Raw genomic sequence first — 471,190 nt, 5'->3', positions numbered from 1 at the left:
TTTGCATGCCCCACCACACGCCTCCTTCTGTTTTCCTACAGATGTGAAGATGCAGTAATTAGAGAAGCACAAATAAATACAAACTGCTCCTAATAACCCAGACTCATCCCAGGGGCGGGGGCGGGAGGGGGGCACTCTCTAGTTTGCTTTCTCTCCCTCCCTCCCCTTGTGGGATTTCAGGTTACACTGGCCACCAGTACCTCCCTTCCCCCACCCCGATCTTGTCACCAAACCCCCCGGCAGGAGCTTCAATGGCAGAGTCAGGGAGAAGGCTGGGCGGCTGCCCCCTGAGAATGGACCCCGGACCCTTTCCCACCGTGTGTCATTTACCCATCCTGAGCAAGACCAGCCCCGTGCACAGTGCGAGCCCTAAGGAGAAATGAAATTGCCAAATGTGGATCGCAATGGTCAGAGCCTGACCGTGGATCAAGAAGCAAGAGCTCTGCCTGGGTCCTTGCTCCGGAAGATAAGGTTGGTGAGGAGGGGGACAGTCCAGGAGAAGAAAGAAACACCCAGAATCATGCAGCCCTGAATTCACTCCTTTTGTGTGACCCCAGCAAGCCACTTAATCTCAGAGCAGCCTCTGTTTTCTCATCTGTGAAACGGGAAAAATGAGTGCTACCTCAGGAAGCTGCTGAGTATCAAATAAAATAACATATCTAAAGAGTTCTGGAAATGACAGCTATTTTAATTTGCAAAGCACTCTACATGCGTTATCTTATTTAATCCTCACAAGAGCTCTCTGAAGTAGTTTCTGGTATCCCCACTTTACAGATAAGAAAACTGAGGCTCAACTTAAGGGACTCATCAGGTTATACAATTAATTAGTGCCTGAGACACTTAGGCCCTGACTGAGGCTTGAGGTCATTCTGACTTTAAGCCCAACATTTTGCCTATTGTACCTTTTAGGGGCCTTCTATCAAAAGCTTGTGGGGTTTATAGCCAGAGAAGAATAAGATCAGTGATACCCCCAGCCAGCAAAGTGAAACATGGCACTCCCCTGGTGTTCCCACCCCCAGGACTCTCTTTGACTCACTGCTATATTGCAGAAAGTTAGTTTGTCTTAAGTCATATCGTTATTGATCATTAGTTTTCATCAGGTATTGGTGAATTCCAGAAAGGGCAGGTCTTAAAGCCAGCTCCTTCTCGTCAGAATTTCAGTTCTTGCATGTCCCTATCTGAGTTTCTTAATGAAACCAAATTAAGATTCAGAGAAGGAAAAAAAGCTGATATTAATCTAGAGGTAACACTCCATTTTTTGATTCACTCATGTATTAAACACCTACTATGTGCTGGATGCTGGGGATAGAAATGCAAATAAAGAAATAATCTCTCTCCTACAGGAATTAACATTTACTGGGTACAAAATAAGAGAAAAAAACAAGAAGGGAAGGGGAGGGGGGAGAGAGAATAAATAGAATGGATAGATGATAGATAGATAGATAGATAGATAGATAGATGGATGGATAATAAATAAATAGATGATGGGGGAGAGAAAGGGGAGAAAGATAAATAGAATGGATAGATAGATAGATGGATAGACAGAAGATGACAGAGAAAGGAAAAGAAGGAGGGGGGAGGGGAAAGAGGGAAAAGGGAGATAGAAAGAATGAATAGATAGATGGCAGAGAGAAAGGGAAAGAGGGAGGGGAAAAGAGGGAAAGGAGAGAGAATAATAGGATAGATAAATAGATAATGACAGAAGGAGGGATGGGAAAGAGAATAAATAGAATGGATAGATAAAAGATGACATAGAGAAAAAGGGAAAGGAAGAGGGGAGAGAGAATAATTAGAATGGATAGACAATATATAGATAGAAAGAAGATGATGGGGAGAGGAAGGAGAGAGAAAATAAATAGAATGGATAGATGGAAAATGACAGAGAAAGAGGAGGGGGGAGGAGAGAAAGAATAAATAGAATGAAAGATGACAGAAAAAAGAGGGGGGAGGGGAGAATAAATAAAATGGATAGATGATAGACATAAATGGAAGATAACAGAGAAAGGGAAAGAGGGAGAGAGGAGAGAAAATAAATAGAATGGATAGACAATATATAGATAGAAAGAAGATGACAGGAGGAAAGGAAGGAGAGAGAATAGAATGCATGGATAGATCATTATCTATGAAAGATGACAGAAAAAGAAAGAGGGGGGAGGGGGAGAAAGAATAAATAGAATGAAAAATAGATGGTAGATGGATAAAATAGATGAATAGATAAGACAGATAAAATATTGTATATACTGTATATTCTGTATGAATAGTATTTGGCACTGGGGGTGGGGGAACAATGTCAACTGAAGTAAACAGGAAAACTTTTAGGAGGTCCATCCCATTTGAGCTGAGTTTTGAGGGAAGCTATGGACTCAGGTAGAGGAGAGAAGGGCATGTATTCCAGGCAGGGAAAATTCTGTGCAAAGGCATGGAGATGAGAGATGGGTTGTTGTGTTCAGGGGACAGTGAATGCCTAAGGCTGGTTTGCGTGACTGGTCATCAGCAAGATTTGCAGCAAATTCCCATTGATCGGAGAGTCTGATGTTATTTCCCCCTGCCCCACTCCTCGCCCCAGGCCCCGTATCAGTCACCCTGGCCTTCTCTTCATGCCTTCAGGGAAAGGCTGGCAGCTGTTTCCGTGCCCCCTTCAGCCCTGCACAAACATTGCTTTCTTCAGACACTACAGCCAGCCAGACCCCACTGAAATGCTAAGACTCTGCTCTCAAATTAAAACCAGAAATCAGCTATCAGGGGAAGACTATTGCTGACAGCTTGATTAAAAACCCATTTGCCAATCTCTCCCCCTTCACTCACTCAGTCCTTTTGATCTCAGCTTTTGGAGGACTGGGAAGAGAAATGTTCCTGGAGCATCTCCACCGGGTTCTGATCCACTGAAAAGGAGATGGGAACAGTTTGAGTTAAATTGATGAATGAGACACGCATTTCGGGAGCTTCATGACCTCTCCCTATCTAAGAGTATGGCGAAGAACTAGCTATGTTCCTTAAAGGGCATTTTTGGTCTTGCATAAATGAAGATTCTGTTATTACAATGATTAACAAAATTCTAGGTTGCCAGAGTAAACAAGATGCAGGATGGGAGTGAAGCTTGTAAACAGGTTAAAAAAAAAAAAAAAAAAACTAAAGAAGTCAGAAGAAAAGGGGGAAGGAGGGAGGGAGGAGATGACGTGATTTTTAAGTAATCCAAACTTCTAAACAAGCACTAAACATTTACCAGCTCCTAGGGAGCATGGGAAATGAAGGCAGCTCTCTTTATCGGTCACCAACAACATACCTGTTCTTGGACAAGTAAGCTGTAATCTTCCAAAATGAAGAGACCTGAATTCTAGATATGTAGCCAGCTGGCTGTGGGGGACACCTCTAAGATATACTGATCAGGGAGCCTCAGTTTGCAAGATCCTGTGATGTGGCAACTACAAGGCTTTATCTTGCATCACTCGAATGCAACTACAAGGATTTATCCAAGATAGGGTTCAACAGAGAGCTCAAGGCTCTGAATAGTCGATAAATATTTAGTGACCACCTACTATGTTCCAGTCACTGCTGAGCACTGTAATAGAAATACAAAAATACGATCTCCTGACCTCAAAGAACTTACAACCTAATAAGACTTTTAAAATGTCCCCAAAAAAATGATAATAGAAGGATAAGTAAAGCCTTAAACTCCCAAGCCACCTTGACCTACCAGCCTGACAAGCCGATCGCAAATCACAAATTACTTCCACCATCTGCTTTCTCTACATTTGGTCTCAGGCCATGAAGAGGGGCTGGAAAAAGACCCAGAACCCTGCAGATCTGGCCCATGCATATTCAGGTGTCCAAATTTAATTCTATCTTTGCCATTGCTTGGAAGTTTTTTATTCATCCCTTATCAATTCCAGAAATGAATTTTCCACAGTGACTGGATTCTTGCTCCTCAAATTCTCCATCCCACCTTCATTCTTTTCAAATGTTTTATCGATGCTCGTCATTCTCTTGGTATCTGGCTCTGTCTTTCTCTCTGTCTCTCCCTCTCTGCCTTTCTCTATCTCTGTCTCTATTTGTCTCCATCTCATTCTGTGTGTGCATCTCTCTTTCTGCGTGTGTCTCACTCTATGTGTATCTTTGTCTCTTTCTGCAGTGTCTCTGTCTCTCGTTCTGTGTGTCTCTCTGTCTCTGTCTTTCTGCCTATGTCTCTGTCTTTGTCTCACTTTACGGATCTTTCCATCTTTCTGTGGTGTCTCTGTGTCTCTCTTTCTCTGTCTTTCTGTCTCTCTTTTCTCTCTGTCTCTCTCCCATTTCTCTGTCTCCATCCCCCCCTTTCTTTTTCCTTCCCTCTCTCCTTTCCTCCCTCCTCTCCTTACTCCCACATTTTTATCTCTAAGCTAACACTTCTGTATTCCATCTCCCTCCACTCCAGTATCTTCAGTTTATCTCTCTCTACCATCTTTTTTTACTTCACTGCCTTCAAACATACACAGATTTCTACATAAAACAAAGCCCAGCCCTTCACTGGCCCCTTTCTATCTCCCTGTCTATAAGCTCCTTGAGGACAGAACCTGCTTCAGTTTTACCTTTATTCATCCCCAGCACCTAGCACAGAACATGACACAATTAGCCTTTGATAAATGCTTCTTAATTGATTCATTGATCATTGTTTTCTTTTGGGGATTCCACTTTCTTTTGCCCCCTAGCTTTGAGGGCTCCCCCACATTTCAGCTCTTGGTCTTCTGCACATGGCTTATCCTCTGAGTGCTCATCAAATTTTTATGACTTCGACTGTGCCTGATGCTGATGATTCCTAAATTTGTATCTCCAGGTCTCTTCTTTCCTTTAAGCTCCAGGCCTGTTTCTAGCTCCCATTTGGAAGTTATAATTTCAGCCAACTCAACATTTCTAAAATCAAATGGATAGAACTTTGCAACTGGTAAAACTCTCCAAAATCACATTGTTCAACACTTCCCTCCATCCTATTATAAGTGAAGAGCCTGCCACACTGACGGATTAATGATTTCTCCCAAGATCACTATGAGCGGGATGTCTCCCAGTTCCTAATCCAGAGCCAATTCAGAGACCATTTTTTTCCCATGAGACCAGCTTCTCCTCTTGACTCCCCTGAGACTTCAGCATCTTCTGTATATTGTTCCCTTTTACCACCCCCCCCACCTCCAGGCAGTCACAAAACCCCACTGGTTTTCTTCTTTCTTTTGCTTCTTTTAACATATTTCTCCTCTCCATTGCTTCCCCTCAATTTTCACGGTCACCTTTCTCATTTAAGTCATTATCTCATTCCCAAATTACTGGTCTTCCTGGATTCCATTTTCTACTCTCTTCAATCTATATATTCCCTGTTGCTACCAGACTAATTGTTCTCAAATTTTGCCTTTCATTCCATCATTGTTCTCACTTTTTAAAAAAATCACCATATATGCCTTCCTAACTTTCTGTACCAAGGCTAAACTTCCATGTCTGGGTCTCCACATCCCCTAACTCCCAGAACATCCTCATCTCCACTGCCTGCCAACAGCCTGGTCATGCTGGCCTGGAAGTTAGAAATAGAGACATGGCAAAAGGAGCACAGGACTTGGTTTAAATCCTGGATTATTCTCTGTAATTTTGGTAAGACATTCTCTGTCTCATTTTTCTCCTGTGTATAATAAGGAGTTAAATCCAATGACCTGGGTTTAAATCTAACTTCTGTTTCTTATTACTTGCATGACACCGTAGACAAATCATTTAACCACCCTGGACTTCAGTTTATCCATCTGTCAAATGGTTCAGTGGACTTGAATTAGGTCATCTCCAAGGTTCTTTCTCATTCTAAATCCTGCAATCTTTGAAATTCACTTTGTTCCTTCTTGCCTCCTTTAGTTTGGCTCTTACTTCCTAGAATGCCTTCTCCACTCCCATTCCTTTCTTCGGATCTAAATTCTGTCCCTCATTCAAAGCCTCCTCAAAGCCCTCTTGCTTGAAGAACTTTTCCAGTCTTCCAATTAGATTATACATGGCTATAATATAGATGGTTATAAATTAGAGAATATTCGCATTAGGAAGAATCAGGTGATAGTAATATGTTCAGTTGCCTCAGTCATGATCCCAGTTGGAGTTTGTTTGTTTTTTTTGGCAAAGACCCTGAAATAGTTTGCCACTTTCTTCTACAGTCATTTAACAGATAAGGAAACTAAGACAAAAAGGGTTAAGTGATTTGCGGAGGGTCATAAAGTTGTTTAAGTGTCTGAGGCTGGATTTGAACTCAGGTTTTCCCGACTCCAGGCCTGGGTGCGCTATGCACTGTGCCACCTAGCTGTCCAGGTGCTAATAATAGCTAGCAAGATATAACATGTCAAGGTTTGCAATGTTTCATTTTATCCTTACATAATCCTGGGAGGGCGATGCTATTATTACCCCATTTTACATATGGGAAAACTGAGGTGGACACCGATGACGTCAGGATGCCACAACTATTCGGTGTCTGGGATATAATTTGTGCTCCATTTTTCCTGAGGGGAAGGGCTCCATCCACCGAGATGCCCAGATGTGGCAGAGACTGAGAGGCCAGCCAGGCCGACCTTGCCCCTTTGACAAATGAATCCAAGACCCAGAAAAGTGAATGTTTACTCAATATCCCACAGCTAGTAAACAACAAGAGGACTCGAACCCAGATCCTATGACTTTTGTGTCTTAAAAGGACAGAAATTGTTGGTCCGGTGAAAAGAGTTCTGGATAAATCTACCTAGCATTTATAAGCCAGTCAGGCAATAAGACTCTCATTAACCACCTAGCGCTACCGTAGCTGCTGCGCTAGCATTTCTATAATGCCTACTATGTGCCTGGCACCTACTAAGTGCTTTATAAATAGCTCATTTGCCCCTCACCACCAGGCTGGGGTTCGGTGCTGACCGGATCCCGATTGGGCCGATGAGGAAACCGAGTTCAACCGAAGGGAGGTACCTTGCGCAGGTATCTGAGAGCTGACTCAAGTTCTTCCGGGGGGTATAAGCGAGGGAAGGCGCCCCGTTCTAGCACGAGATTGGGGAGCAGCAGGGAATGAAGCGATCTGTCCTCCAAGCACAGCCGCTAAGTGTCCGAGACCAGGATTTACACCCTGTTCCTCGAGCCCCTAGCTTCATGGCCCGCGCGGGGGAAGGGGCGGGGGTGAGGGGGTGGGAGAAGGCGGCGGGGAGGAAGGGAGGGGGAGACAGGGGCTCGGAGATCCCCCGGGAGCGGGCCCAGCACCCCCCGCGGCAGCGCCAGCCCGGGCTAGGCCCGAGCCCCCGCTCGCACTCGCCGTTTGGGGGCCGCAGGAAGGAGAGCTCTTTCTGCAGGCGCCTGATAAGAACTCGCCTTTGTGCAGCTCTGACATTGAATAACTCTTCCCCGGGCTTCGACGTGCGCCCCGAGCCCCGCGGGCCCGTTGGCTGAGCCGCCTCCGGCGACTGGCAAACCATTGTTTTCGGCCTCGGCCCGGCTCCTTTCCTCCGGCCCCCCACCGAGGCCGAGGGGAAAGGGAGGGGACGGGCCCGGGGCATCGGCTGGGAGACCGCCCCTTCCCGGGACGCGGATAGGAAAGCAACTAAGGCTGCTGTCGGTGCCAAGGGACTTGGAGAGCGAGGGAGAACTGGGCGGGGACCCCGGGTGAGCTAGGGAGCCAAAGAGCGCCAGGAGAGAGCGGGACGAGAAAGCGGGGTATGGAGCAGCAACCGCCCGCAGGGCGAGGCGGGGAGGGACCGGGCACGAAGGCCACCTCAGCAGGCTCCACATCTCAGCTTCCCCTGGAGACAGCCTACACCGCGACCACGGAGTTTCCCAGACAGGAGAGACTGGGAGTCTACACCGGCTTGGGAAGCGAGGTTTCCGAGGGTCGTCTCCCCAAACACGAATGTTTGCATGTGTTGGTAAGGGCGCCCCTAGTTGGAAATGGGATTTCATCCACCTAGGGAACTAACTCCGGCCGGAGAAAGCCCGCGCAGGGGCCGATCCGCGACTCGGTGAGATGCCGGGGACCTCCTCGATGTTAAGGGACCCCCGGAGCTCCTATGCGCCAGGCTGGACCGGAAGCCCGGCCTCCGACTCCAAGAGCAGCCCTCTCTGCACAGCTTCCTGCCTCCCCGCAGCTGGGGCAGCTAGCCAGGGCCGTGGAGTGAGGTGGCCGTGGGACCCTGTCACTTAGTCTGCCCGTCTCTCCAGCTGGGGAGCTGTGTGGGAATCGAGTCAGATGATACTTGGAAAGTCCTTGGCACACAGTAGGCACTTAATAAATGCCTTTTCCCCCTTCTGTTTCTCCTACTTCTCACCCTTTATTCCCTCTCACAATAGTGCGTTCAAAGGTTCAAGGATTCTTTGAACTCCATCCCTCACCTAGCCCACAGTCCTTAAGATCGAGTCTGATGATGAATCAGGCGGGTCCCCCTGCCCCCATCACGCTACTTGTAAGTGACAGAGATCGGGATTTAAATCCAGGCTCTTTTCATTCCCAGTTCCGACGAGGGATCTCTATCCCCTCTAGGGTTCCACTATTTGGAGGCCAGGTTACAGGGAGAGCACAGAGGTTTAGACCACAAATGATGTTTTCTTCATTCTGATTGTGTCCTGAACACTCATTTCCCTGCTCACCTTCAGGTCTGTCCCCCAATACTTCATTCTGAATTTTAAAAAAAACTGATCAGAAATAGCAAATGATCCATTGATTGTCTCAAGATAAATGCTCCCTTTTTACAGAAGCCATTGGGTCATAGAATAATAATACAATTATGGACTATAATAGCCGCTGCCCCCCATCCCTCAGCTCTGCTGTTTGAAGGTCATGTACTTCCTGGGGAATGGATTGCCTTGGATTGATGGAGCCTTGCCTTCCAAACATGCATTTGTCCCCTTTTGACTTCAATGGTGTGTTGCAAACTGTTTGGAAACCTGGAGACCCAGGTACAGAAAAAGATGGATCACTGAGAGCCCCTCTGGGTGGCAGAGAGAATAATCTAAGGTCTCAGAGGGAAGAGGACTGCCAAGGATGGGGAGAGAGGAAGTATGGGGGCCACAACAGAAACATCTTCAGGGCCTGGTTTTTCAGGCCCCACAGGAGCTGATCGGGAGCTTGGACCATCCATCTTGCCCACAGCCCGTGAGAAAATTGAAAGGATGGATGGCAGGGGTAGAAAACAATGGCAGTTCCAGGTGCCAGCTTGGAGGCAGGGAGGGGGATGAGGGAGCGAGCTGGGCACCTGGCAGTGAGAATGATGGAGCACCCCCGCTACTCCTATGGAAGGAAGGGAGTCAGCCGGAGTGAGTGCAGAAATTACTCAAGGAGGGAGGAGGAGAGAAGGAGGGACCAAGAGGGACTGGGGAGAAGGAAGACGGGGAATGGAAGGCAAGTCTGAAGGATAAAAGGGAATGTGACCCAGAGCCTCCAGCGGCACAACTGCTGCTAACAAGCCCGGGGCCCCGGATCTGGAGTCAGAATCCATGTGACCTTGGCCAAGCTTAACCTCTCTGACCTTTCTCCATTTCCTTATCCTCAGAATGAAGTGGGTAGAATAGCCTGATCTTTATGCCTTGAGTTTCCCCTCAAGTCCCATCTATTCTCCATTCAACCAAAATGGTTGAATTATCCCAAAATACAAGTCTGCTTTCCCCCTACTCATTCTACTTCAGAGGCTCCTATTGCAACTCCAGGATCAAATGCAAAATATTCTATTTAGCTTTCAAAGCCCTTCCTAATATACCCCCCTCCCTTTTTCCAATTTTCTTGCATCTTACTCCCCTTCATGTATTTTTTAAGGCAATCAAGGTTAAATGATTTACCCAGGGTCACACAGTTATTATTTGAATTCCTGGCTCCAGGACCGGGCTCTGTCCACTGCACCACCTAGCTGTGTCCCCTCCATTTACTTTTTAATTCAGTGACACTGCTTCATGGCTGTTCCACCAACAAGACACCCCATCTCCTCTCTTGGGGTATCTCTCTGGCTATTCCCTATGCCTGGAATATTCTCTCTCCTGCACCCTGACTATTAATTTTCCTTCAAGTCCCAACTAAAATCCCACCTCCCAGAGAAAGCTTTTCCAGCCCCTCTTAATCCCAGCTCCTTCCTTCTGTGGTTCCTTATTTATCCTGGTTTTGGTTGCTTTGAATATATGTGTTTGTATTTTGTCTCCTCCATTAGATTGTAAGCTCCATGAGGGCAGAAAGTGTCTTCTGCCCCTTTTGTTTCCCCAGCAGTTGGCCCAGAACTTCAAACCATGGTTGTTGTTCGGTCTTTTTATGCTCTCTGATTCTTCGTGATCCCAGATTTTCTTGGCAGAGAGATTACAGTGATATGCCATTTCCTTCTCCATCTCATTTTACAGATGAGGAAACTGAGGCAAACTGGATTCAGTGGCTTGTCTGGTGACTGAGGCTAGATTTGAATTCAGGTCTTCCCAATTCCAAGTTTGCCCACCTCAGCACCACCTAGCTGTCCCTCCTGGCACAGAGTAGGTACTTAATACAGGTTTACTGAACTGAATTGTTTCTTCCTATGACCTTTTGTCTCCAACTTCAACAATGAGTTGGAAACATTTGACTTAGCAGGCATTTCTCTCAGGGGGAGCAGTTTGATCTCTAGGTTGGAGGGAACCCCAGGAGGCTCCTGTAGTACGTCCTAACCCTTTTCGAGCTGATTCTTCTGTGAACTTATCTAGAAACAAGCAGAACTTGTGAGGGAGAGAGAGACAGAGACAGAGACAAAGAGAGAGACAAACACAAAGAGAGATGGGAGAGGAAAGAGGGAGAGATAGAGACAGAGAGAGGAAAAAGAAAGACAGAAACAACAGAGAGATCTCTCTCTTTCCTTCTCTCTCCTTCCCTTTCCCTCCTCTCTCCCTCTCTCTTCTCTGTTTCTCTTTCTTTCTGTCTCTATCTCTCTTTCTGTCTCTCCTTTTCTCTGTCTCTCCCTCTTTGTCTCTCTCTTTCTGTGTCTCTCGCTTTCTGTCTATATCTCCTCTCTTTGTCTCTCTCTGTCTCTCTGCTTTTCTCTCCTTCCTTTTCCCCTTCTGTCCCTCTCTCTTCTCTAAATCTGTGTGTCTCTCTTTCTCGGTCTCTGTCTCTCTCCCCTTGTACCCCTCTCCTCTGTCTCTCTTTCCCTCTCCCTCTCTTTGTCTCTCTCTGTCTGTTTCTCTCTGTGTATCTCTGTGTCTCTCCCTTTCTTCTCTCTCTGTCTCTCTGCTTCTTTCTCCTCCTCTTTCCCTTCTTCCTCTCTCTTCTGTCTCTCTCTTTCTTTCTGTCTCTCTCTTTCTCTGCCTCTCTCTCCCTCCTCTCTCTTCCTCTTTCCTTCTCTCTGTCTCTATCTCTCTCCTCTCCTTCTCTTTGTCTCTGTCTTTCTCTGTTTCTCTTTCTGTCTCTATATCTCCTCTCTTTGTCTCTCTCTCTCTGCTCTTCTCTCCTTCCCTTACCCCTTCTCTCCCTCTCTTCCCTGTCTCTCTTTATGTCTCTTTGTCTCTGTCTCTTTCCCCCATCTCTCTCGTTCTTTCCCCCTCTCTGTCTCTCTGGTCTGTCTGTCTGTCTCTGTCTCTCTCCTAACCCTTCCTTTTCCTTCCTCAGCCCCAATCAGACTACCCACCAGTCTCGCTGTCTCTCTATCCATCCCCAGCTCCTTCAGCATTAACCATCCACAAATCGTCCACCATTAACCACCAGTGGCCGTCCATCTTCTTCGCTATGGTCCCCACCAGCAGCAGCCTTCATGCCCTCCTGCTTTCACATGGATTTGTGGGTCCAGAGAAGTTTAGGTCAGGAAGATGAGGACCAATCCCTTTCCTAACAAAGAAGAGGGCTCTGAACAGGAGCTCAAAAAAATCTTAGAGTTCCCTTTCCTACAGAGAAAGAAATCAAACCACAGTTGATCTTGTGCTGGGCCTGGGTCAAAAAGGCCGAGCTTCCAATTGTGCCTCTGACAGTGGCCCACAGCGTCCCAACAGCAAGGGCAGTTTTAAGAATATTGTAAAAGCACGCTAGGAAAGCTAGCTGCACTGGAACTTTTGGGACACTCTCTATAACCCTGCGTCATTGTGATCTCAGCTTTTACGGAGCACTCCAGGGTCCCAACAAGCCTTGCCTATTTTGTCAAGTGTTCAGGGAATACAAAGACTTCTGGTGGGAGGGCTCCCGAGCTCTCTCAGGGATGCTTTCCACCTCGGACATCCTCCTGATCCACCCGCCCTCACCTGCGGCTCCAAGAAGCTGGAGCTCGGTAAAGTATTTTGGCCGATGGCTCGATCACATGGAGAATGACCAACAGGCCCCAGACCCTGAGTGGGGGAGCCGGTGTCTGCCCCCGAGGAAGGGACGGATGACAACAATTTGTCCCACGGCCATGCAGCAGGTGCCGGCCATGGAGCACCTGGAGCCTGGTTAGCCATCGAAGGAAGATGTCAGGGTCAGCCACAAGCCGTCTCGGTCATCCTTACTCACCACCGGACTCCCGCGACCCTGGAAGAGAGAGATCCACTATTTCACCTGTCTCCACCTCATTTTGTGCTCAAGTCAGAGGACATCAGCCATTCTACCATTCTGACCTTCCTTGGGGTCCTGGGTGGCCGGAGAGTGACAAAGCAGCAGCTTCAGCTGCACTGGGCCATGCAGACACAATCCTCCCCGCAACTGGTCCAGACCATGGGGCCGTCTTCTCGCTGGACTGAGGGACTCAGCAGCCCCCAGGGATCTGAGCAGCCTTTTAAGGACCACGTTGCTGCTCCAGTCGGAATTGTCTCAGCTCTCCTACTTCTGGGCTGCTCACCACGACCAGCGACGGTCCCACCCTGTACACAGAAATGCGCCCCACTTTCTACACAGATGAGTCCACTCAGCATCAGACATGAAAGAAGAACGGTTCTTGTTGTCGGAGAACTCGGCAGGTCGCACACCCAAAGGGCAGCCCTTGCCAACAAGGATGGCAAACAGAGGCCAGATTGTCAGAGCTGGAGCTGGATACGTTTCTGGGATGGCCGCGGGGAAGAGGAGCAACCTGAAGCTACTGTAGATTTTGCAGTCAAAGTTAATCTAGTCAACCACCCAAGGGAATGTGTGACAGGTTCAGGATGATGCGATGGCCACTTTCAGGGCCTCAGTTTCTTCAACTATAAAATTAGGGGATGAACTCAGTGACTCCTAAGGTCCCATCTAACCAAAATCTATGATCCTTTGGGCCATTTTTCTTGGTCAAGAACAGGAATAAATCAGTTATGAAGCTAAAGCCAATATCTTTTGTTATTGTTGTTATTTTTTAATTTTAGCAATAGTATTTATCTTTCCAATTACAGATAAATATAGTTTTCAACATTCATTTTTGTAAGTTTGAGTTCTAATTTTTCCCCTGTCTCCCTTTCCTCACCTGATACAGGCAACAAGCAGTCTGATATAGTTCATAGATATCCAATCATTTTAAACATATTTCCATATTAGTCATGTTATTTAAAAAATCAAAACAAAAGGGAAAAAAACACCAAAAAAAGGTGGAAATAGTATGTTTCTATCTGCATTCAGTTTCCATAGTTCTCTCTCTGGATGCTGATAATATCTCCCATCCCAAGTCTATTGGAGTTGTCGTGGATCACTGTACTGCTGAGAAGAGCCAAGTCCATCATAGTTGATTATCACATACTCTTGTTATTATTGTGTACAATGTTCTCCTGATTCTGCTCATTTCATTTAGTTTCAATTCATGTAAGTCTTTCCAGACCTGTTCATCATTTCTTATAGAACAATAATATTCCATTACATTCATATACTACAACTTATTCAATCACTCCCCAGTCAATGGCATCCACTCATTTTCCTGAGCTTCCACAAACATTTTTGCACATGTGGGTCCCTTTCCCTCCTTTAAGATCTCTTTGGGATATAAGCCCAGTAGAAACACTGCTGGGTCAAAGGGTATGCACAATTTTATAGTTCCATACTGGTCTCCAGAATGGTTGGATCAGTTCCCAATTCCACTAACAATGCATCAGTTCCCAGTTTTCCCCCATCACCTCCAACATTCATCATTATCCTTTCTTGTCATCATAGCCAGTCTGAGAGGTGTGAAGAGGCACCTCTGAGTTGTCTTAAATTTCTCTAATCAATAATGATTTAGAGCATTTTTAATATGACTAGAAATGGCTTTAATTTCTTCATTTGAAAATTGTCTATTCATATTCTTTGACCAATTATCAATTGGAGAATGGCTTGAATTCTAAAAATTTGAATCAATGCTCTATATAGTTTAGAAATGAGGCTTTTATCAAAAACTTTGGATGTAAAAATTTCCCCTCAATTTTCTACTTCCCTTCTAATCTTGTCTGCATTGGTTTTGTTTTTACAAAACCTTTTAAATTATTATGATCAAAATTCTCCATTTTGCATTTCACAGTGTTCTCTAGTTTGTCTTTGGCCATAAATTCCTTCCTTCTCAGATCTGAGAGGTAGACTATCCCTAATTCTCCTAACTTATTTATAAGATCATCCTTTTTGTCTAAATCATGAACCCATTTCAACCTTATCTTGGTATAGGGTAGATCAATGCCTAGTTTCTGTCATAGTATTTTCCATTTTTCCTAGCATTTTGGGTCAAATAATGAGTTCATATCCCAGAAGCTGGGTTCTTTAGGTTTATCAAACACTAGATTAATATAGCCATTGACTATTGTGTCTTATGAACCCCAACCTATTCCATTGATTGACTATTCTATTTCTTAGCCAATACCAAATGGTTTTGATGACTGCTGCTTTATAATATAGTTTTAGATCTGGTACAGCTAGGCCACCTTCCTTTGCATTTTTGTCATTAATTCCTTTGAAATTCTTGATCTTTTGTTCTTCCAAATGAATTTTGTTATTATTTTTTCTAACTCTATAAAGTAATTTCTTGACAGTTTGATTGGTATGACACTGAATAAGTAGATTAATTAAGGTAGAATTGTCATTTTTATTGTCAGCCCACACACGAGCACTTGATATTCTTCCAATTGTTTAGATCTAACTTTATTTATGTGAAAAGTGTTTTATAATTGTGCTCATATAGTCCCAGGCTTTGTCTTGACAATGAAGGAGAATTTAGAGCGGAGTTTAATGGGGATGCCATCTTAGGTTCATCTGGAAGAATGGGAATGTTCAATGTGGAGAAAAAGAGACTCAGCGGGAACATGAAAGTGGTGTTCAAGTCTTAAAGGGCCATCAAATAGAAAAGAAATCAAACTTCCTGTTTACCTCCAAAGGACAGAGCCAATTAGTCTTGTCTAGCAACAGGGTCAGGAGGTAGTGAGTTTCCCCTCTAATATTAGAGATTTCCTAGGGAAAACCAGAGGACCACATGTCTATTATGTTGCGAGTAGGATCCTTTCTCAGACATAGACGGGACTAGATGGTCATTGAGATCTGTTGCAACTCTAGAATCTGCGTCTCTATTAGCAAAACAGTAGTGTTAGAGTCTCCATGACCAAATACAAAAACTTTCTCTTTAAATAGCATAGCTCCTCTCCATCCTTATGGATGTTAAAGTTGGATTGGCTCTGACCGACCAATAGGCTCAGATGGGGGTCCCCACCTTAGCAGGCCTTTGGAGGTGGAGTGGTTCCTGGGCTAGCTCCCTGAACTAAGCAGTGTTGTTTTTGAGAGCAAATATTTCTTGTTCATTTACATTGCCCTCATCTGAATATAGCATTTGGGACCTGACTCCAAGGGTGTCATATGCAACATAATTTATTAATTATCACCTTTGTGTTCATGCCCTCTTATGCAAGGCACAATACCCATGAAATATAGGAGAGGTGTCTAAACCAGTTCACAAGATATGTCATATTGGGAAAGACATGATACACAGAGGAAGAAAAACAAAAGGCTAAGAGAAAGGGGCAAGTTTAGACCTAGAGCTACAGAAAAGTGAGAAAAGAAAGAAGAAAGAGTTTTATGTGCAACCTCACTTTTCCTCCCCATTCTCCTCTCTCCAACTGATAGTGGGTTTTCCTAGCTCATCAAAGATGGCGGTCAATCTTTATGAAGACCTAGATTGCTTCTTGCTCTTGATAAAATGTGCTTTCGTCCAGTGGACAGGAAGTGCCCTCGCCATTGCTGGCTTCCCCTTCTGTCATTTTCTAGCTGGGTCACCTTGGTTGTCATTCCACCTGCCTCAGTTTCCCCTTCTGAAAAACGAAATGCTTTGTTAGATCGATATCCCTCTTTGAGTCCAGAGAAGAAAGAAGTTATATTTCTTTGCTAATCAAATTGCACCTACATCCATAGTGCCTAATTTCAATTGTTTTTACCTGTGAAATTACCACCAATTTATTCTGCATATATATCTTGTTTGGACCTTGTTGGTTAATATTGTCTCCTTTGTTAGGCTGTGAGCTCTTTGAAGGCAACAGCTGTTTTTGCTTTTCTTTTTGTCTTTAGCTCTTAACACAGTGACTGGACATAGTAAGTACCTAATAAATGCCTCGTGACCAACTGAATTGTGGGTTCTGGGGCAGATACATGAGTAACTGTCCTTGGAATCCATCTCCATCCTCTGGGATCCATTTTGTGCCTTCTCTCCATCTTTCTCCAATCCCACCTATTCCTGTATCTCTCACTGAGCAATAGGGAGAAAAGGCTCTAGAAATCAGTGGCAATTCATGTGAGGGACCCTTCGGCGTCACTATCTCTGCCACCCAGGCAACAACATGGCCATAAGAGCTATTTTCCTCAGATCTAGGGCTGATGCTCTGCCATTGTGTCCCTTGTAAGAGTCATCATCATCTTCTGAGTGTGATTCTGGAGGTTCTCAAGGCTGAAATCCAGCCCGAGTCTTTCCTGAGCCTTCTCTGATCCCAAAGCCAGCCTCACTGCCCTTTCCCACTCTTTGGGGTCTATTTCTTCTCTTCCAACTTTAGACAGTGGTTAGGGCTATCCAGAGCCACCCTTTATCCTGGCTACAGGAGGAATAAACAGTATCCTTTGTTAAAACATCAACGATGCAGTAAATTTTTTAACTTACCAAATAGATCAATATCAAATTATCATGTCTCACATTCATAACTCTTAAGCAAGCAACAATGGGGGGAGACAAGGTCACTGGAGAATAAATAACAGCAAAACCTCTTAATGATCTATCATTCCAGACAACCCCAGGCATCCAGCGCCAGGCCACTGACAAGATCATTAATAAAACTCGGTAGGAGCTCTATTGATTGTTTTGATGGATGATCACAGGTAGCAAATACTGTAAAACACCTGGTTGTCACACACAGAAATGAGTAGCATGGGCTCCATGCTGGGGGAGGGAAGTGGGAAAGAGGGGGCTGTGGAGGGTGAGAGCCTAGATTTCAGTTGGGAGGTTTACTCTTGGGGATTTTCAAAGCACTTTCCTCTCAGAAGGTGAATGTGAATCCCAAGCTCTCACCCACCTGGCTAAGAGTCAACGGTCTCTGGCCAAGAAGTGACCCAGAACTGAAAAGGAGAGGGGGCTGGAGAGCAAGTGGGGGAGAAGGGGTTGCGGTTAGAAGATTGTCATGACATCCTGAAATGTTAGAGAAGAGCTCTTCAAGAGGTTTCTGGAAGAAGGGATTGAGAGCCCCAGAGATCACATTTCCAGAGGGAACTAAGAAAAATTAGCTTAGGGTGGGAGTGCTTGTAAAGAGATCATTTTTTAAAATCATGATTCTGTACTCTTTGCACAATACCCAAGCAGCTGGTAGTGCAGTGGGTAGGCAGGAAGACCTGAATTCAAATCCATCCTCAGACACTTATTAACTGTGTGATACTAGACAAGTCACTTAATCATGCCTGCCTCAGTTTCCTCAGCTGTAAAAGAAGGGCAGCAATAGTACCTACCTTCCAGGGTTTATTGTTGTAAGGAGCAAATGAGGTATTATTTGTCAAGTGCTTAGCACAGGGCCGGGCACATAGCAGGTAAATAATAAACAATTGTTGTCTTCTACCCTCCCTCATCCCTCCCCCAACACATGTAGCACATTCGGACCACCCCCTTCTTTACTTTCTGTTGTATTTACTTGTGGGGTTGCTTGATCAGCATCTTCCCTCGCTGAGAGAAGTCTTGTTCTTTATCTGGAGCTCACACCAACCCTTGAGACCTAAAACCTGAGGGTCTCCCAAAATCCACAAATCTCCATCCCACGCTGGTGGAGAGTCACGGCTGGAGTTTCTCTTCTCTTCCCTTCCCCACAAAATAATGCATAGAATGTAGGCTCCTTGGGCTCCCTTTTTGTCTTGGAATCCTGAGCATCCTGTATTCTTGTGCCAGGCAGACAGTAGGAACCTAATAACCTAACCAATGAATGGCAATATGGTCATGATACGTGATGGGCCCCACTCACTCTTGCACACCGCCTGAGGACCTGACGTGATTCAGAAATGTAATCCTTGAGCACCCGGCCACTGATGTCCATATACTGCAAGAGCAAAGATAAGGAGGGTCTTGGATAGCTCCTTAGGGCACCCAAATCACACAGTCAGTATGTTTTATGAGATGAGGTAAGACTTGAACTCAGATCTTTCTGACATCAAAGTCAGCCCTCTGCCCACTACAAGATTATAGATCATACATTGAGAGTTGGAAAGGACCTTATGATCCAGCCCAGCCTGGTCACTTTACAAAGGAGGAAATTGGGGGCATGAAGTGACTTCGGTGAGAGTTGGAAGGGACCTGAGACTCCTCCAGACCAACCTCGTCACTTTACAAAGGAGGAAATTGGGGCTCAGGGCAACGGAGTGACTTGCCCAGTCACACGGTGGCTCTGAGCACTTGTCCATACTGACACGGCTGCATTGCCGGGGTGTGGGTCCGTGTGTTCTTGTGTGGGCTGGGCACCCCCGTGTATGTTCTCATGGTCCCCACCCCACCAGATCCTCTCCCAGACGTGAGCAAATGTGCCTGTCTCTGCCACCCCAGTGGGTGCCGCTCCCTTTGATTAACTTGCGATTCACGTTCACCATTGACAGTCTGATCATATATACACAACCATTCAATTACTCTGTAATGGCTACAGGCTATTAAGTCATCAATCTACTTCATTACAGCCTGCCAGCCCTTTCCCGACCACCACGCAATAAAAACCATTAAAACAACAGCAACAACAACAAGCCACATCTTTAATGCATCAGTGACATTCCCTTTAGTACCTGCCTTAATAGGGAAAAGCCATTTCTTGGTTAAAAAAAACAACAACCACCCTGGAGCCGCCCAATTAGCTGCCTTGCTTCAAAAACACCCTCCCCCCTCCCTCCCACCTCAGCCCGTTTGTGCATCGAAGTGACAGTCGATAGCACAGCGCTGGAGCTGGGAGCCACCCATGGAGTGCCAGCCGTCACCTAGGGGCTGCTGATACAGTGACAGTGAGGGTGAAGCAGGAAAGACTTTGGGAAGAGAGCCTTTTCCCTTTTTTGACCCTTTCCCCAAAGCTAAAGGTAAAGAGGAATAGATTCATCAGCTTCGTGGTCTCGGGCACTGAATGGGTGTTGCCTCAGACACACTGAGACCTGTTAAAGACCTGAGCTTAAAAGGGCAAGTTCTCCCCCTGCCTCCAGGGCATCTGCAGTCCCAAGCTAAGTCTGGCCACTGGGCCCAGAGGGTTCTGGAGGAGAAAGTGAGGCAGTGACCTTGTCCCACCCTCAGCACTCACTCACATCCGATTCACTTACCAGTCATCGGGGCTCCTCAAAGACAGAGGACAAACAACACTCTGAGTAACTGACAATATTTGGCCGGGTCCAGCTGTCGGACCCTGAGCCAAGGTCATCCAAAGGCTCCAGAGATTGGAGCTGGTGGGTGTGAATGAGAACGCAGGATCTGCAGGGTGTATGAGTGAATGGGAATGATATTCTTACTTCAATGTAGACCATGTTAATCTGGGACAGAAGAAGCTTTGGAGGTTCCTAGTCTGGAAAGACTGATCAAAAACCCAGGACGGGGAAGAGTGGGGAATTAAACATCCCAAAAAGCAACCAAATCAGACCAGCCCACTCAGCAGAGTCCAATATAATAGTTACTTTCTCTAACAAATCTCACCAATTAAGCCTAGTTCTTTCCTCTGAAGCAGAACAGAATAAATGTGTGTGCCTTTGGCCCATTGATATTATAATTAAGTCTACAACCCAAAGAAGTCAAAGAGAAAAAGTCCTATATAGACAAAAATATTTGTAGCAGCTCCTTTTTTGGTAACAAAGAATAAGAAACTAAAGGAGTGCCCAATAATTGGGAAATGGTTGAACAAATTATGATATATAAATGTACTGAAATACTATTGAGCCACAAGAAATAAAGAAAGAAATCATTTCAGAGAGATCTAGGAAGACTTGTATGAACTGATGCCAAATGAAGTGAGAAGAACCAGGAGAATGATTTATTCCATAATTTTATCGTTGTAAAAATAAACCATTCTGAAAGACTTAGAGTTCTGATCAACTAAATAATCTACCTTTATCTCAGAGGTATGATGAAGAAAACATTGCTCACATCATGACAGAAAGATGATAGACTAAAACATAGAAAAAGAAATATATTTTTGGATGTGGCCAATCTTGAGAATGTATTTTTTTTTTTATTATGCTTGTGACACAAGAGTTTGAGCTTTTTTTTCCTTCTTTTCCTTCTTCCGTTCTCTCTTTTTCTCTCCTTCCTTTTCTTCTTCTCTTCCTCTCTTCTTTCCTTCCCCTCTTCCTCCCTCCCTCCTTTTCTTCTTCCTTTCTTCTTTGCCTTCCTTCCTTCCTTTCTCTTTATTTTTCTCTTTTCAGTGAATAGGAAGAGGTGGGAGGGAAAATTACAAGCCTGATAGAGAAAAAATATAGTTTTTGAAAATGAGGAGAAGATTGCCAGAGTAGAAATGACAAGAAACTTCAGGAAAAGTTATTCCATTTCTGACAGAGGAAAAGTTGGACTTTCTCCAGTACTTTACAAATATTATCACATTAGATACTCAACAACCTTATGCTTTTGACCCAAAAGTGCCATTACTGGGTCTGTATCCCTAGGAAATCATAAAGGAGGGAAAAGGACTCATATGTGCAAAAATACTTGTAGTAGTTCTTTTTGTGGTAGCAAAGAATTGGAAAATAGTATATGCCCATTAATTGGAAAATAGTTGAATACACTGTGGTATATGAAAAAAAATGGAATATTTTTGTTCCATAAAAAATGATGAACAAGCTGATTTTAGAAAAGCCTGGAAAGATTTACATGAACTGATGCTGAGCGAAACAACCAGAACCAGGTTGTACACAGTACCACATTGTACACAGTAACAGCAAGAATGTGTGATGATCAATTATGATAGACTTGGTTCTTCTTATTGGTTTAGTGATCCAAGGTAATCCAATAAACTTTGGACAGAAAATGCCATCTGCACCCAGAAAAAGAACTAAGGAAAATGAATATAAATCAACATGCTAAGTTCACTTCTTTTTTCTGTTTTTGTTCTGATTTTTCTCTTCTGATGTGATTCATAAAACAATGTGTATTTTTTAATTAAATTTTAAAAAGATAAACATAGCTGACAAATAAAAAAACCTTATGAAATGTTGTTATCCCCATTTTACAGATGAAGAAAACTTAAGTCTGAGAAAGGTTAAGTGACTCACCTCACTGAAAAAAAAAGCTGAAGCAGGATTTGAACTCAGATATCCCATGGAGAACTCTGCCCACTACCCCATCAAGCCCCTCAGACAGATATGGAATTTGCAGACAACACAAAGCTAAGGGTAACAGGAACTGTTGGATGGAGAATAAGGATCCAAGAAGATTCCAGTGGACTAAAATGTGGGATCAAATCAAACAAGATGAAATACTAGCATTCCATAGGATGAATTTAGAGAAACATGGGGAGATTAGTATTAACAGAAGCAAAACAAAAGAAGCAGAGTCAAGGAAAAAAAATTACACAATGACTGTTCTGATGTAAATGAAATTATGCTAACGGGCAGCTAAGTTCAGGTTAAATGTAAAAATCACTCTTTGTTCTCAGGGAAAGATGATGGCACACATTTCCACTCTCTCAGCAGAGAGGTGGAGGAATATGGGGGAGGAATGTTACATGTGTCGTAAGCCGAATCAGATGTCCTGTGGGTTGTTTTTTGCTTAACAGTTTTTCTTTGTTACAAGGAAGAATTCAAGAATGGTAATATTGGTAAAACATTATGGCATGAAAAGAGCATCAATAACAATTTTTAAGAAAGAGAATTAACTATAAAACCCAAACAATAACCAAGCCTGTCTCCTGAGGACCCATATTGAAGCATTTTCCTATCTCCTAAAAGAGGAGCAATGGATACAAGGCTATGAGATGTACACTTTTTGGACTCATCACTTTGTGGATTCATTTTGCTTGTTTATAGTTATTTGTTACAAGGGTATTTTCCCTTTCTTCTGGGGATGAGTGAAGATGTCTGGAGCCATTGTAACATTTTTTAATGCTTAAAAGAAAATAGACAAATGGGAAAGTTAGGAAAATAACAAAATTTATTACATACTTTTTAAAAAACAAACTGTAAAAAGAAAATTCAAGATTTCCTCTAGACTCCTCTTTTCTCTGTGTTTGGAAAGGCTTAAAAAATTTAAGTTAAAAAAATTTAAATGTAAACGAAAAGACAGTCCTCCCCAAAACCCTCCATCTAATAGCCTGGCTTCTTTTTCTGCCTTATTGGAATAATCAAAGAACCTGACCAGAACTGCCCAGTGGCAGCACCAAGGACCAAGGGAAGCCCCTCGAATTAAGTGTCTACACTCCTCTCAGTGCTCTTCCCATGAGCAGCCAGTCGGTCTTGCTTTCCATCTTACCGACTATTAGAGAAATCATCACAGAGATCAGTGCATCTTGAGGGTAAATTGACCAGGGGTCTCTCTCTTCCTCCTGACTTGAGGCTGGAGGGTGAGATTAAACACAGGAAGAAGAGGGCACTATGAGACTAAATTGATTCTATTATAGCAATTGATCTAATCGGAATGGTCATTAATTTGATTTATACTGTTTGGGAAGCTTTGCTCCTAAATTTGTCACCAGTTCACTTTATATTGATTGAAACACATTAGCCTTGTTGAAGAAAGAAGCCACAAACAGCTCCCGTAGCTAGCGGAGCCTTTCCTTTGGGGTGGGATGTCTCCTAAGTTGGCGGTTTTTCTTCTTTCTGATCTCATGTTGCTTAAGTGAGTCCTTCTAAATCCAGAAAGGCTTAAGGGGGGGGGGGGAGTGTTTGAGGACAGAGTTGGGTCACATTCAGGAAATAGGGCAACAGTGAAAGTTTCCAGCCAAGCCCAGTTTCTTCTGTGGCGACCTCAGGAAAAAAAAAAAAATAACAGAGAAGCAAAAGATCAATAGACAGGATACGTGAGCTAAGAGAAAACCTGGTGAAGTAATCCATTCCCCCCTGCCAATATACAACAAAATAGACCCAAGATATCAGCTCATAATTAGAACAATTACTAAGGAGACCTCCATCCTCCCATCCACAGCCTCATCTAGAGCTGGGGGTGGGGGGAGGCAAGAATGAAATAACAGAATCCTGCCTCAAGGTTCCCCTCTAGGAGACCTCAATGACATGCTAACCCTACTGGACTATGGGATGGAGGAGGACACAGACTAAAACAGGGATCAACAGCTGCATGCAAGAACATGGACCAGACTTAAGGTATCTAACCAGGACTGTGATGTGGACAGCGCCTGGAGACAACCACAATTCCCCCAGGACAGGAAAGGGCAAAGGAACATCAGAACTGATGCTCAGTCATCTTATCCAGGGCCACTCACATTTTTTGCTTGGCCACATGGACTCCAAGAATAGATGGAAAGCCTCCTAAAAATAATAAAGAATTTTTTTATCTCCTGTTGTGTGCCAGGCACTGGAGATACAAAGACAAACCTGAAACAATCCCTGACCTCAAGAAATTTTCTGTATCGTTTGGAGAAAAACAACATGTATGTATATAGAAATATATAAAATGTACTCAATGTGATTTGGGGAGAAAGGCACCAGTATCTGGGAAGAAGGGAGTAATCAGAAAGGTTTCATGTTGAAGGTGATGTTTGAGCTGAGCCTTAAAGGAAACTTAGTGATTCTAAAAGGTAGAAGTGAAAAGGGGGTACCTCCCATGCTGAAAAAGCAGCCATTATGAAGGCGTGGTGATAGGAGACGGCATACCATGTATGAGGTACATGAAGAAGTTCAATTTTGCTAGCTCACATTAAGGATAAGGGGAGTGATGTGTAATAAGGCTAGAAAAGTTGGGGTCAGGTTGTAATGGGTTTAAAATGCTAAACACTATTTGTATTTCATCCTAGGGCTAATTGGGAACAATTGTAGTTTATTGGTTAGGTTAATGACAAACAAGACATAAAGGATGAAATTCAAGTTTTAGAGGGAAAATTTGGAAGAAAAATAAACAGCCTAAAACAGAAACTAGAAAACCTCACTCAAGGCATGGATATTCTGAAGAACACTGGAACAAACAGAATTAAAAATTTAATGGTACAACATGAAGTATTAAAACAGACCAAAAAAATAGAAGAATGGATGGTGTGTGAAGGGACGTAGTTTAAGAATCATTGAGTTCTCTGAAAATCATTTTGAAACAAAAAACCAGGATGTTGAATTTCAAGAAACCATTTTTAAAACAAAACCTCCTTAAAACTTCTGAAACCAGAGGGCAAAGTGAAAATAGGCAGAATCCACCTGAAATTAACCCACCCAGAAATTATTGTCAACCTCAGAGCTTCTAAGTCAAAGAAAATAATTTAAACAGACTAGAAAAAAGAGATACCAAGGCACAACAGTCACACAAGATTATGCAAAAAATGCTACTTAGAAAAGGAAAGCTTGGTATTTCTTGACATCCCAAAAGGCAAAAGAAAAAAGACCTCCAACCAAGATTACAATGCTGATGAGTACAATCTTATTGACAAAGGAGGGATTTTTTATAGATTTTTATACATTTTTCATAGATTTTTATAGATTCAATGACTTTTTTAAGCATTCTTCTTAAGAAACCCAGGGCTGAGAAATTTTGAAATAAGACACAAGAAACCTAGAACAATAAAAACTTTGAAATAATTTGAAAGAGCTAAAGGATGATTAAATGTTCACATTCCAGAAAGGGAAGAGGAAATTGTTATTCCTTCAGAATCTCATCATCTTCAACAGTCAGTGAGAGGACAAAGAAAGAGAGGACAAAAAAAATCCTCAAAATGGTTTTTGTTTACCTTTTGAGAGAGAGAAGAGAAAGAAGAAGGAGGAGGAGGAGAAAGAACAGGAACAGCAACAAGGAAGAAGAAGAAAGAAGAAGAAAAGAAAAGACCTTGGGCAAAGAATTTACTATTTCTCATGATTGGATATGACAAGGGAATATTATATAAATTTCAAAATAGGACTTAGAATAACAAGCATGTTATAATTTGGGTAGGGAGCAGGGAGGAAAAGAGTATAAGTTTGAAAAAATACAATAAAGTGGACAGAAAACTCAGTGTGAATGGGGGAAAGAAGAGCAATTTAAAGATGGTAGGGAAAGGAATCGAATGGGGGAAGGCACAGGCTGTATGGAGTAATCTGGAAAGAGAGAATTAGGATGAGATCATTCCAATTATCCATTACTAGAGTTGATTTCATTCCCTATCTTTTCTCAGCTTACTATTCCTTGTAAAAGGGTGCAAATACAAGGACCATTATCATAAGATATGATGGGAAGAAAACAAAGCTAATAATCATAATCATGAATGTAAATGAGAGAAACCCACCCATAAAAGAATAGAGAATTGCAAACTGGAACAGAAATCAAAACTGTACAATATGCTATTTAAAGAAAAATATTTAAAGCGAAAACAGTTAGGTGATACAGTGGATAAAGTGCTAAGCCTGGAGTCAGGAGGACTGAGTTCAAATCTTTCCTCAGACACTTATTAGCTATGTGACCCCAGGCAAGTCACATAATCCTGTTTGCCTCAATTTCCTCAAATGAGCTGGAATAGGAAACAGCAAACTACTGTAGTATCTTTGCCAACAGGATCATGAAAAGTTAGATATGACTAATCAACCAAACAACAACAAAAGCAAAATAAAGTTCAAAAAATAAAAATAACAAGCTCCATTAAGTTCAACAATAGCAAAAAAAAAAAAAAAAGAAAAGAAAAGAAAGAAAGAAATCATAAGGATTAACATTGAATTCAAATAAGGGGCTAGACCAGAATATATGATGTCTCCATTGAATTTTTTTAAAGAGCAAGCATGGCAATTATGATCTCAGTTAAGGAAAAGTCAAAACAAGCATAATTAAAAGAAATAATCAGGGAAACTATATTATACTTCAATTATGTTTCATGTGAACATCAACTGCCTCCCTCTCCACCCTTCATTACTGCAATTGGTTCTATCATTTACCCCTACTCTATTTTATCCAAGCTGTTGAGTTAGTTCTTAACGGATCCTGACTCAATTATCTGGTGCCTAAGCTATACTTCCTGGTTTTAAGACAGCTGGAAGACCTGCAGTCAGGAAAACCTGAGTTCAAATCCAGCTTCAAACACTTATTAGATGTGTGACCATGGTCAAGTCATTTAACTTCTGTCTGTAAGATAGGGATAATAATAGCACCTCCCTCCAGGTGTGTTGAGAGAATCAGTTGAGATATTTGTGAAGTATTTGTAAAGTGCCTGATATACAGTAGGTACTACATAAATGTTAGCTATTATTATTGTTATTAAAGATCATAGGACTTACAAGCTAACAAAACCTTAGAATTCATCTAATTCAATCTGACTCTATCTCAGACTCCTCTGGTGGACAAGATCAAAGAAATGATTGAAAATCATGTGATTAAATTTTTAGCATGAGCATTTACAAACCTCAGAAATCGATAAAGATTACAAATCAGGGCTTGATTTATTGTTTTATTGAAGATCTAGACTTAAGAAAGTGATGGAGAAAATTTTTAATAATGCAGATTAAACTTAAAAGTGTATTATATTTATATTTCCCCAAAAAAATCCAGTTGTTAAATACCTGCATATTACTTGCATATGCAGGTTACCTGCATAACTCTACCAATTCCACAATTTTTTGAGACCCATCAGGGCTTTCAAATTGAACTTGAGGGGCAGCTAAGTGGCGCAGTGGAGAGAGCACCAGCCCTGAAGTCAGGAGGACCTGAGTTCAAATGTGACTTAACACTTCTTAGCTGTGTGACCCTGGGCAAGTCACTTAACCCCAAATGCAAAAAATAAAATAAAATTGAACTTGAGCCCCTGAAAGAAAATCTCTCTTAGGCCAGTACGATGCTAAGTGCTAGAGATACAGGAGAATACAAGTGCTAGAGATACAAAAAGAAAGCAAAAAACCTAGTTTTTGTTCTCAGGGAGTTTACATTCTATTGAGAAAGACAAGAAGTACATAAATCAGGTCCAACATAAATACAAATTAGTCCAGGGATTCTTAACCCCTTATGGTGCCATAAACCTGTCTGGCAGTCATTTTGGTTTATGAATCTCTTCTTAGAATAATTTTTTATTTCATAAAATTATATAACTGCAGTTATCAAAATATTTTTGACCCCTGGGTAAGAGTCCCTCCCACGAACTGATGGAAAGCATATGGATTCAGAGGTCCATAACCCACATCAGACAGGGGAGTTGTGTGACTGGGCAAGTTGCTTACACTGTGCCTCAGTTTTCTCATCTGTAAAATAGGAGGGGAGAAGACTTGAGGGTCTAGGCTGCTGGAAGGCCCTGACCTGAGAGCATCAACAGTGCCCTGGCATGAGAGTGGCTGGAGAGAAGCTGCTCCTTCTGATCTTGCATAAGACCCTAGGTCCAAGTGTATTTGTAATTCCAGTGATGTTTTTTAGAGTCCCTCCCCACCAAGTTCTCCCAGTTACGGGGACAATGGGTCCTGGTACCCCATGAATCTTATCCCGGTGCCTCCATGGCAGCCCTTCATCTTCTGCCTCCACAACCGTCTGTTCTTTTTCTCCCCCTGCCCCCTCCTTCCTCCTTCCTCCCTGCTGCATCATTTGCTTCCTCTTCTAGCCATTCTCCCTCCCTCCCTCCCTCTCTCCTCCTCCCCCCTACCAAGGCTCGCAGCTGCATTGGAGTCTTTTCAGAGGCAGGCAATGCTGGAAGAATAGGGAGGCAAATGAGGGTGAGATTCAAGTGGCCTGTTGGGGGGCCCTCGAGTCTCTATAGCCCAATCACCCTGCCAGGAAAGGAAATCCATCACCTGGGCTCCTTTTCTTCCCTCTCCTCCCTCACTTCCCTCTCCTGCCTTCCCCCATCCCAGCAGGCACCTTCACAGAGAAGGAAACAGCTTAGTCGACTTGTCCCAGATACTCCAGAGACATGATGGCTCCTCCTGGTCTAGACCAGAGGCTCCTTTTCGATGTGTCCTACATCCCTCCCAGAGTCAGGTTTTTAAATGCATAAAAATATTACAGAGAACTAAATATATTGAAATTCAGTTCTCAAAAAAACATTTTAAATAAAGACCCGAGGTTAAGAAACCCCAACAGTGATTGGTTTGAAGACGCCGATTCCCAAGAATCATGGTGTCATGGGTTTTATAAACAGCAGCAAATGCTGGAAAAATTGCCTTGTTTCATTTTACAATTCAAGACACTGAGGCCCAAAGTGACTTGCTGAGATTAAGTAAGTCTCGATGGTTCTCTCTGGGTGCAGCTCTTTCCCTCTGTATTTGGGGGCAGGATGGGGTGAAGAGGGAGTAAGCTTCCCCAAATATAGGTAGCAGAGGGGGACAGATAGAGGAGACCTGGAGAGCTCAGAAAGCAGAGGTGGCTCCTAGGGGACAGGGGGGCTTTTCCAAAGGGTGCTTGCAAAGCTGAGCTAGGCGTCCTGGACCCACAGGGATCCCGAGACCATCCTCACCCGATTTATGGCTTACATAAGGCTTGAGGGGCATATAAGATACCAGGCTCTGGTGGCTTTATTGCTACTGTCCTGACCATCAGCTGCTGCCTTCTCTCTCTCCTGTGCCCACCTGCTTTTTTTCCAGCAGCCCAAACTTCCCTGCCTGAAATTACTTCATTTTATGGGACTGTAATTGAGTGGGGGGGAAAGGGATGGAAATAGGGGGGGTTTTCTCCATGATGTGCTCATCTGTTTTAGAAAGGGATAGGGAAGGAGCTCCCCTTTACGCAAAAGAACACCTGTCTGGGGGAACCAATAACGGGTTGAGGAAGAGACCTTAGGGGCCATTAGCCCTCACTCCCTCGTTTTATAAATAAGGAAGCATTGATTAATATGTCCAAGGTCACACAGCCATCAGTTATCTGATGTGACTTTTGAATACAGGTCTTGCCAACTCCAAGTTCAGGACATTTGGCAATGATGAGTGCCTCTTGCCATCTGAAATCTAGTATTGGGGGCTCCCCACAGATCACCCCAAAATTGCACTGATACCTGGTCTTCCAGGAGAGAGAGTTAAGCCTCTTCTTCCTGGCAGTGCTCATGGGTTGCACACCCTTAGCTCTATACTACCCATCCCTTCAAGGCATCCCAGTCTCCAACACTTAATATGAATTAATTGATTGCTTCAACAAGTACTTCTTAATTATCTATAATATGCCAGGCAAATGGTGCTAGACTTTGAGAGAGAGACAAAAATCATCATCTCTGCCCTCATAGAGCTTATATTCCACCGGAGGAACACACGGAAACAATCAGGATGGCCCACTGGGGCAAAGACAAGATCTGAATGCTGAAAATCTCATAGCAAGCAAGAAAATCAAACCACAATAAGGGCTTCAGAGGGTCCATCTCTTATCTCTCAAGTAGACTGATATAAGATTGGATACATCAGTGTGACATGGAGGAGAGCCTGAGTTCTTGAAGCCCAAATGCTGCCAGTCCCCTCATGATAGAAAGGCTAACCACCTGTGGATCTAGGTCACTCCACTTAGAGGAACTATAGGGGGAAATAAGTGTATTTTTACACTATTTTTACACTATTTATTTACACTATTTTTAGTGTATTAATAAGTATATGCAAGTGGTATGCAAGTGGTAATGAATCACTTCCTGGGTCCAAGGACTGATTCAGGCCATGCTGACCGATTTCTTTCCCAGGAAAATTTTCCAAATGTATTTATATGTTATTAGTTCTTTTTCCATCTCCTTGACTTACCCAGGCTTTCCTCTAGACCTAGAAATTTTTTTCTCCTTATTTCCACTTCTAGAGCTGCCTAGATCCTTAAAGACTTTAATAGTGTGACTCAAACCAGTTCCAATTGTTCAGTAATGAAGAGAGCCATCTACACTCAAAGAGAGAACTATGGGAACTGAGTGTGGACCACAACATAGCATTTCTACTCTTTCTGTTATTGTGTGCTTGCATTTTTGTTTTCCTTCTCAGGTTTTTTTTCTTTCTAGATCAATTTTTCTTGGGCAGCAAGGTAACTGTACAGATATGTATACATATATTGGATTTAACATACATTGGACTACCTGCCATCTAGGGAAGGGGGTGGAGGGAAGTAGAAAATTTGGAACTAAAGGTTTTCTAAGAGTCAATGTTGAAAAATTACCCATGCATATGTTTTCTAAATAAAAAGATATAATATAAAAAATAAATATTTATGGGGGAAAAAGACTAACAGTCAAGAGGGTATTCATATTAAAGAAATCACAGTTTATTTTGAAATATTGGCCCCCAATTACCTAGGACATTGTTTTGATATTCATGGAGACTAAGTTTAAAATATTTTTTAAAAATTTTTTCAAGTAGAAAGCATTTTTTCTCTTCTCCCACCTTGCATTAGAAAATAAAACTCTTGTGATGAATATTCAATAATCAAGCAGAACAAATTACCAAATTGTCTGGGGGAGAGGGGATTGTAACTGTATCATTAGGGTCCCTTTTCCTCCCAGAACCATCCTCCAATAGAAAAACATATAAATAAAAACAAAGTTTGTGCAAGAAATATTCATAATTAAGAAAAACAAATTCTATATTGGCTGTGTCCGAAAATGGACATCTCATTCTGCAACCCAAGTCCATCACCTTTCTGGCAAGAGATGGCAAGAGTATGCCTCATGATTACTCAGGAATAATTGATCAGAGTTCCTAAGTCTTTCAAAGTTGTCTTTACAGTGTTTTTCTCACTGCATGTATCATTCTAAGTTCATGTCACTTTGTATCAATTCACACAATTTTTCTTAGGCTTCTCTGCATCCGTTTCTAAGGGCACAAGAGTATTCCATTTTCAGCTTAAAATTTTCCCCAGAATGCATGTGGATCTTTAATTTATTGTTAATTTATTGTTATTATTAATAATAATAATTTTACTGGATCTTTAAATACAATGATAAATAAAAAATCTTTGATAACTGATAATGCAATAAATAATGAAAAGAGGAAAAAAGGGATATCACATGAGACTTGTTTGAAAGGAATCTAGTGGAAACGGATTGTGTCGGTAGAATATGTGGAATAACCCTTCTTGATTCTCCTCCTTCTTCATTGACCACTGTGTTTTCTTCACTCTTTGTTCTCCTCCAATCATGGATAATTTCCAAAGTTTACCTCCATGTCTCTCATGTCTCTTACTGATTCAGGCCTTTTTCATCACAAGCAGAGCTTCCTACCTTCTCTCCCTATCTTTAGTGCTCCTATTCCAATACGTCTTACACTTTGACACCAAATTATCTTAAGTCACCACTTTGCTCATGTCATTCCCTTATCTGAAAATCTGATTAAGCTCCCATTTCCCACAGGGAAAAGTTGACTGGCACTCAAGACAATATCAATCAATCCTAGATATTTTCCAGTTTCTCCTCTCACTATTTCTCCATGAGAGTTCTTCATTCCAAATTACTTTAAAAATCTGCACTGGCTCCCTATGGCCCCTAGGATAAAGTAAAAACTCATGAGCCTTTCCCACTTTATTTCATCTCATTCCCCTTCACACATTTTATATTCCAGTCAAGCTGTCCTGCTTGGTGCTCTTCACAAATGATGTCATATCCACAGCTTTCATGCCTTTGTATAACTGCTCAAGTCCCTCTTCACCTTGGAATCCCCAGACTCTTTCAAGTGACAGCTCAGCTATCATTTCCTATACGAGTCTTGTCTTGATCTCCACACACACACACACACACACACACACACACACACACACACATTTAACTCTCTCTCCCACTTAAAATTATTCTGTTATTTGATATCAACTTGGCTGTAGACATACTGTGTCTCCCCAACATAATGTAAGCTCCTTAGGAAACAGAGTATTATGGGTTCAGTACACGTACTCTATAGTGTAATGTGTGTGTATAGATACACATATATAATATACTGTAGTATAATACACTATCGAGACTATTATAGTCTCTATTCACACACACGATACTGTACACATAGTAGGTTCTTCATAAGTGTCTACTTTAGAGAGGGGGGCAGTGTATGTGAGGAAGGAGGGAATGTGGGAGCGTCATCCCCAGGCAGGGGTGATCTCTGAAGACTCCATGGTGTGTGACAGACAAGACAGACAGACAGAACTCTCTCGGCTCTTGGCCGTGGGGTGAGTGCCTGACATGGCCCCCCTTCCGGGGGCTGGCCCCAGTCATGCTTCCCTTCCCCCCTGGGCTTTTTCCCCAAATACCTCCTGGTGTGGTTGCCTTCTATCTCACTGTTCCCAGTGCACACACAGTGATAGTACACACACGTGCAAATATACACCCCTTTGTAAGTAGATCTACATACCCTACACATTTCCCAGTCCTGGAAACATAATCATTGTTCCAGGAAAGAACAGCTCCTCTTATTTAAAACAGCTCCTGACCGCCTAGCAGAGGGTGAGCTCCTTGAGAGCGGGAACTATCTTTGCTTTGGTATCCCGTGTCCCCAGTGATTAGCACACAGTAAGCACTTAATACATGATTTTTCATTCATTCATTCACGCACACAAGCATTATGCTCTGAGCCAGTGTCCTCAAAGCAATATTGTTCTCCTGACGAGAATGGCGGCTGGGCGCTGTCCATTGTAGCCTCTGTGCCATCAGAGCCTCAGAGTTGAGGGCATGGGCTGTAGTACTGGTCAGTCCTGAATGGTCTCCATTTCACAGACCTCAACCCAGGGAACTTGGCTTCCTACACCCTCAGGCCAATTCACTGAGCGTTGTGTTCCCCACTCCTTTGTCGGTTCTTTCAGCAAGTCCCTTCCATTGGGGACTGCGCCTATTTAATAACCACAGAAACTTACATTTCTAGAGGGTTTTGTGACATATTTTTCTCACAATAAGATGTGGGTAGTACAGGGAGAACTGCAGAACTTGGAAAGAAAGATCCCTAACTATCATCTTCTAAGTGACAGCTTTCCTGATCTCTCACCTTCTCCTCCAGGTTCTAACAGTTCCACCTCCTAAAAACAATTACTTTGCATGTATTTATTGGCATCCATGTTGTCTCCCTAAATGCCTTGAGGGCAGAGCGTTTTTGTCTGTATCTGTAGTGTCCAGCTCAGTTCCTTTGAGAGCCATCATAGAATGGCCAACATTAATAGAGCATATTAAAGCACTTCATATATGTTACAACTACCCTCAGAATGAGGTGCCATCATTGTTCCCATTTTACAGATGTGGACACTGAGGCAGGCAGAAGTTTTATTTTCCCTAGATGATCTCTAAGACTTCTTCCATTTCTAATATCTTTTAATTCTGTTTAAATCCCCAAAGGGTGCAGGCCACACAGCTACCAAGCGCCTGAGGTTGGATTTAAACTTAGGCCCAATGCTCTATTTGCTGTGCCAGGGTTGCCACCATACTAACATCACGGTCAATAAGTCAGTCAACAAGCATCCAGGCACTGTGCTAAGAGCTGAAGATACAAAGAGAGAAAAAAACCACAGCCCCTGCCCTCAGAAAGCTCCCAGTCTGAGGAAGGGAACAAAGAGAAACAACAATGAACAAGACATGTGCATAGATGATCCACAAGGAAGGCATTAGCAATGGGAAGACTGGAAGAGACTCTTGCTAAAGTGTGAGATTTGGGTTGAGTCTGGAAGAACGCCAAGGAGGCAGAGGAGGGTGGGGGGAGAAAGTATTCCAAGCAGGGAGGAAAGCCTGCTCAAGGCGGGAAGCTCAGAGACGGAGTGTCCGGTGCTGGGGCTGGATGGTATTGGGAGAGGAGAGGACCCATAAAGTGTAGGAAGCCTGGAAACTTAGGAGGAGGGCAGGGTGTAAACACAGTAAGTACTTAATAAATGCACATTGACTGAAGATTATTTGACCTAGTTCAACCTCCTTATTTTGCAAATGAAGAAACTAGAGCCGAGAGGTGAATCATCTTCAGGATCACAAATGCAGGACAGGCGAGAGACGCTATGCAAACATAAATCCTCTCATTCCAAATCCAATGTTCTTTCTCATCCCCATTTTACAGAAGAGAAAACCGAGGTGGGAAGATGTTAGTTTCCAACTCTTATACCAGCTCACCAGAGTTCTTATTGGAAACATCATGCTGCCTCTTTGCACTGGTCCACTGAGATCACCGGACCAGATGACATCACAAGCCTTCCCCAGAGAGCCCCCGTTAGCACGCACAGCCGTAGCATCCCGGGGTGCCAGGTCAGGGGCGGGGGTCCGGGGGGCATAGTGTCGTCGGGAGCCAAGCCTCCAACAGAGAGACTCTGCTTGGCCTTAGTGCAGCTGCCAGTGCATGCCATTGTCACTTGGCAGAGATGATTTGATTTGATTCCTCCCCCGAGAAGCCCCCGTTCTGCCCGGCTCTCCAATGCCAGTGGCAGGAAACATCTGTCTGGCTGCCCCCCGCTGCCACAGCACATTAGGGTCAGGGCCGGGCTGGCACGGCCAGGGGCTTGCCCAGGAAACGGCCCATGGGGAAGAAGCTCGAGCTGACTAGAGGCGGGCAGCGAGGGAGGGAGCCAGGCAGGGAAGCGGAAACAATTCCATCTCCTGCCAAGATGATCTGCCACCCGCTTGATGCTTGTCAAGGGCATAGCTGGGGGTAGGGGGGGAGCGGGGGAGAGAAGGAGAGCGGGCAGAGATGGCTAATCTGGGAAGAGGAGCGATGTTGCCCTGAGGTTGCCCCGAGGCTCTACTCGTTGGGGCTGGGCAATGGCAGAGTCTTCCTCAAGCCCTGAGCTGCTCAGGCAGGACTCACCTTGGGGGCTCCGCTCTCTGAAGCCTCTGCACCCTGTCCCTCTGCCAGGCTATCTGGGAATCCTTCTCCCCCCCAATTGGCTGCTTTAACACCATCTTCTCTCCGCAGTCTCTGTCCAGTGTCAATGGGGAGAAAGAGAATGGGGGGATGCAGAGACCACCCAACTTTTCCCCTTTCACTAAGGGAGAACAAGAAACAAAAGCTTCTTTTTGAAGGGTCCTGATGCTCAGATGTCTTTTAAGCCTTCTCTCGTTTCCTCCATGATCCCCATGAAGCCCACAGTCTCCTCTTCCCTGGCACCAGCTTGATCATCAGTAGAGCCCACATTTGGGGTCTGTGGAGTGCTTCCCTCATCACAGCCCTGGGAAGTAGGTGGGCTCAAGGATCGTATTCCCTATTTTACAAATAAAAAGATAGAGAGACTCTCTGACAGAAAGTTTAGATCCTTTTACCCCTCTGCTCATAGACAGAGACTAGAAATAGTTCTAATTCAAAATGGGGAAAATGCCACTGTAATTCAACTCAAAAACATTTGTTAAATGGCTGCTACCTACCAAGCCCTCCACCTCCCTCCCAGGGTTATCGTGAGGATCTAATGAAATAATAACCATAAAACGCAATGCCCAGCATATAGTAAGAGATATATAAATGTTACCTATTATTATTAGAGCATTTCTGTAAAATAAGACCCTTCAAGGATCTGATCTCTAGGTTTCTTCTGGCCCTGAGAGCACCAGTGAGCTCTCCTGGCTCTGATTTCCCTTCTTTCCATCTAAGGCTCCTTCTCCTTTTTATTCTAATTGTATGGAGGTTTTTATATTCCCTATTAGACGGTAAGTAAATGGCTCAAGTGCTGGGTGTTTGAAGGCTGGGGAATGGCATTTGCTGAACTGCTAAGTTATTTGCGAGGACTTAAGAGCAGCATCTTACTCAGCTCCACAAATGTTTGTTGAGTTGAATTGAATAAATGTGGTCAGGGCTGCTCAGTCCCCAGGAGAAGGATGGGGAGTCCCGGGGAGGAGACAGTGGCAAATCCGGCCCTGGCTCGGAGGGGGAGCGATGGCCCCTTAGAGAGAGTCTCCCCTGCAGATGATGGCCGAACCCACCTGTCAATGCCGGAGAGCTGAAAAAGAGTGGGGATTCCCTCAGGGTGGCTGCCGCCTTCGGTGACCCTTCTGCTACTGAACATCTGGGGCTGGGAAAGACTGGGTGACTCTGGGCGACCTAACTTTAAACCTCTCAGAACTTAGCCAGGCTGAGTCTTGCCTGATGAGCATCCCCTGTCTAGGCAGACCCACACTCAAAGACATTTTAAGCTCGATAAATCCAAAAAGAAGTTTCCAATTCGCAGGAAAAGCTTTTGAGACCCTCTCAGTGGGGTACCGTAGAAGGATCCTAAAGAATCAACCAACCCATCAGCAGCATATAGTAAGCCCCTACTGTGTTCTAGGTGCAGGGAAGATAAAGCAATCCAGGTGGGAGAGCAGGGGAGTTTGAGAAGGGGGGATGCGCTTGTGGAAAGCAGCTCCATTGGGAGCTCAGGTTAGCAGATCATCCTAACCGGGACTTGTCTGTCAGCTAAGTTAGAAGAATGCCCCCCCCGGCCAGAAAGGGGCTTCTGGGACCTCTCTGTCGGCAGTCCTGAATCCTGCACAGGGGAGATACTGAGGCAGAGCCGAAGAAAAGGGGGTGTTTGAATCCTCAGTGAGCAAAAAAAAAAGGTGAGCCCTTTCTTAGCGCCTGCTGGGGATGGGCCAAAGCCAGGGGACCAGGGGGACACATTCTTTGCTGCTGGTACGGGGAGAGAGCCCAGCTAGGGACAACTCCCAGGAAACTGGTCTCTGCGCCCTCACCTTCCCCTCCTTCCTCCCCTCTTCCAGCCAGGCTCTCATCGGCTTTCCTTGGAGTCCAGTGCCACCTGCTGGCCCAGGAGAGGACCAGCCCTGGCTGGCCAGCCCCGCCGCTCTCCTGACCTGACCTGGGGGAGCAGCCTCGCCAGCGTTGGGGGCAGCGGCTTCGGGAGCTATTTACGGCCAGAGCAGCTGTAGGGGAGCCCCGGGGGCCGCCCAGGGACAGCCATCGCGCCAGCCTGGGCTGGCTGACTGGGAAAAACTGTGTCCAGTGCCCAAGTGAGAGGAAAATGGGGCTCACCAAGGCCGGAAAGCCCAGAATTTCTGGGATTTGGGGCAGCACTTGGAGCCTGTGTCACCTTCTCATGTCCATGCCATGGCTGTGAGCCGATGGTGAGTGCCTCCAGTCTGCTCTCTAACCCCCCTAAACGACAGGAGGCCTTCCGGGGTCCACTCAGCCTCTGCAGCCTGGGAGCCCCATTCAAAGCCAGGAGCCCTGGAGAGCCCTCTTCCTCCACCTCCTGTTAAGCCGACTGTTAAGGGGAGCTCAGATCTCCCTCAGATCCCAGCACAGGAGGGTGGGAAAGTGTCCCAGACTCCTCGGGGATCTGGGTTTGAATAGATCTCCCACTGACCAGCTGAGTCACTCTGAGCACGTCATTTGTTTGTCTATAAAATAGAAATATATACGCGCCTCAGAGAGTTACTGTGAGGAGCAAGTGTCATCGGGTATTTAAAGTGTTCAAATTCCAGCTCCTGTCATTATCTGAGCTTTAAGGGATATAAGCCAGGGAGGGAGAATGGGTTTGTGGTGTAGTGGAAAGAGGGCTGGCCTTGGGAGCAAAGGACCTGCGTTCAAATCCTAGTTGGAGATTCCTTAAGTCAGTTTGGGGATGATAACGGCGTCTCTGGTTTTCTGAGTACAGAGGAAACGCCTTCATGACCCAAGGCTCCCCTAACAGCAAGTATAGTCCCACAAGTCCTTCAGGGACCACCCATGTGCCTCATAGACACCAGAGCCCACCCCATTCTCAATGCTGAGCCTTGGAAGGTCTCCTGAGAAGGACTCAAGAAGCAGCACATAACAGATAGAGTGTGGGGCTTTAGAGATGGAAAGACTAGCATTCAAATCCTGCCCCTGACACTTACTTACAGGGCAGTTAAACAGTTCCACTCAAAACTGAGCCTTGAAGGGACTCCTGGAAGGTCTGAAGAAGCATTACATAACAGATAGAGTGTGGGGCTTTAGAGATGGAAAGACTGGGGTTCAAATCCTGCCCCTGACATTTACAAACACTGCAACTGAAGACAAGATTCTTTGAGAGAACCTCAGTTTTTCCATCTATAAAATGGGTGTGCCATTAACCTCTCTAACTTCAGTTTCCCCATCTGTAAGATGAGAATGCCATTCAACCATCTAATCTGTCTCCTCACTGATGTTATTTATTTTATCTAGCCTCTGCGTCTGCAAATAAGAGGTGCCGTGTAGTCTAGCCTCAGTCTCTCCATCTACAAGGAGGGCAATTTAGCTCAGAAGGTGATTGTGGCGCTCATAAGATAAACTACAAAAGCCCTTTTTATACTATGTAAAAACCAGCTCGCTACAAAAGCCGTATGGGGCTAGACTTTATGAAGAGCTCTGTTGGCGCTCTCCATAATGGCAGCTCATCAGCTCCATCTCCGAGTCCCAGGTTCTCCATCCTCACCCTCCCCTTTTGCTGATTATTCTCCCACTAGTACATAAAAGTTGACTCCCATGACAGAGCCAGAAACAAACCTGCTGCAGCATTTGAGGGCCCGTGGGCTCCCCTGGGCAGGGAATGGATTTGTCTGGATGGCTGGAAACCGTAGGAAAGTAGAGGGGTCTCCACACTCGAGAGCCGTGTGGGAAGCACCTGTAATAATTTGCATGACTGCACAGGTATACCTACAACAAATTGTTTGCCTTCTCCATGAAGACCAGAGGGGAGGGAGGGAGGGAGAGAATTTGAAATCCAAAATCTGAAAAAATATATTAAAACTGCTTTTATATGTAACTGGGGGGAAATATTCAATCAGATGACATGAAGCTTTACAATTTGTAAAGAGCTTTTTGTATGTTAACCAGAACGTTTGATCGTCTCAATGACCCTCTCAGGTAGGTGCTATTATTGTCCTTTGGATGGAGGAACTGAGGCAAGCATTTAAGCTGGTGGTATCTGAGGCTGGTTTCGAAGTCAGATCTTCCCATCTCCAGACCCAGCCTCTGTCCTCTGGGCCACTTTACGAAAGCTTGTGGGACAGGAGGGAAAGGGAAAGTGGAGAGGGAGGTTGGGAGGGATTGCCCTGAAATTTCATGTTTATTTGGTTTTTTGTTTCAGAAATAACTCTGTGGATAGAGCAGATGCGGATGGAGTCAGGAGGACCTGAATTCAAATCCGACCTCAAATACTTGCTAGCTGTGTGATCCTGAGCAAGTCTTTTAACCATGTGTACCTCGGTTTCCTCATCTGTAAAATGAGCCAGAGAAGGAAATAGCAAACCGTTCCAGCATCTTTGCCAAGAAAACCCCAAATGGGATCACAAAGTCAGACGTGACTTCAACAACAACAACAACAACAACTCTCAGCCTTGTAAGCATCTCTGTGGGATGGGGAAGAATGGGCGGCCAGCCAAGGAGAGGCAGGCTGTCTCCTACATCCTCCCGCAGTCCCATACTGCTGCACCATCTTGTCTGTCATGGGGATGGGGATCCCCCCAGTCCTACCCTAGCAGTCACCGCAACTCTGTCCAGCAGGGCCCCGGCGGGGTCAGCCTCAGACCCCTCCCCTGCTCCCAGGACCCTTACCCCTTTAGTAAGTGAGATTAATCTCCCCAGCCAGGGCCTCTCTTTTACTTTTGGCTCCAACATTCATTGCTGGGTCAGGAAAGGGGAATTAGCAATTAGTCGGGGTGGGAGGGAGAAAAAATGAAACACAAGGTTTTGCAAAGGCAATGTTAAAAACTATTTTTGCATGTATCTGGAAAATAAAAAGTTAATAAATATAAAACAATTGTATAGCACCTTACACGTTATCCCACTTGAACCTTACCATAACCCTGGGAGGTAAGATGGTATTACTATCCCCATTGTACTGAAACTGAGGCTTACAGAATTCAAGTGATTTTCCCAGTCACACAGCTCATAAATGTCCGAGGCAACGTTTGAACTCGGGACTTCATAACTACAGGTCTTGTGCTCTAACCACTGGGAGACCTGGCTGCCTGTAGGTTCATTTATGGTTGTTTAGTCGTTCAGTCCGGCTCTCTGTGACTCCATTCAGGGAGTTCTTGGCAAAGATACCAGAGGGATTTGCCATTTCCTTCTTCTGTTTTCTTCTTTAGATTCATAGAGAGAAAGGGGACTTGAAAGTTCATTTCACTCATGTGTAAGTTAGAGAGATCAAGGTCCCATCTGAAATAAAAAGCAGAACTGGGATTTGAGTTCCCATTCTCTAACTCCAAATCCTGTTATTTTATAGTGATGGAAACCGGTCAGGTGCTGGAGAAGAGGAGAAGGAATTAGGGCAGCCCAATCCTCAGGGGCACTGGGAAGAGCAAGCTGGCGGGGTAGATGACCAAGATGCCGGGACACAGCGTGACTCCTAGGACCCACGGGCTTAGACCTCTGCCTTCTCTCTTCTTGGTCCTGTCTCCCTCCCTTCCGCCAGCCAGACCATAAAGCAGCTCCCCCCCTCCCCAACAGGACAGGAAGTCCAGGAGAGGCTTCCCTGACCCCTCCAGACAGTTCAAGGAGTCTGATTCTTAGGGCCAGTGGCTGCCCAGGGAGGGTCTGAAAGCCGGAACAAGAAGCATCTCTTCTCTCCCCGAGGCCTCTGGGAAGCCAGTGCTGATGGCATCAGAGCCCCGAGGCCTCCCTTAGGCAGGCTGGCCTCCTTCCAAGCTCCACTGAGGGGACAGATGGTCTCAGCACCTGCACAGTATCTCAGCAATCTGGAGAGGGAGTGAGCACAGGCCGCCGTACTTACTCCCATAGCCAAGGAGAGCTCGGCTCCCAAACACAGCCATACCGCGCGAAGGAGACGGGAAACAGGGGATGAGGGATGGGCAGGAGGGGGGCTAAGCGGGTCCCCAGGGTCCTGCTTTAACACAAATCAGGACGTTTTTTTCTCTTGAATGCAGCCATTCCACCGGGTCATCCAACAAGTACCTATTCTGCACCGCTGACCAGAAAAATGGTGCACTATGTTACTGACCAACTGAATCAAACCTCTCCTTCTTTGCATCCCCCGTGCTTAGCAAAGTGCCCGACACATAGTAGGTGCTTAATTAATGCTTACTGGCCTTCTGCTAGAAAGAACACTCAATTAAAAGTCAATAGAGTTGAGGTCTTATCCGGGCTCGTTGCCCAGAGAGCTGGGTAACTATGGATAATCTCTCTGGGTCTTCTTTTTTTCTTCCGCAAAATAATCCTTTCCTGCAAGTCTGATTTTTGTCAAAGCAGGCTCTCTCTCTGCTGACAAGGATCACCGGCCACTGGCCGAGCTGGTGAGGAGCCATTCATTCCCAACCCAGGTGAGGCGATCGCATCCAAGCGATACATCGTTCACACCTGGACACGAAGCCGCTCCCATTTGGGTCATACTGGAGACTTTCAACACACCAGAACTCACACCCTTCCCCACCCTATAAGCACAAAAAAATTTGTAGCGGCTCTTTTTGTGGTGGCAAAGAACTGAAAATTAAGGAGATGCCTATCAATTAGGGAATAGCTGAACAACTATGGCGCATGATTGTGATAGGATACTATTTATTGTGCTATAAGAAAGGGGAATAAGTGGTATTAAGTGAGAATGGATGTTTCTGTGGTTTACGAAGCATATTATTCCATTTATCCTCCCAATAATCCTGGGAGGTTAGTCGTGCAAGTATTACTTCCATTCTACAGATGAGGAGATGGCTTATTCTACACGCATTTGTTAAGTACTTATTACATGTCAGGGACTGTGGTAAGCATTGGGAATACAAATAAAAGCAAAAGATTGTCCCTGCCCTCAAGCAGCTTACATTCTAATGGGAGAAACAACTACAAATATCCGGATGCATACGAGATATGTGGGAGGGGTTGGGCTCCCCCAATCACTAAATTCTCTTCCACTTCTAGCAACAGAGTAGAAGCTTCTTAAAGTCAGGACTCTGAGCAGCAAGAGATACAAAGAGAAATTCCATTTAAAATAACTATAAATAATATAAAATATTTGGGAGTCTACCTGCCAAGACAAAGTAAGGAGCTATATGAACACAATGACAAAATACTTCCCACACAAATAAAGTTAGATCCAATCAATTGGAAGGATACCAAGTGCTTATGGGTAGGACAAGATAATATAATAAAATATTATTATATATGATATGTATAATTTTATATTTTAATTTTTAATATCTTAATATAATATAAATTATTATATATAAATACTATATAAAAATATTTTAAACAATTCTACCTAAATTAATCTACTTATTCGGTTCCATACCAATCAAACTCCCAAGAAATTACAGAGCTGGAGAAAATAATAACAAAGTTCATCTGGAAGAACAAAAGGTCAAAAATGTCAAGGAAATTAATGAAAAAAAAAATGCAAAAGAAGGTGACCTAATTGTACCAGACCCAAAACTATGTTATAAAGCAGCAGTCATCAAAACCATTTGGTACTAGTTAAGAAATAGAGTAGTAGATCAATGGAATAGGTTAGGTTCACAAGACACTATAGTAAATAATTATAGTAATTTAGTGTTTGATAAACCCAAAGGCCCCAGCTTTTGGGATAAGAACTCACTATTTGACAAAAAAAAAATGCTGAGAAAATTGGAAATTAGTATGGCAGAAACTAGGCAGTGACTCACACCTAACTCCCCATACCAAAATAAGGTCAAAATGGATTTATAATTTAGATATAAAAAGCAATATTATAAGCAAATTAGAAGAACAAAAGATAGTCTACCTCTCAGATCTATGGAGAAGGAAGGAATTTGTGGACAAAGAAGGATTAGAGTACATTTTGGAATGCAAGATGAATAATTTTGATTTTATTAAGTCAAAAAGGTTTTGTAAAAATAAAAACAATGCAGACAAGATTAGAAGGACAGCAATAAACTGGGGGGGGGGGGAATTTTTACATCCAAGGGTCCTAATAAAGACCTCGTTTCTTAATTAGAGAATTGACACGAATTTATAAGAATTCAAGCTATTCTCCAATTGATAAATGGTCAAAAGATCTGAATGGACAATTTTCAAATGAAGAAATTAAAGCCATTTCTAGTCATAGGAAAAAATGTTCTAAATCACTCTTGATCAAAGAAATGCAAATTAAGACAACTTTTAGGTACTACTACAAACCTCTTAGATTGGCTAAAATGACAGGAAAAGATAATGATGAATGTTGGAGGGGATGTGGGAAAACTGGGATCTAGTGTATTGTTGGTGGAGTTGTGAACTCGATTTTGGAGAGCAATTTGGAACTATGCTCAGAGTGTTATCAAACTGGGCATATCCTTTGATCCAGCAATGTTTCTATTGGAATTATAACCCAAAGAGATACTAAAGAAGGGAAAGGGATCCACATGTGCAAAAATGATTGTGGCAGCCCTTTTTGTAGTGGCCAGAAACTGGAAACTGTGTGGATGCCCATCAATTGGAGAACTGCTGAATAAATTGTGATATATGGATGTTATAAATTATTGTTCTATAAGAAACGATCAGCAGGATGATTTTCAGAAAGACCTGGAGAGACTTAATTGATGCTGAGTGAAGTGAGTAGAACCAAGAGAACATTGTACACAGCAACAAGATTTATGATGATCAATTCTGAGGGACATGGCTCTTTTCAACATTGAGGTAAATCAGGCCAGTTCCAATGGACTTATGATGGAGAGAGTCATCTGCCTCCAGATAGAGGTCTATGGGACTGAATATGAATCACAATGTAGTATTTTCACTTTTTTGTTGTTATTTGCTTGAATTTTGTTTTTTTTTTCTTTTTGATCTGATTTTTCTTGTGCAGCATGATAATTGTGGAAATATGTATAGAAGAATTGCACATGTTTAAGATATATTGGATTACTTGCCATCTGGGGGGAACGGAACAAGAAAAAAAAATTGGAACACGAGGTTTTGCAAGGTGAATGTTGAAAATTATCTGCATATATTTGGAAAATAAAAGCTTTAAAAAAAAAAAAGAAGACAGGGATTTGAGGGGAGTATCTTTAAATCCTCAATGCCGTTATTAAGTATGCACCCAATAAATGTTGGATTGGGTCAATGTTCTATGATTCTACAGTAGGATCTTGATGGACAGATGGCACCAGAAAAAATTCAGCTCCTTTTCAGCCTCTTGATTGCTCCAAGCTGCCCAATCCTGACATCTGTTTCTTCATAGTCCTAGATTTTGAACTGGCAGACAACTCAGGGACCACCTAATTTAACCCTCTCACTTTACAGAACAGGAAGAGGAGACCTAGAAAAGTTAAATGATTGACCCAAGATCACATTGGCTTTAAGTGGAAGAGGGAGGATTTGAACTTGTCCTTTGATCCCAAACCTCACTCTTTCCATTACATTACAGACTTAGCTCAGGTTCTCTCTTCTCCTCAGCAGAGGGTGCTCTCTCCCTACAAGTTTGCATTGGTTATGGAGCAGAGCCACTAGGCAACCCAGCTTCTTCTCATTCTCCATTCTGGGATATCCAAATCCTCTCAGATACTAGCAGGAGTTGGAGTGGAGAAGGAAGCTCTGGACTCCGGAGGAAATGCCTGGGTTGCTCACAGGAGATATCCCAGCAAAGGGAAAGGGTTTTAGAAGGCTGGATCCCCCTCCTGACAATTCCAAATCGATGCAACAGCAAGCCTGCTTATCATTTGCCCTCTTCTTTCCCCAATTCTTCTATGTACTATATGATTTGGGGCAATTTATCTGATCTCTGTAAGCCTTACTATGCTCATTTATAAAATAAATGGATTGGAATTGATCCCCTCTAAGACACTTGCCAATATCACTAGTAGGTCTACATCCCAAACAGAACAAAGAAAAAGAAAAAAAACCGATATGCACAACAATAGTCATAGCAGCTCTTAGATGATGGCAAAGAATGAACAATTAAGTATATGCCTATCAATTAGGGAATAGCCGAATAATTGTGGTATATGATAGTTGTGGAATACTGTTATGATATAAGAAATCACAAGCAAGGAGGTTACAGAAAAAACTGGGAAGACTTATAGGAACTCAGGCAAAATGCAATGAACAGAACCAAGAGAACATTGTACATAGTAACAGCAATATTGTAATGATCATCAGCTGTGAAAGACCTGGCTATTCTTTGGAAGATTTAAGACAATTCCAAAAGATTCATAATGGAAAATGCTATCTGCTAGGTGGCGCAATGGGTAGAGCACCAGCCCTGAAATCAGAAGAACCTGACTTCAAATCTAGTCTCAAGACACATAACACTGCCTAGTTGTATGAACCTGGGCAAGTCACTTAACCCCAATTGCCTCAGCAAAAGAAAGAAAAAAGAAGAAAAGAAAAATACTGTCTACCTCCAGAGAGAGAACTCTGGTAAAGATCAAAACATACTCTTTTTACTTTGTTTTTTCTTGGGTTTTTGTTTTTTTTTTTTTTACAACATAGCTGATATGGAAATGTCTTACAATGATAATATGTATAGTAAATATTATATTGCTTGCTTCTCAATGGGCAAGGAAGGTCTGGAGGAAGAGAATATTTAAAATCAATAAATAATAATTTATCTATGATACTAGCTCTACATCTATGATTTCTCAGAAACTCAGCGTTCTATCCAAAATGGGTACTTGCTTTCCCACATACAGGCATTCCATTTTCTGTTCCTTATATATACATAGAATTGTCCCTTATGTCTGGCAATACCCTCCCTATCTTCTAGCAGAAAGTTCCACTTAAAATTCAACTTAAAGGCTACCTCCTTGAAGAGACTTTTCCTGATTCCACCAGGTGTTCTCTCCCCACCAAGAAAAATTGTTTTGCATTTGTTTTTTATTTACTTATTCATGTGTATGTTATTTTCCCCAATGGAATGGAATTCCTTGGGATACAGATTCCTTGTTTCTGTGTCCCTGTGGCCTAGCATGGTGTCTAGTACTAATCAGATACTTAATAATGCTTATTAAATTGACTTAAATCTCATGATCCTACAATACCAAGCCTGGATCTCAAATAGGCCGGTAAAGAACACTGATTTTAGGATGCTGAGAGACATCAGAATAGAAAATAAGTCCAGTGAACATGATATATACTTAGACACATGGGAGATTTATGTGAACTGATGCAGAGTCAAATAAGCAGTCAGGAAAACAATTTACAAAATCACCACAACAATGGAGAGGAAATGAATCATGAGAAAATGGTCAAAAATGAATATTGCAAAGTTATAAAGAACAAAGCTGACCTTGGAGAAGAAAAAGGAGACAGCATCTCACTCCCAACTTCTTTGCAGAAGTTTGGAAGGGAGGGGCTTCCCAAAGACCAACTGGTTCTGATGTCTATAAACAGTCCAGAGTTTTCCCATGACATTTCCATTGCACAGCATCACAATTCTCTCAGAATTGTGGGAGGAATCCTATCAGAGGATGCACTCTGTTCAGGTTAATGAACACTGGGCTCACTGGCCAGTCCCATTCAATATATCAGCACAGGAAGATATATGAAATACACAGCAGGAATAGGAAAACTATATACAACAATGTAAAATGAAACAACAACAATAACGAAAACCTAAATTGGATGCTGTGCACAGTGTAACGACCAAGGCTGGTCCTGGCTAAGAAATGAGAAAATGTTCATCTCTCCCTACCGGGCAGACTTGAGGCACTGTGCGTGTGATGTATTGCATATGTTGTCAGACACCATCATCGGTGTTGGTTGGTTTTGCTGAACTATTTTTCTCTCTCTTTTAATTATTTTGTTCCAAGGACGGTTCACTGGGTAGGGGAGAAAAAATCTATTTGGAAGTAGAAGTAAAAAACAAAATACGTGGTCAAAGGATATGCACAGGCAGTTTTTAGACAGAAATCAAAGTTATAGTCATATGAAAAAAGGCTCTAAACCCCTACTGATTGGAGAAATGCGAATTAAAGCAGCTCTGAGGTGTCCACGTCACACCCATCAGCTTAGCTGATATGTCAGAAATGGAAAAGGTTGCAGTTGTAGTAATTGTGTATATTGTTCTGGCTCTGCTTTTTGGGGGGCTCTGTTTTATATCACCCTATTGAAACCTTCCCATAATGCTTAGAATTCTTCATATCCACTTTCCTCCTGGATCTCAATACTCCATTCCAGCTACAAACCACAAAATAACTATTCTACAATCAATGGACACACTGTTTCCAATTTTTTGGTATCACTATAGCACTGGGGGCAGCTAAATGGTGTAATGGATAGAGCACTAGCTCTGAAGTCAGGAGGTTCTGAGTTCTAATCTAGCTTCAGACACTTAATAGTTCCTGGCTGTGTGACCTTGGGCAAGTCACTTAACCTCAATTGCCCCAGAAAAAAAATTAGTGCTGATATGCTTTTTCATACAGATAGACCTTTTAGTGCATTCCTGGATTGCTAAGCCAACCATAGCATCAATCATTAAATAAAAGATATAAAGAGTTTTGTGATTTTTCTTGCATAATACCAAAATATTTTCCAAAATGCATGGACCAGTCCATAGCTTCAACAGCAGTAAATAATCGTGCTTATTTTCCTCATTTCTCCAACACTGAAGCAGAGTCACATTTGTTTTACAGAAGTATTTTTACTGTAATTTTTTTAAAGTTTATATTTCATAGGGAGTATTTGTTCTTTTAGTGTTTGAGAGACTTAACTTAGAAATTTATTGGAATCTGGAGTTTTAATAAATAACAATAAACTGATCTAGTAAATTTGTTTGATTGTTCTCTCCCCACCTCACACACACACACACACACACACACACACACACACACACACACACACATACACACACACACACACACACACACACACACCCCTCAACATGACAGTTTTTTATGAATTGTTTGATTTCTCTGGTCCAGAGCATTGAGGTTAAGTGATTTGCCCAGGATTTGGCCAGTATGTTTCATAGACAAATCCATGTCTTCATGGCTATAAGATCAGCTCTCCATGAATCATACCAAACTGCCTTTTGGCATAAAGTAAGTTCTTAATAGATGATTTTTTTTTGGTTCATTTATTCGTTAGTTAGGAGACTATTACAGCAATCTACATGGGAAAGAGATGAGTACCTGAATTAGGGCAGTAGCAGTAGGAATGGGGAGCTGAAGCCATTTGGAAGAGAAAAATGAAAGGATTTATGAACCAATCAGATATGTCAGAGGAAAGAAGGAAGAAACAAAAAAAAAAATGACAAGGGGCTAAGTCTGGGTTCCTGGAGGGTTGATGGTGCATTCATTCCCTTTCTTGCTTTCACATCACCTTCATTTTTGAATGCATCCCTCCTACTTCCCCACTATCCTTCATTATAAAGAATAGAAAAGAGAGAGAAGCAATACAGCAAAACAATCAATATGTCCACAGAATCTGATATGTGTTCTACAACCATAGGTCCCCACTTCTACCAAGTTGAGAAAGAGGCGCATCTTTTCATCTCTCCTCCAAAACTAAGTATAATCACTATAGTTGTACAGAAGTCAATCAGAATTTAATTTAAGAAGATATTTATGATGTGGTGACTAACTTCATGGACAAGTTAGCTGATAGAGCTACAAGATAGTATATTCCATGAGAGCAAGAACTGTTTTTTCTAATTTTGAAATCTCCAGAATCCAAAAGAGTGCTCTACATAGAATAGATGGCTTAATAAATGGGGAATGAATGAAATCCTGACTGATTAATAATCCTTCCAGGGAAAACAGAGCATTTTAAACCAGGGTCATGGTGCATATACACCCAACTGGTATATACAACATTCTGCCCCCCGGGATCTCTTATTTCTCTGTCATGAGGAGGGAAACTCTATCTCCATTTACTGTATCTATGGCCACCTTGGACGTTTTTCTTCCTTTAACCCTACCAGAGAAGGTTCTGGGATTGGTCATTAGGCTTAGACACAAGGATGGACCCAATTCGTCAGAGTGATGACCCTAGGAGACTTTGAACTATCCGGAGTTAGGCAAAAGTGAGTCTTGGGCCCTCAGGATATGAGATGTGGGAGTCAAGGCAGGAAATAAAAATGGGGGACAATGTGTCTGAGGAAGTCAGAAAACACAATAATGTAGACAGCGTAATACAGTGGAAAGAGACCTGGACTTGGAGGTCAGGAGAGATCTCTGTTCAAATACTAGCTCTGGTACTTACCAGCTGTGTGAACCTAGGCAAATCACCCAAACTCTCTGAGTCTCAGTTTCCACATTTGTAAATTGGATCACAGCATTGGACCCAATAATACATGGCATATCTCACAGATACATGGAGGAAACATTTTTATATTTCAGAATACTATGATGATCATCATGATGAGCATGATGAGAGCTAGCAATGCTTTAAGGTTTATAACACATTTTACATGGGCTTTTGAACCTCATGACAATCCTGGAAGGTAGGGGCTATTTTTATCCCGATTTTACAGATAAGGCAACTGAGGCAGACAGTGGTTTAGTGACTTGCTAGTAAATGTCTGAGCCAGGATTTAATTCAGGTCTTCCTGACTCCAAGTCTAAAGCTCAATCTAGTGTGACAATAAGGAATATGTTACAATTTTATAATTTCATGATTTCCGTGCCCCCTATAAGAGCTCTGTTTTCATATGGTTCTTTGTATTTACTGAATACCTCTAATGTGCCCTGCTTTATTCTAAGTCCTATGGGAGCTTCAAGATAAATCTATGACAGCTTCTGGGGAACTTACAGTTGTATTGAGAAAACAAGACAAATATATAATTCAACAATTAAGCACCTACTATGTGCTGGGTTATAAAGGCAGAAATTAAACAGCCCCCACCCTCAAGAGGCTTAGATACTACTGAAGGAAAACAACACGTATGCAGACAATTAAGATACAGATATGTAAGAGAGATGTTATATTTTTATATATATAATATTAATATAACAATATTAATATGATATAAAATTATTTAATATCTTTAATAATATTATATAAATATATATTAGTGTGTATATAAAAATTACAAAGTAATTTCAGGGTAGGGAAAGCACCAGCAACGTGGGGGGAGCAAAAATCTACACAGATCTGCAGGAGGGCTCCCTGAGCTGTTCTTGGGAGGAGCTACGAAGTACAGCTGGGGGGAGAATGTTTCAGAGATGGGGTGGGGGTGGGAGTGGGCACAGTCTGGGCACAAATAAAAAGGCAGGAGAGCAAACACTCTCTGCAGGGAACAGCAAGAGGCCGGTTTGCCTAGATCACAAGAGTGTGTGAAGGGGGACTGTATGACTCAATCTGGAAAGATGATTTGTTGGAGCCAGACTGTGAAGGGCTTTCAAAGCCAAGTGGAACTATATTTTATCCCTGAGGCAATAGGGAACCACTGAAACTTCTTGAGCAGAGGAGGAATGTGGTTAGAGGGTAACATGAAACAGTAACAGTATAAAGCAACATATTGGCACAGAGAGTAAGCAGTAGGGAAGCATTGTCGTGTAAATCCCTTACACTCAGCAGAGTGTCCGGCACACCATTGTTTGGGTGTGAACCTTCATGCTGGGAGAGGACAAATAACATCACCATGTCAGAGTCAAAGTATGGTGCGTCTGACTGTGGCTGATCAGACCTATGTGGGCTCAGGAGGCTCTACCACAGGTCGGGCACGAAAAGTGGGAGCGGAGATGTCTCTAAATCTGTGCATCTCCCATGTCTTCTGAGAGCCGTAATTTGTGCTTCGCTCATAGAGGACCTTGCCAGTCCTGTGCCAGTGCCCCCGTGTCACCCAAAGTTCTGGAGAGAGCTTGAGAGTGTCCTAGTGTCACCGCTTTTGAGCTCCACCTGAGTGCCTGCTTTGTTTGAATTCTCTGTAAAACAGTCTTTTAAGCAAATATCCATTTGGCGTTGGAGCAGTGTGGCCGGCCCCCAGGAGCTGTGCTCCCTGCCGGGGAGTTTGAATGCTTGGGAGTTTAGCTCGAGAAAGGACCTCGGGGTCTTGCCAGATGATCCTCAGAATCTTCCTAAGACATATCAGATGGAGGTAATGCCGCTTCCTGGCAGGGTCTGATGGACTGTGCTGGTTTCACGGGCATATAACAATGAGGTCAGCACAACAGTTCTGCAGGACTTTGGCATCTCTTCTCTCCCACACTTCCTTTCCCACAGTTTCTCTGAGCTTCCAAAACAATGAACCAGCTCTGGCAGTGCAGCCACCGAGCTCGTTGTCTATATGGACATCCCTGGAAAGTATTATGCCAAGGTAAAGTGAATTTATCCACAGTATTTAAAATTTCTCCAATTGCTGTAACTGATGGTTCTACATAAGGATGGCATGGTCCTGGCTGGTAGAGATTCTGTTTTATTGGTATTAATTGTCAGGTTAGAATTAGCACAAGTGGGACAGCTAAGTAGGCAGTGGATAGAGCACCAGCCCTGAAATTAGGAGCATCTGAGTTCAAATCTGGTCTCAGACACTTAACATTTCCTAGCTGTGTGACCCTGGGCAAGTCATTTAATCCCAATTGCCTCAGCAAAAAAAAAGAAAGAAAGAAAGAAAGAAAAGAAAGAATTAGCACAAGCCGCAGAGAATCCATCATATTCTGTTACATCTCAGCCTCAGGGGCTGCACTGAATGCAGGATTATTTACAAACACAAAGTCACCCATCAACTCTTCCTCCACTTTAGCCTTGGCTTGTATCCATTTCCAGTTGCTCTTGACACTATTTTTGTCCTCATTGCAAGGACTGACAACATCACTGAAAACTTCAGACTAAAAAAACCTGAAAGCTTCACTCTACCAGTGACTGAGAAAGTGCAAGAGTCTCATCCATTATCCAGAATTTGAGCAACCATCCCATCTTGAAACTGACATAAATACTGATGAACTTCTCCAGTTAACCAAACTTTGCCATATTTTCCCACAAGCCTTCATGTGTCAAAGGTATAGATCAGATTAACAAGCATTATTACAGACCTCTGCTCCTTGCACTTCTCCTTTGAGTTGTCAGGGAGCAAAGGCTATAACCATCACTTCTTGGCCCCTTCTAAAGCTACACTAGCTTGCGGGTAGATGATCATCTTCACCTGGAAATCTATTAAATTTATTAAAGAGAACGCTGGCAATAATATTACTGGCAGTGACAGCTGTGATTATCTCAGGACAACCTATTTCCCTCTTTTTTAAAGAGATGTACAATGAAGGCATCCTTGAATTCCTGGGGAATAACCTCCTCTTGTCATTTAACCTGGAAAATTTCAGTATGAAAATGAAAATTTTGTAGGAGCAGGGAACCCTCTGCCTTGTAATTCTCAGCTGAAATAGAAGCAGCACCAGACACTTTGCTTGAGAAGAACCTAATAGCATTCAAAACCTTTTCTTCAGTTGGAACTTCAGCTAGAGAGGGATTCACTTCAACCCTAAGGTAAATGGTCAATGGCTCTAGCATTGACTGATGATGATTTGTTGAGAACATTGTGGAAGGTATCTTTAGGATTATGTCCTTATCACTAATCAATGTGGCTCCATCAACACTGAGTAGCTGAAGTGCACCATGGGTCTTTAGCACATAGTTTTCAGATCATCAGAAAAGCATTTCAGATTGTCACTAACAGTGTAATACTGAATTTCATCTGCATTTTTTACTAAGATAAGAATCCTGCTTCTCTCTAAACTTCACTTGCATTTTACTTGTTTAGTGTGCATCTTATTTTTATAATAGCTTTTTAATTTTTAAAATACATGCAAGTACAGTTTTCAACATTCACCCTTGCAACTTTTTGTGTTCCATATTTTTCTCCCTCCCTCTCCACTTTCCCCCTCCCTGAGACAGCAAGTAATCCAATATAGATTAAACATGTGCAATTCTTCTAAACATATTTCCACATTTATCATGCTGCATAAGAAAAATCAGATCAAAAAGGGGAAAAAATAAGAGAAAAACAAACAAACAAGCAAACAGCAACAATGGTGAAAATGGCATTTTGTGATCCACACTCAGTCCTGCTAGTTCTCTCTCTGGATGCAGATAGCTCTCTCCATTGCTGTTGTCGTACCTCACTCCTTTTGGGAGGCACATCAGCTTGTTGACTAGATTAGTTTTGATTGAAAAACCTATACCAGTTTTCCAGCACTCCCCAGAAAAAGATGCTTATCCAGCTCTGACTTTGGTAAGCTAGCCTTCATTCACCAGCCTTGTCGCTCAGAGCTGCTATTTGGAACTGATATCTGCTCAATTATCTTGCAACAAGAGCCATTCATCTTTCAGATCTACTGGATTTTGTGTTGTCCATAAGCGTGCACACATTCCATTTACCAACAGTGAATAAAATCATGTTTCTATAAGTTTTTATGAATTTTTTGTGTGTTTTGACTACAGGTAGGTACAGTCAGCAGACCAGTTTGGGCAAAGTAGACAATTTTAGGGGGCTTTTTTTTAACCAGCTTCTCATACCAAGAAATGAGAAACGTGGTCCTTCAAAAAGACTACTCGGACACCCAGGTTGCCAAATCCCACTGTTGCTTCAATCCAGTAGGATCACCCTATGGCAACCCCACACAGGGTTGTGACTAGAGCTCACCGAGTATCCACACCTACTTGGCCGTTGCCACAGGATTTTCAGATGATAAAATGTTGAAATTATTACAGGTGATGAGTTTTGACTCACACATAAATTGGATTTAAGTGAGGCAGAGTTGTGTGAAATTGTCAACTTCTCTCTCTCTTGCAGAGTCATCAAAGTCCAGTGGCAGGACAAAATAAATGATCGTTGGCAATGTCCTGGAGGGTAGTGGATGACCTTGGCATCTTGCATATCTCACCAAGCGCTCCCCAGTGCCTGTTTCAGCCTTCATGGTCATTGAGACAAATTGTTCTCATTCACCCATTCATGCAGGGAAAGTCTTAACTTTTTTGGGGTAGAAACTCCCCCCTAACAAACTCACTGACAAGTTTGAGCCTATTAGATACCCTCAGACTGATTTAGCTTGTCTACCAAGATAGTTTTATTGGGGTGTGGCCACTGCATGTGCCAACAGCTTCTTAAAGCCACTGGTTAAGAGTGGGGTGAATGAGGAGCCCCGAAAAGGGCTCAGCAGCTCTCACACAAGAGGTACTAATCCTCTCGGAAGTCCGTATATCCCAATAAATGCCTATTGATAGATCGGAAGATTAGAGCAATTAGAGTTGGAATGGTTGAATAAGGCTCTACGAGGGAAGTAGTTCTAGAGGTAAAATATGAAGCATAATAGAATTTGGAAAAGTGGAAAGGGACAGATACCCTAAGTAGGAGGAAGTCAGAAAGGCACAAATGAGCAGAACATTTGCTGCTCTCTGCCCCGTTTTTTGCACTTTTTTGTAACCCTGGCACATAGAACAGTCCCTGGTGCATAGAAAGTGTTCAATAATTGACTGATTGGTCCTGCAATTTTCTAAGACAAAATAACAACCTTTAAGTAATCAGGAGACTGTCATAGAGAAAAAGAACTTAGGTAAACTCAGGTAAAAATGTAAAGTCTTACACTTGAGATCCATGAGTACAAAATGGCAGAAAACTGGCTAGTTAACTATTTCATCTTAAAAAGCTCTGGGGGGAGGGGAGGATAGCTGATCCCTATTTGAATCAGAATCACTCCTTAGTCTGATGCAGCAACCCAGACAGGTACGGTCACCCATGGCTACATTAAGAAATGCCCAGAACTAAGCAGGGGTGCCATTACTGTAATCTGCTCGAGGCAGACCACATCTAACACGCTGCTCAATTCTAGGTACCTCATTTTAGGAAGGATGCAGAGAAGCTTGTGAGCAGGCGGAGGAGGACCAGGGTAGTGAAAAGCCTCATGATCACGCCATTATAAAAACCGACTACAGGAAAAAAGGATGATCAGTCCCAGCTGGGGAGGAGGATGGAAAGAAAGGCACCTTAGCTGTCTTCAGTCATTTGAAGAACTTTGCCATGGAAGAGGTCCTAGATTTGATCTGCTTAGCCCCAGAGGGCAGAACTAGGAGTGATGAAGAGAATTTGCGGAAGCATATTTTATAGAAACACACATCTGGACCTTCCAAAGCAGTCTTTCCCACCTCTGGAGAACTCTCATTATTAGACAACTTTTCTCACTTAGACTAAGATTTCTTCAGCTTTCTTGCTATTACCCCATATTGTTGACTCAGAGGAAGCTTGTGGTCTGCAAAAACAGTGGGATCTTTTTCAGAAAAACTCCTGTTTCATCTTGTCTCCCCAGTTTGTATTTGTGAAGTTGATTTTTTGCACTTTTGTGATGCTTTATATTTACCCCTATTAAATTCCTTCTTATAAAGCGAGCCCAATCTTCTAGCCTAAGATGTTTCTGCATGCTCATTCCATCGCTCAGAGTGTCGGTTCTTCCTCCCAACACTGGCTCATCTAAAATGGGATAAACATGCCATCTATGCCTCCGTTCAAATGTACAACGGCCCAGGGCCAACTGCGCATTCCGAGGATATTTCACTGCTGACCTTCCTTTACATTGACATGGAACTATTAGCTGTCTGGGTGAGAATATTGAGCAGTTTCAACTATACCTACTGCAGATACTACTCTCTCTCCTAATTTATGTAATGGTCAGTTGTGTCCGGCTCTTCATGAATCTTTGGGGTTTTCTCCACAAAGATGCTGGAGTGGCTTGCCATTCCTCTCTGTATTATTTTACAGATGAGGAAACTGAGGCAAATAGTTAATTTGCAAATAAAGTTAAGAGACTTGCCCAGGATCACAGAGCTAGTAAGTATCTGAAGTTAAATTTGAATTTGTCTTCCTAACCTATCCATCATTTAAAAGGGGGGGGGGGGAGGAGCTAGGTAGCACAGCTGAGCTTCCTACCTGTGTGATCCTGGGCAAGTCACTTAACTCCAATTGTCTTAGGGAAGAAAAAAAAAAGATTAGTATCTAACAAAAGGAATCTTCCTCAGCCAAGGAGAGGGAGAGTGAAAAGGGGATGGTCTACCCCAGTGAATTCCTCCTCACTAAAGAAATTCCCACCTGTGCTGGGGTGGATTCTTGCTCAGGGATGGGTTGGGATGAGAAGCATTTTGAGGTCTCCTCCAAATCTGAGACTCTGGGATTAGACAACGGGAAGCAACAGGCAGAAGCTATAGAAAGGCAATTTGGAGTTTGGTATTAGAAAAAACTTCCAAATAATTAATGCTATCCAGAAGTACCATTGGTTGCTTCATGAAGTAGGGAAATCCCCATGAAAGAAGTCTTCAAGTAAAGCAAAGCTTCTTAAATTTAAAGTGGGAATCGTGAAAAATTAGGCAACAGTAAAAAGTATCGAATATTCCCCCAAGATTTAATTCTTATTACATTTCCTTTTTTTTCTTTTGCTGAGGCAATTGGGATTAATAAATTTCTATTATATTTCCTTTTTTTCTTTTAAGATTTAATTCTTTATATAAAAATAAATAAGCACATCCATCTCCTTAGCAAGCAAATTTGCTTTCATATTTAATAAAGGGTAAAAGTATATTATAATAAGGAATTGGTTTAAAATAAATTTCTTTGTGAACTGATCCAGCCATTCTGGAGAGCAATTTGGAACTATGCCCAAAGGGCTATCAAAATGTGCCAGCACTGTCTCTACTGGGCTTGTATCCCAAAGAGGTCATAAAAAAGGGGAAAGGACCACATGTGCAAGAATGTTTGTGGCAGCCCTTTTTGTAGCGGAAAGGAATTGGAAATTGAGTGGATGCCCATCAGTGGGAGAATGGCTGAACAAATTGTGATATATGAAGGTTATGGAATATTATTTTGGCAGGATAATTTCAGAAAAGTCTGGAAAGCCTTACCGGAACTGATGCTGAGTGAAGTGAGCAGAACCAAGAGAACATTGTACACGACAGCAACAAGATTATGTGATGATCAACTCTGATGGACTTGGCTCTTTTCAACAATGAGGTGATTCAAGGCAATTCCAATAGACTCATGATGGAGAGAGCCATCTGCATTATGTGTCTATATTTAGACTGAATGTGGATCAAGTTTTGTTTGTTCACCTTTTGATCTGATTTTTCTTGAGCAGAATGATGAATATAAAAATATGTTTAGAAAAATTGCAAAAAAAAATTGCACATGTTTTACCTGTATTGGATTGCCTGCTGATTAGGTGAGGAGAGAGGAAAGAGGGAGGGGGAAAAATTTAGAACTCAAGGTTTTGCAAAGGTGAATGCTGAAAACTATCTTTGCATGTATTTGGAAAAATAAAAGGTTATTATAAAAATAAGTCTCTTTATGATTTATTATCAGTAAATGTTTGATTCGTATACCTAGTAAACCCCAGTTTGAGTAAAAATTTCTCTGGTGAAAAGGGATGGGGAGTGGGAAAAGTGTAAGAAGCCCTGAAGTAGAGCCTAAGGTCCCTCGTGAGGAATACGGTAGAAGGCTCAGGTTGGGCTGCCTGACCTGCGAGATCACTCCTGACGTTGAAATTTGATGAGTTCTCCTCTGTAAAAAGAGGAAGCTGGGGAAGGTGACTCCCATTTCAGATGGTCTGGGATTCTGCCTCCTCTCTGGGTGACTAGGTAGCCTCCATCTGGGCAGGAAGACTGGCCTCTAAGGTTAAATCCTATATCCTATTCTTATTCCCATAAACCATAATCTAAAACTCAGACATTTCTGGATGAGATGTTTCCCATGGGCGGACACTAAATGGCAAAGTGGATAGGCACCGGCCCTGGACTCTGGAGGAGCCGAGTTCAAATACGGTCTCAGACACTTACTAGCTGTGTGCTCCTGATCAAGTCACTTAACCCCAATTGCCTCGTCAAATATATACACACACACAAAAATTGAAAAGTCTCCTCTCTTGGGTAATCCCCAAAGGGCCTTAGGACTCTTCCCAGGCCACTCCCGCCGCCGCGCTCCCCATCGGACCATCCAGCCGAACCCCTTCTTTCTCTCCCCATTTTCTTTGGATCACTCCCCTGGCTTGTATTTCCCGGTACGTTCTTGAGCTCCCTCCTTACGGTGGCGGGCGGCAGAACCCGCTGAGGTCCCGAGCCCTCGGGCATCATCAAACCCAGCTCCTACTTGCTGCTGGTAAAGGGTTAAGCTTCCCCTCCCCCGTGGGGGAGGGGGCGCCAGCTGACCTCGGGCAGCCCCGGCCCGGGCTGGGTAATGGGGACAGCTGCGCTCCCCTCTCCCCCCTCGGCGCGTTAGTAACGCACCCGCCCGTCTGCCCCGGCCCCTTCCCAGCGCCAGCCCGCCCCGGCGCTCACAGCACATGTGCTGTCACTCAGCCAGGCCACCGGCTTATTTTAGCTCGGAGCTCGGGCTCTCACCCAGAGAGAGAGCGGGCACTCCGGCCCCGAGAGAGAGCGGGCACTCCGGCCCCGAGCTCGCAGCTCCCGCTCCCGGCCCTCGGTAGCACCCCGCTTCGGCTCCGGGGAGGGGGCGATGGACACAGCCCTGCTTTTCTCCCTCTGCCTCCTGGCCCAGGTAAGCGGGGATTGCCTGCCGCAACTTTGCCAGGCTCCCGGAGCAGCCATTGGGCGAAGGGAGGGATGGGGAAGGCTTGGGAGGATAGGAGTCGGGGATGGGGGTGGGGGGTGGGGTGCTGGACAGGGCTTTAGACCTCTTTCTCCTTCCGCAGGAGAGTCGCACATAGCCCCTGGTGGGGGGAGGAAGGGAAAGCTTACTTAGGGGAATACCTGCAGGGGGAGGAGACTCCCCCAGCAAAGTGGGAAAGGAGCCACTAGAGTGAAGAGTGAGCTGGGACATGGGGGAGGGGGGGGGGGGTGTGAAAGCTGAGGGGAGAGGGGGACGCCGGACTCTGCTCACTCAGGGGAACTCCGCAGACGGAGGACCAGCGTTCTGGCTCCGGATCTCCCCTGCTTCCAGCATGCTGTGTTCTAGAGTCAATATTCCATGTTCTAAGGTTCTTTCCAACTTTGTGCTAGGGTGGAAGGCCACCTGTGTGTTTCTGATCTGTTTATTGTGCCAGCGTGTTTGTGAATAGATAGCCTGAGCCTCCTGTTTGTGTTTGGGGGGAGGGGGTAGAAGAAAATGACGGGGTGAATAAGGGAACTGACTTTCATTAAGCGTTTAATATTAAGCTGGGGACTGGACCCGACTCTCTGAGAAGGAGCAAGTGAAAAGAGGGCCAGATTTGGGGACAGGGTCTGGGTGAGAGTTGGAATTCTGATTCCTGTGTCATATAGGATGAGTTGTTCTACCTCTCTGGGTCTCATCTGTAAAGTGACATGTTTGGACTAATGGGCTTCCTTCCAGCTCCCCCTCTCCCTCAGCTCCCCTCCCCCTCCCTAACTCCCTCAGCCCCCTCCCTCCCTCCTCTCCCTCTCTCATGAGATATACATATCACAGAAAGATTTTATCTGGAAGATCCCTTTAATCCCTAAATCTTGGATCCTATGAAATTACAAAGAGGACCTTTTAAGCTGAGGGTCTTAACATTTCTGTGGGTCCAGAGGCTCCTTTTTCAATTTGAGGAATACTATGGACTCCTCAGAATCATGTTTCTAAATGCCGAAGATAACTGAGAAAAGATAGAATCTATCTATCTATCATAGAATCTATGAGTCAATGGACCCCAGGTTAAGAACTTTGACTAGGACCTTCCAACTATACCCTTTCTCCCAGGAGTCAAGGCCCAACCTTAGCCACCCTGATTTCCCCAGATTTCCCCAGTTCTACAAATTGTTGGGGATTTCAAAGTCAAATTGTCTTAGAGATACCCAAATAACTAGGATACCTCAGTGGTTAGAGTACTGTGTCTGACACATAGTAGGTGCTTTTTAGAGTTTTTCTTCCTGACACCCAGGGATTCAGGATGCCAGTTACTGATGTCTTCAGGTGGCATTTAAAGGCCCCTTCCCATTGACCCTCATCTCCTAAGAACACTGGTTCTAGAAAGCGTGGCCGTTCCATCAAGGGCTACATCTCCCTGGAAAGCACTTTAGAAATAAGAGCCAGAGGGACGTTAGAATGTGGAGCCTTAGACCTGAGAGTGGGGTGGAAGAGACATCAGAACAAAGAGGGTCAGAACTGGGATGACCTTTGGAGCCAACTGGTTCCACAGCTTCACTTTCCCAATGGATAACTTGAGTCCCGAGAAGTCCAAGGTCACACAGGACCTGTGTCTGAAGAGGTCCCCAATATTTCTTGTGCTGACATTGTGTGTCTCACACTCACACTCACACACACACTCACACTCACATATACTCACACACACTCACACACACACACACACTGGTGAAAGAATGTCTTTCTTGCCCTCGCCCAGCCCAAAGCAGCTGGCTCTGGAGCGAAGCAGGACAGCTGGCTCTTTGCAATGTGTCTGCCTTCGTGTAGCACAGCAGCTGGGGCCAGCTCAGGCTGAAATCTCAGGGAGACTGGCCTCTTGGCACCCGGGCAGCCCCTCCGGCCAGCCCCGCGCCGCTCAGCCACAGTGTGCCCCCGTCTGCTTCCTGCCCGGCCCCATCCTGGCCAATCTGCTCCCTCCCCGAGCCGGGACACAAAGGGCACACATTGTCTCCGTGGGGGCCCCGTTGCCCATCCCCGAGCCCCATCCCTTCCCTAACTTGGCCACAGTGCCGAGTCTGGACTAGAGCTCATGCCCATGGGATCCTGGCTGGAGCCAGCCTGAGTGAGTCTGTCACTCACTATTGCCTTTCTGCGTGTTCTTTTGGTCTGAGGCGACCGCTCCATCATGGGAGGTTGGGAACCGGCCCCGGCCTCTCAGAGCCCGCAAGTGGGCTCCCTCCTTCAGGCAGGGGATGGGCAAGGCCCTCTGAACCCCAGCTATTCACCAGTTTCACCCCGACACTGAGATTCTCTACAGGATCACAGATGACTGGGGTGGACCTAAGCGGGTCTTAGGGGACTGAGCTGTCCTCTGCCTAGCAGGCAAAGCAGGGAGGCACGGTCTCCCCAAGTCCGAGCCATGAGGTTCCTACCCTGCGACTCCATCCCGAGAAGGTCAAAAGCCTCCCCAAGTCCCTGTACCCTCTGCAAGGCCTTCAGTGCTCCCACACTCGTGTCCCAACTGCCTCCACCCTAATAAGGACCATCAACGCAGGGAATTCCAGAATGTAGAAACCCCCTCCGTTAGTGCAGCTGGGCCCCTCTCTGAAAACCATAGTCTTAGGGGTGCTCCTCGGGCAAAGGGGGACTAAAGGGACTAAAGGGGGACCCTAAACAAAGGGTTTAGGATTGTGCAGTCAGCGGGTAGGAGGCAGGCTTTAAACCTGGTTTCCTGGCCATCCTGCTCCACTCCGGACTCCATCAAAAACACGTAGTAAATTGTTAATATCTGCTGAATGAATTGAATTAAATGCCGGCAGAATATGGAGACACTACTCCCCAAAGCTTGGCCCCCTGGGACCTGGTGTCTTGGTCTTGCTATGGCCTGCTAGGGTATAAATCTGTGTCAGGCGACCGCTGCTGGGCCCTCCTGCTCCAGGGAGGGACGGGGTCTGAGTTCTAATCCTGCTCCTCTCTCTCTGAGCTGGTCACACAATGGAGCTTTAGTGCTGGGTGTCAGGGACAAAGGAGACTGGGAAGCCTAGAAGCCCAAGGAGCGGGGCTTGGTGACTCGTCAGCTCCTCCCCTAGGCTTGGCTCTGGCCCAGGCCCACAGGCTCCAGCCCGCCCTGTAACAGCTGGGTCCCTGGAGGGCACAGAGGCGCTTGTAGCTCCCTTCTACCCCCTTGGGAAGAGCAGGATTTCTTTGGAGACTCAGGCCTGGCTGGCCTCCAGCCTCCCCTACCCCCATCTCTCTGCTGTCCCTCTAGAAGCTCCTCAGAGAGCCGCCACCTCTGGGCTGACCACGTCCTGCTGGCTCAGCCCTCCCAGGGTTAACCTCAGGCCCCTAATCACAGAGGGCAGTGTGGTGGCTCATGGTGGGCCCTGGGGCTCATGGTGGGCCTGGGGCTCATGGTGGGCCTGGGGCTCATGGTGGGCCTGGGGCTCATGGTGGATTCAGAGGCTCATGGTGGGTCCAGAGGCTCATGGTGGGCCTGGGGCTCATGGTGGGCCTGGGGCTCATGGTGGATTCAGAGGCTCATGGTGGGTCCAGAGGCTCATGGTGGGCCCAGAGGCTCATGGTGGGCCCAGAGGCTCATGATGGGTCCAGAGGCTCATGGTGGGTCCAGGGGCTCATGGTGGGCCCAGGGGCTCATGGTGGGCCCTGGGGCTCATGGTGGGTCCAGAGGCTCATGGTGGGCCCTGGGGCTCATGGTGGGTCCAGAGGCTCATGGTGGGCCCAGAGGCTCATGGTGGGCCCAGAGGCTCATGATGGGTCCAGAGGCTCATGGTGGGCCCTGGGGCTCATGGTGGGTCCAGAGGCTCATGGTGGGCCCAGAGGCTCATGGTGGGCCCAGAGGCTCATGGTGGGCCCAGAGGCTCATGGTGGGCCCTGGGGCTCATGGTGGATCCAGAGGCTCATGGTGGGTCCAGAGGCTCATGGTGGGCCCAGAGGCTCATGGTGGGCCCAGAGGCTCATGGTGGGCCCAGAGGCTCATGGTGGGCCCAGAGGCTCATGGTGGGCCCAGAGGCTCATGATGGGTCCAGAGGCTCATGGTGGGCCCTGGGGCTCATGGTGGATCCAGAGGCTCATGGTGGGTCCAGAGGCTCATGGTGGGCCCTGGGGCTCATGGTGGGCTCAGAGGCTCATGGTGGGCCCAGAGGCTCATGGTGGGCCCAGGGGCTCATGGTGGATCCAGAGGCTCATGGTGGGCCCAGAGGCTCATGGTGGGCCTGGCTCTCTAGCCCCACTGCTGGACCCTTAAGCCAAGCCTAGTGGAGCAAAGGTTGGACTGTCTGTAACCCCCAGGACTGTTTCTGGAGCCCCATAAGGGAGCTCTCTCCTAGAAAGGCACAGATAAAATAAATAATATTCCTAATATCTCTCCTTTCCTTCCCATATTTCCCCTCTTTGGGATTTCTGTTCCCCTTTCCCGGCTGAAAGCTGCAGAGGGGGTGGGGTGGCTTCTGCCCCCGTCCTAGGCACAAGGCAGGCAATCCTTCCACACCCTCCCTCAGGAAGAGCATTAAAGCACCCCGGGGAGACAACAGGAGGTCCGGCTGTGGGAAAGCCTCAGGCCCAAGGGCTGAAAGCCCAGGACATCGGCCAATGGGAATGTGGTTCCCAGGAGCTACTAAAGCTCAAATTAGCTCCAGAGGGAGGAGGAGGAGGAGCACATCTCTTCCTAAAAGGCAGAAGGAGGCCAGTGTCACGACCTAGAGAGCCTCCCCCCCTCCAGCTCAGCTCAGCTTTCAGCCCTTTGTCCTCCTCGCCATCCCCCTCCCATCTGTGAACACAGCCAGCTGCCCTGGGGCCCCTGACCTTTCCCCTTCAGCCCTCCCTCTGCTGGGCCCCAGGAATTGGGGTTCTAGCGTATCCTGGGGCCCCTGACCTTTCCTCTTCAGCCCCATGGGGGCTCTCACTGAGAGCAGACCCAAGAGGGGCCTCCCTCTGGGCCCCCAGGAATTGGAGTTCTGATCCTCTTTCCACCAATAACTTGCTGTGTAACCTCACAAATTACTGCTCTGGGCCTTACTTTCCCCCACTTTGAAATGGGGATTATAATTCGTATCCCATCTGCCTAAATGTTGGTGGGTTCAAATCATGTACATCTATCATTCATTCATCAATCACTCCTTCATTTGTCTATATTAATGAGTCACATTTTAATATATTTTATGATGCTGTATGACATCGTTTTATAATATATTGATTCTATTTTATGACTGTAACATTATCTACGATAATATTTATATTCACTGCGCAGTGTTGTACTCGCCGCTCTAGGAAATGCAGAAGAGATGTAAGACATTCTGTCCCTGCCTCCAAGGAGCCTCCAGTCTAGATGCAGGAATAGGAGAGCAGCTAGTACAAGAGATCCGCCGAGGGAGGCCGATCATGGGACCACAGGTTTCCGGCTGAATGGAACCTCAGAGATGGTTTTAACAAGGAAATCTGGGGCTTAAATATGTTAAATGACCGACCCCTGGTCCCATGGCTCCCCAGCTTTGATTTACCTTTTGTGTCTCTATGGACGAGGGATTTTGCAAGAGAAACCAGACAACAGAGCGGGGGTCGCTCTGTGCAAACCCTTCCAGGGTTGGGGAAAATTCCTTCTCCAGGCCCCTTTTTTGTCCAAGAGTGCATGGAACGTGCTCCTTCCTACCGTCCATCACTTGGAATTCCTCGCTTCCTTCTAAGCTCATCCCAAGAGCTGGAATTCCTAGCTTCCGCCATCTGCTCTGTCCCACCACGATATTCCTTACCGGGTAGAGAACGTGCACATCAAGTGTGGGGTGCTCCCTAACTCCCCAAATTATCTCCACTTTTTATTTATATATATGTTTGTGTATTTATATATATTATATATAATAATGATATAGAATGTATATTTACATATAATATAAAATACATATATTGCTATACACACATATGTATGTGGATATATGTCATTATTTTGTGGCTCTGTATTTATTTATATGCCCACAGACTGTCATTCCCCACTCCTTCCCCCATAAATGTAAACTCCCGACAGGCACATGACAGTGCCTGCATTCCCAGCACCTGTATACCAGGTACGCAGTAAGCATTTAATAAGTGCCCATTGAATAAATGAATCTGATGGATGGTGGAATCAGGATCAAGAAGTTAGAATTGCAGAGAATCTCAGGGCCCTTTTTATAGGGGAGGAAGTACAGGTCCCGAGGAGTTATGTGATGTACAGGGAGCGTCCAAGGGAGGATCTGAGCCCAAAGCTGAGGCTTTGAGAGGGAAGGCAGGATGGCTGATGACAGAGATGACTTAGATCCCCTTAGATCGGGGAAGGGTGGGAGGGAGGCCCTGGAGTGGTTTGAGAAGCTGCCTGGAGGTGAGAAAGCTTTGGGCGTCCTGAAGAGAAAGGGGCTCCCTCCCTCCCTCTCCGGGATGTGGCCGCCACCTAAGGAATGGGGCGGCGGGGGCTGTGAGGAGGGGGCCCCCCCGGCTCCTCGGCTCTGGGGCTCCTTGCCCTGGGCCGGACCTGACAGCTGAATCCATTCCAGACATTCCTGCTGCCTGCCGCGGACCCCCGGGATGGGCAGGCGGGGGCTCAGGGCCAGAAGGGCCAGAGGTTCGGGCCCAGCTCCCCCAGCAGCTGGACCCTCTCTCTGGGGGAGAACCTCTCTGCAACCTTGGCCCCAAAGGGAGAAGGGAGAGGGATCCCCTTCCCCATCGTCCCACCTTTCAAACCCCATGACTCGGCGGCGATGTCCATCACCTCCAGGCCGGGCGAGTCGGCCTCCCTGACGTTCCTCGGGCCTCTGTGCCTCCCCCAGGACACAGCCCTTCTGTCCAGCGACGATGAAGGCTGGAAGGTAATCCTTCTCAGATGAGGGAGCTTGAAGAAATGATCCCGGCTGGGGAACGAAAGCTGCCTCGAGCTCCCGATGTAGGAAGCCCCGTCTCCGCCGCCGCGTCCCTCTCGCCTTCCAGGACGGCCGAGCTCTGCCCCCGGATTCCTTCCTCCTCCTCTGCTCCTTGTTCCCAAAAAGAGCCAAAAACGTCAGGAGAGACGCGAACGACGGGATTTCAGTGAGACAGAGTTGGGTGAATCTGGGAATCTCGCTCTTCCCGAAGTGCCAGGACAAGGGTCAGGATGGGCATCCGTGGGTGACCTCGGGGTCCACGTTCTGATCCCGCTCGAAGCGCTCCACGGCGCCTGCCTCCGCCACCTTCACGGCCCCCAGAACAAACTCTTCCCGTCCACCCGCTCCCCGAGGGAAAGGCTTCCCACCCCCTAACTCCCCATGGGCCGAGGCCGGGGACTGGATTTAGCCCATCTGCCATGGCGCTCTCCCGGAGCGTGGCCTTGTGCGGGCTCCGGCTTCTCGGAGCCCCGGGGAGAGCTGGGGGGGTGCCCCGGGGAGAGGGCTCCCCACCTTCCCTGAGCACCCCGCGTCTCTCTCTGGCTTGGAGGGACCCCTGTCTTCCCGAAGGCACCCACGGAGCCACCTCTTTCATCCTGCAAAGGGAGAAACCGAGTCTCAGAGCAAGCGGGTGACGAGCCCAATATCTAAAGTCACTTTCTGCTTTCAACTCCAATCTTTTCACCCTGCCGTGCTCCCCCTCTGACCAATTTTTGGCCACAGAAACTCAAGACTTCTCACAGAGAGGATTTCAGGCTGCACGAGGAGAGACCGTCCCCCACATAAAATCACAGAAATAACTCTGTGAAGTAGGTGGGACTGAGCAGTATTGTACCCATTTCACAGATGAGGAAACTAAGGCTCGGAGAGCTTCCATAATTTACATCTGATTTCTAATCCTCAACTATCCACTGGAAACACCACGTATTGTTTTGCAGTAATACTCGGGCTCTGTGGGATGTAGGGGAAGGAGGGGCGCCTGGGGGTCTGTCTGTCTGTCTGTGCGCCGGCCACGCGGGCTTGTGACTGTGCCTTTGTGCCGTGTTCCCGCACGCATGTGGGTGTGCCTTGTTTGGGAAGCCGAGCACCCCGCGTTTCAGGAGCCAATTCCCAGGCTTTTTTTTCCCTCAGACCGGCCACGTCTTCTTGGAAAGGGATGGTGGGAGGATAAAGAATGAGTGTAACAAATGCTCATTGAAGACTGGGCATTTCAGAATGAGCCCATCCCTTCCCTACCCACCGCAGTCTCTGATCTGGGAGCAAGGGCCCGGGGCCAGAGGATTGTGGCTTCCCTCCGACCTCCTGAACCCAAGCTATGGACAAGCGGGGGCTCGGCGATTCCCAGGCTCGGGAGAATAGGGGAACCTGGCTTCCCGCCAGCCCAGCGGACCTCCTGGAATGCCCGCCTCCTGCAGCTGCCAGGGAGGGGAATGGAAGGGAGCGAGGCAGCCGGGATGAGAACGGTGGGAGCCAGCGGATGGACCGTGATGGTCAGAGAAGGAGAGCCCCCGGACACATAGGGGAGGGGGGCTGTAGGTGGAGGGGGGCTACATGGGGAGGGAGGCTGCTCAAGGAGGGGGGCTACATGGGGAGGAGGCTGCTCGGGGAGGGGGGCTACAGGTGGAGGGGGGCTACATGGGGAGGGAGGCTGCTCAAGGAGGGGGGCTACAGGTGGAGGGGGGCTACATGGGGAGGAGGCTGCTCAAGGAGGGGGGCTACAGGTGGAGGGGGGCTACATGGGGAGGGAGGCTGCTCAAGGAGGGCTGTACACGGAGGGGGACTGCTCAGGGAAGGGGGCTACTCGGCTCCTGAGAAGGTTCCTGCTCCAAACCAGCAAAGGAAGACTCTTAGGTCCTCAGCGTGACCGGTTCCACAGTTCCTGCCCACTGTTTCTTCTACTCTGAATAGCCCAAGTTTAGGGACATTGGTTCTAACCAGTCCTGGATGGTTCTTTACCTTAAACAGGACTGGTTAGAACCAAGAGGACTATGACAGAGTGAACCCAATGTCCCTACACTTGGGTTTCCTCATGTATGCTATAACCTATAAACAAAGATGGCCTCCGGGACCATCGGTGATCAGATAAGTGCTTTGAGTTAGAGTCAAGCCAACAAACAGGGACAAGTAGGTGGGCACTGGGTAGAGCAGGGGCCCTAAGTCCAGTTTGACTTCAGACATGTATTCATTGTGTGACCTTGGCAACTATTTAAGCCCAATTTCCTTTAAGAAAACCAAAACCAAGAAATGTGTTCTGAGCACCTGCTAGCTGTCAAGAACTATACTATATATATAATTCTTGACCATATATTATTTGTAGTTCTTATATATGGTTATATATATAGTTCATGACAATATATTATATGTATATATCTATATTATACATATACATATATATGATATAAAGAAAGGCAAAAACCCCGAAGCTCATCTTGAGGAGCTGGTAAGTTGTTATTTGGAATCGAGAAGCTTTCCCGGTGGCTTTCTCCTCCCCAGTGTGACCGAGTCTATTCATTTGCAAGATGGCAGGATGCTGTTAAGGATGGCCACGTGGCTATAAGATGGAATCTCCCTTTCTCAGGCACTTCATTTGGTTTGTACTGAGGGTGACTATAAAATTAGTCCCATTTCACAGATGAGGAACCTGAGGTCAGAAATGTTGAGTATCTTGACCATGATCTTTCATCAATCTAAAAGCAGGGCTTCAACCAGAATCCAGCTTTCCGCATTTCCACCCCAGAGTTCTTTCTTTGTGAAAGGCAGGATGGTGAAGTAAAAAGAATACTGGACATGGAGGTTACCTGGGTTTAAAGCTTGACTCTGAGACTTACTAGCTTTGGGATCCCCAATGTCCCCCACCTTTAAAAGGTGATTATTATTATTCCCACCAAACCATGCTCCAATTAAAGCAGAGGTTTTTAACCTGAGTTCATCCCTTCCCCATCACATCTATAGATAGATTTCAGGGAGTCTGTGAACCTGGATTGGGAGAAATTGCATCTTCATTTTCACTTACCTTTGGTTTTCTCTATAATCTTGTGCATTTAAAAATAGGATTCCAAGAAGGGTCTATAGCCTTCCCCTTATGAACCAAAGAGTCCTTGGTGCACAAAAAGCGCAGCCACCCTGGTCTCAAGCTTGGGTCACTTGGCCACAAATGGCTTCTCTCATCCTGTGCGGACCATCCAAGCAGCACCTACAGCTTGGGCCCGGGGCCGCTGGGCCTTCTCTTTGTGCAAGGCAGAGCCAACCTATGGCAGACACCGTTCTTTAATGGGACAAAACAATTAGAGGGAAGCAGGAAGTGAAGGGACAGGAAAGTACAATTCGGCTCTGAATAGAACAGAACAGGAAGAAAAAGAAATTAGATTTCAAGGGATTTGAGTTAGATCTAAAGAAGGACTTTCTAAAAGATAGTAGAGAAGGTTGGCAAGGGAGTGGATATGAATTCCTCCTTAGAGAAGAGCTCCAAACTTGGAGTGTATCCTTGTCTGCTTGAGGTGTGGTCAGTACAAAGGCAAGAAATAGGAGAAAGATAGGGAGAAAAAAGGGAGAGAAGAAAATGGAGGAAGGAAGGAAGCAAAGAAGGAAGGAAGGAAGGAAGGAAGGAAGGAAGGAAGGAAGGAAGGAAGGAAGGAAGGAAGGAAGGAAGGAAGGAAGGAAGGAAAGAAGGAAAGAAGGAAGGGAGGAAGGGAGGGAGGGAGGGAGGGAGGAGGAAGAAAAGAAAGAAAGAAAAAATAAGACAAGAAAGAAAAAGGAAGGAAGGAAACAAGTATTGATTAAGAACTGACTACCTGCCAGACCCTCTGTTAAACATCACAGATACCTTGTTTGACTCTTACAACGAGTCTGGGAGGTGGGTTCTAATAACATCCTCATTTTACAGATGAGAGAACTAAGGAGGAGAAAGTTAGTGACCTTATGAGCAGAAGAGCCAGATTTGGAACTTCGGCCTTCTGACTTCCAGCCTGCTGATGCGTCTGCTCTGAGGCCGAGGGGAATGACCCAGAAGGTGTTTTCCAGCCTGGGAGACTGTCAGCCCGCCTGTGTTCTATTGGTTTTTAGCTTCTCAGTGCGCTGTTCTGCTTCAGAATAACGTCTGCTGGCTGCCTGAGATATTAAGAGCACAAACAGGCAATGATTTGTGAAGAGATTTAATGAACCCTGCGGAAATGGGCCGGGATCTCCTTGGCCCCCTCCCCTGCCCCACCTCCTTGGTTGGTGCTTTCTGCCCCCTTCCCCCCCATCCCACCCCCCAAGCCTTAAGAGGCTGGAAGCAGAGTCTTGCCTGAAGAGGACAGGAGGCGGGGCTGAGATGAGGAGAGTCTCCAAAGGGGCTGGAGGGTGGCCTGGGGATCTGGGAGGCCCGAACAGCCAGCAAGCGGCAGTCATCCCCCTAATGCAGGCGGGCTGACGCAGAAACTGCCCAGCCCGGAGATGGTAAATGGGAGGCACTGTGCCAGTCGCATGGTGGATGCTCCGGGGAGGGAAACTCTTCTGGCCTGCCAGCAGCCTCCTGATCGCCAGTGAGGGAAAAGCTCCAGCACCAGGGCCTAAATGATAGGAAGCCTGGCTTTGTTTCCCTGACATTGGGTGCTCTACTATTGAAACTGGCTCATTTGTTTTAGAAAATACGTAGACCCCTGGGGACCCCGTGCCAGACAGATTTCTCACTGTGGGCTTTCTCTGCATATCTCCTGGGCAACCCTGGACAGAGCTAGAGGTCCAGCTAAGCTCCCTTTCAGCTATGAATCTATAATCCTATATTTTGGAGAAAGAGACAGACAAAAAAGGAAGGAAGGAAGGAAGGAAGGAAGGAAGGAAGGAAGGAAGGAAGGAAGGAAGGAAGGAGGAAGGAAGGAAGGAAGGAAGGAAGGAAGGAAGGAAGGAAGGAAGGAAGGAAAGGGAGGGAGGGAGGGAGGGAAGGAAGGAAGGAAGGAAGGAAGGAAGGAAGGAAGGAAGGAAGGAAGGAAGGAAGGAAGGAAGGAAGGAAGGAAGGAAGGAAGGAAGGAAAGGAAAGGAAAGGAAAGGAAGGAAGGAAGGAAGGAAGGAAGGAAGGAAGGAAGGAAGGAAGGAAGGAAGGAAGGAAGGAAGGAAGGAAGGAAGGAAGGAAAGAGGAAAATTAGACTTGTGCTTTCCTTGGAGTAGGAACTAATTCATCTCTAACTTTTTCCCCTGGAAAGCCTCCTGGGGCAGTGAGAAGTTCCCTAGTTTGCTCAGGGTCACACACCCAGTATGGGCCAACAGCAGAACCTGTGGCAGGCCTTCCACCCTCCCAATTCAGGTCACTCTCCATGATTCTCTGCTGTCTCTTTTGAAACAGTGACAAGACAAGCCATGGGCTCTGAGCCAGCCCAGCCCATCTTGGCTTGGATTCTCACGGCCCGGGCTGGTGGGAAGGTGCAGGAGGCCGATTTCTCCCCAGGGCCCCCTGACTAAGGCCAGGCCTGCCCTTTTCCCCTGGGTCAGAGAAAGAATGAGACCCGCTCACCTAGATAGTGGTTTGGGGATGGGGGAGGAGGAGATGTTTTTTAAAGTGGCTATGAGGAAGGGGGGAGGGGAAAGGAGGCTCCATCACCTGTTGGAAAATGGATGAGTTGGGAGGGAGAAATATGCTTGTAATGTGGACCCCAGCTGCTGGCAGTGCAGCCGTGCAGCCCTTCGCATGCTTTCTTCTAACTTTCCAAGTCTTCCTCCATCCCCCATGTTAGAATGTGGTCAGGCAGGGGTGGGGGCTCCATTCCAGATCTCCCCCCACACTTCTTTGACCCCTTCCTCCCCTTTGGGGTGGGGGAATGGAATTGTGCTCAGCTGTGCAGAGGGGGAGGGAGGGAGGGTCTCCCTGAGCCAATGTGGCTCCCACATAGGGGGACTATTGGTCTAAAGCCGGTCTGTCACCGTGCCTGAAATTCCACCATTAGAGTGTCATTCATTCGCGTTAAGTACTGCCTCCTCCTCCCAACATCATTTTAACAGGAATCCCCATGGAAGAAGGGACGCTTTCAGGCCCTAACATGGGCGCCTCAGCCTTGGGGGAGCCCTGGGGCTGAAACAGGGGTGTTCCGAGAAGGCTGCCCTGGACGAGCTCATGGGGCCTCTCGGTTCTGTCCCCGCTGCGTGGGCCCGAGCCCCCGGCTCGCTGACAGGCCCCTCCCACAGCCAGACCGGCTCCCCCCAGGCCAGCTTGGCTGAGCCAGCCGTTGTGCCATCTGCTCCAGGCCTGGAGAATGATCCTCTGGCTCCCAAAGGGGGCTGAGATGAGAACAAAGCTGGAGCCGTCCTCTCCTCTGGCTCCCTCCTCCAGGCCGTTCGGGCCCCGGAGCCCATTTCCCCTCAGAGAGGGAGGCCTACCACGTGCAGTCCCGGGCCCACGGGGGCAGGTCCCCTCCTCAGGGCCTTCCCAGCATGGAGCAAGTTCTAGAATATCCAGCCTCCCAAAAGAGCAGGACAGAGGGGAGTCCCCTCGCAGCCTCCCAGGCAGGCCACGTTTCCCGGCCTGGGACAGCCTCCTCGTCCCTTCCCTTTCTCCATCTTTTTCCTTCCAAGCCCCCAGCCCCGGCCCGGCCTCCTCCCGCTGCCTGACTCACTCACCCGGAGGCCCAAGGACGGAGGCTTGAGGGGAGGCCTCTGCTCGGGGAATTGCACCTCGGCATGGATGCTGCTTAAAGTCGGAGCAATCCCTCCCCGACGGCGGGACCCAGGGCTTCAGAACCAGGCAAGGGGGCCCTTTATGTTCTAAAGGAACCAGCCTGGGACTGGGAGAGAACCAGAGAACTCCGGAGCAGCAAGAGAGCGTCCGTCAGGATGTCCCAGAAGCTGGGGCCAGGCGCCGAAGGCGGCCCTGACGGGTCATGTCGGAGCTAGAACTCCGGCTGTCCCCCTTCCTTGGCACAGAGATGGTCAGGATCACCGGCTTGGAAGTGGAGAGATTTGCCGAAGCTTTCTGATCCTCAGTTTTCTTTTCTACAAAATGGGAATGTTCCCCTCAAGGAGGCGGGATAGTACGGCTGAAAGACGGCTTATCACTTCTGGGACCTAACACTGCTTTTCAGCTTCCCCACCCGCATGCTGCCAATAGGAAGCATTTTGAAGACATGTTTGTGTCCCTGGCACAATACCTGGCTCATAGGGTCTCAGTAAATGTTCCCTGATCGACTCACTTAGGCAAGTCATTTATAACTCTCTGAGACTCGGTTTCCTTATCATATAATTATATTTTCCACATATGTTTAGAAATATATTCTCTTTATAAATTATGTCTATGATACGGTTCTACTTATAAATTATAAATTTATTTCCTTCTCTACAATAAGGATGCTGAGGTGTCCCTGAGATCTCAGTAGCTGTAAATCTGTGGTGGAATCAGTGCTTTTTCTTGTCTTCGGGGTCTAAAAGCCACCAGAACTCCAGCTCCGCCACCCCCTTCTGTGTTTAATGAATGGGCGTGGGTACATATGAGTTTATGTATAGATACACACACACACACACACACGTAGGCAGAGGGGATGAGGAGGTGGTTAGAGAATGGCCATTTTCCTCCAAGTGCCTACTCTGGGTGCTCCAGACTGGGCTCATTCCCAGCTAAAATAGCCACATGTTCCTGGGGTTGGAAAACAGGTCATTCCGGGAGCCAAGGGTCTGCTGGAGATTCCAGGAGGATCCAGGTCAGTCTGGGAGGTTGGCAAGGCTTCCCCTGGAACGGATCAAATTGACCCCCACGCTAGGGAGGTCTCTTTCCCAGAACCTCAGGGAGCTGGGGAATGGAAAAGGAGAACTAACTAATGTGAAAAGAACAATGGAAACATCCCCAGAGGTTGGCCATGGGGGTCCAAAAGAGGCATCCCCATCCTCAGCCCCCACCCCTCCCCTCCTCCGCACAGCCACAAACCCTTCTCGTCCCCACCCAACTTTTCCTGGCAGTCCCATATCTCCTCCCCTGCTAACCACTATCCCACCCCATCCCTTTCCACCCTAACCATACCCCTAGTTCTTGGAGTACATAGGAATTCTTACAAATACATGGTTGGGCAGGAGGACTCATGGGGGAGCCGGGCCCCCAGGGGTTAATCCCCGTGTTCTTGAGCCCAGCTGTTTTTTCCGCAGCTGTTCTGGCTCATCAGGGGACATCCCTCTTCCCCCCCCTGGAAAGACTACTCACTCCTAAGCCAAGGGGAGAGAGAAGGAGCCAAGTCCGTAGGGTTGTTTTGAAACAAAAGAAGTCGCTCTCTCACCCCTGGGACAGGAGGAGGGAAGAGAAGGGGCTGTCTGCTGGGAAATAGGGCACAGGAGCCGGGGCATCAAGGCCTGCTCCTCTGGAAGCCCCCTCCACACGTAGCTGCTTAGGGTCTGGAAGGGCCTCCCGGGCCTGTCTCATGAGACAATCAGAGACCTGCTCAAAATCACCAGCTGGAAATTGGAACTTGGGTTTGGGGTTCCAAGGCTAGCCCTCTTTCCCCTGTCCCAAGGTTATTGCTTAGGGGAATCTGAGGCTTCTCACACCAACAGAGCCCCCAAGAATGTGGGGGTTGTGATTTCTATGTGGTGAGTGTTGGGGTGCAGCAAGCAGGAGATGCACGCCATGGAGGTAGAGCTTCAGGGAGAGCGTCGCTCAGGGATGGAGCCTCCCAGGGACCAAAACAGCATGAGCCCAAAGCTTGGAAAGGGATTTGTCATCTTATTGCTGCTCCCCTAGTGGGAGTCTGGGGAGGAAAAAAATCAAAATAACAGCAACAACAATAATAATAACAACAGACATTTGTCAGGTGCACAGAGTGCTGAGCCTGGAGTCGGGAAGTCCAGCCTCAAATGCTTACTAGCTGTGTGACTCTGGGCAAGCCACTTAAGTGTTGTTTGCCTCAGTTTCCTCATCTGTAAAATGGGGATAATAATAGCACCTGCTTCCCAAGAATCATCCTGAGGATCAAATGAGATCCTTGAAAATACTTAGCACAGTTCTTGATACATAGTAGCCATTATAGAAATGTTAGTAATAATTGGTATTATTATTATTATTTATAATAGCACCTACCATCCAGCATTATCAAGTCTTGATACATAGTAGCCATTATAGAAATGCTAGTAATAATTGGTATTATTATTATTATTATTATTATTTATAATAGTACAAGGATCAATGAAATAGTAATTATGAAGCATTTAGCAAATACCTGGCACATAGTAGGCACTATATGTATGCTAAGAACTTTTATTACTACATTTGTATCACATTTTAAGGTTTACAAAGTATATTATCAACAAGCATGTATTAAGCACCTACTTGATATGGGGCTTTTGTTACATTTATATAGCTCTTTAAGTTTTACAAGATGTATTATCAACAAGTATGTATTAAGCACCTACTGAGTACTGAGATATTACTACATTTATATAACGCTTTAAGTTTCACAAAATATATTATCAACAAACATGTATTAAGTGTCTACTGGATACTGGACACTGAGCTTGAGCTTTAAGGTTTACAAAATATATCATCAGTAAGCATGTATTAAATGTCCAGTACTCAGTAGGCTCTTAATACATGCTCCTTGGTGAGCACAGATAACAAACAAGCTACCTATAGCTTTGATGGTGGCAAGATTAGACATAAGGCACTAATGGTAGAGGGAACTGGAAAAAGCCTCTTGAGGAAGGTGAAGGAAGCTTCAAAGCAAAGTAAATGGATCTGAGAGTCATCAACATGAGGATGATCGCTGAATCTGCGGGAGCTACTGATATCACCAAACATGGGAGCAGAGAGAGAGAAGACCAAGAACGAGCCCATGGGGACAGCCATAGTTAGTGGGAATATCCTGGATGAAGCTCTGGCAAAAGAGACTGAGAAGAAGCAGAGAGACAGGTTGAACCAGAGGGAATCGCTCATGAAAACCCAGAGGAAGGATTACCTGGGAAGATGTGATCAATAATGTTACAGGGTGCAGAGAAGTCAAAAACACAGATTGAGAAAATGACATTGGGTTTGGCAATTAAAAGAACTCCATTAACTCTGACTTTAGTTCAGTGATAAGGCTGGAAGCCAGATTGTAAAGAATTTAAAAGAGAGTCAAAGGAGAGGAAGTGGAAACATCAGTTTAAATGGCTTTTTCAAGCCATTTTAGTCATGCCTTGATTCATTGTTCATGGAGTTGTGAACTGATCCAAACATTCTGGAGACTAATTTGGAACTCTGCCCAAAGGGTATAAAACTGTTCATACCTTTTGTTCCAGCAAATACCACTACTCGGTGTGGATCTCAAAGAAACCTTTTAAAAAGGGAAAAGGTCCTACATGTGCAAAAATAGTTATAGCAGGTTTTTGTGGTGGCAAAGAGTTAGAAACTGGGAAATGTCCATCAACTGGAAAATGTCCATCAACTGGAGAATGTCCATCGACTAGGGAATGTCCATCAGCTGGGAGATGTCCATCAACTGGAGAATGTCCATTGACTGGGGAATGCCCATCAACTGGGGAAAGGTCTATCAACTGGGGAATGTCCATCAACTGGAGTATGTCCATCGACCGGGAAAATGTCCATCAACTGGGGAATGCCCATCAACTGGGGAATGTCCATCAACTGGGAAATGTCCATCAACTGGGGAATGTCCATCAACTGGGCAATGCCCATCAACTGGGGAATGTCCATCAACTGGGCAACGCCCATCAACTGGGGAATGTCCATCAACTGGGAAAAGGTCTATCAACTGGGGAATGGCTAAATGGGTTGTAGTATATAATTGAGATGGATCACTATTGTGCTATAAGAAATGATAAGCAGGATGATTTCAGAAAAACTCTGGAAGACTTACATGAAGTGAAGCAAAGTGAATTAAGCAGAACAGGACATTGTTCACCTTAACAGGAATACTGTGTCATGATTAGTTGTAAAGAATTAGGTTTTTCTTATTAATACAATGATTCAGGACAATGCCAAAGGATTATGTTTAAAAATACTGTCCATGGGGCAGCTAAGTGGCACAGTGGATAGAGCACCAGCCCTGAAGTTAGGAGGACCTGAGTTCAAATCTGGCCTCACTTACTACTGCCCTGCTGTGTGACCCTGAGCAAGCCACTTAACCCCAATTGCCTCAGCAAAAAAAAAAAAAAAAAAAAAATACTGTCCACAACTAGAAAGATAAGTGGTGGGTTTTGAATGCAGATTGAAGCATATTTTTTATGTTCTTTATTATTTTGAGGAACAGTTGGTCTGAGTTTTCTTTTGCATGGCTAGTATGGAAATGTTTTTATAATTGTACATGTATAATCTATATCAAATTGCTTGCTTTCTCAGGGAGAGAGGGGAAAGAGAGAAGGAGGAAAAGAATTTGGAATTCAAAACTTAAAAAAGAATCTAAAACTGTTTACATTTAATTGGGAAAATAAAAATTTAGTTAAAAAACGTTAAGCATGAAAGGGAGGAAAGCTATAGAATGACAGCAGGGATGGTCGGCGCAAATGAGGGTTTTTTTTAAGGATGGGACGCATAGACATGTTTCTAGTCAGAGAGATTAAGGATTAGAAAGTGGGGATAATAAGGGGGGTGCAATCTGCTGGAAAAAGTGGGAGGGAATTTGGTTATATCTCATTTGATCCTCAGAACAGCCCCAGCCAGACTGACTCAGTCCTAGTCCCACAGCTAAAAATGCCAGAGCTCAGCTTCAATCTCTCATGGGACTTTATCAACTCCCTAACAGCCCTTCAGGTCTGGCCACAAGAGAACATAAGATTCTTTAAGGGAGAGATTGTCTTGCTGGTATTTGTAGCCAGCTCTCAGCACAGAGCCCTGTGTAAAATTGGTCCGCTCCTCCCTGTCTGGCTCTTTGTCTCTGTTTCTCTCTGTGTGTGTCTCTCTTTCCCCCTCCTCCTCTGTTTTTTTTCTCTCTCTCCTCCCTTCTGCCCCTCAATTTCTCTTTCTGCTTTACCTCTAATACCAGACAGAATCTGTGGTTGAATAAGGTTCTTTCCATCTTGCCACAGCCAAGGTCCAAACTCCTGGGCTCACAGTTTGGGGGGGGGGGGAGGTCATACTTCCTGCTGGCTCAGGGCTTGGCATCCACTCAGTGGGTCACAGTCCCAGCTGGCTCAGGGCTTGGCCGTTCATTCAGGGGGTCACACTTCCACACTTTCAGCTGACTCGGGGCTTGGCCGTCCGTTCAGGTCTCAATCTCCCATCAAGCTCACCTGTGCTGCCGGCAAAGGCCCCCTCACTGCCCAGGTTTCTTCTCTGGGGTCTCCTCTGATACTAGGAGGTATCCCTAGTTCACTTCCTATTAAGGGAAAGCCTTTGGATAAGGTGACTCAGCCATGCTGGGGAGTCAGATCAGTCCACTGATGCTTTCCATCCATCATCTAATTCTAGGGTCTCACGCTCTCCCTGGGGATGACCGTGCCTCCCAGCCCGCTTTATCTCTGGAGACATCCAGCTGGGCTGAATCGAGTCCGGAGAGCCTGGGTCATCCCACCCATCAGCGTGTCCGAGAACCACAAGCGGATTCCCTACACCCTGGTGCAGGTTGGCAGGGGCGCTCGGGGGCCTGGGGCAGGGGCAGAGGAGGAAGCAGGCTTTGTAATTACACTGAAGCTCTGCCACTTGTAGACTAGGTTCTGAGGATACAGAGATGAAATAAGTAATATGTACCTACTCTTAAGGACCTTATGGTCTAATGGGAAGAATCAGAGGAGGGATAGAAGTGGGAGGCTAATAAATAAGTACAAAACATGGTAACGTGCAATGGGGCAAAGGAGAATCCAAAGGTTCAAGACCAGTTTGAGGAAGCGCTTTGGATGGGAGGAGAGGCGTTAGGGAAGGAGGAGCCATAAAGTATGAGAAGGATTTTAGCTGAGGCACCTCATCCAGAATCCCTTGGGGGGGTGAAAGCCCCTACTATTAGGAAATAGTCTCTAAAGGATCTGAATCCTAGGCTACAGGTCAGAAAATACACATAAAGTCATATAAATAATCTTTCACCAGAAAGGATCACAGGGAAAATGGAGCCTCTAAAGGTTCATCCCATATCCCTGAGTACCCATTTAGAGTTAGAAAGGTCTCATCCAGCGCCATCACTTTATAGATGAAGACATTGAGAACTCACCAAGTTTTAAATGACTAGTTCAAGGTCATATAGGGAATAATAGGAAGAGTAAGATTTGAACTTGGCTGCCTCCTACACTCCCTCTCCTATAGCCCAGCTTCGCCCGTCTTACCAGTCTGTTCTCTCTCCCGGAGCAGATCAAATCGGATAAACAACAGCTGGGGGGTGTCATCTACAGCATCAAGGGCCCGGGAGTAGACGAAGAGCCTTTTGGAATTTTCTCCATCGATAAGTTTACTGGCAAGGTGTTCCTCAATGCCATGCTGGACCGAGAGAAGACTGACCACTTCAGGGTAAGGGCTGCTTCCAGGAGGAGCCTGTTCTAGCCTAATCCAGACCCCACAGCCCAATGCTCCCACATCCTTCTGCCCACTACTCTTGACCTGTTCTTGGGCCCAGCAGAAAAGCCACCCGAGACACCCAGCTTCTAGCTCTAGAGACTACAATCCAAAGTCAGACTTACCCAGAACCCATCCAGAGATAAATAAGTGAACTCTCTTCTGCTAAACAGATGAGAATCCCGTGATGCAGTGTAGTGTTAAGTAACCTTCCCAAAGTCTCTGGATTTCGGTCTCTGGATTTCTGTCCCCAGCTCTTGCGCTCCCTACACGGCTGCTCCGTCAAAGTACCCAGGGAGCCAACCCCAGCTTTCTTCTCGCTTAGCTAAAAGCTTTTGCCTTGGACCTGGGAGGATCCACCCTGGAGGACCCAACTGACCTGGAAATCGTGGTAGTGGATCAGAATGACAACCGGCCTGTCTTCCAACAGGAAGTATTCACTGGCCACATCCTGGAGGGAGCCATCCCAGGTGAGGCTGGCCAGCTCTCTCCTCCCCTGAAATTCCCATGTGCCCCTGGGGGAAAGGCCCTGGGTAGGCTATGATAATCTGGTTTCCCCAAAGGGGAAGAGCTCTGTGAAAATAAACATTAAAATCAGGTCAGAGATCACCTAGGTAAACAACCATATTTCATCAGGAGTTTCCAAAACTTAAAAATGTTTCCAAAGACACAAAAATAGAAAGCTTTGGAAAATAAACTACCTGCAATGTATTTATAGCAAAAGAGCTGAAATCTTCCCAATAGAGGATAATGACCTTTCCCCTCCAAGCTTATCAGAAAGCCCTGGGCAGTGATGATATATGTAAATATAATAAGATCAGTGGTTTGACTCCCAGACTAGAGTTAATCTCATCACTAGAATTGTTTATGTTGGCTATCGGATGATTTCTTTATTGAAATTGAATTCCATCTCCCTCCCCAATCAGCTCCAGTAAAATCACAGGCTTCAACAGATTGGAAAACATTGAGCTAATGTTGTTTGTTCAAATACTGGAGAACCACCAGCCTCAGCCCTTTCACTGTAATGGCCCCGGTTGACATTGGGACCTTTCCCAATAACTGCCCCTCTCCGTGGTACTGGAATGTCCACCAGGCTCCCCAGCGTTTTCTATTGGTTCTTTTTGGTCTGATCCGGTAGATCTGTTTGTACCCCAATTTCTGGGGTGCTGAGTGAGTGACTTTTCAGCTCGGAGGGTTTGGGGGCCTTGTTCTGCTTAGCTGGAAGTCAGCACGTCTGTCCCTCCCAGGCACCTACATAACAAAGGCCGAAGCTACGGATGCTGATGACCCAGACACAGACAACGCAGCCCTGAGGTACTCCATTCTGGACCAGGGCGAGACAGAGCTCTTCAGCATTGATGAGCACACGGGGGAGATCCGAACCGTGCAAGTGGGGCTGGATAGAGAGGTGAGGGCCCTGAGGAGCATGAGCTGGGGGGTGCAAGGCGCTGTCCTTCCCACAGGAGAACCCCTGGTCTGGAGATTCTGAATCTTTTATCCCCCTCCTCATTCTGTAATCCAGCCATCCCCCAGCCCTGACAATCAGGCTGCTCTCGAAATGGCTGATGACCTTTCCCAGCTACCTAAGATGGTGCCTTTATTTCTGGTCTCTCCGTCATTGGTGATCTTCTTTCCGGTCCCCCAGGTGGTTGGAGTGTACAATCTGACTCTGCAGGTGGCCGATATGTCTGGGGATGGGCTCACCAACACTGCCACAGCCATCATCTACGTGGACGACATCAATGACAATGCCCCGGAATTCACTAGGGAGGAGGTATCGCCCCTTTTTCCTCTCCCTCCCCTGTTCCCACACCTGGCCCAACCGGTCACCGTGAGAATTTCAGATTCTTCTCCACTCCCAAAGCCAGTCCTGGTCTTAGCACCGAGATTTCTCTTTCAGAAATCTTTAAAGAACTTAGTCATGGGTGGGATTTGTCTCGTGGTTGAGAGTCACAAAGGGGCGTCAATCAATTGATAAGCATTGATTAAGTACACTATGTGCCGTGCACTTGCTAAGAGTTTGGAAGGGGGGGGGGGCTGGCTTATAAAGGGCTTTAAAGGCGTAATGGAGGCGTTTATATTTGACCTTAGAGATAAGAGGGAACCACTGAGGTTTATAGAGCAAGAGAGTGAAAATCCCACTGGCAGATTTGTGGAATATGGATTGAAAAGGGAAAAAGCAGGATGATCAAATAGGAAGCCATTAGGATAGATCACTTGGGAAGTTATGAGGGCCCGCACTAGGGTTGGAGCTACGTGAATAGAAAGGCAGGATTCTATTGGTGAGAAGTGATAGGGATAGAAATGATGAGTGTTAGCAGATGGTCTGATATGCGTGGTAAGAGTGAAGGGTCAAGGGAATACGGAAATATCTTTAGATCAGTTTGCTTGCTGCCTTGGGGAGGAGGGAGGAGAGAGAAAAAACTGGAAAAGGAGGTTTTGTGAAGGTGAATGCTGAAAACTATCTTTGCATGTATTTATTTATTTGGGGCTCTTCTTTAAATTAAAGCTTTTTATTTTCAAAACATATGCATGGATAATTTTTCAACATTAACCCTTACAAAACCTTGTGTCCCAATTTCCCCTCTTCCCCTACTCCTCCCCCCAGATGTTTGCATGTATTTAAAAAATAAAATAAAATACCGTTAAAAAAAAAAAAAGAATGGAGGGTTAAAGAGAATATTAGACTTATGATCTTGGGCAGCCTGTGAAAAGGCAGCTCCCCTGGATGGTAATGGGTGGGTTTGAGTGTAAAAATCATGAATTCTGTTTTGGAAATGTAGAGTTTGAGATACCTCGAGGATGTCCAGTTTGAAATAGCTTGTTAGGCAGCTGAGGCTCACTAGGACTAGATTCAGAAATGTGTCTTACCTGCCCAGAGATGTTCAGCCTTGTTTGGAGCCGGAATAATAAAAGCGGCTCATGTTCATATAGGGTTTTCAGGCTCGCAGAGCACTTCCCTCAAAACAACTCCATGAAATATAGAATACAGCTATTATAATCCTAATTTTTTAAGATATGGAAATTGTAATTCACTAATTATGTGGCAGTTGGGGCATTTAAAGCTAGTTGTGGGTTAATGCAGATAAACTGACATATATCCAGTTGAGAAAGCATATAGTTAATCAGTGCAATGTATAGCTTAACTTCCACAATAACTTAACTAGTTCAAATTTCTCTTTGACATCACTCTGCGGAAAAGAAAAAACAAAAACAAAAACCCTTTCCCTTTAAAGATAAAGCAAAGAAACATAGTGTCTCGTGTGTCTTAGGCTTCATTTTATAAAGCATTTTGCAGATGCCCTCTTCAGTTACTCCTAAACACCCGATTCATTGAAGAATTTTCCTTTCTAATTCATCAGTGCTGGCTGAAGCAACCTAACAAAGTTGCGTCATGTTCTGCTACTGAGAAAGTGACCTTTCAACAAAACCATTTCTAATTTTCAATAAACTATTCGATAAATAATAATATATTTGAAAATAATATATAATAATTATTAAACAATTATAAATTATATAAATAATAAGAGAAGGGAATTGAAGCCTGGAGAGGGTGACTTCGAGATCACCAAAGGCAAAATCCAGTCCCTGCAGGGCTCCCCATCCTCCCACTGCCCTGTCCTTCCCAGGCAGTAACTGGGCACTGGGGTGTCTCCTAGTTCTCCGTGAGAGCCGACGAGGCCGTGGGCGGCATAGATGTGGGGAGGCTCGAAGTTCAGGACAAGGACCTTCCCGGTTCTCCCAACTGGGTGGCCAAGTTCACCATTCTGGAGGGAGACCCCAACGGGCAGTTTGCCATTCGTACAGACCCCAAGACCAACGACGGCATCCTGTCTGTGGTGAAGGTGAGCAAGACCGGGATGCGGACTGTACCACGGGGGAGAGGGGGGAGAAGGGGAGGGGCGGGGAATCCTCTGATTCACTGACCCTCCCCAGATGAGGGATGGGCGGTGAGTCCTGACTCATTTCCCAGCCAGTTTTGGGAGCTGGGTTCTTGGCTCCTTGCCTGGAACCGTCTCATTACCACTCTCCCTAGGAAACCTGCCCTTTACTCCAGCAGACTGCCATGTACTCTCATTAATCAATGTGCACTTATTAAGCGCCTCCTATGTGCCAGGCACTGGGGATAGGAAGACTGCCCTCCAGGAAGGGAAGAAGGAATGAGAAATGGGGGAGGGGAACCTATCTCGTCCCGGAGCCTGCAGCTTCTGCCCCATTATTCCAGAATTTGGGGGTTGTTTTACTTGCATCCAGACTTGTTAGTGTTTGGGAGGAAAAATGTGACACGGCCCTAGATAAGCCCCCAGGCTCACAAATGTGTGTCCAGAGCCCCGTGTATTGGGGCAGGGAGGAAGGAGACGGAGGCTCTTGACGGCAGCAGCCGGGCCCCTGTGGTTCCCACAGCCCTTGGACCACGAGAGCAGGGAGCGGTACCAGCTTCGAGTGGCGGTGCAGAACGAGGCCCCCCTGCAGGCGGCCGCCCCCAAGGCTGCGCGGGGCTCGGCCGCAGTGACGGTGGAGGTCCGCGACGTGAACGAGCCGCCCGTCTTCCACAGCAACCCTCTGCGAGCCAGTGTGGCCGAGGGGGCTGCGCCCGGGACCACCGTGGCCACCTTCTCGGCGCGAGACCCGGACACCCGGCAACATCAGCGTGTCAGGTGGGTGCCGGAGGAGGTGGGGGGCTTGAGGCCGGGGCAGCCAGGGCGCGCCCACAAAGCTTGCCTCTGGGCGTGGAAGAGCGCCCACGTGAAGCGCAAGCCCAGGCCCCCGAACATCTGACTCTCCCCACCCTTACCCAGTTACTTTAAGGATTACGACCCCGAGGACTGGCTTCAAGTGGACCGGGCCACTGGGCGGATCCAGACCAAGCGCGCCATCAATCCAGCCTCGCCCTTCCTCAAAGACGGCTGGTACAGGGCCATTATTCTGGCCAGTGATGATGGTGAGGGAATGGGGGGGCTCCATTACCCCATGGAAAACCATAGGCTCCAAAGTCAATAGGCAGAGACGGCCTTGAACTTCATAGGTTACGTTCAGGTCTGCAAGGACCAGGTCTGCATGTGGGGGGGGGGGCATAGGAGCCCCCTGGTCTTGGGGTCCCGGTCCAAGGAAGATGGGGCCTTTCAGCTGCAAGGATTTGGGGTTTCAGTGTGAATTTGTGGGGCCCACTGGGGGGCAGCACAGCCTGTTGGGGCTAGAGAGACTCTGTAGGGTCTTTAGCTGAGCTTTTCCATGCCATGGACGGGACCTACCGAGGCATTCACTCTGGCCCTTTCTAAGCAGAAACACCCCCTCCAATGCCAGGACAGTGGTGGGTGTTTAACAGAGAAAAGATTTTCCCATCCCCAAGCAGTCCCAGAAGCTCACAGTTGTGTGACGGGACAGAGGTCTGGGGCGGGCGGAGTCCCCAGGCCCAGAAATGACGGGCAGCCCCGCTCCTGCGCCCCCAGCCTCCCCGGCTCGCACAGCCACGGGCACCCTCTCCATCGAGATTCTGGAGGTCAACGACCACGCTCCCCTGCTGACCTCACCCACCGGCACCCTGTGCAGCGACCCCAGCCAGGGGTCTGGGCTCATCCTCGGGGCTACCGACGAGGACCTGCCCCCCCACGGGGCCCCCTTCCACTTCCAGCTGAGCCCCAGCTCCCCCGAGCTGGCCAGAAACTGGAGCATCAGCCAACTCAACGGTGAGTGCCAGCCCTTCCAAAGTCACGTAACGCGCTCAGGGACCACATTCAATGGGTCTGGGGGCTTTGGAGAGAAAAGGAGGGGCCGCTGGAGGCAAAGGGGCCATGTAACAGGGCCAGGGTCAGTGAGACCTCCGACGGGGTCCCATCGAGCTGGATCAGGAACCTCCCTGAGGAGGAACCGATACTGACAGTGGACTCAGAGGGCGCCATGGGGGGTCAGGTGGGGACTCACGGGGAGAGCCCCCCTACGTGCCAGCTATTAGAACGAAGACCGCCCATGGGGGCGCAAGAACCAGCAGACCAACCGTGAGGATGATCAGCCATCCTCAGTAGGCTGAAAAAGTAAACGATTTATTCAAAGTGTCAGCGCCCAGCAGCTGGGACCGTAACGCAGGCCTCTGGGCCTGGTACATGATGACTTGGCAGAGGGTAGGATGGGGATGGACAGAAGAGGAGGAGCTGGGGGGAGAGGGGCTGCTGACAAAGGGATGGGGGGCTGTTCTCCCCCATGCCCTCCCCCAATAACTCCTCTCTTCCCAGTGACTCACGCCTGGTTACGATTGCGGACGGAGACTCAGGAGGGGCTGTACAGTCTGGCCCTCCTGCTCCAGGACTCGGGGCAGCCCCCCCAGCAGCTGGAGCAGCTGCTCAACGTGACCGTGTGTCGCTGCGGAGAGGCCGGAGTCTGCACTCCTGGGGCGGCCGCCCTGCTGGGTGGGGGGGCCGGCATCAGCCTGGTGGCCCTGGTCATCGTCCTGACCAGCGTCATCCTTCTACTCTGTGAGTGAACGTTCCCCATCTCCCCCCATCTTCCTAGAGGTCTCATCTGTCTTAGCCTGACGCCCCCAGCTCCTCCGTGGGGTCTCTCCCAGATCCTCCCCCACCTCCCCATAGGGACCCCCAGAGACCCCCTACTCCCCATTTGGGGGCCCTTGGCTCTTCCCCTCCATACCCATGGGAGCTTCCTTCCCCGGGGACAGTGCTTATATTGCTGGTGGCCATCTTTGAGCGCTTTCGCCAGCGAGTTCGGGAGAAGGGGCTGCTGGACGGGCTGCCGGATGATGTTCGGGACAACATCCTCAACTATGATGAGCAGGGAGGGGGAGAGGAGGATCAGGTGAGGAAGGGGGAGGGGGGAGAGAGAGGAGGTGGGTCTGGGAAGGAGAGAAGGGAACTGTGGGGGGGGGGGAAGAGGAGGGAGAATGACTAGGTGACCGTGGGGAAGAGGAGAAGGAGGACCACCTGGAAATGGGGAGAAATAGGGAAGGGGGTTTGGAGATGGACCAGGACCCAAGGACAAAGGCCTAGATAGTGTTGGGCCTTCTCCCAGGAACCCCAGACTGGTAACTGAATTTCTCCAAGTCCCATAATCCTAATTTAAACAGCTTGTGTCTATGTACATTGTAAGGTTTGCGAAGCACTGTAAATGTTCCCTCATGTGGGGGATATCTCTAACTTGGGTGGAAAATCCAAAGTTCCCAGCAAGGATCAGTGGGGGAGCCCCGGAGGCAGAATGCCCCACAAGCGCTGGTCAGTTACCCACTAGGGCTCAGCCTCCCCCCCGGCTCAGCCAGGGAACGCACCCAGACTTTGTATTGCTAGCGAAGGGGGCCTGCTGGCAAGGGCTGCACAAGTGGGGCGCCGGCGGGTACCCTCGGGTCCTGCTGCCACAGCAGCACCACAGCCCACCCCGTAACGGGAAACGGTCACGTCCCAGGATTCAGAACCGGAGGGACTCTCCAGCTGCCTTCCCTGCCCTGTAGGGGAGGAAACGGACACACAAGGAGACCAAGGTCCCAGAGTTACTGGCCCGTTTCTCAGGCTCTGGCGATCCCATGTGCCGTTTATCAAGGTCCGACTCCCCTGGCCCAGAAGGCTGCGAGCGGTCCGAGTGGGCACGTGAGCGGTTCTGCTGGGCAGGGAAAGGGCGCTGCTCACGTTGTTTGTCCCATGCTACAGGACGCCTATGACATAAACCAGCTTCGCCATCCCACCGAGCTGGTGCCTCAGACGGCTTTTCGGGGGAGACAGCCCCTCCGCAAGGACGCCCCCTACCACCGGATTCCGGCCCAGCCCTCCCGGGCCCTGCCCACCAGCCCCTCGGACATTGCCGACTTCATCAGCAACGTAAGTGTTCCCAGGGCGGATCCAGAGATGGAGCCTCCTGGTCCTTGGGGACTTTCACCTCCCAAACCTCCCAGTTTGTAGCCACCCCCACAGGGAGATGGACAGAAAAAACTCCTTTTACATAAGCTTTGTAAAAACCCCATCAGAGTTTCCCATTGCCTCCCTTATGGACCCCTTACAGTGTCCTCCTGACGTGTATTTCACAGACCCCATTAATGGCGTGTTTCCCGCTTCTTATGGCTAATCCTCCCAGGCCCTGGGAGGCAGGCTCCTGCCTTAGTTTCCCGAGGGCCTCCCATCTCTCCCAATCTACTGGTGAGCTTGAGGAAAGGGAACAATAAAAACAAACAGCACGTAATGCAAAAAAATCATTTCATTCTGACTCTCCGATACACCATCTCAGCAATTCCGTGTTGTCGGGGACCTCGTGGGTCCCCCAGACCCTCCGCGGGGCCTGCATAATAATGATGCTGCTGACATGTTTTAGTTCCTACTGCAGAGACCGTCAGTAGATTAACACACAAACAGAAGCTCGATGCTTTTCTAAGAGCATAAAGGGATCCCGAGACCAGAAAGCGTAAGGAGTGCCTCCCCTCCATATAATTCCTCTTACCTGCACCTCGGCCTTCCCAGTTGTTTTCAGCTAATTTTGCTCTGGCTTTTCCGTCCTTGGGGCACTGGCCCGGAACCCCCACCAACCCAACTCTCCCGTCCCGTGTCCCCAGGGCCTAGAAGCCGCTGACAACGACCCCAGCGTTCCGCCCTACGACACGGCGCTCATCTACGACTACGAGGGAGAAGGCTCTCTGGCAGGAACTCTCAGCTCCATCCTCTCAAGCTTGGGGGATGAAGACCAAGACTACGATTACCTCAGGGACTGGGGTCCCAGATTCACTCGGTTGGCGGACATGTACGGGCAGCACTGAGGGGCAGGGAGGCCTTGGGAGTGGATTGGGGGAAAGCAAGCCGAAAGGGAGAGCGAGCCTCCCGAGGGGAACGCACTGAACCTCACAGCTGCAGCCCTGGCCTTTGTGGGGCTCAGACCTTCCTGAGGCTGAGGGGCCTCTCCTTCCATCCCAGGGAGCTTCCTGAGGGCCAGGGGAGCCTTGCCCTTCACCCCGAGCTCTACCTCCCAGGATCAAGCCAGAGGGTCAACCCTGTAGAGGAAATCCCTTTGCCTCCCATAGGCTCACCCTGAGGTTCCAGAGAAGACCCTCAGGGGGACAGGGAGGGACCAGGGTCCTCAGCCCCTGACTAGTCATGGTCCATCCAAGTTCCAACTACGTCCAAGCTTTGGATTGGACTTGCCTTATTCTTAAAAGGTGGGGGGTGCTGCCTGGTACCCCATGTGCTCATGAGGAAGCAAAAGCTCCATGGTGCTACTGGTTTAAACCTTCGGGGGGCAATAGGAGAGAGGTATCCAAAAGCCAAGAAAAATAATGGAAATCCGGGGCCTGAGCCAGAGCGGCCCTCGGACGGGGATCCTGCCTGGCTGCCCAGACCCGAGGGGTTCGGTTAGCAAGCCTCCCTCTCCACCCCCTCCCTGGCTCCCAGGCATGGCGCGGACCCTTCTGTGAAATTCCCCCAACAACCTCCCATCTCATATTGGCCAGCTCTGTTGCTCTTTTTTGTATAAGAGAAATTAGCTGCGTGAGGCAGTTTGAATTAAAAAAGAAAAAAAAAAACCAACAAGCTCAGAAACCTTTCTATATCAGGCCCTGGATCGTCCGCAGGGAGCTAGCAGGGTACCAAAAGCCGGGTCCGGGCTCCCTGAGCTCCCCGAGGAAGAAAGGACGGGGGTCCTGGAAGGGCTAGGCAAAAACCAGAGCAGTGGATGCGGAGGAATCAAGGTGGTTCTCAGGGTGCTTTTCAGTGAGGGGGGAGAAGCCATCACAAAGCCGGACACTGCCCCACAAAGAAACCGCTTTCTGGAGGCGAGGGCTCCCGGCTGACAGCAGGGCGGCCAGAGCGGGGCCCGTCGGCCTCTCGGGGAGAGCTCCCTTGGTCCGGAACTCGTAGGGGAGTTGGGAATTCCTGCCCTACCCCAGGGAGGCTCCGGGGCAGGGGCAGTTCAGGCCTCCCGGCGTCCTTCCTTTCCTCCCATCCAGAACACAGGGGAGTTGGCGAGAGGGAGCCGCCGCTCCCCATTACCATAAAGGTGACAGTGACAAAGCATCCTCCTGTTTGACAAGGGCTCCCTTCCCAGGGCTACAACAAGGGCACGGGTCGGGGCAGTCACTGCGGGCGCTCCTCCGTGGCTCGCACTCGCCTCGCCCACCGCGTGCCCAGGGCCCGGGTGACCAGGGTACTCCAGATGGATTCGTGCCTTTGGTGGCCATTCTCTGTGCTGGAGACCGAAGGCCTCGAATTGGAGACCTGCCACTGCCGCTGCCCATAGTGGATCTGCTGGTGGTGGGGATGGAGCAGCGGGACGTGGCGGGTCCAGCAGTGCAGGAAGAGCAGGGACGACTGTCTGCCCTCAGCCTCCTCCAGGGACTCGGGGAGGTTCCGGCCCCGGCTCTCAGGGAGGAGCAGGATGCAGAGCATGGAGAGCACGGCGAAAGAGGCAAACACCAGGTGGTGCAGGAAGAAGCTGGGGGTTCTGGAGAAGGTCGTGATGGGGGTGGCCATTTGTCCCAGGAACCCGGCTGCCATGATGACGCCCAGCCCAGCTCCTCTGAGAGATGGGGAGCAAGAGCAGCGTTCAGGAGCTCCCCCTCGTTTCCAGCCCTCCCCCCGCCCAACATGGGGCTGGCAGGGAGGGCGTTACCAGAGCCAAACCTGGCTTTCCCACCCTTCCTCTGGAAATGCGAAGGCCTGAGGGAAAACCTCCTGAAAACTAGGGAAATGACTGAGGTTTCTCCCTTCCTCCTCTTCCCCCCAGCCCTTCCCTTTTCCCTCCAGGCTGTCTCTATGTACTCTCCTCCACTCTTTCCCTGGCAGCGCCAGGCTCAGATCAAGAATATTCAGAAGGTACCAGACTCACCCCCACCCCCGGGGGGAACCTTCACGGGTTCAGGGGCCCCCCTTTTCCCAAGACCCACAGGGAGACAGTGAAGCTGGAAGGTCGGGCGGCAGGACCCTGGGGGATGTTCTGGGGCTGGCGCGGCCACGTGGGAAGGACCACCGGCGGTGGGCAGGCTCCTGGGTCTCCCGCACCCCTGGGCTCGGGGCAGGGCTTACCTGATCGGGGTGGGGAGGATCTCACTGGAAAAAAAGATGCTGAGCACAGAGATAACCTCGGAGGCCAGGAGCCCCAGTCCGGAGAGGAACATCACTATCCACACCGGCAGGTCTGGGAGGAGAGGAGGGGGCCGGATCACCGCTCACCCCCCCCTTCCCTCAGCGCCCCCGGCCCTGGCTGACCACTGCTGCGGGATGCCGCAGCCCCAGCCCCCACCCCACAGCTCAGGAAGTCTTCCCCAATTACTCTCACTGGCCCTGAGCTCTCCCTCGTCTGAATCTGGGCCTGTCTTAGAATCACTGTCAAAGGAGCACAGATCTGGAGCTGAGAGGGGCCTTAGAGGTTATCTTGTCCCAATCACCTTATGATAAAAGTCCAGAAAAATTCAAATCACTTAATAATAACATGATATATAATATATAAATATTATAGCAATATAAAGATATGAATAATAATAGCCAGCATTTATATCGTGCTTTGAGGTCTACAGAGGACCTTACATCTGCTGTCTCATTTGATTCTCTAGACAGCTCTGGGACAGAGGTGCTACTATTATTCCCATTTTACAGATGAGGAAACTGAACTGGCCCTGACCTCTCCCTCGTCTGAATCTGGGTCTGTCTTAGAATCACTGTCAAAGGAGCACAGATCTGGAGCTGAGAGGGGCCATAGAGTTATCTTGTCCTGATCACCTTATGAAAAGAAAATCTAGAAAATATCTATATTGTGATATGTAAACAATGTAAATCTATCAATAATAATAACTAAATTATTGTAATTCTTAATAATATATAAAATAAATATATAATAATTATTAGTAATAATAATAAAAATAATAACTAGCTTTTATATTGTGCTTTAAGGTTTACAGAGGACCTTACATATGCTTTCCCATTTGATTCTCAAGCTCTGGGCTGCCAAAGACAACTATTATTATTATTCCTATTTTACAGATGAGGAAACTGAGGCGCAGAAAAGTTAAATTACTTGCCCAGGACCACAGAGTTAACAGTGTCAGAAGCTAAATTTGGCCTCGGGATGCCGAGTTCAAGGTTATACAGAGAACCCTGGCAGACCTGGAGGGCGGAGCCCGGCATTCTGGTCCCCAGTCCAGCACTCTCTGTAGGACATCACGCTCTTCTGTTATTTCATCTGTGTCCTCTGAATTCCTCAACTAGACTGAAAATCCCAGAGGGGGAGGAGCCAGTGCAAAGAAGGCTGCCCTGGAAGGGGCTGGGGAGCCTGGCTGGCTGGCTAACCTTAGACAAGCTCCCCTCTTGGGGGTCAAATTCTCCATCTACGAAACAGGGAAGTGGAGACGTTTCTTGGAGCCTGGAGATCCCGTTACTTGCCCCCTCCCCGCTCCATGTCCCTCCCAGACCCCATTTCTGCTCCCAAGGCTTTCCTCTTACCTTGGATAAGGGAGAGAAGGAACAGGGAGGCCACAGTGATGATGACCGTCCACAGGAGCAGATTAGCTCGGCGGCCATAGCAGTAGGTCATCGGGATCAGCAGGAGGCAGGCAGCCCCCTCCATCCCAGCCAGCAACAATCTGGACGAGGTCAAGGAAGGCATGAAGGGCATCAGGTTGTGTGTGAAGTTAAAGCGAATGCCGTACCCGAGGAACCTGTGAAGGGAAGGAGGCAGATGCGGTTTGGGGGGCCAGGCTGACCTCCAGCCTGAGTGGGGGCAGGGGGAGGCTGGGGGGGGTGCAGCCTGGGAGGAGACCGCCTGGGGAACAAAAAGCAAATGTTAGCACTGGAAAGGATCTCAGAAGTCATCTTAATTCAGGGGTCCCTAACATGGGGTTCACAGGGAGACTTCAGGAGGTCCACAGACTTGGATGGGAAAACCCTTGTGTGTATTTTCACTCATTTTGGGTCTCCTTTGTAATCCTATGCATTTTATTTTTGTGCCTTTAAAAGCATTCTTCTGAGAAAGGGCATCCAAGCTCCACCAGACTGGCCCAGCCCAGCGCCCTCTGGGGACCTTTCCCTAATGACTCCGGCTGTCACCGGCCCCTCCCTCGCCTGGGTTTGGGGGCTGCCGAGAGTCAGCAGGACGCCCCAAAGCTCGGGCGCCCCTGTGCTTGAACAGGTGCCATTTCCGGGGGTGGGCAGGCAACCTCTGCCGGGAGACTCCCGGGGGTCTGGAGGGGCGCTCGCTGTCTCCCAAGGAGCCTCGTTCCCCTCCAGGACCGTCCTAATTGTGGCTCGTGCTGAGCTTAGACCCGTGTCTGCGTCTTTTCCTCGGAGGGGCCCAGGGAGAAGAGCGATGACAGAACTACAGTATGTACCACTTGTTAGGTCCTACCTCCCAGCAGCCCTTTTGGAGAGAAGGCTGCAGTTTGATTTCCACTGCACAGAAGGCCTGGCTGACCCTGCGCCGCTCCTCCCACAGCCCCCCGGCCCGGCCCCCCGAGCCCTCCCGCTCCTTACGTGGTGAAGCACAGGATAAGGATGTTCCTCCAGGTGAGCTGAGTGCTGAAGATCTCAAAGATGCAGTGATACTGGGGCAAGGACTTTGTTGCAAACAGTCTGTCCAACCCTTTGGGTGTGAGGAAGGGAAAGAGTTAACTACACCCGGCCCAGGGAGAACACAATGAAGTCTGAGAGAGAAAGACCCCCGCCTTCCACCCAATCCCACCCGGGAAGGGTCCTAGTGGACCTCTGAGGAACAGATGCCTTTGTGTCTCGATGAAGCACCCGGGAATGGCCCGCCGGAGGAGCTCGGCACATTATCCCCCGTGCCCCCGCCCCCGCCATCAGGCTAAGGCTGCAAGGATGTGTCCCTAGTCTCTACCACGGTTTCTCACAACTGATGGGATTGAGTCCTCAGCCTGGCATTCAATGCCTTTCCAGAAACACGGCCTTTGTCGGCCTGACTTCTCCCTAAACACACCCCTTGCACAACTCTATTTCCGGAGACCAAGAATCATGGTCAGTGGGCCCCCAGTTCCAGCTTAGCAGATGCTCAGTAATGCTGAGCACTAAGTGCTCCTCCTCCACCTCGGCTCCCAGCCCTACCTCCGGGAGCACCGTCACTAAGTGCTCCTCCTCACCTCGGCTCCTATCCCTACGTCCGGGAGCACCGTCACTAAGTGCTCCTCCTCACCTCGGCTCCCAGCCCTACCTCCAGGAGCACCGTCACAGGGCCATCTCTACAGCCCTGCAAGCTTCCATCCCAGTGACAATCCGAACTAGAGCATCGTAGCTGGGAGGTACAAAGTCTCAAACCCCAACTCTTGTCTGCCTCAGTTTACTCCACCATGAATGGGAGCCCCAGCATCTCTGACCGCGCCGGGTGGCTCTGTGAGGAGCCTTGCAAAGCCTGAAGCTCCCTCAGACCGCGGCCGCTCCTGGAGGGAGAACCAGGGCAGCCGGGGGTACAGGAATGAGGGCGGGGACAGAGCCAGCGACTCTCACCTGCGTCCAGAGCAAGGTTGGCAGAGCTGGGATCATCAGGGCTGAAGTTGCTCTCGGCTATGTGCCACAGGACCCTCTGGGCTCTCTCCAGCTGCCGAGTGACCACCAGCCATCGGGGGGACTCCGGCAACAGCAAAGGAAACCTGCGAGGACATGCCCGAGGGGAGCGTTTTCTCCAAGTGCCCTCCAGCCCCTCTGCCCCCGCGCCCTCGGCGAAGCCCCCCAGCTTCCATCAGACAGATGTCCTGCAAGAATCTTCATTGAGAAACAAAGCCCGACCCTTGGGTGCTTTCCTGTCTCGTCCCGGAGCAGCCGGGAGTCTGTCTCCCGGGCTTTCTCACCCACGAGATGCTGGGCTTAAGGTCCGTCAGAGCCGAGTGACCCGAACCAAATCACTCCAGCTTCGGCCAATCCTTTATAAGATGAGGGGTTGGACCTGATGATTTCTGTGGTCTCTTCTAAGGCTAAATCCTGTAATCTTGTCCACTCATCAAGGCCCAGCAGGTGTGCAAGGCAAGCTCTGGATGGAGGTTTTCTGACTTAATTTACCTCCTCAGCCACTCACAGGCCCCTCGTAACTCTGAGCCCACGATTCCGTAACATGGTCTGTGTGCAGGAGTGGGGTATCCCTCGTGCAACAAGCATTTATTAAGTGCCTACTGTAAACCAGGCACTGCGCTGGACTCCAGAAATACAAATGGAATGAAACCTATCCCTGTTCACATATGTGAGGGGAGAACAAATACATGCAGAATAACAAATAAATACAAGGTAGTGAAGTCATTAGGGAATGGGGACCCCTAGCAGTTGGAGGGGGGCAAGGAAAGGCAGGTGAGAGCTGACGGGGGCCTGGAGAGCTGCGGGACTGCAGGGGAGGGGGGCTACAGAGGTAGAAAGGGCAAAATCGAGCTGAGCTCAGGGAGAGTAAGAAGAGTGCTGAAGTTACAATGGGCAGAAACGGGTTCATCTGGAAGAGGTTTGAGGGGAAGAGAAGGAATTCTTTTCAGACATTTTGCACTGGAGCTGTCTCCAGGACTTTGGTGATCTGAAAACTGAAATGTGCGACTGAAGCCCAAGGGAGAGACCGGGGCTGGATACACTGGTTTGGGAATCATCAGCACAGAGATGGTCATTAAGCCTCCGAGAACTGGCGAGAGGCAGGACCGAGAGGAGACGAGACTTGGGGAGAGGAGGAGAGGAACTCTGGTCCAGAGCCTAGGGAAAGGTCCACGTTGGGGGGAGCTGATGCGGATGAGGAGCCAATAAAGGAGAGTGGGAAGGAGCCCATGGATGATTAGCAGGAAAAGCAGGGAAAGAAACGTCCTTCAGACCCACAGAAGCAAGGACAGCTGGTAAGAGGGAGCTGGGCAGTGTCGGATGCAGCAGATTGGGCAAGAATCCATCAGGTTTGGCAACCAAGCGATCACTGATAGCTTTCGAGTGAGCATACTCGAGCAAATGATGAAATCAGGAATCGAGATTACAAAGGAGCGAGAAGGTGAGAGGAGAAGAAACAGGAGCAGGGAGGTACCTAGCTTTTGTCCCCTTTGGCCAGAGGGAGAAGAAATCTAGGGCAGTATCTTGAAGGGATGCTAGACCCTAGTGAAGGCTTTTTAAGGATGAGGAGATTTGGAAATATTTGAAGGCAGCAGGGAAGGACCCCACGGATAGGAAGAGATTAGAAATAAGCCAGAGAGTGAGGATGCTACCTGCTAGAGATAGGATGGACACATATAGAGGGCTTGCCCTTGGCAACCCAAAGGGCCACCTCACTGACAGACACTGGGCAGGTGGGGGATGATGTCAGAGGGCTTTGAGGTGAAGAGAAAGAGAAGAGAAAGCTCCTATTAAATGACCCTTAAGTTTTCTCAATAAAATAGGTGAGGGGAGAGAGAGAAGCAGGAGGCTTGAGAAGAGAAGGAAAGATGTGTAAAAATTCTTGTGAAGATAGAGATGGTCAAGTCTCAATTACAGGAGAAAGGGAGTGACTGCCTGGCAAGGAGGAGAGCCCAGTGAAGTTGGCTGCCACAAGTACATCCCGTGCCCCAAACAGGCACAGTACAGTTGTGTGGCTTCATTCATCGTGTTTCTTCAAGCAGCATCACATATAGGAGCAAGCCGAGAAGGCGGGCGGGAGCACGAGTGACCCAGGCACGGCAAGGGACTGGCAATAAGGAGCAATGGGACGGGGACCAGAGAATAGTGGAGTGGAAATGGGGGGAAGGAATGATCTCAGGAAGGACAGAAGGACTGGGGGAACAGAAGTCTTGAGAAGGGCAAAGAAGGAGCTTAAAAATGGTGAGACACAAGAAAGCGTGGGATCATGGGAGGTGATAGTCAGATAGACAGAGAAATGGACCCATCCCGAGTGACAGGGAGATCCAGCGTGGGACTCAATCCTACGTGTAATTACAAGAGCCAGCACACCCACAGCACTTGAAGGTTTGCAAGGACTTTCCAGATGTTATCTTATTTGATCCTCATGACAAATCCTGGGAGCGAGGTGCTTTTGTTATCTTCATTTTAAAGATTAGGGAACTGAGTGATAGAAGTTAAGTGATTTGATGATAATAATAATAGTCAGCTTTTGTGTAGGGCTTTTTAAAGAAAGACTTGCAAAGCGTTTTACAAATTTTAGCTCATTTGATTCTTCTCACAACCACCACCCTTGAAGGTGGATATTAGGCCGGTTTTGACACCCAAGGAACCTGAGGCAATCAGGTTGAGCCATCTGCCTGGGGTCACCCAGCTAGAGCGTCTGAGGGGGAGAAGAAGTCAAAGCTTCCTGACTCCAAGCCCGACACCCTCCACCTTCTCCAACCATTTGCCTCCCAAAAGGTCAGGGCAGGTATCACAGATGGACCACGTAGGATGGGGAGCGTGGAAAGAGCTTCGCACCAGAATGGGGAGAAGGAACCCTGCTTTAGTCCTGCTGACCCTCAGCCTCCTCCTGGGTAAAATGGGCACACCCTGACTCATACCATCTACCTCCCAGGCTATTAGGAGGAAAGTGCTTTGTGAACCTCAAAACACTGTAGAAATGTGATTACGGAGGAGGAAATAAGAGCCCAGAGGGAGAAACCGGCCAGCCTTGGATTGCAGCCAAGAGCCCCAGACCCCGTTGAGCCCTCCTCCCGGCTCCAGCCCAGAAGCCTGAGGACCTCTTGGTCTGTCCCTGTCCCTGGAGTCCACCTGCCCCAGCAGCCTCGAGGGCCACTCACCCCCAGAACAGCAGCACGAGGCCCAGGAATAAGGTCATCAGCCCCTGCAGCAACTTCCAGTCCTGAGATATGGCCGCCAGCTCCGGCATCATGACTCTCCCCAAGACGAAGAAGAGGTTGGCCACCATGGTGACTGGGAGGCGGTGGTCGGGGTCACAGATCTCCACCCCTGCCAGGATGGATGGAGGGGGGATGGGGAGACGGCACCAACAACGGCTTCCGGGGAAGACGTGGGGCGGCCTCTCTAGGAACCCACTCGAGCATTTTCTTTCCCTCCCAGCTTTCCGACATCAAGCAGCGACTTCCCCCACTTAGCCTCCCCCACTCTCACTGTCCCAGGACAGAGAGGGCCTTGACCTGACATGCTGCCGTCTCCCTTCCCGGAGGAGTCTTGCAACATCAGAGCCAGGAACACTCACTGCTTCTGTGGGCAAACATTCAAGCTCACTGGGCAAACAGGAGTGGCGCCCCTCGCCTCCGCCTCGGGCCCCAAACTCCCCCCCTCACATTCTAGAAAAGCTGCTTTTCCCCTTTGCCTTCTGGCCCCTTTCCCAAACTCCCTCCCCATTATTCTCACCGAGACATCCCCGCCAGGATGGCTCCGGAGCCAGTCCCGCTCCCTTACCTGTCACCTTCCTTCTGGGACCTGCCTCAACTCACCAGGTCCAAAAACAAGGGCCCGATGCATCCTCAAAGTGGGGGGGACTAGGATTCCATAAAGGGAACCGCCTAAGGATCAAGTACTTGGGGCCGGGGGAATGTGGGAAGGTTCTGGGGCCCCACCGAGCTTTCTAGAGCTCCCAGGTTTACAAAGTGCTTCCCTTAGAGCCTCCCCTCTCCCCCAGTAAGAACCTGGGAGGTTGTACGAGCTGTACGAGCCCCATAAGCTCATCTCTACAATGGCGGTGGTGATTGTCCAAGGAGCCCTCCTAGTTCTAAATCTGTCACCTCAGTGAATAGGGGCAAGAAGGACAGGCTTCTGTTTCTGGATGTGGGACACGGGGTCCAAAGTTGAACTGTTTGGCCAAGGTTTCAGTCTTTAAAGATCGGGGGGAGACGTGAATCCTGGTTTCTCGGCCACCAACCCCTCTGCCTTCCAAATGAGGGAGCAAGTGGAGCAGGCTCCCAGAACCCCTACTCCCTGGTACTCACGGATCACATAGAGTGAGAGGAAGGCACCAGCCACACAGGCCCCATAGAACACCCTCAGGGACAGCAGCATGGAGAAGTTGATCGACAGGGACACCCCAATTCCCAACACCGTAGCCAGGGCCACGGAGGTCACAAAGACGGCCCGACGGCCATACCTGCAGGCACAAAGGGTTGGTGAGAGAAGGCCAGGGAAAAAGGGAGAGGGCCACCAGTTGACAAGCCAGCCAAGCTGGCAGAGGGCAGAAGTACCCTGGGGGAAATCCTTATGCCTGGCAGAGCTCAGGACCAAGGGATGCTCACAAAATGAGAATCGCTTCACAGAGAAGGTGACTCCCTCAAGGGGAACTATCTCCTTCCAGGCTGAGGGGGGAAGAGAAGAGGGGCAAGGGCAGGGACCCTTACCGGTCACAGGCTGAGCCCAGGATCACACAGCCCAACAACCAGCTCAGAATGAAACTTATCTGCTCCAGGGACACCTTCCATTTATCCCCACACACGAGATTCCACTGTAGGAGAACGGAGAAGACACCTGTAAGGGTTCCACAATGGCCCCACCGAGGCAATACAAGACTGGACATCATTTCATCCTCATTTTCCTCAGTGAGAAGACAATCACAAACCTCAGAGTTGGATAGGGTTTTTAAAAACCATTCAGCTACTTCCATTCCCAGAGCTGAAGTTTCATGCTTATGATCACATTGATGGCAGAGCTGAGATTAGAACTCAAATCTCCTGACTCATAGTCCAATAGTCTCTGACTTATACATCAATACACTTCCCACACTCACCCCCCACTCCAAACATCCCATTTAGCATGCTAGCATCAAGAGAACACAACATCAGGAATTAGAAGAGCTGGGTGGGAATCCTGCTTGAGTCAGTTACTATCATACAATTAACTGTATGACCTTAGGCACTTAAAATAACTTCATCTCTCTGGCCCTCAATGTCCTCATCTATAAAACCAGGGGTTGGACTAAACCTCCTTCTGACGACTCTTCCAGGCCCTCCCTTCGTTGTTCCCCAAGTCTGGAGACCAGGATTAACCACCTCTATATAGCCCCCAGTCTTTGGGTAGAGGATCTGCTGTTTCCAGCTAAACTGTACCAAGTCAGGGTGTCTCCAGCTAGGAAGTAAAGAATAAATCTCAATACTACCTTTGGTGACTGGATCAGGATATACCCACAACCTCCTCAAGCTAGAGTCCACTAGTCCATGGGAATTATAAGACTTCCCTACCCAACAATTGGAGGTGAGGGACAGTTGATGGAAGAAAAAGAAAGAGAGAGGAAGAAAGAGGAGGGAGCTTCCCACATGGTAAACTGTAAGTGCGCAGGATGGAAGCTCCAGCATGGGCATTGTCTCTGAGATGAAACATTGTGGCACATCCCAAAAAGTAGGGGTTCCTAATCTTTTTTGTATCACAGAATCCTCAGGAAGTTTGATAAAAAGCCTGTGTAACCCTTCTCAGAATAATGTTTTAAAATAATAGAAAGAAATATTAAATTTTGGCTACAGTTTTGTGACAATAAAAGTGTGTTTTTTCCCAAGGTCACAGACCTACTCACCCATCCACAGGGATCCACAGACCCCAAGTGAAGAGCCCCTTCTGTTGAGGAGCCAACCCAACTGTCATCATTTCTAGGCAACCACAGAACCATAAGATTTCAAGATGGAAGGTTCCTTAGAGATTATTTAATTTAATTCTGTTGTTTTACAGAGAAGCAGAGTATTCAAATAAATTGCCCTAGGTCAGACAGCCAATAAATAGCAGAGGTAGAAGTATCAGGTACTTCTGTAGATTCAAATCCAACACTCTTTGCATTAAGTTGCATTTTTAGTCCCTGCTTTTATTCTTTAATAATTCTTTTTATCTGGACGCTCTCTCTTAGCATCCCAGAATGGACTGGAGTATCTGAGCACACTCCAAATGACCCTGCCCTTTTCTATTGAGGAATACAGGCTATTTCCTCTACTTGCCTCAGCTTTCCCTCACACCTTCATCCCCATGCTACTATGTATCAGGGAGTTATCAAAGAGAAAAACACTGAAGAAGAAGCAGTTTTGAGACAGTCAAGTTGGGACCAGATGGTTTTCCCAAGCCAATTCACCCCTTTCCCCTCCTGCCTCATTCTGGGATGGTACCAGAGACAGACCTCCATCAAGGGGACTTTCAGGAGTCTCTGGTGTGAGTCTCAAGCTAAAAGTAAGTGGAGGAGAGGAAGGAAAGGAAGGAAAGGAAGGAGAGGAAAGGGAGGGGCTGGGCAATTAGGGAGGGAGAAAGAAGGGAAGGAGAAAGAAGGAGGGAGAAAGAGGGGAGGGAGCAAAGAAGGAAGGAGAAAGAAGGGAGGGGAAAAGAAGAGAGGGGGAAAGGGAAACAAACAGGAGACTACAGCCCCCTCCCATCATTGAAGCAACTGAGAGAGCTGCTTGTCCAGTCTACCCTCACTACCCAATAGTTCGGCTCCACACACTCTCCATGAAGAGGAGCCCTAAATACCGCTTTAGGTCAGTTAAAACTCATGGTTAGTTTTATTTCCTGACACCAAACAGCCCCCCACAGTGCTCCGAATGCTTGAAAGCGTCTATTGCATCTCCCAGCACCCTTTGCTCCAGGTTAAACACTGCAGCCAATCCATAAAGCAGCAGGCTAGAGGCCCCCTTGTCCCCCTCCTCACACAGTAGCGGACCCTGGCATCTTAGCGCAGATGCCCCGGATTGGGGTCCGCGGGCACCCAAGTTGAGTAACCCCGGACTCTGGGGTGCCTGTCCCCCAGCTGGTGAAAGAGCAGAGAGAAGCCCAGATTTGGAGCCAAGAAACTGGAACCGAAGCCCTGCTTACTAACTACACGGCCGTGAACAAGTCACTTCCCCTGGGCTTCCTCCTCTGATAAATGGAGAGCACAGGGGACACCCCCGTTCCCCTCGGGGCTCCGCACCTGGGTGATGGGGGTGCGCAGCAGGCCGGAGGTGGGGCGCTCAAACTCCCAGCCTCGGGTGCAGGGCCTGGTGCCGTTGGGCTTGGAGTCCGGGCCCAGGTACTGGAGCAGCAGGCAGGGGCTCCAGGTGTTGGAGAGGGGCAGCCACGGGAGGCTGACGTTGAGCAGCGCCGGGCCGTCCAGGGTGCGCAGATTCGGGGGCAGCAGCGCCAGGTCGGGCCGGCAGTGGTGAAAGGGCGGATTCTGGAACAGCAGCAAGTCGGAGCTCAGCGCCAGCGCCAGGGCAAAGTTGGGCAGCCAGGAAGCGGCGACCACGAGCCGAAGCCTTGCGTTCCAGGTGCGCCACCGGAATATCCCGAGCGCGTCCAAGTCCATGGCCCCGGCTGCGCTGCGGCGACTGCACTGAGAGCTCCAGCGGCTGGGGCCCCGTGAGCCAGCGGGGCGGGGCGGGAGGGAGGGGCGCCGCCCCCCGCCCCACCCCAAGCCCGAGCTTTAAAAGGCGCGCGCCGAAGCCGGGACGGGATTCTAGCCGGCTGTTGGGGCGTCTGGGAAGCTTCTCCCCTACTCACCCAGCCCCGACCCCACCCAAGGACCAACCCCTAGCCACCCAGGAAGGCCCCAAGGCAGGACTGCGGGCCGCGGTGCTCTTCCCAGAGAGAGGGGGCCGCTAGGCCCTGCCCTCGAGGAGCTTACAGTGAATCGGGACAACTTGAGCTGGAAAGAAGCTCGAGGGTCCCCATCGGCCACCCTTTATCTCCTAGAGAAGTCGAGCGGCCACAAGAGCCAACAGTTGCCCGGGTCAGGCAGGGGCAGATGGTCCTCTGGTTCTCCCGGATCCAGGGGTGAAAGCTGGCCGTGTACCCTGGGAAGAAGGCCCACTAAGGGCCGCTGGTGGCCGAGGGGACGCGCTGCCTTGGGATACGGGAGAGGGACGCCATTCCGGGAGGCCTTGTTCTGATCCATCTTAGGTTCCCTCCAAGCCAGCTAATTTGACTTTGGGGATCGTTCCCCTCCCTTTACTGAGAGAGAAGCTGGGGCCCAAAGACAGTGAAACCCCATGTCCAAGGAAAAAACCCAGCATTAATTAAGCAGCAGGCACTGTGCTAAGCATTTATCAGTATTATCTGAGACTCACTACGACCATAAGAGGTAGGTGCTATCATTATTCCCATTTTACAGATAAGGAAACTAAAGCAAAACCCTTGCCCAACTTGCTTCACAGAGTCAGTCGGTATCTGATGGTAAATTTGATGTACACAGTCCTTCCTGACTCTGGGCCCAGAGCGCCATCCACTTGAACTACCTGACTACTACTTTCCTGGGGAGGAGGAGATTACTGGGGACTGGTGCCAAGAGAAAAGGCAGGGAGGGAGAGATGAAAGGAGGAAGGAGAAGGAAGGAGAGAGAGACACACACAGAGAGACAGAAACAGAGAGACAGAAAGAATTTTTAAGAAAAAGAAAAAAAGAAAAGAAAAGGTCTCAGGAGAGTTGAGAATTCCAGCAAAAACTGTAAACCACTTGGCTGGAAAGTCATAGAAGGCATTTTTTATTCCTATATAGATTACAACACATATCCTTTCCAGCTCCAAGCCTCTGTGATCAGTGTGATACAGAGGAAAACAACACATTTGAAATCAGAGGACTGGGATTCAAATATGGATTCTGCCACTTATCTTCGGATGATCTTGGTGAAGTTATTTAATATATCCACCACAGTTTCTTCATCTGGAAAGGGGGAGGGAGAGTAGGACAAAAGGAGCTTTATGATTCTTTATGAGTTAAGGACATCATCTCTACCCAACCCACCCTATGTACCTCCTTTATCCACAAGACATTCTTGCAGGGACAGGTAGGCTATTTAAAACTCTGTCGGGCTGGAGATCTGGATCTAGCATCAGCTTAGGGATAGAGCCAGTGGGCAGGACATCCAAGTTCTGTCTCTGCCGCTGTCTTTGTGTGACTGTGGATAAATCACTTCGGCCCTTGGGAGAAGAAAGCTAGATTCTAGACCCAGCTCTACCGGAAACTTGTGTTACCTTAGAAAGCTCACCTAGCCTCTTGGGGCAGAGTTCAGTGATCAAATGTGGATGGTACCGTGAGTAAGCCATTGGACTTAGAAGCTGAAAAGGCCCTGGTTCATTATCTTGCCTGAGATATTTACTAATTCTTTGGCACACGGTAAATATTTAATAGTAAACATTTGTTGACTGAGCCTCGGTTTCTTCTCTGTAAAGTGAAGTAGTTGAACCTGGTGACCTCTATGGTCCTTTTCCAATTCTAAATGATGCTATGATCTATGAATAACATGTAAAAATACCATTTTCGTGCCAGCGATTATTTCTGAAAAAGGAAATGGATATCAAAGACAAACTCTGCTATTTTTTCAGTTTTTCCAAGAGCTAGTTCTGGAATTAGTGCTCTTTTCATTGCAATCCATGATACTGACACAATCTGTGATATGACATACCCAGCTATGGATTTCAGTAATTCTGGGTAGGATGCCTTGCCCTGCCGACTGTGATCTGTGGTGTGTGGCTGCCACTTGGTGGTCAATCCGGGTATTAGCAAGTATCCCTCCCAGGTTAGCTTCTCTATTCAGGAAGAAATAGGCAAAAAAAAAAAAAGTGTAAATCATTGCAGCTGGACCTGGAGAAGTGATTTCAGGTGGAAAGGGGGAAATATTGGAGGATGTGGAAAAACTAAGTCACTAATTCGTTGCTGGTGGAATTGTGAAATGATCCCAATCACTCTCGTATCTTGCCAAGAAAAGCCCAAATGGAAGCACAAAGAGTTGGACAAAACTGAAAATAACTGAACCACAAATAAAAAAATCATGAAATACTTTATCACACTCGTGCAGACCCTCACCACCTTACACCTGGATGACTGCAGTAGCTTCTGGGGAGTCTTCCTGCCTCAAGTCCGATCAGTCACCAAAGTGTGATCATGTCACCTTCCCTACTCAATAAATTCTAGTGGCTTCCTATTGCTATTAGCTACAAATACTTAAAGCACTCAAAACCTTCATAAACTAACCCCTTCCTATCTTTCCAATTTTCTTATATCTTATTCCTAGAGAAGTCATCTTTGACTTAGTGACGATGGCCATCTGGTTATTTCAGAAGCAAAACCCTCCATCTCTTAGCTCTGGATATTCTTTCTGAATGTTCCCCATGCTTGGAATAGTCTTCCTCCTTTGCCCTGGCTTCCTTTAAGTCCCAACTAAATCCCGCCTTCTACAAGAAACCTCCAACCCCTCTTAATTCTAGTGCCTACCCTCTGTTTATACACACACACACACACACACACACACACACACACACTGCACACAACTTGCATCATATGTTGCTTCCCCATTCAGACTGTAAGCTTCTAGAGAGCAGAAACTGTGTTTTGCCTCTTAACATAGGGCTTGGTTCATAATACACATTTATTGAATTGAATTTTACCACCAGAAGGTAGTTATTCCAAATATTATCATTCTCCTTTACATAATATTATCTGTCATTTAAATATGCACTTTAAGGTTTGCAAAGCCCTTGACAGATATATCTCATTTATCCTCACAACATCCCTGGGAGATGGATGCAATTATTATCCTTGTTTTACAGATGAGGAAGCATGTTCACATCACAAAGCTAATAAGTGTTTGAAATCAAATTTGAACTCAGGTCCTCCTAACTTCAGGCCCAAGGCTGCAGATTGCCTAGTTGTCTGAGGTGTTAGGAGAAGGTTTTTTTTTAATTTTTTGAATAAAATAAGCATTTCCATAGCAGAGTACAATAAAAAAGATGATTATACATGAGACTGCACATCTGTTATGCACAACTTGGCTATTCCTTTCAAATACAAAACAAAATCATGTAAATTTCTATTTTTCCCTTTTTCTTCTCTCACCCCTCAGAGATAGCTATCATTAAACACAAATATATATACACACATATGTATGTATACATGTATATGTGTACATGTGCTTATATGCATTGCAAGTGTGAATGTATGTGTATACATGTGTGTATTGCATGCACATATATACACGTATGTTTTATATAGATGCACACATGTATGTGTATGTATATATATATATATATACACACATGTGCATCTGACTATGTCACCTTTCAACAAACTCTGAGCTCTTTTCCATATCTATATTGTGGCCCTATTAACTTTTTCAGATCTAAATCTATGATATTATATTATAAGCTATTTGTCCCAGACTTATGTCATCTAAAGATTGAATAAACATGAGGCGGCTTCATTCAGGTCACTGACAAAAGTATTTTACAGCACAGGACCGAAGTATATTATCAAAGACATATATGATTGCATTGATCTCATGTGAGAGCAAGAGATAACCTACAGAAAAAAGTTTTATTGCTTTCTATGCAATATTAAAAGATCTAAAAAAAGTTTTATTATGTTCCAACCTTGTTGGTTGGACCTACTCTAGTGGAAGACACACCCACAATAGGATCACAAATAGAATAATAGCATCAAGGACTGTTCAAAGATTAATCCACTAAATATTCCCAAGTGACATGAACCCATTAATAATTAACTACTTTGGGGGTCTGGTCATTCAATATTCAACCATGTCTATAGTATTTCTCAGCTACACCAGTTTTTCTTAAGTAATGCTATTTTTAAAAAGAAAGTTCAATTAGTTTGTTATGACTAGTTATTAATGAAGCTATACTAGCTTTTTTTTAAAAAAATAACTTTTTATTGACAGAACCCATGCCAGGGTAATTTTTTACAACATTATCCCTTGCACTCACTTCTGTTCTGATTTTTTCCCCTCCCCCAGATGGCAAGCAGTCCTATATATGTTAAATATGTTGCAGTATATCTTAGATACAATATATGTGTGCAGAACCGAACAGTTCTCTTGTTGCACAGGAGAATTGAATTCAGAAGATATAAATAACCCGGTAAGAAAAACAAAAATGCAAGCAGTTTACGTTCATTTCCCAGTGTTCTTTCTTTGGGTGTAGCTGCTTCTGTCCATCATTGATCAATTGAAACGGAGTTAGCTCTCTTTGTCAAAGAAATCCATTTCCATCAGAATACATCTTCATACAGTATCATTGTTGAGGTATATAATGATCTCCTGATTCTGCTCATTTCACTTAGCATCAGTTCATGTAGGTCTCTCCAAGCCTCTCTGTATTCATCCTGCTGGTCATTTCTTACAGAACAATAATATTCCATAACATTCATATACCACAATTTACCCAACCATTCTCCATTCAAGCTATACTAGCTTTTAAAAATCACCACTTTCTGAATTCTAAGTTTCTCACAAATTCTCACCACTCCTTTAACCATACATTTTGGAATTTTGTCAGGAATTAGATTTGAGCTTATCTATTAATGTGAAGATTTCATCTTATTTCCTTTTATGAAAAACAGGATATTTTCCCTTCACTGATTTCTTTAGTATCACTCCCATATAAAATGTACCATGATTTTTCAAAGATCATCAGCAATGGTTCAGCAATCATATTGGCAAATTTACTTTAATACTTCCAGGATCAAATATAAAAACCTCTGGTGTGTTCAAAGCAGGATCTCATAATCTGCTTCTCTCACTACTACTTTTCCAGTTTTCTCATGCCTTTTCCTTCTCTTCTCTGCTATCCAGTAATATCCCCTTGAGGGTATGGCTGTCTTTTACTAATTATTATCACGGAAGAGATTTTTAAGTCAATGATAGTCTGGACAAAATGACATCTAAGTTTCTACTCAGCTCTGATATTCTGATTTGAATTTCCATCACAGCACACACAAGAATGTTATTGTTATATAATTATATGTGCTTCCTGTTTTGATAAATTATTTGTTCCTGTCCTTCCTGCATTAAAAAAAAATCTTTTTAATCAACAAAAATCTGTCTTCTCTCCTTCCCACTTCAACTTCCCCACCACCAACTGAGAATGAAAGAAAAACAAAATCCTATTATAAACATGTATAATCAAGCAAGACAAATTTCCATACTGGCCATTTCCCAAAAAGTATGTCTCAAATGCAGCTTGAGTATTTTATTTCTCTATGAGGAAGTAGGTAACACGTTTAATCATTATTAATCCCCGAGAGTTGTGGTTGATTATTATACTAGAATATCTAATTATTTCAGAATAGCTTATCTTCACTACATTGTTGTCTCTGTAAATTATTCTTCTGATTCTGTTCATTTCATTCTATATCAGAGCATTTAAGTCTTCCCATCTTCTTTCTTTCTTACAGCATAAAAGTATTCTACCACATTTATATACCATAATTTGTTCAACTATTCCTCAGTTTATGTGTATTCCTTCAGATTCCCATTCTTTGTCACCTCAAAAAAGAGTTATATCAACACTCTGATTTATTTAAACCTTATTAAATTCATTTTTAATTTTTAGAACTTATAATTTAGAGTTTACTTGGCGATTTTTGGTTTGTTCTTTTTCCAATTTTTTTTTAATTGCATGCTCAATTCATTGGTCTGTTCTTTCTCTTTCTCTTTTGAGATACAAATTTTTCTGTGATTCTTGCTTTGCCTGTGTCCCATGGGTTTTAGCATGTTGTCTCATTATTGGCATTTTCTTGAATCAAATTATTGTTTCTTTGATTTTTTTTTCTTTAAACCACCCGTTCTTAAAGATTAGGTGTTTCATCACCAATTAATTTTTAATCTACGTTTCTATGCTCCCTTATTAAATGTAATTTTTGTTGTATTGTGATCTAAAGAGAATACCTTTAATATTTTTGCTTCTATTATAAAATTTTATATCCTAATATATGGTCAGTCTTTGTAAAAAAAAAAAAAAAAAACCTGCTGAGAAGAAGTGTTATGTTTCTTTTTTCAATCAATTTTTTCCAGATAGCTATCACATCTGACTTATCTAGAATTCTTTTCCTTAACTTTGTTTTTATTTACATTTGGTTAGATTTAATAAGTTTTCAGAATCGAAGATTAAAGACTCCCACTATTATAGTACTACAATCTCTCTTTACCTCTAATTCACCTAACTTTTAAATTTTTAGATTCCATTGTATTTGGTGCATATAACTTCAGTACAAATGTCTCGTCAGTAGCATCTTGTATCAAAATGTAGCTACCCTGTTTATTTCATTTAAATAAATCTACTTTGGTCTTTAAAAAGCTATAAATGTTTTTTTTTTTATATCTTTAGAATTTGTTTTATTTAGGACAAATGCCTTTCTTAAGTTACCCTTCCTCTACACTGGGAAATGAATGTGAACTATTTGCATTTTTGATTTTCTTCCCGAGTTATTTTTACCTTCTGAATCCAATTCTCCCTGTGCAGCAGGAGAACTGTTCGGCTCTGCAAATATGTATTATATCTAGGATATACTGCAACATATTGAACATATATAGGACTGCTTGCCATCTTGGGGGGGGGGTGGAGGGAGGGAGGGGAAAAAACGAAACATAAGCAAGTGCAAGGGATAATGTTATAAAAAAATTATCCTGGCATGGATTCTGTCAATACAAAGTTATTATTAAATAAAATAAAATTTAAATTAAAAAAAAAAGTTACCCTTCCTCTAATTCTCATTCTCCTTTTTTTTCCCTTCCATTTTCCTGTGGAATGAGATGTATTTTTGTACTCAATTCTATTTGTGTGTCTTCTTCCTTCTTTTGTCTAATTCAAATGAGAATGAGGTTCAAGTGTCAGCTGCTTCTCCACCTCCCTCATCTTTATTTGTATGGATATCTCCTTGTGTTCCTTGCTTGTGTGAGATAATTTTTCCTAACCTTCCTTTCCTTTCCATCCCCCAGTGCATTGCTCTTCCCCTTCCTTTCCAATCTTCTTTTCAGATTATCAAGATGTAACAATCAATCCCAGGCTTTTTGTTTACATAGATTCCTTGTACCATCCCTGATGATTATAACATTTAAAGAGTTACATGTATCATTTCCTCATATGAAAATGTAAATAGTTTATACTTTTTTAGTCCTTTGTTATAGTTTTCTTCATATTTCCTTCTTTATTTTCTCTTAACCTCAGAATTTAAACTCCAAAATTTCTACATAGCTTTGGTCTTTTCATTAGGAATGTTTGGAAGTCCTTTGTTTTATTAAAGATCCTTTTCCCCCTCTTTAGGATATTATATTCAACTTTCCTGGGTAAATTTTCTTGACTGTAAGCATATGTTCTCTGCTTTTTAAAGATAATAGTTCAGGTTCTCTACTTCTTTATGGTCGTGGTGACTAAATTTTGTGTGATACTGATTGTAACTCCTCAATATTTGAATTATTTCTTTCTGGCCTTTTATAGGTATCTTAAAGTTAGAGGTTAATGGCATGCCCATTTTACAAATGGAAAAGCTGAGATTCTCTCAAAAATCTTGTCTTCAGTTGCATTGTTAGTAAGTGTCAGGGACAGGATTTGAATCCTAATCTTTCCATCTCTAAAGCTGGCACTCTGTTATATCATGCTTCTTGAGACCCTCTCAGGAGGCTCAGCATTGAAAATGGAGTAGGCTCTCATGGCTATGAGGTACATTATAAGGGATGGAGCTGAAGAGCCAGAAGTGGCCCATGAGACAATCTTCTGGGGTTGGAAGGACCTCTTTTAGCACCTCTGATACTTTGTGCTGGCAGTGTGAGCCTGTATGCTGAGCTGGTACTTTGCTTCCATGCCTGTGTTTGCCTGGCTACCAGAAGATGATGGGGTTCTGCTCTTTTTTTTTTTCGTGGAGTTTTGCATGTTCCCATCTCTTAGCACCCATAAATGTCAATCTAATAGAATTCTTCTTTCATTGGGATTAAGGAGGCAGGATAAATGGTGACAACACTATCTCTAGAGTCAGAAGAGCTGAGTTCACGTCCTCCCACTGATACATATGACTTACTTTTTCATAAAACTAGTCTTATTATATTAATGGTTTTCTTACTTTCCATTTTATTCATCACTTCTTTGATTTTCAGAATTTCCATCTTGGTGTTTAATTGGAGATTTTTAATATTTCTAGGGTTTTTTTTTAATTTTATACCCAATTCACTGATCTTCTTTTTATTTTATTAATGTAAGCTTTTGGAAATATAATTTTTTCTCAAGTACTCTTTAAATGTATTCCATAAATTCTAGTATTTTTTCTCATTGTTGACATTCTTTTTCATGAAATTATTGTTTCTATAATTTGTTCTTTGACCCACTCATTCATTAGGATTAGGTTATTTAGGATATAACTGATTTTTAATTCATATTTCCATGGCCCTTTATTTAAAGTTATTTTGTTGTATTGTGATCTAAAAAAGATTTACCTCTGTTTTCTGCACTGGATTGTGAAATTTTTATACCATAATACATGGTAAATTTTTGTGTAGGTACTATGCATTACTGAGGAAAATGTTTATTTTTTTCTATTCCCATTGAGTTTTCTCCAGAGGTCTATCATATCTAACTTTTCTAAAATTCTATTCATCACTTTAATTTCTTTCTTATTTATTTCTTGGTTAGACTTATCTAGTTCTATGAGGCAAAAATTAAAGGTTTCACACTAATATAGTTTTATTGCCTATTTCTCTCTGTAATTCATTTACTTTTCCTCTCAGAATTTAGATGATATACCATTTGGTTCCTATGTGTTTAGTATTGACATTACTTCATTGTCTATAGTATCTTTTAGCAAAATGTCACTTCCCTGCTTATCTTTTTAAATTGCTTTTGCTTTGTTGGAGCTATCCCTACTATTTTTTACTTCAGTTGAAGCATTAATAGATTCTGTTTCAGCCCCTTATCTTTACTGTGTGTGTGTGTGTGTGTGTGTGTGTGTGTGTGTGTGTCTACTTCAAGTGTATTTCTTCTAAACAACATAGTGTCAGATTCTGATTTTTAATTTACGCTGCTATCCATTTCCATTTTGTGGTTGACTTCATCCCATTTTTATTTATAGTTATAATGATTAACCATTTCCCTACATCCTGCTTTTTTCCTCTGGTTATCCTTTTCTCCATTTACCTTGTCCCTCCTCAAAAGTGTTTTGCTTTTAATCACTGCTTCTTCCCAACTGCCTTCATATTCCCTTCTCTCTCTCGCTTCCCTCCCCTCCTACTACCCTCTAGGCTAAAATTTCTATACCAAATTGAGTGTGTGTGTGTGTGTGTGTGTGTGTGTGTGTGTGTGTGTGTGATTCTCTCTTTGAGCCAATTCCAATGAGAAAGTTCAAATGTTGCCTGACATCACCTCCCCCATCTTCCTCTGCACTTTAAAAGCTTTTTTTTTTTACTTCTTTATTTTGAGATAATTTACCCCAATTTACCCTTAATTTGATTATTTTGGAGATCATCCCATCAGAGTTAGCTCAGACATATGGCCTCTATCTGTGGACCTCCCTTTTTTTAATATATAATTTTTTTTATTGACAGTACATATGCATGGGTAATTTTTTACAACATTATCCCTTGCACTCACTTCTGTTCTGACTTTTCCCTTCCCTCCCTCCACCTCCTCCCCTAGATGGCAGGCAGCCTTATACATGTTAAATATGTTATAGTATATCTTAGATACAATATATGTGTTCAGAACCAAACAGTTCTCTTGTTGCACAGGAAGAATTGGATTCAGAAGGTAAAAATAATCCGGGAAGAAAAACAAAAATGCAAACAGTTCACATTCATTTCCCAGTGTTCCTTCTCTGAGTATAGTTGATTCTGTCCATTATTGATTGATTGGAACTGAGTTAGATCTTCTCTTTGTCAAAGATATCTACTTCCATCAGAATTGATCCTCATACAGTATTGTTGTTGAGGTATATAATGATCTCCTGGTTCTGCTCATTTCACTCAGCATCAGTTCATGTAAGTCTTTCCAAGCCTCTCTGTATTCATCCTGCTGGTCATTTCTTACAGAACAATAATATTCCATAACATTCATATACCACAATTTACCCAGCCATTCTCCAATTGATGGTCATCCATTAATTTTCCAGTTTCTAGCCACTACAAAAAGGGCTGTGTGGACCTCCCTTCTAACTGCTCTAATAATGATAAATGTCTTATGAATCATAAGAATTGTCTTCCCGTGTAGGAATGTAAACAGTTTAATCCTATTAATTCACCTTATGATTTCTTTTTTCCTCTTTATCTTTTTATGCTTCTTTTGAATCTTTTATTTGAAAGTCAAATTTTTCCATTTAGCTCTGGTTTTTTCATCAGGAATGCATGAAAGTCCTCAACTTCATTAGATTCCTTTTTTTTTTTTTCCATTGAAGGGTTATATTGTTTTGCTGGGATGTGATTCTTGATTATAATTCTAGCTCCCTTGCCTTTCAGAATATCATATTCCAAGCCCTCTGATCCTTTAAGGATGAAGCTGCTAAATCTTGTGTTATCCTGACTATGGTTCCATGATATTTGAATTGTTTCTGGTTTCCTGAAGTATTTTCTCTTTGACCTGGGAGCTCTGAGATTTGGCTATGATATTCTTAAGAGTTTTCATTTTGGGATCTCTTTCAGAAGGTGGATTCTTTCAATTTCTATTCTACTCTCTAATTATAAACTATCAGAACAGTTTTCTTTGATAATTTCTTGATATATGGTATCTTACCTCTTTTTTGTATCATGGCTTTTAGGTTGTTCAGTAATTCCTAAATTATATCTCCTCTATTTATTTTTGCAGTTCAGTTGCTTTTTATGGAATATTTTACATTTTCTTCTATTTTTTTCATCCTTTTGATTTTGCTCTCTTGCTTCTTGATGTCTCATGGAGACATTAGCTTCCACTTGCATAATTCTAAATTTTAAGGAATTTCTTCCTTGAGTTTTTGTACCTCTTTTTCCATTTAGCCAGTGCTACTTTTTAAGTGCCTTCAATGAATTTTTGTTAGGCTTTTTCCATATAGCCAATTCTGCTTTTTAAGGAATTCTCTTCCCTGAATTTTTGTTCTTTTACTATTTGGCACTCTTCTGTAACTGTGACCAGGGTTATCACTCCTGCTTGTGCTCCTACTTAACACTTAGATCCCTGTATGGGCAATGCAACAGAGTTCTGCTCTCAGTGTCAGCAAAGGATCCCCTATAACCTCCTTCTCACCAGTTATCCAACCCCTAACCATCTGTGGGATGAGAGCTCCAGAAACTGCCCCCAAGACACTAGCTATGGTCTGCACTGCATTGTTCTCCATTTCACTCTCATCCCAGTGAGACAAATTTATTCCTGCTGAATTTCTAAATGTCTTGGATTGCAGTATCATTTCATCCTATCCTTTTGTTTGTTTTGTCACTCCAGAATTCATTTTGAAGTGTTATGTCAATGTTGTTTGGGAGGTAATTTAGGAGAACTCAGGCAGATTCTATCTTTTACACTTTTCACCTCTCCTTTTCTTTCCTTCATTCCTGCATTTGTTCCTGGAAGTCCTTCTTTTACCTTCCTTTGTCTTTCCTTCCTTTCTACCCTTCTTTCTTATCCTTTTCTTTTTTCCTTCTTCCTTATGTTCTTTCTAGCAATTCTAGGACTTCTATCCTTCCCAATTCCTCCAAATGAAAAAAAAAAAAACTTTTGTAACAAATATACTTTTTTAATTTTAATTTAATTTTTATTTAATAATAACTTTGTATTGACAGAATCCATGCCAGGGTAATTTTTTACAACATTATCCCTTGCACTCGCTTATGTTTCGTTTTTTCCCCTCCCTCCCTCCACCCCCCGCAAGATGGCAAGCCGTCCTATATATGTTAAATATGTTGCAGTATATCCTAGATACAATACATATTTGCAGAACCGAACAGTTCTCCTGTTGCACAGGGAGAATTGGATTCAGAAGGTAAGAATAACTCGGGAAGAAAATAAAAAATGCAAATAGTTCACATTCGTTTCCCAGTGTTCTTTCTTTGGGTGTAGCTGCTTTTGTCCGTCATTTATCCATTGAAACTCAGTTAGGTCTCTTTGTCATAGAAATCCACTTCCATCAGAATACATCCTCATACAATATTGTTGTCGAAGTGTATAATGATCTCCTGGTTCTGCTCATCTCACTTAGCATCAGTCCATGTAGGTCTCTCCAAGCCTCTCTGTATTCCTCCTGCTGGTCATTCCTTATAGAGCAATAATATTCCATAACATTCATATACCACAATTTACCCAGCCATTCTCCAATTGATGGGCATCCATTCATTTTCCAGTTTCTGGCCACTACAAACAGGGCTGCTACAAACATTTTGGCACATACAGGTCCCTTTCCCTTCTTTAGTATTTCTTTGGGATATAAGCCCAATAGAAACACTGCTGGATCAAAGGGTATGCACAGTTTGATAACTTTTTGGGCATAATTCCAAATTGCTCTCCAGAATGGTTGGATTCGTTCACAACTCCACCAACAATGCATCAGTATTCCAGTTTTCCCGCATCCCCTCCAACATTCATCATTCAAATATACTTAAGCAAAACAAATTCTATCTAAAATTGTCTCCTTCAGCATAACATGATTTATCAACAGTCCTCTTGAATCATGATTTTTTAATTGCTTTGATCAGAGTTCTTTTTATTTATTTATCTTTTAATACTTTTGTGTTTTTCCAAATACATGCAAGATGATTTTCAATATTTACCTTTGCAAAACCTTGTGTTTCAGATTTTTCACACTCTCTTTCTCTCTTATTCCCTCCCCAAGATAGCAAGCAATCTGATAAAGGTTAAACATGTGCAATTTTTCTAAACATATTTCCATATTTGTCATGCTGTGCAAGAAAAATTATTACTCAGAGTTCTTAAGTTTGTTACCGTTATTGGCTTTGCACTGCTCTTACAGTGTTCAGTGGTTCAGCATACTTTACTGCATTGATTCATCCAAGTGTTACCATGGTTTCCCCAAAAACAGCTCTTTTGTCATTTCTTGTGTCACAGTGACATTCTGTTATATTCATATGCAATGATTTGTTCAACTCCTTTAGTTTCCAGTTCTTTGCTACCACAAAAAGAGCTGTTACAAATATTGTTTACAAGAATTCCTTCTACAGTATACTCAAAAAGTGATCATTCAACTTTTGTTTGAAAATCTCTTATGAGGAGAGCTACAACTTCTCCTGGTAACCTACTTCACTTTTGGATAGCTCTTATTGCTGTAACCGATTCTGTATGAGACGCTCTTCATTGGTAGAAATTGATGATTCAATATTCCTTGACTTTTTGAGGACCATGGTTGTTAGGTACTTGGGGAAAATGAGGTGTCTCGGTGTTCAAGCTTCTGGCTTCAAGAGATAAGATATGTGGTTCCAGACATCCTTTGAGTCTCTTAAGGGAGAAAGACTCTGGGAAGAAGCCAACATATAGAGAGCTGGCATCTTAATCATGTCCTTAACCTCAGTTTATTACACTGGGGATTTGAGGGAATTTTTCCCTAGGTGAAATCTATGACCTTCCCTCTTGTTTGAGCTAAGATTTCCTGCTCCCAATGGAAGAGTTTATTTATTATCTGCTATATTCTCATATGTATACTTTCTCTGTGTTCCTTTTTTTAAATCAACTCAGATAAATGGGTTTATTTGCTATTATGTGTGTTTTTGTAGAATTGCCATTTGGTGTGAAAAGGGGTCAAGCTTTGATATAGATGTAGATATAACTTGGGGCACACTTTCCCCATTAAGAGATAATAATTGGGTATGACCTAGCTATACCAGACTTAAAACTGTATCATAAAGCAGTGGTTATCAAAACTAGTTTGTCCTGACTAGGAAATAGAGGGGTAGATCAGTGAAATAAGTTAGGTACCAAGATACAGTAGTCAATGATTATAGTAATCTAGTGTTTGATAAACCCAAATACTCCAGAATCTGGGATATGAACTCACTATTTGGCAAAAACTGCCGAGAAAATTTGAAAAGCATATGCCAGAAACTAGATATAGACCAACATCTTATATACCAAAATAAAATCGTAATGGGTTCAGGATTTAGACATATAGGATAATGCTTTAAGAAAATTAAGAGAACAAGGGATGTTTGTCAAATATTTGGAAGAAGGGAGAAATTTATGACCAAACAAGAAAAGAACATTGTAAAATGCAAAACAGATAATTTTGTTTACATTAAATTTAAAAGTTTTGGCAAAACAAAACCAATGCAGTCAAAATTAAAAGGGAAGCAGAAAACTGGAAAATACTTTATACAGCCAGTGTTTCTGATAAAATTGCTCATTTATAAAATATGTAGAGAAGTGAGTCAAATTATAAGAATACAAGTCATTCACCAATTGATAAGTGGTCAAAGCTTACAAATAGGCAATCTTCAGATGAAGAAATTAAAATCAAATATAGTCATGTTAAAAAAGGCTCTAAATCACAACTGATTAGAGAAAGAAAAATTAAAATAGGTTAAGATGACAAGAAAAGAAAATGATAAACATTGGAAGAAATGTGGGCAAACCGGAACACTAATGCATTGTTGGTGGAGTTGTGAACTGATCCAACCATTCTAGAAAGCAATTTGGAACTGTGCCCATAGGGTTATCAAACAGTCCATACCCTTTGATCCAGTAGTATCTCTACTGGGTTTGTATCCCAAGGAGATCATAAAAAAGGGAAAAGGACCCACATGTACAAAAAATGCTTGTAGCAGCTCTTTTTGTGGTAGCAAAGAATTGGAAATTAAGGGAATGCCCATCAATTGGGAAATTTTTCCCCCTCCCCCATCTCTGTCTTTCTCTCTTTGTCTCTGTCTGTCCTGATCTCTGTTTATGCCTCGATCTCTCTGTGTCTCTCTGCTCTGTGTCTATTTCTATGTCTCTCTAACTCTCTCTGTCTCTTTCTCTCCCTCTGTCTCTGGCTTTCTCTCTGTCTCTCGCCTCTCTAATTCTCTCAGCCTCTGCCTCTGTCTTTGTCTCTGTCTCTCTAACTCTGTATCTGCCTTTGTCTTTGTCTCTGTCTCTCTCTGTATATCTCTTTGTGTATCTTGATCTCTTTTTCTCTCTGTCTTATACACCTCTCAGTTTTAAAACTATGGAAACACAATCAAATCAATCCTTCGTTTTTGCTTGGACCTCTGGTCTATCTAATTCCCATATGTTCCTATTCACCATTTCTGTATGTTTTGACCCAAAGTGCTCCTTTTTGGCTACCTCTCTTCTATGTGTGTTGCCTCCTCCATTAGAATGCAGTGTCTTGCCTTGAGGTCCATGACTTTTGTTTTTGAACCTCCATCTAGTTTTTGATCAATGCCTTTATTCATTCACTTAAAGTATTTTTCCATGTTCTCTCCTTTAGGGACAAGCAGAAAATACAGCTGATCTTCCTGTGTGATAGCCATTCAGGGATTGAAGTCATCTCTTGGTAAATATCCTCAGCCTTCAGAAGGTGATCTGAGGGCGTGGTCTTGAGGCTTTCTCTGTCTTGGTTGCTTCAGTATGGACAATGTCTAGTTTTTCAATGTCTGTTCTAATATATTTCCCCTACAACTGAAAGCGGTATTTCAGAGGAGGGCTGACCCGAGTACAAGATAGTGGACTGACCAGTTTCCTAGTCCTAGACACTCTGCCCTCACATTAGGTTTCTTGGCTACCCAGCTCTACTGCTGACTCATTTTGCAATCCAGTTTAACACTCAGATCTTTTTCATGGCATTTGTGAACCAGTCCATGCCTTGTCCTTAAGAAGTCGATTTTTTTTTTACGTCAAATGCCAAATGTTGCAAGCATTTGAATTTTGGCTTATTATTGTAGTTTAGCAGACATGTTATCTCCTTCATTTGTTTGGCATCTACCACAGGCTTCCTAAGGGTGAATTTCCCATTAGACTCTATTTTGGACTTTAGGTTTCTCTTCATTATCCCCTTGATCTAAGCAGCTCCCAAAGATCCAATTATCTCTATACTAATGACTAACAAACCTCTCTCTCTCTCTCTCTCTCTCTCTCTCTCTCTCTCTATATATATATATATATATATATATATATGTATATATATACATATATATATATACACACACATATATATGTGTGTGTGTTATCCTATATAATATATATAATAAGATATAAATGTCAGCTATTATTAACTAAATAAGCCTATAATTTTCCTTAATGTTGTCTTTGAATCGACATTCTATTTGCATGAAAATGAAATGGTAAGAACAGCACCTTTTTCTATAACTGGAAACAATTTATATGATATCAGGGTTGTAAGTTCTTTGAAAACTTGAGAAATTCTTCCTTTGAACCCACTTGGTAAACCTTTCATTATACAAATATAATTTCCTGAACTCCGTGGAGCAAATTGTACAAACCACTAGGAAAGCAGGCAAACTTCTCACGTGTGGTACAGAATCAAGTGCCGGGGGTAGAGGAACACAGGAAACATGTGATCTCATCCTTTCTCTCTCTCTCTCTCTCTCTCTCTGCCTGTTTCTCTGTCTCTCTCTGTCTCGCTCCCTTTTTCCCCCCTGAGGCAATTGGGGATAAGTGACTTGCCCAGGGTCACACAGCCAGGAAGTATCAAGTGTCTGAGACCAGATTTGATTTGGGGACTTGAGGGAATCACTTTTGGATAGCTTTTATTGCTGTAACCAGTTCTGTATGAGACTCTCTTCATTGGTAGAAATTGATGATTCAATATTCCTTGACTTTTTGAGGGCCATGGTTGTTGGGTACTTGGGAAAAATGAGAGCCCTGACTTCAGGGCTGGTTCTCTATCCACTGCACCACCTAGTTGCCCCCCTCTCCCTTTTTTAAATAAGCCTTTTAGGCTCACTAAAATAGAAATGTGTGCATACACACATATACAGATATATATAGACATGTGGATATAAATGTGTATTTTGTGTAAAGAATTAAAGGTTATATACATGGGCACACATAAATATAGATGTATATTTTATGTAAGAAATTAAAGGTTAAAGTTCAGGTTAAAATTTTCTTTGCTCTTATTTCTCCTTGTTTATCACTTTGGGTTGGTATGATATTTAAATGGTTTGAGAGACATAACTTCTGGGATTAATTTGAGAGACATAACTTCTAACTATTAATAATGCTAGCATTTTATTAATAAAAGGATCAGTGACACTCTCAAATACCAAAGACCAATCATGGCAGTGGGCTCACAGTTTGTATGCCCTAGAACAGGGGTCCTCAAATTTTTAAAATAGGGGGCCAGTTCACTGTCCCTCAGACTGTTGGAGGCCGGACTATAGTAAAAACAAAAACTATGAACAAATTCCTATGCACGCTGCATATATCTTATTTTGAAGTGAAGAAACAAAATGGGAACAAATACAATATTTAAAATGAAGTAAAGTTAAATCAACAAATTTACTAGTATTTCAATGGAAACTATGGGCCTGCTTTTGGCTAATGAGATGGTCATTGTCTGGTTCCATATTTGTCACTGCTGGTCGTAACAAGTGATGCAAATGTGCATCCATTAGTCTTGATCTGGTTGGAGATTTCAAATGTTTCATTCTAGAAAAAGTCTGTTCACAGACATAAGTGCTGCCAAAGATGGTTGCCATTTTGAGTGCATGGTTCCTGAGATAAGGATATGTCTCAGAGGGGAGAGATGCATAGAAATTATGAAAGCTGCTTGACTTAAATGCGTCTTTCAGAGAGATGCATAGAAATTATGAAAGCTGCTTGACTTAAATGCGTCTTTCAGAGAGTCACAATTCTGCAGTTCAGCCAGTTCTATTTGGTAAATTGTATCCACATTTTCAATGTCAATAGAAAATGGGTTACGGAAAAGCTGTATGTCCTGTTCGTGGAGATGAAGCTCTTTAAATCTAAATTGGAACTCCTTTTGCAATTTTTCCACTGAATCCACACATGTTTTGTTTGGGAATGCAATCAGCGGTTTTTCCCCTAACAGATTTTGGGTTGTGGGGAGATGGCAGAAGTTTTCCTCCTTCACTTGTTTGATAAGGAGGCCTAATTTTATTTCAAATGCTTTGACATGTGATTGCATATCACAGATGAGCTTGAAGTTGCATATTGAAATTGTTGAGTAGCTCTGTTACATCTGTCAGAAAGGCAAGGTGCCATTTCCATTCTGCATCATTGAGCTCTGGTACTTCTTTGTTTTTGAAAGCAGAAAAGTTGTAATCTGTGGAAGTAAGTCATAGAAAGGTTTCAAAACTCTCCCTCGACTCAGCCAATGGACTTCTGTGTGATATAGAACATCTTCATATTCAATATTTAGTTCAGACAGAAATTCTTCAAATTGTCTGTGATTTAGTACATTAGCTCTAATGAAGTTAACACAAGATACCCCAATTTTCATAACAGAGTCCCACTTCAGTGATTTACCACATAGCGCTTGTTGGTGGATGAGACAGTGTATGGCTATTGGATGAGAATGGTTACATTTGTCCATCTCTTGGTTAATGCAAGCAATTACTCCTTTCTTAGACCCCACCATGCTAGGAGCACCATCAGTTGTCACACTGGCTAGTTTAGCCCAGTCCAGTTCCAAATCAATCGTAGTTTGGCAAACCTTTTCATAGATATCCTCTCCTGTAGTTGTTCCTTTGATGCTTTGCAGTGCAGCAAGCTCTTCTATGACTTCAAAATAATCATTCGTCCCACGAATAAAAATTAGAAGTTGTGCAGAATCATGAACATCATTGCTTTTCTCTAGTGCCAAGGAAAAATATGAAATTTTTTATGGAGTTTTGCAAATGCTGATGCAGATTGTCTCCCATTTCTTCAATCCTCCATGTAATCGTAGGTCCTGAAAGACTCACTGTACTAAATAAATTGGCCATCTCTGGACACATCTCTTTGGCAACAGAAAGAAGGCATTCTTTAACAAATTCTCCCTCCACGAATGGTCTGCCAATGCATGCTATTAGCTTGACAACTTGAAAACTTGCTCACAGTGATGAAATATTTAGCTGCTTCTGCTTCACAAAAGTATTTTGCTGAGTTGTCAATGTATTTTTCAGTTTTAATATTTTATCTTTTCTCACTTCTCCAACCAATCATATTTATTTTTATGTTGTTTCATAGTGTCGATGCAAATTATATTTTTTGAACATAGACGTTATATTCTGGCATATCAGACATACAACTCTTTTCTTGTACTGCATGAAAAAGTAATCATAAGTCCACTGTTCTTTGAATATCCTACACTCCGAGTCAATTTTTCTTTTTCTTGACATCATTATTTCCTAGGGATTCCAAATTGCTATTAGTAAAATACCAATATATACATACAGCACTATAAAAACAATATACCAGCAATAACTCTGCCCATACAGAGACATACAGACTGCAATGCCCAATTTCCTCCAAGCTGCGATGCCTCCGTCTCCCACACTCTCTCTCCCGCTCTTCGTGCTCCTGCTTCCCACCTTCACTGCTGCAGTGAATTCCCCCCGCAGCAGCCGTGTCATGCGCAGCATTCACTGTACATCCCCGCGCCTGTCTGTTGTGGTGGCTGCTGTTACTGTATGAGGCCACGGGCTGTCAGTTCTCCAGCTTCTGAATCTCTCTCCCTTCCCCACACCACACGCCCCGGCCTGGGAACTCGCCTCACCTCAGTATCGCCTCACACTCTGTCTCTGCCGCTTCAGCCCAGTGCCGGAAGGGTGAACGTCACTTCCGGTCTGATTTTGCCATAACCCGGTGGGCCGCAACCGGCCCGCAGGCCAAAGTTTGAGGACCCCTGCCCTAGAAGAATGAGTGTTCCTGAGGAAGGAAACCGACTCTGATTGGTTAGAAATTAATGAGAGAGAATGAATATTACAATGAGAATTGGACCTATTCTAATGAGGGGTTGGAAGCTATATAACTTTATGTCATTCACTTCTAAATTGTCCAGCCTTGGGCAATCTGATCAGAGAATCCATCCCCTGTATAATGGGTTTCCTCACATCCTTGTAAGGTTGAGTGGACTCTGACCTAGATTGAGGAGAAAGTTAATTTATCCTTCAGAGACTTGATTTTTTTGAGGAAAAGGGCAAAGTCTTGGATTTTCCCTTGGCTATTAATAATTATTTTTCTCAGCCAGAATATTTCTATTTTATTTGAGAGCCCTTAAAAAGTTCTTGAAAATCCTTTAAAAAATGTTGGACAAGACCTTTGGGCTCCTTTCGAGCTCTGTGATTCTCTAACCCAAAGGAATGAAGCTCAATAGTGAGCCAATATGAGAGGAGGTGTTTGGTTTTGTTTCACCAAGGCTGGGGCTAGGTGTAAAGAGAATGAATATCTCTCAAATCCACCTATTAGCAAGGGCAGCCCTCTTCCATGGGGTTATAAGAGTTGAGAGACCTTAGAGAACATCCAGTCCTACCCGTTTATTTTACAAATGAGAAAACTCAGCCCTAGAAATTGGAAGTAAGTTGCCCAAAATCACAGAATTGTTAAATAGCAGACCTAGATTGGAACTTGACTCCAAATCCTGCGCTTTCCTATACCATGTTGTCTTCTCCATTTTTTTCTTACCTTTCCTGTTTTTCTTTTTTCTTCTCCCAGTCCTCTAGCACCCATGGACTGCTAGAGACTGCTTTGGTGCCCTGGGTGATTTCAGTAGTGAAAAAGTTGCTCTACTGATGTAGGTAGTCCGAAGCGTGAGAATGCATGAATTTGTGGGCCTCCCCAAGGGGCTACCAAAAGCCTTGGTGTTCTCTTACATGCCCAAACATCTCTCAAATCCTTTTTGAAAGAGTTGTCGTGTGAGCAGTATCATCAAAGAAAGGATGTAACATGAGAATTCCAAAGGTCGTCCCCTGCTTTTTGCCTTTGCAGCTTACCTCCTATTCACTCAAGTATGTTTCATTCTTCCCTAAAAACATAGTGGAAATATATTTAAAACTTCCTTTTTAGTTCAGCTGAAAATATGAAGAAATAAATATTTCTTGAGTCCAAGATTCTCTCCAAATTTACTTGCAGGAAGAAAACTTTATCCTTCTTGGAAAACAATGTCCTCCACTAAGAATTCTTTCTCTTAGACCAGCCCCTTTCTCTTAGGAAGGTATATAATGTGTGAAAGGCCTTGAAATATGAATGAGTGATGATAATCAAACTTAGACATCTATCTAGGTGACTTAACAGAATACTGAACTTGAAAATTTGAGTTTGAAATTGTGCCTTCGACAACTAATTTTGTAAACTGAGGACAATAATAGCACGCCCCAAGAAGGTTGAGAATATGATAAAATAATATTTGTAAAGAGATTTTTAAACCTTGAAAGTACTATATAGATGCTAACTGTTTTTGTTATTTCATTAGATTGTGATCCTTTCAAGGGCAGGAACTGTCTGATTTTTCTGTGTATCCCTAGTATTTACTTAGCACAATGCCTGACACATTATAAGCACTTAATAAGTGCTTTTCAAGCGACTGGCTTTGAGAGGAGTGGTCAAGAAGAAATTGAATGACTTTAAGAGAATAATTTTCCAGGGGGCATTTTCCAAAAAATCAAGGGATTATTTTTCTTAGATAAATTAAAATGTTAATACTAAACTAAAAATTTTATACAATATTCCTATAAATGTCTTATGTTAGAGACATGTCTAAGGGGATAAGAAGATTGTCATTTGGAACATCTCTCAAGTAGATCAGTTCCTTGATTTAGAATAATGAAAAATGAATTTAAAAAATTTTTAAATCAGGAGATTTGTACCTACCTACGATGTAGATTATGATCATAATCATTTCCCCTTATTATAGTTTGCATGTTCCTTTAGTTCCCTGCTTAGAAAGTGGCATCCCCTCCCTAAAGTCTACCTAGCCCAGGCCAAACCTCCCTCTTCCTCCCTGAATGTTCGAGAATAATAAGAAATAAACATGGCTGAAAAGAAGAAATAGAAGAAGATTCCATACTTTTGCAGAGGAGAGAGAGGAGGGCTCTGTTCATATATGTGGAACATTATATATGTTTTCAATTCAATAGCAACTCAATTATATCCCCCAGTTCTTTCAGTACATGGGGATATAGTTCATACAAGCCCAAGCCCTATGATTTCAGTTTCTTTGAGAGCAGCAATTTGATAGCATCTGACCAGTTTTCCTCAGGGTTTCATCTCTCTATTAGCCAATTTTGTTCAATCCTTCCTCTTTCAAAAACAGAAGAAAAATAAGAATTGAATTCATTCCAACTCCTTACAATTATGTTAACATTAGCTCATCTAACCTAAGACAGATAATCAGTCTCCTTAAATATTTTCTCCTTCCTCATTTGAATCACTAAAGTTTGAAGTCTTAAAGTTTTGTTCTTCAGTCTCCTTAAATAGCTTCTCCTTTCCTCATTTGGATCACAAAAGTTTGGAGTCTTAAAATTTGGTCTTGAGTGTTTCTATCCCTTTTTGGCTGGCTTCCCACTATAGAATTTCAGGCCACAGTCTCCTATTCATCCTAACTCTGAATTCAGAATTCAAACTGTAACTGGCTTTTGCCTCTGTTTTCTCTCACATATTCTTAGATAGCATGATCATGTTCTTAAGGCTCCTATCATATCTACTTAGGGAACTGGTTTTGGGTACTGGTTAGAATCAGGACTAGAAGAGCAGCCCACTTTGTCATTTCCTCTACCTTTAAATTTCATGAGAGTAACTCAAGATGTAATCAATGGTTCTGCTTTTAGTGGAGAAAGTAGTGGAGAGTTCCAGCCGCTATGTGGATAGTTGAAATTTCCCATCACTGTGATATCTTATCTCCATGACAAGATTGTGAAGTACTTCTAAACTCCTCATCCATGTCTCCATTCTGGCTCCATGAACTATTGTTAACTTCTTATCATGTTATTACTTACTTCTGTTACTCTTGTCTTAATACTTTCCATCATGTTTTTGCCCTGTTAGCTAATAGAGTCCCATAAGGAGTATCACCACCTTCATTTAATGTTCATTTGAATCACTTTTCTCCTTCCAAAATCCAGTCTTGAGCCACATTCAAAAAACGATGGAGAGAATAGTTTCAGAAAAACCTGGAAATTCTTGTATAAACGGATGCAAAGTGACCAAAACCAAGAGAATATACTTTATTATAGTATAAAGTAACATTATAAAGGCTAGCAGACTTAAGAACTCTGATCAGTGCAGTGAACAATCATGATTCTAGAGGACCAATGATGAATCATGCTACCCACCTCCTCATAGAGAGGTGATAGATTCAAGATTTGTATTGAAATATATATATGTATATATATTTCAATATGGCCAATTCAAGAATTTATTTTGCTTTTGTGTATTATTTGTTACAAGTTTGGGTTTTTTAAATCTATTTTGGGAGGAGGTAGAAGAGGAAGAAGAGGGATTTTCTCTTCTCCCACCCCAATCCCCCAAATGAGAAGGGATAGTTTTGAAAGTTACATGTTGAATTTATTATATACTTAAAAAAATAATGGAAATTTGCAGTTTCATGGGCAATTATCTTCTGTTCCATAATACATAGAGAAATGCTCATTTTAGTTGCCCATTTGCTAAACTATGAATAAAAAAATGAAATGAATTAAAAAAAAGACTAGACCATCTTACTTATAACCTATAATCTGTGTATTTGTTTAGGACAGAAGGCATGGTTTTTGTTACTGCTCTTCTTGAATATTGTCCCCAGTGAATTACTGGAGATTTCATTTACCATGGCTGCTACCTTCCGATAGTACATGACTCAGTAAACTCATGGACTTAGTTTTTTCTCTCCCTTCTGTCTTCAGATTAATGTCTTCATGGTCAGATCCACAGGTCTTCAGGTGAATTTATTTTTACCAGTCCCTATTAGATATACTCCATCTCTGGTTAAGACCTCCACTCAGCCATCAAAGTGATTTTTCTAAGGTTCAGGTCTGCCCATGTCACACACACCACCCTAACTGAGTAAAGTCCAGCAGCTCTCACCGCTTCAAGGGAATAGGATCAATAGAAATTGAAACTCCAAAAATTTAACCTCTGTCTACATTCTCATTCTTTTTAAACACTGTTCCCCTCCACACACTCTAAGGCCCATCCCTAATGGCCTTCTCATCCATGACAGAGCTGTCTCTTCTCTCCTTCGGCTCTGCATTCAGAATACCCATCCTTTACCTCTTAGAATCTCCATTTTTTTCTGTAGAAGACCACCAGCTGCTAGGGCTTCTTCTCCTAGGTTACCTTGTGTGTGTGTGTGTGTGTGTGTGTGTGTGTGTGTGTGTGTGTGTATAGGACCACAACTAAATGCGAAACCCAGAAAGCTTGTAAAGGGTGAAAGGATAAAACAAGGTATCCCTTGCTCTCCTAATTTGCTTATAATATTGACCATTTATGTCAAAATAATTTCAAACTTAGCTTGGCATATAGGGTATTAGATATTAGTCAATGTCTAGTTTTTGCCACACTATTTTCCACTTTGCCCAGCATTTTTTGTCAAATAGTGAGTTCTTATCCCAGAAGCTGGAGTCGTTAGGTTTATCAAACACTAGATTGCTATAGTTATTGATTATAGTCTCATGTGAACCTAACCTATTCCACTCATTGACTACTCTACTTCTTAGCCAATACCATATGGTTTTGATGACCACTGCTTTATAATATAATTTTAGGTCTGGTATAGCTAAGCCATCTTCCTTTGCTTTTTTTTTTTTTTTTTAATTCCCTTGAAATTGTTTACCTTTTGTTGTTCCAGATGAATTTTGATATTTTCCTAGCTATATAAAGTAATTTTTTTTGGCAGTTTGAGTGGGATGGCATTGAATAAATGGATTTTTTTTTTGGCTGAAATAATTGGATTAAGTAACTTGCCTAGGGTCACACAATTAGGAAGTGTTAAGTGTCTGAGAACAGATTTGAACTCAGGTCCTCCTGACTTCAGGGCTGGTGCTCTTATCTACTGCACCACCTAGCTGCCTCAATAAATAGATTAATTTGACATTTTTATTATTGTCATTTTTATTATATTAGGTCAGCCTACCCATGAGCACTTGATCTAAACACTTTTCAGTTATTTAGATGTTATAACTTTATTTGCATGAAAAGTGTCATGTAATTGAGTTCATATAGTTCCTGGCTTTGTCTTGGCAGGCCATATTTTTATATTAACTACATTTGAGATTTTTCTTTCTATCTCTTGCTGCTGGACTTTGATGGTAAAATATAGAAATGCCAATGATTTATATGGGTTTGTTTTATATCCAGATATTCTGCTAATGTAGTTAATTGTTTCTAGTATTTTTTAAGTTGATTTTCTAGGATTCTGCAAATACAACATCATACCATCTTCAAAGATTGATAATTTTGTTTTCTCGTTACCTACTCTACTTCCTTCAATTTCTTTTTTTCCCTTTTATTGCTAAAGCTATCATTTCTAATACAACACTGAACAATAGTGGTGATAATGGGCAACCTTGTTTCACCCCTGCTCTTACTGTGAATACTTCAAGTTTGTCCCCATTACATATAATAGTTTTAGATAGATATTACTTGTCATTTTAAGAAAAACTATTTATTCCTATGCTCTCTAATATTTTTAGTAGGAATGAATGTTGTATGTTGTCAAATGCTTTTTCGGCATCTATTAATATGATCATAATTTCTGTTAGCATGGTTATTGATAGGGTCAATTATGTTGATAGTTTCCCTGATATTGAACTAGCCCTGCTTTTTGGTATGAATCCTAATTACCATGGTGATAAATTGCCATAATCTCTGCTTTGCATCAATATTCTTTAGGGAAATTGGTCTATAGTTTTCTTTCTCTGTTTTGGAACTTCCTAGTTTAAATATCAGCATCATATCTGTCATAAAAGGAATTTAGTAGAACTCCTTCTTCTCCTATTTTCCCCAAATAGTTTATATAGTTTGGAATTAATTATTGTTTAAATAATTGGTAGAATTTACTTGTTTAGTTTTAGGTGGGTTTTGAGAGGCAATTGGGGTTCAGAGATTTGCTCAGGGTCACACAGCTAGTAATATACTAAGTATCTGAGACCAGATTTGAACTCAGGTTCTCCTGATTCAAAGGAATGGTGTTCTATTCATTGAACCATCTACATGCCCCCAAGGTAGAAATCTATCTATCTCTGGAGATTTTTTTTTTTTGAAGAGAATTCATTAATGGCTTGTTTAATTTTTTTCTTCTTCTTTTTTTTTGGCTGAGGCAATTGGAGTTAAGTGACTTGCCCAGGGCCATACCACTAGGAAGTATTAGTGTCTAGGAAGTGTCTAGGAAGACACTTAGTGTCTAAGACCAGATTTGAACTCAATCCTCCTGACTACAGGGCTGGTGCTCTACTGCATCCCTCAATTTTTCTTTTTAAAGTGGGAATAAGTATTTCCTCTGTTAATCTGGGCAATATATATATTTGTAAATATTCATCCATTTCACATAGATTATCAGATTTATTGGTATACAATTGGGCAAAATAGCTCTTAATCATTGCTTTAATTTCTTCTTTGTTTAGTGGTAAAGTTCACCCTTTTCATTTTTTGTTACTGGTAACTTGGTTTTCTTCTTTTTTTAATTTAATTAACCAAAGGTTTATCTATTTTGATGGGTTTTTTTTTCATAAAAGCAACTCTTAAGTTTTGATTATTAGTTCAATAGTTTTCTTTCAATTTTATTAATTTCTCTGTTGGTTTTCAGAATTTCTAATTTGGTATTTATTTGGGGTTTTAAATTTGTTCTTTGTCTAGCTATTTTAGTTGCATGCCCAACTCACTGATCTATTTTTTCTCTGTTTTACTCGTGTAAGCATTTAGAGATATAAAATTTTCCCTAAAAACTGCTTTGGCTATATCCCATAAATTTTGGTATGTTGAATTATTACTATCATTCTCTTGGATGAAATTATGAAATGTTTCTATGATTTGTTGTTTCACCCACTCATTTTTTAGGATTAGATGATTTAATTTTCAATTGGTTTTTCCTGGCCCTTTATTGAATGTAATTTTTATTGTATCATGATCTAAAAAGATTGCACTAAATATTTCTATATAAGATTGTGGGGTTTTTATGCTTGTAGTACATAAATTTTTGTACAAGTGCCATGTACCTCTAAGAAAAAGGTATTTTCCTTTCTATTTCCATTCAATTTTCTGCAAAATTCTATTCACTTCTTTCTTATTTGTTTTGTGGTTAGATTTATCTAGTTCTGATAGAGAGAGGTTGAGATTCCCCTACTTGTGTGTTTTCCTGTCTATTTTCTCTTGCATCTCACTCAATTTTTCCCATAAGAATCTGGATGCCATACCACTTGGTATACATATATGTGTAGTATTAATATTTCTTCATTATCTATGGTACCCTTTATCAAGATGTAGTTTCCTTCATTATCTCTTTTAATTAGATCTATTTTTGCTTTTACTTGATCTGAAATCAGAATTGCTACCCCATTTTTTTTTTAACTTCAGTTGAAGCATAATAGATTCTGCTCCACCCTTTTACCTTTACTCTGTATGCCTCTCTCTCTACTTCATCTGTGTTTCTTGTAAACAACATATTGTAGGATTCTTTTAATTCACTCTACTATCTGCTTCCATTTTATGGAAGAGTTCATTCCATTCTCATTCACAGTTAAAATTACTAACTCTGTATTTCCTGCTGTCCTATTTTTCCCAAGTTATAGTTTTCTCCCTCCCTTTCTGCCTTTCCCTCCTCAGCAGTGTTTTGCTTCTAACCACCACCTCCCTCAATCTACCATCACTTTTTTCAATCCCTTCCCCTTCTTATGCCTTTCCTTTTCTACTTCTGCCTTCTCTTCTATTAGCCTTCTTCTTTCCTTTCTCCTTTTCCCTTCTAGTTCGTATAGAATGACACAAATATCAAAATTAAACTAAATATGTATGCTATTCCCTCTTTAAACCAAATCTGATGAGATTTAAAATTCAAATAATACTCATTGCTCTTCCTTTTTTCCTTAACTGTAATATGTCTTTTGTGCCTCTTCATGTGTATAATTTAGCCTATTTTATCTCCCTTTTCCTTTTCTCCCAGTACAATCTGCTTTCCCACCCTTGATTTCTTTTTTATAACTTCACATTAAAGTCAACTTATACCTATAATCTCCAAGTATACCACTTCTAACTTCACTGACAAAGATAATAGTTCTCAAGTTATACAATTTATCTTCCCATGTAGGAATTTCTCTTGAGTCTTGTATTTAAAGATCAAATTTTCTGTTCAGCTCTAGTCTTTTCTTCAAAAATGATTGAAAATCGCCTTTTTCATTGAATGTCCATCTTTCCCCTGAAAGATAATACTTAGTTTGGGGGAAAGGGGAAAGGGGTAGTTGATTTTCTTGATTGTAGTACAAGCTCCTTTGTTTTCCAGAATATCATTCTAGAGGCCCTCCAGTCCTTTAAAGTGGAAGCTAGGTACTGGGTAATCCTTATTGTGGCTCCTTGATAATTGAATTGTTTCTTTTTGGCTCCTTGTAATATTATCTTCTTGTTTTGATAATTTTAGAATTTAGCTACAATATATTCCTTAGAGTTTTCATTTTGGGATCTCAGGAGGTGATTAGTAGATTTTTTCAATGACTATTTTACTCTCTGATTCAATGATATTAGAGCAGTTTTTCTTGGTTAATTTCTTGAAAGATGTGGTCCTTCCTCTTCTTTTTTTCATCATGGCTTTCAAGAGTCCAATAATTCTTATTTTGTCTCTCCTAGATCTATTTTCCAGGTCAGTTGTTTTTCCAGTGGGATATTTTACATTTTCTTCAATTTTTTTCTTTTCTTTTCTTCTTCTTTTTTTTTTTTTGGGGGGGGGGAGGGAAGGGAGTTTGTTTGACTGATTCTTGATGTCTCCTTGCTTCCATTTGTTCAATTCTAATTTTTAGTGAATTATTTCATTCAGTTAGCTTTTTGTTTTATCTCCTTTTGCATTTGGCCAATTGTACTTTTAGAGGAGTTATTTTGTTTAGTGGATTCCCCCCCCCCATTTTGCCAATTCTCTTTTTCAAGGAGTTGTTTTTCTATTTCACCAAATTTATTTTTTAAGAAGTTGGTTTTTTTAGTATATATTTTTTTCTATTTCATCAAATTTATTTTTTTAAGGAATTGTTATCTTCAGCCAATTTCTGTATTTCCTTTTCTAAGCTGATGACTCTTTCCCCTACCCCCAACCTTTCATATTTTTCCTGCATAGCACTCATTTCTCTTTCCCATTTTTCTTCTCTCTCTCTCTTTTAAGCTCTTTTTTGAACTCTTCCAAGAGAGCCTTTTGAGCTGGAGACCAGTTCATATCTCCTTTGAAATTTCACCTGAAGGCATTTTGCCTTTGCCATTCTCTTCTGAGTTTGTGTTCTGATCTTTGTCTCCATGGTAGCTTTCTATAGTCAGAACTCTTTTTGCTTTTTTGCTCATTTTTAAAAATTGAGCTCTGCTCTTAGGACACAGGGGAAATGATCCTCAGTTCTTTTGCAGGGGGACAGAGACTTCTCACTGACTTCACTGGGTGCTGACTTCAAATGCGCGCTGCTGCAAGCTTTCCCCCCACACTGAGTGGGCCTAGCTGAGTCCCACCTGTTACACTAGGGTTTGGAGGCTCACAATTTGCTTTCTGTACTTGTGTTGGAAGCTAGTCTGCTGATTCACCGGCCTTCTGAACTAGGACAAGACTGCTGTATTTTGGCTAAGGGCCTCCCGCTAGATTCCCCCTGCATTACCTCCCTCTCCAATGAGACAGACTGTTCTTGTTTCCTTACAAAGATATCTTAAGGTGCTAGAAAAATTACTGCATTCTGAATGTTTGAGGGTTCTGATACTCCAAAATCCATTCAGAGGCTTGATCATCTAGCATTGCTTCTGAGAGAAGCTGGGGAGACCTCAGGCAATGTCCTGTCTACTCTCTGAATAAAGTGGGGGTGGAGCCAACACGGCAAAGAAAAATTTTTTATTAAGAAGCTCTCATTCTCCACATTTTCCTCCCATACATGAGCAACAGTGGTTCAGGAGCACCCTTTATCTGTTTGGAACTCATTCAGGGCATCGAGATGATGTTCTCTCGAGTCCTCACTAGAGTTTTAATTTCCCAGTTAAGTATTTTTTGTTCTCATTTTAAAGATTATTCTTGTTGCGGAAAAAAAAAAAAAAAAACAACCTGAAATGAAAGCAGTTTCCTGTACCCATAATCATGGTCTTTATATGTTCTTGTTGCTGGTGATATGTGGCTTCTTAAGCCCTTTCATTTGACCACTTGGCACATCATGCATTATTTTACTTCGCATTAAGATATGAGCTTTAAGTATGAAGATGCAATTCATTATAATACTCAATGTTACAAAAACTCTTCAGGACAAAGGCAGTAGAGACAAGAAGAAACGCTTATCATCACTTACCCAGGCTCTTAAAAAACTTAGTGTTAAGTAGTCAACATGCAATTATTAAGTACCTACTGTATAGAGACCACTGAGTGCTTCAGAAGTGGATCAGATGGAAGATCTGGGTTCAAATCCAGCCTTAGACCCTCTCTAGCTGTATTATCCTGGACAAGTCACTCAACTCTTTCGTAATCTACTGGAGAAGGAAATGGCAAAGTACTCCAGTGTGTATGCTAGGAAAGCTCTCACGGACAGTAACTGGTGGGATATAGTCCAACGGGTCGTGAAGAGTTGGACATGAATAAACAATATGCGAGGCGCTGTGCTGGGCTGGATAAAACAAAGTAGGGTAATCGTTGCTAACAAAGATTTTTGGGAAGCACGGGAAGAATTGCATGACGTGTTATAGGGCCCATTAAGGAGAACCAGGACAATGACGTACATGGAGACTATTAGCCATGGAGTATGTACGTGTGAACAAGAAAGCAGAAACTGAATAGTGTTTATTGCTTTAACTTGGCCCCAAAATAGAGGAAACGTTCCTTTTCTTGAGGAGGATGGGCTACAGATATGGATAGATATGGAATATTTCCTTATGGCGCCAAACTTGGTTTGCATCATGCTTTTGCTTGTAATCTTTGATACAAGGAAAGGCTCTCTCAGTAGGGGAGGAGGAAGATATTTGGCTATAAATTCAAAAGTAAAAACAAAACCCTGAACTAAATGTCATTGCTTCTGATGCAGACCTCTTCCCTTCTACCCTTGGCCGTTTCTTACAAGATTCATCAGTTGATGTCCCTTTGAGAAGTTTCCTTCCTTCACACATTTTGTTCATCTTCATTTCCTTCGTTCATGCTTATCCACCTTTCCTAACTCCATAGCAGTCATAAACTGCTTTCCTCTACCAGTCCTGAGTTGGAAGTCCTCTCTGCTTCCATTGGAAATGAGGATTTTGTTTGAAACACTATTCAGTTTCTGCTTTGTTAGCAATGATTACCGTACTTTGTTTAATCCAGCCCAGCACAGCGCCTCGCATATTGTTTAGTCATGTCCAACTCTTCACGACTCCTTGGACTATATCCCACCCGTACTGTCCTTGAGGGTTTTCCTAGCAGACACACTGGAGTACTTTGCCATTTTCTTCTCCAGTAGATTACAGCAGAGTTAAATGACTTGTCCGGGGTAACACAGCTAGAGTGTCTGAGGCTGGATTTGAATCCAGATTTTCCTGATCCACTTCTGAAACACTCAGCTGTCTCTATACAGTAGGTACTTAATAATTGCGTGTAGACTATTAACACTATGTTTTTTAAGAGCCTGGGTAAGAGATGCCCGGAGTTTCTTCTTGTCTCTACTGCCTTTGTCCTCAAGAGTTTTTGGAACAACGGCAGTAGATGGCTGTGTGGGAAAAGACACATTTTTGGTTGGGTGTCAAAGTTCATCCTGAACTTTGTCTCCAGGCTTTCTTAGAAAAGCCCCTTCATGATGTAGGTTGACAGGATCAGTGAGAGGAGGAAGAGCTCATAGCTCAGGGAGGTCTGAGGTGTCGCGGCCACCCCGAGTCGAGCAGAGGGCCTAGCTCCCTGAATGATGTTTGACACAAATACTCAGCCCCCATCTTCCCCCATAGCTCCGGGGAGACTTAAAAAAGACAGACAGAGTGATGGTGGTTGTTTTTTTTAAAATTTATTTACGAACATTATCTCTGAGGGACAACAGCATGTCTCTGGCGCTCATCTCTGTACATGCAACTGTAGAAAATAACATTTGTATTCACTTTGTCTCTTTCTGCAGGAAGTTGTACAGCTAATGACAGTACTGTAGCGGCAGAGCTGCGCCGGGGCAGCACCAGCACTGCCAAACAATATGTACACAAACTACATTGTAAAAAAAAAATTACATTGTTACATTACAGACAATGCACTCTCGCTGCTGTTTTAACCCCACATTCTACGCAAATGGATCTAGTACAAAGAGAAGGGTGTGAATTGACCTGTGAGCTATTTACATCTATGTACACTCAGAAGCATTACAAGGAGGGAAATTTACACTGTCCAGGGGGAAAATCCACAAAGCACATGGGTCAAAGGTAATACATTACTTTTGCTATTGTTGCTTGAAATTGTTGATTAAAAGGACTCTCCATGCTTATACAGATTAATTTATGGTTATTTAACCAAAAAGGAAAAAACAAAAAAACAAAAACAAACAACAAAAAAAAACAGGGCTTGAAAGATATCTGACCATAATTTGGTATTTCCCTTCGAGAAGGGGAATGGAGGAAGAAGGGGGAGAAAAACATAACCCAGTTCATTCCTTCTGAAGATTTTGGGACGTTTCTTCTCCCTTCTCTCTTCACCCCTGGAAATAAATCTCTGCTGGCCCTTCCACAGTGAGGAAAACCAGCCTCTGAATTTAACTGAGATTAAAAGAAAAAAGGAGTGGGGGAGGGGGGGGAGGAGAGGACATGGGAGGGAGAAGAGAGTAATGTGGGTGGATGAGGATCTGAAGAGTTTAAAACATTTGTAATACATCCATAAAGCTCAAAAATACTGGCGTGAGGGGGCCTGGTCAACATTCCACCGCGAGCACCCAGAAGCGCATCCTCACTGTGCACTTGAACAAGGTCAGGGGCGTAAGGGAAGGGGGGGCTGCACGTAGCACCCATGAACAGAACATGCCTGTGGGGGCAACTAGATGTCCAGAAGAAAAATCAAAGTCAGAGAAAATTCATAGCAAACTGCTCACCGTACACAAAAGCAGTAAGTCTGTTCGTCACTGCCCTGGCTGTTAGCCGCTAGGCTGGCCGTGGACTTGCGAAGTAGCCCTCGGCCTCCTGCCGAGGGCCTGGAAATCTGAAGCCCCCCTCTGTTCTTTCTAAGGGCAGGGCATGGAGGCACAAAATCAGGCGGCCACTTGATTGCTGATAATGAACAGAGGAGCCCGGGAGGGAAGTCTCCTTTCACTTGCCATCTGTCCCATCCAAAACACCCCCCCAGCCTCAAATAGTCTACAAAAATATCCTAAAGATTCTTTTAAGAAATCCTCTCCTCCCAAATACTCCTCCTAAGTCCCACAGCGCCTGGCAGTTGATGCTGACTCTTCCTTTGGGAAGAGCTGGTCTGAACATAGGGCGCTTCTTGGGCACTCCCGCCCCAGACCCTCCATTTGGCTCCTCGCTTTTCCTTCCCAACAAGGATGTGACTCCTAGACCCCCAGGGTAGGGGTGGAAGGGAAGAAGGAGAGGCAACTGGTTAGAGGAAGGACTCCATCTGTTTCTCCCATGGACAAAGCCAGACTTCCTCCTCCTCATTTGCATTCAGGGACATCAGCACAGGAAGAGAAGACACCAGACAAATAAAACAATTGAAAACACTTTTAAAACGCTGATAAAGTTGGACTTCTTTTCAACAAGTCAAGAGCATACAGCATAACAATAATTTCAAGTCACCATTTGTACAGCACCAAATGTCTCTTTGCACACATTTCTGGGCACATTTGTGGAGGCCCAGGGTCTCAACTGTCATGCAACTAGCTCGTTTGGAAGAGGCTGGAGGGAGGGGGGAGAGGGGCAGATCTCTCACCTTAGCAATCTCCTAAATTTAGCATGGGGGACAGGGTTAGAGAAGTACTTGGAACCTGTTTCCGCCTAAAACTGTTTCTACCCTTCATCCTGGCTTTGAATTTAAGCACTTCAGACTACTGCTCTGAGGACAGGGCCTTTAAGGCAACATAAACCAAATCCTAACCTACCGATCTCTGCATAATGGCTCCTCCGGTTCGCCACTCGCTCTTGGGAGCCCTTCACATGTGCTCTCCAACCAAACTGTCTCTGAGAAACGATCTCAAGGGGCACGCTTGTGCTGCCACACAGCAGGTCTCCCCAAGGAAGCTTTCTTTCACTTTTTGCCTCTTCCCACCAAATCCTTTGCTCCCTTTTACCACCTGATGTCCGCCACCCGGCCATCCTTGGTGGTCTCCTACATCCACCATGGAAACCTACAAGGTTCCACTTACAGTGAGCTGTGGTTGGCAACAGCTCCCGTGGAGACGTGCCAAGGCGAGGAGATGCTTTCTCAGGCCACCTGGCTCTCTGTCCTTCCCCTTCGCTCCCAAACAACTTCTAGAATAGAAAGCTTCACACTGTCTAATTTCTAGGCAAATGGCACAGAACTCAACCGAGGTGACATTGAGTAACTGGCCCAACGATTTAGCGGATGGTTCTCCTCAGTCAGGGGGGATGACAAGCACCTCCTGTGAGGTCCTCCTTCCCATTCTCCATAGTGGCCCTGGCATAGAAGCAGGATAGAAAGGAAAAAATGTCAACTTCTCAGACTTCCTGTGCACTAGTCTGAATTGAGTTCATTTAAATAGACAAGCTTCTCGGTGGAAGGAAGGAGGAGAACACAATGCTGGGAATGACCGTCCTTGCCTGCCAGAGAGCTCCAGATTCCCCCCATCCTGAACTTAAAGTCATCTTTTCCACAAAATGCTTAGATTTCCTCCTGTGATAAATCACTTTCCATGCTTTCTAACAGAACAATAGCTTTTCCACTAGAAAAATAAGACCGTTTCCTACAGGTCTAAGGAAGCTTAGCAACTCCACTACACAGCAAAGTGTGAATGAATCCCCCTCCACCGAGGGCAGGAAGCTTATCTTAAAGCAAGAGTGAGAACAGCCTTCTCTTCCAGGTCCCTCTGAACTGAGCCAGAGCTCTTCCTCCCAGCCCCAGCCCCCTACAGAGAGGAGGACCCTGCACAACCCCAGGGAAACAGATTGCCAGCTGGATCATGCGGGTAGGTAGTTTTGCTACTTGTCCTAACTTAAAAGGACGGGGAAGAAAGGGGGGTTAGGGGGGGTGGGGAGGGAAGGAGGGAAAGGGAGAAGGGTTAAAAGTTTTGAGAAAGTGAAGAATGCAAATTTCTAAGTGGAGTTATCTTGTCTTTCTTTTGGTTAGAAGACAGGCTTCAGAATACTGAATGTTGCACGCCATTTTGGCCCTTCTGTTTCCTTGAAAGGGAAAGTGCTGCCTAATGTGAACTATACATATACAAAGATAATTTTAATTAATTTATTTATTTCTTTACACATAACTGAAAGTGATGTTACAGTACATAAGTTATTTACAACTGTGCAGTAATGTGTTGCAAAATAAATTATCTAGAAGGCAGCAAAAGTACATTGTTAATGTATATAAAAACTGTACAGCATTTATGGGATACATTTTTATATGAGTATTGGCTCTGTAGTGTTTCAAGTTATGTTCTCAGAAAGAGAAACAAAATGCCCAAGATTAAAGGAAAAAATATATAAACCACATGGATTTGACTCCATTAAAAACACAATTGGCAGAGTCCTAGCTCTGGGTCACCACATGCCCCGCGCCTTCTGCAGGGGTCAGATGGCGCCGCCTGGGCCCTCGCTAAACACAAGCGTCCACAGCCCAGCTGTCTGAAGAAATGGGGACCGGTGGCTGCCCTGGGATTTTAGCTGGAAAGCATCCTTAGACTTGGAAGTCCATCGGCTCCACCCCATTATACCTTTGTCCGTGAAAGGCGGGTGTGGTGCCTTTTACTTTATTTTTTTCTATTAGATCCGGATGGAACAAGAAACTTAAAAAAAAATGAATTCTCTTCTGCAACTTCTCTGAAATGAATCTGCAGCTGAATGGAAAACACAGATTGAAAATCGCCGTCTCCACAAAGATGGAAACCCCCACGGCTGCTGGCCCCTGCTCGGCAGATGGTGGCAGGGCGCCCTCGAGCCCGTGCAGGCCTCCAGCGGCGTTGCTATCTGGTCAGACCACGTAGTGTGCAAGCTTTTCACCCTCCGCTGAAGCACCTGGTTTATACAAGAGATGCGTTTCCCACTTCTGTGGCTGGGGGCCTGCCATCAGTCCAGAAGTGATGGATATATTGTGAAGAAAGTGCAACTGTTCTCTCGCTCCCTGTCCCCCACCCCCCTGAGAGATGCTTCTTCCTTCCGACCCAGGGATTCATCAACAAGCATTCGGGATGAACAGGAGCTCAGCCATTCGTTCAGAAGGGCTCCCGCCATTGCCAGTTTCCTGTAGGACTGTCTTGGGATCTGGTCTTGTCATGCTGGCAAGAGCACAAAGTCATCGTTGACATCGACCATTGGCACATAGAAGGACGGCACCTCGTTCACGCAGAGAGACTTGTGCCCTGCGGGATCCAGCTCCTGGACCTTCAGTTGCCACTCCATCCTTTGCACCGCATTGAGAGCTGCCGCTTCGTGTTGCTGCCGCATCAACAGACATGTCTGCACAGGAGACAAGACCGAGTGGTGAGGAGGGGGACCCGTGCCCAGTCACCCTAACAGAGCCCCTCCCATCAGCAAGGGGATGTTCTGTCCCTGAATGGCCACCGGGGTCAAAGGCACATTGGCCAACAGCCCGGAAGCTTTCAGACAGAACAACATTCCTTTTCTTCCCCCAATAACGTACTCAGTACAAAGCCCCGTGGCTCTCCCTTTAAAGGATCTCCACCTGACACCAGGACCCACAGGCCACTAAATGTGACACAGCAAGCTGTCTGATGAAGGAGGTTCAGCCCAGAGGACAGGTCTGACCCCGAGTTATGGTGACCTGGCCTGCACTTGACCGACCCCTCATGTGACAGGGGGATCAGGTAGTCAAGCAGCGACAGTGTTAGGATGATGAGGAAGACCTCTATGAAGTCCTCCCGGAGGGCAGAATCAAAAGGGTCTCCTCCTGTGAATTCTCCTGGGGTCAAGTCACGGCTCTGCCGCGAGGAGGATCCCAAGGAAAGGGAAGGCCCCATGTCTCCCTGCACTTGACTACATCACCACAATGGCTATACTAGCTTTCAGAGATAGAAATAGAAAATGAAAACAAACAACAAAAAAAAGAGACAGAAGTAAATTTGTAATGTTTGTAGTAAATGTTTGATGGAACAAAGAAAGACTCCACAAGTGGCTTCTTTAGGCCTAAAAATACTTCAGAGAGCAGAGAAGGAAAGGGTTCTGACCTTCATCCGGTCGTATTTGTCATCCACATCCTGTAACCAGGAAATGAATTGTCGAGCATTGAAACGATCTCTCACTGACTTATTTTCATCCCCCTGTGGAGCCAAACAAGAAAGAGAAGTTTAATAAAGGGGAACAGATATGATGGCTAGAAATGTCCTATTCCATCTTCTAGGGAAAGGAATAAAAACACATTAAAAAAAACTGATATCAGAGACACCATCCTGCTTAGGGAGAGTGGTAAGCCATCAAGTCAAACGGACCATGTTTATAAATCAGACCTTTTGAAATCTTTGGAGAAGAAGTTTCTTAGCCACAGGCGTTGGTAAGTCCATCTGTCCTATTGCTGGCCTCACAGCAGGTTAGCATGGTAACAACAGCCACAGACAGAAAGTTTAGGAAGAGACCAGGAGATTGGGCCACCTGTACGATTCTAGTGGGCTGGAGGCTCAAGTGGCCTCCCTGGGAAGGTTAGAAGGGCTGGGCCAGAGGCTTGGCTCTGCTCACCCCCACCAGCACTGTCCTCCAGTCAAACTGGACTTGACTTGTGCTCCTCACCAAGGGCCACAATGAGCTTCAGAAAAGCAGCAAGTTCCAATGCTCCTGGATGCTTTTTAAGTCAATAATCATTTAACATCTAAGTGCAGGAAAGCCCCATGTTTCCGACTTGTTCTGGCCAGAGATTCTGAGGCTGGGGACATAACTTAAAATAGAGATTGATGCATCACTGGGGTGACCTGGGAGGAAGGTGGAAGATAAAGGACAGCTCTGACTGATTTTTATTGGTTTATATCATTGGGAATAAAACTCTGGGCAAGGCATGCCCAAAAGAGACATGGAGTTGTTGTGTGTTCAGGAGGAAGTAATTATTGCTCAGAATTAAAGGTCAGGATGGAAATCGAGAAGGATGAATTAAGAAGGAAGAACTAATGGGTTTCCACTTTGGCCTTCTCTCTTGCAAAAAGGAGCTATGATATCAGAAAGATCCTCTGAGGACAGCTAGAGAGGGGCTCCCCATGCCTGGAGAAAACCGCTGACCTGACTTTCCAGGGGCATGTTGTAGACTTCAGAGTCCAGCAGCATCGTACAGGCACTGAACGGGACAGCCTGGTTAGCTATTGTCCGTGCTGCTCGGCAGTGAACCCGCAAGATCTCCTGTTCACAGGAAACAATAAGCTTTTCCTGAAAACAAAAGCAAGAAGTGATTGAAGCAGAGGACTGAGATCCAGTCAACAAGTTCTCCCATTTTGATCCTCTCAAAAACATTCTTACCCGCTCTATGCTGTGCTGGAGACGCAGTTTCCCCCTCACAGTCTCCTGCTGCTTAAATAATTCCTTCAGTGGTTCTGCCAGAGATGGCGGTGGGGCAATCTGCAGACCCAGAGAGAAGCATACACCAGTTATAATACGTGGCTGACAGAGCTTTTGGCTACTGTCAGTGACAAGGAGTGGCAGTAACAGGAAGCTTCCTTTACTTCTTTCCCCAAGTTGAACTGGTTATTTCCAAAGGCCAATTGGTTACCCACCCCATTATGCAGCATGACTTTTGCCAGGGCAGTCCTTTTGGATTCCATGGGCAGCAAGGTAGTGCCATATAGTGCACAGAGCACTGAAATGAGATCCAATTCCACTTCAGATGAATATTCACTTGTTATGTGACAATGGGCATGTCCCTTAACCTATCTGCTCATGTCTCCCAGATATAAATAATATAATGGCATATAGCAGGCACTTACTATATGCCTCTTCCCTTTCCTTCCCCTGTATTAAAAGGAATTAGCATGCTTGCATAAAGTTGCTCCAGTACCAACAAGCTCCATTCAGCTCAACGTTATGGAGGGTTCCATGGGCCTAGTACCAATCGGGCCAGCAGACTTCCCTCAGCCCCTCTTGCCCCTGGGCAGTCTTAGATGGTTCCTACCCTAGATTCTGCCTCCCCTGTCTCAGGAAATCTTTTGCTCAGTGCTACCCTAAGGCTTAGCTTGCAAATCCTTTCCAATCCTTCTCCCCTACATAACTATTCTCTCCAGCTTTACCTGGGCACTTAACTCTTATTTAGAATATGAGTAGTTCTGAGTTAGCGAGGTGGCCTAGTAGATAAAACACCAACTCTGAAGTCAGGAGGACCCGAGTTCAAATCTGTTCTCAGACACGTATGTAACATTTCCTAACTATGTGACTCTGGGCAAGTCACTTAACCCCAATTGCCTCAGGGGGAAAAATTTTTTTTTTCCTTTAATCTTGGGCATTTTGTTTCTCTTTCTGAGAACATAACTTGAAACACTACAGAGCCAATACTCATGTAAAAATGTATCCCATAAATGCTGTACAGTTTTTATATACATTAACAATGTACTTTTGCTGCCTTCTAGATAATTTATTTTGCAACATATTACTGCACAGTTGTAAATAACTTATGTACTGTAACATCACTTTCAGTTATGGGTAAAGAAATAAATTAATTAAAATTATCTTTGTATATGTATAGTTCACATTAGGCAGCACTTTCCCTTTCAAGGAAACAGAAAGGCCAAAATGGCGTGCAACATTCAGTATTCTGAAGCCTGTCTTCTAACCAAAAGAAAGACAACTCCACTTAGAAATTTGCATTCTTTACTTTCTCAAAACTTTTAACCCTGCGCCCCCCCCCTCCCCTCAGAGAAGGACTGAGGTTGTAACTTTCCCTCAGTATGGAGAACTTGGTGAATTCTATAGTGACTTAACATCTTGTATACAATCTTTATTTTTACCATGGCCAAATGGCTGCTACCCATAATAATGCATATGAGTTTCCTTCTTATGAGTAAGTAAAAAGATTGTAAGAAATCTAATATTGAGGAAAACCAAGTTTCTTTTTTTAAAAATGAGGAAGGACTTTATATGAAAACAAAGAAGAAAAAGGATTCAAAGATAGAACAATAGAGAATAGAAGAAAGAGGGCAACCAAACACTAGGGGTCAAAAGCAGATATTCCCAAAGAGGAGATATAGGCTGAAGATAAACCTGCCTCACAGGGATTAGATAAAAATCATGTACTTACCCAGAAAATTAAAAATAAAAAGCAGGTTATTGAAAATGAAAGAGAGGTAGAAGGGAGAAAGCTATTTAAGTAAATACACTAAGCTAGGTGCAGTGACAATCAGTCTAGCAAGAAAATCACTCGGAAGATCACACACAGGAAAGTAAAATCTAGACCAGGAGCCACTGAAAACACAGTGCTTTAGAAGCAAGATGATGGCCCTGGAATTAAAAGACCAGTCTTCACATCCTAACTATCACCAATGTAACTCTGTCAAGTCATTTAATATCATTTTAGGCTGTTTCATCATTGGTAAAATGATAAGGTTGGGGTAAAGCATTTGAGATTCCTCTAATACTAAAACTATAATTTTAAGTCTTTACCCAAAGGAATGAATAAAGTATGGATAACAAGCAAAATAAACAAGGCGAATCTCTCACTGTAACTCTTACTAAGATTTGGTGGAATAAGAACTATGACAAGATGGCGGCTTTGGAAGAGGATTCCAAAGTCAATGAAAACAGAATAGGTGACAGAGCAGTGAGTGACACTGTATTTAAGAAAACATAGAATCAGAGCATACTAGAAACATTTCAGTGTTGACCAACAAAAAGAAAAAAAGCAATACTATCATCAGAATATAGTGCGGTTGTTTATCCTTCATTTTCCAAGAGTATAATGTCATCACGGGGAATGGACTGGACTGCAAGGAGGACTTGCTAATAAGCACTCTTCAGGGTTGCTCATCTACTTTTGGTTTCCACCTGTCAACTCTCCTAAGGACATACTAAAGCCTTGGAGAAAAAGGCAAAAGGGAGTAAGGTTGACATTGTTAGGACACAATAATGATTTCAGATGTCCTATTTCCTGGAGTTCTCTCTCAATTTAAGATGGATAGGATAACAATTTCTTGATTTGCTTTATTGAAAATATCAGCCTTCAAAATGCTGAGTAACTTCAAAAGGGAAATCATATTTTGAATTTCATTTTTACCACCAAAGAACTGGTATCCACTGTGAAAATGTCAGCCTCATGAGGAAGCAATCACTTTAGGCCAGGAATACTATGGATAGTCAACCTAGATTCCAGAAGACTGAATTTGAAAGAGTTCAGAGGAAGGACTCATAGGATGCCATGGACTAAAATCCTCTAATGAAAGCCATCCCAGGCAGGAGGGGTGGCAACTGCTCAAAACTGAAATTTTGAATATAAAAAAGAGGAGCAATTCTCATGGGGAAAAGAAAGTGGTTTATAAAGAGACTGATAGATATACAGAAAACACATACCAACTTAAATTTTTTTTTAATGGAAGGAAGGCTGGAAAAAGACAGCAAATAGAAACAAAAGTATAACATGGTTCTGTAAGAATTGTGTCAGAAGTGTTAAAAATTCAAGATGAGCTGAACCTAGCGCAGAAAATAGGTAATAAACTTAACTATAAGCACACAATTCACAGCATTAAATGACTAGAGTAATCTAAAACTTTTGGGGGAAGAGTTCACAATTTGCCAACATTTACTAGGCAAACTGGAGAGCAGTTTGGCAGAAACTAGGCATAGATCAGTTATCTTATATCATAATAAAATACAAAATGACATAAGGAGCGATAGCATAAGTAATTGGGGGAGCATTATTGTTAGATCTGTGGATAAGGAAAAGAGTTTATGAATAAAATAAAAGATAGAAAAGACAACAGGAAGTAAAACAGATCCTTCTGATTATATGAAATAAGGTTTTTGTAAAAAGAGAACACAACTAAAATTAGAAGCAAAAGAGGAACCTGGAAGGAAAAGTTTACAGTGAGTTTTTCTGATAAAGGCTTGGTATATTAAATTTTGGGGAACTGAGTCAAATCTATAAAAATAGAAACCAGTCCCCAATTAGAAACTGGTCAAAGAATATGAACAATTTTCAGAAGAAGAAATCAAAGTTATCAATAGTCACATGGGGAAAAGACTCTAAATCACTATTGATTAGAAAAATTCAAATTAAAACAAACTCTGGAGTACTACCTCCAGACCTATCAGAGTGGCTAACATGACAGAAAAGGAAAATGACATGCTGGAGATGTGGAAAAAGATACACTAAATGAACTGTTGCTGAAGTTATGAACTGATTCAATTATCCTGGAGAATAATTTAAAACTATGTTCAAAAAGCTTTAAAACCTGTGCAAACTCTTTGACCCATCAATACCACTACTAGATCCATCTATATTCTAGTTCTTCTTGTGATGGCAAAGAATTGGAAATCAAGGGGGATGCCCATCAATTGGAGAATAGCTGAATTTGTTCAGTTTGATGAACATCCCCTTGATTTCCAAGTTGTGGCATATAAATGTAATGGAAAACTATTGTGCTACATAAGAAATGACAAGCAGATGTTTTTAGAAAACCTTGAAAGACATACAAACTGATGCAAAGTGAAGTGAGCAGAACCAGAAAAATACTGGGAACAGCAATATTGAAAGGATTATCAACACAATGATCCAAGACAATTCTAAAAGACCCATGAGGATTTTTCCTCCACCTCCAGAGAGAGAACTGATGAACTCTTTGTCCAGATGGTTTTATTTATTTTTCTTATGTTTTCCTTTTGTGACATGGCTAATAAGGAAATGTGTATTCTATTCACATGTATAAGCCAGGAGGAAAAAAAATTGGTAACTCAAAATTTTAAAGAAAGAATGTTAAATTTTTTTTAACATATAATTGGAAAACTGAGGTAGGATAGTTTGAGAAAGTAGAGAGAAATTCTTAGCTCTTATTTTACATTTATTTCCTTTGCCCAGAATGATTAAGATCAATAAGGATCTTGTTCCAAATGGGAACAGGATGCCTAATTGTTTGTGCTGAGCTCAAAACATCAGGCACGCTATCATAAGATGATGAAAAAAGGTAAGATCTAATTACTAAGCATTGTGGAAAACTGAAAACACACACACACACACACGAATGATTTTTCAAATATCCTAAGCTTCCAACTCAAACAATAATTCCTATGACTTATTTCTCCATGTACCCGAGTTATAAATATAAAAAGTTATACTATTCACATCATTATTTCTAACTGTCCTACTTTATAAACTCTGAAATTCCTTTATTGAATAATCATCTATTGTTCCATTATTCCCAAAGACCCCTAACCCTGTTCTTTGTCTTCTTCATGACTACCCCTCCTGTTCTAACTCCCCTACGCTGGCTACATACAACTCCCTTCCCTGTCTCAACCTATTGGTGAAACGACTTAATTCTACACTATTCCCTGCTTTCAGATTGCCCTGACCCACTGGTTACCAAACTTCAACCATGGATTACTCTTGACACCATCTGCCTTACAAAAATGCTGACTTGGGTGTCACCTCACCTCAACTGATCCCTTACTACAGAGCAAGGCCTATTTTATTTCTCCCTAATTGAATCACTAGCCCACTCACTCTCCACAGCAATTGTCCTAAACATTCTCCTCTTGTTTCTAAGCTCCTTTTCCCTATTCTCTCAGCTAAAGACCCCAGCCAAAAACTAGGGGGGGGGGGGGGGGGAGAAGAGGGAGAAGAGAAGAGAAGAACCATTTAATGAGATTTCTCCCTTCTCCATTTTTATTTTATATAAATTAAGATACTTCCCCTCTGTATTTCCTGTCTCACACATTCTCATTTAGGGTTTTTCATTGTCAAGGCCAGGGCTTTGACATGTACCCTTGATGCCATTTCCTTTAGCAGACTGAATTAAGAATACAGGAACGTGAAAGGGGGAATCTCTTATCTGTTGACTCAACATCCTTCAACCTAAAAACACGTCCATGTCTACCCTACTCTTAAAACCTCTCTCTGCAGTCAAATATTTTCCCTGATAGCTATGTCATCAAGGGTCACAAGAATATATTAAGCATCGAGAGTGCTAAGCACTGTGCTGAGTGTTGGGGATACAAAGAAATGAAAAAAAATCTTTGTTCTGAAGGAGCTCACAGTTTACCATCACATGCAATCACTAACAGTTGTCCCTTACACAAGGAATAGGTTAGGATGGCAGCACAATTATAATTTGAAAAATCTACACAAAATGTTTTAGCCCTCCAGAAAGAGAAATATGAAATTTTCTTTTATGAGGAGTTTATTGTACCTTATTATAAAATTTGGGTTGATAATTATGTAATAGTATTCATTATTTTTATCTATTTCTCAGTTTTAAAACTTTTTCTGTGTCATCTGCTGGCCTTCCAAGTATGGTTTCCTACTTCTGCAGAACTCTCCCCAAATTCTCATTTAATTTTTTATGCCAACCTATGATTAACTTGAAACTGTGATAAGAAAAATCACAATGTGGAGTGAATAACTATATATATACAAAAGATATATGCAAAATAAAATGAAAATAATCTCAGAGTGAATAAGATTAAGAAGGACTAGGAAATGGCTTCTTGTAGAATGTAGGACTTTATTGGAGTCTCAAAGGAAGGCTGGGAAAGCAAGAAGTTAATTAATAAAAAGGGAGAAGAAAGAGCTAAACATGGCAGAAAGCCAGTAAGCATGAATGATGACGGCAAGCTGTCTTGTGTAAGAAACACAAAAAAAGATGAATGTAAAAGAGTCGCAGAGTTATGCAAAAAGGGAGTAAGCTTTAAGAAGGAAAAAGGAGTAAAGGGTCAGATTATAAAAGACTTTAAAATCAGGACTTTATACAGTGTGTGTATGCTTGCATGCACCTTGTACAAATATGAGTAATGGTAGCAGACTAGAGTGATGGCAGTGTCAAAGGAAAGAAGGACACTTATATGTGAAATGAGGGTAAAGTAAAATAACAAGATGTGGCAGGTGATGGGCTATAGGGGTGAGAGTGTGTGGAACTGAGGGTACCACCTAGGTTGGGCACCTGGGAAGATAGTGGTACTCTGGAAAGTAAAAGGGAAGTGAAGAGAGCAGATAGGGTCATTTTGGGAGAAGGGGAGAGAAGGTATCAGTTCAGTTCTGGACATGCTGACTTCCAGATGTCGGTGGGAGGTCAGGAGAGAGGTTAAAACTGGACAGGTAGGATAATAAAATTCTACAGAGGAAGAAGAGGACAATCAGCTCTCAGGAGATGACAGCCACTAGAATTTTGATCCACGATAAGGATCACAATAGTATCTATGCCCTAGGTTGTTGTGAATCAAATGAAACATTTGTACAACACTTAACCCACTGCCTAACGCATACTAGAAACTTAATAAATACATGTTGTGTTCCTGAAAGGGGTGGGTAGCTCTAGAGGGATGCTGGGGAGACTGATGAGATCACTGAAATGGGGACTATTAACGACTGAAGAATTAATTCATGTAGGTTCTAATCATCTCTCTCTCCATCTCTTCATGGCTTACCTTCTTGGAAAGCCATGACATTCAGTGTGTCTTCCCTTCTTCTCTTACTACAATTGAAACCTTTTACCATCTAGCTTCTGACCTCATCATCCAAAGGAAACTTCCATCTCCAAAGTTACCAGTAATCTCTTATCTGACAAATCTCATGGTATTTGCTCATTCCTCATCCTTCTTAATATCTCTGCAATATCTGACAAAATTCCCTGCCTTCCCCTGGTTCTCTGCAGTCCTGCTTTTCCGGGTTTCTTTGCAGATTTTTCATCCATGGTATAGTCACTATCAGTATTCATATCACTGCCTTAGAGCCCCTACAACTTTATATTATTTCATTTAGTTATCTTAAGTCTAAGGTGTTCAATTATATTTGTACAAATGATCACTACATCTCTCTGTTTGACCCTAATCTCTCTGCTGGGCTCCAGTTTCACACCAACTGCCTGCTAGACATATTGATCTGTATAACAGACACATCTGAAGTTCACTATGTCCAAAACAGAAATCCTCTCTATTATCAAGAGGAATGCTTCCAGGCACCAAGGATCCCAATCTTGGGTGTCATCTCTGCCTATTCAGTTTCACTCCACATTTCCAAATTGGATCATTTTGAGCGTTTACTCTTTTTTTTATTTGACTTTATTCACATCCCCTTCAACTCAACCTCAAAACATCCCATTTTAATGCTACCCACCCAGCACCTATTCCATACCAAATACTATGCTTTGTTCTTCTTGTTCATTAGAAACTCTTCTGTAGCATAGTAGATAAGTCCTGGCCTTTGAGTTAAGAGACTCAAGTTCAAATCCAGCTGCACTCATCCATTATCTGTGTAACCCTTACCAAGTCATTTAGCCTTTGTGTTTCCTCATCTTTAAGAGGAATAATAATAATTACACCTACCTACCACGGTTGTTGTATCAAAGAGTTACTATCTAAAGTGCTTAGCAAAGTGCCCAGAACATACATAAGTTTGTCTAACAAACCCATCCTTTCTTCCCTCCACTCATATACACACAATTCCAGCTGAAGCCCCTTATCAATTTACACTAATGACTTGGTTTACCTGCCTAAGTCTGTCCCAACTCCAAGCCACCACCCACTTGACTGTCAGGGTGGTTTTTATCTAAAGCACAGCTCCCTAGCATTAAAGTCCACTGCTTGGCAAGGAAAGCTCATAAGGTTCCTGCCTAGATTTCCATTCATCTCATATTTTATGATCATTCTGCCCCAGATACCTACCATTCCTTATACCTGAAGCCATCTGGTTTCTGAGCCTACACTGTTCTGCCCCCTCACGGATGCTCAAATACTACCTTCTGAGAATGCCTTTCCTGGGTTGCCTACTTGCTCATGCCTTCCCCTGTTATAACTAATTGCCTTCTTCTCTAAAAATTATCTACTTTTCTAGTTTTTTCATATGTTATGGCTTCTTTAAAGATCATTGTAAAATTGGCTTGTCCCAGTTTCTGTCACATAGTGCTTAATAAATGCCTGCTGACTATGTAGTACTGACAGCCTAATGAAGAAAGACAAATAATATTGTTTGGATATTCCAAGAAGGGAAATGAAAGCCATTTTCAAAAATGTGGAAGAAAATAGTTTTATGTTTTTATAGAACTAGTTAACACCCTTAGGTGGGAATATCCTCACAATTAATTACTCTTCATGTTTAGCTTAAAAAACATGGAAAAGAATGAATCAAAATTGGTATCAAACCTCCTGCTTCCTTCTCACTGAGGCAGGGCTCAAATATTCCTAGAAGAACTTGGATCAAATCTAAGCTACTTTTTAAAGGACTTTGACCTTATTGCTGGAGTCATTAGCAATTTACTGTATTTGTTGGAACAGGTGTTTTGATATACCACCAACATGCTTTGCTGTTAAGAACACACCAACTTAAAACAGGCTCTGGTGTTTTCTTAGCATTCTAAAAGGGAAGGTGCCTTGAGGAACAGGAAGCATTTAAAATGGAGTCTGATGACATAATTCCAAGTAATCCTATTAGGGAAAATGGGGGGGGGGGGGGGGGGGAGGGAGAGAGGGAGGGAGGGAGGGAGGGAGGGAGGGAGAGAGAGAGAGAGAGAGAGAGAGAGAGAGAAGAGAGAAGACAGAAGAGAGAGAGAAGGAGCCTTAAAATTAAGAAAAACAAAAAAAATAATAAAAAGAAGGTATCACAGCTCTGTTTTGATAAGGACATATATAAAATTCTGTGATTCTGAAGAGATGAAACTAAAGGCATGAAACAGAAGACAAAGGTAAAAACATAATCCAGTCTTGTGAAGACTTGATTCAAAGGTTAAAGCCCAGAATGCAGTGACTTTCTAAGACAGCAGAAGGACAGGAACAAAAGACAAGTAAGGGATTGGGATGCTGCCTACTCCAAGTAGTCCACACTGATCATGGGTAAGAAAATATGCAAATCTACTGTACTTTGATGCCAATTCTGTTCTCTCCACTAGGAAGAATGATTTTTTTTTTTAAACAGAGAACAGAATAAATGTTGGAAAGAGAATTGAAACTCATGAGACATTTAAGTGCTTGCCTACCTACTATGTGCAGAACATTGTACTAAAAATAAAAGAGAACATTTAGTGCTTTACAAATTCCAAGTTACTGGGTCATGACAGATACTTACTGGGAAACTTAAAGATGAAGTTATAAGAATGGCAGTTCCTGGTACTTTGTAGGGGACAAGACAGGGAGAATGGAAAATTATCCTGGGGGAATGGAGACTTGCAAACCTGTCAATTTGTGCCAATTAAAAAAAAAAAAAAACTCATTCAAAATGTTAGGCCAATGAATTATGTTCACTCCTGGCATAGTTTTAGGACAAATAAGATTAAAGGAACTGTTTGTGAGAAAGAAGAAATGTTCATTATTGAGTTAATCTTATTTTCTTTCTGAAAAATGTTACTAGAGGCAGGTAAATGCTACAGACCTAAAGTACCTGGATTTAAATGTTCAAATGATGAATTTCAGCAAGGAATCTAACAGTGTCAGATAGAATTTCGTGACAGTACAGACAGACTCAGAAATGGATAAATGTCTGGCCCCAAACAGTGTGGGGTATTTAAAGTGATCATGACAGCCTGAGGGAAAATCTCTAGTGACACAGGATTTTGGTCTTGGTCTAGGATAATGACTTTTTTCATTTTAATTTTTTTTGGGGGGGTTGTTAGTGAACTAGATAAAAAAGGAGAGAAAATATTAATTGTATAGATGACCAAAAGATAAGGATAGTGTATTAGTTGTCAGAACTGAGACCAAAAACACCCAAACAAACAAAGCAGAGCAGAACTAAGGTGATATTAAGATTAAATTTATTCCTATTAAATGTCAAGTCATATGTTTCAATTTTTAAAAACCAAGTATATAAAGCACAAAATGGGGACGATATGGCCAGAGAGCAGTTCACAAAGAAAAAAAAAAGAAAAAAAAAAAACCACAAACTTGATGGTTCACTTGAAAAAAAAGTTTATACTGCGTGACCAAGTCATACCTGCAATGTGGTATCAAGTTCTGATATCTGTAGTATCTGTTTTTTTAGGAAAAATGCTGACAGGATGGTGCATGTATACTCAAAAATATGACCAAAAAACATGATGGGGAACAAAAACAGACCATCTGAGACAGGATCAGCTAATATAACTGGAAATGTAGAATCAAGAGAAAGGACATCCATTAGGACTTTACCTTCCCTAAACTTTTATGTCTCCAGGGGCTCACCCCAGAAAAACTATGGACACTGGATAATTAACATACATTTGTTGTAAGTATTGGGGGGGGGGGGGGGGGGGATGATCACCACCCTCACACATATGTGGAGTATTAACTCCGCATTAGATGAAGGTCTTAAATGGCAAACAGTACTAGGATCCAAAGTTCTTTGTGGAGGCAAAATTTGATTCAAAAAATACAAAACCCTCTAACAATTCAAGCTCTCCAGAAATAGGATAGGGTGGATGAAGAGATATCAAATTCCTTCTCCCTGCAGTTTTTAAGCAGAAATGATATAAAAAGGATCCTTGTTTTAGCTCTGTGTTATACCAAATGGGTCTAGAAGGCCCTTCTTGTTCTGAGATTCCATGATCTGATAATGAAGAATACTACTAAAACTGGCAACTAAAACTTTACCATTAAGAAGAATGTTGTATAGTCTCAAAAAGATGGCATATCCTGTCAATATCCAGGGAAATGTCCCTCTTTCCACAGAGGAGGAATCTGTGAGGATTCTCAACCTGTCTCTCAAGGTGCTTGAGAAGGTAGCTTCCAGCAAGCTGACCTTTGTCATCAAACAACAGTATGCTTTACAAGTACCAGTTGGAAGGAGAAATTTGGCAAAAATCATAAATATAAAATAGACTACTGGGGCCTGGTTACTAATGAAAAAAAAAATTTAGGGGCTACACGAATGATAAATGATTAATTTTTTTTCACTCTTTTCCAATTTCATTGTAGCTGACAGCACATTAGATTACACACTCCAAAAAACTGTATTTAAGGCTTGGAAAACCTGACACAAACATTTCACCCTTCTCATCCCCTGAAAATATATAAAAATCATACTGCAATCAAGATTTTCAAAGATAGGCAGATTTTTCAAAAAGTGATTCTATATATTTAGTAAATACTGAGTACTGTTTTCTTAAGAAGAAAACGTCATAACGGCTCTTTTTAACAATGTGGTAATTCAAGACAATTCCAATCGACTTGGGATGGAAAGTGCCATTCACATATAGAGGGAACTGTGGAGATCAAATGTGGATCAAAGTATAGTATTTCATCTTGCTGTTGTTGCTCTTTGCTTGTTTTTTCCCCCTTTTGTTCTGATTTGTCATGCATGCCAAGCAAAAAATAATAAATCAGAAATATGTTTAGAAGAATTGTACTCATTTAACCTATATATCTCACATTGTTTACTGTCTATGGGAGAGAGAAAAAATCTGGGAACAAGGTTTTGTGAAGGTGAATAGTGAAGATTCTTTTTGGAAAAACAAAATACCATTAAAAATATTTTTTTAAAGAAAGTTTTTAATGATTCTGTTCCCAACTCAAATCTTCCAGTCCCAGGTCAGTGAGCAATGCCCTCTGCTGAGCACTTTTAAGACTTGGACAGCAATATGAATCTTCCTAGCAGAGAGGGAAAGGCATGTTGCAGATGTGTTAATTATGCCAACTTTGGTAATCTGTACATAATGTCCCATAGAACCATCTTTTTTTTTTTTCTTTTAAAATAGCCTAGGGGGAGTGGTAGCACAGTAGATAAGAGCACCAGCCCTGAAGTCAGAAGGATTTGAGTTCAAATTTGGTCTCAGACACTTAATACTTTCTCGCTATATGACCTATGGCAAGTCACTTAACCTCATTTACCTCAGCAAAAAAATGAAATGAAATAAAATAAAATAGTCTTTTATTCTAAAAATATATGCAAAGATAAATTAAGTAGAACCATCTTTAGAGCCAATTCTCAACTTTCTTTGAGATTTGCCAAGGATTTTCAAGTATTAAGGAACTGAGGAGTAGTGTTGCAAAAAATGAACCATAAGCTTATGCTGGGGTGGGTTCCCCCTCCCTTCATCACTCAGTAACCTCTCCTCCTTTGAGATCCATACAATCCTTATCAATCCACTCACCCAATCAAAATCCTGGTATTTGTTGTCTACAGAGCTCCCTTTCCTTCCTCAATGAATTTAGCACATGGCTCATAATTGTTTTTCTCCTTCAAACATACATGTTGACTGTCCCTCAAACACTCCTAACTACTTACTTGGTTCCTCCATCTAAACACTCAGTTCCCACAATCTACTTCTAAAGATGCTCATATCCTTCAATCTTGCCACCACTGGCATGTACCAAACACTTCCATATTCGAGATTTTGAACTTTGAAATCTCCTTTTCTGACCTAATCTCTTATCTTCCCACCTTTCCTTCTTCCTTCCCATAGCAAACCCTACTCTTCATCTACACTATGATGTCCAATCCCTCAACCCCGCTCTGTTCTCTCCCAGGTCACCCAGCAGTAGATCATCTCTCTTCTTCCCCCCATCCTGATCCTCTAGTTTGGCTCTCCTTTCTTCTCTTGAATCCCTGGCCTCTTCATCATACTGCCAATTATGTCCTGCTAAGCCTCAGCCTTGGATCACACTCCCACTATTGCTAATTTTGCTTCCTTACATGTGCTACTGAATGAAGGCAGAAAAAGAACATGCAATCATTCTGACTGGGTCCCACTACAAATTTATGTTACAATGAGGCCCTTGATACAGCTGGGCAATTCTTCTATATGTCCCTTGCCAACAAACTATCCCACTCTCCATAGAGCCTCTTCCCAACCTTTTTCATCCATCCTCAAACCTCCTATAGTTTCCCCACTTCCTTACCTCTCAGCTGAGAATCTTGCATCATATTTGACAGAAAATATCTCCACAGCCCCTCTTCTGCCTTCTTTCTCAAATATAACCCTAATACTTTGTGTGCCACAACCTTCACCCTTATCTCACATGATGAAGTGGTCCTTTTTTTTTGTTAAGGAAGATCCCTCTACAAGTGAGCCCATTCCAACTTTTCTCTTTCCAAGAAAATGCTTCTGCCCTGCACCAAGAATCCATATTCTCTCATTTATCTCCAGTTTTTCCCTAGTGAGGGGCTCAGGGCAGCTAATATACATGATGGATAGAGTGATGGACTTATAGTCAGGAAGACCCAAGTTCAAATATGGCCTCAGACATGTCTTAGCTGTGTGACCTTGGCCTGTTTGCCTGTTTCCTCATCTGAAAAATGAGCAGAAGAAGGAAATGGCAAACCACTTCAGTATTTTTGCTAAGAAAACCCCAAAAGGGATCAAGAAGAGTTGGACCTATCAACAGTTCTTTCTACTGGCCCCTTCCCTATTACTTACAGTTACACCCATGTTGCTTCTTTTCTCAAAAAATCTTCACTGTATTCTTCTATCCCCCATGATTATCACTCTTTTTGTGGTAAAACATCTGGAAAAGGCCATTTACACTAGATGCCTCCACTTCCTCTCTGCCTAGTCCCTGGATCTCCTGTCAAATTCAAAGGCCCTTCTTGTCTCAATCCTTAACTGTCTGGAACTTTGGTACTTGTAAGCTTTAGACACTGGAGATCCCCTCTTTTTCTTGACTCACTTTTTCTCTTTCCTGGCTCTCCGTCTCATTGTCCTTTCTGAATTCTCATGCTGTGCCCTCTAGCTAGAAGTGTCCCATTAGGGGCCTGTCTTGGACTATTATCTTTTGTTCTCCATCGACACTTCACCTGATAACCTCATCAGCTTCTACTATATGTGGATGAATCTCAAATCCAGTCTTAACTTCTCATCTCCAAATACCTTCTATATATCTTTAACACAACACATTAAAAATTAAACATTATGTCTTTAACTCTAAATACCACCCCTTACTTCCCTATCTTCCTAATTCCCCAGGACTGTACTCTAGAGGTGACAGAATAAACAAAGCTTCCTGACTACTACTCACTCATTTCTCATGCAGCATTCCCAACCTGGTGCCCAGGCCTGTCAATGCCATCTCCTTTCTGCCCTCCCTTATCCCCTCATTCCTCCACAACTTGCCAGGGCTTCTCCCTGCCTCAAGTCTCTCCTCACTCTAGTCCTTCCTCCCTACTCTGCCACCAAAACGGTTTCCCTAAAGTGAAGGATCATTCCTCGCCTTTAGTAAGCTCCAGTGGCTCCCTATGACTCCAGGACCAAGTACAATGCTCCTATCCCTGCCTACCACACCTTTCCAGTGCTGTTTCTCTTTACTCCCCCATCACATCCTCTTTGATCTTGGACTCCTGGCTGTTCACAAACAAGATTCTTCATCTCTTGACATTTTCTCTAGCTGACACTATGTCTGGAAAGCTCTCCTTCCTCCTGTCTGACTACTCTCTTCTTTAGCTCCCTTCAAGTCCCAACTAAAATTATACCTTCTACAAGAAGCCTCCTCCAACCCTTCTTAATTCTCTTATTTAGCTTGTTGATATGTTAAACTATAAGCTCCTCAAGGGGAGGGACAGTCTTTTCTGCTTTTCTTTTTATCTTTAGTGCTTAGGTACTAAATAAAAGCTTATTGACTGATTGATAGAAGTAGTTAATTATGGCAACCCAGAACTTTTCCTTAAAGATTAATACACCTGAGGAAGAATATTGACAATCAAGTCAAAAAAGGTGGGTATGCATTCAGATTGTTAATGACTTAACAAATAAACAAGTTGCTTTAAACTAACAAAAGTTTGGGAATAGGTCAGGCTTCAAATTCCCTGAGCAACACTAGAAGCAGATAAATATATAATTAGGAATGCTAAACAAAAATAAATAAATAAATAAATGTATGATGTTAATATATAATATAATATAATAAATATAATATATAATAAAAAATTCAATATAGATATAGGTAATGTTAATGTGTGGTTTTCTGAGTCAGTATGCAACCCGAAAGAAACCTGTTTTTATTAAGGTCTGATGCACTTAACTCTGGTCCCTTGGAGTTTTGAAATCCCATGACAGCAAGCAGAAGGGTGTAAAGGAAGAAAGGGAGAAAATAGGTTATGATGATGCTTATAGTGTGATTTTTCTGGGATATGTAGATTACAACCCTACTTCCAAGGTAACTTAGAAATATTTATTGCTAGGGAGACAAAAACCCAGGAAATCTTTGCTGATTAGGGAGAAAGTCCCAAGTCAAGTGATCTTAAAACTAACAGACATAAGTTAACTCTTCTCAAAAACAAAACAAAACCTGTTACCTTTAATGTAAACTATAAATGCAACTAACTAGTGTTTGCTTAGAATGGGCAGGGAAGACTTTTCAGGTTTCCTGGTTTACTCAAAATTGTCACCATGGTGAATTACAAGACTAAAAATTATTTATCAAATACATACACACTCACCATACCAAATATAATGTAATCTTTCTTTGATGATCCAAAACCCCTTACAATCTGAGTATATTATAGGATCATCAATGTAAATATTAAGTCGTTATACAAGCAGTAAAATAAGAGCCTTGACTAAATCTGGACTGATTTTCTGGCTTGGAAAAATTCCCTATCCCAATCATCTTCTCTCATAAGCATAATACATCAAAAAGAGAAAAGGGGAATTCTAGGAGATCCATCCAAACAAAATAGATTTAGAAGGACTCCCCTTGATTTTAATCTCCAAATATGCAGAAGAGGAAGGAGCAGAGAAGCAGACTTAAAACAATGAGGGAACATCTGCATCTTTTAGAAGTACATTCAGGAAGCAAATATCACCTCACTCTAGAAGGATCACCATGTGACTATCCACCCCAGGACAAAGAGGTCAACTTTTACTTCTTACAGGTCAAGCAACTCTAGTGCCTGGATGGCTCTCCTACCTTCTAATTCTCAAGAGAGTCAACAGACCCAGTGTACTGACTATAGTTAGAGGATGTTAGTTAGGACTTGTATGTCAGAAGACTAAATGTGGGATCTCAGGCCAGTCATTCATCCTTTTTTTCTCAGCTGTAATTTCTTACTAGTAAAATGGGGATAACAACAGCACCTTCCCCACAGGGTTGTTAAGATCAAATGAGATAACACATCTTAAAGTGCTAAAGAAAAAAAAAAGTCAAATTATTGTTATTAATACCTCTCCTCCAGAGTGTGCAACTTACCACTGGAATGTGAAGCTTGCTGAGAGGCTTGCCATCCAACAGGTAAGAACCCGTGTAAGTGACATATTCAGCATAACACTGGGGAGCCTGAGGAGTGATATAGCAGAGAATTTTCCGCTTTTCCTCAATCTTTTTCCTGATCTGAAGATATTCAAAATATGGATTTGACCTATCACTATGATAAGGTTCAATGTCATCCAGTTTTATAGCGTCTACGATGGCTGCTAATGTCTGCTGTATCATCTCCCTCGTTTGCTGGGTGGATGTATTAATTTGCTGCTGCAGCTGTTGGTTGGAGCGTTGGAAACGACGTTTGCGGGGGTGTTGGGCTTGAGAATCTTCTTCTTCTGTGACTCGCCCCTTTGCTCTTGTAGAAGGAGTCGAAACTGGTGGAAATTCTTTTTCCGAGGGGGAGGTGTTTTGTTTATTTTGATTAGCTAGCATTTGAGCACGGTTCCTGGTGATTCGTTGAGGAATTTCTTCAACTTTGGGAGGTTTTGGAACTTCAGGTACTGGTTTAGGTACAGACTCAGCAGCTTCTGACTGTGTGTTGCCTTGGGGCAGTTCTACCAGAGAAGAACCTGTCTGACTGACGGTGCTTCCTATGACTTCCTCTTGAGTGCCCGCACCATCGACACCGGCTTGGGCCAAGTTCTTCTCAGCACAGCTCTCCAGACCACAGTTTGTTACAAAGGAGTCTTCAAGATTTGTTTCTCTTTCCTGGTCACCTGTCTGAGGAGGAAGTTCAGCCGAGGCCGCTGGTGGAAAAGAGTGGGTTTCTAACTGTTCAGACTTCTCCTCAGGCACGCTCCCTGCTTCCGCAGCAGCCTCCACACAAAGAGCTTCTGGCTTCGGTTCCTCTGGTTCTGGCCCTGGCACCCCAGGCAGGAGGGCAGCTGCCTGGCTAGTGGGTAGCTCCTCTTGCTCTTCTGCAGCCAATAAAGAAAGATTCCCACTGAAGACTCCCGGATCTCCAGGATTTGTACTTTCTGAGGCAACAACAGTACTGTCTCCCATAGGTTCTGCTTCAGTCATTTCAGCATCTGGGACATCTTTATTTTGCAGTGGAAGTTCTGGTAAAGAGAAGGGACCCAGATCTAAGTCATCTTCTGTGTTGGTAAAAGGATCAGGCCACGCCACTGGTTCTTCTTGATTTATGACAGAAATGTTATTTTCCAAAAAGTTGTTTTCCAGGGAGCCCAGAGCTTCAACCTGAGTTACGGCTGGTATGCATGTGGATTCTTGAACGATTTCAGGAGTTTCTTCTGGAAGAGGCTTACAGTTAGTAAAGAACGAGTCTAATCTAGAAGGAGGCATGTAAGAAGTCTGTTCCTCTGATGTTGTTATTTCTCCTGGAATTGCTTCTTCAGCAACTTCCTTTACATCATTAAGGCCTGATTCAGACACAGACAAGGGGTATGAAATAGGAGAAACTGGGTAAGGAGAATCAGAAGGTATAAAGGGTACAGGAGCTGGATGTATGGGATCTGTAGAACAGAAAGGTTTGGGAGACTCTGGAAATCTCTGTGGGGACTTAATCAGAAGTTCAGATCCAACAGTCCAATTAACAGGGGTTTCAGAGGAAGTTCCAATTAAACTCTGAGTAATAGGTTGCTCTGAGTTTCTGGGAGGGTTTGCCCAATCTGCATTATCCTCTTCTGATATAACAGCATTAAAGGGGCCCTCTTCAATTGGCTGCAGATAGCTAGGCTCTGGTGGAATAATAGCAGCAGTTGCTTGTTGGTCTTCTGTGGCATCCAATGGGATGCCCAAATCAGGGGGAAGAGCACTTTCTATAGATGGGGCTAAAAGCTCATCTCTATGAGAAGGAGAGGATTTTGCTTGCAAACCAGAGAAAACACTTTCAGGAGATGGGGCAACATTTCCAATAGCCCCTGGAGTACAATGTAATGTTTCAACTTTGGGTGAAGGAATCCCATAATCTGGAGAATAGTATCCAGGAGACAAACATGGAAACTTTTCTGCAGGAACAGATGGTAAAGGAACCTTTTCTTCCATTAAATGCTGCACAGGTGAATCATAATTTGATGTAGCAGGTACACTTTGCTGTCTGAAAAACTTATCCCCAACAGTGAATTCCTCTTCAGGGGTTCTCCTGATATCAACAGAGATTGAACGATAAAGGTTTGTAGGGAGAGTCCTTGTGGGAGTTTGATTTGGGTTTTCTGGAAGCCCACCAGAAGTATTCGTGTATCTGTCAAAAAAGGATGGTGAGCATGCATTCATGGACATGGTGGAGACAGGAATAGAATGCTGGGAATCAGCGCAGTCAAACATTAAATCAGTGTAATCTTCATTACTGCACGAAGGTGTTCTAGGAGTCTGCATCACTTCCTCATAACTAGGACAAGAAACCACTGAGGCCGGAGCAGGAACCCCAGTGGGGCGGCTCTGGTCTGGTCGGGGAGAAGCAGGCAGGATTTCTTTCATGTGGGGACCAGCCAGCCAGTCTTTAGAGTCAGTGCCCACTGCGGGGTGGGGTTTGCTTTCTGTTGATGGCCCAGGAGTCAGCGGCCCAAGCTCCTTCATCTTTTTCTCTTTAAGCTGAGAGTCCTGTCCAGGTGGTTTTTTAGAAGGCAGATCGAGGCTCCTCTTCCTCACCTCTTCAGAGGACTTCACTTTATCCTTCAGTTTAGGGTCCCCAGACCTGTGTCTCATCTTCTCCATCTGCTTCATTCGTTCCTTGTGCCTCTTGTGACGCTCTTCTATCTCCAGGTCCTTTTGGCACAGCATTCTCTCAAAACTTGTCATCATCAGGTCACCATCTCCTAGAAGTTTTTCTCTGGGCCTGGTGTCCTTCTTTGCTGTGTCTTTGGATGGTGGAATTTTGTCATTTCCATTACTGATCTTCAATGAGTCAGATTTTTCCTTCTCTTTTAATCTGCTTTCACTGAGCTTGATACTTTCATCCTTTGATTTATCTTTGAAAGCATTCACTTGAGAACTGTCTTTCTCTTTATTCACAGACTTCTGTTCATCCTTGTGATGCTTAAAAAATCCATCTGTGTGTTTTTCTCTGTGTTTCTCTTTTTCATCTTTCCATTTTTCTCGATGCTTATCTCTTTTCTTCTTGTCTTTAGTTGTACTGATGGAATTTGAAGTGTAAACTTTTTCCTTTTCTGACTTCTTGGAAAGTTCCCTCTCAGAATCATTTTTGTCTTTCTTTTCAGTTGAGAAAAATTCAATAGTTTTGTCTAATTCATCTTCTACATCAGCTTTCATGTTATATGACATGCCAAAAGCATCACCATCCAAGGAGAAGTCTTTTTCATACTGTGCTGATTCTTTTCTACTATCCTTAAAATCATCACCTTTTTCTTTTTTCTCAGATTTCTCTTTCTTGGCTTTTTCCCTTTCATGACTTTTCTTTGATGAAGATGAGGAATGCCTATGTCGCTCTTTTTCTTTCAATTTGTCTTGTAGGGAAGGAAAGGATATAGCATCCTTGAACTTCTCCTCAGCAGGTTCTGTGAATGATGATTCAAGAAGACTGTTCATGCCTGGATCCTGCCCTCGGTCTGTAAAGCTATCAGATGAGAGTTCACTTATCTTATCATTGGAGTCATCTCTATATTCATTGAGAGCTTCTTCCTCCAACTTCTCTAACAAGCTTTTTTCCATATCACCCCCCTTTGAAGATTTTCTCTCTTTGGAATGTTCTTTATCTGACTTTTCTTTATGTTTGTTTTTAACCTTGTCATCAGTGGAGTGTTTCCTTTCCACCTTTTCAGGAATTTTTTGTTTACTTTTCTTTTCTTGAATAGAGTCAATAGAAGTTCTATCTTTCCTATCCTTATATTTTTCAATAGAATCTTTGTCTTTCTTCTCTTTGTGTTTTTCAAAGTTTTTTTCTTTTTTATCTTTTCCTCCTTCTATTAATCCCTTTTCCTTTTTCTTCTCCTTGGATTCTTTATCTTTCTGCTTATCTCCAGAGTGCTGCTTATCAGAAGAATATTTCCGATGTTTCTCTGAGGTATAAGGTTCTTTATCCTCATCTTTTTCTTGTACATTCTCCACTCTTGGCACTTCACTGCCAATAGTATCCCCAATTTTGAATCCACTGGTATTATACTCCTCTTTTTCGTCTTCACTTTCATCTGTGAAAATATCTGCAATGTACCAGCTTTTGTCTTTAGTCTTTTTTTCATCTCTTTTTTCAGCAAAATCCTCTGAGATGGATCCTGAGAAATTTTTGTCTTTCTTTTCTTTAATTTGATCAAGGGAAGACTTCCTTTCTTTGTCTTTGTTGTGCAAATCCTTATATTTTTCCTTTGTCTCTTTTTTCTCTTTAAAACATTTATCCAATTCTTTGTCTTTCTGATTTTTTTCCAGGATGGATTTTTCATTTTTTTCTTTGTCTATTTCTTTAGATTTTTCTTTATATTTCTCTGATTTCAGCTTCTCTTTTTTGTCCTTGTCACCAGTATCTTTTTTATCCTTTTCTTTCCCTGAATGATGTCTTTCCCAAGTTTCTAAATTTTTTCCAAATTCTGAATCTAATTTGTCCTTAAAAAAATTCTCACACCCATATTCTTTAAGGTCATCTCTATACGTTTCCTCTTGTTTAACCTTGGCATCTTTCCTGTCTTTAGAACTATCAAATGAATCTTTTCTCTCTTTGCAGCTATCACCCATATCTTTTTCTTTCCGATCTTTAATGCCATCTGCGGAATCTTTCCTCCTTTTCTCCTTTTCTGACAAGTAACTGGGAATACTTTTGTGTTTCTCAGTTGGGTCTTTCTTTTTTTCAGAGGTTTTGTCCAAATAGTCTCTATCTTTCTTTTTAAAGAAAGAGTCTTTTTCATTACGTTTTTCATTATATTCTCTCTTTTCTTTATTTTTGTTATCCCTCTTCTTTTCCTTTGTTTCCTCCTTCACTGTCTCCAAGATTAGCTTTGCTACTGAGTCATTTTTTATCTCCCTATAGTCTGTCACTGGAGAATCCCAACTATCTTCCCCTTTGAAATCAAATGATGAGTCAGATAAATCAGAAAACCACCTCTCTTGTTGATCATCAGAAAGGCTGAATTTGCTATCTTCATTCTCTAAAAACTGACTTTTATTACAAAATTCATCAAAACCAGATTCTTCCCTATAAACTTTTTCTTTTTTAAATTTTTCTTTATCTTCTTTAAAAGTCTTTTCTTTCTCAGATTTGGACATTTTCTCCTCCTTTAAGTCATTCTTCTTCTCTGACTTTGATTGTTTGTCTTTTGATTTTTTCTTTCGTTCTTCCTTGTGAATTCTAAGTTTTTCCTCTTTTGGAGACTTTTCCTTTAATGATTTTTCCTTTTCAGTTTTACTCGATCGGTCTTTCTCCTCTCTGAAAGCTTTACTGAGTTCTTTGTTCCCCTCTTTGACTCTTTTTAGTGACTTTTCTTCTTTGGAAACTTTTATGATCTCATCTTTAAACAACCATTCCTTTTCCTCAGATTTAGTTTTGATTATTTTCTCTTCTTTCTTGAAATGTTCTCTATCATGCTTTAATACTTTTAATTTGTTTTCAATTGGATTTTCACTATCAACAATTAAGGTCTTATCTGACTTCTGCTTAGAGTCCTCATAATCATAAGGAAAGCTTTTCATTTTAATATCTTGATTGTTTGAACACTGTCCTTTATCTTTGTTTTTGTGTTTATGTTTTGTTTTATGCTTTTTAACAACTTTGCCCTCTTTATCTAGTTTTGGAATTGCTCCATCCACATTGGAATGGAATGAATTCTTCTTTTCAGATACGGTATTATGAGGAGTATTTTTCTTTTTGTGTTCCTGTTTCTTTCTAACTGGTTTTAATGATGCCAAGCTGGAGTCTTCAGATGTATAATCAGACTCACTTGTCAGTCTTGTCCTTGTAGAGTCTGATAAGGAACTGACATCTGACCAAGCTGGAGAAGAAATGGTTTTCCAATTATCCGTTCTCCAGTGCTTGGAGTGCTGTTCGGCAAGATTCGAGTTATGTTTCTGTGATGCTAAACTTCCATGAGAAGAAGTAGATGAGGCAGAAAGTGAGCTGAAAAGTGAGGGCTCCTTTAGCACGATAGTGGAGTCCTTGATACAATTAGAGCTTTCAACAGAGTCTCTATCATCCTCATCACTCTCCAAATTCTCACTCTCTGACTCTGAAGAGCAAAACTTGTCATTTTTTTTGCCAAATCGAACCTCCTTGCCTTTTGTCTCTTTCTTTCGTTTCTTTTTAACTTTACTTTTCTCTTTCTGTTGTTTGATGTTAGATGACTCTCGTGTCTTGTTACTGGGCAATACAGAATGAGCTGAAAGTCTTAGCTTCTCTCCAGTGCCCACAGTGACACTTGCATCCTCTTCATCTGAGGTGTCTGAAAGGATGCGATGGGCAGCTTTCTTTGGTGCAATTGTGTTATTTTTAGTATATGTTTTAACTTCCATTTTGGGAATTGATATAAAACTATTTGATTTAGTTTCTTTTCTGTAATCCTTTTTCAATAAATGCTTATCATCAACTGGAGGAACTCTGTCTTGTTCATCATCCTCATCAAATTCATATTCATCCTTCACAGGAGTAACTGTTTTTGGTGGCTCTTGATTCTTGGCCTTATGCTTCAGGCCTTTTTCAAATTCAGAGTCCGTGTTATTGCCATCAACTGAACTAGAAGGTGCAAAGGATGGGGCATCTTCTTCTTCTGAACTCTCTGTTAGAAATAAAGGAGAGAAAAGAAAAGCATTGGAATGGAGGGGTCAGAAAGAGAAACTTTCATTCCCTTAACAAAAAGAAGGGAAAATGCACCTTTTTGAAACAAGTCTATTAATGTAACAAATAAAGAAAAACAAGAAGTCTCCTTCCTCTTTTCCCTCCTTCCAGGTAACCTATACACATTCCAGGAGAGGTAATGATCCTGATTCAGTAGAGCACACAACTATTGCCACCAACTTTTAAAATTTAACAGTGCTAAACAGGAAAATGAGAAACAAATAACTATTGAAGACAGTTACAGTCCACTGTAGGTCTGAAGATACAGTAGGAATGAGTTCCCAAGATATGACAGCCCAAAAGTTTTATAAACTCCAGTTCTTAAGATTACTTTAGAAGTCCTAACAGTTTTCTAATCATGACAGTAAGTAGCTATAATCTCTGTGTTAATATGTATCATACACTTTATACCTACACTGATAAATACAAAAAAGCTATATTCTTACCTGTTGAGCTCTCTTCACTGGAGGTATAGGTACCCTTCCCCAGAAGGAGATTCACCATTGTTGGAGAATTGGCTACTTTCAAAGGCGTCTCTCCCTTCCTGTTACTCTGATGAGGATTCCCTCCATATCGCAATAGTAACTTCACCACCTAATAAAACAAACAATAATCTCATTAGAAAATCTTTTCTGCAAGTGTAATTCATTTTGTCATATTGATATAGAGCAGTAAGTAGAGGATATGCTGGAGATCTGACAAATTTTTCTCATTAAGAAAGCTTTTAAGAAACAGAAGAGTGAGGAAACACCAATGTGAGGATGGTAATAAAAATACAAGAAAGTATTTATGTTTAGAAGACCAAGAAAAAAAAGGGGGAGAGGGGGGTCACCTATAGAAGCAATTTGAAAGATAGCTGTAAAAAAAGAATCATGGTAGAGCCTGCAGAACAACCCAGGAAATGAAATTACTCACCTTGTAGTGACCATTATTGGCTGCATCGTGCAATGGGGTGTCATCATCCAACCCCTTTGTATTGACTTCAGCACCTGCAGCAAGCAACTGCTTTGCAACATCATAATAACCTCGGTTACATGCCTCGTGCAATGCTGTCCAGCCTGAAAATGGATGTGTGATATTTAATATTGGTGGAATGACAGTTGAAGAACATATTGGTATGGGCTTTTTTAGATTTCTGTGTCTCAAAGACTTCAATTCTTCTTAACTTTAGTGAAAAAATTCTAAAATCCCATCTCAGAGACAGTGTTCTATTTATTATTATTATTGGATAATAATAATAATACTTGGACAATCTCAGAACAATGTGGGAAGAAATCTGAATTGAATGAATCAATTCTCCAAACAACCTGAAAACAGGCTCAATAATCTTCATCAGTGGTGTGGAGGAAATTCTTTTTGATTCCATAGACAAAAGAGCCAGATAATTTAAATTTAGAAGCCCTAAAACACAGACCCACACCTTTAAAAATTATAAACAAATTTGACACTTTAAAAATTCCAATCTCAGATATATTTCAGGAACCACAGAAAAGGGAATACAATTTTATTTAGAAATACATTCACTTCCTTTACATTTTCCATGAAACACTGATTGTAATGATTCTCAGAAAAATGAAATTACATATATGATATATAACACACACACACACACACACACACACACACACACACACACACCTCTTCATATAAGAAAAGATACCATTACATATGAAACACCCTTTTCCAAGCCCTAAAAAGAGAAGTTAGAAGGAACAAAAAGTTTAAACAGAATCTCTTCAATGGTCACAAAATGTCAGCGATGGAAGGGACCTTGGAAGAAAGCATCATTATCCAATGTCCTCATTTTTGGTTACTTTCAATCTTCATCTTCCTCTGCTTTTCCTCTTGCTACATAAAAATATTATTAATACAAATAAAAGATGGATGAAAATGCCTTAATATGTTCTTCCTATTTAAGGGAGTCTTTCTGGCATTCAAATACTGTCATATGATACATTCCAGGTATGTACATGACAATAAGAGAAATATAAAAACCTGAAGAGTCTGAACTCAGGCATTCTGATATACCTTTATCTTTTCTAAGTACATCTGCCTGTTTGTAGAAGGGAACTTGGTTAGATTTAGTAAGACATAATCCACTTTCATGTGTGAAAATAGATTGGAAATTGGAGAGAATATAAGCTCCACGAAGACAGAAGACTCTCTGAGTCTTTGTGTCCCTAATACCGAGCACACTGCCAATACCATGGGTGATATCTGTATTTGCTGAACTGAACTAAATAAAGCAAGAGCCCAAGCCCTGAGAGATTAAATAACTTACCTGATTTCATATAATCAGAATGGGAGGTCAAGTGCCTCAGCACTAAACCTGGGACATGGCTTAGCACACCACTGGCTTCCTCCAGGCTAAGGAATTCCCATTCCTCCTATAGATGGTCCCAGGGAAAAAACAAGGCTACATTGAAGGGTTACCTGCAAAGTCTTTCACGTTGACATCGGCTCCCTCATTGATGAGCTCTTTGATGCGCCGGGCATCTCCTCTGATGGCAGCTCGATGCAGTCGAGTTTCTCCACGCTCATTTCTCTTATTTACTTTATCTTTGGTTTTGGAGGCAGAGTTAGGAGTTCCCTTCTGACAAACTGTAGACTGAGAGGGATGCTTTGGTGTTGTGTCTACTGCTCAACAAGGAGATCACAAGGGAAGAGTTTTACCAGAAAGGAAACCCACAGAGGGAGCTGTTGCAGCATTTCAAACTCACAGGGCCGTCAGCCCCCCCATCCTCTCCCCTAAGTTGCCACAATGCCTGGCATGACTGGGTAGGTAAGCACAACGTGTGCTCTCTGCTGTAGGAGGCTTAAAGCTTTAAGTGTGAGGTAAACTACTTAGCACTTCCATGGAAACAAGGTACATGAAGATCCACGGCCAAACAGGTTTTTCCTTTTTGTTTTTAATTGTACGGGGGAAAGAAAAAATTCCATCAGGAACACCACAGGCAATGTGAGGCCATCTCCTATCTTCAGTGCAGCAGGGCCCTCTGAGGTCCCTTTCTGAATGGAGCCCTGGCTCAGAAAGACTGGGCTCCACCCGGCACTGAGGCCATGGCCTATCCCTGCCCCCCAAACCATCACTTCCACGCTCACCTGGACTGTTTGCAGACTCTTCTGCTGTCATCTGCATGAGAAGGGCGACCTGCTGGCGCTCTGACAGTGGATAACCTGCTCTAATTCCAGATAGCCCCATTCCAAACAGTAAACCAGGTTTCCTGGTGGCGGGCTCCTTTTTAATCCTCTTCCGCTCAGGACCCTGCTTTTCTGTGAGGTATGTGAAAGGAGGGAAAAAAAAAAAAAAAAGGGAGGGGAAGATTTCATCTGGTGGAAACTTTCACAAGTGAAATAGTGACTAATTTTTAAGGGAAGAACTAATAGCAGCACTTTCATTCAATCTGACAGCTTAAAAGAACAAAAAGAAAGGTCATTGAGTATAAAAAACAAAAAAGTCGGAAACACTGATGCTACCCAAGAATGATTCTCCTGGCATTACTTCTGAAATGTAGAGCAATTTAAATGCCCTACAAATCAGCCAACAAATTCAATACTAAGACTTCAACTATCAAACCTTCACCCCACTGTGCCTTGGCAGTAAAACACACAAGGTACAACCTCATTTGCTCTTTTGAACTTCTTGGTAACATTTGGGGCCAGAAAAATAACAACATACATGGGAAGTCTTGTTTAAAAGCACTTTTTTTTTTCTGATAGGGGTCAGCTTGGTTGCACATAAAGCAAGTTTTTAGCCATTAAGTAAAGGTAGCTATTAACAGTTCTCTTTCCCCCCTCCCCCCAAAATAATGCAGAGGTAAAAGGGGAAAAATAGTTAAAAATAAATAAGTCAAGGCCAACTGATCAGTACTGTACCTTTCTTCTTGCTTCTAGGAACCTCCATTTCATGCCATGATGCTTCGAGGAGTGTACCAGCCTTGTAGTACCACAACATGGACTGAACTGGAGGCATCTAAAAGCATCAACACAAAGCACTAACAAGATACAATGTAACAGCTCTGAAATGTTTCCATCTCATTCTCTTCATAATAAAGCAAATCCTCGACTTATTGTCTGAACCGTTACAAAATATCCTGTCAATTGGTAGCAAAAACACATTGTGCTTTTCTTCCTTTTTTTTTTTTTAAAAAAAAAAAAAAAAGGAGTTGGAGGGGGACAGGGGAGGGGGAGAGGGCAGAGGAGAGGGAAGTGGGGGAGGAAGGGGTAATACCTTCAACTTCTTTATGGATGTTTTCTTCCCATGCAGACAATTGGGAAGTCACTAATCTTTGACTTCCTGATCAAGGCCGCAGCAAAGCCAGAATCTAAAGCTCTTCTTGATTAGCTAGAGCCTGGCTGCTGGTACCTGGGATCTTGACAGAAATTTGTGATCTCTAGGTTATTATATACATGGGGATCCTGGGAGTGATGGCTTTTCAAAAAACAAATTGTTGTATGTCTTTTTTAAACTCTTTGTAGGGAAAGTTACCATAAACTGGGAGGTTTCTCCTGAACTATTTCTCTGCCAGAAATCTTTAAATTTTTGCAATATAACTTGAAAGTCAACATGATATAGCATCCATAATTCCTAGTAATATTTGGTTCTTTCTATAAGTTCATTTGAAGTGAACACTAAAGACTAACTCTTAAAGAGTTATTAATAAGTTTCTCAGGAAAAAAAATTTTTTTTTTTAAATTTAAGAGTCTGGAGAAGTGCCTGTTCTGTTTTTAACACTTTGAAAAGAGCCACATTATCGTTTAAGTGTGAGTTACTCATCTAAATCCAAAAAACTCAAACCAATTGTAATGGTTACAACAAAAGTAGGGAGGGGAGAAGGGGAGAATACTTTAAAAAATTCCTATTTATAAAATTTTCCTATATAATGTACATACATACATTCCTCCCCCTCTCTCTCTCTCTCTCTCTCTCTCTCTCTCTCTCTCTCTCTCTCTCTCTATATATATATATATATATATATATATGCCTCTTAATTGACATGGATAAATTTCCATCCCTGGGGATATTTGTTTCTCGTTTATATTGTGACTTCCATTTTAAGACCTTTATAAATAGCCTACACCATAAATTAGATTTGCTCCCTATATGAATTTTACTGTTAGAAAATGGCTAATAACATGGCTCTCAAAGAAGTCATCCCATCAAAAAGGCTGATTTCTTGAAAAGTTTATCGAGATAGTTTTGCTTATTAACACTGAATCTCTTCTTTGCTAGGAATGTGTATAAACAGACTATGTGTTTGTGTTACTTGGACTCCTAAATACATTAAAACTTGCTTTATAAATATCTGGAAAATCTGCCTAAATACACAGACCAAAAGAACCTTGGGAACATGGGGGGTAGAATTTATGCGCAAGAATAGGGGGAGAAGACCTAAAGTTGTTAAAATCAACTACACTAGATTTCATGAGGTTAAAAGAGAAAATAAATTCTAGGAAAGAGACTCACTAGAGAAAACTCATCTAATATTGTGAAATTTAATCTCTTATTCTGGAGACATACAAGCAGACTCAAAATGCCTAGTTAGCAAGGATAGTTATTTACACTTTTTTTTAACTCGAAAACCTAGAAAGGCTATTATTATGCCTAGAGATGGAATTTGTGAACTTTTAGATAAAACAGATTTCTAAAAGTATGTTCCCTATAGTAGATAGTCATAAATATCTTTTTTAGGTTCAAAGGCTAAAGAAGTTCCATGCAAGACTTTCCATCCTTGTTCCTATCTATATTAACTCATCCAGCCATATTTAGAATGTATCAAAGACTTAGAAAAAAGTTGTATGTAAAAAAAACTACTACCATATTTCAGCAAAACTATCTAAGACAGTGGTGTCAAATTCAAGTGGAAATGGATGTCAGAAAACCACACATTAGTGTTATATCTGTGCTTTACTGAATTTTTATTTATTTTGCTAAATATTTCCCAAAGACATTTTTATCTGATTTGCCCCAGCCTGGAATCATAATAAATGACAATACTGCCAGATGTCTTCTTTTCTCTCTCCAAAGGCAATTCAAATATCAGGATGTTTGAGATAATATTAAAGGAGCTCTCATCAAAATTTTTATAAAACATGAATTTATTTCTATGCAGCTATAAAAAAATTTTAAGATGTGTGTCCATCTATTTTAATTCTGGCAATGTGAAGAATATATGTTTCTAACACATGCTTATTATCCTGTCTTCCTGTCTCTCTAATGCCCATTCTGCCAAGCAGTAAGGAAAGATAAGACTGCTGTAGAAATCTGTTGTAGATGTCACTCTACATAAAATAATGTAACTATATCCTGCCATACCTCCATGCTTAGTAACCTAATACTACTAGAACTAATTTTGATTATGAAGAATCTGGCGGAATACTTTCTGATGCCAAATAAAAATTGATCTGAATCATTAAGAATGTAATTAACAATAAGGAGCTGAAACAGGCCATGGTTATAACTACAGAATGGAGCATATTCAGTCTGAGTGATCAAGTCCAAGATGAAACAGGCTAAAATAGGCTGACAATTTTTCAAAGTTCTAGTAATGCGGTGTACATGCAGATCATTGTAAAATAAAGCAATGAATAAATACATGTTGGTAAGAGCCACTGGTTCACATAATCCTAAAAATGGACTTACATATATAGCTGAGATTTGAACCAAAGAATCCCAATACCCACCCCCCATTTAGGGCCTAAAGAAAATGTTGATGCCAGGAACAAAGTCAGTCATTAAGCACTGTTTAAGATGCTGTGCTAAAATGCTTTGGAAACAACAAAGGACAAAAAGATGATGAAACAACAAGCAAACAAACTTGAGATAATAACAGAAGGCTCCAGCATTAACAGGTATCAAGGGAGACTTCCAGAAAAAGATGAGACATAAAATCAGGGAAGACGTGAAGGAAGAAAATGTGAGGCAAGAAAGACAGTCAATGAAGCTGGTGGAGAGTAGAGAGACCCAGAGTCTTGTGAGAGCACAAGCAGACCAGTGATGCTAGGTCACATGGGCCTTAGAGAGCAACAGAAGATTTTTATATTTGATTCTGGAACCATAGAGAACAACTAGAATTGACTAAAGAATGGGAGAAGATGACAATGTGGTTCATTTGACAGATAAGTGAAGAAAGGCCTGAAGGGGAGAGATCTGCGACAGGGAAACCAAGCAGAAAGGTCCAGGGGGAGATATCAAGGGCCTGCATCCAGGGAGGGCATCAAGAAGATGGAAGGATGGGGGAGATCAGTACAAATATATAAAATGATATAATTGATAGACTGGATTTTTTTTTTTTTGGGGGGGGGGGGGAGGAGTAGAGAAAGGTTGAGAGAGATTGAATAACAACTTATTGTGAGCTTAGATGATTTAGGAGGAAGATGATACCCTTCACAGTAATGGTAAGTTGGGGAGATGCCATCAAAGCAGTAACAGATAACTGTTTATTTCCTGAAATAATAATTAACAGGATTTTAAAGAACTTCAAAGTTTGCAAAGCACTCTACAAATTTTATTTCCAAAGTCCTCCATAATCCAGCCCTTTTTCACCTTCTCCCTGGCGCCCCTAAGTATTTCCATTCCAGTAACATTGGTCTTCAGATCCAGAGAGAAAGCCAAAGGGATGGGCCAAGTATAAGCAAGAGTAGCCCCCTTGAAGTCCTGAGGGGAAGTTTTGTTATTCTTTAAAGCTCCAAAGTTGGGCAGAGGACTTTTGTTTCCAGGATGTTTCTATATATTATGAACTATAACAATTACAATCTTTGAATGAAAAGCCACTTTGACCCACTATTGAACAAAACCATCATGACTATGATTCCAGAGTAACTTGGAACTTGAAATGTCTCGCTAAAATCACTAAAAAGTCAATTCTATTTAAATATAATACAACAAAATTATAATGTCATGGAAGGTACACAATGAAAGTACTCAGCTTCTCCCTATATAGTTGGATGGCTCTTCTAAAAGTTTCTCCATTTAAAGTAGTAGTCCAGGCTAACTTGTTCTGAGATCAAATGAGATTTATCAAATGAAATATCTGCAAAGGGATTAGCAGAATGCCAAAAAGTAGGCACTTAAGTGGTTATTCTTCTCTCTCCCCTCCAAGTTAAATTTCTGTAGCTGGGAATCCTCTGTTCTTTTCAATTCTTTTTACATGATGCTTTCTCCCACTAAAATGTAAGCTCCTCGAGGATTGGGATTGTTTTTCTATTGGCACATAGTAAATGCATTAAGAATACTAGTTGACAAGGTGACTATCTCATTTGATCCTCACAAACAGCCTTTGTGAGATAAGTGACAATATCTCTATTGTACAGGACAGGCAGACTTACCCAGGCAAAGTCATTTCTACAAGCAGCTATGTGAGGATGATTCTGAACTCAGGTCATTGTAACAAGTGCTGATCTTCATTGGCAATGGACTCCCCCACCCTTACCCCCACCCCAGTTCCTATTATTGATAAAATCACAAAAATATATTACATGGGAAATATTTAATACCTTTTGAGTGATCACATGATATAGTGCAATGAAATGACAAGAATCAACCCAAGCTCTCCTCCGCAGGGTGGCTTCAAAGAATTCAGCTTCCTATATTCCATGATTCCAATTGCTTGTACTTTATTTATTTGTTTGTTTTTTGGTAGCAAGTCCTTCTGTAGCTTTTTTTTTTTGCTTTTTTTTTTAATTGAAGCTTTTTATTTACCAAACATATGCATGGGTAATTTTTCAACATTGGCCCCTGCAAAACATTGTGCTCCAAATTTTCCTCTCCTTCCCTCCATCTCCTCCCATCGATGGCAGATAATCCAATAAATGTTAAATATGTTAAATCCAATAGATGTATATATATTTATACAATTATCTTGCTGCACAAGAAAAATCAGATCAAGAAGGGGGGAAAAAAAGATAAGAAAACAAAATGCAAATCGCTTGTACTTTTAAGTGTCAACCACTATCACAAAGGGTTATTGTGGGAATCAGAAATGAGAACATGCTAAATTATTCCCAAGCTAATTCTTGGATTTTTTGCAGTTAGATTTTATACGTGTGCTAATTAGCTTCAAAGTGAGAATTATTTTTTTCTCAAAGATTATCTAGTTGTGGAAATCTATACAACTTAAGGGAAGCATCCTTTCCCCCCCCTCCTTGAAGCAATTGGGGTTAACTGACTTTTGCCTGGGGTCCTACAGCTAGGAAGATTTGTCTGAGGCTGGATTTGAACTAAGATCCTCCTGACTTCAGAGCTGATGCACTATCCATGGTGTCATGTAACTGCCTCAAGAAAGTATCTTGAAAACAAAGAAAAAAGAAAAAACACTCCAAATATTCTGGAGGTAGTAAGTCGCTGCATTGTCAGGAGCTAATTTAATCTAATCTCTCACTCTGAGGAAAATGAGATCCAGGAAATTTAATTTGTCTAAGCCAATGAAAGCTGTGAGAGGCAGAGGAGATACAAGTCAAAAGAGTTTCCCCGACTCTAAGGTTTGTGTTCTTTGCATACATGATGCCCCAATAGGACCTATAATTCTTTCAAGGCTCAAACATTTTAAAGTTCAGAATAAGAATAAATTTATTATTACTTGAAGCACAGAACAATGTATTATAGCAAATCATGTTCACCAGAGGTAGCAAAGACTGAAGAATGCAAAGGTAAAGAAAAGGCTGGTCACATGACAACTCATGGCTTTTCTCAGCACTATTCACTGTCATTGCTTTGCCTCCTAGAAGCTCAACCTTTCCTATTCCAGCAATCTCTGCAGCTCCTGGCTTAAGCCCCACCTCTCTCAGAGGTTCACAAGTCACTCGCTCTTCCCCATATTCTGTCTTACAGTCTCATTCTCCTTACTATCTATGTTCCATGAATTGCTAATGGTCTTAACAACAAAAGTTCCAAGTAATGGCATACCAGTAAAAGCACAGAATTTAGAGTCACAGCACTTGGAGACTTTGCCTAAGTTACTTCTCTGTTCTGGGCTTTTATCAATAAATTACTAGAAGAGTCTATACTCACTTAAGAGGGGAATTGAGTTATAATTAGCTCAAGCCACAGAACCAGTCAACTTTCAAGCCCCTTAAAATGATTAAACAAGCTAGGAAAAGGGAAAGGAAAAAGTCAAATTGCCTTGTTCAAAAATAATGGAAATTTTTCAAGTCACCAGTACTAAGTCATTCATGTACTTATGATGAACAGGAAAAATTAGCCTGTCTTGAGCAAAAATTGATGAATTAAGCGGGAAAAATGTTTACTAATTGTTGTGTTATATGATACAATCTAGCTCTTGGTTGGCACCACAAGCTTTTCTAAGAAGAGCAACATGGAAGCTAATTTCCTATGTCTGAAGATAGAAGGGGAATCACTGAAACAATGATATTCATTAAGAAACCTGGAATTGAATCTTATCTCTGTTACTCAAGTTCTTTGACCAAGTTAACTTCACCTGTGAAATGGAGTTGAAAGTAATAGTCTAAAAAAAAATTTTTTTAAAGTTACTGTTAAAAGTCATAGATTTGAACTAGGAATATGAATATCTAATGGATAGAGATCTGTACCTGGAGTTAAAAACAATCCAGGTTCAAATCTTGCCCCTGACCCTGACTGTGGACAAATCACTTAAGAGCTTTTCAACAGAAATTGCTAATCTTTAAAATGAGTATAATAACTAATTAAGTATCTATCCTATGGAACTATTCAATTTTAGTGTATTTTATTATTATTATTATCAAGAAAGGCTCTCCTACAAAAAAAAAAAACCTAGTTAACCTTTAATGTAATTGAACATCATCATTTCCTTTCCTTTTGTTTTACAGACTGTTAATTTTTCTATAAGACATGCTCAAATGTGCAAATTGTTGAAAAAGTGTTTCCTTGACCTAGCTTATAACTTAAGTCACTATTCTTTTCCTTCTACTTGTTGCCAAACTTGTCAAAGTACAGTCTACATTCATAGTCTCACATCCACTCACTCCTTGATAAATAAATTAGAACCTTACCTCTTCCCCTCTCCCCATTCTACTCTTAATTCTTCTAGTTCTTTTCTTCTCTAACTTATCATGACACTGAGCAACAAGGCCTTACTTGAATTCTCCATCTTACTGGCAACTGCAACATTCCTTTCTCCTCATATTTTTTCCTCAACTTGTCTCCTTGATGGCCTCATTCATTCCCATCATAATCAGTTTTATGAGGAAATTCCCCAATCTACATTATTACAGTTTTAACAACTGTCTCCCTGTCTGCCTAGTGAGGGGGAGAGTCCATGATTCAAAAAATTGTTGCTATCTTTTGATTTTTGCAAGTGAAAGGGAAAAAGTCCATCGAAAAATTTACTAAATATTTTGAAATTCCATCTAAGACTGTGCAAAATCTTAAGCTCCATGGTCTCTTCATGAATGTCATACCTCTTCTGTTCTTGCTTGTGATCTGCTAAGACAATTTCTTAAGATGATCAGTCAATGAGCCATTCCTACGTCTCTCATGTGGTTCCAGACACCTTAAGTTGAGTCTTTCTCTCTTTTTCTCTGTTGCCCTTGAACATCCTTGTATAACTTGGGTGCCTAATTAAAAGGCACTGCGTTCCAGGCACTCACTGCCTCAAATCCTAAACCTACTTTAGATATGAAATTAATATTAAGAACCTAAATGTCGGTCACAAAAGAAACAAAGAATTGTTGAAATTAACCGTCTTCATGCACATACACATTTAGTTATATAACTATCAATACTATTGTTTTAGACTTCCTTTAGATAATCATTTTCATACTTTGTCTAGTATCTACCACAGTAATAAGTGCATCAATATACTGCTAAATGCTATTTAATAAGAGATGTGCTGCCACCATAATCGATAAAAGCCTTCTTTACCTTTTAAAATTCTCACTACTTAATGGAAAAATAAAATAAAATCAAGCATTCCCAATGACACAACAATGGAAAAAACCCAAATATAAAATTTATAAGTAAAATTAAGGTTTCTGCTTTAATCTTACTAGAGATGAGAAAACCTAAAATACCAGCAATTCCAAGAAAGATTGTTTCACAGAGATCAGAGAAGTCTGGCTCTCTTTCAGAACTTTTATTGGAGGGAAAACAAACAAATAAAAAAGCTGACTTTTCAACTGGGTGAACTTTGATAAATATATTTAACATGTATAGGACTGCTTGCCATCTGGGGGAGGGGGTGGAGGGAGGGAGGGGAAAAGTGGGAACTTGCACTCACTTCTGTTCAAGGGATAATATCGTAAAAAATTACCCAGGCATGAGCTCTGTCAATAATAATTATGAAAAAAAAAAAAAAAAGAAAGCAAATATAATACTACTTCTTCTGACACTCATTTAAAATTTGAAAAATATTTCCTACTATAAAAAATTTAAAAGGATTTGGGAAAAGCACGTTATGCCTAGAAAAAGCATTTTATTCTGTACTCACTTATTTTCTGAGACAAAGAACTAGACACACACTTCAAAATAGTTTGTTTTCTAATCCCCCAGAATTCTAGTGCCATTAATACTTCAGCTTTATCTCAGAACTCTCTTGTTTCTTTATAAGAGCTAATATCTTCATTCTTTTTTTAATCATACACTATCTTCTCACCTCCTTCTCTCTCAGGGCCATTCTAGAATCTCCACCTGCTCCCAGCAGCAGCTGGCTGCTGAAGCAGCAGCAAAGGCACTGACGGTCCCCAGGGACTCAATGAGGGCATCCTTCCCACTCAGATCCCAGGAGAATACTTTAACATTCACCCTAAACTCATTTCCAAGATGTTGTGGATTAAAATAGCCCAGTTGAATGACATTTGTAAGGCAGGCCTTGTGTGAGAATCTCTGGCCCAAATTGAGTGAAGAGAGAGCCCAACATAGCACACAGCCATTAGGGAGCAGTGCTGAGCTGTTGCTTTAGTTATGCTCAGGGAAAAGTTTTTGCCTCTGCCACAATTTAGGCTTAAGCATTCCAATATAGATTCATTCAAGCTGGCAAAAAAGCATAGCCTGTCTTATATAACCTTAAGTGGAAAAAAGCATTTCTGGGTTTCAGTGGCAAAAAAAAAAAAAAAAAAAAAAAAAAAAGTTTCCTTCTCAAGTGATTTTTGGGCATCACCACCCTACCTGAGTATGTATTCCAACTTTACTTTCCATACCAAAAGGCATGGAAAATCAGTGAAAAGATTTTTTTCCAAGAAATTTTTGCAGAGCTAAAATTGTTCATTCAAAACAACTCTAACTTTAACCGCGAAGGTGCCATAAAGAATACAGGCATTATGATGAAAGTATTCCGTTTAACTGAGTAGATGTTTGAATCTCACAGAATATTAGAGTAAGGATTTGGGGAAAGGGGAAGAGGGGAGAAATGAGAGAGGTCTTCTTTTTATATGTCTCCCTCCTGCCTGCACACAGCCATGCTTCTATTAAAGGGAGGAAAAAAAAGGGGGAGAAGGAGGGAGGAGGAGGGAGAGATTCAAACTGATCTTTGTATTTAGTCAAGTCTGAAAGTATCTAGTGGTACTCTACCCACCACAGTACCCCACTTTCTGAAAAGATGGAATGAAGGTACATTTTTATCTTGATACAATGGAATTATTTCCAACTGGTTAGGATGTTACACTTCAATAGCAAAAACTGCACCCACACATGATTCATTCTATGTAACCCTTTTCCATGTCCTCTGATAAAAACCTCCACTGAGGCATTAGAGATCCAACCCACACAGAAGAGATTTCCCTCAGGTCTTTAAATGTTTCATAAGTAATATTGTGGCTACCCCAGTGTGGTAATCAGGTGATTCATATTTCATCTCATACTTTTGCTACCTGGTTTTGCTGATCATACATTTCCTCAAAGATATATTTTACGTCATTTTTCTTGAATAATTAGAAATAGAATATAGCCTACTAATGCTCACAAGACATTCATACACACATTCCAACACAGAGCTACATGTGGTATATATATATATATATATAAAATGATACACCTCATTGATTATTTTCAATTTATCTTGTCTGCAGCCTTTTTGTACATAGTGGTTTATATATTGTGCCACATTCATTAGACTGTGAGCTCCTTGAGAGAAGGCACTATGTTTTATCCTATTCTCTATCCCCACTGCCTATATCCCCACTGCCTATATCCCCTACAGTGCCTTCTACAGAGTAGTTATTTTAAAATGTTTATTGACTAAGTTAATGGGCATATCATTAAACATTTAAAATGTTAACCTTCTGATTAACTCAGAGGAAGTAGAAGCACAATACTAATGCTTACTTGAGATCAAGCCATTTTTGTACATCTAGACCAGAATCCAAGGAAGTCATTACATTACAACCTCAAAATGGGTTTTTCCAAATGTTTTTCACTTAATGTGTTATACATCAGTTTCAGCTAATGTGATTTTCTCTCAGAGGAATTTCCTGAGTGTGTGTGTGTGTGTGTGTGTGTGTGTGTGTGTGTGTGTGTGCGTATTTAAATGATCTGGATTCTATGGAAAGATATAACATTATATGGAGGTTCTGATGAGATTAAGATGGAAAATAACTTCTCAAAGAAGACTCTCTGCTATATCCTTGGTGTGATGAAGTATTTCCTTCATTCTTTATGCCTATTTTTAGAGAAAGTTGTGGTCAGTCTTATGCTTTTTGTTAGTCTGATATTTCCTGTTTCATAATGAATAAACAACTTTCCCCCCCCTTTCCTGGTTCCATTAATTATATTACAGACAAATTGGACCTGACTGCCACATTTTTAGATTTTTACACAAGTTTCTAGTTTCTTTCCAAATAGGCGCTACTGTAGTCAACTACAGCAGAACAGAACAAAGATCTATCTAATTTTCTTGGACACTGCTGCCATTTGCTTTGTTAACAGCATTTGATTCAATTATCTTACAGTAGGCATTTTGTGTTTCATATGCTAGCTTCAATTCTCATATCAACTTGTAAATAGGTAGAAAAACTTATCAACACACAAAAAAAGGGTTTTGGCAAATTTTTATTTCCATAAATCTGTGCTGATACAAATTAGCATTTCATTATTTCCTACTTGCTAGAGCTGACCCCTCACCATGCCAACTTCTGTTAAAAGAAATGAATATTGGACATCTGATTAGCTTCCTGGATTTTACAGTCCTAATTTCAAATACAGCCTGCAACTTAAACATTTATATTTTCCATACAAGGTTTAGTAAGGACTGAACTACATAACATAAGTATAGCATAGGGTTGTATCAAAATCACTACACAGAAACTTAAAAATCAGAAGGGACCTTAGAAAAGTCATATTATTTGAACAATAATAAATAGAAAACAAGAGAGAAAAGAAAAAGTAGAAAACATGCTGGCCTCTCCCAAATCCCCCTTCCAATAACTTTTAAAATGCCTCAAAACAAATTCTGGAGTGGCAAAACCCATAAAAGTATGGGACGAAACAATTTTGCAGTCAAAAAGACAACTTAGAAGGTCGGCAAGAAAGTTCTGTTGCATCTGAGTAGATTTCAGTCCATCTCAGGCCTGTGCTAATGCAGACTGAAACAACAGCAGCAGCTGTGGCTTCTGGAGAGTTCAGCTGACAGATAGCAAGGGGGTTGAACAACTGGTCAGGAGGAGATTACAGGAGACCCTTTGTTGGCAGTGGTTGGAGGGCTCTGGCCCTAGGCTCATACGCAGATCTCATTTGTAATACTGGATGGGACTCCAGGGCAAGGAGGAACAAAATTTAGAGAAGAAGCAAAATATTTTTGAGGATAGACAGGATGAAAGAAGAGAGTAGTATATAAATAAGCAAAAAAAAAAAAAAAAAAAAAAAGGATAGAGGGAAATGCATAGCTAATAATCATAACTAGGGATGGGATATGGGGAAATAGAGTAAAATTTTCAGATCAAAGTCTCATTTATCAAATATATCAATAGTGTGTATGTATGTGTGTGTATGTACACACACACACACACACACACACACACACACAGCACTAAAACAATTTTGAGGTACCACTTCCAAAACTATCAGTTTAGATAATCTGACACAAAAGGAAAACGACTAATTCTGGAGGATGTGGGAAAATTAAGACACTAAATGGATTGTTTGGTAGAGTTAACTAGGCTTATATCCCAGAGATAAGCCTTACCTATATGTACAAAAAAATAGTTATAGCAACTCTTTTAGTGGTAGGAAAGAAATGACAATTGAGGAGATGCCTATCCAACTTAGCAGAGATGATAAATAAACTAGATTAAAATGTAGACAAGGCAACACAGATGTTGATCTCTGACACGTAGCCCTCAGGGATCTGTCTGAATTACCACAAGGATTTAGATCACCTTTATCTAAACAGAAGTTCCCAGAGGGAGTGCCTTCTATGTTTGGAAAATATTACTAGGAAGTTTTGGAGTACACTGTACCTACAGCTGCCTCTGCAACATGCTTCTCCTGGCTCCTTATGCTGCCCTGGAAGAACAAATCCAGTCCTTGCTTTAGTTGATGGCTCTTCAATATTGGATGACTACTATCATGTTCTCCCCATCTTTTCCCAAGTTTCTCAGTCAATTTTCTTCCCTCAGTTAATTCTCATACAGCATGTCTGCGGCCCTTACACAATCCTGATTCCATCTCATAGACATGCCCCAGATTACCCATGAACTTCCCAAAACCAACAATAATACTCCAGAGATATTTATTCAGGTAGGGGTGTGTGTGTGAGTGTGTGAGTGTGTGTGTGTGTGTGTGTGTGTGTGTGTGTGTGTGTGTGTGCTTTATGTATAAGAGAAGGTGAGACACTACCATCTATCTCTCTAGTTTCAATTCCAATTGCCTTTATAAAGCTTAAGATTCAGGTTTTCTGTGAGCCATATAGACAAGTGGTATGCAGAACAGAAGAATCTCTAGATGTGGCCTGATTAGGTAACATGAAAGTAGATGATTACTACCCCCCCCCCCCATGTTCTGAACATCAAAACTCTTAGAATCAAACCCGTTTAAAAAAAAAAAAAAAAAAACACATCTGAAGCAAGATTTAAACCCATGACTTTTTGCCTCTATTACAAATTCTGGAATCAAAGAATTTCAGAGTTAAAGGGACCTAAACGGCCAAGAATCTAGTCCAATCTATACCTGAAAGACACAACTGACAAGTGATCGTCAGCTTTTTTTTATTGAGGCACTCGGTAAGGCAGAATGTGCCACCTTCCCAGAGGGCTTATTCACTTTCAAATAGCTCTTTGATAGAAGCCTTTTCCTTACAAAGACTCAGTCTGCCCACTGGAATCACCATCCCTGGTTCCTAGTTCTACCTCTTGGAACTAAAGAGAACAATAACAATAACAATCCTTATTCCATGTGAAAGATACATTTGGGGGGGTGGGGGGGTGGAGAAGGAGTATGGTATGGACTTGGAACCTTCACCTTACCCCTTAGAATTGTACTAAGATTTTTGAAATGCTCCATCTGGTGGTTTATATTCCAAAAAGCAATGCAGAATTTCTTTCTTTGCTCATTTTCTAAGTGTCCTCTTAAATCCTGGAGCTATGATCCTTAGACATATGGTTTTGCCTATGTTTATATCTGATACCACTCTTGAAATAAAATTAAAAACATCTCCCTCTCCCCCAACCCTCCTTAAAGAAAGCATCAGTACAGCACAATCAAAATTGTTGGTAGTTTTAAGGTACTGGGTTGACTCCACCTCTGGCAATTGTAACCTGGCTGACCCTGAGAAATTCAACTTCCCTTAAATAAGGTGAAATTTAATAATGTGAAAAATAAAAGCCTTGGATTAGATGGCCTTTAAGTTTCTATCCAGGGCTAACTGTACAGGTAGGTCAAGGAATCCTATGAAGCTGCTCTCCAAGAATCTGGAGGCAACTACATTGAGTAAACCTCTATATGTCTCACATGGAAATATGACAACTTAAAAGAACTCTACAAAGGATTTTCAACCATAAAGAAGCAGCATTTAAAAATACTATATTCCTAGAGAGTAAATAGAAGTGTGTCCTGGATATGAGGGAATACATGCACATAAGCAAGGGAATGTAAAAGGGAGTAACTAAAATGGGAGTGGAGGGGAAAAAGGAAAGAGGGGCAGAAGATTAAGTCAAAGACTAGAAACAAGAGATTCTTTCAGCTCATATCATTCCTAAAGTTAGGATGGATAGCTCTGAAAACTAATTACTGTTCTTCATGAGAACCTATTGGTAATCTACCCCAAAATATCCTAATGATTTTTTTGAAAATTCATATCATGGAAAAAGACTCCCCAGTTATTACCTATCAATAAAGACACTCTTGATTCCTCTCTACTTAAGTCTTTATATGATTCATTCCAACAATCAACTGTATATATAAATGTAAGGCGCTAGTGGATTATAAAAGGCTCTGACATGTAAGACAAAAAGGAAACAATCCTAGCATTCAAAAAACTTGAATTTTGCTGGAGCTCAAGAGGAAAGAAGAAATTACCATGTTTACAAATTAGTAAACCTTTCCTGAAACAAACTCTTAGATTCCAAATCACTGACTAACTAGACTAATAGTCTATCTAGCTCTTACCATGATATATAATATAGAAATTATAAATTTTAAGAGTAGGATGAATATGATGCCTTACTGAGATAGACATACAGCTTTCAGTCAATTTTCAATTGCATCTGCCTCTTCTTCATGACCCCATTTAGGGTTTTCTTGGCAAGGATACTGGAGCACTTTGCCATTTCCTTTTCCAGCTCATCTCACATATGAGGAACCTGAGGCATAGAGTAACTTGCCCAGTAAATATCTGAGGCCAGATTGAACTCATGAAGATGAGTCTTCTTGTCTTCAGGCCTGACGGTCTATCCACTATGGCGCCACCTAGCTGCCCTAGAAATACAGCACAAAGCCTTGAATAAGAAATAAATATAAATTTATAATTAGATATTTTAAAATATACAGTAACCATTTATAAAAGGTACATTAAGTTAACCTGCTTTAAAATGAGGCACTTTTTTTAGGAACAAAAAACTATAGCTTTACTGAAAAATCTTGAGTATATCTTGTAGAGAGAAAAACGCTAAAATGAGTTACTATACATTCAGTAAAGGTCAGATCCTTTCACAATGAAAAAGGTGCCTGAATTCTATAGCTACATCAGAATTTCAGGAACAAGAATTTCAAATAAATGGGTCAGTGGATGGGGTTGGAAATCTTTTTGGCATAGAGAATTCTTTATTATTAGAAGTTGGAAATGTTGAATACTTCAGAATTAGTTATAAAAGTATCTGACTGTAAAATTGTGCCATGGAGAATTCTTTTCCCAGTCACCTAACAGCTGCTGATAGAAAATATGAACACTTTCAAATGCTAGACATTTTCATCTTAAATACAATTCTATAGGATAAATATTGTTCAGTCATTTCAGTTGTCTGACTTTGTGATCCCATCTGGAGTTTTCTTGGCTAACATAGTGGAAGGGTTTACCATTTCCTTCAGCTCATTTTACAGGAAACCGAGGCAAACAGGACTATGATTTGTCAAGGGTCACACAACTAGTAAAATGTATGAGATCACATCAGAACTCAGCAGATGACTCATATACAGTGATTGTCTCGAACAGTAATTTATAAAGTATTGTTCAAAAAAGTAACTCTTAATTCAAATTCTCCCAAAAGCTTCTCTTCTTTCTATTACTGGAGAAGAACCAAAAGAATAATATCTAGCTGGATTTCCTTGATCCACTAATTTTCCCCCCATCTCTTTCCTTTTTTGTCTTCACTCACTAGAGGGAATCCTTCATATTTGGAATTATAATAAATGACTCTCAAGTCCCTAGATCCCAAGGATTTTTAGACTCAAATGTTCTGAGTAATCACCTGATCTATCAAATGCTACATTTTTATAAGTGATTTCATTATCAGTAATTCATTGCAAATTATGAAAATTTTCTGATTTTTCTCTAACCATATTTAAATGAACACTTTATAGTCAAAGTTAAGTTCTAAGCTAAAACATATTTTTTATCATGGTTCCATTCATTAAAATGTAAATTTCCTCCACTTTTTATAAAATGCACTTAAATCAACATTGGCTATGATGTGTAAAGGAGACTAAGAGACAAGGATATGGCCAAAGCAACACATATTTCATCCTTAAATAATTATACTTGTGAAAAGGGATGAGAAAAATGCCTAATGATATCTAAATTGGGAGAGGGACATATAAAATGATCCCGATTACAACCTCCAAGGCCATCATAAAAAGTTCATTTGTTGTGCCTATAAAGTTAGTAGACACTTTCAAAAACTCCTTCCTTCTTCCCAATAATCTCTTCCAAGAAATGTCAAGGTATGGAATAGATCTAGACATGATTCCTCTGAGACTTCCCCCCTCAGATTGGAGAATAACAGATTGAATGCTCTTCCGACTGATGAGACCCTGAAAAGGCCCTGAATATTGTTTTGGACCAAGAGAAACTAAAGAATTGATTCCTGAGGTAAGCAGGCAGAAGATTCTGATAGAGATCAGTTTAGCCCTTTGGGGATGTGGTCCAATCTGAAATCCAAGTAATGTCAAACTCCTGAGATTCACCCTTGGTAGGGGTTTCAAGCAGTCTTACCTACCATGTCCTGTCAAGAATTCCAAAGAGAATGGCCATTGTGAATTCTTCACATGACCGAACTCCACACCATAGATCACACATCACTACAACTAGAGGAATAAAGTCCTATATGAGAGAAGACTGGCAAGATTCCAAGTATATAACATGCATATTTTCAATGTAACATCATCCCCCCTTCCCCCCAGTAGTCTTTCCATGGTAACAGCTGACAACTGTGCTTTCTGCTTGAATTCCACTGAATTTTAAATGAAGACATGACTGATTTTTCTTTCTCTCCATAAACCAAGGGAATTCTATAAAACTCTCTTAAGTCTTAAAGAGTTTTTGTGTGTGTGGGGGGGGGGGGGGGTGTAGTTTGTGTATGTATGTATATGAATAGCAGGGAGGTACCCCTAAATTCCAACCCTAAATCCACTAAATTAAGCCAGTGGCTCCCATACAATTAAAACAGGATAAGATAAACATACAGGAATATTTTCAAAGGTCCAATAAGAAATCAAATTTTAGAAGGCACTGATTTTTTCCCCTATGGATAAAGACATAACATTGAAACTAAAATATCTCCCTCTCCCCCCCAATTCAACATATACAGATACCATGCATAGGAGAATTCGAAAGTATCACAATGTGGCTCTCTTCAATAATGAGATGAATCAAACCAGTTCCAATTATTCAGTAATGAAGAAAATCAGCTACAGTCAGAGAGAGAACTATAGGAAATGAGTGTGGACCACAACATAGCATTTCCACTCTTTATTATTGTTTGCTTGCATTTTTTATTTCCTTTTCAGGTTTTTTTTTCTTTCTAGATATGATTTTTCAGGTACAAGATAACTGTATAAACATGTATACATATACTGGATTTAACACATACTTTAATATATTTAACATGCATTGGACTACCTGCCATCTAGGGGAGAGGGTGGGAGAAAAGGAGGGGAACTAAGGTTTTGCACGGGTCAATGTTGAAAAACTTTCCATGCATATGTTTTGTAAATAAAAAGCTATAATAATAATTTCTTAATAAAATATTTTTTATAAAAGATGTGAATATTCAAAAAAAAATCACAAAACAAAGATCTATAGATTTCCCAATATACTCATGCAGAATTTACAACTTCTCATGTGTAGCTGCACTTTGTAATGGATAAATAACTATTCAGAGAGGCACATTCTACATACAAAATACATACAAAATATGGTAAACATACCAAATAAAATAGCATGTCATTGCATATGATTTAATGATTTTGTCTTAACATAAGGCCAAGTAAAGTCACCTGAACATCTTGCATGTTACATTGCTTTGCATTGCTTAAGACAATAGAAATCTGGTGGTTTACATCATTTGAAATTTGAAGTCACCCTTCAAAAACAGAAAGGGAATCTCAGTCATAGGAGGTGAAGTGTTGGACTAAGTGGTAGTATTAACTATTTCTAATAAATATACTTATCTATTTACCTGGAAATATGTCCTAGCTACTCAGTGGGAGGCAGATACAGTCAAGTGGCTTATCTGACCAACATATGTATTAATGAACATTAAAGGCAAGAGGCTACAAAATGTGATGTATGACAGAATGATTAACTTCTGACATTTTTGGAATGTACTATATCCTCCCAATGGAGAAAGTACAGGTAGACAACAAGAAATGAGGTTCATAAACAGGCTTCATCAGTATTCGTGTAGTTTTTGTTAAAATAAAAAAAGAACCAGAGTTGTTGTTTTTTTTTTAATCTTGGAAATTTTTTTAAAAGTTCATATTTACAAACAATATCGTGCTATTCACTACAATACTAACAAGAATTTAATACTGAAATAGCTAAAATGGAACTGCTTTGAATAATTTCACAGGTATAATCACTATCATAGTGCTCTTCTTAAAGGGAAGGGAAGCAGCAAGGAGAAAAAAATTTATAGCACAAAAATTTGTTAAATGAATGTAAAAAACAATTTAATTCAATTGATAAATATTAAATAAGAATGTTGCATTTTTTAAAAATTATTTTAAAGAAAAATCATTGGTGATTTCTTTTCCACATGATGGAATTGTATCTGAAAGGGCATAAACTGAAACCTGAAATGAAACTTTAATTTTTCCTCTCAATGAACCTCTTGGGGGTAACCATTCATATCTTTTTATAATATCTCAGGTTTACTTAGCAATCTCACTGCCTACTTTCCTATGCAGGCTGTAAGAAAAACAAAGAAAATAGAAATACAAATATGTAGAGATTCCAAAGTAATACAACCCAGAATTACATCTTTTCTTGAAATGATAGAGACCCTCCCTCAGAAAGAAGGCAAACAAGGTTTTATATAGATTACATGTGTATATATGGCTGAGCAAATACCTGTTTATGCATGTAAAAAATGAAAATGAAGAGAGAGAAGTTAAAGACAAATGAAAGAGCAATTATTAATTAACTAATAAAAAGCAATTAAACTTGATTTATAAATTTTAGTAAATTTTGTTTTATCTCAAAACAGAAAAAAACAAATTTACTCAAAATCCAAATTAAATTTGTCAAATTTTGACATGGAAAGTTAGTTCAAGGAATTAACTTTTTTTTTCAGTTCATTGTGTGGGTGGTTACAAAGAGGATAACACAAGACAGACAGAGAGAAAGCACAATGTATATGGCACTGACTCAGCATCTATCTAGGATAATTAATAATTGTTAGTAGGAAGAAAAAATATGGTTAGCTTCAGAACCAGGGCTTTTATGTTCAAGCTCTAGATTCCAGAGATTCAAATTTTTTTTGTTTTGGCAACATAAATCTAAAACTATTCAGACCACCCTGCTGCTAAAGGTAATGGACAGTAGAAGAAGCAGTTTCTGTGCAATTTAAGAATATCCTACAGCCAACTAAATGCTAGGAATGGCCATACATGACCACATTGAGTGATCTTTCTTTGGTTCACCTTTTGGTTTGCCTCTAGATTTCCTGCTCTCTAAAAGCCCCTTTATCAAACTCCCCAATTCTTTCCATGATTATCTTTTCTGATTCTGGATTGCTTTGCCACTGACTCCTGATTCACATTCCTCAGATTCCTTTAAAGGGTAGACTTTAAGTTCTTGACAAGATAGGCCCTCAGAAGACTCCACTTTCACTGAAATTATTTGTGGATTGGTGAGACCCACAAGGAATGATTAGAAAGAACAGAAGTGGTAAAGAGAAGATGAAAGCAGTTTTGAGAGACTGGGAGAGTATGGGGCACCTTCCAAAAGGAAAGAAACCTTTCAATGACCTCAGAGTCCCAACCAAATACAGTGCCACCACCTCCCTGCCTTCCCATTATTAGTGCTTTCAATGCAAAACATTCAGAATCTTTTATACCACACTTTAGTGCTTTAGAGGGATCAACAAATTGTAGGACCAATGATAGTTCTATCATTGCATTTCTATAGTTCCTTTTTTTCTGAAAAGCTCAAAGCATTTTTATATGCAGTAATTTCATTTGTCTTTGTAACATTTCTATGATGTGGAAAAGCACAATACTATTATCCTGGTTTCACCGATGGTAAAAATAAGTTAGAGACTTTTAACTTCTAAAAAACTTTGCCCAAAATTGTGGAGCCAGTATCAGATTACATGATACTTCTTATCTTATCTCTCAACATGATGCTTCTTCCACTAAATTCTGTTTTTCCCCTTCTAGTTCTAACACAACATGGAGCTCTACAAGCCAATGTTCTTGTTAGCTAGCACATATTTTCATTCATCTTCTGAATGCCTTTCACTTCTGGCCTAGCAGAACTGCTTTTGACAGCTGCCTTTTGCATTTAGAAGCATGAGAGCAATTTTTTACTAGCAATTGATTCTTTTAAAAAATATACATTTTCATTCCATGTTTTATGGATGTTGTATAAGCACATAAATATATATGTACTAATAACTCCTTTCATTTTAGCCTTAACCTAAATGAATTGTAGTACTTGAACTGAAAAGCATATATGTGGAATTTTAGGCAAATAAAATTTTATCCTGGGAAGGCTTTAGTATCTGAATAAGAGAGAACACACAACTTATAATAATGTTGAACACAAACATGCATCTCTGGCAACATCCTCAACTGAATTGTAACCTAGCATTTCCATCATCACTCTCATCTTTGTCATATGAACAAGAGATTTTCCATCCTTGACACTCTCAGCTTAGAGACCTCTGCATTATGATCAAGCATCATTCAACAATTTCTCCTTCTGGGAAGACCACATTATGTACATCATCTTCATGTTATCACATAAATTTAAACCCCCTCAACTACTGATCCGGGACAGCACAGTATCCTTTTACCTTCACTAATTCATCCCACACATTTCTCTATTAAATTATCTTCTACAAAAAAAGTCATCAATAGTTCCTACTGCCCACAGAATTGTTCAACACATTATTTGATATGATGGGCCCATTTTCATTGAATTATTTGTGGACTGGTTTAAGAGAAGATGAAAGCATTTATAAGAAAGTTCCATCTCCAATCTGACTTCAAATAAACAATTTCATCAGACATATCCCCCTGTATTCTGCATGCATTCAACTACCTTAACTGGTCTACTTAAACAATCAACAACCATGCATTAAGAGCCTGCTATGGTATGCTTTGGTGATATTCCTCCCATTCAAGAAGCTTATACTTGGTCTACATGTATACATAAAATACACAGAAGGTAAATTTCTGGACAACATGAGAAGGACCAGGAAAGATATGATTTGCTAAAGGAGTTTTAACCATATCAATTTTAAAGCAAACAAAGAATTCTACAAAGCAACAGAGGTGAGATACATTCTAAGTATAAACATGTTCTGTACTTTACTACTTGAGATAGTTTCCTTTCCATATTCACCCACTTAGCTTCTATCTATATTCATTGTTGTATGATTACAATGCCCATCCGCAAAGTCCCAGTTAAATATGAAATGTATATTCATCTTTTAAATTAAGTGGACTCAATATCTGCTTTATTTGTCCCACTAGATGAATGTCTCCAAGGAGATATCCAGATCTCTGGACATAAACACTTAAAACATTTGCTGAAAATATATTAAAATGCAGCTTTCAAACAAGACAGGTTTGAAATGACAAAGTGATTTATTTCAACAATTAGATGCATATCTACCTACTCCTATCCAATTGATTCTCTAATTCCCTCACCAAAGCAGTTGCCTTGAACTTTCTCTTCTTTCTCTCACGACATCCCATCTCCTACAATCCCTACACTTCACTGGGAGAAAAAGAAAAGAAAAAAGAAAAAAGAAAACATTGATTGTGAGTCCTCTTTCTCCTCTTATTTCCGATCCCAGAAGTCCTTCCTTCCTTTGTTTCCTTTTCCACAACCTTTGCTCAAACCAGCATATCATGCCCTCACTCTCATTCTCACTAGTTCTCTAATCTTCTAATTTTCAATCCTCTCTAACTTCTGATTCCTTCCAGTTTTCTCTTATCCTTAAAAAACCCTTCCTTAGATCCTTCTATCCCTGCAAGCTGCATCATCCCCATAGCCCTTCTCCCCTTATTAGCTATATCTCCCTGAAAAAATTTTCTACCTCACTATCTCTGCTCCTTTTCTCTCACTCTTTTCCAAACCCCTAACAACTGGTTTCTGACTTCAGTTAACTGAAGAACCCCTTCTAATGATTTGTTCATTGCCTAACTTCCTGGCCTTTTATTCATCTTCATCCTTCTTGACCCCCGTGGACCAGCTGGCACTGTGACCACCACCCTGCTCATCTTGCTCTCTAGATTTCGGGCCTGACTACAAGGCTTCACCCCAGGACTTCTTCTCTCCTGCTTTCCCTCTGTGATCGCATCAGCTCCCAAAACCTCAATGACCCTTTCTGTGCAGGGGATTCTTAGGTCTTCTTATCCAGCCCTAGCCTCCTTTGCTGAGTCCCAATTCGAAATCACCTGAAATTTTCCTCATGAGAAGGCAACTCCTTGTAGGCAGAAATTATTTCTTTTTCTTTATATACCCAGAATTGGTGACACCTGTCAAAACTTGAGTATTTAGTAAATGTTTGTTATAAAAAGTGTGAAAAGTATAATAGCTAGATCACAGAAAGGATCAGAGGAACATTTTATTAAAATATTTAAATAAAGTCATGCTTGAGGAAATGCTAATCCCAAGTTTTATAATCAGAGACTCACTATTATTAAATAACATTTTCTGCAAGCTTATGACCTCCTTATCAGAAGCTCAAGGAAATCTATCAGTAAGGGTCAATAGAGACATATAGAAAGGCTGAAGTGATAGTGTACCTGTATAAATAATACATTTATATAATGCTATTGAGAAAATCAAAACTGATTCTATTTTGTAATTATTCTATTCTGTATAACTGCCAACGTTTCATATAGCTGCCTAAACCATGTTTCTTTGTCTCTGAATTAAGTTCAGAAGTTGTTTTCATCTCTCAGTTAAGTTGAAAAGTTCATTTTCCCTATAAATCACTTTAACTAAAAGAAAGACAACTATCTCTAGCTGCCCTTGTACAATTAGAAGAAATCTGCTCTCTATGTGCCATTAGTTATTCTTGCAGGTAGAATAAATTAATCAGAATTTCCTAGATGGAAGGAGAGTTTGCTGCCACCCTACATTTCTGATTTCTAGCCAATAACATTCCCAAGTGTTCAATGCTTCAGATTCTGTAACCAATCACATTGCTATCCCCATCTAAGATGCTGCCTTCTAATTTTTGAAAGGTACTTCTTTTGTTTGCAAAAATAATCCACTTTCATTAGATGTATTTAGGCTTGCAAAGCAGCTAAAGATCCCCTTTTATAGTTCAATGCTAGTCCTTGATCAATAAATTAAATTGCTTAATTTCAATTGTAAAATTTAACTGGAAAGACAAGATAAGCCTACATTTCAAATATTTTGTAACAATAAGGCCTTGTCTGACCCACGGTAATGCAGTATGGAGAGGGGAACATTAACAAGAAATAATGTATGTTTTTATTACAGATGTAAGAAAAAAGCAAAATTCAGATGAAAGTGAAAGACATTCAAATATGCCGAGATCAAAAGATGAATTATATAAATGTGCACATTCATATTTAATGTGTTCATCATATAGTCAATAGAATGTCAAAAGTTCATTGCTTCCTCAAGAAAACAGAAGTTGGTACCATAGAAAGTAGGAAAATACAGTTGCAGCTTTTGTTTCCTCTTTCAACTAAAATAAAAATGGAATCTAATTCAATAAAAAAAAAAAACCCTTTATTAAGCGCCAACTGTATGTACAGGACTGTATCAGGGAGCTGGGAGAAACACAAAGCTAGAATTGAAACAGACATTCCATTCTAAAATTCAGTCATTAATAATGAGAACAGAAACAAGTGGTGGTGATAAAAAAAATGCATTTTATGTGCATAACAGATACAAAGGAGAGAGGAAAAAGGTTATTGCTCACTGAAGGAATTAGGGCACACTCCATATTAGAAAGAAATAAGGGTAAAGCCTTCTAGGCATATGGCACAGTCTATACAAAGCAGAAAACACATGGTATGTGTATAGGAAAAGTAAAAAGAATCTATTAGAGTATGTGTAGGACATAGTATAGGAAGACTAGAAAGGGAGATGAGTTTATGCCAAGAAGAGGTGTTTCGCTAATATTTTATTTAAGATTTTAGCATCAATATTCATTAGGGAGATTGGTCTATAACTTTCTTTCTCTGTTTTCAGCCTACCTGGTTTAGGTATCAGTACCATATCTGTGTCATAGAAGGAGTTTGGTAGGACTCCTTCAATCCCTATTTTTCCAAATATTTTTCCAATTTTATTTAGCATTGGAGTTAATTGTTCTTTAAATGTTTGGTAGAATTCACATGTAAATCCATCTGGTCTTGGAGATTTTTTCTTAGGGAATTGGTTGATAGTTTGTTCTATTTCTTTTTCTGAGATGGGACTGTTTAGGATATTTACTTCTTCCTCTGTTAGTTTGGGCAAGCTATATTTTTGAAGGTATTCTTCTATTTCATTTAAGTTGTCGAATTTATTGGAATAAAGTTGGGCAAAGTAACTCCTAATTATTGCTCTAATTTCCTCTTCCTTAGTGGCGAGTTCTTCCCTTTTCATTTTTAAGACTAACAATTTGATTTTCCTCTTTCCTTTTTTTAATCAGATTTACTAAGGGTTTGTCTATTTTGTTGGTTTTTTCATAGAATCAACTCTTAGTTTTATTAATTAATTCAATAGTTTTTTTACTTTCAATTTTATTGATCTCTCCTTTTATTTTTGGAATTTCAAGTTTAGTGTTTGACTGGGGGTTTTTAATTTGTTCCTTTTCTAGCATTTTTAGTTGCAAGCTCAATTCATTGACCTTCTCTTTCTCTATTTTATACAAATAGGCCTCTAGAGATATGAAATTTCCCTTTATTACTGCTTTGGCTGCATCCCATACATTTTGTTATGATGTCTCATTATTATCGTTTTCTTGGGTGAAGTTATTAATTATGTCTATGATTTGCTGTTTCACCCAATCGTCAAGAAGAGGTGTTTCAAGAGATAAAAAGGCTCTTCAATTTACTTAGTAGACAATAGGAAGCAACATAGGGTAGAAGTGACTGTGAATGGTTTAGATAGGAAGTGAACACCAGCATTTTCTTGAAGAATATACAATTTATTAAATTTTCTTCAAGTATAAAATGTATGAGAGTCTTAATAATACATTTTATCAATGAAGAAACCATTACTCCACCATTAATGCTGCTGCTGCCACAACCACCAACAATCATCATGATCATTATACTAGCTACTAATAAGCACTTGTTCCAGGCACTATACCAAGAGCTTTCCAACTGTTATCTCAATTGATCTTCACAGGTACTGTAGAAGGCAGATGCTATTATGTCCATTTTACAACTGAAAAAAATTGAGACAGAAGTTAAGTGACTTGTTTATGGTCAGAGTGTAAAAAGTGTCTGACGCTGGGTTTAAACTCAGGTCTTTCTGATTCCAGGCCCAAGGCTCTATCCATCAATGACTTACCTATAATAGAAATGTTGGTTACCTCGGTTTCCTCATCCATACTTTTCAGAATATAAGTTCTATAAATAACTGTTTAATAATTGTACTGTAAGTAGCCGTTTAACACAAAATCCTCTTAACTTTACAAAGTTCATTTAAGTTTCAAAGGAACAGACAGACAAGCCAGCCTAGCATGATAACTAAGGGAGAATCAAGAAGAGGCATGTTCAAGTTGAACAAACAAACTGACTACTGTGTGTCCTGTGCCCCTCCCTCCCAAAAGCTCTATGGATACAGTTAAAATCTTGAGCCAAAGAGCCTTGGCAATAGCAGGCTACCACATCCGGGAAACTACACCTAAATCCAGCCCCCGACAGAAGAAAATGTTGTGGAGAAAGGACTCACTTTGCTCAGCACCAACTGACTAAAGGCACAGGACCCTAGGAGGGACCTGGTAGTGCTCCCAAAACGGATTCGAGCCCAGTCCTCACAGCCGTCGTCATCCATGAAGAAGGCACCTACTATCCCCCACAAGGACCAACTCATAACCACAGGGAAAGTCAGTCAGGCTCGCTGAAGCATCAAGTAAGGGACCCTGAGAGAGAGCATTCAGATCACCACTTGGACCATAAGTTATCCTGGGAAACTTGCCCCGAAAGGGCTACAAGATCCAAAAACAAAGTTCCGGCCACAAAAGAAATCCTTTAGTACTGACAGTGAATCAGGAAGTAATCTGATTTTGTCAGTAGAAAATAATACAAAAGAAAAGGCATTAATATCTCTTTTCTTTGACCAAGGAACCTTTCCATCTGATACATGAGACCAATCAGAAGCATTCCCAATCACATGAGGTGAAATAGGAATGTCCATTATCACCACTGTCATTCAACACTGTATCAAGAATGCTACTTACACTCTTTTTGTATTGGCAAGTAATTGAAAACTGAGTGAATACCTATCAACTGGGGAATGGCTAAATGAGTTATGGTATATGAAGGCAATGGAATATTATTGTTCTATAAGAAATGATAAGCAGGTTGATTTCAGAAAAGCCTGAAAAGACATGAACTGATGCTGCATGAAGTGAGCAGAACCAGGAAAATTATACCAGTACAGCTAGATTATGTGAGCATAATAATTAATAATAATTCTCTCAGCAATGCAGGAATTCAAGACAATTTCAATAGACTTGGGATTGAAAAGATTATCCATGTCCAGAAAGAGAACCATAGAAAATATATGTGGACTGAAGCATAGTGTTTTCACCTTTTGTTTCTCCATTTGCTTTTTCTCATGTTTTTCCCCTTCTTGGTATGATTTTTCTTATACAACATAACAAATATGGAAATATGTTTTAAAAGACTGCATATGTTTAACCTATATCAGACTGCTTGCTGTTTTGGGAAGAGTGAAGGTAAGGGAGGGAGGGAGGGAAAACTTAGGAAGAACACATTACAAAAAATGAATGTTGGAAACCATCTTTACATGTATTTGGAAAAATAAAATATAGCTAGCATTTCTATTTTTTCCCTCTATAATAAGACAAGAAAAAAAAAATCAAAGGAACAAAAAATGGCAATGAAGAAACAAAAACATCTTTCTCTACAGATGATATGACACAGAGAACTATCTACAAATATAGCAAAGTTGCAGGAGAGAACATAAACCCATATAAATCATTAGCATTTCTATATTTTACCAATAAAATTCAGCTGGAAGAGACAGAGAAATTCCATGGAACATCACTGCAAACATTATGAAATACTTGAAAGTTTATTTGCCAAGACAGACCAAGGAACAAACACAATTATGAAACACTTTTAATACAAATAAAGACAGATCTAAATAACTGGAGAAATGTTAATTGCTCATGGATAGGCTGAGCAAATACAATAAAAAATGATGTATCTAAGTTAATTTACAAATTCAGTATCATGCTGATTCAAACTACCAAAAAAAAAAATTTTTTTTTATAAAATTCATCTCCAAGAACACAAGGTCAAGAATATCAAAAAAAAAAAAAAAAAAAAAAAAAAACAGTTCAAAAAATATGAAGGAGGGTAGCCTACCAAGTTTCAAACCATACTATAAAATAATCAACAAAATAATCTGTTGGGTCAGCTAGGTGGCACAGTGGAGAGACCATGAGTCCTCAAGTCAGCAGGACCTGAGTTTAAATTTGGTCTCACACTTAACATTTCCTATCTGTGTGACCCTAGGCAAATCACTTAACTTCAGAAATTTTACCTGTCAGATTTATGGATAAGGGAAGAGTTTATAACAGGGACAGAGAGGATCACAAGAAGTAAAATAGATAATTCTGATTTTATAAAATTTAAAAGGTTTTTATTTATAGACATATGAAAATATGCTCCAAATTATTATTAATCAGAGAAATGCAAATTAAGACAACTCTGAGATACCACTACACACCTGTCAGATTGGCTAGAATGACAGGGAAAGATAATGTGTATTGTTGGAGGGGATGTGGGAAAACAGGGACACTGATACATTGTTGGTGGAATTGTGAACACACCTAGCCATTCTGGAGAGCAATTTGGAACTATGCTCAAAAAGTTATCAAACTGTGCATACCCTTTGACCCAGCAGTGTCTCTACTGGGCTTATACCCCAAAGAGATACTAAAGAAGGGAAAGGGACCTGTATGTGCCAAAATGTTTCTGGCAGCCCTGTTTGTAGTGGCTAGAAGCTGGAAAATGAATGGATGCCCATCAGTTGGAGAATGGTTCAGTAAATTGTGGTATATATGAACGTTATGGAATATTATTGTTCTGTAAGGAATGACCAGCAGGATGAATACAAAGAGGACTGGCGAGACTTACATGAACTGATGCTAAGTGAAATGAGCAGAACCAGGAGATCATTATATACCTCAACAATGATACTGTTTGAGGATTTATTCTGATGGAAGTGGATCTCTTTGATAAAGAGAGCTAATTCAGTTTCAATTGATCAAAGATGGGCAGAAGCAGCTACACCCAAAGAAAGAACACTGGGAGATGAATATAAACTGCTTGCATTTTTGTTTTTCCTCCCGGATTATTTATACCTTCTGAATTCAATTCTCCCTGTGCAACAAGAAAACTGTTCGGTTCTGCACACATATATTGTATCCAGGATATACTGTAACCTATTCAACATGTAAAGGATTGCCTGCCATCTGGGGGAGGGGATGAAGGGAGGGAGGGAGGGGAAAAATCGGAACAGAAGCAAGTGCAAGGGATAATGTTGTAAAAAATTACCCTGGCATGGGTTCTATCAATAAAAAGTTATTTAAAAAAATAAAAAGAAATTTAAAAGGTTTTGTGCATGCACGCACACACACACAATACAAGAAAAACCATTGCAACCAAAATAAGAAAGCAGATAATTAAATTAAAATTTAACAAATTTCTCTGGTAAAGGTTTCATTTCTTAAATATACAGGTAACTGAGCCACATTACTAAATATGTACAAAAATAGTTATATATCAGCTCCTTCTGTAGTAGCAAAAAATTGGAAATCACCTGGGAAATGGCTAAAGAAAGTGTGGTATACGATTAAGATAGAATATTATTGAAATAGTAAGAAAGGATGAGCAGGACAATATCAGAAAAATCTGAGAAGAATTATATATGGAGTGATGCAAAATGAAATAAGCAGAATCCGTACAATATTCTCCTAAGTAACAGCAATATTATAAAGATAATCAACCATGAACTACTTTATCTACTCTGATCAAGACAATAAACCAAAACAATTCCCAAGGATTCATGACTAAAAATACTATCTAGTTCCAAAAAGAAAACTGTCTGAGGGCAGAGTAAAAACAAAACAAAACAAAAGTAATTTTTTTCAAATTCTTTGTATTTCTTGCTTCTAATTGTTAAACAGTTTTACATGACTTCATATGTATAATTAATAACATATTTGTCTTCTCAATGGGTAGGGAAAGGACAAGAGACAATTTGAAACTCAATTTTTAAAAACATGACATCAAAAAAACAAAAAACAGGTAGGTCATATAGTAAAAGAAAAATAAAATGGACTCCCTGAATATCAAACAATTTTACCTCATTATTGTTAATGTAGTTATGATTACACACTCCTATTTTAGCAATCTTTAAATCCGTGCTGAAGTAGTCAGTCTTCTATTTATATTACTATCCAGTCTTAGATATTCAGATTAAGTCTTACATAACTTTCAGGTTTTTAAACTCAACAAGTTTGATTACGGGCAATTCACACAATGTGCTAAAGCTATAAATAAATAGGATCATAATTTGTTACCTATAATTCACAGATTAATTTAGAAATATATTACAAAATAATACTTTCAAATAAAGTGAGATAGAAAGTCAAACTATGTTAAGTACAGTAAGGAGAAAAATGTTGCAATTTCAAACATGCAAACATTGTGTGATAAGCTTCAAAGCATAATGGATATGATTTGAAAGAGAATCACAAGCTGTTTGGGGTACCTGGCAAAGGAAAGGACCCCAAAGACTAGATGTCAATCAATACTGCAATCTTGAGGACCAGCTTCTTTTTTGAAAATTTCCAAATCTTTGCAATTTAAGACCGAAACATTTCTATTATGTGGCATTTGATGAACTGCTTGGGCTCTAAAAAGATACAAGTACTTTTGGAATAAAAAGAAAATATATTCTCATCAAAGGAAAAAGGAAGGTGAAATAAGTGAAGAGAAAAAGCATTAATGTGCTACCAGTTACAAGACTGCTTTACAAATATTCTAATTTATAAAACCTAACCCTTATAGATAATATTAATATGTAAATTTATTATTCAAAAATCTATCTTAAATCATTCCTCAACTTCCACTTCCTAATATGTACCAATACCAGTGTTTCTAAACCCAAGGTTGTCATCATCCACATTCCCTATCCCCTACTACCCAATTCCTTATTTCCATTCCTATCAATCAAGTCCCTACAATATCTCACACAAAAATTAGCTACTATTTCTACAGTGCTTGCTAGAATGTATATTGAATAGATAAAAATACTCAAGCTTTTTATCTTAAGCTTTTTCCTTTCTTGCATATTCTGAGGCCTGGATCCATTTTGATGACATCTTTCACATGATACTTTTCTGGCACTGCTTAATTGACACACTGGTCATGGGAGAGTTGGAATACTCCTTTCTCTCCATAGTTGCTTCAAAGTGTTACCACTTCAACTATCACTCAATATTTATAATCCAGTTAAGATTCTGGTGGTTATTTTCAATAATCTTCTGAAGTACTCTTTCCTTCCTTCTCTTCTTGTCAATTTTTGTCCCCACACTAGGAGACTTCAAAATATATACTGATACTCCCTAAAACATCTTAACTTCCCAGTTCAACTCATTTTCTTTGACCTATTCCTCAATTACATGTCAGCTACATCCAGAGATCATGCCTCTGGTTTTAACCATCACCTGCAAATGATGTTCCATGTTAATGAATTCTGACATTTCTTTACTTGATTAGAAAGTACTGTTATTCTACCTCTCCAGCCTGGCAACCTAAAAACCTGTTCTTCAACCTCATCAGACCATCAATCCCTTCAGCTCTCAATTCTTCCCTAGGCCATCACCAATGAACTACCTGTACTCTCTTCCTTTCCCCTCTTAATCTATAAAAGCAGCAGTCCAACACCAATTTTCTTTTTCTCTCAAGAAATCTCTCTCTCCTCTTATGCTATTGTCAGTCTTATCCTGCCAAGTCTTACCCTGCATTACTCCCACCATCTCCTACCCCAGCTCATACTGCTGAATGAAGCTGGGTAAAGTCACAAAAGCATGATTACGGGGAATGCCACAAATTCATATTATATAATCCTGTGTGGGCTTCCATTACAACGAGGTAATCCTTTTATACCTTGTTAATTATCATACTCAGTAGAGTGGATTTTTCTAAAACTTTTCAGCACTCCTCATTCTTTTGTAAAAGCTCTCATATATGTTGCCTTCTTTCCCCTAATGCTGCTCCCATCATGCCTCCATGTCTTTATCATCTCATACCTGGGCTGCTCATAACAAGGCCATCTGCTAAGAATTCCCTCTTTTATTGGCTTCTTCATCTTATATCACTCGGATGCATTCTGCCATTATTGCTTCCTTCACCCACCATACATAATGAGGTGGCAAAGCTCTTCACATACACAAGTGATCCCACTTGATCCCATCTTCTCCAGAAAACTGTTTCCTCCATCTTCACCACCGTGTTACTTCTTTATCTCTGCTGGCTGCTTTTCTACCTGCCCATGTGTCCTCAATCATGAAAAAAACCTTGATCTACTCATCCTTGCCAACTACAGTTTCATAGCTCTCCTCCTTTTTGTGGGCAAACTGCTTTCTTTACTTGGCGTTTTGACCTCATTATACTTGCCACTGACCCTGTAGCTAGCACTGTGTCCCAGTTTTCCTCTTTCTTTGTCCTAGATTTTGGTGATTCTGCTCCTATTTGTCTGACTGCTGATTGCTCATCTCTGTCAACAATGCTGGATCTTTACAGCCAGGTCACTCCCACCACTCTTTGTGGTAGGTCCCCCAGGTTCTGTCCTGGCCCTCTTATTCCCCCCTATTATCTCAACTTATGATCTCATCCAGTTCTGGGATTCCATTTTTATCTTAATACAGATGAGTCTCACACCTGTTTGTCCCCTCCTGACTTCTCATCTCCCATCTCCAAATTGGGGGTCTCAGAGAATCTTCAAACGGAGTTCATCATCATTCTCTCCAAGCCCTCCCCTCTTTTTAACTCCCCAACAACTCCTGACATTACACCAGCTTCGAGGAGACCCACATTCACAGCTTGAGTATCATCCTTGACTCTCCACTGTCATCCTCCACTGCCAATATTTTATTAAATCTTATTTCCATTTGTGCAAAAGCTCTCATATATGTTGCCTTCTCTCCCCTGATGCTGCCCCCATCATACCCCCATGCTTTCATCACCTCATACCTGGACGGCTGCCACAGGTCAGTGATTGCTCTCCCAATACTGAATCTCTCTCCACCCTAATCTTCCATTCAGTAGACAAATCGATCTGTCTAAAGCATAAATCTGATGATTTCACACTTACACTCAAACTAAACTCCAGCGGATCTCTACTAGTCTAAGAGAAAATATAAAATTCTCTGCCTTTCTTACCCTTCCAGCCACTCTGTATACTCTTAGGTGTACTTATTTATATGGATTCTCTCCACTGCCCCTCTAGAATGGAGTTCTTTGTGTCTATAATTAGCAGAGTGCCTAGAACATAAGTGCTTGGTAAATGTTGGCTGATTGATACCCTCAATGGACATCCCTCCCCTGTGCACACTCAGTTAGCCATCCTGACAAACTGTTTTTCCCTCTGTTCCTCAGACGCTCCATCTGCCTTCTCCACGTGGGCCTGTGCTGGTCATGTGACATGCCTGGAATACCTCTACCTCACAAGAGAACCTGTGAGAGACAGCCCCAACACCAACCTGCAGGAAGCCTTTCATACATCCTGGGGCCCTCCTTCCCAGACAATTTTTGAAAAGTGGGTATTTATTTCCTATTGTTGCTGTATGTGTTTATAAGTACTTTCCTGTACTTCTTTTGAGTACAAATTATTTCATTCTTTGTATTTGTATCCCCAGTATCTAGTTTAATGCAGATATATTATAGCTAATTAACAAATGCTTGTCAATTAAGGATCCCTTTATCATTGAAGAAAAAAGTCAGAAAGGTCACTTTGGTATAAGACCCAATAACAACCTAGGGGAATAGAACTAGAATCCCAGAAGCCAGTCATGAAAATGACAAGAAATACTGCTACGGACAACAAAAAGGAAAATACTGATGTCACAAGGTTGGCGGTAGGGTGGTGGAAAAGGCAGACCGTAGGCATAAAAATAGACAAGAAAAAACATGAAAAGAAGGAAAGTTTTGAATTTTTTTAACAAGGGAAAACAGTATGAAAATCAGAATGAATTTGGGATTTTTCATGATAAAGCAAAGCATGAAGGTCGCCTGAGGAAGAGTAGACTAAGTTGCCATTTTGATGGAAACTCAAAAAATGGGGAATTATCAAAAGGTAATAAATGCATGGAAATGAGGTTAGATAACTGATAAATATCCACAATACAACTATCAAATACCAAAAGCATGTGCCTTAGAAAAGATGCTAGTTATCAGAATTTAAATTTATAGGTTTTGGGGAAAATAAGCATAAACCTAAGTCATAGGCTATAGGGAAAACCTACCACTTAAATTTGAAATTGAAATACTACTAATTCATTACATTTATGGAAAAAAGAATTACAAGCACTCATCACACTATACCTTCTATCAGGCAGGTGAGAGATGATACTCACAAAGCCAGAACTATTCTGTCACAAAACAGACATTATACTGTTAGAATCTTGGTTTGTTTATATTTAATGAAAGTAACATGACTTTAGCCAAATGCAACAACTGTTTAATATCTAAATATCATTCTTATTTTCAGGCTTTCTGCAGAAACAGCTGACAAAGAGAGTTTAGTCATCTCTTCATTAGGAAGAAGTGCATTAAGAAAAGTGTTATAGACACCAAGAAAGCAAAACAACTCTTATTACAGAAGTATCTGTGAGACCTATGACGTTCACAATTTGAAAACGTAAATTAAATAAGAATTATATTATTTATAGTGTAAATTGGGTATGAATCACCATTATTTGTGACACTCTTTTGATAGACCAGCAACTCAGCATATTTTTGAAGTCACAGGATCACTAAAGTTTAGGAAATATTTTTTGGTACAAGATTATGGGAGGATCTTATTCTTCACCCACGAGATCAGATTAGCATATGGAATCCCTTGGATTTTAATGTATTTTCTTTTGACAGTCATCATATAGGGACATAAGAGACAGACATGACATAGGCTAGGTATATGTAGGATAAAATCACTTACGAAAGGGACTAGTGACAGAACTTCTCTCTCCACTCTGACAGAGCCACACATGAATGAGACTCTTATCTGCTACAGAATTTTGTGCTGTGTGAGCGCACATGCATGAGCATGTGCACATTCCTAATGTTAATTAGCCCCCTGCATAATATAAGTAAATAAGTAGCTAACAGTCAACCAAGCAAAAAGAGCACTTGTAGGGTTTAGACTAGAGGTCCATCCATTACCATTTTATAGATGAAGAAACTGAGGCGCACTGAAGAAAAATGCTTCACAGAGAGTAAGAAGCATAGCTAAGTGCTCTTGACTACAAACCCAGTTCACCCTAATTGCTTGAAATAGAGTCACTTAGCTGGATGAAAAAGAAAATTTCAAAATATAGGTCAAGTAAATTTTTAGGAGAAAAGATAGATACTAAACATCACAAGTGTTCTGTATATTCTACCACCAAAACCACAATATTAAAAAACATTAAAGGCAGATGTACAGGGAAGTTGAATTTTTAAATCAGTTGCCAAAATTAGGGGCAGAAAGAAAAAAAGAAAATATTTACATGTTCATTTGCATAGATCTGCTACTTGTACAATTAAGCTTGAACTTTTACACATTTACATTTTATAAAGTAGTCCTTCTGTCTTTGAACTTATGTTTAACAATTCCTTTCTACAATATTCCTTCTAGCTTATCATTAGGATTTTTTTTTTTTTTTGGTATTCCCAACCTGAAGAGAAAAGGGAAAGGGAAATCAAAGTTTAAAGCTTTGATTTCAAAAATCAAAGTAAAGTTAGAGATCCTTTCAGTACATTAAAAATAGTCTATGAGCCCAGAATTGAGATTTCCAAAGGACTGACATACTTCCAGAGAATAGATTTTTAAAATTTAAGATAATTTTGATGTTAAAAATACTTTCTACTGATGTAACTGATGGTCATGATGAACAAAAAAATCTCTGCAAATATGTCCAAAGCTTACTAGAAAATTCTTATCATGACTTCGTAGTGTTTAGATCAAAAGAGAAGCCACTAAAAGTCAGTACTTTTCCAGACCCTCAGAAAGTAACTATTCCCAAGGTTCAGCATTGACTGCTTGGATTGATCAGCGATCTTCAAAATTGGGACTGTGCACCCCAATGTACAAGGCAAAATAGTGAAATGTGGTAAGACAACAAAATACCCCAAGTGTCAGGAGCCATTCTATCCAGAAACTACGAATGGCAATGGGGCAACTTGCCCATAATTCTCTTTCCCTTCACACCTTTCACCAAAAGCTGGGCAACAGAGATAGAAGCAGGATGAGCGTGGGAGCAGAACAGCTGGAGACGAGCCTAAGACTGAAACTAAAGCCTTTTGAATCACGAGGAACAGAGACACGGTATGTCTTATTCATGCAACAGACAGAAGGACAGTGTCACTAGCTGGAAGAGTAGGGGATGCGGAGTAAAGTGAAAGAAGACTGGAAAAATAGGAGGACAAGAGGGTTTGAAAGGTTTTAAAACAGATGCCTTTGCATTTGATCCTGAAATCAAAAGGAAATCAGAATTTTACAGAATAGGCAAGGGGGACACGATGAGACCTTCAGTTTAGGAAAAATCACTTCGGAAGCTGAATGAAGAAATGATTAGAATGGGGAGAGACCGGAGTCAGACAGAGAACTAGTTGGCTAGGTCCAAGGGGTGGGGGTGGTATTTGAGGAGAGAAGCAGACATATCCAAGATGTTGCAAACGTAAAATTGCTTCAGCAACACCTTGGAGATGGGGGGAATGAGAGAAAGTAGAGTCCAGGATGACTCCTAGATTGTGAGCCTGGAGGACTGGGAGGATTGGAATTGCCCTCTCTAGTAAGAAGGAAGGTGCACAAAGAAAAGAATGGACTTCATTTGGACTTGAGGAATTCAGGTTTCAGGAATTGTGATAAATGCTGAAAATACAATGAAAGTCAGAAGGTAGTCCTTGACGGCAGGAGCTCAGTTCTAATGGGAGAGACAACACGCAATATATACTACAATGCTCTCTAGTCCACTTTTCTATCTCCTTACTGAGCAAAGATTAAAGACAAGTGTCAGATCTAATCTCTGTGGCTTTCCCCAAGGCCCATTTAAATTTGCATAGAAACAGGCAACATAACAAGTCCCACTCTCACAGGTTTCATTTCCACCCATCCAACAACTGAGGATATTTTGAAGAATCTAAATATTGCTCTTCTCTATCTCTACATCTAGAAAGTTCCAAAATTAACAAAAGAACAAACAAGGTTTAGGGACCTCTCTCATTTTTTATTTTTTTGTCCTTTGGAGAAAATTACATCATACCTTTCCCACCCTCCCTCTCAAAATTTGGTTCAAATAAATACTTTTCTTTACTCATGTACAATACTGAATATTTTGAATGGGTGTCTAGGGAACTGAGGGGTGGTACCATAAGTTTTGAGTAGGGAACTAGCCTCACCTTATCACCATTTCATACTGTTCAATCATTCCATTCATGAGAGTGGGTGAATGAGGTAGAACTTGGTTTGGGGGTTTATCTCTCCCCATCCCTTGTTTAATATGAGGACATTTTGTGGAGGAACTGGGATTTAAGGAGACTTGAATGAAGAGAGGAGGTAGTTTGGACAGATAGAAGGTTGTTACAGAGTGGCCTGGAATAAGTCAGAGGAGGAAACAGGAGAAAGGAATGGAGGGGAATACAAGGAAATTAGCTTTAGTTTGAAGACAATAAGACATTGGACAGCCAAAGGAAGAAATGAATCACTCTAAACTTACTATTTTCTAAATAATCTTAACATTAAAATAATTGTTTTTGTAACTGATTTGGCCTCTGGCTTTCAATTAAATATAGAGAAAGGCAGTCTTACTGAGATTTAAAACTCAGGAGATATTTGTAATTAATAAAAATTGACTTGCAGAAGCTTAAAATCTACCTTCTGTGTTAAGTGTCAATTAAAATCATGTTGATTCTTTACCTGTATCTGAGTCTTTTTGATCTCCATTTGTTCCAACTGTGAAGGGCAACTTCCGTTTTGTAGCTCTTTCTTTTACTTCTTTCCCTCCATCACTCCGGTCCAATTTTGGAGTCTTGGTTAGAGAAACTTTATCTTTATCCTATAAAGAAAAAAGGAAATTTCAGATATATGTTAAAGGGCAAAAATGCAGGAATAAAAAGTCTTAAATTGTTGCTTAATTTAAGAACAGTTAAGTCAATTCAGTCAAGCACCTACTATGTTCCTGGCACTGTGCTAAGCTTTTTATGATTATCTCACTGGATTCTCAGAAAAATCCTGGGAAGTAAGTGCACTTACTAATTCCCTTTTTACAGGTGAGGAAGCAAGATCACACATCTAAAGTACTTAAAAAGTAGGTCTTTCTGATTCCAAGCTAAGCAGTCTATCTCCTGGGTCACCTAGTTATTTATGTGATAACATCTTTAAAAGAACATTGTACACGGCAACAACAATATTATACAATGATCAATTCTGATGAACATGGCTCTTTCCAACAATAAGATGATTCAGGCCAGTTCCAACGATCTTGTGATGAAGAGAGTCATCTACATCCATATAGAGGACTGTGGGAACCGAGTATAGATCAGAACACAAGGTTCTCATTTGTTGTTCTCATTCTTCTTGTTGTTCACTTGCATTTTGTTTTCTTATTCTTTTTTTTAATCTGATTTTTCTTGAGAAAGAGCAAGAGAGAGAGAGAGAGAGTGTGTGAGAGAGAGAGAGAGAGAGAGAGAGAGAGAGAGAGAGAGTGTGTGTGTGTGTGTGTGTGTAAGCTAAGTATATAGCTTAACAATCATGCAGTTTCCTTGTATATATTTTTATAAATATCCTGACTCCTTAGTAAAGGGTGGTAGTATAGTAATAAGGAAAGATCACTGAAGAGGAGGAAGTCAAGAGGGCAGTTTCTAATCTCAATAGATTTTGAGTTCCTTCAGAATACTATTTGAGGGTTGAGAGGAGTGGGACTTTGGAGGTCTAGCACTTTGTACAAATGTCAGCCCATCAAAGGACTGAATGTCAGTTGGCTGAGAGTATACCTTAGGAAAAAACATCCAGCTTGTATGGGGTCTCAAGTTTTCTAATATAGAAAATTAGGGAATTAGAAAAAAGAACCTGTCAATACTTTATTTACATTTTGGTTAGACATGGTAGTACTCCTCATAGAGTTTGATACAAAAGATAATGTGAGTGAATTAATAAAAAATACACACACTCACAACTCACTCTCACAGCAGAGAATGTTACTTAGTAAAATGAACAAATATATGATGTGAGATATTATGCCGAAATGTACTGAAATATGGTAATATCTAGCATGGGGTAATCCAGGAGTATTTCTTTAGTTGTGTAGAATCTTTTAAACTTTGACATGTGGTAAAAAAAAACCAAACCAAAACAAAACAAAAAAAAACAAAACAAAACAAAAACAAAACAAAACAAAAAAAAAAAAAAAAAAAAAAACAGAATGGACAATAATACACACAAAGGTAAAAAGAAAAAGATGTACTAGACACAGAATTAGAAAGATGGACTACCACCACAGGGTGGACCAATAGGAAGGTACTCTAGAAGAGAGAGAGGGCGCTGGCTCATGCTTAAAAGCATGCCCACAGATGTGTTTAAAAAAAAAAGTATAGTGCACAAGGAAAGTGAAGGGAGCTCTCTGGAAGCCTAAGGATAAAAGGAAACCAAAGGTTAGTGAAAACAAAGATGTAGTTTTTTTCCTCCACCAAAGTTAATGGAATTAATGTACTAATCCCCTTTTGAGTCAATGAGGCCCAGGTTTAGAACTCTTGCTCTAAACCAAACAAAAACTCTGAATAGCAATGCAACCAAGGTTTTTGTTCTGAAGAGTCACAAGATTCTACTTGACACCCAATGATTAGGGCTCCCCTGGCTCCTGGGAAAGCTCATTCCACAACTGACCAAGGCTATTGGGAAATAACACATTAAAAATTATCTTCTTTGGAATTCCTTGTACTGTTGGGCTTCAGAGACAAGACTCCAGAGAATTAAGGCCTTTAAATATTAAAACTTGGCTATCAGGGATTGAGTTCTGTGTAGAAAGGCTGTATGCATCCTTAGTCCGATGGAAATACCATCCCTGAGCCGTAATGGTTAGGGTTTCAAAATTGTTATCTCAGAACTCTACCCTAAAGAACCCTAAAGGACCTTATTCCTGAAGGTCATATCTTTTAAATTTAAATTTATGCAAAATTAAGATAATAATTAAAACTTATTTCCAAAAGCAAAAAAATTTAATGAGAAGGGTTGCAATGTTTTACAATTTTGCTAATGGAAATGATCACTACAAATAAATTCTAGTTGGTTCTAGAATAATCCTTAAGAATTGAAAAAGACATTCTGATGTAACATGATTTTGTGGTCCCCTGATTTTAGTGGGGGGTGGGGTAGAGAGGAAAGGGTATATAGGTGGGCACTTCTGTTTTAACAATAAGTCAGTAAATTCTAAATCTTCTGGTTTGGGAGTTTACCCCAGGGGCTTCCTACACTCCCAATCTAAGAACAATAATTTGTCAGGTTCTAAATAGACCACTCCTCAATTCACTGCTGACTGATCTTGTCAGTGAAAATCTGGTCAATAAGAACCAAATGGAGACCAATTTATCTCTGGGCCATAGAATTAGCAAGTCAATAGAAAACTGGATAAATCTGTTTCTTTGCTGCTTCTGTTTTCAATTTCTTTTGGAATTTAGTTTGCTTATAATGGCATTACAATTACAATAAACTTTGCCCCTTGACAATGAAAGGGGTTCAAATTTGCGACCAGTCTGGGATTCCAAACTTTTGGGGTCCCCTTCCCAACTGAAACATTTCATGGCCCAATACAGGGAAAGTCTGGCCTCCCCTGACTTGATTCCCTCCTTGTCAAGGTAAGCCCCCCATTTTTTCTCCCAGAATCCTGTAGTGGGACACCCCAAGCCACTAGGAGAAGGCTTGTCTGAGTCATCATGAGCTTTGTGTGCAGCAAATTCTCCCAGTCTGGGAGATGCTTGCAATATTTGGCAAAGTTAATCTTGCCACCCTTTTACCTTCTTGAGATGCCACAGGATAGCTTTTAGCAAAGATGGGACGGTTCTTTAATGTCATTTTGTCTGTGTCTGTGTCTCTGTGCAGAATTTCTGTGTCATGTTTGTTCTGTAAGCTAGATTGCTGGACTTTGTTAACTGGAAAGATTTAAAATACAACTAACAAGGAGGAAAAAGCTTCGTTAGGCTTTTTAAGAAATTTTCCCAGCATTCTACGTTTTGTTTTATGGAATAACACCTTAGCAAATTCTCAAAGTTTTGAGAGTAATGATTAAGAAGTTTGGCCATCAGTCATTTTAAGATTGCAAAAAAAAATTCCTAAAATACTGGGGATATTTCCAGGAATCTACCCCATTCTGGAAGAAAAGAAAAAGAAAAAACAAACTAGGTAAATACTTTTTGCTAATCCTTCCTTGACTCCTATCTTGTCCAGAGTCCCCCTTCTGCTCTTTTGGAAAAGCATCCTAGAAGGTATTTAAGGGACCCTCTCTACTTCAACTTCCACAGAAATGGTCCTATGTATCTTAGTTATGGGGATTGCTAACAAGATCAAGATAGCCCAAGTCTCTCTGTTTTCTAACCTTTTTCATCTCAGATTAAAACTCAAATTCTGCTTCACTTGTGGAAATAGAGGAAGCGAAACCATCAGGCCCTTAAACAATCTTGCCGAAATACTTCCCCAGCCCAGCTTGGGGGGAATGAGGATAGAGTGGGGGTCAGTATTTCCTGAGCCCTGACACCTGAAACTACCATCAAAGGGATATCGTGACATCAGTCAACCCAGCTTTCAGCAGGTTCTGTCCAAGAACCCAGCATGACAGCATGAGATGAGAAATCCAGTCTCATTTGGTAACTCTACATTTGGCAAGACCACTATTCTCTGTCTCAATTGTGGATATGCATTAGTTATGTAATTTATGGCAAACTGTTTTATCTCTGTCCAGGTTTCTGACTTGTCAAGAGAAATAATAATTGTTGTAAAGACCACATGATTGCAAAAGTGCTTAATGTAAAATCTGCTATATGAATGTTAACTGCTTTACTGGATATAATTGTTTGATATTTGATAACTTTATGGAGATTTTTTAGATGTGACCAACCGATAAATGATTTCTGTGTAAATAATTTGGAAATTTGAGATATAATAATAAAAGCAATTTTAAAGGAGATATAATTAAAGCCCACTACAGAGATCTATTTACACTGACAATGTTAACAGAAGAATTTTGAAAATTTAGAAACACAGAAAAGCAGTTTTCTACTGCTTAAAAACTATTTGTCTAGACTTCTGAGGACCCTGTCAATAAAAACTGGCGCCTTAACCCTTTTTCTGGCTCACAAAAGAAATGATTTCCATGAATTTGAAAATAACCAAATTGGAATTCAGTTTGTCTAGGTTATTTAATCATTTAATCAGAATCCAGGCGATTTCATTAACTTAATTAAAATCTATCTCAATTTTAAGATTATCTTGTTTTCTCCCTAAAAGAGAAATTGTCTTTAAGGAAATAGAAATTACAGGTAAGACTACTTGGCTATTAAGAAAATTCTAAAATTGTTAACTAAGTTACTTGGAATTATTGTCATCATGTTAAGCCTTATCAGTTTATCTCCAAGTATGAGGTGTGAACTCCTTTCCCCCTTCACAGAATGAGGGGAGGTATCAAACAGCACAGAAGTTCAGCCCCTTCCCTGGGTCTTTGTTAACTCCTTAATTTGTTAACTTGCCAGTTTTCTTGAAATCATCAGGGTAAACATAGTCATCAGCATTGAGAACTGAGCCTGTTTAAGATTTATTATTTTGAAACAAGAAATATGCTTATGAAGAATCTATAAGCTTGCTTAATGACTGATCCTTTGCACCAGGATAAGCTTAAACATATAAAACTAACAAAATCTCCTATGTGTGTAAGTCCTAGTAAACTTTTAAAATAATGTATCTAGCCCTAAGCTGTGATTTGGAGAATTAGAGATAAAATCTCTTGGGACTGATATTCTTTTGAGTTTTGAATTTGATTGCTTAATCATTAAATCAGTAGCCCACCATTCGAGCGACGCTGTGTCTGGGTTAAAGCTGGGAGTAGCTGGTTAAAGCTTAAAGCTTAAAGTAGGATCGTTCTGACTCAGTTTCCCACCTGATTATTTCTGAGTCTGGCTAATTATTAATGCATGATCGGCTATCAGATTTAAGGATGCCTTATCCTATCATGTATGTGATCTGAGCCTGAGGCCTGAAAGACCTGTTTTGATGCCATTATAATCATGTCCCTACTATTTCCTCTTATATATAGCAAATTTCCATAACAGAGTAAATGATTAGTAGAAGCCAGGGCATACGATGGTTTTCCACTCTAGATCTTAAAGAGGCTTCCTTTTGCATAAAGACTCACAATTTCTCTTTGCCCTTGAAGGAGCAAATCCAGAGGAACATAGCCCCCACACTAATGCACATGGCCAATATGGGTGCCAATATGGGTTAGATGATATCTTGATCTGCAGCCCCCCTGGAGGGGCTTCTCTGGTTGCAGCCATACAAACCCTAAACTTCCGGCTCCCCTCTCCCACATAGAACCATGAAGTTCTCCCTCTGGGTGGTCTCAAACACCCTCAAGCTAGCCTCTAATCCCAGAGGCCAGCCAATGGGAACTTCTTTCTGACCAGCCCAGCTCTCTGAATAGTGGCCCAGCCTTCACTTCTCAAATAATTCACAAGGTGGCTGAGACACTTAAGATGAGCTGTCTTTCTTTTCTTATTTTCCACTTTTTCCAGGTGTCCCTCTAACAAGACTTTGAGGACAAGAGCTTTGCTCTTAGAGATACTGTTTCATCATTCTATGGCCCGTGCCAATAGGGAAATAGCTCCTTAATCTTTAGTCAGGCTAGGGAACTCCATGGGCAGTGGGGACATCTAGGGTTGTTGAGTGTCCTCAGCATCCTCAAGGCATTCCACATATGGGACCTGACATTATTTACAAAGACCCCATTCCCAAATGTCACCATCCCTATGCTGGAAGCCACCCTATTTCTACTAGCTACTTCCCCAGGTAAATAACTTTAACCTATCCCCTTGTCCTTTTGCCAGAAAGGACTTCTTACCAGCATAATACATTACATATATTGATATCCATTCCAAAATTATCCTGGTAAACTCACCCATAATGCTTCCACAGCACCTTCCTTGAAGCTTCTTCATATCCTCCTGAGAACTAACATTCCAACCGATATAATTTCATGTAATTCATCTTTGGGAATAACTAACTAGGAAGCTACTATAAAACTTGACCTCAGGTACCATCTGTGCACCTAAGGGGTATGCTTTTCTTTGTAAAAGTTGTTTTCCACTCCCCAGGTCAACAGAACACTCCTTTCACTGTCAGACACTGCCCCTTCAAGGAAACAAAAATGGGGATTTGGAGGGGAACATTCTTTGGTATTTATCCTAGGAAAAGCTGATTGGATGAGAGACATTCATGATAGCCTCATCTCCCCACCTCCCAACTTTCCTCTGGGTGGGGTTCCTAGATTTTTGTCCCTACTAATTCCACTTTTAATTATTTTTGCTCATATTTGGCCCTTGCATTTTTAACCTACTTGTGAGATTTCTTTCCTCCACCCATTCATTCATCCTGAATACCATTGGCTAGCTAACTGATCCCAAAACTCCAGCATCCCTCTGAATGCTGTTGCTGACATCTTGCCTCCTCTTCCTGGTCTGGGGACTAGACAAAGAGACAGGGCTCAGCCCTTTATTAGCATGAAGCAGCTTCAGAAGATGAGATCTCAATTTGGGGTACAAACTGCTTTAAGAGAGAAAAATGATGGAATATGATTTTGTGATCTCCTGATTTTTTTTGGGGGGGGGGCGGGGGGGGGGGGGGGGGGAGAGGATTCTGTTCTAGCAATAAGGCAGTAAATTTTAAATCTTCTGGCTTTGGAGTCCGATTAGGAATGTGGAAAGTCCCTGAGGCAATCTGTCTGATTCTGAATAGACTACTCCAGAGAAATAGTTCAAACCGGTTTTTTTTTTTTTTGTTTTGTTTTATTTTTTTAAAGCTGAGGCAATTGGGGTTAATTGACTTGCCCAGGATCAACCAGCTATGAAATGTTAAGTGTCTGAGACCAGATTTGAATTCAGGCTCTCCTGACTTCAGTGCTGATGCACTGCACCACCTAGCTGCCCCAAGCCTGCTAATTCTTTGAGTACTTGGCAACAAACATAAATATGTTGCCAAGTACTCAAAGATCTTCAATGATGAGCCAAAGTTGATACCAGAGAAACTTAAGTTATACAAGTCATCTATGTCTGCAGATTTAACCATGTGCCAGATAAAAGTACAGTTTTGCAGATGAGATGCTGTTGTCATGTTTGCAGCTAAATCTTTAATTCACAGGTCTGCAGATTTGAGGAATTATCACCACATACAAGAAGATGAAATTGAAAAAGTCAAGTAATGGTTTGGTACCATTATGAAGGACAATTAGTTGGCAAAGACCCCTTTGAAAACATCTTAGAAGAAAAGGAGTTGGGAAAGTACTTTCTGGAGCAAACCTTGAACAGTGGGTGTTTTCCATGTCCTATGTTTTCCAGTCAGCTATGCCCCTTTAGACTTCATCAAGTTCCGCATGCCAATGCCTGTCTCCTTGCCCCTTGGCAGGTTAATTTTGGCTATTTAGGTTCTGTGATAAATGCTAGGGATATAAAGATTCTAAAGGATCCTATAATAGAATTAAAGGGGAGACTATGTAAAGGATATAAAGGATGCTGGATGCCCAGCATAGGACAAGGAAACCCTTAGAGAATGAAACAGATCTGACAGCCAGAAGGCTCCTGATGAGGTTAACTATGACTTAACATAACTGACTTAATGAGTTAAGTCTAAGTTTGCCTTTCATTTGTATTCAATCCAATCAACTCCAGTGCCTCTAGGATCAAAATATAAAAACCTGTTTAGATTGTAAATCCCTCCATTATTCAATCTCTTTCTGCTTTTCTGATCTTTTACACACCTTTCCTTGTGCTACTTGACCTCCTCCCTCTTCTTCCAAAAAATTCTCCATCTTAGGATATGACTTTTCATTGACTATCCTTTACCCCTGTCTTCCTAATCTCTACATCCCTGATTCTTTCAAATCTTCACCTTTTCCAATCCCAGAAATTAGAACCTAAACCTAAAAATGGAACCTAAAAGAACCTAAAATGGAAAAGGCATCTAAAAATGCCAAATGACTGACTAGTTGACTGATTGGATGCCAGAGTAGTTTTTTTTTTTTTTTAAATAAGCAAATAAAACAATTCAAATATCCAAAATTAATATTGTTCTGCAAAACAATTTGGATAGTCCATTCATTCAAACAGGGCTATTGATATTTAAAAGTCTTTTAGAATGGTTTCTTTTGCTTCCAGAGCAAGTGAAATAACTACTTAAGTCTCAAATTTTTGTTTTGTATTGTTTTAAAATTATGATCCCCTGTGCTGGGATGAATATCATATTTATTTTGTTCAGTTATTTTTCAGTCATGTCTGACGAGTGACCTTCCTTGAGCTTACATGATGTCTGGGAGAATCTGAGAAAAGTTAGCCACAGCATATGAATGTTATGGAATATTATTGTTCTGTAAGAAATGACCAGCAGGATGAATACAGAGAGGCTTGGAGAGACTTACATGAACTGATGCTAAGTGAAATGAGCAGAACCAGGAGATCACTTTACACTTCAACAACAATATTGTATGAGGATGTATTCTGATGGAAGTGGATTTCTTTGACAAAGACTCAGTTTCAATTGATAAATGATGGACAGAAGCAGCTACACCCAAAGAAAGAACACTGGGAAACAAATGTGAACTATTTCAATTTTTATTTTTCTTTCCGAGTTGTTTTTACCTTCTGAATCCAATTCTCCCTGTGTAACAAGAGAACTGCTCGATTCTGCAAACATATATTGTATCTAGGATATACTGCAACATATCTAACATATATAGGACTGCTTGCCATCTAGGGGAGGGGGTGGAGGGAGGGAGGGGAAAAATCGGAACAGAAGCAAGTGCAAGGGATAATGTTGTAAAAAAATCACCTTGGCATGGATTCTGTCAATATAAAGTTATTATGAAATAAAATAAAATATTTTTTAAAAAAAGAAAAGAAAAGTTAGCCACAGAACAGAAAAAAATTTATGCTTGAAACAAAGAGCAATAAGGTGTTACAATTACAACATTAAATTCCTATTACTGTGTATTATGTACCATATCTGTTTTGCCACTTTTAAAATCATGTTTGTGTCCAATTATAATTTGCAAATTGCTCTCCCAATTTCATCTTCACAACAGCAACATAAAATGTCTCTCAAGTTACTATTCTTATTTATCAATCATGTCTGACCCCTTTGGGGTTTTCTTGACAAAGGTTCTAGAGTGGTTTGCCATTCCTTTCTCCAGCTCATTTTACAGTTAAGAAAATTCAGACAGAATTAAGTGATTTGCCCAGGGTCACATAACTAGGAAGTGTCTAAAGTTAGATTTGAACTCATTAAGATGAGTCTTCCAGATTCTAGGCCCAGTGTTATATCCTATGTGCCATCTACCTGCCCCATTGTAATTCATCACTATGGTTCTAAATTACTTTTGGCTATTTCAAATGATTCTGAATAAAAGAATAAAAGATTTAATGAGATAGGATACAACAAAGAATGTGCTGTAGTTATAGAAGAAAATTCCCCAAGAGAAGTGTACTTTACAACACCACTGGGAAAAATAGCTGACCTCCCAAGATTCAGAGCCTTTACTAGGACTCAAAATTATGAAGGAATACCCAGATCCCCAAAGAATTTGCTGGCTCCCTCATCCCAATGGCTGGCTACCCTCTGGATTCAAGGTGAGACTACTTCCCTTTCTCTTCTAGAAGGCACAAGGCCGAGAGAAACAATCCCTATCTGCTTCTGAGGTTGAATAGAAGGGGCAGTGCTGGTCATCAATTGAAGCTGTACTGACACAAGATTCTCCAACTTGTCACAGTTATACTAAGTCCAGGATTAACAAGGAAAGCCAAGCAGGAATTTATACCTTCTGAATCCAATTCTCCCTGTGCAACAAGAAAACTGTTCAGTTCTGCACACATATATTGTATCTAGGATATGCTGTAACCTATTTAACATGTATAGGACTGCTTGCCATCTGGGGGAGGGGGTGGAGGAAGGGAGGGGAAAAATCGGAACAGAAGTTTGTGCAAGGGATAATGCTGTAAAAAATTACCTTGGCAGAATCCATGCCAGGGTAAATAAATAATAAAAAGTTATTTAAAAAAAAAAAAAGAAAGAAAGAAAGAAAAGGATTTCAGAGCCTGATTAATACAATCTACAAAGTCTAATTAAAAAATGCTTCTAGAATGGACAGAATACACTCATTCTCTTGACATTTTTATGTTACTGCCCACTCTTGGTTCAGCTTCTCTGTCTCTTCTTGTTCTCAGCTTCCTTTCTTCTTTCATGGGCTCCTTCTCAATATTTTCTTTTTCAGTATTCTAATCAGGTCTTGTGGATTGAATTGAGAATTGAAGATTGATTAGTGTCCTACTGATTGGAGTATCAGAGTTCGAATTCCAAGGTATAACAATCCAGGGAAATCCAAATTCCAATCTTGCCTCAGACATTTAATAGCTATGTGGCTGTAAATGTAAGCTGCTATTAGTATTATCAATATTAAGATGAGTGACATATATTTAGTTCTCTTCTGCACTTCAGTTCCAAAAGCATCTCAAACTGAACTGTTTAAATAAAAAATAATAACTTTTTCATTTTTCCTCTTAAAACCATTCTTTCCCCAAACTTCACGAATTCCATTGAAGGGAACAGATGTTGCCCTTGCACCATCATTCTTAATCCAACAAGCTGTAAAATCTCTTCAGTCCATCTCCAGATCATTTCTAAATTTCATTCTCTACTCTCCCTGTTCGAATACATGGCAGCCACCTTACTTTTGGTCCATATAATTCAATCTTGTATTAATGAAATAATCAACTGACAAGACTACCTTGTCCCAAGTCCTGACCCAAGCCCAAGGGCCCATCCAGATATTCTAGTAAGACAGGTTTGAACAAGTCAGTTCGCAGCTTCAGTAACTTCTTAACAGAACTAGAATAAAACAGAAAATACTTTTGGTACTTAAAGTTCCATACAATCTGGCTTTAGGCTTTCATTATAACCATACTCAATAAATGCCTACTCGGAGTCAGAAAAAAAGTAAAATAATTGTTCCCACTCAAGAAAGTCAGTCTAAAGAAAAGAAAGAAAGAAAAAAGTCACAGTCTAATAAGGGAGACAACAAAGTATTATGTAAAATAAAAAGAAGAATAAATTGGTGATAATCAACAATGAGAAGGTACTAGCATTAAAAAGAGTAAAAAAAGAAAATGTTTTTCCTAAAAGATGGGATTTAAGATGTTATTTGAACAAAATGGGGGAGGGAGGGAGAAGAGTACACACTGGTTCCTGACATGGGAGACAGCTAGGGAAAAAAAAGTGCACAATAAGAAATGGAAGTGTCCTATGAAAGAAGCATCAAGGAGACCAGTGTCACTGAACTGGGGAGGGAGAAGGAAGAGCAGAAGAGTGGAGCAGTTTTTATGAAGAGCATTAAAAGCAAAAACAAGGTTAGTATATTGATCCTGGAGGTGACAGGAAGCACCAGAGGATGTGGCATGTGTGTGCAAGTGTGTATACAAGGAAATATCATAACATTAGCTTTGGACAAATTGAATTTAAGATGTCTATGAGATTTCTACTTCTAGATGGAAATCTAACAAAAAAGGAATTGGAGAGATAAATATGGTGGTTAGGAAATAGAAACTAAATAGAAACATAAGTATAGGGATGATAAATGAATCAATGAGAATTGATGAGATCACCAAATGAAACAATATGGAGAAGAAATGAGTGTCTAGAACAGCATCTAGAAGTTAGCAGAAGTGACCTAGATGAAGCAAATGAGAGGAAAGGATGTCATAACATGGATTGTGGGTGGCTTCTCAAGGAGTTTGCCCAAAAAAAGGAGGAGAGGTATAGGATATTAGCTGATAGGGATGGGTGGATCAAGTGAGGTCTTTTTCATGACTGAGTAGACACAGGCAAGGGGAGAAGAAGCCAACAGAGATAAAAGAAAAATGAATCCAAATGATGGAAAAATTTCTGTGAGAAAATGGGATCAAATGAAATCAATTGTGTGTGTAAAGACCTCTGCCTTGGGAAAGAAGAGAAGCACCTCTTTGTGTGTAATGGTTAAAGGAAGCAATAATGACTTTAACCTACTTAACATGTATTGGTTAACCTGCCATGGGGAAGAAGGGGGAGATTGGGGGGGGGGGGGGGGGGGGGGGGGAGGGGCGGAGGAAGGGGGGAGATGAGGGAGAGGGGAAAAATTGGAACAAAAGTTTTGGCAATTGTCAATGCTGTAAAATTACACATGCATATAACTTGTAAATAAAAAGCTATAATAAAAAATAAAAAAGGGAGCAATAATGGCAGAATGCATTCAAGTAATGTGAGGTGAAGAGGAAGTTAAAAGAGGGAATTCTTCACAAATAAGAAAAAAACAGTGAGATTTGAAGAAAATAGAAGTTGATAAACGATTTTTCAGAATTCAGCAACATGCATGTCGTGCAATGCTGACACCAAGAGTATTGCAATCTGTCTGTAGATGAGGTAGCATGGAGGAATGGTTCATTGGAAATGAGTATGTTAATATGTTTGAAAAACATTTTAATATGCATGCTTAAACCCCATATAATAGCATGAATTAGGAAAGAAAGTTATTTCCTACAATTCAGTCAAATGGTCAACAATTTTTTTTAAATTGTAGTAAAGTTTATTTTAAAAATATTGCTTTATGAATCGTGTTGGGAGAGAAAAATCAGAGCAGAAGGGAAAAATCATGAGACTTAAAAAAAAAAAAAAAAGGGAAAAAAGAAATGAACATAGCATGTGTTGATTTTCAGTCTCCTTAGTTCTTTTTCCAGATGTAAAAGACAAGAAGTCTTTTGGACTTGTCTTTGGACATTGGAATTGCTTCGAATCACTGAAGCACTTAGAAAAACCAAGCCTTTCATAGTTGATCATCACACATTCTTGCTGGTATCAGGTACAACATATTCCTGGTTCTGCTTGTTTCGCTCAGCATCAGTTCATGTAAATTGTTCCAGGCCTTGCTATAATCAGCTTGTTCATCATTTTCTATAGAAGAATAACATTCTACTACCTTCATGTACTGTTGGAATCCTTACTAACTGCTAAGTAATTAGAGTTGATCTAATCTTACAAGAAGTTGTTTTGGCCAGAACCTGAAACAAGGTACTAAGTAGAACTAATCAAGACAAGGCTTGTGTTCCCACCTTTACTCAAGGGAGTCCATACCTTAAAGCTCTTTGGGCCAGAGAGCACTATGGGAGAAAACCCATAATCCCATTCTCTCAGAAGGTTCACATATAAGGCGAGACAGCCATTCCAGAATACATTTTTTCCTCTTGGCTGGCTGATCGCGCTGGACTCGAGAGGAACGACACCTTGACGGATTTCAGTGGAGCTACGCCAGAAGCCCTCTCTCCGCGGCAAGTTGGTGGCTGGGCTCCCCAGAAGGAGATAAGAGAGACCTTCCATCTCTGTCTTGGTTGGAGGCAGAAGAAAGCAGAGGCAGAGGCTGAAGGACAGAACCTTTGGATTTGGAGACATCCGAAGGGCTCCAAGCCTCTAAACCGGCTGTGCTTTTGAGAAGAACTAACTCCAACATTTGAACTCTTAACAATGTACCACAACTTGTTTCAGTCACTCCTTAATTGATGGGTATCTACTCATGTTCCAATTCTTTGCTACCATAAAAAGAACTACTACAATAGAACCCTTTGATCTAGTAGTGTCTACTGGGTCTGTATCCTAAGGCAATCATAAAAAAGGGAAAAAGACCCACATGTGCATTCCCTCCCCCCATATGTCATTCCATTTCCCACCTCTATGTCTAGGCACAAACTCTTTCTAAATTTGGAAATGTGATTTCCCCTTTTTTCCTTCACTTTTTTGAATCCTTAAGATACTTTCAAGATTAAGAGAAAAACTATTAACTAGTAAAATATCTTTGTGGTAATTGGTTCTGAAAAAGGTCTTGTTTCCAACATGTAAAAGAAAAGGATATAAATATATAATAATAAGGACATACTATTTGGCAAATGCTTTAAAATGATAAATTCAGTTCTCCAGAAAAAAAACCCAGGCAATTGACAACAGAATAAAAAAGTGTGCCAAATAAATCATAATTATAGAAATGGAAATTAAAGCAATATTGAATTTTTACCTCAAACCAATAAAGTTTACAAAGATGACGACAAATTTTGAAGGAACTTCAGAAAAACAGGCCCATTAATGTCTTGTTTTGAAATTATGAACTGGAAAGCAATTTGGAATTTTCCTCAGTTACTAAACTAAGTAACTGAACCTGTAACCCAACAATTTCTTTTTTTTTTTTTTTGGGGGGGGGGAGGGCATTTTCTTGTTCTTTTTTTTTTTTAATAACTTTTTATTGATAGCCAACAATTTCAATAGAAGATCTACTGTAACCAAAAGAAATCAAAAATGAAAGGTCAAATGTTTACAAAAATGGTAAGGGGTAATTTCCATGTATTGAGGAATGTACACAAATTATCATATATAATAGAATACTACTGAGCTTTAATAAAAAATGAGATGAATTCAGAAAAACCTAGAAATATTTATATTAATTGATAAGGAGTAAAGTGAACAAATTTAGGAAAACCTATGTGGTGAAAAAAAAAAAAAACAATTATAGAAAAATAAGATATTTACTCCACACAATGATCAACTAGGATTTCAGAATATTGATAATGAAAGATAATGTCCAGTCTTGACAGAGATGAAAAACCATTAAAAACACATGTCTGCATATCGTTAATGTGGGAATTTCTTTTGTTGGACTTACTAACATAATATACAGTTTTGGTTTTTACATAAATCTAGTGGAGAAAACAATTTTTTTTTTCCCAGCTTTCAAACTAATTCTTTTTTTTTTTTTAATTAGCCAATATATTGCTGGTTTGATGGCAAAAGAAATTTTAGTCAGTGAAATATTTTCTCTTCTTAGAGCCCATGTTATAAACATGACAGAGCACATATAAACAGAGCACAGTTATAAAAATATAGAAGCACTATGTTCAAGATACTTCTAATTTGATAATTCATTGGAAAATTCAAAGGGTTAAAAGAATGAAGAAATAGCTCAGCTCTAAAAACTAGTGATTATAATATATTAAAGTCAACAAACACTTATTAAACATTTACCCTATGCAACAGGAACACAAATATGAAAAACACACACAGATCTCTATCCTCAATGAGTTTATAATTTAATGCAGCAAAAACAAACAGAAAAGGAACATGAAGTAGGGGCAGAGGAGAGACAGTAAGTAATGTGAGGGGCATGATAGAAATGTTAGAGAAGTCCCAAAATGGTACAGTCAGGATAGAAATGATGAGAATATAAAATATAAGACATTTTTAAGATATTCTGTAACATTTTATTTCAATGCTTAAGGAATTTGCAATTTGCTTAGTATGGGTAGTCATAACATAACCACAACTCCTATTTAAGTTGGTTTTTCAATGTTGCTATACCTATAAAATGCCCGGAGGATTCAGCCCCACAACTCCCACCTTAGAAGTATCCTTTGCCCTAGGATCCTTTCTTTCCCCAATAGAGAGGTAGAAAGCTTCCTTCCAAGACCTCCATTTAAGGAGGACATGGGCTTGATTATCTCTTCATGTCCTCCATTTCTTTCCTCTACCCCTATTAGAAGGATAGAACTATCTTTCTTTTCCCTTGTATACATTTAGCACATAACTGGTAATACTGAGTGGGACCAGGTAAAGATTTCTCAAAAAATCATGAGGATAGGCCCTAGGCCAAACTTGCAGGAAGTCACATAATCTCTACTCCTGGAGTTCTGGAGGGCAGTAAAGGTCAGATCCTAGGCCTAAGTCACATGATCCCTATTCCCAGAGAGCTGTATGGCAGGAAGTGATGTGACCCACAGGAAAATAACTGCTTGGGCCTCTCCTCGCAAGGACAGAATAAATGCTTCCTTTTTGTATCTGAAGATGTCTCTGATCAGTTAATTTGGAGAAGGGGGTCTCACACCTGGCCCACATAGTTGATGGAGGCTCATGCAGGATCTGTGACTTCCCAGAGAGATGGCAGGGGGTTGTGATGCAGGGCAAGTGCCAGGTTGGGTTTTCTCTGACCATCCTTGTGATCAGGCCCTCAGCCTCCCTCTCTGTGAAGTGTGCGCCTAGGAGAGATACTCAGAATCAACAGGAGAACAAAGGGCAAGTACTCAGTCAGGTAACATGCGCACAATCCAGGGATAAAGGGAAGGAGCAGCCCAGATCCAAGTCCAGAGGTCAATTCTGTGTCCAACACAGAGTTGACCTCTGGACTTGGATCTGCTCTCCCCAGGGAGAAACCTGAGTCCTGGGTCTGTCCTTAATCCTGACAAACAATCCAGAGCAGGGGCACTCTGGATGATCACTGGATTGGGTTTAGGGACCCTAGTGGAGAGGGTAGCTCTGTGTACTGCAGGATCCCAAGTTCTGAAATTGGAACTGCTATCCTCAGAGGGAGAGAGGAGAACAGTCCAAATCAAATATTTGGAGCAAAGTGCACTTAGTGAGAAATTTCTGTTGTGTGGGGGAAAGGAATGGTCCTCTCTTGAATATAATTTTTGTGTCTTTGTGCAGAATGTCTGTGTCATGTTGGTTCTGTGTTTTGTTAAAAAGAGAAAAAGGCCTGAGTTTTTCCTGTAGATTTCAGCTCTGGTCAAGCTGGGGACTGCAGAAAAAGTTAGCTAATTTTTGAGATCAATGACTTCTGTGTGGTTCAGAAATGGTGAGGGATCACCACTTAATTAAAAAAAAAATGCTGGAGAGATCTCTAGAAGCAAAGCAAAGTTTATTATACATTCTTGAGAGAAGGGTGTCCCACCCTTGGGGCAGAGGATTGAAGGGAGGAAGCACCGTAAGGATGGGGGGGAAGGAAGGAGGGGGTGTTTAGGGTCAACACTTTTAAACCCTAACGCAAATACCCTCTCCTACCACTGACCTCATCCTTATTGGGGCTGAGGATCTTAACATTCTAAACTCGGGAACTACCCAAGAAATTGAACTTGACCAATAAGTACATATTGCCCATATTTGACTGAAACTAGGAGACACTGATGTCATAGGAGGAAGGGGACTTAAGTATGCCTTTGACTCAATGCTTAAAAACCTTCAGGCTTACACTCAAACTCTGAAATAGATGAAGCCTTACTTGATTTTCACAATTGCTTTAAAAAGATCTCACCTCATCTCGTTCACTTCTTTATCAGATTTAATTGTTTCATATTTGGAAACTATATGGGTTTTTAGATGTGACCAACATATAATACCAACATTGAGATAAATGAATTTTGTGTGTGTATGAAGTAATTTGGAAGCAAATTCAACAAAACTAAGGCCTCTGTGAGAAGGATAGTGGATAATAAAGACAGTCTTTTTTTTTTTTCTTTCCCCTTACTCCATTCCCTAACCTAAGCAAAGATAAGTGGAATTAAGGGGTAAGAGGGGAAGAAACAAATTGCTCAATCAGTTCAGTGAAATTTATTATTTGAGATATGATAGTAATAGCAGTTTTATATAAATTGTAATCTTTTTGCATGGACTTTAGGAAAAAACTATTTATGATGAATCTCTTACTATTATGAGACAATCACTATTTAAATGGTTTATGCTAGAACTGTGAATTGGAAACCACTATAAATAATGAGATTTCTATTCATTTTTGTGAAAGGTTATGAAAATCGTGAAATTGCTAATTAAATTATTTGGGTTACTGTCATAATATTGAAATCTAAAATGTGGGTTATGTCGACACCAGATGATGATAGGTACCAAAGTTCGGGTTTACTTATTTGAGGAATTCTCATTGGCCATTGTCTTTGGTAAAAGGTAGATTTACTATGCAAAGGGTCAAGTTCCTAGTAGAAATTACCTTTTTGCCAGGAAAAAGGAGATACTCTTATAAAGTTGGGGCATGTCCTTAGCTGACAGGCTAAATTCCTAAAAAGAGTTATCTATAAGAAGTGGGGAAGTTGGGAGAGACACCACAGAGTAGGGGGAGGGGAAGGCAGAATAGGAGTCTCTTCCATCACACCCATGGGACCTCTCTTCTCTCTCCCTCCTCCATGTGTTTCTTCTCCTCCTCAGACCAGGCCAGCCCCTATTACTCCACCCCCAACAATCCTCCTTATTAACTCCCTCTACTACTCCTAGATATCTGAGGAGGAAAGTAGATCAAGTTAAAAAGTTTACTGAATTTAGTGAAAGGATCTAGTGGATTTTCTGATCCCCAACCCATCTACACCTGGGACCCATATGTACCTAAAAAGAGAGGTGCCTTTAGCCCAAGGAATGTTTAGGGTTTGTTAACCTCTTAGAACTACTGAGGGAAGGAATTTTAAGGAGGATATGAAACTAATATAAACTGTCCCCTGTACAGCAATTCTGCAGAGCAATTTGAAACTACATACCTTTTGATCCAGCAGTGTCTTTATATTTGCCTTTATCCCAAAGAGATCATAAAAAAGGGGAAAAGACAAAAATGTTTGGCTGTAACAAACATTTAACCCCCTTAGCATTACTGAGGGGAAGAATATGAAACTAATGTAAACTGTTACCCTGATTTTTTTTTTTTTGGGGGGGGGGAGGGGGGAGAGAGAGAAGGGTAACCTGGATTGGAAAGACCTTGAATGGAGACCTCTCCCAGTCTTTGAGAGCAACCCCACCCGCAATTCAATTGGAGATCTTGGCCTGGGGCATAATCACCACCTTTTACTAAAGTGAAAATTAGTCCTTCAAATTCATCTGGAAATCACTTCCTAGCCTTGGGCCACAAAACCCAAACCTTTGCTAAAAATCCTTTCAGGATTTAGCCCATTGAGGAAGTTATTTCTAAACCAACTTTTACAACAAACCTGGCTGAACAAGGACTGCATATTCTTTCGCAAAAACCCTGCAACGCCAGTTTTGGATCTCTCTACTCATTTTTTATACCTCAACAAAACCACTTATGGAAGACCTAATGAGTCTATCTAACAATTAGATTAGTTGTGGACCCTAACATATATATAACTCATATATAACTCTCCAGAGGAGAGAACTGTAGAGGGAAAGGCCTCCATGGCAGAATGAGAGAGAAAGGCATCCTCCCTCACCTGGGGTAGTAGCAGCTGGTCAGAAATACCCCAGTCAGGATCTCAATGGCACCAAAACAATGAAGTTCACTGAGATCACTTGCAAGACCTAAGGGATTTAATAATTTTAGCAATTAAAAGCGAAGTCCCCAAACCTAAAGAAGGCCTTTGACATAATAGAAAAGAAGGAGGAATCTCCTAAATTCTTAAAGAGTACTGAAAGAAAGGAGGAGAAAATACTGGATCCCTCAGACGTGAACAAAGAATCTGTTAAGAGTACATTTTGTAACAAATGCATGTTCACACATAACCACTTGCAAAAGACAGGTGAAATCACAAGCCATTAGGAGACCTACTGAAGGAGGGACAATCTGGCCAAAATATGGGTCTTCTGAGCTTTAGGAGTGTCAGAAGCTAAATTTGCATGTGAATGGGAAAGATCCTCTAAATCCAGAAGTAGTTTATACACAAATAAAGAAGGGTAGGAAGAGGAAAGAGAAAGATCTGTTGGCTTGGAAAGGTGAAGATTTAACTCAACCTCCCTCCCCCCACTGGGTGTGGTTGCTTTTTAGAAATGAGAACAAACTGCACTCACTAGAGCAACCCACCCACCCCCACTGGAAAATTACTTTAACATTAATTGCTTTTATTGTTTAAAGGAATAGCTTACATGTACATGGTGTAATAACTGAAAGTTTGTTTTTATTTTTCAAGTCTATGGCTGCTTTAAGGCAAGGTCATTTTTAATACTTTATCAAAGATTGCACTACTCAGCAATGCAAGAAACTTTTAAGAGGTTTTGTTAGAACTACAAGTGCTCTGAAAATTATCTCTACCAAGGTCTCTCCATCTTCAGCAAATTAATTAATATTTACTGAAGTGCATAATGATCTCTTTGTTTAATGAATATGATAACAAATATGATACATAGCTTTCTTGAAGTACCTAGAGCAGAATTTTAACCTAATATCCCTGCACTAGTTTTGACTGTCTTTTGCAGGCACATTTGATAGGCTATACACAATAGTTTGTAAGATGTTTTAACAGACCTGAAACCTCTGGTAAAATTTGCTATTAGATAAAATCTCTTAGGACTATAACTGGCATTCTTTTGACTTCTGAATTTGATTGTCTGAATAATGTAAAGTGTTTTTGTGGTTCTCTCCCGTTTGAGGGGTTTCTAATAGATCAATGGTCCTGAATCTTAGGGCTTTGGAATCTGCCTCAGAAAATTTGCATACCCCTTCTAATCTAATTGTGACCAGTCCTTAGCCAGATAGGTTTTGGAAAACTCCCACAGATCAAACTCCTGAGATAATAGTGAGTAAGATCACTCCTCAATTCATGGCTGATTGATAATCTTGTCAGTAATAATACGATCAATTGAGAACCACTCCTTCAGAGACCACTCCTACCTACTATGATAATTAGCATATCTATGATTGAAAGCTGGATAAATCTCTTTGCTTCAGTTTCTTTACTGGATTCCCTTAGAATCCAGTCCATTTTGACTTTTCCTTAAAATAGTCAGGAGCATATATTTAAAACCATCAGTAAGCATCATATGCAATGGGGAAAAACTGGAACCTTTCCCAGTAAGATCTGCAGTGAAGCACGGTTGCCCACTATCACCATTATTATTTAATATCGTATTAGAAACACTAGCCTCGGCAATAAGAGTCGAGAAAGATATTAAAGGAATTAGAGTAGGCAACAAGGAAACCAAACTATCACTCTTTGCAGATGATATGATGGTATACCTAGAGAACCCCAGAGATTCTACTAAAAAGCTATTAGAAATAATTCATAATTTTAGCAAAGTAGCTGGCTACAAAATAAATCCCCATAAATCCTCAGCATTTTTATACATCACCAACAAAACCCAATAGCAAGAGATACAAAGAGAAATTCCATTCAGAATAACCGTTGATATCACAAAATATTTGGGAATCTATCTACCAAAGGAAAGTCAGGAATTATATGAGCAAAATTATAAAAAAGTCTCTACACAAATAAAGTCAGACTTAAATAATTGGAAAAATATTAAGTGCTCTTGAATCGGCCGAGCGAACATAATAAAGATGACAATACTCCCTAAACTAATCTATTTATTTAGTGCTATACCAAACAGACTTCCAAGAAAATATTTTAATGATCTAGAAAAAATAACAACAAAATTCATATGGAACAATAAAAAGTCGAGAATCTCAAGGGAATTAATGAGAAAAAAAATCAAATGAAGGTGGCCTAGCTGTACCTGATCTAAAATTATATTATAAAGCAGCAGTCACCAAAACCATTTGGTATTGGCTAAGAAATAGATTAGTGGATCAGTGGAAAAGGTTAGGTTCACAAGACAGAATAGTCAACTATAGCAATCTAGTGTTTGACAAACCCAATTTTATCTTTTTCAATACAGCTTTTATCCACACCATTCAAACATGGCAGTATCCCAAGTAGAACACAACTCCTAGAGGTAGCCTGACTACTGGAAGCAGTTATTCAAAGGAATTCTCTTCCTGTTAGCTTTCTTGCTGATCTATTGCACCCAAGTTTGTGTGCCATGGCCTCCTCCAGCCACTCCCCAAATCCCTTGATCTTTTGGAGGCAAAACGCTATCTGGCAACACATGTCTACTAATCTGAGTTTGTGAAGTTGCTGGTTGTTTCTTTTTAATTCTAATCATGACACTTCACATTTATCCCATTAAATATCATATCTGGTCCAATGATCTAATTTAATCTGTGAAGGCTTCTGGATCTTGTCATATAATACATTATCTGTGCATCATTTGCAAATCTGTCGCTTTATGCAAGTACAGATAAAAATGTTAGGCAACAAAAGGTTCAAGCACAGAACACTGGGAGCATTCTACCAGAAAGCCTTTCAAATTGTCATAAAAATAAGGAACTGCTCTTTTTGTCCAGGGCATTAAAGCAGTTGTAAAGGTACCTAACAATACTAACTGCCTAATCAAAAAAAAAAAAAAAAAAAAAAATATATATATATATATATATATATATTTAATCTTTTAAACAAAAATAGCAAGAGAGACTTTTAAAAATGCTTTTGAGACTTAGAAGAGGAGAAAAACAAAAGACATGTTGAAGGGAAAACTGAATAATGCAGTTTAACTAACAGTTTACAAAGACTGAAAAAAGCATGCCAAAAAAACTAATAAAATTGAATTTATCTCCTATCAGAGGTTTGAAGAGATTTAAATCACTACCAACAAGAGAAACGAAAATCAAAACAACCTGAGGTTTCTATAAAGAGCAGATGCATTGTTGGTGGAGTGTGAATGAAGTGATATTGGAAAGAAATCTAGAATTATGCAAATAAAGTTTTTAAAAATTCATCCATTTTAATCCAAAGATCCAATTACTGGGCACAAATGCAGTTCACAAGAGGCCAGAACCAGCAGTTATACTCCATATTTTTACGCTGACTCAACATTTTCATTGGAGGAAACCCTTCCAAAATTTTTTTCCCCTCCCATAATCTCACTACATACACTCCTTAATATGTTTCCATGTTCACCCTTTCCCTTGCCACATCATCATATGGGAGATGAAGTTAAAATGCATGAGGCTCATTAAGCAGGCTCAATTAAAAAATTAGCTTGTCTGGGCATAAACACAGGTTATTCACACTCTCAACCAGCAGCATCAGTTACTTTTGTTAACTTAAAACATTCTTTAATTCTCTTCAGCTAGGATGTATTGATCCCCAAACTTGTATCATATTCTTTTTCATCACAGCAGTGAAGAAGGAGGCTGTGAGACTCTAAAACTTTCAATTTTACTTCTCACACATATCAAAATAACTATGGTGTGTCATTTTTTGTAATAAAAATTTTAAAACATAGTAGATGTATATCAACAGGGGAATATCCAAACAAAACAACTCCAAAATGAAATCATTGTGGTTTTAGAAGTGACAAACATGATGAATATAAAAACCTAAATTAACTGATACAGAGTAAAGGTAGACCCCCCCCCCAAAAGAACCTCACAAAACCAAATGACTTTAACAAAGCAAAGGGAGAAAACAACTACATGTTGTTTTTAAAAAATCAAAAGTGAATGTTGTAAAGCCATAAACATAAACATGGCTCAAAAGAAAATGTATTAAAAAACACTTATAGCCAATGTCTTTATAACTATGAAAGATTAGCTTGGACTATGGACTTTTTACACACACACACACACACACACACACACACACACACACACATCTTTTTTCATTAGTCTTTAATCTGAGCCTATACAGGTCTGGACAAAATTTTTAGCAGTTAGTAAATTCCCATAAGAGTATGTATCTATATACTGTATTATGTAAGTATATTTATATAGTATACTATTAAACAACATATTATACCTATAATGTCAAGACTAAATATGGCAAAGCAAGATGAAGCAAAAAATATAAAGTTTTTCTAGCATCTTGAGATGGGAGATGAGAAAAAGAAAGGCCAGATGGGGCTGCACTCACAAGGAAGATATTACTGGGACCAAACCTGACAGCAGAAAAATGGAGAAAGATTGACAATTCTTTAAGAAATCATGCTCAGGATTTATTAGTCACTGCATATTTTCATCATTCCTATTTGTTATAGAAATCTCCACACAAAAAGATATTGATGAGACAAGCAAAGTCCAATGATTTTTGAGAGTGAAAGGAGGTATTAGTCAAGTGTGTCTGAAAGGATTCCCATCCTTGTCATCCTAGGCTGGCAGATGTGGGTTTAGTCTGGCAAAGTAATCAAGGTTACTTACTAGAGGATGATGTGTGGTAGAGGAAAGAAAGATTATCATCACCACCATCATCCCCAAAAAAGGTAGGGAGGGAAACAATGGGGAAAAGAAACAAAGAAAAAACGGGAAACAAGAAAAACTGAGAAAACTAAGCAAGGCACAAAGAAACTAGGGAAGAGAGAGCAGGAAAGCTCTGTGGGGTTACTGGACTCTGTCAAGCCAAATCTAAGGGAATATATTCAAAACCTATGCTAATTTAGGAAATGTACTGACAGATTGGAGTATATCTGGATGAGAACTGCCAAAATGGAGAAATGAAGTAGAGAACAAATCACCAAAATGGGCAGTCACGCTGAAGATATATCTTGTTCTATGGGACCCCAAAATATAGAACAAGGAAGTAAACATAGAGTGACAGATTTCAGCTGGGTATAAGAAAAAATTTCCTCAAAATCATTGTCATTTTTAGCTGTGTCTGACTCTATGTACCCTAATTTTATATTTTCTTAGCAAAGATAATGGAGTGGTTTGCTATTTCCTCCTCCAGCTCATTTTACATATGGGAAAACCGAGGCAAAGAAGGTCAAAGTGACTTACCAAGTGTGAGAGAAAGAGAAAACTCTGATGATTCTAACTTCAGGCATAAGTTGAAATTAACGAATTAGGAAGAAAAAAAAAGTTCTGGAAACAAAGTTTCAGCGAGATGAAGATGTGTTAAAGTGGGCTTCTTGGACACTAAAAACTACCTTTATGACCTTGGGCATCACATGAATTAACATCTTTGAGAATGTATAATCTGTGGGGTTTTTTTTTTAAAGACATACTTTTTTTTCCCCACTAATAAAGCTATCATAAGGAAAGCATTTTATAATCCTATTTAAGTCTCCTTGAACAGAAAAGAAAAAAAGAGTCAGATATGAATAGTAAAGAAAATGAGAACAGAAATGTTATGGAAATGAACGACAGATTTTAGGAGGAACCTCAGAGGCTAACTGTAACCCATATCTAGAAATTTACTCAACAACAATCAGCAGGTTGATCTCTCTGCCCCAAAACCTTCAGGAACAGTTGGTCATCTGACTCTTCATAACCCACTTGGAGTTCTCTTCGTAAAGACATTGCCCTTTTCCTTCTCTAACTCATTTTACAGACATAGATATTGAGGTAAACAAGGTGAAGTGACTTTCTCCAGGTCACAAAGTGTCTGAGGTCAAATTTGAACCTGGGGCCTCCTGATGCTAGCCTGACACTTTAGCCACTCTGTCACCTTGCTGTCCATTTCTTATTTGTCAAAGCTTACCTATTAGAAAACTATTGGTGTTTTTCCCTGACTTTAAGCAGAAATCTGTCATATCAACATTTTAGTTGCCCTCTGGAACAAAGGAAAACAAGCATAATCCTTTTTCTGTCACAACAAACCTTCAAATTCATCAAAGACTGTAGAATTAGAACTGCTTGGGAATTCAGATAGTCCAACTGGTAATACACTGATATCTTTTCTTCAGACTAAAAATTCCACAAGCAGCTAACATAAGCCCCCAGATGTAACTGATCAAGTTTTAACACAACACAAGCTTCCCAGGCCAAGTCACCCCCTACATGAGCTTTGGGGCCACTATACCAGGCTGCCGACACACTGACAACATCGAGCCAGCCCTCACAGAGGTGGGACTGAATCTTACAGTCCTCCCCAGTGGCCTCACTCCCCCGCTCACACCTCTTTACATTCACACCACAATAATCTTAGCTCAAGTCCATTTCTTCCGAGTCCAATCCATCTTTTATCAGATTGACTCAAGCACAGTTCTCATCATGTCTTTTCCTGACCCAATGAGCTTCTATTAGCATTACCTCCAGGATCAAATACCTCCAGTTTGGCATTTAAAGATCATCATAACTTGGCCCTTTGACACATTTCCGTTCTCCTCACGGTGTATAATTCAATTGCACCCTAGCTTAAGAATAATTCCTGAAATTAGCATTTCCCATTTCTGTGTCTTTCTACCGGCTATACTCCATGTCTGAGCTGCTCTTAGTTCCTCACGTCCCTCAAAAAATTGTCTTTGGTGACCATCTAAATTCAGTTTAATTTATACTTTACAAGAGGTCTTCCGTGACTTCTCCAATCCTCTAACTACTAATTCTTTCCTCTTTCAGATTTTATTTACTATATGTAGCTAGTTATTTAATCCTGTTCTTGCTTCCAACAACTCCTTTGAGGGCAGCAACTACATTTTGTTTCTTTATAAGCTGAAAACTCAGCACCAGGCCTGAAATACTTAATTAACTTAAAGCTTGCTCACTAATTTATCCTAATTTTATCATAGTGACTATTATTCATTAAAGGGAAATCAATAACAATTAGTGACAACTGCATTCAAACCCAGATCTAATATTCAAACTTTTGATTTCTTTACCCTTCCTCTAAAAAAACAAAAACAAAATTGAAGATAGTTACTCTTACAGATTTCTGTACAAGAATCAAATCTCATTTTTCTAGAACTGAACACAGTGACTCACACAAAATTAGACATATGCTCAAATATTCGATTACCATGAATACTGCCTCTTGATACACAACATAACTAATGCATATCCACCCATCTTGTGATTTTTGTCCAAATGGACAAAAGTTTTCTTTCACAGGTGGTCCAGTCTAAGTCTAATGCACTGAAGGTCTTTCTTTTGACAAAAATTGAGCATACAAAGCTCAATCATAGATATAATATATGTAATATATACAAATATATGCATAAACAGGTATACAAATAGCACACAAATAATATTCACAATATACTTTATTCTAGTGATATTATCAGTCCATCTTTTTTCCATCTTTCATATTTTACATCATTGCTAATTCATTATTTGTTATGTCATATCTAAATCATATGCCTCTCCAATGCACTCCCAAAAGAATCTCAAATTGTAATGATTAAGAATCTGTGGGTGATTTTCAGACACACATACCAATGGTAAAGTAATATTTTTTTAAAATTACCTTTGTTTAAGGGGAAAGTTTAGGTCAGTATCGTGCTGAATCATTTGGTTCACCAGGATAACAATTTTAGTGAAATGAAAATATTACTCTAGCTGGCAATTTATTGGAAAGAAAGAACAAAAGATAAGGATCATTCCAGCTTCACAGGGAAAGACTTGCTATAGTCAAATGAGGTGATTAATCAAACTCAGAGCAAGTAAAAGGAAACAAAACAAGAAAGATCATTACCCAGGTTGAGACTCTCCTTTCTCTCCCCTCCTCTCTCCCCCCTCCCTCTTTCTCCTTCTCCCTCTTCTCTTTCTCTCCCTCTCCCTCACTACCCACCTCTCCTTTGCTGTTTACTAGGTATTACTCCACCAAATTGACAAAGAATACAAAAATAACCACCAACATTGAACAAAGTCAGTTTGATGCAAAAAAGAAATCACATGTTATCTAAATAAAGTGCTATCTACCTTCCTGAAAAGAGAAATGATAAATTCAGGGTGAAAATCGGGAAAATATGTTTTACACATGGTATCGATAGGAATTTTCTTTGCTTGATCAGACATGTTTATTACAAGGATTTGGTTTTTCTAGTGTACCATAAGAAAATAGTGAAAGGGATGGACTCCATGAAATTAGAATGACTTACATGAAGTGACTGATGCAGAAAATGTTTAAGCTCATAAGCAATGAGCAGAAAAAATTTAAATAGTAACAATATACACTGTAAAAGCAAACACCCCAAAGGACTTGAACAAACTCAACGATGAATAATGATTCCAGAGAACTGATGAAACATGCTACCCACTTCCTAATACAGAGATAATGAATTTAAGATGCAAAAGGCACATAGGTTTAGGACTTTGAACAATAGAGAAAGGAAATAATAAATACTTATATTTATTTATATTATATATATATATATATATATATATATATATATATATATTATTTATACTATATGTATATAGTGTGTCTACTGTCCTAGCTCAAATCTATGCATGATCTTCAAACTATCTCTGTGATTTAAGAGCTATTATTATCTCAATTTTAGAAGTGAGGATGACTTGTCCAAGGTCATACAGCTAAACTAGGTCAATGTGAAACTCTAGTCTTCCTGACTTTAGATTTAACAATCCATTCACAGAACCATAAAATAATAACTACATGCCCTATGGGAGAATGTTTTGCTTGATTACAAGATTTCTCCCCAACCTCTACCCCGACCCTATTTCCCACCAGAAAAAGAGAATATAAAACATTAATTGGCAAAAGTATTTATTCACTGAAAAATAAAATTAATTTTTAAAGACAGGGCCAGTATTTCCTGTTCCAAAAAAATGGGATCAAAAATCTAAAATTCAGGTGGGGAAATGTACTGTCCAAGATCAAAAATATAACAACATGTTACAGGGTTTAGTCACATTCAGTATTCTTTCCACATTATTGTCCTATCTCCCATTCACTTAATGTTTCAAAGACAAACCTGATTCATCATATCATCATTTTATTTTTTATTTACAAGTTATATGCATTGGTAATTTTACAGCATTGATAATTGTCAAACCTTTTGTTCCAATTTTTCCCCTCCTTCTCCCCATCCCACCCCTCCCCCCCATGGCAGGTTGACCAATACATGTTCAATATCATCATTCATTTTAAGAGGCACCCAAGTACAGAAGCAGCTACACCCAAAGAAAGAACACTGGGAAATGAATATAAACTGCTTGCATTTTTGTTTTTCTTCCCGGGTTATTTATACCTTCTGAATCCAATTCTCCCTGTGCAACAAGAAAACTGTTTGGTTCTGCACACATATATTGTATCTAGGATATACTGCAACCCATTCAACATGTAAAGGACGCTTGCCATCTCAGGGAAGGGGTGGAGGGAGGGAGGGGTAAAATCGGAACAGAAATGAATGCAAGGGATAATGCTGTAAAAATTACCCTGGCATGCGTTCTATCAATAAAAAATTATTTTAAAAAAAGTTATTTAAAAAAAAAAAAGAGGCACCCAAGTATCACAGAATAAAGAATAGCAGGTGCAAAACTGGGAAATTTCACGACAAAATACTGCAGAAGATAGATGCTATCTCTAATCTTAAAGATCAGAATTCAGAGTTTTCAAAGAATATATATGAAAAAATTACAATAAAAATAGTATCTAGTATTTACAAAACGGAGTAAATGTTTGCAAGACAATCCACAATATACACATGGGATACCAGAGTGATTATTATTTGCATTTTTAAAATGAAGAAACTGAGGATGAGTGATTTGCCAAGGATCGCACAGCTATTCAATGCTTGTGGCAGAATCTGAAGCAAGGCTTTTCTGACCACAGGCCTAGACTCTGTGCATTGGGTCACCTACATATACCTACAATTCTTATGTTCAGTTTCTAGGTTATATATGTACATGTATGTGTGTACAAGATCTTCAGACAATAGCTATAGGATTGTCCCCCCAAAATTTTACAGTCATTTGTAATTAAGTACACCAATAAATGCAGGTAACATTTCAAATATATAAAATGCTTAAAATGTCATTTTAATTTAACAATCAGGACAGCTAAGTGGCACAATGAATAGAGCACCAACCGTGGAGTCAGAAGTTCAAATCTAATTTCAGAGATTTAGTAGCTGTGTGACTCTGGCCAAATCACTTAACCCCAACTGTCTTCCCTCTTCCCCAAAATAAAGTGAATCATAATTGGCACCATACTGACTTTTGAAAATATTAGTTTTTTCCTATTTTCATTATAACAAGATTAAATTGGCTATATAAACATGTAATTAGCAAACTCAGGACCTTATTCTATATATAAAAATATATGGTTATCTTTAAAAGCGATATGATAAACAATCAGTTTTGGGATCAAAAGACATGTTGGATCCAGATTTCAGCTAGGAATTAAGACAAAGAATAATGAATTAGGATTAGACAGTGAGTAATCTCTAAAATTCTAATATTTCCTATGAATTTTGAAAATATACTCTTTCCCTTCATGATTCTAAAAAGATCACTTTGTAAAAGAAAACAAAAAAATCATTGATTGGAAGACAGAAGGCCATAAGACACCCAGAGTCCAATATCCTTATTTTACAACTGAGAAAACTAAAGCACAGAAACATCATGTGACATCACCAAGAGTCTGAGACAGGATTCAAACCAAATCTTTCTGATTACACGACCATTGCACCATCTCCTGACTAGGGGAATAAACACATTATCTGCATGAAAATATTCATAACAGTATGCAGAAAAAAATCTTAAAATAATGCATGTGTCCAACAGATGGTGAATGACGAAGTTAACAATGGTTTAAGAACCTAATGGAATATTGTGGCACCCTAAGAAATGACAACATGGCACAGTAGAGAAAGTTCAAGAACCCCATAACAACGACATGCAAGACTTCCTTGGACACATACAAGAAAAAGACTCTCAGGACCCGGGCCAAGCTCCATAGCCAAACTGTGATAGTCAGAGCAGGGAGGGTTGGATGCCTTTAGTTTGCATAGAAAATCTTCCCTCAACCGTACTCCTTCAGTCACAACAACAGCAAAATAATTGGAGGTACAATTTTTACTCCTCCCAGATCTAAGATAATTATGGGAATAGGAATAAAGAGAAGGGAGGGGAAATACAAGCAGAGGAATCCCAAGATTCAAGTAATAAATAGGCATAGGCTTTTGCCCAGAGAAAGTTCCTTCCATTTATTCCTTTTTGCTCTTTTTTGTTACTTCTTCTACAAATTCCTATTAGGCTTTTGTCCGATCTGTCTTTTCCTACCCCAGCAAAACCACTGTCTTCTCTTCTGAGTTTGCATCCTGAACTTCTTTATCACTACAGAAGCTGTTAATAATCAGGTTCTTTTATTTGCTTTCTCATTTTCCAGTCTATTTCTTGACTTTGCATTATGCTGAGAGTTGGATTCTGCTCACCTGGGGATGAGGGTGGGATGGAGGATGACTTGATTTGGGGGACCTCTATGCTCTGCATGTCATTTCAGAATTAGTTATTTTTAAAAGATAATTTGGAAGTCACATACTGAATAACTTAATACCAAGATGGTAGAACTCATACAACCTCTCCCCCAAACTGCTCCAAATTCCTTTAAGTGACTAAACAAATTTCAACAGTTCTAAGGCACAAAAAAGAGCTTGTGGTTGGGTCCCCAGAAGGAGTTCTAAAAACAGCTGCCCCAAATTTGAGAAGCCTGGGACAGTATACTCTCCATCCTGGAAACTGAGGCCCCCTTTAACAAAAAATTAAAAGCTGGGAAAATGAGCAGACAAAAGAAAAAATGTCAGATCACAAAAAAACTCCTCACCATATGGTAACAAAGAAAATCAAAACACACACTCAGAAGAAGATAACAAAGTCAAAATTCCTACATCCAAAGGCTCCAAGAAAAACAAGACTTGGTCTCGGGCTATAGATTAATTCAAAAGGGATTCTGAAAATCAAGCAAAAGAGATAAAGGGAAAATTAGGAAAAGAATTGAGAGTGGTTCAAAAGGAAATACAAAAAGTCAATGAGGAGAAGAATGTCTTAAAAAGCAAAATTGGTCAAATGGGAAAGGAGGTTAAAAAAAAAAAAGGTCACTGAGGAATATAATTCCTAAAAATTGGAATTAATAAGCAAATGAATTTATGAGAAGCCAAAATACAATAAAGCAAAACAAAAATGAAGAAAAAAGAAAAGAATGTGAATTATCTCATTCAAAAAAAAAAAAAAAAAAAAAAAAAACAGATCCAGGAGAGATCATTTAAAAACTATTGGTCTATCTGAAAGTCATGTTCAAAAGAAGAGCCTGAAACATCATCTTTCAAGAAATTATCAAAGAAAACAATCCTGATATTCTAAAACCAGAGGATAAAACAGAAATTGAAAGAACCCACTGATCACCTCCTAAAAGAGAACTCAAAATGAAAACTCTCAGAAATATTATACCCAAATCCCAAAATTCCAAGGTCAAGAAGAAAACACTGCAATCTCCAGGAAGAAATAATTTAACTACAGTGGAGCCACAAGATTTAGCAGTTTCTATATTAAAGGACCAGAGGGCTTGGAATATGAGGATTTCCAGACAGCAATGTAGCTAAGATTGCAACCAAGAATCATCTACCCAGCAAAACAATATAATCCTTCAGGGGAAAAGATGGACAATAAATGAAATGGAAGATGTTCAAGCATTTGTGATAAAAAGACCAGAGCTGAATGAAAAATTTGATTTTCACACACAGGAGAAGTATAAGGAGGTAATCAGGAAAATGCAATCATAAGGAATTTAATAAGATTTATCTGTTTACATTCCTACATGATACTTGTAACACATTATAACTTTTTCATTATTATGGCAACTATAGGGAAAAGGAGAAGTAGAATAGAATAAATTATCTGTCATAAAAAAAAGGCAAGAAAAAACTTTTACTCTAAAAGGGAGGAGGAGGACAAAGTGACTGAATGAACCTTATTTTCATCAGAATTGGCTCAAAGAGAAAATAAGATAGATATTCAATATGGATACAAAAATCTTATCATGCAGGAAAAAAGGAGGGGAATGAGACAGAAGGGGTAATGGTGATAAAAAAGAGGGCATATTAGGAGAGGGAGTGGTCAATATCAAAACACTTTTGAAGATGGTGAAAGGAGAAAGAATAGAAAGCAGAGAGAAAAAGAATTAGAAATAGTAACTGTGAAAAGAATTTTGAAGTACATTTCTCTGATAAGGCCTCATATTTCTCAAATAAGGAACTGAATCAAATTTATAAAAATGTAAAAGCCATGACCCAATTGATAAATTATCAAAAGATATGATCTATGCTCAAAGGGCTATAAATTCATGCATTCACCTAACAAGATCACTATTGAGCATGAATCCCAAAATAGATTTTTTTCATTTAATTAAATTAATTAATTATTTTTTTTTTTTTTTGGCTGAGGCAATTGGAGTTAAGTGACTTGCCCAGGGTCACACAACTTGGAAGTGTGTCTGAGGCCAGGTTTGAACTCAGGTCCTCCTGACTGAGTCACCTAGCTGCTCCTCAAAATAAGATTTTTAAAAAAGGAACAGGACCTATATGTACAAAAATATATATGTAGCATCTTTCTTCTCAGGGCAAAAATCTGGAAATTGAGGGAATGCCCATCAGGAGAATAACTGAATCAAGTGATTGTGATGGAATGTTATTGTTCTATGGGAAATGATGCTCTTAGGAAAAAAAAACCTTATCAAGTTCTCCATGAACTCAAGCAAAATGTAATGTTCTGCAATGATCAGCTATAAATAACGTTTTTATTCTCAGCAGTACAACCATCTATAACTATTTTGAAGGATTTATGATGAAAAATTCTATCCATACCCAGAGAAGGAACTGATTAGTGCCTGAATATATATTCATGTTCTCTCTCATTCTCTCTCTCTCTCATATTCTCTCCCTCTCTCTTCCTCCCACCCCCCCCCCCCCTTTCATTTTCTCATTCTCTGTTTTCTTTCACAATATGACTTTGGTGGAAATTTTTTACATAACTTAACATGTGCTTTCTTAATTGGGCCTAGGGGTGGGAATAAGGGAAAGAATTAAGAATGCAAGAGTTTTAAAAACAAATATAAAAAAATGTTTTAAATGTAACTGGGGGAAAATAACAACAAATAGTGGGAAAAAAAATAATAATAATGGGGAAGGGTTAGAGAAAGGACTGCAAGGAATGAAAAAATGACTGCAAGCTTCAATTTATCTGTAATTCTCCCATCCCTCATTCATTTCTCACTCTGGAGCTTTCAGCTAAGCCTTCTAATTTCAGATTTCTGTACCAGGCCTACACCTTAACGTTCCTATTATAATTTCTCTCAAAATGTGCCTGTAGTTTAAAAATTGTCTACTTCTATGTTTCAATCAAACTTTCTGCTTGAACCCATTCAAACTAATGAAAAATACCTTGTTATTGCGCCAAGAGATCATTTGAATTGTTAATAGCATAACTCAAAGACATTTAACTGGTAGAATTTCAAGAAAGGGAACAAAATTACAGCATAGAGAAGTATCTAAGTAGAGCCAGATATTGAGCCAGGAGCCTTTGACCTTTTCAACATTAAGAAAGCAGTTAAACTGTTGAAAAAATTTAAAATAACATTTGTTAACTTTCCCCAAACCAAAAAGCATATGTTTGTGAATAGTGCAACACTGTTCGTTTCAATTAAAATGATTTTATCTCTTTTCATTTTAAGGAATATGTTATCACTGACAAGGAATCCAATATACCAATCCCAAATAATAAACGTTTTTTAAAATAATTATGTCAAACACATTCCCCTGGACAGTCAGCTACAAGAACAAAGATCAAGTTTTCCTGTTTAAGAAAGGACCACCCCAGCTGCAGTTTAAAAGAAAGGATTCTACATTCTTTACTGGAAACAGGAAAATCTTCCTTCTCCTGAGCAGCTGTTGAATGTCACATTAGACATTCAGCTCCAGCTCACTTCACAGGGGAATTTTCTTTTAACCCAGAAAAAAAGCAGGAGTCAGCCAAGAACTATCAGAGAAGCAGCCAATAACCTAGGAGAACCAAGGCTGTCTTGTTTTGTTGTTATTTTTTAAACACAATAAAATGGAAGAGAAGAACTGACTAGTTATTAGAGAAATAATAAATTATTTGTCTGATGGTCCAGATGTTCAAAAATTTTAATAATCATTGATCAACATAAGCAGAAAAGGGGGGGAAGACATTTCCTTATTCAGGAACTTTAGTGTTTGCTTAATGAAAGCCAAGTCCAAATGGAGCATGGGGAAGAGATTGGCAGATAAAGTTAATGATGAGAGATCATGTCAAACTAGAAAGTGAAAATATACAAGATAAGTTCTAGGTTAGGCACTTATCCTAAAGTATTTAACGATAGGATAAAGACTATGTATAACAGTATTTTTTGTTGTAGCTATAAAGTAGAAGCAAAGGTCCGTAACCTATACCAATGAAATGGGTGAACAAATGAGGATATTACTGAAGTACAAGAAATATTATGGAATCAAAAAAAAAAAAAAAAAAGCAACTTGGCAAAGTCTTTTGGAATAATACAAAAACCAGGAGAAAATTCAAAAGATGATTTTAAGATTACAAAGGAAAATACTTCTGAATGATTTTGGGAACTCTGAAAAATATAGTGATCAACAGAAACTTCTAAGAAAGGTAACAGCATACTTACTGACTTTTCACGCCAAGAGGCAATTGTATAAAAACAGAGATATGTTGCATTCTAGGCAAAATACAGATTTATTTTCTTTGACTACTCTTTATTTGTTGATAGTTTCAATTTGTTTTGTTTTGTTTTTTAAGATGAGGACAAGGGAGAATCTGATTAGGAAGCTGGTAGATGGTAAAGTAAAAGAAGACTTAAAAGATCACCAGTTTGTCTTATATTTACAAAGTGAGAAAATCAAGTCCAGGATGATACATAATCTCTAGACATATAAATATCACTGTAATTCTCACGTTGCAAAAAAGAGACTTCCTGGTTTTTGTTAATAATTAAGAAGGGGCAGCTAGATGGTATAGGAAAAAGAACAGGACCTGAAATCAAGAGGATGATAATTAAGAAAAAGGAAAGTGGCAGAAAGAAGAAAGAAGATAAAACAAAGTGCTTCATAGCTTCCCCGGGAGGGAAAAAAGTAAATGTAGACTTTGAATATTTTATTCACATCCCTAGAATTCTGAATTCTATACAACTGTTCAATTCAACACACATTGGTAGACAATATGAATAAGAATAGATGAATTCCAGAATTCATGATTGTTAGTTATGCTTATACTACAAAACAATTTTAAAGGAAATCTATAAATCAAAAATTTTACTTAAAAGAATCCATCAAGTTACTGTAATTACACATGGAGAAAGATATGCTGCTTGACATTCCTTATCACCATTTTTCATTTGTTCCTCTCATGCCCAGAATCTTAATTATTACCTCCTTGCTAGGCTATTTCTATTAACCTCAGAGGAAGTAGCTCCTTCAAATACCACTCTATGTAAGGGAAGTCTTTCATACTCACCCAGATTTCCATCTAGATCAGGAGTATTCAAACTTTTAAAACTATGTTCCTGTTTTGAGCAACTAACCATTATGTAACTATACACTTAATCAAAAATTATAAACAACTAATAATGACAAAATGGACAAAAAAAATTTCATATCCCTATAAGATATGTAAAATACAACAGAAGCAAAAAAATTTTAATACTGAAAGATGAAATAATATTTCATCTCAGAGTCAGTGAGAAATCACTATAGGAGAACACTATATCAGACTTGTTCTTCAAGAAAGTACATTTGGTAGCACTGTAAGAAATAGGTTGGAGAGAAAATAGACTTGAGACAGGGAGATCTTTAACATCAATATTCTTGGAGAAAAGTGATAAGGGCCAAAAATGAGATGATGATAAGAGTCAAAACTGAGATGGTAGTGGCTATATAAGGAAAGACAAATTGACTGATGCAAAACCAACATATGTTATATGGGAGACATGACAAAATTTGGTAACTAACTGGATATAAGAGGGATTTCTCCCACAGACTAGAGCAGGAGTTCTTAACTAGGATCTAGAAATTTGTTTTGAAAAAATTTTAATAACCACTATTTTCCTTTATAATCCCTATGTATTTTAATTTATAATCTAATCATCTGGGGAGAAGTTTATTTATGTTTCAGACTAGTAAAAGGGCCCATGACACAAAAGATAAACATTAGAAGGGCAGAGATAGGGGAGGTAGGTCATAATGGCCAGAGGGATCAAAGCTGGAGTAATAAAGGGACAAACATCCCAGAATAAGAACATTATAGTTGTGAAAAGAAGTCCTGGATCAAGCTATCATAAAATGAGTATGTGGAAAGGAGGGAAAAGGGAAAGTAGGGGGGAGAGACAGAAACAGAAAGAAACAGAGGGAGGGAGAGAGGGTAGGAAGAAGAGATTTAAGGAGAGCTTTAAAAACCAAACAAAGGACTCTGGATTTGATCCAGATAATGCCAAGGTTAGTTTTTGTTTTTGTTTGTTTGTTTGGATATTAACAATATATAGTTTTCAACCCTTGCAAAATCTGATGTTTCAAATTTTTTCCCTTCCTCCCCAAGACAACCAATATAGGTTATACATGTTCAATTCTTCTATATATATTTCCACAAATATCATGTTGTACAAGAGAAATCAGGTCGGGGGGGGGGGGGGGGGGGGGGGGGGGGGGGAGGGAAGGAAAAAAAAGCAAACAACAACATGAAAATGAAATTACTATGTTTTGATCCACAGTCCTTTCTCTAGGTATAGATGGCTCTCTCCATCATAAGATCATTGGGACTGGCATCAATCACCTCATTGTTGGAAAAAGCCACGTCCATCAAAATTGATCATTGTATAAACTTCTCATTGCCGTGTACAATGATCTCCTAGTTCTGCTCGCTTCACTCAGCATCAGTTCATGTAAGTCTCTCTAGGCCTCTCTGAACCCATCCTGCTGATCATTTCTTATAGAACAATAATATTCCATACCATTTATATATCATAACTTATTCAGCCATTCCCCAACTGATGGGCATCCATTCAGTTTCCAGTTCCCTGCCACTACAAAAAGGGCTGCCACAAACATTTTTGCATATGTGGGTCTCTTTTCCTCCTTTAAGATCTCTTTGGGATATAAGCCCAGTAGAGACACTCCTGGATCAAAGAGTATGCACAGTTTGATAGTCCTTTGACCATAATTCCAAATTGTTTTCCAGAATGGTTGGATCCCTTCACAGTTCCACCAACAAATGTATTAGTTCCCAGTTTTCCCACATTCCCCCCCAACATTCATCATAATCTTTTCCTTTCATTTTACCCAATCAGAGGTGTGAGGTTAGTATCTCCGGGTTTCTCTGAATTATCTTAGAGTTATCTCAGAAATTTGCATTTCTCTGATCAATAGTAATTTAGAGCATTTTTTCTATGACTAGAAACTTTAATTTCTTCATCTGAAAATATTCTATTCATATCCTTTGACCATTTATCAACTGTAAAATGGCTTGAATTCTTATAAATTTGAATCAATTCTCTATATATTTGTTCTTTGACCTGCTCATTATTTTAGGAATTCACTGTTTGTTGGAATCCTTACTAACTGCTAAGTAGTTAGAGTTGATCTAATCTTACAAAAAGATGTTTTGGGCAGAACCTGAAACAAGGTACTAAGTAGAACTACCCATAATCCCTCTCTCTGGAAGGAGCATAAATAGGCCAATGGGCCAGTCGGAGAGCTCGAGAGAGGAAGACGCTACAAGTCGAGATTTCACCGGAATTACATGAAGACTGGAGCTGGCTGGAGGCTGAAGAAAGCAGAGGCAGAGGCTGAAGGACTAGACCTTTGGATTTAAAGACATTTGGAGAGAGCTCTTGGAACCAAGCAGAGAGATAGGCCTCTAAGCTAACCGGGCTATATTGAAGATAATAAAAGATCTGAACTTTTATCACCTGGCAGTGTTTTGAGAAGAAAAAGCTCACCACAACTGTTAAATTTTCAGCAGAGTCTCCATCTTGTTTGTGCTCCCTAGACTGATCACTATTCATTATAACACTGCTTTCAAATGACTGTGAAGACCAGCTCTCAGAATGTGATTTGACCAGTCTCTGGACAACAGACAATCTCCCTTTCAACTACACCTGAATTCAAAGCCTCTCTAGGTTCATAAGACCAGACAGGGCTTAAGTAACCTTCATGCCTTAATGAGACATAAGAGGATAACTTCATAAAAACTACCAATTACCTTTTTCCCAGTTTGTTTCTCCACCATGTCGTTGCTGAGAGAGAAATCTTCTAACTGTGGTGCTTTAGAACACCCACCCTTGGGCATCGTTCTGCTTTCCTTACTTGATCTTCATTTATGCTGCCATCGCTTCATCATCAACCGTCTGTTCAAAACAAGAAAGAAAACGTTTAAATAGCTTTCAGACTTTTAATTCCAATAGTCACAAAACCTGTTAGTCTCATGCTAGACTAAAAAAATCACTAATAATTTACACAACAGAACTTGAAAATGAACATAACCAGCTATTTGCCAAGCTAAGCTACCTGAAGAGAAAATTATAAGAATGTAAGTATGACAGAGAAACCTCTGTGGAGAATCTAATGCTGACAGCACTAAACTGAGATTTAACTTTACCTAGCTTTATCTCAAAAAAGGCTGAAAGTGGTTATGATTATTAGAAATCAGCAAGGGGCTATCAATAAGGTCAGTAGTGGATAAATTCATGGTCATTTACTTATGACTTGCCTATAGGCAGGAGTTATTTTTTATGATTTCTTTCTTTCTAGAAGTGGTCTCCAAACCAAGCTCCATTACCCAAAAGACCCTTGTGTCCATTTCAAATTCCTCCTCCCCTTTAGTATTTTTCTCTGTTCCCAACTCTCTTTAGGATCAAACAGACCCCGTTGTTCCAATACAGAGGAAGGCTAAATCCTCTGGGCTGTGATGTGTTGAAAGGATTTTAAAAAGTGAAGAATGTGGATTCCAGTTCTGGATCTGTCTAGGGTTAAATTAATTCCCTGGACCTTGAGTGGATTTCTAAAATTGCCTTGGCTCCAATGTGCTCCAGACTTAGAGAGAAGACTCTAAGATCCCATCTAAGATCCCTAAAGAAGACAAGATCCCATCATGGGCATCTTTTCCCTGACATTCATTGCTAGAGCTTCTGGTCCCCCCTCACCCCTCCTCACAGGTATTCCCAGGTGCACTGCTGAGGTCCAGTCAAACTTTTTCCTCTATTACTACGTGACAATCCAGCACAAAGAGTGACCAAGGGGCACATATTTAAGACCCTAACAAAGATATCTATAACTCACATGAAGGGACATGAGCTTGTCTGACCATTTCCAAGAGCCTAGTCAGTAATCTATGGTTCAGAAGGGTCATGTGCTGTGGCTTGTAATATGAGGAGCCAAAGGCAGGAGCATCTTCCTATCTTTATTCCAAAAGTCAAACACGAAGTGTTAATTTTTAGCCACTAAATTTCGAACCTATTAAGAACTCCTTTCTTAACAGCTGCTGTGTCACCTATTATCACTTTGAGATTCAAGACTTCAACTTTTTTTTCTTCTGAAAAGAACTAAACATAGCCAGAATCAAGGACTATGAAATGAATCCACAGAACTCTTAGCATTCTTAGTGAAAACAAAATTCTGCTCCTTCATATGAAAAGCTTAATGACATGTCAATGTTACCCGAGGTACCTGAAGAGAAGTTGTATTTAAAATCGGGGCACACAATCTGGGGATAGTCTTTATTCAAAGAAATAGTCTCTCCACAGAAAACTGACTTTTCTAGCCTCCAAGATCTATTACAATCTTCCTCTCTTCCAAATAAGAACATTTGGAAAAAAGAGATAAATGGAGATTTATTCTCCACAGAATATGTGATGTACTTTAATCTAATATACATTTGTTAACATTAAAAAAAAAAGCAAGTTTACAGTGAAGATGGCATTTTCTACTAAGTCCATTTTATTCAAAAGATGAAAAAAAAAAAAAAACTCTCTAGAACACTGGTTCTGGAGTCACAGAATCCACCACTCCCAATGCCTAGTTTAATGGGCACAATTCACTCATCCACCTATCCCAGTTTTCTCCCATTATGAAAAGTTTTGAATATTAGACTTGGAGGTTTCCTCCATTCAATCTATAATCCTATTTTTCCCCCCAGCTGGCTATGATTGGTCTCTGTTTTGGGTTTGATTATTAAGAGCAAAAGTTAGACTTCTTATCAAGTTGGATCTGAATTTGAATCCTACCTCTACCTTCTAGAATTTCTGAAGATCACTTGAGTTAATTATCCTCTCACAGTCTGTTTACTTAAAAGTAAAATGGGAGAAATAGCAGCTTTATCTCAAAGTGACTGAGGATTAAACCTGCTGGGCAAACAGTCATAACTGTCACCATCATCATTGCTCTCTGGCAAACACATGGTCTGAGTTGGGTGAGAGAATCTCACATTCCAAACAGGGTATACCAGGATTTTTTTTTTAAAGTTCTGAAAAAGATGTCTTAGTGGAAATCGAGGATGGACAAAAACAAAAGGAAATGAGGTCTTGCTGGAAGTCTACAGTTTTAGGAGTTTTCTTCATAAAAGAAAAAATGAAGCTACTTGAATAAATGAAAATACCAAAAAATAAGTATAGAAAAAGAGACAGGAATGGACATGCACAGCAGATTTGTACATATAAGGTATAATACATGAAAAAGAAAGAGAGCAAATCATTTCACATAGAAAACAGAAGGAAAAGGAATGAGGACATTGATGAAACTTCTGGATTGGTATTACAGTAAACTCAATATGATGCATGTCAGTATGTCAGTCTTATACAAAGCTATAACTCTTACTGTAGAAGAATTAGATTGGATTAACTCATTTTAAACAATATTTTCTATTTTCTTCCAATTTGATTCTATATTATTGACAAAATCATGTATTTTGAGTAAACTATTTCTAAATAGAACATAGATGCTTGTACTTATTGTATTGCATACCTGTGAGTAGCTCTGTACAATTAATTTCTTCCCATAAGGTAGTAAAAGTTTTTTTAAACACATTTAAAGACCATCATGAAATCTAAGCCATATGTTCTTATATGATTACAAATCAATTTCACTTAAGATGGAAGACAAAAAAATTTCCAAATACAGATTAATAATAATAATTAATAATAAGATTAAAATCTTAATTCTATGGGTCCCACTATGCATAATAAAATACCATCATATGATAAAGATGTAGACTTTAAGTCAAAATTAAGTTTTGATTTTGATTATGTCTGGACCTCAAGCCACATGTACTTTTATTCTTTAAAAAATTCTGCCCACAAAATGTCATTTAGTTACCTTTACTAAGATATCTATCTTTTCATGTAAGGCCCTGAAACCTGTTTTACCGAAAAAAGTGTCAAGCAAATACAAGCCAAATAGTCTTACCACAGAAAATTGACTTTTTTAGCCTCCAAGATCAACTATTACAATCTTCCTTTCCTCCAAATAAGAACATTTGGAAAAAGAGATAAATGGAGATAACCATATTCACAGAATAGGTGATGTACCTCCTTCTTCATCTAGTTGGCTCATTACCATTGGAAAACTTTTTACCTCATGTAAATAAGAGTACTGACCTATTTAACAGCTTTTAGAGAATGTTTACCTTTAATAACAAAGACCAATAACTCACAATTCTTATTTCATTATAAAAGTACAAGTGAAAAGTCTATTGAGTTTAAGTTGATATCTAAAGAAAGATCATAGGAAAAACAAGACTTTAGTAACAAAAATGATATAATCTAAGTTTCCCATATGTCACTTAGCTCCAATTACTTTTTATTAGAATATTGGCCATAAAGCTCTTTTTACATTAATTTCAGTTAACCACAAGACAATTAGATTTTTTGAAGGGGGGATTAGGGAGAGAGGGACTATCTGTAGTACTGGAAATAAAAAGTCAAATACATTATGCAACATTACATAATCCTTAATACTTCCATAGAGTAGCAAGAGAAAAATGTTTACATTTTGGCAAGTGGCTAACTACATTGCTACTGGACTTTTATAGCCAGCTAGCAAGCAAAACTCTATCATTCCTTTTCTGAATGGCAGCTATTCTCAGAGGCATTCCCCCCTACCCTTAAAATTAAAGAAAATTGTGCCAAAGAAGTCCATACAGAAAAGAAGAGTCAGTTAGGAGCCCATCACTTCAAAATTCAAAGCGTCAGTGCCTTTGCCCATTAGGATCTTCCTTCCATTCTCAAATCAGAAAACCACATCATAACTAAGTAGGGGAGCTTTATAAGTAAATTGGGGAGGTGGGGGGGGGGGGGGAGAGATCACCTGATATTTGGACTGTGACCAAATCTAAGTTCATCAGTTTGCTAAGACTTGAGAAAACTTGACCTACTAGCATCAACCCAAACTATAATGAGATGTCTAAAGATTTCAGGGAAGACTTCATTAAAACTTAACTTTTATATAATGTCTTTATTGCTGTTATGCTCTTTTAAATTCCACTGAAGAATCAGTAGTACAAACCTCATTTTATCAATGAGACTTTGAGGTCTCCAGCACCGTATAAAAATTCTAGACTTAGCTCTTAAGATCTTAGGGTTTTTCTTGCTTAGTTTTGGGCTATGAATATCAAAATAACACCAAAAGGTGGGGTTGTACAACTTTACATTGTAGGAGATATTTAACATATATATTTCACATTTTTAGATATAACACACTCCTAAATACATGCAGATGTATATTAAATATGAGAATCAACCAACATCATTTTAATATTTGTGTTTTTTCTCTAGCCAACCTATAAGACAAGGAGAAAGATATTTCCATTTTAATACATGAAAAAAACTAAGCTTCTAAAAGTACAGGGAAAAGAGGACTGAGTTGGAAATCCTAGTAACTGGGTTCAAATCCTCCATCTGCCATTTACTTATTAAATAATTAAGTGATTTAGCAAATCACTTAAGCTCTATGGGTTATAGTTTTGTTAACAATAAAATGAAATTAACTAGATCAACTCTTGAGATCGTTCCTACCTCTAATCTCTAATCTTCAAACCTAAATTAAATCCCACTCATTTAATTATCCTATTCAGATTATGGCCCAAATCTCTTTGTCCCACAGGACACTTCATTTGAATTCCAGAGCAGCCCATGCAAATAGCCCCTGGACAGCTTTATTTCCAAATTTTGTTGCTTTGCTATTTCTGGGTGACTAAGTTATGGCTCTCAATTTTGAAATCAAATGATTATCTCTGAGTCCAATGTATAACCTACGAGAATAAGAGGAACTGTAAAATGTGAATGGAATGCTTGCACTGGAGTGGGAAACGCCTAGAACCAAGTTTCCTCTCAGGAAGATCCTAGAAGGATTACCAGGAGCAGGTCACTTCTTCCTCCTTCACACTCAACCTCTAAAAAGTAGAGATAATATTTTTTTTAAATTGAATTAAGTACTTATATGACATAAAACAGGTAAATGAATTTCATGATAAAACTTGAGAATGGCTGACTTGCTCCAATAGGACTTTCTTTATACCATCGCTGAGTCCTCAAGACCTCGATTGCACTGGCCCCTCCACTCCATCTGCCCTTCTGAACAGCCCTTCATTCTGTTCTCCTCTCATCTTTTTCATCCTGGTTATTTATGTGTTGGTGACTCCAAAATTAGGATATGAACTCCTTGAGAGCAGGGAAGATTTTGCTCGTCCATTCTTTGTATCAGCAATGCACCAAGTTTATTAAATGTTTGAAGACTGACTAAATGTTAATAGTTGTTAGTATTAAAAGTTTTGTGAATTATTGTTTTTTATTAATTTTTTCATTTTAAAAAATATTTCTTCCAATAACATAAAAATAATTTAAACATTCTTTTTAAATTTTTAATTCCAAATTCTTTTCCTTCCTACTCTCTATAGAGATGGTAAACAACATAGATAATAAATGTGTAATAATGCAAAACACATTTCCACATTAGTCATGTTGTAAAAGAAGGAGCAGACACCCATTCAAAAAAAAACAAAACAAAACAAAACACTACCACCAATATCCCCCTCAAAACAACATGAAAAAGAATATGCTTCTGTCTGTATTCAGACTCATCAGTTCTTTCTGTGGAAATAAAATTTTTCCATTCTGAGAATTTGGAATTTTCTTGGATCACTGTATTTCTGAGAAGAGTTAAGTCATTTGCAGTTGATCACCATACAATGTTCCTGTTTGCTGTGTATGATATTATCCTAGTTCTGTAGAAGAATATTTCCTTTGCATCAGGTCATTTAAGTCTTTTTAGGTTTCTTCTGAAATCATCCTCATCATCATTTCTTATAGTACAATAGTATTCCACAACTTCTTTAGCCATTCCCCAGTTAAAGGACAACTCTTGAACCTTCAATTGTATGTGTATGTCCACATACATTTTTACAAATAGGTCTTTTTTCCCCTTCTTTTAGATTTCTTTGGAATACAGACCTGGTAGTAGTATTGCTAAGTCAAAGGATATACACTGTGGTGCCACAGTTTCCTTTTATTGTCCTGCCTCAGTTTCCCTAAATTGTTCTGCCTCAATCTTCCTGGTTGCTTCCTGACCATTAACACTGAGATAATTAAGGCTGGGAGCCCCGACTATTAGCATTCCATATGCAAATAAGTTATTTAGAAATATGTTTACATCTCTAAGTTCCAGAGTTTCTGTCTCTAGTGAATACCTCCCTCACTCCCAGTTTATCAGAATTTATGGTCCTACCCCCAATCTGTCAAAATCGAATTGATGGTCCGTTCCTTGAAATTCTGTCCACCCCTTGCCTTTGTCTTCCCTGATCACTTGGAGCCACATATAAATTATTGGAATCTCATATTCGATGCTGGATTCTTGGAGACAAAAGTCCAATTCAGCCCAGGAGGCAGAATGGATTCTACTCTGCCTCCAGACTTTCTCTCCCTCTCAGAAACCCAAATAAAATATAAAAAACTCTCTAATCTCTATCTTGCCTCAGTTTCTCCTGCATTACAATACAATTTGAGAACCTTTGGGGTACAGTTCCAAAATGTTGTACAGAAGGGTTGATTAGTTCACAATTCCATCAACAGTATTATCAGTGTCCCAATTTTCCCACATTCCCTCCAACATTTATCATTTTCCTTTTCTGTCATATTAGTCAATCTGATAGGTGTACCTTAAAGTTTTTTTAATTTGCATTTTTCTAATCAATATAGATTTAGAACATTTTTCATATGACAACAAATAACTCTGACCTGAAAATTGGCCGTTCTTGTTCTATGATCATTTATCAACTGGGGGGAAGGGGTGTAGGTTGAGGAGGGATGAGAAGGAACTTTTATTCTTATAAATTTGACTCAGTTCTCCAGATACTTGAGAAACGATGCCTTTATCAGAGGCAATTACTGTTAAAAAAAAAAAAAAAAAAAAACCTTTCCCCCCACATTTCTGCTGTCCTTCTATTTGGTTGCATTGGCTTTAATTGTGCAAAATCTTTTTAATGTAATATAATCAAAATTATCCATTCTACTTCTGTCTCTGTCTCTCTTATAATTTCTTCCCTTCTTCATAGATCTGTCAAGTAAACTACTCACTCTAATTTTAATGATATCTTGTTTATGTCTAAATGTCTTTAATTAGTTAAACAAGAATCTCTTAACAATATTACAAAAAGCAGCAAACCACTGCCCCAGTACAAGAAGAGTTTACAATTTAATAGGGGAGCTATCACTCAAACAAATATATAAAAGTAAGTAATATACATGATGAATGGGAAATTAACAAGAGGGAAGTTACTGGAGAGTTATTGTCCAGACCTCCTTGAAGACTTCTAAGAAGGAGGAACCTATCACTAATCCTGGAGGTAGCATATTCTACTTTTGGACATCTCTAATTTTAGTCCTTCCTGACAACAAGCCTAAATTTAGCCTCTGTGCTACCCCACCCATGGTTCCTTCTTCTGCACTTAACAGCCCAAGAGAATAAGTTTAACATGTCCTCCATAGCACCCTCTGTAAAAGGCCATCAAATTCCTCCTAAATCTTCCTTTTTCTCCAAGTTAAAAAAAAGAAATCCATTCTTTTAAGTGATACTTCTGTATCCTAGACTTAAGACCTTTTCACCAAACATGCTGCTTAACTCAGAATACTGAGATTCAACACTAGGTTCCTAAACTTAGTGCTCATCACTTTGTATGTAGACTGAGCAGAGTAGAGAATTCAGTGGGATTATCACCTCCCTAATTCCTGGAAGTGTTTTACTTTTTTTTTTTTTCTTTTTTAATAACTTTTTATTGACAGAACCCATGCCAGGGTAATTTTTTACAACATTATCCTTTCCACTCACTTCTGTTCCGATTTTTCCCCTCCCTCCCTCCAACCCCTCCACCCCAGATGGCAAGCAGTCCTATATATGTTAAATAGGTTACAGTATATCCTAGATACAATATATGTTTGCAGAACCAAACAGTTCTCTTGTTGCACAGGGAGAATTGGATTCAGAAGGTAGAAATAACCTGGGAAGAAAAACATAAATGCAAACAGTTTACATTCATTTCCCAGTATTCTTTCTTTGGGTGTAGCTGCTTCTGTCCATCATTGATAAATGGAAATTGAGTTAGATTTTCTCTTTGTCAAAGAAATCCACTTCCATCATAATACATCCTCATATAGTATGGTTGTTGAAGTATATAATGATCTCTTGGTAGTGTTTTACTTCTTAAGGAAATCCAAGGTACCATTTCCTTTTTTGGATGCCTATTTACACTGCCTCCTACTAAATCTTAGCTGCACTAAAGCACCCAGATCTTCTTTAAACTGCTATCTATCCATGATTGGATACTGTATATTTGCACACTGATTTTTTTGTATCCAACTGAAAGACTTTACATTAATTTCTAATAAATTTCATACTCCTAAATTTAATCTCAATGCCATTTTTAGCTTGTCAAGATTCTTTTGGATTATAAATTTTCCAGTGTTGACCCTTCATTTCATTATCTACATATTTGATGAATATGCCATGTTTTATCCAAGTCACCATTAACAATGTTAAGTAGCAAAGAGTGAACACAAGTTTGTAGGGTAATTATATAGGGACCTCTAGCCACCCTAAAATTTAATCACTAACAACTGGCTGCTCAGTTGTTTACCTCCTGGCAGACTCTTCACTATCCCCAATTTGGGATTTTTTTGGCAAAGATACTGAAGTGACTGTGATTTGCCATTTCCTTCTCCAGCTCATCTTACAGATGAGGAAACTTGAGGCAAACAGGATTAAGTGACTTGCCCAGGGCCACACAGCTAGGAAGTGTCTTGAGACCAGATTTGAACTCAGAAAGAACTGGAGTCTTCCTGACTTCAGTCTGGCACTCAATCCACTGTGCCACCTAGCTCATTACCTTTAGTCTCTGAATTTTTTTTTTACACTGAATACATCTATTTTTATTAGTTATATTATTTTAAAATCATAAAAACCCTGAAAGTGTTATCAGAGCTAAGTCAAAAGTCAATAAATGTTTACTATGTGCTAATCTATAGAAATATAAACATGGGAGGGAAGGGAGGCAGGAAGAGAGAAGACAATCAATCTGATGAACACAGCACAAAGGAAAGTCTAAGAGGGGAAAATATGGGAGATAATATACATAATGGGCAGGAGATATAGTAGAGAAATTACAAAATAGTGCAGAGACAAGTGAAAAATGAGAGGTTTGAGATAAGTCCCTTCCTTGAAGGGAGGTTTCAGAATCCATGGTTTCTATTCTCTAATTAGACGAACAGAAGGTAGTGATGAGGTAATGATGAGAATTCCAAAACTGATGAAATCTTGCAGGGTACTGTTTTCCTAATAAGCTTCCTGCAACATAGTAGAGAAATCCCAAAGTGGGGTAGTCAGCACCTAGATGAATAAATGTTTATTGACTGTCTAACAATCCATTCATTGTCTCTCATTCTTATCCATAGGAGTGAGAGACTCTTTATGAAAAGTCAAATTAAAATAATATCCAGAATATTCCTCTCATTCACTAGTTTAGTAACATTGTTTATGAGGAAATAAGATTAGTTTGTTATGACTTGTTTTTCTCAAACCACCACAACTCTTTTTAATCATGTTTCCCCTTTTTAGTTATCCACCAACCCTGTCTTAAATGAAGGTGTCTTTGAGGAAGTTATAGAATTCTTAAATCAGCTGAATCTCTAATTCTTTTAGTGCATATCACGCACCTTCTGGTTATGGTTCACTTGAAAAACAAGAATACTTAGGAATGGATTAGAATTCATACAGAATCTGAATAAAAGCGACTGTTAAGAGTAGCCACATTAGGGGTAGCATGAAATGAGTTGTGAATTAATTCAATATTTTAACAAAACCCTTATCTATTATATTATAGAAAGAAACGCAGAATATCCCAATTAATGTGATTACTAAATGGGCTATCTTGTGTCTTTTGAAAGATAACATTAGCCTGGGGAAGTTTGCTTAATGTATCTGACAAGGGAACCCCGAAACTCTCTAAAAATCCTTGAAGGAGAAAGTCTCCTTGAATTCTGGCCTCTAGCCTCAGAACAAACAGCTTCATTCTGTTATCTAGGTGGAGCTAGCTGAGTCCCAGAGTTGGAGATTCTAACCTCACATGTTGGAGAAAGACCCATTCAATTCTAAGATTTTCTATTCAATTGCAGCTCAAACTCCATCCTCCAGCTCTCATCAGGAGCAGGCCTAGGCTTGTAGCCAAAGGCTTCTATTATAAAAAGAGCCAATTTTAAACCCAACCCTTGCAGAAGACTTAACATGCCATGCCATGCTAAACTATGCCAAGGAAACCTCTGCCCACTGAAATAATATTCTCTTTCGGAGCTACCCTGTCTTTATCTCCCTCACCTATTTTCCTAATGAGGCTTTGATAGCTCTCTGTCCGTACCTTGCCACTAAGGAATTCAGCCTTTCTATTCATGCATAGCAAAGACTGACTTCCCAATACCATAATAAACTTCTTTTTATCAGTCTAGCTTTTTGGGTTCGGAAATTCCTTTACAAAGAACCACTGTGGGGACAGAAGGGGGTTCCCTCAACTCTCTACCTTATGCCAATCCTAAAGGGGAAACCTCATCATTTGGTTCCCTAAACCTTGAACCTGCCACTCCACTCGCCTCATCATTTAACTCCTTGATCACCAGGAACCCTAATTTCATCATTTTGATTCTCTGAATCTAATCTCATCATTTGCTTCCCCGACCAAACCTCATCATATCTAAAACATAACCTTGGTAACTCAGAACTTGTTAATACAAGACATGTGGGTTGAAGTTCAATTAGTTTCTATGAACAAGAGGAGATTTACTGACCAAACCAGACTAAAATCCCTATTCTTGGTCATAGTGAAGAGAGATGGCCTAAATATAACAGGTAAATTCACCAAACACTTTATGAGCTTTTAGGATCACTAACATAGTCTCAACTCATTAATCCTCAATAAAATCAAAAAAAGATATTCTGAACTTTATTTCCTGTTTTCTTTGGCTCCATTGAATACAATGGTATCTTTCTAGATTAGTGTTTTTCCTTTACTTCCTGGAGAAAGTAAAGCAAGATGTATCTTTTTGTGGGTAATAAATTTTGTGGATCATAATCTTTATATACATATACATCCACACCATTCCTAACCTTTCTAAAAGATAGTTTTGTTGTTAATTAAGATCCTGACACGCATAGGTCAAAAAAACCCAATAACACCCTTGAAAATATCACCCTAACTACATCTGAGAAAGTTAATGTGAAAAAATTAACTACTGATAGATACAATTTCCACACAAACTCCATCACATGTGCAAAAGCAATCCATCTCTCTCAAACTGGACAGGGCCTGTCAAAAAGAATAAAATCAATAAAATATTTTAGGCTCATAAATGCCTATTGTGGTTTTGTAATGTTGGAATTCTAGATAGTGAGCATTACAATTCACTTGGCATTCTTAGAGCATTACTGGACCTGATATACAATTAATGATAGTGAGATGTCGACATCCATCAAAACAACCCAGAGAAGCCCCTGCTTCTCATACAGTGACATGCTGCCCAGAGCAAAAAACTCAAAAGAAACTCTTAAGGATGGTTTTAATAACTTCATATGGAAGAAAGCTGAACCAGTCCATTACAATGCTCTGTGGTAGACTGAAACTTCAAATAATGATAATATATTTAATCCAAAAAAATTGGAAGCATTTCCAAAGTCTGCTACCTAATCTAATGCATATTTATCAAACAAAAGTTCTACCTACACCAATACTCATTTTCCACTGGATGCTATACAAATTGGACTAACTGAATAGCTCTACTTACATGTGCAAGATTATTATCTATGCCTTCATAAACAAACTATTTAATTACTATATTGTCCCTTCCCCCAATACTGTAGTTATCTAATATTTTAGATGAAGAACAAAAGTACAACTAGCTAGGTAAGGAAAAGCCATTCTACCATAATGGGGGTAAGGGAGAACATCAAAGATGGACTCAGTAAGGTTCTGCCCAAACAAATACTGCATATTAGGATTTTCACAAACCAAAGAACCTATTGTGCAAAAAAGATAAATCTGGTCAGGTAGTGTTCCATCCCATCCCCAAGTATTGCTGCTGCTATCAGCACTGCAACCCACCTGCTCTCATCTTTTTGATGGGATAAAAAAATGCCACAACTACTAATCCTTTACAATAAATATTCTACAAACTATATTATAGGTGAATCATATCGCAGCTTTGATAATTAAGATGTAGTATCACAACCAGTTCTCTATCCTTTGGAAACATCTTTGTATCTTAGAGATTGAGTATTTGAAATATCAACATCTATTTTTCTTGATTTTTTAATGAACCAATGATGAACCAATTTCAACCAATAAATGATAATATTCAGTCTGTGGATAATGGTCTGCGACCTAGGGACCTAGTACAATTTGCTGTTTGAGCTTTTTAGAATATACATGTCATCTGGGAAAGCCAAAGTTAATAAATAATTTTGGCCAAAAGAGTCATGGATAGCTAGGTCATGTCTAGATATTTTTTGGCAGAGGCTGCATTTTTGCAGCACATCACACTATTGTCACTTTTTCCATCCTTTCATTGCATAATCTAAATTTTCATCCAAGCACCTTAAGGATGGCCCTTCGACATTTTCATTGATTATAACTTAATGCTGAATTATCATTATAAACCTTTCAATATCCACAAAGAAATGTCTATCAGTCATTCACTGACATGTCCTTGGTTGAGTAAATGAGAGTCATTTGACTATTCTCTTAAATCTTATTATTCCAGAGTTATACCCAAATGACAGCCACTTTCAATGGTATACCACAAACCAAAGGGGCATGTATGTAATGAAGCACTTAACTATTTGGTGGAGGTATAAACTACAAATGACCTGAGAATAGGAGAGATATTCAAAGACAATCCCACAGAAAAGCTAGAAACATGAACCTAAGGACAAGTAATTTCTTAGGCTAGAATTTCTTTACTACCAGGAAATTTAGGAGGGTAATCCTATGTTATTACAGGTTAAGCCAATCAACATTTAATATCTCATATCAAGATAAAGTTGAAATAGTTCTTTAATTTAGTTTTAAAGGGTGATAGTATAAGTAAATTAGGAGAGTAGATCTGTGAAGAAGGAAAGAATTTATAGCCAAAGATATATAGAGATCATTATAGAATCCAAAATGAATAATTTTTGTTACATTAAATTAAAAAGATTTTGTACAAACAAAATTGAAACAGCTAAGATTAGAAGGGAAGCAGAAAGTTGGAGGGTGGGGGAGGTTGAATTTCTAGTCATTTGAAAAAATGCTCTAAATCACCATTGGATAGAAAATGCAAATTAACACAACTTTGGGGTACCACTTCATCTCTCTCAGATTAGCTAAAATGAGAGGAAAAGATAATGATGAATGTTGGAGGGGATATGGGAAACTGTGACACTAATACATTATTGGTGAAGTTGTGAAATGATCCAAACATTCTGGAGAATAATCTGGAAATATGCTCAAGGGGCTGTCAAACTGTGCATATCTTTTGATCCAGCAGTGTGTCACTACAGAGTCTGTATTCCAAAGAGATCATAAAAAAAGGGAAAGGACTCACACGGGGAAAAGTATCTGCAGTAGCCCTTTTTGTAGTGACAAGGAACTGAAAATTGACTGGATGCCCACAGTAGGGGAATGACCGAATAATTTATGTTATGTGATTGTAATGGAATATATTATTATTGTTCTATAAGAAATGATGAGCAGGATGATTTCAGAAAAGCCTGGAAAGACTTCCATGAACTGATGCTAAATGAAGTGAGTTCAAGAGAACATTACATATAGCAATAAAATTATGTGATGATCAACTGTGATAAATTTAGTCCTTTTCAACAAAGTGGTGATTCAAGGAAATTGTGATGAAGAGAACCACCTGAGTTCAGAGAAAGAACTATGGAGATTGACTGAATGTTGTTTGTCTTTTTTCTCTCATTTTTCACCCTTCTGATCTGATGTTTCTTGTGCAGCTTGACAGATATATGTTTAGAAAAATTGTACACATTTAACCTTGCTGTCTAGGGGAGAGGGGGCAGGGGGTGACGACTGAGGAACAAAATTTGCAGTGGTGAATATTGAAAACTACTTTTGCACATATTTGGAAAAATAAAACTTTTTTAAATTAAAGGTCTTCTAGGACCTAAAGAATGGAGGTGGGGGGGAAAGAGGAAGAAGAAAAGGAGGGAGGAAGAAGGGTTACATTTTAATATATTTTATGATATTAACCCACTTTGCAACACAATATTATACAAGAAAGACAATGTGTTATAAAGGCCTTAGCGTCCAAGGCATACTGGCCTTCTGATCAGAATAATTTATACCTCTGGTTGCCTCAGGCAAACCTCTTCCCAAGTTTTAGATGAAATACAGTTCTATTTTGGAAGGATGGGAGAACATATCTACATTGGGAATTCTCCATGCCAATGAAATCATTTCTTATTATCCAAAGTTCACAACAAATAAACTGCCACTCAGGATTTTTACCCACTAGACCTCTCTGTTCCAGGAAATCTCTTCTTTCTTATTTATTTCCTATTTCCCTGGCTTTTTTCAACACCTTCTGCAAAAAATCTTTTCCTACTTAGCCTTAATGTCTCCCATATAAAATGATCTCCAATTAATCTCTGTGTCTCTGTCTCTGACACACACACACACACACCACACCACCACCACCACCACCACCACCACACCTAGACCCAGAACTCCCTCAATTTTATTTTTACCACTATACCTTTTTTTTTGTGATTATTACTCTCAATAATAATGCCTTCTCCATTTGAGAAAAAATAATCAAAAGCCTTCCAGAATTAGTATATATCCCTTATTTTTCCAAACAGGCAGATTTAATAACCCCAACCAGATTCCTAACAGCACAAAATGCTAACTTTGCTTCCTCAAACTCAAACATGGCAGAATTCCCCTTACTTAAATGCAAGACTTGCCAAAATGGATACAAAACAAGTCTAAATACCAACAACTAAACTATCCCAATATAAATATAAACCACCTTATCTCCTCCCAAAATCTCAGGCAGCCATGTGCAGGCCACTGTGTACTAACATTAAATTGTGAAAAAGGAAATCAACTAACAAGGACTAAGGACAATTTTTAACCATATGTAAAAAAAATAATTCTATATGCATTAATTCTATATAATTATATATGCAATCAAAATTTCCACTCTTTTCAGTTTTACCTTTGGCCTGAAATAAGCAGATATTCTTTTGTTTTTTATTTTAATAGATTTTTATTTTTCCAAATACATACAAAGATAGTTTTCAACATTTACCCTTACAAAACGTTTTGTTCCAAATTTTTCTCCCTTTTTCCCCAACCCCTTCCCATAGACAGCAAGCAATCCAATATGGTTATGTATGTGCAATTCTTCTAAACATATTTTCATATTTGTCATGCTTCACAAGAAAAATCAGATGAAAAGGTTTAAAAAAAAAAACATGAGAAAGGGAGTAAACAAACAAACAACAACAAAAAAGTGAAAATATTATGCTTTGATCCACATTCAGTCTCCATAGCTTTCTCTCTACATGCAAATGGTTCTTTCCATCACAAGTCTATTGGAATTGCACAAGGAGATATTCTTTAAAAAAAAAAAAAGTAATCTGTTTGATTTCAAAATTCTTTTTTATCTGGAAGCTTCTTCTGAAACAGAGACTTTTTAACTAAAAAACTTCTGTGATTCTGTTTTGCATCATGTAAACATATTTTAGGAGCTAATATATAATGCCCAAATTCATAGCATCAGAGATCATCTAATCCAAATTTCATCCATTTTACTGTGTTTATTTTTTTTTTTAATCACCTTTTCAAATCCACTAGAAACATAAAGAAATTATATTTCTCTGTCCTAAAACTTCTTTCCAGACTTGGCCACTCCCATTTCCATAAAAAGTACTTCTTTCAAAAATGAACTGAAGATAGAAATTAAACTCTGAACAAGTAATTGTCACCATTTAAATCACTGGCTTTCAGGTTCCTCTTTTCCCATCCCTTTAAAGGGAATGGCCACACTTTTCCATTCAGAAAGGAAATTAATATTGACTGCAGAAAGAAATAGAGAAATTCATTTTTATTTGTTCAACAATTCAACAAAATATACTCACTAAACAAATACTTTCAAATGCAGAAAATATCAATAAGACTAAGAATTGAAAGTGTCAAGACAAAAACAAAACCAAAAAAGCCTGTGCCTTATAAGAAATTTGTATACTTATGTTACTATTTAAGCATTTATATTATTTATATTAAATGTCTATTATGTGATAGGCTTTTGCTAAGCATTTAGAAATACAATCTCATCTCTAAAAGCAAGAAGAAAATTAGAAAAGGAAGCAGTAACATCACTATAGTATCCAGGGACTAACTCCAATAGTAGACAACTTACTGTAGCAGATATTTACTGCAAGTAGTCACTGAAGCACTTCAAAATACCAGCAGAGCAAACCAGATTTTGGAATGGATGAGAGAAAAATTTGCATAATAGATTTTATTCACTATTAAATCATCTTCGTGTAAAGTCAGACACAATCAAACAACAATAATCTTGGTGGTCAATGTAATATGCCTATATTTAAGTCTATCTAAAAAGTACCAAGCTTAGTATACTTCAACTTTATTTTTAATTTTATTGATGCTTTCTTGAGATATAATTACATTCTGGCATTTAATGATTGCTTAGTGACTAGCAAAGGTCAGGAGAAAAGGTCTTCTATGGAATGACACATGGTACAAATGATCAACATAATAAACTGAATTTTAAAAATCTAAGCAGATCTTTCACTTTAGTCATAAATCTCCAATGGGGATTCTCATTAGTCTTCTTAAAAAAAAATTATTTTCAGAACATATGCATGATAAGAGAACTGTATAAATATGTACACATATATTGTATTTAACATATACTTAACATGTTTAACATATATGGGACTGCCTGCCATCCAGGGGAGGGAGTGGAAGGAAGGAGGAAAAGTTGGAACAGAAGTGTTTGCAAGGGTCAGTGTTGAAAAATTACCCATGTGTATGTTTTGTCAATAGGAAGCTATAATTTAAAAAAAAATTCAACATTGACCTTTGTAAAACCTTGTGTCCCAAATTTTCTTCCCCTTCCTCCCTCTACCCACTCCCCTAGATGGCAAGTAATCCAATATATGTTAAACATGTTAAAAATGTTAAATCCATATTTATTCAATTGTCTTGCAGCACAAGAAAAATCAGATTAAATAAAGAAAGAAAATGAGTAAGAAAATAAAATGCAAGCAAACAACAGAGTGAGAAAGCTATGTTGTAATCCATACTCAGTTCCCATAATCCTTTCTCTAGGCGTAGATGGCTCTCTTCATCACAAGATCATTGGAACTAGACTCAATCATCTCTCACTAGTCTTCTTGAAAATCAAAAGATTTCATCACAGAAGCTAAATCTGATTCATGCAAATATCTATGTCTAGCCATCATTATTACTGCAATGCTATACAAAAGATACAGCTGTAGCCTGAAATGACTGATATAATGAATAAATAATTTTTTCCTCAAAATAATTTCATGTAAACAGTTTACACTTCTTTAGGAAAATATGGTTCACTGCTCACATTTCTATGATCATGCTCCATTGGGTTTCTCCAACTTGCCCTATTTACATCCGATGGCAGACCATGTTAATTGTGCAAACTAGACACATTATAATGGACTTAGCCCAGGATCAGTATCCTGGCAACAAAGCAAAAGCAAGCTTTATGAACCCAATTTCACAAATTAATTTCAATTTTTCCTCCTGCCTATCATGAGGAGAGGAATAAAACAGCCTGATACAAGTATACCAAAGTAATTAATACCAGAGCAGAAATTAAAGGGTGAGGCCAAATTGTTAAGAATAGAAAAGAGAAACCTAGTCTTGTCTTTATAAAGAATCACAGAAATAAAGACTTCTGTAATTGCAAACACACCATAGAGGTACAATCCATTTCCCTTAAAAATAGAAAGCAATGGAAAGAAACACTTTTATAAACTGATTTTAGTTGGCATTTCAAGTGTCTTTCACTAGGATAACTGAATCACTTAATCCCAGAAAACCAATCTGGACAGTGGGATTTCAGGTTCAGCCAGCCACCTTTTACCTCCAGGTCTGCCAAGCAAATGGCCAGAAAGATAAAAGGTCAATCAGCATGAAAACTAATTAAGGATCAATGGAAATTAATGGCCAGGGAATGTTCAAATTCATAAAGGTCCTTCCTATTAATGTGTTGTTCTTCCTCAAATAAGAACAAAAAGAGAGACCAAGAAAGGAACAACATAGTGAATTTCTGCCATTAGCTAAGTGCTAGAAAATCTGGTCCTATATGGTGCGTGTAAAATGAAGTTGTAAAAAATTACGCGATGGAACAGTTAACCAAATAATTAAATAATTCATTGCAATGAGCCATTCTATTACCTGGTAAGATCATGACTAAAATAACCAGTACTTAAGATCCCAAAGTGTCCAACATTCTGTTCCCATTAATGCCAATGCCTGTGTAATAATAAAACATTTATTAAGGACTCACTACAAGTCAAACACTGTAGGATTGAGGAGAAACACACACACACACACTCACTCACTCACTCACACTAATCCCTGCCTTCAGGAAGCTTATTTTCTAAAGTTAAAAACCAACAGAAAAAGAGAGGAACTGATATTCTCTTCCAATCTGGCATGGCTGGTCTGAGTCCTTCCCCAAAAATGGAAGGTTCCAGGAAGAATTCATCAACAGAACAAGGGACCCCCAAGAATAAAATGAGGTGACAAAGTAGTAGCAAAAGGTATGGAAGAGAAATAAAAATATGCATTAAGCATTAGTGTACATAACTCTCTAAGATAGACAAAAGAAACTAAATATGATCTATATTTATTTCTCTATAATACCTGGTGAAAGATCTCTTTTAGGAAAAAAGTACTTAAATATACCAATTGACTAAAAATGAATGGACAGAAATAATATGTACAAAACAAATGGAAAAAATTAAACAAGAAATGTGGCACTATGTAAACTTTTTTTTAATTGTAAATTTTACACATCATGAGTTTTTCCCCCCATTTTTGATCAATATATAGCTTAAGGAAATTTTTTGTTTTTAAAAATAAATTGCTTCTCTTATTATGATTATATTTCTAAAGTGTTCATAGTCTATGAAATCCTAAAAAAATTGTTCCTTCATTCTAAGACAGATAGTACTCCATTTCCTAGCAATATCATGAAAATTAAACTTGATCAATCCATTCAAAAATAATTATCAACTCTCCCATTACAAACAATAGAAAATCTATTTCTTTTCTTTTTATTTTTTTAAATAATAACTTTTTATTGACAGAACCCATGCCAGGGTAATTTTTTTTACAACATTATCCCTTGCACTCGTTTCTGTTCCGATTTTTCCCTCCCTCTCTCCCTCCCCTCCCCTCTCCTAGATGGCAAGCAGTCCTATATATGTTAAATATGTTGCGGTATATCCTAGATACAATATATGTTTGCAGAACCAGACAGTTCTCTTGTTGCACAGGGAGAATTGGATTCAGAAGGTAAAAATAACCCGGGAAGAAAAACAAAAATGCAAACAGTTTACATTCATTTCCCAGTGTTCTTTCTTTGGGTGTAGGCTGCTTCTGTCCATCATTGATCAATTGAAACGGAGTTAGGTCTCTTTATCAAAGAAATCCACTTCCATAAAAATACATCCTTATACACTATCTTTGTTGAGGTGTATAATGATCTCCTGGTTCTGCTCATTTCACTTAGCATCAGTTCATGTAAGTCTCTCCAAGCCTCTCTGTATTCATTTCTTACAGAACATTAATATTCCATAATATTCATATACCACAATTTACCCAACCATTCTCCAATTGATGGGCATCCATTCAATTTCCAGTTTCTAGTCACTACAAACAGGGCTGCCACAAACATTTTTGACACATACAGGTCCCTTTCCCTTCTTTAGTATTTCTTTGGGATATAAGCCCAGAAGTAACACTGCTGGATCAAAGGGTATATGCACAGTTTGATAACTTTTGGGGCATAATTCCAGATTGCTCTCCAGAATGTTTGGATTCATTCACAACTCCACCAACAATGCATCAGTGTCCCAGTTTTCCCGCATCCCCTCCAACATTCTTCATTATTTTTTTCTGTCATCTTAGCCAATCTGATAGGTGTGTAGTGGTATCTCAGAGTTGTCTTAATTTGCATTTCTCTGATCAATAGTGATTTGGAACACTCTTAGAAAATCTATTTCTTGGCAAGTCCTTGAAACATGGAATTTCTTTGTTTGACATGCTCCAAAACCCTTGGGTAGGTGAACTTCCTGGCAACATTCAGTTTCTTTCTGTCTGTCTGTCTCTCTCAATTTTTTTTTCCTAGTAACACCATGTTATTTATTTAAATGAAGGAAAGTTATGGGGTTTTTAAAGCTATATTTAACCTCAAAAAATAAACATTGTCATTTTATTAAAAACAATTCCCAATCCCTCCCCTCAAGAGAGCAGGCCAAATCAGACCCAGGCCTAACATTATTAAAATGTTAATAATCTAACAAGACTGGTTGCGAGCAAAATCTGCAATCCCATCTGCTCTTATTCTGAATATTTAGTTTAAAAAAATAAATAAGTGAATGCTTCCTATTACATAACTCCTTCAATAAGATGGCCTTGTTGATATCTCTAGAATGATTTTTAACAAATACAGTCAAACAGTATACTAGGAAGTTAACCACATTTCAGCCAAAAATTTAAAAAAAGTATTCAAAAACATGACAACATTATTCAATTTCTACTAATTGCTGTCCAATATAAGATTTGAGAATCAGAGAGATTATCACAAGGTGGTTTGTGAATAAAAAGTAAGCAAAGCATTCTTACTATTGGTCTCAAACTTCAGTGGAAGCTTTCCTGTAGTAGAGACCCTCAATAAACAATTAATGACTAAACGAAAGTTTATCTAAAGTTCAAGAGAACCCCAAGTTTCCCCTCACATAGGCAATACCATACAAAGGACTTTAGTGTGCTATAAAAGGTAAATGAAATAGCTATGATTGTGATTTTAAAGTTTCTGCTCCTTCCCTCTCTTCCCCTCCCCCCCCCTGCAATATGGATTAATTCCTCATCTCTAGGTAGATGATTCTCACTTCTATTTTTCCAACCCTAATCTCTCTCTTGATTTCCAACTGCTTATTGGCATCTCAAACTAGCTATCTGTGGTCACCTTAAATTCAATATATTAAAAAATTTGAATCATTAGGCTCTCATCACATAAAACCCAGAATTCTTCTCTCTTCCTATTTACTCATTATTGAAGGCAACAATAACCTCCTAGTCACCCAAGAAGTAGGGGGTCTAAAACAGTTTTTGTAATGGTTGTAACCGTATTTTTAAGTGTAAAAGAATCTGTATATTAAAAATTCCTCCAAATTTTCTATCACAAGTCTTGTTTGCCTAGAGTAAAATCCCAATTATGAAAGCTTAATTTGTGTATTTGAAAACTTAGTTTCAATTGATCAAAGATGGACAGAAGCAGCTACACCCAAAGAAAGAACACTGGGAAATGAAATATAAACTGCTTGCATTTTTGTTTTTCTTCCCGGGTTATTTATACCTTCTGAATCCAATTCTCCCTGTGCAACAAGAGAACTGTTCGGTTCTGCACACATATATTGTATCTAGGATATACTGTAACCTATTCAACATGTAAAGGACTGCTTGCCATCTGGGGGAGAGGGTGGAGGGAGGGGAAAAATCGGAACAGAAGTAAATGCAAGGGATAATGCTGTAAAAAATTACCCTGGCATGGGTTCTATCAATAAAAAGTTATTTAAAAAAAAAGAAAAGGAAAGGGAAAAAAAAAAGAAAAAAAGAAAAAGAAAACTTAGAAACATTTTTGGAATTTAGACCGTATTATGAAAAGGACAAAGGAACACAGCATTCATAAGACAGTTTAATAACAAAACTGGTATAGAAAAGTAATATATTAGTGACCTTTTTGCTTCTCTGTTCTGAAAGCGAAAGATGGTGGGATATGATTCATAATACAGTAATTCAAACAATGTGGGAGTGTAATGATTCAAAGAACACTAATTTGAAAACAAGCCTCTGCTTGAAAATAATCTTTGGCTAAATATATTTAAATTGATATACTGAAGGGGATGATATTAATATATTCCAATATACTTTAACTGAGATTTGTTTCAAGCCCAACAATAACAGTGTATTTGTTACCTATCTCCAGTTTAAGCTGCCAATACTATATTAAGGATGACTGGTCAACATTTCAAAAAACAAATAAAATAATTTGCATGACAAGATATGGGGGAGAAGGGGAAGGGGGAGTAGAGAGGAAAGGAGATATAATATGCAAAATTATTAAATTTCAAGGACTGAGAGGGAAATAATTTTCATGGTATGAGTTAATCTAGTGTCTATAAACATCAATTGCCTATTTCATGTAAGAAACTAAAATGTGCTTTCTGAGATCACATTTGGCATGGAGGGCCTTTGACTGACAGGCAAATGGATCGATCTCATTCAGAAGTAACCGCTGCCATGGCTTCAGCAAAGAGAGTGTTAAGTCTGGTGAACAGGGAAAGGTTAAGGAAAAGACTTCAAAATGTTCAAGATGCTGCATCCTTTATATTTAAATTTCATATATGCTGATTTGCTCAGAGAAGCCAGCAGTTCATAGCCATATAATCCATGGCTACAAATTACACATAACAAGGCTCCCAAAGTAGTTGTAAAGATTATTTTAAAACAAGGGACGTGTGTGTGTGAGACAGACAGAGACATATTATAACACTCAGCTTTCAAAAACAGTAAGACCTAGGGAACAATGAGGATGATAAATGTTGCCAAGAGGTCCAGAAGGATAAGGACTAAAAAAAGGACACTAGATTTGATAATTAAGAAAGCAATGATCAATTTGGAAAAAGGAAATTCTCCTGAATAATGAGATCAAGTCAGATTTAGAAGGTTTAGAATAGAGTGAGAAGGGAATGAAGGCATTGATTATAATTTTTTTCAAGGAATTTAGCCATGAAAGAAAGGAATTATTAAAGAAAGTTATAAAAATATAGTGTCCACAATAGCATCTGAGTCGTGAGATTTCAAATTTTCTTCTTGGATTTTGTCTCATTTAGAGTTCAGCCCTCTAGGTGAATGAGGAATGTGGAGGGAGAAAGACTCAAACATGGAGAACACAACACTCCTGAATCCAGCCAGAATCCCATTAAAATTTAACTGGGGAGTATTTTTTTTTAAAATAACATTTTAAAACTAAATTACAATGGAATCTTTAGGAATCTTTATGTAAAGGTACATTTCTATTTCATATCTGAGGTCTAGATCTAGAGGCCTGGATGCCAAAGAGAATGCATTAAAGTCCTGCTGATTTTAAGTCAGTGATTGAGATTCACAAAAGTACAAAATTTTAGAAACAGGATATATCTTAACTAACTGCCTTCTAGGCATAACTCACTGATATAAATATCCTTAACTGGCAGGTGAGGAAACTAAAAATACAGAAAGGAATTGACTCAAAGACATACATCTACTTAGCTGCTAAATCAACATTAAAACCATGATCTCCTAAACTATGCATGGATTGGTGAAATCCTGTCTCTTAGAAATAATAAAATTACACATATGCCAAATATGTTCAATGGTGTCCCTGAATTTTTTGGAAGAAAGGAGGGGTAATAGAGGAGAGAAGGGAAGGGAGGGAAGAAAGAGAGAAAGGAGAGGGAGAAGGAAGGAGAAAAGGCTTCGTTGTTTTGTTATATTGGAAAGCCCTTACTAAGGAAGTTAAGAAATACAAGGAGAAATATAGATTATATAAAAATAAAAAGTAGTAATAAAAATCTCTTAAAATAATTACCGATTAAAGGTGAGAACACACTAATAATACATCCTCTTAAATATATATATGTATGTGTATATGTGTGTATGTGTATATATAATCTCAGTTTCTGCATCTGAAAAATGGAAAATAAGACCTGGTGAATACTAAGATCCTCTCAAGTTTTAAATCTTTGCCTATTCTTAAGTTAAAAATCAAGAAGAAAAAAAATAAAAAAATAAACTGGAAACAATTGTTTGATACTCAGAATTTATTCTTGTAAGCACAATTTTAAAAATCTCATTTATAAAGCTTTAATAAAGAGAGACTGCAGACTGGTACAGTGAATAAAAAATTAAGTGTGGTTCTACGTGTAACACAAGCTATATGATCTTAAGTTAGGTCATTTTAGCTTTCCATACTAGTGCTCTCCTCTGACAGTATGAATTTTTCTACAATACAGGTGTGTCAGACAGCAGAGGACCTCTTGTCCCCATAAACTCACTACTTAAGCCAAATTAAAATTTAAATGAAAAATGTTTAATAAAATAAATAATGTGGTTTTTCTTTTTCTCCCCCCTCCGCCTGCAATTGGGTTAAGTAACTTGCCCAGAGTCATACAGCTAGGAAGTAGTGTCTGAGACCAAATTTGATCTCAGGTCCTCCTGACTTCAGGGCTGGTGCTCTATCCACTGCGACACCTAGGTGTCCCTGTGGTTTTTCTTTAACCACAACACCAAGGATCTTCTTGACAGATTTAGTGGACCCCATTTCCAATTTTAGACCAATGAAATAACAGGTCTGGTTATTATCCCTGATTTAAAGAAATTATCTATTTTAAAGAACTCAGCAGCTACATTATGAACAAGAAGTATAATTTGTGAACCTAAAGTGATGTCTGACTTAGGCTAGATTTCATTCCATTTCACATGTAAAATGTTTTCTATCATGAGTAAAATATTTTGATATAAGGTAAGATCTAATCTGTAATATAAAAACTTAAAAGTATAAGTTTTGCTACATTTAATCATAACCATTCATTTTAGGATGGAAGAAATCCAGATGCTACAATTTAATGATACTGGTGACAAACATCAGCAACTACCTTAATTATGGCCATTCTAATCAAGGGCATCAAACTCCAAGTCCACAAAATTTCCAAGAATGCCAAACCAATGAGATTAAAATGCAATCGGGAAATGTTTGACAAAATAATTAAAAATCAACATATTGCAGAGAATGTTAAATTGTACTTCTCTAAATAAATATGCACATCCTCAGAAATCTCTACCTATACAACTTCCACACTGCTATTTTTTCAGCCATCAATTAGTTAATTATCTTTACCCAGCATTTCAAGTTGTCTTTATAAGAAATAGGTTTTAAGGTGTATTATGTCTTCTAGATGAGAGCTTCTTAAACTTTTTTCACTCAAGACTTCTTTTCTCCCAACAAATTTTTATGTGACTCAAGGTATATGGGTATATAATTATATAAAATATGCATACCAAATGAATTATTTATTGATAATTCATAACTTCATGATTCTCACATTCAGGTATATGAGCCCATATAGGATCACAATCCAGTTTAAGAATCTTTATTCTAAACTACAAAGCTTACCTCTCCAACCATTACAATCAGAGTGCCTTTCTTTAGAGAAAATATATTATGCATAAAACCAAAAAGAAATATCAAATATTTAGTTAGGGAGGGGGAAAATGATTTACTTAAAACTAATAGTTTTATTAATCTTGATTAAATTTATAGTTAGAATTCTATGATTTCATTCAATGGAAATAAAACACTTAAAATAAAGCAAAAAAAAAAAAAAAAATCCAAGCTCAAGTCATGTGATAAGGAATGTTCTTAAACAAAAGAGTGTGTTATAATACAGTCTCTATAGGTTGATGATTACCATAAAATAAATCTGAGGTCTTTCTCACTCTACATTTCAAATAAAATTTTTTAAAATCAGCTCATCTAGAAGGGATAGGAAATAAAATAAATTTTGTCAGTATGTTTTACTGTTCATGAATAATCATAACTCACCCAGCAGCATAGGTGAATTGATAAACTACAATGTGATTCATACCAAAAACTTTTTTAAAATTTAAAATAACTTTTAAAAAAGATATTCAACTAATTGGTTTAAGATCAAAAAAGGAGTATGACATGTATCATAACCTTATTTAACTTATCTGCAGATAAGAATACCTTATATGAAATGTCAGGCTAGATGAATAAAAAGCCAAAATTAAGGATGCCCAGAGAAATTTATCAGTTCTCTTTGGATATACAGGCAATAGCATTCTGATAGCAGAAATTAAGAAGCTTCTTGATGAGGGGAGTGTAACATCAAATAAAACTAGGATCTTGGCAACTAGTACCATCATTTCCTGGTTAAAATGGGGAAGAAAAAATGGAAGCAGTATCACATTTTACATGTTTAGACTCAAAGATAACTATAGGTGGTGATTGCAGCCATGAGATTAAAAGACTCTTCCTTGGAAGGACAGCTATGGCAAATCTGGACAGCATACTTAGAAGCAGAGACATCAATCTATCAAAGCTACAGTTTTCCCAGAAGTAATATATGGCTTTGAGATTTGGACTATAAAGAAAGCCAAATGATGCTGAATTGCCACTTTCAAATTGTGATACTGGACAAGACTTCTAAGATTTCCTTGGATAGTAAGGAGATCAAATCAGTCTGTAGTTAAAGAAACTAATTTGGGCTGTTTAATGAAAGGTAAAAATACTGAAGCCGAAGCTTAAAATACTTTAATTACATAATGAGAAGATGGGACTCAATAAAATAAGACCCTGATGTTGGAAAAGACTGAAGGCAAAAGGAGAAAAGGATGACAGAGGATAGATATGAGTAGGAACTACGGAAACAACAAACATAAACTTGGACAGGTATACATTAACTGAGAATAATATGAGAAGGGCAGCCGAATGTAATAAAGTATGAAATTAGGGTAGAAGGGGCACTAGGTGGCAACAGTGGATAGGACTTTAGGCCTAGAGTCACAAGGACCTGTGGTTCAAATCCAGCTTCAGATACTTGCTAGCTGGGTGATCCTGGGCAAGTCACTTAACCCTAAATGCGACCAAAAAAGAGGAAAAAAAGAAAAGAAACTGGGAGTGAGAGAGAAAAAAAAGACTGCAAGGCAATTCTGCACTTGTCTAATATTTTTCCATAGCCATATTACTGGATTTAAAAGCATTAAATGATGAAGTTAAACCTTCTGGGTTAAACGATTTACCCTAAAATCAGACAATCTGCTCCTAGTAAACTGCCAATGAATATATATATATATATATATATATATATATATATATATAGAGAGAGAGAGAGAGAGAGAGAGAGAGAGAGAGAGAGAGAGAGAGAGAGAGAGAGAGAGAGAGAGAGAGAGAATAACTACACCAAACTGTTTGTCTGCCTTTCAAACAGGGACTGGGGAGGAGGAAAATTCTGAAGCTAATCACTGTAGCAACGGGTCTAAACATATGTGCAGTGACATCAGCAAATTGCTAAAGGCTGCAAATAGAGGATAATAGCAGAATAAATATGGATTAATTCCAAGGACCACCCACCTCTCCTCTCTTTTCCTCCCCGTTCAGTTTCCTCTAACCAAAATGTATGCAATCTTTTACTTATTCCTTACCATACCTCAAACAATCTTCATAATACATACCTATATAAAAAGTGAGGAAAAAGCTGGATCAAATAGCCTTACGAAAATGTGCGTTGTAACAAGAAATAGCCAGAAGGGAGGAAATATCTATGGCTAAATTTATAAACATAAGTTTGAGTCAGACATGACTATTTATGGGAAACTCACTGGTCCACCACTTGCCCTTATCAAACTATTCAAGCTAGGAAGTTAAGGACCCCAAACAAGTGAATGATAACATTAAACAATAAGATGATGGGGTGATGGAAAAAAGGCTGTTGAAGCCAAATCATCATAAACACAAAAAAGTATCTGAAGCTGGAGATGGTGAGAAAAGAACAAAAACGCTGAATCCCAGATCCTAGTGGGATCCAACTTGTGTAACTTAATGTAATTATCAACATTTGGTCACCAGAAGGAAGCATCCATTTAAAACAGTATAATCAATTACTCAATACAAAAGAAAAAGTGTTAATGAGAAATAAGTAGTGAAAATAAAAGCAAAATAATACTTTATTTATTGACACCTTTCCCCTACTTGACAGACATAGAACTTGAGCATAATTTATCATTATGTTTAATATTAATTACAAAATCAATAGCTAACAAAAAAAGAATCAAAGCTTCCTTAATTCAAGGGGTTAAAATATTTTTCAGAGTAAATTTGTTTTAAGTGACAATATTGTCATTAATTTTGTGTGTAAACACACATGCAGCTTTTTTAATTCAAGAAAATCTCATCAGAAAAAAAGCCTGTATTTTAGAGCACTATATAGAGACCACTTAGATTATTTGCTTTCAGCTAAAAATTGGTCACTGACTTGCAAATTCTGCGGAAGTGTTAACAGGAAAAACAGAACAGGATCTGGAGAATTGTCTGAATTCTGCTTCCTTTTGTTATTATCTCTGTTGTAATCCAAAAATGTTTAAAGCATATGGTGCATTAAAAAGCATCTAGTAGTCCAGTAGATATAGCCCTGGACAAGGAATCAGAAAGATATGGCACAGATATCAGCATGACCTTTGTCGTATCACTTAACCCTGTGTGCCTCAGTTTCCTCAGCAGTAAAATAAGTGACACTTAACTCACAGGGTTGTTGTGAAAATTAAATGAGATATTTATAAAATGCTCTCAGCACAGTGGCAGGTATGGTAAAGGCTACATCAAATGTTTATTCTCTCTATCTCACTCCCCTAAGAGGACCCATAAGAATCTCTGAACTAGATACAGGACACCAGAGTCGCCCCTCCATCCCCTGGCCCAGAAATTTTTCTAATCCATGCTTGCATTCCACTCCCTTTTTATTTCTACTTAGATCTCTCCTAATAACCAATATTGATCTAGCAGCTACCTGCTTGTAAGACAAGAAACCCAGTGGATCTGGCTAAAAGCAAACCAGTTACCTTACCCAGAAAACTCAGCATGACCCTGGAAGCTGCCCTGAAGAAATGAGGACTGCCAACATGGATCATTTTTATCAAAATTGATGGAGAGCTTGATGAAACCAAGTTTTCAACATGTTCCAAAGACTAGAACTGAAGGCCTGATGACACACCTGGCCCTACCACACCAAGAATATTTTAGGCCGTAAATATTTTTCATTTAGGTGGTAACAGTGGATAAAGTTCAAAACCAGGAGTCAGGAAACCTGAGTTTAAATCCTGCTTCAGACACTTAAGTAGCTGTGTAACCCTGGGCCTCCCAGTGTGCCTCCATTCCCTCAAATGTAAAATGAGCAGGAGAAGGAAATGGCAAGAAATTTGCCAAGAAAACCTAAAATGGAGTCCTGAAGAGTCAGGCACAACTGAAGAAAAACTGAACAAAAAATTTTTTCTCCGTGACAATTTTTAAAAAGCTATTAGACAAAGCCTATTACTTTACACATTATTAATCTGATTCTTTTGTAAAACACTACTTGTAACCTTCCTTTTAAATCTCATAACTGTTCTAAAAGACTAGAATGAGTACACTGCTATTTTGTTTGAAAGGATTAATAGACCTCAATAAATAAAAAAGGGAAATATATCATTATATGCTCAATACCTTTTCAGCCCTTCTAAATAAGATATTAAGTCCACATAAAAATAAAAACCAGTAATTAATTTATTCAAGAACATACTCAAAGAAAACAAGCTTTAGAGGGCTAAATGCTTGGGGATACATGTGTATATGGGGAGGAGGACAATGGAAGATTAGGAATAGGTGGAAGGGAAGAAAAAAAGAATAGCATTCAAACATTCCATCCTGCACAGGTACCTTAGAAAACTCCAAATGCCTCTTCCTTACTATTTCAATGAATGATGAATGACATGAAGATAACATTTTATTTTATAGTGTTAAAATTTGGGAAGCTTTTAGAGAAAACAAGGCAAATAAAGAAAAAGGCATAAATTTACAGGAGTTGGGGAGATAGTGCATTGTCTGTCAAGAAATAGACTTCATATGACTTTTTAAAAATCCATTTATTGTATTATTACTAACACATCTCTTAATATGAGATGCAATATTTTCCTAAGGTACATATTCAATTTTCTATGCATAGAATACTATTTGAATGAAAAGCCAGACTGAAAAACTCTCTATATAATACAGAAATGCTAACATAATTAACTCAAGAGTTCAAATTCTAAATTATTTCAATTATAACAACAACTAAAAATAACCAATAAGTACATAGTGCCTAGTATGTGCCATACATAAACTAGGAGTTTAATAATTGTTATTTCATTTAATCCTTGGAAAAACCCTTGGAGGTAGGTGCTATTATTAACTCCCATTTTATCACTGGGTACTCTGAGGCAGAAGGGAAGTGACTTGCCCAGGAGCCTATCATTGAAGCCACCAGAGGATCTTAACCTCATCTCCCAAGTTCACATTTCAAATAATTGATCATCATCTGACAGTTTTCTCCTTTCTCCCAGTCTTGGATAATAACTATAATTCCCTGTCATTTCCAAAAACTCCTATTTGGACCCTTGATCTCAAAGACTTCAACAGGTTGTGCTCTCTCTAATGTTCAACTTCTTTTTCACTGACTCCTTCTCTTGCTGCTTACAAACATGCTCAAACTTTTCTTTCTTGAAAAATAAAAGGACTAAAATTTACCCCATCATCTTTCTACTGAAATCCAGTCCCACATGCCCAAATGATTACTGGACATCTCGTAAGTAAGCATCCCAGTTTCTATGGACACCACCATTCTTTCAGTCATTCTAGCTCATAACTCTATATTCACAATCAACAGTCAGCTACCAACTCTTATCAATTTAAAAACATTTCAATTTCTGTAGATTACATGTGCTGGACACTCACAATACAACCACCCAATTTTAGGCACTGGTATGAACTTATGTTGTAAGGTCTTAATTTTTTCCTTGTCTCCCTTTTCCCTTACACACAGAGGTACACATTCTGAAATATCAAAGATCTTATTCAAAACCATCAATGACTCCTCATTTCTTCGAGGAGAGTTGTATTTGGCTCTTTACTCTGAGTAACAATAAAAAACAATTTAAAAAAATCTGCCATGAATCCAAATAATTTGTTAAATTACTAGTAATGTTTTTAAAAAATGATTCCTTAAGTGTAAACATTAATTAATAAAATAAAATCTGTGTGTGGCAGAGACTGTCCTAAAAGTGGTAGAATACAAAGAGAAGGGAAAGCTCACAATTTAATTAATGGAGGAGCTGACAAGCAAACAAATATGTACAAATAAGATATATACAAGATAAATAAAAAACAGATTTAAAAAAACCCAAGAGCACCAGAATTAAGAGGGCATTTCCTACACAAGATCAGGCTTGAGAGAAGCGAGGAAAACAAAGATGAAGAGGAAAAGCATTCCAGGTATGGTAATACAAAGAAAATGCTGGAAGATGAGAAATGGAATGTCTTATTCCAGGACTAGCAAAGAGTACAGTAACTCTGGATCAAAAGAGTCCAAGGTAGAAAAGCTACGAGAGGATTAGATTATTGAAAGGTCTTTGATTGCTAGAGAACTATGTATTTGATCTTGGAGGTAATTGGGAACCATGTAGATTACTGGCAAGAAGTGGGTGTGTTCTGGTCGTAGCTGAGTTTTAAAAATCACTGTGGTGGCTAAAGCAAGTATGGACTACAGTGGGAAGAAGCCTGAGGCAAGCATATGTGTCAGTAGACTATTAATACATTAATCCCCAAATGAGGTGATAAAATCTAAATCAGAGTGATAGTGCTTTTAGGGAAAGGAACAAATTCAAGAGATGTTACAAAAGGCAAAATCAAAATGCCTAGACAACAAAATAAATATAAGGAGTGAGAGTGAAGTTAAGGATGATGCTTCAATTGTCAGCCCAAGGAGAGGGGAGTGGGAGGATGGTGTGTTGTCCTCAACATTAATATGGAAGTTTTGAAGGTGGGAGGATTTAGTGAGACAGCTAATGAATTCATTTTTGGACGTGTTGATTTTAAAATGTCTGTTGAGCATCCAGTTTGAGATCATTGAAAAATTGATGTATGAGACTGGAAGTCAGAAGTTAAAGCTTACAGCACCTATGATGATAAAATTTTTGCCCACACCCAAAAAAAAATCAAAACTATATTTCACATTATGATTATTATTATAAAATGATATCTGTAACTAGGAAAATTCTAAATATAAAATTATGGATTTTTATTATATAATGTGGGTATTTATGGGAAATTTTACAAAAATTAAACAATCCAGCAAGATTATATACTTACTTTTCTTATGTGCAAAATTTCTTATTAAATTTCTTTACAAATTTTATTGAACACATTTTTATGAAATAAATTATGACAAAAAATTATGCTGGTCTTTTTCATTTGAACAAAGATTCACAATATTTGGTTCAACATTTAACAGATACAGTATTCAATCAAATTGAATAATGAATTTACAGGAAGAAAGTGAAAATGTTCATGTGAATATGGCTTTAAAAATAGTTAAAAAAAAAAAAAAGGTATGGTTTTATAAGCTCTCTTGATGAGAGATGGAAATTCATTTTGTATTTTTACCTGAAATATTTGATTTTCTGCTGCAGGACAAAAGCAGGATTAAATAAGTATACTTAATGCAGCTGCATACATTTTTTTAAATAAATTTTTTAAGTAAAATGTATATATGAACAAATTTTTAAGAATTTCTCAACTGCTGCACTCTCATAGAAACTGTGAGTGACTTGACCAATATTGTCAACTAATTCATATGAAAATATACCCAATGAAAAAAATTTAAGTAACAAATATGTCGAACTAAGAAAACAGCCTTATACAATGACAAACAATAGAAGATTTATTTCTGTAGACTGTGATGATTGGTGATAGCTGAGATTTGTCAAACATGTTCAGTAATTGTGGTTTTCATATCATAGCCTGAAATTTGTGCTACAAGAATAGAAATATAAGATACTGATGTCTCTTGATCATATGACTATACAACTGATGAGATATAATTACTGGGTAACAGGGGAACCAAGGAGTTCCTCTGGAGCAAAATACAGAAAACAAGTAAAGGTGTGTATGTGTCTAACAATCCACTGGGAATCTGTTTCCACTCTCAAATGTTGAATCTTTGTGGCAATTAGGAACAATTTTATCTCACGTTGAGAAACTGCAAGAATGTACACACAGCATTAGTCAACAATTTATTGAATCATTGTAAAAAATAAACGTATACTATTTTAAACCTACATGTATGTTTATTGATGCAGAGAAAAAATATATCTGTAATAGAACTGAACAACTATTTACTGCTTATGGCACCAAAAAAGATATTTTAGTGTGGAAGCCCTGGGACCTCTGTCACCAACCTTTAAGGGTTTACAAATTACTAAGTGGGAATTCCTGCTATAAGGGAAACAGACTTGCTATCTTGCCATTTAAATCCTTTCACAATCTAACTGCAAACTATCCACATGATTTTCAAGATTTCTGTTTTCATGCATGTTTTGATTTCAAAGGTGTCAGGTTATTATCCACCTTTTACCATTGTTACTCCTCCTTAACAAAAAATTAAAACAGCAACTTTTCCAATTCTCAAGTTTACAACACTGTCAATCTCTGCCCAAATATTTTTTAGTCTGCTGTGCATTTTTGAGTTCAGTTATTTAAATAACAGCATCCTTTGACATACAGCCACCACTGAAATTAATTCCTACTTCCAAGATAACAACCCACAAGCTACTGCCCCAAAGTAGTAAGCTTGGAGTAATTTCTAACTATGTCTTCTACACTAGTTAGTAACAGATTTTAAATCAGTTTTCTCCTAAAATCCATTCTTAAGTTGACTATATAACCTAGAAATTTCATATTCCTTTAAAATGGAGGGGAGAAAAAGGAGGGGAGTCACCCACAGTACTAAGACATTTTTAAAAAGTCACATTCCAAAATCAATCCTTGTAGTTCTCTTAAGACCAACAAAAATATTGATAAAATTATTTTCAACCAATTTGAAGTTCCTAAAGAAAGATGTTTCCAAAACCCACAAAAACCTATAATGTATAGAGCCAAAAAGAGCTTAGAATAAAGTCAATTTCTCTCATTTGACAAATTCAAAGAAATAACAATTCAGAGGGAAGAATTTAGTGGAAGCTCAGAAATTTCATTTCCAAGGGCAAACAATCAAACAAAAAGCATTTATCAAGTATCTACTATGTCTAAGGTACAGTCTAGACTCTGGAGATACAACTACAAAGAATAAAAACACCACGTGCTCTCAAGGAGCTCCCAGGAGCTTCCAATCTAACAAATCTGTAAAGGCACCAAGACCGCAAAGTAAGGGGAACAAGTCCAAGAAAGGAATTAGCCTAGAAATCTACTTCATTTCCTCGAACACTTTTGACATGAGGATATGTTCCCCAAATTCTTTCTGTGAATTGTAGTGAGACTTATAGCTAATTAAAGCTTCTCTTTTCAGTATCATGCCTACCACCACCACATCTTTTTGGCAATCTGGTGAAATTTTATATCTCTTTTCTAATAGTGTTTAAGTGAATAAAATAAAATTAGTAAAATTACAAAAGAACTTTATTGAAATATTGAAAAGGATGTCAAAATTTTTTTTCCAAACCAGCTTCACAGACCCCAAGTTTAGAATGTCTCATAAAAGGAAAGTATAGGTCAGAGCAAAGCAGGTGTCCTACTAGAATTATGTGAAACTGGTAACTAAATGGCAAAAGACAATTCTGTAGTAAAGATAAAAATCATTGCAATCATCTTTCCCCACTTGGAACTTGCAACACATAGTATCTAATGATACCAGTAACAATGCATTAAGATAGAAGGGATTTTTTTTAAAAGAGTGATGGCATCGATTCAAAATATATAATTTTTAAAAATGAATTTGGGGGAAAAGCTAAAAAATAATTTGTTTTTGATACATGACATACATCTAATAGGTAATAAATGCAATATTTAATATAAGTACCATATTAAAAAGAAACAATAAGCTGGCAGGGAAGAACTGACTTAGAACCACTAAGAAAATCACTCCAGTTAAAAGGAAACTGAAAGCCCAGAAAGATTTGAGTTACTTGCCCAAGGGTCACACATTATAAAACCCAGGTTCCTAGATTTCAAATTCAATGCTATCTTCACTATCTTAACAGCTTAACAGCCATGTTAAGATAGAGCACTAACCAGGAAAGGAAAGATGCCATTTTTAAGACTATGAGTGTAGTTAGAAATCACAGCATTATCATCCTCCTAAATAAGATATACAGGCAGAGCCAAACAAAGCACAGGTTTCAAGATTTCTTAGATGATTTTTTTAAAAAGTAAATTAGCAACCTCTTTGAAAATAATAAACCAAAATAAGACAAAACCTTTGAATCCTTTCATGCTACTTTAACAATGGATTAAATTAGTGAGCAGAACACCAGCTGGGCTAAAGGCTGGGAACAATGAAAGTAAAGTTTGAATTCCACATCGTGACCTTAGCCAGGCTGTGGGCCAAAAGACTATAAATAATTGACAGGAGCAGCCAGGCTAGGCAGTCATCGAGCTAATGCACAGAACACCATTCCCCATTACATCACTACTCTTCTCCTCTATCCTATCAGCAATGTAATTTCACTGCTTTTAAATAATAAATTGCACGGGTAGTTGAAAATACTCCTTGCTCATTCAAGTCTTTCAGGGTGTTCATCTACTCAAATGAATTTTACATATGGTAAAATAAATTTTGCATTAAGCTAAACAAGAGTTCTCACTGCAAAGCAGCTAAACTGCACTTAGTATTTAATGGTCTGCTTTCTTTTCCATCCCTTGGACAAAAAGAAAAAATAAACAGAGAACGGGTATATGTATATTACTAAGTCTCTCAAAAGTTGCAATTGTTTGCACAAATCACTATCATAGCAAGTTAAATTTAATTTAGTCCAACTCCCTAACATCAGCAATTTCACTGAATTTAATACTAGTGATAGATAAATAAAGCATTTAAGTGCTTACTATATTCCAGATACTATAACAGCTGGAATTTTTGCTACACTGGAAAATTCTGCTGTTCTAATCACTTTTGTGGGAGGCAGATAGTGTACAAATGTCTTCATAGGGTAAAAGAGGATTATTCAAGTATTGTATACCCATATGTAAATAAGCAAGTTTTTTTTTAAATCAAACACACACACACACACACACACACAATTATCTCTGGTTGTTGGATTTTTGTTTGGTGATTTTGGTTTGTTTGTTTTGCTTTGTTTGGGAGGGGTAGAGGAAAAGGAGTTATCCCTGGGCCTAAAAAATTTCATAGCATGTGGAAAAGTGTTTAACAAACATGCTGAATTGAATACATCCTGCCTATCTTTAAAATGGAAATAAAATGAACCCAATTTTAAGCTCTACTAATCAAGAATATTTGAAATGTTCTACCTACTAACCTCTGACAAGAAAATACTGAAATGACACTTATAAAATTAGCAGGCACATTCTATTTTTTTTTTTAATTTTCCTTAAAGTCAACTAAGAGGATGATGACGTGTGCGTGTGCACACACATACTCACGGATTTTTCTAGTAAAAGCTCTAAAAGTTAGTATAGTATGCCTGTATGAAAACAGCTTTGATTGCTCTGCTTCTCAACAGAGTCTCCTTAAAAATGATGGCATTAAGCCTTAAAGCCATGGCAGTAGAGAAACTCACATTCTAATGAAGTTACAACATTCAAACTATGTATACGCAAGGACAGATTCAAAGGTGAGACAAGGGAGAGACAGCAGGCAGCTGGGAAACTGGAAATAATAGACAAGGCGATACAGAACATTAGTCAGTAGGATTTAGGATGATAGAAGAACCAATATACTAGAGAAGTTAGAATATGAATGAGATCACTGGTGCATAGTTATATTTTCCGGAGCAAAGAAAACCACTACTTTCTTTATGGTAGCCAGGTAAAGGAGAGTAAGAAGGAAGACACCTGAGTGATGTGAATGGAAGAAGAGAGAAGAAACCTCTTAGTGAGAGGCCTTAATTTTTTCAGTGAAGTATGAAGCAAAGTTCTCAGAAGAGACTGGGTGAAGTGAAGAAGTTTACACTGAGAAAGGAATTTAAGTAGGTTTTCAGGGATTGTAGAAAAGAAAGTTTAGAAAAGTAGTTGTGCTATGTGGGACAGTGATATGTTAATAAAGCATAAAAGGACTGCCTTGCAGCAGTGAATGCCCTGTGGATATAAGAGTACCTAAATTTGCAGGGAAATGAAGAGAAAGCAGTGGGTGAGAGTAATCCAAAACTAGTGTTTCACAAGTTCCGTCATAGCAAAATAAGGAAGGGAGGGACTGAGTGTGGAGCATGGAGAAGACCTGAAATGGATTCATCCAAAGGGATAAGACAGAAAACCTAAGAAGGTTTCTATATTCCAGATACTATAACAACTGGAATTTTTGCTGCACTGGAAAATTCTGTTCTAATCACTTTTGTGGGAGGCAGATAGTGTACACTGAAGGCATGATGGCCTGGGGAAAAACTGAGAAGTAGAGGGATCAGAAATCATGCTGAAGATAAAGAACAAATGTAATAATAAAAAGGTTAAATTCAGATTAAGGAATTTCAAATTTCATAAATATGGAAGTAGAAAGTTCAGGATTTTTACAAGATCAAATATTTCTGTGGAAGACTAAATCATGGAAAATGAGCAATTTGATAAATTAAGAGATTAGTATGTTGAAGGGAGTATCAATATGTATGATGAAATTCTCTACTATGGATTCAGAAGTTAGAGAAGAAAAAAGTACTTAATTCTTAGAAGGACAGAGAATGCAATGCCTTGGGTGTTCTTAGAAACTATTACTAGATAAATACAAATTGAATCTCGAATAGAAAAGAGGTAACCTTAGTGGTAGTTGTAGAGGAAGAGTCTGGGAGAACAAAGAATATTTGGAACATTTTTTGCTGTTACCTTTTGAGTAACTAGGGAAGAATCAGAGAGTGAAGATATATTAAGCTTACACGGAGGAAGTAGTTTAAGTAGGTTTACCAGGACTTTAGACAATGCCATTAAGGGAAGTCTTAAGGGCTCTCTTGGTATGAAACTGGATGTGTTTCATACCCAAGTACATACAAGATAGATAACAGAGCAAAAGTAAATGGAAAATCATTCAGAACTCAGAACAAGATTTCTTATAAAAAGTAACACTTGATTTGAATTTTGAAGGAAAAAAAGGATTCCTAGAACACGGAGTAAAATACCAGTTATGCAGCAAAAGTTACAGGAGCAGGGGGCAAGCGATATGATTCTGAGCTAAAAGAAATTATTGGGGTGTCTAAAGTCTGTCAGTTCCAAGTCTCTCCTTTACAGAAAAGGAAAAAGAGATAACTGAGATCACTTTCCCAAAGTTAGAATTTACAAATGATAGAAGGTAGGTGGCACAGAGAATAAGGCAGTGTATCTAAATAGGGACATCCTCTCAATGCAGTCTGCAACTCTATATGATAGGGTGGAAAAGCCTAGAATTCAGGAACTAATTCTTTTCTCTATGTCCAGTGATTAATAGAGTTCTCAAATACACAGAAGGCTTTTATTAAATACTTCCTGATTGAAAGCCTTTAATCCAAAGGAGTATATAGAGGATCACTGAAACTTATTTATGAGAGAAAAATAGGTCTGACTTATTACTTGAGAATATCAATTCAGATTTAATTTTGGGAATGCAATAGCAAAGCAAGGGGAGAAGTAGAGAAGAGAATAAGAAAGATTAATAAATAAGCTGTTAAAAACAAAGAAGAGGTAGTGTTTGTGGGGAGAGATGGGAATATTCATGAAAAATGTGGTGAAGGTTAAAGAAGAGAAATACAAGTTTTCAACACAGATGACTGGAAAGATGGCAATATCCTTTAGGAGGGAGGGTGAGTTTGGAGGATGGGAACAAAGATATAATGCCCAAATGATCAGCTATAACGTTTGAAGTTTTAACTCTCTTATTTAGTATAAGGATGAACCCTCATAAAAATCATTTTAGCAACATCTGTGTAATAGATAAAATGGAGGGAGAACAAACATAAGCAAGGACAAACAATTTTAAAAGAGCCAAGCAGAAGGGAGATAAAAGAATTGAAATGAGGCACAGTGAAGAGACAAGAAGAAGACAGAAGGTGGAGGAGAATCAAGATTTAGCAACTGACAAGTCAGGTGAGGTGAGTGATGAGTGGAGGAAAATGTGATGATTCTGAGCCTTGATAAAACAGTAGACCAATACAGTAAAAGGAGAAACAATCAAAGTTAGCACCACTATATTGCACTACTCCCAAACACAGCTGCCAAGCAGGAACCTGCCCCAAGACCTCTCAGATTTTAGTCACAGAAGCAATGAGCTAGAAGTCCAATTCTAAAGCTCTGAGGAATTAAGTGATTTCCTCAGAATCACACAACTAATGTAAGAGGCAGAATTCAAAACCAGAGCCCTTCAAACTTTAGACTTCTATTATATCAAGTAAGATTAAAGGTATTAATTAATTTGAGCAGATGAAATATCAGACCATTCTCCAATTCAAAAGAATAAAAAGCTGATAGCACAAAACTGAACTAATGTATACATGGTTCTCAAGCACTTCCACCCTCTAAGCACACCTCACCATTTGTTTCATATTGTTTCATATTGTTTTCATTCATGAATTCTTGAACTATAGCCTTGATAAAGACTCTAAAAGAAGCTAACTTGACTAAGCCTTTAAACCCAAATCACCATGGCATTCACTGACTAGTCAATAACACCAATCCAAGTCTCATTTGTTTGTTGTTTGGGTTTTGACAGTTCAGAGTGAGTGTAAATAGAGTAAAATAGCAATTTTTGTTCTGGCCAAAAACTTCAGGCTCTTCCCTTCCCTGACCTATTCTTTTGAAAAGTCAAATAAGGCCATCTTTTCCTTTAATAGCTGCAGGAATAACAAGAGTTGGGAAAGAGCTTAGCTTACAAAAGCCAGGGTTTGCCATTGCCTCTGGGGTCATGGAATCATTCCCAGTAGTCCTGATTTGGGTCTTGTCACTAGATTCTGCTGACCCTGGAGGAGAGAGGGAGACTGATGACTTTGCATATCTCTGCTTCACTGAAATCCAATCCATCATTTGCGAGTCAAGATCTCACCTTCCTGATGTCTCTGGTCCTCTTCAAGAATGAAGGCCAAACAACCACCACCATCTAAATATTTCTCAGGATAATGAAGTAGGCAGGCAGATATATATCTATGTACATACATATACAGATGGATATATGTGTGTTTGTGTGTGTTCAGTTGTTTAGTTCTAACTTCATGATTCCGTTTGGAATTTTCTGAAGAAAGATAGTAGAATGGTTTGCTATTTCCTTTTCCAGCTCATCTTACAGATGAGGAGCAAATAAGGGTTAAGTGACCCTTAGGGAGTGAGCTTCTGAAGACAGATCTGAACTTAGAAAGATAAGTATTCCTGACTCAAGGTTCAGCACTCCACCATTTAACTGCACATATACATTATACACATTTAAATTAATGTGTATATCTATTTAAATATACATGTGTTTATAGTTTTACATGTACACAACAACATGAATATATGTCTAGATGCACATGTCCTTTGTTCCCAACTTCCACTGCTATCACTACTGAGAGATCTTCTTGAACCAGAAAAAAAAAGGGCACTAGCTAGAATCCCAGCTCGGATATATTTTGGATATAGTGTATCTTTGTTATACTATATACATACACATACATACATATTCTCTCATTCATTCATATATTCTCTCTCTCTCTCTCTCTCTCTCTCTCTCTCTTTCTCTCTCTCTCTCTCTCTCTCTCTCTCTCTCTCTCTCTCTCTCTCTCTCTCATATATATTTTGGAAGTCATATCAATGGAGAATGATACCATCTCTTCAGCTCCAAGCACCATTCTCCAGTCATCATCTCAAACCCACATATCCCCAATCCTAAGTGCTCTGCACACCCCGAATCTCACCTCCCTAACTCCCTACTGGAGATCTCAAACTAGATTTTCAGGAAACACAAACTCCATATGTTCCAAACTGAACTCATTCACTTTTCCCACAAACTCTCCTCTCTTTTTAACTCTCCCATTACTGTTGGGGGCAGCCCCATTATGCCAGTTTTCTAGGCTCACAACACAGTTGTTCTTTTTAATGCTTCACTCTCTTGCCTCTTATCCCCCATAACTAACATGACCATTCCCACCCCATCTAATAAACAAGAAGTTCCCTATCACGTCAAGAACAACAACAAAAACAATTTAATGTTGAAAGGACTTCATCATAAGCCACCTCCCACACACATTTTCTGTCTCATATATTATACCTTCCTCCAAAAGTATTTTTTTGAAGCAGTGACACTGGCCTCCTTGCTATACCTTAAACAAGACAAACAAGACGCTGACATTTCCTGTCTCCAGGCATTTTTACCGACTTTCCCATTCTTGACTTCCCTGCCTTTCTTTAAGTCCCAGTTAAAATCACATCAATTCTAAAGGAAGCTTTTCCTTTTTTTCTTTACTTGTAGTGTCTTCCCTCTGAAATTATCTATGATTTTTATCCTGTAGATAGATATCTTATTTGTACATAATATCTATTGACATATTATCTGCCTCATCATACTGGGAATTCAGGGAATACAAGAACCATCTTTTATCATTCTTTTAATCTGCATGCTTAGCACCAGGGTAACTTAATGTCACCTCTTCCTTAGTGAGGAGAAAATAAGGGAATTTTCGATTTCAACCTCTTCCTAGAGAAACATCCATTTTATTATGAAGGTGAAATTAAGAGAGCATTTCTCAAATATATAGTGGGACACAATCATTTTGTAAATGTAACACATAATTGTAATGTTCTTCTCTAAAATATAATGTTCTCTGGGAGCAGGTTTCTTGGGGGGCTTCTGGAGGCAGGCTTCATTTCAGTTCAGTGTAATCACCCCAAATGCAGCCAAGAGTTAAAAGTCCAAATCCTTTAACCTTTTGGATCTTGATTTCAGTGTTCTCCACAGGACAGCCTGCCACCACTTCTCTATCTTCCTTTGTCCTGCCCTACTGCCATCTCTGGCTTTTGAATCTCCTTGACTGAATCCTGGCTTGTCAATCTCCTCAACTGAATCCTGGTTGAGGCTTCTAGCTTATATATGCTCTCTTAAAGGTGTGAATCTTGTGGAACTGTAGTAAGTACTAAGTACATCTAGAGAACTGTTAAGCACCCTGCTAAACAACTATTGTCTCTTTCAATTCCACTGACTTAGCACCTTCTAAGAATTCTAACACATAATTACTCTGTTTCAAGCATAAATACCTTCCCTATATATTTTATGACTGATCTTTCTCTGAGATTCTCCCAGCAGTCACAGAACTTGAAAAAGATAGATCTGTTAACTTAGAGGTCAGCACTAAGTGAGTCAGAACTCCCAGGAAACAGGCAGGGAAAATTTTGGTTGCAAGCTAGGCTTCCAAGAAACTATCATAAATGACAGTAATGACTGCAAATGGGGGAAAGGGAGAAGGAGTGTAAGGCTCAAGGGCAGCCTTCTTATGTTAGTACCACAAGAGGAAAGAAACAGTAAGGGGGAAAAAAGAAATATCAATACTCCATCTTTAAAAAATGTTTCAGGACTGTACAGTTCTGCACACATATATTGTATCTAGGATATACTATAACATATTTAACATGTATAAGACTGCCTACCATCTAGGGGAGGGGGTGGAGGGAGGGAAGGGAAAAGTCGGAACAGAAGTGAGTGCAAAGAATAATGTTGTAAAAAATTACCCAGGTATAATGTTCTGTCAATAAAAAGTGATAATAATAATAAAAAAATGTTTCAAGGCAGATGGCATAAATCACTAATGCAGGGACCACAAGGGCACATAAAATTGAATGCAGATATAGAGACATTATGATCAAATATCTTATCACCAGCTTCAGGTGATAGCTCCATACTGCTGAGGAATATGATTATAGAATCATAGAAAGCAAAAACAGATGCAAAATTAAGTAAGCAGAGAGAAGAAAACAGCACACAAAATTACATCAACATACAGGGAAAGAAAAGCAAAGAAAAAACAAAAAAGTAATGTTTCAAAATTATAAGAATCAGCTTGGCCTCAAAAAAAAAAAAAAAATGAAAATAGACTTTCTTTCCTCCCACTTTACTCCCTAACCAGCATAAAGGCTCTAGGATAACTATGGATGTAGAACACTATACATAAATTTGGGGGAAGGTGGAGAGGAAATATATTAACTGACTTTGATAATTTATATTCCTGGGGATAGATTAATCTATATAAATTGAGGAAAGAAAAAAAGAAAATTACCTTATATTCTACCATTTAAGTAGCTACTAATGGGGCTAAAGTGATGGAAGAAGAGCATCTGGAAAAGACTTCATCTAACTGGAAAGCAAAGATGATCATAAAGAAATATTTAATTCAGGCAGCTAAGTGGTGCAGTGGATAGAATACCAGACGTGAAGTCAGGAGGACCTAAGTTCAAATCTTGCCTCAGATACTTAACACTTCCTAGCTGTGTGACCCTGGGCAGGTTCCTTAACTCCAATTGCCTCAGTATAAAAAAAGAAAAATTTAATTCATAGTAAGGATGAACTTTTAAAGTACCTTCTAGTTTTAAAAATCTGACTTTTAAAAAAAGAAAGAAAAAAAATAGCTCTTTCATGATACCTTCTATGAAAAGTTATCCTCTACTTTTGGAGCCAGCAAGGTTTAAGAAATCTGGAAAGGGACAAAGTAATGTAAGTTTTGCATGGCACTAAGTGAGTTTTGCACTAAAGCTCAGTCCATAAAACATTAAGTTTCTATTATGTGGCAGGCATTGGGACACAAATGTGAAAAAGAAAGATAGTCTCTGACCTCAAGGAGCTTACAGGCCAATGGAGGAAGAGAACATAAAAGAGAACTGAAAAGAGGAAGTGAACACAGAGATATAGTGGAAAAGCCCAAGAAATACAAAACAAGTAGAAACGCAGGTGGAACTAATGAAATGTCTTAGGAGAGGTTAGTCTTGTTGCCTTCTCCTTAAAGAAAGAGTTTGTGGTTTCATTCACCAAAGAGCAGAAGGCCAGAGATGAGTTATCATAACAAGACTGAATGGATCTTACAACATGATGAGATTTCCCAATGATAAGTTTCCAGGGGGATTGGTAAAAAAACCAAAGAAACCCAAATTGAGTGCAGGTGGGTAGGTAATGAGAAAATTTCTGAGTTCTCTGCATACAACTATGTGACAGGATCAGGCCTAAGCTTTTTAAAAAAAAAAAAAAATCACCTTGTAGAGGAAAAATAGGAAATGGAGAAATCTAAGGACTTAGATTTAAGGCAATTGCTAAGAGGTTCACCAAGGATAATAAGGGCCTGAACTATGATTGTAGCATGAGCATATAGAATGTGTAGTGACAGAAGGTAATATACATAAAAAGATGTTATAAAAGACAAAAGATTTCTTTATATATCTAGTATATGTAGATATATAAATGTAGATATACACCGAGTGAGAATGACACTAAGATTATAAGTCTGGGTGACTAGGGAGATATTAGGATGCTCTGGATAGTAATAAGGAAATAAATAATTTTAAAATATTTTTAGGGGCAGCTAGTTGGTATAGTGAAAAGAGGACTAGCCCTGAAGTCAGGAGGACCTGAGTTCAAATCTGGCTTCAGACACTCAACACTTCCTGGCTGAGTGACCCTGGGCAAGTTACTTAACCATAATTGCCTCAAAAAATAAATAAATAAATAGATGGATAGATAAATAAATAAGTAAAATAATCACTAGCTTCAGATAAAAGTCTATCAGCCACAATTCTTTCATCCAGAAATTAGGGTGGTAGAGTAATGGCAGTGAGGTACAGTAAAGTGACATCAGCAGCAGTATACTGATTTTCCTATGCCAGGCTTGTGACTGACAGAATTATAGGAAATTACAGAGTAAAAGACCTATACCACAATCTGTCTTGACCTAGAAGTATTCAAGACAGCCTTCAAAAATTCCTCAAATATATTTAACCATAGATCATATCTCCTTAACTCCACTCTATGAGGGATCTCAAAAAAGTCAATTTATACCAATGCTGGAATACTAATATATAAGATATTAATAATTCAATCCCAAAGTTGATTTTATGAATGCAGATCTTATTTACTAATTCCAAAGTGGCATTATAGTGTAGCAGCAAGCAAACATGGCATTTTCCCAACAAAACTTTTCCTGATGACCCAAATATCCAGGGAAGTATTTTGTTGTTGTTTCTTTGTTTTTGTTTTTGCATCTAAACAGAATGTGTTGAATCTTTAGGGAAGACTAGAGGAAACCAAGAGAATATACTATAAAATCTCTTCCCTCTGCCTACTTTCTGCTCCCCTCGATAGTCAAACAACAATTGTGCAGCTAGAGTCTTATTTTTAACAGACTTAATTGGATTTTTACACTCCAGAGCCTCTGCAGTAAGAGACTGCAGAAAGCCTACAATCCTTATTATAATCTGGGGAGAGAAAGAAGATGAAGGAACTGAATTGAGAAAAGGTAGGTAAGAGATACATCTACATCATATAACAGTGCAGTTTCAACAAACCAGAGCTAGTTAAGCCCTATTTTGTTAATCAAAGGATGTAACAATATCTTGGAAAAGGATCAACAGCCAGCCATTTTTGGTGCACTAAAGCAAAGAATTTTAAGATTTAAACATAATATATTATAATAGTCTCTTAGTGTGAAAATGAGAGTGTTTTCCATGCAAATAAGCATCCTCATCTTTGAAACATGCATTTTCTTCCTTTAACATTTTAGTATGTGGGTACAATTATAATACTGCTGTTCTCAGTTAACAAAACAAAGTTTATCCTCTATCAAAACCAATCAACCTTCCCCACTGTTTTAAAAATGATAATGTATAAGAGGAATTGCAAAGAACTTCAATTTAAGATAAATCAATTTGGAAATACCTTATATTTACAGTATAATAATGCAATGAAAGAGAAAGCATCATTTCTATATTACATAGGATTCAATAAGAAAGTAAATTGTGAAAAAAAATCCTTCATGACTCTTTGTATGTTGGCTATTTATAAAAATTATAGCTCACCAGAGATGGTCCACACTTGGAATCTTCTTCCTCACATCATCTACAGCAGCCTTTCCCTTTTTTCAACTAGTGTCTTTTGCTCTTCATATCTCCTATTCTTTTCTTTACCTCATTTTCCTTCTCTGAATTCAGCATTCAATCTTTCTCTGTTTTAGGCAAAGGCACAGACATCCCATTTTATGGGCATTAATGTGAGAATAATAATAAAGGTACCTAAGGCACCAGCAGCAACCTGCTCAGAACATCAAGTATATGTCTAGCATAAGTCACTTTTAGAAGTCAAATTTTCAAAAAAGATTGGAAGGGAATGACATAAGCTATATTTCTGCCAATAATAATTTTTATTATGGGATTAAAAGTAGCAATTCCTAGAAAGACCAGAATCTGTCTACTTCTTAGGAAAAGCTCCTATTGAGCAGAGTTTTAGTACATCACTACTGTGAGAGGCCAAGGGGCAGAATAACACCCACACCCACACACCCCACCCACCCACAAATGTGAAGTCAATTTCTGTGATCTTCCAGTTCTGGCATGGGGGTAGTAGGAAGAATGTATTGATGGTGAGTGCTTTTTTTTTTTTTTTTTTTTTTTTAAATTTGAATTACTATTTCTCTAGGTTGGAGAGAAAAGAAAGGCAGCAGGGAAAGTGGAGAAAAACCAAGAAGTCTTTGAAGTCAAGGTTTTAATTCTCCCTTACTTAATCTATTCTGCCCCAACAGCTGCAAATCTTATTTTTTTAAAAGCTTGAATAGTACAATAATCACATCTTTCCATTAAACTAGGCTGCTTATGTAAGTGGAAAGACTTTCTCTTAGACTAAAGGAATTCCCCTTCTTCCAAGGGTGTGCTAATAAACTAGAGCACAATGAATTTAGACTGAAACATAACATAAAAATGGTATTAAATCTCCAACATGACCTGATTTTGTATTTCCCCAAAGTCTAATAATAGGTACACCAGAAAAGTTGAATGACATCTCTTCTCAACACCTTATATTATTCCTTAATCAGCACCAGCATAATAAAGTCTTATAATAAAAGATGCTTGCTTCTCACATAGGACAGTTCTGGGTGCTCTGTACAACATATCTAAAGAAAATTTTGAAAGAGAGGAGAGGGAGAATCTAAAATGTTTCTAGATTTTTAGGACGTTCTTTAAATATGCACATTTGACAAATTTTTAAGATAATTAAATTCTAAAATTTTATTTCAAAATAATATTACCAACATTATACTGTTGTGCCATAGTTCTCTTTTATTATCCTGACTCAGTTTCCCTAACTTGTCCTGACTCGGTTTCCCTAAATTGTCTTGCCTCAGTTTATAATTGTTCTACTCAATCCTACAAAACTACCCTTCCGTCTTAATCAGAATATTTGATAAGGATAAAAGATCTTATATTTTAGAATATCAGAATGCCTCTCTCCCCAATCCAATTTATCAGAATATCAAATACCATTTTATCAAAATGCCTCTTCCCATCTCCGAGGTACACCCCCCCATTATGTCATCCCAATATCTGGGGCTCCCCTTACCCTGTCAGAGCCGGATTATCAGAGTCCCATTCCTGCTCTCAGCATCCTGACTCCGCCCCTGCCTCAGTCTACCCCATGTCTGAGCCATGTGTATATAGGTCATTGAGAACTCACATTGTTTGCTGGATTCTTGGAGACGATAGTCTCATTCAGCTCTGGGACCAAACCATGGATCCGTTCGGTCCCAGTAAATCTCTTCCTTTTAAATAAATTATTAAATACTCTCGAATCTCTATCTTGTCTCAATTTTTTCAGCTACAATGCCTTTAAGTTAAAAAGGTATAAAATTCACAAAAAATCAAGGAAGAGATGGGGGGGGGGGGGGGGGTGCAAACTGTCTTTTAGTTTGGAACACTTGCATTCTCTAATGAAAAATAAAAACAGCTGTCTTTTAGCTTACTCAATATAAATTCTTTTCCTTCTAAATAGGCAAGTGGCCATTCCCAGAGTGCATTAAAGTCTAAAATGAAAAGAAAGCACAGAATTTGAAAGGATGTTTAGGATCTAGTAAAACAAGGTATTCCTTTCCCAATCCTAATGCTACTTCATAAGCAAGTTGAAAAACAAATCATCACTTCAAAGTTCACTAACACATATAACACTTGTCAGTCAAAATGATATATTTCATAGTAATCAACAAATTTAGTCTAACATCTTTATCACTAGCTTTTTGACCATTATAGTTACACAGTGTCCTAAAATATATGTGCCTAGTACTTGGCTCAAATCCTTATGTATAGTAAATGTTAGGATTCCTTTATTTTAGCTAACTCCAGAAAGGATAAAAATAAATTATTATTTCTATTATTTCAAAATGGAAGAGAATCAAGAAGGATTGTAATAGTGCATTTCTGTCCCTCCTCTTGGATGGCTTAAAAAAAAAAAAAAAAAAAAGGATCACCTTGAAATAACCTCTGCCTTTGGGCTCCAGAGGTGATGGTGGTTGTTTGTCCTGTCTTCTAGAAGACCATCATATCAAAGAAGGCTGGGCAAGGTCCCTTTTCCTCTTCAATGCCATCTGGGTTCCAGTTACCAGATAGAGATCAGGACAACTGGAAAAGGCCCTGGAAGCAGTAGGAGACAAAGGCCTTTTTAAGCTAAGGTCTTTACCAGGTCTCAGTTTGACCTGGTGATTAAGGTTAGGTAGTAACTGAGTCAAAGAATGACCTTTTTCACCTACCCTACATGAATGGATGGAAGGTTGGATGGACAGACATACATATAGCTACAGTTACATACATAACATACATATATAAACAAATGACTGAATAAATAAGTGAATGAATGAATAAGCAAATGACCACATACAAATAAATGAACAAATAAAATAAACAAATGAATGTATACATATAGATATATACAGACAGACAGAGACACACACACACACACACACACACACACACACACACACAGATAAATGAACAAATAAACAAATGACGAATACCACACAGATACATGCATACAGATCTGGGAGGGTGAAGAGTCTCAGGTTTTTGGCCAAAACAGAAATGATTGCCATGTACATTCACTTGAAATCAACACAGATCCAAACACCCTGGAAGAATCCTTCCCCCTTTGGCAGCTTCCTCTTCCTCAGAAAGTCGAACAGTTCATCTTCCCTTCTCTCTGGGGCTTCCACTTTGTCTCCCCACCCCCATTAGAGTATAAAACCCTTCCTGGGAGTGCAGCAGCCATACATAGCCTGATCCACCTGTTTCATTTTTCCTTAGACAGCCTGGTGCCTCTCCTGCTGCTCCCTGGCATCCATGTCATCAGTGCCATAATTAGTGGGGTCCATGGAGAGGCTTTAGCCCAATTACAAGACAAAACTCTCATGTTCTGCTAAAGTACTTCCCTCAGAAGCTCAGTCTAGAGATTGTTTTGGCATGTGTTTGTATTCTTAGCAATTAACATACTTCTAAGCACATATTAATAAATGCTTGTTGAATAGAACTGACTTCTTGAATGAAACCAAAGAAAATTCCTTGAATAATCTGAAAAATCCCTCTATCTTTGAAATCATAGACAATTATCTCTATGCTTACAAAGACATATACATATATAAATACACAACACTATTTTAATATTAGAATTTGTAAGGGGCCGATTTAGTGAACCAAAGGATATCCATATGCAAGATTGACATTTACAAATAAAATGCAATGGGGGGGAGGGGGAAGGGAAGGGAGAGAAATGGAATTTGTGGAATTGTGGAATGTGGAATTATGATAATAAAATGATTAAAATATCTATAACGTTTTTATTCCAATGCATGGCATATTGCTCAACGAAGTCAATGATCATGGGAGGGATCCTAATATCCTAAATATTTAAGATAGGGCTTTTTGTAGCAGCAAAGAAATAGAAATTAGGAATGTGTCCTTCTCCAGGGGAATAACTAAACAAATTGTGTTATATGGACATAATGCATTATTATTGAATTGTAGAAAAGTAATGTGATGAATGCAGAGGAATCATGAGAAGACAAAGTAACCTACACCCACAATAGCAAAAAGTGAAACTGAATTCTGAACAATAACCAAGACCAAGCTTGAATTTAAAAAAAAAAAAAAAGTTAAGAATATATCTCCTGATCATCTTCACAAAAAGGATACCTATAGGGATAGACTACCCAACATATTATTGGATTTAGCTACTAGATTAGTTGTTTGGTTGAACATATTTTATTCTTTATGAAAATTATAAAAGATAAGCATCTTAATTTACATTTTTGATGACTGATCTGTGAATCATCTAGGACAATGCTCTTTTTACTTCTTACACAATCACATATGCTAGATATCAGAAGCTTTTGGGGGGGAGACATTTTTCAAACTAAGTTTTCTTGAAAGAAAAACTGACAGGGGGGAAGATATCATCTCAGAAGGCCACAAAATTTCATAGATTTAGTTATTAGGATGCCAGCAAGCACGAAGATTAGCATTGCTATGTTAAGCTTCATTTATACCAAGACTTTCAACACTGGTCATTTTGAAGCAGCAAGACTGAAAGTGCACTCTAATGGTAATTTTTTCCACTGGTAAGTTCTCAACCTATTGGACCTAAATTCATGTACAAAGATGTGAATTTAAATGGAACAAAGTAGAGCCAAGAAAGCCAAAGGGAAAGGAAGATGAGAACAATGAAAACCAAAAACAAACTCATCCTCCTACCCCTCAAAAAAAAAAAAAAAACAATAATAATAATAATAATTATGTTGTCCCCCTTTAAAAATAACTGAGATTTGAACTATTAAGAACTGGTGTCCTTCATTCCAGAAAACTTCAATTAAGGAATTACATTGTAGACAGGGATATTTTAAGCAAGTACTGGAAAACTTTATCAGAGAACAGTCAGACTACTTGTTTCCCTTTTAACATATTTCAACGTGTCACAAGTTAGATTTTATGCTCAAGATTCAGTATCATTATTTTCATTTCCAGATAGGAGAGGAAGAGACAGAGACAGACACAACATTTTGTTGTTTCTTTCATAAACTTCTTTATTATAATGGTATCAACAGTTTAAAAAAATAAATGATTATACTTACTATTATTATAGGTATGAAATACTAAAAGGCTTTCTGGTGATGTAATCTCCCACCACCACCATCCAACATGAATTCACAATTTCTCCCCCTTCTACTTCCCCCCACGCCTGGCCAATTTCTTTATTTTCAACACCCATTTGCTTTGTGAATCTTTTGGGGAGAGAAAGATCAGAGCAAAAGAGAAAAATCATGGGAGAGCCAAACACACACACACACACACACACACACACACACACACACACACACACACACAGAAAGAAGTGAACATAGCATGAGTTGATTTACATTCAGTCTCCTTAGCTCTTTTTCTGGATGCAGATGGCATTTTCTGTCCAAGTCTATTGGGATTGTTTTGGATCACTGAACCACTAAGAAGAACCAAGTCTCATAGTTGATCATTGCACATTCTTGCTGTTATTGTGTACAATGTATTCCTGGCTTTCCTTGCACAATTTCATTAGCTAAAAGGAACAATATTATCTCAGCTCATTATATAAGAATGAGCTAGCTAATTATTCTGAAATTGACTTCAGGATGAGGAATAAAATGGTCACCTCAGCCAAAATGCTCACATATACAGAATCAAAACTATTCACATTCAATAAATTCCTTCTATGAAACTGCATTAACAATAAAACTACTTATTGTACAAGACTCACCAGTACTTGGAGTTAATTCCAAGATGCTTTTATTAACATGCTTGTCAAAAAACCTCTACCAAAAAATTCTTATGAAAAATAAAAATAAAATAATTTACCTTAATAAATAGTTTAACATAAAATTCCACTCCCAGACAAAACCTGAATTCTACTGAGCTGTCCAAATGTGTATCTCTCATTTAAATTATAATTTTTAATAATATTGTTTTAATCTTTTTGCTAAGTCACCCCAGAAGCCTGTGGAAGCCATTTTACAATTCAACTAGAGTCTCTACACTGGAAATCTCAGAAGGGATTGATCTGCAACCAGAACCAACCCATTTCTCCTCCCCTCCCCCCACCCTCCCACCACTGCGGCACCGCAGATGGCAGCAGTGTGACCTCGCTGTTCCTGCCTCCTTGTTTTGATCCTGCAGTCTTGATTGTTCAGGCTAATCCCACACTCTGAGCTTGGCCTGCAGCCAGAACTGTTATTAATGGCACAAAAGCTTCTCATTTCAGCTACTTTTACATCCGCTAATGCTGCTGTTCCACTCTCTCTCCCTACACATTACAACCTGGAGATGGAATACTTTCATGAGCCACCTTTAACAGTCCTCACACATAGAGAATTCTAAGAGTCCAGTAATATTTTAGGTATTTAGGCCAAAATTATAATTACTAAAAGATTCAAAATAAGAAACAGGGAGGCATTCCTCAAATTATCATATAAAATCTACAAAATAAAAAAAATACAAAAATCATTAACACAACTTTTAAAAACCCAGAGAAAACATATTCTTTTAAGCAATGGTATTTTACTTGTACATTATTTAAATGCAGGGAAGAATACACTATTTCCTAAAACACTTAGGGAAAAACAGAAGACCAAGTCTTGCAAGACCAGAAATCAAATTGTTGCTTTCTAGGATTTAATTTTCCTTTTCATATAAAAGACTATTTCGACATGAAAACAGGGACAACGTCATATGCCTTAGAGTTCCTAGATGAGAGATTAAACCAATGGACCCAGGCCAGAATCTCTATGATAAAAAAAATTCAAAGAGTTTCCTTTTTCCCTCCACACAAGGGGGGCAAGAGTTTCTTTTAGTTGTTTCATATATAAAATGTACATTATTAGTGCCTGCTTATACAAAGTAGGCGATAAAAGCTGAAACAAAAAAATACTATAGTCAATTATACTATACAAAAATACTATAGTCAATTCAGTCACATAAGAAAATTGAAAGTCTTTGCTTCTTTGTGCCTTGCAGTCACCTCGCCCCCATCCTCCCCCTAACTATTCCTTACCTATTGACATCAGCTTGATCTTGATTGAAATGCAATTGGTATTTCATTTTCCACTGATACTTCATGGCATGTTAAAGCTTATTAATAATGTTCCTCAATATCCTCACACCTCCTTAGCTTCCAGATCTCGGATGTTATTAAATCTTGCTATTTGTTCCTTCACCAAAACCACTCTTCTCAGACCATCCAGTCCTGTACTTGTTGTAGGCCTTTTCAATTATTTCCCACAGTAAGTCCCAAGGGTAGGAGGTGTCTCAGCGTGTTGAACTTCCAGGGGGTGAAACTAAGGGAAGCAAATGCTCTCTAATTCCTTCAACTCTAGTGCTAGCTTTCTCAGATAAAGCCTTTTGTCTCTCATTACTCTACTAGAATCAAGTTCACACATTTCATGTAGAAATCTTTTTCAATTCACTAAACTATGCAGACGCCCCTCCTTCAAAAACACTCTACGGTATGACAACAAATTTAAATGTAAGCTTTGAGATTTAAAAAACAAGAGCTCTCCAAACCATAAAAACTGTCTCTCCAATCCTAGTATAGCCAAGTTAAGACTATTTACTATCAACTAATCTGATGTTTTCCATTCCTAATATTGCTCTTTGAACAAGACTATTCTGATTTTTTAAAATTAAGCATCCTTCTTTCCTGAACAGAACAACGAACATGCCAAATATCAAACTTCAGAGATTAAAATACAAAGCATTAATACTTCTAAATCAATGGAAACTACACCAGAACCCAGGTTTAAAGGGAAGGTCAGAGTGTTCTTTCAAACTTCCAACTTGATAAATACTCCCCAGCCAAAATGAGATGTGTGCAGCAAAGTTCACCCAATCCCAACTTCTGTGGTAATTATGGAACAAATAATTAGATATACTTCCCAAATTTAAACCTAAGTATTTGTTACTATAGGGGAAAATCAAAATATTCAATATAAGATAATAGAGGATTTAAATGTTTTTCATTATTAACTTTTCATCATACTACATACATAGTATCCTAAAAAAAATCTGACCTACAGATAGATTTAACTCAGTTGTCTTGAGGCCACTGTGTACATGTGTTTAGCAAATATGCTCTTGCTGGCAGACGCATTGGGACAGGATGGTTTACAGAAATTTCCAGCAGTGCCTTCAAACTGAAACAGAGCCCAGAAAGTTTTCTTTTCCGTTCTACTGGCAACTCATCTCAGCAACTTGCCTGAGATACTCAGAGAGTAAAAGGCTTGGCCTAAAGTCAAACAACCAATAAGCCTAAATCCAGCAGGACTCACTTTGAAGTCAACTCTGTTTAGGTGCCTCTTCAGTAGGATTTTTAGCAAACTTACATTAGCAGCTAACAATGCATCATAAGTTCAAGATTATGAATTCTACTCAAAGTGGAATCATTATTAGGAAATTTAGTTTCACAGTGTTAAACAATATTGGGATTATATATGCTAGATAAGAATAAATCATTTTTTTGAGTCACTCAAAAACAAAATAAGTTGGGTTTGATTTTTTAAAAATAATGACAGCTGGCATTTACATATCACTTTTTTCCAGAAAAATATGATTCTAATGGTACAGAGATAAATACTCAGATATTTCTTTTTACTCTTAAAGAGTAATTTCAGGAACTGAAAGTGTATGTGACTTGACCAGGGTCACATAGCTATTATGATGATGGCTTGGGACCCAGCTCTTTCAAACTCCAGGAATGGATGTTTGCAAAAAGCATTTCTTACAACTGATGCCACCATGTTGGAGAATAATTTAGAACTATGTGCAAAAAGCTATAGAATGGTGCATATTCTTTGATCCAGCAATACTGTTACTATATTCATATCTGAAAGAGATTTTAAAAATTCAAGAAAGGGGAAAGTGAGTGAGAATAGGTGAAGCTTTCTCAAGAAGTCCATGAGACTAGGCCTAAGTCACATGCTCCCTATTCCAGAAGTCTGCAAGAGCTGAAAGATCAGGTCTTGGGCCCAGGTTTGCAGGAAGTAACATGATTCCTAGGTCTAGAAGTCTCTAAAGGCCAAGATCCTAGGTCAGTGACAGGAAGTGACATGATCCCAAAAGAAGCAGACCACATTGATGACCATTGGTCAATAAGGATTTAGTCTATCCAATGAAAAGGCTTGAGTCTTTTGTTATTTAACCAGCTTTCCTGTTTCTGGCTTGTCAGGTCGAGGAGTTGAGATATTTTCCAGGTGTGCTTGGGCCTCTCCCTGCAGGGACTAAATAAATGCTTTCTCTTTGTACCTGAGGATGTCTCTGATTAGTTAATTTGGGGAAGAGTATCTAGCAGCAGTCCCATAATACCTATTTTGTGAGTGTGTGTATAAGAGAGAAGAGAAAGAAAGGAGGGAAGAGAGAGATATAAATAAAGCAAGTCAGGCCCGGGGGAGAGACAGAGACAGAGAAGATATGTATCAGTTCTTTTTGTGATGGTCAAGAATTGGAAACTGAAGGGATGTCCATTAACTGAGAAATGGCTGAACAAGTTGTAGGATATGATTGTAATGGAATATTGTGCTATAAGAAATGACAAGCAGGATGATTTCATAAACTCCTGGAAAGACACAAACTGATGAAAAGGAAAAAGTGATTAAAACCAGGAGAATGCTGTACATGTAATAACAATATTGTACGATGGTGGTCAACTGTGAATGACTTAAGTCAGTCTCCTCAAGATAATGAATTATTTATTATCCAAAACAATTCCAAAGGATGGTGAAAAATGCTATCCACCTCCAGAGAAAGAACTGATGGTATCTGAATACAAAGAAAAACATACTTGTTTTCTTATGTCATTTTTTTGGGAGGGATTGGAGTTTTCTTCTAAAAAATGTCTCATATGAAAATAGCTTTACAGGATTGTATATGTATAACCTATATCAGATTGTTTACTGTCACAGGAAGGGAAGTACAGAATCTAGAACTTAAAACTTAAAAATTGTTTTTACATACAATGGGGGGGGGGGGTGTGAGTGGGAGGAGGATGAATGTTATTAAAAAAATAAATACTGGAGGAAAAAATATCAATCTCACTTGCCGTAGCAGTAACATCATTATCATCATCCCTTTATAAATAAACTGGTGGTCTGAAAGACATGTAAGGACTGCTGCCACTGGTCATAACCTGACACTGAGAAAAAATGATGGCTAACTTTAAGACTAATACAAATAAAAGGATATTTTTACTTTAAAAAATTTGTGAAATTTTCCTGCAAGTTTTTAAAAAATATGATGAGTGTTACTAAGTCAAGGAAGATGAATTTTATGACCTATCAAGATTAAGTGGGAGGAATGGGGAAAGACTTTATTTGTAAGTTGAAGAAAATGTGTCAAAAATAAGAATTAATGAGTTTAATTTCAGTGATCCTTCAATATCACTACACTATGGACAAATATATAGCATTAGGCTTTAAGAAAATTAAGAAATTAAGAAAGATAATATATTTGTTCGAAGGATTTTTCACAGTCCATTTTTAAAACCAGTTTTTATATAGAACTTGCCTAATATATGGAGTTTTTCCAAAATGAGCTCATAAGGGCCTGAAAAAAAGCTCAATGATACTTTTGGACAAAAAAATGAAAGATAACAATGACAAATTAAATGTAAAGAACACAAATTGAGAATCAATATTAATGCTCTTATTTTTAAATTATCTACTAACATTTAATAATTACATACAAAACTCAGGTAACTAGAGATAGTTCTCACCAAAAATATTGTTATTTTTCAAATTCAAACTACACAATACCAGTATTTCAAGTAACAACTGGAAAGAGTTTTTTTTTTTTTTGGACAAAACATTAATTTATCAAAAACTGCTTTTTATCCCCAGTAAAGAGATAAAGCAATAAAGAGAAGTTATTATATGCTAGGCACTGTGTAAACCCTGGGGATATAAATAAAAGCAAACCAGGCTCTAAACTTCAAGCTTACATTGCCTGTGACCAGCAAACCAGGCTCAAAGAGAAAGAAGAAAATTAACCTAGTCTAGTTTCTCTCATTCAAGAGATGGGGTTGAAAAAACTAAGCAGAATATTTCTAGAAACTAATAAGAATATTTCTAGAAATGATTAAGCCGACTTTCTTTCTCCTAGCTAACACACAGGACTTGGAATACAGTGGTATATAATAAATTTTTACTGATTCGACTTGCAACTCTTTCACTTAAAATGTTTTGTCTCTTCTTTTTCTTCCATAGTCCTAGTCAGTCCAAATGACAAATGTTCAAAGAGAAATTCTCTTAGGTCATGAAAAGGTCATAAAATATGCTGGCAAAAAAACAGCTTTCTTCTATGAACACTAAGGAACAATAGGCAAAACTTTGTCCAATTACAAAACAAAATAAACAGTCCATATCCTGAAGCTGAGAACATTCTACATTATACTACAGAGTTAAGAGTTAACAGGAGAAGTAAATCCAAGAAATGGGAAAAGTGAAACACTTACTGGCTTGGTAAGAGAAGTCCTTCCAATAAAAATGTCAGCTAAATTCAATTTTCTCAGAAGTTAGGGATTCTGAGAAGAAAGGGGAAAACAACAACAGGACTGGACTGAATTGAGGAACAATCCAGGCAGAAATGACAGTCTGTTCCAAAGGATTGGAGGACAGAATTTCAAGTTGAGGGAGGAAAAGCAAATAGGTCGATTCAGTTGCAATAAAGAAAACATGAAGGGGAGGGTAATGAATTAAATTGGGAAGGATGGGCAGAAAACTAGATTTGGGGATGCTTTCAATTCCAGAACAAGGGAGTTTTTATTTAATCCTAGAAGCAATAGGCATTTAAGATTTGTTAACAGAAGAGTGATATAACGGTTGTGTGCAAGATGGAGTGGAGAAGGATGAGCTCTGAAGTAAGAAGACCAATTAGGAAGCTATTACAGTACTACAGGTAATGAAGAGAAAAGGGAAGTGAATAACAATATGCAGATGATGGTTTTTATTTTCTTTTTAAAAGGAAGAGGGGCCTTGGATCCATCAATAAGAGAGCGAAGGAGACTGAAAATGAAACGGACCAAAAAAATCAGGAAAGGGTCAAGTTCTCAGAGGAGTATGAGGGAGTAAGGAAAAAATGTAGGGGTTGAGATTAGGCGCAAAAAAAAAAAAAAAAAAAGTCTACTTCCTCCTCTGACAGAAGTAAATATGGATTTGAGAATAGTGGATAGAAGTTCTTTGATCAAGAAGACTGAAAAGAAAGCTTCAACGACCAATGTGACCTCTTTTTTCTAAGAAAGGTGAGAGGCATGGTCCTCAATCAGAGGACTAAGGCAAAAGATGCTAAAGGAGACCCAGAGAAGAAAGAGGTTTTGGAACAGCCTCTTTGGAGAAGATGACATAATCAAATCAGGTAAAAAAAAATTTCCCTGTAAGATCGAGGGCTCAGCTGAGATTGTTTCCCTGCTATTTCATAATAAGACTGTAAGCACCTTGAAAGCAGGGACTGGTTTTGGCTTTGCCTTTCTTTCTAGACACTGTATCTAATATAGTAAATTTTTTTTCAAAATATAGTCAAAAAGTATAAAGTAATTTTTTTTAATAATTATAACTTTTTATTGACAGAACCCATGCCAGGGTAATTTTTTACAGCATTATCCCTTGCACTCACTTCTGTTCCGATTTTTCCCCTCCCTCCCTCCACCCCCTCCCCCAGATGGCAAGCAAGTCCTTTACAAGTTGAATAGGTTACAGTATGATATAGTAAATTTTTAATAAATAAATAAAATTTACAAAGAAACCAGTTTGTCAACGTAATTTTCTCTAAACAACCTTCATCAACTCCAAAGCAAAAGACTAAGGAAAGGAGCAATAGGGAGAAGTCATGGACAGGGGGCAAGTATGGGCTAGACAAAATGTCAAGAGATTCAAGGACAAAAGAAGGCATATGGTTCAACTAGTCAACTCTAAGCCAAAACCAGGAAGGCTACAGAAATTATTATGAACTGGAAGAAGAAGGGACAGGGGAACAAAAATTCAAATGACTTGAAAAAGTAAATTTAAGAGAAAAAAGGCAAATGAAAAGGTAGAAACACAGAAGGTTATAATCAGAACAATTTCAGTTTTCAAGATGATGTTGGTAACACAAATGATAGAGATACCTAAATTATGACAATCCCTCTTCATAAACTAAGGCACTAAAAAGATGGGTGATGAACTGTAAACTTTCATATCAGAAGTCTATGAGCCAGGTATTTAACTCCTCCAAAAAGTTATATCCAAATTAATACTTAAGCCCTAATACTAGCAGTCATATACCTAAATTCAATTAATCTTCTTTGCAAAGTGTCTTTTGATACTGAATATACAACTATATCCTGGTTAAAAAGCATCAATAATACCACCATTATTATATTCTTGAAACAATGCAAGTAAAAAATCCAAATAAATAGCTTCTCAAACAAAAAAAGGAAAATAGCTCTCATCTTTTCTTTTGAATCAAGATACTGACAAAGGATTAAGAAGAAAAAAAGCTTGTAATTAAAGAATGGCAACACTATGTTAACTCCTCAAAACTCAGGCTACATTCAATTTTACCTTGAATTTATTTAGTATCTTTTTATTCAACCAGGTTCTTTGGGAAGTTAATATGGTACCTTTCTCAAAGAGGTCTAACCAGCAACATATTCAAAATACACTCTCTTAGCTTTCCCTTTTCCCTCCCCATCTCACAAACCTTGCTATGTCACCATTACTGGTTTAATTAAGGAATACTCTACTGAAAAGCAGAATTTTAGTAAAATGTAATTCAGCTGAATTCCTAAGGCAATCTTTAAAGAATTTGGTATGGAGAGGTTCCACAGACATTTTAAAATGATCATTAATATCCTTTTCTCACTCTCACTCCACATGTTTGTTTTTTTTAATTATAACTTTAAATTTACAAAACATATGCATGGGTAATTTTTTCAATATTAACCCTTGCAAAACCTTCTGTTTCAAATTTTCTCCTCCTTCCCTCCACTCACTCTCCTAGATGGCAGATAGTCCAATACATGTTAAATATGTTAAAATATGTTAAATCCAATATCTGTATACATATTTATAGTTATCTTGCTGCACAAGAAAAATTGGATCTAGAAAGAAAAAGGGGGGGGGGGGAAAAAACCCTGAGAAGGAAAACAAAAATGGAAGCAAACAATAACAGAAGGAGTGAAAATGCTATGTTATGATCCACTCTCTGGGTGTAGATGGTTCTCTTCATTACTGGACAATTGGAACTGGTTTAAATCAACTCACTGTTGAAGAGAGCCACGTCCATCAGAACTGTTCATCATATAGTGGTCCTGTTGCCATGTACAATGATCTAGTTCTGCTCATTTCACTTAGCATCAGTTCATCTAAGTCTCTCATCGTTTCTTTTTTTTTTAATATTTTATTTTATTTTATAATAACTTTATATTGACAGAATCCATGCCAGGGTAATTTTTCTCTCTCTCTTTTTTTTTTTTACAACATTATCCCTTGCACTCGCTTCTGTTCCGATTTTTCCCCTCCCTCCCTCCACCCCCTCCCCTAGATGGCAAGCAGTCTTACATATGTTAGATATGTTGCAGTATATCCTAGATACAATATATGTGTGCAGAACCGAGCAGTTCTCTTGTTGCACAGGGAGAATTGGATTCAGAAGGTAAAAACAACTCGAAAAGAAAAACAAAAATGCAAATAGTTCACATTCGTTTCCCAGTGTTCTTTCTTTGGGTGTAGCTGCTTCTGTCCATCATTGATCAATTGAAATTGAGTCTTTGTCAAAGAAATCCACTGCCATCAGAATACATCCTCATACAATATTGTTGTCGAAGTGTAAAGTGATCTCCTGGTTCTGCTCATTTCACTTAGCATCAGTTCATGTAAGTCTCACCAGTCCTCTCTGTATTCATCCTGCTGGTCATTTCTTACAGAACAATAATATTCCATAACATTCATATAACATAATTTATTCAGCCATTCCCTAGTTGATGGGCAGCCACTCAGTTCCCAGTTTCTAGCCACTACAAAAAGAGCTGCCGCAAACGTTTTGGCACATATAGATCCCCTTCCTTCTCTTTGGGGTATAAGTCCAGTAGTAACACTACTGGATCAAAGGGTATGGACAGTTTAATAGTCTTTTGAGCATAGTTCCAAATTGCTCTCCAAAATAGTTGGATTCGTTCACAATTCCAGCAACAATGTATCAGTGTCCCAGTTTTCCCACATATGCCCTTTAACATTTGTCATTATCTTTTCCTGTCATCTTAGCCAATCTGAGAGATGTGTAGTGGTATCTCAGAGTTGTCTTAATTTGCATTTCTCTGATCAATAGTGATTTGGAGCACCTTTTCATATGACTAGAAATAGTTTCAATTTCTTCATCTGAAAAATTGTCTGTTCATATCCTTTGACCATTTATCAATTGGAGAAATAGTGGTTTTGTTTTTGTTTTTGTTTTCCCCTGAGGCAATTGGCCTTAAGTAACTTGCCCAGGGTCATACAGCTAGGAAGCATTAAATATCTGAGACCAAATTTGAACTCAGGTCCTCCTGATTTCATGACTGGTGTTCTATCTACTGTGACACTTAGTTGCCCTTCATGTTTAAACTGCTGCTCCCTATTACTTAATACAGGTTCAAATATAAAGTCAATCAAGCATTTATTAATCTCCTATTAAGTATCAGGTTTATGCTAAGCTGCCAAGAGATACAAAGAAAAACCAAAACAACTCCTCCCCTAAAATAGCTGCAAAAAGTATGCAGCCAATAAATAAATAAATAAAATGATAATAATACACACACACACACACACACACACACACACACACACACACACACACACACACAACTAGTATAGCAAAACTTGTATAGCAAGACTAGCAAAAAAAAAAAAAAAAAGCTTGCATTCCCAAGAGAGATAGACACACAAAAGGGAAGAGAATGGGGCAAGTACAGGAGAAAATTTTCAGAGTACAACCAGAAAGGGAATGAGAAAATGAAATAGGTCTGGCCTGCCTCCTTATTTTAGAAAAATTCTGAAAGAGAAGGCCAGGGAGTTGGAAGGTCTTGCAGTGTGTCATTTCAAGGCCAGAGTGATGAAGCTGTAGCACCGCCGAAATTCAAAGCACAGCTTAAAGAGGAATAATTTACCTTCTTCCCTATCTAGACTTATTCCAGCTTTTTTTCCCCTCCAAGTTGGTTATATGTTCGTTCTCTTCACCTCTACCTCAGGGGTACAATAGAGAGCACTGTGCTAAGAATCAGGAAGAACTGAGTAAAAATCCAGTTTCTGACTCTGTCTAGCTGTGGGACATCAGGCAAGTGATCACCTCAAACTGCCTCAGTCTCTTCATCTGTAAGATAGGGATAATAATAGAAACAATTTCTCAAATAAGATGACAATTATAAAAAGCACTTACACAGTGCCTAGTACTTAATGGTGCTATATAAATGCTTATTCCATTCCTTTCCCTGCACTAAGAAAAAAGATTAATTCCCAAAATACTGAACTAGATCAAGACACACAAAGAGGACCTGAAATTTTCACAGATGATGAAGCTGATTGGGGTCCAGAGAAGTTAAGTGACAGGTGCACCCAAACCCCACTGGCAGTAAGTGCCAAAGGCAAACTTTGAACCCCCATCTTTAGAGTTCAAATCCAATGCTAGGGGAGTGGGAGGACCCTGAAGGCACCATGGCTGTATAAACAGCCTTCATCTCTTTAGCATTTATAAATTTATAAATGTATATATAAATTTAACATAACTCCACAAGGTAAACTAAAATGTAAACTGAGGCTCAAGTCAAATAATTGTACTACTTTTTTCTACATTATATTGGCCAACATGGAATCACACTTTGTTCCACATTGCACACTTTTTAAAAAGTAACTAGAGGGATAGAATGATATGCCCAAATCAGAAGTCAATGTAACAAAATTACAAATACAGAGTGGCACTCAAAGTTAGAAATGTGAGAGGATTAACCCAACACCCCCTTCCCCCAAACATGTGGGTAGTTCACAACCATTACAGACTGAACAAGTATTCATACTTTTTCAGTATAATCTATCAGTATAATCTCTTCCCTCTCTAAAAATACTATTTTATAATAAGGGGGTATTCTCTAGCACCTACTAAACATTTTCCCCTACTGTTCTGGATATTTTTTAAATGACAAAACAAAATCAAACATTAAGCATCAAGATGCACAATATATTGGAGTAATGTTGCCTTGAAAATGAAAGTTTTACATTAAAAAATGAAATAAAAGTAATGATTAGTAAGAAACTGAGTACAGTATAAACAACTTAAACACCATGTATACTCATTGAGCTAAGCTAAATAAAGAGTTTTTGCCCTTTTGTTAACAATTACACTTAGAATATCAATTAGCAAGTCAATAACTTGGGTTCAAATATGTCTAATTTCTTAAATACATCCAATCTACATGCCTTGTAAGTAACTGGGAAAAAAATTGTATTATGCAGTCTTGCATCATTTGTTTTTGTAGCACTGCTTGTTTTACATTCTGGGTGTCAAGGTGAGAAAATATGTCTGACCAAAAATAAGTCTCTTCATCTGACAACACCCAAAGCTCATGAATTCATAAGCAAGTTTATGTATTAAGTGGGATGGAGAGGACGTGAGGCCTTCTCAAAAAACTGACCCTGCCATAGTATGGACTACAGTTCCAGGAAAATCCCCTTGTTTATATCCTTGCTTAATTTCAAACCAACCTCTTTGTAATCTATAATCCCCCTGTTCTTGCACTCAGAGGGTGGAGTGGATTCCAGGGATAGACTGTGAGTACTGATATGAAGTCAGGGGGACAGCTGGGGCCCAAGATGGGGTAAAAATTGCTTTAGGGTATAAAAGCCCATGCTTTGTAGCCTGTGCTTAGCTTCACTTCACTAGATACCGGTGAAGGTGACACCCCTTTTCTGCAAGAAAGCTCTGGCTCTGAGAACTGTCTTTTTAAATTTTTTTGGATTCCTGGTCACTATCCCACAAAGTTTGATGACCTGGTGCACAAATTAATAACCCTGAAGGGAGGTTCTTATCCACATTAACTATTTCTATAGCCACTCCAGCCCTTTCTGTTATCATTTCTCTCAAAATGCATTTAACTAGTACTTGCTATACTAATTGAATTAAACAAAAAGAGCTAGGAATTAGGAGTGTCTTCTGTGGTCCATTTAAGAAAACATATGACATCATTTGAGCATGGAAATTACAAATGACAAGGGGGAAAAAAATGAGAAAAATAGTCCCATGAAAGAAGAACATAACACACGTTTATAAGGATATTCCCTTGTTCACACTGATATTTTCATTACCAGTCTTACCTCTGATTCAGAGCCTTCTCATATTATACTCTCCATATTTGGCAAACCTACAGCCTTTAAAAAAAAAAAAAAAAAAAAGGCATTCTCCTTTCTCCATCAATTAACCCATCATTTTATTTTCTCAAAAGACTTACTGAAATTTGAAACTTTTCAAGAAATGTTCCAACTAAGCTCAACACTAAACTTTCCCCAATTGCTGAACTTAGGTAGATTCCCAGGAAATTGCCTAGCAGGAAAATATCACATCTAGAAGAAGTCTTTGTAACATTCTTAATTTAGTTCAGTAAATGACTGATTAGTGGTCTCCACTGTAACTCATATGAGAATACTACTCTGTGCCCTTTGTGCTGTGCATATAAAAAAGAGTATGCTTAAGCATTTCATACTGCCCAAAAACAACTAAATGAATATAGACACAGTAGAAAATCTCAGTTTAAAAAAAGTCTGGAGGTCAAAAGAACATGACAATGTAACTTCAAAACAATAATACATAGCTGTTGATTATTTAAAAACTTATTTTTTTCCTAATGAGAGAAAAGGAAATTTGTTATTGTAAGAAACAAAATATCTTACTAAGAACTTCACTGGCTCACAGATGAATGTAGAAAAAATTTTATATTCTTGTAAGAATTGGTGCCTAAAGTGAGTAGACATACCTTTGAAACTCCAAAGGCAGCATTTTATTCCCTTTCCAGAAGCACAACTCCCCTCCCCTGATTCTTCATTAACTGGATGTTACAGAAATTATTTGACAGGACTCTCCACCCCTCTTTACACAGCCAGTCCCTGCTTTATTCCCAAAGAGCTTACTTTCTTTGGGGGGGGAAAATAAACTCCACCCTTGATTATTCCTTGATGTTCTTGTAGGCTACAATTTTCTAAGAAGTTTCATTTCTCCAATTTGATTTTCATAACTGTAGAAACCAAATAAATGACCATCCATTTCCCATTCTATCAACTGAGTTACTGCATCACTGAACAGCAGCTAGAGGAACCTCATAAGACATCAAGACCCACCTCATCATTTTACACATGAGGACACTGGAATCTGGGGAGGTTAATGATTTCCATAATTTTATAATGGAAAAGAGTCAGGAATTAATTGAAGTGAATCCAGCAACCAGTGACAATCTAGCATGCCATCATCCAATTATCACCAGCAAAGGCAAAATGATTTAAGACGATATAATTTGAGTTTTGATGTACTCTATCTCGCTTTAAATTTACATAGCACAGGTATGCTTCCTATTAAGGGAAATCAATAACAAAACTACCCAGATACCACGTTGAAAAAAGATTACATTTCACGTAACTATATTTCTTTAGAAAATAGCACAGTTGTCTCAGGTGACTTTTTTTTTCCTTCTTAAAATCAACTTCCTGTTTTTATTGTGATGGGGGGAGGGGAATATAATAATGTAAATCTGTAAAACAATGAAGTAAATGAGATGGTGATTTAAAAAACAAACAAACCTAAAACTACTTTTCTCAGTGAGTGTGAATGAGAGGGGGGGAAAAAAAAAAGAGAAAGTTCCAGGAAAACTAATTTGGGATCTTAATCTGGTAGAGAGAAGGGATGAATAATTCAGTAGATAACCCAGTAGAATAATTCCCCCAAAGAAATTAACCTGATTATGCCTTGGAGCACCCAGTTTGCCAAAAGGACTACAAGTATAACAATACATTCCTCCAAACAAAAGTCTCATCAATAAAAACAATCACTCAAATGCTATTTTTAAAACATTAAATAATTCAGTTGTATTCATTCTCCCTCTCCCTCTCCTACTCCTACTCCTGTTATATTCCTGGTTCCGTCATTTTTTGGCTTTTTTTTTTCTCCTATAATGACTATCATTAATTTAAAGGAGCAGGAGCAACTGCATGGCTTGGTTTAGAGCACTGAGTGATTAAGGAGCATAAACCATAAGACAATGAAAACTCTATACCAAAGCTGCTAAAGAAGAGTTCACTGATTTACCTAACGACATGAAAATGTAATTAAGAATCATTTAACTAAATAAAGAAAAACACAATAGAAAATAGTAACAGTTTTCTAAATCAATTATGTAATCTACAATTTCAATTTGAGCTAAATCACTAAAGGGGGAATCCTTAAAAAAAAAAAAAAAAAACACTAAAACTATCAGAGTACCAGTAGTGTCAATAATAGCCACTTAAATAACTAAGAAGAGCAAAACTAAATATGAAAGATCCACACTTTAGGGAAACAGAAGCACTTTCTATTTCTTCTAACAATATTCTTATGCCTTTGTATTTTTTCACCAATACTCTGAGCAGATTATAGCACACAGCACAAAGAACCAAATCAAATATATGACACCTAAACTGCACTCTCCCTCAGAGAGAAAAGGAAATTTAAGAAGCAAATTAATGCTCTTAAGGTCCATGTTTCAACTTAATTATTTATCACCCTTTTGGGGGAATGAACCCCTTCCCTCATCACATAACATCTCACTAAAAAAAAGACTTCTGATAGGGAAGGCTTCACTCCCTATAAACACTTAATACTTAATTACTCATTAAAAAAAAAAAAAAAAAGAATAAGAAGAAAGAAAGCAGCTATTTTTGGAATGCACGTTTTCTCCTGTAATTAAATGCATAAGTAGAGTGAGATCTAAAATACTGCAGAAGCTTGTTCTCTAAAGGAAAATAAGAATGATGTCAGTGCACAAGAAAAGCATACAATTGGAAACTAACACTAATCGCAAGATGTAGTAAGTCTCCCAAATGACCTAACCAATTAAGATTTTCTCAAATACTAGGCTTTAAAGTCTAGAGACAGAAGTATACTATACTTGACAACTAAAGGATTTTACTATATTAGTGGCTCACATTACCTATCTCATAATCACAGCAACAGTAAAGTATAAATAAAAGGAGTATAAAATTTCCTTTTTGCTCAAATTTTCCTCCCTCCCTCCTCTCTTTCTTTTTTTTCCCTTTTCACACACACACAGCATTACTATAGAACTACGTCGTTAAGGAAACCATATTTAGCCAAACTCTAAAATGTTTATCAAAACAAATCCAGCTCCCCAAACTGTTCCCTAAAAAGATAAAACTAAAGAAATATTAAAGGAATAAGACTGTGCTATTTGTTAACTTTTAAAGGAGGAGGGAAAGAATCACAAACAGAAATCTCTTTGTTAACTGTTAATTAACAATTAAGACTATATAGAATGTACCATAAACGAGGATAGTATAAAGCCATGACAAGTGTAGAATATTTCACAAAAAAAATTCAAGAAATTACATGCTTTATACAAAGTTGTGGATCTATTCTTATTAGGCTTTCCCCCTTAACATTATTAATACCCTCAGTTAGTTCACTTTGGTTTCTGTGCCCTGAGGACTATTAATCACTTTTTAAATTGCCTTGAATACCATCTCCATTATTATCAGAGTAAATAGAACTTTTACAAATGTTGGCTTAAATTAGTTCTGCTGAAACTGAACTACTGATAATTCCTAAAGCCCCAGATAAAAACAAAACAGTCTGGTACCTTCACTGTCATTCTATCAGAAATCCAAAAATGGCCCACGCCCAAGAGCATGGCTCTTTACCACATTAAGAATCAGGACACACACAACAGGAAGACTGGAGACTCACTAGAAAATATCAAGGTTAAGAACTGTTATTTGGAATGTTAGGACCAACTTGCTCTGCAATGTGACCCTTAATTGTAATTTACTTTTCACCTTACTAGGCCTGATCTCACCCAAGTGGCACTCTTAATATATTTTATATATTTTCCTTCAAAAAAAGAAAATACCTATTAAATATCACAACTCAATAAAACTATATGACATCTTCAAAACATCTACTTTCCCACCTTCATCACAGCCTTCCTTCTAAGAGTTTGACTGAGAAAAGTTGTAAACTTCCTGTTGATACCTCTCTTCAATATTAATAACAACGGAAACTAATAAAAGCAGAAAAACCTTTTTTGAGAATTCACACTACCCTCTTTAAGCTTTTAAAGAACTACAAAAGTGGTTTATAGTAGGAAACTAGTGGAATACGAGTTATGTTTTTAAAAAATCAGATGTTAAAAAATTTTTTAAAAGATGGCATTAAAATGCGAGCAAAGAAAAATCACATAAAATATAGAACTAAATTAATCTTTCCTTAATGATGCAAATAATATCTACATAAAAACAAAGAGCAAATATTATAGGACACATGGATAAACTATAGACCTAATTAATAATTAATAAGATCAAGATAAAATAAGGCTGGCCATATCAGCACTGTAACAAAATACTAGAAAGTATATAACTATAGGAAAAAAAAAAAAAAGAAATTAGGGGAATGAGCATAGGCAACAACAAAAACAAAAAGCCCTAGAGGGTCAGTAAAAAAATAAATAATAACTTCATAAAAGTTCTGGATACAAAACAAACCAACACAAATTATTGGTCTTTCTACAGACACATCCCCCTCCCCAAAAAAGGAAGGAAAAGAATAACTGGACAATGCGAAATCCAGGAATTACAGGAACACACCCACAAAACAATCTACAGAAATATAGGTCTGAATAAACTGGTTACACGAAGCCTACACAACAAAAACAATGTGATAGTTAAAAAAAAAAAAAAAAAGGTCTAGCAGTACAAATTAGATAAAAATAACCACTCAAGTGGTTTGGTACTGCTTTAAAGAAAAAGAAAATTAATGAGTCCTGCATAACTTACATTAATTATGATAGTATTTTATAAATGCAAAAGTGACAAATATAGAGGAAAAGATTTCTCATTCGATAAAACTGCTAGAAAACCAACAGTTTGGCAAAAAGTAGATTTAAGATAGAACAGAGCCAAAATGAAAGATAAAAGGCAGTGACTTGCCTGAGCTCTCCCCCAAACCCATCAAAACATCTTTAAATAAAGCTACAATTTTGGAGTGCCAGAATCCACAAAAGGGCAGGGTATAATAATTTTCCATCAAAGCCAACTAAGAAAGTCAGCAGGAAAGGTCTATCTTACCAGGGTGAGAGTGGAGCACAGGCCAGCATGGCTCCAGCCCTAGCAAGTTATGACTAGGCCTTGGAAGCCAATGAATCTGCAGCAACAGTAACTACTTCCAAAGTTCTAAACTCGAAAATACTAAGGGGGTCAAATAACTCATCAGAATCACAAGGGGTCTCTGCTAACACTAAGACAGTACTGGTACTTTGTGCATACTTGGATTGTGGATGGCAATCCCATGAAGAAATGCACTACCACACCAGAGCATTCAGCCCCATGAATTGGAAACTTTTCATCACAATTCCAGAACAAAAACAATTTGTTATTGCTCACAAACACAACACAAGCCAGGAGTATTGAAAATTACTCTCCTTAAATCCTAACCTCTTGAGAAAACTGAAAATTTACAGGTCCCCAGAAGTAATTCTGAAAATAGCTGTATCTCAAAACCACTGAAGCTTGGGACAATCCACCCTTCATACTTTAAGCAGAGCCTTACTTTACCAGTTAAAAGTACATAAACTGGGGAAATGAACAAACTGAGGGAGGAAAGAGAGTGTTACCATAGAAATTTACTATGGTAAAAAGGAAGATCAAAGCACAAAAGAAAATAAGTCAAAGTTTCTATATCCTAAACCTCCAAGAAAAGCATGATGAACTGAAAAACAATTTTGAAAATCAAAAACACGGGAAAAATTGGGAACAAAAATGAGAGTAGTGTAAGAAAACGAATAAACAATTTGATAAAAGACACATACAGACACACAATCTAGTGAAGAAAATAAAATTTAAAAACAGATTAGGTCAAATGGTTTAAAAAAAAAAAAAGGCACAAAAATGCCAATGAGGAAAAGAATTCCTTGGAAAGCAAAACTGGCCAAATAGAAAAAGAAATGTAAAATTTCACTAAAGGAAAAAAAAAGCATTAAGTAGTAGTGTTGGATAAATGAAAAAGGAGATAAAGATAGGGATAGAAGAAATAGCACAGACTGGGGGACAGAATAGACAGGAGCAAAACATCTTTAAGGAGGGACGGGGTAAAAAAAGAGAAAGAATAGAGGAAATGGGGAACTGTGGGATTAAGGATGGAGAGAAATATTTAGCAATATAAACTGTGAAAAATATTTAAAGGAAGTTTCTCTAATAAAAGCCTCATTTCTGATATATATATATATATATACATATATATATGTATATATATATATATATATATATAAAAATAACTGAGTCAGCTTTGTAAAAAGTCATTCCCCAATTGATTAATAATCAAAAGATAGGACTTTCCCAAAGCCTTTATTATCTCCTTCAGTCTATCTCCTTTGCCTGGGATTAGGCTAGCTTTCTGGGGGACCTTCAGACAGGCCTTGTTCTCAGTGGAGGAATGGAGACAGGAGAGCCACCATGAGGCTGGTCAAGTCTTCTCTTCTTGTAGATGAGTTTATCTCCAGGTTATATACTCTATTATAATTAAATCAATTAATCACACTGAGTAAAAACCAATCATTATATCACTAGGGAATCATTATTTGTTGTAACTTTAAATAAATCATACTGAACTAGAGATGCTAAACTAGATAGCCATGGTCTCATCAATTCCGCTGAGTTAACACCTTTCCCCAGAGTTCTGGCCCATTACACCAAATTATGTAACCATTTTGATCTTATTTTAGCATGGGGTGTGAGATGTAGGTCTATGCCAAATTATTCACATGTTTTCTAGTTTTCCCAGCAATTTTTGTCATATGGTGAGTTCTTATTCCATTAGTTGTATTTTGAGGTTTATCACATACTAGGGTTGCATAGGACTTTATTGTTTTGTCATATGTATCTAATCTATTCCACTGACCCACCACTTTATTTGTTGGCCAGTAACAAATGGTTTTGATGACTACTCTATAATGTGGTTTTAGGTTTGGTACTATTAAGCCATAATTCTTTGTTCTTTTTTTTTAATTCCCTTGATATGTGCTTCCAGATAAACTTTGTTATTATTGATGGGTATGGCAATGAACAAGTGAAATAAAGAAATGCTGATGGAAAAAAAAAAAAAAAAAAGATAGGATTTTCTCAGATGAAGTAATTAATAAAGCTAATTATAGCCACATGAAAAAATGTTCTAACTCATTATAGACTGGAGAAGTACACACTACATACCTGTCAGATTGGCTAAGATGACAGGAAAAAATAATGATGAATGTTGGAGGGGATGCGGGAAAACTGGGACACTGATGCATTGTTGGTGGAGCTGTGAACGAATCCATCCATTCTGGAGAGCAATCTGGAATTATGCCCAAAAAGTTATCAAACTGTGCATACTACTGGACTTATATCACAAAGAGATACTAAAGAAGGGAAAAGGACCTGTATGTGCCAAAATGTTTGTGGCAGCCCTGTTTGTAGTGACTAGAAGATGGAAAATGAATGGATGCCCATCAATTGGAGAATGGTTGGGTAAATTGTGGTATATGAATATTATGGAACATTATTGTTCTGTAAGAAATGACCAGCAGGATGAATACAGAGCAGCTTGGAGAGACTTACATGAACTGATGCTAAGTGAAATGAGCAGAACCAGGAGATCATTATATACTTCAACAATGATGCTGTATGAAGATCACTTTCTGATGGAAGTGGATTTCTTTGACAAAGAGATCTAACTCAGTTCCAACTGATCAATGATGGACAGAAGCAGCTACACCCAAAGAAAGAACACTGGGAAATGAATGTAAACTGCTTGCATTTCTGTTTTTCTTCACAGGTTATTTATACCTTCTGAATCCAATTCTCCCTGTGCAACAAAAGAACTGTTCGGTTATACACACATATATTGTATCTAGGATATACTGCGACATATTTAACATATATACGACTGTTTGCCATCTGGGGGAGGGAGTGGAGGGAAGGAGGGGAAAAATCAGAACAGAAGTGAGTGCAATGGATAATGTTGTAAAAAATTACCCTGGCATGGGTTCTATCAATAAACAGTTATTTAAAAAAAATTTTTTTTAACTTTAAAAAAAAGGAAGAAATACAAAGGATAATTCTGAAGCAATAAAATCATATTTATTAGATTAGTTAATAGTAGGACAGAAAAGAAAAATGAGACGTTCGTGAACTACTTCTGATGAAGTTGTGAACTGATTCAACCATTCTGTAGAACACTTTCAAACTAAGTCCAAAGGTTATAAAACCCTAACCTAGCAATAATACTACTACTAGGTCTATATCACATAAGCTATTTAAAAAACTAAAGTGAAATGGAATTATCTCTACAAAAATATTTATAGCAATTCTTTTCTGGTGATAAAGAATTGGAAAATTCCATCAATTAGGAAATAGCTGAACAAATTGTGCTATGTGGTTGTAATAGAATCCTGGTCTACTATAAGAAATGATGAGTAGGGTGCTCTCAGAAAGATGTACATGAGCAGATGAAAAGTAAAATGAACTGTGTATAAAGTAAAAGCAATACTGCAAGATAATTCGCCATTAATGACTTACCTATTCTCAGCAATAGAATGATTAAAGACAACTCTGAAGAACTTGATGAAAAATGCTATCCACCTCCAGAAAAAGAACTGTTGGTGTCTGAATACAGAATGAAACCTACTTTCTCCCCCTCTCCCCCAACCCTCTTTATTCTACTTGAGGTTGAGGGAGAAGGGGGATGGGAATTCTTATGTATTTTTTCACAACAGAGACTATAAAGAAAGGGAGAGACAAATAACATTAAACTCCAATAACTACTGCAACAAAACAAAAAAAGTTTACATCTTAAATTCATCAGAGGAACAAGAAAGAAAATAACCATTTTAATGAAAGATAATTGTGCTTTAGTGATAAGATATAAAAGACCAATGAATCTGAAAGATAATTCTGATTCCACAAATTAAAATAAAAAATTCTCATCAAATTAACACCATTTAAATTAAAAGAGAAATAGTTAACTGGAGAAAACAATGTTTTTTTTTTTTTTTTCCTCCTAAGCTTTTTTGGTTTTGCTGAGGCAATTGGGACTGTTAAGTGACTTGCCCAGGCTCACACAGCTAAGAAATGTTAAGTGTCTTGAGACCACATTCGAACTCAGGCCCTCCTGACATCAGGGCTGGTACTCTATCCACTTTTCCACCTAGATACCCTAAGAAAACAATCTTTGCAGTAAGTTGCACTGATAAAGTCCTCATATTCAAGATCAATAAGGAACCGATTCAAATTTATTCAAAAAAATCATTTCCTAAAAGACAGCTGGTAAAAGGGTATATGGACAGGTAGTTATCAAAGGAAGAAAAGTTATCAAGGGACACATATTTTTAAATGCCCCAAATCATCACCAATTATAAAAATGCAAATTAAAACTTTAAAGTTCAAAATTACACCAAACAAACTGGCAAACAAAAAGGCAGGAGTCTGTGACTTTGGACAAAAGATCTACAGAAGAACAGGCAATCATTCCAAAATACTGTTATAATTAATTATTCTAGAAAGAAATTTTTAATTATACTCCCAATATTGCCAACCTATACATGCACTTAAGATTCAGCAACATTATCACTACAGTCACCACAAATATACATAATAAAAGGGAAAGGATTTATATATTTTGTTGTAGTAAAGAAATGGAAACAAGTATGTGCCAATAACAAAAGAAGTGAAATATATCTTATCCATGAAATGGAATATTGTGCCCTAAGTAATAATGAAAAAGATAGTGTAACAGAAACCTAGACACTCTTTTATGAAATGAAGTAGAATGATATGAATAGAGAGCTGAGAAGAGATATACAATAATATTTTTCAGAAACACTTAGAAATAAAGTTAACGACCAACTTTCACAGAATTGGTAATGAAACATGTTACCCACCTCCTAACAATGAGGTGATAAAATCAAGGCATAGTATAAGACATATACTTTTGAACATGAACAATGTAGAGATTTATTTGGCTTAATAAGACATATCTGTCCCACCACCACCACTACCACCACTCCCCCCAATTTTCTAAGGGGAAAGGAAGAATAAGAACAGTATCAGCAGATATTGAGTTACCAAAATGAAAAACAAAGAAAAGTGGACCATTGAAACATTTTAATGAAAGGGAAAATCAAACAACCTTGAAAACAGCATTAAAAAAATGTAAGACCAGGCAAAAAATATTTTTTAATAATTGAGCACACTCACAGCTACATATGAATGGTCTTTCTATTATGTTTTCTTAATGTTTATTTTATTTAAGCTCAATTTTTTTAAAACAGCAAAATAAATGAATGGCTAAAAAAAAAAAAAAAATCACATGATGAATAAAGGAAACCCACATTTCCTCCCTATTGCTTCCCTTTCCTGTACTTACTACTGAGGAATGAATGAAAACTTGTATTATTCTAGAGCATCAAAAAGCTAACAGATTAATATGGAAAGTATGGATCGAAAAACATTAGCAGATGAGCCGATAAAATACATTCTTATCATAATCCATCACATCAAAAGACCTCAAGCTACAGAACTGGCCAAACTATACCAATCAAATTCATGCTTTGCATACCCAACTTATTATATTCAAAAAGATCATTCATTCATACATACATACACACACACATATGAGAAGGAGAAAGGAGAGATACAAAGGAGTATAAAAAGCATGGGGTAAATGATTTCCACTGACTCAACCTAGAAAACAAAATGTCTAAAACTGATTCATCATGTAGCAGAGCAAGTCAAATTAAGAGAAGAGTTTCACATTTAAATTTCTTGCTTTGAGATTTTCAAATACAAAAAGTGAATAATAGGTTGTAAAATGAAGTGATTTACTTCAAAATTTATCAGTTTGGGGGCAGCTAGGTGGCACAGTGGATACAGAGCACCTGCCCTGATGTCAGGAGGACCTGAATTCAAATACGGTCTCAGATACTTAACACTTCTTAGCTGTGTGACCCTGGGCAAGTCATTTAACCCCAATTCTCTTGTGGCACAGAAAAAATTGGATTCAAAAGGTAAAAATAACCTATTCAGAAAAACAAAAATGCAAACAGTTTACACTCATTTCCCAGTGTTCCTTCTCTGAGTGTAGCTGCTTCTGTCCATCATTGATCAGTTGGAACTGAGTTAGATCTCTTTGTCAAAGAAATCCACTTCCATCAGAATACATCCTCATACAGTATTGTTGTTGAAGTATATAATGATCTCCTGGTTCTGCTCATTTCACTTAGCTTCAGTTCATGTAAGTCTCTCCAAGCTGCTCTGTATTCATCCTGCTGGTCATTTCTTACAAAACAATAATATTCCATAACATTCATATACCATAATTTACCCAACCATTCTCCAACTGATGGGGATCCATTCATTTTCCAGTTTCAAGCACTACAAAAAGAGCTGCCACAAATATTTTGCCACATACAGGTGACCAACTATCTCAATAAGGAGTCTCCCTGACCCCTTGCAATTTTACCCAGAACAACCAAAGTCACTTTCTTATAATCCAGTTCTGACCAGAACTCTCCAGTTCATCCAATTCCAGGGACTACCACTGTTTCTAGGGAAAAAAATGCAAATGGCTCTGTTTTAGCTTTTATAGCCTTCTGGGCTATGGCCCCACACTATCCAAACTTATAGGGAAAAGCAGTAAGACCCAAGTTCAAAGCCAGCCTAAGAGACATTCTAGCTGTGGAGCCCTGGGCAAGTCACTGGACACTTCCTCAGCCCCAGTTACCTCATCTACAAAGTGAGGCTAACAGCAGCACATACCTTACTTGGTTATAATGGAGAGGATCAAATGAAATAATAATTGTAGCCTGCCAAATGCAGAACCTGGAACAGATCAGACATTTAATAAATGCAAGTTTCATCGCTGTACTCTACAATCTAGCCCAAAAAGATCTCTCTGTTCTTCTACACTCTATTTCTAGTTTTCATGCTGATCTACCATAGTTCTTGATGTGCTCCTTCCTCCTTACCAGCCCAGACACCAACTAGATAGACAAGATAGACAAGACAGATAGACAGACAGACACACACACACACACACACACACACACACACTTTGTAATTATATTCTGGATGTTTTATATGTGCTTATTATTATCTCGATTAGAATGTACACTCTTTGCAAATTGTAAGTTAGAGCCTGAAGAAAGAATCTTCATCAGCTACTGAAATTATTCATTTGCAAATGAGGAAACTGACATTAGGAGAGATTAAATGAGTTTGGCTAAAATCATACCAGTCAGGCAAATCCAGAAGCAAATATCCCAAGACGAAACTTTATAAATCATACCCTAAAATCAGAATTAGATGACTTAGTAGGCAGAATGTCATTACTTGGTATGGAGAGGTAAAACTGGATAGTACAAGATGATGTCACTCCTGATGTCACTCATAGAAAAGAATGTATAAGAAAAGGTGATTTCAATAATGACCCCTTATGTTTGTGGTCACCATCACTATTTCTGTCCCAGTCACCACTGCTGAGCCCTCTCACTGATTCAGCCTTAATTTTGATCTCATAAAACATATTCAGAACCACGTTCCATCAACATGTGCTTTCCACAAAATAACCTTCATACTTTCATCCAAGAGTTGCAAAATCTGATGCTATCTGATGCTGAGATCAAAATAAAATGTTGTCTGAGAAGACAGGGAGATAAGAATCAAGGATATACTTAAATCTATAGGAAGACAATAAAATTAGGTTGAAAATAGAACAAAAATCTTTTGGAAATCAAAAAATTTGCTTTCCAAATATACTCATGAAGATTAAGTCCAATCGTAAATTGTGCTAATCCCCCATAAGCCATTGTAACCCACTGATTTACTTTGTACATAAGGAAGTCAGAACAAATGCAATTCGCAAGTGAATTTTAGGAACAAGATGAAACAACTGGCATGTGACAAATTCTAACACGAAGCTATTATTGTCAGGAGATCTTTTAACTCTGTGAATTCAAAACACTGCAATTCTCAACAAGAATTTAAACTTTTCTCTAAAGCTATGAGAGAATTTCAAGTGACTACTTTGAAAGCAATAAAACCTAGAAATGAACTCTTCAAACTGTGATTCATTCCATTCATTTATAAGATACTCCTCCTTTTAAAGATGTTGAAATGGCAGAAAGAAGCTCAAATTGTTTTGTCTATTTGTTTTTCAACTTTTCTGCAGTTCTTTCCCTTACTTATTTTTGTCTTAAGGAGTCATGGACTAGGAAAGTAACCAAATGTTTGTTCCATGCTTCTCTAACTAAAGTTTATTCTAATAAAATGCTGCTAGTTCGAAAGAGTTAAGAAGGAAGAAAATACAAGTAAGAAATGGACAGAAAATTAAAGACATAAGGACAATATCCCTAATTTTAAAAAATCAGTAATCATATCAAAGCAATTCCTCACTTGTAATACACAACCCATGGTTCTTCCCTTCTTTCCATATTTGCCATCATCAAAAAGTTACTTCTCTTACCTGAATGTTAGCAATGGTCATCCCCTTCTCATATTTCCCAACCAAAATGAAAATCCCATTTGAACCTCATTCTTCCTCACTTTAAGACAAATATTCTATGCACTTTCCATACTGCCTTTCATTTGACTCCTACAACACACCAAAAAAATACATGGCATGGAGCCATTTTATAGTAGCTGAATTAGCTAGTATGCCTACTGCCAAAATGTAGCAGATGCTACCACATATAACTGCAGCCTTTCAGTGAATTTTCTTATTATAAGAACCATAAGAGTATAAAATTATATAACTAAAGCTTTGTTTTCCATGTGTGCAATGCTCAGTGATGCATGGCATAACTGGGGAAACCACCCCTTGTTGCTCCTTTAATGCAGTACATTTTAAAATTCATTTGTATTCTATGCCTCAAGAAACAAAAGGGAACAGACTCCTACCACTTAGAATTTGTTTTTAAGACTGTTTTAAATAGGATTAAGACCTAAAGAACAAAACTTATAATCCTTTAAAAAAAAATAAGCATTCTATACACCCTGAGAGAGTAATGGTGAAGCTTCTTAGATTCCACTAAGTTTGTTACTATCCAAGATAGAAGGAAAATTCCCCCAAAAGTCACTCTTTGATAAAGTTTTAAGCCTGATGTCACACTGAAAATTAAGGATACTCCTGGGATTCTTGAAAATTGTGATGAAAGAAAAAAAAACTTCAATAGTTTCTGTCTTGCTAAAAAGGCTTTAGTTCAACAATTTTTATTTTCTGAAGAGATACCAAATTTAACAATGTAGAAATTCATCTCCATAGACTGGTAATTTCAGGATGACTTATTTGATAATAAGAGCACATTAAATAAAATCCAAAAATTCCCCGAGTGACACTCCCATCTTTTGTTTATATATTCTGTAGTAATCGTTACAAATCACTTCCTAATAATATGCTAATATAATATAATAACATACTAATAAGATCTTGATATGATCACTACATTCACAAGAAAAAGGATAAAAATATTACAGATAAATGAAAAAGATGGCTCACAGGTCTTTTTTTGGAAAAGAAAGTAACTAGTTGCTTGCTTTGGTTTCAGTATCAGTCCAAGGCAACAAAAAATATCATTCCATGGATCATATGGTTATTTCATGTTGCAATGCTTGTCTTTAAGGAGTTAGAAAAAAACAATTTCCACTCATGAATCAATAAACATAGTACAACAAATTTTGTTTTACAGGATGAGAACCAGAAAAATTACATTAATAACTGCATAAAGACTTTCTAAATTACATCAACATATTCTTTAATTTTACGATAATAGTAAACACAGGCAAGGACAATAAAAAGTAAGTTGAAAAATATGATTCAGAATAAGAAGAGTAAAGGCTTGAATAGAAGCCTCATTACTATATGCCATGAATACTTAAAAAAATCATTAAGATCATCAAAGTCATAAAAAATCATGTCAGAAACTTAATAAGCTCGTGAAAAATAGAACCTTGCTTTGATTTTTTTAAGCATTTTTTTCCTTTTCCTTTCTTTTCTTTCTTTCTTTTTTTTTTTTTTGGCTGAGGTAATTGGGGTTAAGTGACTTGTCCAGGGTCACACAGCTGTGTGTATGCACATTAATGTCTGCAGTCAAATTTAAACTCAGGTCCTCCTGATTTCAGGGCTAGTGCTCTATCCACTGAGCCATCTAGCTGATCCAGAACACTGCAATTCAACAAACACAAAACTCATTAAATGATATGAGTATTCCTAAATTTATATGATGGATTTCTGAAAGCAAAGATAAAACTAATAAAGATGGAGGAAAACGTAAAAAGAAACACAGAGCAAAACATCAAATTAACATATTTATGTTATTTAAATACACAGGCACACAAGCACAAAAAGTTTCATATATAAATTTACAGGGAAAATTCCACAGCAAACAAAGCAAAACAAAACAAAACACAACACTTTAAACCATCTAAGTAAATAAACAATTAACATACAAGATGGTGGGAACAAATGGCAAGACTGGTTCAAAATATTATTTAATCATAAAACATCCCTAGGAGGATGGAAGAAAATTCAAACCATTATAGCCCCATAAAAGCGTGACAAGCAGTAGAATAAAGAGGAACAGTGAAGAAAGCTTTAATGGAGAGACCCACCTAAGCAAAGTCACTCTAAGGGAATTTAAAGATGAAACTGAAAGAAGGGCAAAAAATATATAGAAAAATCTGCAAGGATTTTACCCTCATCTCTTAGCCACCAAAGACAGAAAAGGTTATATTTGTTTTATTTTTAATGATAGCTTTTGCAATCTGGAATTAGGCCCAAAAAGTTATCAAACTATGCCTACCCTTTGATCCAGCAGTGTTACTTCTGGGCTTATATCCCAAAGAAATACTAAAGAAGGGAAAGGGGCCTGTATGTGCCAAAATGTTTGTGGCAGCTCTGTTTGCAGTGGCTAGAAGCTGGAAACTGAATGGATGCTCAATCAATTGGAGAATGGTTGGGTAAATTGTGGCATATGAATGTTATGGAATATTATTGTTCTGTAAGAAATGACCAGCAGGATGAATACAGAGAGGCTTGGAGAGACTTACAGGAACTGATGCTGAGTGAAATGAGCAGAACCAGGAGATCATTATATAGTTCAACAATGATACTGTATGAAGATGTATTCTGATGGAAGTGGACATCTTTGACAAAGAGATCTAACTCAATTTCAATTGATCAATGACGGACAGAAGCAGCTACATCCAAAGAAAGAACACTGGGAAATGAATGTAAACTATTTGCATTTTGTTTATTCTTCCCAGGTTATTTTTATCTTCTGAATCCAATTCTCCCTGTGCAACAAGAGAACTGCTCAGTTCTGCATACATATATTGTATCTAGGATATACTGAGACATATTTAACATATATAGGACTGCTTGCCATCTAGGGAAGAGGGTGGAGGGAGGGAGGGAGGGGAAAAATAGGAGCAGAAGTGAGTGCAAGGGATAATGTTGTAAAAAATTACCCTGGCATGGGTTCTGTCAATAAAAAGAAATTATAAAATTAAAAAACTGATAGCTTTTAATTTTCAAAACACACAAAAATAGTTTTCAGCATTCACTCTTGCAAAATTTAATACAGTATTCCAAGTTTTTTCCCCCCACTTTTTTTTTCTCCCTTACCCCCACAAAGAGCAAGTAATCCAAAAGCAATTGGAATTGTCAGGAATGACCTCACTGTTGAAAAAAGCCAAGTCCATCAGGGTTGATCATCACATAATCTTGTGGCTGTATAGAAAGATTCTCTAGTTCTACTCCATTTAGCATTAGTTCATATAACTCTCCAGCCTTTCTGAAATCTGCTTACTGATCGTTTCTTATAACACAATATTCCATAACATCCAGATACCACAATTTATTCAGCCATTCCCCAAATGATGAGCATCCACTTAAAGAAAGGCTATATTTATCAACATCGTTTCCTGGTTATATTTACAGAATAAGCAGAAATGGTATTGAATAAACCAAATTGTGGGGGGAGAAAGCAACAGAGAGAACTGTGTATTCAGACAGACTTTGCATGTGGACAAAGGACTAGATGAATTTTATAAAAGTTCTTCGTATTAAGTATCTTCTTGGAAAAAAGGCTCATCTTTTTTTAATTTTTTATTATGAGTCATATAGCAAGAGCAAATCAAGGGACAACCTATGTGTCACAACAGTTTCCTCATAGTGCCATTACAACATGAGAAGGCTTACCCCAAAATGGATCTCCTTGGAAACTTAAAAGGGATAATAATGATAATTATACAAGATAGAAAGATACAGACATATAGTCTGATCTTCATCCCCTAAGAGCTTGCATGCACATGTGTGCACACACACACAAACCCCTACCTCCACCAATGAAATCACAAGGCCCTGGAGAATTTTAGAAGGTTGATTGAAATTAGTCTATGAGCTTCTTGGGAAGAGAGCTTTTTATTTGTCTTTGTATCCCTAATACTTAATACAATGTCTGGCATATAGTCGGCATTTAATAAATGCTTACAGTCTTTATCCTTCTCCATTATGAGAAATGGGAAGGGGAGAGAGAAAAGGAGAAAGGAGGAGGAAGAAGGAAGAATGCCTACAATAAAATGAATATTATGGCCAAATGGTACTTCTTTGTGTTCTACATGTACACAAGTTTTGTAAAAGAAATGATTCAAAAAACTGTACAATTAGTAAAAGGAGTGAACTGATTAGTCCTAGGGAAAAGCAAGGGATAACAGAGCTATAAAAACCTGAATACAATTAAAAGACTTCAAAGAAAGCCTCCAGTTTCAATGGGACAACAAGGGAGTGGGGGATAGAACTGTCTAACCAGTTCTACTGGATAATTAGCCAAGTGCCATTATTTAAAACCATCCCACAAACCTGATCTATGTCTCCTTGTCTTTTTTCTTAGTGTATTCATCAATCAATGGGCTCAAGAACTATCTCTAAGTAAAGGACTCCCAAGAAGTATAATTTAGTCCTCATTTCTGTCTGATGGACAATGCTCCTTAGAAATCTCAAACTTAGTTTTGTCCAAAATAGTAGGCTTCTGCCTCACAAACTTCCTCCAAATTTCCCTCATCTACCATAACAATTGCCCAGTTTTACTGATTACAAATCAGTAATATGTAACTTCTTCCCTAATGCAAAGCCAATAACTAACCTAAATTCAGGTTCCTCATCATTTTATCTGAAACTGTAGCTTCCTGATTAAGACTACCTGGTTCCATTATTTGCTTCTCTCCTGTCTTTCTGCCACAATAATATTACACTGTAGGTCTGATCACGGTGCTTTCCTGCTGAAGAATTTTAATTTCCAATGGAAAAAACACAAACTCCTCTCTGTTTAGAATATGATGGTACTCTAAGTAAAGGTAAATTAGTAAGAAAACAAAATGCAAGCAAACAACAAAAATAAGAATGTTATGTTATGGTCCACATTCACTTCCTATATTCTCTATCATTTTAAGAACATTGGAACTGGCTTCAATGATCTCATCGTATGATGTTCAGTCTTGACTTGTTAGTCAATTTAGTTTTGCATCCCTATTTGTTAGATTCTCCAAAATGGTAGTGTCCCACAAAGGAAAAATTCCAAAAAGGACAAATAGCTTAGTTTTAACACCCATGTTATTCTGATAAATCATTTTTTTCCTCTTCCTGCTAAAAGTTCTAGGATAGCCTATGTTATAGGAAAAACTTATCTTGTGTCCCAGGCATATGCTTACTACCTATACATAAATCCTTGTGTTTGGATAGGAGAATGTGGAGGGAGAGAACCACTTCCTGATAAACATAGCTAAATTTATTTAGAATAAAATTATAATAAACTTATTTATGTAGAATAAAAATATTATTTGAAGAAAGGAAAATGTGTGTGCGTATGTATTTTTTTTTTTTAACTGAAACAACTAGAGTTCAGTGATTTGCCCAAGGTCACACAACCAGGAATTATTAAGTGTCTGAGGCCAAATTTAAACTCAGGTCCTCCTGACTTCAGGACTAGTGCTCCATCCACTATACCAATTTTAGTTGTCCCTATATAAATATTTTTAATACAATAAACATTTACTAAGCATATATTCTATTCCAGGCACTGTGTAGGCCTTGGGGTTAAAAAAAAAAAAAAAAAAAAAAAAAACACCAGTCCCTCTCTCAAGGAGCTTGCTTTCTTTTTTTTTTTAAGCAAAGATAATTTTCAACATTCACCCTTGCAAAACTTAGTATTCCAAATTTTTCTCCTTCCCTCAACCCTTACCCTTTCCCCTAGAGACAGCAAGTGATTCAATATATGTTAAACATAGACAATTCTTTTGTTATGTATTTCATATTTGTCACTTGGCACAAGAAAAATCAGATGGGGGAGAGGAAGAAAGGGGGAGAGGAAGAAAGAGTAAGCAGACAACAAAGAAGGTGAAAATACTGTATTTTAGTCCACAGTCCCCACATTCCTCTCTCTCCCTTAGTGCAGATGGCTCTCTCTATCCCAAGTGTAATGGAATTGGCTTGAATCACTCATTGTTGAAGAGAGCCACATACATCAGAATTGATCATCTTATTATTTTGTTGCCATGAGTAAAGTTCTCCCAGTTCTACTCATTTCACTCAGCATCAGTTCATGTAAGTTTCTCGAGGCCTCCCTGAAATCATCCTACTGGTCCTTTCCTATACAACAATAATATTCTATAACATTCATATACTTATTCAGCCATTCTCCAACTGATGAGCATCCACTGTTTCCAGTTTCTTACCACTACAAAAAGGGCTGCCACAAACATTTTGCACATGTGGGTCCCTTTCCTTCTGTTAAGATCTCTTAGGGCCAATAGAAACACTACTGGATCAAAGAGTATGCACAGTTTGATAACTCTGGGGGCATAGTTCCAAACTGCTCTCTAGAATGGCTGGATCAGTTTACAACTCCACCCACAATGCATTAATCTCAATTTTCCCACATCCCTTCCAATAATCATCATGATTTTTTCCTGTTATCTTAGCCAAATTGAGAGGTATAGAATGATACTTCAGAGTTTTCTTAATTTGCATTTCTCTGTTCAATAGTCATTAGAGCATTTTTTATATGACTAGAAATTGTTTTCTTTGTCTAAAAATTGTTTGGATCCTTTGACGATTTATCAATTAAAGAATGGCTTGTACATAATAAGTATTTTAATAAAAAATAATCATTTTAATACATCAAATTAATTCTTTAGATTTGGTATATTCCTCCTCAAAATTAATAAAAATCTAGAAAGGCAACCAGAGCCAATACGGTTAGGAAAAGAATAAAGAGGCCAGAGCTTTAGACTCCCAAAATTGTCACCTATAAGGCCTTGATGATATTTCTCTAGGTCTAAGTCTACTATGAATTTCAGTCACGTCCAATTCTTCTTGCAGCCATTTAGGGTTTTCTTGGCAAAAATATACTGGTGTAGTTTGCAATTTCTTTTTCCAGTGGATTAAGGCAAACAAGTTAAGGACTTGCCTACAGTCAGACAACTAATTGGTCTATGGGCCAACTCAGGTCTTTCTGATTCGAGGTGCTGCGTTCTATACACCATGCAACATTCTTCAAGGAGTATTTAAAAGAACATGGCTTCCACAGAGTAAGGAAAAGAAGTTTTATGAGATATTTCTATTCTATATTATTTTACACTAAAATATGAAATTCTATTTTAAACAAGTATTTCATAAGACAAGTATTATTTGGGTAGAAAAGGAGGATTCTTTTTTTACTTTTCTTCAAAATATTCCTAATTACCTTTTTCCTGGAAATGTACCATACTCCCAGAATCCCTGCATTCATGGGATCCATAAACTCTTTCAAACATGAAAATGTTTTGTGGCCAAATTAGGTTGGGAATTGTTAAACACAAATTATCTCATAATGTCCTTTTCAAATGTATATACATGATGAATTCATGAAAATTAGTCTAATTTTGCTGTCTATATAAAATATAATAAGAACTTAAAACATTCTGTATATCAAGATCATTCCTAAAAACTATTATTTTATGACAAGTATTTTCTAAAAGGGATATTGTGGTATTCTCTTCTTATTTATAATACATGATGGTTCTCTGGGAGCAGGTTTCTTGGGGAGGTTTTCTGGAGGCAGCCTTAGTTTCAGTTCAAATTAATAATCACCTCAAACGCAGCCAGGGATTTAAAACCCAATCTTTTATTGTCTTTTCCAAAATAGCCCAGTTAGTTTTCTTAGAGGCCTATCTCCTTCCTTGGTTCCAAGAGCTCTTACAGCTTTTGTCTGCCAGCTTCAGCCTCCAGCTCTCTCTGAATCCTTCTGCTGCACTGCAGTCTCTAGCTTGTCAATCTTCTGAACTCATTGACTTCTGGCTTTCAATCTTTTTCAACTGACTCCTCCTGACTGAGCTCAGATCTTTTTATGCTCTTTTAGAGGTGTAAACTCAAAGGTTGACTCCTCCTCCGAGAGTGGGATTATGGGATTATGGTTACAAAATTAACTTTGTGTATCTCCCATACTTGTGAATGCTAATATGTGAGCTCTAATGTGTAAGCTTTCTTAAAGGTGTGAGTTCTAATGTGTGACCTCTAATGTGTAAACTCTTAAAGGTGCAAACCCAAGCACACAAGCATTGCTTCCATAAATTCCATTGAGTTAACACTAGGATTCTAACAGGATATATTAAATTCATAAGAAAATGTAGTGCTCAAAATATCTATCATAATCATTGTCATGCTTAACCCCAATTTACAGCCATCTATTTAAAATATGGTTCTAAATTAGTGATATTAATGACTGTAAAAAATATTTGGATGAAATTAATAAAATTTAAAATTATGAATCTTTATATCATGGAATTATCAAATACCTAATCAGCAGCTCTACTATAATTTTTAACACATTATAATAAAAAATAGTAATAGGTGAAAAACCTAGAAAATAAGAAAAAATAAAAAGACATAACAGGTGAAAAAAAGCTGATTAATCATTCATTTAGAGGGATGGGAAAATGGGTAAAAATTTATATAAATCTCTTTTTAAAAGATATTTATACACATATTCTGATTTTGTGGGTATGCATGGAAATCCTTGAAATTTGAGAATTTAAATAAACAGGCGAAAGAATACATGTTTTTACATGGCTCATGTAAAACATATTGCAGGCCAACTGGTGTAACAACCTACCTAATCAACACAAGTGCGACTCATGTACAGACTTATTTTTTCTTTTATTCTGGCTAAAAAAATTTTCAATTTTTGTTTTACATGTTTTGGGATGCAGTCAAGAAAGAAAAGTTCCTTGTGCTGTTTTAAGTGCTATTTTAAAAGATTTAAATCTAAACTTAACAATTCATTTTTAGCATCCTATAAGGAAAAAATTAAACTTCTCATGAGACAAGTCTTCCTCAAACCAACTAAAAAGAAAACATTTTTTGAAGTTGCTAAATTTCAAAATTTCTACCACAACACCCTATTACTGCACACTCGAGTTTGACTTCAAGATCTAAATGTTACCTTGATCTGCCTGTCATTACTGAAAACAAAGATTTATTTAGTAAGTCCTTTTCCTGCACACCAAGCATTGTGCTAAATGTTAGGGATATAAGAAAAACCAAAAAGATCCCCAGATCTAAAGGAACTTACTTTTTTTTTTAAATTTCATAAATTTAAATTTTTATTATTATAGCTTTTTATTTACAAGATATATGCATGGGTAATTTTTCAGTATTGACAATTGCAAAATCTTTTGTTCCAACTTTTCCCCTCCTTCACCCTACCCTCTGCCCCAGATGGCAGGTTGACCAATACATGTTAACTGTTAAAATATAAGTTAAATACAATATATGTATACATCCATACAGTTATTTTGCTGCATAAAAAGAATTGAACTTGGAAATAGTGTACACTTAACCTGTGAAGGAAATCAAAAATGGAGGCAGACAAAAATTGAGGGATTGGGAGTTTTATGTAATGGTTCATAGTCATCTCCCAGAATTCTTTCGCTGGGTGTAGCTGGTTCAATTCATTGCTGCTATTGGAACTGATTTGGTTCATCTCATTGTTGAAAAGAGCCATGTCCATCAGAACTGATCATCATATAGTATTGTTGTTGAAGTATATAATGATCTCCTGGTCCTGCTCATTTCACTCAGCATCAGTTCATGTAAGTCTCTCCAGGCCTTTCTGAAAATATCCTGCTGGTCATTTCTTACAGAACAATAATATTCCATAATATTCATATACCACATTTATTCAGCTATTCTCCACCTGATGGGCATCCACTCAGTTTCCAGTTTCTGGACACTACAAAGAGGGCTGCCAAAAACATTCTTGCACATACAGGTCCCTTTCCCTTCTTTAAGATCTCTGGGATATAAGCCCAGTAGTAACACTGCTGGATCATTTATCATAGTTTGATAAATTTTGGGGCATAGTTTCAAATTATTCTCCAGAATGGCTGGATGTATTCACAATTCTACCAATAATCAGTGTTCCAGTTTTCCCCCATCCTCTCCAACATGCCACATTATCTTTCCCTGTCATTATAGCCAATCTGACAGGTGTGGTTATCTTAGAGTTGTCTTAATTTGCATTTCTCTGATTAATAATGACTTGGAGCATCTTTTCACATGGCTAGAAATAGTTTCTTTCTAGCCATGTGAAAAGATGCTCCAAGTCATTATTAATCAGAGAAATGCAATTTCTTTGTCTGAGAATTGCCTGTTCATATCCTTTGAGCATTTATCAATTGGAGAATGGCTTGATTTCTTATAAATTAGAGTCAATTCTCTATATATTTTGGAAAAGAGGCCTTTATGAAAACCTTTGACTGTAAAAATGTTTTCCCAATTTATTGCAGGAACTTACAATCTAAAGTGATGACACAACATGTAAACAACAACATATAAACAAGATACAGAGTAGCTAAAGTGGGAGTCATCTCTGAAGGAAGGCACTAATAATCTTAAAGAAAGTAAGTCAGAGAAATCTAGAAGCAGAGAATGAAGTGGGGAATAGGAGTGGGGGAGAGTTTGCAGGCATAGAATGAAAATACTTAAGAGTCAGAAGGCAAAATGCCCTGCTTAAGGAGCAATAAGGCGAAAAGGGAAGGGATGGGGGAGCAGCAGTAAATAGACTGAAGGATTCATTTTGTAACCTGATCCGAAGGGTGACAGGAAGCTCCTGAAATGTAATGAATTGGTGGTTGGAGTGGAGAGAATGTCAAAGTTGAGCTGTAGAAGATTTGAGAGACATTTGCATAGATAACATTATTCGAATTGTCTCAAAGATGGCATCACAAACTGAGACCCGCTCAGTGGGAGAGAGATCAGAGTCTTGGGATACTCCACAGGTCTGTGTGAGGATCCAGCTCTGCCAGAAGGAGAAGTCACATACAACTTACAAGAAACATAAAGAAAGAGAGTGGATCAACAGTGTAAAGAACTTCAGAAACCTTAAGGACACTACCAAAAAGGTCATTAAATTGAGGCTCTTCACCTCAGCACAGGGAAAGGGAGAATGATGAAATATTAAATGATGAAAATGAAAAATATAAATGATGAAACAATATTTGAGAATTTATGAAAACAAAAATATAAAATATTTGTGAATAGTAGCAGGTTCAAAGGGATGGTCACCCTTTTGTGTAGCAGAGATAGACTGGAAGAAGTGGTCATGGAAAATGAATTAAGTTGAAGCAATATAAGGTTCAGATGTTCATGGAAATATCAATATGTACTGGGGGAGGGACACAGTGTCTGGCAGAGACAATACAATCCTCAAGGGGCTGTGGGTGGCAGAAGAAGGTAATCTTGAACACCATGAGATGATGTAGGCAAGACAAACCTTGACATGCTACGCAAACTCCACTTCAATTCGTGTTTTCCAAAAGACAGAAAGGAGAGTAGGAAGAATTCATTAGCACAAAAGAAAAACACAACCACTGTTTTATACATCTACATAACTCAACTATAGTATGTTATATAACTAGATCTTATACAATGCCAGAATTGAACATGGGAGGCAGTCCTAAAGGAGAAGACAACAGCAGCTCAGAATCTGGATGCTCTCTTTCCACAAGGTTGTGTCTGAGCTGAACACAAAGTGGCCAACAACTAAGATGAGACCATTCAGGGCTGGCTCCTCTACATTCTAAGATTCCATCAGAGGTTTACCTCTTTCCACACGGTGATTAAGTCTCTGTGTAACAGACAAGAGGACAGCTCTGTCCTGAAAGTCAGGAGTATCATCCTGACAATTCCACAAACTGGGGAGAGAGGAACCAGATTGACCAGGCTGCTTGCCATAACTTTTCAGTGTCATTCCAACAGAAAAACATTTTGAAGTTCCCATTAAAGAGTTTATGGTCCAAAAAAAAAAGTCTGCTATGATCCATATGGAAAAAAGCAGTACAATTTAAGACCAGTCAGGATAATATAGATTCAGAGAATAATAATTAACTGCTGAGGGTGAGCTTTTCATAAGCAATAAGGACTTGCTGGCAAACTATCAGACTTGATCCAAGACATCCAGGGCCTCTCAACCTCTGAATTCTGGGACCCAAGGCCAAGCAAGACACTGTGACTAGCTGCATTGGTATGCATTCAATTTAAAGTTTTATCTATAGCTTTGGAAGGTGTTACATGGAAAAGCAATGCTCTGCTACAATTTAGTTTTCCAAGTAAGTATTACACTTACATAATTGGACGTTTTAAACATTTTCACCCATGAACTGGGGGGAAAATTTAAAAAACAATCACTCTTTATAGAAGGGTTTTTTGAAATTGCTTCTGCAACTTATAAATTTATATTAATAAACTATGTAGCTTTGCAGTTTAAAGAGTAAATCTGTTATCTGGAAAATTTGTTAAGGAAGAACACTGAATTCACTAATGAATGAAGTGTTATAGTGTTCCGTATAAGTATTTAATTAGAAAATTATTGACCAAGAAATGTTTTCAAATTTCTCATCAATTCATAGAACTACAACCAGGGATATAAAGAAAAATAAAACAAAACCAAAAAGAGAGAGAGAGAGAGAAAGAGAAAAATTAGTCTCTGTCTTCAAGGAGCTTATCATTTCCTCAGAGGAGACTAAAGGAAAACATGCATTATCAGATAAAATTAATACATGGTAACCAAAGGGAAACATGGATATAGCCGATTTTTTTTTATTTGCTTTCTTTTGTTTTGTTTTTTTTGGGGAGATGAAGGAACAATAATTGAAGGACCAGTAAAGGTACTAAGAGAAATCAATTGTGCTTTGAAGCAAATAAGAAGTTTAAAAGAAGGAGGCTTGAAAAAATAAACAAAGACTAAAGACAAAACTTTACATGTAGGAAAATAGCAAGGCAGCCAGATGAGTTGTTTGTAAAAGTGAATGTGAGAGCAATGGAGATCTACCTGCACTTCTCTAAGCTCCAAGTCCAAGTGTGAAGTGCTTTCAATACCCACAGAGAGATTGGTGCTTGATGTTAGAGGAAAGAAGGAACCAACTGGGAGGTTATAAAGCAGAGGAGGGGCTGCCTCCCATCTGCAGTGAAGCAGAATCATTAGTAGCTGTCCAGAGGATGCTGTGGTGATGTAGTATAGATAAGAGACTCACTAAGCCTCTAGAATAAAACACAGCTGTTGGGCATTAAAATGCTATTCCAACTTAGTCCACCTTTCCTGGTTAAATCCAGCAAACCCAGCCTATATGCTTTGCACAAGGGATTCCATTTCTTGCATTTTGCCTTTGAGTAGATGCCTCTCTGTCTGATGCTCTCTTCACCTCCCCTCTATCTCCTGAAATACCAAATTCACTTCAAAGCTAACCTCAAATGCCACTTCCTACATGAAAACTTTCCCTGATCCTATTACTGCCCGCCCGGCATTAAACTGACTTTAGCTTTATATGTATTTTATATCATCTTGTACGCAAATGTTGTTTCCTTAATAAAATGCAGACACTTTGAGGATGGGGAACAATTCATCTTTTGGTCTCCTCACTAAGCATTCAGCTTGAGATACTTAATAAATTCTTGCTGAATATAGAGATAAGGACTTATTTTGGGTCTACATATGACCATTTCCTGTCACAGGGAATGGGCAAGAGAGCAAAGGACTAGGCATAGTCAAGAAATGTGATGACTGTACTCTGGCTTCTTAGTAGCCTTTCTGACTTAAAATTGTCACACCAAATTGTCAAAAATATCCCCTTCTCTTTTTAATGTGGCTATATTCCCAGGTCACCAAGTCTCCAAGGCCACAAAGCAGTAGCTCTAAGACCACAACTGAGGAAAACAAACAAGCAAAAAAATACCATAAAACAAACTAACAGTGAAGCCAGCCAGTTTCCTAGTGTCAAATACCTGACAATACAGTGAATGGTTGGATGCAATAGTCAAGGAAGAGAGAAGCTATGCCTCACTCTGGAATGTGATTACTCTCATATATTTCCTCTATCTAGATGCTAAGCTCCAATTTTTAGCAGGAAAAGATGAATGAAAGGGTTAGGGAGCAATTCAATTCCCTGAAAGCCTCCACAGCTATGGATCATAACATCTAAAGGAGTTGCAAGGCAGCCTTTGCTGACACAAACGTAGAGGAATGAGATAAAATTGGAGGCTGAGGGAAGAGGAGAGAGGTCAGACAATGCAACAGCCTCTCATCTCAGTCAGATCGGAGAACAACAACTACCTCTCAGTCTCCTTGTATCATCCTCTCATAAGAGGAGACCCAATCTAGATTGGATCTCATGCACCCACTGTTAGGTGGCTCCCATATATTTCAGCAGTTCTCCCGTGTATTCCAACATGAAAGTGAGAGCCAGATACAAGGAAGGGTTTTTAATACATTACTCTTTCCATAAAACTCACATATGCTGAGGTCAAATAACACAGTTTACCATAAAGGAGACACCAGATGTTTAGTGGATGAATAAGCCATTAATATACTAAGAACCTCGTGGGAACTCCCCTTACATAGAGGAGTAGGTTTAACAAACAGAAATGCATACAGTGGTTAGTAAGAGCATAGTACACTCCCCTTGATGGAAAGGATAGGAGAGACCCATAAAAAACAAAGAGAAAAAAATGGAGACAGAAGAAAAAGTACAGAGAAAAGAGAGCAGAAACCAAAAAGTCAAAAGTCAGATCATTTCCAATTTCCTGTGTCAGGTCCAAAAGTGCTCCACATTTAAGACTAAAAACCTGCCAGAGGATGACAGAATCAGTGTGGTAAACTGTAGGCTCCAAACAGGAGAGTGAGTCAGCCTCCAAGCACTGCGGGTGACTCCATCAGGTTCAAGGTCAGGATCTGAGAATACCCAGTTAATAAATGAGAATCAGAAATGGGATTGCATGAAAACCCCAAGAAAGCAGTGCTTTTGAGACCCAGAAGGCCTCACAAAAAAAAAAAAAAAAAACTGTGGACTTTTTTTTCCTCCTTCCTTAAGCAGCTACTTGAATTTGAAGTTATTCTGACATAAAAATAGCAAAATTTATCATAAAATAAATGGAACTGAAATTTTTAAAAATTAGCATTTCCCAAATCTTCTATAAGAGAAATGTAAGCAACAATAATTGAGAAAACAGGTTAACACTAACCTTCCCAAAGGGGACAGAAATCAAAGTAGATAGACATGAGGGAGGATTGTTCACTAAATAACATTGAGTTTTGGGTGTCTAACATCACTCTGAATTGGCTGAGTGATTACCTTAATAAAACTTTCTCATAATTTTGCTGTATAATAAAAAATAACTCAGAGCTCATCTATTTCAAAACCCTTAAAAGAAGAGGAAATTAAGATTTGGGGATTAAAAGTTATTTACTAGAAAGCTATAAATCTAGTGAAAGACAGAAATGGAAATAGAACCCAGATTCCCTGAATTCCAATTCAATTCTTTCCAATGTCTAATGTTTCTGAAACCATTACTAAAATATTATACTTCAAAAGAATTAGTACTTTTTTCACAAACAGTTCTAAGTTAAAGTAAAACTCCATCACTTAAAAGAGGCATTTACTTGTGAAAAACTAAGCATATGTACATCCCTACATATCAAAATCTAAAGCATTCTAAATGGAGTTCCCTATAGGTTCTGCTAAAAAAATTTTTAAATGAAAACTTACTGATCTTCTACAACAGGGATGTTTTTAAATAAACCCTTTTTTTCGTCAATTTTACATACAACTAAAATTCATGCCATTATACACTTACTTCTATAAAAATTGTCCTTTGGGCTGTATCCTCAGTTTGTCAATCTCTAAACTAGAGAAACATGCTCTCTTTATAAACAACTTAGTTCAAAGATCCATAGCTTTATAAATAATCTCTTCCCAACAGAGTAAAGCTTCCCCTATCCAAAAGATAAGAAAGACAAAGGCTTTCTCCCTTCCCTTCTCCTCAATCATAAGTTAGCTCCCACAAAAAAATGTATGTAATGCTCTCTACTTTGGAGCTAGGAAGGCTAAGGGAGGATTCCCAGAGACAAACAAACTGCTTCTCCAGATTTGCACTTGCAGCTGTTGCATTTACTGAAGAAGAATTATTTCCTTATTGCTATCCCTCAAAAGTCTTACTTGGTGGTGGGGGAAAAAAATAAGACCTTTACTGCTTATTAGAGAACAAAGAACTGAAAATAATGAAATGTACATTTTCTAACATTTCCAAAAACATGAATCAAAAACAGACACATTTAAGATCTTCCCTTTCCTCCCCCAAAAACTGGCTTTCCAATAAATATGATGTTTACAAGTGGATTAGACCACATGATGCTAATTAAAATGTCTTATTTTGAAATGAGGAGTGCTATGATGATATACAACAGGGATTTATTTTCATTAGTCAATGAGCAAAAAAGATGGCGTTTAGTTGGAAAATAATTCACAGGAGAAAAACCTGGCTAAAATGCAACATTTCAGTGGAAAAGAGTAAAAGGAAGGAGAGATAGAGAAAATATGCATTTATTTAAAAGAACTGATTTTCAGAGAAAGAAATCAAAGCTATCAACTTATATGAAAAAAAAAAAAAATAGTCTACTGATCCAAAGATTCTGGAGAGCAATTTGGAACTATGCCCCCAAAGTTATCAAAACTGTGCATACCCTTTGATCCAGCAATGTTTCTATTGGCCTTATATCCCAAAGAGATCTTAAAGGAGGGAAAGAGACCCATATGTGCAAGAATATTCGTGGCAGCCCTTTTTGTAGTGGCCAGAAATTGGAAACTGAGTAAATGTACATCAATTGGAGAATGGATGAATAAATTATGGCATATTAATGTAATGGAATATTATTGTAATATAAGAAACAATCAGCAAGAGGATTTTGGAGAGGCCTAGAGAAACTTACATGAACTGATTCTAAATGAAATGAGCGAACTAGATCATTATACACAGCAACAAGAAGACTAGACAATGATCAATTCTGATGGATGTGGCACTTCTCAACAATGAGATGATTCAGTTCAGTTCCAATGATCTTGTGATGAAGAGAACCATCTACACCCAGAGAGAGGACTGTGGGAACTGAGTGTGGCTCACAACATACCATTTTTACTATTTTTGTTATTGTTTGCTTAAATTTTATTTTCTTTCTCATTTTTTTTCCTTTTTGATCAAATTTTTATTGTGCAGCAAGATAATTGTAATTATATAAATATGTATGCCTACATTAGATTTTCATGTATGCCTAATAGCCCATGCATATATTGGGCTACTTGCTATGGAATGAGGGGAAAAAATTGGAACACAAGGTTTTGCAAGTGTCACATGTTGAAAAATTATCCTTGCATGTGTTTTAAAAAGAAGAAAAATGTTCTAAATCACTAACAATTAGAGAAATGCAAATTAAATAACTGTATAACACACACACACACACACACACACACACACACACGGGCTAAAATGACAAAAAAAAGAAAATGACAATTGTGGAAAAACAAGCATACTAATACACTACTGATAGAATTGTGAAATGTTCCAACCATTCTGCAAAACAATTTCCCAAAGAGTTATCAAACTGTACATATAATTTGATCAAGCAACATCACTATTAAATCTGTATTCAAAAATGTATATAGTTGCTTTTCTGTGGTGGCAAGAACTGGAAACTGAGGTGATAATCCTCAATTTGACAAGCTAAGACTTTATTTGACAAGATAATTTGACAATTGAACAAGCTAAGACTTGTATGAAATAATACAAAGTGAAGCAAGCAGAACCAGGAATACAATTTCTGCAGTAACAGCATATTATAATCAATTTTGAAAGACTTAACTGATCAAATAAAATTCCAAAGGACTCATAGAATACACATGTATTAGATACATATTATATAATAAAATACATAATTATTATTATATAATTCTATATTAATTAAATACCTAATTATATATATATATATATATCCCTCTTCAGAAGTAAAACAGATGAATTCAAGTGCACAAACTAAGCAGATTTCTTCCATTCTTTTTTTGGGGGGGGATGGGGGTGGGGAGTAGTGAACGTGAGGAGTGTTAGGCTATGATAGAGAAGCGAGATATAGCTAAGGGAGAAATTTGTAATAGAGTTTACTTTTTTTGACTTAGCAATGAGAAGGGAAGAAGAAAAATTTGGAAATGGAAAATTTTTAGACAGTAGCAAATTTATAGAGAACACTTTTAATTTCTAAGGAAAATATATTTAAACTTTTCAATCAATGTTAATTAACTTAAAAGAAAAATCTCTGTTGTGAAATAATAAGAAAACAACCACGTGGTCATGGTCAATATTCAGTGACTTTTTCAAATTTTCATAAATGTAAAAGAACTTTCTGACAATAAGTCAAGTAGTAAAAAATAAGCAAACTGACTAGAATTTAAAATATCCTGATTTAATTAAATCTGCCCCAAATTTAGAGATATTAGGGTTAGAGGTGTTCTTCCAAAGCAGAAGGGTAGTAATCACTTTTATATAACCTTTAGTCCAAAATTAATTTTAAGTTCAAATCTTCATCCTTACAATGTCTGAAAGAAAAACATTGTATAAAATTGAACACAATTAATTAATTAAGAAAGCATCAGAAAAGTACATTCTTTGTCCTAGATTTGGCCATTCTATTAGCTGTTTGACCTTGTCTCTAACCCCCTTGGCTTTCTCATATATGATGACTTCAACTCACCAATCGATAGACATTTATTAGACATTCATTAATGAGAATACAAATATGCAGAATAAAATAATCTCTACTTGCAAGGAAGATACATATACATATGGGAAAGACCAAACATGCAACTAGACACTGAATAAATATTAGTCCCCAGGAAACGAAATATCAAAGAAAGAAAAATATGTTAAGTAATAGTTTGAGAGTGAGAGCAGTAATATTTAAAGGGAAAAGGTGAATCATGAATCATGAAAGGCTTAATTTAGAGAGCAGGATGCAAGAGGAAAGAAACCATTTCTAAACAAAAACAAATGGGCATCTAAGCTGTCAAGAATAAAGATTTTTGCTAGAATGGCAACTGCAACTTGAACCAAAATGTGATTCAAATCTTCTAAATACTGGTTCAATGGGCTCTTTCTCTTACAAAACAGAAGTAATGAAAGCATTTTTTCCATTTCATTTAACAAGGAGCAAGGAAGAATCGCCACCCTCTTATAAAAGCCTTTAAGTTGAAAATGAATTGGGGATTTTGACCTACTAAAGTCACTTTCTATGCCATGTTCACCACAAGAGAAAGTACATAAGTAGATTGCTTAATTATGATTTAAAAAAAAAAAAAAGGGGGGGGGGGGGAGACGCCAGACAAGATTTTCATTAACATTTGTTTACAATATGTGCAACCTATTATTATATTTAAAGTATAGTTACTACCATTTAAACAACTTTTAAATAAAATTTTCAAACTATGTTTGAAGGAAATAATGTATAATATAGATTCAAAAGGTAGAATGAAACTAGATTGTGAAGGGCTTTGATGCCTTTTTTTTTTAATCCTTGAAGCAACAGGGAGCCACCAAATTTTTTTGAGCAAAAGATCACCAAGCATGCCTTTGTCTATAGACAAACATATATTATGGACTTACAAAGAAATAATCTCTTCTCCCAAAATGGTATATATTCCAGCGAGAAAAATATGGAAAAAAATACTGTTTTAGGAGACCGAAAGGATTCTCCAAACAACAGCAATCTTTTTTTTTTCAGGTATTTCATAAGAAAAGTATTTCAAATCTGTAAGAATGCATATATGTATAGATAAAGGTTGTTAAGCTCACAAAGGAATTCAAAGATCAGAATCCAGTCTAATCCATTCATTTTATACATTAAGAAACTAACAATCAGAAGGCTTGCCCATGATTTTGCAAAGGCAAAAGTGAAATTTGTAGCCTCTGGTCCGGGCTTTTCCCCACTCCATCAAACTCTCTTTAGTTGTCAGTCTTTTCTTCCCTAACATGGGAAGAGATCTTGAATAATCAAGCCATCATTGTGAAACCATTGTGTCAATCTCCAGTTCAATTACTGAATAAGGCTTCAAAAGAGGTTCCACAACAGAGCATTATGGTTGTATTTGAAGACCTCAGGGGCTTTTTAAAAAAGACATATATGGTCACCTAGAACTCTTTATCAACATATTACCTACCATGAAGGAAAGCATTGCAGCACAATGTAAAAATACACTCTGTCAAAAAGCTGGGTTCAGAAGTCTTGGGTGCTATCTTACCAACCTTAAGAACTAGATGGTCTCTAAGGTTCCTTCCCGATCTGGATATATTCTTCATTCACAAGTATGTTATTCCTGTTGTCTCACCCAAATAGTTCATCTTAAAATCCCAACATACTTAGTCTTATTTTGATCTCAGAAAAGATGGAAACTATACTAACATCAATCTAGTAATAGTTTTTTCAAATACAGTGTTGCTGATGCATGCCTATTTTTTTTGGCTTTACATTATCATAAACCATAAAATTTATTAATAGTTATTGTTTAAAACTAATGCCCCAAGCTGAATGATCTACAGCTCACAAATAAGAGAAAATAAGTCTGACTGGGCAAACAGAATTAAACTAAAGTCGGGAAAAAAAACAATACTTATTAAATGCATAACTCTGGCCAAATGACAGCCCCTGTAAACTGATTTTGTTATTTAAAATAATTTTTTTAAAAATCATAGGAACTAGCATAATATTGCTATATATCTAGATCTAGATATAGCAAAATTGCTATAGCAAATAATTTTGTACCGGTTCCAGAATCATTGTAGAGAAATATTTTGAGTTCCCCAATTCCTAGGAACTACAATTATTCAGTCATGATTCTCGAGTTTTGTGATCTCCTCACAAAAATATTAAAGATCATCCTAAGAATAGTTAAGAATATAAAGGACAAAATCTAACTTGAAAACTGTGGGATGGGGGCAGCTGGATAGCACAGTGCATAGGGCACCAGTCCTTAAGACAGAAGGACCTGAATCCAAATCTGATCTCAGACACTTAACTAGCTATGTGACCCCTAGGCAAGTCACTCAATCCCAAATGCCTCAAAAAAATAGAAGAGAGAAAAAGAAAACTGTGAGCTGTTCTCACCAATTATATTTGTCTATAGTTCTCTTTTTATGCCTTTATCTTTTGTTGGTCTAAATTGTCTCTGTGTAGGGGTCTACTGTGGACTACATCCACATAAAAGGTCTTGGAGAGATTTTTATCACTTTTGGAGACATAAGGCATATAGCATAGGTATTAAGTTTACCTTGCGATCTTCATAATATTAATTTTAAATTCTTTTGGATCAGAAACTGTTTCTTTTACAGCTTTTTTTTTTTTCTGAAAAGACTAAGATCTTTTTGGTTAATTTTGACATTTTATAAGTAATCACTACAATTTCTTTTAAATTCTCCATTTTCCTAACATATTACATAGTAGATTCTGATCAATTTTATTTCTATTATTGTCATTTCTCTTTATTCATTTTTCATTTTGATGGTTTGATTTAGTTTCCTTTTCATTTGAAGACAAAGTGTGCTATTTGGGCAATGTCACAACCAGGAAGACACTGGTTCAAATTCTCTCTCTATTATATACTGATTGTGTTACCTTGGGCAAAGTCATCTAATCCTTCAGTATTCTAAGCAATTATTTAAAACACTAAGACCAAACTGCATTGGAAGAGTGGAGAGAAATGCAGGGAAAGTCTGTCTCCTGAACCAGGTTAATTGGGGTCTATTGATTTTAGTAGTTACTGGGTTATCAATTTCTCCTGGTTGTAAAATTTTCCTGTGTTGCCTTAAGTTTGATTTCTAACATTTTAAAACTGACCTTTTTTTAAAAAAAAAACCTGCAAGTGTTATTGTTTTTATTAAAGCTTTTTATTTTCAAAATATATGGATGGATACTTTTTCAACATTAACTCTTGCATAGCCTTGTGTTCCAAATTTTCCTTTCTCCCCACCCTAGATGGCAAGCAACCCAATGTTATACATGTCAAAATATGTTAAATCTGATATATGTAAACATATTTATACAATTATCTTGCTGCATAAGAAAAATTAGATCAAAAAGGAAAAAGATGAGTAAGAAAACAAAATGTAAGCAAACAACAACAAAAAGTGATCCACACTTCGTTCCCACAGTCCTTTCTTTGGGTATAAATGGCTCTCTTCATCACAAGATCACTGGAACTGGCCTCAATCATCTCATTGTTGAAGAGAGCCATGTCCATCAGAATTGATCATTCTGCTTATTTCACTTAGCATCAGTTAGTGTAAGTCTCTTCAAGCCTCTCTAAAATCATCCTGCTGGGGCAGCTAGCTGGTGTAGTGGATAGAGCACCAGCCCTGAAGTCACGAGGGCCTGAGTTCAAATTTGCCCTTAGACACTTAACACTTCCTAACTGTGTGACTATGGGCAAGTCACAACCCCAATTGCCTCAGCAAAAGAATAAAAATAAATAATTTTTAAATGATATATAGTAAAATCATCCTGCTGATCAATTCTTATGGAACAATAATATCCCATAACATTCACATACCATAACTTATTCAGTCATTCCCCAACTGATGGGAATCCACTCAGTTTCCAGTTTCTTGCCAATAAAAAGGGCTGCCATAAACAAATTTGCACATATGGGTCCCTTTCCCTTCTTTAATATCTCTTTGGGATATAAACCCAGTAGAAACACTGCTGGATCAAAGGGTATGCACAGTTTGAATGTTCTCAGAGAGATGACTTTTCCTAGAAAGACTCTTATCTGCATCTCAAAAAGACTCACCATTATCATTTTTTCACACAAATATTGCTTTTATGATGTGTTCCCTGATCTATTCATTGTTCAGGATATAAACTAAGTCTATATTTAAATCTGTTTGTCTATTTCCTGTACTACAGAATTAATATTTGTAGTTGAAGAAGCTCAGGATGGCGAGGAGAAAATTTTGAAGCATTTGAAGACAGCTATTTTATCACTTCTAAGTCTCTGGTGCATTGAATACAGTACTGGCCCTGGAATCAAGAGGACCCAAGTTCAAATCCAGCCTCACTTAACACTTACTAGCTGTGTGGGACCCTGGGCAAGTCACTTAACCAATAGCATTGAGATAAAAAAGGACAAAACTTGAAAGCTGCAGATTCCTTGGTGCAAAGAAAAGTGTGAGAAGGGCACTATGTTCCTTCAGGGACAACAACATGCAGATATTTCCATTCAGTTTCCTAGTATACTAAACAGCTCTAGATCCAATTTCTTTATGTGTGGTCTAGGGATACAAGAAGTCAAGAAAACACTTATTTCTTAATTTTTTATTTATTTATTTTTAAGGCAGTTGGGGCTAAGTAACTTGCCCAGGATCACACAGCTAGGGACTGTCTGAGGTCAGGTTTGAACTCGGATCTTCCTGACTCTCAGGGCTAGTGCTCTATTCACTGTACCACCTAGCTGCCTCGCCACAAATATTTTTGCGAAAAGTAAAATGACAGCTAGCAAGTGGGAAACACAGATCTAAACTCATACTTTTTCACAACAAACTTTCTCTTTGGGAGTGGCTTATCTGAATCTAAAAAAAGACAAGTACAAGGCACTTATACTAATGCAAACTACCTACCATATTAAAAAGAAAGGCAAATTCTCTAGAGCTATCTTATCTAAATGATGACATATAAACATACTACCATCATAATAACCTATTTTATAATATGTTTTCTTATCCCTCCTTAAGCTTCCTGTTTCATGTTTCCAGTCTCCTGGTCTCCCTTTTCCTCTCCTGCCCACTCTTCCTTCTCCATTCCCCAATTGGGAGGTTTGATTTGATTTGATTGCAAATACTGTTTCTACTTGATCATTCTTTAATCAATCCTCATTATGCACTTGGAAAACAAAACTGGTTATTCTCAAGATTTCCTGGGAAGTTTTTGGAAAAAAAAGAGTTTATATAACTCATAAAGCAATTATCTAACCCTGAAAAAGAAAACAGACAACAGGAATCTGTTTCAGGGTAACGATGCTACACAAACATGGCTAACATGAAAATATTTAAGATTAAGAAAGTCATGTAATTAATTACAACACCATAATGTAATACATACACAGTTGGGAACTAATTAAGGCAAAAGGCAAATGGCATCTGAGAGGATAAAGGAAGAGTAATATCAGAATCCAACTAAAGTTGGTTGGATTTTTTTGTTTGTTTTGTTTGCTGAGGCAATCGGGGTTAGGTGACTTGCCCAGGGTCACACAGCTAGGAAGTGGCCATATTTGAACTCAGATCCTCCTGATTTCAGGGGTGGTGCTCTATCCACTGCACCACTTAGCTATCCCCCAACTAAAGTTTTTTTAAAAGAGAGGAAGGGGGAAGGGGGACATTACCCACCATGCAATCAATGCCTGCTTCAATAAGGTTAAATGCTATCTCAAGGAAGAACAAAATCATTACTAACAAACACTTTTTTCACACCCAATATCTTGCTTCCTTTTCAAATATTCCCTCAAAATCTTGAATAAAGATTTCTCTCTCCACTGACTGGAGAGGCAGCTAGGTTGCTCAATGGATAAAGCAATGGACTTCAAATCAGGAAGATCCAATCCATCTTCATAAATTCACATCTGGCATAGATACTTCCTAGGTGTGTGAACCTGAACAAATTATTTACTCCTGTTTGTTTCTGTTTCCGCATCTATAAGATGATCTGGAAAACAAAATGACAAACAGCTCCAGTATCTTTGGCAAGAAAACCCTAAAATGAGGTCACAAAGAGTTGGATACCACTAACATGACCCAACAATAACGGATTTTAGTATTTCCCATTCCTCATTTTTTGATTCAAAATATAGCAATCACCAGTGTATATTTGCTACTTGTAATGGAGTAAAACACAAATGAATTTAAACAAAATTCAATATGTCAGGGAGGAAAGCCAAGGGAAAATCCTTTTATCAAATGGAAAAGGTCCTGACAAAAACACTGACAATGGAATGAATCACATTCATACCTTCAAAATACTCAATCCACGTAAAATAATATTCTTAGATGATATTAAAGAATTAAATGTATTCCCAAAAATAACAACCAGAGAGCCAGTCATACTAATAAGAAGTACTTAATGCTTGGTCAGTTAATTACTGAAGGCCAAGTCAAAGAATTTATTATTCCAACTGAAAGGTAACAAACTAACAACATTATTATTCTCTTATTATAGATACATATATATGCACATACAGGTTTATATATCCATAAAAGTGATTTCACTGGAATGGAAACCAATGCAATAAGTCCTATGTTTTTATGTTTTTAGGAAGTTCCTCTATGGTCATGGGGATATTAATGACTTATGAGAACTCAGGTCTTCTTGACTTCAATGACAGAATACTACATATTAGCGACTTAATATTTTAAGTCTGTTCCTAATACATAATAGCTGTGCAACCAAAAAACACTTTAAGACTATGAATGTTACAGACAAGTTGTCAATTTTTAGTGTGTGTCTATTTCTGAGTCACAACTAATTTGTTCCAATGATATACTATTGACATGTCTCTCCTTAAAAAACAATGATTATATAGTTTTAATGGTTTGTTGTTGCTTGTATTCAATTCTTCTATTACCTTCAATTATCAAATTTTGGAAATTCTTGGCAAAAATTCTGTTTGTCATTTGCTTTTCCAACTCATTTTACAGACGAGGAACTGATACAAATAAACTGACATGATCTGCCCAAGATCATGCAGCCAGTACATGCCTGAAGCTAGGTTCAAACTTGAGTCTACCTAACCTCAGGCTGGTGCTCCACAGAACATGCCACATGGCTGTCCTTTCTAATGATTATTGTTTTACAATTTTCAGATATGGCAGTATGCATCAATAGAAAACGAAATGCTTAATATGCAGCAAAAACCATTCTAGAATAAAAAGAATTTAGTCAGGACATTCAAGGAGCTCACAATCTTCAATATGCAAACAACTTTGTACAATCTATATCACAGGTTGAATTGCAAATAATCAATAGAAGAATAGAACTAGAACTCAGGAGGTTAAAGAAAGGCTGGCAAGTAAAAGTGGGATTTTAGCTAGGTCTTGAAGCAAGTCAGAGAAACCAATGGATAAAGATGAGTAAAGAGGAAAGTTCAGGAAAATAGGATAGCTACTGAAAATTACTGGAAAAATCCCTGGAACTGAAAGATAAAAGTTGTTCAAGGAAGAGCAAGAGGATAACTAGAAGGAAGAGTACTACTATTCTTTCCAAACATCTTTCTCTCAGAGAAGTGGAAGATGGGCTAGAAAGGGGAAAAATTTGTGGCAGGTTCAGATTGTGAGACAAGGAGGGAAATGTGTCAGAGAAGGGGAGGCTGCATCACTTATTCCAGGGATGAAACAAAGCTGAAATTGAAAAGACTGTATGTGAGGACTAAGAGAATGAGGACGCAAAGGATAACTCAGGTTACAAACCTGGGAAAGGAGAAAGTAAGTGTGAACATCATTGTAACAGGGAAGTTGGGGAGAGGGAAAGATTGGGAGGAAGGAGAGAGAACAGAAAGGGGATGTTAATTAGTTCAGTTTGGGATATATTTAGTTTAAGTGATCTACTAAACATCCAGTTGGAAATCTCTGTTAGGCTACAGGTCAACAAGGAGAATAGGGCTAGATAAACAGATTTGAAAATCATTAGTATGGAGATGGTAACTGAATCAATGGAAACTGATGAAATCACTAAGTAAAATAGTATAGAAAGCAAAAAAAGGGAAAAAAAAAAAAAAAAGTAGAGGCCTCTGGAAGAAATGAATTAACAATTAACCAGAGTAACTTTGATGAAAATCTAGCAAGAACTAGATCCATTCCCTCCCAATTTTATTATTACCATTGAGCTTTTGTTCTGCCACACAAATTGTTATTATTTTAGTTCTATAAAATAAGCAACTTTGGGGACTATTATTATTAATAATAACATGGTTTATTATATTTATAGTCTTACATTGAAGCAAATTCCTAATATAAATCCAACTTCATCATAATATATGGTCTTTCCAATGTGGTTCTACGAGGTTCCTATTATTTTAAATCTTCAGAAATTTTGAAATTAGAAGATCACATCACAAAAAGCTCAATAATATGACATGAAAAAAATTATGGGATTCAGCAATGAATTTCTGATTAGAAATTTTCTAACTTTAAAGATTAACAACATCAAAAGAAAAAGAAATCAATGAATTAGACATGCAATTAAAAAAAAAAGAACCAATAGAAAGATTCTCACTTAAATAATGAAGTAGAAATACTGAAAACTAAAGGTTTTAATAAAATGAGGAGCAAAAGTCCAATTAATTGATAAATAATAATAAGCAGTCAGATTTTTATGGGGAGGTACAAATTACTCTTACTTTAAAAATCAGATTAAGTCAAATTACCCATTTTTTAAACTTTATGATTGGGGGGCGGGAGGGGAGGAGATTAGAAGTAATTATTTTGCCCAACTAGACACTAACTGATAGCTAGAGGGAATAGATGACTATTCCCCAAAGGATTCAGCATGACCACAAAATAAACAGTTTTGGGCAACTGGGGGGGGGGGGGGGGGAGGGGAGGAGAGAAGAAGGGGAGGTGAGAGGAGAGATAAGAATTCAACAAACCATAAATGAATTCCCAAAGGAAAAAATTCCAGGACCAGATGGATTCACAAGTGAAATGTATCAAACATTCAAACAATTTGAATGCCACATACATTGCTTATAATAGTTGTATGCATGTGTGTAAGTGTACCTCTTCATCATCATTATACAAATATAATAAAGGTCTTGATAGCTAAACCAGGGAATCAAGTAGAGAAAGAAAACTACAGACCAATATTTGCTAATTAATATTGAACATAAATGCTATCTCTTTTATGAAGTCCTTCCTGATACTTTCCAGAAATAACAATGTATTTATTTTCTACCTACATCACCACCACTACTAAGTACTCACTTTGTATATAACCTGTATAATGCCTGACACATGAGATATAATAAACACTTGATCAACTGCTTTTAGCAACTACAACCCAGAGGTTAGCACTCTTAAGTATTACTGTCCCCACTGTATTAAGTCTTGTTCAAGGTTACATACACTGCTGCCAAAATAATCAATGTTAGAATGTGAATATATCTTCTTAATTCCAGGTCCAGAACTACTTTGTTACTCTAGGCTGATGCTTTTTACCATTATTATCATGTTGAATTTTTTTTCATTTCCATGGGGAAATGGATGAACAAATTCATAGTACATGACAGTAAATTAATATAATTGCAACCAAACAACTGGAGGGGGGGCGGGGGGGGGGGGGGGGAGAGAGAGAGAGAGAAAGAGAGAGAGAGAGAGAGATTGGTGTTCCAGACACACTTGAAAAATCTTATAATGGAGAGCAAAAGTGAGGAGAACCAGAAGAATACTATAAACTTTTGCAGGAAAATTTAAGATTCTTTATAAAAAATGTTGTACAAAAAGATTTAAGAATTCTAATCAAATTCAGCCTACCACCTGTTTGTGTCACAAAGAACTAAGAACAGAAAATGGTATTTCCACTTTTGTAATTGGTTTGGGGGGAAAAGGGGAGGGAGGGAATCAAAAGAACATTCCTAGACATAAAAATTACATAAAACTTAAATTTCATTATCTATAAATAAGTTTGATGGAAAAATATCCATGCTGATATAAAATATGCTTTCCACTACAATGGCAGAGTTGAGGAGCTGTAACAGAGAACTATCTGGCAATCTTACCTTCCCACTATGCTCGGTACACTACAAACTACAGTGAAAAATTTTAAACAACATTTTAAGTGCCACATTAAAAAAAATCATCAGTGAATACCCATCTTTTCAAAACAAAAGGGGAAAAAAGAGATGAAAAAAGGAAAATTATTTTATTAGGATTTTTCAGCTCCGGATCAAGACTGGAATTTTTCCAAACCAAAAGTACCAAATCATTATAATCAAACTTTGAATGGCTTTGAAAAGTAGCTTTTGCCCCAGATTTAATGCTTTTTAATGAAGCAAATGCTACTTATGTGAAACATATTACAATGATGTCAAGCTTTATTATATACTTCTTGTACTGTCAAAACCTTGATGAAAGTGGAAAAAAAACTTTTACCATTCAAAACCTTTGCAATTATAAATGAGCTGTCTTCAATTTAAATATTTAAGATATGCTAAAAGACAAATAAGGAGAAAAATCTAATAGGATTCTATAAATGTCATCCAACTAATGAATGTAATCAATTAAAATCATATATTCATGGTCAGCTGTATTTGAAGTACCTATCTGAGTGAAGACATTTTTAAAAGTACAGTACAAGGTAACATTAATAGATAAACAGAATATAATCTAATAAGAGAGAATATCAACTTTGAATTCCAATTATACAAAATGTTATGCCCAGCAAAGGCTTCTTCTTATTAGTAAGTCACTAATTATATTCTCCCTTTTAAAAATTTTGTTAATAAAAAATTTGTGAGAATTTGTTTTCTTCCTTGTTATATAAGCACCTACACAATCTCAATTTTATATCCTGATCTGCAAAACATAAAATATTAACTGGCTCTCTGCTAGAAAACTGCCAAATCTTGCATTATGCAATACCATATCACTTAGAATCTAGTTGTAAACTAATAAGATAATTCCTATCTCTATGGGAATTCATTATTTCTCACCCTTCCCTCCCCCTCCCCCCCCCCCAGGCAATTGGGGTTAAGTAACTTGCTCAGGGTCACACAGCTAAGACATGTTAAGTGCCTGAGGCCAAGTTTGAACTCAGGTCCTCCTGACTTCAGGGTCGGTGCTCTATCCACTGTATCACCTAGCTGCCCTGGGAATTCATTCTCAGTAGACTCAAATTAAAATCCCCATATCCCATGATCAAGCTCTCTTTACACCCCCACACCCAAAAAAAATCACAGCAGGAAACCAAGACAAAAATTTCTAAGAAAGTCTATCTCAATGCACAAACAAAACAAAATTAATAGAAGTCTAATAAATCAAGAATGGTAGAAGTTTGCTTACATGGATTGCAGTCATTATCACTGATGGAAATTACATACGTTTTAATCCTAATACATCAAACTATTTAATGTACTGCCTGCACAGAAAAGAGAATCAGTAATATAGCCATTTACCCACTCTCAAGTGTCTACTATGACCTACTACAACTCCAAAAGCACTACCTCAACCTTCCCATTCCTTCATCTCTACACACAGTTGCCTAAACTTTGAAACCATTACAGACATCCCAATAACTGCTTAGGACCCCTCTGGAACCTCCCAATCTTTAGAAGGCCTATTCAATCTCCATTACATGTCAAACCTATGCAATCTCTTATCCTGTCCTACCACCATATGTGAGTTAGCAGCTAGCTCTATTTGTCCAACTCTAAATTTTCTCTCTCACATCTGCCTATTAAATATATTAAACAGAATGTCTTATAGGGATCTTAAACTTCACATGTCCAAAACTGAAGTGATCCCTCCTCACCTAAAAACTTCCATCTCTTTTATTTCCTTATATCACCTCAAACTCCAACTACTCAAACAGCTTTCTGATTGGTCTTACTGCCTCCACTCTCTCCTACTTCCATTAATTACATGGTCATAATTTTTCTTTAACAAAAACACTTCAGTGGACACTGTATTAGAGTACAGAAAGACCTAACTAAGGTAGGAAGATCAACTAGAAAGTGAATGCAAAAGTGAATGGAGGCAGGGAAGAGAATAACTGCCAAAATATACCAGCAGTTATGTCTCACCAAAGAAATGACCACTGATTAGGAATGCTATATATATATATATATATTTTTATATATAAAAGAAGCAAAAAACTTGCCCTATGCTACAAGGCTTTTAATTACTTTAAAAGACATATGCTATTCATACATGCAAAACATATTGCTCTTAAAGAATAGGAAGCAAAAAGAGAACTTATAAGAACACTAAATCTCAGGCCAACTCAAAAAACTCTTAACATCATAAAGACCAAAAATAAATAAATAAACTGCCTAGAACTTCTCCACACAGAGACAAAGGGAGAGAGGAGAAGCGAAGGGGAGGAAGAGGAGAGAGACAGTCAGTCAGGGGAATGGGAGAAAAATGAGGAGAGGGAGAGAGAATGAGATTATGAGTATCAAGGCTTTTCTGAAAATTCCAAGACAAAGCGGTTAAAAGTTGACAATTCAATTAAGAAAAAATAAATTCCGCAAGCAACCAAGAAAAAGAACTTCAAATACAAAGGAAATGAAATTGGAATAACACAAAATTATTCTGCACCCACAAGAAAAAGGGGGAGGGAACAGAATAATGTGTTCCAAAGAGCAATGGAACTCAGGATGCAGCACAAGGTGACCTATCCTGAAAAATAAGAGGTATAATCATAAATGAAAAAAGAAATGGCAGTTAGAAGCATTTAAATATTTTTATAAAGAAAATCAAACCCAAAGAGATTTTTTTGCTTCTTAAACGCTCCAGATCACAGAAATGTATAAAGACTGAATAAAGTAGCCAAGGACATCAACAGAAACAATGGCATTGGAGAGATCAGTTTTAAAAACCAAAAAAAAAAAAAAAAAAAAAAAAAAAAAATCTTTCTAAATGTACACAAACAGATAAAGGCAAAAACGTTGCACTGGTGGTGGGAAGGAGTGCCACTGATAAATGCTCCTCTGGGTATTTGAAGAAAGATATTCTGTAAAGAGAGATGAGGACTTTTGGTATTTTCTATAAGGCTTAATACTTGTATTGGAAGGCAGAGCATTAGAGGTTTTGAAGGTAACTGCCCATTGAGGGAGTAGTGTAAGAAACTAGGGTCTTAACTAAGAATATACTTATTTGCTGATGAACGCAGGAAAAGTTTTTATTTTATGTTCCTGCAAAATAGATTGAGTGTATAAGCAAGTATAAGCATACCCTTAAAGCACAAAAAATACAGCCTTTTATTCTCTGTCTGTACACTTAAGTCCCTTCCTACATCTGGGTACTACATAAGAGTGTATCCTTCTCTGAAGGACCTAATTCCTCTAATAAATGTGCTTTAAAAAGTTTGGGGTGGACAGGAAGAGAGAGGGGCACAGGACAATATGCACAATTTTCCATAAACACCACAAAGAAAGAGCATTTTAAAGGAAGATGAATGATGTTTCAAAATGTAGATATTTGTTTAATTTTAAAACAACTATAATTTACAAAATTGTTCCTCATCTTTCCCAGGAGTTGAAAATGGTATTCCTCTGACATTTATATATATTTTATATTTTACACAATTTTGTAATAAATTTTATATGTTATTGCACATTTCTCTCATTCTCTGCATTTTTGAAGGAGAGAAGCAAAATAATGTGTGGGTATTTCCAGTTGTATTTTCAAACACTGGGTCACAGAGACTCACAGGAACTTGGCACTCATACTACCAAAATAAACATGTTTGAAGGTTGTCTCAGTAAGGCCACTTGCAACGTGAACACTGCAAGTTTGCTCTTGGTACCACTTTAAAACTGGGCATTCTAATTACTGAAGCACCCACCTAAACACAATCAAGTTACAAGAGGTCACCTAAGTTTTTACTTATTATCTAGCAAATTTCCATTCTGTTCTTGGAGACCAGCACATGTTGTTCTTTGCTAGCTAATTCTCACTAATATTTTTTTACTTATGAGTCCACCCTAAACCAAAAAACACCCAGCCATCTGGCTAGATTCAAGAATTAGACAACCACAAAGACAACCTGATTCTCCTCTATTATACTCAAAATATATTGGATATTTCAAATATTCTCAAGGAATAACTCATGAAAAGGGCGAATTATTTTAGGGAGCCCCTATGATTAAATACTTTGCTGTGTTACTGGAATAATTGATTCAAAAGTTCACAAAATGAGATACATTAAATGCCTACATCATCTTTTGAACAATCATAAAATTCCCTGAATCCCTTTGTCACAAAAAAAAAAAAAAAAAAAAAAAATTACAATGTCAGTACCCTGATTTGGAAGAGGTTAAGATAAAATACAACTCTTATAACTGTGGAACTGAAGTCATCCAAGAAGATAATAACTAGAGCAAAATATTATGCAACCACTAGCAAGGTCAGTAATTACTTACCAAGCTTTGACTTTGGAGCAAGGCAAAGCATGTGAATAGACAATCCTAGGTTGCCCACAGTGTGATATCAGCCTAGAAAGTCAACACAAGCCTAGTTCATCAAGCACGAAATGCTTATTAAGGGTCTACTATGTGACAGGTGCCAGTAGTAAGCATTGGTGACTCACAGTATCATCACTTACAATCCAATGAGGGAAAGATAGCAACCACACAAAGGGATGCTGATTGGGAGGAAGAAAGGGGAGGAGAAGAAAAGAACAGACTTTAAAGGCAAAGTCCAAAGTTGTTCAAGAGTGCAGCCACATGGGGAATGAAGAAATGGAGGAGCTGTCATCCCCCCTTCCTCCCCACCCCCTGGAAATTCCACATTTCAAATCAGAGAGACAAAGAGGAGGAAAGAAGTTTAAATACCAAGCCTGCCTGGGTCTAGGCAAGTCATTCTTGCTGCCTGCTTTCTTGTCTTTCCAATATTACTTGAAAGTTCAAATCAGAATACTCCAGGCAAAAAATGATTCAGAAACATGGGAACAACTAACTACACCTTGAACATTAGACTGGATCCTAAACAAATCTCATTTGGGACCAAGAGAAAAGCCGTCACTACAATGTACACCCCTAACTTCTTGTTTTGTTTTTAATAAAGCTCTTTATTTTCAAAACATTTGCTATACAAGAAAAATCAGACCAAAAAAAAAGAAAGTAAATGAGTAAGCAAACAAAATGCAAGTGAACAACAACAAAAAGAGTGAGAATGTTATGTTGTGAGCCACACTTCAGTTCCTTCAGACTTCTCTCTGCGGGTAGATGGCTCTTTTAGTCACAAGATCATTGGGTCTGACATCAATCATCTCATTGTTGGAAAGAGTCATATCCATCAGAATTGATCGTTGTATAATCCTGTTGTTGTCATGTACAATGATCTCCTGGTTCTGCTCATTTCACTCAACATTAGTTCATGTAAGTCTCTCCAGGCCTCTCTGAAATCATTTCAGATTTCATTTCTGAAATGGTCATTTCTTATAGAACAATAACATTCCACAACATTCATATACCGATTTATTCAGCCATTCTCCATTTGATGGGCATCCACTCAGTTTCCAATTTCTTGCCACATAAAAAGGGCTGCCACAAACATTTTTGCACATGTAGGTCCCTTTACCTCCTTTAAGATCTCTGGGTCAAAGGGTATGCACAATTTGATAACTTTTGAACATAGTTCCAAATTGTTCTCCAGAATGGCTGGATCTGTTCACAACTCCACCAACAATGTATTAGTGTCTTAGTTTTCCCATATCCTCTCCAACATTCATCCTTGTCTTTTCCTGTCATCTTAGCCAATCAGACAAGTGTATAGCAGTACCTCAGAGTTGCCTTAATTTGCATTTCTCTGACCAACAGTGACTTAGAACACCTTTTCAAATGACTAGAAATAGTTTTAATTTCTTCATCTGAAAATTGTCTGCCTAATTCAGATTACACAAATTAATATGTAACATGGTACTTATGTGATGGTGTTATTTTTAGTAAGGTCAAAGTTTTTGAAATCACCTTTTTTTGGGTCATTTACTTCGCCAGTTCATTTTACATATTAGGAAACTGAAGCAAACAAAGTGAAGTGACTCGTCCAGGGTCACAGTAAATGTGTCACATTTGAACACAGTGAGGTCACATTTGAACTCAAGTCTTCCTAACTTCCTAACTTATGGCACTTTACCTACTGTGCTTTCTAGCTGTCCTATGGTATAGAGAAGTATAAAGAATAATAAAATAAAAGAATTTCTTCCCTTTGTTTTTATGTAGTTGTGAATTTCATCTCTACTTAGTTCTACTTCAATTTGTGGATTCCAACATGAAACCGTCTGTGGGCTTCAAAAGGTTTATGCCAATGAAGTACATGCCACGACAGTTCCTGCCCAGATGCAAAGGCCAGTAACTAATGCAGAATTTTTGAGAGAAACCACCTACCTAAATAATTAAGAGGGGTTGTAGATTTCCCTGAAAGGCCTTAGGAATAACCACACTTAAAAATCACAAATTACAATACTGAAATATGATATTCTAAAGTCACTGATTCCTTGATCCTAATCCTAATTAGTCCTGATTCCTAATTCTGTACATTAAAAAAGACACTTTCCCTCCCCCCTACACACACACCTGAAACACAATTACCTTTTTAGACCTAACATAAGAAGCAAAAAAACTCTTTAAAGTAACAAATGAGTTATTCCTAATAGCCAACATAACAATTTCTTGTCTAAAACATATCTCCTCTTTCTAGTTCACATTAGAAAACACGGAAATCAGAAAACAGCTCCCTACCAGTTTGGAAAAATGCAGAGGAAGAAAAGAAACAGCCACAACTACTACTGGCTAGCTTAGCTTGTCTGGTACAGTTGGTGTGTGGGTGGAATTCAGATCTTCCCTTTCTTATTTTACCTATCTAATTTTTGTGTACCTGATGTTTCCTGCCAATTCAGTCTACCTAAAAGATGGGATTGTATCTCTTCACTGTTTTACAATAGTTGCTTGTGTTTCTAAAAAGCTAGGAGTGCTTGAAGGGAAAGATTACATAACAGTCCATTTCTATACTTAGAAAAATACAGGTACTTTTTCTTTATTAGCATGTAAAAGTATGCATAACCTAGATTACCTGTGGACTTACAGTAATTTATAGTAGAGCTATGTTTCAGTAAACTATATTATCAAAACTAATATTCCAAAATATATTAAATGACATCTCTTATTCAATTACTTGTTCTTCCCTTTTTAATGAAAAAATTCACTATAAAAAAATACTAACATCTATTTTAAATTCCTAACAAGAATTATTTAAATGGAATGAAAATATTTTATCTTTGTCATGGTTTTACTTCTTCTTTCACAACATGATTAATATGAAATGTTTTACTATCATGATAGCACATATGATCTATATAAAATTGCTGTTTTCAAAATGGAAGGAGAACAATGTAGAACTCAATAGTTTTAAAATGAAGGTTTAAAATGTTTTTACTTGTAATTGGAAAAATAAATTACTATTCCAATAAAATGAATGACACATCAGTAAAAAAAAAAAAATTTAACCTAGGCATGTTGCTTTATCAGTAATGTCACAGCAACCTAGCAAACATGATCAAAATATTACAGGAAAATATTATATGACAAGTGTTTATCATGACTTTCAGACAAATGTTAAAGGGAGAGGTGGGAAAATCAGAGGCAGAACCAGACAACCTCCACATTTCCAGGATCCCTCTCCCATAGTTTTCATATTTTCCACAGTGTTCCTTATCCCAACTCATCCCCTCCAGGTCAATCAGTTACCAAATCTTACCATTTCTATATCATATATCTCTCCTCTCTGTCTACTCACACATCCATCAAATCTATTTTTTACTCCAATCCTTTTGCACTGGTTCTCCACCCTACCCCATCACAAGTGAATAGAATTGTACTCCTCCTTCCAAGAATCCCTTCCTTCCATCAAGTCTCAGCTCAAGCACCATGAATCCTGAACTGATCTCCCCAATTATCTTGTATTAAACTATCCTGATTTTACCAAACAACAGTAATGTCTTAAATGCTGGCTATATGTCAAAGAAGATACAAATACAAAGAATGGAATAATTACTACTTTCAAAGAGACTTGTATCCTGATGAAGGTGACAACAAGCATGTGTTCAAACCAGTTCCAGATAAGATTTTTAGAAGGATAAACACATGCATTTGAAAGAAAAGAGTCAGGAAAGTCTTCTTCAAGATGCTACTTCATTGAGCTACCTAATAAAGAAAGAGAGGGACTTTGAGGAGGTATGAGTGAAAGGCAATTGGCATGCAAAAGAACAGAAATGGAAGACCTTTCTGCGGAAGAGAGACCCACTTTGGGTAGTTGCAGAGTGTGGAAGGGGGAGTGATGTCTAGGTTGTACAGGGATTGAAAAGTCAGCATTTATTTATAGTTTTACTGGAGACAATAGGAAACCAGTGAAGTGGATGGAATACAGAAATTATGTTGGTCAGTTCTGCAGTAAGGAAAATTCCTTTAATGAATGTGTGTAGGCCAGATTGGAGTAGTCCTGAGAAGGGTGAGAAAGGGAAAGCATATAAAAATATACATAAGCTATTTATTTGAAAGGTACGATTATTTCATTCTATTTGCAGTCCTAGAGCCCAGCACAGTGCCTAAAACATAGCAGGTTCTTATTAAAGGTGACTTGACAGATTTATTTAATCAACATCACATCAAGTTTTTCTTTGGCTGAGGACACTGACCAGAAATTTGGGCTCTTACCAATCCATCATCTTTTCAGAAATAGAAAACCTGTCTTCTCAACTATTTCAACATGCCCAAGATCTGAAGCACCAAGGATGATGTAAAGTAGTACCAAACCCAGGTTGGTTGGAGCATGTTTTTCTTGCCAAAGTCTTACAAAATAAAAATCACAACTGCTGTTAAAATAGTAAGCTAAATGAAAGAAAGGTTAAAAATACATGATATATTCCACATGAGATTGGGGTTAGAAAAGAGCCTTAAAAGAGCATCAAGGCTATTCCTCTCCCTTTCTGAAAATCACCCTTAAACAATGACCAGATGGAAGAAAACGTTATTTTTAAACAATGTCCATTTCAGGAACCTAATGAGTTTCAATATATTTTTTTCCTTTAGAACTACATTTTTCATAATGCCATAGGCTTAATACTACTTTCAGAAAACAAATATTACAGTATAGATAATTAAAGAAAAACACATGACAAAACAAATAAAAGAGTCTCCATTAATACCTTTTGAGAAATTCTTCCTTATAGGTAAAAAAAAAAAGGTACTAGAGTCTGAGAGGGGAAAAATAACTTCTCTTCCTGAGAGTGGCTGTTAAGATTAAATAATCTAGTATGCATAAAGTCTCAGCACAGTGCTTAGAATGTAACTTAAGATATGCTGTATTCAATGATATTCCTTCTTTTCAATAATTTTCAAGGTTGAGGGTACAGGGTAAATGGGGGGGGGGGGGTAGAGAAGAGCAACAGAAACATAAAGCTCACTTAAGTTTATGATTTCTCAATGTCCTAGTTTCAATGCCCATGTAAATAAGCTTCCCTAATTCCATTTTCTTAGTTCTATGACACACACTCTCACCCCATTTTATGAAAGTCACTAAACAGAAGGACCAAGTTAAGTGAGGCTGGGCCAAAAAAATCAATAAGCATGAGTCAAGAGTTGTGCAAAGTCCCTGAAATACAAAGAGAAAGGAAACAATCCCTACTTTTGTTGGCACCCCACTTCCAGCTCCTCAGTACCCAGCATTGAAGTTGTGCATAAACTGATTTATATAAAAAATACATATACCCAACTCTATTAGGAAAACAAATTATAAATGTCTTAAGACAATAATTAGTGACTTTTTTCCAAAGAGGAGATACACCATTTCAATTCAAATACTGTTAAAAAGGACCAAAGAGCCATTATCTTGTGAATGGATTTTTACTTTAGTGATAGATGGCGGCACTAAACATCCTAAACTGATTAATATTCCGTACTGAAAGAATGACATAATTTCCATGTCATAAAAGGTTTCTAGATAGAAATCTATTAACAAAATATCTACTACAACCTTTCTAGGAAAGAGAGCTCTTTGTAATTCAAATTCAAAGCAATAGAGACTTATTGATGAAGATTGCTTTCTTTTTGTCAAGGATATTCTTTTTAATTACTTGAAATAATATTGAAGGGAAAACTTAAAATTCTTATCTTGATCTCAAAAGGTTAACTATTATTGAATTACATGTTGTTATATCTACTCTCTCCATATCCTTAAAAAAAAAAAAAAAACTATTCATAGATTCCAATTGCCTAATAAAATAAAATCCCAAATCAAGGACCTCAAAAATCATAAATTGATCTTTTTTTTGGCTACACAACACAAAACCCTCTAACCATAACAATCCTCATTTAGAGGCCTTGCTTCTTTCAGTTTCTTACACTATTTCTTCTACTTAACTTACTTATCCCTTAAAGCATAGCTAAAGTCAAGTAACCAATCAACAAACATTCACTAATTACTCTATGCCCCAGCAACATTGTAGGCAAAAAGCCTCATTGAGTTCACTCCAGCCCAATGATCTTTCCATTCCCAAGATGTTGCCTCCCTTTGCATGCATTCTTGCTTCACAGATAATCTTTTTACTGTTATTTACCCATTCTAGTTTTGTCTCTTTAACTAGAAAATAAATTTTCATAGGGGGAAAAATGTCTCATCCAAAATGAAGTGTTCAGGCTATTTTCACAACTCAAATGGACCCTCATTCACCTGAATCTCCTAAATGAATATGACTCATTATCGCAAGTAAGTTTTGAAAAATTAACAGATCCAACTGTATTAGACTCAGCTCTTTTTAACAATGAGGTGGTTCAAGGCAATTTCAATAGACTTATGATAGAAAGAGCCATCCACATCCAAAGAAAACTATTGAGACTAAGTGTAGATCAAAGCATAGTATTTTCACTTTTGTTTTCACCTCTTGATATGATTTTTCTTGTGCAGCATGATGAATATGGAAATATGTTTAGAAGAAATGCATATGTTTAACCTATATTGGATTGCTTGCTGTCTATGGAAAGAAGGGGAGGAAGGAGAAAAATTTGGAACACAAGGTTTTGTAAAAGTAAATATTGACAACTATCTTCTCATGCATTTGGAAAAATAAAAAACTATTAATAAAAGAATTAACATTCAATATTTCATTAATTGGATTCTGCTAACTACAAAAAATTCACACAAACCTCATTCCTCAATCATGTTGATCTGTCTCTCTCATCGTTTAGAGAAAGCAAACATAAGAATATATATATAATCAGAAGCATTTAAGTTCTCTTTCCACAGAAAGTACAAATGTCAACAATAACTAAAAGGCAAACAGCTAAAGGAAACAGTGACAAGTCAGCAATGTGCTTCCAAGTATCTTACTTCACTAAAGATTGAGGTTTAAAAAACAACAATAATAAAAATAAGGAAATCTCATTGAGAACAGGCAAGCAGAGGAAAGAATTTATTTTAAAATCCAACTGGTCCCATTGCCTGATTAATTTTAAGGAAAAGGCAAAATTTGAGGATGTAACAGGTTTTACTAGTACTTTATCTCCTTACAAAAGCACTGGATAATAAAAATGGTAACGTGAATAACTTGCTTTGCTTACACTCCTATTAGACACACCCAGGCAAGAAAATCATAACCTGACATTAATTAACATTTTTCCTTTCAGAAAAGAAGGAAGAATCCTGCTCAGTTTGTGGTCACTAGTTTGAAAATAGTCATGTGCCATGTACTAGAACTTTTCTCAAAACCACAGGGAAGATCAGCCAAGACAGACCCAATGCATGGCTAACAAAACTTTACTACCTTTAGCTGTGATTATTTGAAGACTAAAACAAGAAACTCTATTTTAAAAAATGAACAAAAATAATATTAATGGTCGTCCTTTAAGGACAATTGTTAACAATAATACTAATTCACAAAAGTATAAAAACTAATATTATCCCAAATTGTCAATACTTAGAAAGTATAGAATATTTGCTCATACTTTTTTATGCACCCCTACCTACTCTGAGATGATAACCTTAAGAGAACACCTTAAGAGAACACAAAAACACCTAAAGAGAACACAAAGAACGGATAGGCTTGTATCTACTCATTTAATTACACAGAATAATAATACACTATAAAAGCTATTCACTGATATCTAAAAGCTAATTATTATCACACTAAGAAAGTACTGAATTTATCAAATTTATCAAAAGTACAGGATAAAACTAGACTCTAACACAATCACATAAAAAAGGCAATCATTTAGCTAAAACTTGTCATTAAGACCCAAGAAAAACAACTTGTAAAATGATACAGTATTTTCACAAGATCTCTGCAAAACAATGCAAACACCATAAAAAATTGAGCAAAAGTAAATCACTAAAATATTTACCGATTCCATAGCTGAAAGCAGTCTTTTATCAGGATATATGTATTAAATCCAACACGAGTGTGTCACAAAGCAACAGTAATTCTGAAACAAAAGAACAAAACTAGTCAAAGTAAATATTAAATTGTTAATTCCATCCTTTAAAAGGAAATCTTGGCATTTGGACAATATTAAATAACTCTAAAGCGAGTGTTATTTTTTTAATAACTTTTTATTGATAGAACCCATACCAGGGTAATTTTTTACATTATCCCTTGCATTCACTTTTGTTCCGATTTTTCCCCTCCCTCCCTTCACCCCCTCCCCCAGATGGCAAGCAATCCTTTACATGTTGAATAAGTTACAGTATATCCTAGATACGATATATGTGTGCAGAACCGAACAGTTTTCTTGTTGCACAGGGAGAATTGGATTCAGAAAGTATAAATAATCCGGGAAGAAAAACAAAAATGTAAGCAGTTTATATTCATCTCTCAGTGTTCTTTCTTTGGGTGTAGCTGCTTCTGTCCATCTTTGATCAATTGAAACTGAATTAGCTCTCTTTATCGAAGAGATCCACTAAAGCTAGTGTTATACACAGGAAATCTTGTACCCATTCCCAATCAATAAGGTTGACCCGTTCTACTGACAAATGTGCCCACTTCTCCCTCCCCATGCATCTCTCATACTCTAGTACTCACTAAGAAGCAGTCTCTCTCCTCCCATATCCCCAGGGGCAAAAACAACACTAACATCACACCTTCCAGAATAGAATGTTGCTGATTTGAGGTGTAGAGAGGAGAGGAGGTCAGTATCAAAGGAAGAGTTTCAATGAGATCCATACAGACTTTATGTGCAGTAAATAGAAGTTTAATTATACTTTTGCTTAGAATACTCAATCTTCCCTTGAAAACAAGAGGAGAGGGAAAGGGAAACTGCTATCAAATCACCAAGGCTTGCACTTTTTATGATCCTCAAATCCTCACTGGAATCACACCTGTCACACCCAAATCTTGCCATTATCTTCCCACTCCATCCCCCAAATATTCTTTGTATTTTTCTACTATGGTCAAAAGTATCATTATCTATTCCAGACTCTCATCCTAGTTGTCCCTTGACTCCCCATCCTTCCATCCCAACCTTCATCCAATCTGTTACCAAGTGTTATCCTTGTACCCTTGTAATATCTGTTATATATACTTCTTTCTCTATGATTCTATCAACAACTTGATACAAGTCTGAATTTCCATGCCTAATACAGGTGGGAAAGCATGCAGGTTTGTCTCCCTGACTAAAATCTCTCAACTCTAGTGACTCCGCATTATCTCCTGTGTTTGAAGATCAAAGACTTCAAAAGCTACTCCTCTTTTTCTATCCCCCAAACTCATACTCTGCAATCCAGTGACATTGGCCTCAATGTTCTTCACAGATGATACTGCAACCCCAATTCCAAGCATTTTCAAAAACTATTCCCTTTAATTCTCTCTTCATTTACATTTGTTGTATTCCCTGCCATCTTTCAAGTCCCAGCTAAAATCCTACCGTTAGCAGGAAGCCTTTCCCCATCACCCTTAATGCTAAGTGTATTACTTCTATTAATTGTCCCTAATTTGTCCTATTTATCTTTTTTGTACATAGTTGTTTCATACCCTCTTCCTTTCCAATTAGACTGTGAACTCCTTGAGAACAACAGTGTGCACTGAAATGTTTAGTATCTATTTTTATTTTGGGTTTTTTTCTTGTAGGAAAGGAGAATGAGCGAGAAATGTTGACCTTCCAGGGAATCCCCAGTGTTATCAGTGTCTGGGACATAGGAGAAGCTTAAAAGGTTCTCCTATGTAATCTTCACTAAATTCTCAGTCATCATCAACATCATAGTTCAGGGCCCTTCATTACATCTCTTCTATGATTATTTTAAAAGTCTTTACAATTCCATTCCCTGACTGAATACTCTCTCCACAATAACCTATTTTCCACTCAGCTGCCAAAGAAAATTTCTAAAGAACAGGTCCAAGCGTGTTCCCTTCTCCCTTGGCCACTAAGTTCTAGTGGATCTTATTCCTTCTATTGTTTATTATGTGACCTGTCTTTCTCAGCTTTACTGGCCACATTAAGATTCCTAGTCAATAAACAAACATTCAATAAGTGCCTACTATGTGCCATATACGGCCCTAAGCACTGGAAATGCGAAGAAAGGTAAAAAGAGAGCACCTGCCCTCACTGAGCTCAACTTAAGTGAGGAGTCAATGGTGCAAAGAATTATCTTCATGCTGCAGGATAAACAGAAATTAACTCCCAGACACAAGGCACTAAAATAAAGAGGATCAGCAAAGTCTCTTTTGTAGAAGGTGTAACATGAGATGAAGAAAAGCATCGCAAGCAAAGATCAGAGAAAACCAACAGAGTGAGGTCCGGAACACCTCTATCACTGGAGTACATGAAGCGAAAAAACTGAGATGTAAGAAGGATGAAGAAGGAAGAGTTGTGAAGGTCAAAAAAGCATTTACTATTGACCCTGGAGATAACAGGGAGTCACTCAGGATTACTGAATATGAAGCTGATAAGGAAGAATCTGCACTTTAGGGAAATAACATTGGCAGCTGGGTGGAGAACAGACTTGAAGGCAGACAAACAACTTAGCAGACTCCTCCAACAATCCAGGGTGTCAAGGGTGTGCACTGTGGTAATAGGAGGTCATATATTCAAGAGATATTAGAAATATAGAATAATACTCCTTGGCAAAAATTGGAGGTTAAGGATAAGGGAGAGACAGAAAAAAATGTGGAATTCTTACCCAAAGGAGCATATTGAAAACTATCTCTACATGTAATTGGAAAACCTCAAATACTATTGGGGAGGAATTTATACAGCATAAGATTTTAATAGGGACATGAAGGAAGCCATGGAAGCCTGAAGAGATGAGGAAGGGGAGCATTTCCAGCATAAAGGTCAGCCAGTAAAAATGTTACATAGTAGGAGATGGAGTATATTGCTATAGAAACTCTGAGGAAAGTAACGTCACTGGATGGCAGAATTGAAGAGAAGCCCTACTGTAGTAGGGATATTAGAAAAAGAGGGGCTAATTTATGAAGGACTTTAAAAGTCAAAACAGACAAATTCTAACTATCTGGGAGGTAACAGAGAGCCACTGGAATTGAATGAAAGGAGGTGTGTGGAAAATTTAGATCTATGTTTTATAGGAAGATCAATTTAACAATGAAATGAAAGATGGACTAGAAAGACTTGTGGAAGGACAACCAAGTACCAATTATTGCCACAGTCCAAGTATGAGCAGATTATGGGCCTGTACCATGGTAGTAACAGCATCAAGAAGGAAGTATATTTAAGAAATGTGACAAACTTAAGAGGACAGCCCTTGGTAAATGATAGGATGAGGGGTAGGAGACAGTAAGTACCAGAGGTTTGCTAAGAGAGTGAGAAGTTGAGGACGACACCTAGATCAGGGAGCCAAACTACTGGGAAGACTATAAAACCATCAATGGTGACAAGAAGATTCACAAAGGAAGAGTTTGGTGATCAAAGTAACTGATGATGTTTGGCACATGTTGAATTGAAAATGTCTTTGGGGCTTCCGGTTCCAGATGTCTAATAAGTATTTGAAGATGAGAGACTGGAGGTCAGAGGACAGGTTAGATTTGCAAAGTAGATATGATCATCATTTGCAGGATAGATACCCAAGGTTAACAAGTGGGATCTTGTGGAGCAATTTATTCAATAACAATATTGTAAAGACAAACTATTTTGAAATACATGGGTAATTCTCTCCACAAAATGACCAACCACAATTCCGTACAACTAAAGACGAAACATGCTGCCCAGATTTTGATAGAAGAGTGAAAATTCAGAACAAAGTGACCTTTAGGGCATGGTCAATATGGAAATTTTTGCCCAACTCTACATTTTCACATTGACCTAAGTGTTCTTCCAAAAGCCCAAGTCTAACACAATCATATCCCTGATTAATAAGCTAGTTTGTCCCCATCACCTCTAGGATCCAACAGAGAACCTCCCTTCCATTTAGGATTCAGAGCCCTTCATAAATTGGTCTTCCTATCCATTATTATATTTTATTCCTTCTCTTTAGTACACTCTCTTCCCAATCATACTAGATGCTTTGCTATTAGGCTTCCATCCTGCCAAAAAAGGATCAAGAGTTGTCTAAGTTAAGCTCAATAGTAGACAGCAAAATTCCAGAACCATGAGTTAAAATCAAGAGGCACTATTTGGTAAGGGATTAAGATTCATTTATTTTCTCTCCCACTTTTCTCCAGAACATAAAAAACTTGCAGTTAATAAATCAATCAATAAACATTTATTAACCACCTACATTCCAGATTCAGTACTTAGTGTCCTGGAGATACAAAAAAGGTCAAAAGACACACTTTATAGAACTCAGGAAATGGATAACAAGAAAATATGTGAACAAACAAGCATATGAAGAACAAATAAGAAATAATTAAGAGGAAGGCACTACAGTTAAAAGGAATTAAGAAAGGCTACCTTTAGAAGAGGGAACTTTAGTTGTGACTTAAATAAAGCATAGAAACATCAATATTACAGGACAGAAGAGAAGATGGAAGGAGTAAAATGCTAGAAAATTGGAGAGGTGCCCCTTAACCCTGCTTAAGTTAGGAGAAATTTTGCCAAATGGAGGATTTTATATTTGATCCTAGAGGTGATAAAAGAAAGCCACTGGAGCTAACTGAGAAGAAAACTTGCTAGAAAACTTGTTTTCAAGGACCAAAGAGTCCTTTTGTTGATTACAGTATAAAATAGAAATTTGACACTTACCTCCTAATAGGCTCTAAAGGGATTCATATGTTTTAATAGTCTAGAAGCAAATCCCCTTGGCTTTTGGTCCTTAAGTGTGCTAAAAATTCAATCTCCAAGAAGCACTTCACCAAACTAATTTTCATTGTGTCTTTTGATCACTGGCTCCATGATTTTTTTTTTTTTAAAAAGTTGTGTTACAAGGAAAAGGACATATTAAAAACCCAAATAACAAATAATTGTCTCTGCATTAAAATTTTAATCTACTCCATCCAAACACAGAATTTTTTTTTAATCATTACCAAAAAAAAAAAAAAAAAAAAAAAAAAGACTCCCATACTTGATTAAACAGATTTGACAAATCAAACATACTTTAAAAATAGGACTACATTTTATGGAAATGGTATGTGTTAAGTTAAAAAAAAAAAAACCCACTGATTTCATGCCTTTTATAATCAAAACAATTCTGAGAAGGTAAAATAAAGGCATTGTGCCATTGAGGGGATAGATAGGCAAGCATGAGGTCTAGGCCTTGGATAGAGGCTACTAAAGTTTTAAGAGTATAAACATTTATATATTTTCTATTTTGATGTGTGCACACACACAAGCACAACTTTGTACTTTATGTCCATTTCTTCACTCAAGATTTATTATCATCTCAAATACTTTATATGTGGCCTGAATGTGTGCTGTTGTTTGCACAGTCTTCCCCAACTGGAAATATAAGCTTCTTATGGACAAAAGCCAGTCTTTTTCCTTTCTGTGTATTTCTAATGATGAATAACAATATCTGGAAGGTATTAAGTACTTAATAAATGCTTATTGAGAGAAATTATTCAACCCTAATAATATGTTCAATATTCCCATTAAAAAATACATTTGAAGCATTGTATTGACATCATGCATTTAAATTTCCACTGATAGAAAGAGAGTAAATAAAAACACTACATTTTGGAATGGGGGCTATTTTTAAAACACTCATCTTGCAAAAAACAAAACAAAACAAAATAAACACAAACACCTTACAACAACTCATACAGTGTGAAGACTCAAAAACCTCTGTATCCAATATCTAAACCTCTTGTATTCTCATATAACAACTTGGTATGGCAAGATATATAGGTGAGCAACTGAAACAAAGCTATGGCTTCTCCTGGAGCCACATCTTGGCAATTGAAGCAAAAGCTTCAATTCCGAAAGTATTTGACAACAAAACCAAACCAAAAGCACCATCCTAAATTATAAAATTAAATCATTCCTATAATAGAAATAACAATAAGGACTTCTTAAAGGAACTAAAGGACAGAGCAAGAGAACACAAGACTAAAAGATTTCTATTATTTAAAAATTAATTTCAAAAGCAATATATATATGAAATAATTTGAATACTTAAGCCATTAAGCAAGTACAAATGATACTAGATAAGGAAAATATTCAATTACGACAAAAGTCATTCTGTTTTCAAGCCACATAAACCTGTTATTTAAATTCAACAAACTTGTTTGGCAAAAAGGAGGTAAGAATAAGAGGAAGGAATTGTCTAAGGCAGTTGGGAAACACTCCAGGAAAAGCCATGGCATATAATAATAAGTAATTTATTGTGTGCAAGACATCATCTATTAGAATTGCTTATAGATAAGAATTCTTCACTTTGAACTCGTATTAAAAGTATCCAATTTTGCTGTTTAAACAAGAAAAGTAGACGGTCACATAAAAGGCTAAAGATTGTCATCAAAAAGACATTTCTAGCTAATAACAATTGTGGCAAGAATCTTGTTACTTAAGAGTTGTGTAATCTCTCTAGATATTTTTAAAAGTAAAGAAAGCGCTTACTGTAATTAAAAATCAAATCTCTTCCACACCCATTCATTCTTTCCCAACATTTGGCAGCCCTCCATCCTCAAATACTTCCAAAGAAATAACCTAGGAAAGCGCTGCGCACTGGAAGGGAGTGTGTTAGGAATAGGATACTGTATGAAACAAGCAATACTAACAAAGTACTTTTAAAAATGCTTATACATCTATTCATAATTTCTAAAATAAAGTAACTATTTCCTAAACTAGACTGCCTTGGTGCCAGAGAACTGGGGAAACGAAGTGAACTCTTTCTACTGCTAAATATTCTAAATTTCAAGTTTAGAGACAGTGGTGATATATGGACAGACCACAGGGCCTAGACACCAGTTCAAATACAATCTCAGACACTTATTATCTGGATGATCCATGGCAAGTCAATTAACTTATTTTTTTTTTGGAGGGAAGTGTCTCAGTTTCCTCCATTGCAATATGGAAGAGTCTCATCTATTTCACGTAATTGTTGTTAAACTTAGATAAGATTTTTTCTTAAGTCATTTAACATAGTGCCTAGAACATAGCAAGTGTTATATAAATGTTTATCCTCTTTCTTTCCTCACCAAGAAAGATTCCTCAAAGCTGCCAACTAAGAACAAAAATGAAACAGGGAAGGGTTAATATTAACAGTAACAAATGACCAAAGTAGCACAATATCTTTCCCGTGGAGCCCAGGTAAATTTAAGAAGTTTCATCAAATGATCAACTCAGACTCAGCTCTTCTCAGGAATGTGATGATCCAAAACAATTCCAAGAGACTTGGGATGAACAATGATATCTACATCCAGACAGAGAACTATGAAAACTGACAGCAGATCAATTTTTACTTTTTTGCTTGTTTGCTTTTTCTTTCCTGTAGTTTTTTCCTCTTTTGGTCTGATTTTTATATTTAAATATGGTTAGAAAGATTTTATGCATTTAACTGATATCAGACAGCTTGCTGACTTGGTAGAACACAAAATCTTTCAGGAATGAATGCTGTGGCAGCTAGACAGCTCAGCAGATAGAGCACTGGCCCTGGAATCAGAAGGACTTCAAATTTTGCCTCAGATCCTTATCCACTTCCTACCTGTGAGATCCTGGGCAAGTCACTTTACTCAATTACTTCACCTGTCGCACCCCCCAAAAAAAATGAATGTAGAAAATATCTTTACATGTATTTGGAAAAATAAAATATGGGGGGGGGGGGGGGAAGAGGGGGTAATGCTCTTAGTGAAAAAGAAGGCTGTTTTCTAAACATCTGTCCCATTTCAGCTGAAGCACTAGTTTAGCCCTTTACAAAGTTTTCTTCTTGTCTAATTCTGTATTAATTTCTGGTCACAGATGTATGTCCTTGGCCCCATGTTGGGTGCCAAAATGTAATGTTCTTAGTTCAGTTTTCTGGGGGTCTCTGGGAGCAGCCTTCCTTTCAGTTCAATAATCACCACAAGAATAGCCTGGTGTTAAAGTTCAAATCCTTTATTGTCTCCTTCAAAATCCTGTCTCCCTGCCTAAAACTAGGGTCTTAGAGGCCTTCCAGAGTCTTGGTTTCAGTGGAGAAGCTAAGGAGGACAGCCCTGCCACCAAGGTGGTGTGAGATGGGATAAATAAATCTGAGTCTGAGGGCTTCGGGCTTCAGCCTCCAGTCTGCTTGACTAGCTCTGAATCTCAGCTCTCTCAGTCTCCCAGGAGAGCCAACAGGAGCGCCTCACTGAAGATGGAAATGAATTTCTCTCCTTGGCTCTGAGAGCTTGACTGATATGCTCTACACTGAGTATAAATCAATCATTATATCACTAGGAAACCATTATTTGTTGTAAGATTAAATCAATCATACTCAACTTAGAGAACTATTAAGCACCATGCTAAACTAGATAACCATTGTCTCATCAATTCTACTTAGTATCTTGTAAGAATCCTTGTTCAGAGTTCTGACCCATAACAGGATGGGAAAAGCTAGCTAGTTGGGGGAAATAGAGAAAACAATTCAACTTATAAAATTCCAATTAATAAAGTAAAAATGGGAGAGAGGGGGTTAAAGTTTTATTAAATATGGAGTTTCTAAATCACTAATCTTCCCTCTTGCAAATAAATGGATGTGGGCCAGACTGGTGGCACATACACATATAATCCTTGCTATTAACCATTGCCTATTCTAATGGCCTCTTTTCAATGCTCACTCTTCTTCACTTGCCTTTTAACACAGCAGACTATCTTTTTTCCTCCTGGATACATTCTTTTCTCCAGTTTTCAGACTGCTGCTATCACTCTTGGTTCTATTCTATCTAATGACTCCTTTCTCAATCTCCCTGGATGGACTGATCTTCAACTAAGCTGTACCCACTAGGGGGTGTATACCCCAAGGTTCTATCCCAAGCCCTCTTCTATGTTCTCTCAACTGATACTCACATTTCCACTTTGAGCACTGTTTCAATTATTATCTCCATGAAGAAAATTCCCAGATCTATACTAGTCTATACTAGACTAAACAAAAGTTTAGTTACACTTTTCCACTTTAATACTTTGGCTGCTCATCTATTAATACTAGTTATTTATATGCTGTTTTTCTGAATGAGTGAGATCTCCAAGAAGATAAAGATTCTTACCTTTCATGACAAGGATTCATATCTCTCAAGAAAGAAACAGGAAATGCCTAGGATATAAGTGCTTTATAAATGCTTTTTAACTGACTGGATACAAGAAATGGCCTAAAGGGTCCTGTCCTCCAAGTTTTACCCCATCTCAAAGTCAAGGATTTCACCCAAAAATCTCCCTAGTTAAACTTGACTAAAAAATCCTGGCAAAAATGGATTTTTTCCTTCTATGAATTCTCATAGTGTTGTGTTTATGTGTTTGACATGTGTATATCATGAGTGATTTTGAACTATTCTTTTTTGCAGGCCTTAACTATTCTATAATGCATTGGGTTCTGCAACTTGAGCTCCCAGATGACAAATTTTGTGAAAAGCAGACAATATTTTCAAGTTTTTACCCATTAAATCGTACGATGAACAACTATCATGGTAAGAGAACTATCCATGTACTTAAGTAAATACACACATGTCCAGAATTTTATGAGAATTCTTGATAAAAGTCAAACTAGAAAGCATGATATTTTTTTCAAATTGGAGACTGTGATTCCAACATATAATCTACAAACAATATTTCAGAGACCCCTAATCAATCACCTAACCAATGGGAAGAGCCAAGATCAGAACTGAGGCACTCTAAGATTAAATCAAACATTCTTTCTACCCCACCATATCACGTTATTTCTTGCAAGAAAAAACAGTTTAGAGTTCATGCCTTGTCTTGTTCTTCTCGTCTCTTCAGGTATCTGTCTTACTGACTCTTCAAAACATGGACTTCTGCTCACTTAGTAACTCATATGATTGACAACTCATGATTGACAAACTTAAAATAAGTAGCTGCCTTCAAGGAACTTACACCCTAAGGTGTAAGGAAACAATATGCATGAATATTAGTGAGGTTTTTTTAAGGATTCAGGGGAATATATAAGAAAAGACAACATAATGGGGAGGGGAAGGACAGTAACAGTGGGGGGAGGGGAGGAGTAGGGGAAAGTTACACATAGGCAGTTCCATGAAGTGGGAGCAAAGAATGGGGGAGAGGAATCCCAGGACTAGGATGAGAGGAATCTTAGCTTGGGCAAAAAATCGAAGATGGAATAATTTGCATGATAAATGGTAATTAAGGCAGTCTGGCTGGAATGAATAGTGGAGGGAAAGGAGTAACAGCATTACAGCTGGAATAAAAGATCCTGATGCTAAAAAGTAGCTTGCATTTAATTGGAGAGGCAATAGAGAGCCATAGGAACCTACTGGTCAACAGAGTGATCTGAAGTTATAGTATAGGAATGTAACAATACTACTGTGCTGTAGAAAATGATGAAAAGATTGGTTTCAGAAAAACCTGGGAAGACTTGTATGAACTGATGCAAAGTAAACTGTTTATTCAGTAACAGCAAAATATTGTAACAACAGTGACCTACTATCTTTCAAAAGGACTAGTGCCAAAAAATGCCAAAAGATGTTAACAGACCAGAGAGCAGATTAAAGCATATATTTTCTTTTCCTCCTCCTCCCATCGTCTACCTCATGGAACTTAAGCTAATGAAGAAATTTTTTTTTTGTATGATTTTCTATGTATAATTGGTTTTGTATTGTCTTCTCACTAGATGGAAGTCAGAAAGAATCTGAAACTAAAAATAAAATAAAATAGAATAAGATGAATTGTAAATAAAATTTTTAAAAAGACCTGTTTAGCAAAGTGCTTTAGGGTTTACATATCACTTTGGCAACTCAAGGATGATTTCAAATTTTAGATCTAAACAACTAGAACAATGGTGACAAAAAAGAGGAAAATGTGCAAAAAGATTGGCTATTGAGACTATTTTTGAGAAACAATAGTTTTTGTCTTTTGTGAGGTTCAAAGGCATATGAGACATTCAGTCTGAAATATAGAAGAAAGTTAGGAGAATCTAGGACTAAATGTATGAATCTATGAGTCACCTGCAATATAAACAATAAATGAACCAATGGGAGCCAATATAATCATTAACTGAACAACAAAACACTAATGATGGTCTCAAAAAGGATACAGACAAAAGGAACCAGAAAGGAAGAAAAACCAGACATACCAATGCTATGATAATGTAAATAAAAGAAAAGTTCTCAGGAGGAGAAAGTGTTCAATGAATAAATAGAAGAGGATACTTGGGAAAGACCATTCTTGCCAATTCTGGCTTTGTAAAAGATCAATCACTATAAATCACCATCATAAAAGTCAGCTAGCTACCACCATGACTCCAAAGTTCATTTTAATTGAATAATCCTCAATATTTTTCTCATATAGAAATAAAACACAGAAAATAATTAGTGTGACTATAATGCCAGGAGTACAAATAAAGTGAATCATAAACTATTCAAAGATTTAAGTCTCATGGAATTCACAAAAGCTTATTCTAACTGCTTAAGGCAGCTAGACAGGACCCATACTCCGAAAGACTAAAAAGTCACGTGATGCCTCCAATTACTCCTGGCTGTATGACTCTGGGCAAGTCACTGAACCTCAGTTTCCTTAATTGTAAAATGGGGACAGAATTCCCAGAAGCACTATAGGATTATATGATTTTTCTTCTGCCACATAACCAATATGTCAGAAATAAAATTTGACTCCAGACTTTCCTGAATGCAACATGGACTCTTTTCCTACTATGCATTACTTCAACTAACATAAGCTATATGTGACTTTTATGATATTGCTGAATAACCACGAAACATAATGATTCCTGCTGGTTTTCAAGAATTGAAACAGTCTCATCTTGTGTTAGGGAATCCCAAGATTCCTGAAGATTTGAAAAGTTCTTTTAACAGTCTCATTGTCAGCCATGGTCTTTCAATGTCAGATGTTTCTTAAATCTTCTCCTTTGTTTTGAGGTTTTTCTCCTTTTCTGTTTCTATTTCTCTCTGACGGACAAGGCGAATACGGCTTCTTGGCACCCTTCTCCATCTGTAGAAATACATGCAAACCCTCTCCCCCAAGCAGTTAACCTATCTGGTCCCTTCCATTCACCACTTTCTGAGTCTCTGCATATCACTGGCGATTATCTAAAGATAGTGCAGCTGCTCGCACTGGACACTGCCCTTCTGGTGGGTTATAAAACCTGTCTGCTGGAGTCAGCGCATATTTATCAAAAATTATAAAATTAATGGTATAGAGAACTAAATTTAGAAGTTTAGAGTTACTCATGGCTCCCCCTTTCTTTTGTTTTTGGAGGAGTGTCTTAATGTCTCTGTTTCTTCTTTCTACGATTACCTGACCTTGAGGATTAAAGAGTATGCCAGTTATACTGTGCACAAAAGTGTTCAAAATGTTTAGAAGTATATGCAGGTCCATTATTTGTTTTTATTTCTTGTGGCACATTCATAACTGCAAATGCTTGGATGAGGAATTCAGTGACCACTCGGGTTGTCTCTTTTGCTGCTGGTATTGCAAAAGTGAATTCTGAAAAGGCATTTACCACAACGTGGATAAAAGACAAACAAGCAAAAGATTTATAATGAGTCACATCCATTTGCCAGATTTTATTGGGTCTCAAACCACAAGGGGTCTTCTCTAGAGGGAGCTTAGGAGTGTGGAAAGGAAGGCAAGCTGTACTGCTTTTTACTATGCTAGCTTCCTCTTTTGTTATTCCAAACTGTAAAGGTAAAGCTCAAGCAGCCTGATGGTATTTAGAATGGGACTGCTGGGCCTCCAGAAATAAAGGAGTACTGGCTAACATAGTTAAAAGGCTATCTATCTTTGAATTTCCATCAAAAGTAGGACCTGGAAGTCCACTATGTGAGTGGACATGCAAGATATAAATCTTACCTGGATGCTTTCTCACTTGCTCTTGAAGTTCCTTAAAGAGCTAATATATATTAGAAGCTGCAAATTTTATTTGGGCTGTGGCAATTCTTTTTACCACACCTCCTGAATAGGCTAAATCAGATATTATATTTATATCTCCTTCATAATAAGTAAGAGCTAGCATGATTGCATATAATTCATTTTGCTGAGTGGACTGAAAAGGAGTTCTGACTACTCTCTTTATGGTTAAATCACGAAAGTATGCAGCACAAATATTTTGTTTGGATGCATCTGTAAAGAGAGTTGGTCCTTTAAGAGGAACCTTAGAAACTCTTTCCTCAAAAAAAACCATTTCCAATTATGTAATAGACTGGTTATCTTTAATGGAGACCCATGTGCAAAATTTGGAGCCGTGGCCAATAAAATTTGCCACTCTGAGATGGTCTCACAGCATACATTAATTTGTGCGTTAGTATAAAATGTGTTTATTTTGTCAGGTCTTATCCCAGATAATTGCACTTCTCGCTTAATAGCCTTTAATAAAATTCTAGCCAAAAGTACTGGGTAAGGAGTAAGGCTTTGTTCTGGTTGTACTGGGAGGTTCACCCACCCTATCACACTGTCTCGTTGATGAAGGACTGTTGCAGATGCCTCTTTTGTAGCAAAAACTTTTCTTTTCTTTTCTTTTTTTAAATAACTTTTTATTGATAGAACTCATGCCAGGGTAATTTTTTACAACATTATCCCTTGCATTCACTTCTGTTCTGATTTTTCCCCTCCCTTCCTCCACCCCCTCCCCCAGATGGCAAGCAATCCTTTTTATGTTGAATAGGTTACTATCCTGGATACAATATATGTGTGCAGAACCGAATTCTGTTCACATTTTTTTGGAGGAGACACTCCTCCAAAAGCAAAACAAAACAAAACAAAAAAAAAAGTGTGCATAGGGAGAATTGAATTCAGAAGGTATAAATAATCCAGGAAGAAAAACAAACATGCAAGCAGTTTATATTCATTTCCCAGTGTTCTTTCTTTGGGTGTAGCTGCTTCTGCCCATCTTTGATCAATTGAAACTGAATTAGCTCTCTTTATCGAAGAGATCCACTTCCATCAGAATATATCCTCAAACAGTATCATTTCATGTAAATCTTGCCAGTCCTCTCTGTATTCATCCTGCTGGTCATTCCTTACAGAACAATAATATTCCATAACGTTCATATACCACAATTTACTCAACCATTCTCCAACTGATGGGCATCCATTCAATTTCCAGCTTCTAGCCACTACAAACAGGGCTGCCACAAACATTTTGGCACATACAGGTCCTTTTCCCTTCTTTAGTATCTCTTTGGGGGGTATAAGTCCAGTAGAAACACTGCTGGATCAAAGGGTATGCACAGTTTGATAACTTTTTGAACATAGTTCCAAATTGCTCTCCAGAATGGCTGGAGAGCCATTCCACCAACAATGTATCAGTGTCCCTGTTTTCCCACATCCCCTCCAACATTCCACATTATCTTTCCCTGTCACTCTAGCCAATCTGACAGGTGTATAATGGTATCTCAGAGTTGTCTTAATTTGCATTTCTCTGATTAATAATGATTTGGAGCATATTTTCATATATCTATAAATAGTTTCAATTTCTTCATCTGTTCATATCTTTTGACCATTTATCAATTGGAGAATGGTTTGATTTCTTATAAATTAGAGTCAATTCTCTATATATTTTGGAAATGAGGCCTTTATCAGAACCTTTGATTGTAAAAATGTTTTCCCAGTTTATTGTTTCCCTTCTAATCTTGTCTGCATTTGTTTTGTTTGCACAAAAACTTTTCAATTTGATATAATCAAAATTTTCTATTTTGTGGTCAATAGTGATCTCTAGTTCTTCTTTGGTCATAAATTCCTCCCTCTTCCACAGGTCTGAGAGGTAAACTATCCTATGCTCTTCCAATTTATTTATAATCTCATTCTTTATGCCTAGGTCATGAACCCATTTTGACCTTATCTTGGTGTACGGTGTTAAGTGTGGGTCAATGCCTAGTTTCTACCATACTAATTTCCAATTTTCCCAGCAATTTTTGTCAAATAGTGCATTCTTATCCCAGAAACTGGGGTCTTTGGGTTTGTCAAACACTATATTATTAAAGTTATTGGCTGAAAAACTTTTATTTTCAAGAGTTTTTGAGTGACTCTTTCAACCAAATTGGATAAAGCCAGTTCAACTTCTCTCAAAGCCTCTTGCACTTCTTTCGTAAGCTGGCATGGTGAATTTAAAGCCATGTCTCCTCTTAAAATGTCATATACAGGTTGCAACTGATTGGTAGTTAAGCCTAGTACTGGATGCATCCATTGGATATCTCCTATTAATTTTTGGAAATCATTTAAGGTGTTCAACTTCTCTGTTCTTAAAGAAAGCATTTGTACTATAAGTGCCTTAGGATATACTTCATATAATAAATATTGAAAAGGACCATGCCTTTGAATTTTTTCAGTAGCTATATGCAGTTTGTAGTTTCTTAGTGTTTCTATGGTCTTTTGTAAACATACTTCTAACATTTGTTCCTCGGATGCACACCCCAAAATATCATCCCTATAATGTAACAATATTACTTTTGGAAATGCTTTTCTTACTGGAGTAAGAGCAGCAGCAACATACATTTGGCACATAGTAGGGCTGTTTTTCATTCCCTGTGGTAAAACTGTCCTTAAATATCTTTTATAAGGCTCAGCTAAATTAACGCTGAGCACTGAAAAAGCAAATTTTTTCACATCCTCCTTATCTAGAGGGATAGAATAGAAACAATCCTTAATGTCTATAACTCAAAGAGGCCATTCTCTAGGCAAATGAGTAGGAGATGGAAGCCCAGGCTGAAAAGTTCCCATAGTTTCCATCTGTTTATTTACCTTTCTTAAATCAGTCCATTTTCCAGTGCATGATTTAAAATCTAAAAGCTAATAAAAAATATTATTAGATGTCAAATCGAAACTATTGTAAAAAGCTTTACTTAGTAATTATGGGTTTGAAGAGATACTAAAGAAGGGAAAGGGACTTGTGTGTGCCAAAATGTTTGTGGCAGCCCTGTTTGTAGTGGCTAAAAGCTGGAAAATGAATGGATGCCCATCAATTGGAGAATGGTTGAGTAAATTGTGGTATATGAATGTTATGGAATATTATTGTTCCAGCAGGATGAATAGAGAGGACTGGCAAGACTTACATGAACTGATGCTAAGTGAAATGAGCAGAACCAGAAGATCATTATATACCTCAACAACGATACTGTTTTGAGGACGTATTCTGATGGAAGTGGATCTCTTCGATAAAGAGAGCTAATTCAGTTTCAATTGATCAAGGATGGACAGAAGCAGCTACACCCAAAGAAAGAACACTGGGAAATGAATATAAACTGCTTGCATTTTGGTTTTTCTTCCCAGGTTATTTATACCTTCTGAATCCAATTTTCCCTGTGCAACAAGAGAATTGTTCGGTTCTGCACACATATATTGTATCTAGGATATACAGTAACCTATTCAATATGTAAAGGACTGCTTGCCATCTGGGGGAGAGGGTGAAGGGAGGAAGGGAGGGGAAAAATTGGAACAGAAGTGAGTGCAAGGGATAATGCTGTAATAAAAATTACCCTGGCATGGGTTCTGTCAATAAAAAGCTAAAAAATAATAATAATAATAATAATTACATAGAATTTTTTTAAAAAAGGTAATTATGGGTTTGGTTTAAATCCATGTGTTAAAAATATCATGACATTATAAATTAAATATTTTTTAAAAATCAGCTATTTTTGCCCATATTAGTCTAGACAAGATATGTAATTTTCCTGTGCCTCAGTTTCCTCAACTATAAAATAGAACTCTACTTATCTGGCCAATTCTTAATCAAAAGGGTCCCTTGACCTACACGAACAGTTTGTCCATGGTTAACACTCCTTTTTCCATAAGAAAAATATCAGACTTAATTCCGGCATAACACTCCATGCCATGACCTACCCCTGAAAGAAGTGTCATTTTCACTGCTTTCTTTCACACATGTGAATGTGAATGAGGTATCACTCTACTCTTTTCCCAATTTTCCTCACAGCAGTATACAAAATTTAAACAAAAATTGTTTAAAATAATTCAACATCCAAAATTTTCAATTATAAAAATAGTTCTTAACTTTTTTTTTTTTTTTTGCTGAGGCAATTGGGGTTAAGTGACTTGCCCAGGGTCACACAGCTATCAAGTGTTAAGTGTCTGAAAACAGATTTGAATTGGGCCAGTACTGTATCCATTGTGTCACCTCGCTGCTCCTTACCTAACATTTTTACAGCATTCTCAGTGCTTGGACCAAATATTTCCAAATGACATAATGCCTCAGCATTTTTTCATTTGTTATAGAAGATTACTAATTTTCTAGTGAGAAAGTTTACTGTCACAATATAGAAACTAAAGTTATCTACATGATGAAAATACTTTCATCTAACTAAATCTTTCAAATACTTATCTTCAATATATAGTTCAACTCAGTAAAATCACTAGTTAGTTATGAAGACTGCCCTTTGCATTTCTGACACTGAGAAGCCAATACTCTTCTGGTCTCAGCAACAATCAAAACAATAAAATTCCCAAAGGTTGGTTCTGGTGACCTCGGCCTTCATATCATTAAAAAATATATGACCAAGAGGATTGGTCAAGACTGTCACAGGAGGTGGTTCCAGAAAAACAGAGATATAGTAAAGGAAAAGGCCAACAACAAATTTTTGAGAATATCTACCTTAAAGGATGTGATTCAATCACATCTACTGTCTGTACCATCTTTATATTGATATATAATACTATAATTTGTCAAGTACTTTAGGGAATAAGCTTTGATTCTAGATCTTTGCTTTATTTTGTGGGAAAACTATAGTTTTTAGAAATAGGATGGAATCAAGGCCAAAAAGAACATCTCTTACAAGAGCATACTCCTCCCAAGCCTAAAAACAGACCATCAGAGCCTAACCGCCTATTGCACCAGAGGAAAGGCACAAACCTTCCTGTTCCCTACATTCCTGATCCTCCCTTGACTTAATGCTTCATTCCCACTTTGCCAAAGATGCCCACTATTGCTAAATGTGGACCTGTTCACACCCCCACTTCTATTGGAAACCCAGAATCAAACCCCTCTGATATCAGCTCTATCACTTCTAAGACCCTTCTGCACCTCAATCCAATTACAACCATTATTTTCAGCTTCTTTATAAAACAAATATAAACATTAGCTTTATATGTTGCCTCTAACCAATATTATGGAAGCTTACTGAAAACAAGAACTGCCTCAATTTTTTTTTCAGTATTTCTAATACTTGGCAGAGTGTGTGGCACATAAGTAATATAAAAGATTTAGGCAGTATAAGATCTGCCGGTACACTTAATCCCCTCATCTAAGAGACTTGAAGACAAAGCACAGTGAGGAGGGAGCACTAAGGTAAGAAGATATAAACAGGATCCATTTTGTACTAGATGCCACTGATAAAAATGGTCAATAGGAGAAAGATTAATAACTACAAACAGTGTAACAAGGAAAAAAGGAGTCTTTTTAAAAATCACTCATATTACCGGGCCCCTAAGTATTATAACTGGAGATCAAGAGGGGAAAGACTATAGATAACCACATTCCTTTTAAAACAGGGGGCAAAAAATGTTTGTGGCAGCCCTTTTTGTAGTGGCTAGAAGCTGGAAAATGAATGGATGCCCATCAGTTGAAGAATGGTTAGGTAAATTGTGGTATATAAATGTTATGGAATATTATTGTTCTGTAAGACATAACCAGCAGGCTTGGAGAGACTTACATGAACTGACGCTAACTGAAATAAGCAGAACCAGGAGATCAATATACATTTCAACAACAATACTATAGGAGGATATATTCTGATGGACGTGGCTATTTTCGACAATGAGAAGATCCAATCAATTCCAATGATCAATGATGCACAGAATCAGCTACACCCAGAGAAAGAATACTGGGAAATGAATGTGTACTACTGCATTTTTGTTTTTCTTCCCAAGTTATTTTTACCTTTCTGAATCCGATTTTTCTTGTACAACAAGAGAACTGTGTGGATCTGTACAAATATGTTGTCTTTAAGATATACTTAACATGTTTACTATGTATGAGACTGCCTGCCATCTAGAGGAAGTGGTGGAGGGAGGGAAGTGAGTGCAAGGGACAATGTTGAAAAATCACCCATGCATATGTTCTGTCAATAAAAAGCTATAATAATAAAAATTTTTAAAAAATAATAAAAAAAAAAGGAATGGCACATTAAAACACACACACACACACACACACACACACACACACACACACACACACACACACTCCCAGAAATAAATAACTAGTCACAGGGAAACAAAAGCAGATAAGGTAGCCAAACAGAAACATAATAAATTCAAATGAATGGTCAAATAAAGGTGGCAAATTGCATAGAGCAAAATAAGCATTGTCTCAGCCAAATTTAAACAAATAAAAGCCTAATTTTAGGTTCATAGAATTAACAGTATTTGAATTCATAAAATTTAATCTGTTTAGACCAACACCCATCAAAAAAACACACATTAATAAACATTTATTAAACCAAAGAACTGTAGGTAGCTGCAAAGTCACCCCCCCCCCCCAAAAAAAAAACCACAGTTAGCAACTTGCCTCACAAATCTGAGAAGGAATTCTGATGGGGATCTGGTTACCATTACATACATTTCTTTAGAAAACAAAACAAACACCTTGTCTAACAAAAGATCAGCCTAAAAATTTAGAAACAAGTAATGAGAAATCCTTAACATTAATAGCAAGTGATAGGCAGCAAGCACTAGAGGCCATGGAGTTAAACTAGAGCTTTTAAGATCGGTATAATTGTCAGCAAACCACCTCACTCCCTTAAGATTTATCTGTTAAATGGAAAGAATCTTAACTAAATAATTTCTCAAGATACATTTCTATTCATAATCATATGAGCTTAAATATCTACATCAATTTGAGAAATCTCTAGAATATCACAAAGTCATTTGCAAAATCTAAAGATGTGAATCAGTGTATGCTATGCACATACAAACTGATTACTAAACTCACCATTGAAAAGCCAGATCAAAAGACATTACAAATAGTTGTATTTACCTAAAGTTGCATCTTGACTAGAATATCTTGTCACACAACATGAGAACAAGCATTTCTCAGGCACTGAGTTGAAAAGAAGGGATTTTACTTCTCTCTCCTTTATCTTCTGCAAGAGTCACCCCTAGTACATAACTAGTTGGTTAGCAGCAAAGGCAAAAAAAATTTTTTTAGTAAACAGCTTTGAGAACAAGATTGACGACTAACCTCACACTGACTCAGACAGCAGAATTATGTGCTGCTGGCAAAACTGCTTTCTAGGGGTGGGGAGGGGAGGAGAGCAGAAGCAACTCAATGGACCTCAAATGCTATGGGGAGTAATTATTTGGTCATCTCCTCGTATCTTTCTATTAATTTAACTTATGCAGCCCAATAGATGACTAATTTCAATAAGAAATTTAAAAAAAAATTAAAAGCAATTTTCTGATATGGCAACTTCACCAACTAGAATTTTTTTTATTATTAAAAAGGAAAGGATTTTTAATAAGAACATTCATGTAGTTCTTTCTATTGGCCAGGCGCTGTGCAAAGCACTTTACAAATATTATTTCATTCAATCCTTCAACAACCCTGTGCACATTTTTACAGTTGAGGAAACTATGGTAGACAAAGGGTTAACTGGAACATAGTTACTCCCCCCCCCAAAAAAAAAACCACAGTTAGCAACTTGCCTCACAAATCTGAGAAGGAATTCTGATGGGGATCTGGTTACCATTACATACATTTCTTTAGAAAACAAAACAAACACCTTGTCTAACAAAAGATCAGCCTAAAAATTTAGAAACAAGTAATGAGAAATCCTTAACATTAATAGCAAGTGATAGGCAGCAAGCACTAGAGGCCATGGAGTTAAACTAGAGCTTTTAAGATCGGTATAATTGTCAGCAAACCACCTCACTCCCTTAAGATTTATCTGTTAAATGGAAAGAATCTTAACTAAATAATTTCTCAAGATACATTTCTATTCATAATCATATGAGCTTAAATATCTACATCAATTTGAGAAATCTCTAGAATATCACAAAGTCATTTGCAAAATCTAAAGATGTGAATCAGTGTATGCTATGCACATACAAACTGATTACTAAACTCACCATTGAAAAGCCAGATCAAAAGACATTACAAATAGTTGTATTTACCTAAAGTTGCATCTTGACTAGAATATCTTGTCACACAACATGAGAACAAGCATTTCTCAGGCACTGAGTTGAAAAGAAGGGATTTTACTTCTCTCTCCTTTATCTTCTGCAAGAGTCACCCCTAGTACATAACTAGTTGGTTAGCAGCAAAGGCAAAAAAAATTTTTTTAGTAAACAGCTTTGAGAACAAGATTGACGACTAACCTCACACTGACTCAGACAGCAGAATTATGTGCTGCTGGCAAAACTGCTTTCTAGGGGTGGGGAGGGGAGGAGAGCAGAAGCAACTCAATGGACCTCAAATGCTATGGGGAGTAATTATTTGGTCATCTCCTCGTATCTTTCTATTAATTTAACTTATGCAGCCCAATAGATGACTAATTTCAATAAGAAATTTAAAAAAAAATTAAAAGCAATTTTCTGATATGGCAACTTCACCAACTAGAATTTTTTTTATTATTAAAAAGGAAAGGATTTTTAATAAGAACATTCATGTAGTTCTTTCTATTGGCCAGGCGCTGTGCAAAGCACTTTACAAATATTATTTCATTCAATCCTTCAACAACCCTGTGCACATTTTTACAGTTGAGGAAACTATGGTAGACAAAGGGTTAACTGGAACATAGTTACTCAATGTCTGAAACCCAGCTTTGAACTAAAGACCTTCTTGATTCCACATTGTATCTATTATACCCCTTAGCTATGAAATTACAAAAAACATAAAGGACTTCACACTTTCTGTAAAAGATGGGATTTTAATGGAGTCTTAGAAGGAAGCCAGAAAAGCTGAGGCTGAAGAGCATTCTGAGGATGAGGGACAGCCCAAGAAAATGCACAGAACTGAGAGACCAAGTGTCTGGTCCATAGAATAGTCAGAAGGCCAGGATCACTGGATAGAAGATGACATGTTGGGGAGTAAAGCCAAACAATATTTTGTATTTGATTGAGAAAGTGATGGGGAATCATTGAAATTTACTCTGAGTAGGAGGATAATAGAGCTAGAACTAAGCTTTAGGAAAATCCCTTTAGTGGCTGAATAGAGGGAAGACTATAGGGAAGACAGACCTGAGGTAGGTACCCTATCAACAGGCTACTCAAAGTAAAAGAAAAAGCCCAAGGGACTGTAAACCTTGGAGTCTACAATAAAGAGAACTCAGATTACTGAAAAAGAAAATCCAAGTAACTGGACAGAATATCTTTGGTGGGAAGAACAACATGGTTCTGAAGTAAAGGTTTGGAATAGACTCCATAACAAAAATTCAAGAGTCAAAAGGGGAAAATTAAAAAAAAAAAAAAAAAAAGACTGCATTATAATCAAAGTGAAGATGAAATGAGTTTTGTTAAAACCGTAGTGAAATCCACTTAGTGAAGATGCCTGATCTCCAGTTATATTAGTTACCTAGGATTTTTACAATCATCTTTGCCAGTTTCTCATTTTCCAGTCCATAATTATAGCAAAATAATTACTGATGATCAAGCCTAGCTATTACTATAGCAAGGTCAAAGTTTCAAATGTCAAGATCTATATTAAAGTGTAAAAAGAATTCAAGTTACATGACATAATGAAAATTAAATAGATTCCAAACACAGACTGAAGCAAATAAAGACCTAGGGCACGTACAAGGAAAAAATAAAAAACAAAAAATTACTAAGAGGAAATTATCTGTCTCTGGTCACTTTTCTAAAATGCATTTTACATCATATTTCATTAACAGCTCAGCACAGTCACACAATGTTTATCAAATATTAAGTATACAGCTTCCTGAAGCTTCAAAACTTCCTCAACCAACATTCCTCTGATCTACCAATCAAATAGCTCCACTCAAAAATAAATACGGAAATAAATAAAAATAAGGTTGGTTTGACTTGACCTGTTCCTGCCAAAGCTCCTTTGTAACTAACCCTTCATTTTCTGGCATTTAATAACTTGATCTATTAATATGTTACAGATTTTGCCAAGAATCCGAGTTAAGCTACAAGATTTCATCCTGTTCCCATTTTTTGAAAGGGACCTTCTCCAGTACCGAAATACTTGTCCTGGTCTCAATCCTTCAAATGGCACTGACAGAGGGGATGCAATTATACCAGTTAGTTCTTTCAATAAATAAAAAGTATTTAATAAATGCTTTCTGATTGGCCAATCAAGTGAAAGCAATACAAAGAAAATTCAAGGAGAGCTCTAATCACAAGATGATTAGACAACAGGGAAAGACCAGGATTTTATGAAGGCTAAACCCTTCTCCTCCCCTCCTCCCAGCTTGGAGTTCAACTTTAAACAATTCTCACAGAAGATAATACCTTTGGGAAAAAGGCCTTTGGGAGACAGTGCTACCTACTCTGGCCTGTTAAATTTCAATGTGATTATTATTATTATTATTATTATTATTATGTAAATTTATCTTTTTATTATATTCTATTTATCATTTCTTTTTTATTATTATTATAGCTTTTTATTGAAAAAAGATATGCATGGGTAATTTTTCAACAATGACTCTTGCAAACACTTCTGTCCAATTTTTCCCTTTCTTCTCTCCACCTCATTCCCTAGATGGCAAGCAGTCCCATACATGTTAAACAATCATCACTTCTTTTTAAAATAGCTTTTTATTTTTCCAAATGCATACAAAGATAATTTTCAACTTCACCTTTGTAAAATATTGTGTTGAGTCTTTCTCCCTCCCTTCCTTCCTTTCCCCAGACAGCAAGTAATCCTATATAAATTAAACATGTGCAATTGTTCTAAACATATTTACATATTTGTCATATTGCACAAGAAAAATCAGATAAAAAAGGAAAAAAAACATGAGAAAGAAAAAGAAAAAAAGGTTTTAAAAGAAGGTAAAAATACAATGCTTTGATCTAATTCAATTCTCATAGTTCTTTCTCTGGATACGAATCACAAATTTTCCATCACAAATTTTGAATAAAGCATCTACTGTACTATTCATTGTAATACAAAGAGACCAAAAAATTCCTACCCTCAAGAAGATAACAATCTAATGGAGGAAACAATCTATATAGGATAAATAATTAAAAGAGTGAAGAGAACAGACTTAAGAGGGCTTGAAAAAGGACTCCTGTAGAATATGGGATTTTAGGTAGAAGCCAGTAGTCAAAGATACAGAGGAAGTGCATTACAAGAATAAGAGATAGCCAAAGAAAATGTCAAGAACTAAGAGATAGGGAGGAGGTGTCTTTAAAAGAAAACAGAGATAAATATAAGAATACATTCCAAACTTGTGAGAGAGATGATGGAAATTTCCAAAATGCAAAGTTTAGGAAATGGATAATAAGCCCATTTGACTGAAATGTAAAGTGCACAAAAGAGAATGATCCAAAATAGGGGGACAAAGGAAATATCAATGAGAGAGAGAGAGAGAACAGAAAAATATTCAAAAGGAAGGAAACAAGCAAATTACTGTTGGCATGACTGTATTAAATTTCATACCTATTTTCTTTAAAACTTGTAAAAAGAAACTCATAGGGTCATATACAACCTTCTTTCTGTTGTATGTAGAAATGTAGACACCGATATGGAAATGTCGCTATTTATTCAGTTTATTTAAAAAAGGAAAAAAAACATGAGAAAGAAAAAGAAAAAAAGGTTTTAAAAGAAGGTAAAAATACAATGCTTTGATCTAATTCAATTCTCATAGTTCTTTCTCTGGATACGAATCACAAATTTTCCATCACAAATTTTGAATAAAGCATCTACTGTACTATTCATTGTAATACAAAGAGACCAAAAAATTCCTACCCTCAAGAAGATAACAATCTAATGGAGGAAACAATCTATATAGGATAAATAATTAAAAGAGTGAAGAGAACAGACTTAAGAGGGCTTGAAAAAGGACTCCTGTAGAATATGGGATTTTAGGTAGAAGCCAGTAGTCAAAGATACAGAGGAAGTGCATTACAAGAATAAGAGATAGCCAAAGAAAATGTCAAGAACTAAGAGATAGGGAGGAGGTGTCTTTAAAAGTAAACAGAGATAAATATAAGAATACATTCCAAACTTGTGAGAGAGATGATGGAAATTTCCAAAATGCAAAGTTTAGGAAATGGATAATAAGCCCATTTGACTGAAATGTAAAGTGCACAAAAGAGAATGATCCAAAATAGGGGGACAAAGGAAATATCAATGAGAGAGAGAGAGAGAACAGAAAAATATTCAAAAGGAAGGAAACAAGCAAATTACTGTTGGCATGACTGTATTAAATTTCATACCTATTTTCTTTAAAACTTGTAAAAAGAAACTCATAGGGTCATATACAACCTTCTTTCTGTTGTATGTAGAAATGTAGACACCGATATGGAAATGTCGCTATTTATTCAGTTTATTTAAAAAAGGGAAAAAAATAAGATGGGAAATATAGTAACTGGAAAAGTTGTCCTAGTCAGTCTAGTTATAGAGAACTTTAAAATTCCAGGAAGGATTCTGAATTGTGGAAAATTTTTATTTTTGCTCAAAACAGAAAAATCAAGGAATATACTTAAATCTATCAAGAGAATTTTAAACAACAATCACTTGTTACATATACTGAATAAGAAGTTAACAGAATTTAAAGCTTTCACTTAAAAAAAAAAAGTTTGAGAAGAATTATAAACTGGACTCAGGGTGGGAATGGGGTAAACATCTGCCATCACAATTTAAATGACCTGATATATTAAGATATAGTCTAAATTTCCAGAATTCTAGAATTTCAGGGAAAGGAGCTTGCCATGGCATATCTATGATATCAATGCCATAACTGCTTTCCTAAAAGTATTTTTTTTTTAAATATAGGTTTGGAAAAATACACAATTACTATCTGCTGTCCTCTTGATGGAGTTCTATGGGATATTTGGGGATATTCAAGATCTAATGCACTTTTCATGTCACACCCCTTCCTCTTCTTCAAAAGCCTTGCTTTTGCTAGGACAGAAAGACAATCCAAAAGAAGATGAATTTTTTTTAAAAAATTATTTTCCTCTCAAAAACTAAACGTGTTTTTAGAGACTGCACAACATATTTTAATATTCTTTTTTTTCTAATAGTATTTTAATTTTTCCCCAGTTATATATCAAGACAGTTTGGGGCACTCATTTTTACACGATAGAGTTCCATATTTTTCTCCCTCCCCTCCCTTCTTCTGAAAATTGATAATTTAATATTGTTCATAAATGTGCTATTCACATGTGTATGTAAAATATATTTCCATAAGTCCCAGAATGCGCTCCTTTACTATAGAATTAAATGCAAGGACCACCTCTTAAACAAACTATTCAAATCAACCTTGATCTGATGTTCCCAGATACTGTGGGATTGAGGAGGTAATAATCCTCAGAATGAAAATCAATCTCAATCTTTTTCAGTATCTTCCCCCGTACCCCCTTGGCTTTTGATTCTGCCAAGTCATGAGAAATTAAAGAAAATTATGTCAAAATTTGCTTGTCCTAAAAAAGTTCATCAGGATTGTATGTCAATTTCACAATCACAAGCTTGTCTGGGTTCTGGCCAATAAACATTTCTCTTGAGCTTTCCCAGTCACCAATGGAGTAAAACAAGTCTGTGTGCTTGTTACCATGCTTTTTTAGCATCTTGTCCACCATGTTATCGATGTTTTCAATGAGAATAAATATGCCATGAAAGTCAGCCACCTCACTAATGGCAAATTCTGTGACTTGAAAAAGTTGCACAGTAAAGCAGAGAAAGTAGAAATACATGATTTGTTTATTTGCAGATGATTGTGCACTCAATGCAGCCACTGAAGCTGAAATGCAACTAAGTATGGACTGATTCTCTACTGCTTGCACTAATTATGGTCTAACAATTAAAACCAAGAAAAAACTGGTGCTCCATCAGTCAGCACTACTTTATTCAAATGTGAAACCAACGGTTACAACAAATGGAGAAGTTTTGAATGCTGTGGATATATAATTCACTTACCTTGGAAGTATACTTTCCAAGGATGTCCACACTGATAACGAGGTTGACACACACTATCAGAGGTAGCTCAGTATTTGGGAGGCTCCAAAGGAAAGATTATATATGATCAAGAAACAGGACTCCAAAAAGAAATATACTTAAAAAAAAAATACTCCAAACTAAGCAAATAAGATTCCAAATCATATCTGGTATAAGCAATCAGGAGCAGTATGCAACACTCTACCTGCCATAATGTTACCATAGTAATACTAGCTATATACAAACTGAAAAATTGCTTGCACACCACATTAATATTTATTTTGTAAAAAGTTTTTAATTATCTTTGCATCTATTTGAGAAAATAAAACATTATTTTAAAAAAAAAGGTTTTCAAAAGCCTTGACAATCTTTGCCTTCCACGACTAAGTAAATTGAAAAAAGCTTTTGATCTAGAAATGAAGCTTAATTAAATACTAGAAAAGAAGAATTCCAGAAAGATCTAAACTGTAATAAAGTATCAAGTAAGATCTTTCCCATAAAAATTTAAAAAAAAAATTTTTTAAGACATATATCACCTAAGAAACCACTGGCAATTGAAGAGATGCTGAACAAATTATGGCATATGAATGTAATTGGATACTATTGGGCTATAAGAAATGATGAGCAGGCAGATTTCAGAAAAACCAGAAAAAACTTAAGAAATGACATAGGCAAGTGGGCAGAACCAAGAAAACATTGTGCACAATTCTGCTGTACAATGATAAACTTAGCTACTGCCAGCAACACAAAGTTTGAAGGCAATTTAATGCTAACCACATCCCAAGAAAGAATTGATGGAGTCTGAATACAGATCAATGCCTAATGTTCTTCACTTTATTTTTTTTTCTGTTTTGGTCTGTTTCTTCTTTTACAACATGACTAATATTCAAATATATTTTACATGATTGCATGACTATGTATATAACCTATATCAGAGGGAGGGAAGTAAGGAAGAAAATCTGGAACTCAAAAAAATTTTAATTGGGAATTGGAAATGTAATTGGGGAAGAAATAAAATACTATTTAAAAAATACCACCCCATAACTATAATTGCCAAAACAGCAATATATAGTTTAAATTTCCAGAAAGTTACAGTCATACAGAATAAAAATTGGGACTGGAACTCCATAATGAGTTTATCATTATAATAATAAAATAGCCTAATAGAAAGGGAAACAGACAAAGGGACAAGACAAAATCCAATTGTATCTCCTTTTCTAGGCCTTATAGATACTAATACTCATATAATGAATAAATGAAAAGAGGGAAGAGTAACTTTATAAAACCCACAATACCTAGAGAAAATCACATCTTTTTTTTCCTCTCAACATTTTTATTTTTTTCAAATACATGCGAAAAAAAAAAGTTTTGAACTCATTTTTCCAAGATTTTTTGTTCCAAATTTTTCCTCTCCCTTACCTCCTTCCTCCCCAAGACAGCAATACTTTTAAATATATTTCTACATTTTTCATGTTGTGTAATATTCTTCTCTAAAATGTAATATTCTCTGTTGAGATTTTCATGGGGTCTCTGAAAACAGCCTTCCTTTCAGTTCAGTAATCACCTAAAATGCAGCTAGGAATTAAGGTCCAAATCCTTTATTGTCTCCTTGCAAGTCTTGTCTCCTTTTATGGGGCCCGTTAGCTTTCTATCTGCCGCCAATCCTTTGTCTTCTCTGCTTCTGCCAGTTTCTTGAGGTTCTCTTCAATGTGTCTTGGTTTCTGTCAGCGAGGCAGGAGGACTGCCACCACAGTCTCTGTCTTCCCTAGTTCTCCTTCTGGCTGAGTTTGTCCCAGCTTATATATTCTCTCATCAAAGGTGTGAATTCTTATGGAACTATAGTAAGTACTAAGTACATATACTGAATTAGAGAACTGTTAGGCATCATGCTAAATAACCATCAATTCCACTGACTTAGCACCTTGTTTCAAGTTCTGGCCCATAACAATGTTGAAAAATGCCAAGAAATGTCCAAAAAAATCAGAAGGAAGAAAAAAGCATGAAAAAGAAAAACAAAACAAAACAAAAAACAGAACAAACAAAAGATGAAAATACTATGTGTAGATCCACATTCAGTCTCCATAGCTTCTCTCTGGATGAAAATGGCATTTTCCATCCTAAGACGAGCACATTATTTATGAAATCTTGATTGTCAACATGGACTTAATATTCAAATAATTTAGTGTGTAATAAGGAACTAAGCTTTACTCAATATAAGACTATAAATGAGATAGAGCATAATAATAAGAGTTAAACATCTAGTCATTCTTCTTCCTTCCATGATAATTGGCAAAGTAGCCAAGGGAAAGGCCCACATAAGTAAATAGAGATTGATTTTGTAAGGCAGTAAAAACTACTGTAGATGGAAAGGTACAAAAATGTAATTCATATAAAAAAGATATATAAAAGATTTTTGTAAATTGAGAAATTAACTTGTTAAAAAGATATCCTCTGGGAGTGTAGTAAAATATTTTTCCATTATATAGAATCAATAGACCAGAAGCCTAGGCTTTTCCTGATGATGCAGGAGGATAGAAAGACTTGAAGCAATTCTCAATTGGCTTCTTCCTGCCTGTGAGGGACTGAAAGAATCAGTAATATCCTGTTCTCTTTACCTTTCTCCTGACGACCTGCAGGGAGGGTGAGAGAAAGTCACCCCCCCCCAAAAAAAAGGTTATATACATACAATCTTTAGGCAGCTATCACCTAGCTGGCTAAAAAAGTCCTTGAAAAGCCCCCCTGAGCTCAAATCACTAGAGAGGTAAATAATCTAACTCAATCAATTCCTTGTGATAAGCATATTCCTACCAAGTGATTCTGAGTCCATCTGATATTATTTAATCTCCTAGTATCAGACCCAAAACTGCATTATAAAGCAGCAGACATTGAAATTGGATAATAAATAGGATAATGCATCGGTAGAATAATCAATGACTATAATAATCTAACATTTGAAAAACTCAAAGATTCAAGCTTTTGGGGAAAGAATTCACTATTTGACAAAAATTGTTTGGAAAACTAGAAAATACTATGCAAGAGGCTAAGCATTAACCAATATCTAACTCCCCATTAGGAAGATAAAACTGAAATGAATTCATGATTTAGATATAAAGGGTGATACTATAAACGATTTAGGAGAACAAGGGAGTCTCTCAGATCTGTGGTGAAGAAACAGAACTAATGCAATCAAGATTGGAAGGCAAGTAGAAAGCTAGGGGAATATTTATTGCAACCAGTGATACTGATAAAGGTGACATTTATAAAATATAGAAACAATTGACTGAAATTTTTAAGAATACAAGCCATTATTCCCCAAATGATGGGTACCAAATGATGAAAGAATATGAAGTCATTTCTAGTCATATGAGGAAAAAAAGTTCTAAATTACTATTGATTAGAGAAATGCAAATTAAAACAACTCTGCGGTACCATTTTACACCTCTCAGATTGGCTAAAATGACAGGAGAAGTTAATGACAAATGCTGAAGGGTATGTGAGAAAACTGGGACACTAATGCATTTTGGGTGGAATTGTGCAATGATTCAACCATTCTGTAGAGCAATTTGAAACTATGCCCAAAGGAGGATGAAACTGCATACCCTTTGATCCAGCAATGCCACTACTGGATCTGTACTCCAAAGAGATCATCAAAGAGGGAAAAGGAACCAAATGTGCAAAAATGTTTGTAATAGCAGCCTTTCTGTGCTGGCAAGGAACGGAAATGGATGCCCACCATTTAGGAAATAACTGAATAAGTTATGGTACGTAAAGGTAATGGAATATTATTGTTCTCTAAGAAATAATTATAGGGGCAGCTAGTTAGAGCAGTGGATAGAGCACCAGTTCTGAAGTCAGAAGGACCTGAGTTCAAATTTGGCCTCAGACCCTTAACACTTCCTGGCTGTGGTAAGGCATATTACCAATTGCCTTAGAATTGTTGCATAAAGTTTACTTTCCTTGTTTGGTGATGAGTACTAAACAAGACAGATTCAAAAACCTCACTTCAAAAAAGATTTCTGTACTATTCTAAGCATGTATACCTGTTTTTAATCATGTTTGACTTTTTATTTTCCATTTTAAAAATTAACAAACTAGAGTGGATGTCCATCAATTGGAAAATGGCTGAATCAATTATAGTATATGAATTATTTGGAATATTATTATTCTGTAAGAAACTACCAGCAGAATGATTTCAGAGAGGCCTGGAACTGATGAACTGACGATAAGCAAAACGAGCAGAACTAGATCATTCATTATACATGGCAACAAGAAGATTACATGATGATCAATTCTGATGGACGAGGCTCTCTTTAACAATGAGATGATTCAAACCAGTTCCAATTGTTCAGTGATGAAGATTCATCTATACTCAGAGAACTGTGGAAACTGAGTGTGGTTCATAACATAGCATTTTCACTCTTTCTATTGTTGTTTGCTTAAATTTTGGGTTTGCTTTTTTTCCCTTCTTGATCCGATTTCTTATGCAGCACGTTAACTCTGTGTGTGTGTGTGTGTGTGTGTGTGTGTGTGTGTGTGTGCATGCGTGCGTAGGAGTTAACATATATTTTAACATAGTTAACATGTATAGGATTACCTGCCATGTAGGAGGGAGGGGTGAGGGAAAGGAGGGGCAAATTTGGAATAGAAGGTTTTGCAAGGAAAAATGTTAAAAAATTGCCCGTGCATGTTTTGTAAATAAAAACCTTTAATAAAATAATTAATAATCTAGATTTTTAAAAATCTAGGAAAAAACCCTAATAGCTTTAAATCTAAGAAATCATGAAAGAAGCTTGATCAAATTCATGGGAAAGATAATCTGTAAATTCAAATGAAGAATTGGGTTCCCCTGTCATTATCAGATTGAAGGATAAAACTTACAACTAATGCTTATACTTCATAAATAAGAGAGAAAGCTAATAGATCCTCTGATGGAATGGGATAAGAGAAAGTATATACAAGGGAAAACTGGAACTGCAAGGCTGATAACAAAGTTTACTTTTATTGTCAATAACACCTGAAGCACAAAGAGGCATCTATTATGCCCATCAATTGGAGAATGGCTGAATTATGGTATATGAATATTATGGACTATTATTGTTCGGTAAGAAATGACCAACAGGATGATTTCAGAGAGGTCTGGAGAGACTTACACGAACTGATGCTGAGCTAAACAAATAGGGCCAGGAGATCACTATATACTTCAACAACAATACTATATGATGACCAATTCTGGACCTGGCCATCCTCAGCAATGAGATGAACCAAATCAGTTCCAATGGAGCAGTAATGAACTGAACCAGTTACGCCCAGCAAAAGAACTCTGAGAGATTACTAAGAACCATTACATTGAATTCCCAATCCCTATATTTTTGCCTGCCTGCATTTTGGATTTCCTTAACAGGCTAATTGTACAATATTTCAGAGTCCAATTCTTTTTGTACAGCAAAATAATGGTTTGATCATATATACTTATTGTGTATCTAATTTCTACTTTAATATATTTAACATCTACTGTTCATCCTGTCATCTAGGGGAGGGGGTGGAAGGAAGGAGGGGAAAAATTGGAACAAAAGATTTGGCAATTAATTGTCAATGCTATAAAACTACCCATACATATAACTTGTAAATAAAAAGTTATTAAAAAAAAAAAGAGGCATCTATTTTCTTGCTATTCTTTTAACATTATTTCCTTTTTTCCTCCAGAAATGTTGATATCCCTAAGCTACATTCTAAGATGCTTTAGAAATCATACATCACCTTAGGTGTTTTTCTTTTGACGATATAATTTACTTATTCCCTTGTCATTAAATTTTTTGTTGCAAACAAAACTTTTAAAAGGCAGAAATCAGATAATTAAAGTACAAGGTAAATACTGAAAATTCATATCAAATAGCTTCCAAATTAAAAGCTGGGTATGAATTTCTTTTATGTCTACTTTCATATTAATTTTTCCTCCAGAATTCTATAAAGAATTTATAACTAAGCTGACACATTAATTACTAATTATTACAAGATATAATCTTTCCTCAAGGAAAGAAAAAATTGTAGACTAAACAACCTTTAACTGTGAGCAGTTACTGCCTGCTAAATCATCATTCATCCACTCTGCGTGTTAAAACTGTGCATCCCAATTTGCATTATTGGTTCCTTACAACTAAGTTTGGCATTTAATTAAACTGAATACAGAACTTTATAACTGTCCCAAAACTTTGAGTATAATGTGACTACTGATATTGTCAGTCACCCTAGATTCTTTGTAGGAGAGGAAAGAAATATAATAAAAGCAATCTGGGTAGATAGAGGGGGTTGGAGTGGGGGGAGAGGGAGAAAGAGAGGAGGGAGACAGAAGGGGAGAAGGAAAAAGGGGAAGAGAGAAAGTGAGATGATGGAATTCTTCTCACACTATCTCCCATCCCCACCTCCCCAATAAACTTCCTGAAATCATGGACTTTTAAGTACCTTATAATTGATAATTGAATGAATGAAAAGCTATCACTATGAAGATCTACAAGTCAATCAATATTTATTAAACATGTCCTATATTCTAAGGCACCAAGCTAAAAGCTGGGGGGAAAAGCAAAAAAAATCCTATTCTCAAGGAATCACCAGTTTATAGAGACAACATGTAAACAACATACAAATAAGTTATAAACAAGATAACTGGAAATAATTAATAAAGTGAAGGGAAAGGAAAGCACTGGGACTAAGTAAGAATGTAATAATTTGCATTCATGACAAACCATACAATAAGATCATATAGAAACATTACTATTAGACAAATATTGACACAGGTTAAAATATTTTATTTGTTATATCCAAATTCTATTTTAATCTTTTCTTTTTCTTTTTTCTTTTCTTTTGATGGTTCTACAATCTTGTAGCAAACTGCAATATAGAGAGGCTGACTATCCTAGGAGACTAAGATCAGAAAGAGAATGACAGAGCACTGCAGTCTTATCCACTAAAAAAACTCTAATCTTCATCAATTTTAAAGTAGCTGGGGCTTATTTATAGCAATGACGTTAGTCCAAAAGACCTGGAAATGAAATGCCTTTCTATCAACTGAGAAAAGGCTAAAACAAATTGTAGTACATGGTACAACTGAATATATTACAGTGTAACAAACAAAAATTTCGATGAATATAGGTAACTATGAAAAGATACTAATGCAATCTTTTTTTTTTTTTTTTAATAATTATAACTTTTTATTGACAAAACCCATGCCAGGGTAATTTTTTACAACATTATCCCTTGCACTCACTTCTGTCCGATTTCCCCCCCCTTCCTTCACAAGCAGTGCTATATATGTTAAATATGTCACAGTATATCCTAGATACAACATATGTGTGCAGAATCAAACAGTTCTCTTGTTGCACAGGGAGAATTGGATTCAGAAGGTAAAAATAACCCGGGAAGAAAAACAACAATGCAAACAGTTTATATTCTTTTCCCAGTGTTCTTTCTTTGGGTATAGCTGCTTCTGTGCATCACTTTTCAATTGAAAGTGAGTTAGATCTTTTCTTTGTCGAAGAAATCCACTTCCATCAGAATACATTCTCATATCGTTGTTGAAGTTTATAATAATCTCCTGATTGTGCTCATTTCACTTAGCATCAGTTCATGTAAGTCTCTCCAAGCTCCTCTGTATTCATCCTGCTGGTCATTTCTTACAGAACAATAATATTCCATAACATTCCTATACCACAATTTACCCAACCATTCTCCAATTGATGGGCATCCATTCATTTTCCAATTTCTAGCCGCTACAAACAGGGATGCCACAAATGTTTTGGCACATACAGGTCCCTTTCCCTTCTTTAATATCTCTTTGGGGTATAAGCCCAGTAGTAGCACTGCTGGATCAAAGGGTATGCACAGTTTGATAACTTTCTGGGCATAATACCAGACTGCTCTCCAGAATGGTTGGATTAGTTCACAACTCCACCAACAATGCATCAGTATCCCAATTTTCCTGCATCCCCTCCAACATTCATCATTATTTTTTCCTGTCATCTTGATACTAATGCAATCTTACAAATAGACTATTTAAAATCTTAAAAAAAAAAAAAAAAACTCCAAACAAAACTGTTAAAACTCAAAAATTGTAAAATATAAAATGATAAAGTTCAGACCCAAAAAAGAGCCAGCAAAAAACAGCTTTCCACTTCCCTTTGCACATGCATAGTAGCGGATAAAATAACATTTTATTCAAGGTCAACTTTGTTTTCATTCTTTTTTTTTTTTTTAATAAGTAATCACTCCCTAGGGAACAGTAAAGAGAAGAATAAAACAGGAAATGTCAGTAACATTTTAAAAATCAATAAAAATATATTTAAAAAAAAATATGAGTTCTGAGAGAATGAATAGTTCCCAAGCAACTGTATTTCTAGTGATTGCTTTTTCTTCGTCAGTTTCAGTGCAAGGCAAATTTGTTGTGCCCAGATGCCAAAATGAAGTTAACAACAAAGTACCAGTAGGTAGGTACCAGTAGGGTCAATAAACATTAGTTAGTAAGTAAACATTATTTATTAAATATCTACTATGTTTCAGGGCACTGTGTAGGGATACAAATACATAAACAAACACTCACACTCTCTCTCCTTCTTGTTCTTCTTAGGGTTAAAATCTAATTGAAGGAGACAACACACAAAAGGAAGGTGAAGAAGTGTATCCACCCTTTCAAGAGAAAGGGTCTGAGGAGTACACGTCAAAGAAAGGTAGCTGGTGGGAATCTGGCACCCTCTTTAAAGGGTAGTTTTCCAGGCAGAGAGGAGACAGTACTGATGAGGTGAATGAGTCTCAAAGTTAATGCAATCTTTCAGGATGATGTCAGGTTCTTAATGAAAGGGAGGAAATGTTGGTCAAAATTTAAAATATATATATCAAACTGACAATAAACTGGAATACACACATGCATGTTACACAGCTCAATTTTTAAATAAAACAAAAAGCTCCATCTTTTGTCCTTTATTTTTCCTGAACTGCTATGATAGATAGTCTTTGTTCTGAAAGGTGAAATTACAAAAAAAAATTTTTTAGATTATACAACTGGCTAAAGATAATATAAAGTCCAAAAAAAAAAAAAAATTCCAAGAGAGGATAAAAGGTGAAATAAAATGAGAATATACAACATATTTTTAAAAAGAATAAATTATTAATAAAAGATGCATTTCATTTACAAAAAAATTCAGGCAAAGAAAAGATGCTATAGACAAAAGTAACAAATTAGACAAGTTTGTAGACAATAGATTTGTAGCTTCATTAAAATTTTATTACAAAAATTGAAATTGAATAAATTGACATTTCTTTTCAATTATGCATATAACATGCCCATCTTATTTAATGAAAAGCACAGAATAAACATTTTTTTTTTTTAAATTTTAAAAGGAAGATCAAGTTTTCAGCAAAGTTTGACAACTTTGGTTGGCCCATCGATTAGGACCATGTCAAGAACGAACTGTTTTTTGAAGTTTTTTTGGAATGCCAATGAGAGAGGTTTAAGGGGGTACCTCTTAGTGTCCAAACCAACTGGATTATATTGGCTTACTTCTTTATATTCATTTACTTATATGGCATATGTCATAAAATATTATAAGTCAACTCTGCGGTAGAAAAGGTAATCCTAGAATGTAGAAGCCTGTGGCAAGCAATAACATAAGTAACTTGACAAAATACTGAGAAAATAACCTCTCCCCAGAGTGGATGATCCTGTCTGAGCTCATCATTCTCTTACCATATATAAAAATGAATCAACCAGGTTTCCTTGGGGGTTCATTCCACTTTCTAACTATTTAGCTTATAATAAGAAAAGATTAATCAGAGAGTTATCCCAGATGCTTGTACCACAGATCTACTAAGGGGATACGTGAGGCTACCAATACACATAAGAAAACTGAAAAAAAGAGAAATATGGATGTGTACTAGTTTGTACAGGGACTGTCATGATGATGATGTCTTAATTGGTTTATGAAAGAGTAGCAAGGATAGCAAAAAATTTATGTTACATAATCTCAAATGCATTCTCACTGTAACAAAGCAGTTCTTCCACACATTGCTGACAGAATCACGATCTCATTCACCACAGTGGCTTTCCCTTTTCCCCTCTCTTCAAAATCCTATGACTTGCTCCCCACACTCTCAAATGAGAATGCTTCCTCAAACAGAACAGAACAGAACAGAAAATAGAGAAGAGAAGAGAAAAGAAAAGATGAAATCATCCTCAGAGAACTTCTTTATTCTCCTCCACCTAACATCATTCATTCAGATCCCTTCCCCACTTCCTTCACTCATATCACATGAAGATGAACCTGGTCCTTGCCTCCATACAATATGCAATTTTGATCCCAGTTTTTTTCCCATCTTCTCTAAGCAAAAGGTTCCATCATCTGTGTTCTCAGTAATCTTCAATCTTCCCCTGTCTACTTGCTGCTTCTCTAGGGTCTATAAACATAGACCAGATACCTCCCATGCTTAATTCTTATCCACATTGAATACAAACAACTTGGGAAGGTGAGGTGGTAGGGGAATTAACTATTGTCCTATCACTCTGCCTCCTTTCCTGGCAAAACTTGAGAAAGCTTTCAAAAAATGAGTGTCCTTGGGGCAGCTAGCCAGGATGATGGAAAGAGCACCAGCCCTGGAGTTAGGAGGACCTATTCAGACCCAGCCTCAGAGACATAACATTTACTAGGTATATGATTCTGAGCAAGTCACTTAAAGCCCACCCCCAAAAAACGAAAAAATTAATATCAATGGACATATAATTCAAAATGTTGCCTCACACCGCAAGATTGGCTGACAAGAAAGATAATGATAAATGTTGGAGGGAATGTTGGAAAACTGGGACACTAATACATTGCAGGTGGAATAGTGTATGGTTCCAGCCATTCTGGAGAGCAATTTGCAAATGTGCCCAAAGGGCTATTAAACTGTGCATATCCTTTGACCTACCTGGGTCTCTATCCCAGAGATCATAAAAAAGGAAAAAGGACACCCATGTGCAAAAATATTTGTAGCAGTTCTTTTTGTGGTAGCAAAGAATTGGAAAATGAGTAGATGGCCATTAGTTGGGGGAATGACTAAATAAGTTGTGAAATACGAAGGTAATGAAATATTATTGTTCTAAAAAAAAAAAAAATGACTAGCTTATTTTAAAAGGTCTGGAAAGATTTACCCAAACTGACGTTGAATGAAACAAGCAGAACAAGGAATATTTTATACACAAAATTACCAAGAATATGCGATGATCAACTATGAAAGACTTGATTCTTCTCAGTGGTTCAGTGATGCAAGGCAATCCCAATACTTTGGATAGAAGATGCCATCTGCAACCAGAAGAAAAAACTATGGAGCTTGATATAAATCAATGCTTTTTTCTCTCCTATGATTTCCTCCTTTATTCTGATTTTTCTCTATGAACATAATTAACAAAGCAAAATATACTAAAAATGAATAAAGAAAGAAATAAAGAGATAGAGAGAGAGAGAGAGAAGAGAGAGAGAGAGAGAGAGAGAGGGGTGGGTGCCATCCTCTTCCTCCTCTGAAGCTTTTATAGTCTACTTCAAACTTTATCATTTACCTGAAACTGCCTTCTCTCCAAAGTTAATTCCCAAATGTAGATGCATTTTTAAATTCTCATTTTCCATCTTGATGTATTTTGTGTTATCTTCTTCGCCTTGATACACTTAAGGTTTTTGTAATACTGCTTTCCTGGTTCTCCTATTTAATCACTCTTTCACAATCTGCTTTCCTTCATCCAGCTCAACCTCAAAAATCCTGGGTGCCCCCCCCCAATTCCATCCTAAGCATTATTCTCTTCTCCTTCTGTATTATTTTGCTTGGTGATATGTTATCCTCCCATGGGCTCAATGACCATCTCTATGCTATCTATTTAACCAACCCTAACTTCTCAAATCTCCAAACTCCCACTGGCAGCTGCCAACTGTACACCTTTAACTCAATACTTTCAAATCTAAACTCATTACTACTTTTTACCCCAAATCCTCCCCTCTTCCAAATTTCTTATTGTCGAGCAGCACCATCCTCCCCCCAGTTAACCAAGTTCAAAAAATCAGATGATGTTCTCTCCTTCTCAGTCACCCCTAATATCCCATTTACTGCCAAGCTCTGTCACTTTTGCCTTCAAATCTGGCACAGTGATCAACTAGGTGTAGCATCTACTTCATGCATAAAGTATTACAACAGCCAGAAAGTAGTTGAGCTCCCTGTCTTACATAAGTCTTTCCCCATTCCAACGCAACCTCTGCAAAGTAATCTTCCTCTCTAGAGCCCAAGTCTAACTAGGATGTCATTCCCCAATTCAATAAACCCTAAAAATTCCCTACTACTTCAAAATGTAAAATCCTCTGGTTTTTAATTCCTTCACCCACAACTCGGATTCTAACCTCCCTTTATTCCACCTCAAGTACACTACATACACAATGACCTTCCTGGTATTATTCATCCAATGATACATTCAGACTCTGTATATGTTTTCTCTCATCTCCAAAGAGTAATTCCTTAAATACTAAGCTAAAACACTAATTTCTCTGAAAAGCCTTTGTCACTCTCGATCAATACTAGCATCCTCTCTTTGATTCTGTCTCCAGTTTACCCTGAATGTATCTTTTTAACATAATTGTTCCATTGTTGTTTCCCCTCACTAGAAAGGGACATAAGAGCAGGGACAATTTTTGCCTTTACTTTGTATCCACAAAACTAAGCACAGTACCTATGAAATAATAAGTAACTTAAAATGTAAATTTAAAAATGCTTTTTGATTTCACTGTAATATGACAAAAGGAATTCATAAACTTTTAAGAACAATAACTTTCACTAGCACAGGCAAGGCTTGCCACAGAGTTACAAACTGTGGTTTAACTCTACATATTATAGACAATTCAACACAACAGACATCCCCTGAATATGTACTATGTGCAGGGGCACCTTAGTAATAAGACAAGTTCCTGAACACACAACTACTCCAGATTCTGCAGGTGGGCAATGATCTAGTACAGAATATGAAAACACTGAATGAAACAGAATTAGGGAAATTGTCCAGTGTTTTCAATAATCTGAAACTGCTCACTACCAAACTGTTCTCCTGAATTTCAAAACAGTGGTGCAAAGGGAAATTTAAAGACACATAATGACTATAAGTAAGATCAAATCTTTGATCAATATTAAATTGTTTGAGAGATGTGGTATAAAACCATAAAGATCAGTTGACAATTCCTTAAAAGCTGAATCTCTACACTGAAACTCCTCTTCAAAGTTACCAGTAATCCTTATTACTAAATGAAAACCCAATTGTCAGTTATTAGCATTCATCATTCTTGAATCTTCCATCCTGACACACACTATTTATCAACATGGACAATCTCTTGACCCTTAGAGCTTAGCTTACTTGGCTCCTGCTATTGTCTAACCACACTTCTTTTTCGTTTATTAGAAAAATTATTTGTTTTTCTAACTCCCTATGGTTCTCTGCTAAGATTTGTTTTGTTCTGTCCATACCATCTTCCCTTGGCTTTCTCATCAACTCTGCAAGTAACAACCGAACTTACACATCCAGCTTGAATCATTTTGCTAATATCTGAAGTGAAATGTTTTATACAGGCAACACAAATACAACATACATAAGAACAGAACTCAACCTTCTTCCAAAGCCTACCCGACTGCCAAATTTCCCTATTCCCATGGCATTATTTTCCATTCACCCAAGTATGCTTGCTATCTCAGAATTACCATTTTCCTCCTGAGTGTGCTTCTGACTCTTAGGATTTTTCTACCCTGACTAGGCTGCATTCTCATCCTGGAATTTTCTCTCCAGGCCAGGGATCATCTCACCCTAAAATGTCCCTCAGTCATGCCAGTCCTCTTCTCCCAATCCTGAAGGGTAGCTAGGTTTCAATTTAGGCATGTTTCTCACTCTATGGAAATTCACTCACCATTGTGCCCCATCTGGGGATGGCCAATCATTGCGGTGAGAATGAAGTTAGCCCCAATTTGGTAGTACATATTAAAGTGCATAAAATTTTAAAGGAACTACAGGCTTCTAAAACCTTCAAGGAAGCTATTTGGAGAGGCTTGAGCAAAAATCACACTAGCTCTACATCCAGAGAGAGATCTGTGGGGACTTAGTATGGACAACAACATAGCATTTTTACTCTTTTTGTTATTTACTGGCATTTTGTTTTCTTTCTTATTTTTTTTTTCCTTTTTGATCTGATTTTTCTTGTGCAGGAAGATAATTGCAGAAATATATACAGAAGAATTGCACACGTTTTAACATATATTGCCATCTAAGGGAAGGGAGTAGGGGAAGAGAGGGAAAATTTGGACTACAAGATTTTCAAAGGGTCAATGTTGAAAAATTATCCATGCATATGTTTTGAAAATAAAAAGCTTTAATAATAAAAAAAGTAGTATATTTTTTAAAAAATCATACTAGATAAAACATGGGTGGTCTTCTACTTTCACTGGTGAGAAAAAGGAAGACAATGAAGTGTAAAAAGAGATGGGATGCTGAACTTAGAATCCAGGGAATTCCTGAATTCAAGGAATAGGCACTTGTCAGTCATTATTTAATATCTGGGTGTCAGGGGCATTTTAACCTCTGGAACTCCATTTAACTAATATGTAAAAAAAGGTGACTGGACACAAAGACTTCTAAGGATTTTTCCACCTTTAAATATAAGATCTTAGGATCTTATGGGAGGGAAAGGGAGAAATTCCCTTAAGATAACATCTAAATTTCAAAAAAGTATTAACATTTCTTCTATAAGGAAAACATTTGGATCTCAGATCAAAAAATAAATAAAATCAAAAAGATATTTTATATCATTTATATCATTTTTAAGGTTTGAAATCTAAGCTTCATTCTTCATTGAATATTTCTAAAATTTTCATTTTATAGTTCCATCAAAAGATACATGGTAAGCCAGTGCATCTAAAGATGTTATATTCATCATCTCAATACAACTTTTTTCAATTTTCATGGTATTGTTTCATTGATTCATTTAAATCATTTTGTCCTAAGAACACACAATTCTCACTTACACTTAGAAAGAGGAGCTTTATACTGTTAAATGAGGTCTGTTATGATTCTATATGGGTTCTAACTACTGCCCCATCACTCCCTATACCAATACACACTTCCTATCCTTTTTATTTCAAATGTGTGATTCTGAGATAATCAACTCTCAAAATTTAGCTTGAAAAGTTTCTCATTTCTAATGTCCTTTACTCATTTCATTTATATTGGATATCATCCTTTTCTTTGCCATATTCTATGTTCCTTTCCCAAGAATTCTATTTCATTTCTTAAAATGTCATAAAGAGCAATAAAAGTTGGAAATGTAAGTGCATTTATAGAGTAATAATAGGATTAATTAATAATAGGATTAATTAAGTCTGTTACCTCATTTTTAAATACAGAAAAACTTTAATTAATGTAAGCCTAACTGACTTTCATATCACTCTCAGGGCAAAGCAACAAATTTAAAGAAAATGATTAGATAGATAATAGAGATCTGGTATACTCCAGTTTCAACTTCAGACCAATGACTACAACTTGCAAGTGCACTTCATTATTCAAAGATGATTGCTATTCAGTTTAACAATCCTTAAGGAGGGAAGGATAATCAAAGGCAAAAAAGATTCAATGTACTCAGACATATACTTAGTAAATGATTATTAATGGCAAAGACAAGGAAAGACAGATGACCCTTTATATTCTACCCAATTAATATTTTCTCTACCATTTTCTTTCCTTTAGACACCTGACAAAACAATAAATCAAGCATTTTGATTAGATACAAATGACTTGTAGCCATTTGTTTCTGATGCTATTGTAAAAACATTATCAGCTCTGGTTCATACTGACTCCAACACATCCCTGGACTGTTATGAGAAAGTTAAAAACATAATTTTTTGGTACCATGATGTTTGAATTTTTTTTCAGAATTAGTTGAAAGAAAAAAAATAACCACTAAAGATATAAAATAAAAAATAAGGTTTTACTAAGAGGAAAAGATTAGAAATTCAATTTATGTGAAACATTTATTTTGTGTCTTATCTGCTAGGCACTATAGTAGGCACTATACTAGGTACTGGGTTTACAAATAGCCTCTGCCTTCAACTGGAAGTACGGAAAGATGTATGAACAAAATATATACATTAAGTAACAACCAAATAATTTCAGTGAAACCTCAAAGCACTAAAAATTAAGGTGACATGCAAAGGTTCAGTAGGTATTAAGCACTTTACATTTATCTCATTAGGTCCTCAAAAAATAACCCAATAATCTAAGCACTATTATTACCACCATTTTATAGCTAAGGAAACTGAGGCAAACAGAGGTTTGTGACTTGTCCATTAAGCATCAAGGGACTAGATTTGAACTCACATCTAAATGACTAAAGTTTCCTGGAGAAACTTCCTAGGAAGTTGGCTTTTCTAGGAAGATGGCTTCAGTGTTGTGTTCTGAAATATCAGGATTTCTACATGCAAGAAAATAAAGAAAAAGGGCACAGGGGAAGGACTTGATACAAAAATTGATAAAAAACAGTAATTCATTAAAAAGAAAATTAATTACCTCTGGGAGTCAAATTTCCTTGGTTGGATTATTTCTTTAGGTACCATTCTTTAGTCCAATGCAAATAGCAAGAGGTTAGAACTAACAAATCAATATAATATTCTATCACTTCATTTCCCAATTCTTTGCCACTATAAAAATGTTGTATAAATATTTTTCATATGTGTTCTTTTTCTTTTCCCTTGATCTCTTTTGAGTTATAGACACAGAAGTATTGCTAAAAGAATGACATATAATAGTTTCAGAAAAACCTGAGAAGTCTTAGCTAAATTGATTAAATGAGTAGAATCAAAAGAACACTATACATAGTAACAACATTTTAAAGGCCATCAACTGTGATGGACTTAATACTCTAATCAAAAAAATGATTCAAGACAATTCCAAAGAATCCATAATGGAAAATGTTACCCCACCTCCAGATTAGTAAGAAGCTAGAAAATGTAATTTTTTTCACTTTTTTCTTGCCTTCTTTCGGGGGAGTGGGGGAGAACTGGGGGGGAGGAGGGGAGGGGGAACATGGCTGATATGTTTTGTATGATTTCTTTATCTGATACAATGTCACTTGTTTTTGCAATGACTACAGAAGAGGGAGGAGAGGGTGAGGAACTAGAAATTTTATTTTGTACCAATTCATAAAAAACAAAATGTATGATGACAATATAAAAAAGAATCACCATTATTGAAACCAGAAGCTGTGAAATAATAACCAAGCTTATCCCCAAAGAATACAGGAATGAATTCTCTCTTCCACTTAAGAGGATGGAGAGGCAGAGGTAAAAGCTGTGGAAGAGGAACACTGCTAAAGTTAACGTTGGATGTTGTGCTTGGCTTTATTTTTTTTTTTAATGTTCTTAATTTAAATCTATAAGAGATAGTCATTTGAAATGAGATATGCTGGGAAATATGGTTGAAGTAAAAAAGATTTCTCATGAAATGTCTTAAAAGATATATTATTTGAATTTAAAATGCCTATTTCATGATAATTATCTTTTAATTTAACATTTAACTCTACCTTCATCTAGACATTTAATTTTTTATATTAAAATATGTAAGCTATAATATTGAACATTTTTTAAAAGATTAAAAACCTTTCAATCTTGTGTATTTAAGGAGGACAAAATTTTGGGTTTTTTTTTTTTTTAAACTTTGGTACTACTTTTGTTCTTTCCACTAGAAACTACTTGAAAGTCACATGAAAATCTCTCCACTAACTTCTTCCATTTATATATTTTAAATTAAATTGGTATATCCCATGCTTTCCCCACTGACAAAATACTCTATTTCCATGTACTTTTATCTATGGGGGAAAACTATCACTGGTAGAAGCAATTATTTATATATACCGTCACATCTTACTTGTCTTAAATTCTTTATTCCATTTTCCCTAATCTACTCAAGTACTACAGAAACCAATTCCCCAAACTATTTATAGTAATTTTATTTTTTTGAAAATTAAGACTTCAAATAAGATTTTTGAGTAAGTCATTTTAACATCAATCACTAACTCATACCTTACAAAACTTCAAAGAGTAAATCATCATAATCTAGATATGCATGTATCTGAAAGCTATGTTATAATATAAATACTGTTGTTCATCCATTCTCGAAGAGGAAGAGACTCTAAAATGATCTTAACCTCTTCTCCAGGAAAAAAAAAAAAAAAAAACCTAATTCAAACTTGGATTCTTAGTTTCACTTTTTTAAAAAAGATATTTAAAAGGGCACCCCACCCCAACCAATGTTAAGGGAAAAGATGCTGTAAGACCTGATAACTTCATCAGGTGACAATACCTTTAATTAAAAGTATAAATAAGATAACTATTACCCTCCAAATTTCTATTAATTCAAAGTCAAAAACTAGATGGCAAAAAGATTTAATCAATTTGCAAAGAAAGGGAAATGTTTCCACACAGAAAGTCTATAGGAATTAACTGTAGAAAATTAAATTAGTTACTCTATGGCACTTGATTTCTACAGCATGCCAGTTTAGAATCTGATATACTAACAGTATAATAAGGTAGTTGTGGAATACCTCAAACAAAAGCCCTAAATCAGAAATTGGGGAGAGGAGAGGGAAGAGAGTGTCTTATCTTTTCCCCATTTTCTTGAATAGAGAAAGATTTTTGATCCGAAAGATCAAAAGACCTGGCCAGGTTTGATGCTGAGTGTTCCTGGGAAATGAAGCCAAGATACTAGAGAGAAGCCAGGAAATCACCTAAGCTCTTCCCAGTTTCCCTCAGAAACAACATTAAATGAAACTTCTCAACTGATTCTGGAGTGACAAAATTCACAAAAAGACAGTGAAATAATTTTCGAGCTTAAGGTAACTGACAAGGACTTCCAGAAAGGTCTACCTTAACTTGGGTAGAAGGGAAGCACAGCCCAAGCTTGTCTGGGGGAAGCCATGGCACAGTTCAGCAACTGAGAACTCTTAATCCTGGCTCAGCAGGCTAGGAGTAGAGTACACTAGCTCTAAGGCCTCCAGTGTCAGTACAAAAAGCAAACTGAAAGACCAAGAAATCCCAGCATAGGAAACCAATAAATGACGCCTAGCAAAAGAAGCTTGAGATAAAAAAAGAAAAAAACAGAGACAGAGAGAAAGAGCACCCCAACCGTAGAAAGCTACAATTGTGACAAGGCAGATACAAACACCACTTCGAAGACAACAATGTCAAAATGCCTACTTCTGAAGCCTCAAAGGGAAATAATATGTTTCAAGACCAAAAAATCCTCCTAGGCTGAGAGCTCAAAACTACTTTTAAAAATCAAATAAGAGCGGCAAAAGGAAAACTGGGGCAAAGAAAAAGTATACAGGAAAATGATGGGGGAGAAAGAGTCAACAGCTAGAAAAAGGAAACAAAAATTGACTGAAGAAAACAACCCCATAAAAAATAGAACTGGGAAAAAAATTTTAAAACTCCTTTAAAAAGTAGAATTAGCAAAATGGGAAAGGGGGAACAAAAGTTCAACGAAGAAACTCATTCCTCAAAAATTGGAATCGATCAAATGGAAGCTAATAATTCTAAGACATCGAAACAGAAAAACTAAAAAGAGGGAACAAATTGAAGAAAATATAAAGTATGTCACTGGAAAAATAAATGACCTGAAGAGTAGGTCCTGGAGAGATTAAAAATTATTGAACTACTTGAAAGCTATAAACAAAAAGAAGAACCTCAACATCTTTCAAGAAATTGTCAAAAGAATCTACCCTGTTATCCTAGAACCAGAGAACAAAACAGTAATGAAAAGTCACATCCTGAAAGAGGAATGTTTTAGCAAATTCCAGAATTATTCATGTCAATTACTCAGAAACAAACAATTCAAATAGCATGGAGGCAGTTAGGATTGCCTAGGACTTAGGCAGTTTCTATATTAAAAGCTCAGAGGGCTTAGAATATAATATTCCAGAAAGCAAAGAAGCTTGGATTACAACCAAGAATCAAATAACCAGTAAAAATTAATATAATTTTTCAGGCGTAAAGATGCTCATTCAATAAAATAGGTAACTTTCCAATTTCCAAATTCCTGACCAGAATTGAACAGAAAAATTTAATCTTCAAATGCAAGATTCAAGAGAGGCACAAAGTGGTAAAGAGGAAAGATTAAAAAACAAACATGTTATTCTGTAAGATTAAATTGTTTACATCCTTACATAGGAAGATGATACTTGTAACTCTTGAAAACTGTCTCCCTACTAAGGGAGGGAGGAGTATTCATGGACAGAGAGTGTCCGTTGATATGTTCATATAAAAGAATTTAAGGAATGAAAAAAAAGAATTCTACTGGGAAAAGTGAAAAAAGGAGATGGCAAAATAGGGTAAATTATATCGTTGGAAGAGGCACAAAAAATAAAAATCAACAGTAAAAGTAAAGAAGAAAAGGGACTGAGCATGGTATGAAACTTACTTTCTTCAGATTTGGCTCAAACAGGGAATGGCATACATACACTGTTGGGTACAGAAATTTTTCTTACGATACATGGAAGTAGGAGGGCAAAGAGGGGAAAAGGAAGAGAGAGACACACACCCTGGTTTAAAAAGTGGAGGGCAGATTGAGGGAGGCCATGGTCAGGAACATCCCCACCCCCCCCAAAAAATATATATATATATAAATAAATCTAATCCTGAAGAATGAATGTGTCAAACAACAAACCATGGAAAAAATGAATTTCAAAGAGAAAAACAACAATGAGACAAAATACCAAACCTTATGTGACCACACGCAAAGAATTCCTTAGAAAAAATTTTATACATATAAATGCTTGCATGAATAAATTAAAGAAAGAAAAGATCAATGAATTGGGCATGCAACTAAAAGATAGGGAAAAAACAAATTAAAATTCCCATTTAAACATCAGATTCAAAATTCTGAAAAATCAAAGGCGAGATTAATAAAATTGAAAGAAAACTATTGTACTGACAAAGAGTTGCCTTTTTATAAGAAAAAGTAAAATAGATAAATCTTTGTCTAATTTGATTTTTAAAAAAGAAAAAGAATATCAAAAGTGAAAAGGGTAAATAAACCAAAGAAAATTAAAGGAATAATTAATTAGAAGTTGTTTTGCCCAACTAACTGCATGACAACAAATCTGACAATTTAAGTTAAACGGATGAACATTTATCAAAATATGAATAGTCCAGATTAACAAAAGAGGATTTAAAAAACTAAGAACCCCAATTTTATAAAAAGAAACTAAACAAACCATCAATGACTGGCTAAGAAAAATCTCAAGGGCCAAATGGATTTACAAGTGAATTCTACCTAACTTTAAAGAACAATTAATCTCCCCACTGTATAAATGATTTGGAAAAATGAAAAAGTAGTACTGCCAAATTCCTCTTATGACAGAAATATGGGATGATATTCAAACCAAGAGCCAAAATACAAAAAGACAATTATAAAGTAATTTCCCTAATAATGATTGGTACAAATTTATTTAAATAAAATATCAGCAAAGAGATTACAGCAATTTATTACAAAGATAATATACCATGACCAGATGCGATTTATATCAGGAATGCAGAGGTGGTTCAATATTAGCAAAACTATCACGTAAAACATAAAAGCAACAGAAACCATATCATTATCTCAATAAATGCAAAAAAGGCTTTTTAACAAAATACAACATCCATTCCTATTAACAACACTTGAGAACATAGAAATATAAAGTTTTCCTTAAAATGTTAAGCAACATCAATCTAAACTCATCAGCAAACACATATGTAAAGGGAATAAGCTAATAGCATTCCTAATAACTTGAAGAATGACACATAACAATATTGATGACAAAACTTGAAGGTTTATTATCATCAATGTTTTTCATTATACTGTACTAGAAATGTTGAGCTTTTGAAGTAAGGTAAGAAAAAGAAATTTTAGGAATTAGAACAGATGAGGAGGAAACAAAACTACCACTCTGCAGATGCTATGATGGTATATTTACAGAATCCTAGACAATCAATTAAATGCTAATTGCAATAATTAACAACTTTAGTAAAGTTGTAGGTTATAAAATAAACCCACAAAAACCATCAAGATTTCTGTATATTATGCAATAAAAGTCCAGCAGCAAGAGATAGAAAAAGAAGTTCCATTAGAAATAACTACAGACATAAAATATTTGGAAATCTTCCTGCCAAGACAAACCCAAACTATGTGAATACAATTTCAAAACATGGTTCTCACAAATTAAGTTAAGATCTAAATTACTGTGGAAATAACTACTTTTGGGTAGACTGAGCTAATAAAAATGACAATCCTGCTAAAATTAATTTATATATTCAGTGCTTTATCAACCAAAATACCCAAAAAAAAATTTATACAGCTAGAAAAAATAATAACAGAATTCATCAGAAAGAGCAAAAGGTCAAGAATAGCAAGGGAATCAATGGGACAAAATGCAAAATAAGGTAGACTCAACTGACCCAAATCTAAGACTATATTATAAAGTGGCAATCATCAAAATTATTTCATCTTGCCTAGGAAATGGAGTAGAATAGATTACGTACACAAGTACTGTAGGCAATCTGCTGTTTGATAAACCCAAAACTCAGGACTCTAAGATAAAAACTCACTAATTGACAAAAAGTGCTAAGAAAAATGAAAAATACTATGGTAGAAACAGGAATAGACAAGATAAGGTCAAAACGGGTACATGATTTTGGCATATAAACAAAAGCAAATTAATAAAGCAAGGAATAGTTTCCCTGTCAGATGTAGAGAGAAAAGAATTTAGGACCAAATAAGATACAGAACATTATAAAATGCAAGATGGATAATTTTGATTACATTAAATTTTAAAAGTTTAGCACAAACAAACCCAATATAACCAACATTATAGGGAAAGCAGAAAGCTGAGAAATAATTTATACAGCCAGTGTTTATGATAAAGACTTCATTTCTCAAATACATAGAGAACTGAGTCAAATGTATAAAAACGTAAATCATTCCTCAATTGATAGTCAAAAGATATGAACAACTTTCTGAAGAAGAAATTAAAGTTATCTATATTCATATACAAATGCTCTGAATCACTACTGATTAGAGGAATGAAAATTAAAACCCTGAGGTAATACCTCCTCCTGAACCTATCAGATAGGCTAAAGTGATAGAAAAGGAAAATGATAAAATGTTGAAAAAAATTTGCAAAAATTGGGACAACTAATGCATTGTAGGTGAAATTGTGAACTGAACCAACAATTCTGGAGAACAATTTGAAACTATGGCCAAAGGGCAATCAAACTGCATACCCTTTGATCTAGCAATTCCACTACTGAATCTGTATCTCAAAGAAATCATTAAAAAAGGGAAAAGGACCCACATGTACTCCCAAATACATACATACATACATACATATATATATACACACACACACACTTAACAGTCCTTTTTGTGGGGGCAAAGAGTTGGAAATTGAGCTGTATGGGACAAGTCCAGTGCAAGACCCCTTTTCCAATTAACTAATCAGAGACATTATCAGGTACAAAGAGAAAGTATTTATTTAATCCCTGCAGGGAGAGGCCTCAGACACCCCTGGGAGCCATTCTAACTGCTTCCAGCTTGTCCAGGGTTTAAAAGCAAAAGACTCAAGCCTTCTCACTGGATAGACTAAAAGGATGTAACCATCCTTGACCAATGGTCACCAATGTTGGCTGCCTCCCACAGGTCCTGTCACTTGCTGCAACTTCCTGTACCTCAGGGTTCAAAGTTCATTCCTCCAGAGATCAAATGACTCTCCAGGTCCCAGTTCTAGGACAAGGATCATGTGATTCAAAACTGAGAAGTACTTCATCCCATCAGTCCCAATCAGAGGGGAATGTCCATAAATTGGTAATCGGCTGAACAAGCTGTGAATACAAAGGGATATAACTGCTCTATAAGAAATGAGGAGCAGGTGGATTTCAGAAAAACCTGCCAAGTCTTAACATGAGGGGATACTAAGTGAAGTGAGGAGAATCGGAGAATATTGTTGTACACAGTAACAGCACACTGTGATAAATAACTATGAATGACTTCAGCAATGATCGAGATAATTCCATGATAGAAAATGCTATCCAACATCCAGTTTCTGTTCTTTTCTTTTCTGTTCTGGTCTTTTCTTTTCTTTAATATTTATTTATTTATTTAAATTGTAGCTTTTTATTGACAGAACATGTGCCTGGGTAATTTTTTTTACAATATTATCCCTTGAACTCACTTCTGTTCCCGCTTTTCCCTTCCCTCCCTCCACCCCCTCCCCTAGATGGCAAGCAGTCTTATACATGTTAAATATGACATAGTATATCCTAGATAAAATATATGTGTGCAGAACCGAACAGTTCTCTTGTTGCACAGCAAGAATTGGATTCAGAAGGTAAAAATAACCCGGGAAGAAAAACAATAATGCAAACAGTTTACACTCATTTATTTCCCAGTGTTCCTTCTCTGGGTGTAGCTGTTTCTGTCCATCATTGATCAACTGGAACTGAATTAGATCTTCTCTTTGTTGAAGAAATCCACTTCCATGAGAAATATCCTCATACAGTATTGTTGTTGAAGTATATAATGATCTCCTGATTGTGCTCATTTCACTCAGCATCAGTTCATGTAAGTCTCTCCAAGCCTCTCTGTATTCATCCTACTGGCCATTTCTTACAGAACAATAATATTCCATAACATTCATATACCACAATTTACCCAACCATTCTCCAATTGATAGGCATCTATTCATTTTCCAGTTTCTAGCCACTACAAACAGATCTGCCACAAATATTTTGGCACATACTGGTCCCTTTCCCTTCTTTAATATCTCTTTGGGGTATAAGCCCAGTAGTAGCACTGCTGGACCAAAGGGTATGCACCGTTTGATAACTTTTGGAGCATAATTCCAGACTGCTTTCCAGAATGGTTTGATTAGTTCACAACTCCACCAACAATGCAGTGTCCTAGTTTTCCCTGCATCCCCTCCAACATTCATCATTATTTTTTCCTGTCATCCTGTAGTAGTATCTGAGTTGTCTTAATTTGCATTTTTCTGATCAATAGTAATTTGGAACACTCTTTCACATGAGTGGAAAGTTTCAATTTTATCATCTGAAAATCCACATCCAGTTTGATTACTAGATTGAGGAAACTATTTTCCATTTTTGTTTTGACATGTAACTGAAAAAATATATATAATACTATTATGGGGGTGGGGGAGTTCCCAGAAAACAGTGGCTGGTGGCAGTATCTAAACTGGACACAGAAAACTTTAAAGGGCTGTTTCTCAAGGGAATTTCAGGAAAACTTAAGAACGGGTGAGGAAATGTTCCATTAAAGCCTAGTTCAATCTGTATAACTTTTGGAAGATATGAACCAGACTTTGTGGAGATGTAACTGGAATTCCACCTTTGATATTCATTCTCAATATATAGCCCTTTGTAAAACTCAATTCATGTTTATTCATATTGGGGATATACTAATTGGTTAAATGATATTGGATCTGACATTAGATGATGGCTCATGAGTAACAGTACTAGAAGAATAATCAGTCAGCCAACCCTTGGGCTCCATTTGTAACCTGTTTTGTGGGAAGAGTTTGAAGAAGCCCAGAGCTTAAGTTGGTTACATTTGCAATAATGCATACCAAAAATAGTAATTAGTCACAAATCCTATATGTAAAAGACATATTGACTACTGAAAAGGAAAAAGTTGCTCACTGTTGGTATCATCAACACTACCAATATACTAGGATACCCCAAAGAATGAAAATACCTCCTGGACAATAACTTGGTTTATTATTATTATTATTATTATTATTATTATTATTATTATTATTATTATTATTATTATTATTAAAGACTCAAACACACAACATCTTATCGGGGGAAAAATAATGACCAATTTTACCAGAAAAGACTTCTCAAAAATACTCCAAGTAATATTCATTAAAATTAGCTAAATACTTTTAATTTGAAATTATAAGAAGTCACAAGGAATTGAGCAATTATTTTTTTTTAATTTCTCTATTTGCTATCATTCCAAGTGATTTTACAATTACTTTTCAACCAGTATAACATCCCTTTGAAATAAGGGAGTGACTGTTCTCCATCTCTCTCCTTTCTAACTAAGAAGTAACTGCTCCCCTGCCAATCCCATATCCTGTTCAGGAACATATACTAAAGTCTTTGTATAAGAGTGGAAGCCTTCTACATTGGTGCATTTTCTATCCATGCAGTATGGTAAGAAAATGTAACAATCTTTTATGATTAGAGCAATTTTCTTTAAAATAAGAAATGAGAAACTGGATCTCATCTACTAACAGTTGAAAATAGCCGTGATCAAATAGCCAGCATTCAAGATAGTCCATCTTCCAGCTCCTTTCATTTATTCATAACTTTAATTAAGATGTCTACAAGGGCAACTAGGTGGCGCAGTGGATAGAGCACCAGCCCTTTAGTCAGGAGGACCTTAGTTCAAATTTGACTTAACACTTCCTGGCTGTGTGACCCTGGGCAAGTCACTTAACCCCAATTGCCTCAAAAAAATATTATGTCTCTACCTGAATGGGCTATATCTAAAAAATAGAAAAAGGTCTAGCTAGATCATAAAAGAATACCATACATGTATAAGAAACTCATTAGTCAAGAAAACCCAGTAAAGAATTATGAATGGTTACTTCACAATTATTAAAGAGAAAAAAGAACAATTAGTTTTTCTTCCACTTATTAATCTTCTCAAGCTTTCCTAAAATGGGGAAAGGAAGTAGACAGAAGGGGGGAAAAAAAAATCACAGTGCTCTACACACAGTAGGTACTCAGGATTTAATTAATTCATTTTTATCAATACTTAAGGAGCAAAGTTAAATATTCAAAAAACTGACAATAACTCATTATAATTATATATATTAGAAACAAAAATTGTCCTTGGACATTATTTTACACAACACATTAGACATGAAAATATGGTAAAGGAGATTAATATGAGAGTAATAACAGGGACCTACTGCAGATTTTATAATAGAATATTTTTGCACAACAATGGACTAATGATGTTCTATGTACTACACACAAAAACACCACTTTCACATCTGGTGGATCTTGACAATGTTCCAAAGAACCAATCCCCCATAAAAGGAGAAAAGAAGAAAAAAAATTAAAACCATGAAAAAGTGAAAACCCTTCCTGTCTTGAGGCAGCAGAAAACAATGTCCTTTCCTTTCAAAACCTGGGATGCTTCTATATGCACCCACTCTGAGCACTCCCCAACATGGGATAATCATCTTCCTTCATATTGAGAAACAGCTGTTTCAACGGGTAGAAAATTCCGGAGGAAGTTAAGGGACATGGCTGTGTAGAAACAACTCTTCCTTCCCCCAAAACTAGAAGCCTTTCTTTCTCAAACTTAATACAGTAATTATATACATGCACTACAATGCTTCTCCAATCATCTATTCCTCCTTTTAATTTTTCTCAACCTCGTGACTGTTCACAAATTTCTTTTAAAAATCAGAATTCATGCTGAAGCTTTGTCACTTCACCTTCTGATTTAAAAATTCCAAGGACAAATATGAAAAAAAAAAAAAAAGTTAGGGAAGGGGAAGACATGCCAGATAAGACGAGAAAAGCACAGGCAGCTGCTGGTGCCTTAAGTACCCAGGGAGCTCCTCAATCTTGGCAACTGCCCACAATGATACCAATCTTAGTATAGACACCAGTACAAAATTCGCAAACCAGAGACTCACAGGTCCCATCCAAACAGCATTAGAGACTACAGACTTGTGTCACCATGTCTATTCCAAGAAATTTTCAGAAGGATCAATAATTGAAAAGTGAAAAGTTCCTTCCCTAATTACTATATTCACTTGCAAAAAGTATAATTTATAAATATTACTGAACTCTTTCCCATTGGTTAAAGTGATAAAGTATGTGAATTCTGAAATGGAACACAATTTAAAGTTCAATACAACTATTAAAATCTCTAATAAACTGAAGAAAAATGTGTCAGTAAAATTAGAGGCTTCCTGTTTTAGTACTTGGATCAAAAAGGCAAAAAGTTAACTAATCAATTTAATGTTGGTGATGCTAACTCTGGAAGCAATGCTAACTGCAGTACAATGTTGATAAAATAAACTGACACATTCTTTCTAGCTGGTAACCAGGCAATATAAGAATTATAAAACCCAGAGATCCCTACCTAATATTTAACAAATTGAAAAAAATGAAAACATACAGAAAAAGTCAGAAAGACACGTACATACTCTGTTTAAATAAGAAATGGTCCAACCATCCTGTGAAACAAATTTTGAATTATGCTCCTCCAAAATAATTTAAGTGACCATAATACATTTTTTATGTATGAGGCTGCTGCTAGCCACATATACCAAATCAAGATGATGAAAAGAAAAAGAAAGACCCTAAATATACTAAATGTTTGGGACTCTCATTATACCTTAATAAACAATGAATAATGAATTCTAAGAAATATTTAAATCTCTAATTCAAATGCGGCAGAGTGAAACAGAACCAGGAGTACAATATGCACAGTGAGTACTGAAATCTCTAATTCAAATGCGGCAGAGTGAAACAGAACCAGGAAAACAATATGCACAGTGAGTACAATAATGCAAAGAAAAAGGGAAAAAAGCCCCAACACCTCTTAATTATAACAAAAAAATCTTGATTCCAGAAAAGACCAAAAAAAAAAAAAAAAAGTACTTCCTCTTTCTTTTGTGAGAGAGGTAGAGGACTATGAACATGAAAATGCACAAGATGTCAGAAAACTAAGAGAAAATTCAACTTGAGGGGGAGAGGGTTAGGAAACAGGTTGCAGGTTTCAAGTAAACTAGACTTGAAGGGGGGAAGGGTTTCAGAAATGAACACAAATTCAGAATAAAAACAAGCTGAGGGTTTATTTAGGCTCAATAAAAATATTTAATGTGTGTGTGTGTGTGTGTGTGTGTGTGTGTGTTTGTGTGTGTGTGTAGGATTTAAACTAAATGGATAAAAGGCCTTCCATTACAAAAATATTTACAAATGGTTTTATTGTACATAAAAATAACAAAAAAAATTAATTAAAAATGGAAACAACTAATTCAATGAGTAAGGAACAGCTGAGCAAATTGAGCTGCTATAGCAAGCAATGTAAGGGAACATCATTGTGCTCTTAAATAAAGAGAAATATGGTAACTATAATTATGATTATATAAACAAAAAAGTTTAAAATAATTATATAATCATACTCTATTGATGGTGTTATGCCTTTTTTAATGTTCATCATATGGTTTTACTGAGATATTTAGTCCTTATTTTTATTCAGTCAGTTAAATTTTTGATATAAAAAATAATCTGGCATACTACTGAACCTTGTATGTGGAAATTATTTGAAGCCGAAACTCAAAAACTGATGAACCTGACGTCCTTAATTCTAAAGTTATCTCAAGTATAGAACACATGGTTAAAAGAGATTCAGGATAATCACTTTATTATTTTTTTTAAAAACTGAAATAATCCCCCCTTCAACTTTATAAGAACATTTTGAAAGAAAAAAAGAATTTCACACATAAGACTGTTCTTCCAATCAGAAGTTTCCTTGGGTGATACTAATTAAATGTGGGAAAATGTTACAGTCATTTTAAGTCCATAATTATCAGAAGCTATAATTAACATACAACAGTAGTTATGGAACACACAAAGAGTACTTTTTATAAAGATTCTTTTGAAAAATATTTATCCAGCCTGTTTTTTCTACACACTGATATAAAGGTAGTAAAGGGAAAGGCCTTCCCTATGCCATAAACCTTATCTGGGTAATGTCTTTAGGATCTGTATATAAATAATAAAACTCTGAAAAACTTCTGTTCTTCTATCCCCTTATTATTTGAATGTCATATCCACCTTTCATATTTAATCAAACAAAATAGATATGAACATATAAATATAGACATGAGATGGATACATATGAGAAGAAAGGAAAGAGGTACCTTTCCATTCCATAACAGATAAGTAGTCAAAATATGAATACTTCTCAAAATAAGTGCAAATTAACAATCACATGGGAGGAAGTTCCAAACCACTAATGATGAAATACAAATCAAAACAATCCTATGGATTCTTCTTACACCCACAAAATTGGGGAGATAGGGAGGAGGGGAAACAGAATCAGAAGTCAGAGAAGATAATATTCCGTGTTGGAAGGGTCACCGGAAGGAAGAAGCAGTCTTGTGCCTATTGGCTAAAGGTATAAACTTTTTGCCAATATATCTAATATATATTGGATAGCCACTTTGGAAAACAATTTAGAATTATGCAAATAAAATGACTCAAAAGTCCCCATATATCTAAACAAAAAAAATTTATAACAGTTCTTTTTGGGGGTTAATAGCTGGAAATTCAGAAGATTCCCATCAACTGGAAAATGGCTAAATAAATGATGTTATATGCGTATTGGATACTATTGTGCTATGAGAAACGACAAGCAGGATAATTTCAGAAAAACTTGGAAAGATTTATATGAACTGATTTGAAGTGAACAGAATCAGGAGAGTATTGTACATAGTAACAGCAAATGCTGTATGATGAAAATTTGTGAATAACTTAGCTATTCTCAGCCATGATCCAAGACAATCCCAAAGGACTAATGATGAAGCACACTATCTCTGTCTCCAAAGAATTGATAGTTTCAATACAGACTGAAGCAAGCTATTTTTCACTTTATTTCTTTCACTCTTTTTCTTTTGAGTCTTAATATGGAAATGCTTTTTATGATTGTATATGTATAACCTATACCAGATTGCTTACCTTCTCATGGAGAGAAGGCAAAGAGAGAATTTGGAAAAACTTTTAAAAAATATTTATTACATGTTTTTAAATATGTAATTACCAATAAAAATAAAATGTTAAATTTTTTTAAAGTTCATACTTTTGACCCAGAATTTTCATTACCAGGCTTATTATACCTCAAGGAGGTCAGTGGCAGAAAAACCCCACATACAACAAAAACATTTATAGCAGCATTTTTTGATAGCAAAGAATTGCAAAGAAAGTAGATGCTCAGTAACTAGGGAATTGCTAAACAAATAGTGGCATAGGAATGTGTTACATGAAAAATTACTATGTTGTTAAGGGAAAGGGACAAAGAGAGGAAGGGAAGAGATGGTGACAGGAATGAAAAGATTTGTACACTCATACAGTGTGAAATAAAATAATATGCATAATGAGGATAATGTAAACAGAAAGAACCATAAAAAAAAAAGTTTTAAAACCATAAAGAACATAACTCCAGAGAAGAAAAATGACCAAGATACCTTAAACATTCTGTAGATCTATGTATCTATTCTGTTCATATTTTTAGACTTTTATGATTTATTAAATCAGTGTTACTGATTTTTCTTTTTTAAATATTCATTATGGGGATAATCCTCTAACAGAGGAGTAACAGTGAAAGAAATTTTAGTTATGAATAGGTATCAATGAAACAAAACTTTTTTTTACTCCTTCTCAAAAGGTAATTATTACACTAAATATTTATTTATTAAATAACTATTATACACTAGGTACCATGCTAAATATTAAGAATACAAAGAAAGGCATAAGACAATCTCTTCCCTAAAGGAATTGGGGGGGAGGGGGGGGAGAGGGCGAAGAGAAGATAACTAACACACTAAGAAGGTGGGGGGAGGGAGGGAGACACTGAGTGTGGACCACAATATAGCATTTTCACTCTTTGTATTATTGTTTGCTTGCATTTTGTTTTTTCTCAAGGTTTTTTTTTTCCTTCTTAATCCAATTTTTCTTGTTCAACAAGATAACTGTATAACTATGTATACATATATTAGATTTAACATGTATTAGATTACCTGCCATTTAGGGGAGGGAGTGGGGGAAAGGGAGGGGAAATTTGGAACAGATTTTACAAGGATCAATGTAGAAAAATTACCCATGCATATGTTTTGTAAATAAATGAATGAACAAATATATATATATATATACACACACACACACACACACACACACACACACACACACACACACACACACATATATTTTAAGAGGAGGAAAAGAGGTCGGGGGAAATGCTGAAAAGGGAAGAAAGGAAGGTCTCTGGCATGATGATGTCTTTCAGTCAAATGGGGAAATAAAAAAGGGTCTTCCCTTAAAAAGAAGACCTGGGAGGGGCTGAGTTCAACTGCCATTCTCTCCAATTAGAGAGAGGGAAGCCTATGAGACAGGGAATACTGAGGAGACAGGAGATTCAGAGCTGATTTGATTTCAGATGAGTTTCTTTAGATAAATACAAAGTCCAGGTGAGCTGCTATTGTTCATGCTTTCTTGAAAAGGACCATGACATCGGAGTGGTGAGGCCATGACATAGATTTAAATGAGTGTACTGTGCAAAGTAACCAAGGGAATAGGAAGGTGAGAAATGATGAGATGTCTGCACTAAACTTCCTTCTTAAATAGAGGATCCAGGCACTGGATATACAAAGACAAAATAAGAAACAGTCTCTGTCCTCAAGGAATCTGCATTCCAGTGAGAGACAACGTAAAGATCAATAGATCCAAGCAAAACAGACAGAAGGAAGACGTTGTGTTGGGAGAAGACACCAGGAGAACATTTGTCACCTTTAGCAAAAATCTATTTACCAAAAATCATAAATAGACGGGGCTCTAAGTCACATTCTGTGACTTCACCGACCACCACACTGGAGTTTTGAGCTGCCTGGGAAAGGAAAGGAAGGCAGCATCTGGGGAATTAATACAAAAGAGTTAACACAACTACCACATGAGACATCAAGTCCAGAGTTTTCCAACATTATCATATATAAACTATTAATATTTCTGAAACATTTCAAGCTTGCCTGATAAAGCGCCTTGTCCCTCAATATGCCTAACACAAAATGGCATTAACTAGAAGGAAATAAAGCTAAGGTGGCAAGGTCTTTCTTGTATTAAAAATTGGTCTCTTGTTCCTTATTTTCTTGGAAAAGATACAAATATTCAAATATGTAAGGGACTCCTGGAGGCTGAAAGCTTAGGCCTTTGTGAATCATAATTTGGCCATAGGATTGTTTGTTAACATGGGTAATGTTTAGATTTAATGATTATCTCTAAAATATTCTTTAAACTCCTTGAAAATCAGCATTTAGAAGTACTGGAAAGAAAGCAGAGATGTCAGAAAAATGAGGTCTGCTTAAAAGAAATGAATGCAGTAAGTGTAACCAGTTATGCACCATTTGTCCAGTGTCAATCAACAGAAAAGGAGCAAGTCCTGGACTATTTCCCCTCAGAGGACTGAAAGATAAAGTATAATAGCCTTTTTTTTTTTTTTTTAAACAATCTAGTAGAACTGTTTGGACATAAACAAAATCCTTCTACTTCTTTGTCCGGTTTATTACCTCCCAGAAAATGGAATAAAAACAGGTAGGTGGTACAAATGGCTGAAGCGCTAGATGTAAAGTCCAGCTTCTAATTCAGGAACACCCAAGAACAAATTCAGCTTCAAATACTGGCCATGTAAACTTGAGTAAATAATTAATCTTTCAGCTTCAGTTTCTTCATCTATAAAATGGGATGGCAGGAATAAAACCTATCTACTAAGGTTGTTATGATAGTAAAATGAGATTTGAAAGGTCCTTTGCAATCTTGAAAGCACTATATACATATGCAATTTTGTTATGTAATTAAGTTCTGTATTAGATAATTAGAAAGGCAGATTGTTCTTTACTCCATATAAAAACGAGAAATTTATTACAGAAAAAGAGGAAAGGCCTTATTTATTTAATCTACATCTAAACTTGAAATAATATTTGTTCTATAAATCCATTGGAAATCTAATGGATTACTGATTTTAAGGTAACAATTGACACCAAGCTCAACCTCAGGGTAATTCCTAACTATGCAAAACTTATTATTTATAATTCACTAAGACAACATGGTGACCAAAAACAATTATTTCAGACATAAAATGCATTTGCACTAATAACACAAAGTTATTAAAGCACAAATAAAATACATTGTCAAGATATCAACTTGCCCAAATGATCGCCCCCTGGGTCTCTTTCGAGTGTTTGTTTTTACCTATGCAAGCCTATCATTCCCACCTGCCCATTCATATATCCTGAAACTTAGAACTCTGAAGGCTAAACAATATTTTAAGGATGGAAGACTTTAGAGTTAAGTAAGAAGGTCCAATTCAGGACCAGGAAGAAAAAGCATGACCTTAATTGGCAACATTCAATTCCACAATTCTAATACTTTACATGATATTACAGAAACTTTGACCACCTTCAAATTCCAAGAATTGAAAGCTATTACATGCACACAAAACTGGAGAAAGATCTAAAATTTTGTGAGAACAAGAATTCAGATCTGAAATTGTAAAACACATATCCTATTCCAATTATTTAGTTAGTTCCCGAGATTCCTGTGACTAAACAGCACCAAGGCAAGAGACAAGACAGTTTTGTGCTCTTACCCCTCCCCCCAAGTATCAAGCTGCTTTTACTGAAAGCAGTAGGACGATTAACATAGAATGCCATTCTAAAAGCAATGTAACCTAGCACTTGATTAGCAGTCACTACCACATTGGACTGAGTTTCTATGACAACCAAAAAGAAAATATTCAGCAAACCAGTTTTACATGGAAATTATTCTCCATTACAATAAAATGTTGTAGCTAGGGAAAGGATTTTTATCAAAACCAAGCTAGACAGAAGACACCAAGAACATTAAATGCTATTTATTCTTATACTAAAAGCATACACATAAAAAGCCTATAGGATTCTAACAGTCCAATAACTCTGGCTCCTTATACCAAAGGTCTAAAACCTGTTTTACTAGCACCACCACATAATTATAGGGAATATAGGTATATGCCTCATCTTACAGGAAGGAAACTATATCCAAATAGTCATTACCCAGACAGCAAATCAAAGGAGAACAGACAAGAAAACCAGCACAAATGCTGTTTTGGCCTTTGAAGCATCATTCCCTAGGTATACCTCGGAGGGAAAAAAAAATCACCTCAAAAGCAATCTGAGAATATAACATGGCACATACACTGACCAAAACTTGATCAGAGAGAAAATAAAAATGTCATTAAATGAGGCATAACACCTGTAACTATTTTTATAATTACGCAGCCAAAACAAAAAAAAAAAAATAATAAACTGTCACAAATTTAAAAATTTCATTAAAGTCCTCTTTAATATTCTGCCATTCTTACCCAGCAATAACTTCATATCCCTAACCCAGTCTTAAAAGGATTTTAAATTAGAATTCTATATTATCTTTCTGCTTCTAAGCTAATTTATAATCTAATCTATAAAACAATAAAATAACTGCCATGCTACTATGTAATTATTCCCATGCCAATCTGAAAAGGAAATAAAGGTAAATTTCTTATAAGCCAAACTAGAAGGGATGGCACGGGTAAATTTAAAAACCAAAACAATCAGAAATTTTCCTCCAAAACTCCTCACACAGGTTTAGCAATTGAAACAACATAGGTCAACACACCCTGACTCAACATAAGAATGGAACCACTGAAAGTAATCATTGGAAATTCCTAAACAAAACTACTTTACTCCAAGTAAGCTTGGAGAAAGGTAAACCATTTGCAAATGTCTTCCCAGCCTTCCAGATCTCCCTTAAGCTTTTACTTAATTATGCTAAAATGAAGAGGAAGTGGATCACAATAGAGTTACTCTCCCAATATTGCAGCCCCAAGCAGAAAGCAGGAATGGATCAGAGGCCCAGTGGGCTAAAGCCCACCCCTAAAACAAATCTGCAAGGTCTGTAAACTCCTTGAAGGTAGAAACCCTCACTTTCCTTTTCAGTAATCCCCAAAGACTACCACAGTGCCAAACATACAATAGAGCTTAACAAAGGCTTGTTTGATTGATTGGATTAAAGAAAATAGGGCCCTAAAATAGTGGGGGTCAAATGCAAATAGTACTAGGTGGCTTACCCTGACAGTGGAATCCTTCCAGACAGTATCCAGATTTAGAAAATCACCTATTTAACATCATCTAGGTTCTGTGATATTCACGTTTTTTTTTTTTTGTATTTTGTTTTGCCTTTTGTTTTAGCCCTTCATGAAGGTTGGAGATGCCTGTATTGTACATGAAACACCAAAGAAATCTCTGCTCTTTACAAACTGAAAAGATTGCCAGTTGTTCCCATAATCTCCCAATGGGAGAGCCCAAAGATGATTATGATCACACCACCTAATATTTCTGAATTTCCTTTCATAATTTATAAAATTTCAGATGTCTTATTCTTCTATGGAGATGAGGGAGGGGGACCTTGTACACAGTAAGAAAAAGTATGACCAGAGGCTAGACAGACAGCCTGCCTCAAACCCTGAATTCAAGTTCCTCTCCAGGTTAACACTGAGCAAACCACTTCACCAGTCCAGGCTCGAGGAAATCCTCCACAGTTCTAAGTTGCAGACATTCACCTGGAAGTTCCCTAAACCAGTGAGCTCTCAAAGTCCATTCTCTATCCTTATCTCTGCCTAGAGTCAATAATTTCTTTTTGCTTATAAAACCAGAGATCAAAAACACCCAGAGGTGTTTATATCCTCTGGGGAGATATTCCATGTCTGCCCTTACAGAATACTTTTTACCCCACACTTGGAGGCCACTCCATACAATGCCAGGTAAAGGCGGAGACAGCTAGATGACGCAGTGGATAGAATACTGGCCCATAATGCCAGATAAAGTGGCCTAAGGCTTTTAGGACCCCACAGACCCCTTTCCCATTTTAAGGGTTCATATTACCTCCATATCAATACTACCTTAGGAACTATACAAAAATAGAATATAAATGATCTCTATATCTAGAAAAACAATAAGATATATAAACACACATGCATCAGTATAGAATTTTTTCATTTTATCAATATATATAAATATATCTTGTACAAATCAAAAGAGACTTCCTAAAGCTAAACTTTAAGTTAATAAATGGTTAGAGTTTGGTAAACGTGAAGAATGAGAATATTCCACATGAGGACCAAACCACAAAATGAACCTAAAAAAAATTCAAAGAAAAAGTAAGATATTTCATTTGTACTTTATAACTATTTTATTAGATTAGTTTAATAGAATTTATATCTTAGGAAGCTATATCGATTTCAAAATAAATTGTCTTTTTCAGTGCTTGCAATTTTCATTTTTAAAAATACATGTTCCACTATGCTCAAAAAGTTATCAAACTGTGCATACCCTTTGATCCAGGAGTATTACTACTAGGCTTATATCCCAAAGAACTACTAAAGAAGGGAAAGGGTCCTGTATGTGCCAAAATGTTTGGGGCAGCCCTATTTGTAATGGCCAGAAACTGGAAACTGAGTAGATGCCCATCAATTGGAGAATGGTTGGGTAAATTGTGGTATATGAATGTTATGGAATATTATTGTTCTGTAAGAAATGACCAGCAGGATGAATACAGAGCAGCTTAGAGAGACTTACATGAACTGATGCTAAGTGAAATGAGCAGAACCAGGAGATCATTATATACTTCAACAATAATACTGTATGAGGATGTATTCTGATGGATATCTTCAACAAAAAGAAGATCTAATTCACTTCCAATTGATCAAAGATAGACAGAATCAGCTACACCCAGAGAAGGAACACTGGGAAATGAGTGTAAACTGCATTTTTTTTTCTTCCCAGGTTATTTTCCAGTTCTTCCTATGCAACATGAGAATTGTTCGGTTCTGCACATATATATTGTAGCTAGGATATACATATTTAACATGTATAAGATTGCCTGCCACCTATGGGAAGGGGTGGAGAGAAGGGAAAAGTGGAAACAGGAGTGAGTGCAAGGTTTAATGTTTTAAAAAATTACCCCTGCATATATGTGCTGTCAATAAAAAGTTAATAGTTATAAAAAAATATATAGTTCTTTAGTTCAGTATGATTGATTTATTCTTATAACAAATAATGGTTCCTAGTGACATAATGATTGGTTTATACTCAGTATATTGTAAATGATCTAATTATAATAGAGCATATAAACTGGGACAAACTCAGCGACATCGTGTCTACCTTGGTAGTGGCTGGAGGTTGGAGCACAAGCCCTTGGACTCTGAGAGATTCAGTTCATCTCACACCACCGTGGTGGCAGGCCTGTCCTCTTGCATTTCCTCCACTGAGACCAAGCTAGCCCCCAGCCCCAGGCAAGGAGACAACAAAGAATTTGGCTATTCTTGGGGTGATTTCGCTACTGAAATGAAGGCTGGTCCAGAGACCTCCAGAAAATCCACCAGAATACTATAGGTGGGGATAGCAAAAAATTGAAAATCGAAACAATTGCCATTGTTTGTTGTTGTAGAATGTTTGAGCAAGTGTAATAGATAAACGTAGTAGAATACTACTGTGACAGAAATGAGTTTCAGAGAAATGGGGAAGACGTGTGAATTGATGCAAAGTGAACAAAACTAAAAAAATTATAAAATAGCACAAATATTGTTTAAAAAAAAAATCTGAATGACTCCCTAAGATCCCTGTTCAATACAATGGTCAGTCATGACTAAAGACAATCTAAGCCTCATCTCCAGAGAAGTGATGAACTTACATACATGTTTTTATGCAAGGTTAATGAGTTTTATCTGCATAGCAATTCTTATATCTTATAAAGCTGAGTCTGACCTCTTTGTATCCCACTCCTCCCTTTACACACATACACCAATCAAGGAAAAGGTATGGGGAGGAAAAAAACTTGGAAATTGACAAAATTATGTGTATATATACACACATACATAAGATATGAATGTGTCTAACACACACACATATATACATAAACCCCAAGGTTAGAACTTCAGGCTTTGAAGATGGGAAAAGGACAAAAGCATTTTCTTCATTGGCTTATTTTTTTTCCTGACTTGGCAGATTAAGATAATAATAATAACATTTGCTTATGTTAACTGTTAAATGCTCATTTTTTAAATTATGATCATGTGTTCTTTATTTTTCTAGGCATGAAAATTACTATGATCTATGATTCCAAGATGTTTTCAGACAGGTATCATAATTACCTTTCATAACATCCTAGATTTAGAGCTGAAAGTACCCTTATAATCCTTTAAATTATCCAGTCCAAACTCCTATTTTCTTATTACTTTACTAATGTTGTCTTATATCACTGTCATTTCACAATAGACTCCCTTCTCCTACTAGTTTCCCTTATAATAACTAAAAAGGAAGTTAAAGAAAACCAAAAGATATAGCAACTACTGTCTCTGACAGAACAGCAACCTGAAGAAATCTGAATCTGTCACTTCTCCACTTGGTCTCTTAAACCAAGGTTGGTCACTTCATTCAATATGAATTCTTATGTTTTTGTATGGAACTACTTATCATCTAGGGGAAGGGTGGAGAGAAGGAGGCGAAATGTTGAAACAGAAGTTTTTGCAAGTCAATGTTGAAAAATTACCCATATATGTTTTGCATATAAAAAGCTATAATTTTTTTAATGAATTCTTATGTTTTAAAGGTATTGAAATTTATATGGATCTACTTGTTTAAATTAAATTCAACACTATGTACAAGGCACTGTAATCACAAAGATAACATAATTCCTACCCTTGAGAACAAATTCAACTGAGGGGGATTCAATATGTTTACAAGTAAATAAATAAAAAGTAATGTCAAAAGAGCCAGAGCCAGATGTGTAACCAATGTCAAAATCAGTAACAGCCCCAAGTGGGAAGGTGGTGGTAAGATGCATTCTGATGGGAGCTCAAGATTTCAGGTTTTGGAGGTTAAGGTAGTTTCCACTTATAAAGAAGACCTGAAGACAGGAAATGCACAGGAAACAGCTATAGGCGATTTGGGGCTGTACAAGGAGAAAGTGAAAGAGATATATAAAATAATATCATAAAGACAAATAAACAGCAACATGGGAAAATTTTTAAATGCTATATTGAAGTATTTGTTTTTAACCCTAGAAATAATAAGACTTATTGAAGACTTAAGAGTGGAGACTGGAGAGAGAAAGATCAGAGCAATGTTCAATCAAAGAACATGTATTAAACACATAGGAAGTAGCAAACACTGGGGAGATAATATTACCTAAAATGTTTGTAAGTTTGTAAAATGCAAGTACAACAAATCTAGAAAGGCAAGGATGGGCCAAGTTAGGAAGGGCTAAAATGTCAAATAGAATATTTTATAATTAATTGTAGAGAAAATTGTACACCAATAAATACCGTGGAATAAGGACAACAGAGGTTAAAAGACAGTTAAAAACAGGCATAAGGAAAGTACCAGCAAGAGGAGATGAAATAGTAAAAAGGTCAGTTTGCCATGATCACGGTATGAATAGAGGGGAACATAAAGTAGAAAAGATTGGAAGACTATGATAAGAATCAAAATTAGGGCAGATACTCTGTAAGTAAATAAAGAGCTAGGAGGCCAGAAATGGTATGGAGATAGGCCTGAGACAACTTGGCACTTGATTGGAAACGAGGGTAGAAGAAGAAAGAAGTAGACAGGATAAGTCAAGGTTGAGAACCTATTTGAATGGACAACAGAAATAAGCAAATCTGGAGGCAAGAAGAGTAGGGGGTGGAAGAAAACGGAGTTCCATTTTGGACATCCAAGTAGATTGTAGCTGGAATTTAAGAGAATCAGAATGGATATATATTTAGGAGTTATTCACACAAAGATGAGAATTCAATGTACAGAGAGGCTTATTAGGCTACTGAAAGACAGCCAAAGATGTAGAGAAGAATAATAAGGTGAGAGCAGACATAAAGTAGAAGAAAGTCTAATAACACAGGTGTGTCAAGGAAAGAGATGGTATCAAAAGTTGCAGAGCAGTAAAGGCACACATGAATGAAAACTAAATTTTACTACGTCTAAGAATACTTGGGCCTGGAATGAGGAAGCCTGGTTCTAACACTAAACTTGTCGTGTAACTGTGCTTTAACTCCCTAAACTTTGCTGAAACTCTTTTCTCATCTATAAAACAGAATTAATAATACTTGATATTTGTATTGCACTATCTCATCGTGCATATCTTTTGAGGTAAGAGTAAGTCTTAAATATGTTACTGTTTTATAATATTGCTGCTTTATAATAGTTTTAGGTCTGGTACAGCCAAGACCACCTTCCTTTGCTTTTTTTTTTTTTTTTTTTTTCCCATTAATTCCCTTGATATTCTTGACCTTTTGGTCTTCCAGATGAATTGTTATTTTTTCCTACCTCTCTATAAAATAATTTTATGGTTGTTTGGCATAGCACTGAATAATTAGACTAATTTGGGTAGAATTGGCTTTTTTTATTAGCTCGGCCTACCCATAAGTAATTGATATTTTTCCAGTTGTTTAGATGACTTTGTGTGAAAAATATTTTATAACTGTATTCATATAGTTCTTAGGTTTGTCTTACCAGTAGACTCCCAAATATTTTACAATGTGGAAATTCTTGATTTATGTTGGTTTTATTTTATATCCTGCATCTTTACTAAAGTTATTATTTCAATTAGTTTTTTAGTTGATTCCCTAGGATTCTTGAAGTATACCATCAGAGCAAAGAGTGATAGTTTTGTTTCGTCATTGTCTATTCTAATCTATGGATTTTTTTTTCTTTTCTCAGTACTAAAATTAGCATTTCTACTATAACAGTGAATAACAGTGGTAAAAATGGGCATTCTTGTTTCACTCCAATCTATTTTTATATTTTTAATAGCATTACAATCATAAATGGTATCCTACTGCTCTAACATCTTTCTCCCTTTGTCTTATTCAAACTTTTCTGAAATCTATTTCCTTCCATGACAACTTGCCCAAGAAATGTATACATGTCAGACTAAATCATACAACATTCAACTCAGACTCTCCTGAAGCCACCAAGGCATCAGGAAATGAATAGATGGAATCCAATTTTGTCTATATTCTTGCCATTTACTTCATAGCTGGAAAATATACCAAGAGGGTAAGAAATTCTTTGGACAGTAATGTTCCCTATTTTAGTTTGTCGATTACTTGACAGGCACACATATACTATAGTTTAGGGGACAATCACCATTTATTACCTCAAAAAGTTCTCTTGACACAGAAAGGGGGCTTCATCATAAAAGAAAAAAAATTATACATATAATCAAAATATTCAAGAATTATATATAAACACAGTAGTATTCCAAAGTATTACAAATTAGAAAATTAGTCATTCTAAACAGGTAATAATTTATCTACTTAAGGACTAAACAATTTTTGTGTTAACATTCTGGAATGTAAATCATTTTCGAATATATTACACAATCCTCTGCCTTCTCCAATGGACACACTGAACAATTTTATAGGCTCTCCTTGATTCAGGGTAATCACATCTGTGTATTACAGGCTTTTTTCAAACTCTCCCCAGGTAAGATTTATACCAATAGCAAAGTCTTTCTAGATCCCTTGATAATGTTTTTAGGCCTGAAGCAAAATAGAATGCTTTACAAAATAAAAACAAAATACTTAATTGTCCCTGAGTGTCTTTGCTATGAGAAGTATCAGAACCTTAAATATTTAGGAAATCAAGTCCATCTATTCCATCTTTCCAAACCACGAATCCAATCTACAGCATCTACAAGTGGGCATTCAGTCTTAAACCTCCAGGAACAGAGAATTTGTTGTTTTATGAAGTAGTCCAATTAATTTGGGATATCTTTATTAGAAATGTTTTCCTTATACTTAGTCAAAAGCTGCCTCCTAGGAATTCCTACCCATTGTAATCAGTATACTGCAAGGCCAAGCAAAAGTCTCACCTGACTTCCAAATGAAAATCCTTTAATTATTTGAAGGCTGCTTCAGATTCCCCTTAAATCTCCATTATTCCAGGCTAAACATCACCTGCCCTCTTCTAGATTCCCTCAGTGTACACAGTAAAATTGGTTCCTAGAATTGGACTGCAGACCTGATACAAAAAGAGAAGCATTTAACAGACTGAGCAACCTTCTAAACACTAATCTTCCTTCAGCAAGTAATGCCTCCAAATTTTTGGCTAAATTTATACTAAGCATGCAGGCTCCAAAACCCCTTTTCCATCTTTTAAAAAACAAATGATTTACAATTTTATCTCCTGAGTTTGTGCTTAATAAAGCACAGGACTTAAAATGTAACGGGGAAAATGAAAATTATATATCAGAATCAGCCAGTGTTCTTGCCTATGATCTTTTTAGATCCCAATTCTTTTATGCAAATTATAAGCTTTCTCTTCCTGTTTCATGTGAGATTAAAATTTACTAAAAATTACATTAATCCAAAACACTAGTTTAAAATGCTGAATCAAACAGAACTTTGCAGGACTCTTGCTGGTTACTCCTTATTTTGATCCTAATTTATTAATCAACACTTTTAATCCAATTAATTATTAAGGTAAGTGAACTGTGGAGCAAGTATTTGGTGACTTCCCCAGTCCCAATGCTGTTCATGCTATTATTTTCCGCTGGTGTGTCAAATAGGTATAGTGGCTGAATCATTGAGTTTTGAATAAAAGAGATGTTACTATGGCAACTTGAATGATAATACAGATTTAACCTTGCTTCATGCAATTAATATAATTTGATTTGGAAATATATAACTCTTCAAAAAACATTTTTTAAGAGACTTACTTTGAATTGGTACCAAATGCAGTGTAATGACACTTTCCTAAAGCAATTAATGAACCCCAACAATGTAATTTTTTATATATGCATATATATACATATTTTTATATATGCACATACATATGGGAAAGTGTGAGTGTGGGTGCAGAATATAGTAGTGTGGATAGAGGGGCCAGTCTCAGTATTAAGAAGACCTTGATTCAATCCTATACACCTTTCATTTGCCTGCCCTGGCAAATAACCTCTCATTGCACCCAAGCTATGCTCCAAGATTATAAATTGCAGTACATTTGCTTGGCTATAAGACTAGCAAGTTTCCCCAGTAAGAGCTCCCTGCACTGAAGGAATCACAGGTCAGTATACAATGTCTTAAAAGTCAGAACCTAAAATGCTTTAAAAGGCACTAAGACTTTTGGATCATAATGGACATGTGTCAGAGATATACTGAGGTTGCTTAAAACATTGCCGATCCACATGCTGTATCAAGCAATCCATACCGTACCAAGCAAAAATTGTCATGTTATGCCTCAAATATATTCATTAAAGAAAATAGTACAATATGTTATAAATCTATGAACATTTATTAACATCTGGCTAATTTTATTTTATAATTGCTAACCAATTTTTATTACTCAGATCTTTATTAACACTTAAGAAACAGATTCCTATTTGTATAAAAATTACATTTCTGAGAAATATTGCTCTCTCTAGTTGTTCAAGTAAAGTATGATGACTTTTTTCACTACCAATAAGAAACTTTGTAACTGGCTTGGTGGGCTAGAAAGAAACCAGTATGACTAATAAAACTATCACAATGAAGATAATATTAGTCTGTAATGAGGGGAGGGAAAAAATTTCTTAACTACTGTAACTCTATTTGTTTTCTTCAGAGGCAAGAAAACCATGTGAACTGGGAATTCATCTGTGATATTTGCCACAAAAAAGGAATGACTCTGAGGGGGACAAATTTTCATTTTTTTAAAGAAAATCTAGAAAGTGAGCCCTTGTGAAAAATTTGTCCTAGTATACCATTTTCTTTTCATGAATATTTTTGAGGTTTTTACCTAGAGTAAAATAAACAAAGAATCCAAAAATCTATGAACCAAGATAATTTATTTTTAAATATATTTATTCCGTTTTTTAAAACATCTTGCTTTCATTTTGTGTATTCCTTTAAAGCATGTCTCTCTTCTGTCATTCTTAAATTGCACTGTTCTATCATGTCCCTCATTGAGCAAAGCACTTTCAATGGCTCTGTATCTTCAAGCCTAAAATCTAAACTTACTAGTTCAAGAAAACAAACCCTCTGAAATCAGACTTGTATTTCCCAGTCTTTCCTTCTGCTCCTTTTCATAAACCTGTTTAGTCTCCCCAAAAATTCAACTCCAAAACTTACCCAAAAAACATACTTACCTCATATACAAAGCACCACCTCCACTCTGAAATCCTACACATTTCTAGCAAGGACTTATTTGAATGATGTCCTTTCCTAAAACCTGACTTTGTCAGAGATGAACACAAATAGCACTTACTATTTTTAGGATCCACTTACAACTATATTATCAATAGTTATCTAGTCATATGTTATACCTCACCCTAGATCACAATAACAACCACTTGAGGGCAAGAATTGCATTTCTTGTACCACTTCTCCAAATTCACTCTTTAAATATTTGTTTATTGATCAAAAGAATATCCAGAAGCATGATTCTGGTACTAGCACTATCATATTTAATAAGCTAATTCAATACTAGTTTAAATTTCTCTGAGAAACCATCAGTAGTATGGTTTCTCACAGAAATACCAAACAAGTGTCCCATCAGTGTCAAATATTTTCTGATCACAGCTACTACTTCCAAAAAAAGGTCTGGAAATGATCAATCTCATCTCTACCATACATTTATTAAATATTTGTTCAGCCATATTTTTTAAATGTGGTAAAACATTGTGTCAAACTAAATATTTCCTTTCACTTTAAATTCACAAGCACAGGTTGACCAAAGAAGTTTCCTGAACTTTAGTTCCAAACAAGCTTGATTAGACTACTAAGTTATTTCTATTTAATTTAAGTACATAACCCTTAAAAAGCTTCAGAGCAAACAAGTATAAAACAATAAAACAAAAGATTCAAAAATCTAGTCTGTTTCATACAAAGCCCTTTAAACTAATCTAAGAAAAAGCTAAACATATCTGCCTCACACAATGACCTTTAAGATAATTTTAATGAAATTATTTCCTTCATTGACAACTATTTTAGTTGCTGTATTCATGGCTGTAAATATGATCATTAAGATTACCCAATAATTTCCATTATATAGCCAGAATTCAATGCTATATGGCTTTTAAATCTAGTGAGCACTCTTAAGAAAGGAAGAGTTGGAGAATATTATTTTGCAAATCTGTGTATTTACATATAACATACACACATAAGTACAAATACCTAGACATAATGTTGATAGCAGAAATGACAAAAGATAAGGAGAATTTAAAAAAAAAAAAAAAAAGGCGCCAAAAGGGGAGGAAATAGACCCTCAATATCAAATGCCATATTGCAACTCCCAATTTTTTATTCTTTTTTCCTAGGGAAATTTCTTCCAGAATCCTTGATGACAATTTAGTCTCACTTCAGCGAACTTCCATCCAAAACTGCAGCTAGAAATTTTGCTTCTTTTGAAGATAAAAGTATTGCTAAGTTTTCCTGGGACACTAATATATTGGTAATGGAGTTGTGAACTGATTCAACCATTCTGGAGAGCAATTTGAAACTGCCTAAAGAGTTATCAAACTGTGCACACCCTTTGATCCAGCAGTGTTTCTATTGGGCTTATATCCCAAAGAGATTTTAAAGGAAGGAAAAGGATCCACAAGTTTGTCCCAGTCCTTTTTGCAATGGCAACAAACTGGAAACTGAATGGATGCCCATCAGTTCGGGAATGGCGAATAAGTTATGAGTGTGGACCACAATATAGTATTTTCACTTTTTGTTGTTTGCTTACATTTTGTTTTCTTTCTCATTTTTTTCCTTTTTTATCTAATTTTTCTTATGCAGCATGACATTTGTGGAAATATGTATGGAAGAACTGCACATGTTTTAACATATACTGGACTGCTTGTCATCTAGGGGGAGAAGATGGGGGGAAGGAAGAGAAAAAATTTGGAACTCAAGGTTTTGCAAGGGTGAACATTGAAAATTATCTATGCACATATTCTAAAAATAAAAAGAAGAAAATTAATGGAAGATATCCAAGAGAAGGAAACAAGAGTATTAAGGGAAATAAAACTGGAGGTCAGCTTGGAAAATAAATATGAGCATCCTAAGTAACCAATGGGTTAATGAACCTATATAGTAAAACAGCCTTGGGAGAGGAGAGAAGAGAATGCAACAGGCTATACACAATTAACCAGCAAAGGACATCAAGAAGGAACAGTCAGAGAGAGAGAGACCCCACAATGGTGTCATTAGTGGGATATCCACAATGTTAAAAGCTTTAAATAAGTCAAGAAGGATGAGAATTAAGGGGAAAAATCCATTCCATTTGGCAACTTAGGAATCCTTTGTTAACTCTAGAAAGTATGTCACTTAAATTATGAAAAGAAGAGAAAGAAAAGCAAGTTATACCACTGGGTCTGGAACACTGGGCCTGGAGTCAGGTAGATCCAAGTTCAAATCCATCCTCACAAACTCCTTGCTGTGTGATACTGGCTAAATCACTTCACCACACTTTGCTTCAATTTGTTATCTGTAAAAATGGGGGTAATAATAATATCCCCACAACATCCAGAGTTGTGACAAATCAAATGAGGTGATAATTATGAAGCCAAACTTAGCACAGTACCTGGCACATGATGGTAGTGGGGATGAGTTTAACAGTAACAATAATAAAGGAGCAGCCACTGGCATTTACAGCTTGCTTAAGGTTTTGCAAAAAGCACTTTAATACAAGTTGTCCCCAAAACATCCTGAATTAATCTCAGATGACCTTCACCATGATGGGAGGTGGGGGGAGGAGGTGCTATTATTATCATCCCTTTGTAATTGCCATGTCAAAGAAACTGAGGCACAAAATAGCTAAGAGACTTGCTCAAAGTCACAAAGCGAACAAACGTCTAAGGAGGCATTTGACCTGATCTTCACATCTCCAAGTTCTACTCTTGAAATAAGATGAAGTATAAGACTGGGAAGAAGAAAGCTAGTGAAAGAGTCTATCAAAAGTTATGGTGATTAAATAATCAATATCAGCCTAAGTAGTAATAAAATCAAAAGATAGTCCTTAACCTTCAGTCTAAGATCACAGTTTTAGGTGACTAAGATTTTCTATCATCTCTTGCCATCTGGTTTCAAGTATAAGTCCTATCATAATTTTCAAGCTGAGTCAGAAACAATACTAAAAAAAGGGAAATAAGACTTCCCAGAACTTCATTAGGTTTATCTAAGAAAGTATCTTTTTTTTATTGTTACAAGGGCATTCTGTCAAAATACTTTTTTTTAACAGCTCTAAAAGTAATACAGAAAAGTCCAGAATAAAACTTTTTTGTTATAATTCTTGTTTTACATTTTTAAAAATATTTAATATTTTTACTTTCCCCAGTTACATATAAAACAATTTTTTACATTTGTTTTTAAGACTTTGACTTGCAATGAGATGAACCAAATCAGTTCCATTTGTTCAACAATGAAAAGAACTAGCTACACCCAGTGAAACAACTATGGGAAATGAATATTAACCACAACATAGCATTTCCACTTCCTCTGTTTTTGTCCAATTGCGTTTTTGATTTCCTTCTCAGGTTATTTTTACTTTATGTTTAAGTCCGATTTTTCTTGTGCAGCAAAATAACTGTATAGATGTGTATATATATCTTGTATTTAACATAAACTTTAACATATTTAACATGTATGGGTCTACTTGCCATCTAAGGGAGGGGGTGGGGGAAAGGAGGGGAAAAGTTGAAAAAGAGGATTTTGCAAGGGTCAATGCTGAAAAATTATCCATGCATATATCTTTTAAATAAAAAGGTATAATTAAAAATTTTCTTTGAGGTGCAAATTCTCTCCCTTTTTTCCTACCCCTACTGCTCCATCAAGAAGGCACACATGAAGTTATACAAAATATTTCCATAAGTCATTTACATACAAAATTAAAGATACTCCTGAAATCATCCAAAATTCCCATAACATAGCCAGCAACAAAAAAACAAGATAGGAGTTAATGTGTATGCAGTGAAAAGAAATGATACAATCAACTTTGTTAGACTATACTTCTCAGAAATATAAAGACTCATAGAAAAATACTATCCACATTCAGAGAAAGTCTAAATGCAGATGAAAGTATACTATTTTCACTTTTTTGTTTTTTCTTTTTGATTTTCCCCTTTTTGTTGATTCTTCTTTCACAATATGAGTCATGTGGAAATATGTTTAAAAGGATTATACATACATGACATATCTGATTGATTATCCTCAGGGCCAGTGGTTCTCAAAGTATGGTCCAGAGCAGCCTGGGAATCTCTGAAATCCTTTCAGAGAGTCTACAAATTCATAATTAGTTTTTATTTTTAATGTGATCAATATCTATAACTATAACCCATATAAACAAAAACTCTTTGGACATTTCCTCAATCGTTTTTAATGGGATAAAGATATTGAGACCAAAAGTTTGAGAACTACTGCTCAGGGCAATAAGAGGGAGTAGAAGAGGGAGGTAAAAAAAAGATAAATGGAACTCAAAATATTATAAAAGTAAATGTTGAAAATTAATAAATATTTTTTTAAAAAGAAGAACCACCCAAATAAATAAATAAGGAAAGAGTTGTCTGGCCTCTCCTCTAGACACACTCCTTCCTGTCCTTTTGGAGAAACTTCATCAAGATGATCTAAAGAACTGTACACTCCCTCAGGGCAAGTACTGTCATCTGGCTCTTTTTGTTTGTATCACCAGCACTTTGTCTGATATACTAGAGTTTTAATATACTTTCTGATGATTTTTGAGTCCTTGTCTAAGGCTTTTACAGAAAGGAGAATTCCCTTGGCACCTATGCTTGTGACAAACGCAATAGGAAGTTCATTAAATAAGATTTCACCTTCTTATAAAAATCCATGACTATTAACCTATACCATAGAATACACCAAGTTCTGCTGTGAAACTAGACCAAGCTACCATAAATGCAAACTTCCTTTGTTACCTCTATTTCCTCACTCCCTTAAATTTTCCTTTGCCTGAATTAACAGCTAAAGAAAACCTACCTCTATTCTCAACATTTACTAGATGGTTATAATTCTCTCCTTAAACCTTTTCTAACACTATAAGTGGGCAAGAGGGCCAAAAAGTGCTATGTACTTTGATTTTAAATTATACATTTTATGGTATATAATGTTAAATCAGTAAGAAATCAAAATTCAAGTAAGAAATTTTCTAAAAATTTTGTAATTTCCATGAACTGACATTAAGTAATCCTCAAATGCCAATATTCACACAAGAATTTAGAAACAGGAACAGTGTTCAAAGGGGAGGTTCTCAAACTCAGTTTAATTGATAAATTTCAGCAAAATTTTTTATTGGTCTTTTGATCTGCACCAGATATTAGCAATTAAAATTTTTTAACATAGCTATAAAGAATCAATAATTCTATATTAAAGGTTATTTTAATTAAGAAACTGAAACTACTACCTATTTCCACCAAAATATACTCAATGAAAAGCAACTTTAAAGCTCTTCTTTCCATACCCCAGTGGAGGGAAAGATTTTTGCTCTTAACTCACAAGACTCATACTCTTAAATGCCAAAGGGTTTTACGTAAAAGAACTGTTTCCTACTAAATGGATGCCCATCAATTGGAGAATGGCTAAATAAATTGTGCCATATGAATATTATGGAATATTATTGTTCGGTAAGAAATGAACAGCAGGATGATTTCAGAAAGGCCTGGAGAAACTTACATGAACTGATGCTGAGTGAAATGAGCAGGACCAGGAATCATTATACACTTCAACAACAATACTATATGATGATCAATTCTGATGGACATGGCCCTCTTCAACAATGAAATGAATCAAATCAGTTCCAATAGAGCAGTAATGAATTGAACCAGCTACACCCAGGGAAAGAACTCTGAGAGATGACTATGAACCACTACATAGAATTACCAATCCCTCTATGTTTATCCACATGCATTTTTGATTTCCTTCCCAGGCTAATTGTGCACTATCTCAAAGTCCGATTCTTTTTGTACAGCAAAATAACTGTTTGGATATGTATACATATATTGTATTTAACTTATACTTTAACGTATTTAACATGTATTGGTCAACCTGCCATCTGGGAGGGGAAAAGTTGGAACAAAAGTTTTTGCAATTGTCAATACTGAAAAATTACCCATGTACATATCTTGTAAATAAAAAGCTATAATAAAAAAACAACAATAACAACAACAACAATAACTGTTTCCTTCATTATCAACTGCAAAGTGAAACACCAGGAGAGAAATAGTTCACCAACTAAACCCTAGATTTAGGTTCCTAGTCAAGTGATTTTTAAAAATATACATTTGTAGTCAGTCTTCAGATCTACTTGTTTTTACCCATAAAAATTTTTTTTCATTAGTCTGCTTAATTTCAACTTGTTCTCATCTAGTACCATCATTTGTTCCCTTTTCTAATTTACCCCAATCCAAGTGATTTTATTCTCTTTATTTTACTATCTACTTCCCCCACATGAATACTTTTTTTTTTCCATAAGGATAAAGTTTTTGGACTAGAATATAATTAGTTAAGTTCATACTTCATTCATTTAAATGAAGCAAGCTTTTGAAAAATATGCATTTAAATGGATCTTTGTTTTACATAGAGAATCTGGAATTCAAAGTTTTAAAAACAAATGTAATAAAATCATTTTGTATATAACTGGAAAGATACATATAAAACACACACACGTAAAATGGTATTTGGAAACTATGATAAAAGTGCCACAAGCACTTCAAAAGAAAGAAATAATCTAGGAGAAGTTCAGGCCACAGAAATTATCTCTGACTTTTTCATCCATCACAGCCTTTCCTGGTTCCTTTCCCTCTTCCGGGTCACCAAGCCCTGACAGTTCTATCTCCACAAGGTCACACAGGGCACTCACTTATTTTACAGAAGAGGAAATGGAAGATAAAAGAAATTAAGTTATTTATCTAAGGTCACACAGTACATTATTGATAGAACTTAAATTAGAATTCAGGTTAGTGCCCAAAATATTTTTCCCCCTTTGTTCTACAATAGGAAAACTTCCCCAAAATATCTCATTTTGCAAAAAATTTACTTAGCATATATCTGCCCTTTCTTTTTCACTCCCAATGAGTTAACTTGTTACCTAGGAGATAAGTCAAATATGCTGTAAGTATAGCTTCAGAATATAATTAGAAAATATCAAACATAATTAATAAAAAACAACAATTTTTTCTAAATCAATATATGTAGTGGCTCTCATTTCTACATGAATTTGACACCAGCATTTCAGACTATAATATCCCCATACTATCCACCCAATATTTGATGTCACCATCAATATTCCTAAAAGTATAATTTGGCTTATGTTGTGTATTTACACAAAAAATTTCAATGTATAGCAAGCAAAGTAAAAACTTTTTAGTCTGCTGACATTCAAGACTAGGAAGCCCCAACTTATCTTTCCAGCCTTAAGATGCATTATTATATCTATAAAATCAATTGCCCTGTGTTCCAATAGGAAAAGATAATGAATGTTGGAGGGGATATGTGAAAAATGGGACAGTGATAATTGTTGGTGGAACTGTGAACTAATCCAACCATTCTGGAGAGCAATTTGGAACTATGCCCAAGTGGTTATCAAACTGGCATACCCTTTTGATCCAGCAGTGTTTCTACTGGGATTATATCCCAAAGAGATCTTAAAGGAGGATAAGGGACCCATCATATGCTAATTACTAAATTACAAAACATAACCAATATTTTCCTGGGTCTATACTTTTGCTCATGACATTCTGTCTATACACAAGGAGAATGCCCTCCCTCTTCAATTTTACCTAACAAAAAGCCAAATCAAAGTCTAGCTCAAAGGTAGTTGTTTGCCAAAATATTTATTATAGTACTATTTGTTATAACTAAAAATTGGAAACCAGGGAGATATCTGTCAATTGTGAAAATGACTAAACAATTTATAGTACACAGAAATATAATGGAATACTACTGTACTATAAGAAATGTTGCGTGGGATGAATGCAGAAAAGAAAATATAGATATGTATGACCTGAGAGAGGGAATCATGCAGAGCACAAAATATATACATAATTAAAATAATATACATGAAAAGAACAATATATCAAAAAAAAATCAAACATAAATGAAACAGAATTATAAAAATAAGGCTAAATTGAAAAAGTCCAAGAAGACACCCTCAATTTATCTGGTTAGGATATGAAAGATCCCTGAAGGTAGAAGCTGCACATTTTCAGGCTCTCAATGTCTTAAGAATGCTGATTTTTTTTTCACCCTCTCTTAAAAGAAAATACTATTTATTTGTCTTATTTTTTTTAGTAAGGAGGAAGAAGGATAAATGGGATATTTAAGGTGATTTAAGAAAAAGAAAGGGTCTACTAAAAATTATTTTTTAAAAAATGCACCAACCATAAAAAACATTGCGCCCTTAATTAGCTATACAACTATGTAAAAACTGTGCCAAGAAAATGATTACTTGGATTTTAATATGAGGCCTAAATGAAAATGGTTCCATTCTAGAAAATAATGGCCAGAGTTGTTATTTTCAACTTTCTCTTGAATTCCCCACCATTGCCATAGTCTGTTTTTTGAGACTAAAAATAGGGGCAAAAGGAATCAGATTGATGTTCTTGGTCCTTAACCAATTCTATGATCAAAAGATTTTTTTTGGCTCATGAATTAAGAAGGCATTATTAAAAACTTACTATGAGCAAACAGAAGAATATATAAATTGATAGTGATCAATCAGCTCCTGGTCTCAAGGTATTCACATTCTAAAAATGGAGGTGGCACAAAGATATGGAAGGTTTCAGCAGGAAGTTAGATAAAAAGATCCAGCAAAACATTATAATGCCTCTTCTTTCATATTATTACCACTGATAAATCAGATCAGTTGAATGAGACACATACTCAAGATGGCAGAGTAGGGACCTAAGGAGTTTGAACTCCAACATTCCCCCTTTCTGAACAACTTGCCAAACATTGGTGGTTTCAGAAAAACAGGGGATCAGATGACAGGTTCAAGGATCAAGGAGAACATTATAAGGCAGCAGAAGCCCTTTTTTGATAAAAACAAAAGCAATGGCCACATCTCCCTCCCAGGATCACAATACCCTAGAATCCCCAAAAACTTGCAGAAACCCACAACTAAGTCTAAAAACAGTAGCAGAAATAAATCTCAAGTTTGGCATATTGCCTCTCCACCTCAAGGTAAACAGAGTTGAACTTTAACATAAAATTAAAAAGTCAAGAAATAGGCTGAAAAAAATGAGCAAACTAAGAAAAAATTTGATCATAATAAGTTACGAGAGAAGGAAGACTACGACAATCTCAGAAGACAGCAATGCAAAAAGTTATAAGCAAAACCAGAAAAGAAAAATACCAATTTGACTTAAAAAATACTTCTTGGAAGTTAAAAGAAATGAGGAGAAAAGAGTAATGCAAAAAAAATTAAGAAACAAAAATTAACAGTTGGGTAAAAGAGGTGCTAACCTGAACAAAATATCCTATTTGCCTAGTGGCAAGAGCCATGCACATGCGCACACGCGCAAACACACACACACACACACACACACACAATCATTGAAGAAAGTAACACTTTAAAAAGCAGAATTGTTTAAATGGGAAAAGCACGAAATTCACTGAAAAAAACTCCTTAAAAAGAATTGGACAAATAGAAAGAGATACAAAAGCTCACTGAAGAAAAGAATTTCTTCAAAATTAGAACTGGACAAGTAGAAGCTAATGACTCCAATAAACAAAACAATAAAACAAGGCAAAAACATTTTTAAAAAAAATAGGAAAAGAAAATGTCAAATATTTCATCGAAAAAACTGACTTAGAAATGGAGGAGATGAAACACTGGACAAAAAAGAACTAGAGATCATTATTGATCACAAAATAGATAATTTTGATTATATTTAAAGTTTTTGTACAAACAAAACTAATGCAGACAAGATTAGAAGGGAAGCAATAAACTGGGAAAACATTTTTACATTCAAAGGTTCTGAATATATAGAGAATTGAGTCAAATTTATAAGAATTCAAGCCTTTCTCCAATTGATAAATGGTCAGTATATGAACAATTTTCAGATAAAGAAATCGAAACTATTTCTAATCATATTAAAAGGTGCTCCAAATCACTATTGATCAGAGAAAGGCAAATTAAGACAACTCTGAGATACCACTACACACCTCTTAAATTGGCTAAGATGAAAGGAAAAGATAATGAATGTTGGAGGTAATGTTTGAAAAATGGGACACTGATACATTGTTGATGTAATTGTGAACTAATTCAACCATTCTGGAGTGCAATTTGGAACTATGCCCAAGCATCAAACTGTGCATACCCTTTGATCCAGCAGCATTATTACTGGGATTATATCTCAAAGAGATCTTAAAGGAGGGAAAAGGACCTACATGTGCAAAAAATGTTTGTGGAAGCCCTTTTTGTAGTGGCAAGAAACTGGACATTGAGTGGCTGTCCATCAGTTAGAAAATGGCTGAATAAATATTGGTATATGAATGTTATGGAATATTTTTGTTCTGTAAAAAATGACCAGCAGGATGATTTCAGAAAGGCCTGAAGACAGACTTACATAATCTGATGTTAAGTGAAGTGAGCAGAACCAAGAGATCATTGTACACGGCAACAAGATTATATGATGATCAATTCCGATGGCTGTGGCTCTCTTCAACAATGAGATAATTCAAACCAGTTTCAATTGTTCAGTAAGAGAGCCATCTATACCCAGAGAGAGGACTATGAGAAATGAGTGTGGACCATAACATAGAATTTTCTTTCTTCCTCTTTTGTTTACTTGCATTTTTTCTTTCTCAGTTTTTTTCCTTCCTTCTAGATTCGATTTTTCTTGTGCAGCAAGATAGATAACTGTATAACTATGTATACGTTTATTAGATTTAACATATATTTTAACATATTTAACATGTATTGGACTGTCTACCATCTGGGGGGAAGAGGGAATAATTTAAAACAGGTTTTGCAAGGGTCAAAGTTGAAAAATTACCCATGCATGTTTTTGTAAATAAAAAGCTTTAATAAATTTAAAAAAAAAAAAAAGAAGAATCATCATCACTGGACTGCCTAACAGCCATTATCAAAAAGAGCCTAGACATCATCTTTCAAGAAATTAACAAGGAAAGCTGCCCCAAAGTTTTACATCAAGAGGATTAAACAAAATTGAGAGAATCCAATTTCCTCCTTAAAGAGATCACAAAATGAAAACTCCCAACAATATTAAACACACTCCAGAGCTCAAAACAAACAAACACCATTCAAATGACAGGAAGTCATCAGGATCACACAAGATTTAGCAGCATCTACATTTAAAGAACACAAGCCTTGGAATGATATTCCGGAAGGCAAAAAAGCTAGGATTACAACCATGAATCCTCCTTCAAGTAAAATTGAGAACAATCTGGCATGGGGGAAAAAAAGAGCAGTCAATTAAATAGAAAATTTCCAAGTATTCCTAATGAAAAGTGACCAGAGCTGAATAGAAACTTGACTTGAGAAGAATTAAGACAAACACCTGCCAGTGGCTGCTGGAGGCTAACTCAGACCTGTAGAATAGATCTCTTCATGTTAGAGGGTGATGATGATACAAGGAAACTGAGAGGCAGTTGCATTCTCTGACCTCTCTCCTCTTCTCTCTGTCACCAATTTATTTCATTCCCAATGCACAAGGAACATCTTCGAAGGCTGTTTTGCAACTCCTTTAAGTTTATGATTCACAGATGTGAAGACTCTCAGAGAATTGACCTGCTCCTTCACTTAAGCATGGTTCTTATCAGAAAAGAGATCATAAGAGACTCAACAAAGTTCCCTGTAAAGGACTGGCAACTCTTAAAAGGTGTCTTTGAATCAGACAACTTAGCACTTAAAGCTAATTACCTATTGGACAATAACTCTATTAGCATGGGAAAATGGCCCCTCTCACTATTCCGTGCTTCCTTGATCTTCCGGTGTGTACAGATAATCTTGGAGGAATTAGAAGGTGGAGTGAAATAAGCCAGATTCACTTTGCAGCAGGACCAGGAAAAGGGAGGTTGGTGGAGAGCTTGTGGCAGTTTTATGCATCTCCTTCACTTCTCCCCCTAAAGACCAAGAAAACTTTTGCTTATCCTAACCTGAGGTCTCCAGGGAGCTAGCTCGGAACTTACAGTTCCCTATATGGGAAGGTGAAATATGTAGCTCTTAAGAACTTTATCATCATTACCATACTTAGAAGTCTACATAAACAAAGGGGCATGGATCTGAGTTGATTATCTTGGGATAATCTTAAAAAAAAAAAAAAATGTAGAGGCAAGAAGGAGGGACGCATTGGGATAAGGGGAAGAAAACACAGAATAGGGAGAATTTTTCTCACATAAAAGAAACTAGCAATAAAAAATTTCTATTATAAGGGTGAGGATATGGGGGAATAGTACCGGGAATGGCTTGAATCTCAGTCTCATCAGAATTGGTTCAAAGAGAGACACATTTACTCATTCCATATAAAATATTTTTATCCAAAGAGGTAGACAAAAAGGAGAATAAAAGACATGAGAAGAAATGATAAAGGGAAAGGGCAGGCTGAGGGAAAGTACTATCAAAAGCAAAACAGACTTTAAAAGAGGGTCAGGAAGGCAAAAAGGGGAGAGAGAAAGGATAAACAAGGGGAAAGAAAAAAAGGGAAATGCACAAAGAATGGAAACCAGAATCCAACAATACACTTGTTGTACACGAGACACTTGGGATAGAAAAACATAGAACTGAAATAAAGAACTAGCGCAGAGTCTACTATGCTTCAGCTGATATGAAAAGGGAAAAGGTAGAAATCACAATTTCAGACAAAACAAAAGCAAAATTAGATCTAACACATCACTAGAGAAATAACATTTTGCTAAAAAGTTAATGAAGTAGTAAATAAAAAATTTCATAGCAAGTTTCTCCAATAAAATCCTCATTTCTTTTCTCTCTCCCTCCTTGGATAATTCTTTTTTGTTGTTGTTTACATCAATAATATTTTTTCCCCAAATACATGTAAAGATAGTTTTCAACTTCAATTTTTGTACGACTTTTTGTTCCAAATTTTTCTCCCTCCCTTCCTTACTTCTGCCCTCCCAAGTCAAAAAGCAATCTGATATAGGTTAAATGTGCCATAAAGTCCTCATTTCTTTAGTAACTTTTTTAAAAAATATATGCAAGAATGGTTTTCAATATTCACCCTTGCAAAATCTTGCATTTCAAATTTTTCTGCCTCTCTCCCCATGAAAGCAAGTAATCCAATATAGGTAAAAGGCATGCAATTCTTCTAAACATATATCCACATTTATCATGCTGCACAAGAAAAATCAGATCAAAAAGGGAAAAAAATGAAAAAGAAAAAACAAGCAAACAATTTTTTTAAAAAGGTGAAAATACTGTGCGCTGTGATCCACATTCAATCCCCATGCACAGTAACAGAAATATAATAATGATGATCACCTATGAAACACTTGGCTATACTGAGTAATACAATGATCTAAAATAATTCTAAAGGACTCAAATAATACTATTCACTTTCAGAGAGACAAATGCTAAAATCTAAGAGCAAAGTGAAATATAATTTTCTTGTTTTTCTTTGGTTTTTGGTTGTCTTTGTTTCTGGAGAAGCTTTTTGTGTTTTGTTTTGTTTTGTTTTTTGCAATATGACTAATATGCAAGTGTTTTACAAAATTTTACATAAATATAATTGATGACATGTTTGTCTTCTCAGTAGGTAGGAAGGAATCAATGAGACAGAATCTAGAACCCAAAATTTAAAAAGAAATGTGGTATATTGAGATCCTTAAAAATAAATAAATAATGGATTGGGAGGCAAAAAAAAAAAAAAACACACAACAAATCAAGTTTCTGGTGCTGATCCAGTGCCAAGGGATTTCTTTGGTGTCAAGAACTTTCTCTATGGTTCTTATAATCTTTTTAAGAGCATCTGCTTCTTTAAGAGGGGCTTCCTCTTCCCAGTTGTTTCTCAGGATGATGTTTGGGAGCTTTGAGCTGAAAACTCAATTTACCAAGGCTCTTGATCTTAAAGCTGAGGCTCCTCTATTGTAGTCTATTGTTGTCCTTTCCTCAATCAGGGAGCACTGTACCATTATTCTGGCTTCTCCTCTATAACGTTGCCTCTTTCACAATCTAATACCCTTAGATTCTACTACATGGAGTCAGAGTGGTCAAATGGACAGAGTAGCCTAGGAACCGAGACTATCTCCATTCAAAAATCCTGCCTCCACATATGTAGGCTACATGAGTTTAGACTTAACTTCTCAATGGGGGCTCCTCTCCCCATACCATTATAAGGCTGTAAACTCAGAGACAAAGTGTTACTCTGCATTAGTGGAAAAGGTTCCTTCTACCAATGAAGTCACAGATACTGTCCCTATGTGATTCTGTCCTATTCTCTAGGAATGGGAGTGGGGGAGAAATAAAGGTTGAACAAGAAAGAATTGAGCCAACAGAAATTAAAGAATCTAAGACTACAAAAGTTAAATTTTGATTCAAGGATTTTCCCCCATCATTTACAAGACTTCATTATGAAATGAGTTATTAGTTAATCTTTATTAAAGTTATTCCTTCAAAATAGCTTTCTCTTTTAATAAGTCAAACAGGACAAAAACTCAAATTTGGAAGAATCGGGATCTAATCTCTTCACCATGGTAAATCAGAAACTACTCTCATAAATCCCAGAAAGCTTACATCTGATGAAAATTATTTAAACCACAACCCAAAAGGATTTATCTATCTTCCCCCCCCCCCCAGTTTCAAATTACATGGCAAATTCTAATATTTTATTGATACAATTCTTCTGGCATTGTTACAAGAAAAGCTTCTGTAAAAATGTTCAATGTTAGCACTCTGGTCTAATGTATTAATCTTGGCAAAAGTCAGTTTCAAAACCAAGATAAGGGAAATAGCATTATGGTCAAAGAACTAAGGATTCTAGAAATAATGATCAAAAGTCTTTGTCATGGGACTTTAGCAAAACCCCGGGAATCTTCTTCATATTTTTCAGATATCCAAGTCTACTGTTTTAAAAAATGTTTCCAAAAGGTAACTAGAGACACTTTTTTAAATTCTGTATATCTTTTCATTAGCCAGACATGTTAATTTTTAAGAAAAATAAGTTAATTCTTTTTGAAATTCATCTTTGAGGGACTGTTTTTTTTTTTTAATTTTTATTTCCTGTTTTACAGGATGTAAAACCACATGTAGAAGCATGTTGCTTACTAACAAGATTTAATTTCTTAAAAGAGTAATAAAAAGGTTCTTCCTCTATTTCTCCCCCTATTACTAGTTTAGACATGTTCAAATAGCATATTCACAATGATCTAAAGTTTACATTATCATCCTGATTTAAATGAAATTTCTTTTTTTTAACCTTTTCTAGATATATCATTAAAGAAAAGAACCAAACAAAATCTTAACGACAAATTTATGAATCAAGAGAACTACTATTTTTCCCATTAAGAAATAGTTCTGAATCCCAGAACAATCATTACAATGAGTCCAAGTCTGGAATCCACCACCATTAGGAAAAGGGATCCAAGGATGTCTGCTTGCTACTGAAGAAAATCAGGTGAAAGCAAAAATGAGGTCATTTTGCTGGCTAGTCCTTTTCACTTCAAATGAAGTTGTTATTATACCCTAATTCTTAAAGCATTTTAAAAATCTCAACTTTTCAACCATTCAATAAATGTCATTTTTCCTAGAAATAAAACAGCATTGGTAGAGTTCTGAATTTTACTTAATTCTGACAGAAAAATAATTCATTCAAACTTATCAATAAGAACATTTTGTATCCAAAATAAGGTGATTTCATTTTTAAACTGCTAACAAGTACTTACTGGTTTTTTTACAAATAAAAAAAAAAAAAAAGACTGCCTACTGATTTTTATAATAAAAAATAATTGACTACACAAATGTTAAGGGCAGTCCTGGAAACTTAAGTCTTATATATACTCAGATGGTAAAGATACAGTACTTTAGATATGCTTCACATTATCAACCTGAGAATGAATTCAACCTTGTTCTTGGGAGAGAGGGGAGAGAAGGGGAGGCAAAGAAGAGATTTAACAGTAAACTTCTTGAGACTGAAAATTCAATCCTATGGCTATACTTTTCTTTCTTTCTTTTTTTTTCTTTTTTTCTTTTTTTTGGCCAAACAACACAAAGAATTCTACAATATAAGTTCCTAATAATGTCCAGACAACAGAACTCAGTTTATCAACAAGCTTTTTTTATTTATTTTTTTCTTTAATATAAATTTGTCCTTTGTTTTTAGTACAGAAACTAGATTATCCTCCTACTTGGCTCACTTAGCTTTCATATGCCACTGCTCCGCCCTCCTCCCCTTTGTCTCACCAAGTATCAGACTCCATTACTGGTCCCTTACTAGAAGTCCAGGACTTCCCTAGGCCCAAGCATCCCCTCAAGTTATTATTATTCTATCATAACCAAACTCCAAGAAAAAGATGTCTATATTCATTGCCTTTACTTCCTCTCCCCCTCCCCATTCATTCCACAACCCTTTCACAATCAGACTGTGATCATTAAATTGAAACCGTGTTCTCCAAAATTACCAATGATCTTTCTCTTAATTTCCAAGTCTGATACTCTTTTCTCAATCCTACCATTTCAAGAGCTCAATGCAACATTTGATGAGGCTAAATGCCTTCCCCTCTCTACAAATGATTCCTCTCAAGGTTCCTTACATGATCCTTTCATATGCTTTATTATTTTATTCAATCCTATAAATTCCTATGTTAATGACTCCAAGATGAAAAATATCCCCTTCTTCTTAGACTTCAATTCTGCATCAACAATTTTATAGACATTTCAAATTAATTTTCCTGAAGACATAGTAACCTAAACAACATAGCCAAAACATGGCAGATCTTCCCCAGAACAGGAAGTTCTTAAATTGGAATCTTGAACATGGGTTTTTTACAATGTATTTCAATAAAATTGGTTTCCTTTGCAATTCTTTGAATTTTATTTTATGCCTTTAAAAAGACAATTGTGAGAAGAGCTCCATAAATTTCAAAAAACTGCCCATGAATCACACATCTATGACACCAAAAAATAAAAAAATAAAAAAAAAAGGTTAAGAATCCTAGATTCATAATTTCAGCATTTTTCTCAACTCTGTACTCTCCCCTCACCTCACATGTTCAGTTAATTGACAAATCTTGCCCTTTCTATCTCCACATCTCTCACATCTGATCCCTCCTCTCTCTACTCACAAAGACCACCTTATCTCAGATCCTCATCATCTCTCACTCAGATTAGTGGAATAAGCTCCAGATTGGTCTCCTTGTCTACAATCTCTCTCCCTTCAGTACATGCTATAACTGCTGCCAAAATAATTTTCTTTAATTTCCATTAACTGCAAATTTGACCATGTAACTCCCTTACTAGATCAAGGCCATTGGCTTTCTATTGATTTTAGAATAAAAGAAACTTAAGGCCCTACACAGCCAGGCCCAAACCTCTCCTTCCACCCTCCTCCTACACTACCGGATCTGGCCTAAGTGGCTGGCCTTGTTCCCTCACACTCCAGCACTTCGCCCCAGCTTCTGCACTGGCCAGCCCCCAGGCCTTCAATGCACAAACTCCCTCCACCTCACCTACTAGTCAAGAGTCCTTTTTCCTTAAGACAGAGCTCAAGAATTTCTGCATTAGCCATTTCTGATTTCACAGCCCATTACAACTGGTGTCCTCCTTACCAAACGAACTTGTGTATATTTGTATTCGTTCAGTTTATAATTATAGTTGTACATTCCAATGCAAACTCAATAGGAATAGTCTACTGTATTTTATTCTTTGTATCTGTATGCCCCATATCTCAAACCATCCAGGGTACAAAGTAGGAATTTTTTGCTCTCCACACCTCTCAGTGTGTGATCATCATAGGATCAATCGCTATATCTAAGCAAATGACTCTCAAAAGTAAAGGAAAAAAATCTAGAGCTGTAAGAGAAAAGAGAGGTTAATATCCACATTTTAGTACTGAAGTGGTGCTCAGAAAATTTAAGTGACTGCAACCTTACAGGTTTTTTGCCTTTGTATGCCCAGCACTTGGCTCATTGCCTGACACATGGTAGGCACTTCATAAATATTTACCGACTAACCAAATAACTAGTCATGAAAGTGGTCCTCTACCTCCAAAGACTCATCTTCCCCTTAAATCTCCTCCAAACTCCTTTCTATGGAGAGTGCCACAATTCCTCCAGTCACCCAAGTTCATAGCTTTCTAGTTGCTAGCAACTCTTCCTTACTTATCTCCCTTCAGGTGACAATTATTGCAAATTCTACCTGTGTGACACCAGTCTTCCATTCTCTTCACTCAAAAAGCCACCTACATACTTCAAAGCTTCATCACTTCTCTCACAGACAAATCTTCTAATTGTTCCCCTGGATCTATTTTTTTCTCTCCTCCAATTTAACCTCCAAACATCTCCCAAAATGCTCTTCCTGAAATATAGGTCTACCCATGCCATTCTGCTGCTGAAGAATCTTTAATTGTGCCCTACTGCCTATTGTTTATCAACATTCACCATTTTCTTGTGGAGGGAGCCTCTCTACTACTAGCAAGCACATAGCCAACCAAGTTTTAAGATGACACCAAATAAGATGCACACGTTTCAAGATAAGATTGAAGAAGGTTCACAAAATTTCAATTCAAACCCCTAAATAGGCAACATGTGTTTTATGAAGACATGTATACATATACATACACTGAACACATAAAAAGTATTTTAAAATTTTAATGACAATGACAAACTGGCAGACATTGGTATAATGAAAAATCATGTTTTGCTATGCAACTATTAACTGGTACATATTTTAATATTAAAAAAAGCCTTAAAATGACCGTTTTGAATGATCTGCAGTAATGGACAGACCAAAACATTTGTATTTTGGCAACTGATGAAGATTCTTCTTTGAACTAGCATTTACTGATAAATTCTAATTATTTAATTGATGATGGGCTCATTGCCCATATGTAAAACAAGTATCTTCTTCTTAGTGATGAAACATAACCTTAATATGTCACAACTGCTTTAAAACCCAAACCATACAAAGCTTTATAAATATTATTGTCAAATGTAGCATAGTTCCTTTTCTAACTAAATTTTTATAAAGTTCTATTTGTCACTATGTCAACATGATAATCATAGCAAAAATGACAACCACTAGTCATAAGCGGCCCATCTGGTTTTAGTAAGATGAAAGGCAGTGTGATTAACATGGCTAGTCAACAGAAAAGCTATAGAAAAACATGTGACAGTTGTACTCCAAGTTAAACAGTTGCCACACAATCAGAACAGCAAATAAGGAATTGAAAAACAATTTCACTTAAAAATTTTTTTTTCCGGTTTGGATCAAATTACAGAATTTATCTTGAGTAGCTTTTCACTAAATATTCACTAGACATGCACAAAGTCAAGGGAAAAAAAGACCAACTTGACCTTTCTTCCTTTCTCGACCTATCTTCAACATAGTTAAGTTCTTGTTCTAAATCTTGAAAATATAGAAACAGAATGGCAGAATGGGGGAAGGGATGTAGAGAGGACTAAGGACATGGCTGTTCAATTCAAGTTTGAGAATCAGAGGTGAACAAAATATTTTCCACCTTTAAATTGGAAAGCAACCTAAGACTGCTTCTGCAACTCTCACAATACAATTAATAGATCTTCCAAGATTACTAATATTCTAATGAACTGATCTAATGGATCAAAAAGAATATTAGTGCAGATAATAACCAAGCAAACAAATGACTTCAGGGTTCTAAGAACGATCTAAATTACATCACTGAATGAATTTGCCCAAACCAAGAATATGCAATAGCACCTCTTCCAAAAAGTTGATATAATCATAGATCGCATCCCTGGGGGGAAGGGGAAGGAAAAATGCAACACAAGCTGGATTTCATTCCTGTGGGAAATGCTATATATGGAACTCTCCCTACTAATTTAGGGAATAACAGTATAATGAAAAGAGCATTAGATTTGGAATCCAGAAACCTGTTCAGATTCCAGTTCTGCCATATACTAACACTACCTGGGCCCTTATTGGTCTTCTTTTGCCTCTCCCATCTCCACACTAATGTGAATCCAAGTGCCAAATTAATATTCTTAAAACAATGTTCTTGATCATTATCATTACTCAAAATGTACTCAAAAAGTTCCAAAAGAGCTCTACCAGTTTTTAGGAAGAAATACAAATTCCTTTTTTTGGAATAAAAAGGTTTTGCCCTCACTCTGAATTAGTCCTCTTCACAAACTCCCATGGCTCAGCTAAATTGGCTGATTTGTTACCCCTCACATACCACTTTGCATAAGGTAATCTCCTATGCCTGGCTTTGTAAAAAGGCCTCAATTACAAAGCTCAGCTCAAGGACCTACTCCTATACAAAAAGGCCATCATGATTCTGCCCCATGCCAAGGTGCTCACTGTCTTGTCTTCTCCCAGAAAAGATTTTGGGGTTTTTTTTCCCCCATATAAGTAGTCCAGGCAAAGTACAAAACCTCCTTGAGAACTGATTTTTCTATCTTTATGTCCTGCCTTTGAAACTTATTACTTTTGTGACCTGGAGCAAGTTATAACCTCTTAGGGCCCCAGTTTCCTCATCTGCAAAACAAAGTTGGAAAAAAAATCTTCAACAGAGCGTTCCACTCCGTATCTATGATCAACTGGAAATTCTTTGTAATTTAGTCCTAGAAAGTTGCTGAGACCCAGAGCTGTTAAATGCCTTCTCCACTGTCACAGTTATTATAGGTCTGAGGAAAGACATAAATCCAGGTTTTTCTGCCTCCAAGGCCAACCAGAGCTTTTCACTTATGATCAAGGAAGGTAGGAAAATTCTAAATACTATAGTTCATTTCTAGAAAGTGAGAAGGGCAAGGAATGTTTAGCACAGGGTTCAAATCACTGCTTTCAACACTCACATGAGAAAAAAACTATTCTACAATAGGTAAACTCACACTTGCACCAAGGCCTCAGGAGGCCTTATCTACACAGGGTTTTCAGCTCACCAAGTCTTTATGATGCAAGTATTCTTTATTAAAGCCATAGATCTGCTCCTCCGAACTCAGTACAAGTTAATACTTTAAGACTAATGTGTTTCGCAAACAAAACAAAACAGAGGCAGAGCAACTAGAACAGAACTACAAGAAATGCAAGCAGCGAGAATAATTTCGGCTCTTCAAAAAAAAAAAAAAAAAAAAAAAAAAAGCAAGGAGAAAAACAATAATAAAAGAATCCAATCCCTAGCAGACTGACTTGTGGTAGCAAAAGCGACCACACACGCACGCAGGCAGGCGCGCGCACACACACACACACACACACAACACCACACAACACCACACCACACCACACCACCCAGCCAGGGGATGATGAAATGAGGAACGGAAATTAACATTTCAAGCAACGTCTCACATTGTTCCTTGAAGCCCGATTTGCTGTAGGAGCCGCTACCGCGGCGGCTCCGCAGCTCCCAGCCCCTTGCCCCCTCCCCCTCTCTCTCACATACATACATACACACACACACACACACACACTCACGCGCGCACTAACATACACGCACAATCCGACGCTGGCTACCCCGCATTCCTCCCCCTTTCCCGACGCTGCCCCCAGACGCCCCCGCTCTCCTTCCGGGGGCCTCCTCCCCCTCCCTGGCGCTGCCTCCCCTCCCCCGCTCCGGAGCCCACCCTGCTCGGGGTCGCCGCTCCGGCCCCACCCCCTCGGGAGCCCCAGCCGTCTCCCGTGAACAGCTCCCGGGTTCCCGCGGCGCTGCCCAATGGGCCTGGGATCCCCGGCGGAGGCTCGGTGGCTTCCGCGGCGAGGCTGGGCCCGGGGATTCTGAGGCCGCCGCCACTGCCCGGCCTTCACCACACCCCCTCGTCGTCGTCCTCGCGTCCCGTCCCGCGGGCTCAGGCCCGCTCCGCGGCGGCCTCTCCCACGCCCCGCCTGCTCGCTCCCGCCGCCACCGCCTCCCCCGGGCCTGGGCTCCGGCTCCCCGCCCCCGCCCCCACCCGTGGGCCCCGAGGGAGGGCTCGTGCACCGCCCGCCGAGCCTCGCCCGGATCAGGCCTCCCCTTCCTACCTCCAGAAGGCCGCTCGCTCCGGCCGGGGCTGCGCGGGGCGCGAGCGGGGTCAGCGACGCCAGGCCCGAGCCTGGCGGCCGCTTCCCATGAAGCCCCGGCCGCGTCTGCCGTAGGGGCCGCGTCTGCCGCGGGGGCCGCTTGCGAAGGCCCCGCTCAGCCGCGGGAACGACGAGCCGTCGCCGCCGGCCTCGGCCTCCCCGGGAGTCAACGACGGTAAGAATCAAGCGCCGGAGGCCGGGATAGCCGGGGCGGGAGGCGCGCCCGCCCCTAAAACGACGGCCCACGGCGAGGGGGCGGCGGACGCGGGCGGGACGAGGGGCTGGACTGCTTTCTTAGGGGGCCGTCTGGCCGCAGACTTCGCGGCGGCGCTTCCTCGCCTGGGGCTCCCGATCCATAGCGCACAGTTCCAAGGCGGCCTCTGACTTCCAGGACCCAGCGGCGGCTGCGGCGGCCGCAGACCCACATGAAACGCGCACTCCCATTGGCCCGCCGTGTCCGCCGACGCGATTGGCCCGCCGGACGGAGCACAAGAGACTGCGTACGTCACGCCGTCGGGGAGGAAGTGCGCTAATAGGGGGCAAAGGGGCGGGAGTGGGGAAATGGGCATACCCTCCCCTCCCCCAGAGGACAGACAGAAGGCGGGACAAAAAGGCACTATTGGTCGCGGCTGTTTTCGACGGTGTGTAACTACGTAGGGTGGGCGCGCGAGAAGGAGATCGGTGGATTGGCTGCCAGCCCGAATTAGTCATTGGGTGGTTCTTTAATGTTTCTCATTGATGATTGGTCCTTTCTAGATGCCGGAAATGATCGGGAGAGCAGCACAGGGCTCCAGTTGAAGCGGAGGAGCTCTCGAGCGGAACTCCCTGAGATTCTCGTCTCCTTGGCCCTACACGGCCTGACCTGGCTTGGGCTATGGCTCGACCTCCCTTGCTCCTGTTCCGAGGGCCGAGCGCCCAATCCCGCTAGGGTCACGGCGGGCCTTGTCCTTGCATTATCCCCGGGTGGCCTCCGGGGAGCCCAGCCCAGGCCCGGCCCTTCCTGGCGGGAGGAGCGTCCTTGGATCCCGCCGCGTAAACACGGGGCTCAGGGAGCCGCCCCTGACGCGGCTCGCCCGCCGCCCCACCCCCGCCAGTGCCGAAGCGCGGGGCCAGGCCTGCCCTGGACTAGGAGACTATTTGGGGCTCCCCTCTGAAGGGTTTCCTTTACAATCCCGTGCATTTTCATTTTAAAAAATATTTTTAAACTACCCGGCGTGGGGTCTGGTGCTCACAGCCAAAAGTTAAAGACCCTCTGCTTTTTAGATCTCCGAAAGCCTTCAGAAATGGGAGCTTTAGCCTCTTCTCTCATCTCTCTTAAAAATCGCCCTTCGCAACATAGAGTGGGGTCTCAATAAGTGCTCGTTGGCCAAAAGGTCCCTTAAAGGGAAAGAGCTGCCATCCAGACTTCCTCTCGGGCCCTAGCTCTAGCCGAAGTCCCTGGTGCACTTCAATGTTGGTTGTTTTAAAGAAATATTAGTGCTCTGAAAACGCTTCCCCACAATCCTGAAAGGGAAAGAGTAGTACAAATAATATGATGAAAAACTAGAATTGGTGTTACTGGGCAGTGACTTGCCTAGGAATCGTTCCAACATTTAAGTGGCCACTTGGGAGGGATGCTGAGTCAAAAAAGGAAGAAAAGGAACAGACGAATGAGCGGGGAGGGCGAAGGTGTGGCCGAAGGTAAAGGAATACACCGCTTGAGCTCGGTTATTTGAACCTTAGAGAATAGTAACTACTGGGAGCCAAGGAAAGCTTCCTGTAGGAGATGACCCCGGCTTGATTGAAGAAGGCTAAGAAGGAATACGTGCAGAACCTTGGGCACAAACGCTGAAAAATGGAGTACCCGAAGGACAGCAATGGGCAATTAAACTTGGTTAGGAGGTTGGGACAAAATGATGAAGAGCCTTAGATACTAAATAGAGTTGGAACCAGAACCCCAAGCATAGGAGCCTCCTGCTCTTTCCAATTATACTAGCTTTGAATATTAGATGAGGAGAAGGCAACTGGAGAAACTGGCCTGATAAAAAGACAATAGAAAACCTTTCCCTTACCCCCAAAATACCATTTACTCTAGAACCCAAGCATAGAGCTGTATCCCACTTCTTCTAAATGCTGAGTATTCTACCCAGCTCCTTCCTCTCCCCCCTCCCAATCTTGTACACGTGAAGGACTTAGAAGAAGGTCATGTGTCCTAGGATGGATTGCACTGGCTGCCAGTCTGTTTAGAGGTTATATGATTATAAGATTTTAATATTGAAAGACTTTACATCAGGTAACCTACTCCCAACCCCCGTTTTACAGATGACAAAACTTTGAGCAAAGTAATTACTATTTACTAGTTACCTCCCTTCTTTGTGTGAATATCAATGAATAGACTAACCTCTCTTGGCTTCAGAGTTTCCATATAAATAACACAAGTTGTGACATGCTCTGTGTGTATAAATTTTTCATTTAACTTATTGACAATATACATAATGAAAGATCATAGGTTCTTCATAACCTTTCACCATGCAAAAAACATCCAGTTATAAGTATGAATAAAGTATGAATTGGAGACTGCTGTGTGATGCATAAGACAATTCCCTAGACATGGATTCAGAAAGCTCTGACTTGAAATCTGACCTCAGACCCTTTGATAGCTGAACAAGTTAGGTCTCTGTCACTGGCCTAAGTTTTCTCAATTGCTTCCTACAATTGGGAGAATCAAATGAAATTATATTCTAAAGTGATTTACAAAAATGTTATCTAGTTGCTAGATATATCTATTCAAGCAAATTTCAAAATCTATAAAGTCAACTGAATTAAACAAGCACTAATTAAGCACTGAAGTTCTAGACACTGTAGCTTCCTGCCCTCAAGGAGCTCTCATTCTGAGGAAAGCCAAAAGTAAATTCACACCAACAAAATACTTGGTTAGGGAATGGAAAGTAAAACTAACCTCAGAGATTAGGTGAAGACCAGAAAAGGCCTCTTACAGAAATTACCTTCTTGAGCAGAGTCTTGAAAGAATTATTCAGAAGCAATACCCTTCACTTATGTAATATAAACGCAAGGCTTTGAAAATAAAAATTAAACTCATGTTAAGAGACAAGTAAAGAATGTGCTTTTTATTTTACTCAAAGACATATTTAGAATGGAAAGGAAGGAGTATTCAGGAGTCTTAGAATCAGGACTATGTGTCATCCAGTCCAATATCTTCATTTAAATATGATCAAACTAAAACGCAGGTTAAGCAATTTGCCCAAACTCACACAAAGCCCCCAAACTTAAAATCCAGCTGATAATGACTCAGCTCTCTCTCCCTCCCCAGAGAGTGCTGACTTAAGGAAATCCTCCACTTCAGGGGGTACATCCTCTAAGAAAGATTAATGGAGACACACAGGAATGTGTATCCTCAGGAATGAAGTGATCTATATCTCAAAAGGGAATATAGACAATGATAAGTCGTGGAATAATAAAGAGTTGTAGGCTTTAAAAACATTCTTTTCAGGTTGGATTAAAATAGAACAAAGTATTAAGTAATCCTAAATCCTGTAAGCAATTTCATAAATCCCAGTCAAAACTTGTGTTCATTGGAAAGAATTGTATGTTTATCTAAAGAAGGGCAGAGGAAGTGGAGAAAAAGAAGGTAAGTGGGGAAGAGGCCCCCACTTCCATTATTTGGTTCAATTCAACAAGCCAGGCTGTTGGGACACAAAAAAACTACAACAGATCATTTCTGGATACTGCCTGCCTGCTGTTCAAGGCTCCTCCCACAAGAAAAAGTGATTCCCACCTTCTGGTAATCTTAAAAAAGCTTGAGGATAAAACACTTTTGCCTACTTGCACCAAACAAGTAACAATTTTAGATAAGTGAGTGGAAAAAATGCTAATTGGATTCATTTTAATTCCATTGTTTTTCACTGGGGGTATAATGGCAACCACTAAACAATTTCCAAAGTAGTGACAGCTTTGTTTTTGCATGTTTTTCTTTTGACTGAGAAGGGTGGAGGTGGGGAAAGAATATGAGGAAATGTTCCTGGTATTAAAAAAAAAAAAAAAAATGACAGCAATAAAACTTTTTTTTTTTACTTTAATGGACTGGGAAGTTTGTTGAACTTATTTACAATGTTACTCAGAATGAAATAAGTACATGTTACAGTTAGAGCATTTTAAGTTATTTATACCCTCTTCCAAGCCATGTATGAAACCATTCAATAAACTAACATTTATTAAACACCCAAGTTTGCTTTCTATAGCTGTACAACAAAACTATATCTTGTTATTCTCAATCCCTTTCATAATAAAGTGGAAAACAGTAGAAATTGATCAACAAGCACATGGAGCACTGGCCCTGGAGCTAGGAGAATCTGTTCAAATTTGAATTCAGACACTTAGAAGCTTTGTGACCCTGGGCAGTCACTTTACCCTGATTGTAGCAAATAATATTTAAAATTTTTATTTTATTTTTTTTTATTCTTTAAATAACCTTTTATTGACAGAACCCATGCCAGGGTAATTTTTTACAGCATTATTCCTTGCACTCACTTCTGTTCCGATTTTTCCCCTCCCTCCCTCCACCCCCTCCCCCAGATGGCAAGCAGTCCTTTACATGTTGAATAGGTTACAGTATATCCTAGATACAATATATATGTGCAGAACCGAACAGTTTTCTTGTTGCACAGGGAGAATTGGATTCAGAAGGTATAAATAACCCGGGAAGAAAAACAAAAATGCAAGCAGTTTATATTCATTTCCCAGTGTTCTTTCTTTGGGTGTAGCTGCTTCTGTCCATCCTTGATCAATATTTAAAAATTTTTTAAAAGACTTCTTTAACTTAAAAAAACTAAACTTAAAAAATAAATATTAATTTGTGTTAAGATTTCAAATCAAGATGCAAAACATAAATTTGAAATAGCTTTTATCTCAAAGTAATGAGATTTGCTTAGGTTTACTAGAGGCAAATAAGTTGAAATTTTTGTAAAGCCTTGTTCAACCTCTTCCCAAATTTGTAACTAAGCCAAAGATGAATTGGCTGTGGAGACTACTATTTTCTTTGCCCTAAAAGTGACTCCTTGGAAGCACAAATGGGACAGCAGCACTTTTGACTGGTGCCAAGGCTCCAGTGTTTCCAAGAGTGTCAACTCAGAACTTTTAGTATTGAATTCTGTCAATATTTCAAAAATAATTCTTTTCCATGTGTCCTTGTAATATGCAGAGAAGAGCAAATGAAGGCTATTATCAGTATGCACTAAAAAATCAACTGTACTCTCAAATAACTGTTCAAAAAAATAAGGTGTATTAGCTATTCCAAGGCCACCAGTAAAATTGTGTCACCTTTGTCTATCATTCTAAAATCTCCAGAGTACTTTCCTAATAACCACACTGGAAGAGAGGCAGTACAAGTGTTATATCCACTTTCCCCCCAGAAGCTAAGACTTAAGTCACTTAATAGACTTCAAACTCAGGATCTTATGGACTTCACCCAGGTTTCTTCCATCTCACTAGACCACATGTTCTCCAAGGTTACAGTTCTCCCAGCCATTCCTGAAGACTCATTGATAACATGCAAGCAGCTGATCAGAGTCCAGAAATTCCACAAAGTGTCACATGTCACTGAAAATGGAGTCAAGATAAGCAGCCATTTATTTGTGTGTGTGAATTCTTTCACTAAAGTACTATCTACTCCGTTATTGTATAAAATGAGCAGAACCTGGAGATCACTGTATGGGACAACATCAATGTTATAGGACAATGATTCAGACCAGTTCCACTGATCTTGTGACGAAGAAAGCCATCTGCACTCAGAGAGAGGATTGGGAACTGAGTGTGGATCACAACATAATATTTGCTTTTTTGTTGTTTGCTTGCATTTTGTCTTCTTACTAATTTGCTTTCTTTTTTGATCTGATTTTTCTTGTGCAGCAAGAGAATTATATAAATATGTTTACACATATTGGATTTAACATATATTTTAACATGTATAACATATCATTGGATTGCTTGCCATCTGGGGAGCGGGTGGAGGGAAGGAGGGAAAAATCTGAAACACAAGGCTATGCAAAGGTTAATGTTGAAAAATTATCCATGTATATGTTTTGAAAATAAAAAATAAAAGTGGTCCTGAAGCTGTCAGCAAAGCTGGAACTTTGGCAGGTCCCATGAAACTGGAAAAGCTGATAGGGACGCAGCAAAGGACTGTCAGGCTGTGGTCCAAGGACTATCCCAGCTATGCTCTCAAAGAGGCTCAGACATTCTGTAGGTGATGAATTTCATAGCCATGGAAACTTTTGAAAAATTACCTTTCTACAATATCATGAAGAGTTTCAAAATTCATCATCAGAGGAATAAGAGAATAGGGAAAATTGTTGTTTGTTGTTCAGTCTTGGTAAAGATACTAGAATGGCTTGCTATTTCCAGCTTATTTTACAAATGAGAAAAGTTAAATGATTTACTTAGAGTCGCACAGCCATTTGTAGTCTGATGCCAAAATGGAACTGGAATTCTTCTGATTCCACTTTATTATCTAGTATAATTATAACCTGACATCCTTCCACAACTTAGAAAAATTACTTTCAGAAATCTAGGGATGGAATTCTTATTAAATCTATAGAATTATGTTTCTATAGATAAAAGCCTGCTATTTTGTGAGATTGGTAATTTGTTTCCATTTTAAAAATAAATCAAGTTTAAGTTCTCTTTGATATAATTAACATCTCTTTTGTAATTAGTACACAAGGTCTCCACTATCAGAACATCTACTAAAGCAATATTTTTTCGGTAATCATCTCAGTTTTTTGTTACCAATAAAAATCAGAAATTTAATTTTCAAAAGTCTTCTAGATTGATTTTTTTTAATGTTTATCTGATTTAAAAAATTGTACCCTATGCAGGGTACAATCTAAAAATCTATGTATAGAATTAAAACATTAAACTAAATCGTAGAACAATAGGTGCCATGATAATAGCAAGAGACAAATTTGTTTGTATTTTATAAAACAATCCCAAGAATCAGGCAGTACTCAAAACACCGATTTAAAAGCTCAGTCTTACATCATACCCTGAATGTCCATAGACTCAAATCTTTTCAAAGCAGGACAGACAAGGCATTTCACAAAGGGTCTTTTGAGGAAAACACATTGCCTGAATTCCCTGTAGGAAAAACTTGATAGCGAACAACAAAAGTATCCCAGTTTTTTTTCAGTAGTCTTAATGGGGAGGAAGGGAAGGGGGAGGGGAGAAATTGCTCAAGTAAACAAGGGCCCAGGCAAAATTATGGCTATATTAAAATCAATTCTTTCATTTGGAGTAAAAACTCAAGTAATTAATAAAGACCATAAAACTGCCCCAGCTGAGTTTTTTGTTTGTTTGTTTGTTTTTTTAAACTGAATGAATGGGTCATTCATATTGGCTCATACTGTCAGACAAAATATATTAATATGGGACTTTGCATTTTAGACATAAACCAGCCAGGAACAATTTTATTTATTTGAACATTTTTCTATGCACAAGATATTTCTGTTCCTCTCCTATTTTTCCAATCTTCTTTCACTTTACTCTGTTGCATGTAACCCAAAATCTAGTATCTCTGACCTCTCACAATACACTTAATTTCGTTAATTCAATTTATTTTCACTGGCTGTTCCCAGGCTTGGAACTCTCCCTTCTATACCTGAGGTACCTCCTTACTGGATTCCTTTGAATCTCCTTCCTGCTCTTGATTATTTCCAAGTTATGTTTTCATCTTGTTTATATATATAACAATTACAGATCTTTTCCCAATGAAATTGTGAGTTTCTAGAGATTAAGAACTGTATTCTCAAATTTCTCTATCTCCTCAGCACTTAAGTACCTGGAACATAATAGGTATTTAATAAAAGCTTATTAATTTTTACTTTAATTAGAGAAAGATCCAAATTGGCATAGTCCTTCCATGCCCTTGAGACAGACTCTCTGCCTCAAGACTATTTAAGGTAATGTTTATAGGAATCTTGAAGAAGGTAAAAGATATGTCACAGTACAATTTGAATTTCACATTCCAAAACAATACTCACTACTCAGTTCCTAAGTTACCACTCTTCTCAAAAACAGAAAAGGGACTCCTCCCTGTGATCATATCAATACCTGGAAATGGGGTAAAAGGTCAGTAGTCCAATATGTCCAGGGATGGGGAAGACCACAATCTAAACATGACCAGAAGCATTCTTTGTTTGATTTTGATTTGTTTTAATCCATTTCCCTAAGAAAGGTCTGGAAAGGCCTATTGTCTTTGATCTAACCCCTTACAGTCAGTGAAAAGTTTATTCATTTATTCTATTATTAATTTATTTATTCAGTTTTTAAAAGATTCAACACTATCTAACAATTTAATATTTTTAAGCACTTATTATATCAGTGAAGTTTAGAAAGAACTTTTTGAGCTGAGAAATATTTTCTTCATTTTTCCAGAAAAATTAAAAGGAAAGGTCTTAAAAATTCTTTCACAATCCTTAATGTCCACTATACGATGAAGATAATCAAGAAATATTTTTTTCAAAATGGATCTAAGTGCTTTCTGTGGCCAGAATTCTTACTATTTTTATGACATGAAGGTTACAAAATTTAAGGTCTCTGAATCTATCCATCAAGAAAAGACACATACAGATATCATAGTCATGCCAAAATAAAAGTATTTTCTAGGATTGTTGGAAGGTTAAAACCTTAAAATGCTATGTAAATGATAGGCTATCATCATCAACAACAATTTTCTTATTAATGATAATTATAATAATAACAATTATGAAATCAATAGGTAAATAGGCTCATTAAGTACTGATAATGAATGAGAATGAACAGATAAAGAGCATTTATTAAAACTTATTTTGTATTAAGCCTTTCTTAAAAAGTGAGGACAGAAGCTTACAGTTTAATTGGGGGAGATAATACCCTAATAGAAAATTCAGCTGCAGAGCAGATAGAAAGGACCAGAAAGTCAAAAGGATCCCTTGAAAATTCTTGTGCATATTGTATTTAATTATACATAGATTTTCAACTTACAAAAATTAAAAGTCAGTGATTATCTCAGGCATTGTAAATTCTGCATATAAGCAAAAGAAGGATTTTTATATCTAACAAGATTTGCAAGAAAATATATTTTTATAAATTAAAATAAATATGCCGTAGTTCAAAGAGATTCAATAAAATGCTATTCAAACTTACATATCATTTATTTGTCTTGTAATTTCATTGATATAGAAATTCCCTCCCTCCCTCTATTAGCAAAGAGATCCTTGCCTTGTTTTTCCTAGCAGACTTTTAAAAATATATAAATCAACAATCATAGTTTCATAGCCAGAAAAAAAATAATACTTTTAATTTTCAACAATAATATTTTGTAATTTATACCTTTCAAGATACTTTCATTTACACTATGTTGGTTAAACTCACAACTGTGAAAGGATTCAAGCAGAACTCATTGTTGAACTGGGTATCAGGATAGACCTGAGTTCAAATTCTGCTTTATTTTTATCTCTAAAAGACTCAATTTACACTTAGTGAAAGAGGAATTTGACATAGATGGCCTTTAAGGTCTCTTTCTCCTCTAAATCTTGGAGCTTAGAGGCAGCTAGAAAGAATTGATTAAGAACAACAATTTTGCAAATGGGCCTGTAATTTCACTGACATAGAAAGCTACCTAGTGAAGAAATGCCAGGTTCACCTAGCAGGTATGTTAGAAGCATTTCATGAACATAGTTCTTCATAATTTGAAGACTGAATCTGTATTCCATAAGCCAAACATGCTGCCTCTCAACTATTAAGAATATTTCAACACTGCAGCGAAAAGTATCATATCCAGTAAAATTATCTATAATATTGAGGGAGAAAAAAATGAAGAATTCAATGAAGTTGCATATTTTCAGGACTTTTTATGAACTAAACCAGAATGTAATAGAAAATCTAACATATAAGAGCTAATATCAAAGATAAATTTTAAGGAACTGACATAGCCAAATGGTTTATGTTGTTTTTTTTTTTTAAACATGAGAAATGTATATCATATGTTTAAGATTAACATCAACAATAAGGTAGCTCAAAAGGAAAACTGGGGCAAAGTTAAGATTGAAATTATGTTGTGCAAATGAGATGCAAAGGAGGCATTAATGGGGGGATAAGGGCTCATAGTTCTGAAAACCTACTCACATAGGGAATGGGTTGAATAGACAACATTACATATACACCATGAAGGGTATAGCACACCCCAAAATCTATAACGAAATAAGGGGAAGAGAGGATGAGTGGATAGAGAAGCAAAAGGTGAGGGAAGAACACAAGGGAGGGATCCATGGATGGAGATAAATTAAGTAGTAGCAAGACAAGTTAAGGAGCAGATTTAAAGGAAAAAGCAGGAATAGGACAAATGTGTGTGTATGTGTGGGTCAGGGTGTGTGTTGTGTGTGTGTGTGTATATATATGAATACATAAATATATTCTTTCTTAACTATATGAAAGGGGGAGAAAAAAATAAAGTAAAAAATGGTGTAAATTATTAGTTGTATATTAGTGTAAAGTAAAAAATGGTGTAAATAACAATTTATAAGGAAGTAAAGAAAAGATGGACACCTATGAATATAATTTCTTCTACTAATATATATACTTTCTTGAATTGTAATTTATTGTTATATATTTTGAATCCTGATGCTCTGCTGGGCACGTGATAATGTTGTCTTTTGTTTTATTTTGTATTCCTTCTCTATTTTTCTTTTTTCTTATTCATTTATTTATTTATCTATTTTTGCTGAGGCGAGTGAGGTTAAGTGACTTGCCTACGGTCACACAGCTAGTAAGTATTAAGTGTCTGAGGTCAGATTTGAACCCAGATCCTAACTTCAGGGCTGGTGTTCTATCCACTGTACCAACTAGCTGCCCTCTTATATTGTTTTTTAAATAAAATAAGTTTTTAAAAATGAATAGTTCAACAATACTGGAAAGCAGATGCTGTTATTATTCCAATTTTTGTTGTTATTCAGTCATTTTTCAGTTGTATCTGACTCTTTATGACCCCATTTAGGGTTTTCTTGGCAGAGATACTTTCCTTTTCTGGTGTGGTTTACAGATAAGGAAACTGAGGCAAATAGGATGAAATGATTTGCCAGCTAAGACGTATATGTGTATTAAGTCAGTATATGTGTATTAAGACAGTTCTGGAATTCCCAAGAGGTTTGGAAATGCCAATGCCTTCAACTCAATACCCTCAGCCAACAATTATCCTAAGAAGAGAACCCTATGTAGAAGCAGACCCACCAACTGCTTCTACAAGTAGTATTTTTAGCCACAAGTTCTAAAGATAGTTCTTGCCATCCAAGTTCTTGGAGTTGTCAAATGGTTCAACATCAGAAATCATTTTCACTTTATCAGTGGATATGAAATCAAAGAAGAAATATTACCATATTCTTTGTTGCTGTCCCCTGGGACCATGGGATCCTTCCATCTGACTTGGGGCTGAAATCTTTCCCATGGATTCTCTCTCCCATGTTAATGTGAGTTCCTTAAAAGCAAGGATGATTTTATTGTTCTATTTTTATTCACAGTGCTTTGCCCATAGAAAGCACTTAATAAATTTATTTTTCATTCATTCCAGTATCTGAAGTAGGGTTTGAACATAGATCTCCTTGACTCCAATTTCAGCCTTCTCTACTAATAAATATACCATACTGACTAGATTAGCCACAAAAATTAAAATGTGCCCCAAGGACCAGGGCTTTTTAAGAATCAGGAAGGAAATTTTAAGAAATATATTTGTGAATAGCCAATAACTATAGCAATCTAGTGTTTGACAAACCCAAAGATCCCAACTTTGGGGATAAGAATTCATTATTTGACAAAAACTGATGGGAAAACTGGAAATTAGTATGGCAGAAATTAGGCATGGATCTACACTTATCCCCGTACACCAAGATAAGATCAAAATGGGTCTATGATTTAGGCATAAAGAATGAGATTATAAATAAATTAGAGGATACTTTACCTCTTAGACTTGTGGAGGAGGAAGGAATTTGTGACCAAAGAAGAACCAGAGATCATTATTGATCACAAAATAGAAAATTTTGATTATATCAAATTAAAAAGCCTTTGTACAAACAAAACAAACGCAAACAAGATTAGAAGGGAAGCAACAAACTGGGAAAACATTTTTAGAGTTAAAGGTTCTGATAAAGGCCTCATTTCCAAAATATATAGAGAATTGACTCTAATTTATAAGAAATCAAGCCATTCTCCGATTGATAAATGGTCAAAAGATATGAACAGACAATTTTCAGATGATGAAATTGAAACTATTTCCACTCATATGAACGTGTTCCAAATCACTGATCAGAGAAATGCAAACTAAGACAATTCTGAGATACCACTACACACCTATCAGATTGGCTAAGATGACAGGAAAAAATAATGATGAATGTTGGAGAGGATGCGGGAAAACTGGGACACTGATGCATTGTTGGTGGAGTTGTGAAGGAATCCAACCATTCTGGAGAGCAATCTGGAATTATGCCAAAAAAGTTATCAAACTGTGCATACCCTTTGATCCAGCAGTGTTACTTCTGGACTTATATCCCAAAGAAATACTAAAGAAGGGAAAGGGACTTGTATGTGCCAAAATGTTTGTGGCAGCTCTTTTTGTGGTGGCTAGAAACTGGAAAATGAATGGATGCCCATCAATTGGAGAATGGCTGGGTAAATTATAGTATATGAATGTTATGGAATATTATTGTTCTGTAAGAAATGACCAGCAGGATGAATACAGAGCAGCTTGGAGAGACTTACATGAACTGATGCTAAGTGAAATGAGCAGAACCAGGAGATCATTATATACTTCAACAACAATACTGTATGAAGATGTATTCTGATGGAAGTGGATATCTTCAACAAAGAGAAGATCTAATTCACTTTCAATTGATCAATGATGGACAGAATCAGCTACACCCAGAAAAGAAACACTGGGAAATGAGTGTAAACTGTTTGCATTTTTGTTTTTCTTCCCAGGTTATTTTTACTTTCTGAATCCAATTCTTCCTGTGCAACAAGAGAACTGTTCAGTTCTGCACACATATATTGTATCTAGGATATACTATAACATATTTAACATGTATAAGATTGCCTGCCATCTAGGGGAGGAGATGGAGAGAGGGAAGGGAAAAGTGGGAACAGAAGTGAGTGCAAGGGATAATGTAAAAAACTACCCATGCATATGTACTGTCAATAAAAAGTTATAATAAAAAAAAGAAATATATCTGTGGGCAAGTAAAAATTGTAATTAAAATTGAACATTTAACCCACAACTGTGATAGTATATTTTTGTTTAGTTAATTCCTTGATAACTTGGTAAAATTTTTTGAGAACTTTGAGAACTTACCTAGGCAGAGGATAACCACCTGATTAAAAACCCAAATTGTTTCCTTGGGAACAGAGGGCTAGATTATTCCTCATTCACTCTTCCTGTCTGACCCTGAAATATGTCATCTCACATCTTGCCATTGGTATCTAATTTGTTTGAATGAGAGATTTCTGATTATTAATCTAATTAAGTTACTTTGAGATCTCAAATTCCTTAATTCTAAGGAATAGCAAAAGAGCTTAATGCAAGATAACTTCTAGTAGGAAATCCTGATTTCCTACAGTCAA

At 38.3% G+C, this 471,190-nt stretch overlaps 4 protein-coding genes and 1 long non-coding RNA gene across 10 annotated transcripts; 3 read left to right on the top strand and 2 right to left on the bottom strand.

Annotated features, from left to right (window-relative positions):
• Nucleotides 1–58,441: 58,441 nt before the first annotated feature.
• On the top strand, nt 58,442–88,468 carry CDH15 (cadherin 15). Its single transcript, XM_051974769.1, has 14 exons — nt 58,442–58,592; nt 77,889–78,041; nt 78,759–78,914; nt 79,285–79,429; nt 80,207–80,367; nt 80,605–80,733; nt 82,619–82,804; nt 83,364–83,617; nt 83,759–83,901; nt 84,410–84,646; nt 85,190–85,429; nt 85,630–85,766; nt 86,609–86,776; nt 87,502–88,468. Exons 1-14 carry the CDS (start codon nt 58,551–58,553, stop codon nt 87,700–87,702), a joined length of 2,352 nt encoding a protein of 783 aa, XP_051830729.1. The 5' UTR covers nt 58,442–58,550; the 3' UTR covers nt 87,703–88,468.
• A 102-nt stretch (nt 88,469–88,570) lies between these two features.
• SLC22A31 (solute carrier family 22 member 31) lies at nt 88,571–101,136 on the bottom strand. The gene is made up of 9 exons (XM_051974770.1): nt 100,698–101,136; nt 98,161–98,264; nt 97,759–97,913; nt 96,607–96,775; nt 93,386–93,528; nt 92,399–92,507; nt 91,373–91,587; nt 89,960–90,071; nt 88,571–89,453 (listed from the first exon to the last, which is right to left on the bottom strand). Exons 1-9 carry the CDS (start codon nt 101,070–101,072, stop codon nt 89,012–89,014), a joined length of 1,824 nt encoding a protein of 607 aa, XP_051830730.1. The 5' UTR covers nt 101,073–101,136; the 3' UTR covers nt 88,571–89,011.
• A 96-nt stretch (nt 101,137–101,232) lies between these two features.
• On the top strand, nt 101,233–167,728 carry LOC127547780 (uncharacterized). Of its 3 annotated transcripts, XR_007950265.1 has the most exons (5): nt 101,233–101,846; nt 116,912–116,977; nt 136,557–136,661; nt 150,791–151,012; nt 167,546–167,728. It is a non-coding gene; the product is annotated as an uncharacterized LOC127547780 (long non-coding RNA). The 3 variants fall into 3 exon arrangements; XR_007950264.1 differs by lacking the exon at nt 150,791–151,012 and having other exon boundaries at nt 101,241–101,846; XR_007950263.1 differs by lacking the exons at nt 150,791–151,012; nt 167,546–167,728 and having other exon boundaries at nt 101,248–101,846; nt 136,557–136,662.
• ANKRD11 (ankyrin repeat domain containing 11) lies at nt 133,535–457,631 on the bottom strand. 4 transcript variants are annotated; one of them, XM_051974765.1, is made up of 13 exons: nt 457,514–457,631; nt 363,260–363,340; nt 243,998–244,142; nt 205,093–205,231; nt 166,754–166,924; nt 166,085–166,288; nt 164,567–164,709; nt 164,098–164,245; nt 156,907–163,592; nt 140,146–140,244; nt 139,912–140,055; nt 138,876–138,968; nt 133,535–138,147 (listed from the first exon to the last, which is right to left on the bottom strand). In XM_051974765.1, exons 3-13 carry the CDS (start codon nt 244,082–244,084, stop codon nt 137,962–137,964), a joined length of 8,100 nt encoding a protein of 2,699 aa, XP_051830725.1. In that variant the 5' UTR covers nt 244,085–244,142; nt 363,260–363,340; nt 457,514–457,631; the 3' UTR covers nt 133,535–137,961. The 4 variants fall into 4 exon arrangements, with proteins under 4 accessions (XP_051830725.1, XP_051830727.1, XP_051830726.1 ...); XM_051974767.1 differs by lacking the exon at nt 363,260–363,340 and having other exon boundaries at nt 457,514–457,528; XM_051974766.1 differs by lacking the exons at nt 363,260–363,340; nt 457,514–457,631 and adding an exon at nt 292,886–293,026.
• On the top strand, nt 446,766–461,775 carry LOC127546408 (transcription initiation factor TFIID subunit 4-like). The gene is made up of 4 exons (XM_051973535.1): nt 446,766–446,781; nt 457,046–457,692; nt 457,851–458,193; nt 458,309–461,775. Exons 1-4 carry the CDS (start codon nt 446,766–446,768, stop codon nt 458,704–458,706), a joined length of 1,404 nt encoding a protein of 467 aa, XP_051829495.1. The 3' UTR covers nt 458,707–461,775.
• The last annotated feature ends 9,415 nt before the right edge of the window (nt 461,776–471,190 follow it).

The sequence above is a fragment of the Antechinus flavipes genome, chromosome 2 (genome assembly GCF_016432865.1).
Source record: "Antechinus flavipes isolate AdamAnt ecotype Samford, QLD, Australia chromosome 2, AdamAnt_v2, whole genome shotgun sequence".
NCBI lineage: Eukaryota > Metazoa > Chordata > Mammalia > Dasyuromorphia > Dasyuridae > Antechinus > Antechinus flavipes.
Note: the sequence above shows the minus strand (reverse complement) of the source record. Positions and strands in the feature narration are given on the sequence as shown.

Coding starts and splice junctions, on each gene's coding strand:
- SLC22A31 (XM_051974770.1), bottom strand. CDS start 101,072: ATGGACTTGGACGCGCTCGGGATATTCCGGTGGCGCACCTGGAACGCA. Junction 93,529..96,606: donor CTCGTGCTGCTGTTCTGGGG/GTGAGTGGCCCT, acceptor ATGTCCTCGCAG/GTTTCCTTTGCTGTTGCCGG. Junction 92,508..93,385: donor CAACCTTGCTCTGGACGCAG/GTGAGAGTCGCT, acceptor TCACACCCAAAG/GGTTGGACAGACTGTTTGCA.
- LOC127546408 (XM_051973535.1), top strand. Junction 457,693..457,850: donor CGCGGGAACGACGAGCCGTC/GCCGCCGGCCTC, acceptor CTGCTTTCTTAG/GGGGCCGTCTGGCCGCAGAC. Junction 458,194..458,308: donor GGTCGCGGCTGTTTTCGACG/GTGTGTAACTAC, acceptor GGTCCTTTCTAG/ATGCCGGAAATGATCGGGAG.
- ANKRD11 (XM_051974765.1), bottom strand. CDS start 244,084: ATGCCCAAGGGTGGGTGTTCTAAAGCACCACAGTTAGAAGATTTCTCT. Junction 166,925..205,092: donor TCAAAAAGACTCAGATACAG/GTAAAGAATCAA, acceptor CATACCTCACAG/AAAAGCAGGGTCCTGAGCGG. Junction 163,593..164,097: donor CAGTGAAGAGAGCTCAACAG/GTAAGAATATAG, acceptor TATTTCTAACAG/AGAGTTCAGAAGAAGAAGAT.
- CDH15 (XM_051974769.1), top strand. CDS start 58,551: ATGGACACAGCCCTGCTTTTCTCCCTCTGCCTCCTGGCCCAG. Junction 80,734..82,618: donor CGGAATTCACTAGGGAGGAG/GTATCGCCCCTT, acceptor GGTGTCTCCTAG/TTCTCCGTGAGAGCCGACGA. Junction 84,647..85,189: donor GAGCATCAGCCAACTCAACG/GTGAGTGCCAGC, acceptor CTCTCTTCCCAG/TGACTCACGCCTGGTTACGA.